This window comes from Paroedura picta, chromosome 3, assembly GCF_049243985.1.
Source record: "Paroedura picta isolate Pp20150507F chromosome 3, Ppicta_v3.0, whole genome shotgun sequence".
NCBI lineage: Eukaryota > Metazoa > Chordata > Lepidosauria > Squamata > Gekkonidae > Paroedura > Paroedura picta.
In genome coordinates, this window is record NC_135371.1 from 97,533,329 (window position 1) to 98,110,044 (window position 576,716).

General features: G+C 43.2%; 2 protein-coding genes and 2 long non-coding RNA genes across 13 annotated transcripts; 2 read left to right on the plus strand and 2 right to left on the minus strand.

Annotated features, from left to right (window-relative positions):
- Nucleotides 1-63,607: 63,607 nt before the first annotated feature.
- YIPF5 (Yip1 domain family member 5) lies at nt 63,608-71,911 on the minus strand. 7 transcript variants are annotated; one of them, XM_077326954.1, is made up of 7 exons: nt 71,705-71,826; nt 70,961-71,071; nt 69,820-69,910; nt 69,530-69,702; nt 68,990-69,135; nt 67,488-67,669; nt 63,608-64,999 (listed from the first exon to the last, which is right to left on the minus strand). In XM_077326954.1, the coding sequence occupies exons 3-7, from the start codon at nt 69,870-69,872 to the stop codon at nt 64,837-64,839; spliced, it is 717 nt and encodes a 238-aa protein (XP_077183069.1). In that variant the 5' UTR covers nt 69,873-69,910; nt 70,961-71,071; nt 71,705-71,826; the 3' UTR covers nt 63,608-64,836. The 7 variants fall into 7 exon arrangements, with proteins under 7 accessions (XP_077183069.1, XP_077183070.1, XP_077183066.1 ...); XM_077326955.1 differs by having other exon boundaries at nt 69,788-69,910; XM_077326951.1 differs by lacking the exon at nt 69,820-69,910 and having other exon boundaries at nt 71,799-71,911.
- LOC143832471 (uncharacterized) lies at nt 71,895-87,982 on the plus strand. 4 transcript variants are annotated; one of them, XR_013229276.1, is made up of 6 exons: nt 71,895-72,054; nt 72,601-72,648; nt 75,449-75,648; nt 75,973-76,025; nt 79,938-79,981; nt 86,462-87,982. It is a non-coding gene; the product is annotated as an uncharacterized LOC143832471 (long non-coding RNA). The 4 variants fall into 4 exon arrangements; XR_013229274.1 differs by having other exon boundaries at nt 72,601-72,675; nt 86,462-87,981; XR_013229275.1 differs by lacking the exon at nt 72,601-72,648 and having other exon boundaries at nt 86,462-87,976.
- A 7,722-nt stretch (nt 87,983-95,704) lies between these two features.
- KCTD16 (potassium channel tetramerization domain containing 16) lies at nt 95,705-349,923 on the plus strand. The gene is made up of 3 exons (XM_077326949.1): nt 95,705-96,265; nt 96,526-97,677; nt 339,084-349,923. The coding sequence occupies exons 2-3, from the start codon at nt 96,846-96,848 to the stop codon at nt 339,533-339,535; spliced, it is 1,284 nt and encodes a 427-aa protein (XP_077183064.1). The 5' UTR covers nt 95,705-96,265; nt 96,526-96,845; the 3' UTR covers nt 339,536-349,923.
- LOC143832474 (uncharacterized) lies at nt 112,165-156,305 on the minus strand. Its single transcript, XR_013229278.1, has 3 exons — nt 156,086-156,305; nt 135,918-136,075; nt 112,165-113,484 (listed from the first exon to the last, which is right to left on the minus strand). It is a non-coding gene; the product is annotated as an uncharacterized LOC143832474 (long non-coding RNA).
- Nucleotides 349,924-576,716: the final 226,793 nt, after the last annotated feature.

The following is a 576,716-nucleotide window of genomic DNA, read 5'->3' on the forward strand; positions in this document are numbered from 1 at the left end:
TGTCACCTAACCACCCCGTATTGAGTCTGCCATGAAAACGCTAGAGGGTGTCACCCCAAGGGTCAGACATGACCCGGTGCTTGCACAGGGGATACCTTTACCTTTTAACCATAGAAGGCTTACAGACTTGTGGCTTTGACCTTAGTTTATAGCTAGGCTGATTCAAAATAAGTTTCTCTGTTCCTTGATCTCAGGCTGTTGTGGCTTTTACTTTGGTACCGGTATCAGTTTAGTATTAAGGCATTTTACCACTCATCCCCATGTGCATGTTTCACAGTGCTGTTGCCATCCTTCACAGGAGATACTTTTTATCCCTGTTGTTTTTAAAATTAATATGGTAATCTATGTATGATTATGATCAAAAGTTTGTGAGAGGTTATCCACTATTTTGGTTAACGTAGCAGCCAGATATAATAGCCAAGCTCTTGGATAAAGGTTGAATTCCTACAAGGAGTAAATCTTTAGAGAGTTTGGGAATTACTTGCACAATTTCCCATGCAGTTTTTAAAGATGTCAAGGAGATTGGGCAAGTAAAATGAATGATGTCCTCCCGCTCCTAGGTAGAATGGACCAGTCACACATGGGTGGCAACTGGGTAGACAAGCTGTGGGCTAGCTGTCAGTGGCATACAGGACAGAAAAATGCTGCCCTCAATTACATCACTCCACACACCAGTGTGGAATAACAGTCAGAGTACTGGACTAGGAGCTTTGAATCCTCTGTCTGCCATGGAAGTTTGCTGGATGACCTTGGGCTCAGCCTAACCTACCTCGTGGGATTGTTGCAAGGATAAAATAGAGAACAGAACACTGTAAACTGCTTTGTGTCCCTGTGGGGAGATAGGTGGGATATAAATGAAGAGAATAAAAAATTACCGATCTGAATGTGTTAAGGATTAAATGTTTTGATATTTTATTTATCAAGTTTATTTATGATATTTATTTATTTATATATATATATATATATTATATTTTTTATTTATTTCAAGTTTACATTTCATTGTTTGCATTTCCCTTCTCCCTTCTGAAGGTCTGACCATTATACTTACCAAATGTCTTGGAGGGATTTTTAGCAGGCAGTTCACATAATGCTGCCTTTGCTTTTTTACAAGACTAATGGACAACATATTGCCATGTGTGCTTCTTAAAAACCTTTCAACACCTCTGAATGGATTAACAATGTTTTAGACTAGTTCTAGAAGTCCCTAGATTTTCCAGAAGTTCCCAGACTGGAGGGAAAACGAAGGAAATTGAAGAAGACAAATCATTCAAAGGGACAATGTCATTTGAAGGAAGACTGAGGAGAGTGCTTATAAATGGGTAGGAAACATGACTTTCTTGCATTAAGTTAGAAAATTCTTTCCAACGTGTTTAGGTAATATTATGACTCATTTTAATCAGCAGTGTATATTCTTGTCCTAGCTTCAGCTGCTCTTCCAGTTCTCCAATTTAAAATGTGTCCAATAAAAGTTTGTGCTGTGACCCCCCCCCAAAAAAAACTGTTGAAATACCAAAGAGAGAAATTAAGCAATGAATGTACTTAAGCAAATTAATGGGTCTACTTTGCTGACTATATGAGAAATTCTTATCCCTTGAGCAAGGTTTGCTTCATACTTCAGAATAACACTGCAGGAAGGTCTTAAGTCATTTTAATCATTATTTTAACTAAATAATAAATTGGGCAAAATCAGGCTTCCACGTAAGCATCTGTGAATAAGAGTAAATGCCATTGACTTTGGAGGACATGATTACCTCTGCATCTAGTGATCTCTGCTTATGACAAAAGAGTTCTCAGAATCATTCATCACAGATGGTTGATTCTTGGTTACCTGTGGGTGCAAGGATTGCAGATCTTTCTTTCATTCCCTCCATCACAGTCAGTTCGCAGGGTATAAAGATCTGTGTGGACAGGTCAGGAGACAGTGTTTAAGGGGGTGAAATTGCCTTGTTCTGTATTTATAATCAATTCTGTAGTCAGATTTTTTAAAATAAGCAGAGCACATTTTTTGTTAAGAGGGCAGTAAGTGTGGCCAAGATCCACCCTGGGTGGCCAACATCCAGGGCAGGGCTGGAGACCTTCCATCATGGCAATTTTCTGGGCACCTCCATGGAGCAGAATGGGGTGCTCCCACTACACTGTATTCCCTGCCCAGTGGTGTTCTGCCCACATATCATGTTCCTGTGTGTGTGTGTGTGGGGGGAGCTATGCAGGTCAAGAGGCAATCCCCCACACGTATTATTGGCAGAGACAATGGGGCTTGTTTCCCACTGTGCATCCTTTGGGAGTGAGTTCCATTCAGTGGTCTGGGCATATACCTCCTTTCCAGGGGCCAGATGGCTCTGCTTCTTCTCTGGCATCCTTGCAGCCTTGCAGAATGGCTGGGCTTCAGCTGGCCTCTTTCAGCCTGGGCTAGCAGCCACACCTCCTCCCACCCTGCTCGGCCATGTCTATGACCCTGCTCAGAATGATAATGCATAAGGCGGTGTTCCTAATACTGCACTGAGAAACAGGATTGGGATTTTGATGGTGATACTGCCTAACAGTGTTTTTCTGCCTGAGATGACAGAGATGTTAATGCTGAGGTGCTGAGGATCCCTAGGTTGGTTGATTTGTCTTATCAGCTACAGGGACCGTGGAGAAAGATTTAGGATTAATTCAATAAGACACAGACAAAAGGTCATTGTAAACTGTACTCTATGATTAGAGATGCCAGCCTCCAGGGGATTCCACAGAACTACACCTCATCTCCAGGCAACAGAAATTAGTTCCCTTGGAGAAAATGGCCACTTAGAAGATGGACTGTATGTCATTATACCCCATTGAAGTCCCACCCCTCACAAAACCCCACCTGCTGGCTCCACTCCGAAAGTTTTTCCCATCTTGGAGCTGGCAGCTCTATCCATGAAGTTTGTGATGATAAGAAACAATGCTTTTGTACTGCTACTGTATCTGTGCAGTGTAGGCTGGTGCAGCTGTTTTGGTGCTCCAAGATCTGGTCTGCAGAGTCTGCAGGAGGAGGTAGAGTTCGTGGTAGCCCACTGTGATAATTTCACTCTGCTCTTTGCAGATAACATTTCTGGTATCCATTCCAACTTGGACCCTATGTTAACAGGGTCAAATCATGCCAGGATGAAGATTTGTCCAATTTTGGAGAAAGGATCTTTGGAGGTTTCAGGTCTACTACTTGCTTGTATGACACTTACCCACCCTAATTATTTAAATGAAGGGGGGAGGATCCTGGCTGACTGGGTTTGAGAGGATGTTAATGCTTCCTTTACAGAAGGGGTGCAGTGCATCCATTTCCAAGGAAGCCCACCCTGGATCCAGGTTATTTTAGTAATTATGACAAATCTCAAATGTTCCATTCTTGAGCAAAGTGATTGAATGAGTGGTGCCTGGAAACTCTGTTTCTTGAGCAAAATGTTTAGACCCCTTCAAACTCTGTTTTAGGCCTGGATATAGGGTTAAAATAGTCACCCTGGTGACCTGCAGTGAGAGATAATCAGTAGGAATATGGCTTTATTGATTTTCCTGCACCTCTCAACAGCTTTTGAAACCATCAGTATGGTATTCCTTCTGGACCACCTTTCTAGGTTGGGATTGGGAGGCATCATTTTCTGATGGTTCCAGTTCTACCTGGAGGGTAAATTTCAATAAGTGGTGCTGAGAGACTGCTGCTCTAGGCCTGTGTGACCTCACAAGGTTCCATTGCATTGCCTCCTCTTTAACATCTACTTGAAACTGTTGGAGGAAGTCATCCAATGATTTGGTCTGGGTTGTCACTAATGTGGATGTTATCAGTTCTCTCTCTCTACTGCACTCTAAGTGGTACCAGTCCCTTGACCCTGAGCGAGACTTGGGGCAGAAGCAGAGCAGTTAACAGGGCGAGGCAGGCCTCCAAGGCCTCAGCTTAAATAGTTTGGGAGTTTCAGTAATTGTGCACAGCTGCACTGCTAGAAGATGCTGGATCTCCTGAGTTGCATTATGCTCTGCTAGATCCCAAAAGGAAATATTGCTTTCAAAACACGCTGCTAGGTGTGTAATTTCTTTACAATTGCACCCATATTCTCTTCACTAACTATTGTATTGGAAGAGGAGTCATTAATCAAAGGACTATTTTCCATCCCGTAATTAATCACATGATATCCATCACAAAAGTGTATGAAAACAGTTTTATAAACCCACTTCTACGTCAAAATAATCACGACCCTTGCAATGTTTCCTGGATATCACTGAATGTTGTTTTGTCAGTTTTAATAAAAGAAGAGGCAGCCAAAAGGAAACAAAAATAGTCTTGTTTTTATGCCAAGAAAAGGTGTCACTGGACTGCTTTTACTTCCTTGTCATGATAACACTGTAACTTTGAAATGCCACATCTGGACATGAGAGACTTGAAAAAGTCATTTAAAGACAATTAACACTTCCCCTGCCAATGCCCTGTGGTCCTGCACTAGCAAATATGACTGAGCCACATAATAAGAAATGAAAGATGGGCAGAAAGTTCAGCAAATGAAGTCATAGAATCATAGAGTTGGAAGGTACCTCCAGGGTCATCTAGTCCAACCCCCTGCACAATGCAAGAACACACAACTACCTCCCTATCCACAGTGACCCCAATTTCATACCCAAGTGATCCACCACCAAAATTCTCCAGAATCCAGCTTGGCCTGAAGGAAACTCACCTACCATCCCGCAGTAGTGATCAGCAATTCCATGGATATGCAAGGAAGGGTGACAAGAGATGCTGACACATCCCTTCCTGCCCATCCACTCACAATCTGCCTAAATTAATAAAATCAGCATTTCTGTCAGATGAGTATCTAGCCTCTGCTTAAAAACTTCCAAAGAAGGAGAACTTACAACTTCCCAAGGAAGCCTGTTCCAATGAGAAACCGCTCTAACTGTCAGAAACTTCTGGATGTTTAGTCAAAAATTCTTCTGAATTAATTTCAATCCATTGGTTCTAGTCTGAACCTCTGGGGCAACAGAAAACAACTCTGCTCCATCTGCTATATGACAGCCCCTCAAGTAATTGAAGATAGTTATCGTGTCATCTCTCAGTTACCTTCTCTCCAGGCTAAACAGACCAAGCTCATTCAACCTTTCCTCATGTGACCTGGTCTTCAAAACCCTCACCATCTTCATAGCCCTCCTGTGGACACGCTAAAGTTTGTCCACATCTTTCTTCAGTTGTGTTGCCCATAACTGAACACAGTACTCCAAGTGAGGTCTTACCAGAGTGGAGTAAAGTGGTATCACTTCACATGATATGGACACTATACTTCCTTTAATACAGCCCATAATCCCATTTACCTTTTTAGCCACCAAGTCATATTGCTGGCTCATGTTCAGTGTATGGTCTACTAAGACCCCCAGATCCTTTTCACACATACTACTGCCAAGACAAGTCTCAACCATCCTATAGTGATGCATATGATTTTTCCTACCTAAATGAAGAATTTTACATTGCTCACTATTGAAATGCATTTTAGCCCAGTTTTCTAGCCTGTCAAGATCATCCTGTATTCTGATACTGTCTTTTGGTATGTTTGCTACCCCTCCCAGTTTTTTTAAAAATTTAATCATACATTCTTAGACCAGAATACAAAAACATAAAGGATAAAAACAAAATGCTAATGATACTCAAGCATTTGAAACAATTTATGGATGTATTAAAATTAAGCTAAAAGATATCATTATGAAAAATTAACAGAGAAAAAATTAAAATTTAAGAGATTAAACATTCAGAATCATTCAATATATTTCTTGTCCTTCTGGTGAGTCTGAATCACAAACACACCGAATTTTTCTGTCTGAAAAGAAATCTGAGTTTAATGCATCTGCAAATTTAATAAGGACCCCCCTATATTCCTTCATCCAAATCATTTATAAATATGTTGAACAATACGCGGCCCAGGAGAGATCCCTAAGGCACTCCACTCCACTCCACTCCACTTAAGTATATTTCAGTTCAGTAACTGGAGCTCTGAATGCAGATCTTTCTATAAGTGCTTCTCTTGATGCTTCCAAAGTTGGAGAATTTCACCCCCTCTGTTGCCTTTAAGTCTTGTAAACAATTTAATTGAGTGGGGATAGCCTGTCTAGAAAATGTATTCATTCATAAACTGCCATGAACAGCACCAATATTCATGAAATGGTTGTGCCAGGAACTATTCCATTAATATTGTTTCACAAACCATGAACTTGCCAAAATGTGTGATGATCTTTGGTTCCTGAGACATTTTGTGCCTATCTGGGTAGGTAGAACCTGGGGAGGGACTTTAGAGGGCTATAATTCTCTAGACTCCATCCTTAAAGCTGCCATTTCCTCCAGAAGAACTAGGTGTTAACCTTCAGTTGAGGACTGAAGATCACCCACAATTACAGCTGTTCTCCAGATGACAGAAATCAGTTCCCTTAGAGAAAATGGCTGTCTTAGAGGGTGGATTCTATAGCATTATATCTGATGAAGTCACTTCCCTACCCAAAACCTTGCACTCCCAAGATTCAAACCCCTAAATATCCATGAATATTCCAACTTGGACAAGGCAATCCAAAGGGTGACTAATATCTGTAATTGGGAGATTCCATTATGATTCCAAGAGATCTCCAATTTGGAAACCCTAGGGCCCATTATGCACGAGGGGAATAGCGCACACTTGGGGTGGAATGGCGGCGACTAAAATCACCGATAACACACGGTGCCGGCTGCAACCGGCCGCAGATTCAGTGCATGCCGCCGAAAAAGCTGCGTTAGCGAAACACAGAAGAAAGCGCAGCTTCCGGGTGACCGGGGCGCAACCAGAAGCTGCGCCGGGGTCGCCGCGTGCATAATTAGTTACTCTGGGTTTTGCCGTCATTGTGTCCCATCCCGTGCATAAGCGGTTTGCTTTGCTTCTTCCCCCTCTGCGTTTCCCATGTGACCCGAAATCGCTGTTTCGGTGGCCGTGCATAATGGGCCTAGAAGAAGATAGGGAAGCAGAAAAAGTAGAGAGACTATTGGGGCTTTTGGGAAAGAGGAAACAGGAAATGGGGAGGGAAATAATATACCTCCCGCAAGTCTCATTATATTATTCCATATCCCCTTTAACAGAGAGTCTAACTAGTCTCCAACTAGTGGATTGAGTTGAAGTAGCATAGAAACTAACACTGCAATCCTAAACAGTTTGATACTTGAGCCCACTGATTTTAAAGGGGTGCAACCCTGCTTAGGGTTGTTCTGTAAGAATGTGATCTGGAAAATCCTCCATTCAAGTCTCCATCACAGATTTGTGGCAAAGCTTCTCAGCCACCCCCCTGTTGCCTTGGAATTTTGAGCAGAGACAGTTTGTCTAGAAAATGAGTCTGAAATAAGAATACGTCAAGGCTTGAAATGTTCTATGGAAAATCTATTCTTGCTGCTACATTTCCCCTAGCCTAGAATATATAAAATTATTCTTGTTGCATTTTTAAATGTATTTTGGGATACTTTGAGGTAGAAACCTTATATAATTTTAGGACAGCGGCAGCATTAACCAAGAACAGATTGTAAACGAATATCAGGATGACAGTTTCCTCTGACTTGGGTACAATTACCTCAGTGAATCTTAATGTTCCTGTACCTTGACTGTACATCCCACCTGTAAAACATTTTTGCTATAACATCTAACTTGATAGATCTGTGTAGTCAGAGACTGTACTGACAGGATTTCATTTCCTTTTCTTGTCTAATGCTATCAGCATGACATACATCTGAGGGGGAAAGCTGCTGCAAGTTCTTGTCAAGCCTGACTGATATAAGTCAAAAATGTTTAACCAACAGATATGATCCAGACAAAGAATCCAGACAAAGAATAATTTAAACTGCCTGCTGAGGCATTATTTTGTGCTTCTTTTCTCAAAACTAGTGATGTGTTTGTAAAGTTTCTCAGGATCTTTTGGATGTCTTCCTCTTTGCTTCTTTTGCTTGGCTTATTTAGATGTAGTCCTTGAAAATATAACCTCTTAATAAAGATCCTAGATTTTGCTAAAGTTACAAATTATGGAAACAAAGAAAATATATATGCAACCCCTTTTGATATAATGGCTTATTAAGTATATATTTGTTTAGTATGTAATTTGTGTTGTCTGTCAGAGACCTTATTGAGGTAACTCACAAAATGAAAACCAAATCAAATCATAAAACCAACATAAAATTTAGTATTATTAAAACATCATTAAAAACAAACCATAAAACAGCACAAAATGTTTAGCAGACTAAAATGGTGTCCACAAAACTATCTTCCAGTTAGAAGCAGACAGTGAAACTGCTATAAAAGAAAGAATCACTCAGTTAAAACTTTGATTACAAATACCTTTTTGCCTGACATTTGAAGGCATGTATAGTAGGTGCTATGGATAAAACTCAAGCGGTAGAGTATTGCAATGACCAACATTGAAATAGCCATCTCTATTGTCATCCAATTCACATCTGTAAAAAGGGGCATGTAAAGTGGGCCTTGGGAATAGAGTTGCCATTCTAGAGGTGGGACCTGTAATTCAGATTCAATTTGTCCAAAAAATGTCCAAATGAACATTGATTTGGATATTTTTTGCACATGCCTAGCAAATTGCTTGACACCTGCCTGGACAGCTGAGTAAATTCCATTGTAAAACAAGGTGACTTTGATGCTTGTTTTGCCACCATTCACAATAATGATTTCTTATTCTGTGGTAGCAGATATATGTACAGGGCTATGCTGATTTTCTTTCTAGGTAGGAATCTATGGTTCCCTCTCTATGATGTTCAGGAAATAGAAAAGAGAGTCCAAGCCGACTATCAGGTACTGAAGAATGAATTGAAAATAGTTCAGATTTTTATTCCAAAAGGGCGATATTATTGGTCTCTTCACAGAAGTCAATTTTCAATATTTTGTTTAGTTTATATCCCATAGACATCAAATGCTTGGCTACTGATGAGATATGTAACTTGAAATTTAGCCATATGGAGCTTTTGCTTCAGACAGAGGTCAAACAACAATAACTGTTGCATGTGGAGAAAATTAAGCTTGCGGTTTTGTATGAAAGCTCTGCTCTACCAGGAAGGCTCATATCTGTGCAACTAGTTTAAAAAAAAAAAAAACATGGTTTCAGGGTCTTCCAAGATGTGACATTTTCTTATTTTCTGAAACCACTATGTATAAAGAATAGTAGCCATGACCTTTTCTCTCCCCCCCCTGCAAGGCAATCTTTATTTTAATTAAAAATAACAATAAGATTTAAAATTCTGTCTGTGTAGTGGACACTCCTCATACAAATTTCATATTCATTTTCCTGTCAAAAGTGTAGTATTAGAGTAGAATTTGAGAGCCTCAGGTTCAAATCCTCACTCTGTCATGGAAGCTTGTGGGGTGGCCTAGACCTGTCACACATTCTTAGCTTAATTTATCTCACTGAGTTGTTGTGAGGATGAAATGAAGGAGAAGAGATTAATGTAAACTGCTTTGTGTTCCCCTAAGAAGAAAGTAGGAGAGGTTTAAGGGTTTGCGGGGCCTGTAGCATCAGAGCCAGTTTAAGGATTCGCGGGGCTCTAGCAATTGCACCGGGAGCAGCCAAACTGGGGCCAGACCCCCCCCCCCCCCGCAGTGGAAAGGAGTGTCACTCCAAGTGCCCGTAAAGAGGGAAAGGGGGGAGGAGAGAGTCTACAACCCTGATCCATGTGGAAGTCACCGCAGGGGGGCCCTGGAAGTGCAGGGCACATAACACGTGCTACATGTGCTACATGGATAAATTGGCCCTAAAAGAAAAGTGGGATATAATTTAAGTAAACAAACAAAAATAAATCTTTTCCCTGGCAAAGGAAATAAAATAAATCATGAGGAAACAGAAACTAACATCATCATTGAAGCAATGAATTTTTTTGTTGAAACCAGAGATATTTCAGTAACAAATTATTCAGCTAAATTAATTTGACTGATAATATTGTGGTTAAACTGTGCTGGCTTTCTCAGCATTCCCCTACTTCAAACCCTGGAAAGGAGTGTCACCTTCCTATCCTCTGACTGTTAATGGGAAGGAGAGTCCTCATGTAGAAGTTTTTCCTTTGACTAAAAGAATAAAAGCCAGTTGTATCTTTGCTGGTGGGATTACACTGAGGCCTGTGGTAAATTGAATTGCTTCGGGGAAAAGGTGGGATGAATCTTTGGTGGTGCTTGACAGCAATCATTCAGCATGTCCTGACAAATGTTCTTCTGTATGCATACAGACAGGAGTTATATATGAAGTAATTTAGGGACCTGATTTGGCAAGTTGCCGAGAACAGACAGCTAGTTACCTTTAAAGATTTATTTCTTTGACCTTTCAAAATAAGCACAATTTCAGATATCTACATACTTATCGATTTCATTGTCTGATTCATTTGATAAATACTACAAAATTTAGCACCTTGACAATTTATTACATAATTAATTCACCACCTGAGCCACATAGGAAAGATGGGATAGAAAAACAACAATAACAATAATGTGAGCTTGTGTTCTAAAATGTTAAGAACAGTACAATCTGTAAAATTTTATGCAGGCTGAAACTGCACAGAGTATGGGAAACAAGCAGGAGGAACTAGTAGTCCTAAAAGAGGAAGGGGGCTATGACCTGATAGAAATCACAGAAACTTGGTGGGATAATACAATTGGAATACTGGAATAGAGGGGCACAATCTATTCAAAAGGGATAGACAAGAAAAGAAGGGGGGAGGTATAGCAATATATGTTAAGAATCTTTATACTTGTGAAGAAATACCGGTATCTGAATATGAAAGTTCAGTTGAGTGTACTTGGATAAGTAGGAAATGAGAGTGATATTATTGTGGGGGTCTGCTATGGACCATCAAGCCAATCAGAGGACTTGAATGAGATACTGCTAGACCAAATTACACAATTTTCAAAAAAAGGGGAAACAGTCGTCATGGGTGACTTCAATTACCCAGATATCTGTTGGAAGACCAACTCTGCTAATAATGCAAACTCCGTTAAATTCTTAACTTGTCTTGCCGACAGCTTCATTTCCCAAAAAGTAGAGAGGGGAACCAGGGGGTCTGCTATTCTAGACTTGATTCTCATCAACAGGAAGGAACTGGTAAATGACGTGGAAGTAGTGGGCACACTTGGTAGTAGTGACCATGTGTGTTTGGAATTTTTAATTATGGGAAAGAGAAAACCTTTACATAATTGTACATATAGACTGGAATTCAGGAAAGCCAATTTTAACACACTTAAAGGTATGTTGGGTAGAGTCCTATTGTCAGAAAGAATTAAAGAGATGGGAGTCCAAGAGGGCTGGGAGTTTCTTAAAAGTGAAATACTGAAGGGTCAATCACAAACAATTCCCTTGAGAAGAAAAGATGGAAGGAGCCTAAGGAAGTCAAGGTGGCTCCATAAGCAGTTGTGAAATGATTTGAGGAATAAAAAGAGTCATTTAGGAAATGGAAGGAAGATCTAATTACCAAGGATGAGTATACACAACTAACCAATAATTGTAGGGACAGTGTTAGAAAAGCTAAAACTCAGTATGAGCTTAGGCTACCAAGAAATGCTAAACATAATTTAAAAAAGGGTTCTTTAGTTATATTTCAAGTAAGAAAAAGAATAGGGACATGGTAGGACCACTGCAAGGAAAACAAAGTGAAATTATAACAGATGATGAAGAGAGGGCTGAACTGCTTAACTCCTATTTCTCCTCAGTTTTCTCTTGTGAGGGAAACAGTGATCAGTGTGGCAAAAATGTAACACAACACAGGGAGATGTGAATGGTGGCCTAGGATCACACCTAGGTGTAAACTGCACGGAGCTTTTATTCCAACCCCAGATCGATTCAGTCCCTGCCCTCTACACAGAATGCGATTTCCATTTGGATTTTGGGCGATTTAAAATTTCCTTCTGCAGCAAGAAGGATTGATCCGGTGTGACCCTACCTTTATTGTGCAATAACTCAGAGTGCTGAAAATCCTCAATATCCATTTGGGAAAGAAAGCTCCATGGTAGAGAACCTCTGATAGGCTACACCTGATAGGTGACACACTTGCCTTAAAGGAGAAGCCCCTAATTTCTTTCAACTTCTGTCGGTCCTGGATTTTTCCTCTCTCCTCTGCCTTTTTCGATCCTCTCCCCCACCCCTCCAAGAAAAGAAAGAGGCTCCCTGCTTGGCTCCTCACTCCCCCCCTTCAAGAAAACAAAGAAAGAGGCTTGGCTCCCCCCACACACACCTTCTGAGCCTCCCTAACCACGTGTAGAAGACTTTCCTGTTTCAATGGGGGGGGGGGAGGAAGAGGAAGACCCGAGTTCAAAGCGATCTGAATTCAACAGGATTGACAATGGAATAAAGCAAGTACATGCAGATTCTGCCCTAGTTTCTTTAAATGAAACAAAGTCTTCTGGGCCAGATGAATTGCATTCAAGGGTACTTTCTGGGAAATGAAGCTTTCTACCCAGGAAGTTCTTGGGGCCGTCTCCAATCCTTTAGGGAGTATATCTCCCTGGATTATAGGCTGTCAGCGTTCCAGGTCCAGAGGACGACTGCCATATTCTTTCTCAGACTTTCTTTTCTCTCTTTAATCTTAAAGCATCTGCTTCAACCCTACACGACAATTTACTGCAAATGAACATTGTGAACTGAGGGGAGGACATCGGCTGAGTTCCAAAACATCATTTACTGCAAGTATCGTTTTTTTCCCTCCGTCTCTCTTCCTGCATCAAAGCCCTTTGTTTCCCCCTTCCTTTTACTCTGCTCTGCCCGAAGCCACCTTGTTATGAGGCAGGCTAATTCTCTTAACTAAGCAGAAGAAGTACTTAAATCAACTCAAATTAATTGGCAAAAGCTCTCACTGCAATTGTTTTGGTTTTCAGAGATAAGAGATAAGAGCTGTGAATGGGAAGATCTCATGAGAACTCTGTTCCAGCACGAGAATATCTGCCTTACTGACTTCAATACGTCACATGCCTGTGCCGGAACATTAGAGGATAAAACAGAGGACCTCTATTGGCCACTTGTAAAATTGTTTGAGGCCGGCTGTTGATTTCCAAGTCAAAAACATGTCTATGTTAAAAAGATTGGCTCATCTATTAGAGAAACAAACCCAAGATTTGAAAGCATTTACAGAAGGATTGCTCAAAAATATTCTCAAGGAGATCCAAGAAGAAGTTTCTAACAGGAATGATGGATCCATAAAAGTGGCTGATGACAGCTCTAATCAAGGTGGAAAACCAACAGTAGAAGAGAAATCTGAAATTCTGGAGAAGGAAAAGGGGATGTTGGAGTTCTGCAGCCCAGATAAGGACACCCTTTTTAAAAAGACATACAGCCATTTCAAAGCAACAGTGTACAAAAATCAATCAAAAGATATATGGATCTGTAGTGAAAGTAACCGATTTAAAGGAGCTCTCTCCTTTAAAAAATTGTATTGATACTGGAGTCCAGGAGGTGCAACGGCCTCAAGATTTATCTATGCATATTCTGTGGGAAAGAGTACAACTGCACTTTCTACGCCAAAGGCCAATGGGACAGAATATAAGTCTACGGGAACGACAAGATGTAGCAAACCTCGATATGAGACCCCCTTAAGAAGACCGAAAGCTCATATTGTTCTATGTTTAATGTTAAGCATTTAATCTAAACCTGGAAACTTTACTATTCTCTGTATTAATAACTTATACTGTATTCTATATTTCTATTTTTATGAAAAAGAGGAAGCAGTGGTTCTTTCTCTCTTGTTTCTTTTCTTTTGTAGGCATATAGGTAATATAATCGTTAGTGCTGGAAATATAAAACGGGGTTTTCCCCCTATTCTTTTTTTATTAGTGTATTGCTATAGGGCCAAAGCTCACACTGATCTGTAGAAAATGTTTAATGTTAAGCTTTCAACTTAAATCTGAAAATATACCTGTCAGGATGGCTCTTAGAACGGGTCAAGTACAAATTGTTTTGTAGATGTATCTGTATTAAGGATAAGGAGAAGCTATGAAATCCTTTTGTACTGTTCTACAAGAAATGTTTAATGTTAAGCATCTAACTTAAACCTAGAAATATCTGTCAGGACAGCTCTTAGATTGTATCAAGCAGTTGATGTGAGGTCTACGAAGTTGATTATTAACAATTTCTCTTTTGTATATCTAAATAGGCCTCTTTTTTAAAATGTAGTGGAAATGTAGATGGCTCTTAGACTCAAACGTGAACAAGTCTATAAGCTTTGGGCAAAAGTTTATATCATTGTGTAGTTAATGTGGGGTCGTACATTTTCAAATTATGATTATATTTTATTGTTTTTTGTATTAATAACTCATATTGCATCCTATATTTCTATCTTTATGAAAATAAGAAAGGTTGGGGGAGCTTGGTCTGTTTAGCCTAGAGAGGAGACGACTGAGAAGGAATTTGATAACCATCTTCAAGTATTTAAAAGGGTGCCATATAGAGCAGTGTTCCCCAACCTTTTTATCACTGGGGACCGGTCAACGCTTGACAAGTTTACTGAGGCCCGAGTTTACTCCTCTCGAGTTTACTCCTCTCGACCACTGCCCTAACACTCTCTGACTCTGGTCGCTATGATAACGTTTAAACGTCCCTTCAAAATAAGATACAGATACGCTACAAAAACAAATATAAAGAACATTTTATTTTCATGAAAATTTTAACGCACAATAACTACAAATCAATGGGAGCCCTGAGCTTGTTTCTCTGCAACGAGACAGTCCCATACTGGGAGTGATGGGAGACAATGACACCCGAAGTGTGTTGCTTATGTCCAGTCTACTCTGTTGTTTTGTTTTGGTTGCTGTCACTGCAGAAAACCCCACTTCACACAGATAGGGTGTTGGTGGCAGAGTGGCAGGGGAGCCCCCAAGGCAGCATCCGGGGAGGAGGACAAGGAGGAACTGTGGCCCAGTACCAACTGATTGATGGACCAATACCGGTCTCCGGACCAGAGGTTGGGGACTGCTGATATAGAGGATGGAGCAGAGTTGTTCTCTCTTGCACCAGAGGGATAGACCAGAACCAATGCGATGAAATTAATTCAAAAGAAATTCCGTCTAAACATATGGAAGAAGTTCCTGACAGTTCTGTGAGGGCTTAAGGGGGTGGCAGGTTACAGTGGATGAGCAGTAGGGTTGTAAGTGTCCTGCATAGTCCAGAGGGTTGGACTAGATGACCCATGGGGTCCCTTCCAACTGTATTATTCTATGATTCTATGATTCTATGATTTTATGTATATTCCCCATAGTTGAAAAGGATTTCTGAGTGGAGGAGAATTTTGGGGAATCATCTGTTCCACTATATATTTCTGGTAAGGCCTTGGAGGAGGAGCATGTCTCATGGCTTAAGTGCAGTTAACACTCACTCAGGGTAGCTGTCCCACTCCTGAGTGCCTCCTCCTCCAACCAGCTTACCTGTCTGTCCAGCGGCCAACCAATCGCCTTCCGTCCCCTACCCCTGACCACCCCCTCCTCCTTTTACTTCCCTCTGAGTCTTGAAGGCTGCAGATCCCTGCCACCTGAGAGCTGCCCGTGCCGTTAAGTTCCATAACAGCTGCCTGCAGCCAGTCCAAGTCCCGGGGGGAGGAGTAGGCTGTCCTTAGAGTTTTTCCACTCCACCACTCTAATCTAGTACTTTTGGGCATGTGTAGTTTCAGGAAAACCCATGCAAGTTAGTTCAGCAGGCATTTGCAGCTGCTCGGCATGAACCAAATGGACCAAGTGATCAGCTTATATCTGATCTCTCCTTTCAAAATGGTAAGTACAACCATCAAATGTGCTCACTGCTAAATTCTCAGCATCTCTATTGATGTCACCTGTCTCTCCAGTGGGAACCGAAAGCAGCTGACCGGGCCCGTTTGGCCTCCGGGCCGGGAGCACGGATGTATCCGACCCTTCCCCCCCACCACTGAAGAATCCGGTGGACCAAGACGAGGCACCAACCCCCATCCCTGTGCACAATACCAGCTTGTCTGCAAGAACCTGCACCAAATGCATTCGAGCCAAGGTGAGGGTCTAGAGAGGCAGCAGACGGACGAGACCCCATGGGAGCAACAGTGACTGACGCTAGGCAGGGCAGCACGGCAGAAGATGCCGGGGCACGAGACCTGCTGGCCGGAGAAGCTCGCCCGCAGCCAGGAAAGGACAGAGGGAAGGGTTGGGGAAAGACCCTGAACACGGAGCACAGGGAAGGGGTGGGGTCTATGACACCTTGGGCACGCAGTGGAGGGGAGGAAACGGGAAGCAAGAAACACAGATAAAAGGAGGAGAAAAGGCTGAGAAAGGGGGGAGGAGGAGAGAGAAAGGGAGGTGTAGCGATCGGCTGTGGGACGGGAACAATAAAAGAGCACTCAAGCATCTCGAAAGTGTTCTAGTGCTTTATTGACTCTGGAGGAGGCTGCCGGTGAGAGCGAGTGGAGCCCAGGTGACTCGGACTCCGGGCCAGAGTGGGATAACCCTCACCCCCGGCTGTCTGGAGGGACCCGCAGGCCCCTGCCTCGGGGAAAGGGGTTCAGAGGTCGGGCGATGATGGGACGGATCCAGAGCCACGGGAGGGGCCCAATAGCAGCTTACATTGTTTTCCTCTTCTCCGTTTTGTACTCACAATAACCCTGTGAGGTAGGGTAGATTGAAAGAGTATAGCTGGCCCAAGATTACCCAGCGGGCTCCCATGGTGGAGTGGTGGATCCACACTTGGGTTTTCCAGATCCTAGCCCAACTCTCCAACAACTACACACACAGCAGGCAAAAATTCATTTTGACATGGATTGGCAACAAGCAGCCATTTATACTAATATTTACTGCACTGATGGTTTTCTAGTGTCTTGCTACTAGACTATTTTCCTTAGAGATTATCACTGTAGGTCACGTTAATAAAGCTGAAAAGGTCTGATTACTGATTGTAAAGCTTCCTCAAGGATTGCATTCAAGAGCAACACCCTCTAGCTTGGGGAGTTTAATTATGATGTATAAGTAAACTGCAGCTGCAACACAAACTGTGATCAGATTTTGTCCCACACCCAATCCTCTCCACCAGGTCCTCCATGTATAGCCCAAGTATATTATCATTCTGCACGAACTTAATTCAAAAGCAGCACCTAGTGGTAAGTGTAGTTATTCAGGGAATGCCATGCTGTGCCATTTTTGTTTGTTTTTAGTACCATTTCCAATGTTTGCAGTTTTTCTTTCTAGAAGTTTGCTTTTAACAAATAAAAAGTAACTGCTTCCACATGTTTGTCAGGGTTGTCAAAGTCCCTACTCTCCCCAGCCCCCCCCCCCTCTAATTTATCCAATGCAGGTCCCCTTCCATCCTATACAAGTTCAGGACAGACTTTTCCTTGCAAGGTAATGACTTTGCAATTTTCACTTGCATTCTACACTCAGCAATTCTGGATTCTTTTTCTCTTTCTTATTGTGGACTAATTACTGTTCTACAAACAAAGGACATCTATCAGAAAAGAACTGGAGAGATGAGAAAATGTGAATCTAAGTGATCAATGGACTTCGAAGAGTGCAACTCTACTTAGGATGGCACTTTAAGACACTATGGTAAAACTGAAGAGCTGCTTAAAATCAGACCAAGTGCTGCACAACAGCTAGATTTCCTACTGGGCCCTCCATTTGAATTTGTAAAATGTGTCTGTTGCTTTGTCTTTCAGTGGGATTTTAAAAATGGTCTTGAAATGTCACAACACTGCATATGAACACTGACCTGGGAGTAGAGCAATTTGCACAGTGGCCAATTCCTCTACTTACTACAGTCTCATGGCTTTTTCCCTGGTTAACCTTTGAGGTGGAAGAGGACTTCTCTTTCCCTTTTCACCAGTAGAAAAACACCAGTTTGATTCCACGCATTGCGGCTTATTCTGTCTCTGAATAATCTTTAATAGGATCATGCCAATAAAAATAATTTTATATGGGAATAGTTTAGTTCTTTTATTATGCCATTAAAGGCCTGAAATTTGAAATTTGAAAGTTAGTTCTTTTGGGTGCAGTCCAATCCCACTTCAAGTGAAAAATGCACTTGCAAAGCCATCCCACTCCAGTGTCTGCAGGCAGTATATTAGAAGGAATAAGATACTCATATAATCTTTCAAAGCAATAATGGTAGCATTCTTTTATGCTAGCACATGTCAGCATGAGTTCAAATCTCTTCTTAATCATGATCTCACTTAGTGGACCTTGGTAAAGTCATTGCCTCACATCTAGTTGTGCATCTCTAAAATGGGAAAATACTGTGCCATAATGATATACATTTTTACTTATGTACCTTTATTTTTATTGTTATATTTGTACTTTTATTTTTCTTTTGTGTTTAACATATTTATTTATACATACCTAAGTGCCATCTAGTTGCAACTGACCTATGTCAAACTAAGTCATGGGCTTTCAGGAAAAGGGAAGAGCAGAGGTGGTTTGCCTTTCTTGGTGGTCTCTCTGCTTAACTTCTACAGTCTGACAAGATTAGGCTATACCATGCCACCTTCCCTGCGTTAAAATATAGATATCCATTGATGCCCCCATGGTGCACCATGAGGGGATTAGTTGTGGGGTGTTATATTTTAATGGGGTTACATGATTGTTTTGTGTGGTATTTTATTCTGTAACCCACTGTGAAATAGTTCGCCGATAGTGGTGGGCAAATAATAATAATAATAACAACAATATTCTACTTTTTAGTTTTGAGAACTTCCGAGGCAGCTGACAATAATATCCATTAAAACCAGTGACAATTCTAGTGTAATGTGAAAGTAATTAAATAAAGCAACAATATATAAACAGAACAATCAATTGACAGTACTGCAAAATAAAATGGTCGAGAAGCCATTAGCAAGTGACTCTGACAAGAGAATTCCACAAATGCATCTGGACCTCCTTAGATCACCTTAGTTGACAAGCAGTTCCATTTGGGAGAAGTCTTAAGCTGCAGAATAACATGGTATTTCTCCTGCTAAAGAATCATGCTAGATATGCAGATGTATGATCAGCACTTCCTATGTTTGTTTGCTTGGTGAAAAATAATGTGGGAATATTGATTTTATTATTATAGAGGACACAAAAGGATCTTTTAAACCTTTTTGCTTACATGCCATGTGTTTAACCCAATGGCACCATCAGGGCTAGACTTTGCAGCCAAAGATTTCAGCCACCCTGGCTTGTGTGGTGAGGAAAGTGGATTGTAACTAGATTTGAATGCGGCTAAATCTTTTTGCTATTAGTTGCTATTAGTTTTGTAGGGGCATGAAAGTTGCTATTAGTTTTGTGGGGGCATAAAAGTTGGGCACACTGTCTTATTATATTTGTAAGTTCCCCCTCTCCCTTCCTGATCAGGAATTTTTAAACTTTTATACAAAATCCTGATTATGGATCATATTGAGTTAAGCTTTAAGCCTCAATCCAAAGTTCTCTCTAGCTTCTCTTGGAAACCACATTGCTGCTCCTAGAACAAGCTTCTTTGTTTACCCTCATGTATCTTGCAGGTGTCAAGTCTACTCCTAGCATGAACTCAGTTTATTAACAGAACACTCCCTTTTGTCTGCATTGGAGGGTTATCAAATGAACTTCAGCTTTTGGAATTTGTTCCTATAAGCCCACACTTCTGTATGACAAAACAGTAAACTTGAGTTAAATGAAACTTAGATGGTGGGAAAGTGGCAATGACTTATTCCTGATCCTTCATTATTACTTGAGGAAGTTTGTGGCAACAAATCTCATTTCCCTACACTCCCAGGTTTTGTTTTACAAAAAAAAAAAAAAGGATTTCAAAATGAATTTTATTAGTTCCAATAAAGAATGTCTACACTCTTTGTTCTAAAGCAGTGGTCCCCAACCTTTTTATCAACGGGGACCGTTCAACGTTTGGCAATTTTACTGAGGCCCCTGGTGGGGGGGTAGTCTTTTGCTGAGGGATGTCACCAACACCTGAGCCCCTGCTCCACTTGTTTTCCCGCTGACGCCCCTGACTTCCCGCCACCTGCTGGGGGGTGCTGCCGGCAGCATCTGTGCAGTGCCACACCGAGGGGGAGCCCCAGCCATGGCAGCCACCGGAAAGCACCAAAGGTGAGTCGGTGGCAGAGTGACAGGGCATCCCGAGGCAGCAGCCGGGGAGGAGGATGAGGAGGAGTTGCAGACGGGTAACAACTGATCTACGGACCGGTCCCCGGACCAGGGGTTGGGGACCACTGTTCTAAAGAGTCAGACCTTTCTGGTTATGGATACTATTCTAGTTAATAATGATTCTTTTTTGTTGTTGTTGCAGATTTGAGGATTTGTATGAACTATATGATTGTATGACTTGCAAGCACTGAAACTATTGTATTAAATCAGTTTCAAGCCAAACACTTGGGTTTGAATTTGGATGTGGCTACCTTTATACTCCAATGTTACTTTTTCATTTTCATAATAACGTAATACGTCTGCTTATCAGATGCAGCCATCTTTCTTTAGATGTAGAAAAATAAAACACAGAGTGTGGTTCAGCAGAACACTCTGTGGACTTACTGGATTTTAATTCTAGCATGTACAGAAACATCTTGCATGTTCTAAGAACAAATCTGTCTCTGCTTTCATATCTCAGTTATCTAATCTATGAATAAGGAGTAATTGAACATGATCTACTTTGTGGAAATTAGTTGGATTAGTTTCCTAAGATAGTGGATCCTTTGCATTCATTCTTATATTTTGTGGGTTAGTGGGTTCTGGGAGGTTCCCAGACCTGGAGGGACTTCTTTGTTCAAGGAACTTCTGTGTTTGCTCATAAACTGTCCAAACAGTTCCTTGGGGTGCTAAACAACCTCCCTCCCGCCATGGCAAACCTCCCCCATACCTCAGTGTTCTTTAGAGGTCATTCTCCTAGCTTTGATGAAGCCTCCATTTGAATCTCTGGCTTCCATCCCATTGTCCTTCCTATCTATGAAGGTGGCCCTCCTAGTTGGCATCACATCTGCTAGGAGGGTGGGCGAGTCCATGTGAACCCTCCTTTTTTGAAGGTTTTTCCATCTCGGGTGGTCCTATATTCTGACTGGAGATTTTTACCTAAAATAGTCTCAGTTTCCCTTGTCTTAGGAGGTGTCCCTACCTGCTTTCTTTTTGAACCTTCCATCCCCTGGAAAGAAGACATTACATACAATGGATGTTAGGAGATCCATTCTTTATTATTTGGACAGGACCAGGTAATTTACTGGGGATCTAGGAAGAATCTGAGAGCATCCTTGCAATCCATTTCAAGGTGGTTGATTTCCACAATCTGAGCCTTGCCCCTTGGGATTGAGAGCTCATTCGTTGAGGGGACAGGCTTCTTCAGCTGTGTTTTTGAGAAGTGTTCCCCTTCAAGATATCTGCAGGACTGCAACCTGTCAAATGAAAGTACATTCATTAAACACTATGCCATGGATTTGGCAGCCAGAGCTGAGACCCGATTCAGGACCGCTGTTCTCCACTCTCCTGAGGGAGAGTACCACTCCTAAGGTATTGAGCTAGCTAAGGTCCCAATGTGGGACTGCACAACAAGACAGATGATGAAAACCGAGTTGCTTACAAGTAACTGTTGTTCATTGATATCTTGTGTGCAGGAACACATTCCCTCCCACCTGCCCCACTGAATCCTTGAAGACATTTAAAATTTTCTGATGGCAGCAACAAGAACTGAGGAGGGTGGGTGCTCAACTCTAGGTTCACATGACCGATGAGTGGGAAAGGCCGCACATGTGTGGTCGGTCAGGCGGGTGCCCCCTCTGGAGATTTTTAGCTAGGGAAGTTCTTAGCAGCAAGCCTACACATGCTCAGTCCCAATGTGTGCCTGCACACAAGTCATTGGTGAACAACAGTTACATGTAAGCAACTCTGTTTTACTCCCTCTACTCCCTCCCTCTACTCCTCAAAGTCCCTATTTACTTGAAGTTTTGCATTGCTGAATACTGTAGATGTTGTTGCCTGTAAATATAAAAAACAAGGCCACAACTAAAAAATCCCAATTTAACATAACATTTCCAACACTTAGAGTCAACGGGTGTTATAAAAATTACCCTTAGAATTGAACCAAGGCATATCCTTAGGGCCATTCCACATGACTTTAATGTAGCAGAAGGCTTGCAAATTGTAAATGCTACTAATTTGCAGCTCCGCAAGATGTCGCACACAATCTGCCACACTCCTGAAACAGTCCCACAAAAAGCGATTCATTGTAGCGCTTAAAGGGAAATTGGGAAAAGTGGATTCACTCTCCGAAAAGCACTACACTCTTGCAAACAATCTGCAACACTAGCGAAAAAGACCTGTGCATTCCCATTGTTGCGGTTCCAACAAAGTCCCTCCCCCTGGCTCTCTCCTCCGAACTTCCGGCGAAGTGATCACCAATTTTTTTTTCTCGGAGCGAGCAGAAAGCAATGAACCAGCGAGCCTTCATTCACACAGCGAGGCTTCTCCGGCTACAGTCCCTCCACAGAAGTGCTTTAAAGCTCCCCTAAGTCCCCAAGCACAACACAGCCCCTTTTTCAAGTTCCCTTTATTTTCTGCCGAAAATCGCGCCCGTGCGGGGGGGGGGATTTTTCTTTTCATTCGGGGGAGCATGGTAACGATGAATCGCTAGCTCACACGCCAGCTGCCAGCTAGATGGGTCTCTCCGTTGCAACGAATTAATGCATATTCATTGCAACGTGTGTGTGTGTTTTAAAACCTGTTCTTAAAGGGAAAGGGGCTTTCCCGGAGCATAACAACCTCCCATTGGCTGTTCGTTTGATTGACGGCCAGGGGCGGGACAAAGCACAGAAAAAATCGCTTCCTGTCTAGCGATTTTTGCGAGACCGGAAACCTGTGGGAAATGAATGAAACGCTACTGGATTCCACTAAAAAAGCAGGTATGCGTAACGCCGAGATTGCACTTTTTAAAATAGCGTTTCCGCTTTGTGGGACCAATCGGCAACATTGGTCCTTGTGCGGAAACACCCTTAATCTAGAAAATCAGCTGGTTCCTGCACTTGATAACAATAACATATTTTAAGTATTTAACATTAAGCATTTCTTATAAAACAATATGAACTTTAATCTAGTATTTGTAAAAAGAAAATAAAAAAGGAAAAAGGAAAAAAAAACCTTTAGCATGACATTTACAGCTACTTTAGCCCAGTATTTTTTTAAAGAGGAAAAAAAAGAAGCCTGCTTTATCATAACATCTGCAGCTCTTAAATTCTTCAATTCAAATTGTTTTAAAATCTTTGCAGTTACTGTAAGTATTAATGCCATCCATAGAGAAACAGAATATAGAAAAAATGTCAGCCCCCAGCTCCCCCCCCCTTGCCCTCCTCCCAGTCTTCTTAAGGAGGTCTCAATTTGAGGCTTAGGAAATGAAGTTGTGCCCCTTTCCACAGAATATCTGCCAATGATTCTTGAAACAGTTGCACCTCCTGATCTCCAATCTGGGGTGTGTTAGGACCATTTTTTTCCTGGGAAACTCTTTTAGAATAGTTACTTTCAGGACAAACCAATGTGTCTTTTTGCTGATTCTTTTGTGCTTCTGCTTTGAGATATGTCTTTTCAGTAAAGGTAACCTCATCTGGGGGAACTTGATCAGTGATGATGATAAGTTCTTGTTGCAGGTCTTGCTTTCTGAAGGACTCCATCTCCAATGCTTCAAAATCTTCTTCCGCTGAAGATTTCCAATCCTGCAATTCTTCACTCTTGCTTTTTTTCCCCAGTTGGTTAATATTATAATTATCATTTGGTTCATCATTCCTGTTCTTGCCATTTCGGATCTCCTTCAAAATATCTTTCAACAAATTTTCTGTGAAGGCATTCAGATCTTCTCTTTGTTTTGCTAACAGACGGACCATCTGAGTCAAAATAGCCATATTAAAAATCAGACTCCAGACTATAAAGATCAGCTCCCCAGGCAAAAATGGCTGCTTTGGAGGGGTGATTCTGTAGCATTGGTTTAGGGATGCCAGCCTCCAGGTGGGGTCTGAGGATCCCCTGGAAGTAAAGCTCCTCGCCAGGCAGTCGGGCTGCTCTCTCCCTTCACATGCACCCCTTCAAAAGGAAAACACGTGGCTAGAGTCACCTTTTGGCTAGCACAGTCTGTTGTTTGGCTGGTGATGTCTGCCCTTCTGAAGCTTGAGGCCTACTGCTGTCAATTTGAGTCTTTGTTGTTGTCTGCAAGGCGAAGTGATTGCCTTGTAAAAGTGGATCACCTAGTTCCCCCACAAAGTCTCACTGTCTACTTTCCTGTAAAACTAACTCCACTTGAAATTCTGGGCCACTTATGCCTATGATTTCGTAGGACCTTCCTGGCAAATACTGATTTTCATTTACCAGGCCAAGCTTGAGAAAAGTCACTTAAGTTCCTATGTCTCTTAGCCATTTACTTGTTCACCATTTACAGGTTCAGGCTGCAAATATTCTTTATTTAGATCTTCCTGCACTTTCCAGACTCACAGGACTGATGCTGGTCTGTCTGCCTGCACCCCAAAATACAAACAGTTGCTGGTAAGGGCTGGCTAAAGCCCATAGCCCAGGAGGGACACACACACACCACTCCACCCCATCCTCAGTCTGCAAGCCTATACCATCGTCTCTAGACTGCTGTTCATCTCTAGATTATAATGATCAGCTCTGCAATCAAAAATAGCTACTCTGGAGGGTGGACTCTGAGGCACTGTACCATTTTCTGTAAACCGTCCAGAGCCGTAGGGAAGGGAGTTATAAACAAACAAACAAACAAATGTTAATGCCCCCCTCCAAACCTCCAGGAATATTTCAACCCCAGGGGTAGGAAACCTCCAGGTGGCGCCTGGAGAGCTCCTGGAATTACAGCTCATCTCTAGGCTATAAAGATAAGCTCCCAAGGCAGAAAGGGCTGCTTTGGAGGGTGAACAGGGTTGTTGTGGAGAAGAGACATTTAAGGCCTCCCACTCAGGTTGTTGTGGAGATGAAACACTTGAGGCCTACTGCAACAGGTTACTGTGCAGATGAAACAGAAGGCAAAATTTCCTCCACAACAGCATTCAATGTCATCTACATAATATCCTTGTATGGTAGGCCTCAAGTGTTCAGAGAATTGTGGAGAAGAGACATGTGTGGCTTGGCTGCATCTTCCCTCCACAGCAGTATTTAAGTGAGAAGGGGCTTTTCTGTCACTTCCCTGTCAACCAGTGGTTAGGCAGAAGGAGACAGCTTCCCCCTCCCCCCAAAAACGGAAAGCACACCCATACCCACAGACTCTTTTGCATTGCTCTCAGAAACACCTCCCTCCCCTCAGTCACGGGCTGTTAGAGGTTCCCTTCCCAGCAGGCCTGAAGGGAGGGGGGTATGGAATCCTGAGCAAGAGCAGCAATTGGCCCTGGGGGAGGGCAGATTCCACCAATAGCAGTCTTTGTAACCTTCAGCATGTTGTCAGAAGTATGAAGCACTCTTTATGTATATAGGTTGTCTCTCCAAGCTGTTGCAAATCAATGGATCTGCTGTTAAGTTGCAAAGAGCACAAGACTCCAACAGTGGCATTTGTGCAGGGGACAAACCTGTCAATAGTTTCAATGCATGAAACTTGCTTTAGTCAGAAACAAACTTGTCATTAGCTAGCCAGTGTATTCCCTGTGGCAGTTTCAGATCCTGAAATCATACTCGCAAAAATGTTTTTCTTCAATGATGTTATTTTAGTCAAAATAACTGCTTGGGAGACAAGCAGAAAGCATTACCATAGCAACCAAACTAACACAGCTGCTTGACATGGAACCTGTATGTATTATGGAAGGAGCTATATGCAAGATTATACTGTCAGTTTCCATGGAAAATAGCTTGTAAAGCCCACTTCCTGCTCTTTTACTACATGAAGTAAAAAAGCACTTTGAACTTTCAGAAGAAAAGACATTTAAAGGAGTAAATTGAGATGAAATGCAGCAAGCAGAGGTGATGCTTGCGTCTTAGTGTGCTCTAGAATTAGGCACAATAATATCCATTCTGCATGGCGGTTGCCATACCGGCTGCTGCCAGTTCTGTGCAATGGGGCAGCTTGCCCCACTGCTTCCTGTGTGCCCACGTGGGATTGTTTTTGATGGTGTACACTGTATGCCTTGGATTTCTGCCTCCACACAAGGCAGCAAAGTGGAAAGGCTATGCCACATGGGCTGGTGGTCATGGGGACTGTTTTTATTTCTGTTTAGGAATGCAGTAGCAATACCACATTATTAAACAAAAAATGCCCAAGGTGGCTCGATGGCTCTGCACAGGACCATGGAGCTGTCTAGGGCATTTTTGTGTCCCTTCCAGGGTACCGTAGTCAGCCCTTGGTGGGCGAGGAGCCAGGCCTGGAAGATCCAGTTCTTCCCTGCCACACTGGCCCTACATAGACCCCGTTGTTGCCCAGGGCAGAAAAGGGAATGCGGAAATACCCGTATTCCCTTGCTATGGGGCAATAGAAGGCCTGAGTTGGGCCAGGCCCAGGTCTGGCCTGGACCAGTGCCAACATCATGTGGAAGCAGGGATTAGCTCCACTGCCACACGAGTGCTGGCATGGGCCTTATTCCTTGTGCAGAAAAGGCATAAGGGATCATTTGAGCATGATAGGGAGGGTTACTGCCAGGGCTAGGGAACACATCTAAAGTATGAAGAGAAGGCAAGCCTTTCCAAACTCTCAGGAACGTACAGAGGACACCCACAAAGGTACTAGATTTATCTGTGTTTTTGCAGCATTCACCAGGCTTGAAAAATCAAGCCGACAGCAATGGTGCAAAACTTCATCAGCATTTACACCTGTTACCATGAAATATGAATCAACCTTTACACAGGGTTACCAATTGGACTGCAGAAAAATATCCTGAAATAGAAGCTTAACATATGGAAATGGGCAGGTGACATTTTTACATGACATGGAGGTTAATAAAACCCCTTAGTAAATAGCAGTTCATTAAACCTCTGTTGAATGGACAGGACTTAATACAAGTTCTTCTAAGTCCTTCATCTTAAGAATTCAAACTCAAACTCTCAGGAATAAATCGGAAAATTGTAAGTACCTACCATGTACACCTCCCTACCATGTACACAAACCCTCCCTCCCCCGTGTTGAATGGGTCTTGAATTACTTACTTGCTTCATTTGAAAGGTTTCAGGTCTTTTCATAGGTTAGCAATTGTAATGAAAGATCAAAGTGCATGCAAGATTCACCAAAACCAATAATAAAATAATAATCCAAAGAATACGATGAGAATCTCAGATGAAATAAAAGATAATATTTGCTCAAATATACGGAGATCACAGCAATGGGGCTCAATAACAGATTTCCATCCCAGCAAAGCTCTTTTGTAACATTCTTTTCTTGAAGTTTTACAGTTCATACGTTTCCATTGGTCCACACATCATCATCAAGTACCTTGGCAACTTCGGGTTTGTCATGGTCTTGGGACAATTGTTCTGAACCCCTCCTGAGAGGCTGGGAAGCACATCAGTGAAGGGGAATTGTCATAGAATGCTAGAATTCTTTGTTCAAGCAATCCCACTGAGAATGACCTCCCCAAATAGTACTCCTTTACATATTCAAATTCCTAGATCTGCAACATTTACAGCAATAAGTCTTCTTGGAGACAACAATAAGTCTTTTGTTCCCTCATCCTGTGTACATGGAATTCAAGCAGCATACATGACTATAACTTATAACTAATGGCTGTTCCAGACCTTCTGGCCTCTATAAACTTAGGTCAAGCTACATTCTACTAATGCTACATATAATACTCTACCAGATCTATTTTCTATGGCCCCACACTAATCACAGTAGGAATATTGATACCAGGTAAATTGTTGGAATCCATTATTAAAGATAGATTTAATAGGCACATTGATGGACAAAAGCTATTGAGGAAGAATCAGAATGGATTCTGTAAGGGAAGATCTTGTGTCACTAAGCTAGAAGAGTTCTTTGAGGGGGTGAACAAACATGTGGGCAAGGGGAAACTAGTAGATGTTGTGTGCCTAGACTTCTATAAAGCTTTTGATAAAGTTCCTCACCAAAGGCCTGTAAGTAAACTCAATAGTCATGAGAAAAAAGACAAGTCCTCTTGTGGATTAAAAACTCGTTAATCAACAGGAAACTGAGAATGAGTATAAATGAGCATGGTCATAAACTAAAAGGGCCACAGATTGCAGCATTGGTGGGCTTGGAGGAGAAGGCATGGCCTCAGCAGTAGTGGGAAGAGGCAGGAGATGGACTGGACTAGATGGGCCATTGACCTAATACAACATGGCTTCTCTTATGTGCTTATGAAACAGTGTTCTGTGAGTGGGTGCAAGAAAACAATTCTGGGGAACAGCATCAGAGAAATGAAAAGCAAGGCAGCAGCTTTTTAAAGGATTACTTACAGTAAGAGCTGACTCTTGTTAATTAGTTTGTTATATTAGACTTGCATAAAGTATTGCATGCTATCAAAAGAAAGGAAATGAAACTAAAAGGGTAAGAAAAAACAGACCAACTAAGCTGCCAACAATTACAGCACACATTAATTCCCTTTCTATATTAATTCACATCAACAAATCATGATCTTTTATAACATAATTAAATCTAGTTTGTATTAGGAAATCAATCTGATAATTTTACTTGGGGTTCATAACTCACTTCAAACTGGGATTAATTGGGATCATACCATTTTTTATTAGTTTGTTTATATTTCAGTTTTTAGTCCACAACTCCCGCAAGCAGCTTAGGGCAGGTTACAAATAATTATTTCACAATAAAACCCTATTAAAAGCCCCAGAACAATCAATTTTCCAAGTGGTGAAAAAAACCCTACTCCCCCCTCAACCAGGCAATACCCTCCACCTCAGGGAAGAGGTACAGCCCGATGACCTGGCTCAACTTGGGAGGGGCCATGATCTTACTCACCCCGGCCTCAACCAAAGACCCTCTGGAACTCTGATAGGGCTATCAGGGCTATCAGCTCACCCGGGAACTCATTCCACCAGGTTGGAGCCAGGACCCAAAAGGTCTTGGCCCAGGTCGAAGCCAGGCGGACTTTCCTTGGGCTGGGGACTTCCAGCAGATTAGCACCAGCAGAGCAAAGAGCCCTGCAGGAGGCATAAGGGATCAAATTTCAGAGAGAAAGGATAAAGCATTCCTCTTCTAGAAAGGCAAATATATTATTCCTTTGCAGATAGGACTCAGGAAAGCATGGAACTGGCATAAGAATGAAATTACAAAGAACTGACCCCTCCTTTCCTGGGATGCTCAAATAGGCCTTAGACTCTCTCTCTCTCTCTCTCACACACACACACACACACACACACACACAGTCCCCTCCTGCATCTTCATGGACCTCTTTGAACTCAGCAAAGTTCATTTACTGGAGCCTGGCTGGGAGGAATTATTGTTCAAACCACAAAGCATATTAAGGCAATGTGCTCATGCGCCCCATTTTCATTAAGATATGGACCCTTCACTCCTTGTTGGAGAATTTCATTCTGCAAATTGCCTACAAAACAGGGATAATTCCTCCTATCTGCCTCAAATACTGGAGGGAAGCACCCTAGATAAGTCATGCAAAACCCAGAAGTTCTAAGAAGAAACAGAAAAGTGATTCCCATTGAAACAGCAGTTACATTCATTGGTTATTATGAACAATTTTAATTATTTTGTTATAGAAGTCAATTTTGTGCAATTGCAAAATATTAATTAACTAAAATATTAACGAACACAATTAACTAAATTAGCCCTGGCTTGAACTGTCTGGAGGGGGAAGAACAAGGAAGGAAGGGAAATTAAAGGAACAGTAATCCAGAGAAATTTCAGTTGTGCTTTTCCCGTTCACATGGAATCACTTGTTTTTTGGCTTCTTAAAAGAATCACTTCAAATCAGAAATGAAAAATAGCATGGAAAACTATGGAATGCAGGGGATTGCCCACAATGTTATATGTATTGCCTGTTAAAGGTGGTGAACAAATAATGGCAATTCCAAACTAAATGGCTAATAAGAGAAACCATTCACAGATTTCATGCTCTGTACATTCAGTATAACTTTTTTGGCAGGCACAGTTGTACAATTTGATATCATTTCAGCTTCAGTAGTGTACCATGGGCAATAGATATTTGAAGGTGTTGATAGTGTCATAAATTTTATAGATGATGGTTTAGTTTGGGGAAAGGTCAGACAGGAAAATAATGAAAGGCTGACGTGAGTTCCAGAAAAGTGTTGAAAATTTTACACAAAGCCAAATAAAGTGAACTTGAATTTTTTTGTGTCAGAAATTAAAATCCTAGGATAAATCTTAACAAAAATAACTAGAAAAGAGTTAGATTCAAGTGGACAGCCAGGTTGGCCTGAAACAACAGAACAAAGTTCAAGTCCAGTGGCACCTTTCAGACCAACAAAGTATTATTCAAGGTATCAGGTTTTGTGTGCATTCTTCACATATATTGAAATGGAAATTGTTGTCATGCACACACTCCCTATGCTGCCAGCGGGCACACCAGAGAGTGTGGTCAAGTCAGATCCAGATTCTGACCCAGAACCAAGTCCAGCACATCACTTTCAAAACCTGTGCCCATCATCAAGGATCTGGTTTGGGATCAGAACCGGTTAGACTCACCAGATGATGAACAGCCTGGACCTAGCCAGGGTCCTACCAGCCAGCACCCTCTATATCCTGGGCAAGGCCCTGTCCAGCCCCGAAGTCTCACCAAAGCAGCAGCACTGGCACAAGTGTACCAACCTGGCAGCTGCCAGAAGATCAGCCCAGCTGTCAGCTTGCGGTCAGTCCTGATGGGGCACAGCGGAAGCGCCTTCCGCTGATGAGGACTAGGGCCAGCTGCATTCCCTCTGACTGAAATCTACTCCAACCAGCTAAGGAGAGGTGTGGGACAAGCTTCTCCATAGGTGCAACCCATGCATTCGCTGCTTATCTGCATAGACGTCTGGTGAAGCTTTGCTTGGCTGATTCCTAGTTCCTTATTTCAGCTTTGGCTCTTGATTTCATTCCTGGATCCTGACTTTGTTCCTGGCTCTTGACTGTGTTCGTAGTTCCTGACTTTGGCTTGCTTCTTGACTCAATTCCTAAATTTTAACTCTGGTTCAGGACACATCTTAATTAACTAAAGACTAAGTTGGTACCTAGAGTATGGATTTTATGTTGGAGCTCTTAGCAAGTCATACAAAAGGCTATTGGGGCCTGAACAATAATGAAGTCTTATCCAGAATTTAAGAGTAGATGACCATGCTCTAGTTCATGCTTTAGGCCGGTCCCCAGCCTCAGAAAGGTTGGGGACCACTGCTCTAGTTGACAGAAAATGAAGACCAAGTTTATTACAAAGGGTGGAGAGTCTGATCGTATTCAGGAGACACAAAATACATTGAAGAAAAACTGTGGCTATATGGTCCACTTCAGATTTAAGAACCTCGATCCAGACTGAAATCCCATATAAATGTTGATAAACAACCTTCTTCTGGAAGATCTGGACCTCTGCTGGCACAAACTGGTTCCTGGTGTGAAAGTGAAAGCATGAGACAACACTTAGCTGTTCCTTGCCACTGTGAGAGCCGCTTTCCACTGTAAGGTCCAATTAAGTTGACAGCAAAAAAGATCTCCCAAATATCTGAAACTTTTGACTATTTATTTATTTATTTATTTATTTATTTATTTGATATACCGCCCTCCCCGGAGGCTCAGGGTGGTTTACATGGAACATATGAACAATGCATAAAACAATCTATATGAATAACCATACAATAATATTAGTAACTGGTAGTTGTAACAATAGTACAGTGTAAACAATGCAACAGTGCAACAGTGCAAACAGGTCCAGAGCACTCTGGTGGAGTTCCGAGGGTGGGGGGAGCAGGGGCCCTTCATTCACTGTTGGTTGTGTCTGGTCTCAACCAAATGCCTGCTCTACAAGTTTTCTGTACACTTTTCTTCAACAGCCTTTCCAGGCCTTCAAGAATGTCATGATCTTAGATTTATCAAGATTGATGTACAGACCATTTTGGAAACAAAATGATGAAAAGACTGAGGGGCTTTTCGCACGCCTTCAAAATCGCACAATGGTTGCCAATTGAAAACGCTACTGATTTGCCGTTAGGCACAACGTCGTTGACAATCTGCCACACACCTGAAAACGATCTGCAAAAAGCGCTTCCTTGTAGCGCTTTCAGGGAAATCCCCAAAAGTGGATTCACCCTCCGGAAAGCGATACACTCCTGCAACCAATCTGCAACACTAGCGAAAAAGACCTGTGCGTTAACATTGTTGCGGTTTCTACAAAGTCCCTCCCCCTGGCTCTCTCCTCTGATCTTCCGGTGAAGCGATCGCCATTTTTTTTTCTCCGAGCGAGCGGGGATAAATGCACCAGCGAGCCTCTTTCTGTTTAGAGGCTTCCCCGGCTTCAGTCACTAAGCACAAACAAGAGAAGCCCGTTTGCTGATGTATTTTCCCTTTATTTTTTACACATTCATTCAGCCGAAAATCGGGCCTGTGAGAGGGGTTTTTTTTTTTTTTTCACTCGGAGGGAGCGTGGCAACGATGAAATGACAGCGAGCCTCTTTCTGTTTAGAGGCTTCCCCGGCTTCAGTCCCTCCCCTTCAGTCACTAAGCTCAAACACACCAGGCAGCTGGATGGGTCTCTCCGTTGCAACGAATCAACACAGATTCGTTGCAATGGGTCTGGTTTTTTTTTTTTAAACTTTCTTAAAGGGAAAGGGGCTGTTTGGGAGCATGCTAACGGCTGCCCATTGGATTTTCAGCCGAAAATCGGGCCCGTGAGAGGGGGGGGATTTTTTTTTTCACTCGGAGGGAGCGTGGCAACGAATAAATGACAGCTCAAACACACCAGGCAGCTGGATGGGTCTCTCCGTTGCAACGGGTCTGTTTTTTTTTTTTTAAACTTTCTTAAAGGGAAAGGGGCTGTTTGGGAGCATGCTAACAGCTGCCCATTGGCTGCTTGATGGCCAGGGGCGGGACGAGCTTGGCAATAGCGCTTCCTTTCTAGCGATTTTTGCCGAGACCGGAAGCCTGTGGGAAACGCTACAAAACGCAACTAGATTCCACTACAAAGGCAGGTATGCATAACGACGAATTCCACTATTTTAAATGGCGATTTTTCATTCAGCAACCAATTTGCTACAAAGATCCCGGTGCGGAAAGCCATTTCGAATAAACAGGAGAGACCAGTCTTGGAGATGGAAAGAAAGATGGCATCATCAGCATACAGCAGAAGTGGAACAGGATGGGAGTTTATCCTAGGAGCATGTAACTCAGATTCAGCCAGATGGATAGGGAGATCTGATAGGAATAGATTGAATAATGATGGAGCCAAAAGGTATGCCTGTTTCGCTACTTTAGTAACAGAGATCTTTTCAGTAAAGGAACAATTACTGTCAAACCTCCACTGGCAACTATTTGAGGTATCCATTCCCAAACCAGCTCACTTAATCTGTAGTAGGGACCTATTGAATGTTGAATGTGCCCTGTAAATCAATAAAAGTTACATACAGTTTGCCTTTTAGATGTAAGGAGTACTTGTCTGCCAGGGGAGATAACATAAGGCAAAGGTCAAGAGAAGTACATCCAGAACAAAATCCAACTTGTTCTTTGCCTGGTAAATTAGTCATCCAGTCTAATAGACATCTCAGCAGGTGTTTTGAATACAGTTTCCCCAGGACAAAATAAACTTATGGGGTGATAATTGCTAGGGATTCTCTTTTAAAATTTGGAGTTATAATAGAATTCAGACATGAATCAGGTAACATCCTAGATTTATCAATTGTAAATAAATGGGCCAGTAGTTCTGACCACCAATCGGAATTGTTTTTAATTAGATCAGTGGGAATGCTATCAGGACCTGGTACTTTACCTGGTTTCATAGACACTATAATATACTAATATCTAAATTTTCAGTCCACTCAACCGCAGCTAGGGAAAGTTCAAAGCACTCCATCACATCACCCTGGACAGGACAATGCTCACATTCCTGTGACAGATGGAAAATAGTTTGGCAGACTGCATCACAGTCTCATTTGGATCCTGGTGTTTTGCCCCATTTAAACAAAAGTCCGCACAAAGCAGGTCTGAACAAAGCCTGTGAGTACTTTATTAGCTGTCTTCTGTACCTTATATAGCAAGTCAAATCCTGCAGGCGTCTCACTGATGTTTAGCAGGTTATGGATCTCGAGTGGAACTGGTTGTATACATGATCACAACCATTCATTTTCTAAACTGAACTTCTGTGATTACAGTATTTGTGCTGATCTTATTGCTGGATGTCGGAATCTTAGTCTGAATTGGGCTGCATCATCAGCCATGTCTTTCTGAATGGGCAACTCTCTGTTTTCAGTTATAATCTTTAACTATTAGTGGCTCTAATGTTTTTGCACAGCCACTGTGGGAGGAGTCATGTCTGAGACCCACATCCTGGTGTCTGGACACTGCTTCTGTGAAGCTGGGCACACCCGGATTGGGCTGGCCCCTGGAGCACCTACCCCCAGAAACTGGCCATGAGGTGTGTTTGCAGCCTCACACCCAGACGCTTCCCATCCGCCAAGGATGCCGCTCCCACGGCACCTTGCCCAGCCCACTGCTTGACCTGGCCACCAGCTTGCGTGACAGGCCGGCCAGTTGTGGGGACGTTGCCCACACCACCACTGGAGAACAAAGGTAGGGCAGTGGTGGCACTGCCAGGGGGGCACCACTAGTGCCCATTGCATTCCTGGGTGCAAAAGGCTTTTGGGCTAGTTCTATTTATAAATATGTCTCAAGATTCTTCAGATACCCTGCCTCAGTTAAAGTTGTTAACAACTATGATGGGGTCTAAATCATGCTTACTCTATAAAAACATGTTAATTAATTCATCTACTGATTCTGTTAAGGATTAGCCTCTCAAGGAATTTAAAACTGGAGCTCAGAAGAGAAATAGATCTGCAGAGTTTCTCCAGATGTTTTGGTTTTCCTGGTTTCAGAATAGCAACTATCTATGCTTTCTGGAATTTCCCTGGGAGTCTTCCTATTCTCGTTACATCAGTGAGAAACTTTTAGTCCAATGACATCTTTAGGACCAAGAAGTTTTATTCAGGCTACTCATCTGAGAAAGAAACTTAGTGGGCCACTTCTTAGTGATCATGCTACTGTTGATCAGGAACTCATTATGGAGGCAGTCAAAGACTGATGCATTTCTGCTCTTGATGTCCTTCAGTGCCTTTGAAATCTTATCTGTATTGATATCCCCTGACAGATTGCAGTCTTCAGGAGAGGTGCATTTCAAAATCTGGAGTTTTTTTATCCTGATAGTAAAATGTCAATCCTTCAGAGCTTTGTATAGGTATAACGGTCAGGCAGCTACTTGGCTTCATATTGCACATGGATTTCCTTGGAGCACAGGTGGGTTTGAACCTAGTTATTTCTTTTTAACAGGCTCCAGTCTCTCCTACAGGAATGCCTGAAATCCAAATTCACCATCATTTCAGTCCATTTTTGTCTACATGCAGAATTATTTTCACGGAATTGTTAATCTGCTACTTCTGGGTCTTTGCTGTCAAGGAAATTTTGATACATCCTCTCATTCTGACCACTCCAGCCTGGAATATATTATTTCTGATAACCTCGAGGAATGTGCCTTTGGTTGTAGATATAACAATGAATCAGTGGTAGTTATTATGTGTTGGTGGGATCCATACAAGACACCTATCCAGATCTTCACTGAACCCTTTCCAATTCTAATTCTTGACATTCCATTATGATCCTGGAAAAGATCTAATAACTGGTATTTTGATTCCTAGCTCAAGAATTCTAGGTTGATACAGACTGTGGAAAAGCCTCAATAACACATCTGGATATAGACAAAGGCTGACTTGTCTGGTCAGATTAAACAGATAATAAATTACTGTTTGACTCTTTTCTTTGCCACTCATGTAAAGTTGCAATTGTCTTTAGCTTCCGAAATGAGATGTAAGCCATGTTCTAGTGCCCAGTCGAAAGTATCTCTCCATTCTTATAATGAAACATATCTCCAAGTAAATATTAAAATCGACGGTTGATTTTTGTTACAAAGATGAGTTGGCCAGTAAGATTTGCAACAAATATTGGCTTTTAGACGTATGCCCTCAATATTCCTGTGCCTGGGAGGGGGCAGATTTGGATGCTGTCTCCTGTATCCCGTCAAGTAGTCCTGAGAAGGACGGTTTGAATGGTTGATTGTTTCCATGTGTATTGTAGACAGGAGATACTATGACTGTCTGAAGATCTAGCTCTTTAGTGTTATCCAGGGTGCGTCCTGAAGAGGCAAGCTAAAATTGCACCCAATTTAAATGGGTGTAACTCTGCTTAGGATGACAGCATATGTACCTAAATGTAAGTAGATTTTTTTGGTAGGAGGTTGACAACTTATACCAGGACATTTAGTTAAATATTCATGTTGAATGGCTGAATTTGAAAAACATTCCATGAACTTCCATCTCACATTGCAGGAATGTGCCAATTTGTCTATGCAACGGTTGGGAAAGAATGTTGCCAAGGACAAATGCCTTCAGGGATATATTTACTGACATATCTTTGGTTCATTCCTCATACATTATAGTGATTTATCTATATACAAGGTAGCCAAGGAAATGTATTCTCTTCTGAAATAAATTATTGGAATAAACATAGCTTCCTGGTGAGACTATGCAATTATTGTTCATTTTATTATTTCTTCAGCTTTTGTATTTTTTTAATTTTGATTGATTAGACATTATGAAATATTTACCTCATTAGGAAACTTGGAGAATTTTCTGTCATTTTTTTTTAAAGAACATGTGCAAACAGAACTTTTCCATATGTTTCTAGATGTTGTAACAGTTTGGAGCAAAATACAAGAGAAAGCATAAGGGGGTGAGGCTGGGTGAAAGGTAATGTTTTTATGTGGGTCTGTCTTTGAAAACTGAAAATGTCAGCTGATGCATAATACAGAAACCAAGTTACCTTTGGGGCAGACCTCAAGGATTGTTTTTACCCCTGCACAATTCAGTGTCCTGTTTCTTATGTAGAAGTCCTTAAGTAGTTTGGGGCCTGCCTCCACCTATATTTTCCAGCCCACCAGTTGAGATCCTCCTCTGAAACCCTGGTCTTTGTGTCTTCCATCTTTGGAAGTGAGGTGGCAGCAAACAGACATGGATTTTCCAGTGGTGGCCTTTGGAATGCTGATCCCTTTGAAACTCATCTTATCCTTTAAAGGCCAGGCAAAAACATTTTTCTCAACATAGGCTTTAACTATTTTGTGTGCTTGAACGCCTTGGCTTGCTTCTAGAGGGTAGTGTTCATTGGTACATTGTTTTATTATCATTGTCTGGATTGTTTTTGTCATGTGTTTAACTGTTACTGTTGGTTTTATTGTTATCTCTGTAGATTTGGTTGTATTATTATTGTTAGCAGGTCTGGAGAAGCAACATACACATTTTCTAAATAACTGATGACACACAAGTATTCAGGATGGTGAAAACCAAAGCAGCCTGAGAAGAACTCCAGGACAAACTCCATCAATTAGGTGAGTGAGCAACAACGTAGCCAATGAAGTTCAGAGAACTGTGGTGCACACTGGAACAAAACATCACAGCTTCAAGTATATGCTTATAGGGTCTAGACTGAGAGGGAAAGAAACCCTGGAGGTCATAATGGCAAGGTCAACTGAAATGCTTACACAGTGCGCTGCAGTATGAAGAGGGCAAACACTGTGCTGAGGACTATTAGGAAAAGGATTGATCTATGGTGTGACATCGCCTGGAATACTGTGAGATCTGTTTACTGTATTTGAAAAATGACATCACATAGCTAGAAAAAGACAGCCAAGATGATGAAGTGGTTGGAGTACCTTTTCTATTATTAATGGATAGAGAATTTGGGACTTTTCAGTTTAACAAAGGAATGTTTCAGAATGGGGACATGTCAGAAGTTTATAAATTTATACACTGGGTGGAGAGAGTGAATAGAGACAACATTATCTCCCTCTTCCAAAATACTAGAACTCTAGGACTTCCAATGAAGTTCATGGGCAGTAGATTCAGACTCATGTTTATGGGGATGCTTAACGGCAATGGTCCACAATCTTGCAAGTTTATAAATAATACATTCTTCTCCTATCTAATCCCCCACTTTAGGGATAAGCACAAACTGGCTCACAAACAAAAGTTCATCATGACACTTTGGCTGGTTCATGGTGATGTTCATGAACTGAAGAGCTGTTAGGAACTTCCAGGATTTTTTTGGCAGTTCATTAAGAGTAGAAAGCAGGAGTTTAACTGTCTTGCAGCCATTTAAACATCTCCTTTCTGTTCTTCACCCAAAAAACCTCCACTGAGCAATAGGGAGCAGAAAACATGTGTCATGAACTGATTTGAACTGGTTCCATTTGTGAAGCAACTCTCTGGTTCATACTGGTTCATGATTTGCTTTCAAACCTTGAACCAAACTGCAAAAATGCAGTTTGTGCCTATCCCTACCTATTTGAAGTTTTCCCAAGTGTCTTAGGGCAAATGCCTACTTTGTGGGGAATTCGGTTGAAAATGACTTGAGAATAAACAATGAAGCAACTCCTTCAAGAACACCTCTTCTTCAATCTAATGTGGCTTTGGCTGCCATTATTATTTTCACAGGAGGTCCTATCATGGATCTCTCAATGTGTCATCGTGTTGTAAATCTGGGTATGAAATAACTGCTTTATCTTCAAAGTCTTGAACCAACAGTGCTTCCTGTACTTCCTTGAGGTTCAGTAATCCTCATTTTGAAGAATTTATTTTCATGCCCAAAAGGCAGCTTCTTGTAACGTCAAGAAGTCATGTAACGGCTTCTGTAATTTGAAAATCCATTTATAATACATTACCTCCCAGTATGTGAACCAGTAAATATTGTAAATTGTGAAGACTGCTGGAAGCTAGGAAACCCATGCCATACGTAACACAATCCTAGGCATGTTTACTTTGAGGTAAGCCTCATGGAATTAAATGAAACATCCTTGCAAGTATGCATAGGATTTTAGAATCAAAATAACCTGAATTTTAATATGTAGTCTTTTTATTGTGATATTCAAAATGGACCTCTATATCTTTTGTTTCATACAACAAAGGAACTTCCAAACATTAGTGTCGTTAATCTCTTCAACTGTACAAGAAAAATCGACATGATTCTTTTCCAAAGATAAACCCTCCAACTAATGGAGAGGGAGGGAGGGAGAGAGATTGGTTACATTTTTTTTAATGCACGGATATTTGCTGCATTCCTTTTGTATCAGCAGTCCCTTCCAGTTCTATGAAAAAAAAAATGATTTGTAGGACTACAAGACCAGCATTCTCTACTAGCCTTGTGGGTTGGGACCTGCATTGAAGAGCAGAAAGGGGAAAAATCACTCCCTCTTCCTTTATCTGCAAGTTCAGCTTCAATGACAAAAGGGGTAACTTTGTATTCTTCACTGTCCAGTGTGGTGAGTAGAGAGCCAGTATGGTGCAGCGGTTAAGAGTGGCAGACTCTAATATGGAGAACTGGATTTGATTCCCTGCCCCTCCACATGAACCCTGCTGGGTGACCTTGGGCCAATCATAGTTCTCCCAGAACTCTCACAAGGCACCTGTTGTGGGGATTGTAAGTTACTTAGAGAAAGTTGGGTTATAAAAACAACTCTTCTTCCTTTTTTATTCTTCAAGCAAGCCCCTAACTATTAGTCCATGTAAGTTCTGCATCTCTGAAATTCATCTTTCTGGGGTCAGAAGGGATTGTCACGGGGAAGATAGATAGATGTCTACATGTGCTTAGAGAATGCTAGATGCAGCCCACCATGTAAGTGGCTCTTCTTCCATGAAGGCACTGAAAAATGTTCCACAAGTGATCTAAAATACATTTATTTGTCAGTTGTAAAACATGTTCCACAGATTAACTCCTTTTTAGATGTAAAACATTATGACAATTGTCATGTGAAGATCTTCACATAAAAATATGTTAGAATTTGTAGGGAAAGTAAAATGTAACGCCAACAAAGCATAAAAGTCCTGTAAAAGTGAATATATGCATGCAACAGCAGTTATATGCACATCTGGGAAACTCCATTTACATTTCAATAATATGTAGGAACTAGGGAAATAGATTTTGCCATTTTTTCTGTAAGTGATAAAATACATAAAGAGAAAAATTACTGGAAAGCACTTGTGGTGCTATTTTTCTGGGACTAGGTCCAATTGTGTGGTGTGGGATTTACTTCTGAGTAGACTTGGCTAAGATTGATCTTTTTGTCTACTTAGAAAGCTCCTTTTAAGACTCAAAGGATGAAATCACTGATAGCATTTCATGTAAATTGTATACAAATGACTGGATGTTATGTAGATAGATTCAGATGTGTACTCATGCTGAACTGATGCAACAGAACAGGGTTTGAGTCCAGTGGCACCTTTAAGACCAAGGAAGTTTAGTTTGGGGTATAAGTGTTCTTGTGTGTGAACATAAAAGCTTATACCCAGAATTAAACTTTAGCCCGCACTTTCCCTAGGGATGTCCATCAGTTTTGTTTTTGTTTTGCATTGATTTCCTTCCCTACAGTGCTAATTTTCTGGTCTCTTTAAGGGTGATTCATACCCAAAGCAGAGAAACACATCCACTAGCCTCTGAGCACTGGCAGATTGTGTGCCACTAATCAAGCCCAGCAGTGAATGCAAAAGCCATGGCCAATGCTCTTCTGGTATGAGCATATGTGCATACACTGAATGGGTCTGTCCAGTTGTTCAGCTAGCACTTTCCCCTCCCATCTCCGCATTCCCATAGCTCCCCTAGGCAGAGTCTGCACTTACTTTGTTTATTCCATTGTCAATCCTGTTGAATTCAGATCGATTTGAACTTGGATCTTCCCCTCCATTGAAACAGAAAAGTGTTCTGCACGTGGTTAGGGTAGTTCAGAAGGGGGGGGGGAGCCAAGACTCTTTCTTTCTTTTCTTGAAGGTGGGAGAGAGAGGAGCCAAGCAGGGAGCCTCTTTCTTTTTTTTGGAGGGGGGGGGGAGAGGATCGAAGAATGCAGAGGCGGGAGAAAAAAATCCAAGACCGATAGAAGTTGAGAGAAATTAGGGGCTTCTCCTTTAAGGCAAGCTTGTCACATGGGCACCTTTGGCCAATCAGGGCGTCTCTACCATGGAGGAGAGCCCTGCTTTCTCAATTCAATTTTTTAAATATTGAGGTTTAAAAGCACTCTAAGATATCGCACAATAAAGGTAGGGTCATTCCAGATCAATCCGGAGGGAGTGGCGGGATATAAATCTAATAATAATAATAATAATAATAATAATAATAATAATAATAATAATAATCCTTCTTGTCACAGAAGAAAAGTTTAAACTGCCCAAAATCAAAATGGAAATCGCATTCTGTGTAGACGTCAGGGACTGAATTGACCTGGGATTGGAATAAAAGCTCTGTGCAGTTTATACCCTAGTCTTTCCACTCCCCCATCTGCCTCCAGGGGTTAGTGGATGTGTTTCTCTGCAATCATCCTTGAAATGCCTGCAGTTGGCTGGGCACTGAGGTGGGGGCATCTCCCCTTTCCCCCTTCTCTTTCTTCAGCCTCCTGCCCATTACTATGCACACTCTTGCCTTCAGTGCATTTAAATTGTAGTTTTGAACAGCTTATAAAAAATAAACGATGGGGAAAGCAATTCAAAAGCAATTTAAAATGTTGCTTCTGTGGCAGTGAAGGAGGGGAATGACAGAGGGTGGTGACACCTTCCCAATTTTCACAGTAGCTGATAACACAGCAGAGTATCCACTAGAATTTGAGCTTTGCAGATGCTATAGTCAGTTTCAAAAATAGTTTGGTCAATTTCAGGATTTTTGATGTGAAACATCTTTCCTGGGACATGGACACTTAAGCTGAAAATGGCTATGACTCTGGAAGGGGTGGGACTCTCACACCCCTCCGTCTCCCCTTAGTGGGGGGGGGGCTTGCATGGGCTCTGGGTCTCCTGTTAAGGCTCACTGAGGGAAAGGGGCCTTGCCTCACCCTCCACTAACTCCTGTAGCCCCACAGGTTGCTGATGCCTGCCAAAACCTCATTGCCCAGGAGTGGTTTAAAGATTCGCAGGGCCCATAGCAACAGAGCCACATTAAGGATCTGCAGGGCCCTTGCTGAGTACAGTTGCAGTAGGAGCAGCCAGACTGGGCACATGCACGGCAATTCTGATTGGTGAGGGGCCACTCTCAGTCCTATGCCCAGCCTCCACGCAGCAAAGCCCTTGTTTGTTCTGGTCCACTGCAGTTTTAGTGCAAGGTGGGGCGCCAGCACACAGGTCCAACCCCGAGCATTCAGACTGGCCCTCACTGGGGTATAATGCCCTAGAGCCCACCCTCCAAAGCATCCATTTCCTCTTGGAGGAGGGGAGCTGGTCTCTGTAGTCTGAAGAGGAGCTGTCATTCCAGGGGATCCCCAGGTCCTACCAGCACCACCAGGATGATTATCGGAGATAGCAATGCCAAGAAATGAAGGGAAGAGAAACATTCTGTTCCACACTGAGCACAGAAATTCCCTCAAGTGTTTTGACCTGGCCGGTGTTGCCCATTCAGACTGGCCGTGGCTCTCAGGCAAAGGAGTATGCACTCCCTCTGTCTCTCTCTTTCTCTCTCACACACAAAGTGCCTCCCTCCTTCCCTAATTCTTACTCCCTTTCCTCCCTTTTTTCTTAGCAATCCTAGGTGCAAAGCTACAGTCCCCCCCCCCCCAGCATCCATTTTCTCCAGGGGAACTGATCTCAGTAGTCTGGAGAGGAGCTGTCTTTCTGAGAGATCCTCCGGTTTTCATCTCAGTGTGATAATTTTGGGAGCAAAGCACTAGCAAAAAGTACCCTAATTAGGCTGTTTGGCTATCAGTTCCCTTGGAGAAAATGGATGTTTTGGAGGGTGGACTCTATGGCATTGTTCCCTGATGAGCTTCCTGTCCTCCTCAGATTCCATCCCCAAATTTCCAGGAGTTTTCCAACCTGGCCCTTACCTCCTAAAAAAAAACACACACACCTTTGGATGCCCCCACCCACATTTCACGAGGGATGTTCCCACTTCAATTGAGAAAAAAATCTGCATTTTTGGTTGTAGCATTAAGAAGGTTGAGAACCACTGAGCTAATATAACAATGACTGAGTTTTTATATACCTTTACATCGGAACTTCAGAGTACAGAAACACATTAATTGATATCGCCCATTGTATTATTCAAGCAACTCCTTTGCAAAATTCAAAATCTGCAGATAAATACAATTTTCACAAACAACTTTTACCAATTGTTTCCTAATTATGCTTTCAACTGCCATATATATGAACAGAAATCCATTCTACTTATCCTTACCATTTTTCCGACTAATATTTACAAAAAGCTCTTGTGGGCGGAGCACTGTCCGGGGTGTCCAAGCTGTGCTTCTGCCCACACGGGCCAATCTGGATGAGCCCACCAAAGCTGGGTGTGACTGAATTGGGCCAGACCCTGGAGCACCTGGCCAGCTTTGCCACTAGACGCTGCCTCGCTGCCCAGCCTTAGCAACCAGACTGCCATGCTACCCAGCAGCCACAGTGCCATGGCTGCCTCTGCAGGGACCACTCACCTCCACTCACCCGTTAAGCACCCAGCCAGCCTCACGGCCACATGCTATCTCACCTCTAGGGATGGCGCTGCTCCACAGCCCAGCCTTTCCTACCGAGTTGCCATGCCGCCCAGTGGCCGTGATGGCCAGGCCGCCTCTGCAGCCATCGCCCCACCCTCCACCAGGGTGACATACGCAGTTGCCACACGCCATGATGGCTGCCAACCTTGCCCTCGACCTGGGCACCAATGTGACGAGCGGCTCCAGTGCCACATGCCAGACCACCCACCTCCAGATGCCTCACCCCAGCTGCCATCTGGCACTTCAGGTAGGCCACCAGCACTTCTCTCCATGGGGGCACTCTGCTAGAGCCCGTTGCATTCCTGGATGCAATGGGCTTTCAGGCTAGTAGGATAAGAGCTTCATTCATTCACAACATCTGTATCCCGACATTCTGCCCTTACAAGGGCAACTGAGGCAGCTAATAATTTAAAACATGTACGACATTCTGCCCACCTGTAGTACTTCCATCTTGTCAGGATTAAGCTTCAGTTTATTAACCTGAATCTACTTCAAAAATGTCCCAAAGCACCTGTTCAGAGTTTCCACAGCCTCCCAGGGATCAGCTGGAAGCACAAGATAGAGTTGAGTATCATCTGCATATTGGTGACAGCTTAGCCTGAATGTTCAAATGCCTTCACTCATATATTCAGCAATATAGGGGACAAGATGAACCTTGTGAGACACCACACACCAAAGGCAAAGAGCAGTCCCCAAGTACCATCTTCTGAAACCTATTCTCCAAGTAGAATTGGAACCACCAAACCACCTTCAGACAAGGCTATTTCGGTCCCATAATATAGCCTAAAACCAGACTGGAAGAGATCTAAACAATTTGCCTTATCCAGGAAACCTTGGGGTTTTCCAGCCACCACCCATTCAATTACCATGTTCAACAATTTGAGACTGATCATAATTACTGATATTTCTTTGATCGAGGATAGGCTTATTTAGAAATACCCTCACCATAGCCTGTTTCATGGCTGGACTGACCATCCTCTCTCTTAAAGAAGTATTAAATACTTCTTGAACCCAGTCAACCACCCTGCTTCCCCCCCCCCCCCCATACACACACACACTGTTGCTAGGGCTAATGTGGTCCTGTACAGAGTTACTCCAGTTTATTTCCCTTGATATCAGGCTTTGGGGTCAACAGTGAAGTGCTGAGACTGCTGTAAGGTTAAAGCTATTGTTTAAAAGCCTTGTATTCAATGAGCATAAAAACTGCATACTCCTAGAAGCAAAGCTGAATACCTTTAGTAGACCGTTTACGTACTGGGAAATTCACTGCCCCAGCTCCTGTGCAGGAGCACAAATTGGGGGTGGATGAGGCGCACTGGACCAAATGCTCCCCCATATGGGTGCAGGAAGAGGCAGGCCAACCTGCCATGGCTAAAACTCCAGCCTGCACCCTGGCATCAAACCTCCAGTGTGTAAATGGTCTTTGAGACTCCTTCGGGTAAAGAAAAGCAGCATATAAGAACCAACTCTTCTTGGTATTATTCTTTCTGAGTCATGAACAGGGAATGGATTTTTTTTTATTGATGGTTCTCCAAACAGTTTATGGCCGCTCATCAGGTTGCATCACTGCATTTATTCTTAACACTGCGGGACATGCTTTTCACCCATTTAAAATCTTACACAGAGTTCTACTGCCCTCCCCTCTAAACTTGTTGTGCTACTTAGCAGGCAATTGTTTAAATAGACAGCTTAATTAGTGATAAATCGTATAAATCAGTTACAAATAAATCCTGTCTTAGGGTCTGCCTAAGGGTCCCTTGGGAGATAAATGGTTGCTGAGCTGTTTGGATCAACTGCATTTTTGCTCACATGCAGTTTTGAAAGTTATCAATGCAGACCTGTATAACAGATGTTTGTTTAGAGACCCAATAGTTGGTGAATGTCTGTCACAACTGAACATGGTACGTTCAACTGCTGAACAGGTTTGCTGCAAAATTCATGGTATCCCTAACTACGTGATATTGACCAAATGATTTGACATATTTTCCTTATGGGTAAAACAAAAAGTGTGTATATTTGACTGCATGATCTGAATTAATGCAAACTAATTTTAATTTCCTCATGTTAAGGAGACCATCCCTTTGTACTCTGTGGAAAATCTACGTGCCTGCCAAAAATTACATATGCCTGCCATAGTCCAAGGAAGTTAGGTCAGCACATTAGTTACAAGACCTGTATTGGTAAAATGATTTGATATAATTTCCACATGATGCATGTTGCCAATGACATCTATTCATTTTAGAAGTACATTTCAGAAATAATTGCTATTAATTTGCTAGGTTTTCACTGCTAATGGCTCTAAAATATATGTGCAATCACAGCAAAAGAACATCAAGCTCACTTTTGTCCTGGGTACATTCTCATTTTTACAGAAAACTCAATGGATCCTGTAGGTGAGAGAGTCAAATATTGTGAAATTAAGGTCCCCAAAATAATAGAGAAGAAAAGCAAATATAAAAAGAGAAGAAAATACATATGTAGAAAATATTTTCCAATAGTGCCTAAGTATTTAATTTGTGGAAATATCTGTTTTTCTGGTTTTATTAATTCATTTCATTTGTAACATACTTTTCTCCCCAATGGAGAGCCAAAGCAGCTTTCTTATAGTGATGCCAGCGTCCAGGTAAGACCTGGGGATCCCTTGGAATTATGGTTTATCTAGGCTACAGAGATCATTTCCCATGGAGAAAATGGATACATTGCAGGGTAGATATGGGATTGTACCCTACTGAGGTCCCTGACATCCCTGAGTCCCACTTCCAAATCTCCAGGAGTTTCCCAACCTGAATTTGGCAAACCTACCCTTGATCCCCATCAGTGGTCAGGAGAGACCTGGCAACCCCATTCATAAATTATTACTGCTTATAAATTATGTGATTGAGTGGTTCAAGCGGCATAGGAAATACCATATATCTAATTCTCAACTTGGTTCCAGTGTGCACATTAAAAAAATCAGAGTAGGACCACTCTAGAAAAGGACAGATGTTTCTGCAAATCTAGGGAAATCTCCAGGTTTGTGAAAACTAAAACATATAAAAATGACTGGTAACAGAAGTGGGAGGGGGGTAGAGTTCTTGGCCCCTCATGCTGGCTGGCTTGAATCACGCCCTTTTTGATGAAGATGGTGGGGAGGAGGAAGAACAATAGGGGATTAGGTGGAAGCCTGTAGATAGGATTTCCCTCCCCCCTTGAGGACTTGTGATACTTCTTCTGGTAATATCAGTGGTGCCCCTTGGTGACTGACATGAACAGGTCCAAAGGCACTATGCTGTAGCCGTGGGGCTCAAATATTTACAGATCAGTTTGCAGATGAGGACAAGGTTTGCATTTTTAGTTGTTGATATGGAAGAAAGAGGTGGCAGGGATTAGCAAGAGAAGGCCTGCCTTTCCATAGGGACTGGGAGACTGACTTGGCATGAGATTGGCCGGTTTAATATTTTTATGGGGCAACTGTTAGTATTGGGGAGGAACCAATGTATACATTGTTGGCAGAGTAAATAAGGCAGTGAGGTTGCACACCTGATTAAAGAATAGGTAAAGGTAAAGGTATCCCCTGTGCAAGCACCGAGTCATGTCTGACCCTTGGGGTGACGCCCTCCAGCGTTTTCATGGCAGACTCAATACGGGGTGGTTTGCCAGTGCCTTCCCCAGTCATTACCGTTTACCCCCCCGCAAGCTGGGTACTCATTTTACCGACCTCGGAACGATGGAAGGCTGAGTCAACCTTGAGCCGGCTGCTGGGATTGAACTCCCAGCCTCATGGGCAAAGCTTACAGACAGCTGCCTTACCACTCTGCGCCACAAGAGGCTCTGATTAAAGAATAGGTAAAGGTTTATTTAGGAATTGCCATACTTGATAGTGCAGAGGAGAGACAGATAGGAGCTGACTACATGTCTAACTGAGAGAGAGACTGAATTGTGGCTTCTGAGAAGAAGCAGGAAATTGCCCCTAAGAATAACAATCTAGAGACAGACAAGGAAGGGTACTTAACAGGCACTTAACCTCACTATCCTATCCAATTGTCTTCTTGCCTTCTTCTTTATACACCAGACATCATCTATTCCAACAAACATAAAATCAGTTGTACATAATGAAATAAGAAACCAGTGTCATCTGAATTTGGATTACATGGGTAGAAAACAGTGAATGGAGGGAGGCAATGAAAATTCATTTTATCAATCTATTCTTATAACAGAGAGCAAACTGGTTTTATAAGAGAGAATGAAGACTGGCTTAGATTGCAAAACTGGCACATTATGCATATACCATTAAGTAGTAATGTTTTCTTGTCCATCACCAGGGTTACACAGTTCAATCAGGCTTGAAACGGCATCTGCACTGCCTTGAAAGGCCATGACTAAAACAGATCTCTTGTGTTTTGCTGAAAACAGAAGTCCTGCATTGCTAAAGTAGTGCGTTTAGCGGCTCAGTTGCTAAATTCCTACTGAAAGTCTTAGAATGAAAGAAGAATTTAAATCTTTTCTAGTATCAGCTGTGGTGGCTTTGGATTGATCTTGTGAATGAATAAATTGGACAGCATGCTCTGTTAGATATGCTATAGGTCCACCCAGTGGAGAAGGGGAACATGACAAGTAAAACTGATGGCATAATATTTGTTTTGTTTATTGGGGGGGGCATTAAAACAGAAATCTGTTTTATGCATCTTCTTATTGCAGAACACCTTATTTGGATTTAAAGTGCATTTTGTGATACACCTGTAGGTTCAAACACATTGTGCACATGTGTGCTTGTGTGTGTGCGTATATATGAAAGAGACCTCCGCCTGTTGTACCTGCTGCTACTCTCTGTGCATTCATCAGACATTATGGACACAGCCAACAAATACGGCACCTACGAGTAGAGATGCTGCTTTTTGCATATATCTGTGTTATGCATATAAAACATAGAACTTGCGTAGAACAATTGAATCCTATCAAGCATTATATCCAATTGAGCACAAGTAACCCATTAGCAAATTTGCCTACTTCTTCTTCCTGCTGGAGGCTGACTTATTCCTCTCTCAATGAGAAATGTTCTTGTTATGAAAGCTAGTTAAATCTACAAAAGTTAGTTAAATCTAGCCCCCCCCCCTCCAAAAAAAAGTCTGTGGGCTCAAGGGAACATAATGAAGCTAAACTAGGGGGCTGCAATGAGGGAAGGGAATTTTCCAGTATCTTCTGCAGAACTGGTCCAACCATACAGGTAAACTAGGCAGTCGCCTCCAGTGTCATCTAGTCCAACCTGTGCAGAATGCAGGGAAGCTAGCTACACCTTGTAGGGAAAAGATAGATACAAAAAGCCTTTATTGGGAAAAGTTGGGTACCACCGGTCTCCTCCCCTCTTGTCACTCCAAGTGGCACCACAGTGGCCATGATGATCTTCAATTTTCTCTGTATTGAACGTGGGGTGGGGGAGACACCAAAGTCAAAATTTGCCTAAAGTGCCAAAAATCCTTGAGATGGCCCTGAAATTGTTAAGATCCATTTCTTAGAGTCTGTTTACATGTCCAAATTAGCATGTAGAATTTAGAAGATGTGGCTCATGGATGCAGCCCCACTTCACCTATAGAATAAGTTTACCTTAAATTTTTAAAAAGACCAGACTTTTAAATTTGTGGCATGGCAGCCTCCTTTGAAAGATTTAACTAGCTTTCATAACAACATTTCTAGTTGAAAGAGGCATAAGTGATAACTGATTTCCCTCCTCCCCATTGTTAATATTCTACACTCAACCAATGTGCCTCATTCACTATGACTTTGTCAAGACACAAGATGAATTTTTAAGGTCACTATCATCTGTATACTTAAATGGTCCATATTAGGAGTATGAGAGTGTGCTTGAAGGACATGAGGGGCAAAGAAGTTCTTATGTATTTATAGGAAGCACTGATTTCAACCATATATGAATACCATCAGACTTCTTTGTGCTACTGCTGAATGAAAGGTCAATGTAATCTAAAACAATTAAATCCAGGATAAGGGTTTTGAACTGGACTGTGTCTCTAAGATCTAGCTGAGCATTAGGGACAACATAATTTTCCCACCAGCTATACCCTGCCAGATTTTTCAGTACAAAATCAGCAAAGCATCAATGAGCAGGGAGACCAAGGTCACTATGGTTCATCAGAATTCAGACTATTGCAATCAATTTTCTGGATACCAGAATCCCAGTTCATACTAGTCTTGAATACTCAGGATGCCATAGGGATTCTATTAGTGCCATGCCTATTCCAGTTCTCTAACAGGCTGTAAACCTGAGCTGGTATAGATAGTTTCAGTTCTGGTAGAGTCCATAAGCCTTTAGTGCAGCATGCTTCAGTATCCAGAGAGCCAGCTTGGTGTAATGGTTAGGAGTGCGGGCTTCTAATCTGGCAAGCTGGGTTCGATTCTGTGCTCTCCCACATGCAGCCAGCTGGGTGACCTTGGGCACACCACAGCACTGATAAAACTGTTCTGACTGAGCAGTAATATCAGGGCTCTCTCAGCCTCACCCATCTCACAGAGTGTCTGTTGTGGGGAGAGGAAAGGGAAGGAGACTGTAAGCCGCTTTGACTGTTTATGCACTGGGAACTTCACTGCCCCAGCTCCTGTGCAGGAGTACAAATCAGGGGCAGATGAGGTGCACCAGGCCAAATGCTTCCCCATGTTGGTATAGGAAGAGGTGGGGAAACCTGCCAAGACTAAAACTCCAGACTGCAGCCCGGCATGAAACTTCCAGTGACGGTCATAGCGTAAACGGTCATAGAGATTCCTTCAGGTAGTGAAAAAGTGGTATATAAGAACCAAGTCTTCCATGCTAGGCCCCTCTAGCAGTTCATTTGGTAGCTTCCATGAGAACTACGGTGATATCCCTCAAAGCACTGGGTGAAACATATATGCAGAAATTCACTCTACTCCATGTTTTCAAATGGACAAAATATGGAAATGGAGGTTGTGATTTGAATTATTGATGGAGTTGTCTTTTTTGCAGTAACTGGGGCCCAATTTTCATGGTTTACTCTCAGATTGTGTTAGATCTGGAAGGTTTTTCAACAACCCTGAGGAATTTTCTATATGCTGTCAGCCTGATAAACATATCTGATAGGAATTCCTAAGCAATTTGTGAGAGGGTATGTCTGGTGTACTGAGAAAAAAAAATCTACTCACATGATCAAGACCATGGATGCATCTAAAGCATTCCCTTGGTCCTTAGGCTGCAACAATCTGCCTTCTTTGGTATATAAAAAAGTGTAACTTGTCACTTGTATGTTGCTATGGTAATTGGATGACAATTAGATAACAGTCCAGTCTAGATTTTGAAAAGCTAAAGTTTATCCAAATGTTTATTAAGTGCCCAAATGTCTCTAGCCTTGCTTAAAACTGTATTCAAAGGGAGGTCCAAGATATTATGGGCTAGGGTTAAAGACTTGAAAGGGATTGCTTCATTTTCTGCACACCCATACAAGTGGGATTTTCAGAAGAAAACATTCTGTGACACTTTATAAAATAATCATTGGGAAATGGTCTTCTCCTTCTTGCATGAATTAAATCTTACACAGTATTTTGAAAAAGAAAGGTGCAGTTTTCTCTTTAACCACGGGTTATTCAATATTTGATTAGCTGGAACTGGCATTCTAACTAATCAAGCATTTAATTGACAATGACCATTAATGTCTGTAAATATTTTTGATGGGAAAGATGAAGTGGTCCTTCATTATCATGCAATTAGGCAAACATCAACACATTATGTAGACCATTTGCATTTTCAACAATAAATCCACTGCCACAGCTGTATTTCACCAAGCTATCATATCCTTTTTTAATGTTCTTTTCTGTTGGATGCTGCTGCTGCTCATGCATGTGTAGAAAGAGATTCCAGATCTATTTTTGTAACCTGGCCTTTGTGTAGCACACCAGCAGGGTTGCTTGTTGCTTGTTCTATAATGGAAATGTGTTATTAAAAATAAATGTGATACCCACTCTGGAATGCATATGTCTGTACAGTGAAGAGCAGAGCTAAATTGGCATTTTGGAAAGCTGCCACTGAGATGCAGTCTTAGCAACAGTGGACATCAGACTCAGTCATTCTTGATGCAACTGTGGAGACCCATAGCTCTCCCTCCCTGACCATTAGTATCTCACGTTGCTACCTGTTTTTCCCAGTGCATCCAAAGGCAAAGCCGCTTTGAGAGAATTTGGGGAAAGTCACTTCAAGATATAGACTAATGCAGCAGAAATGTTACTACAGGAAATGACTTGATAAGTAATAGGAAACAATAGATGCTGAAATGCATACAATATAGCATACTAATTTCAAGAGGGAATTTCTAATACAGAGCATTCTGGGGTTTAGCATGAGTTGATTGAAAACCATGCAATAGACATTGGTGATATGTACATTTACATGGAAGTACTAAGAATGTGATCAAACAAACACTGGATTTTCTACATTGCCCAGTCAAATATGCATAGAATTCAAGTGATGCTCAAACACGTTATTTATTTCGTACACTGAGCAATCAACACATACAGGGTTGAATCCAAGTGTAGTTCCATAGCAGTGGAAGAGGTAATACTAATCATGTATGCATGAAAGCAGATTTCAGATAGTATTTTTGTCATCCGCCCAGCCAGGGATACTAGTCGCTTATTCTATAATGGAAAATGCATTATTATTGCTGTAATTATTGTTGGTTTTCTCATCCACAGCAGATCAATACTTCACCTGAGAATCTGCAACAGCTTTTTAGGGAGCATAGAGAAATTAGCTCAGAAGTGCTGTTGATTGGCAGAAAATGACCTTTGGATGCAACACATAATATCCAATGATATGGGGATTGCAGTTCAGGTTATACACTCTCTGCCCTCACTTTGATGCTATGCACTGTGACTAGGAAATATATGCAATCAGTTTGTGTTGATGCATTCTTTATATCCATTCAGCTCTCATTAATCTCAATCTTGCTATACCTGGAGTATATTATTTCTGGATTTCATTGTCACATATGAAGCTGCCTTATACTGAATCAGACCCTTGGTCCTTTACTGCCAGTATTGTCTGCTCATACTGGTAGTGAATCACCAAAGTCCCGGGTGGGTCCAGTGCCTTTTACATCACGTACAACCTTTTCCTTTTAACGGGGTGGGTGGGGGTGGGGGTAGTTACTGACCTGGAGCCAGACATCCTGGAATGTGAAGTCAAATGGGCCTTAGGAAGTCTGAGCAACAATAAAGCTAGTGGTGGTGACAGCATTCCAGTTGAACTATTCAAAATCTTAAAAGACGATGCAGTAAAAGTGCTACACTCAATATGCCAGCAAATTTGGAAAACTCAACAATGGCCACAGGATTGGAAAAGGTCAGTTTACATTCCAATCCCAAAGAAGGGCAATGCCAAAGAATGTTCAAACTACCTCACCATTGCATTCATTTCTCATGTTAGCAAAGTTATGCTCAAAATCTTACAAGCTAGGCTCCAGCAATATGTGGACCGAGAACTTCCAGTACAGGCAGGATTTTGAAGAGGCAGAGGAACTGTATATAGTATAGTTCCTATGTTGTGACCTGATACATTATGCACCAGAACCTTCTTATTTATTTTTTATTACACTGATATACCACCCTCCCGAGGCTCAGTGTCATTCTCTGCTTCAGTTTCAGTTTTAAGAACACAAGAAGAATCCTGCCAGATCTGATCATAGTTCTATCTAGTCCAACATCCCATTTCCAACTGCAGCTAGCAAAATGCTGACCTCCATTGGCGAGGCAGTGCTCTATTATGGAGGGATTTCCTCTGGCAATATGTGCTTTATACTCATTGTAAGATGCTGATCTTGCATGAGCCAAAAGCAGCTAGTACTGGATAAATATACTTTGCAATCGTGTACTGCCTCGGCAGTTTGGGATGGCATGGCACTGTAGAAACAGAAGAAAGGTTTAGGATCCAAGCCATTATTTATAATATGGCCTTTTAAAAATGATTTCTCAGTGGGTCAGTGGCTGAAATTCTAGACAATTTGTCTATGCTTTGCCCTCCTATCAACTCCTGTAATGTATATCTACACTGTGGAGTAGAGATTTAAAATCAATTTTTGTTGGTTGTCCACTACTGTATTTCTCCTGTGACAAGCAGCTTAGCAATGTGTTTACACTTCTTTTTTTTTCTTACTTACTCCCACTCAGAGAATTGAGAATATATTTTTTTAAATACTTCGGCTAAAGGCTCACAAAAAAAAATTAAAAGTTCAGAAATGACACCTATAAATTCAAAGTGTCTAGAAGACACACAGCAGAAATTTAAATTAGCATGTTTGGCCAGAATTGGAAGCACTCTGCAAATAAGGGACTAAATATAGAATAGACTGTGCAAACTTTTATGAATGATCTTTATGCTTTCTATATCCTTGAAGGTATTTGGGAATGATGGAAAGGCTATTTATACATACTTAAAAGAATTAAGTGATGCAGCCAAATATTTAAAAAATACTAAAATTACATCATTTTCAACAGGAAAACATTAAGCACATGTTGAAGACTATGTTTCCTTACTACACAAAAGTACCCCTGATTCTAACCAAACTTATTTTAGCAGACTGATCTCAGTAAGCATCCACTATGAACTAGCTATCAATCCATTCTATAATTTTAAGTATAAAAGGCATGTTTACTATTTTTGCTACGTAATTTGATGGCGTCTTCCCATTTCAATTCATAAATCCTGGTTCAAATCCTGCCCCATTAGGTGAATTTGCTGATTTATCTGGTGGGTTCCTAATGCTCCTTTCTTACATCTTTTCTTGCAGACTTGTTCTGTGCCATGGGAACACTCCTTACTAATGATATTCAGCTTTGTTTACCTTTGCTTCTAGGAGCATGCAGTTTTTTTGCACATTGAATATAGGGCTTTTAAAGAATAGCTTTAACCTTACAGCAGTCTCAGAAGTTCACTTTTGACCCCGAAGCCTGATATCAAGGGAAATATACTGGAGTAATTTTGCACAGGACCACATTAGCCCTAGCAACAGTATGTTCAACTATTCACAAGGGCTGCATTTTTCATTTCAAGTATTTTTGCTCAGTTGAAGTGTTAATATCTGAAACAATGTTTCTTAACATTCATGTTTTGAACATTCCTAAGTTAGTTGGAAGTTAAGCTATAATTAACCCCCCCCCCCAAAAAAAAGATCCAAAGTAGGAGTGATTAGGGTAGCTCACAAAAATACAGTATCCTAGTCTATTAGAACCGAATGTGCTGAAGAAAGAATCTGAGCTTTCATATTTATTAGAACGGTTTTGAATAATTAGTTCTCATTTGAAAAAGTAATTATTTTAATTTGTGCACCTAAATAGGACATTGTGATCCATGAGCAGATAATGTTCTACATTAGAACAGAATAGGAACCCAAAGCACCAGGGCAAGTGCACTGTGATAACAATAATCAAAATAAAAGGGAGAAAAGTATTTTAACAGTTTCCAGTTAGAAATCTGCTCTTCACAATTGCAGATTTTAGTTTGACTAAGATGATCAAAGTTACAATGCAAAGACTTAATCACAGATATAGATTACCATTAATGGCAAAAAAGAGCCTCTTGTGGTGCAGAGTGGTAAGGCAGCAGACATGCACTTTTTTAATGGCATAAAAACACAAATATGTTCAGGTAGCCCCAAGAGTTAAAACTTAATATTGCACAAAGTACATTTGCAACCTTAGACATCTGGGCATGGTTCTTCTCACTAAGCAGGACTTTGATGTCAAGATGATGGTGACAATGGTAGCAGTTTGTTGGTGCTATGTCTGATTTGGGACCGACTCTTTAGTCTGATGTTTGTTCCCATCTTAGGATATAATGGAGTGGATGGGGGCACCCTCTTTGGAAGCCCCTAAGATTGGACCCCTTGGTCCAATCTTCTTGAAACCTGGAGGGGAGTCAGAGAAGACCCTCCCTGAGCTTCCCTGGAAGTTTGAGGGGTATAACTTACACTCCCCCACTAGCACCCGGGAAAGGCTGGGAAACGGGTATTTACCATTGACTTGCATTGGAAATGCAATCAAGGCAAGGTTGGCCATCTAGGAAGCTACCATCTGATATGCCCGATTTCAGTTATAGGAAAGCTCTATGTGAAACTTTTGACCTCAAAATTAATACACTGGGTTTCCAACAATAATATTCTTTGCCCTGATCAAATTGGATTCAAAAAAAGAAATTCTACCTTGGATCATTGTACTGTACTGTCTTTTGTAAGTGCAAAATATATAAAACCCTGAGGTGGCAAACTTTTCATGGATTTTATTGATTTACGTATGGCTTTTAATTCCATCTCAAGAGACAGATTGTGGGGAAAAATTCATTGTTCTTCAAATCGATCCCTGTTTATTATTTCTAATAAGGAAACTGCATATAACACTTGCCAAATAAAATACTTGCCCAATGGTAATCTGACAAAATCTCCATCAACAATGGAATTAAACAAGGCTATATTCTGTCCCCCAATGGCTTAATCTCTATCTCGATGATCTTCCATACTAGATTTTAGAAATAATCAATGGGCACCCTCCAATCCTTGGGAAAAGGCCTACTCCAGTGTTACTATATGCAGACAAAATGGTTTTAATCTTTAGGTCCCGTTTCAGTTTGCTATGTTATTTTCAGAGTTTCCTTGATTACTGTAGTAATAATTACTTAGTTTTTTTTTAATCCAAAGTTATGGTTTTTGCCAAAATCTATCACAGGTACCCTAGGACTGTTGGAGGCAAACCCATTGAACAAGTCAACCAGTTCAAATACCTTGGGTTAAATTACTACTATAATAACAAATGGGTTACTCACAAAAAGAAAATAATCAATAGTATCAAAGGGTTCTTGGCTCTTGATTTTTTTCATCAGAAAGGTAATAAAAATGTCCCGGTCATTGTAAAAGTATACAATCAGAAATTTATCCCTAGATTGCTCAATGGAATTCTGGTCTGGATAGAGGTTTTCAAATAACATACTGGAGTCTGTACATTCTGCTTTCTTAATATCTTTACTGGAGGTCACCAGAAATGTATCCAATCTCACTATAATTGCTGAACTGGACCAACAGCATCTGGTGGCCAAAGCCTTGTTGCAGACCATTAAGTATATAAAGCCAATAATAATAATAATAATAATAATAATAATAATAATAATAATAATAGTAAGTACTGGCTAAAAATTCACTACACAGCTTCTCTCAGAAGTCTAGTTACAGATATGCTTAAAGGTAAAGGTATCCCCTGTGCAAGCACCGAGTCATGTCTGACCCTTGGGGTGACGCCCTCTAGCGTTTTCTTGGCAGACTCAATACGGGGTGGTTTGCCAGTGCCTTCCCCAGTCATTACCGTTTACCCCCCAGCAAGCTGGGTACTCATTTTACCGACCTCGGAAGGATGGAAGGCTGAGTCAACCTTGAGCCGGCTGCTGGGATTGAACTCCCAGCCTCATGGGCAAAGCTTTCAGACGGCTGCCTTACCACTCTGTGCCACAAGAGGCTCTTACAGATATGCTTAGTGATCCATTTATTTCAGGTTGGTATAATTGAATTCTTTTAATGATGAAAACCACAGGGATTGATATATCTTGGCTGTTGAGCCAAGGGGGAAAAAAACATTTAAAATAACTGCTCAAAGATTTGAAGATATAGAACACCAACTTCTAAACTTAGCTCCCTATAGCCCTTGCTTCCCCAGTTTTTGGGACATTCCAGTTTCCTACAAAACTTTGCCCTTTTTCTTTTATTCCTTGGACTCTCTTCAGACAAGGAAAGCAGTACTCCTAGCAAGATTAAAATTTATTCCCCTCGAAAGTGACCCATGGCAGGTTTCGCCTTATTCCTGAATCTGAATTTGCCTCCATGGTTGGGGTGTCCCTGACATCCTCCCCAACATCATCTTGGTCTGCTTGGCTCTTTGTAGCCAATGCATCCTGATTCAAGACTATATAACTAAATTGGGGCTGAACAGCAGGAATGAATGGCAAATTCTTAAAGCACTGCTTACTGAGAAGAATCATACTCTATTGGCTAAAACTGCAATGTACTATATTCTATATTAATCTTTTGTATTTGCAAAAAGCCTGCGCATCAGGTTTCAGTGTATATCACTATGTGTTGTGGTTATCTGTATTTATTTGAATTTGTATGTCTTTAAGGTAATCTATATCTATAATTAAATAATTAGAAATAAATGATTTGCAGTTCATTTCTGCAAATCAGCTCTAGTTTGCCTATAAAGTCCTGAATCAGGGTATGTTGACTAGAAAGGGCCAAACAAACTAAACTAATGTGCAGGAGGGTTTCAGGGACACAACTGTGAGGGTAAACTCTTTCTGAACATGGACACTGGTACTAGAGCTTTCAACAAACCCAGATGCCAACTTTGCCACCATATATACTCCAATGCCACAATTACTGGACCTAACAACGTCACCTATACCACCAAAGGCTTATACAATGGCTCATCTACAAACATTGTTTATGCCATCAAGTGCCAACAATGTCCCTCTGTTCTCTACATAGGGCAAACAGGTCAAACCCTTCACCAAAGAATTAATGGGCACAAGTCTGACATCAAAACCCACAAAAATCGAAAAACCTGTAGGGGAACACTTTAACCTTCCAGGATATTCAATAAGGGACCTGAAAGTAGCTGTTTTATTGCAAAGGAACTTCAAGAACAGACTAGAAAGGGAGATTGCAGAAATGCAAGTTATTACAACACTCAAAACTATGACATCCCCTGGACTCAACAAGGACATTGTTGTTTTATCTCACTATTCATGCTAACCTTGTTCAACTCTTGTATCCATATTCCTCACAATTTATTTTATTTGTGATAATGTGACCGTAAGGTAATGGTAATGGAATGGAATTTTAAGTTTAACTCCCTGTTCTTGGGATGAGATAATTGCCAGCAATTCCCTTAGAGGAATGTTTCACACTTGTATGGTGACAGATGGGGCAAACAGCAGGTGGTGGGGTGGGCGCCTTTGATCACTGACAGAGTTTTATTTCTTCTATATGTTTTTGTGAACTATGACTAAATTCCAGGGGATTGATTAGCTGTTCTGGCAAAGAATTATCATATGGCTGTATTTGGATGTGTGACACAGTTTACTAATGTAACAGAATTAATTTTTTGCTAAATATTCCCACTGTCATGTAGGGCAGTGGTCCTCAACTCCTGGTCTGTGGATCAGTCAATACCAGGCCACAGCTCCTCCTCCCCGGCTGCTGCCTCGAGGGCTGCCCTGCCACTCTGCCGCCGGCTCACCTTCGGTGCTCTCCAGCGGCTGCCATGGCTGGGGCTCCTCCTTGGCATGGCACTGCACAGCTGCTGCTGGCAGCACCCCCCAGCAGGCGGCGGGAAATCAGGGGTGCTGGCGGGAAAGCAAGTGGAGCAGGGGCTCAGGTGGTGATGTCCCTTGGCAAAAGACTACCCCCCCCCGGCCTCAGTAAAATTATCAATCATTGACTGGTCCCCGGTGATAAAAAGGTTGGGGACCACTGATGTAGGAAGTTCTTAGTCTGAGGAAGAGTCCTTGCACTCTAAAGCTCACACCTTGAATAAATCTTTGTTGGTCTTAATGTTGCTACTGGACTCTGATTTTATTCTGTCTGATATTGAAATTGATGAAACCTGCCTCAACTCACGTTAATAAGCAATTTAGGCATAAATTTTAGGGCAGCTGGAACATTTTAATCTCCTTTTTGGTGGAAGAACTTGGACAGAAGAATCAGGGTTTTTTTTTTCTTGATGGATTTTATTATTTTCTTTCTTTGGGTAACCCATTTGTTGTTATTATAAAGGGCTTTTGTGCACATTGGGCATTATCGTGTGAAGCCTGCTGTATGGCAAAGGGCGAGAAATAATCGTGACTCGCGGGCACTCCTCACTCGCTGCCTGAAACACGAAAGGAGAGAGCAAAGCACTTTAGTCTTGTTCTGTTTTGGCTTGCCTACCACTGTCACCAACCCATCCCCTCCCAGCATGGCTGACTGACATTATGAACTTCCAGCAACTGCTAAAATTCTTTTTAAAAAGAAAAAAACATATTCATTTAAGCACCTGTCTGAATATTTATAGAGGCACAGGCAATCACCACCGAGGTGCGTGTCTGCCTATTCATTCCTCCAGGCGGTTCTCTATTTTTAAAAAGAAATTCCCATTCTAGGAAGAGGGGAGAGGGAGGCGGGTGCAAGGGTGGGACATTGGAGGCGAATGTAACACTTCTTTGCCTCCATACATTCCTTGTGCTGGTGATCTGCTGGTTGTCTGTCAGGTGATAGCGCTTTTTAGGTTGGTGAATACACTTTTTGGGATTCACCAACTTGTGCTTTAAAACAGCGGCTATACTGAGCAGTTTGTTGGCCAGACGTGGGAGGGTGGTGACGTCATGCAGAGCAGCTGGAATATAGCGTCTTCAGATGGTACGCATTTTAAATGCATGGAGTGCAGAAAAGCCCAAAGCTTTAGCCCAAGATATTTAAACTGATTTACTTATTTAATATATTTACCACCAGCAAACCAGGAATACTTAACATGAGTTTTGGCAAAGATCTTTATAGGGCTGTGCGCCTCAGCTCGGCTACGGGACCCATACCTGCCTTCTATTGCTGGTTGCTGCCTCCTGGCCTCTGCTGCTCTGGTAGAGACTAGACTTTTACAGTCAGACTATGCTGGCTGGGCTTTGCTCTGTGACTGGCTTGCTGCTGCTGCGCTGAACACTGGAGGATCATCGCTTTGCTGGAGAAGACATCAACGGTTTGACTGAGGGACTCTGATCGTGTTCTCCTCTTGCTTTCACTTATCTTTCTCTTCTTAATCACTTCTTCCAAAGTCTTTTGGTTTCTGTGGGTGGGGTGAGGTGAGGTTTGGGTGCTTAGGGATTCACTGTTTCTTTATTTCTCCCAGTGTTTCTTTCTTCTTCTTTTAGGGGCAGTTTGGCTTTTCTTCTTGGGGTTAAGTTCCTTTAAAGATTTTTACAGTAGCCTTTCTGTGTTGTGTTTGCTATGGGGTTAGCAGGTAGCCCATCTTTGGATTGGTGGCTTGCTGCCTTACTGCTATTGCTTCTGTTTTGTTCTGGGTGGTGGTGGGGTACTGCTTGTGGTGGATGGTTCTAGTTCTGCCACTGTTGTTGTTCCAGTTTGGTAGTTGAGCTTGTTGTTGTGGGTTGCCAACTTTGGGAACTATTGTTCCCTGGGTGAGTTGACTGCTGGTTTGCTGCTGTTCTGCGGCATGCTTGAGTTGCTTTTTACAGTTCTTTCAAAGTTTTGTTCTGGGGAGGGCAATGTTTGTTGTGGATGGTTCTGGAGTGCCCGTGCCACTTTTGTTGTAGTTAGAGTTGTCCATTCTCCCAGATTGGTAGCTGTTGTGCTTGTTGTAGGTTACCAACTTGTTGTTCTGGCTTGGTTTGCTGGCTTGGGGGAGCACTGTTTCATATGTACAGCATGGTATAGGAGCCAGGGGTGATGAAGACAGTGCTTGACTGGTGAAAGGCAGTGGTGAAAGGCTGTGGCCTGTGATCTGTAGAGCCAGGTTTGATTCCCCACCCGTGTTCAATCTGGGAGGGTTTTTAAACTCCTGCCAAAGCTATTCTCACAGATCAGTTCTGTCAGAACTCTGTCAAGGTGTCTGGCATGAGGAGAGGAACGGAAAGGTGATTGTAAACCGCTTTGAGACTCCTTTCGGTAGTGAAAAGTGGGGTACAAAAACCAGCATCTAGTCTTCCTTTTGAGTTTGCTGCGTTTGTTGGTGGGGGAGACTGGATAACGGGAACCTGTGATGGGAGCATAAAAACTGGATTTGAGGTCTGGGAGGTGGTACATTGCATAACCCGATAAAAACAGTTCATTAATGGCCCATGTTTCTTGTTTATTGTTGTTATGTGCGAAGTCATGTCTGACCCATCGCGACCCCATGGACAATGATCCTCCAGGCCTTCCTGTCCTCTACCATTCCACGGAGTCCATGTTTCTTGTTAACAAGTCAAATTTTTTGAAGACAGGAACAAAAATCAACATCCCCAATTTTCCAGTTACAGCTTGCAATATTCCAGGAAAGAATAAAGAAACCAGGATGAAATAGTAAAACACTTTCTTTTGGGAGGGAGACTTTACAATGAAGGATCCTTAAAAGCCTCCGGCTGATGTGCTTTTTACAGAAGAGTCATTTCCCCATAGAGATGGCAGGGCAGGAAGAATTTGGCAGGGAATAGTCCGGTCCTCTGCCTCCAACAGTTAGTTCCGCTAGAGACTTTGAGTTGCTCACACCATTGACACAGTTGGTAGAATAATCGCTGTGGATTATGCACAAACCTGATTCAAAGTCAGCACATGAAGATCCCACCTGGAGGATCATTCAGTTCCTTGCTGCAGACAATGAAAAACAAGCTAGGGGAGGACCGCCGTACTCAACTGCTTCTTGGGAATCTTCCTTGGCTAAACTCAAACTGAATGCAGTTGCCAACGGAATTAGCCTCTTCTGGGCATTCATCCAAGGTGGAACAAAGTGATGACTCCAGGGGAGGCATAGGAACAAATGAGTCAGACACAGGATGAAGGGAAATAAGCTCTGAGCTGTCACACTCATATCTGGTTCCTCAGACAATGGTTGGTTTAGTTGTCCTGCAGACAGTCGTTTTGAAGGGAGTTCAGGTTTTTACTTCCCAAGGCATGTGTCTATAGATTTGTCTCACTGGATCTTGTTTCAGAGCAGTGGATATCGAACCGTTCAAAATGGGGGTGTTCTTTGAGTAGGGTATTTTATTTATAAGCCCAATTCTGCCTTTTCACTGCTCTTTATCAGTAGCTTTGGATGTTACCTTAATTCCATCGGCTTGCAAAGTGTTAGACATAAACTTCCTTCAAAGACTCATAGGGAAAATAAAAAAAATCCCTCAATTTACTCCTCTTGCTCAAAATTAAGGGAGGTCATCAGAAACAAATGCAACGACAACCCTTTTAAGAAAGTTCTAGCTTGGTAGCCATAAAATATTCTTCCCTAACCTATTGTCACCTAAAATTTGGCAGTGGGAATGAATCACCTCATTCCTGCAGTCCCATCTTTCTATGTTTATTCTTGATTTGCCAATAAGTAGAACAATTTTTTTAAGTATGAAGGCAGCAGTTGTTATCAATCTTTTGGTTGGGCAGCACTGAGAGGTAACTGGGGACAGAGTGGTGACTCCCCATGGTTTCCAGTCTGTTTGTTGGGTTTGGGATGTTGCTAGGCAATACAAGTTTATTTCCAGCCTTTTCCTGTTCCACTCCAAACTCTGTGGGAGGGAGGGGAAATATGTTCTCGGTAAGGGTATTTAAGGAAGATTTTGCTTTTTCCAAATTGATATTTATTTGGTCAATCTTCATATAGAGTAACAGTAATAGATTTAAACTTCAAGTACAACGATATAGGCTAGATATCAGGAAAAAACGTTTCACAGAGTAGTTCAGCAGTGGAATAGGCTGCCTAAGGAGGTAGTGAGCTCCCCCTCACTGGCAGTCTTCAAACAAAGGTTGGATACACACTTTTCTTGGATGCTTTGGGCTGATCCTGCGTTGAGCAGGGGGTTGATGGTCTGTATGGCCCCTTCCAACTCTATGATTCTATGTAGGGCTTTGCAAACATGAGGGAATCTTCTGGCTTAGAGAAAATCTACCGTAAAGAAGCTGCTCCCACTTCCTCTATGAGCTATACTAATTTTCAATGATGCCTAATTGTATAGTAGTAATTGTCAGAAGGGGGGGGGGGAGAAGAAAGCTAGAGCCAGCAATTCAGTGGAGGTTTTGGAGAAAAAGGAGAGTCAAACCCAGGAGGGGAGTATAATTCATCAATCCTCAATCCTCTAAATAAAAACTGACAAGAACCAGAAAAGTAGTCAGCTAAGTTTCAATCAGATAGAAAAATGTACATAACAGTTCTTAAATATATCTGATCCTTATTGTGCTAAAACTATATTGAAAGGTAAGAGGATGGCAGAATACGGCATTTGATTAGTGAAGACTGATATCTCAATGTGCAAACTTGTCTAAATTTCCTGCAAATCCTTTATTGAAGAGTTTAAACAGCAACTGCTGGGTACATGACAACAGGATGTGTGGAGAAGCATGTAGAGGTACAAGGGAAGAAAAAAGATTAAGCATTTGTTCACAAGTTATATTGATTCATGTATATATTCCAATAGGGATGGCCCATATTTATTACCAGTCTGTCAACAAAGATCTTGAAGGTTAGCTTCTCCGTTTCACTAGTTTAATAAAAAGGGGAGAGCAAGTAATTATTATGGCAAACAAGTTTTTGAATGGAAACTAATTAGCAAAGTCTTTAAAAATGCTACGTATTTTGGTCAGAATATTGAAGTTTTGCAAACAGTACTGAATTGAAACCCTCCATTGTTTAAACATATTGCTGCTCCAATGGGAATAAGCCCCATATAATTTAGTTAAATTACCTTTTTGGCAATTCAGGCTGGGTACAATGTAGGGAGGTTGATGTTCAAATTGTCAAGGTTCTGGAAATTTAATCTATGCACTCTATATTAAACCACGATATTGACAAATCTGTTACTTGCCACACAGCCTGCTTTTTTGATGAACTACAGATTGCCATCCCTTGATTTGTAGCATCAGAACAAGTTTTTCCCAGTTTTATATACATGGAAGCTGAAACATCTAAATGTTGTCAATCTTTGAGCCTGGAAAGGCCTCTGGATCATTCACTGTAAACAAAATCTAAGTGGGTGCTGTAAGCTTTGGGAAAGTGTATTTAGGACCATTCTTCTTTGCTTTATAATGGAAGTCATTTTGGCGCAAGTTTTGAGTCTGCTAAATCTGTAGAAAAAATGGAATGCATATCCTTTGGTTAGGATTGTTGTGTGGCAACACGGGAGACGCAAAAGCAACATTTAGCATTTCATTTCTCCTTACCTATAAAAACTTACAATCTATAAAAGTTTTCATAACAAGTATATTTCGGTAGAGACTAGAAGAAAGGGGGAGGGAAACCTTTACATTTAATACAGTGTAAGTATGAACTTATTTGACAACTACAGATTACAGCTCGCTTCAAAACTGCATTCAAGAACCTTATAAAAAGGAACACAAAAGACACGTTCATTTCTGTGGCTCCAGACAATTTAAGCAATAACCTTTCATGATACCAAATCAACAGCTGCTTTCCAGTCCCGAGCAAAGGGTCCCAAATTGAGGCTTTTCAGCTTGGCCCATTTCAGTCCAGTAGGAAAGACCCCACACTCAGAACACAGAAATGAGGGCAAAGACTCCATATAATAAAGCACAGGGATAGGCTACTAAAAGTTGCTGTCCTTCCATTGCTAAGGCTGAAATGAAGATTTTGGAAGCTGAAAAACTGCACCAGCCGATAATTCCAGCAGCAAGAATTATTCCCATCAAGCCTCTGAAAAATAAAATTAAAACATCAGGTATCAGTTTCTCATCTTTGGGTGCAACTGCTTCCACATTTATCAGATGTTATGGCCTGAAGTGGACTTTTTTCAGGAAGTCAGGGGGAGGGGAGGTGGAAGGATGTTATAGCAATATACTCAATGATTTTAATTTACTCAGTTCAGTGAAACAGGATTTACTTTAAGCTTACAGTTAATTAAAACTGAAGACAGCTTCTGAGTGCTGTTCAAACATTATAGCTTAAGGGCAAACAGACTGCTATCTGGGCCAACACACCTGCTAATATTTGCTAATGTAATCACTTTCAGCAAATCAGTCACTAGATTTATTGTGTATTTTTACCTTTCTAAAAGCACGTGGTAAAAAAATGCTGTTTATACAGTTATTTGTTTTCAGGTAATCATTCTTAAACATTAAACAACATTAACAGGGTAGTCTCTTGCAACGTGGAAACTAGGTTTTGTCTTTGCAATTTACTTAACTTGAACAACTAACTTGCTCCCGATTCTGTCTTATTCTTTCAGAACAGTAGAGGACATAAGCCTATTCACCTGTTGCAGCGTGAACACATGAACATTTTACCTGGGTGTGTGTACATCTGTTAGAAGGAACAGCTAACGAGCATTTGTTTTACAAATTAAACTGGGGGACCACTGCCTGGATACACGTGGAGTTTCAATCACATGCTGAAGTGTGTGCACACTGAATGTAATGATAATTACTCAATGAACCCATACATAAAAATCAAGTGTGACTGGATGTGTGTTCATTGTAATTCAAAAAGTTCTATAGAGCAGGCATATTTGCTCAGTTATCTCTATTTGGTGATGGTTGAAAATGCTGTTAAGTCACAGCCAACTTGTGGCAATCTTGGAGGGCTTTCAAGGCAACAGATGAACAGAGGTGGTTTGCCATGTGTGCCTCTGTGTAGCAGATTGGGATTTCTTTGGTGGTCTCCTATCCAAGTACTAATCAGGGCCAACCTTGCTTAGCTTCCAAGATCTGACAAGATCAATCTAGCCTGGGCTATCCATGTAGTAATAAGTTTATTATGGAATTACACCAGAGAAATAAAAATAAAATGCAAAATATACCTGTTTATACCAAAGTAATACAGGAGAAGTAGGATACAACAAATAACACATCGGTCCTCAACAAGGGCCAGAGCCTTCTTGTTCCTGGCCCCCACCTGGTGGAACGAGGTCCCTGAAGAGATCAAGACCCTGCCTGAACCCTAGAATTCTGCAGAGCCTGCAAATGGGAGCTCCTCCACCAGGCATTTGCTTGAGACTGACCAACCCAACAACATCTGCTGTTCCCCCCCCCCTCAGGCACCCCCTCTATGACCTGAAGCAGCCTGACCTCCCTGGGGGTTTTGTCCAAATTATTGTTCTATTTGAAGCCACTGTTGTTGGTTATTGTTTATATGTTATTTATGACTGTGTTATACATTTACTCCTGCAATGTTTTCTGTGAACTACCCTGAGCTGTAGTGGAGGGTGGTATAAAAATCAAACAAACAAACAAATAACTAACTTACCACATCAGACAAAAGAAAAACAGTTTAAGAATTAATGGTTCAGCAATATACATTTAAGAAAGTGAGTTAAAACTGAAATCTAAATTAATCTGGAAGGTATCTATAAATTGATCATGCCTGATTTGGTAGATCTTTAGATAAAATATATATACTAGTTCACAAGGTATGCCCAACTATAGTTTCATGAACTCTAAGACAAAAACTGTTGACTGATTTAAGTAATTCCTGGTGATTCATCTAATAGTTTGTTAGTTATGGCTGTGTTGTTTGCAGCTATTGGACCCGGCACTAGTATCACTAAAGGGAGGATAAACTTGGCACAGGCCTTAACATATAAGGGGCAACCCATGTAGTTACTGGGCCTATATAGCCTCTGGCGCAGAGGAGAATAATTATATCAGAAAAAGGAATCCTCAATGCAGTTAAGGCAAGGAGCTTCTAATGGCAAAAGAGTAAGCAATCAGTGCATGAAAAATTTCTGCCAATTAAAATCTACCCCCCTTTACTAAAGGAAGCTGCAACCTCCAGAAGACTATTAACCCAGATCAACTAGCAAGAGTTCCTCTAATTATAAGGAAGTTAAAAAAGTTATAGCCTAAGAAGGCATGATCTCTAAGCATGTTTAGGGCAACAGCTTCAGGAACAGAGAAAGAACCCTTATGTTGGGAAAAAGATACTCTGTAGTGTCAGATATCTTCTATCACACAAGTTAGAAAGTCAGTTTTTTATGATTTGAATACTATACTTTAAACACTGAGAACACAGATATATTCAGCTAGTGTTCTGAAATGTTAGATATGGAAAACATATTAAACCTACATATATTAGTGAATAATACCCAGCACTGGAAATCTACAGATGAAATACAGTTCTCTGTAATAGTTGAAGTGTACAATGTAACAGTATGACATCCTAACAAAATTTTGATACCCATACTTACTGTAAAGAAAATACTACTGCAAAGCTGGAAAGTATGATCATAGGGAGGAGGCAGTATCCTAGGACACTGGCAACACAGCCAAACGAAACACCTGTCATGCTCATTAAATTTAGGAGACAGAACATTCCTAAGCACCCAATTGCACTAATCCCATACACGTAGCCAAACTGAATTTTGCCAGCCTAGAAAAGAAGAGACACATTTAACGTTCAGTTTTTCATAGTTCCAAATGTTATACTATATTTGTACATGGCCTTGTCATACTGTATCTGCACACTGCAAAGGAGTAATAAATTTCTGAAAATACCAATTGAACTTATCTTTTTAACCTTGAGTTAAAAAACAAGGAGTCAGAACTTTTTTATGCCTTATGTCCATTATGTCCCCAACAGAGCATTAAGATTGAGTGGTCAAAAACTGCTCAGGGTCCCCAGCCCCGCAGAAGTAAAACTGGCCTCAAGCAGGGCCAGGGCTTTTGCAGCCCTGACCCTGGCCTGGTGGAATGCTGTACCTAGTGTGATCAGGGCCCTCCAGGACTTCAAACAATTCCAGAGGGCCTGCAAGACAAAGGTGTTCAAAACCAGGCCTATGGTTGAGGCCAGGAAATAAACATCAACAAGATGCTGACCTCTCTACCTGAGAACCATCCATCCAAATCTGCCCAAACAACAATTAAGCCCCACTTGCGGTAAGACTTTAATTATGAGGAGACAGATTTTAATATAATTGTAATAACTTAAACTGAATTTATAATTGATTGTTTTATCGTATACTGATAATTTATTTGTAATTTTTTGTAGATTGCTCTTAAGCCCTGATATTGCCCATCCAGTGCTAACTAGGGAAGGACAGGACTTAAAAATAAAATTATTATTATTATTTCTACAACACAGCCAAGTCCTACACAAATATGCACTGTTTTTCAAGGGGTGTGTTTAAGGAATGGGCAACATGTTGAGCCTGAACTAAAGTGAGCACATGAAGCAAAGCCAACTTTATACAGACTTTTCTACACCTTGACCGAGGACTTTAATGCAGTAGAGGACAGGAATACTGTTCATATAAACTAGATTAGAATGTGAGCTTGTATTTAAGAGAAAAGCTTAAACTTCACAGGGACTAAAGCCAAAGAACCATAAGACTAGTTTTGCATGCTCAAAGGAGATAAGAACTTTTGTGTCTTGGCAATAGTCCTATGAAGTGGAAGGATGGATGCACCTAAAGTCACTAAAATAAGGCATAGGCAACTGTTGCTCAAAAGAAAAAGTGTCTGAAGTTCCATATCTTTGGGTTAGGGTTTCCTAAAACAAGTGTTTGGCCCTTGGATATCCCATCAACCCAACACATTCTTTGGCAGTTTTATCTAATCAAACATGTTTAGAAAATTCTTAGTTTACAGCCAGTTGTTTTGTCATCTTAGGTCTTTTAAACTGTAGGGGACGCAAGTGCATATACAAAGCTTCATATAATCAATCAGTGATACACAACCACTGACATCTTACCAGCAATAAGGTGGCACCAAAAGCTAGGCAAAACACCATCGGTCCCGCCAAATCTGTTTCATTCATGATGCTGCCATCTGCTATTTTTAAGGGGTGCAGTACTGTGAGGGTCTTCTGCCAGATATGGTCAAAATTTATCCCTAGTTCTACAGAAAGAACAATATTTTACCAACATGTTATTTGTGGGAAATATTAATACAGAGGTTACTGGAACACTTCATAAATCTGAACTCTTCAATAGGCTCAAACCACCAACAGACTTCCAACTACTTGCTTAGCTGCAAAGTGTAACTACTGCATTTTTCTCCTTGTAGGTTTACTTTGTGTAAGTTTAATTCTTTTAAGAAGAGTTTGGAAGAAGCTAATTAAGTATATAGAAAATTAAGATGTAAAGGCACTGATAAAGATACAAATTAGGGATTGCTCTCCCAAACTGAAGGTAAAGAACATACCAATACTTGACACTCAACAATCACTGTTTTTTATGCGATACGGCCAATATTAAATGATATAAAGTTTGCAACAAATATGACATCAAACCTTCTAGTAACGGTGGCTCATCTTCAAAACTGCTTCCATAGAAAGACTGTGGCGAGGATGGAGTGTAAGTTGGTGAAGGCTGAAATATCTGACCAGTATAAGGCTGCTGTTGCTGCATCATCTCTGGAGGGACGTATCCACTTGACTGAGAATACTCATAACCACCATATTGTCTGCAGATAGCAAAATCATATTAGTCTGGTAAACATATCACCTTTCCTTACAAGATACAGGATGTTAGTTTTAGAAACTGATTACCCCTTGAGCTTTCAAATGTTTCAGGTACAGACCCTTCCATGTTGCCACATATACACAAAATTGCATCTGCAGACTTCTGGAACATTCTAAGCAGGCACAGAAGAAGGATGCAGAACTACATCCCTACAATGAAACAGGATAAAAACAGAAAGAACTCTGCTAATGCTTACCTGAATTTGGGGGGGGGGGGGGGGGCTGGATTTTATTACAATTATTTAACAAGACTGGTCCTCTTTAAAAAGCTTGTTTTTAAAACTCATCACTTCTACAGTGACCAAAATACTAATAATTTTTGAACAGTCATCTGTCAGCCAATCTCACAGTCATCTGTCAGCCAATACTCAAGCAACATATTACCATAGTTGTTATTGCTACATCCTTCTTCATAAAACAACTGAAGCAAATGCCAACCTAGAATGTGCTTCAACAGCTGTGACATTTACAGTGACCATGTACATATTATGACACATCCAGTACAACTGGCCCTTGGGATAGAAAACTGCTAGCATTAATACTTTCCCCCTACTTGTAAGCAAATTGCCTAGAGGGTCCCACAAATGCAGACTACATAAGGGCCACTTATATAAACACTCAGGGGTCCACATGGCAATGAATAATCAAAACAATGTTACACACATGCACATTTAAAACAACTAAAACATATAAACACAAACAGAAAGGCTAAACCATTGCTTTATTTATGTGAAATAATCAATGTTGTATCCAAACATACCCTTACACAAAAAGTGAAACTGAACCAAAAAAGTTTCATAATAATTTTCACAGCTAGATACACAGCCTATTGGATTTTTTATCCTTTCTTCAGGGTGACATTCTCATTTTCTTTATGGTAGCCTCACAACAACTCCATGCATTAGGATGGATTGAGAGACAGTAAACAGCTCAAGAATCTTCTGTGAACTTCATGGCTAAATGTGAGTTTGAATTCCATAGTTTCCCTATCTGAAACAATAAACATGTCACATTGTCTTAGAATGGGAATGGAACTTAATCTATATAAGCACTGTGTAAGCTTGCGCAGACTTGTTTTTTACCTCCAAGTATTTCTAGAACAAAAGTGCAGTGCACTGTAATTATAAGAAGTTAAACCATTCCAGCATTTAAGCCAAGGAGATACCATAATGTGTTTATTAAAACAAAAAAACAAGTTACTTGCTGTATGTTCCTCCTCCATAATCATACGACTGTGCTTGATCATCAATGCTGTAACTTGTTTGGTAGAAGTCCGTATTCAAGTTGTCAAAACCAGACATTGTAACCTCTCTGTAAAGCAAATGACAGTTTAATGTAGCACAATATTTGCTTGAGCACTATTCCTCTTTCCATATCAAAATAATACTTTTTACAGCTCCGGGTAGTACTATTCAGTTCTTAATCAATATTCATCCATATACATGCATAAGTGAGAGAGCAGAGGGCCAAATATGCCAAACCTGGAACACAGGAAACGTCAAGGCACAGAATTGGAGGCAGTTCAGGACAATGCTTACCTGTCCCCACCCGTGAACTTGACCAACGAAACTACCCATTTAAATAGCACTCGCCTACCGGTTTCTTCGGCTCTCAAATCACAGCAGCCACGGCGTTGCTTTTTCGAAGCACCCACCTTTCAAGGACAGCCTGCTAAGATCCAAACCGCGCGCGTCGGAAGGGAGAGCATCTCCCCATCAGTCACAGCCTTTCACCACCCCACCCCGGTCACGTCCAGCAAACAAAGGACACCCCCCCCCCCCCCGTAAGAAACCGCCTGTCTGCCCTTCCCAATAAGGGAGGCCGGAGCAAAGAGGCGTCTGGAAAATGCGACGCCTCCTAAGGAGGAGGCGAGGCGGGGGCGCCGTCCTCTCTTCCCCCCGTTTCGGAGGCGGCGCGCGCCACAATGCGAGGCAGGGGACCCACCTGCAGCGCCTCCGCACCAAGACCCCAACTTCCCCGCGGAGCCGGCGGACACGAGCCCAGAAGGACTCCCCCTCGACCCCACAGCTCGGCTTACTGGGACGCTACGTGTCAACTCCCCACCACGAACCACTTCCGGATCAAGAACGCCAGCGGAGCATGCGCGCTGCAAACGGCCCCACCCCTGGGGTCGCTCTCTCGATTCTTAAACTCTATGGTCGCCCGTGCACATGCGCCGAAGCTTTCCTAGATTAACGACGAAGCGCTCATGGGTAGTTTCCCCGGTGACCGTGCCTCTTTAAGCATATGCGCGTGCGTAGAACGGGACGGAGTGACGAGCGGGGTTGAGGAAGGTTGGTAGACCCGAGGAAGGCTAGGCCGACTGGCCCGTTGGAACTTGGGTCTCTCGAGTGCTAACCAGCCGTTCCGTGCAAGCACTTCCTCCTTCCCCCTTCCCCTCTTACTGGCCATTTCCAACTCCTGCCTCCTTTAACTGGGATCTTTTCTCCCAAGGCTGCCTCTACAGAAGAACAGCACTTTCATCCACAGGGACCTAGTACTGCTTGTCAGTCCCCTTGCCTGTTTCTTGTTGGCAGAGTGATTCACACAGTAAAAGTGCACAACCTGATTAAAGAATAGATAAAAGAATACATAAAAGTTTATTTAGGAATTAACATGCTCAATAGGAAAGGAGAGACAGAGATAGATTCCTAACTATGTCTCTAGCTGAGAGAGAGGGTAAGTCTGAGTGTGGCACTTCAGAGAGGAAAGGGGAAATTGCCCTAAGAGTTGCAATCTGAAGATAGATAAGAAGTGACATTTAAAAACGAGAGAATTTGCTGACCTCACTATCCAGTCTAATTGTCTTCTTCCTGCTTCCCCCCTTTTTTGTACACCAGATATTACTGGGCTGGCAACTCGCAGTCATATATAATCTGAGTGATGAAGTGAGGAACTGCACTCATTCTTTTTTTGTAAATATGCTATTTGTTTATTTATTTATTACATTTTTATACTGTCCTTCCCATGGGCTCGGGGTGTTTTATATCATACGAGAGTATACAATAGATAAAACAATCAAATACAATGTGGCTAAATTTAAGTTAATTTCTTAAAAATCGATTAAAATGTTTTCCTGTGACACTATCCCTCAGGGATAGGAGCATACTGCCTACCTCAACAAAGGGTGGAGGGGATAGAGCAGAATGTATTGATGGTGAGATGTGCTTATTTTGGGTATTCATGCATAGAGAAGCCAGGTTCATTGGTGGATTATGGGGTTCGTACAAGAGTATAAGAAGAATGGTCTAATAATTAAACCCATCAGAGAGAAACATCTATCCACTGGCAATATGATAAATATATTAATAAAAGAAAGAAAAATGTCCTATTTTTGTAGTTTTCCTTGATTCTTTATTCTTTAGGACTTCTGTCAAAACGGAATCCAGGTAATATCCGTTTTCAGTGAGATTCTTTCATCAGTGACAAGTCCTTATATATATTAATAATATAATACTGGCCACTATTAATAATATAATACTGGCCACTATTAATAATATAATACTGGCCACTATTAATATATATAAGGACTTGTCACTGATGAAAGAATCTCACTGAAAACGGATATTACCTGGATTCCGTTTTGACAGAAGTCCTAAAGAATAAAGAAACAAGGAAAACTACAAAAATAGGACATTTTTCTTTCTTTTATGAATATATTTATCATAATGCCAGTGGATAGGATTATGGGGTTCAACCATAGGACCGATGGAACAATTATGGGGGGAAAAATACAAGGGATGGTCCAAACTGGCCACCGAAGCCATTTTAAAAGCATTTGTAGTTCTTTAAAAATTGTCAGGATTGATTGCTGATCTATGTCGAACTCTATAAAAGTTTATTAAGGAATCATGAGCTTGGTTACAACACTGATTCCAGGCTTGAATACATACAAACAAAACAAATCGATGAGTACACATTGTTAAAAGAAACCACATGCTAAATAGCTCTCTGGCCCAGCCCAGTAGTGACATCATGTTGAAATGCAATCACTAAGTTATTTGGTACAAGACTGAAGGGCTGATGTTTCTACACTGCAAGGTCCTGGTCATATGCTCAGGAGAGAATCCTGGCTGCAACTCGGGAATTGCAGTCTCTACCAAGAAACCAGTTTAAACTGGCCTGGCCTCTGAGAAGCTGAGGGGCTTTTGTTCCAAGTGGAACTGCCCACTTCCTCGTCAGACTGGAACAGAAGCTGGGTCTTTGTGCTCAGTCTTTGAGTCTCCATTTTGCATTGCCACATTGCAGCACACTTTGTCTTCTTGACTCCATTGCAGTTTGCTCTACATTGCAATGGATCATCTTTTTAGCAGCATGTAAGAACTGAACTGCTCTGTAACTTCCTAAGTTTGTGGCCCTGATCTGGTGAGGGACTAGATCAGAGAGCTTTATGTAAATGTAAGCAAATAAACTTTATTCTTTTAGCCTCTATCCAATGTTCCTGTCTCTCACTGAAGCTTTCTTCAGGATTCTAAGGTAAAAGCTAATGCTGCGCTCTCTCAAAGTGTGCCAAAGAGTGAGAACTTTGCAGCTGAGGAAAGGCAACTCTGTTTATATATTTTGTCCCCCTACCACAACATGTCTTGCCTCTGAGAGGACAACAATAGTGAGTGGCATAGCTTGGCTTAGATCCATCAAGCTCCTCCCACTCCAACACTGGTATCCCCTGATGGAGGTGGACTTGCCAATGACAGGCCCAGTAACAACCACTGGAAAATCATAATCAATGTGATTTAAACTGGCTTGTCAGGGGTAGTTGTGGTGCCATTAGGCTGTCTAGAGAGTTGTAATTAGGGTTGGGCGCTTTGGTGCTCAAAGCGGCCGTTCACTCCTGATGCAGCTAGCGCTGCGCTGAGGAAGGAGGGGGAGGTGCTGACGCCCACACCTCCCTTCCCCCCCCTGTGGCACGGCGCTGGCTGCATCGGGAGCGAACAGCTGCTTCGGGTGCCAAAGCGCCCAACCCTAGTTGGAATAAGAAATAAAAAGGGGCACGGTTGCAGGACTCTGTGATGCTTAATCTGTTAATTTTATCAGTTTTATAATGGTTTTGTTGTGTTTTTGTACTTTTGAAATATGGTGAGATGCCTTGAGTTCCATAAGGGAGAAAGTGGCTAATTACTGTTATAAATAAAATTTTAAACAATGAAAAGGGGGCAGCAAAACATCTGTAAAGAAGAAGTAGCAGGGAAGAGGGATACAGTGGAAAATGGGAAGATATGGTAATAAATATGTCAGTACATGAAAATAGAAACATACAAATAACATAAAATGTGTGAACAGAGGGGTTCATTTCCTTAACATTCTGCAGTTGTGACCTCAGCTACTGAGACATGCTTGTTACTCCTTATGCAAGGAGGATTTGTGGATACTACTACCTATAAAGGATGCTAATCCCAGGCAGCAGACTCAGACAACTAGGAGTAGTCGTACAGAACTGGACCTTCCCCTTAGTTCTCAAACCAGTCCTTACTGTCCCAGTTTTTCAACCAGATAGTAGCATGCATGCTGATCAAGTTGTGAGTTCCTGCATTGTGCAGGGGGTTGGACTAGATGACCCTGGAGGTCCCCTCCAACTCTAAGACTGACAAGAGGAGAGTTGATACAGAAAACAGGGCCATCCAGAGGGCTGAGGTCAAAGTGGCCCAGAGTTCTCTGGCCTCCAAATGCTACTCTGTTTTTACCCACCAGATGGAGGCAAGCATACAGATGAAGTCTGGCAAGACAAGAGGAGAGCTGATACAGAGAAGAGGGTGATGTGTACATGGGAGGTGATAAAGCAGGCAAGCAGGAGGACTTGTGGTGCAAGCAGTGGGTAACTGGCCCTTTGAGGCTTGGCAGATGCCATCGGAAGCTCCCAATGATGTTGACTGAAAAATTGGCAGCAGTTGGTGAGTGAAAGCAGGTGGAAATTCATGAATGGAAGCTAGAACGTGTAGCTGTATGGGTGGAGAGTCAGTGTGATGGGCTGAATGGGGGTGAGAATGGAGATGTTTCATTCCTGGCATGCTTAGAGTTGTCAGCATGGTGCACTGGTATGTATGGTTGATGGGTAAATGATGACAGATTAATAGAAACTGGTGAAGATTCATGGATTGAAAGCAGTGGGTGTGAGCTGATGGATGTTGGCTAACTGAGGGCAGTGGAAGACCCTGGAGGACACCAGTGAAGGGCAGTTTGGGAGGTGACCTGTTTACCAGATGTTTACCTTGCAGGTTTGGTGAGGCAAGCCCACAAGCCATGAAGAGAGCCCACACAGTTAAGGCAGGTGAGCAAAGTTCCCAGCTCCTTTCTTCCCCTCCCAAACCCCGATTTTCTCCTCCCCAGGAGTCCTTGGCATCAAATAGGCTTCTGATTTTAATGGGATAATTGAAATTCCTCTACCCATTCCAGTTGGAGAGATGAAAGTAGGGGATATGGTTGGAAGGTTCCAATACTGATATCATTGTCCAAGGAAAGGGATTTTAAATCAATGAAGTTTGTACTACCATAGCTCATAATTAGCGGTTGAGATAGGATAGGGCCCAGAAAACAGAGTCTGCCTTTGGCTAATTTAGCAGCTAGCCTCTCTGGCTTGTGGCCAATCTCAGCATCTTACTGGTGAAAGCAGATGTAGATGTTCATAATTTTGTTGGGCTTGTGAAGAAAAGTTGGGTGATGGAGAGGACCTATTTCTGTGACTGTATCAGGGATTCTGTGACTTCACAGTTGCTGCTCAGCCACAGAGACCTCCTTACCTGGGTGGCTGCAGAGCTAGCCTAAGAGGGAAGCAACTTCAGAAAATTCTGATGAGCTGGATTGGCGGGAAGAACAAGGAGGAAGGAACAAGTACTTGTGGTTTGACTTGTTCCTTATGGCAGAGCTATTATGAGTAAATGGTTGGAGCCCTGAGTTCATATCCTGACTAAAACAGGATGGCTTGACCCTTGGGCTCTCTCAGCTTCACCCACCTCACAGGGTGTCTGTTGTGGGGAGGGGAAAGGGAAGGTGACTCTAAGCCGCTTTGAGACTCTTTCGGGTAGAGAAAAGTGGCATATAAGAACCAAGTCTTCTTCTTCTTCTTGGCTCTGGGCAGTCTCTCCCTCTGCTTACCCTATTGTCCGGTTTATTGAGAGGATCCAGAAGAGGGAGCAAGAATCACGTGAACCACCCAAAACTCCATGGATGAAGGGAGTAATGACATTGTAACCCATCAATCAGGAATGGATGAATTTTGATGTGCTGCCTTTACTTTCTGTAGCTGTCCAGGGAGTGGGAATAGGAGCAAACAGGTCACTCAGCAGGATGTCTTCTGCACAATGGATTAGGCTGCAAACACCACTTGTTTGTGTGCAGGGTTAATTCCCAATTTTACACAGCATTGGGCTCAGCCAGGCCTGGCCTGATTCACACCCTCAGTTGGCCCACAGCAAGGGAATATGGAGAAATCCATGTTCCCTTTTTTTGCCACGGGACACAATGAGGGGTAAGTTGCCACTAGGCCACGTGTAAGCGAAAACTCAGGCTGTCTGCTTTCCCCACTTTTGCAACTATCCCACCACCCCCGAGCCTCACTTCTGCCGGCTCCTTTTTGCTGCCTCACTTGCTAGGCTGCCTCTTTCCCCTCAATAGCGTCTTCTAACATTTTAAAAAAATGCTTCATGTAGCTCTGCCATGATGTGGAACCGCAGGAAGCATTTTTTCATCATTTTAGAAGGAGTCTTTTTAAAAAACATGGAAAAAGTGCTTTCCATGGCTCCACAGTGAGGTGGAACCTGTGAGCATTTTACATTTTTTAAAATTATGTTGCAATACCATTTTTTAATTAAAAAAAGATTTCAGGTGAGGGGTCTCAAATGTGAAAAAATGGCTCTAGAAGGCAATAGGGAGTTTGTGCCACATGACAATGATTGACAAGCCCCCCCCCCCAAATACCGGTGGGAAGTTTCTATTTCCTGTTCATCAGTTACTTCTGGCATGGAGGGGGGGGCAAAGGCTCCTTGTGCAGTCATGGGAAAAATCGGGACAAGGCAAAATAGTGCAAGCATAATGCTTGTGTCCTCTGTGTGTCCAGGCTGAGGATAAAGTAGCCCTGGGTTCTCAGACTGGCCTTTACGTCCTACTCTGTTTTTACCTACTGGAGGGATGCAAGCATGCAGATGAAGGCTGACAAAAATGATACAGAGAAGAAGGTGATATGTGGATAGGAGAGGATCAAGCAGCCAAGATCTTTTGTGCAAGCAGGTCTTGTAGTATAAGCAGGGGGTAGCTAGCGATTTGAAGTCTGGCAGATGCCATGGCCTGAAACTCCTGATGATGTTGGCTGACAGAAACTGGCAGCAGCTGGTGAGAAGATGTAAGACAAAATTCATGGAGGGAAGCTGGGGTGTGTACTTGTATGGTCGGAGAGTGAATTCAGTGGGCTGAGTAGGGGGTCTTTGCTTGCTGGCATGAGTAGATCGGTCAGCACGGCACAACGTGTATGGAGAGTGAATGTGATGGGCCTGCAAGCCATTAAGAGAGCCTGATGGTTATGCTGAATGTGGCTAAGAGTCTGTCCATCATGCTTTCCTCAAATAAATAAATATTGTTGAGCTTGAAAGAAAGGAATGGAAGGTGAGGATGTTCTATAGTTTGTATCTCATATGTTGTTGCCTGCTGTGAGTCTTCAGGGAAGGGTGGGTTAAAAATGCAAAAACAAACACAGCAATTCCCGCTATCACCCTGAATCATGCCATGATTATCCTAAAGCCAGGGGCCAATGATGAGGCTCCTTGCTTTAGTTTTGGATATGTTATGCCTGCCACAGACAACCATTGCTTCCAATGCAAAAAGCATGGAAGTGTGGGGGGTGGGATGTCTGGGGAGTGCATGGGGCAGAATGTTCCAGTTCCTTCCATGTTTGTCACTTCAACTCCCATGATCACACTCAAGCTAATTTTGAGGCTTGTAGCTTTATTCGTGGATGAGTTATGTCTGCTGCAGATGCACTGATGGATGGGCTGAATCTTTTATTATGATAGAAGATGATAGATACTGCAAGATATCCTTTGATCAATATCTCTTACTTGGTTTTACTGTATGTTTAAATCTTCCTTTGTCAGAAGATGAGTTTCTACTTTTTGGGATTTATATATCTAGTGAAATCAAATTACCAGTCTCTTGTTCTTTTTTACACCCCAGCCTGTCAATAACTATATGATAGAACTTTGTCTGGAGCCACACATTTTGCTCATTGATGAAATATTACTTTTGTATATGTGTTTTGGGATTTCAGCAGTGTGTATTGAGACTTTCAGGATGTGAGAATATTGTGGAAAACTAGTGGGAACCTACAAGGATTTGTGGAAGGCATTTCATTTCCCCCGCTTCCACTATTTCTACTTTCCCTTTCCTGATAGCTCACATGATCCCTTCCTGTTTCCTGCTTCCTTCTGTCTTTCTAGGGTGGCCAAATTGCAGGTGGGCTTGGAGATCTCGTAGAATCAAAATGGATCTCCCAACTGCGGAGATCACGTTCCCTTTAGGGATGCCAGGTCCAGGTTGTGAAATCTCTGGAGATTTGAGAGTGAAGCCCTGGGCAGGCAAGGTTTGAGGAGGGTAACAACCTTTACAGGGTATAATGTCATACAGTCTACCCTCAAAGGAGCCATTTTCTCCAAGGTAACTGATCTGTCATCTGGAAGCCAGTTGTAATTCTGAGAGATCTCCTTTCCCCCACCTGGATGTTGCCGACCCTATTTCCTCTAGAAGAACTGTCTGCTTTTGTGGGTGGTGTCAATGACAATATACTCCTGTGAGATCCCTCTCCTCCTCAAACCTTATCCTCCCTAGGTTCCACCCTCCCCCCCCATGTCCTGACCTGAATCTGGCAGCCCTGGTTACTTCCCACCCAACAGCCAACCTACTTTTATGTGACCATCTGTTTTAAGTTTTCCTCCTGCCCCTGGCAGCCTCTTTCTAGGAAAATTATTTTCTGGTCATGTGGACCAGAGTCACTTGCATAGTACTTGTGGAGCGGAGCCTCACTTTCCCCTGTATCCTGCTCCCCAGATTGTTTCCTTTTTCTCTCACCTGACAACCCTCGTATCCTTACCCTTCGCCATCTCCTTCTCAGCCATTCAGCAGCCTACCTTTTATTTGCCTCCCATTGTCTGCTATATTTATTATCTGTTCATTCTTGCTCTATCTTTCTCCACAGCAGTGACCAAAGCAGCTTAAATTGTTCTCCACTTCTCCTGTGAGGTAGGTTGTGGCCAGGTATTTCTCCACATGTACAGTCAGTCACTGTAAGAGTAGGAATATGAAATTAATGCAAACAGGAGTTTTTGATTGCTTTAATGGTGTTGCCAACTGGAATGCTTCTGCTAGGCTGCCACTTGACTAGGGATGTCAACCTCCACATAGGACCTAGCTATCTCCTTGAATTACAGGTAATCTCCAGACTACATAGATCAATTCTCCCAGAAACAGATAATGGATGTCTTGAAGGATGGAGTCTATTGTATTGCACCACACTGAGACCCCTGTCCTCCCCAGGCTCCAATCCCAAATCTCTAGGCATTTCCCAACCTGGATCTGGCAACTCTAAGGAGGAAGTGATCTCTCTAATTGGGAGATCTAATGTGATTAGGTATCAGTAGAGAGAAGTGTGGCTTTTCAGAAATTCACCTACTTAGGAGTTTGTAAAATGAAACCTTGCTTGAAATTTAAGGGGTATTTAGATTAGAAGGGAGGTTGTGTTCTATGCAAATTTTGTGTCACTATCTTTATCAGCAGCTGCTCTCGACCCTAGTATATATTCCCCATTGAAAATAATTGTCTTGAATTCCAAAACCCACCCCCACATCCCAAATATGGATTTGACCCACATATCTGAGACCCACATATCTGAGGGACCACCTGTTGCCCTATGCCCCATGCAGGGCCCTGTGCTCGGTGGGTACTAACTTGTTGGTGGTTCCCAGCCCTCAGGAGGTTCTGGACCAGAGCTGGTGAAATAAGCTCTTGGAAGAGCTGAGGGCCCTGCAGGAGCTTTCCCTGTAAGATGGTGCTCTTCTGCCAGGTCTTTGATTGAGGCCAGGGCATGGAAGGTCTGAAGGGCCCTTCCAAATTAGACATCTAAGACTTAATTAGACAACAATAAGACAAACAAAGGCACCCCTGATTTCTCCCTGAGGCTCTGGGGAGGGGTGGCTAGAAAATGGGATGGAGCTTGGTTGTTATTTTTTGCCACCGGGACTTGACTGTAAGGGGGGGATTGATAGTGTTTTAAATTTTTATGTGCAGTTTTATATTTTTTATAACCTGCTGCAGGATGGCTCGCCGATAGCGGTAGGAAAGAAATTAAAAAAATAATCTTTACACCGTTCCACGGGAGCGGTATAAATAAAAGGCTAAGGGCTGTGTGGGAGGTCTCGGTCCGGGTTGGGGGGGACAACGATTGGCCCCTTGCCCTCCCACTGACAAGCGGAGGGCCCAATCGGCTGGTGCTGAGCACCAGCCGATTGGGCCCTCCGCTTGTCAGCCCGCCTCCTAAACCACCAACCCCCTAATCTGGCCCGCCTTCGCCTGCCAGTCATCATTTGTGGCTGCCCGCCGACAAGCCAGGTATGCGGCCGCTCGCCCTGCCCTGCCCTTTGGGGGGGGGCGTGCCTCGCCCACTGGACCCTTCGCCTCCCCCCACCTACTTCTTGCCGCAGCTTTGCTCACGTGCTGCACCGCTGCTTTCCCACCCCACCATCTCCCCTGCGCACTGTGCCCAGCCGCCCCCCATTCGCCGCTCACCTCTGCCACCGCTTTCCGGCGCTGCCTACTCCACCGCGCCATCTACCCACAGGAGTCCGGCAGACGCATTGGGGACACTCTGGCCCGCCTCCTGTGCCCGCCCTGCAGCCAGCTAATTGATGGGAAGGGGGGGCGGTGTCAGGCGTTGAAAGGACTCACAACCAACTTCTTTAAAATAGAAAGTTTAATTGAGAAGTACTTCATACACTAAGACTTGAGAAGTCAAATCTGCCTGAGGGCCGATTTGCTTCTCTTTATCAATACATTTCTCCCGCCCAAAACTTGAAAGTTCCCAAGGGAGGGGAGCGAGAGAGAGAAGAGCCAGATACAATTAAAAACAGTTACGTTCACATGTCCTTGGCTGTCTACAGTGGTAGATAAGCTGTTATGGTTAGCAGGAGCTGGCCCAGCCGAGAGAGGCCTCATGGAAAGTTACATTTAGAGATAATAGCTACAAACACATAGTTTCGCTTTTAATGAGCTAGCATGATATAGGGCCTGGAGCTCCCAGGCACCGAGCAATCTAACTGTCATGGGGGAACTCAGGCTAATTTATGGCAGAGGTTCACTAAACCTGACAGGCGGGGCTGTGAGAGGCTTCAGGGCAGCCAGAGGAGCCTGGCTGCCGCGTCAGATACACAGCGGCCTGGCTCCTGTGCCCAGCCTGAAGCCGGCGAGTCGCCCGGGAGGGGGATGCGGCTGGGAGAGCTTCCAAGCCAGCCAGAGTTCCCAGCACTCCCAGTGCTCCCAGCACTCGCCACAGCTTACCACAAGTGCCTGCTGTGCTCTGGCAGCGCCCAGACTACCAGCCCCATCATGCATTGCATCCCCGTGCAATGCATGCCTGGAACAGGAAGGGGGTGGGGGGCCGAGCAGGGGGGAGTGGGAGGGAGGAAGCACCTAGCGATGTTGTGCGCAGCCCAGGAGCCCGGAGTTAGGTCGCCTGCGCGCCCCATAGCACTCCTTTGCTTTTGCAAAGCCGCCTGCTGCGTGTTTCCCCGCGCAGTCCCTGCCACAGCTACTCCTCCTCCTCCTCTGTGCACGCCTTCTTCTTTATCGGCAGCAGCCCAAGAGGTGAGCCCGGGCACATGGCCATGAGGGGGCCGGGGGGAGAGGCTGCTAGCGCCCACTGTATTTAGCCTACAGCGGGCTTAACTTCTAGTAAATACCATAACTGGTAATGTTCTGCCCAATAATAAACAAAGTAAAACAATCCCCCAGCCCGGATCTGAAATCATAATGAAATTCTTTTCAGCACACACCACCTAGCCTCAGCTTCTCCAGAACTGTTTTGATTATTATGTTAGAAGCAAATGGTAGAAGCAAGTGTTAGGGGTAGCATTTTTTCTGAGCAGTAGATCTAGTGACTTCAGTGGGATTATATAATAGAAATTTTTTTAAAGTTTGATGCTAAAACCTGTCTCTTATCTGAAAATAACATGAAACTGGAAGTTTGTGAGGGTCAGTAAAATTCCATCCCTTAGATGTTTATAAAATAGGTATCTGACATATTTGTGATAAACTCAGGACCAAACTAAATGCCCATCACTGAATGATTTACACTATGGCAGCTCAACATCTTATATCACAGAATATGCTTTCACTAGACATAGCAAAGAAGCATAAAATTGAAGGGTCTGTTTCTGGGCAGAACCCCATGCCTTCCACCCATTGCAAGGAGAGTGCTTCATAGTCCCACTGGTGTCTAGTAAAGCCTTCCTCTCCCTCTCCATGCTGCCTCTGTATTCAACTGCTGTTCATGTGCTGTTTACTGAGCCTGAATCATTCTATGACTTACTCTTCTCAGGGTCCCAGCATAAAACATTATTTCCATTCATGTGAATATCCTGTTATGTAGGACTTGGAAGAGCACATTGCTGAAAGATCCAAGTGAAGCATGAGAGGGAATCAGAAGGTAATAATCTGAAAGGCAGGCAATAAACACGGTAGAGGATAGGAAGGTGATACTATATGACAGTGGAGCTATTCTGCATTCAAATTTTCCAAGACTATGTGGTCCTGAATATATTTGAAAGCATGTGGTATCTAAAAGAACAGCTTTTAAGTCCAGTGGCTCCTTTAAGACCAACAAAGATTTATTCAGGGTATCAGCTTCCGTGTGCGTGCACATTTCTTCAGATACAATGAAAATACGTCTATTAAAAATAAAAGTGTCCTGGTCTGTCAAGCTCAGTGTTTTCTGAGTTGATTGAGAGTAGTTCTTTGATTTACACCTGGAAATAATTTGGCATATTTTGGATTTAGATTTTGGGAAGAGCTTAAATACCAGTATTTCAGGTTATTTGGATCCCTACTACCTTTTCAGTATTTGGATTCAAGGCTTGAGGGAATTCAACTCCCCCCACCCCCCGATCTATTATTTCTTATGGGAATCTTTCCAAGGGACTGTAGTAGCCCCTGAACACTGTGACCCCAGCCATACTACTTGTCTCCATTGTTTCCTATATGGAAAAAAATGCCATTCTTTTTGCATGGAAAAGAAGGCAATAATGAAGCTCAAGAGCGAGCAACCACTGGCCAAAAGTTGTCCAGTGCAAACAGAACCAATGTCAAGCCAGATAATCCAAGCCAGACCAATTGAAGCAACCATTAGGATGAAATCCTCCTAAAGCTAAGCTGAAATCAGAAAATCCAAGACAAATCACCTGAAGCAAGACCAGCAGAAGTAGTTTCAAACTAGAGAATCCACATGGGGTATTTTGCATTATGGAAAAGTCACAAAAAGACTGCTAAAAATGACATTTCTCAAACTTGCATCTGTGTGGTTTCGCTGTGTGAAACCCCTCATGTCATTTTTGGTAATGCTTTGCAAACTCTGCCAGATGTGTCTTCAGCATGTTATCACCAAGGCTTCTGAAACTTGCTTTTCACCTACTTTTCCTGTGTCACAGCACTGAGGACACTCATTTTGAGATACAGAAATGTCAGTGTGTGTTTGGTCTCCTCCCCTTTTCTACTCGCAGTCCTTCATCTACCAATAGGCACTTGAGTGCTTTGCTTTTGTCAGTGATCACATGAACCTGCCATTTGCCCTGGCTACTGAGCCATATTGCTGTGTAAATTAGTAGAAATTACCCTGTGGTATTTATGGCAGTGGAAAGCTCCTGAAACTGCAAAGCTCTGTCTCTGATCAGTGACCAATGGGTGGGGGGAGCTTGAGGTGCCTGCTGCTGATTTCTGCTTCCTCCAGTGTCAGCGATCATGTGAACATGCAATTTGATTACAATATTTCCTGGTGTATAAGACTACTTTCCCCCCCTGAAAAACATACCTCCAAGTGGTGGGGTCATCTTATACGCCGGATGCACTTCAGTTGGGATAGACATAGCTGCCCATAGTGGCCTCCCGATGCCCACCCACCTCATTCTACATACCATCCAGTATTGCGTGGTATCCAGCGCAGCCGCAGCGGGTCATCGGCGTGGCTGCGACAAGCATCAGCAGCGAGACAGGGGTGCCAGCCTTTTCGGGGTGACCAGCCCGTTCTGCTTGGCGGTAAGCAGCGGCGCTCCGGCTCGCCCCTTGTCTATGCAGAGCTCGTACATGCGCACTTGCACACTAGTGCCAGTCGTAGGGAGATGCAGGGGCGGGCCGGAGGCAGTGTGGTCACGCTGCGGCCATACAATGGTGACAATGACAGGTACTGTAATGTAATGTAACAAACTCTATATTTTGAGTGGAAATGTTGGGGGGGTCGTCTTATACGCCCAGTCGTCTTATACGCCGGCAAATACGGTAAGTCTTCCATTGCCCATAATAGCTCTCTTTGCCCGTAATCACTCACTTTAGAGCGCTTTTCCAAAGAAAGCAGTCTTAGCTTGATTTCCGCAGACCAAGGCTCTCTGTCTTAAAGATACTGGCTTGAATTGAAGTGCTAATTGCGGTCATTGGTTGCCTAGCAATGTCATTCCCTCTCTCAGACAGGGGAGACTGAATGACAAGGGAGGGACTAAAAGTTTCAGTGTCTAAACATGCAGAATATATGACATTTTTTCTGTGAGTGCTATTAAACGTGCATAACTGCGAATGTTTTAAAAAGGAGTGACTTATAGGGTGGGGTAAATTAAAATGGTGTTTAGCGCTGCATGCTTAAGGATTACCACCTGAATTCCTGAATATATCTGAAAAATACCTTTTTGATATTCTTCAAGTATATATTCAGACTGGAAATATCCAAATGCTCATTTCTGTCTCCAAGGTCTCAAGAGGAGAAAGAGTTTTGCCAACATCTTGCACCTGATATCCATTTACTGTGGATTGAATCTGGGACCTTCCACTTTCAAAACCTGTGCTCTTTTACTGGGCCATGTTTTCATTTTTTTCTAATTTATATTTTTTTCCGATAAAGGAAAAAAAAATGTTGTTGTTGTTGTTATATTTATAGCCTGCCACTCCCATGAGGCTCGTGGCTGGTAACAACATATAAACGATAAAAACCCCTAATACATAAAAACTCATAAATACACAAATCCAACCCACCCCAACCTCCTGCCACCGATTCGATGGTGGTGGCACTCCCAGGGAAAGACAACTGGGGGCACTGCAGATATAAATGCAACAAAACAAAACAGGGGGCCCGATATTTAAAAACGAGGCACCGGCCTCAACCATAAGCCTGCCGGAAGAGCTCCGTTTTGCAGTCCCTGCGGAAAGCTGATAAATCCCGCAGGGCCCGCAGCTCCTCCGGGAGTTCATTCCACCAGGTAGTGGCCAGGACCGAGAAGGCCCTGGCCCTGTTCAAGGCCAGACGCACCTGGTCGGGAATCACCAACAAATTTGTCCCCACCGAACTGCGGGGGGCATAGGGCACAAGGTGGTCCCTCAAGTATGTGGGTCCCAGAGTTAGGGTTATGCACTTCCCAATATGCACTTCCCCATTTCCATTGATTTAGTTGCTGTTTTGTCTTATCTTTGCAGATGTAAGAATCCTGGGGACACCATGTTGCTTCCATAAGGGATATGCAGTTGCTGCTTAATGTCCTGTTGCTGAAGTGTGTCTAGCTCTACCACTGCCAGCAGTTTCTTTCCAAGGCTTCATTTGAAGCCATTTCCTTCTGACAATATTACCGCAACTGAGAGAGATGTTTTTGCTACATGAAGTATTGTGGGCCCTGACCTGGATGGCCCAGGCTAACCCAATCTCAGAAGTTAAGCAGGGCTGGCCCTGGCTATTATTTTGATGAGAGGCCACCAAGGAAGTCAAGAGTTATGAAGCAGAGGCAGGTAATGGAAAGCCACTTCTGAGTACCTTGGCAACCCTACAGAGTTTCCATAAGCCATCTGCAACTTGACTGCACTTTCCATTACCCGGTGTTGTGGGCTGATGCTGTTTTCTGTGAATTGAACTCCATTGTGGGGGTCACTTCTGGCTTTTTGATAGGTTTGCAAGTATTCCGATAAATAAAAACCCTGTGATGTTATGGAGTAGGTCTCTCTGTGTCTAACCCCAGCCTTTTATCTCTCCATCAATTGCTGAGTGCTCAGTTAAAGGACACAGTCATGTATTTATTTGTTTATTTGCATTATTTATAGTCTGACTTTGTCACTGAGACACAAAGCAGATTGCATGGTGTAAGTCAGTGCAATCAACAGGATGGGGCATCTGATAGGATTAGAAATCTGCAAGCTCTCAAGACCTTGTGGTATTTGCCATGTTTAATGTGATTCTGTTTGATTTTAATTCGATTTGATTCCTCGCCTCTACGATGGATACCATGTTGCAATGTTCATTGTATTGTTTTGAGTTCCCCTTTTCTTTAGAGCAGTGGTTCTCAACCTTCCTAATGCCGTGACCTTTTAATGCAGTTCCTCATCTTGTGGTGACCCCCAACCATAAAATTATGCAAGTGTTCTTTCACAGAAATTAAACCAAAACTGACCAGTGGCATGAAGATCCGTTGTTCATGATTGTATATAAATGGTTCCCCCCCCCAAGGTTTCTCAGTTCAGTTCTGCCTCTTGTCCCACCATGCCAACCTTGCTCTTTCCCACTGCTCCAGATGGACGCCCGCAGGAGGAGTGGCAACTGTGGCGCCCCCCCCACCAGCCAAGCTGCTTGCCCTGCCGCTACCCCTGTGAAAGGGTCGTTCAATCCCTAAAGGGTTCCTGACCCCCAGGTTGAGAACCACTGCTTTAGAGTAAGTCAGCAGCCATTTAGTCTTGAATCTCACACACAGCTCACATCTTCTGGTCTGGGGCCCTTGCATTCCACAGCTTTTGTAATTCATGTCTCCTTGAGCCAACCCTGTACCTGGGCTGTTGCTACCATCTTTCTGATAAATGACCAGCCCTCACTGTTGCCATGCCAACCATCTGCCACTCAAGGCAAAGCATTACCTTGTGGGGGAGTGGGGGTTGACAATCTAAAAGCAATATAGGACCTGAGCTGAAGGCCCCTCCTCAGTTCAAGCAGTTGCTACTTCAGTGCTACCTAATAAAGAAATCTGATTTTACAATAATGAGTCTTTTTAGTGTCTATGGGCGACAATCCTCACACAACCAAGAGAGACTTAAACAAAGCATAAGTATCAGCAAAACATGTTAAACAATGCAGAAATTATATAATAGGATAATACATATGCCAACAGATAACACATGCTATACACAGTAGTACAGTCCACAGTTCCTTTCCCTTTATTAAAGCATCTTCTTGAACCAATCTGTTTTCATATAGCCTATTATTACCTTTATAAAAACTCCCCATTCTGAGGAATTCAGTTGGGCATAGTTTGTGGAATGCCAGGAGAGTTGGAGCTTTCCTGACTTCCCTAGGAAGAAGACCATTCCATGATGTTATTTGGCAAGTGGCCACACCCCCAGTGGCCCACGAGGAAGTAAACTGGCTTCATGGCAACCAAGTGCTGGGAAGTGGGAGACACAGAGGTGAAGACTCAGCTCTCGGAGGGGAAAATGGGAGTCTGAACCTTCCCAGTAGGGAATTCTCATAAAGGTCAGGAGGCGGTGATGGTTGACCAGTGAGAGAGAGAGAGAAATGCCCCTGCATGTGTTGGAAAAATCCCTGAGGACAAGGTGAAATAGGACCTGAAGGCCAGAGCAGGACTATTTTGCCACAGAGGGTAATTGAAAAGCTCAGTGATGGGCCTTAATTCCTGTTCAGCTAGAAGTGTGTTGTGTTGTACCATTTCTGACCTCCATATTCCTCAGAGCATTTATCAAACCTGCAGACTCTGGAGCAGCTTACTAGGTTCGCCAGCACAATGCATCCTTTGCTGTTTAAAACATCATCTTAACACACAATATATATGTCTATGGTGCCCCTGTTCTGCAAATTTGGATTTTTGTGTAGGACATTTGCTTTTACAATTGCAGTTGATAAAAGACTGAAATGATGTATTTTCTCAGCAGAAACCACACATATGTCTTCTATTTGGCACTGTGAAAATGTTCTAGTACCGTTTTTCTTATCATCCAGTGTTGGAATTCTTGACTTGTTTTTGCTCTCTTCCTACATGCTGAGTAATTATGGAAGCCATTCTTTCCCTTGAAAGAGATAAGCGTCATGTACCTAGTGCATAATGGATCTGGGGACAAAACTACTTAACACCACACTACACATTGTTAAAATTTTATGGCACTCAAGCTGTTGCATTGCTGGGTGCCTGTTTAGAGCTAAAACCTGCCTTTAAATGATGTGAAAAATTGTTTTAAGATTTCTCATTATTATGGGGGGGCTGCATGTAAGAAGATGAGCTTTCACCACTTGTAATTCATTCCACGATATCAATGGGCAGCCTGTCATTTAGGCAGATTGCTTATACCTTCCCTGTGCAGCCATGGGCAAGGTTCCCAGAGTGGGTGTAGGAGGATTGCACAGACAGGGAAGATGCACTAATGTGGAGGTAGGTTTGCCAGCTGTGGACCCTGCTAGAAACCCTCAGTCCTTGCAACTGCACCATCCCAGGGTATACTGCAGCGGAAGTATTTACGCATGCAGGCTGATCCTGCATTGAGCAGCAGTTTGGACTAGATGGCTTGTATGTTCCCTTCCAACTCCATCCAAACCTGGGGAGAAATAATATAGATACTTTCCCCTCATACCTTTGCAAGAGAGGCAGTTTAAATAATAATACTGTGCAGAAGAGGGAAAGGCAGTTTGAAATCTGCTTTCTAACGCACTTACTTGCATGGCTATGATTCTCATAAAAACACATTATTAGGTCTTGTTGAGACATTATTCAAGGGCTACTGAAGTATTATTGGAGGACGTGCTTATGGTTATCCATACCCTGGTAGGCTTTGGGACTGATTAGCATATAGGATTCTGTAGAATGCTGCCTTGAAGATTAGTTGGAAGGTTCAATCTTGTGTAATTTTCTGAATCCACTGAAGTCTCTCTGTGGCATGGCAGCAGAATTCTGTTGCTAATCTTCTGCTGGAAGTGCAGTATACGCTGGAAGCCAAAATAAATATTGTAAATAGCATATATGAACACTGCTGGCTTGCTATTAGCTTCAGGCTCTATTCAAGGTACTGGTTATTTCCACAGATCACGGGCATGTCAGAGGGATCGCATTCTCAGCAAATGAGGATCAAAGTATACATCATATTGTTAAACATGTGCTGTCAATCACACTTTTTCTGAAGTATGGAGGGAAACAAGACAAAGTTTTTAGAAATGAGAGAAGGATGTTTTTGTGTGACACTGATTGTTCCCCTTAGCACTGTGTTCCCCTTAGCAGAATTTACTTTTGATTTCAAAGAAAGAAAATCCAACCACCTCTTGTGCTCACCATGATCTGCAGAGATCCCAGAATTATGGTAGGAATAGCAATCTTCCAGTGCAAATCACAGTCTTCTGTACAATGGATCACACTGTGTTGCCTTTGTTCTATGTTTGTGGGTGAGTTGGGGAAAGATATGTTAGTAATGCTGTGTGTCCACAGCCCCCAGCTGAAAGAGCTAAAAGGTACCCATGCAACATATCAAACAAATACCTCAGGCATATCCAAAGCTTTCATTGGTAAAGTGAAATATAAGTCAAAATGCATTGGAGCAAAAAGGAACTAAGTGTCTTGACAAATGTCTTTCCTCATCTATGCCCAAGGGATGTAATGGGACATTACAAGGACCTTGAGAGGGATTTTTTATATTCTATTTTTCATTACCTGAAGGAGTCCCAAAGTGGCTTACAAACACCCTTCCCTTTCCCCACAGCAGATACCCTGTGATGTTGGTGGGGCTGAGAGACTTGTAAGAAAACTGCTCTGCAAGAACAGCTTTAAGAGAACTGTGATGGCCCAAGGTCACCCAGCTGGCTGCATGCAGAGGAGTGGGGAATCAAACCCAGTTCTCCAGATTAGATTCTACTGCTCTTTAACCACTACAACACACTGACTCTTAGGTGGAGCCATGGAGGACAGACATCACCAAAGGAAGCCACTTGACTCAGATGTGAGCTTAAATTCAACAAATACTTTATCTTATACCTGTTCCAACCATTGTTCATATTGGCACCTTCTTTGTGGTACACTCAGTCCTAATGTTCTGGCTTCTAAAATTGTGTTGTGAAAAGTACTTTTTTGTGGGATAATATTTTGGGATGCTGCTATGCTGTTTTCTGCAAAGGGGTGTGCAAACCTATGCCAGCAAGGGCAGCACTTTCAATGGTAAAGGAGCTGGCTTTAGTGGAGGTGGTCAGCACTTGGCATGGGCATGATGAACATGATGGTGGTGCTGGCCAGGTTTGGACTGTAGGCAGAGATGGACTGATTATGCATAGGGCGGAATGGCCAGGCTGGTGATAACAGGGCAGCAGGGCTAATCCCCATGTACGAATGATGTTGCCACCATCCCAGCCCCCTCCTGGGGGGACATGCTACTCCACTGCTAGGAATCAGCGGCGGCCCAGCACAGCTGCCGCCATGCATAATTGGTCATGGAGCAGCAACAGCACCAACCCCAGCAGGACGATGAAGTTGATGTTGTACTCCAAGTGATTCAGGAACCTTACTAAGTGAGATGTGTGATTTGAGGAGGTGGTGTGAAGGACTCTGTGGAGAGGCAAGGGGGTGCCAGAGCAAAGATGTGGAAGCCTTGTGCTATGGCGGGGCTTTTCTTCCAATGCAAGAATACTAGCATGGTTGGGCTCTGGTTTCTCAGAAGTTCTGCTACTTGGCCAGAAGGCCCGTCTGTGAGCTACAAGAAGACAAGGTCAAGAGGTTTCCTCCTCGCTGCTTGGATGCATGCTTGCAGCTTCATGCTAGTCTCCATGCCCGCTCTGCAGGTCCTGCATCCTGCTTGCCAGGGGAGCTACAAAGTGCTTTATGTGCAGCACCCATTCATCCTTCTTGTGTTCATTAGGCTCTTCCAAGGCTGGCACGAACAACCACCACCATGCTTTTAGGCCCCCACCATTATAGTACTCAGGTGACGTAGCCTAGGGATGGCAGGCATTTCCATTTGGTTGGAGTGGCCACCAGGGTTCTGCGGGCAATGACAAGCCTTCAGTGATGACCAGTTGGAACTGTCAAGGGACCAATCTTCATAAAGGGCTGCGGGCCAAAGGCTCCCCATGCTCTAGGCTCTTGAGGGGCCATCTCAACCTGCTACTGGCGGTTTATGATTCAGAATCGGGCAGTTGATTAAATGTAGGCCCTTCAGAAAGTCTAGTTAGCCTCTTCCTTGCCATAACCCAGGTGCCAAGTGACCCTTGTGGCACTGCTAAACCCACAAGAGCTACCAGTGCCTGACCAACCCCAGGAAATGGCCTATTGGGAATATTCTCAGCAGATTAATGGCCATTCCCCCACCCACCCACCCACCCACCCATGTTGTTGGCTATTTGTAGTACAGTTTGCACTTGTCTCTCACTCACAAACATTAATGGCCAAATTCTTTCTGGATAAGAGCAGAAGTCTTTAGAGTAGGATATTGCAACAATTATGACATCATTGCTCTAACTAAATTGCACCAAGTGAGGCCCATGCACAATAAAAATTCTGTCCTTGCCTTGGTAGAAGTGGCATTCTTTCCTGCATGATTTCTGAAAGCAAGTGGAAAAGATAAGTGCCACTTAACACATGACATTGTAAAAAATTGATCTTAGTTCAGTGTAGGAAAATCTGTGTGTTCTGTGATGCATGATAACTTCACAAAAGTCTATTTTGGAGCATGGTCACAGTGCAAAACTTCTAATTATGTACACATTTTGCTGAACAAACACATTTGTTGATCATAGACGCCAGTGTGACTTGGTAGTCAGATTAGAATTGGTGAGACTTTGGCCATTTCCACATGTGCAAAATGTAGCATATTCAGCCCCCTCCACATGACGGCGCCAACATCCTGAGACTGCCTAGCAGGTGGCTCGCGATTTCAGCATTTTTAAATCACAATGTGGTAAATACAGGAAAGCGGATTTACCACCCTAAAATACATGAGCAACTGGTGATCAGCCAGGGAAAAGATTGTAAGGAGAGGGAAATGTGTGATAGTCTCTTGAGTATTGTCCCGCCCTTGCACCCACTCTCCCCTCTCCATTTCCTGCCCGAAAAATTATTTTTATTGAAACCCATGCCTCCGGGAGGGTGGTATATAAATATAAATAAATAAATAACCACACAAGATACAGCACACACACACGGAAGTACGGCAAGGGAGGCAGATTCCCACCCCTGCAGTAGTTCAACCGCAATCTGTAAGGTTCTCTCCAGTGGTCCTAAGCCACCAGACCCCCATCCCTTCTGCTCCTCCCCCCCACCCTGCTTGTCCGCCCGCCTATCACTCAGCCCTTCCCTTCCCTACTCATCTTGACTTCCAGCCCTATCCCTCCCTGAGCACTTCTTACGCCGCCATGCTGCCAGAATAGGGCCTTGATGTAGCCAGCGGTGGCAGCACGGCGGTGCAGTGGTGCGGTGGCGGCATGGCAGCAGCAGCCGTGTAAGAAGTGCTCGGGGAGGGATAGGGAGGGCAGCAGGAGTCCAAGGCAAGTGGGGAAAGGAGGGGTAAGCGGCAGGCAGGCGGACCAGTGGGGCGGGAGAAGAGGAGCAGAAGGGATGGGGGTATGATACATGAGAGGAGGAAGGGAAGGAGGCATTTGGGCAGCGAGTTGGTAGGGGGGCCTGGAGTAGCGGAGGTTACTTAGGACCACGAGAGAGAGCCTTAATGGTGGCTGAACTACTGCAGAGGTGGGCTGAACTACTTCCCCTCACTGTGCCCTCCACTGGCCGGCCACATTTGGATTTTTTTGTTTGTGCTTTAACTTCCGTGGCAACACTTATGCATAGCATGAGTATGCATTGCCACTTGTCGGTTTCAATTTAAAAAAAATTGCACTAGACCAACAAACCTCTGATTGCTTGATGGGCCGAGGAGTGGTGAGTAAAGGAGCGTGTTGCTCTCTCATGCTTTTTTCACCACTAGTGAGGAGGGCAAAAGGCGAGACGCAGCAGTAGAGTGTGGAAGGGCAAAATAGTGCGATTTACTATCCCGCAATTGCAGGTAGAAGACACCATGTGATTTAGCCCTCCTGGCCATGGGATGCCAGCCTCCAGGTGTGACCTGGGGATCCCTTGGGATTATAATTGTCAGACTAAAGAGACCAGTTTCCCTTGAGACACTGTCTGCTTTGGAGGGCAGACAGTATGGTATTGTACCCCTCTGAGGTCACTGTCCTCCCAGACTCCATCCCCCAAACTCTAGGAGGCTGAAGTTCTCCCAGCAGAACTGCTGTGGTTCATCCCCCTAGAACCTGGCATCCCCCTACCTATGGTTGGCGTGGCCAAACAGCAGCTCTCCAGATGTCCCATGAGAATTGTAGTCTGTGGACATCTGGAAAGCTTCAATTTGAACACCCCTGCTCTATGGCATCACATCCCAGCTGAGCTCTCTCCCCTCCCCAAACTCCACCCACAGGCCCCACACTCAAATGCCCAGGGATTCCGCAACCTGGAATCGGTAACTTTGCCCCTTTATCCCTACATAATATGTATGTAGGATGACTATTTGTTGTGAAAATGACTGCCCTGTGTTCTTAAGGGCTCTGTCATAATCTCTTAGAGCCATTAGGTGGTGCTGTAAGCATGCAAAATAACAGCAAGCAGTTGGGATTTTGCTGCTGAAAAACTGTTGTGAGGCCACAACAGGTAAGTGTTAGCAAAAACAGGAACAAAGTTAAATACAAGTTCCCCCCCCACCCGAAAGTTTATTGCTATATTAAATATGAATAATGATTGTGTGACTCTTGGCCACATGATGATCGATTGCAACTGGATAAGGACAATTGTCTTGGAAGACCATTAAGATAGTAAAGATCAGGAATCTGAGCTGAGTCCTGTCAGTCTGATATAAAGAAACACCCAAGCTGAAATGCTGCAGCGGATCCACCTTGTTGATTCTTGTTGACTAGAGATTCTTAAACTGGTGCATCTTCCGCTGCTTTTTAAGCTCCATATACAAACCAAGCATTTCTTATAAATGAAACCTGAAACAATTTTTTATTTCTGAGATATGGTTACATTCCTATCCTAACTTTGCAATACATTCCCCACCAGAGCAAAATGGCCCCTTCTGTTTCTTCCATTTCATAGTCATCCCCCCACCTCTTTCCCCGCTCCCACCCCTTTCCCCCTGGCTATTTCATAAACTTGACAAGTCATTGTGAGTTAATTTGGTCTGGAAAGGGTGACATTTTTCTATGTGTGGTCAGGGAGTTGAATTTCCATGTGTATATTGTTTCATTTTTTTCAGTGTGTCTTTGCAGGACAGTAAAGAAACCTGCACAGTTCCAATTTTTCACCCAATATTACAGAGGGATATGATTTATCAATGCAGTAAAAAAAAATGGTTCATGCAACAGGAACGATCTCTGCTCAGTACTACAAAGAACTTCAAGGCAGGCTCGGAGAAAGAAATATGTAAGGAATGAATCCTTTCATCCAGAGGATTAAGCCTGAGAAGCTTTCCTGGGGAATTGCTGCTTGGTTTGGGAATAGCTTTTTGTGGCAGCCTCATGCCACACTTCTGCTCCCTGCAACTCGTTAAAAAATGAGGAAGGGGGAAATGAACTCCCGAAGAGTGCCACCCCCTCCAGGTTGCTTGGCGTTCTCAAAGCCATATTCCTTTAAGATGATGTAATAGTCATCTCCCTGGATGGTTTCTTCCCTGCACTGCTGAAACAACAGCATCTGAACTGCACTGGGAACTGTGGAACCACCCAGCTCAGCAACCAGAGGAGCGGCTTGGATAGTGAAAGCAGAGCAGGCAGCTTCCCTGAGCGTCCGTTCCTACAGCTGCAGGCTTGTTATTCTCTGGCCCTGGCTGGGAACATGGGAGGCTCCCTGCCCTTACTGATGGAGAGGCTATCACCGTGGGATGCCACTGAAATGTGCCAGGGCTTATCTCAGAATCTGGGCTCTTTGCAAGACGTCTAAACCAAGGTCCTCCTCCTGACATTCTGTCTCACCCTTAAGGATGCTAACTGGATTTATGCTCTTCTTGCCTCTCTCCCCCTTCTGCCTCAGTTACTGCTGTTGAGCTCCCCAGCTCTTTATTACCATTCTGCTTAACTTTCTTATGCTTGGGTTTAACTTGTAACTTCTGCATGGATATTGCCAAATGGACTTCGTTTACTCTTTCAGTCCTTTACCTGCTCTGGATTTGCTGCTCACCAGATCCAGCCTGCCTTCATGCTGATTTTGGGGTTGCTTAGGAAAAAATTTTTTTGCTTCCCTTTGCAGGAATGATAGATCAGCTGTAACTAAGGTAAGACTGGGGGTTCCGATCCCTTCATTTACTTCTAAATTAGATGCTTGTGCCAGCTGTAATGTGCAGTGCCTTGTTAACTCTTTCAATCACTGTTTTAATGATTGGCCAGAAAGGAAATCTTAAAAAAATTAAATAGGGAAAATATTCCCAAATTGGTGTTACTTGGAGTGTTCAATACTTAAACTGCTTTTAACTCATTATTCATTTCTCATGCAAAGGGAAATAATTCTGTCTTCTCTTTCCCCTGTCTTCAATAGGCTTGTGAGACATGGTAAACTCGGCTTGATCCTGCCGTTTGGGCTATGCTGGAAGATCTGATTATTTAACTGCATTTCGTTGAACATTCAGCGTCACCTACCATTTCAGAATAAAGCTACTGTGCCTGGTCCTGTGGTAGTTGTTTTTTGGACAACTGGAAAAAATAGACCCCACAACCTTCTTTTCATGCTCCTTTCACCCCATCCCCAGTTCCAATACCTCACATATTAGGGCTTGGGAGGCCCTTGGGGAAGCAGGTGTACCTTGGATGTAACTGGGAGTTCTGCCTCAACTTGTGGTTGGTTTGTTTCAAAGTACCATGGCCTTGAGTGGAAACTGCAGGACTTACCTCCCTCCTAGAGAACAAGGGACAGTTGTGCAGTCCTTCCCAGAGGTAATAGAACTGAATGTGGGCGGCCAGGTTTATTTCACGCGCTACTCAACTTTAATAGGCATCCCCCACTCCCTGCTTTGGAAAATGTTCACCTCCAAGAGAGAGACTGTCAATGACCTAGCAAAGGATTCCAGGGGAAGGATTTTCATCGACAGAGATGGTTTCCTCTTCCGCTACATTCTGGACTATCTCAGGGACAAGCAGGTGGTCTTGCCTGACCACTTTCCAGAAAGAGGAAGGCTCAAGAGGGAAGCGGAGTACTTTCAGCTCCCAGACTTGGTCAAACTTCTGACTCCTGATGAGATCAAGCAAAGCCCCGATGACTATTGCCATAGTGACTATGAGGAGGTTTCCCAAAGCAGTGACACAAGGATAAGTGCCCCATCATCACTCTTACCTTCGGATCGAAAGTGGGGCTTCATTACCATTGGCTACAGAGGGTCATGCACCATGGGCAGGGAGACCCAAGCAGATGCCAAGTTCAGGAGAGTCCCAAGGATTTTGGTTTGTGGAAGGATTGCTTTAGTCAAAGAAGTTTTTGGAGAAAGTTTGAATGAGAGCAGAGACCCAGACCGGGCTCCAGATAGATATACCTCCAGGTTCTACCTGAAGTTTAGGCACCTGGAAAGGGCTTTTGACATGTTGTCAGAATGTGGATTCCACATGGTAGCATGTAATTCTTCGGTGACAGCTTCTTTTGTCAATCAATACACTGATGACAAGATTTGGTCCAGCTACACGGAATACGTCTTCTACCGTAAGTACAGGAGACACTGGTGTGGCGAGAGTTTGGATGCAGAACGAATGGTGTTTTCTGCTTCGTTTATATCCATAGCTTGAATGAGTGTCACAATTCTTGCTGCTAACTCTAGCTTCTTGCCAGAAGAACAGGAACCAAATGAATCTGTTTAGCTTAACTCTTTAAAGGCATTGACAGAGAACTTTAGTGGTGTGGTCTTGGCTAGGTGGCAGCACAGACTGCCAAAATTCCCCTCTTTACTGTTAGTGCCTACTCACGCAGACATGCCGTGATGCTGTGGTCACACCTTTCTTACGTGCCTGGTTACCTTGTGCATCTTTTGAGTGTTCTTTCGATGTAATGTAAGCTCTACTCAGACACTGCTGATTTAATTATAGAAGATCTTCAAATGAAGTTCAGTTTACAAAGGCGCTCGATAATAATCATGCCCTGTCAACAAAGCCCCAGTTCTTCCATGCAGAGAAAGGAAAGGGAAATCTACTCACTCTGGCTGCTTTCCGTCAGGGGCGACATTCATAATCAAGGTCTTGTATAAAGCACTCTCTATATCCAGGAATGAACCTACTTTATCTTTGCTGGGATGACATAAATGTGCCTCCGAACTCGATACCTTTTCTCTGCTGGTAGCAATTGCATCAGATGACCTACTGCTTTTGAACTAATTTTCCGGCTGGTTGCTTCAACAGCCTTGTTAACTTGCCAAGCTAGGCATTATGTGGGAGGTGAGCGAATCAGACAATGGTTACACCAGGAGTGTGAGATTTCCATCATTCTATGGCAGAACTTGATGTAGGCTGAAGCATTGTAGCCTGAGTTTACTTCCAAGGGAGAAGAAATTAGCCTGTTAGTACAACCAAGTATGCATTGTGTTTTTAAAGATACTGTTTTGTGGTAGAGGTTAATGTTAGACACCTGCTTCTTATCTTATTGACTTAGTGCATTATGCCTCACTGTTTGAATGAGTGTGCGATAGTTGCTTGATCTGCAAGTCTGCAGAATTTGAGAAGTGGTGTCTGTTTAATGGTCATATTTCTGGTGGGTGTCCAGTCTCTTAAGACACTTGTTTTAGAAGTTCACAAAAGCATCAAGTGCATTTGCTGTCAATGATTTTTCTATATGCCTACAATTTAATTTCTGAAGTATTCTTACCAACATAATTCACACTGATCTGTCTGCTGCAGAAAGTAATGGGGGGGAAATAGAAAAGTATAAGCTATGTCTTGACAATGCCGTTCTAAGCAGAGTTGCACTCTTCTACGTGAACTGGCATCAGTGGATGTAGAAGGACATAGCTCTATTTACGATCATATGCTAGTTATCTCATGTAAATGATTACCAATGTGTCTGTTTACCTGTGTGGGGGGGGAGGGGAGGAGATCCAGAAAGCTGCTGCAGTTGTAGTTGTTTTTTATTTTGTCCATTAGCCCAGTGCTCAGGATGAAACTATGTGCTGGTTAGGAAAGAAAGATAATGGATATTTCTTGTTTAATGCCGCCTGTTTTAAAATATTGGGATATTTTGTGTCCTTTGATCTCTAAAATGCTTTTCAAAGTAGAAAAATGAAGATTGCAGGTTGTCTCACCATTCTGACTTGTTTAAAAAAGAATGTAAACTGTTAAGCTTTTTCCCTCCCTGTTATAATCACAGGTTGTACAATTAGTGCAACTGGCAGTAAATCTGTCCTGATGATACAGTTCCCAGGGCTCCATCCCTTGATAAATATAGTAGTAGCTCTTTCACTCTTACTCTGAAATACCCATCATTCTTTGTTGAGTTATATTCTCTGTCTCTGCCATATGGATATATGTGTTTACACACACACACAAACACACACACACTATGGAAAGAAGTGGTAAAGTTCAGCGCCTTGGCACTTGAGGTATGATCCACACAGGTGTTTTGGTGTATTAACAGTCCTTCCTTGCCAAGTTACCAACAGTGAAGGCTTAACAGATTCTAGGCATCTCTGAACATGAGGCCCAGGTAGCTGCTGTGAAACAAATATGCTGGTGCTTCTTTATCTGATGGTGGCAGCACAAAGCTCCTGGTTTGAAAATAGGACACCACTGACTGGTGGCTGCTTACCACAGGCTGAAGCTGCTTCCTTAAGATTTGGTAGCAGCTCCTGGGGTTGCAAATCAGCTGGGCCATGAATTCTTCCAATTGTGCTACCAGGAGAGCCACAGACAATATTAAGATGTGGGTTAGGCTTTCCATGATTTATCTACTATCATGTTGTTAATGATAGTGAACCAACTCTCTTGTCTTAGGGTGGGGTTAAGAATAAGGTGACCAGATTTTAACATTGGTAAAGCGGGACACCATTGATTGGGGGGGGGGGGGGGGTTCTTGATTAAAATTTTGGTCTATATGGAGCAACAAAAAGTTTCACAGAACGCATAGAATGCAAAAATAGTATTGTATATTTTTTAAAAATTTCAACATAAGTACAATTTGCCAGGTATCCCCAGATGTCCAAAAGTGGGACAATCTGGTCACCTTAGTTAAGAACCAAAATCCTTTGCTGAACCATACTTTGAGATTAATTCCATATCTATTGTATTTATTTATTATTTGATTTGTATACCTTCCTTTTCTGCAAGTGGGCCTGCGGCGGTTTGCAACAATGAATAAAATTTCATCAAACAGTTCAAACACAAAGTTCAGTTTTTTCATTCCCCTCTCACTGCCTTTCTATACCATGTGAGGAAATGGTCATTGGATAGGGAGCCAAGGAGAGGATGGAGGTCCATATGTTCTCTGACCACCATGGCCTTCACAAGAGGCCTGGTGGATGAGTGCTACCTTGCAGGCCCTGCTGTTGACAGTTCTCTCTTACCTGTAAGCCACGTTCCCTCCTTGGCCAGCCTGCATGCATTTGCTCATGCAACAATTTGAAGCATTTCATATGTAAGGTACTTTTACCTGGCAGGAATCTTATAGTGGACCTGGAGGTTGTGTGTGATCATTCACAGCATTCCTTGACTTGTTTCTAAGGGAACTGATATTTAAATAATTTCATCAGGCCTGGAAATTTTGAACTTTATGTTACTGGAGTGTTTGATTCATATGATAAAGTGAACAAATATTAATTACATCTATAGCTTTTCCACATGGAATGGAAAAACCCATTTTGTCTGAAAGAGTTTGAAAATACTTCAGTGATGCATGTGAACTATCAAGTTTCAGATTCCATAGAAATGGCTTTTGGTTTCACTGCTTGGTACTTTTGGGGCCATAAGACATTTATTCTTTCATTTAGTTTGATTCACATCCAGTAGCCCCTTAGAGACCAACAAGATTGGTTGGGATATATGCTTTCAGAAGTCAAAGCTCTCTTTGTAAGATGCACAAAGAGAACTTTGTCCTGCAAAAGCCCATCCCCTCGAAACCTTGCTGATTTGTAAGCTGCTAATGGACCTGAGCCTCTTGTGGCGCAGAGTGGTAAGGCAGCAGTCATGCAGTCTGAAAGCTTTGCCCATGAGGCTGGGAGTTCGATCCCAGCAGCCGGCTCAGGGTTGACCCATCCTTCCATCCTTTAGAGGTCGGTAAAATGAGTACCCAGCTTGCTGGGGGGTAAACGGTAATGACTGGGGAAGGCACTGGCAAACCGCCCTGTATTGAGTCTGCCATGAAAACGCTAGAGAGCGTCACCCCAAGGGTCAGACATGACTCGATGCTTGCACAGGGGATACCTTGACCTTTACCTTTTAATGGACCTGAAGCTGGCTACTGGGCTCAAATCTGGAATTGGTACCCCTTACCAGTTCCCAGTGGGTAAGGACTCTTGCACTCCTATTACTAAAATATGGCCTACTTATACCTTTCAAGGAATAAAATAGGCATTTTCTCCTGAACTCATGAGTTTGTATCTATGGCAGAGGTTCTGAACCTGCAGTACATGGACCTCTAGAGTATTCTGGATGAACTTTGGAGAGTTCATGAAATCTCTCCCCCCCCCCTTCTATTTCCTTCCCATTTGAAAATTGTTTTTTGTGCAAAACAGTGAGGTCAAATTCTTACTAAGGAACTTTTCACTTTTAACAAGTATAGGGTGGCATGGGGTGCTTACCTACACAGTCAAGTAATGTACATTCATCATCATCACCATGTTATGATGTCTAGAATACTTTCCCATTGGAAAAAAGTACCCTGCCATTATGGCTCTGAAATCTGTTTTTATTTACTTTTGTGTATATGTGTTTATGTGCATTTTTCTGGGGATGGGGTCCATAGTTTTCTTCAGATATGCCATGAAGATCACCCTCCAAATAGTTGAAATATACAGATCTGTAGTGTGCATGATTCTAAAAAGATTGATTTTCCATCACAAATCAGCTAGGGATACCATCCTCTAGTCTAGATGGAACTTGAAGATCTGGAATTACAGCTCCTCTCCAGACTACAGAGATCAGTTTCTCTGGAGAAAATGGATGTTTTGGAGAGTATATTGTTGGTAGAGTTTAAATTGGCAAAGAAGTGTGCATCACCAAACAGATTAAAAATAATAAAATAGTTTTATTAAGAAGAGAAATAACTTTGTATAAAAAGAGGAGAGAGAGAGATTCCTAACTGTCTAACTGCTATGTTCTATTAATCATTCTGTTTATTCAGGAGGCAAACAGGGAGGAAATGTGCTCAAAGGAGCAGAAAGTCTCCAATTGAGACAACTGTGACACAGAGAAGATTATTGGGAAAATGTCAGTATGTTTCTGATTTAAATACGCTAATTGCACATCTCCTATAACCCCTGCAGGACATATCCCATGTTCTATTCAACCATGCACACTATAGATCTTGTATATTCTGACATTTATGATATTGCACCTCACAGAAGTTCCTGTCCTTCTCAGGATCTACCCCCAAATCTCCAGGGATTTCCCAACCTAGAGCTGGCAACCCTGTGCCCCCAACCCTTGCTGCTGGCTGGTGGGGTCCTGACAACCCTAAAACCAGTAATTATCTCTAGGGAAACTGATCTCTGTGAGCTGGACATTAAATGTAATTCCAGGAGATCTTCAGGCCCCACCTAAAAGCTGGCAATCATACGTACTAGTAATATTGCAATTTAAATCCTTGTTAAAATACAATGATGATCTGGATGTTTGTGCATAACCTCCTTTTGAGCACTCTGATGTAAAGAAATCCATATTGAGAATGTCCAGAGTGGTCAGAGTCCTGTCACATCAAATTTCCAAATTCTTGTTTCAGAAACTCGTAGGACCGATAAAACTGACATCTGGTTTTCCAGTGGGACATTCCAGCTTCTTTGCAGCTGCACGGCCATAATTATTTAATTAGAAGCTGCCAACTGTGCCTATATAAGCATTAATTCATCAAGCTGTTGTGCTGAGGTTAATGGGCTGAAACAGTGGGAGGTATTCTGAAGCAACTAGTTAGCGACAAGCAAAGATATTCTTTGGTCAGCTTAACTACCTTCTGAGCTTGGGAACGTGGTTGGAAACACAGATATTTTGAAAAGATAATGAGACAGTCTGCTGAAACTGAGACAAAGCAGAAAAATACTGCATCTGTTCAGAAGTTGGTGGATGGATTTAAAGAAAAATATGAGAGTGAAGGTGGGCAGAGTCATGCCTCAAAGTTTAATGGCAGCTGAGTTTCACCAACGAAAAGTCTGCCGCAGTTCTCTGTGGCTGATACACGCAAGCATCCAAAAATTCTATTGGGGAATTTGTATTCACTTTGTACTTTCAAAAGCCACACAGATGGAAGCCAGAGTAGGAAAATTGGTTCTGCATTGCTGAGTGAGTGGGGATAGGGGATACAGAGCAAGGCATAGGGATTGACAAGGCAATGTGTAGATTTGGTGCAGCTGAGCTTTAAACTAGGCCAGTACAAGGGGGAATCAGGAAGTAGGCTGTGCCTGTGTGTATATTGGGTCAATTATACTTAACTGATCCAGGGATTATTGGCATTTCACATAGTGTATGTCCGAATGAAAGACCGCCCATTCCAGAGGATGAGTTCCCATTTTAGATGGTTCATAGGCCCCAGCTATATTTTGATCCTTTGGGTGCCTTCTTTCTGTTTTCATATGGCCAAGATTAATTTTTTGGGATGTAGATAGGGAGTCCAGAATGTGCCAAATTTCTACTGTCCTGAGATTTCTCTCCTTTTCATACCCTTCCCATTCTTTGCAGCTCATCAGTTCAGATTCAGAATACCTTTATTGGCATAAAGCTCATCAGTATTTCATCCCAAGTATAATCCTTAGTCATTTAGTCATTTTCTGTGAAAGGAGAAGAACCTTTTGCATATGTTTTTCTGAGACAGTTCTCCATAAGGCTTCTTCCTAGGCTGTCAATGTACAAACTGGACTGGGGCTGGAGCCGTGAACCTCCACGGAGCTTTTATTCCAATCCCAGGTCGATTCAGTCCCTGCCGTCTATACTGAATGCAATTTTGATTTTGGGTGATTTAAATTTTTCATCTGCAACAAGCATGATTGATCTGGAGTGACCCTACCTTTCCCCTGTTATATCCAGGAGTGGATATAGCCCTCGATATTTGAAAAATCAGCATGAGTAAAGGTGCATCTCTCTGCTTTTCCCGAACTAACTTGCTGCCTCGAGACTGCAATGCTGTAGAAAAGCCCTGATTGGCCAGGGCCTCAGTTCAAAGACTTCCTAGGTTGCAAGGCTTCCCTTAAAGGGGAAGTCCTAACCTCTCGGCAGAAGCTCCAGAAGCTCTAACCTCTCAGCAGAGATTTTTCTCTTTGATTTATTACCCCTCCTCTGCTCTCTCCAATCCTCTCCCCCCCTTTCAGGAAAAGAAAGAGGTTCCTGCTGTGCTTGGCTCCCCCCCCCCCTTTCTGGGCTTCCCTAATCACATGTAGAACACTTTCTGTTTAAATCGGGGGGGGGGGGGGATAGAGGAAGACCTGAGTTCAAATCGATCTGAATTCAGCAGGATCCACAATGGAATAAACAAAGTAAGTGCAGAATCAGCCCTGGAGATCTCCCAGAATTACAACTGATCACCAGATGACAGAGACCCGATGTCCTGAAGAACATGGCTGCTTTGGAAGGCGGAGACTCATTCGTTGCTTAGGTCCTCCCTTCTCCAAACCCTGCCCTCTCCAGGCTCCCCTCCCAAATCCCTAGAAATTTCCCAGCCCAGGATTACCAACCCTATAACAACACACAGCTTTTGTTTTGACTGTAAATAGTTCCAGAATGCACTGCCATGTTGGATGTGTTTGTTCAGAAAATTATGTCATTTCAGAATTACCTCCTCCCTGGAACACTTTTTAAAATCAGAAATGGACTTGTCGTCTCTATTTGCCTCACTCTTTCCTCCCTTTTGCAAAGTTATTTTGTTCACCTGACCCACAGCACTAAGCAATGGAGAATATCCTATAGGACTTCACTCATATGTAAACACTGAGGAAAAATACTCATGTTTTCTTCCTTGAGGAATAAAGCACAGTTATAGAGAGACAGCAAGTAGCAAAGCAGTTCTACTTGGTGCTGAGCAGAGACTGTGGCGTAGGTGGGGGGTGGGGGGGGGAGAGATCTGTGAATTGCTGACATGACAATAGTCTTATCCTCCAAGGACCCTTGACTGAGTGGCAGCAATTAATGAAGGCTGATGAAAGAGGCAGTTCTCCCTGGAGTCATTTATCCTCTTTGGAATGACTGGAACGGCACAGAACACCACTGGAAGTTGCCATCTTGTATTGTGGAAGGTTGAAAACCCAAGGCTGGCTCAGGAGCTGGTAGCTAAAACGAAGACATGTAGGATAGCTTCCTGTTATTTCGCTGCCAACAGAATAAAACGGTGGCCTCAACTGATGTCGCTTTGGGACTAACAGTGCCAAGGAACAAAGCGTGTGTTTATTAAGAGATGAAATTGGGCCTTCTGTTACATACAGATGAGCTCTGAAATTGTGTGTTCCACTTCATCCCCCTTGTAGCTAGATGCTTCTTGCCAGACTTTTCTCCTCACCCACCACATTCTGGAGCCAGCCCTATGGGGTAGCGTGAAAGGATGCTTGCCAGATATGAAGGCATCCATAGGAATTGGTCTCCCAGTTAGGAAGCCATTTAAGGTGACCATGGGCCCCAAGTCTCAAGTGTCTTTTCCATGGGAAACTTTCTTCAGGCTACTTGGAACACCACTTCTCAGGAAAATGGAAGAAAAGGAATAGGTAGAAATGAGGAGGAGTGTTTTTAAAAAAATGGCTTTGTGAAAGGGGAAGTGTTGGGGATGCTAATCTTCCAGTTTAAGCCAACAAAACAGGGAGCTTCTCAATCACCATTCACATAATGAGTTCACAGCTACATGCAAATCAATGTATACATTATTGCTAGAGACATTAGCTGACCAAGTATGAAAGGGTCTCTTTAAAAAAAGGTGGAGGGAGAGTATTATAAACATTTCTTCAAGTCTTGCCTTGCCTTGTCTTCATAACCATGCATTTAAAATATCTTCGGCAGATGTAATGTTCAAAGGAAACTTTTGAGATATCCTCGGCAAAATGACTCTAGGCAGAAAATTAATTGACAGGCGTTGTGTGCCTTCAAGACAGCTGCTGCTTCCACTTATTATTATAATACCAGCCCTGTGGATTGTGGTCCTGTTTTCACCTTAGCCTTTCCACAAAACCACTGTTCAGTCTATTCACTCTACTGTTAAAAGTCTATTATGAATATTATAGTTGAGGGATCCTCATCACATTATTGGTGTTTAAATGAGTGCATGCTGTTGGGTGGGACTATTTGGGAAAATGTACACAATAACTGGTGTCTACTCAGCTGTCTGATTTATAACCTTTAACAACAAATGCAGGAGAAATCCCAAGAGGTTGCTGATGACATACTTTACCTCAGACTAATTTAACCAACCACAATGTGTCACCGTTTCTCTCGGCACAAAGCTTGAGACAGCGTTTCATTAGTAAGTATATTTGCATTTACATACACGCAGCTTAAATGGAATCACAAAGCAGAAAACCTGCCAGCAATAAATGTTTGCTGAGGCAAACTTTGTTTTGTTGTTGCATTATCACAGTGTTGCTTTGGTGCTGGCATAATTTGGTGAATTGATGTGACAAAAAGTCCTGTGGCATCCAAAAGGCTAGAGGATAGCAGCGGCTGCTTGAAGAAGATACACATAAGTGAAGTGCAGGGGGAAAAATCAATATTGTACAATGAGGCTAAAGGGCAAATAAAACGCAAGAGGTATAATACATAATTCAACCCATCAGCTGTCTCCTATTCCCATTAGCACACTTAGAGAGGAGAGCACAACTCACAAGTTCTGCTGGTAAATTTGCTGAATTGTTTCAGGGATTTGTTTTTTTTTTTTTATTTGTTTTGGAAACCAGATTTTATTTCCCAGTATGGTAAGGTGTCCCGAGTTTTACGGGAAGGGCATGATATGATTCTTAAACAAATAGAATAAAACAACTCAGAAAATCACCTTTTACACTGGGATTAACTCATGTAGGCCAAACATCTGTGTCAATTGCAGGAAGACAGTTTTCCCTCTCATGATTTTTGTCAAATAGATAGGCAAATGGGAGGATCCAGGTTAGCCCAAGCTCACCAGACTTTGTATGCTAAACCAGGCTGTCTCTGGTTAGTGGTTAGATAGGAGTTCATCAAGAAAGTGCAGGGCTGTTCCATCCCCTGTATCCCCTGTGCAAGCACCCGGTCATGTCTGACCCTTGGGGTGACGCCCTCTAGCGTTTTCATGGCAGACTCAATACGGGGTGGTTTGCCAGTGCCTTCCCCAGTCATTACTGTTTACCCCCCAGCAAGCTGGGTGCTCATTTTACCCACCTCGAAAGGATGGAAGGCTGAGTCAACCTTGAGCCGGCTGCTGGGATTGAACTCCCAGCCTCATGGGCAAAGCTTTCAGACGGCTGCCTTACCACTCTGCGCCACAAGAGGTTCATGGGCTGTTCCATAGAGGGAGGCAATTACAAATCATTTATCTTTGTCTCATCTTGAAGACTCTATCGGATCACCATAAGTCAGTTGTAGGATGTTCCACTGCGTCATGGGCAACCCAATCCTATACAAGTTTTCCCCCAAATAAATTCTATTGGATTTGCTTCTATTGGGCCACACACATGAGTATATTGTAGACTGCAGCTATAATGAGCTTGAGCAAGGCTTCCCGGACAAAATCTTGCTGTTTATGAAAAATGTCAAGATTTAAAATTGCCCCCTGGCAATGTTATACAAGCTTTTTCAGAATGGCAATTGTACATCAAAGAAAGGTAATTTCTGAAGGATTTAGCAAGCATAACTGAGTATTCTAGGATACAGTGCTTTCCTCTGTCCATTTTGTATTAATCTAATTTCCTCCACCAACATTGTTAAAAATACGTTTGCTTTTTGCATCTAGATACATACTAGGAAATAATTCTGATTGAATTAATTGGGGCATATTTCCAAGAAATTGGGTGAAAGACTGCAGTATTTGATGGATAAACTACCATTAAAGTTTTGATTTGATTTCTGTTAGTTCCCCATCCAAGTGAACAGGTGCTTGTTTGTTTTTGGTTTTTAACAGAGAGGACCAAAGGGACTGGATCATCCAATTTCATTTTTTGCATGGCATCCCTGTCAAAGTGACAGCTAGGATTGCCAGCCAATAGAAACCAGAGGGAGAGGGATGAGAATAGGGGAATAGTGCTCTGCTAGCAGTGTGCCACTTTCAGGCCCCCAAGAGAAGGGTGAGTTTTGCCCAAATCCTAGAGCATCACTTTGTCATCACACCAGTGGTCTGATGTTATGTCTGGGCATTTTACCGGATGTGAAGTTGCACTGCCAGCATGGCCCTTGGCAAACTAGTGGGCAACAAAAAGAGTGGACCATGAGACTTGAGCCTCCCTTGTGACAGTCAGGGTGTAGTAGTTATAGCACCTGACTGGCTTTCAGTTCTCATTCAGCCATGGATTTGACAGGGAGATCTTGAGTCAGTCACACCCTCTCAACCAACCTACCTAACAATATTTTGAAATTGAAGTGGATGAGGGAAAAACTTTGAACTCCTTAGCGACAGGGCCAAATGCAAATATAAATGTAGCAGAATGATGCTGCTTTCTTATTTAAAATAATAATCCTGCCTGAATCTGAAGCACACTACCAAGCCCTCATACTTGTCAACACTCTTGGCATGAGTTGTGTAATGGGAATTTTGTATTAATTTTGAGACCATGGCATGTGAGGGAAAGCAGTTTCAGCTTCTCCGCCCAATGTTGCTTTTGTGCCCTCACACTTCTCCGGAAGCTACAGCTGATTCCGTTTAACAAGCATTACATGAAGCCCCAGAAGTATTTTTGTGATTTTTGCAAGGAGCTAACATTGGCTTCTTAGGTCACTTTCGGTTTCTGGCGGAGAGGGATTAGGTGCTCTTGGGCTGTGCTCTGCTGAGAGGGAGTAGTTTCATTTCTTTTACTTTTACTTTTATATTTATATTTATTTTGCTTCTAAGTTCCTCACTTCTCTGTTTTGGGAGGTGGGGGAGAAGTAAGGGCTTTAACAAGTAAAAAACTCATTGTGAATGGAGAGGTGTATTTTCTTTCATTGCTTTCTTTCTCTGCTGCTTGCTGTTTTATTTTTACATTGGATGAGGTTTTGAAGCTTTATCTCAGCTGCATCTTTTTAGCCATGGCTAGCTTTCAGACAGCGACAGCTCCCTTTTCTTGTGAGGATAGTACAAAGATGCTAATTTACCTCTTTTAATCCCTATTTATATTCCTTTCCCCCCTATTTTACATTACCCTACTTCCCCCTTTTTTACCAAGAGCTTTACCAAGTAAAAGAAAAGGTTTAGCATATCCCTGTTCTTGTTTTTGGCTTGGTTTGTTCCCCATTTCATGTCCTGTACCTCTGTTTAATGTCTGGAGGCACTATCCTGAATTACTAATGCACTGAATTTATTGCATTTATTACTTTTGAGTATTAGTTACTGTTTTTTTTAATTTTACTATGACTAGGAAAAGAGGTTGTTTTCTTGAGGACCATACCCAGCCATTTTCTAAACAGAGCTAGCTTGATGATTTCTTGTAACCAAATACTCGGACTAACTTTAAAGGAGACACCCCTGTTTTGGGACTTCAGGGTAATGTACCAGAAGATTGTACTTCTTGGGCATCTTGCATTTTTTAAAGTCTACCACACCCTCCCTAGAAGGACCCCTCTCTAGACAGGCTAATTTCTCTTGGATACTTCTCCTGAACACTCTATTTTGAATATGTTAGCATCTCAGAAATTCTTGATTGCTGAGATGGTACAGAAGATTTATAAGCAGTTAGATACCCTGACCACTTTAACTACCAAGGCAATAAGCCAAAATTCTGAATTCCATACCAATACAGGGAGTATTAGGGTGGTTCTGCTGTGCCTGGATTGCCACCTAGGAGAAACACTACAAGACGAGTAGGTTTTTATGCTCCACTTTTCACTGCCCAAAGGAGTCTCAAAGAAGTTTAGAATTGCCTTCCCTTCCTCTCCCCACAACAGACACCCTATGAGGTAGGTGAGACTAAGAGACCTTCTGACAGGACTGCTTGGTCAGAACAGTACTATCAGTGTGCTGTCACCTAGCTGGCTGCATGTGGAAGAGTGGGAAATCAAACACAGATCACCAGATTAGAAGGTGCTGCTCTTAACCACTACAACATGCTGGCTAGATCTGGTTTTGACCCACGTAGGGTTTTCTTGAGTATTTACCCAGGGGAGAACCAGCTGCAGAGTACAGAGCAGTAGTCCGCAACCTTTTTCAGGCTGCGGACCGGTGGGGGGGAGGGCGATCTGGGTGCTGCGCATGTGCGGCAGCCCATGCACAAGCGCGCATGCATGGCTGCAGAGGTGCATGTGTGAAACTGCCGCGCAAACGCACATGCGCGGACCTGTCACGCATGCGCGTTTGCGCCAGCGGCCGCGCTTCCCTCTCCCCCCCCCCCGCAGAAAGAAGCTTGACAGGCTGCAAGGTAATTGGCCACTTTGACAACCAATTTGCTTGCGGCCTGGTAAGTTTCTAACTGCGGGGGGTGCGGAGAGAGAGCCACGGCCCGGTTCAGAGGCCTTCGCGGCCCAGCACTGGGACACAGCCTGGTGGTTGGGGACCACTGGTATAGAGTATCTAGATGCTCTATTAAATCAGAAGATTGAAAACATAGATCTAAATTATTATGAAAGACTGATAGGCCCTACACATTCTGACAGACTGATGCTTCCCCCCCCTTCTGAATTCCATCTCCAGTTATGGCAAAGTCTGACTGGATATATCTACATGGCATCATTCCTCAGAGGTCTTTTAGAGTACTATCTGTCACCCCTCTGATCCCTATTAAACAAACTCGACCACAAATAGGGAAGCGAACCTGTTGATTGACCTATCATCTCCTGACAAATATAAGCAGCTTCATTATACAGAGAGTGGAAACAGAGGTTCAGCACCTAAGCAACAGTTTCACGTCCTTATGTCAATGAACGATAAAGATTCAAATGCAGTTGATACCAGCTTTCTAGATTTATTTGGAGCTCTCCCAGTCTAAGAGCAGACCTGTCATGTGCATGAAACAACTACAAGATAAATTAATTATCAGGCACTCAGAAATCAGAGGAGTGCAGGTGGTATGCTAAAACAAAACTCCTGTTTGGGGAGGCAAGGTAAATTGAAAGATTTCTGGTTGTTTATTCTTTTTTTTTTTTAAATACAGCACTATCAAGCTAGCAAAGCCCCCATCAAGGCGAATGATACTTGACTTCCTACATTCACAAAGAAATGGCATTTGGAATTCTACCTTAGTTAGGAATAAAACCAACGATTAGTGTTGTTCCCCTCACAGAGGGAGGATGACTGGCAACCCAAGCTCTGGTACTGTTTGAACAATCTGTATTCAGATTTGGTCTAAAAATGGGTGCCCTGTCCTTTATGCTTCCGGTATTGAATAACGTGACCATCTTTCCCGCATATGGTGGGACTGCCCTGGGTTCCCCCCAAGTGCCCCGCATCCCGAACAGTTGCCAGATTGCCTCATGGCATCCAGGTGCAGTGAGGAAGGCCTGTGGTTGGCTGAGCCCCCCGGGAAAAGGCTTCACAGCAGCGGTGGAGCACTGTGCGGCCATACCTGCATACTTTGGGTGGGCTGGCAGTCTCCATGGTGGGAGCTCGGCCGCACCAAGACAAGGTGGAGTAGGTGCATCCCTCCCCTTCCCTGGCAGGGCAGTGGTTGGTGGCGTGTGCAGGAGTCAGCCTCACACCTTGCCTCCCCTACCCAGGAGGGCCCACCTTGGCCACAGGGAGCAAGGGTAGGAGGGCAGGATGGGCGCAAACCCTGCGCATGGGCCAGGAGGATGCTCTGCATGCAGAGCCTCCCGCTGCCCGGCAAAGCCGCCAAGAACAAGGTAGGAGGGAGGCCGCCGCCACTGCTCGCGCTGCTGCCACTGCCACCGCAACAGCGGCTCGTCCTGCCTTATGGCCCCAGAATTCTGGTCACTTTAGTATTGAACAGTGTGATTTATTCATGACCAGCTGGAACAAATCTTCTTAAAATACTTACTTGGAACATTGCAGGATGGAACAGCAAAAATCAGTTACCACATGCCACCACACATGAAAAGGAGAGGATACATAGTAAACACAGCAAGAAAGAAGACAAAGCCATTGTGTATGATATAATCTGAACAAGCTTTAGACAGGAGATACGTAAGTAGATTGAATTCATATATAGAGGAAAAACAGATGATAAATTTAGCAATATTTAAGTATGCATAGAGCTAAGTTCAATGAGAAACAACATCCATTTAAACCAAGGGAGTGGAAAATGTAAACAAGCATCTCAAAATCCAAAAAAACGACTGAAGATGGTGCCGTGCCAGCCCATTCTGTGATGAGCTCTCGAGCCAAGCAGAGGGCCAGGAGCAGATGCACCTGTCAGACCTGAGCGGGATGCGCAAATCTCGCTCGCTGGTCGCCCCAGGAACCAGGAACGGCACCCTGAGGGTCCTATAGATCTGCGGAGACTGAGTTCTCCGGATCGTCACTGACTGTGCTCGAGGCCATGATGGCGTCCTTGTCATAAACAACTTTCTAAGCTTGAAAAGACCAGTTGATCCTGCATTCTTCCCAGATTATCTCTTACCAGATTGACAAGAGCCGAAATCTGATAAAATCAGCAACGTAAAGACTGTGAGTTCTCTGTTTGTTTTCCTACTCTTTAAAGCCAGGCATCAGCCCCCCTCCTTCCCCCCTAACCAATTTACAAGGGAATCCTTTCTCCCTGGACGGGAGGCAAGCCAGCTAAATACACTCGTTAAAACAAACAAAGGAAAAAGTTTAAGAATTTGCTAAGAAGAGCTCAATGGGAGATGCTGATATAATACGGAGATTGACTAACTGTTAACGTCTGATCGCTCGAACTCTCACGAGACTCCCTGCGAGACGTCCTGTCTCTGTGACTTGTGATTGTTTACAGCTATGGAAAAACTAACCAAGGCAAAGTTCTTTCATTTGTTATGCGAAGGCAACTCAGAGATACTGAAAGTAGTAAAAAAGGTTGAAAAGGAAATTCAAGACACCAAGAAAGAGCTCTTAGACAGAATCGATGATTTGAAAAAAACAGCTGATGAAAACACATTTCAGCTGGCAACACATCAAACGAGAATCCAATGTCTGGAAGTTAATCAACAGGAGTGGGAGAGCATGGCAGAAGATAAATCTGAAGCCCTGGAAGTAGAATATAAAGTTTGGAACGTAAAAATTAAAGGCGTCTCAGGAGAATCTGGGAAAACAGACCTAAGGAAGGAAATCACCGAAAACCTGGAAGACAAAGAGGAGGAAGAGATTCAGATTGACAAAGTATACAGAGTCTATTCAAAGGCGACCGCACGAAAGAAGCAAACAAGAGACATCTTTGTGGGCTATGACAGTAAGGCTGCAAGAAATACTCTACTCAGAAAGCTTCAGGTGACGCCGCTGAGCTTGGTGGATCAAGAAGCACAAATACTTCAAGACCTGCCAGCAGATACATCATGGAAAAAAGCACAATTCCATTTTTTGCGACCACCTGAAGAATGTGACGAACAGTGGAGCAATTACCTGGTCTCTCTTAGGAAAGACAGCAGCAACTTTTAGGTCAGGGCCAACATACAATGGGAACTGATTATATATTACTTAAGATAATAATAGATTATATTCTTATATGTATCAACAATTACTTTGCTAAGAAAGACAATAGTAACTTTTAGGTTAGGACTAATATGCGATGGGAACTGAATATGTTCTTTTTAAGACAATAACAGACTATACTCTTACATGTATTAACAATTATCTTTTTTTTCCATCTTTCTGTAAGCGCTTTATATATAATAAAAATAAACATCTTTAAAAAAAGCATCTCAAAATCCCATATAAGTAGAAAACAAGCACCCTAATGCATACAAGATATTTTTTACTTTTAAAACCCCATTTCCCCAGAGCTTTCTCAATTGTAAATTTGCAAATCAGCTATAAAAACAATAAAATGTATTAATTTAAAGTATATATTCCTGTTTTTTTAAAATTATCTGGTTTCCCCATTCCCCATTGCGTAGCAGATTGCTAATTAACTTTTGAGACACCTACTGATGCCTTTGCTCCCTCTCCTTTCTGTTTCTTCCTTTGAACACATATTGTTTTTGGGATTTTGGGGTGCTTGATGCCATTCCTGCTCCCTCTTGTATCAGTGATAAGAAAAGGTAAAAAATGTCCTCCCCAGGCTCCAGCTCCAAATCTCCAGGAGTTTTCAACCTGGCAACCCTACCCTCAGTATCTTATTGGTGACCAGGCAGGACCTGGCAATCCTAGCACAAACTCCTATAGAGAGAAAACTATATCTTTTAATATCACCAATAAAAAGTAATTTTGGCAAATTTCTGTTTAAAGAGCCAATGCAGGAAATATCAAATTATATTCTATGACGACTATCTAACATTTAACTGAAGAGGTTTGCTCTGGAAGAGAAGGCTTCCTTTTCTAGAATAATTCTTGTTGCTTTGTGAAAAGGAGTCATTAGAATCCAACTTAATATCTGTTAGTTACCAGATGTTCAATTATATGTGAACTCTTAACAAAAGGACTCCCTTCATATTATGTGGTGCTCAGTCTTGCGTGGAAGTTCACTGCTGTATTCTTGGAACTGGGATAGAAGCATCTTAGAATCCTCACTTCCTTAATAGCTCCCGGTATTATTTAATGGCTAGGCACATTTTAAAAGTTACTGCACAGTGCAAAGGAAGATATAAAATGAACTGCTGATTGTTCTGAAATTTAATGATCTCTCATGAGAATGAGACTTTTAAAGTGCACAGAGTGGGCGAAAGGAAGAGTGGGAGGGAGGAAGTTCAAATGCTGTTGATTTGTGCAGTGCCAGAGTGCAAGACAGACTGTGAACAGGATGGAAGTTATTGGAATCAAAACAGTGTCCTCTTCCAGAGGGCACATATTCTCTTAAGCAGAGATGAAACTTTCCTTGCAAAGACTCCATGGATAGAATTTGCTTGCGTTCTAACCAACAGATGTATTGGCCTGTCAGAAATAGATGTTCCCTTAGATCATATTGCTTAGCTAGCCATTGCATTAGCTTGTGATACTGAGTCTTGGACATATGTTTGCCATTTTCTCCAGTAGCACTGTTTCTTCCTTGTGGCAACATTCCCAAGTATACTTTCCTGTGAGCACATCCCATTGAACAAAATGAAGTCTCCTTTGGAGTGGATCTGCCTATAATTGTCCTCTATGGCAGTGGTCACCAACCCCCAGTCTGGGGACCGGTCCTGGTCCATGGATCAATTGGTACCAGGCCGCGGCTCCTCTTCGTCCTCCTCCCCAGCTTCTGCCTTGGGGGCTGCCCTACCACTCTGCCACCAGTGGCCGCCATGGCTGGGGCTCCCCCTCAGCATGGCACTGCACTGCTGGCAGCACCCCCCAGCAGGCGGCGTAAAGTCAGGGGTGCCAATGGGAAAGCAAGCGGAGCAGGGGCTCAGGCAGTGGCGACGTCCCTCGGCAAAAGATACCCCCCCGGGCCTCAGTAAAATTGTCAAGCGTTGACCGGTCCCCGGTGATAAAAAGATTGGGGACCACTGCTCTATGGAATACAAAGGCAGTTCACAAATTTACTGGATGTGGCCCTCCATATGCATGGTGGGAAATTATGAATGCCAACCAGGGTGTCTCTAAGCAGTTTAAAACTGCCTTTCCTTCCTCTCTCCATAACCAAAACCCTGTGAGGGAGGTGGTGAGGTTGAGAGCTCTGAGAGAACTTGGAATGGTCCACAGTCATTCAGCAGGCCTCAGGTGTCTCTAAGCAGTTTAAAATCGCCTTTCCTTCCTCTCCCCACAATAGGCACCCTGTGAGGGAAGCTGCTAGGGAGGGCAGCAAGCACAGGAAGCAATCATCTCTGCATATTTGCATGCAACCAAATGGAAACCATATATGCCTATCATTTAATTGCCATTTCAGTTAACAGCAATATATATATCCTTATCCATGGTTCTTCTATATATTTGTGAAATGCACCTGTGGGAGGAGCGTGTCTGGGGTGTCCACGCTTGAATATGGGCTGATTTATATACTGCCGCTTTTCCTAAGACCCCGTGGCAGTTTGCAGAATAAAATGTTAAAAACCAGTAAAATCGCATAAAATCCCCACTTACCATTACCATTACCATTACCATTACCATTACCATTACCATTACCATTACCATTACCATTACCATTACCATTACCATTACCATTACCATTACCATTTATTTGTTTGTTTCTCACCACTCCATGGGTAGGCTCGTGGCGGGTCACAGTTGTCTTAAAAACCCCAATTAAAACCCATTAAAAGACATAAAAATCATAATATAACATGTTATGATAAGTACAATAAGTAACAAGCGGCAACAATATCTAATCGATCAATCCCCTCTCTCCTTGTTCAGCCAGAGGCCAAGTCTTCTTCCACCAGGGAGTGGGTGCAGATCTACTAAACCATGGGAAAGGGGTCCTAATTGGAGTGCCAGTGTTCTGCCTTGGCCTCAACCATGTGCCTGCCCGGAAGAACTCTGTTTTACAGGCCCTGCAGAAATCTGACAAATCAGACAGGGCCCTTAACTCTCCCGGGATTTCATTCCACCAGGTTGGGGCCAGGACCGGAAAGGTCCTGACCTGGTTTTAGGCCAGGCAAATATTCTGGGGGCCCAGGACAACCAGTAAATTCATACCTGCAGAGTGAAGAGCCCTGCGGGGGACATAAGCAACCAAGCAATCCTGCAGATTAGTCAGACCCAAGCCACATATGATAGGTGTGACCCCTATGCTTGCTGCCCCCCCTAGCAGCCTCCCTCACAGGGTGCCCCCCCACAACACACATATCCAACCTCATGCCCTTACAAACTAGACAACCTGTCCCCTTACTCTTCCCAATGCCAAGCTTTCTCTATCTTAATGACTCTCTTCCTTTCTACCTCCCTCTCTCTTTGCTATTTTCCCTCCTCCTCCCCTGCTAGCTCCCATTGTATCAACTACAACGTGCTTTAATTCTAGTATATATATCATCTTGTTTTCCTCACCATGCTTCTAGGAAGAATGGTAAAAAAATGTTCAAAAGTAATTCAGTCTATTTGCAAAATAATAATAAAAATAAAGTACCATAGTGATCCTTACTCTATGATTTCCAAATCCACTTTTTCTATGTTTTTTTCCTCTTCAGATCTGAACTTTTGTGTCATTAGTGTCATGTGCTCACTCCCTCCCCCCTTCCCACTCCACACTCCTCTTCAGGTTGTCCGTTGAACAATCTGCTAATTTTTAAAAGTGTACTGCTGAGTGTGTCATGACACACATTTTTAAAATTATGATATAGCAACTATAACTTTGGGACAAAACATGGAGTGAGTTTTCATGTCATCTTCTCCATGCAATTACTCATCCATGAAATTCCTTTACTTTCTTTTTTGGATGGTAGGTTTTGATGCCATGCTCTTGTGTTTTTTCCTCATACTCCCCTTTCTTCTCTGCTCCTATCGCTCCCAGTGTGTTTTTCTTTAAAAAACAAAGTTATGATGTTATAATGTGGGGTAATGGGGCATTAAATGTGGATCTATTCCTGGGGAGCAAAAAGTTGTGCAGAAAATTTTACAAACTTTAAGAAAGCTGAAGTGGATGTTTGTACTTGTGTGAAAAGGGAACTTTGAAGTTGAAAGAACAATAGAAATTGGAGTGGGATATGGCTGCTTCTTGTTTTGCTTGTTCCCCTGAGGATAAACAACTGCTCATAACAGTCTGATCTTCGATGCATTTTCCTGTCTAATAATGTTATTGAATTGTGCCAAGAGAAGTGAGCACAAGAAAAAAACAAACAGAAGGGATGCATAGATGTTTTTATTCTGAAATAGCAGCAGGATCTACCTTTACTTATTTTGCATGCTGGAGTTTTTCAGTATTAGGGCTAGGAAAGATGGAAAATGTTCCAGCACAATTTTTAAATGATTATTAATAAACTTTGTTCTATAGAAGCTTCTAAGTGCCTATTTGTATTCCTGCATAGACCAAAATGGTATGTATATGTGCAGAAAAGGGATCCCATTAAATCAGTTATGGTAGTCATTTCTTGGGTGATGTAGGAGGTGTTAAGGAGTGGTAAATAATTTTCTAAATTTGTCTCCCCCTGCTCATTCCTCCAACTTACCTGGTACTGCCATCCTCAACATCCTCCCTCTATTTGCAACTGCTGTCATCAAAAAAGTAAAGGTAGAGGCTTCAACCAACAAGGAGGCCTATTTCTCGGCCTTCCCTTGGCCTCGATCTGGATATTGCAGTTGGTGCAGAATGCAGGGGTCCTCACGGGGGCATTTTGGAGGGCCCATTTCAAGCCTGTGCTGAGGCAGCTGGTTGCCAGTTGCTGCCCGGATCTGGTTGAAGGTTCTGGTTTTGACCTTCAAGGCCCTGCGCAGTCTGGGTCCCACATATCTGAGGGACTGCCTTTCGCCCTATGACCCCTCGCAGGGCTTTATGCTCTGTGGGTACTGATTTATTGGTCATTCCCAGCCCCAGGGAGGCATGCCTGGCCTCAACCAGGTCCAGGGCCTTTTTAGTCCTGGCCCCTACTTGGTGGAATGAACTCCTGGAGGAGTTGTGGGCCCCGCAGGAACTTTCAGCATTCCGCAGGACCTGAAAAACATAGCTCTTCTGCCAGGTCTATGGTTAAGGCCGGCATGGTGAGGAAGATCTGATGGGCCCCCCAGCGTTAAGAGCATAAGCACCTGCCATGTGATCTGCGCTCCCTCCTCCCACTCCTATATTAGATTTTGAGGGACTAGCGGGTTATTGACTGCCGTGGTTTTATTGTTTTAGGAGTCTGTATGGATGAATATCCGGATGGGTTTTAATGGGGTTTTAATGGGGTTTTAATTGGGTTTTTAATGGACTGTTGTAACCCGCCATGAGCCAGTTATGAGAGTGGCGGGCAATAAATCGAAACAATGAATGAATGAATGAATGAATGAATGAATGAATGAATGAATGAATGAATGAATGAATGAATGAATGAATGAAATAATACTGAGCACCTGTGGGATATTGCCTAGCAGTTAACTTGCACATGGGCATGATGATCCAGGGGCCATGATATGCGAATGGACAAATTGTTAATGTAAGATGTACACATTGTAGAATGTAGACCTTGTTTTTTAATGTTTAAACATTGATTTTACTGGAGGTACTGATAAATATGACTTTAATCTTACTGACAATTTACATTTTTATTCCTGTGCATGGGCCTCAGTGCACTGCTTTTCCCAGGGGCTTATTCATGCCCTGCGGCCACATCGTCCTTGGTGTACTATGCATGGTAGCAAAAAGTCTGCCCCAAAAGACGTTTTTATTTCTGCACATGAGATCATTTTCACTGTGTGAAACTCATCATGTTATTTTTGATTATGCATAGCAGCCCCTTCTCATAACGTCAACTGAGATTTTTCAGCGCAGTATCTAAAACTAGCTTTGCAACAACTTTTCTTGTGTGACAGTACTGAAGATGCTCTTCTTTTATGCATAAACGTTAGCGCGTTTTTGGTCTCCTCCCCTGACAGCCCCTTTGTGCTTGGAGTCCCTCATCCACCAATAGGGTCCTGCTGCTGATTTTCTGCCTCTTCAGTGTCAACAATCAATCTTCCTGGCAACCCAGCAATTTTTATGGTTTTATTGCATAATGACCATGAACTACATTTCCCATGGGGCCCTGCTGGCAGCATGTGCCAGAGAGGCAGTTAGGTGACATTGTAGCACAATGGGGGAAGTTCTCCCTCCCAGAGTTACTGTTGGAACTTTTCCAAATGCATAGCCATGGCAAAAAATCAACAACACTGCAGTATCAGAGCACATGCATAAATGGGAATGTTTTAAAAATGTTTTTAAAAAGGACAATTTAAAAGGGTTGGTGAACCAACTGCAGTGAAAACCGGTATATGCACAATAGCCCCTTGTAGGTCAGTCAAAAGCAGCAGAAGCACACTTGTGGCTGGTCAATTGAACAGTGTATCTTGAGTTTCCCTGTCCTATTCATTTCCCAGAATTGTCTCTTAAATCCTTCAAGTATGGAATAATTAAAAAGAGAACACAAGGAGGAGATAACTTTAGGGTAACATTTATGGAGCCAGGTGGAGTCTTCACATAAGAACAATTTAGCTAAAGGACTCTGTTTGTAATCAGCTGTATTCAGACCCACATGCTACCAGGCTGATAGATCCAAAGCAGCATTATTGCTTATACCAATGATACTGACTGGGTGGCTTGGGAGCCATGTATGGCTCTTTCTCATGGTGGCTCTTCTGAGTATTATTCTCCAATGTGGGAGGAAAGTGAGTAAGGTCACTACTGCCTGGTAGAGTTTGAAGTTTGCAGGCAGGAAGTTTCCATTTTGAAACAGCCACTGCCAATGGGATTGGAGAATGAGGTAAACTCTGAGCCTTCCCGTGTTGCAAGTCTCTTGCTAGGGATGGAAGTAAAGGATCTGTCCTTCCTTCAGCCTCCTAACCTTCTCTTTACCAGCTGCTGGAAGGAAAGCAAGCTGGTTGCAGGGTGGGGAGGGGGAGAGAGAAAACAATCCCTGCCACCACTAGTGCTGCCACAGCCACCCAGGAAAACAGGAAGCTGACCATAGTGGGGTGATGGTAGTTTTATTCTCCTTTCTCTAGCTTGTTATCCTTATGCTGAGAAGAGACTGAGAAAGCAGAGAGAGATGACTTTCCACTCATTCTAGATACATAGATGCTGCCTAATGTTCAACAGTAGCTGGGAGGGACAACTCTACTGTTTAGGAGTAGTTTGCTAATTTTAAAGATTATATGCTTAATATGTGTGTGTTTGATGGGATGGTGCATAGGGCCTACAATAGTCATGTGCCTTAGATGGTTGACAGTAATTAGGGATGCCAGTCCCCAGGTAGGACCTGAGGATCCCCTGGAATTATAGCATATCTCCAGGCGACAGAGATCAGTTCTCCTGGAGAAAATGGCTGCTTTGGTTGGGGGGATTCCATAGCATTATATTCCACTGAGGTTCCTTCCCACCCCAAATCTCACCCACTCTCAGCTCCATCCCCAAAGTCTCTGGGCATTTCCCAACCCAGAGCTCACAACCCTAGGGTAATTATTATTAATTATTTATTGATTTGATTTTTTGTTCACTGCTCCCAGCATGCTGGTTTATGGTGGGTTAAAACAATAAAACACCACAGTAAAACAATTAAAACAATCCCCACCTTAAAACCTTAACCTTCTCCGATGGTAAACATTAAACCTCATTGTCTCCCCCACACCCTCAACAACCCCTGTCTCCTGGTGCCTTGGGGAGATTAAGGGTAGAGTAGGCTGCTGCCCTGGCTAAATTGAGGAGGGGTCCCTTATCTTAATTACCCCAGTTTCAACCCAGAGCCAGTGCAGGAAATTAATCTAAAGAAAATCCCATCTAAATATCCAGGAGAGGTTCCTGACATTTAGAGCAGTTTCTCAGTGGAACAGGATTCCTTGGGAGGTGATGGGTTCTCCATATTTGGAAATTTTTAAACAGAGGCTGGATAGCCATCTGATGGAGAAACCGATTCTATGAAGGTTCAAGGTGGCAGCAGGTTACAGAGGATGAGTGATAGGGTTATGAGTGTCCTGCAAAGTGCAGGGGGTTGGACTAGATGACCCAGGAAGTCCCTTCCAACTCTATGATTCTAGGAGGCATAAGGAGATTAGTGGTCTCTCAGGTATGTTGGGCCAAGACCATGAATGGCATTAAACAACTAAACTCAGGCTATCAAACTTTGGTCACCTTATGAGAAGACAAGTTACTGGAAAAGATACTATGCTAGGAAAAGTTGAAGGTCACAGGAAAAGACAAGCACTCCCTCCAGGAGATAATCAGCTTATCTCTCACAACAGGAGAATTCCCAGAGGGATTAAAAGAGGCTGTGGTACACCCACTGCTGAAAAAAACATCTCTAGATCCGCGAGAGCCTACTAACTACCGACCCGTCTCGCATTTAGCATTTCTGGGGAAGATGGTAGAAAGGGCAGTCGCAAACCAACTCGTGGAATACCTGGAAGAAGCATCAGTCCTAGACCCATCCCAGTCAGGTTTCCAGCTTGGCCATGGGGTACAGACAGCGCTAGTCGCCCTGACAGATGACCTCCGTCGCCAGTTGGACTGAGGCGGGTTGGCACTGCTGATATTACTAGACCTCTCAGCAGCATTTGACACAGTCGACCATGAGCTTCTAGCTCGCTGCCTCATCGATGCCGGAATACGAGGGACAGCCCCTCAATGGCTGATCTCCTTCCTCCAGGATCATCGACAGAGGGCTGCAATAGGAGAGAGAACATCAGACCACCGACAACTTACTTGTGGAGTCCCACAGGGAGCGATCCTCTCTCCTATCCTATTCAACATCTTCATGCACCCTCTCGCACAACTGGTATGGAAGTTTGGGCTGGGTTGCCATCAATATGCAGATGGCACCCAGCTATTCCTCCTGATGGATGGCCACCCTGACTCTCCCCCAGAAGCATTAGCCAGCTTCCTGGAAGCAGTGACGAGATGCCTCAAGCAGAGTCGTCTGAAGCTCAATCCTTCAAAGACGGAGGTCCTGTGGCTGGGTAGGAAGGGCCCATGCAAGGAAGCGCGTCTGCCTGCCCTGAATGGTGTGCAGCTCTCTACGGTTCACTCCGCCAGGAATCTAGGCGTGATTTTGGATGCTTCCCTCATAATGGAAGTGGCTGGCATTCTACCATCTCTGCCAAGCCAAGCTACTAGTGCCCTACCTGGCCCCGGAACACCTAGCCACAGTGATCCATGCGACGGTCACCTCTAGACTGGACTTTTGTAACTCGCTCTACGCAGGCCTGCCCTTAGCCTTGACACGGAAACTACAGCTGGTTCAAAATGCAGCAGCCAGGATCCTCACTGCAACACCGTGGAGGTCCCACATCTGGCCCATTCTCCACCACTGCAATGGTTGCCAGTTGAATTCCAGATCAGACTAAAGGTTCTGGTAATTACCTTCAAGGCCATACGCAGTCAGGGCCCAGTGGACCTGAGGGATCGCCTCACCGCCTGTGCCGCCTAAAGAGCTCTACGCTCCACGGCTACCAATTAAGGGTCCCTGCCCCTAAAGAAATTCACCTCGTCTTGACCAGGGCCAGAGCATTCTCTGTTCTGGCCCCCACCTGGTGGAATAAGCTCCCGGAGGAGATCAGGGCCCTGACAGAGCTTAAACAGTTTCACTGGGCCTGCCAAAAGGAGCTCTTCTGCCATGCATTTGGTTGAGACCAGACATAACCAACAGCGACTGAAGAGCCCCTACTCCCCCCCTGCCCCCCCTCAGAACTCCACTAGTATACTCTGGACCTGTTTGCACTGTTGCACTGTTGCATTGTTTATATTGTTTATACTGTTATATTGTTATATGGTTACAACTATTAGTTATTATTATTGTATGGTTATTCACATGTTATAGACTGTTTCATGTACTGTTCTTATGTTCTTATCTCAACCGCCCTGAGCCTCCGGGGAGAGCGGTATATAAATAAAAAAATAAAAAATAATAAAATAAAATAAAAAAGTTGATAGAATCTATAAAGGAAGCCACAGCCCTTAATCTGCAAGACCTGAGCAAGTCATGCCTAGTGTCACCATAAGTGAGAAGTGACTTGACAGCACAACACACATACAATTATCAATATGTTCCTCTATGAGACAATATGGCTTAGACTGCAAGAAAAGGTAGACATTTAAGCTTTGGAGGAGAGTTGTGCACCTTATGACCTATTCTGGCCAATGTATCTTGTAGATTTGATTGGTCCCTTCTTTGGCTAGCAATATCCATAATGAATTTCTCCTTATAATTTCCAAAATCTGTTGCATGCTTGACTGTAGAAATGCTCGGTAGCAGCTGCTTCATTTTCTTTCTTTGCAATGCCAGATACCTAGGTACTACTAAAGGCTAAAGATAGAATGCAAAATGGACAGTTTTTGGCATATGAACAGAGCGGCTTTTGATTCTCTAGCACCAGAGCAGCTACATTAGCATTACAGTAATATTTTAAAAGGTAATAAATCGTCTAAAAGACTTTAAATGTTTACATTTTAAGTGCTGGTTTATAGTGAACAGCTGAGATACCTATGAATACAAATCATTCTTTTGGAGTGCTTTATCCATCCTGCTTGTAATTTCCCACTGAATGTTACTCATATAAGTGGCTTTTCATGTGTAAACCTGATGTTGATTTGAAAACTGCACAGCTGTAATAGACAAACAGCCTGAGGAAGATGGTTCATAAATTACTAATGTCTCCAGATTCTCGAGGTTTCTGCTGAATGTGCCATCACAAAAAGTGAATAGCAATTTCTGGGTGTTGATTCATTAATTGTGGTGGCGTGAAGATTTTTTGGCTTGAAGGTTAAGCCTATATAAATAAAGTACATAAAACTGTGTGTGGCGGGGGTGGTAGTGTTAATGGATATATTCAGCACAAAGAAAGATGACTCAAATACAACTCCAACTATAGATAAAATAATTAAATAACTAAATAAGCAGAATAAGCTCCCTTCAGGCATCAGAGACACTTTTGCAATAGACTGTAACTGTGAGCTCACTCAGCCTTTGTTTAATGTAGGGAGTGTGTAGATGACTTTGCATCTCTTCCTAATCGTTCCTGAGGAGAAAGCACTTAGCACTACAAGATACATCTAAGCCTTAAAAGCAAGAGTCTCCCAGGGAAGTCATGAGAAATGGCCTCACAATGTGATCCAGCAGATGCTAATATCTATACTCACTTCAGGCACACATTTTCTGCTTGCATTTCAAGGGGATTTCAGTTGAAAGTTGTCCACTATCCATCACTGAGTCACTGTGAAATATAAATAAAATAAGAACAACTCCCCCCCAAGGACCCAAGAAAAAGTAGCAGCATTTCTGCTTCCTTTTTAATTCTAAACCACTGCACCTGCTAGCTAGAGAGTTAAATCGTATTTTTAAAGGCAAAAGTCACTAAAAGCTATATTCATTACTGTAAAAAGTATAGCCATCATGATTCATTTTCTTGATCTTGAATTTGCTGATTTATAGTTAGAGTTGATACTATAAGCCGTATTATTTGGAGCAGCTCTCATCCTGCACAATGTTGCCTAATGTGATTATTAAAATTTTGGACTAGGAATGGGACTGTCTGGGTTCAAAACTCCCCTTGGCTATGAATTTCATGGAATTACACTGCACCATCCATTCTCTTTCAAGTGTAACCGACCTTGCAAGGTTGTGATTCTGATAAAATGGAGAATGATCTCCTGAGTTTCTGTCATCGGGAGCTCCTGAGAGGAGTAGAATAATAATTGGATAAATGTAAAGAGGAATATTCACTTTAGTTTCACATAATGCTGAGCTAAACTATAGTTTTAAGTGGGTAGCCATGTAGTTCTGGAGAAGAAGAGCAAGATTTGAGCCCAAGTAGCACCAATGGTATAAGCTTTTGAGAATCCCTGGCAGAAACTCACCATATTAGATCTCAGCTAGAGTCCTGTGACCCTCCCCCCTGCTTTCTCCCATAGGATTAAGAGAATCGAGAAATTGAGTGTTTGATTGTGGCTTTAATGTTTTAAAATGTATTAATTTATTTAAATTCCTAAATTAGATTTAATTTTCTCTGTAATTTATATTGCTGTGAGCCACCCTGGGTGTCCAGAGAGAGGGCAGCAAATCAATGTAACAATAAATAAGTAAAACTTCTTGATGAATCTGGACAGACCACTTCTGTGTCTGACTAAGAGATTTTTGACTCTCCAAAAGTTATACCCTGGAGATATTGTTGGTCTATAAGATGCTACTATATTATGAGCATCCTTTGTGCATTTAATTATGATTATTCCTGGCTAGCAGAAGAGATGTGACAAAGATCAGCTCTGTACATCTCCAATTCAGTATCAACCTATTTCATTGTTAATTCTCTAGCCCACTAACTGTCTAAGAATCTCCTCCATCCTTGCAAAAACTTTACAGTCCTGTACCTATACGATTCTTTCTATTGGATGGAAATACCACCTCATTAAGACTAATTCTACACTCACTGCATAAAGTACATTCAATGTGCTTTTGCAGCTACTAAAGTACATTATTATCCAACATGTGTGGAATAGTGTTCGGTGTCTTAGGCTCCAGTACTAATGGTCCTTACATCTGTTCTATAGGGATCTAGTATTTAACTGCAATTAGTCTTAGCAGCACATAGAAATAGAGGGAATGGGCAAATTTTTTCTGTGAAGTGTTTTGTTCATGTACCATGCACATGAACAATGAGATAAGTGAGCGAACCTTGATGGACAGTGAATGAAATCAACGTTTATCAGAAATATGCCAAAAGGAAAAGATTCATTTTCTATCAATTCTGTAGTAAGCAGCTTTGGCTGTGGTTTTGAAAGGCCAGGGTAAGATCAAGCTGAGCATTTGAAATGATAGGTGACTTTTTTGAGATTGTACAGTCCTTTCTAAAGCAATTCATAATAGCTGTTTGTGATAAAATGTTCACATCTAGAATGCATGCAGGCTCTATTCCTTATCAAAGATGGGCAGGTTTTTGTCTCGCTGTGTGAACTTTTCACAAATGGCTTTGTAAAGGATTCTTGGACCAGGGATGAAAAGGCAGTAATGTTTTGGGGTGATATTTTCAAACTATGAATTACATTCGTTACAAAGGATATAACTCCATGCACAAAATGGTAAGTATCCCATACCTATTGTTATTTCTTTACTTGCTTTATGTTTCAAGAGCCAAAATGATATACTGATTTTTCTTTACACGCTCAACTGTAGTGTAGGCCTTGTAATATGTGGTGAAACAGGGATTTTCCTATTTCACAGTGTGGTCTTTCCCCCAAGCTTCCTGCAACACATCCAAAACAGACATATAGATTCCTCTCATATTGTGATGTACGCATGGTTTTTCTAGGAGTCTGTATTTGAATGTGCATTGTGGGACAGTTTATAACAACCACTGCTTTCTTATTCATTTGCTTGCTGCTTTTGTGAGTGACTATCAGTTCAAGGACTGGCACTGAGGTGTTAAATTAAACATGAAGTTTCTGGATTTATGGAGCTGCACAACCACGTAATTGCTGCAATAAAGCCAACGGGAGCCTGATTGGCTGCAGTGGGTCATGTCCAAGGCCTCAAATCCCTACCTAAAAAGCTTTTTTTTGTTTGTTTGTTATTTTCATTAGAGTCGAAATGGATCAAAACCAACAAGCCAATACGTACGTGTGAAAACTCAACCATTATGTGTTCTCTATTGCATGTATTTTTATGTGAGGCTAGGAACACATTAATCTTTTATGTGGCTGTGGAACTAGGATGGGAAAGGCAAGAGCCCCCATGGCTCTAAATCAGTATGTCAGTCTAAAAAAGCAGTTTTTAAACTTTTACCCCTGTTCTTTTTATTGGTGTTGAAAATTACACTCCTAAACAGCAAAGCTTCAAACTTTTTAAAAAGAGAAAACTATAGTTATAAACATCAACCTGTAAAATAAAAGTGGAAGTCCAGGATTATATATGAGGTTCCCAATCAACAAACGTTCCATCCTGCATATGTATACACAAAGTCAATTTGGCCATTTTCACAATTTGTATAATCTTTGGTTTTGATCCATTCTTTAGTTGACAGATTTTTAGAAACACGTAAGTGGTAGCCAATTAGCCAAGCAGTTTTCAAACTTTCTATAATCAAGGAATACTTGTTGCATTGACCAATCTTCCTGAATTTCTATGCGGCATATATAAGGCTTTATATTTAGTTAAATGATTAATGGCAGGTCCACATGAAAGATCATGCCACACCTCTAGTTAAAATTCTGGCTTGTTTGTATGTTCCCAGATCCAGCATGGCCTCTGAGCCCAGGACTCCCGATTTAGTGCTCATGGGCACCAGTGCATATTCTAGTAGTGCATGCCAAGTGTTATTAAAAAGTAGACAGGGACTAATTCCACACACGGAATTTGTCCCCAGGATAGCCTTTAGTTGCTCTCGGGTTTTAGTGTTGCTTCCACAAGATGTCAGCAGCAACCTGAAGCTCTCAAGTGGCTGGTGTGAATTTTAGTCAAATTTGCTCTGTGATGAAGGAAATCGCCAAAGCTTGATTTGCTACTTGATTTGCACATTCCCATTTGACTTTTCTGGCAGTAGGGTATGAACAGGGAAAGGAGAGGGTGTGTGATGGAGCAGCCCTCTCCCGATCAACTAGGTGTCCATGCTCTTTGTTTTTAAACCTTACTGTGAACACACAATCACTCATCAGGGTCCAGTTACCAATGCCGGCCTACTAGAAATCTACCCAAACATAAATAGAGATCATTACATGAAGAATCCCCAAAAGAGGAGAGAATATTTCATTGTTGTGGCATTTCTCCATAGCAACGTGGAAGTGCACTTAAAAAAAAAAATCGGACTTGGGGTGGGGGGGAGAGGAGGTTTGAGTCATCAATGCAACCGCTGTGCAGGGATTGGTGCTTGTGGTGATTGACAAGCTGAGGAGCAGGGAGAGAACTTCATGTTGTTTTCTCTTGCTGCCTCATCAGGAGGCAAAAAGCCGCAACGAGGCGGCAGAAAAACATGGGAGGGGTCTCCCATCAGGAAGCTTTCCTGGTATTCTTGGAAGAAACTTCGGCACTCGATCCATATCAGTCTGGCTTCCGACCTGGCTATGGGGTGGAGACGGTGTTGGTCGCCCTGTTGGATGACCTCCGTCGCCAGCTGGATAGAGGCGGGTCGGCAGTGCTGGTTCTTCTGGACCTGTCGGTCGCTTTTGACACCGTGGACCACAAACTACTGGTCCACCGCCTCACCGAAACGGGGATACAGGGCACAGCTTTACGCTGGATACGCTCCTTTCTCCAGGACCGGACCCAGAGGGTAGCAGTGGGAGATGAGCTCTCGCGCCCCTACAGACTTCCTTGTGGAGTCCCACAGGGCGCAGTCCTCTCTCCAGTTTGGTGTAGTGGTTAGGAGTGCGGACTTGTAATCTGGCATGCCAGGTTCGATTCTGCGCTCCCCCACATGCAACCAGCTGGGTGACCTTGGGCTCGCCACGGCGCTGATAAAACTGTTCTGACCGGGCAGTGATATCAGTGCTCTCTCAGCCTCACCCACCCCACAGGGTGTCTGTTGTGGGGAGAGGAATGGGAAGGCGACTGTAAGCCGCTTTGAGCCTCCTTCAGGTAGGGAAAAGCGGCATATAAGAACCAACTCTTCTTCTTCTTCTTCTTCTTCTCCCACATTGTTCAACGTCTTTATGCGCTCTCTGGCCGAGCTGGTGCGGAGTTTTGGGCTGGGTTGCCACCAGTACGCTGATGACACCCAGCTCTATCTCCTCATGGACGGCCGCCCGGACTCTCCCCCGGAACCATTTGCCAGATGTTTGGAAGCGGTGACAGAATGGTTCGAGCAGAGTCGCCTGAAACTCAACCCCTCCAAGACAGAGGTCCTGTGGTTGGGACATAGGGGGCGGGAGCAGGAAGCGCGCTTACCCACCCTGGGATGGACGCACCTTACCATCGCGTCCCAGGCCAGGAATTTGGGTGTGATCATTGACGCCTCCCTGACCTTGGAGGTGCAGGTCAAAAGAGTAGCGGGCCAGGCATTTTTCCAGCTTCACCAGGCCCGACTACTAGCACCCTACCTGTCCCCCGAACACCTAGCCACAGTGATCCATGCAACGGTCACCTCCAGAATAGATTTCTGTAACTTGCTCTACGCGGGCCTTCCCTTGTCCTTGGTCCGGAAACTCCAGCTAGTGCAAAATGCAGCTGCCAGGGTCCTCACTGGTACACCTTGGAGGGCCTACATTCAGCCAGTGGTGAGGCAGCTGCACTGGTTGCCAATTGCTGCCCGGATCCGGTTCAAGGTTTTGGTTTTAACCTTCAAGGCTTTATGCGAGTTGGGACCCACATACCTGAGGGACCGCCTATCACCCTATGCCCCCCGCAGAGCCTTACGTTCTGCGGGAGAAAATCTGCTGGTCGTTCCCGGCCCCAGGGAAGCACACCTGGCCTCGATCAGGGCCAGGGCCTTTTCGGTCCTGGCCCCTACCTGGTGGAATGAGCTCCCGGGAGAGCTGCGGGCCCTGCAAGATCTTCCATCATTCCGCAGGGCATGGAAGACGGAGGTCTTCCGCCAGGTTTACGGTTGAGGCCGAGGCTAACATCTATGCCCTCCCCCGGGGACCCGGGACCTGGGATTGAGATTGGGGATTAGTACCATCAGTATCCCCTCTCCACCTGCTTGTAGTAGGAGGGGGAGGTTGATTAGCCTATCTTGCCAGGTTAGCTTGCTAACCGATAATGTTATATTGTAATTGCTGTTGAGGGATTTTAATGGATTTTATTGGGGTTTTTAAAATGTTGTAACCCGCCACGAGCCGTAAGGGAGTGGCGGGCAATAAATCGAAAGATAATAATAATAATAATAATAATAATAATAATAATAATAATAATAATAATAATAATAATAATAATAATAATAATAATAATAATAATAATAATAATTGTGTGGCTTCCAACTGCACATTTGCAAGCAGGAGGTAGTGCAAGTTTTATGCTTCCATTTGGAATTGGTCAAGGCCAGGTAGTTTTTTGATTCCCCACTGGAGATTTGATTGACTGCACATTTTTTAAAAATCTGGTTTTGGAAAAAGCCACTACCACAGTCAAGGATCTTCTCTGTGTGACTAAGATGCAGCCACCATTTTGTGTCTGGCTATGCTTCTGGCAGCAGCCATTTTGTGGCAGCCATTTTGTGACTACCCTCACCACATTGTGGCAGAATTCCAAAGGTGTCTGGTGGCTCAAAAATATTGGGGACTCTTGTCCTAGACCTTATTTTCAAGATCCTCCATAGGTTTGCCCTTACCCTCCCAAGCTAATCTTAATTTCCCATATACCTCTGCCTATGTGATCTCCAGCTTTACCATCTGGGGAATGCCGTGGACATAGTTTATCTGGATTTCAATAAAGCTTTTGATAAGGTTTCACATGATATTCTTGTTCACAAGTTGGTAATATGCGGTATGGATCCTAATTCTGTCAGGTCGATCAATAACTGGTTGACAAATCGTACCCAGAGGATACTTGTTAATGGTTCAGCATCTTCTTGGAAAAGAGTGACAAGTGGAGTACCCTAAGGATCTGTCCTGGGGCCTGTGTTGTTCAACATAGTTATAAATGATTTGGATGAGGGATTAGAGGGGATACTTATTAAATTTGCAGATGATACTAAACTGGGAGGGGTAGCAAACACAACTGAAGACAGCAACAGAATACAGGATGATCTTGATAGGCTCGAGAAGTGGGCTAAACTGAATAAAATGAAGTTCAATCGGTACAAATATAAGGTTCTGCATCTAGGTAGGAAAAACCAAATGCACCAATATAAGATGGGGGAGACTTGTCTTGGCAGTTGCATGTGCGAAAAGGATCTAGGAGTCTTAGTAGACCATACATTGAACATGAGTCAGCAGTGTGACTCAGTGGCTAAAAAGGCAAATGGGATTTGGGGCTGTATGAAATGGAGTATCGTGTCCAGATCACAGGAGGTGATGGTACCGCTTTACTTTGCTCTGGTTCAGCCTCACTTGGAGTACTGTGTTCAGTTTTGGGCACCCCAGTTGAAGAGGGATGTTGACAAACTGGAACATGTCCAGAGGAGGGCAACAAAGATGGTGAGGGGTTTAGAGACCAAGACGTATGAAGAAAGGTTGGGGAAGCTTGCTCTGTTTAGCCTAGAGAGGAGACGACTGAGAGGGGATCTGATAACCATCTTCAAGTATTTAAAAGGGTGCCATATGGAGGATTGAGCAGAGTTGTTCTCTCTTGCCCTGGAGGGACAGACCAGAATAAATGGGATGAAATTAATTCAAAAGAAATTCCATCTAAACATCCGGAAGAAGTTCCTGACAGTTAGAGCGGTTTCTCAGTGGAACAGGCTTCCTCGGGAGGTGGTGGGTTCTTCATCTTTGGAAATTTTTACACAGAGGCTAGATAGCCATCTGACGGAGAGGCGGATTCTGTGAAGGCAAAGGGGTGGCAGGTTACAATAGATGAGTGATTGGGATGTGAGTGTCCTGCATAGTGCATGGGGGTTGGACTAGATGACCCATGAGGTCCCTTCCAACTGTATTATTCTATGATTCTATGAACCACCTCCCAGAGCATTTGTTTGGTGCCTATTCTCTCATTTCCATCAAACCCTTTCTCAAAACCTACCTTTTTTAAAAAATTCCTTTGGCATTGCCCCTCTTTCCTACTGAAATAAAGCCAGAGCATATATGAATGTACACTCATTGGCCAGCAGATTGCTAGCTCCAAAGTCTACCTGCAGAGTTACAACTCTGGTCTGTGCCAAGAGATGATAACAACTTGCTACCGAGGAAGGGAAACGCTCCTTTTTAAAATAAGTATGTCATTGGCTATATTTTGTTGGTGCAGTGATTTCATCCAAAATCAATGTCTGTTCTAGAGATATTTCTTTTTCTTTTTTTCCTGGGTTATTTTTTTACAGTTGTTGGAGGAAGCTCTGCAGGTTGGAGTCTTGTAATAATACTAATTGGAGTCTTGTAATAATAGAAACACCTGTAATGGATTTCCTGATGTATTTGGATTTTGAGTTAACATACTGTTTTAGATTGTTCATGATTTCCAGTTTTCTAAGCCTCTTTAGGTCCTATGTTCCAGGGGAAAAGGAACATATAAATATTACAAATAAATACATATTGTACTTTTTATCCCCGCCTTCCCTCTCTCCTTCTATTATCTCTATTCAAAATGCTTGTCTGCTACTACAGATTTTTTTTTACATGTGGACCCCTCATTTGTTTCCAAAATACTCCATAGTTCCGCAGGACACAGTCTGGACATTCTGGATGCTGTACCGAACTTTTCTGGCTGACAAAGCCATTACAAAGTGGCTTTAATATATTAAAAAAGTAAATGAGTGACTTAAAATGCAATCCTAAACTGAGTTGCATTCTTCTAAGCACATTGACTTGAATGGATTTGGAAGCACATTGATGAATGGACTTCTTTAGTCAGTGCCATTTGGTACATTCGGTAGAATCACAAAAACGTTTTGTGGATTGTCTTGCTGCAAATATGTATATATTAAGGTTGTGCATTTGGATATTTCCAAGCCAAAATTATTTCCCAAAGTTTGCTGTTTCATGTCCAGTTGATAACCAAAATTACCCCTCCCCCCTTTAAAAAAAAGAAGCCAACTTAGGAGTAATTAAAATTTATCTCCTGAACTTTTGGAAGTGTTTTGAGTTCAGGGCAGGCAACAGGAATCATGATACTGATGAAGGGTGGGGAGAAGAAACATTTCACTGCTGTGGCCCTCCAGAGGCTGAAGAACCCACCACCTTAAACATTAATGGCTGACTGTTTTCAACTGTCTGAGTCTGGATTTATTGCCCAATGGTTTCTCTCAAGGCCAGGTATATTGCAATGGTTCTTTAAAGTTTCTGCAGCTCAGCTGGGTCTCTTCTCCCTGCTTGCTGCTCCAGCTGCCTCCAGGCTGGAACAGTGTTTTTAATTTCATTTTTAAGATTTTCTGGTGCCAATCTTCCCAAACCCCTCATAGATGTCAAGAATGGTATTGACATTGCCAAGACTTCACAGTAACAAACGTAATATTCTTCCCATGATTCTGAAACAAAATTATATGGGAATGAATTTAAGCTTTAATATATGAGAGGGGAAAATTGCATGTTTAAATGAAGAAGGAAAAAAACCCATCTCATGCACTTCCAAATACAGCATAACCAGAAGACGATAAGATGGAATTTAAAAGTGTTCTTACACATTTGATGTTCTCTCAGTGAATATCAGTAATGACTATAAAATGACTTCCGAGTTTGTTGTAAACTGAAAGGAGATGATCCAAGTATGGAATTGTTCTAACTGTTTTGATTGGCTTGTGACAAAAGCATACACTGAAAACCAACTGCTTCAACAGAGAAGATTATGCTGATGAGACCACCTATATAAAGAGCACAATTGGTTCCCCCTACCCAATGATATATGTACATTTTAAGCACCCTACTTGCCAATAATTGTGGTCTTCTGCAGAATCATCCACATTTTTATTCATATCAGAGGTGGTCAATTAGCAATTGGGAAAAGAGTCATTCTTCTGTTTTGTCTACCTATACAGTCCTATCTATGCTATAATTTTATTCATACATTTTATCTCTCATCGCTTTCCCTAAAGAAGTCTTAGAACTATAATTTGGCAAGGGCACTGACTGATAAAAAATAAGGAACTTTCACTCTCAAAGCGAGATGGAAAATATTGCTCACCTTCAACATTGGGAATACTGAACTGAAATTCTATAAAGTTAAGATCTAAACTTTTTTCCTTGCCAACCCACTATATTCCAACTGAGAAAACATAGTGGGGGTGAGTTCTTTTGTAGTCATTTCTCAGAACCCTCAATAAGATTTGAAGCTACTATCTCCCTATTTGGGGAGAGTGAATGATGGAGGAGGCAGATATTCAGACATTTTCAGAGCCCAGAAATGTCCCCCCCCCCAAAAAAAGGGGCCATGGAACAGTGATATATTAAGCATAAGCGGATGGGGTTGAAAATCCTTTTTTATGCTGCCAGCGGGGCCTTCGAATCTAAGCCTCCCTATAGTCAGAATTCATGGTGTTGCTACCACAGGCAATGTGAGAATTTTTGTTGTTATTGGTCATTAGGTCTGAAATCAATGTGAACATATTTATATAGATTTTTAATCTAGCACATTTGTCAAAATATAGATTTTTCTTCTTAAAAAGAGAGGCAAGAACAGCTCTTGAGGGGACCAAACTTCACAAAGCTATTTGCTTTATTACTTTGTCTGAACAAATGAATGTGTAAATTTAGGCACCACTTGTCACTCCACAGGATAAAGATACTGCCTGATGAGAAGTAAATAAATAATTGCCACGAAATGTGTCCATTGGTTTCCTTGAGGCAGTGAATTTAAATTAGAGCTTGTTTATACCCTTCCAATAATCCTAATAAATGCCCTTGCAGGGATGTTTTGAGGTTTATGCACTTAATAATCTATGCCACTCACATGGGAGGGCTGTTATTTGTACATTCCAGTGACCTGTCTATGAGCTCACACAGATATGGATGAGTATGCGTGATCCTCTGACCATCTGCATTGCCTCAAGGATTATGATAAGGTCTTAGTATGAAAAAAAAGTAGTTGATCAGAACTTTGACCTTTTCACACACCAGGAAATATGGTTGCTTACAGGGGGGGGAAACACTGTTAGAGGGGGGAAATATATGACACTAAGCAGAATTCTATATGCCTTCACTTATAATTTCTTGTTCTATTATTCAAATTTAAGATCTGAACCAATTCAGAATCTACTAGGAGTTTTTATTATTTTTCTTTATGAAGTACCTAGATGCACTGGGTATTATACAGAACTAAACTATTAAATCAATCAATCTTTATTTTTCTATCCCACCCTTTCCATAAGACTTACGACAGGTAATACCATATTTTGGAAACTTGATCAGTCTGTCTTCTCTGCATCCAGTCATTCTGTCACGTATTGATGGGTCAACTGTTTTTCCCCCAAGAAGTCTGTTGCTATAAAGAAAGCCACTGAGTCTGGTCCACCACAACTTTTTGGGGACTTACTTTTGAATATTCTGATCTGGCAACTCTACCTTTGCTTCTTCCATTTTCTCAAGAAACTTGTAGCTCTTCGATGGTCTGACAACCCAATGGGTGGAGCTCATTCATCAAACTAGGAGCTTTAGATGATGTTTCCTTCAGTTTGTATATCCCATCACTGCCTGAAGAAGAAAGACAATATTGTCAACATGAAACCTGTGCTCATTTGTAAGAGCCAGCTGGCAACATGATGATGTCTATGACTACACTCTAATCTACTTGTTGATGTTTGGGGGTGTAAATACAACAGGGTTGACATTTCTCTGCCACATTGAGAAAGACAGGCCCTACTCTTGCTTCTTGCTGAAATGACAAGACCTTAATGGTTCTATGACATGGTTTGGATCTATAAAAGAGGGAAGGAGGGAGCCCATCCGGGAGGGGGCATTTTCCTCCTACTACTTTGCTTCAGAGGGGAAAATGTTCCCCACACTCCTCCCACCAGTGTTATATACATGTTCAATGTGCATAACAAGCTGCAGTTCTAATCACACAATCCCAGTTATATTTGATCGCTATGACTTGCTATACCAGTTCACAATTATGTATTCTTACTCTGAGTGTGCCTATCACCTAGGTGCCACCAACAGCATGTCTCCTGCTTATCTCTTAACAGCACCAGCAGTAAATTTGCCAAGTTGTTATGTTGCAGGTTCGCCACCCTTTAGTCCTCATTTCATTCAAACAGGGCAGCAAGCTATTTTGCAAATGAGGAAACTGCTGTCGCTGGGAGTATAATTGTGATTTGGCATATTGCGTACAGTACGGAAATTTCAGTGGAACAGATGGGGATCAGGATTTCAGCTTAACACTTGTGAGATGCAGCAAGCCGAAGTACTGAAGTGATGTACTTGTTATTTTTATTTCAAGCAGGTTAGGCAGAAATTACGTTGTGATTATTGTTATTGTCTCTGTCCTTGTCAACCTATGGCAAGCATTTCAACAATTTCTCCCCTCTCCCTTATAATTTGGTAATGCAAGGTTTTGCTCCAGACACATTTGAGTCCCTTTCTGCCCCCTTCCCCTTACTCTGTGTCCTGACTGTTTCTTCTACAATATCCTTTTCCCAAAGGCTTTTTCAATTTCACACCTAACCTATAGCTGCACTCCTTGAAGCCTTAACAGTGATAGCTGCTGAAGAGAACCTGCCAAGTACAATTACAGTTGCTTTTCTCTCCAGAAGTGTCAACACTGTGTATTCAGTTTTTCCTCCTGGGGGGAATTGCCCCCTCTTTGTCACCAAGAAGAACAAATCACTTGTCAAACATTCTGAAACATTTTCTTGACACTGCAAGCCAGAAAAAAAGAGATGAAGAATGGGATCATGCAAAATGGAAAGACTGGTAATTAAGGGCTGTTCCCCTTATAAAATGTGTCATGTCTATATTTGCAGGCCAAAGCAAATTTGGGAACCACAAAACAGAACCTTTTCGCCAAAGAAGACAGATGGAAGTCCATGACTTTTCACTGTTCTGAAGTCTTTCCTCTATGATAGATTTCTGAAAAGCCACCCTTATGAGTTCAGATTCTTGTTAGAATGCGTCACTAGCATCCAAGATCAAGATAGTTCATGCCATAGTATTCACCATTACTATATATGGTTGTGAAAGTTGGACAATGAAGAAAAATGACAGGAAGAAAGTTGATTCATTTGAAATGTGGTGATGGAGGAGAATTTTGAGAATACTGAGGACCACCAAAACGACAAATATATGGGTTCTAGATTAAATCAAGACTAAATCAATTCCCAATGAGCTTCTTGTGGCGCAGAGTGGTAAGGCAGCCGCCTGAAAGCTTTGCCCATGAGGTTGGGAGTTCAATCCCAGCAGCCGGCTCAAGGTCGACTCAGCCTTCCATCCTTCCGAGGTCGGTAAAATGAGTACCCAGCTTTCTTGCTGGGGGGTAAACGGTCATGACTGGGGAAGGCACTGGCAAACCACCCCGTATTGAGTCTGCCATGAAAACGCTAGAGGGCGTCACCCCAAGGGTCAGACATGACTCGGTGCTTGCACAGGGAATACCTTTACCTTTACCTTTAAATCAATTCCCTAGAAAATAAAATGTCTAAACTGAGGCTATCATACTATCATATGAGACCACAAGAGTCACAGGAAGATGCTAGACAAAGCTGAAGGAAGCAGGAAAAGAGGAAGACACAATATGAGATGGATTGAGTCAATCAAGAAAGCCACATCTCTCAGCGTGCAAGACCTGAGCAGGACTGATAATAATAGGATGTTAAGGAGTCCATTAATTCATAGGGTCACCACAAGTCAGAAGTGACTTGGTGGCAATTAACACACACACAGGAGTTCAGGTCTCCCACTGATTTTAAAATTCATTCTGACTTCTTTTTCAAACAGCAGCACATTATTCTGCCAGTAATGTTAGCAGTAGGTACAGCTTGCAGTGAGCATATTAATATTGTTAATCCCTGTTTTGTCTTTAGTGTTAAGGGAGGGAAAATAGTGTTCATCCTATATCCAGGTGAAGGGAATGGAGGAGTCTTCCTTTTACAAGACAGACCTTGCACACAAACACAAACTAGTAACAATCTGCTCCTGGACTATTTCACTATCACTTTCAAGCATCCTGTGGAAAATACAGAAAATGATAGTTATATGTTCCAATTACAATTCAGTTTTGAACTACTGTTACTGTGATGCAAACCCAACTGATATTAGTTTCATGAGTACACAAATGGTAATTGGCCAGCACAATGATATCATCAGTTGTATTATTGTAATTCTAGAGTTACTATGCTTATGACTTACACTAAAGTTTCCAAAAACAAAATTGTAAATATGAACATGGTTAGTTCATTGTGTTTGTTTGGTGGTGTGGAACCAATGAGTTGTATTGTTGAAAGTAGCAGACTGGCTGTGCAGTCCTAAGCAATAGACTTTGAAAACTGTAATTATGCTAAGGAGTCCACAGTAAAACTAGGGAGATCATAGTTCAGATTTTTCTCAGTCTAACCCAGGGATTCCCACCAGTGGGTCTGTGGGAGTTTGGGAAGGGCTCCACATTTCCTCTCCTGCCTTAGTGAATTCACCCACAATCTGGGGGACCAGCTGTTTCCATTTACTCCCCTTCCCCTCCCAAGCATGAAGAAGAAGAAGAAGAAGAAGAAGAAGAAGAAGAAGAAGAAGAAGAAGAAGAAGAAGAAAGAAGGAAGAAGATGAGTTGGTTCTTATATGCCACTTTTCTCTACCCAAAGGAGTCTCAAAGCGGCTTACAGTCACCTTCCCTTTCCTCTCCCCACAGCACACACCATGTGAGGTGGGTGAGGCTGAGAGAGCCCTGATATCACTGCTTGATCAGAACAGCTTTATCAGTGCCGTGGCGAGCCCAAGGTCCCCCAGCTGGCTGCACGTGGGGGAGCATGGAATCAAATCCGGCTCACCAGATTAGAAGTTTGCGCTCCTAACCACTACAACAAGCTGAGTGAATTCTCTTGTGGTTTCTGTGCCTGGGAGGGGGCAGATCCTGCACACCTACTCCCACATTCAACGATGTCATGTCTCCCCACTTCCAATCCTTCCTGAACCTGCCTGTTAACATGGTGGTGATGTTACTTCTGGGGGGCATGGTACGGAGGTGTGGCCTGCTGACATCACTTACTTGAAGCCTGGAAAATTATTTCAGGGGCTCCTCCATGGTTGAAAAAAGCTGGTCTGACCTATTGCACTGGGAATAAAATGGAAGAAAGAACCATGCCTTGGTTTGTCAGAGCTGTGACTCTTAGAAGCTTATACCCTGAAAAACATGCTGGTTTCTGAGAGGCTACTGGATTTGATTCTATCTCTTCTACTACAGACCAACATAGCTATGAATGTGCATGAACCAGGACAACTCAATTTGGTATGCCCAGTTCTCAAAACGTGCCATCAAAACATTTTGACTCTAAATGAATTGGTTTGGTTTGTGATGTGGTAAAATGGCCCTATGGTGTGCTAGCAAGACCAAATGTATGGAGGTTCTCCAAGTGATGCTTCTATACCTGCCCTCCAAGTTTGATGAAGATTGAGGCCCATTCTGCACCAGGATCAATGTGGCAAATTGGTTTTGGAAAGAAAAAACGCAATAGTGGAATTCGTTGTTATGCATACCTGACTTTGTAGTGGAATCCAGTTGCGTTTCAATCGTTTCCCACAGGTCTCAACAAAAATCACTAGGAAGGAAGCGATATTTCCTGAGCTTTGTCCCGCCCCTGGCTGTCAATCAAACGAGCAGCCAATGGGCAGCTGTTATCATGCTCCCGAAAAGCCCCTTTCCCTTTAAGGCAGGTTAAAAAAAAACACGTTGCATCGAATCTGCGTTGATTCGTTGCAAAGGAGAGATCCATCTAGCTGGCAGGTGGCATGTGAGCTGCCATTTCATTGTTGCCACGCTCCCCCGAGTGAAAAAAAAATCCCCCCCCCCGTGCACGGGCGCGATTTTCGGCTGAAAATAAAGGGAACCAGCAAACGGGGCTGTGTGGTGCTTGGTGACTTAAAACAGCTCTGTGGAGGGACTGCAGCTGGGGAAGCCTTGCTGGGTGAATGAAGGCTCACCAGTTCATTGCTCTCCGCTCGCCCCGAGAAAAAAAAAATGGTGATCGCTTCGCCAGAAGATCAGAGGAGAGAGCCAGGGGGAGGAACTTTGCCGAAACCGCAACAATGGTAACGCACAGAACTTTTTGCTAGTGTTGCAGATTGGTTGCAAGAGTGTAGCACTTTCCCACTCTACAATGAAGCGCTTCTAGCGGGACTGTTTCAGGAGTGTGGCAGATTGTGTACGACGTTGTGCATAACTGCATTTTAGTAGCGATTACAATTTGCCACACTCCTGCTACAATGAATCTGTGAGGAATGGGACTGAATTTATGGGGTCTGAGTTACAGCCTCCCCCCAAAGAAGGTGACCCCAGGAAAGTGCTTTCTGGGGAAATGTCAGATGCATGTTCAGGAGGTTCAGGAGTGTGTAGAATGTATCCTGTGCAAACTAGAGAAACCAAATATGTATCAGATCTGGCTGATTCTCCTTTGTGTACCCTCCATGTTATGTGCAGATTAGTTTTATGGGGTCTGAGTTACAGACCGAACAAAGAACCCCCTATCATTCATTGTTTCCATTGGAGGGGAAAAAACAACAAAAAAACAAGGGCAATAGAAGCCCAGTAGAATACAATCAAACTCCTAATCAAATCACAATCAAATCTCTGCAGTAGAAACTGAATGTGGGAGCATTTTTGCAAGCCCAACAAGATTAGTACCAGTATGGCACCCAACAGGACTTTTCGGAGGAATGTCAGATAGATTCAAGATTATATGGAATGTACCTTTTGCAAGCTACTGACACCAAATGCATAGCCACACACACACACACAGGCCAAACACGTAAATCATCTTGTCACAATCCACCCCTAGATAATTTCTGGTTATTCAGCATTAGTTGAACACATTGTACAAATAAGAATTCACCAGTTGTGAATTGTATAAATGCAATGGAAAGGGGTAGTCAAATGAGGGCCTGCTTGTACAGACAGATACTTATTGACATAGATGTTTCCTCTAGTGGATGTTGTTTGGAAAAGCTGATGTTTTGAGGTAGATGTTATTTCATGAGGTAGGTGTTGGGTGAGGGAGGCCCACCATCATGTGGCTAAGGCAGCCATCCTCCCAACCAAGGACACAACCTGCAGACCACCTGCTGGATCAACCCAATGAGGGGGAGGAATAGGGGAACTTGCAGGGAGACACCAAGAGGGTTCAGAGGAGAGTGACGAGGATGATCCATGGCCTGGGGACCAAGTCCTAAGAGGAAAGGTTGAGCGGCTTGGGAATGTTCAGCCTAGAAAAAAAGAGGCTGAGAGGGGACATGATTGCTGTCTTTAAGAAATTGAAAGATTGTCACTTAGAGAAGGGCAGGGGAAAGTTCTACTGGCAGTAGAGGACAGGACCCACAGTAATGGATTTAAACTGTGTGTAGCATGGTATGAGCTAGATATCAGGGGGGAGGGGGGTTTCATGGTCAGAGTAGTTCAACAGTGAAATCAGCTGCTAAAGGAGGTGGTGAGTTCTCTTTCACTGGCAGCCTTCAAACAATGGCAGATACTTATCATGGATGCTTTAGGCTGATCCTGCATTGACTAAATGGACTAAATGGCTTATATGGTCCCTTCTAACTCTGTGATTCTATGACAACAAGAAGCCTGGATCTTGCCGTGAGGTCTAGAGTGGGGTAGCCCAGCAGGAGGAGGTTGACCTTGAGAAAGGCCAACTCAGCCACCCTGCCTAGATCCTGGTAGGAGCAGTGGAAACTGATAATGTCTCTCAGGTGAGAGAACACCTGCTCACTTTGGGTACTGGTGGGAGGGGAAGAGAAGATATTCATGGTCATGCAGGAGAAGTCAGATCAGATGGCAGTATTGCATAACTAGTATTTCAGTGAATTGGCAGAGGCAAGCGCAGGTGAGGTACTGCTGACCTTCTGATCACCATTGACAAGCAGTAGCAAGTTTTTTCCCTGGCTATGCTTTTTGATGCAGCTGTGCCATCATATAACTCCTTCCCCTCCTCTATCACTTCCTCAGCCTCTTCTACCTCCTGTACCTTCTGGCCACAAATGCTGGTTTGTAGCTTCTGCACTTCTATGCAGAGCTCACAATTGCACTACAATGCTTCCTTTTATCTGGGGATCACTGATATAGGCCAGGTTTTGCACCCCTTCCTTGCAGAGGGGATGCAACCTGGTGATGATGCCCACCTGCAACCTTGGTGCCAAGGCCTTGACCCATGGGAGAACAGCTATCCCCTAGGGCCTGGTTGCAGTGCAGAGGTCAGTGTCCAGTCCAGCTCTTGGATCAGGGGAATAAATTGCCCCAGGCTGGCTGTAGATGTGCAGAGCACTTTGGTGGGGGCCTGGAAGTGCTTTAGGAAACACACAATTTGTAGTTCCAATGGGTGGATAAATAAAATAAGTGTAGTTCCAATGGGTGGATGCACTTCTCCCTGCTGATAGGGAGCAACAGGCATGATACTCCCTGCTGACAGCACTAATGAGCATGATACTACTCCCTACTACATGTTTTGCCTACATGTATCTGGTGTCTATAGGGCTCGTATTAAACTATTCGAAAAAAGTTTCTATCTATTTCTAAGACCCTGGCCTGTTGCTTTTGTATGAGAGTGCTTCAGATACATATTTATTTGTTTATTTATATCATAATGATAAGGCTCGTGATACAGTGATAAAGAAACAAACCATTAACTAATTATAAGCATATGTATTCTTCCACTGAAGAATCAAAATACATAGAAGGATGGGTGCTGATCTCAAATTTTAGCACAAATCTTCTTGCTGAATAACTTCTTCTTCTTTTTTTTTTACTAATTTCTAAATTCTTACTCATACGATAAAACTTTCTGAACTTGAATGACATCAGCAGTGTTTGTTGGGTTAAAGACCAACTAAGATTCCCTTGCTATGAATTTACATTGTTAATAGGCTGTTAAGGCCAACAGAGTAAATAATCAGCATTTTAAAAGCCCCCAAGTATCTATTTACATGCTAATGAAATCTTTTTTATTTTCCTTTTTTTGTAAATGAGAATTGTCTGCCTTTTTTATTCATTTGACACCGTAGGCAATTAGGTAAGCAATGCATTTACATTTTTTAAAAGGGTGGGCAGACTCTGAGTGTTGTCATCATTGTTAGGAATAATTCTCCAGGGAGAATTCTCTGATCAGAGAGTGCCCATTACAGAATATTCTAATTTGACAGCTTGATGTGTTGAAAATGATGGTGGATGGGTATGTGTTTTTTGTTTTTGTTTTTTTTGTTTTTTGCCAGAAGATAGCTCAGGGAAATATATATGTCATCTATTCAATCCCAGTGTTTGTGTGGACAGAGCTTGACCTGATATGTAAAGGCAAAGGGAGGGACAAGAGACAGAATTAAATTAAACTGTTCTCCGAGTGTTTACTATCTCCTTGTCTGTGCAGCTGTAATGTTCTTGGTAACATAATCTATTCACTCAAAATAGTTACAATACATAAGCATAGTTTAGGATAAGGACCTGGGGATCCCATGGAACTGCAGCTCATCTCCAAAATACATAGCTCAGTTTCCCCTGGAGAAAATTGAAGTTTGTAGGATGGTCTGTATGGCACTGTACCCAACTGAGGTCCCTATCCTCCCCAGGCTCCCTCTTCAAATCTCCAGAAATTTTCCAACCTAGATCTGGCAATCCTATTCTCTCATTCCCTGCTGCTGGCTAGAAGGGACATCTGCTGGCTATCCCCTCTGGCAGGGTGATAACCAGTTGCAGCTACCATCTGGAGTCCAAGCTGAGCTGGGCAAGATGAGTGGGCAAGAGTGTGGTCACAGGAGCTGTTGATGTTGTTGTTAGGTGCGAAGTCATGTCTGACCCATCGTGACCCCATGGACAATGATCCTCCAGGCCTTCCTGTCCTCTACCATTCCCCGGAGTCCATTTAAGTTTGCACCCACTGCTTGAGTGACTCCATCCAGTCACCTCATTCTCTGTCGTCCCCTTCTTCTTTTGCCCTCGGTGGCTCCCAGCATTAGGCTCTTCTCCAGGGAGTCCTTCCTTCTCATGAGGTGGCCAAAGTATTTGAGTTTCATCTTCAGGATCTGGCCTTCTAAGAAGCAGGCAGGGCTGATCTCCTCTAGGACCGACTGGTTTGTTTGCCTTGCAGTTCAAGGGACTCGCAAGAGTCTTCTCCAGCACCAGAGTTCAAAAGCCTCAATTCTTTGACGCTTGGCCTTCCTTATGGTCCAACTTTCACAGCCATACATTGAAACTGGGAAGACCATAGACTTGACTAAACGCACTTTTGTTGGCAGGGTGATGTCTCTGCTTTTTAGGATGCTGTCTAGATTTGCCATAGCTTTCCTTCCCAGGGGCAAACGTCTTTTAATTTTTTTGCTGCAGTCCCCATCTGCAGTGATCTTGGAGCCCAGGAAAATAAAATCTGTCACTATCTCCATTTCTTCCCCATCTATTTGCCAGGAATCGAGAGGGCCAGAGGCCATGATCTTCGTTTTCTTGATGTTGAGTTTCAAGCCAACTTTTGCACTCTCCTCCTTCACCCGCATCAACAGGCTCTTTAGTTCCTCTTCACTTTCTGCCATTAGAGTAGTATCATCTGCATATCTGAGGTTGTTGATATTTCTCTCTGCAATCTTGATCCCAATTTGTGACTCCTCTAACCCCGCCTTTCTCATGATGTACTCCACATACAAGTTAAATAGGCAAGGCGACAGTACACAGCCTTGCCGATCTCCTTTCTCAATTTTGAACCAATCAGTGCTCAGTTCTCACTGTTGCTTCTTGACCTGCATATAGGTTTCTCAAGAGACAAATAAGATGCTCTGGTATTCCCATCTCTTTAAGAACTTGCCACAATTTGTTGTGCTCCACACAATCAAAGGCTTTAGCATAGTCAATGAAGCAGAAGTAGATGTTCTGGAACTCCCTAGCTTTCTCCATGATCCAGCGTTTGTTGACAATTTGATCTTTAGTTCCTTTGCCTCTTTAAAATCCTGCCTGTACTTCTGGAAGTTCTCAGTCCACATATTGCTGGAGCCTAGCTTGTAGGATTTTGAGCGTAACTTTGCTGCCATGAGAAATGAGTGCAATGGTGTGGTAGTTTGAACATTCTTTGGCATTGCCCTTCTTTGGGATTGGAATGTAAACTGACCTTTTCCAATCCTGTGGCCATTGTTGAGTTTTCCAAATTTGCTGGCATATTGAGTGTAGCACTTTTACTGTATTGTCTTTTAAGATTTTGAATAGTTCAACTGGTATGCTGTCACCACCACTAGCTTTATTGTTGCTCAGACTTCCTAAGGCCCATTTGACTTCACAGTCCAGGATGTCTGGCTCCAGGTCAGTAAACTACCCCATCGTGGCTATCAGGAATGTTAAGCTCGCTCTTGTATCCTCTGTATAATTTTGCCACCTTTTAAAAATCTCTTCTGCTTCTGTGAGGTCCCTACCATTTTGGTCACTTATCATACCCATCTTTGCATGAAACGTTCTCTTCATATCTCCAATTTTCTTGAAAAGATCTCTGGTCCTCCCCTTTCTATTGTTTTCTTCTATTTGTTTGCACTGTTCATTTAAGAAGGCATTCTTATCTCTTCTAGCTTTTCTCTGGAATTCTGCATCCCAAGACCGCTTTTCCTACTCTCTTATTGATTATGAAGGCTACTCCATTTCTTCTGTGAGATTCTTGTCCACAGTAGTATACCTGATGGTCATCTGAATTAAATTCACCCATTCCTGTCCATTTTAGTTCACTGATTCCTAAAATGTCGATGTTCAGTCTTGTTATCTCTTGTTTAATCACATCCAGCTTGCCTTGATTCATGGATTTGATGTTCCAGGTTCCTATCGAATAAAAATCTTTACAGCATCGGACTGTCTTTTCACCTCCAGTTACCTACACAACGGAGTGTCCTTTCGACTTTGGCCCAGTCGCTTCATTCATTCTGGAGCTACTCGTACTAGCCGTCTGCTCATCCCCAGTAGCATATTGGACACCTTCCGACCTGAGGGGCTCATCTTCCGGCGTCATATCGTTATGCCTATTGGAACTGTCCATTGGGTTTTCATGGCAAAGATACTGGATTGGTTTGCCATTTCCTTCAGTGGATCAACTTTTGTCAGAGCTCTCACCTATGATCTGTCCGTCTTGGGTGGCCCTGCACGGCATAGCTCATAGCTTCACTGAGCTACGCAAACCCCCTTGCAAGACAGCAATCCTTGAAGGGGGCACGGGAGATGAATCAAAGCCAAAAAGTTCCAATTACATATGCAAATGGATAGATGAAGAGGACAACCATTGCTCTGTTCCTAAAAGATGACCCAGAAGACACCAGGCGAACATTGCTCTAAAGGAAATTCTACAAGATGGACATATCTATACAGAGGGATAAATTACCAGGAGACATATGCTCTAAATGCAGTTTTCAGTGTAATATTTAACTGATGAGAATGAGAGTGGGCAGTCCTTCAAATCTCCAAGTTGGAGATCTTTGAGGGCTTTAAACTCAATAAGAGAAATATCATGATGCAGAAGTCATTCTGCCCATACACACACACACACACCTCACCTTCTGGAATCCATCTGTGGACAAAAACAGAACCACTGGAATTCAGTCCCTCCATCTCCTAACCCCAGTAAGCAATCCAGGGCCATCTCAAGTTGTTTTGTAATGGCCACCCCTTCCTCCAATAGTTCTTGAATAGCACAATCTGGTTTCAGGAAGGGAAAAATACAACAACCTACAGTTACATGGATTATACATCAAGTGAATATCATCATCATTCTGCATATGTGAAAGGGTAAGAGTAGCTTCTGACTACACAGGAATATGATTTTTGAATCAAGATCCGCCCCAATCAAATACAGCCATTTCAAGGAAGCAGCTTTCTCAATCCTCACAGTTTTAGGCAACATCTAAATGTGTACTCAAAAGTGGAATAATTGATTCATCTGTCTATTCACCCTAGAATGTACAAAGGGTGACCTAAAATAAGCACAGGAACTATCATTGTCTGGTATAGCACCATAGAGACCCTAAAATTCTTAGCTATACCAGTCAAGATAACCATGGCACATATGTTGAAGTTGAAGGATATTAATAGGATAGACTTTGTGGTAAAGTCTTGATATCCTGAAAGTGAGCAGAGTATCTGGTCTGGCTGATAAGCGCAGTGTGCCGCTGTGTGCATGTGGTCAGAAAACAACAAACAAAGAAAAGCACCTTCTTCTTGATTGTACTAAACTAATCTCAGAACTATTTATTAGTAGACAATACTACACAAAAAAGTAAACAAATGATTCTAGTCTAGATATCTAGTCTATTCTAGTCTAAATATGTGGATGGCAAGAGATGCAGAATGCACCTCTGTGCTGTCCATGTTGCAGGCTTGGAGGACAGAGAAGAGAGAGAGATGACTCAGGAAACAGGACAGGTCAGTGAGATAAGAAAGGTGAGAGGTTAGTGTTCCTTTCTGCCTCAATAACTCTATGGTAAAGAGAGTTTTTTTTCTAACAGAAGTCACCTGGAGCCAATAGCATTGGGGTCGTCAATACCAGATCTGTCTGTCCACCATTAGGTAAATTGTCTCTTCATTTATTTCTTCACCTTTATTTTGCCCTCCTACCACGCATTTCATTCTACTGGTCTCCATTTTATTTTCACACTAACCCTGTAAAGTAGGTTAGACTGAGAGATAATGACTGGTGCAAGATCACCCAGCAAGCTTCATGAGAAATAGAGATTTGAACGTGGGTCTTACAGATCCTAGTTCAACACCCCAATCATTATACCATGTTCCCTCTTAGATGATGAAGAGGATAGTATAATAATAAAATTTGCAACCTGCCATATAAACACATAGAAAGCAGGTAAAGTGATAAAGTGGTCACCTAGTCAGTGGGGTTATAGCTCTGACTAATGACCCTTGACACACCTCTTCTCTCATCAGGAAGAAATGAAACTAACAAGGCATTCAGTACCAGTATTCTGGTGATGATATTTGACATCACGGTGGGGGCAAAAATGGAACAATGGATCACATGTCATTTCAGACAAATCCATTCCTCCCACCCCCTCTGCCACTATCAGCTGCTGTGGCTTCATGAAGGTAATGGCACAATTCTGAGGGGTTGCATGCTTTTATGGCAGCTCTGCCTGGATGGCCCAAGCTAGCCCAGTCTTGACAGAACTTGGAAACTAAGAAGGTCATTGCTGGTGAGTACTTGGACGGGAGAGTACCAAGGAAGTCCAAGGCAGAGGCAAGCAATGGTAAACCATCTTTGAATGTGTCTTGCCTTGAAAACTCTAAGTCACTCTGTGACTTGGCTGCAGTTTACATGCACACATATGTGGCAACTTCCCTGAAGGGAGGGGGCTAGATTCCCTGAAGTCATTTTCTCTGATATTACTACAATGCATATTTCAGGAAACATCGGGGAGAAGGTTCAGTAGGAATCTCTGCCAGAGACCTCAGGAAGTTAATTTTGAGATTTCCTACAGAACAGGATTGACACTAATGGACTAAATGGAAGTCAGATTTATCTTTGTATTCCCCCATCGTCCATCAATCTTGACTGCTTTAGAAATTGGAAACATACATCATAATAGTGTTATTTCACCTAGTAGTGTTAATAGTGTTAATTTAATAGTGTTAATTACACCTAGTTGTAATTGTGTAGTGTCTTAGACATGGCAGTACATCCAGTAGTACATTTTGTCCTGTCCACAGGAAATGTAGCCTATTCAGTCCACACTCAGTAGCTGAATGTCTGCATTGAAGGTTACAGTACTATTTAATGCTACAGGCAGATTACTCTCAAAAATAGACCAACTATTGCTGAGTTCACATTTCATGCCTTTTGTGGACATCCTGCTCAATATTCTGCTCCAGTTTCTTATACTGGCTGTATGCCTTGAAATCTTTCAATAAAGTATTCTTTTAAATGAAATAAATATATATTATTGGAATGAGAGACTTTCTCTTGATAAAGATACAGGATTCAAATGCAGTGTATATCATCATCTCAGTACCATCTCGAATATATATTTTTAAGTTACCTGATCTAGACTGAATCATAAATCAATGGCAGAAGATAAAGCACAATGCACTAATTCAATGTGCCATGTCTTGCCTCTGAAGCATAAATATTTGAAAGTCTGCATTTCTGTTTCTGAATGAATGGATTAAGAAGCTATGAAATATTAATTCTTATGCATTATGCTAGGAGAGGAAAAAGTACCTACAGAAATGAAACACATTGTTCTGTGAAACAGGAAAAGTATCTTTTAAAAAACAATTTGGTTCAACACTTGGCAGCCTATTGTAATGAAGGAAGAAAATATTCTTCCTGTGTGGGTCTTTCTTTGCCCTACAGGCTGCAAAAATCCATGGATGAGCAATCCACACGAGCGACTATAAACCAGTTTGACATGGCTTCCCTGAAGAATCCATCAGGATTTTACTTGTATGGTTGCTGAGATCAATGGTAATACCTGTATAGTGCTACCCTAAGAATATACACCCATCTAAGTTCATGATCTTCAATTAATATAAGATGGTACTCATAATTTCCTGGGATGGTGTGTATGTGCATACTGTCAGTGGGTACGTAGTGTCAAGTTTGTTTATATGTTTAGTATAATCACTCCCCTAAAGTTTTCATTTAATTTAAATCATAGGTGGTGAATGTTTTTAGATCGTACTTAGTCTGTTTTGGTTACTTGATAGAAACTGTCATAATATATTAGATGGCTAGTTTGTTTATTTATGTATTTATTTACTATATTATATACCACCCTCCCCAAAGGCTCAGGGTGATTTACATAAAACAGGAACGATACAGACAACTCAGTTTATAACAATAGTAACAGTAACAGTAACAGTAAACAACATAGTAGAACAATGGGGAAAACATTAAATCAATTAATGCATACTGATGTCTCTGTGAGTTGGACAGATCGGCAGTGGTTACCATAGGAGGGAAGTTCAGGGGCCAGTGCAAAGTAGTTGGTTCAGGTTGACCTCAACCAAATGCCTGGTGGAGGAGCTCCCTTTTGCAGGCCCTGTGGAACTGTTCTGGGAGCTTGTTCTACTAGTTGGGGGCCAGGATGGAGAAAGCTCTGACCCTGGTTGAGGTCAAGCAAGCTTCCCTGGGGCCAGGGATCACCAGAAAGTTGGAGGTAGTAAAGTGCAAGGTTCTTTGAGGGATGTAGGCAGAGAGATGATCCCTCAGGTGCACAGGGCCCAGACTGCATATGGCCTTGAAGGTGATGACTAGAACCTTAAGCCTGATCCGGAATTTGACCAGAAGCCAGTATAGCTGCTAGAGGAGGGGTTAATGTGGGACCTCCGTGGTGTTGCTGTGAGGACACTGGCAGCTGTATTCTGGACTAGTTGCAGGTTTTGGATCAGGGTTAAGGACAGGCCTGCGTAGAGTGAATTGCCAAAGTCCAGCCTAGAGGTGACCGTCACATGAATCACTGTAGCTAGGTATTCCAGGGTCAAGTAGGGCACTAGTACTTTGGCTCAGCTAAGGTGGTAGAATGCCAGCTGCACATTGAGAGGGAGGCATTGAGAATCATACCCAGGTTCCTGGCAGAGTGGGGCACTGATAGCTGCACTCTGTCCAGGTTGGGTAGATGTGCTTCCTTGCTTGGACCCTTCCTACCCATCTTTGAAGGGTTGAGCTTCAGACAACTCTGCTTGGGGCATCTCATTACTACTTCTAGGAAGCTGGCTAATGTTACTCAGGGAGAGTCAGGATGGCCATCCATCAGGAGGAAAAGCTAGGTGTCATCAGCATATTGGTGACAACCCAGGCCAAACCTCCAGACCAGTTGAGCAAGAGGGCACATAAAGATATTGAATAGGATTGGAGAGAGAACTGCCCTCTGAGGGACTCTACATGCCAGCTGGTGACAGCTGGTGATGGCTCAATGAACTCACTCCAAGTGCTACCCTCTGTCTATGATCCTGGAGAAAGGAGATCAGCCACTGAAGGGCAGTACTTCTGATCCCAGCATACATACATACATACATACATACATACATACATACATACATACATACATACATACATACATACATACATACATACATATCTTTATTACGGTCATAGACCAGCAAAATCAAAACTATTTCACAGTTACAGAAATAATATGGCTAAAACATGGTTTTACTCATAAAATAGCATTATGTTAAACACTTAGACTATGAGTCTGCTAAAATACAATTTAAAACTAAATGGAAATGGAAATATAGGTAAGTTTTTCTAATTGGTCTCAGGGTCTGTTAAGTTTTAGTCAACTTCCGCCGCCTGTTTATGGCTGCAGTACAAAACCTGGCGACACTATATGTGATGGAACAGTTCGTGTCTGTGAGCAGCAGGGAGATATATGATTGTCCTGAACGCCCTGGGACTCTATGTAACCATGGTGTGATAAATATGGAACGAATGTCATTATAAAACTGACATGCAAAAGGATATGTTCCAATGTTTCTATTTGGCCAGAGGCACAGGGGCACAGGGGCACTTCCTTTCACCATAGGGAATTTTCTTGTATCGCCCTTCAAGTACAGCTGAGGGAAGGGCATTGCAGCGAGCTAAAGGCCCTCCGGTGATTAGGCACTTCAAGATTTGTCAAATAAGCCAAGGGAGCTGTGACATACCTATTGCCTTCACTAACAATGAAGACAGAGGTATTTGCTAGATCATGTTGGTGTTCTATATCCACTACTCGCTGTTTGATAACCTCTTTAGCTTGGTCATAGGCCATCTGTACCAGAAATTGTGGAGAAAATCCCAAAGCTACGATTTCCCCCCTTGCAGATAGTTTCCATGAAGACTGGAAGTCATCCTTCAATATCAAAGAAGCTAATCCACAGGGGAAAAAGTAGATCTTAAGCCAGTAATAGAGAATGCTTAACCATACTCTTGCCTCCACCTTCTCAAGTCGCAAGGTGGCATTGGATGCGTTCCTGATCGATGACTGATATTATCTTCCCCTGGGACTAATTTTTCTCTCAAAATGACCTCAAGAGGCAATGATAGTGAGGGATATAATTCCAACAAGGCAGAGAAGCAGATGAAGATAGACACCTATGTTGCCGCTGCAAACCCCCCACAAGATGTGAGTAGCAGAATTACCGACCTAGAACTCCCTTCTTTCTCCCCCTTGAAGAACAAGGAAATGCTGAAGTCAATTATTCAGCAGACTTCTCCTTCAGCCCTCTAACGCCTTAGTTCAAAACATTTAAAACATTCTGTGGGGGAGGGAGGTAGGAGAGATAATTCTCAAGAATTTGTTGCTAGCTCACCCGGGCAATTTACTCAACTCTTCCAGGAGGTCTGCTATCTCTCTGCAGAGACCTTAACTATTGTATTGCAACGATTAAACGAACTTGCTGACAAAATGGATAGACTTCAGCACAACTTTGACTTACAAATTATCCATGGAAAACAGGGAACTAAGACATCAACCATAGCTAATTACGGCAGCAATCAGGCAGCTTGCTCCATGCCATCAGAGCAGCTGGAAGCAATAAGTTACTGCTGGACCCTTCAAGGAAAACATCTTCTTTTTGAAGTTTCTCAGAATGTTCACAGGTAGAATAATCACAGAGCTATAGTGACTTCTTTGTCTCAAATTTTAAAATGCCAAAGAGGAAAAATTGACTTGGAAGACTTTTACTATCTCCCAACTTTTAGGAAAAGCAAGCGTATATTCCTCTCCTTTGCTCAGTCAACTCTCCCTAGTAGAATCATATGCATGAGCAAAAGCCTCTGGCAGACACATCGAATTAATGTTATTAGAGTATTTAAGGAGCAGACTGTTCGTGACCTCATCACTGGAAAAAAGATCCCAGCATCGGCGAGGCGGTGAACTAAATGCTCATGGTTGACTGTGTTGAATGCTGCTGAGAGGTCTAATAATATTAGCCGCACCGACCCAGTCCAACTGGTGACGGAAGATGTCTGTCAGGGTGACTAACACTGCCTCTACCCAATTGCCAGGCCAGAAACCTGACTGGGATGGGTCTAAGACCGAAGCTTCTTCCAAGTATGCTGACAGTTGGTCTGTGACAGCATGAGTCATCTGATGTTACTCAATGTACTGTCTAAAGATGGCCAAGGGGCTGCTAGTTCACTTTCTGTGTCTAAAGTTGGAGGGAGGTTGTGGCGTAGTGTCAAGAGTTTGTCTGCAAAATGACTTGCAAATGCCTCACAGCTGATGTTCAATCGGTTATTATTTTGGCACCCTGCCTCTAGGACAGTAAGAGATCGAACAATCATCAGTAAACCTTATAAAACCCAAACTGACAAGTCACCCACTACCTGATTGGCCCCCGCCCAGATAGTTTAGACCCAATTAGGAAGCAGCCCTCAGCCAGGAAGTGCTTAATAAGGAGTCAGCTCTCCACTTCCAACTTCTAGGAGCCTAGAGATGAGGTTGTGGTAGAGTTCCCCCTCCAAAACCGCCATTTTTCTCTGGGAGCTGACTTCTATAGCCCAATTCCAGAAGTATTCCAGGCCACAGCCGGAGCTTGGTAACCTGTGTCAGGAATGTTCCTTGAGGTTTGGAGGTGGGGCTTCAAGAGTCCAAGGGTAGGCAGGAGCTTCTGCCCTGTATTCAGCCCCCAGGAAGGCCACAGTGCAGATGTGCATCCTAGCACCCATTGTATTCAAGGGTAAAACGGGCTTTGCCTCTAGTAATTATATACTATGTATTCAACAAACAAGTTTCCAATGGTGTAATCCTATAAGCAATTATCCCAGGCCAAGCTCCTTGCAATGCTGCATAGGATGTCACCAGGGATTTTGCTAAAACTGGCTTTCTGGTGATTAGGGATGGTATTTTGTGTACAAGAACCAACGTTTGTGGGTGTTAGATAGATGATACATGGCAGCATTGAGTGGTAATCCTTTCTGGCTCAATGAAAACACAGTCTTCAGGGTAAGCAGGGTTGTGTTTTAGTTTACATTTCACTCTATAGCACAAAGTATGTCTCTATCATTTCTATCTTTTTGAAAACTGAGCTGATAATCTCCTCTGTTTTCTCATAGCAGGAGCCTACAAGTAGATTATCTGTTGGATTTTAAGGAATTGCATTCCAAATCCCTCACCCCTGCCTTGTGATAATTTCCCTTAAAAAAACTTACACATCATCTATGTAGTCTATCCTACATTATCCCTTCTTATTTAAAACAGTTTCATTGAATGAAGGAAGAGGACCGTTAAACATTAAACTTAAATATTATTCTCCACCACAGTGTCTGTTTTGGCAGCAGTCATCATCGATATATCTGTATTTTTTTTTACAGAAAGCCCTCTATCATTTCCATCAGGCTTCAGAGACTACAGTGTGCATCTATCTGTTCCTCCTATTTCATCCCATCATTGGGAGAGAGGAAAGGACCATGAAGCAGAAATAAAATGAAGTTTTATGCTGAGAGAACATTCAGCATAGCTGGGGAGCCCTTGTGGGGGGCAGGCAGGTGAGCAAAGAAGCAGCAACATGAGGCCATGTAACAGGAGGGATACACAACAGTGGCAGGTGCAGGGGACAGGAGGAAGGCTTGGAAAGCAGATCTCCCTGGGTCAGACTTAGTTTTAAACATTTCTTCAAAGTGACCAGGTGCTGCATTCATCACATAACATTGACTGTCTCCTTGATAGCACGGAACTGTTTGTTTCTAAGGCAGATGTGTCTAATGTTCCTGCGCATATCAAGTACAAGTTTGCTTTGAGCTATAAACAATATAGTGGTAAGAGGAAACCAGGACAACAAAGAACACAATGGTTTGATGAGATTAAAATGGACACTGGTCAGAGCATTAGAAGACTAAAAGAAGTAGTACAAAATAAAAAGATGCGGCAACAGCTGAGCCATAGGATTGCCAAGAGCTGGACACAACTGAGTGGCTAACATCATCATCATGAAAAATGTGCAGTCTGATGATGTGCATGTTTGTTCAGTCCCTGTGAGTTCAACAGGCTTTACTCCTAAACAAGCATGTCCAGGATAGATAAAAAGACAGATGGACAAATACACAGAGAAACAGACAAAAATGCGATAGAAACTGAAACTGGATTTTAACAGGTTTTCTTTTAACTAATTGTGTGTCATAAAATGCCATTAAACCTTCCACTGCCCCAGTTTTTCAGATCTAAAAGCTCAAAGATCACATGTACACCCCTCCCCCCATCATCATGAACATTCCGTTTCTCAAATGTCACCAGTGTTTATTTTCTTCCACATCCATTTTGTTTTTCCTAACAAAGAGGAAAGTTCCTACAGAGAGTTGGAAGAGTTGTGAGAGTTCATCTAAATTGATAAGGGGTACTAATTGCATTCTACTTTGCCTACTGTGCTATCTCCACAGGTTAATTGCTCAGCTGGTTGCTACTTTCGAAGCTGCATGCGCCATACTTTCCCTTCTCTGCAGGTTGCAAGAAAGGTTGGGTTAAGGTGCTGAGTGCTTCTGGAAAAAAAAACACAGTAACTAGCTTGTAAGCTTGTCAAATTTGTCAAAAAACATGTTACTTTCATTTCAGTATAATAATAAATCTCACCTTCAGGGTCATTTTTTCTGCTGCTTCTGCTGTTCTTAGCCATGTGACAGTAGCATTTCTTCCCAAGCGAGGTACCAAAAGATAAGCATGTTTAGCTTGTGTTTGAAGGAACCTATTAAATGAAGGGGGCAATGTGATAGAGAAATGTGAACAGATGAACCATCTGGAGGATCAGTGCTCTCCTGTTTCATGCCAGTTTCCCGTTCCTGGTTCTCCTTAGTGCAAAGCTAATAAGGCAGGGAGTTCAAAAGAATGTTTTTGGCATCTCTGATTAGTAACACTTTTTTCCTGGTGTGATCTATGGATGGTGCAGACATGTGCCTCTCCCTCCCACTGAACACGTGTCAAATAGAAATATACCCACTGTATTTTTATCAACGGCAGATACAGTTCACATTAACATTTGAGGAGTAAGCCCTGAGTAGCACTGTTAAGGATATGGTGTACAACAAAATTTTAATCCAATAGCACCTTTAAGACCAACAAAGATTTGTTCAAGACGTGAGCTTTTGATGTGCACTCTTTTGACGTTCAAGACGCGCACTCTTCCTTAGACAATGGAACAAGGATCATAAGAGTCCAAATATAAGGAGAAAATAAATTAATAGCAAATTAGTAAACTGTGTCGTAACATCCAAATTATGCAGTTGGAGAAATAAAAATGTCAAGGTTAGTCACATGACAGTGTTCAACACTCTAAACAATGGAATAACCAGGATTCGACAAGGACATAGGCTTATCTCACTACATATGCTAACCTCATTTAACTCTTATATCCATATTCTTTACAATCCCCTCTGCTTTTTATTTTATTTAGGGCAACGTGACTGCAATGTGATGTAAGTAGTATGTAATGTAATTTAGAATCTAACTCTCTGGGGATGCCTCCAAGCTTGGGTGGAGATGGATGGGGCAAGCAACTAGTCTCTTATTTCTTTTCACAACTGGGAAAGTGTCTGCCATTAATTACTAACCTTGACATTTTTATTTCTCCAATATTTTTGTGAACTACAACTGAACCCAAAGGACTGATTAACTTTTTAAGCAAAGAATTTTACTGCATAATTTGAATGTTATGACACAGTTTACTAATTTGCTTTAATTTACTTTCTCTTTATATCTGTACTCTTATGATCCTTGTTCCATTGCCTGAGGAAGAGTGCATGTACTCGAAAGGTCAGGCCTTGAATAAATCTTTATTGGTCTTAAAGGTGCTATTGGGCTCAAATTTCTGCTTCAGACCAACATGGCTACCCACTTGAATCTAAGGATATCGTGTGTTGAACTTGTCCTTGACAATCCACATTACTATTATTTATGTCTGTTTCCTTAGTTTTCATCTGGTGAATATTGGAAATTATTCTCCCCAGATTTCTAAGAGCTAAAGGATTTCCCTTTAAATTAAGGTTGGCTTTCAGTTTGAGTAAAAGCTCCCTCAGAAGAGCCCATTCTTTATATTTTTGCACACGTTTTGGGAATGTTTTTCTGAAGGCATTCTGGCAATAAGTTTTTTATTGGATCTGGAAACAATTAACAAGCAGAATAGAAGAGGAAATTCTACACTTTATTAGGCACAAATAGCATAGATTAGAATATATTCATCCCAGTTAGCAGGCGAATAAAGATATCCTGTAATTTCATATCATGTAATTTCAATTAGCATGCAAATTGCAAATATAAACATAGTATAAATAAGGAAAATACCCAGCAAGATTGCATCGATATATTAATTTTTTTATACTTATATGCTGCCTTTCCCGACCCGTTGGCTTGTGACAGCTCATGACATAAAACATGTAAAACATATAAGCAGCATATTAAACAGTAAAACAATAGTCTAGTCCCACCTAAACCTCCCACACTAGTCAACCCCCCTTCCCTCCCCCCACCCCCACCCAGATTACTGGTATGGCTCCAGAGCAATGGAGCACTGTGGGGAATGAGATACTGCAAGGGTTCACTCTTCTGGGTCTTCCCTTTGCACTTCCACTAGCATTTCTTAGGCAGGGGAGCTCTATGTGGATCAGAGAACCATGGCCCACTTCCAATTTATAAAAGATTTATTAAGAGAACAGGTTTAAAAAGCAAATCTTTAGCACAAAGCAAAAGAGACCAAAAGAAACAGATGAAACACATGTTTCCTGAGGCGAGTGAGCTGCCAGGCTTGCCTTGGGGCTCTTCGGCTTTGCCCTCCTGAGGCAATGGCTTCTGCCTACAGAGCTTAGGGAAGCCAGCTGGTGTCTTCTCTGAGGGGAAGCACCTGCTTCACCACCCCCCCAACTGCCACCTTTGCCCTCTTATGGACCCTGGGGCACATTGACCTCTAAGCCATCCCTCCTACCCACTTGACATGGAGGCCACCAGCATGTACCTCCATGCCGCCTCCCGCCAACTCTGAGGCATGCCTGCAGGCCAAGAAAAGCCCAACAGCCCCAGCCTAAGAATGACTGAATGGTTCAGAGATGTCACAGAATGATTCATTTCCAAATGATCTGATTGGAAGAGGTGAGGCCAGATCAGGGAATCCCTCAGAAACGTAGTGGGTATTCTCCTGTACAGGTTGGATCCCTTGGACTTATAGCAGCTTGCTTATTTACATATAACCTGCTTATTTCCCCCAATGGGGACCTAAGGCAGCTAACAATAAAAAAGGAAAACACAACAGAAACAAACAGAAAAAGGGTGGGATGTGTTCTGAATACTGACCAGGTCTTATCTCTCTGCAACATGGTCTTCCACCTAATTTAAGGCTGCAAACCACAGACTAATGCCTGAAGGACAAGACCTCTTTGGCTGAAGGCCAAGTGCTTATTCCTCTGGCCATGCCCAGGCCTTAAGTAGGGAGAAGAACAAACTCAGTGGGATGTTATTCAGCTGCTGCTAGCTCACATTATCCCCCCTTTCCTCCTTTGTTTTGTTTTGTTTACTATTAATTTCTTATAATCAGATAACAATTCTTTCGTAAGGAATTAGTGTATCTTACCATGGATTTTGGCAATTACTGATTTATAGATTTACATGCAGACCAAGAATGGTACAACTGTAGGAAGCTGTTGAGGAAAAGAGGGTAAGTTCATTCGTTAGGTGGCTAGTATACACCACATCTTTCCTTAATAAAGCAGTAAGAGGGGTTGGGGTGGGCCAAGTCTGGGATCAAAACTTCTGGATTGGGCCCTTGCCCTGGACTGACAAGCGGAGAGGCCAATCGGGAGGTGCGAAGCGCTTCCTGATTGGCCTCTCCGCTTGTCAGTTCGCCCTCAACAGGCCAATTGGGCGGCATGCAAAGTGAGCCTTCTGATTCCGACCTTTAGCCCGCCCTAACCGAGCCGCAGCCATTTGGCCAAGCAAGGGAAATAGAAACCCAGCAGGATACAATCAAAGTCCCAGATAAATTCTGCAGGAGACACTGATGGTAGTGGGAGGAATTTTTTGCAAGCCTAGAAGAACCAGCAGTCAAATGCAGTCATCATAGCCAGGATGTCAAAGCCTTGTAGTGTTTGCCATGTCTAATGTGATTCTGTTTAACAATTAGTTCCATGTTACAGAGTTTATTATTTCAGTTTAGAATAAGCTGATAGCCATTCAGTACTGGGATTTCTACACATATCTCACTTTCCCTCGTCAATTACCTTGCCCCCTTGCTGTGGATCCTTGTATTTCACATCCTTTTGTAATTTATGTTCCCTTGGCCCAGCCTGGCACCTGGGGTGCTCTGATAACCCTCCTTACGATCTATTCCACCAACCCCACCCATTACCATGCCAACCATTTGCAACTCAAGGCAACACGTTACTTTGTGGGGGAGCTGGCAATCCAAAAAGCAATATAGGACCTGGACTGGGGTTTTTTCCACCAGTTCAAGTAAAGCCTGTGTTTGTTGCCACTTGAATGCTACCTAATAAAGAACCTGATTTCTACAATCACAAGTCTTGTTAGTGTCTTGTTAGAGGGAGGCAATCCTCACACAGTTCCTTTGTGAGTAAACTGGTACATGGGTGCATCATGAACACGTTATACTTCTTTAAGACAACTGGTGTTAAAATACCTGTTTATCAATGAAAGGAACTTCTTCTGTGCACTAATCACTTGATCAACTAGTTTTTACAATTCATAGGGGATTTTCTTTGTTTTCCCTTATAAACACACTCACTCTTCTGTCAAAATATTAAATCCCCATTATCGATGGGAAAACTCCATTTTTGTTGCTTGTTCCTTCAGCAGACATTGAATCAATAGGAAGCAATGAAAAACCTCCTGAAACTACTGAATTATGTCCAGTAGCAATCCAGCAGTAAAATGTCAATTTAAAGGGCTTCTGGCATAAGTGATTTATTTTTCAGATATCCAGGAGATGCAATCAGTAAGAAATCTACACTTGGAAGAAAGTGAAGGCTGCTGCTTCATTTATACATTTCAAAAGTGTAATTCTATTCCAATGTTACTATTTCTTGTATTGATTTGATTTAGATATTTTTAAAACTTATCTTAAAATTTAGGAGTCAGGGATGACCTACTGCAGTTTTAAAAGCATGTAAAATGCATTATAGGTGCAGTGAAATTACTCCTGTATTATTTCTCACCTATTAATGCTTCATAGAGAACTATTAGACTTCATGACTCTTTATACACATTATCTTGCTGGAATCCATATGGCAGCCAATATTATTAACCTCTGTGGTAGCAGCCCCTTAAGTAGAGTGCTAGGACAGGAGTATTACCATGATGGCTTCATCACTATGTGCATGTTGTACACTACAGACAAAGATTTTAAATAGCCATTACTTCTGGGGATTTTTGTTCTGTGTGTAAGAACAGGGACATTCTCAGAATGTTGACCAAGTTGTAGGATGTTTGGATAGTAGGGAGGACTGACCATAACAGTTAAAGTAATATAAAGTGAATATAGAGATCCTTGCTCCTTAATTCATAATGCACAGAGTTGTTCTAACAGATATGATGAGAAATATGGAAGGAGGTGATCCATGAGTTCTGTAGAGCCAAGCCCTCTTACTGATATAATAAAAGCTTTTAAAAGGACATATAAAATATCACAAAACATATTTGACAGAAGTTGATAAGAAAGCAATTCACTGATTAATTCAGTTTATGTACCCATCCTATATCTTCATAGAAAGGTTGGGATTAACAAGCCCATGTGCTTCTTCTTGTTGTACGCTTTTTGTGAAGAAAGAAGCAACAGGAGGGGAAAACTCTGGCTATGATATTATGATTAGAGCTCTATTTCTGAGCACTGTGCTATAAAAGCATTTTATAGCAACACTTGTTACTGATAGGCACGGATGTGGATTAACCATAGATCTGTGTAATGGTTCCATAAGCCAAACAGAATGTCCTCTGTGCAAACCTGATTTAATTGAATGATAGTTACACAGAACATAGGCTTTGCTCATGCACAGCTCCCTTTAGTTAGACACCGCTCAAGCAAGCAATATTGCCTGTAGATTGTGCTTCTACATTCTGTTGCTTTTGCAAACTGCCAGGCCATGACCATTGTGGCCTTATCCCCCTGAGTGTTACTGCCTACCTGATACTGTGATATGGCTATACTAGTAAATAAGCCCGCTGCAGGCAAAATGCAGCAGGCGCTAGCAGGGCGCGCGAAGAGGGCGGTGGGGCTGTGCGGCCCTGCCTGGCAAGGGCGGGGGCGTCCTGTGGGCCTGGTGCCTACCTGAGGTGGCGTCGCAGGAGCTGGACGGGTGGTGCTCCGTGGGGCAGAGCAGAGCTTGTGGCGGCGGTCCCCAAGGTTCCTTTGGCAGCGGCTGCTGGCTGGTTGCGCCGGGGGGGGGGGGCGAAGTGTTGGCGGCAGCGGCAGGTGGCGGCCCGGCAGAAGCCGGGAGAACGGCGGGGCTGGGCGGGAGCTGTGGCGAAGGAGCGGCTGGGCCGGGCAGAAGCTGGGAGAGTGGCGGCGGTGGGCGGCAGCAGCTTCTGCCGTGAAGGAGCGCCCGGGGCCGGCAGAAGCCGGGAGAACGGCGGCGGTGGGCGGGCAAGGCTTCTGCCAGCCCCGGGCGCTCCTTTGCTGCCGCGAAGGAGTGGCCGGGGCCGGCAGAAGCAAGGAGGATGGCGGGGGTGGGCGGGCAAGGCCTCTGCCGGCCGCGGGCGCTCCTTCGCTGCCGCGAAGGAGCACCCGGGGCCGGGAGAACGGCGGTTCGCACTTACCTGAGGTGCATGCTGCCAGTGGCATGTGTGAGGAGTCCGGGGCGGGCCAAGTGGCCAATAGGGCGCCTCCCAATTGGTCACTTGGCCCCTGAGTGGTCCTCGGAGAGGGCCAATCAGGAGCCGCTTTGCGGCTCCTGATTGGCCCTCTCTGAGTTTTAATCCCGGACGTGTCCTGCCCTAACTCCTCCCACAGAGCCCTTACTCTTTTATTTATTCTGCGCTGCACCGTGCCGCGGGGTGGGGTTTAAAGATATTTCACTGAACAGATTGGAACCTCTTTGCCTTTTCATGAACAAAGCTTCCTGATCTTTATATAATCTATCTTGTCTATGTCACGAGGGACTTCATAATGCCACATTTAAGTATTCATCACAAATGCCGACATCAGTCAAGCCAACAGAAGCAAGAGTAGCTTCTCTGACCAGTTGGCAAGTTCAGTTACCATGAGGAGAAAATGTGCATTTCTTCTGCCCTGTGCTTCTCATCTGAACTGTACATCAAACTCAGAAAATATTTATTGGCATAGTAAAACACAGTCCGTAGAGAACAAATGTCTGTTATATCTCTGAGCAGATCAGTATTCAGGCATTTGAGTTGGACTTTCAAATGTAATCACCTATCTATCTTAAAAAAAAAAATCCAGTGAGGCCTTAATTACCCATCAGAAGTGCTTGGCTCTAAACTTTGAGGATCATTAAAAATAGAGAAACAAAGGTGGAAATTGTTCTGTTGTTAAGATTAATTTAACATTAAGATTAACTGTTTTAAGAAATTCTATAGGTGTACCCTGTTTCTTGCTTTTTGTAAATATTTGTAGTAGTAGCTTATTATTAACATAAACGGAACCAAAATTGCATTGTAAGTATAAAGAATCAATCAGTGTAATAAATACAAATTACTGTTTTAATGCATGAAAATTTCCAATACATTTTGACTATATTTCTTCCTTGCTTCCTTGCTTCCTAGCATTAGTTGAAGGTTGTATTTTCCTCAACCACCTCTTCACAATAGGTAAATGATTTAGATACAATTTCAGTTCTTGCCATATTTAACATATTATACAAAACAAGTGCAAGATAGTGTTTCCAGTGCTGGACTCAGATATTGGATGACCTGAGTTGAAATTCTCACTCTGTCTTGAATCTCACCTTTGGCCAGTAATTCTTTCTCATTTTAGCATTATCATACATATTATTTATTTTACAAAAAAAGAGAGAACAATTAATGAACACTTTACCAAATAGTTGGGGAGACCATCATATTTCCATGTCTATCACCTGACACTAAATATACTGCCCTTAAAGCATGTCACTTGTACATTTCTGTCATTCTATTTATTCCCAGACTCAGAATATGAGGTGCTATTTGGGAAGTCCTTTGCTTTTTTGAGGAGGGGCATAATTTTAAAACAAAGTGATACCTTAGATCAGGGGTAGTCAACCTGTGGTCCTCCAGATGTCAATGGACTACAATTCCCATGAGCCCCTGCCAGCATTTGCAAATGCTGGCAGGGGCTCATGGAAATTGTAGTCCATAGACATCTGGAGGGCCACAGGTTGACTACCCCTGCATTAGATGTCTTGCCCTAACTGTAGTTACCACAGTTTAGCTAAATCCGAGCTTAAAACTTATTTTAAATATATGTCTAAGATTAGGTCTGAAATTATACTGTAACTCCTTCCTTGATATGGGGAGCATTTGCAAAGCAGCTGGTAATACAAATATAAAGCATTTTCTTCTTTTGAAAGCATCTGATTGTTTGAATCTGCTTCTTCCCAAGAGATGAAATGATTGAAAAAGAACACATTAAGGATATTGTTAATAAATCTGAAAGCATCAACTCTACTACAGCTGTTCAGGGCAATAATATTTTCTACAAAAGTCTGTGGGGTTATTTTTAAGCTACAAGCTTATCTGGGTAGATGATTGGCAGCCTGACTTGAAACCCGATTGCCTGGATTCAGAAGAGCCAATTTTGTACATACAAGAAAGAGCACACAAGCATTTGTGGTGCTGACAGAACAGCTGTCAGTGCCGGAATGCAAACATTTTTAGCTTCAGGTTTGAGGTTGGAAGTAGAGGCACTGAACATTACCCAGATGGCTATTTCATTCGTACCATATATATTTCAACTTTTTACAAGATGCTCTGAATGGTTTGCATAGAAGTATTTAATTTTATCAGCAGAAAATCTCTTTGAAGTAGGTCAGGCTGATGGATAATTACAAAACAAAGTCTGTCGAGGGGATGTTATAGCCAGGCCAAGTAATATTTCCTGCAACAGTTGATCACATCTAATGAGGGCTGTGAATTTGGATATATGTAGTCCTAATATATATCTGAAAAATATCTTATTGGTATTTTCCAGATATATTTGGGTCTCCTGATGTGTATGAGATTTTCTGGGACACAGGAAAATTGATCATGAAAAATCCTGGAAATATCAGGAGCCAACACTTAAAGCCTCCCAGGACCTACCTACCTACCTACCTACCTACCTACCTACCTACCTACCTACCTTCCTTCCTTCCTTCCTTCCTTCCTTCCTTCCTTCCTTCCTTCCTTCCTTCCTTCCTTCCTTCCTTCCTTCCTTCCTTTTAAATTGATTTTGTTGGTCTTGCACCTTTGTAATCTTGAATTTGTTTTGGTTTGCAGCGGATTCACAGTTTCAACATTACCTTTCAATCTTGGTTTGTACACTAACATATATTCTCTGATTTTACATTAGGCTTGCATCAGCCTCCCTATTAGGTTGACTGGGAGAGTTCCTGGGTTTGACACTGGGTTGGATTCTCAGGTTGTACATTTGTAGTATTAGCCACATTTTCTCATGGTTCTGCCAGGATTCTCTGGTTCTCCACTGGTTCTTTGGGCTTGTTGGTTCTGTCTGCTTTGAGAGGCTTTTGCTTTGCAATGCTTTTGACCAAAGGTTGCTTAGCTCACTGTTGTGTCTCTGGCTATTCTTTGCCCTGAAGAAAGCATCGAATCCCTGCCCCCGCCCCCCCAAACAATAGAAGATGGTTGGAAGCCTTGTCTAAGGGCCCAAAGAATTGGATCTCTTGTTTCAATTCATTTGAAATTTGGGAGTTACTCAAAGGACAGCTCTGATGCCATTTTGGTATAATTTGGTAAAAAAAAAAAGATAAATAAACAAACAACAATATCAAAACAGCTACTCCAGCCCTCTGGAAAGATTCCTCATAGGGAATAATGGAGGTGAATAATATTGACCCCCCCCAAAAAAAAAACAGATTTAAATACCAAATTGCTATCTGGAATCTGGAACATCAGAAATACCAATATTTTTCAGCTCCCTGATTTATGGACCTAAAAAATGCTATTTTTTCCCAAGCTGCACATCCCTACAATCCAGTCTCAGCACCATACAGGCTAGATGTACAGCAACTCTCTGCAATCTCAGTTAGTTGTGCAGCAGATAAAATTGAAGTTTTCTTAAAGCCTCTTAAAATCATCTGGTGTCAACATGGTTAAATTGCAGTGAACATATAATTTTGCCTAAGTTTTCCATTGCTTGCTAGCAGCAGGGAACCCCTGCCACCCAATCTCCTGATGTTAATAATTTGAAAAGAAATATAAACATGGGGGAGGGGTAGCATCAGTTGTGGTGCTCTAGGAATTTCCCCAATCCTTCTAGTAAAAATCATAGACATTGGAGAGATTTCTTATCACCTGGAAGAAGCATATCTTTCCCTGAAACTCCTCCCTCCCCAGGAATCAACTCAAGTATCTCCTAGGGTTGCCAGCATGGGGCTGGCGACTCTAGTTTTGCCCCACTCTCTTTTACTTCACAATGTAAAGATTTTAATCAGCACTGAATATCCATCATATTATATGCGTTGGTAGTAAATATTCTTGACTAATTAACATGGAATATCTGTATATCTTGGATATATCCTTATCCATTGTTGTTCCTCTATATATTTCTGAAACAGCCTAGGGGGTGGGACGTGTCCAGTTTTCCAAGTTGGAATAGGGCCAATCAGGGTGCAGCCAGCTTTGTCCTGCAGCCAGCTTTGTCCTGATTGGCCCTGACCCCACAGCTCCCGCACTCCTGCCCTGGACTCTAGCCTCCTTGCTCTCAGACGCCTCAGTGCCTGGAGCCAGCAGCAGACAAGGGGAGAGGGCTCTAGACAAAGGGTCATGGTGGAGGGCTAGCTAACGAGGGCCTCCTGGCCTGTTGACTGCCTGCTAAGGAGCTCTGTGTCGGCCCTGCTAACAAGCTGCCCAGCCCCTGCCCGCCCCAATGATTTGGCTGTGAGCTGTGGCCCAAAGCCACCTTAAGCTGCCTGGCCAGGGGAGGGGACCCTTTCAGGGCCTGTTCTTAGGAACGGGCTTTGAAGCTAGCAATACAATAATTGGGATCGAAATTAAGGAATATTTCCACAGTCTTTAGTCTTATTAGGGGATTTGGAAAATGTATAGGCTTTATAATAATAATTTAGGGTTTTTATACACCTGGTATGTATTTATATGATACAACAATTTTTTGCAATAAAAAATTAAAATATGATCCTTTGTCTGTATTAAAGAACAAACAAGAAAGATATTCATGCTACAATTTGAGACAGTCTTCTGTACATTGGCCTGTCAAAACAGACTCCATAATCTAATGCACTCTCTTTAGCCTTTAGTGACACAACATCATCTCAAAGAGGCATCAAGCTTGAGAAATTCACAAAGACAGGCTTGCCAAAAGCTTTTCAAGTGTTTGGTGTCTTCCACTGACCTGCTCAGTGCAAATCCCTTGGAGTACAAAGTCAAATATATCGCTGGAAACTGTAAAATCATTCTTTAATGGGAAAAGGCCATGGCCAGTTTTCTCATTGAACATGTCAACCTGGCAGATTTTAGGTACAATCCTAACTAGGTTTCAATGGATTTAGACATTTTTTAAAAGACATTCCCATCCCCATACCATCTGCTCTACCACGGCCCCGATAATAAACCTGGTAGAAAAGCTATGTTTTACAGGCCCTATGTAAAGCAGAAAGCTCTCTGGGTGCCCACAGCTCCTCTAGGAGCTCATTCCACCAAATAGGAGCCAGAACCGAAAAGGCCCTGACCCCAGCAACTTGTCCATTTTGGATAAAGAGAGCTGCCTGAAGCCATCAAATGTCACCTCCTAAGATGGCCAACAGGCCTCCAGTTCCTTTTCTGTGACAGGGAGGTCACAGCAGAGCTGCAAAAGAGCTTGATAAAGCCTCACAGCCTAAATCGAATTTCCTAATAATTTAGCACCCCTCCCCGGGGCAGTAAGAGACCAAACCACCCTAAACAATTAGGCTGGGCAAGAGCTAGTGGATGCAATTTCCTTAGCAAAGAAATCTCATTTTGCCACTTTCACTGCCATCTCGTACCCCCTCATAAGTGAGAGATAAGATACTCTTGTTGCCTCATCATGAGTTCTCTGCCACACCTGCTCTAGTCGTCTCACTTTCCTCTTCCTTTCACGGAGCTCCCTAGTATACCATGGAGCCTGCTTTAGATGAGAGCAGAGAGGATGTCTGGGACTGATCTCATATATGGCTGCTGTTAGATGGGACTGCCAGTCTACCAACAGCACCATAAGCAAGTCACCAGGAGGCATCAGGTCCTTCCAGAATCTAATAGGATCCATAAGTGTCTTTAGCCACAGGCTAAAATCTGTCCATTGCCTAAATAGGGGAGGAGTGGAATCTGGAGTCGTGCCTGCAGGGCATACTGGTCTGACCATGACAAGACCAAAGCCACTTCTAAAAACAACTCTATCCCAGCACTGAAGAACAGATCAAGGATATGGCTGGTGAGAGTCCCAGTGTTGCCATAGACGACACCAGTTCTGAACCAAGCCTTGAAGATGGCACATCCACATGGACATTGAAGCTTCCCAGGACTACAAGACATGGAAACTGAAATGCCCAGGCAGCCACTGCCTCCAGCAGGTTCGGCAGGGCATTTGGTGGTGCACTGGGCGGTTGGTACACTATCCAGATGGCCAGACTCTCAATCAAGTCCCATCCAATACCAACACATTCCATTCCACTGATCATTGGCACTAGGAGAGCCATGTAGGAGGATGCCTCCCGTACAACAATTGCTACCTCTCCTCCCCTACCATGGGTTCGAAATTGGTGCACAACCAAGAACCCAGGCAGGGCTAGTTCTTTCAAGGCCACTGTTTTGCCTTCCTGCACCCAGGTCGCAGTCACACAAGTGAGGTTAGCACCACACTCTGCAAAAATGCTGCAGGGTCAAGGACTTGTTGTTAATCAACTTTGCATTCCATGGAATAAATAACATGTCCACCCTAGCCTCCAACTACACATATCTTGGTATGGGACAGAGACTAGAAGAGGAGCAAGTGCACCTAACAGCCTGCTCGTATCACCACAATTCAGCCCTTGGCACAAAAGCTCCATTCCCAGCTCTTCTATTTTCTAGTCTCCGGCTCCCACCATAATGCTTGCATCCCATTATAATTGGAATCCTGGCCCCATAAAGGTCCCTCCTGTCCAACATTCCCCCCCCCCCATGCATTAGCAATTCAAGGAGGTAGCCAGCTATCGCAGCTAACTAACCAATAATTACACCAACTTCAAAAAACCCTGCTGAACCACTTGCTACTTATACCCAACCAACCCTCCCACTCCCCACCCAACACACTAACACTAAGAGCTGGTGCACTACCCACTGGCTAAGGGGGCAAGCTGGATCCTTCCAAGTCACCCAAAATTATCCACACCAACTTTGTCCGTCTCTACTCCCCTCCCTACTGTATAACCGAATGTTGGGGGGGGGGTTCAAATGAAAACTGTGGCTTGTGACTCAAGCAGTCCAAGCAGTTCAGCAGGCCATTGTTTCTTCCTGAGCTACTATCATTTTTCAGAGCCCTGGTATTGCTAACTGCCTTGCTGTGGATGTTGGTGTTGCAGTTACTGTGGTGACAGGACAAATCAACCAGTGGGTTAGGATGAGGAAACAGAGAGTGCCTCTCTCTGTTCATCAGCCTTTCCCTATTTCCCCTTCTTCAGAAAGATGGGGAGGATTGAAAAGAGCCCCTTTCTCCCTCTTCCCACCTCCTCATTCTACCTTCAGGTGCCTCAAATGCAATTTTGGTAGTAATTGAGAACTGCAGTCCTCAGTAGATTGCTGTGAATTTCACCATGAACTTGTTTGACAGTGGAACTTTTTGAAGGTGTCAGTCAGATGTGAGCCAATCACAAAGCCTGAAAAGCTCACTCCAAATCACTATGAAACCTAATAAGTTTGCTTCAGTACTTTGCAGAACTGTACATATTTCCAGTGACATCACTGCTACCTTAAACCAGTCAGCAGCTGTTAGCATCATCTACTTCAGTATTTTACTAAAAACACAGTGTTCATTTATGACTCATTTATATGATATAATTATCTATTTCAGTAATTTGCAGCTGGGTTTGCATTTTTTGGATATTTGGTTGAATCATTGCATTAAATACAATTAGAGATGCCTGTCCTCAGGTGGGAATCACAAAAATAAATTGGCCACATGGTATGCGTAGCTAAGCATGAAGACCATGAGAAGCTTCCTTACAGTGAGAGAAAAATATAGTTGGAATTCTGATGAAGATTTTGATTTGAAAGCAGTGTTACTAGAAACTGTTTAATTCTAGATAAGCTAATCATAAGGGAGTTCTTCATAAACAAGATAAAATAAGGAAGCCTTTATTGAAACTCTTACTACTACAAAATAAACTTGTAACTTTGGTTATACATTTGCCTCTCACTGTCCCCAGAGATCAGTTCCTGTGGAGAAAATGGCTGCTTTGGAGGGTGGGCTCCATGGCATTATTCTCCACTGAGATCCCACCCAGCCCCAAATCCTGCCCACTACCAGCTCCACCCCCAAAGACTCCAGTTATTTCCCAACCCATGGTGTTTGCAATAGCTTCTTCTGTTAGTATGATATTGCTAGCATGTACCAAGGCAACAACACCAGAAGAATCCAAGAGACTCTGACTTTTACAAGCAAAAAACTATATTTGAGGCAGGTTTGGGGCTTTTGGAAACATCAAGTTCTAATAGTTCATTTTCTAGTTTTTTTTAGCAGTAATTTAATGTTCAGAATACACTTTGAAAATAACTTAGTACTTTGTAGGGCTGATATTATAGTGTTAATTCTTCCTTGTGAAGCTATAAGCTCCAAATATAACAGATTCTATCAAAAGGGAACATAACAGACCAGTAGCTGTCATTCTAGACTGCTGATGTCAGTCAAAGGCAGGGATGACTGGAAGTCAAACTACACGAATCAGCTGGTGTAAACGATGCAGTGTGAAGGGAAAGGAACATTGTTAGGAAGGAACATTTTCTAAAAATAAGCACCTTGGCTTCCTCTCATCATTTATTTTTGATAAATGCCTCAGCTTTGTCTCACATTTATCCAGTGGCAAGAGACATCCATCCTGAGTCCTACATTCCCTTGGCATTGTCTTTCAAGTCACTTCTTGAAGTTTATAGGAACTGATCTCATTGAAATGACAGCAGCACCTGTGATAACATCTGCCCCCAATTTCTGTTTTGCAAATCCCTTTAAAAATGCCTTTCGTACACTTGGAGTAGTTCATTTTTAACTCCCCTACTGTTATATGTTTATGTATTTGTTGAACTATTTTAATGGTTATGTACAAAAGCAGAAACTCACAAGGATTTGCAGTTTCAGAGTTTCTCCTCTTTCCTTCCCCCAAATCCCTCATTTCCTGCATAATTCTCTCCTTTCCACCCACTAACCAACCTATATCTGACCCCCCATGTTTAGTTTTCCAAATCCAAATCCTTTATTGACATATAAAAACAGTATTACAGTTGGAAGTGGAATAAATAGACATAAAAGCAAAATTAAGTAAAGGACAAGGTAATTCCACACAGGAATTGATAAATACACAACAAATTGACCTTAGCACAGTCCTGAAGCACTTTAATGTCCTGAAGCACTTTAATGGTACCTAGCAAAAAATTGACTAAAGTTTCTGTTATTTCTGTGGTGGTATTATCCAGAAGCAGGGAAATCTTAAGATGGTTGGGAAGTCCCTGCTTATTTATCAAAACAGGGCTCAAAATATTTCTATGTAGACTTATGTAAAAAGGACAATAGAAGGAGAAGAAGAAGAGTTGGTTCTTATATGCCACCTTTCTCTACCCGAAGGAGTCTCAAAGCAGCTTACAGTCACCTTCCCTTACTTCTCCCCACAACAGACACCCTGTGGGGTAGGTGAGGCTGAGAAAGCCCTGATATCACTGTTTGGTCAGAACAGCTCTATCAGTGCTGTGGTGAGCCCAAGGTCACCCAGCTGGCTGCATGTGGAGGAGCAGCGAATCAAACCCAGCTCACCAGATTAGAAGTCTGCAGTCCTAAACACTACACCAAACATGTAGGACTGTTTCAGTATTGCTTATTCGACAAAGACAATACCTATCAGAAAATGGCACTTTTTGCAATCTTCCTAGGAAGATTGCTGAGGGTCTGGCATTGCAACTGGCCAGAGAGAAAGTTCTCTGATAGTTTGGAGTTAGAAGATGGTATAAGTAAGGGGCTATCTGGCCTACTTTAGGTGGCATCCCCAAATTCAGGGGGGGGGGCAGGTCTTATTAGCTGCACTACTGAGATTTTGAGCCTCAATGTCTAAGAGCCTGCATTTGATAATTTGGAAGGTCTCAGATGCCGAAAGAGGGAATAATGAGCCCAGTGCAACGCCTAAAGACCTAATTTTTGTTTCAATATGGACCAGCCAATTTGAAGAATTAGATTCTTCATATCCTTGAAAAGAAACGAATAACAGTCAGAGCAATAATTTTAGACAAATCAGTTGCCAACTTGCATTGTATTGGAAGTCTATATCTAGGTACCGTATATACTTGCATATAAGCCGGTTTGCACATAAGCCGGTTTACCACAAAATCTGGGCAAATTTATTGACTCTCATATAAGCCGAGGGTGGAAAATGCAGCAGTTACTGGTACATTTACATTAATTGAGGCACCAGTAGTTTAAATGTTTTTGAATACTTAAAAAGGTAAAGGTAAAGGTATCCCCTGTGCAAGCACCGAGTCATGTCTGACCCTTGGGGTGACGCCCTCCAGCGTTTTCTTGGCAGACTCAATATGGGGTGGTTTGCCAGTGCCTTCCCCAGTCATTTTGAATACTTATTTCAAAGAAAAAACAGTAAACTAGCTCTGTCAGTGCAAAAGAGGGACAACAAACCAGAGCAGAACAACAGTAACCAAAGTTGGCAACCTCCTACAACAAGCACAACAGCTATCAAACTGGGAGAATGGACTACTCCAACTACAGCTACAGTGCCCTCCCAAAACAAAGCACTGAAATAAAGAACAGTAAAACTCAACACTGTAAAAAACAACTTTTAAAAGAAACACAACCCCAAGAAGAAAAGGCAAACAATGCTGCCCCCTCAGAAAAAAGAAGAAATAAACATTAGAAGAAACAGTACATCCCAAAACACCCCCCCACACACAGAAACCACAAACATAGTTGGAAGACGTGAAGGCAGAAGGAAAAAGATCAGAGTCCCTCAGTCAAACCATTGCTTTTTTTTTTTTTTTGGCCCCTCACCAGGACAGACCAAAATTCCATTCACCCAGCCCAGTCTGGCTGCAGGTCTGCTCCTGACCACTGCAGGGAGAGGAGACCAGTAGGGCTACCAAGGGGAATGAGAATAGAGGCTGCTCCAGCCCTTTTTTCCCCAAGGCAAGTCTAGCTGCAAATTGTCAAGTCTAACTGCAAATTGCCTCAGAACCCTGACAGAGCTGGCAGGAGGCTGCTGAGTGCGCTTCCACCCCCTCCCTTGAGGCAGGCTGCGAAGGAGCCTCTGACAAGCCATGACTGAGGGGAGGGAGGCATTTTCCTTCAGAGAGCAATTCAGGGGAGCCTGAGGGCCTTCCTTTTGAGGGGGGGGGCTTTCCCGTTCTGCCAAACAGTTGGCTGACAGGGAGGCCACAGAAAAGCCCCTTCTCAAAATACTGTTCTGGCTGGGGGTTAGACACAGCTAAGCCATGTGTCTTTCTTCTTTGCAACTCTCTTTTCTCTCCTGTTTCATCTGCACAACAACCCTGTGCAGTAGGCCTCAAGTCTTTCAATTCAACAACAACCTGTGTGGGAGGCCTTAAACGTTTCTTCTCTACAACAACCCAGTCCAAAGTTGCCCTTTCTGACTGGGGAGCTGATCTTTATACTCTGCAGATGAGCTGTAATTCCAGGAGCTCTCCAGGCCCCACCTGGAGGTTGGCTACTCCCGAGTGGAAATATTCCTGGAGGTTTGGAGGTGGGACTTCAAAATTGTACAACGTCTCAGAGTCCAGCCTTCAAAGGAGCCATTTTTGCCTGCAGTTGGGAGGGTGTGGTGTAGGAGTGTCCCTCCTGGGCTATGGGCTATGGCCAGCCCTTACCAGCAACTGTTTGTATTCTGGGGCGCAGACAGGCAGACCAGCATCAGTCCTGTGAGTCTGGAAAGTGCAGGAAGATCTAAATAAATATTTAGAGCCTGAAACTATAAATAGAGAACAAGTAAATGGCTGGGGACACATGGTAACTGAATGACTTATTGGCCTGGCAAATAACCTTGGCCTGGCAAATAAAAAACCAATATAAAAAACCTTACTAAGGTCAAGACTGCTGTGCACAGACAGTCTTCCTCTTAGGGTTGCCAGCTTCCCTGTGAAGCTCTCTACCCCACCTCCCTCATGGGGAGTCTGCTATGGGGAGAGAAAGGGAAGATGTTTGGAAAATGCTTTATTTATTTATTTATTTATCATACTTATATACCGCCCTCCCCGGAGGCTTTGAGAAACCTGAGGCCTGCTGGGTCACTGCGGCCCATTCCCAGTTCTCTCAGACCTCTTACAACCCAACATACCTCACAGGTTGACTATTGTGGAGAGACGAATGGAAAAGGTGTTTGTAAACCGCTTTGAGACTCCTTTGGGTAGTAAGCAATAGGGTACAATAATCCGTTCTTCTAAGGAGCAACCATGAAAGAAGCATGTGGGTACATAACATTTTATCAACAGTGTGGACACCTGTGTACTGTGACTACCCCATGTGTATTAGGGCAGAGGGGCATTTCGGTGTCTGTGGCCTAATTCACACAAGAAGAGAAATGGCGCAGAACTGGGAGGAATTAGTTGCCATGTAATCTTCCCCTAAGAAGAGTCTCCAGTCTGATTTTCCCTTCGCATATCTGAGGACATGGCTCTGGAAAGCTCATCTGTAACCACTATGCCACAATTCCCAAAGGTCAGTCCTCTCCCACACTCAACGAACATTCAACACCACAGGTTCTTGACACCCATATCACCACACCCATGCCCTCATTTGCCACCATGCCGCCACAACCTCTCACACAACACACACATTCAACCCCATGCCCTTACAGACTGGACAACTTCTCCCCTTCCTAGAAACCCTAGTGGCTTTCTACTTGAGGTCCATGTTGTTGGCTGAGTGTGAATACATGCAGATTTACAGGGAAGCATTTGCCATAATCACTGAAATAAGTTCCACGATTACCTCTATGTCCACCAGTTTACAGTTGTCACAGACTACAAACCCCTGCTCGGCCTCATCATGTTAGACTGCCAGATGCCATAGATACTGTCTCCATGGATGCTGCGCTTGTCAATTTTCCTCTACAGGTATGATTTCCACCTCAAGCATCATCCTGGGGAGTCCATCGGCCAAACCAATGGCCTCAACTGCCTACTACTGCCTCAAGTTGACACAGATCCTGCCCCAGCTAAGGAGGTTCTGCTGCTCGACTCAAACCTGCAACCATTTCTGCACTTTGTAGACATTGCTGCCTACTCTGCCAAGGACAGCCTCATCTCTCGAGTGCTAAACAGGGTGTTAAGGGGGTGGATTACTGGCAAACTGGACTCAAACCTCATCCCCTTCATTGCTCAACAAACCGAGTTGTTGGCCCAGAAGGGCTTTCTGCTATGATGGCACCAAGTTGTGGTGCCTCTCAAGTTGCACCAGCCAGTCATGGAAGTGCTGAATGATAATCACCCCGACATCGTGCTTCTAAAAGCACTGGCAAGCAGCTATGTCTAGTGGCCTGGGACTGACAAGGACATTGAGTCCTGCATCCAGTGCTGTGATATCTGCCAAGAATGTCACCGCAAGATGCCACAAGCACCACTGTAGCCATGGAAATCAGTCTAAGAATCCCTGGTCTCGGCTGCACATCGACTTCACTGGCCCCTTCCAGGGACACACATTCCTGGTCACTGTGGATTCATTCTCCAAATGGCTGGAAGTCATTCCAGTGTCATCCATGACATCCACTGTGGTCATAAGAGCCCTGCAGAGCCTTTTTACAACTCATGGACTGCTGCACATTATTGTCTTGGACAACAGGGTGCAGCTCACTTCAGCCAAATACAGGGCTTTCTTCGAGGAGCATTTAATTCACCAGGTAACCTCAGCACCATTCCACCCTTCAATGAACAGGCAGGCAAAGTATATGGCCTCAATGACCAAGGACGCTCTTTCCAAGCTGATGCAAGGAGACTAGCAACAGCACCTAACCTACTTCCTGGCCTGCCAGCACACAACTCCATCTTCCACAAAGGGGAAGAGCCAAGCAGAGCTATTGATGGGCTGGAGACTCTGCACCCTTTTGGACTGTTTGCACCCAGACCATGATACAACCTTGTCAGCACACTAAGAGGTCTCTACTGCACCCCACACCTTCACCCTGGATGATCCAGTCTACATCCGCAATTATAGCGACAGCCCCAAGTGGATCCCAACCATTGTCACATAGGCAACTAAACCCATGTTCTACAGTGTCCAGGCCTCTGACGGCTGCAACCTCCACAGGCACATGGACTAGGTATGCTGCCACAAATCTGGACCAGCAACACCAGAGGGCACCCCTGAGCCTGACACCCAGAGCTGCAGCCAGCACTGACATTTAGCCACTTCAGCCTTTCACAGCACTGGACCTGACAATGCAGATGCCTGCAAAGTCAGGACCCAGTATTGCAACAGCTCCTGTCATTCTGCAGGACATTACCTAACTGGCTCCAGCTCCTGAGCTATGCCAGTGTACAAAGATTTGCATATTACCCCACTATTTATAGGACTTCATACATCATTTGATAAGTGACTATCTAAGGGGAGAAGGGTGTTGTGTATGTAGACCTGCTGAGAACTGAGCTTGAGATCTGAGGCAGGATTGAAGCTGACACATAACTGATCAATCAGTTTAAATCACTCCCTGCTAATCTAGCCAATCAATGCTAATGGCCACACCTGAGTCTATTGCGGCAATTGTGTATATAAGTGGGGTTGTTCTGAGTGGGTTTTCAGTGCAGTCTTGATACAGGTTGTAACATGTTCTGGCACCAGTAAAGAGCTGCAGCAATCCAGTGTCTGTGAGTCGCTGACCATTCCAGAAAAGATACCATGAAATGGAATCAAAACTCCTTTAAGGTCCAGGAAAGCAGTAAAAGTCTGAATTTAACCTTTTTGGTGAATGTATTTATCAGATGGTATAAAAAAACACAATAGCCAAGGGTAGTTTTTCACTGGCAGAAACTCACCTGCTCTGGATCCAATATCTTCTGCTGCAACATCCAGCAATTGAGTTTGGATAGTAGGTGCTTGGTGTATTATTTCCCGACTATAGAAAGAAGACTTATTGGTCTAAAAGTGGAAGGTAACAGATAATTTCCCTTCTTATATATGGGGACTAGTATGCCATTTGTCTATGCCTCTGGTATTATGCCTGTTTTATTTACCATTGAGAACAGAGTGACAAGCAAGGGCACCCATCAACCCAGGTCTATTTTTAGACTTTTGAAGATTATGGCATCTGGACCTGAAGCATTTCCAGATTTTAATTGGCCAATTAGTTCAACTATTTCATCTGATGTCACAGGAGGCCAATCTGGTAGGTTGTCCAGAGCTGGTTCAGGTAGGTTTGTTACACAGAACTTTTACTCATAGAACAAACTTGAAAAATAATGAAGCCATTTGTCAGAAGAAAAAGCAGACATAGACGGTGCTTTGCTACAAAAGGCTCCTGAGAATGTAGCCCAAAATTGTCTTGAGTTGTTTAAAGACATAACTTGAAAGAATTGTTCCCATTGATTCTTAATGAATTTATTGTTTCCCAATCTTATAAGGAGTTGTAATTGATTTTTAAGGTCAAAATATTCACCTGGTAAAACTGTGGCTTTAGTGTAATGATAAATGTCATGCATGTAAATTTTTAAGTCCTTTCAGTCAGTATTGATCAACTGTCAGCTTGGCTCTGCCTTGTTTTATTCTGCGTTTTAGGCTTTTTAATCTTAATGACTCAACAGTGTATATTATTAGGTTTCCATAGATTTTAATTGTCTCCGAGGAATCATTTGGATTGATTATAGAGGATCTATATTCCAAACTATAACTAGAGTTTAAAAGTTGTATTATTATTATTATTATTATTATTATTATTATTATTTGAAATTTATTTCCCGCCACTCCTGGTTGGGCCGGCTTGTGGCAGAATACAAGATAAAAAGTCAAAAATACATTAATCCCTTTTGCATTAAAGCTGAGGACCAAGGAATTCGTAGTAGAGTGTTTATTTCATTGTAGCATGCTAAAGTTGAGTTAGTTCCAGTGCCGGGATAAAGTTTGTTTACCTAAACAGGGAGGAATACAGACATTTATTGACATTAAGGTAAAGTTTCCAAAACTGAGAATTATGGCTTGAGCTATAGGACTGCAAGAATGAAGATTTGTTAACACTGAATTAAATAAGAAGAGATCAAAATGGATAATTAACCTTGTGGGCATTCCCTATACCTCCAGCTTTAGTGTTGGGGGTGGAGGGGAGTTTGGGAATCAATCAACCTTAATTAGATGTTTTGTTAATACTGTATTGCATACAGCTGTTATCAATGCCCCTAGTTTTATCTCTAAATATTGTGGGTGAAATTGAGGTTTCTTGGTTCCCTCTCAAGAGCAGTAGTGAGACAGTACTCATGGAAATGGGTTGATGTACTTCCACTTTAATCTGTATTTCTGCAGATCTTCTAGAAACACAGGTGTTGCTGGGTTCCTACAGTCACTTTGCGATTTCTTGGTGGGATGAATATGGTGCATTTTAAATAAGGTTTTTTCTTACAACTTCTAGTATGTCAATTAACATTTTTACTCGTCTGTAGGTAAATCCTTGAAGAGTTTCAATACCTCTTCCTCTTAAGATGTTATTATTAATGGGCACGGGTGATAGATCCGTCCAGTTAATCAGGTCTTTTGTTGAAGATTGGTTGCGCTTACCCTCATTTACCATAGATACAGGAAGCACAGATTTGCTGTCCCATTGAGTTTTATTGTCAAAGCTATTAGGCTAAAATTATATTCTTTAAAAAACAAGCAGAAAAATCCCTTTAGTTTCTAAAAAGGCTTTATGTTGAAACAACAGTTTGGGGACTTCAAGGCGAAAGTTAGCAAAACCTTTTGGACTTGATTGAAGTTATTTAAAGACTTCACAGATTTTAAATCTACTTGACCAACTTGGTTACCAAAAATCTCCTTTAAATATTTCCTGTCAAGCTGCACAGTCCTCGAGGAAGGCAAACTGCCTTTGTATTTACATATTGTCAGGCAGATCTTGTGCAGTTGCCAGACTAATTGGGAGGTTTCCTTCATTTCTTGCTTATGTTGCAGTGTAGGAGTCTTGTTTGTCTTTAAAATTGTTTTTTCATGCCTTGCCTTGGATGGTAATGCTGTTCTGGGTTGGTTTGAGGCTTTAAACACATTTCAGTTGCTGCATAAATCAAGAATTATATTGGATCTTCTAATTTTAAGTGCAGCAATGGCACTTCACTTGTCACTTAACTTTAGCACTTTCCTCTTCCAACAAGGTCACTAAATTATCAGCTGCATGAGTTGCAACATTTGAGATAACATTCTGAGGAGGAATTTCTGATAAAACTTCAAACGCAGTCAAAGTGTCAGAAGTAGCAGAAAGGTCAGCCAGAGGTGTAAAATGGTTAGAGGTTGTAATCTGAGGTGGTAGAGAAAAATAATCTGCAATTTTGGATTGTTTAGAATTAGGAAGCAAATCATCCTCCAACAAGTCCTTTGTTCGCTTGTGAGATTTCATTTCTTCTTGCCTTCAAATCTCCAGAGCCATGAAAATATGTAAAAGGAATTAGTAACTTGGCAGAAGTATTTCTGCTCATCATTGATCTCAGCATTTGTTAGAAGTCCACGAACAGGCAGTTCACTGAGGGTAGGAGGGAGTTCTTAGCTATTTAATTTCAAAGTCCTTTCCAAACCTCAGCTGCAGTAACTTAGTGATAAATTAGTTTACATTAGTCCACTCCCACTAGGCTGAAAGCACAGCACTAGGTGGCAGAACTCCACACTGGAAGCCAGAAGTCGGCTCCTCCCCCATCTTTAGTTTTCTCTCCTTTGCTCTATCAAAACTGCCAAATAGAACTATGGCCCCCTTGTGAAGTACCAGTTGCTAGGACAGCTCCAGTTGCACAGTGGGGAATTTGAGAAGAGAATCTCTTTCAGTATCACCATCACTTCCACAATTCCACAGGGCCTGCAAAAAGGAGCTCTTCCACCAGGCATTTGGTGGGGCCGACTGACCCAAAACACCTACAGGTGCCCCCAGACTGAGGGACAGAACCTACTGAGGGATTGTCAAGTTACTGTTGAAGTGCTGTTCTAATTGTTCCAGTTGATGTGTTGTTGTTATTGTTATACTGTCATATTAATTTTGATAGTATTCTATGTGAATGTTCAAAAATGTTTTATGTAAACCGCCCAGAGCCATAGGGAAGGGCGGTATAAAAATATAAATAAATACATACATACATACATACATACATACATAAATACATAAATAAAATAAATCTCCACCCACACTGTTTCCACTTTCCTTCATCCTGGCAACCCCACTTCCTCACCCTTCTTTCTTCCTTTCTCACCTTCCTGTCCACCCACTGACATCATTCTCATTTCCTCCATTTTATCCTCAGAACAAACCTATGAGCAAGGGCAAATTGGGGTGAAAAACCCTTCCCCGAGTCCACCCTGGCCTGACACTCCCAAAGGGAGGAAGAAGAAGCAGTCTGCCTGGCCCTGTTCTACCCTCCCAATGGGGGGGGGGAGAGGAAAAGGTACACTTGGCCATGCCCACTTTCCTCTACTTGCATAGGGTTTGGAGAAGCACATGGGAAATTGCTTCCTTGGTTTTGTATGGGGCTCAGATGGACTAAGACCTGTCTCCTTTGCCTCTCATATGGCTTGGGTGGGCTAAGCTGTGTGCCACTACATCCCTGGCCTCATGCCGAGCTCAGGTCAGCCGAGCCAGGCACTTGTGTCTTGTGGTTGCCTAGCAACTGACAGAATTGATTCTTAAAGCTACAAGAACTTCCTTAATAATTTTGGAATTTTTAATACCCCATATTTTTAAGGTTCCACATTTCTCTGCAAATCTGGGGCATTTTTAGAGTTGTAGAAAAATCTGCCTATCTGTCTGTCTGCCTGCCTGCATATCTGTCTAGTGTGTGTATGTGTGTGCACATGCATACTTTAAAACTTAAAACTTTTAAAAATGTTTCTTATTGCTTTGGTGCATTGGGTTGAAATAAATGCTGTACAAAGCTAATAAGAGAATATTATACAATGAAAGACTATTAAAGTCCACTGGTTTTAGTCATAGCATTGGGAGTCATCAGGTAGAAATTAATTACAGTTCATCCTTTCACCCTTCTTATAACAGTTGTGCCCTTCCCTAAAAGGAAGTGCCATTTCCTGTTGTTGCTTTCATGTTTGACAATGTCTATAGCTCAGAATTTGAAAGGTTTGCCGTATTTCCAATCAGTACACAATTGTATGCCAGGTTTTCTGTCCTGTTAGGACTGAAAACATTGATGAGCCTTCACATAGCTACAATTCTAGAGGATAATGGTCTCAGTAAAAACCATATCTCAGACTAAGAAAAAAAAAACGTGATTCATCTCACATACATGTCAGAAAGCATAGATACCTATGAATAATGTATAGACAGGAAAATGTATCACAGACTACTAACAAAAAACATAAAGGTACTTGTTTGCTAATTTTTACTTCAAATGCTTCTGGATTGTGATTTTCCTAGGAATGGGTCCAAGACTGGGATCAGAAAAGCCTTTGTCCCATTACATAGAACTATAAAAGCCTGTTCCTCATGACATAAATCTTGAGAAAGACATATACCTCAGACACATATAATTCATAGCCTAATCCAAATGGTGAAATTTGGCTGGGTGATTCAGCCATTTCTCAGGTATCCATTGTCATAAAAATGCTGGATCCTTTCTGGAATGTAACTAGAGGATCCTATTCCATAGTTCCAACAGATAATTCAGTGTTATTCTAAAAGCATATTTATCCTTTTTTAAAATTTCAAAATTCACCCTTTGAGGCAGCTGAATATAGGGCTTAAGAATGATGAAACATCATCCTTATCCATAATTCTCCTATATATACTTGTGAAACTGCCCAGGGGGTAGAGCATGTCCAGCCCCAGTACAGTGTCTGAGTTCGAATCCAGCCTCTACACAGCCAGCCCTTGGCGAGAATGCGGTGGCGGCAAGGAAATTGGTCAGCCTAGAAAATGCAACAGCGGTGGCACTACTGAGAGACTGCCACTGAGGAAGCTACCGGCAGCATGAGGGAACCCGCAATGGAGAAAAGGCGCCACCGCTAATAAAGAGGCCATGTAGGCTTTCAGGAGGACGTGGTGGCCATTACAAAGCAGCAGTGGCTGGATATGGGTCCTCCTAGCAGATGCATTCTGTATCAGCTGCAATTTCTGGATCAAGGACAAGGGAAGTCCTGCATACAGCGAGTTACAGATGTCAATCCTGGAGGTGATTGTCACATGGATCACCATGGCCAGTTGCTCAGAGGACAGATAGGGGTGCTAGTAGCCTCACCTGGCATAGGTACAAAAATGCTTCACGGGCTACTCTTGTGACCTGTGCCTTCATCTATAGGGAAGCGTCAAGGATCACCCCCAGATTCCTGGTGGATGGTGAGATGTTGAGTTGCACCCAGGCCAGGCTCGGTAAGTGCGCTTCTTGATCTGCTCCCCTCCGCCTCAGCCACAGAACCTCTGTCTTGGAGGGGTTAAGTTCAGCCGATTCAGCTTCTTGATAAAATGTACAGATGTGTTCTGTATACCATTGTCAGGGACATTACAGAATAAAACTAAGCTTAGCAAGAGTGATGGGAGGTTATGTACACAGGACTCTGTCCTTTAGATCAGTGGTCCCCAACCTTTTTATCACCGGGGATCAGTCAATGCTAGACAATTTTACTGAGGACAGGGGGGACATTTTGCCAAGGGACGTTGACGCCGCCTGAGCCCCTGTTCCACTTGCTGTCCTGCCGGCACCCCTGACTTCCCGCTGCCCACTGGGGGGGTGCTGCCAGCACCAGCTGTGCATTGCCATGCTGAGGGGGAACCCTGGCCAAAGGTGAGCTGGCGGCAGAGTGGTAGGGCAGCCCCCGAGGCAGCAGCTGAGGAGGAGGACGAGTAGGAGCCGCGGCCAGGTACCGACTGATGTACAGACCAGTACCGGTCTCCGGACCGGGGGTTGGGAACCACTGCTTTGGATTATTAACTATCTATCACTGCTTTTCTGCAACAAAGGGTACAAGAATCCAAGTAGCTTTCAGAATGTATTTATTTATTATTTCCATTTATTTATATATTTTGCTCTCCATTGATCACATGTGTCACGGCACTGATAAAACTGTTCTGACGGAGCAGTGATATCAGGGCTTTCTCAGCCTCACCCAACCCACAGGGTGTCTGTTGTGGGGAGAGGAATGTAAGCTGCTTTGAGCCTCCTCCGGGTAGGGAAAAGCGGCATATAAGAACCAACTCTTCTTCTTCTTCTTCTAAATTCCAAATATGATCTGAGACTGCCCTTCCATCCCTTTACAGTGATCTTCCACCATGGCTTTCTTTACAAAGCTGACTGAATGCAGGCTCTGATAGTGAAGTCAAGCTAATATTCAGAAAAACAGACTATTGTTTTCTTTATTTAAAGTCATTGTGTATTCTTGTGATTAGCATAGCAATAATGGAACGGCTGTATTGTTTTGAAGATAACTAATGTAAACAGAATTTCAGACATCTGCGAGATGGGTACATCTGCTGGTCAGCTGCATAAGTTTGATAGAAAAGCTGAAAGCTTTTCCTTTCCTTGTTTTTAATAGACCATAGGTTCCATTCATGAGATGAAAGTGGATACAAGGTGCCCTAGAAGTCCACAAATGCAGGTAAGCATCTACAGGGAGCATTCTGCATGTCCAAGAGGATGCCTATAAGATTGTACAGACAGTCAGGAATGACGACTAAAGCAGAATCCCAAGTGACAGACAAAATGAACAAGAATAGTGTAGTAGGCTCCCTGCAGATTTCTTCTATGCACATGTGAACTGAGATCTTCTACTGCAGACCAACAGCCACCTTCGTGAAAATATCTGGATATACTTACATTTTCAAAGGAAGTTTTGAGACTAGTAGGAACTTGAAAACAACACATTTCTGGGGTATAAGTTCCAAGAGTCAAAGCTTCCTTTGTGTCTGTGGGCATTTGGTAGCTGATGCTCCTTCTAGCTATGGAAGTAACCAATCAAAGGAACATGTTAAGGCTCAAACAGATTGCTCTACTTAGAGCCAATCCGATTGCTCTGCTCAGAGCCAATCAGATCACTCTGCTTAGGGCCAAATGGATTGCTCTGTTTAGGGCCAATTGGACCGCTCTGCTTAGAGCCAATCAGAGCCAGCAGTGGGCTGCCTGAAAAGTATAAAATTGCATGAGTTCACCTGTTTTTCCCTGTTCAGTGTTTGAAGTTTGTGCTGGAGTTGCTAAATAAAAAGAGCTGTTTTGGGAGAATTGGAGTCTGCACTCACTGAACCCGCAGACTTAAAATTACCGTAATTTAGACAACTTTCCAGTTTTGAAATTTAGGGACATGGGGGCAACTTGACTGTGTCCTATAACAATTTTCATGAAAGTGGTTTAGTAATGTTCAACATAAATCTATAATGTGTATATCTTTCCAACATGCTTTTGACTGTGATCACTCCACCGAAGATGAGCAGTTGAAGAAAGGAATGCTATTCCAAACTGCCTTTGTATTTGGCTGTAAGCAGAACAGAAGGGCTGGAACAGAGGAGTGAATCTGTGGGGAGAGTGTTCTCTTGACTCATAAATGCTGGTGCAGTGATATATCTCAAGTCCAGTTTCGGTGCAATGCATGAGTGTGTCATTATTACTACCAATATACCCTTTCCTTGTGCTCATGTTCTGCAACGTGTGGCAAATTATATAATTTATGATAACATTGGCTTTTTGGATTGCATGCTCATTCTCATAACAGTATTGCATCTCTCTGAGGGCCATGGAGTCCCACAGGAAGTAAGCACAACCGCAAGGTATACATAATGCTGCACCATGGAGCTTTAACCATAGGGCTGCAATGGCTGCACCTTCATGCCAAGGAAACAAAGCACAAAAAAGGACCATTCAGGCAGGATACGGCTCCCACATGTAGCTTTAATAATTGCACAAAGCCAAGTGTTACAGGATTCAGAGGACTTCCTGCAATTATTGAAGATTAATGAGAACAGCATGGAAAATGTCCTAATTAGGTACAGCATTAAAATATACTCATGCATGTTTCTCCAGAGATTTTTGGTACTCGGTCTGCTGATATCATTGCACTAGGACCTTCCTTTTTTGGGCTCTGCTGTCCCTGTCCTCTTTCCATATTCTCCGGAGAAGCATTTGAAGAATTAATCAGGTGCCATCAGTATGCTGGTAGTTTCCAAGTGTATTGCTCTCTGCCATCTGGCTGTAGTTTGGGGCTGCATACAAGTGAGCTAATTGAAGCTGAATCCATCTGAAAAGTCTGAAATAATGATGGTTGGCAGGTCTTGTGGTGGGAGTTAAGTCACTGGGATATTTGTTCTGTTTTGTTTGGTCACAGCAGCCAGTGCCTATGTGTATTTCCTAGACTATTTAATATGCCTACACTGAATTTTCAGTGGCCAACTTTTTCAGTGGAGATGTTTTGCTAAGGTGGTTTCCTTACACTGACAGTGCTGTGGCCACTTATAGTTTTTTTTCCCTCTTGAATACTGTTTCAAGTCAGTAGCTTGTGCACAATATTTCAACTGACTTGAAATACAGAAATGTTCTGTTTTCTTCATTACATTGTAGACAATTGTCAGATAATCCTAAATGGCTCTGAACAATGGCATCTCAGGGACTCCACCCCCCTCCATATAACTGTAAATTTTCAGATGAACAAGGAGCATGCTTCTGATTATCCAATGGCTGTGAATAGTCTATATTACAAGAATGCATAGGATATTCCTGGGCGGACTTACTCCACAGTCAGGAGATTTATATTCCTTGGAGCCCAAACCATGCCACAACAGCTTATGAAATGCTATGTTGCCGGGGGCGGGGGGGGGGCATAGTGAAACCAATTTGATGGCTGAAGAGCCTTTTAAACATGTTTTATATTTTAGTAAAATTTTGGGTAAAGAATTGTTATTATCCACTCTGAATCCCTGAATCCAAACCCTAATACATTTGTGATGTATTTTCTCTCAAGACTTCCCTACAGTACTTAGGTGTTTTTTTTAAAAAAAGCACCCTCACAATCCAATAATTCCGTGGTATCTCAAAAAGCTAATTTTGTTTGAATTGTTCTCCTCAGTAGATCGACAGTTCTCATTTTCCTTCAAAATGTGAACATAGCTCCGATAACACTGTATTCACATTAAAAGAGTTCTTGAGAATTTTTTAAAGTGTGCATTAAAATGCAAATTGGTGGCTTTATTAAAGATTTCTGTAAGTTCTCTGACAACACATTTAAATGCAAATCACTGAAATGTAGCCTCAATATTAAAAACCAAGCAGTTACTTGATCCACATGCTGAAAACTAAGACTGGAGTGTATTATACATTTCAGTAAAACCAGTAGACAATTTTAGCAATGTGTAGGAAGATGCTTAGCATGGGGCCTCTTTGGCCTCTCTTGACACTGATGCATAAGCTAAATGGGGGTGAACTGTTAATGAAAAATAAAACTCTTGTATGTCAAAAGATCAGGTTCTACAGAAATGAGTGTTGGCAGGTGGTTTTGTATGGAACAAGGGAGAGTATATTAGTGGGTATTACTTTAGGCAGCTTTCCGCCCCCATCATATATATTGCAATGAGTTTACCCATCATAAGTATGGCATATATATGCCATATGATCAGCTGTTGCATATATCAACATAAGATGGCCTTAGGTCTGAATATATATGTGTGCTGGATAGTTATACTTTCTAGGTTATGTGATTATGGCACACTTTTCTTAATTATTGTAGCATGCGTTACAGAGATTCACGATTCCTGTTGGGAAAACCTTTCACTCCCTCCATTAAGAGGACTTATCAGTTGGTAAAGGGCTGCTAATGGACTAAAAGAGTACGGGTTTGAAGAGGCACAGAAAAATAAATTGATGTAGACTGGAAACCAAACCTTTTCAGCAGTGGCCTTGAAGTTCCAACATTCCCTGTCCAGAGAGGTTCATACTACTCTCTCCTGGCATTTCAGTAGCTGGTTAATGTATGCGGAGGAAAACAAGGGAAGAAAATGAATTTTATTCTTTTATCATTATGTTTCTAACTTTACTTTGCTGCTTATTTATTTTATTTTTGATATTTTTGTTTGTCCTAATGTATTTTATATTTAATTTAATATGCAAGTTTTCCTGAATGTACCTGGAAAAGGTAGGAAAGCAAATGCGAAGAGGCAAGGCTCAAAAATAATATATAAACCTTGTATAGTATTAAATACATGGGGGAAGCCACAAGGGCTTGTGGCTGGCATCTCATTTTCCCATCCTCACTATTTTCCCTTTCCCTTCCATGAAAGTCTCCATGCCTTCTCTGTTTTTCCTGCTTCTTTTCTCCTTCCCAGCTACTAGCTAACTTATTATTACCCCCCCACCTCCATTTCTCTCCTCTTGGCAGCTTCTATCTAGGGAAAAAAATGGCCCAGTTATGCAGTGATGACTATGAGGTGGGCACAGTTTAGGGTTGCCAGCTCCAGGTTGAGAATACCTGGAGATTTGGGGAGTAAAGCCTGGGGAGGAAGAAGTTCAATGGGGTATAATATCATAGAGTCCACCTTCCAAACTAGTCCTTTTCTCCAGGTGAACTGATCTTTGTTGCCGGGAGACCAGTTGTAGTAGCATGAGAACACCAAACATCCTGTGGAGGCTGGCAAACCTTGTCCGGTTGCACAATGAGGAAAGTGTCAGGATATGTGGGCATCATCTTGCTGTCTGCTGGATCAAACTCCCTGCATTATTTCGCTTTCTGCCTTATGGCAACCCACACAACCTCCCCTTTCCATACTTTCCACCTACCCACCAAACTACTTTTATCTGACTCCTCTCTTTAGATGAATTTTTATTCATCCATGTATACCCCAAGTTTCTTCATAGTAGGGACCCAAAGCTTGCATGCTTCCATCATTGTCCTCTCCTCCATTTCATCTTCCCACCATCCTACAAGATAGATTAGTCTGATAATGTTAAGTGGCCCAAGTTCACCCACAGCCTACACAGTAGACTAAGGAATGGAACCTAGTCTGAACCTGTAACTACTACAGCACACTGGCAGTCTTGGAGTGGCTGCTGTGGAACAGTAGCAAGCAGCCAATGGTTGATGAGCCATGCATATCAGGAGGTATCTAGAAACCCAGTTATTGATGTGAGGCCTGGCCCTCTTTCAAAGGCCAAAACAGCCCTGGAAACAGGACTCTTCCACCCTGCCTTTTACTGATAGAAATCAGGGCTAGAAGTTTGTTGTAGTGGCCTAACAAATACTACAATAGGCATTGATTTCTTAGTGGGCTTTTAATTCACAAATGCTCTCCCTCCATTTTAGATCTTTATGTAAACCTGGGATATTTTCAGGCTTGTAGAAAAATGTGTGGTCAGTTCATGGCTCCAGTCTCCACATTTGGCTATATATTGATACACCTCACAATGGATCTTCATTGCCACAAAGTTAGTATTTCCACCAATGGACTGACATGTCAGGGCTTAATTTGATTCCTTAGTTAATTTCAAAACGAAGAAGACACACTATGTATTAATCCAGTGTGAGAATCATAAATAAATTAATTTGGATTTCATGCATAATGAGCTATAATTTGTTCCTGGGGCAAGTTAACATGAAATAAAATTTTCTTGGTACTACTGGGTTTTGATTTTGCAAGTCATCTAAACATGGATGAGCAAAATGTATTTTTAAATTACTTAAATTATGATCAAAACATATTAAGCTTGCTGCTACGACATTTTGCTGAAGCTTCTCCTTAAAGGTAAAGGTATCCCCTGTGCAAGCACCGAGTCATGTCTGACCCTTGGGGTGACGCCCTCCAGCGTTTTCATGGCAGACTCAATACGGGGTGGTTTGCCAGTGCCTTCCCCAGTCATTACCGTTTACCCCCCAGCAAGCTGGGTACTCATTTTACCGACCTCGGAAGGATGGAAGGCTGAGTCAACCTTGAGCCGGCTGCTGGGATCGAACTCCCAGCCTCATGGGCAAAGCTTTCAGACGGCTGCCTTACCACTCTGCGCCACAAGAGGCTCTTGAAGCTTCTCCTAATGCTTATTTAATGTATTGTTATCTAATCTATATTTTGGCAATATAACTGTCCAGAACAAATACAATATTTAAGAGGTATAAAAATGGAAACAAATCTTAATATGAGTTATTGGAAAAAATCCATAGCTAAGTTCTCCACCAAAAGGCTTAGCAATGGTTAAGGTCAGAACATTAATCTTCACAATTTAAGCTTTCATAGCTACCACCATGGTCACTGTATTACTGAGCTTATCAAGATGGAAAACCTATACATTCTTTAGCATGGATGCATACCGAAATATTCAGATATGGCTTATTTCCTTCAGTAACATGTTCAGATTTTTAAAATATAATGGTGGTATGTATTGAATTGTTATTGTCTTTTGGTGGCCTTTATATTGGTTCAATGAGAAACAGTTGAGAGTGTCATTTAGGAATGGGAGTTAAGAACTGATAGTTGATTGGGAAGGAAGGCTAAGGGAATGAGAGGATCAAGAAAGATCCCCATCCAAACCTGGGGGAAACAGCTCCCACAAAAGGAGGTTGATCCCTATCTAGTCTGAGAGAAATAGCTCCTAGAGAAGAGAGGTGATCCCTATTAAGTGGTTAAGAAGGGAAATTTGAACTTGTTTTATTGTTCCTGCATTCACCAGTTTAAGTGTCTATGATACCAAGAAGCTTATGTCTGTTTATGTAAGCAGAGGCTGCCAAGAAATTTCTCTCCTCAAGTTTTAAAGACCTGCCTGAATATTGGAAATAATTACTTGTTTGTGACAAATTAACTGGCATTTATTTTTATATAAAGTTACCTCATTCAAACAACTGGGTAGGAGAACTAGAGAAAAAGAAGAAAAAGAAAAAGGTGCTGTTCAGTGAAAAAGATTGAGGGTGAAATCATCATACCAGCCTGTTGGGGGCCACGCAAGAGATCCTTCAAGAAGTAAATAAAATCAAGAGCCCTCCCTCCCTCCAGTTTCTTACCACAAATAATGCCTGGAGAGACAATAATATATACAAGGCTCAAGAAATGAAACATAAATGGGACTACTTTAGGATATGGTTTTATCTGTTTTATTCTTTTAATTCTTTTACTGTTTTATCAGAATTTTGTATTACAACTGCTGTATACCACCTTGAGCCTTACTTGAGAGGACAGTCTGTAAATCAAATAAATAATAATATTCCAGAGGCAATCAAAATTACCACTTGGAGAGCATGTTGGGAAGGAGTCATTAGTTCAAACAGCCAAGTACTCGACATAGTAAGGGAAGCTTGGGGTTGAGGCTCTACATGACACATTTTGTAAAAAGAGAGTGAGAAAGGGCCATTCTGCACCAGGATCTATGTGGCAAATTGGTTGCGGGACAAAAAAACGCCATTTTAAATTGTGGAATTCGTCGTTATGCATACCTAGCTATGTAGTGGAATCCAGTTGCATTTCTATCGTTTCCCACAGGTTTCCGGTCTCTGCAAAAATTGCTAGCCAGGAAGCGATATTGCCGAGCTTGTCCCGCCCCTGGCCGTCAAGCATCCAATGGGCATCCGTTATCATGATCCCAAAAAGCCCCTTTCCCTTTAGGGAAGTTAAAAAAAAATACACACGTTGCAATGAATCTGCGTTGATTCGTTGCAACGGAGAGACCCATCTAGGTAGCAGGTGGTGTTTGAGCTGCCGTTTCATCGTTGCCACGCTCCCCCCGAGTGAAGAAAAAAAATTAACCTCCCCCCTGGCACGGGTGCGATTTTCGGCCGAAAATACAGTGAAAAATAAAGGGAAAATAAACCAGCAAACGGGGCTGTGTGTTGTTTCGTGCTTGGTGACTTAAAACAGCTCTGCAGCCAGGGAAGCCTCGCTGGGTAAACGAAGGCTCGCCGGTGAGTTGAGCTCCGCTCGCTCGTGGTGGTGGTGGTGGTGGTGGTGGTGGTGGTTCTTCTTCAAAACAAAACAAAACAAAACAAAACAAGTTATTATTTAATTTTGTGTTATGAGAGGTCTTTATTTTTAAATCTACTACTTATTTAGAAAAGAACAGATTTTTACTGTTGGCTATTTCCTATTTAGTTTAGGAAAACATTCCTAAAAGTGGTGGTGATAATGGGAATTAATCAAATGCTTTTGTTAACATATCCTGTACCCTCCCTCCCTGAGTCTTCTGTAGCCGACTGCTGGCTGTCATTGGGGAAGGTGAGTCATGGGTGGACAAGACCCATACCTGCCCTCCTCGAGCCTTCTGCAGCTGGCTGCCAGCTGTCATCAGGGAGGTTGGGGGGGGCAAGTTCAGCCTGTACCCACCAAGGCTTCTGCAGCTGGCTGCTGGCTGTAATTGGGGAGGATGAGTATGGTGTGGTTTAGTTCACCCCATATCCAACCAAGTTTAGATACCTCATGGTCATGCCCTATGCAGGCATGTTGACCAGATGCATTGCTGAGACCTGAGACCTGGCTATGCAGATGAGTCAGCTTCAGAGCCAAGATCCGTTCCAAGCACACCGGAAGAGGTACCCATGGTGCCGGTGATGCTGACCACTACAGCTGCCTGATCAGCACATCCAGCTACAGAGCCTACACTCTGCACAATAACACTACAGCTGGCTGCCCTGGCCTTGCCAGCATGGACCACGGTTCCTAAACACCCCTGATCAACACCCTGATACTTGCATGACTTTGTTCATTACTTGCTTAGTGACTTTCAAAGAGGGAAGGAATGTTGTGTATGTGGCCATGCTAATGGAGTACTGAGCTTAAGGTAGGATCGAAACTAGCATGGCATCAACCAATGGGCTGCAAGGATCCTCACTGCGGGATCCACTCAATTTTAGTCACTCATGAAGGATCTAGCCAATCATGAATGGGGGTGAAGCAATCTTTTGTCTATGTTGTATATATAAATTGGGGTTTTCGGGGGGGGCGGGAGTCAGTACAATCTTGGTACTACTTTTATTGTGTTCTGGCACCAATAAAGTGCTGCAACAATTCCAGTGACTGTGAGTCATTGACCTACAAAATCCATCACGGATCTAACATATAACTATAATAACTTGTTCACTTTTTTATAAATGATGCTGGACAGCAATTTACAATAGATTTTCCAAATGCAAATCTTTTGCCCCAGAGTTTATTGTTCTGCTTTTACCACTGGGTTGGTGAGATTTGATTTTTCTGCTTCAGGTACTAGAATGTCTTATCTGCCAATATACCATTTGTAATTTGATTGGCAGCTGCTATATGCTTCTTCTTTCTTGCTAGAGTTCTCAAAAGGACAAGGAAAATTAAATTGACAAAATACAGTTCTCCCTAAATTTCATCTGAGTTGAAATTTTACGTAACTTTGGAGGGTTTTGCTCAAGGGAAATGTATGAGGGAAAGTACTGCCAATTATTTCTTCTAGATAAAATGAGATTTGCAGTCACAGAGAACCCTGTAATCAGGGCTTAGCAAAAGTAAAAAGTTTTTGACTAGTTCCTACTTATTATACTGTTACATAGTTGAGGACAAGAATCCAAGTGCAAAATGCATGATGCATAGTCTTATACATGAAAGGTAGCCATGTGTAAACCACTGTTTTAAAATACAAATTGCATGAATTCAGTGAGGCGGAAAAGAGTGACCCCCTTTATGTGTATTTTTTTTTCAAGCAAAATGTATAATTTATGTATGTAGTGGGTTTTCATAAATTATTTGATGCATCTTTATTTTGCACTGAGGAATCAGTTCTTTACAATGTAAATGTGGGCTGCCCTTGACTACACATCAAACATTTTGAGGTTAATTTCAGATGCCAATTTAGGGAAATTATATATTATTTTTATTATCCTGAATTGGGGGGCATTTGGGAGAGGTTTCCAGAAATATAGAAACGTTTTTAAGATTGCCCTCAATTCCTTCAGCCCACCCCCCCAGGCAGCAGGAGCAGGGAGTGAGGAAGGGAAAAAAGGAAATGGGTCTGAAATTGGTTGCCAGGTCAATCCCCATCGATAATAACAGTGGTTAGGAAAATAGCAGGAGGCTCTTCCCTGACTCACCTCCAAATTCTATAATGATTGGTCCAAGGGGTCCACTTCTAGGTGCTCCCAAAGAGAGTGTCCCCATCCCTCCATTATATCCAATGGAGAGTCCATCCCATATGATATAATGGAGGGTTGGGTCACCCTCTTCAGGAGCCCCTAGATGTTGATCGCTTGGACCAATCATTCTGAAATTTTTAGGGGAGTCAGGGTAGTACCTCCCGGAAGTAGCCTGAAATTTTGCAGGCTGTACCTCAAACTCCCACCCCCCTCAGGGCCAGGAAAGGCAGAAAAGCTGAAATTCCCATTGTAGTCAATGGAAGAAGGGGATGGGTTGCCTGAACTGATTGATAGGCAGAAGCACAACATGTATAAGGCATGTTGCTGTCTTACACCATTTACAACAGCATATGTGGAGGGTGAGATGCATGAAAAGATGGCAGACAAAGATGAGACAAGAAAAATCTGAGGACGGGCTGGGAAGCATGATAAAATTTAGCACTTTGGCATTCATCTGGCGTAACACTATTTTTACTAATGAGCGGAAATGTCCAAAGAGTATTGGTACAAAATAATAAAAACCTTTATTAAACAAAAATATCAAAATGTGAAGCTATTGCTTTTTGACATATCCTCCATCTAGATCTATACATTTCTGCTTCCATCCCTCTAACCCTTCCCCAAAGAATTCTTCACTCTTCGATGTATACCATGTCAAAACAGAAGTATTGGCATCCTCAAGGGACTCAAACAGTATTTATTTTAAATGTTCTTTGGGTTTCGGGAACCAGAAAGAGTCTGAAGGGGGCAAGATCCCACATGGTCTGTGGGATACAGTTTCCCAACAAAATCCTCATAGTTCAGCCCTTGCTACCCACAAAGAATGAGCATGTACATTGTTGTGAAGGGGAAGAAAAATCCTAGGTGCAACTTTCCTGGCTTTTCCTCACCAATGTGGTTTTCATTTTTCTTAAAACGTCTTCATAATAAGCCCCTGTGAGTGCTCTGTGTCCTTCAAGAAAATAATTTTGTTTGGGATAAATCAATGCATATATGAACTGGAAGCTAGCAGCAATAATTTTTTTACTTACTCTCATACTTCCCCATACCCTCAACACATCTCTACACTTCTGGCCTACTACTGTGGGATTCCCAGTTCTCGTTGGGCAAGTATTGCTATGGCAATATCATTTTTGGTGACTACTTCACCTCAGACTGTTTGTCTTCATAACTGGTATCCAAGCAAAATATTTTTCCATGTCTGGGCAGAAGCCATAGCCTGGTGCTTACCACTTCTGGATCATTAGCTCCAGCTGACTGGAAGTTCCATTTTTTTTCCAAAGCCATTTCTTTGTAGTCTATGGGAGCTTTTGCCATGTAGTTGAGTCTACTGACTGGCCCTACCCACCTACCTATCTCCAGACAGTAACACATGAACCAGGACCAAGTCAATAGTCTCAGCAAGTCACCCTCAACATCCATGTGTAGCAACACCTAGCTGTTCCCAGAGTCACTGCCATAGGGCAATAAGCTATTCTACAGATGTCCACAGAACATTTTACAAACTCAGTTTAAAATATGTACATTCTATTTAATTTGCTGCTCAGGCACTTGAGGTTCAGGGCCTTGGCATGGGTGAGAGGAATGTGTATGCTTTAATGGGGCCTATGGTAGTCCATTCTAGAATGTAACTCTATTATCATAAATTGGCCTTTTTAAAAACCCTTAAAAATTGCTTTTCTCTTGCATGACTCATGACATATGTATAGGAAGGGGTTAGGAAGGAGAGCCTATTACATAAGGCCCAGCAAAATGATACGTGGACTCTATTGGGGATAAGTAGGTTATAAATCAAGCCAAATAACTGCATACTGGTTTCCTTCACAGAGTTGTTCTGAGAAGTTTTATAAAGCATTTTTGTATAGTTCAAGGGCAATATGATGGATAGTTATAATCTTTATCTATATATGGAAAACCCTTATCTATTGATGTTTTTAAAGATCTAGTCATTGAGCCTTCAAGGCAGAATCCCTTAAAGATTTTTAGGAAATTGAAAATCAAGGCAGTAAGCTCACAGAGCCCAAGTATACACTTTTCTCTTGAAACTGCTTATTATCTGCCTCTTATCACTCTTTCTTCCTTTGAGTGGTAATCACCCGTTTTCTGTGAATGCATTTATTTTAGTTCCTAAAACTGCAAATAGTTCATGGTCTCCTGCCTTTCTTTGTGTTTCCTTTTCCTCAAGGGTCTGTTGGAGACACAGAATAGCCTTTTGCCATCCTGCTTCCTTGTTAATATACAAACACTCCCACCAGCAAAACTAGAATTAGATATTTTGAGTGAAAAGAATATCATAGATTTCTTATTCTTCAGCACTAAGCTCATTTCCATATTGGTTTGGCAAAGGCACTTCTTTTAACAAAAATCACCCTGCCCACTCATCATGACCTAGATAATAATGGGCAAATGCATTTTGTAGCCTTTCCAATGACACTATTCAGTGCTTCACAACATTGTCTAATTCCACTTTGCAAATTCTAGCAGGAAATGATCAAGAAGCAGGTTTGGAGAAACATATTAGATAGGTAATTTTCAGTAATGAATGTATGAAGATTGTGGTGATAAGAGCCCTTGAGAAAAACTAGAATATGCATAAGAAGTAAGCTCCAATGGTCATGTTGGTAAAATTACAAATGATAAAGAAATATGTGTCACAAAATGTTTTATCTTCTGTTAGGCACAATTAGGCAAGTTTTCAGGGTAGCAGAAGAAAACCCATTTGCTGGGAGACTTCCTAAGGGCAGTTGATCAGGATGAGTGCCATCCTTGTAGTTCCTCCTTGGTGTTTTGCATGCAAAGAAGCACAGAAATTAGGAGGGGCTATATCCAAAGTAACCCTCTGTCCAGTTTCTTCATTTGCTGAGAAAACACAGCCCTTGACTTGGTGCAAAAGGTTGGATTTTATTTTCAAGCAAGCAAGTGAACTGGGGTATGATAGAACAAGCACAACATAAAACCACTTTCCCCGCAAAGCTTCCCGTGAGAACCCGAGAAACATGGGAGTTCTTCAAAGGGAATCAACCAAGCAGATAGTGAGGTACTCAAGGCCTTGGTGCTGCCTTCCAGAGACTGGGAAGATGGATGGGGTGGGGGGTAGAGGTGTGAAAGGGAGAAGGAAGAGAAGGAAGCTGGGTGAGATAAACTCTCTGCATCTGCACATCAAACTAGATCTACACATCAAACAGAATCAAAACAAATGGCAGAAGTATAGCATTCTGAGAGCCTCTTGTATCATGGTATGTCACTTTTGAAAATCCTTCCCGCTCTTTGGCTAGATCCAATTCTTGTGCATTAAGCAATGTGCTTTTACAGATGCTAAATAATGCTGTTTCAGTCCACTTCAGCAACCATTTGCAAGGAGATTTTCACACAGCAAAATCCAGTTGCACAAGTTAATTAAAAGTGGGCTGAAATTAGATAGATAGACAGATAGACAGATAGACAGATAGACAGATAGACAGATAGACAGATAGACAGATAGACAGATAGACAGATAGACAGATAGACAGATAGACAGATAGACAGATAGATAGATAGCTTTGGGCTGATCCTGCGTTGAGCAGGGGGTCGGAATAGATGGCCTGTATGGCCCCTTCCAACCCTATGATTCTGTGATTCTATGATTCTGTGATTCTGAAATATCCCAATATTTTATTGGAATTTTAGTATTGATGCTAAGGACTGAATAGTATTTTAGTTCTCACACTGACTAACCTTACACTGATATTTGTATGTTTCTATGTTAATTGACTTGTCTTTATTGATTTATTTGAGTTGTGAGCTGCCTGAAAAAGTTTTTTGGTTATTAGAGCCAGATAAAAATTATTTCATAGAAATAACTAAAACCCAACCGCTGACTATTGGAGAGATGGTGGTAAAGTTTACACAGAGTTGAACTTTTATTATAAACTAGGAATAAAGCCCATTGTAGTCAGAATACAATGGACACTAGCAGGCGCTCAATGTTGTGGGGGGGGGGGCTCTGGCAGGGGTCCGTGTAAGCAACCCCATACTGTGCAGCAGCGGCGCCCCCCCAGTGGGTAGAAAGGGAGAGGGGTGGTAGAGGTGGTGCATCGGCAGCAGTCCGTAGTGTGGGCCGGATGGCAGAGGGAGAGGGATGAAGACACAAGGGTAGCGTGAGGGCAGGGAGCTTACCGTTGCGAGCGGCCATTTTGGAGGGAGGGCGGCGGCTCGGCGTATCCAAGAATACAATGGGTGCTAGAGCTTGGCAGTGGAAAGAGGAAGGGGAGGAGTTTGTATGATTTTGAAGTCCCACCTCCAAACCTCCAGGGATATTTCCAACCCAGGGGTAGCCAACCTACAGGTGTGGCCTGGAGAGCTCCTGGAATTACAGCTCACCTGCAGAGTATAAAGATCAGCTCCCCAGGCAGAAAGGGCAACTTTGGACAGGGTTGTGGTACAGAAGAAACATTTAAGGCTTCCCACACAGGTTGTTGTTGAATTGAAAGACTTGAGGCCTACTGCACAGGGTTGTTGTGCAGATGACACAGTAGACAAAAGAGCCAGTTTTCTCTGCAGAATAACGCTGGGCAGTGGCCTCAAATCTGCAGAGTTGCAAAGAAGAAAGACACATGGCTTGGCTGTGTCTAACCTCCGGGCAGAGCGTTATTTTAAGTGAGAAGGGGCTTTTCTGTGGCCTCCCTGTCAGCCAACTGTTTGGCAGAAGGGGAACATCCCCCCCCTCAAAAGGAAGGCCCTCAGGCTCCCCTGTGTTGCTCTTGGAAAGGCCTCCTTCCCTCAGTCAGGGCCTGCCAGAGGTTCCTTCGCAGCAGGCCTGAAGGGGGGGAGGGAGCGCACTCTGCAGCCTCCTGCCAGCTCTGTCAGGGTTCTGAGGCAATTTGCAGTTGGACATGACGGTTAGGACAGCCTTGGGGCAAAAAGGGCTGGCGCAGCCTGTCCAAGCCTCTGTTCTCATCCCCCTTGGCAGCCCTACTGACCTCCTCTCCCTTTGGTGGTCAGGAGCAGACTGGCAGCCAGACTGGGCTGGGTGAATGGAATTTTGGTCTGTCCTGGTGAGGGGCCAATAGGAAGGCGCTTTGCGCGCCTCCCCATTGGCTGCTTGGCCCTGGATGGACACTCGGAGGGCCCAATCAGGAGCCGCTTCGTGGCTCCTGATTGGGCCTTCTGAGTTTTTATCCTGGACAGGGCCCGCCCTAACTCCTCCCCAGGTGGCCTTACTCTTTTATTTAATACCGCAGGAGCGGTTAAAGATGAGTGGCACCAGTTAGATTCTTGTGAGTTCATCTGTGCATCCAGAAATCATGCCTGAAATGTTAGGACATGCCATTGAAGTCTGTGGTGACACAGGGATGTCTTCACAATGCACAGGGATGTGCACCCCCCCACACACACACATACACATACTTCATAGCTTAAAGCAGCGGTCCCCAACCTTCTAGTAGTCGGGGACCGCCTCCGAGGGTTGGAGAGAGCCGGCAGCCAGGCCGCCGCCGCTGCTCGCAAATGCGCACGCGCAGTTGTCATGCATGCGCGTTTTCGCCACTAGGTGGCGTTAACGCGCACGCGCCAAGCTGCCGCGTGTGCGTGTTTTCACCAGCAAGGGGCGCAAACACGCATGCGCGGCAGCTCCGCGCGTGCGCATTTGCGTCGCTGGCGTGCCGGCAGCTGTGCCTGGTTCTTCCCCCCCTCTCGCTGCGGGGGGAGGAAGGCGCGGCCGCTGGCGGCCCGGTACCATGGCCTTTGCAGCCCGGTACCGGGCCGCAGCCCGGGGATTGAGGACCCCTGGCTTAAAGGGTCAGATTCCTGCTGACTAGAACTGTTTTGAGGCTGTTTGAATATACAGAATGCTTTCTATCAAAAGAAAACCAGATTTCAGTAGTTCTATTCCAGATCACGAAACTTGAGATTTGCAGCCTCATTTGGCAAAATTAGATACAAAAGAATAAACTCCTTCATTTAGATAGCTGATTAAACACAAGATGACCCCCATTTAAGTCTATTTTAATGAAGCAAAAGATACAATTGGATTTGATTAAAAGATTGTAGAAATTATGGGCTGAATGTTGTTTTGAGCATGCTGCTCAGTAATAGTATTTCCTGCATTATTTGAAGATAATTCTGTTAATTTTAAATGGTGGTAATTATTAGCATGTAGTTGCAGAAATCTGAAAGTCTTTAATTGTGGATGAAGAGAAGTAAATTATATTTGTGTGACTTACTTTGATACTGGAGATCTATCTATCTATCTATCTATCTATCTATCTATCTATCTATCTATCTATCTATCTATCTATCTATCTATCTATCTATCTATCTATCTATCTATCTATCTATCTATCTATCTATCTATCTATCTATCTACATTATACTATACTATATATTGTATCTGGTATGTGGAGGTCAGATCTCAGTGAATGATACAAATGAGTAAACATAACATGCTTAAATAGATATTTATAACTGTAATAATAACAACAACATAAGAGGAACCTGCTAGATCACACCTGAGGTTTATCTTGTCTAGTATCCTGTTTAACAAAGAGACCAACCAGTTGCCCTGGTGGACAAAGAAGGCCGAGGCTTTCCCTCCTGCTTTCTCCTAGCATGGGTATTCAGAGGTTTTCTGCCTCTTTATTTATTAAATTTTTATACTTCCATTCCCAGCACAACTAGCTTGTGGCGGTTCACAATAAAACATAGCATAAAACATCGTAAGCCTACATCATAAAAACATCAAATCATTATCACTAACAAATCCCAAAATACATAATCGAGGGTGGTAAAATATGCATAACTCCTCCTTCAATGCCTCAAAGTATTAGAATCAGCATGGTATACAGTTAATATCAGCTGACTATGAAAACCAGGGGATAGATCACCCAATGGTTTTGGACACTGTCTACCACATAGTCCTGGAACCTGGGGGGCGGGGCGAGGGAGACACGATCTTATATCCCTTGATCTCCCACCCAGCCTCAACCAATTGTCTGACAGAAAAACTCCATCTTACAGGCCCTGCAGAACCCAGAGAGCTCCGTCAGGGCCCACAGCTCTTCTGGGAGCTCATTCCACCTCTTGAAATGGAGGCTTCCTTCAGTCCTGTCTTGTACAAGGTCATCTATCTACATAAAATAAGAGATGAAAGAAGCCATCTTATACATAATTGGTGTTTCATACTTTTGACAACACGCTGAACTTTTGGAAGGCTTCAGAGCAAGCCCCGCCCACCAGGAGCTTTCGGACCATTCAGAGCGGAAGTTACTCCCTGCACTCCATGGTGGTGGTGCCGGGGTCAGGGAGCCATGCAGTGCCTCTCCTGCTTGGGAGGGATGCTGCACAACTCCCAGAGTCCCTCACCCCCATGGAGAAAACTCCCTGCATTCAGTGGTGGTGGTGCCAGGGCCACAGAGCTGGGCAGTGCCTCTCCCACTGGGGAGGGACATTGTGTGACTCTCTGTGCTCCATGGTGGCAGCGGTCGAGCCAGGGAACTGGACAGCACCTCTCCCAACTGGGAGAGAGGCTGGCTTGCACTCTACCCCCCACCCACAGGGTGCAGAGTTATCTCTGTACCCTACAGGGGCAGCACCATGGCAAGAAGCCAGCCAGCACCTCTCCCAATCAGGGACATATGCCATTTTGCCAATGGAAAATGCTGCAAATTAAAGTAGCTTTGGGATGTTTTTCTAAGAGTTAGTAGATGCTGAAAAGATCTATGTCCCAGAAAAGCCCATTTATTCTATAAAAATATGAGTGTGTTGAATGAACATAATGGGATCCTTGGGAGGCTATGGCCATCCTCCTTTGATACAAGATAGTAATCAACTTATTTTGCTTCTATTCCCAGACTCATTAAGCCTTTTCTTTCTGTTGTCTCTGCCTGACTAACTGCCATTAAAGTTATTCCATCTCCTCTCCCCCCCCCGTCATAATTTATCCAGAGGAATTATCTAAAGCAGCCATTCTAAACAGGGGCCCGCTGGGACACCCAAGCACATTTGAAGAGGGACACAGACTGAAAATGTGAGAAGGGGGGGGGGCTGGCAACTGAATTCCCCATGTATGATGTCATTAATTGCTAGAAAGTTTGGCCTCTGTCAAGAGAAAAAAAAGTTATTGTATAATCCATTTCTTTGTGTTTGCCTGAATTAATTCATTCAAGAAAAAAAATGAATGCACATGCTTCTCTTGGCTGAATATTCTAGAAATCTGACTTATGTATATACTAGTAGTAGAACCCGCTGAAACCAAAATTCAGCGGGCGCTAGGGGCCTGGGGAGCTTTTTTCTCCCCCACCCCCCGATCTTGGAAAACGATCCCCAGGCCCCAGGGAAGGCGCTGGGGCCTGGGGAGCTCTTTCCTTTCCCCCCCGATCTTGAAAAAAGCTCCCCAGGCCCCGGGGAAGGCGCTAGACTGACCTTGTGGCGGCTCTGCAGGAGTGGACGTCTTCGGGGCTTGTCTGGGCGAGGCGTCCGCAGCGTGTGTGAGAAGGCTGCAGGGCCCCAGCCCCGCGGCAAGGGTAGCCATCTTCTGCCGCCTCCCGGCGGTCGGTGCAGCCATCCAGTTTCAAAAGGTGAAGCCGGCCAGGGAGGCTTCTCTTGAAGAAGAGTAGCCGGTTCGCTGGGGCGGCGGCCATCTTCTGCCGCCTCCCGGTGGTCGGAGCAGCCATCCAGTTTGAGAAAGTGCAGCCGGCCAGGGAGCCTTCTCTTTAAAAAGAGAAGCCGGCTCGCTGGGGCGGCGGCCTGATGCGGCGAGAGGCGCGAAGCGCCTCTCGCCGCATCAGGCCGCCGGGCAGGGCGCCCCCGGCAGCCGTGCTCCGCGCGACTGCCGGGGGCTCCCTCGGGCGGCGACCTGATGCGGCGAGAGGCGCGAAGCACCTCTCGCCGCGTCAGGCCGCCACCCCAGCGAGCCGGCTTCTCTTTTTAAAGAGAAGGCTCCCTGGCCGGCTGCACTTTCTCAAACTGGATGGCTGCTCCGACCGCCGGGAGGCGGCAGAAGATGGCTGCCGCCCCAGCGTGGCGGCTACTCTTCTTAAAGGCTTCTCTTCTCCCTGGGGCGGCGGCCTGACACGGCGGGAGGCGCTTTGCGCCTCTCACCGCGTCAGGCCAGGAGCAACTGCGAGCCGCGCTGCGCGCGGCTCACAGTTGCTTGGGCTGGGAATCAGAGGGACCATTGGTCTCTCTGATTGTCTGTCATGAGGAAGGGTCCAATCCGGACCCTTCCTCATCCCGGACACATCCCGCCCCAGAACACCTTACTCCTTTATTTAGTCCGTGGCGCCCGTGGCGCCACGGGCGGTGTACAGATATGAGAAGGTGATTCGAGTATAGTTTGTTCACATTCTTAGCTTAGGCCCTTGTAAGTCTAGCTGACTGTGTAAGCAGTCAGTCTACTGCAGGGAGCCCTGGAACCCGAGAAGAGCTCTTAAAAGGGCCATGGCCAAAGATGGTTGGAAATGACTGATCAATAGCATGCATACCTTGAGCTTTCCTTGTCTGCTTCTGAAAATATTTCAGTAGTTCACCTAGTGGATTATCCGTGTTCATGCCCAGTCATTTTAAGGTAGTTTGTGTGTGTGTGACAAATCTTCCAGCAATATGGGAAATACAACACCCTATTTTTGATTTCCCATAATTGCCATTTAAATATTCTGGTTCCAGAAGGAAAATATATGACACAAGCAATGAGCTGGGCTTTTGAGAATGCCAGTTTTATTTAAATATAAAACTAACTTTGGAGTCTTCACACTTATAACACAATAAAATTAGATTCATAAATCTGTTCGTTCATAAACAATTTCAGTCCATATTTCAAATTTCAGGATTAATTCTCTAGATAATATTTTGACAGGATGTAGTAGCTTTCACTTGTTTATGGTAAAATATATAGAACATGATCTAATTAGGTACCAACTATTAGTTCTGTAAAATCAATTCACTATTTATCATATGGTGTGAGTAGTGTTAGCCAGGAGATCCAAGGATTGCCAGATAGTTAGGCAAATGATTTTTTTTTTGCCATTTCCTGCCTCTGCATCATGACTCGCAGTATTCCTTAGAGGGACTACCACCCAAATCCTTGGAGGTCTCTCATCCAAATACCAGCCAGGATCAACCTTGCATAGATCTGATGGGATCAGAAATGGGCTATCAATGGCAGAGTCTGTACTTACTTTGTTTATTCCATTGTCAATCCTGTTGAATTCAGATCGATTTGAACTCGGGTCTTCCTCTCACCCCCCCCCCCATTGAAACAGGAAAGTGTTCTGCACGTGGTTAGGGTAGTTCAGAAGGGGAGGAGCCAAGCCTCTTTCTTTCTTTTCTTGAAGGGGGGGATGGGAGCCAAGCAGGGAGCCTCTTTCTTTTTTTGAAGGGGGGGGGGGAGAGGATCGAAGCAGGAAGAGGAGGGAGGAAAAAATCCAAGACTGACATAAGTTGAGAGAAATTAGGGGCTTCTCCTTTAAGGCAACCTTGTCACATGGCCACCTTTGGTCAATCAGGGCATCTCTACCACGAGGTTCAAAACAGCCTGCTTTCCCAATCCGAATCTTGAAATATTGAGCATTAAAAGCACTCTAAGATATCGCACAATAAAGGTAGGGTCACTCCGGATCAATCCTTCTTGCTGCAGAAGGAAAATTTAAATCGCCCAAAATCAAAATGGAAATCGCATTCTGTGTAGACGGCAGGGACTGAATCGACCTAGGATTGGAATAAAAGCTCCGTGGAATAAAAGCACCCATGTCAGGGCATCAATGAACTCTCAGGGTTATACATTTCTGTAACAAATGTGTGTAGAAGTTTGCACTAGGCAAAGAAGAAGATTCAGACAATGTTTAATTCAGATCAGAAATGTTTATTTTGGTCAGCGACCAGTACAAAACACAAAACAGTAAAACACAATATAAGATTGGTTAAAAGTTCCATAATACTTCATGTGTTCAATAGATCCATCCTAACCTTTGTACATATTTATCCAGGTACTGCTACATTTAATTGCTAATCTTGCATATTTTGCAATAATATAAGATAAATTCTTATTTTTATCCAAAAGGAGTTTCTTTAGTTTGGCTTGTCTTGAAGTAGCCCTTAAATCAGTGAAGATGGAATACAGCAATTCCTGATGCAATTGATTGTAAATACAGCAATCAAAAATCACATGTTCGGTGTTCTCGATGTTACCATACTGGCATATGCAAGTACATTCCTGGAGTGGAAGCTTATTATATTTTCCCTCTACCCATGCTGAAGGCAGAACAATAATGTAAATGCCCTTCTAAATTCAGAGTTGTCAATATTAGAAAGATATAAAATTGATTCCGTCTGATCTGATTCATCTAAATTAACCATAATATAGTTTTGATTCAGCTGAATCAATTTGGATATGACCAAATCAATTTGCATCAATTGAAACCAATGGTGCCATTCAAGTTTATGGGGATTGTCCCCTTCCCAGCTTTTCCAGGCTTTGGGTGATGGGGATTTGAGATAGAGCACAAAACTTGCAGCGTAACTGCAGGAGCTTCTTCTCAAAAGAACTCCCAAGTTGCAAAATGACTGGACCAGAGAGTTCAATTCTTGGAGCACCCAAAAAGGGTGCTGCCATCCAAGCTCCATTATTTCCTATGATGGGGGGGGATGGGTCAGATTCTCTGGTCTGTTCTCATCATAGGAAATAATGTAAGTTTTGTGCCTCTACATCGCCCCCCTCCCGAGAGCCCAGAAAGATAAAGGAGAACCCCCCCTTTCTCTTTCCCTTTAAAATTTAAATGGCAACTTGCTCCAATTGCTGAATTGTGCCAGCGATTCAAGCAAAGCTGATCTAGACATTTAAACTAATTGGGATATGGTGATTCAGACCAGATTCAACTGATTAATGCCTGAATCAAGGCTGATTTGAGTACTTTTCAGCTGTATTGAATTGCACGTGCCTAGTCTGTATAGTTCTGCACTGATATGGTATCACCCTGTGTAGAGTTCTGACCCAGAGTTGTCAAGGCAGTTGCTATATTAAAGATGGGGTCACTGAAAGACAAACATGGAAAAGATACTTGCTGAAATGTTCCAAGTAGGTCAAGTGGATAGAGCTTATTGATACCTCTTCAGACTTCTAAAGCAAGATCCTCTATGGTATGTTGTAAAGGTAAAGGTATCCCCTGTGCAAGCACCGGGTCATGTCTGACCCTTGGGGTGACGCCCCCTAGCGTTTTCATGGCAGACTCAATACAGGGTGGTTTGCCAGTGCCTTCCCCAGTCATTACCGTTTACCCCCCAGCAAGCTGGGTACTCATTTTACCGACCTTGGAAGGATGGAAGGCTGAGTCAACCTTGAGCCGGCTGCTGGGATTGAACTCCCAACCTCATGGGCAAAGCTTTCAGACGGCTGCCTTACCACTCTGCGCCACAAGAGGATCTTGTATGGTATGTTGAGGGTACCTTATATCAGTGGTCCCCAACCTTTTTATCACCGGGGACCCATCAATGCTTAATTTTACTGAGGCCCGGGGGGGGGGGTAGTCTTTTGCCGAAGGATGTTGCCATTGCTGCCACTTGAGCCTCTGCTCCGCTTGCTTTCCTGCTGGTGCCCATGAATTCCCACCACCCTCTGGGGGCACTGCTAGCAGCATCTGCAAAGTGCTACGGTGAGGGGGAGCCCTAGCCATGGCAGCCACTGGAGAGCACCAAAGGTGAGCCAGGGCAGCAGTCGAGAAGGAGGACGAGGAGGGGTCGCAGCCCGGCACCGACTGATCCACGGGACCAGTCCCCAGACTGGGGGTTGGGGACCACTGCCTTATATGGCCATCAATAAGACTTCTTTAACCAGTGAATGATGAGGTTATGGAACATGTGAATGGCAAGTCCTCTGTGGCATAGTCACCTCATGCATGAACCCTACACCTTAGCATGCTCCTGTTTCTCATACTTCTCAGCTTAAGGAACAAGCCTAAACAGGTCTACTCAGAATTAAGTCCCATTTTCTGAGATGGGGTTCCTCCCTCCCAGGAAAATGTGTTTATTTGTTGGCCAGGAAGTCATTTGGATTTCCCCAAACATTCTATGTAGACCTGAGGTCTCCAACATGATGTTTGTGAATGACACGAAGCTCGCCATCTTCTTTCCCAGTACCCAAGTGTTTATAGAATTAGGCTGAGCCAGGAAGGGCTTTTGAAGTTTTTGATATTTATGATATAAAGCAGACAATGACTTTATGTAAAGTAGCTGCAAATAGCAGTATGATTCTAAAAACTCAATGGGCCTTGAATCATACTGTATATGTCCCAGTATGTTCCACCTCTCTATACTTAATGTAGGTTTGCCAATCTACAGATGGAGTGTTCAGAAAATACTGAAATAAAAGCCTCTCATCTCCAAGATTCTTTGTGAAAAGCCTAAAACTCTTATTTGCTGGAAACACGATAACTGGAGCTTGTGAATTTATGAAGTTTCCTCAGAGTTCTTCAAGCTGAATTATTATTGATTCAACTCAGACATTTGTGGGGGAGGACAAAAACAAAGTAACTGGCTATAGGGAATGAAGCCTTCGGTGCATTTTGCTCTGCAAGCTCTGAGCTCAATTTAAAAAGTTTGGAATTTGTTTTAGGAGTTAATTAACAGCATGAATTTAGTTTAAAATCCAGCCAGCATTTTACCTACAGTCTATGCATTGTCTTTGTATTTCATTTATATGCAAAATTAGGGTTTTTTTGCATCTGCATATGCTTGTTCTGGATTTTTTATTAACTTCAAGAGCTTTCATTAGCTGATTATAATTAAATCTTTATACAATTCTATATGTATGGTGTTTTCATAAAATGTAAAAAATGGAAATTATTTTTAAAATGATGACACCAGGAAGTGAGTTAATGCCTCATCTCGTGTTCATTATGAGGATGTATGCTACTTTTTTTTTTTCTTATGGAAGAAAACTGGCCACATTTAATCCATGGAGCTATTCTTTCTTGGCTTCAGAAACGGTTTCAGGGTTTGTTTTAATGATTCTGTCCCCAGAATGACAATGACTACTTTTCATCCCATTTCATCACCTGACTTTTACTACTCCATTGTGAGTCTGGTAAACATTATGCAATGAAAATGTGTGGCACTGCATATATTTGTAATAGTGTTGCATTTTGCATAGGGAGCAAACAGAAGGCAAAAGTACAGGCCAGACTTAAAATACTTAAATATTCTTTCTTCAGAGATCCACAAGAATGGTATTCCTAAGGATGAACACATAACAATATCTAAATTGACACAAATTACAATATCACCACAGACACCATTTCTTAATATAGGGATACTAGTTTAGAAACAAGTTTATAGAGACGTTATTCCCTAATTCAGAGTAAACTTAGAGAGAGCGGGTTTTTTTAAAAGATTGATTACCTTCAAGCTGAATTGCTAAAAGCATGGAATTGCCAGCCCTTTGAAAGAAATTAAAACTCTAGTCTCATGGAAATTTGCAAATGTCAGTAATAACACAACAGTAAATAACATAATACTGTAAGAAGAAACCTTCTGCATAGTAGTAGTGGTCCAGCTGGCCCAGTGATGAGTTTAGTGACAGGCCGTGTCTTTCCTCACATTACATATATGTGTGTTCCTTGCCTTGCCTTCAGAAATGGATTTTGCTTTGCTTCTTTTGCCGAATCACAATGATAAGCAGTATCTCTCTCAAAAACATGTCTACCCAAATTCATTGTAATTGGGGAGGATTTACAGCTGTAGAACATTAAGGAGGGCCCTGAGTCGGATGGGATTCACCTACTCATATCTCTACTAATGGAACAGGGCCCAGGTGCTATGCATCCCTGGAATTAGGAGTTGGGAGTCGGGTCTAATCCATGAGCCCTGTTTACCACTTAAGCTCAGGCATAAAAAGTGAGGTATTGGCTTGGCATGGGGAGCTTCAGTGCAGGCTTAGACCTGAGTGCTGCACACCCTTGGCTGAGGCCTATATCTCTGCTGTTGTCTTGGGGCTCCCACTATTCGTGCTTGGTATGTATGTATGTATGTATGTATGTATGTATGTATGTATGTATGTATGTATGTATGTATGTATGTATGTATGTATGTATGTACGCTAGATTGTTATATCTATATTATCCTGTAAATTACAACTGCCTGCTCATTGTGATCAATAAAATATAGCATTTTTTTCCTATCCTCTGGTGTGTTTATTGTTTCCAAATCTTAACAAAAGAATCATTGTCATGTTTTGTGCAAAACAAGTGGCCAGCCAGTTCCTCTGAATGGCCAACATGGCATAGAAGCTGAGGTTTTCCCCTGATATTGCCTCCTGGCACTGGGATTCAGAGGTTTACTGCCTCTGAACAAGGAGGTTTCCCTTAGTCACAATGTCTAATAATCATTGCTAAAAACACTTCTAATGTATTTAGTGTCCTAAAGAACTGGCTTTAGAAAATAGGTATGGATGAAAACAGCAGAGTTGTAATTTGGCCTTTCTTTTGGTATTTGTCAGTAACAACATAAAACCTATAAAGGAAAAAAAAAACAGCAAGCAGATACGACTTCTCAAGGAGAGGAGCTGGATGCAAGGAGGATAAAGCACTGATCTGCAGGGTAGATCGGTGATGATAGCCAGTAAAGTATATCAAATTGCATTAAAATGTTTAAAACTACTGTGAAATTATGTTCATACACTTGTCCCAATTGATTTCAGTATTGTCATTTAAGTAGGAATATGTCTGCAGTTTTAAAATCTACAGGAGGAGGTCACCACACTTTTTGTTTATGAGAACTACTGCTAAATTATGAAAAATATCCTAGGCTCCACCCCCTCCAGCATATTACAATTTTTGGCTTCAGTCTAGAAATCTTACAGACCAGACAGGACATGATCTGGGATGGGGGGTACCATATATGCAATTGGGGTCACTGTGGGTGGGCAGGTAGTTGTGAGTTTCCTGCATTGTGCAGGGGATTAGGACTAGATATCCCTGGAAGTATCTTCCATGAATCTAGGACACCTGAAATGACATTGTCTTCTAAGCATCACAGAGAAAAAAACCCTATGAAATAAAGAAGCCTAGATGTGAAAATTTCATATTTATTTCTGGGGCTTTTAAGGAATGCATGAGCTGCTCTAGAGCAGCCATTAACCTCTGGTCGCCACATATCTCATCTCATTCAGAAATAAATCCTTTCAGTTTAAATGGGGCTGACATCCAAAGAGGCATGATTAATATTGCAGCCTTAAACATCCCAGATATAACACACAATAATACTGAATTTCCCAACCATTATGGACCTTAACATCAAAACCTGTCAGATTACTTGCTGATGGCAGCCTGTTTTGCTGCTCCATTCTTGCCCCAAATTTGCATTTCCTGAATAAACTTTTTACTGGCTTACCCAACATGCACAGAAAGGTTAGTATGATTTACAAAGTTGTTGCGAATGTTACTGAGTCTTGCTGTCCTCCAAAATGCTACAAGCTGGACTATATAAAAAGAAAATAATTACAAGCCAGACATCTGTATTTAGATTTTTAGACAAACTAAATTATCTCCATTGGCCATAACATCCAAAGAAAAGACTGGACTAATTAGAAGCCTTCCATCCACTAGATAATATCACCCAATTAGGCTCATTTTCACTTACTAATGCACCATCTAAAACAAATTTCCAGTTCTGAAACCATAACAATGACTTTCTTTTTCAGCTATTGTCAACTTTATAGATCGTGATAGGAAGTGTTGTTTTATAATTTTTAAGAGAATGATATTTAATTATTACATTATTGGGTTTCCTTGGGGGAGGGATAATTTGAAAAGTCACAAGAAGCCCTGAAACACTTTCCTTAACATTACTCATTTTTAAAATCTAGTTGAAATGAAAAAGCAGGAAAACAAAGATGGAGCTCTTAGTTGCTTCTGCAGACCCTCCTTACAAAAAGGAAAGGAAAGCATTCCCTAACAAGTTCCTATACCTTAAGGTGACCATATTGTCCCACTTTGGGAGGGACATCTGGGGATACCTGGCAAATCGTAATGTTAAAATATAAAAAATATATATTACAATACTAATTTTGCATTCTATACGTTCTATGAAATATTTTGTTTCTCCATATGGGCCAAATTTTTCATGAATTTTCACCAGTGCATGGTTCACAATCTGAAATCTATAAACCGAAGAACGTCTGTGAATTTTGGTGCAATTTGTGGTGGTTCATGTTGAGTGATGAAGTAATGAGAAACAGCTGAACTATTATCCAAAGTACTCTTAAATTTGGGGGGGAATTTGCAGCATGACATTAGAGATAACCAGGTCTTTTCCTTCGTTTATACAGAAATGCAATTCGTAGGGGAAAGCCTGAAATAAGCAAGCCTAATTTGGTTCCAGAAAGGATTTTGTATTTCAATTAGAAACACACACAAAAAACCCCCACTAAGTTCTATAGAGGAAAGGTTAGTTAAAGAGGGAAATAGAAAGTATACTGTAACTTTCTTGTGTCCAAGAAAGCAAAGAGATGAGATTAATTATATCAGTTGTGGAATGTGATGCCAGGTGTGGAGAGATCAACACTAACGTGACCAGATTGTCCCACTTTTGGCAAATTGTACTTACATTGAAATATATATATATATACACACATACACATATACATATACATATACATACATACATACATATGTGATTCTATAATACTATGCAAACAAGTGCAACAGACACACTTGAAACATATACATACATATACATACATACATACATACATACATATATATATATATATATATATATATATATATATATATATATACATACATACATATATACATATATATATGTGTGTGTGTGTGTATATATGTATATATATGTATATATATGTGTGTGTGTGTGTATGTATGTGTAAAGGTAAAGGTAAAGGTATCCCCTGTGCAAGCACCGAGTCATGTCTGACCCTTGGGGTGACGCCCTCTAGCGTTTTCATGGCAGACTCAATACGGGGTGGTTTGCCAGTGCCTTCCCCAGTCAGGACCATTTACCCCCCAGCAAGCTGGGTACTCATTTTACCGACCTCAGAAGGATGGAAGGCTGAGTCAACCTTGAGCCGGCTGCTGGGATTGAACTCCCAGCCTTATGGGCAAAGCTTTCAGACGGCTGCCTTACCACTCTGCGCCACAAGAGGCTCATGTATGTATGTGTGTGTATATATATATATATATATATATATATATATATATATATATATATATATATTACAATACTATTTTTGTGTTCTATGCTTTCTATGAAACTTTTTGTTGCTCCATATAGACCACATTTTTAATCAAGAACCCCCCCCCCCCCGGCCAATGGTGTCCCGCTTTACCAATGTTAAAATCTGGTCACCTTAATCAACACACACACAATGTGTAAACTCCAGGTTCTGAGAGATAAAGGGTCTGAAATTCCCTGGCCACCCTATGGGGTGGGACTGTGTGATGCAGGTAAATAGTGATTGGCCAGGAGCCCTAGCTGTATTTGGTAGGTGAGTTGAAGATGTAATTGAAATAGGATGTGTGGAGTGTGACTCACAGTCTGCTAGCTATGGCTCTCCACTGTACAGTTTTCCCCCCAAACTGTTGTTTGCAGTCCCTTTACACAGAAGACAGCTGCAAACAGCTGAGAAGTGAGGACCAAGCTGTACCTCACCACTCAGCTGTTTTTTAAGCTTTCTGTAAACCCTGTTTTAAAGGGATTACAGACCCTTTCAATAGGGGTTTGTAGAGACACAAACCAGTTCAGTTCATGAACAAGCCTTTTGATTTGGTTTTTGGTTCAGGTTGTGTTTCAGCCATGAACCTCAAACTGAATCACATTTTTCCAGTTCATGTCCATCTCTAATACAGGCTTTCTCTCAGTGCATAAACTAAATAGAATACAGTCTTCACATTTTTCTTTCTAGATTTATAGTTTTGAGCCTTTTTTAAATGAATGTTAGAACCTAGGCCTGCTATGTGCAGTGCTCAGATTCTTTGTAATATCTGGTCAACCATGTAAGATGGATAACAAAATTATCTGCTATTTATATTAAATACTGTCATAGTAAGAAGACAGCACAGCGGTCAAGAGGAAGAGACGCCTGCTGTGTGAATGCCATGGTGTAATAATCAATTTAGGCCAAGCATTTTTAAGCAACACAAACTTTGATTTGTCTTATTTGTAAGTGCATTTTGAACTTGTTGCACATCATTTTATATGTGCATTCTTAAACATTACTGTTAATGTTTGTAATTCAGGCTAGTATTTTAATAAGTCTGATGAAGCAGTACAAACTAGTGTCCATTGGACTGTTTTCTACAAGTCTAATTTTTAATATGAATTCATGCTTCCTAGCACAGCATTTTCAGAGCTTCCTAACACAGCTTTGTCCTTGGTAAGGCAATTTGCATTGCCTCATGTGTCTTTGGAGAATGGGAATGTTTCAGACTTGGGCTATAATATTACATTGATGACAAATATACTGGGTGGATTGTTGCTTTCACTTGTAACATTTTTCAGTGGTAATGCAGGCCATGGGTAAGCATGTAGCAACCAAAAACAAGAAGAAATAGCCACTGAGCCACTAAATGACTCTCTTGATCTTTGGCCACGTGATTCTATAATACTATGCAAACAAGTGCAACAGACACACTTGAAACTGTCAACTTAAAGACAGCTAGCTTGAATTGCTGTGTGAGCACGTGCAGTCAGAACTTCAGCTGCACATATGGTTCTTGTACATGCACATGGAGAGATGTTCCTATTAGGAGCTTTTGGTTCACGATCCTTGCTTCCTTCACTGGAATCCGTTCCCTTGTCACAATAGCCGAGATAGGTCAATAAAAACATCTCCTAACTCCAGACACTGACTTTGTTGACTGTCCCTCAATTGTATTATTCATTGGCCATGTGGAATAGGAATTTGAGATTATTTTTTTAGTTGGCAATATTTTATAATTATAGTAACCTTTCCCTTGAGATACATCAAAATTATGGTCCCTATGTGAACAGGATGGAAAACAACTGGAAAGCCAAACCTTTTAATTGAATTAATTGGTGAACTTCCCAGGATTTCACACAAAGAACTGAATTTACTTGTCTTCAAATTGCACATTAAAATTAGCAGAAAAACTGGAAATACATTCTTGGAGCATCTGGCTATTTTATTTTTTCAATCCACCAGCTACCCTAGCATTTTGAAAAGGAAGAAATAGTTTCCCCTTGGCATTAATTAGGGATATAAAAATGAATTTCAGATAATTAAAAAGGTCAGCTCAATTTTAATATGTTCTCCCAAAGGTTGGAGGTTAATTTTGAATGCATTCAAGTTCTAGGAAGTCAAGAGACTTTACAAAGATTGGGAAGGGTTTCCCCCCACAGATAGCCTGGGATTTGATTCCTATACAGCTACTTTAGCTGTGAAAGCCACAAGCAAAGCTTTATATTTCTGGGGCTACTAAACCAATATTTGTTTGTAATGTGACATAGAAATATCTAGTTCTTGGGCCCAGAGAAGCCACAGCTCAACTCAGGCCTGGAGTGTGTGTTATCCCCTCCAGATTCTGGTCCAACTGAAGCAGCTGGGGCATAACTAGAAGCAGAATTAGGTCTGAAATCTGCAGCTGAACCTGAAGTGGAGCAGGCAGAAGATACTGATCCTCTATTGATTATAATAAAACAAAAGGCCAGGCTTCTAGTATTTCTGAAAGGTAGCCATCTGAGTCTGTTGTAGCAAGATAAAGCAGAAGTCCTGTGTCACCTTAAAAACTAACAAAACTGCGATGAGGGGAAATTCCTAGAACATCCCTGAAACTATACCCTCCTAGTAAGGTTGCCAACCCCCTGCCAGAGCTTGGAGATCTCCTGTAATTACAACTGATCTCTAGATGACAAAGATCAGTTCCCTTGGATAGAGATGGGTACAAACCCAACCACAAAACAAAATTCATCATGAATTATGCCCTGTTTGTGTTTCACAAAGATAAATTCATGAACTTCCATTAACTTTTAAAGCAGTTCATAGAATAGAAAGCAGGGGCTTAAAGCGACTCAGAGCCCCTTTAAACCCCTGCTTTCTGAACCACTATGAAGTTAAAAGTTTTAATGGACTACACAAGAAAGCCAGAAATATCTGAGTAACAGGAACAGCTGTTTTTCAGGCCTTCTGGAACCCTATTTAAAGAGAATGCGGTCCTTTTCAATGGGATTTGTGGGGCCATGAACCAGTTGGGTTTGAGAACAAACCTTGTGGTTCAGTTTGTGGTTTTGGTTGTGAACCACTAACCAAAGCACATTTTCCTGGTTCATGCTCATACCTACTCTTGGAAACTGATTATTCCTTTGGTGTGTGAATTATATAGAATTATACCCTTCCTCAAATCCTGTCCTTTCCCAGTCTCCAGACCCAAATCTCTAGAAATTTTTCAGCCTGGAACTGGCAACCTTGCCTCCTTGGCAACCTTACCTCCAGCCTCCTAGTATTTGCCACTAGTCATGCATAACGGATGATAAAAGAGGTCAGAGGTTCCATTCTGTCATGGGGTACAGACAAACAAAATGTAATGTGACTAATAAACGAAGCAGACAGAAGCAGAAGAATATTTAACTAATATACTTAACAGGATACAATATGAGAGTGCATGTTAAGAAGAACCAGTTAAAGTCTCTAAAAACTGGGTCTTGTGAAATTACAGTAAGGATTTTCACACACTTAGCCAATGATTAGTATTATATCATCAAGAGCTGGTTGTCATAGATATCATTTTGGCAGAGTCAAGATAGGCCAGGAACAAGGGAGCCACCTAACCTAACTGTTTCTTTATGCTTGCCAGTATTGGTGCACCAGAAAAGAGGGAGAATCCATGAATAATATGTGTTTTCAGGAATGCTGAATGAGGCTGTTATCAGTGAAAGGTTTTATGGCTCAGACATCAAAGTGGATAAGTCATCTTGATAGTTATGAGGAATCATGTCATGTTCTCCTTGACATGGTAACACTGTTCCCTCTAAACACACCAGTGGATAGGAAAAAATACTATCTTTTATTGATCACAATTAGCAGGCAGTTGTACTTTACAGGATAATATAGATATAACCCAGTCATTACCGTTTACGGGGAAGGCACTGGCAAACCACCCCGTATTGAGTCTGCCATGAAAACGCTGGAGGGCGTCACCCCAAGGGTCAGACATGACTCGGTGCTTGCACAGGGGATACCTTTACCTTTTTAATAGATATAACAATCTAGCATTCATACATACATACATACATACATACATACATACATACATACATACATACATACATACATACATACATACATACATACATACATACATACATACATACATACATACATACATACATACATACATACATACATACATACATACATACATACCAAGCACGAATAGTGGGAGCCCCAAGACAACAGCAGAGATATAGGCCTCAGCCAAGGGTGTGCAGCACTCAGGTCTAAGCCTGCACTGAAGCTCCCCATGCCAAGCCAATACCTCACTTTTTATGCCTGAGCTTAAGTGGTAAACAGGGCTCATGGATTAGACCCGACTCCCAACTCCTAATTCCAGGGATGCATAGCACCTGGGCCCTGTTCCATTAGTAGAGATATGAGTAGGTGAATCCCATCCGACTCAGGGCCCTCCTTAATGTTCTACAGCTGTAAATCCTCCCCAATTACAATGAATTTGGGTAGACATGTTTTTGAGAGAGATACTGCTTATCATTGTGATTCGGCAAAAGAAGCAAAGCAAAATCCATTTCTGAAGGCAAGGCAAGGAACACACATATATGTAATGTGAGGAAAGACACGGCCTGTCACTAAACTCATCACTGGGCCAGCTGGACCACTACTACTATGCAGAAGGTTTCTTCTTACAGTATTATGTTATTTACTGTTGTGTTATTACTGACATTTGCAAATTTCCATGAGACTAGAGTTTTAATTTCTTTCAAAGGGCTGGCAATTCCATGTTTTTAGTAATTTAGCTTGAAGGTTATCAACCTTTTAAAAAACCTGGTCCCTCTAAGTATACTCTGAATTAGGGAATAATGTCTCTATAAACTCTCTAAACTAGTATCCCTACATTAAGAAATGGTGTCTGTGGTGATATTGTAATTGTAATTTGGAGTTTCTCTCCCCCGCACCCAAATAACACTAATAATTTTTTTTTTGAGTAAAAATCCCAGCCTGCATGGTAAGACATTATACAAGACCACCATTCTACAAGATGTTTGCCTTCTGGTATTCATTTTTTTGCACATTGACATTTAATTTATATTTCTTGGAACCAAAGGGCAGTTTAGAAAGTTGACACCTTTCAGCCATTAAGGTACATTTCATACTTTGTGTTTTGTTGCTGCTGCCTTAGATTGGGTAACAACAAAGAAAAGTGGGAAGGTTTGTAGTTATACAACAAACAGAAAAGTAAACCTTAGGCTTACAATGAAGTAACAAGAGCGACTCATCTTACCCGGGCCAGCATTGACACAGCAGGGAGTAGGTGGGCAGGAGATGCGCTGGGGAGGTGGAGTGGTGAGGAATGTGCCTGTATGTGCGTCCCTGGGATGTGGGCCACTGGGAGGGCGAGACAGCATGAGCGGTGGCACTTAAAAGGTGCTGCATGCTCAACCCTGGCCTCCTGTTGCCGGTGATGGTGAGGACACAGCTACCTACCCACCCCTATTGTAGATTGTTAAGTTTCAGTTACGTCAGTTGGCCAGTTTTATTTTAGGCCACATCGAGTTGTTGTTAAGGTTCGCTTATGGTTACAATTGTCACAGCTTGCGGGGAGGCAGCGAAGGAGCATGTTTTGAAGGGAATTTTGCCCTGCGCAGCAAATTCCGAAGGGTAGGGAGCCTCCCTAAGAGGCATTGGCCCTGTGAGCAAATGCCAACCTGGCAGGGAAGGGAGGAGCTTGCAGGGGTCAGGTGGCCTGGGAAGGGCCTCAAGGAGGTCTGCACCCCCTTGAGCATCCCAGGTGGGACACCTTTCCCTGCAGCAGGGAAGCCTGTGTTCCTACTTGAGACCAGTAAAGACTCCTGATAACCACTGGAAGGTGGGGGGGGTAGATGTAGTTGGCCGACTACCGCCTACTCCTATCCCCTGCCATGCCAATACTGTTTAAAAGTTGTTGTAATAAAAGATGTGGCCTTAATTTGCCAACTACAAAAATGGAGTGCACATCATATGTGAACCATACTGCCCACTTGCAAGTCAATGTCAATATTTTGCAATAAGTAAAGCTATACAAATGGAAATACTTGTCTCTTTGTTTTTCTTTTAATGTGAAGGTTCCAACCAAAATGGTCTCTAGGTGCTTCCCATTTTCAAACTTTTCCTCAGTGGTTGTCCTAAATACAATTAATCAATATTAATGTACCATACAAAGTTAACAAAATATACAACAACTATCAAATAATACCTTACCTCTCAGTATTAGATCAGTATAAGTCAGTGGTTCTCAACCTGGGGGTCAGGACCCCTTTGGGGGTTGAATGACCTTTTCACAGGGGTCATGGCAGGGCAAGCAGCTAGGCTGGGGGGTGCCATCTGCATAACAGCCTTGTGGTGTAGATGTCTGGAGCAGGGGGAAAGAGTGAGATCAGCATGGTGGGGCAAGAGGCAAAGCTGAAATGAGAAACCCCAGGAAAAAAAAACAATTTATATACAATCATCATGAATGATGAATTTTCACGCCATTGGTCAGTTTTAGTTTAATTTCTGTAAAAGAACAGTTGCATAATTTTATGGTTGGGGGTCACCACAACATGAGGAACTGTATTAAAGGGTTGTGGTTGAGAACCACTGGTATAAGTGATTCCAAATAAGAATGTGTAACATCTGTAATTAAATACATTCAATAAGCTTAAGTGTAATTCAAAACTTAGAAGTTAACCAAGTACCAACCTATTATCAATCTTACCTTAATTGTGCAAAAGAATACTTAATATATAATCTAGCCAACAGCTCTGTATCGTATGGAGATGCTTGTCGGTAGACAGTTTCCAAATACACTGATCAAGATGCAGTTATTAAAGCACTCCCCCGATCAACAGCTGTGGTGCAAATGGCTTATCTTAAAGGTACAGTTTTAAAGAAACCATTTAAAAAAATCTCTGTAAACAGCTCCCAAATGCACTGATAGTAATACAGTTATCTAAGCACTCCCCCGGCCGACAGCTATTTTACAAAATGTTTGTCTTAAATATGATACGCATCTCCACACGATATGGGGCCTTAGATTGGGAGCCAAGCCATGGGGTTGCCTTGTGATTTTCTTCTGGGAACATCACACAAATGGCAATACAATGCTTGATTGATTGAATCCTCACTGGTCTACCTGTGACTTGCAAAGATTACAGAAAGCACTAAACATTGTGTGCTTTCTCACTAATAGATTTATATGCCCTGGACACGGGGTGTAAATAAGACTCATGCATAAAAGCTAAATAATTTAATGCTAATCCTGAGAGATGAAACTCTTGACACCATCATTTTTTTATTGTGACTTCTGTTTTGTAATATTTTGTAAATAAATTCTGATTGGCACTGCAAGATAAGCTTTCTTTAAATTACTAGGCCAAAGATGAGATCAGTGAGTTGGTCAGCCTAATAAAATGTAAGAATTCAATGTCAGGACCAATCTCTGTGGTATGTAACACCTGGGTTCCACTGGCTCAAAGAGGCTTATCTGAGAGATGGAGAAGAATGGAAAGCAGTTTATTCTGTTTTCTTCCCACAGCTTTAGCTCTGTAATTTGAGAATGATATTCTGTGGTGGGGTGAAGGTATCAGACTCATTTATGAAAAAGACAGCAAGTATATTTCAGTGAGACTGTACACAATTCTTTAAAAAGAAATGTTAAAATTAAAATCTACTGTTATGCTGCTGTGCAAAAAACTGCATGGGAAACATTTTTTGTATAATATCCTATCTGTTTGCTAGTCCTCACTGAAATCATAAGCTTGTTTTTGGGCTGTACTGTTTGATACTGCAAGTGGTGGTTCGTAGGTCTGAATGTTCATTCATGTAAAATATTGAACTGGATATAATCTTAGAATCTTTCTCCATGACATACCAGCTTTCCTTGCTGTGGGATTTTCTGCAAAGAAGAACATTCAGTAACATGAGCAGGGATCGGCAAGAACCAGAAAAATGAAGTTCATGTCAGTTTTTGATGTGAAACATCTACTGGCATGGTCCCTGTAATGGAAATTATTATTTATTATTATTATTATTATTCGATTTATTCCCCGCCACTCCCTTGATAGCGGACATGGTGTCTGTTGTCCTGCCTTAGGGAGTGGGCCAGGATATGGCCTGCGGTGGCGCCAGAGCAGCAAGGCCGACTTGTTGCTTTGGCACCATTGCCGCCACTGCCAGTCTTCCGAGGCTGCTCCCATCCTCCAAGGAGCAGCCTCGGAAGACACTCACCAATTGCCGTGGTGCCAGAGCAACAAGCGGGCCTCAGTGCTGGGCCTTGCTGCTCTGGTGCCATGGCTGCCAGTCTTCTGAGGCCGCAGGAGCAGCCTCGGAAGACTGGCTGAGGTGGCAGCATGGCACCCAGGAGCCACAAAGGTAAAAGGGGGGAAGGAGTGGGGAGTGGGGGAGGGAGTCTGGGTATCTGACAGGGGGGAGTGGGCAGGGGACAAGGATTCTCATCCCTTATATAGATGTTCCACATACTTGTTGGAAGATTTTTTTGTTTGTGGCTGAGCCATGAGCTGAACCATGAACCAAACTGAACTTGGGAGGTTTTTCCACGAACCAATCAGTTTGTAGTTTGTGACTCTGCAAAGTCCATTGAAAGGGATGGTAGCCCATTTAATCAAGATCTGAAGAACAAAAACAGCTGAGCAGAGGGAGGCACTCTCAGCCCCTTAGCTGCTTCAGCTTTCTTTTGCAGTCCCTTTAAACAGACTGCAGAAGAAAGCCCAAAATACAGCTGATCAGTGAGGAGTTGCTTCCCACTAGTGTGCTTTGGATCATATTCATTCCTAAAAACGAGTATGAAGTAGTACAGACCAGAAACAGGTCTAGTGGGGGGTGGGGGCGGAGTGGGGGCATTTTGGGTTTTTTTTAATGCCCCATTTGGACCTGCAGTGCTGCAAAGCACCACGGAGTGAACTGGGGCATTTTTTTGTCCTGCCGGCACACTGTCCACATGTGCTTGGCCACCAATGGTGCTTGTGACAACAAAAGGATTCAGATTCAGTTTATTAGTCAGCCATTGGCCATTTCAAGTAAATTGACTGTTATATACAAAATAAGTTAATATTAAGACATAAAACTAATAAGATCATGAGTTTAAAAGTTGTCATTTGAGTTCCTACGTGATAGTATAAATTTACACAGATAAAAAGGAACCATAATGATTAGGGCTTTAGTCCTGATTGAAGAATTTGGACCTAATTTTCCTAGCAGAGAGAGCAAGCAGTGCAACTCTGTTGGTAATGTAGGCATCAATCTCTGACAACGGAAAGATCATATATTCAGTTTTTGAGAGGTCTGAGGTGGCAGGGAGTATTCTTTTAATAAACATGCCTCTTGGTTTGTCATAGAGGGGGCATGTGTGAGGTCCTCAACCACTTCCCCATCACATTTACAGGTGCACTCAGATAGGGGGAGGTGGGAGAACCGGCCACTAGGCACTGCTATAGGTAAGGACTGGGACCTTTATGCCATCCTGAGTGTTAAGGAGGCAGATTCTCCAGATATGAGGATCTGCAGTGGATTCTTTTGAAATGTTTAAAACAAACAAAAGGAATATGGAAGATATCTGTGTTCTCTTAATACAAGGTAGCCCTAAACCGAGCCAGGCCCAGGAGAGGGCCAGGCCGGTGGCAACATCATGTAGAAGTGGGGATTTCTGGACTTTTCCCCTCTTGTGGAATTGGCCTAAGTGAGCCTACTTTGATTAAACTTACAAATGAGGCAATTCCTGATAGGCTTTTTGGGTTATTTTTTTTTATAATTTTATTATTTATTATTATATGAAGCATTTACAGAAAAGTAAAGAGAAAAAAGTGACCAGCTGATATGGTTTGCCATCCTCTTTTAACATACATATTCAGTTCCCATCACATATTAATCCTAATCTAGAAGTTTTTACCATTTTTCTTAGCAAAATGATTGTTAATACATATGAGAGTATGATCTATTATAAGAATATATTCTATTATTATCTTAAGTGATATACGGTCAGTCTCTTCATAAATTGGCCCTGACCTAAGAGTTACTGCTGCTGTATTGTTAATACATATGAAGTATAGTTTGTCATCTTCTTTTAGCATACATATTGGCATACATATTCAGTTCCCATCACATATTGATCCTGATCTAGAAGTTATTACCATCTTTCTTAGCAGAGTAATTGTTTTTTTAAATTTTATAATTTTATTATTTATTATTATATAAAGCATTTACAGAAAAATTAAGAAAAAAAGCGACCAGCTGATATGGTTTGCCATCTCTTTTAACATACATATTCAGTTCCCATCACATATTATTCCTAATCTAGAAGTTTTTACCATTTTTCTTAGCCAAGTGATTGTTAATACATATGAGAATATGATCTGTTATAAGAATATATTCTGTTATTATCTTAAATGGTATAAGGTCAGTCGCCTTCATAGATTGGCCCTGACCTAAGAGTTACTACTGCCGTCTTGTTAATACCTATGAAGTATAGTTTGTCATCCTCTTTTAGCATACATATTGACATACAGATTCGATTCCCATCACATATTGATCCTGATCTAGGAGTTATTACCATCTTCCTTAGCAGAGTAGTTGTTGATACATATGAGAGTATAATCTATTATAAGGATATATTCTATTATTGTCTTAGATGATATAAAGTCAGTTCCCTTCATATATTGGTCCTGTCCTAAAAGTTACTGCTGCTGTCTTTCCCACAGGAAGCCAGGAGAATACTCCATTGTTCAACTCATCCTTCAGGTGGTCGCAGCAAATGAAATTGTGTTTTTTTCCATAGCAGAGTGTTTCTGATTGTCCTTCTGTCAGGGCCAAAGAAGTCTCTTACTTGATTCTTGCTTGCAGTCGCCTTTGAGTAGGCTCTGTATACTTTATCAATCTGGATCTCTTCCTCTGGTCGCACAGGAATATCTCCTGATAGCTTCCTGGGTGCTGTCGCTTTTGAATAGACTCTTTTTATTTTGCTGATCCAAATCACTTCCTGCTCTGAATAGACTTCCAGGTTTTCGGTGCTTTCCTTCCTTGAATCTGTTTTCCCAGGTTCTTCAAAGTTACTTTGGGTTTTTACATTCCTGGCTCTCTCCCCCTCGTGTTGATTAACTTCCAAGCATTGAATTTTCGTTTGATTTATTATTGGCTGAGCTATAGCAGCTGCCCTCTCCAGACCGTCGGCTCCGTCCAAAAGCTCCCCCTTAATCCCACGGATTTCCTTTTCCAGTTTATTGACTGCTTTCAGTATTTTTGAGTTCCCTTCGCATAACAAATGGAAAAGCTGTGCCTTAGTTAATTTTTCCATAGTTCTAGGCAGTCACAAATTATAAACAGAAAGTCTCGTGAGGTCTCGCGGGAGCACGGGCGATCCCAAATTATCAGTTTGTCGATCTCCGTATCAAGTCAGCTACCCCCACTGAACTTTTTCCAACAAAACTTCAAAGCTGTCTCTTTGTTTGGTTAGCGGGTATAATTAGCTGGGAGTCTCTCACTCGACGAAAGAAGGAATTCACTTGTAAATTGGTTGAGGAGGGGGGAGGAAGAGCTTGTGGGAGAAGAAAGAGAAAAGCCAGAAAGCTTTCAATCCTTACTGTTGTAGACTTCAGCTTCTGTCAGCGCTTCTATCAATCTGGTAAAAGATGGTCTGGGAAGAATGTAAGGTCAGCTGGTCGTTTCAAGCTTGTAAAGTTGTTTGCGACATGGGCGCCATCGTGACCTTGAGCACACGCCGCTGTTGATCTGGGGAGCTCGGTCCCCCTACCTCCCCAGAGATCTGTAGGACCCTCAGGATGCCGTTCCCGGTTCCTGGGGCGACCGGCGAGCAGATTTGCGTATCTGCTCAGGTCAGCCAGGTGCAGATGCTCCTGACCCTCGGCATGGCTTAAGAGCTGAACAGAAGTCCAGCTTTTATGGCGCCATCTTCAGTCGACTCCCAGCAGAGTAATTGTTGATACATATAAGAGTATAATCTATTATAAGAATATATTCTATTATTGTCTTAGATGATATAAAGTCAGTTCCCTTCATATATTGGTCCTGTCCTAAGAGTTACTGCCGCTGTCTTCCCCACAGGAAACCAGGAGAATACTCCACTGTTCAACACATCCTTCAGGTGGTCGCAGCAAATGAAATTGTGTTTTTTTCCATAGCAGAGTGTTTCTGATTGTCCTTCTGTCAGGGCCAAAGAAGTCTCTTGCTTGATTCTTGCTTGCAGTCGCCTTTAAGTAGGCTCTGTATACTTTATCAATCTGGATCTCTTCCTCTGGTCGCACAGAGATATCTCCTGATAGCTTTTTGCGTGCTGTTGCTTTGAATAGACTCTTTTTATTTTGCTGATCCAAATCACTTCCTGCTCTAAATAGACTTCCAGGTTTTCGGTGCTTTCCTTCCTTAAATCTGTTTTCCCAAGTTCTTCCAAGGTGCTTTGGATTTTTACGTCCCTAGCTCTCTCCCTCTCCTGTTGATTAACTTCCAGACATTGAATTCTCGTTTGAAGTATTGTTGGCTGAGCTGTGTCCTCATCAGCTGCTCTCTCCAGACCGTCGGGTCCGTCCAAAAGCTCCCCCTTAGTCCCTCGGATTTCCTTTTCCACCTTATTGACTGCTTTCAGTATCTTTGAGTTCTCTTCGCATAACAAATGGAAAAGCTGTGCCTTAGTTAATTTTTCCATAGTTCTAGGCAGTCACAAAGTATAAACAGAAAGTCTCGTGAGGTCTCGCGGGAGCACGAGCGATCCCAAATTATCAGTTTGTCGATCTCCGTATCAAGTCAGCTTCCCCCACTGAACTCTCTCCAGGAAAACTTTAAAGTCTCTCTTTTCTTAAGCTCTCTCTTTGTTTGGTTAGTGGGTATAATTAGCTGGGAGCCCCTCACTCGACGAAAGAAGGAATTCACTTGTAAATTGGTTGAGGAGGGGGGGGGAGAGCTTGTGGGGAAAGAAAAGGAAAAGCCAGAAAGCTTTCAATCCTTACTGTTGTAGACTTCAGCTCCTGTCAGTCTAGTAAAAGATGATGTGGGAAGAATGTAGGGTCAGCTGGTCATTTCAGGCTTAGAAAGTTATTTACGACAAGGGCGCCATCATGACCTTAAGCACATGCCGCGGTTGATCCGGAGAGCTTCGTCTCCCTCCCTCTCCACGGATCTGTAGGACCCTCAGGATGCCGTTCCCGGTTCCTGGGGCGACCGGCGAGCAGATATGCGTATCTGCTCAGGTCTGCCAGGTGCGGTTGCTCCTGACCCTCAGCATGGCTTAAGAGCCAGACAGAAGCCCAGCTGTTACAGCGCCATCTTCAGTCGTTCTCCCCTCGCTTTTTGTGATATTTTTGTTGGTAGTTCTAGTGCAGTATGCCAAGCAGCTTTACATCTCTGTAGTAGCCACTTGTGCTCTAGGGACAGGGCTCACTGTCCCTAGAGGGTTACTATGTTACACAGTGTCACTATGTTACACAGTGGTTTATGGCTGCTTTTGTAATCCCACAGTTTGAGAACTATATATTTTTCCCCAAGTGAACAGGTCTACATTGCTTAGAGATAAACTGCAATCCCAGATCTCAGGCCACCACCTAGAGTTTGGCAACCCAGCAATAGTCCCTACTATTTTTACACTGTTTTAGAAACGTTTAGAGATGGAGGAAATCAAACTGAGGAAGCTCATGAGGAAACAGTATTCTTACATGGAAAATTGTCCATGCAATTTAGTTAAGAGCAAGGAACCTCTTTAAAACATTATTTTTAAAGGTATGTAATGTAGAGAATAATTCTTATGGAAGCTGCTAGCAAGAACAGATTAAAGGCACATTATTTTTAGCCAATATTCTTCTACTTTTTCTAAGCGTAGGAAACTTTAAAATGGAAGCTCTGCCCTTGGAACTGCTCAACAAGGAAAGCACACTGGCCAATATTTTTAAATTAAAGTTCAGGTTAGATCCAAGAGTTGCTGAATAAAAATCATCATCACTTCTAAACAGCTTAACAGGAGCAAAAGAGACAAAGAAATCCAGAGTTCAGCACTGGGAAAGCAAATCTCAGTATGCCCCAAATCATTGATAGCATCAGCCAGCAACACTGACTAGCCAGGAATCCCAAGCTTTTCTTGGGATTTGCTGCTTCTGGTTTCAGAGAGACAATGTACTGTACTGCCTATACTGGAACCTCTCTGCACTTTTTACAGCCTCTCTATGGCAAAATTCAAGCTCCAAAGCTTGCTGGTTCAAATGCCAGCAGTTCCTCCTGGCAGGGCTACAAGTTTCTTTGAAGCAATAGATGGGTACTCTTCTAATAGCAATTCACAAGAGGATATTTATTAAACTTTCCTCTCCATTTATCTTGTAACTTCTGTGTACCAAGGATAGAAATGAATTGATCTGTGACACCTCCTTTGATGGGCACACATATAACCCTGAATATTTGCTACAAGTTTCTCCCTTTTAGTTCTCCCCCCCCCCACAGTTTCTAGTGCAGTTGTGTGATTTTGTGGCTAGCTGAGCAATATCCAAATTCTTTGGTTCATAAATATATCTGATTTTCAATATGGCCTGAACTGTGGATACTTAAATCTAGAGATTGGAACTGTGAACAGTCAAGACTCATATTTCTACAAACCTAAGGAAAGCCCCAAATATACTGGAAAATACACATGGCGGTTTACTCCCCCCACCCCCATAAGAGCAGTACCTATAGTTTTAAGAATCAAATGCCCTCTATGGCCATTGTTATTGAACACACAGTATTACAATCTGAAGCCTTAATTTCTATCAGTCAAAGGGAAGGGGGAGGGCCTTTTCCACTGCTGTTTTGGCCCTGGAGAAAGGATATGTGGGGGCAGGCTATTACCCAAATTGCTGGGGAATCATGAATATAGCAAGAGGCAGGGTAACACAGGATCCAAACAAGATGGAGACCTGGACTGGCTTCCTCGGTTTCTTAAGGGGCCCTACTGACTCCATAGTCAGTTTCTGCCAGGCTGATTTCTGTGTGTGCCAACCTGCTCAGAGTCCAGTCATGGGCTTCTGTGGATGCTGGTGTCTTTGTGTGAGGCACCCTTCCATTATGGGCTACTTTTAGGGTAACAAGGCTGTACAACAATCACAGGGCATCTTGATAACATACCATTTCCATGACTCACTCAGGCCCAGCTGCTCACTTCTGCTGAACAGCAGCAAGCCCACAAAACCCAATCTGATGTAGTGGATAGACTCCCCCCCCCCCCCGCATATGGTTCAGATCCTTACATTGCAATGAAAGCTTGTTAGGTGACCTTGGGCCAATGTAATATTCTCAGCCTAATGTACTTCCCAGGGCTGCTATGAACTGCTTTGGGTCCATATTGTGGAGAAAGATGGGTATAAATGAAATAAACCAATAACAACTCTGAAGATGGGAGCAGATAAAAGTTCAGTTGATCAGTGAGTGGGAAAGAGAAGGAAGCATAGAAACATGAAGATATCCAGGAGGAGGGAAAGAGAGAAAAAAGAAAGAAGAAGCAGGAGGGAAAGAGATCCACAGCACAAGTGTTTGCAGGTTCTCCACTATGCAACTGAGGCCAGCCTAGCTGCACAACATTACCAGACAATACCCAGTTAAGGTTGCCAACCTCCCGAGGGCCTTTGGTGATCTCCCATTACAACTGAGATACAGATAACCAAGCTCTGCTACCCTGGAGAAAATTATCACTTTGGAGGATGGATTATATGGTTTTATACCCTGCTGATGCCCCTCCCCTCCCCCAAACCACACCCTTCTCAGCCTCCACCCCCCAAATCTACAGATACACCTTATCACAGGTGGAGGCTGTAGGAACAGGAGAGGAAAGAAAACTGAAGATGAGGGGAGACAAAGCTAGGTTGGATGGTGGTGGGAGGGTGAGAAGGAGACAGAAATAGGGTGATGTTTTTCAAGGAAAGGAAAGAGGGCATGGTAGTGGAGAGGTGAATGAGTTGCTTACTTGAAATCCGTACAAGTCCTCTGCTTGTTTGTGCATGAGAATCACACAGGGCTTCTTTGTGTTGGTACATATCACTACTGAGTACCAACAGCTTTGGGGGAGGACTGTCTTAAATCCTGAGGGAGGAATTGGTGGAAAGTGGTACAGCCCTATATATTACTTCTGCCACTTAAAACAACAACAATTAAAAGCACTGTGTATGCATATAGAGCTGGGGTATGGGATGATATAGTAAAGCCTGATGTCATCAGATCTCGGAGGCTTAGTAGGTCAGTACTTGGATGGGAGATTATCAAGGAAGCCTTTCCAGAGGAAAGCAAAGGCAAACCACCTTGGCCTTGAACGCCCTTTGGAGTTACCATAAGTTGGCTGTGATTTGATGGCACTTTAGACAGGTATATGTATATACTTAAGAGATATCACCGCCAAAAGGAACAACAAAATAAGAGACTTAGAGCATTATTTTTCTTTTGATGGAAACCGTATAAAATCTTGGTCCTTTCAAGCAGCACATGGAGTACAAAAATTTGGTGACAATCCAAGGGTAGCATCTGCACTTGCATGCTTTGAATTAGAAAGCAATCTGTTGCTAGGTGAAATGGATGTATTTCCCACATCAAGCTAGTACAATGGCCCTGCCTTAGTTTATAAACCATTTCATTCCCATCTTCTCTTGCCATTGTTTATTATCCACTGACTGGTTAATTCCAAGCTGCCCTTTCCCTTAGCGAGCCCAAGGTAGTTACTACAGTCAGAGTTGCCTGAAACAATTATGAAATCTTTGCAATGAAAGAATGGACTCTGCTTCTGGCAGCTGATGATGTTGAGAGGTCACAGCTGGGATGGCAAATTGAGGTAGGCATTTTCCCACTTTCTCCTGCAATGATTGTTGATGTTCCTTGAACCACCATTACACTGACTTAAGTCCTATATATCAAGCCAGATCTTTTGAAAGAAGACAACTTGGGTTTGAAGGAAGGCTTCAAATTCTTCCTTCAGTAGAGCAATTGGATACAAGCTCCTGAATAATGCAGTTCTTATTCATATGTGTCCTTCAGGAGGCTGATTTTTTTTAATGCATTCAAACACAAATGTCAAAACTTAATTATGAAGAGAGAACAAGGACGTATTTGGGATGAAACTTAAAGCTCTTCAAAGTGGATTTGAAATGTGGATGGTTTTCTCCTTTGATTTATTTTTCATGTAAAGTGAATAACAATATAGTGGCTCATATATGTTGTTGCTGGAAGTTATCCTCTATTGCAATCTAATTGTATGTTATTATCCAGCGTGCTTTTCTTTCTTCTCACTTTGCTGAATAAAATCAAAAGAACTGGGATACACTGAATAAGAACTGAATAAGAAGTATATTGAGAGGTGGAGGGGCTATTCTTATCCCTTTATTTCTTCTTTTGATAGACCAGATGTCAGAAAAGTTAGTTGAAATTGCATCTGTCTCAATCAGTTATATATGCTCAATTTTTAGAGAAATATTCAGTTTAATTTCTTTTTTAATTAGGGAAAAATCACTTTGTGTTCAGTTTGTGAAACACACCAGGATATCTAACAATTTATACATAGACCTATAGCCTTCTTCCCCCTTCAAGGATCACTGCCTTGTTGTGGCAAGGGGGCTTGCGTAGTTCAGTGAAGCTATGAGCTATACCGTGCAGGGCCACCCAAGACGGACAGGTCATAGCTGAGAGCTCAGACAAAAGGTGATCCACTGGAGAAGGAAATGGCAAACCACTCCAGTATCTTTGCCATGAAAACTCTATGGACAGTTCCAATAGGCATAACAATATGACGCCGGAAGATGAGCCCCTCAGGTCGGAAGGTGTCCAATATGCTACTGGGGATGAGCAGACGGCTAGTACGAGTAGCGCCAGAATGAATGAAGCGACTGGGCCAAAGCCGAAAGGACGCTCAGTTGTGGAAGTAACTGGTGGCGAAAAGACAGTCCGATGCTGTAAAGATTTTTATTCCATAGGAACCTGGAACGTCAGATCCATGAATCAAGGTAAGCTGGACATGGTCAAACAAGAAATGACAAGACTGAACATCGACATTTTAGGAATCAGTGAACTAAAATGGACAGGAATGGGTGAATTTAATTCAGATGACCATCAGGTATACTACTGTGGACAAGAATCTCGCAGAAGAAATGGAGTAGCCTTCATAATCAATAAGAGAGTAGGAAAAGCAGTCATGGGATACAATCCCCAAAATGACAGAATGATCTCAGTTCGAATCCAAGGCAAACCATTCAACATCACAGTGATCCAGGTGTACGCCCCAACCACTGCTGCTGAAGAGGATGAAGTTGATCAGTTCTATGAAGCCCTACAACACCTTCTAGAAGCAACGCCAAAAAATGATGTGCTTATCATCATGGGGGATTGGAATGCTAAAGTAGGAAGCCAAAAAATAACTGGGATAACAGGCAAGTTTGGCCTTGGAGTACAAAATGAAGCAGGGCACAGGCTGGTAGAATTTTGTCAAGAGAATACAATGGTCATAGCAAACACTCTTTTCCAACAACCCAAGAGACGACTCTACACATGGACATCACCAGACGGTCAACACAGAAATCAGATTGACTATGTGCTCTGCAGCCAAAGATGGAAAAGTTCTATCCAATCAATAAAAACAAGACCAGGAGCTGATTGTGGTTCAGATCATGAGCTTCTTGTTGCAAAATTTAGGCTTAAATTGAAGAAAGTAGGGAAAAGCACTAGGCCACTCAGGTATGAACTAAATCATATCCCCGACGAATACACAGTAGAGGTGACAAATAGATTTAAGGAATTAGATCTGATAGACAGAGTGCCTGAAGAACTATGGACGGAGGTTCGCGACATTGTACAAGAGGTAGCAACTAAAACCATCCCAAAGAAAAAGAAATGCAAGAAATCAAAATGGCTGTCTGAGGAAGCTTTACAAATAGCTAAGGAGAGAAGGGAAGTGAAAGGCAAGGGAGAAAGAGAAAGATACACCCAATTGAATGCAGAATTCCAGAGAAAAGCTAGAAGAGATAAGAATGCCTTCTTAAATGAACAGTGCAAACAAATAGAAGAAAACAATAGAATGGGGAGGACCAGAGATCTTTTCAAGAAAATTGGAGATATGAAGAGAACGTTTTATGCAAAGATGGGTATGATAAGGGACCAAAATGGTAGGGACCTCACAGAAGCAGAAGAGATTAAACAAAGGTGGCAAAATTATACAGAAGAGCTATACAAGAGCGAGCTTAACATCCCTGATGACCACAATGGGGTAGTTACTGACCTGGAGCCCGGCATCCTGGAATGTGAAGTCAAATGGGCCTTAGGAAGTCTGAGCAACAATAAAGCTAGTGGTGGTGACAACATTCCAGTTGAACTATTCAAAATCTTAAAGGACGATGCAGTAAAAGTGCTACACTCAATATGCCAGCAAATTTGGAAAACTCAACAATGGCCACAGGATTGGAAAAGGTCAGTTTACATTCCAATCCCAAAGAAGGGCAATGCCAAAGAATGTTCAAACTACCGCACCATTGCACTAATTTCTCATGCTAGCAAAGTTATGCTCAAAATCCTACAAGCTAGGCTCCAGCAATATGTGGACCGAGAACTTCCAGAAGTACAGGCAGGATTTCGAAGAGGCAGAGGAACTAGAGATCAAATTGCCAACATACGCTGGATCATGGAGAAAGCTAGGGAGTACCAGAAGAACGTCTACTTCTGCTTCATTGACTATGCTAAAGCCTTTGATTGTGTGGAGCACAACAAATTGTGGCAAGTTCTTAAAGAGATGGGAATACCAGAGCATCTTATTTGTCTCTTGAGAAATTTATATGCAGGTCAGGAAGCAACAGTGAGAACTGAACATGGAATCACTAACTGGTTCAAAATTGAGAAAGGAGTTCGGCAAGGCTGTATACTGTCGCCTTGCCTATTTAACTTGTATGCAGAGCACATCATGAGAAATGCGAGATTAGAGGAGTCACAAATTGGGATCAAGATTGCAGGGAGAAATATCAACAACCTCAGATATGCAGATGATACCACTCTAATGGCAGAAAGTGAAGAGGAACTAAAGAGCCTGTTGATGCGGGTGAAAGAGGAGAGTGCAAAAGTTGGTTTGAAACTCAACATCAAGAAAACAAAGATCATGGCATCCGGCCCTCTCAATTCATGGCAAATAGATGGGGAAGAAATGGAGATAGTGACAGATTTTATTTTCCTGGGCTCCAAAATCACTGCAGATGGGGACTGCAGCAAAGAAATTAAAAGACGCTTGCTCCTGGGGAGGAAAGCTATGGCAAATCTAGACAGCATCCTAAAAAGCAGAGACATCACCCTGCCAACAAAAGTGCGTTTAGTCAAGGCTATGGTCTTCCCAGTTGCAATGTATGGCTGCGAAAGTTGGACCATAAGGAAGGCCGAGCGTCAAAGAATTGAGGCTTTTGAACTCTGGTGCTGGAGAAGACTCTTGCGAGTCCCTTGGACTGCAAGGCGAACAAATCGGTCAGTCCTAGAGGAGATCAGCCCTGACTGCTCTTTAGAAGGCCAGATCCTGAAGATGAAACTCAAATACTTTGGCCACCTCATGAGAAGGAAGGACTCCCTGGAGAAGAGCCTAATGCTGGGAGCGATCGAGGGCAAAAGAAGAAGGGGACGACAGAGAATGAGGTGGCTGGATGGAGTCACTGAAGCAGTAGGTGCTAACTTAAATGGACTCCGGGGAATGGTAGAGGACAGGAAGGCCTGGAGGATCATTGTCCATGGGGTCGTGATGGGTCGGACACGACTTTGCACATAACAACAACAACATAGCATTCTTACTATTAGAATGTGTCAAAAAAAAGTTTATTTATTTTCTATGTATTAATTGAATTCATTATCTGCCTTAATATTAATGGTTTATTTTTGAAAACGATAGATGGCTTGTTTTATTGGTTGACTCCCCCCATGTTATTAAAGTTTAATCAGTTCAAACATTTATCTGAATGTACCAGATCACATGTGAACTTGAATTTCTTAAAACAGTTGAATGAATAAATTGAATTTGAAATACAACTTTAGTAGCAAATGTGTTAGTCAAAACCAGCTTGTGCTGATACAACAAAACTAGTATATATTCAGCTCATGCCACTTAGCTCTTGTAAAGCGCTGTGACCACTCACCAAGTTGATTGGCTTTCCACGTACACAAACCTTTCTGGTGACTCAAACTAGGAGGAGGAGGAGGAGGAGGAGGAGGATTTAGAAATACCTTGCTTGATGGCAGATTCTATCAAGTAAGAGGAACTCCAAAGTCTTGGGGATGGGTAGAGGAAAGAATTTCTCCCAAAAGAGGTTGGGATATCTCTCATACGTATGGGTAGGGAATGAAACGTTTTTGATGATATGCTAGCTTGGAGAATGAGGCCAGGGGTGAGAGGGTGAAACCCCATACTATGGCAGGGGGGATGTACTGAGGAAGATGAAGGGGGCAAACTGTTATCCTTATGGAGGGGTGTGTCAGACAGCACTTTGAAATTCAGTTTCCAAGTGCTGAAAGTAAAGCAACAGTTAGAATGTTTCTGCATTAGGAGACATATCTTGTTTGGATTTCCTTTTGATGCTGTGAGCCAACTCTAGACTTTTGGTATTTGAGCTTTCCTCCCCGCATGGAATTCATTATATACTTTCTGCACGGAGTCCGAAGGAGGCAGCCTTCCCTTTTCAAAAAAATGTGGGTGTTTTTGCAAAATGGTGCCTGCTTGCACCTTATTTTTCATTGCACCTCTTCATCCCATAATTCTATGCCCTTAATTGTCTCCCCTTCTCCCCAAAGTGTCCTTTAAAAAAACTGGGTTATAATGTTATAACATGGCTGTGCAAGACTGCTTTTTTAAAACTTAGAAACAGCAATGTAATGCGATCACCCATTGGTTTTTTTTAGGCAGATTTTTTGGAATGGAGGGAGGGAAAGGGAGGAAGGGTGGACAGATGGAAGATGACAGTGAGGAAAGAGGTGTTTCCAAATTACTCAAAATGGTGGGTGTGGGTAAAAAACCTGAATGCATGCATTTCTGCATTGGGCAGCACAAAATTAGACTCTGCCTTGACTGATGAAATCGCTGTAACCTGGAATTCACAAAACATATGGAAAATAAGAAGGCAATTCAGGACTGTGCCTAGACAGGCAGATTTTAATGTGGAAACAGATGGAAAAGCTGGCCCTTTAAAAAAAGCAAATCTAAACGATATTGCTAGTATGGGAACAGACTATATGAAGGGTCAAAAATCTTCACTAGGCAGAGAGAGCCAGAGCGACAGGCTGCTCTGAGCATTCTGAGTGGCCAACAACAGCTGAGAGGGAACTGATATAGGATCTGTATGCTGAAGAGAGTATTAGCCTGATTTGGCTTTGATGCTGGTTGAGAAGGCATCAGCTAACTATCTGCTCTGAGGAGAAACTCTAGTTTTCTACTAACAGCTAATCCACACAGAGTCTGGGCAACTAGGGCAGATATTTGGCAGTGGGAATTTGAGCAGTGAGATGTTAGCTTCTAATTCAGGTGAAATGGGAAGGATAATTCTTCTGAGGAGGAAGTTAGAAAGAGTGTGTACACTCCATCAGGAGTGTGTATTTCCTCAGACTCATGTGTGTGAGAGAGTGCTTCAGAGACCCTTCAGTAGACAGTGAGATATTGGTTCTTCTAAGAGGGGAGAATGTGATAGCAGAATAGAGAAGAGTCTATTAAGCAACTTGGACTGATGCTGGAACCTGGGTGTAGTCTCCACAGAGCTTTTTACCCACTCCCAGTTTGAATGAATCCCTGCAGTCTACACTGAATTCAATTTCCACTTTCATTTGGGGCGCTTTAAATTTTATCTCTGCAACATGCATGATTGATTGGTGGTGACCCTACATTTTCCCCGTGATATCTTGGAGTGGATATAAGCCTCAATATTTGAAAGACCCCCATGAGTAAATGTGTAGATGGCTCCTTTTTGCAAATTAACTTGCCTGGGAGCAAGAGAGTCTTCCCTGATTGGCCAGGGCATCAGTTCAAGAATTTCCTTGTTCCTGGTTGCAAGGCTTTCCTTAAAGTGACTGCTCCAGAATCCCTAACTTCTCTCAGCAGAGTTGTATCTCTTGGATTTATTCCCCCTTTTCTTCTGTCTCCAATCCCCCCCCCCATTCAAGAAAAGAAAGAAAGAGCCTCCTGCTGCGCTTGGCTTCCCCCCCTGTACTGAGCTTCCCCAGTCACCCGAAGAACATTTTCTGTTTCAATGGGGTGGGGGGGGGTATAGAGGAAAACCCGAGTTCAAGTCAATCTGAATTCAACAGGATCCACCCTGGGCAAAACAAAGTAAAGGCAGAATCAGCCCAGGTTACAATAATGATGTGTCTATCACCACAGCACAGGAGCCAGCTATAAGTTTTCAAAAGGGGAAAGTCACAAGATTCAGAACTGTTTTTATAATAACCTAGGGGAAAAAGACCTTCTAAATGTGCTGGGGAAAATTAAGAATACATTTTGATCTTTCCTTTTGTAGTCCAGTCTGATTAATTTTATAATAATGTGGAGGTTGCATAACAGAAAAAATTGACTTATTCTGTGTCCAGCTGCAAGACTTGAATGAAAGTCTTTGCTGCTTGATTTGCTGTTTTAAAGGATCTGCTATGCAAGGAAAATCAATCAATTTTATTTTAAAGAATTTAGATTACTTTTTCTCAGGCCAATTAAAAATTTATTTGAGGGGCCTGAAAACCATGCTATTGCTTCCCTCAAGAGATAAAAAGTATCCATTGAATCTCCCTCTGTTCTTTTGGTCTGGACCTATGTTATTCAAGCAAATATTCCCCCAAATAAATTTTTGGGGTGAGAATTAGATTGTCACATACAATACAAAAACTCCTTACCCAGCAACCTCTCTCCATTTTATCACCACATGCCCTGCCAGCCTGATGTCCTGGGTGCCCAGGTTGGGTAGCTGAGGCCATGCTGGCGGGCCTGATGGGTGGAAAGGCTCTGCTCTGCCCCACTGCCTTCCTGCTGCCCCCTGCTTGACTTGCAGGGGGGCTATGTGCCCTGGCCATTGTAGAAGGGGCAGATGGAGCCAACTGGCCAGGTTGTGCCCTCTGCAGGCTGCATCAGGAGACAGACTGTGGATGCCCAGAGCCCACAGGATGGGCAACAAAACCATGAGCAGCAGGGTAGGGGCAGATTACTGCATGCATCCATGGGCCAACCTGTTGATGCCACTCAGCAGGCCATGTTGGTTAAATGCTGCTGTTGGTCCATGGAAGCACCAGCTGCAATGAGGCAAAACAAGCCAGGGAGAGATCAGCGAGGTTGGTGGCTGGGTAGATGGAGGGTATTTCTCCTGGTCCAGCCATGAATGACCCTTCACCATCCTGCTGCAGGCAGAAACCGCAACAATGGTAGCACACAGAACTTTTCTGCTAGTGTTGCAGATTGGTTGCAGGAGTGTAGCGCTTTCCGGAGGGTGAATCCACTTTTTGGGATTTCCCTGAAAGTGCTACAACGAAGCGCTTTTTGTGGATCGGTTTCAGGAGTGTTTCAGATTGTCAACGACGTTGTGCATAACAGCAAAACTGTAGCGATTTCAATTAGTAACCATTGTGCTATTTTGGACGAATGCAGAACGGCCCTGGGTGTGTGCTATGCTGGTGGAGCCACCCCTGACTTGTGGGCAGGACTTCCATAGTGCACATCCATTGCATTTTTTCATAGGGCTGCCGTATAAGAGGTTTTCACATCAAAAAGACCAAAGTATAGAGAACTCTGTTTTTCTATAGAAGAAGCAAGTATTATGGCATTTATTAATATGTAATTATATTTTCATTGCATATTTATGGCTGGCTGATTATGTAATTGGGGTAACAGCAGCTCTATAATTTATTGCTTGTTGGAAGAGTTTGGAGTGCTCACAGACCATGCCATGTAATTAGATAGTAATTGGAAAGACCTGAGTAAGAACCAATAGCACACACACACACAAATGCCTCATAATTATTTGGAGAAAGGAGTTCTTTCCATGAATGTAACTAGATATAGGCAGATAAAACTTCAGTGTCCATCACTATATGGTCCTATATGAAATCCTTCATCAGTGTTCTTTGGTGCTATGTGGATTCATCCAGTTTGTTTGTGTTCTGTTCTGGAAAAACTGGTACTGACTATCAGTGATACCAAGGAGAAAGCCTATGTTCTCATTGCATTTTCCCAGGACATTAACATCTATTGTTACAGTGGCATTTTAAATGGAGAGACCATGAAGAAGAAGAAGATGAAGGAGAAGGAGGAGGAGGAGGAGGAGCTGGTTATTTGACCCCCACTTTTTACTAACTGAAGGAGTCTCAAAGCGGCTTACAATTGCCTTCCCTTCCTCTTCCACAACAGACAACCTGTGAGGTAGGTAGGGCTGAGAGAGCTCTCAGGGAACTGTGACTGACCCAAGGTCACCCAGTTTGCTGCATGTGGAGGAGGAATGGATTCCCCATTCCAACCCAGTTCTCCGGATTAGAGGCTACCACTTAACCACTACACCAAGATGGGTCTTAGGTAGTGATTGATTGCTAGACCGATACATAGACCGATCCCAGCACCAAGGATATTACAGTCTGAAATTTGAGACTAGCCTTTCCAGAGGAAAGCACCTTGGCCTTGAAAGCCCTTTGGAGTTACCATAAGTTGGCTGTGATTTGATGGCACTTTAGACAGGTACATGTATATACTTAAGAGAAATCACCACCAAAAGCAAAAACAACAAAACAAGAGACTTAGAGCATTATTTTTCTTTTGATGGAAATTTGAGACTAGAGACTGTAAAGAACTTCAGTAACGGGGATATCATGTTCACACCTGCTGCATCTCCAGCTGAGCCTCCAGGGGGTGCTCCACTCCCCGCCTCACCTACTCTCTGGCTCCCAACCTCATAGAGACTGTAAAGAACTTCAGTAACGGGGATATCATGTTCACACCTGCTGCATCTCCAGCTGAGCCTCCAGGGGGTGCTCCACTCCCCGCCTCACCTACTCTGTGAACTGTCTCTCTGGCTCCCAACCTCATGGACTGGACTCTGGTTTCTGGCTTGTGCTCCCCTGCCTTGGCACAACAACCCAGCCAAGTAGGTATGGCGTGGCAGGGCAGCCCAGGGCTTGTGCTGAGATTTCGTGGTAGAGGTGGGCTTAGAGAAGAGAGTTGACAAAGGAAGAGGAAGAGAGGACATACCTGGGAATTCTGGCAGGCAGCAAAGGAGACGGCACAGTCATGTGACGGACGAGACCTTTGGATGGTTGAGAGAGGAGGAGCTGGAGGACAGAAGCAAGGAGCAGGTATAAGCTGGAATAGGAAATAAGAGAGATAAATGGGACAAAGTCCATTGTCAGGTTTGTGCTGGATCTGAGTGGAGACAGGAAGCCAACATGATCTGAAGAAGTGATATCAGAGTGATGATTAAAGAAATGCAGTTGGGGGTTTATTAGTCAAGACTGCACAGGCAAATTGTCAGTAGCTGCTGTTCATGCATCTTCAGAATTCACTCAACTAGGTAGGAATTTTAGTTTTCTTGTACTTCTCGTTCAGTTTGGCAGGCCATGAAAATTAAACTTCCTTTAGCTTAGAGCAAACTTTCTCAACCAGGGGTTCATAAAATCCTGGGGTTTCTTGGTACCTCTGAATAGGTGAGAATTAATTAGTTTTTAATATATTTCTTACATTTGTTAAGCATTTATCAGTTCATATGATCATATATGGTCATGTCAACCCACCCACCTGCTCCCAAAATGGCCAATGATAGGCCTGGAAGGGTTGGGAAGGTAAGGGGCCCCGGGTGGGCATGTACACAGCTATGTTTCACAGCTTACCCTTCTATTTTGACAAAGTTAATGGTCATCCCCCCATTCTTGGCAAAAGACCCACTCCACTTCTTTTATACGCAGATGACACAGTTATTTTATCTAGAACTTGAGTTGGCCTTATACGCTATCTCCGGTCATTCGGAGATTACTATAGTGACAATCAACTAAAAATAAACTTTGAAAAAACGAAGATCATGGTATTTGCAAAGACCTGATATAGGTTTTCCTGGATAATAAATGGTAAACATATAGAACAGGTCAATTACTACAAGTATTTAGGCATAAACTTTACTTATAATAACAGTTGGGCCAACCATAGAGAAAAAACAATCAAATCTGCAAAAGGCCAGTTGTCCCTTTCAGCCAAGTTTTATCATCAAAAAGGCAACAAAAACCTTCAAGCAGCCATTAAAATCTCCAATGCCAAAATAATTCCTCAGATACTTTATGGAATCCCAATATGGATGGATGCATTTAATAATAAATTAGAGAACATCCAATCTTTCTTTTTCAGAAATCTGCTAGGAGTCCCAAACTGTGTGGCCAATCATACACTTGTCGCAGAACTTGGCCAACAGAGTTTAGAAGCCCGGGCTTGGTTTCAGTCCTTTAAATACTGGTTAAAAATTCATTTCCATGCTCAAACGGGTAGTATGTTAATTAACCTTTTGAGTGACCCTTATTCTTTCAGCTGGCTGGGCAAAATGTCAAAAAAACTTCAAATTATGGGTCTGGACATCTCAACCCTTAGCATGCAAGATGAAAGGATGATACTAAAGCTAATATCACAGAGACTAGAAGATCAGGATACACAGATTCTGGGCTCCTCTAACAACAGTGTATGTTCTCCCGGCTTCTGGGATATTCCATTATCTTACAAATCCATGCCCATGTATCTCCAAATTTTGGAGACACACCAGTTAAGAAGAGCATTTCTAGTAGCTCGCTTAAACATCTTTCCCTCAAATGTCACCCAAGGTAGATTTTTGAAAATCCCTCCTCAGGAGAGATACTGTTTACATGGATGTAGTGTCCCTGACACGTTGTACCATATACTTCTGGTGTGTCCTAAGTTTGAAGTATTTCGTCGCCCGTTAGCTAATTATCTGAAGAAATTGAAATTCAGCTGTGTTAATGAGAAACACTGGATTAAAATGATACTAAATGTGAGGGACACAGCAACTATTATAAAAGTAGCAAAGTTTTTACTGGCAATTTTAAATGAAAATCTTTTACGATAGATTTTACATCTGAAATTGTTTGAAATTTTCATTTTATGCTTTGCAATTTTATGTCAGTAAAGGTACTCTGTTTCACAACCATATTCTGCATGATCTTCTGGGGTTTCTCTAAGTCTCAAGAATGTTTCAGGGATTTCTAAATGGTAAAAAAGTTGAGAAAGGCTGGGCTAGAGTATCTAGGACAGTGGTCCCCAACCTTCTTATCACCGGGGACCACTCAACGCTTGACAATTTTACTGAGGCCCGGTGGGGGGGGTAGTTTACTCCTCTACTCTCAACCACTGCCCTAACGCTCTCTGATCGCTATGGTAATGTTTAAACATCCCTTCAAAATAAAATACAGACACGCCACAACATAAGGAACATTTTATTTTCATGGAAATTTTAACTCATGACAATGACAAATCAATGAGAACCCTGAGCTTGTTTCTCTGCAATGAGATAGTTCCATCTGGGAGTGATGGGAGACAATGACACCTGAAGTGTGTTATAAAGGGCCGGGGGGGATGAAGTAAAGGGCCGGGGGGGGGGAGAAGGCGTCCTTCGCGGCCCACCTCCAATTAGTCGATGGACCACATGTGGTCCACAGCCCACAGGTTGGGGATCACTAATCTAGGAGTCTCAGGCTAGAATCCCCACTCTGCCATGGAAGATTACAGGGTAATCTGGGGCTAATCCTACTGTAGGATTGTTGTGAGGGTAAAATGGAGGAGGACGTAAACTACATTGGGTCCCTACTGGGGAGAAAGGTGTCCTAAATATTCCAGCCTGAACCCATTCTGGGAAAGATGTAAAAAAGAACTTCAGATGAAATTTAGCTCTCACCTGTTGAGAGTCATCCATTTCAGAATAGTAAGGTTTGAAGATAAAGAAAACTGGCAGGAATGGCAGGGCCTGGAAGAAAAGGATAATTGTGAATGAGTAGACATTTTGCAAGCATCCCATCAAGCATTTGTAAAGGCCCATCAAACTGTTCAGTGTTCAACGGGGATACTTGGAAGAATGTGAGCAGTTTTAGGCCTCACAGGATTGTTCATCGACAAATATAGCATTTTTTCTCCTGCCATTAACTGTCCACCCTTTTTTAGGAGGGCTTTCTGATCCTGGATAACCTTGGGTCTTTTTTGTGAAAGCCATTTTGTTCTCTGGAGCTGTGCTTGTTAGGTTGGCCCTGACCCCCAACAGAAAGAGGCAGGAAGGAAGAGTAGGTGGCTACTGGCTTCAAACTGCCCATTGGCTTCATATTGCTCAGGCAGCTTCTTGCCTGGTTGTGTCCATGTATTCTCAGGTTGCAGAAGGGGGAGGTGGGATAACAATATCATGAGCTGCCTAGGAGACACAAACCCTTGGTAAACCCTGTCTTTATCATCTTTAAAAATATTGCACATATGGGGGTCCTGATATACCAGAATCCGCCCCTTCATGCAAGTGCATATGTGAGGAGGAGGGGTATGAGGTATGAAGGCAAGAGGAGCTAACCTGTGTTTCCCTAAACCTTATCTTCTCTGCCTTTTGGGGGGTTTATTTCCTCTAGGCCAGGCTCCATTAAAAGAGATACATTTTAAAGAAGGAACGCATAGCAAGTTTCAGAGTGTAGCTGTGTTGATCTGTAGAACTAATAGATTCTAGTCATCCCCTAGAAACCAACAAGATTTTTGGGGATATCTGTAACCGCTCCGGGAGCGGTAGGAATAAAGCCCTAAGGGCATTGTGGGCGGAGACAGGGTGGGGCCTGTCCGTGATAAAAACTCGAGGGGAGCCAATCGGGAGCTGCACAGCAGCTCCCGATTGGCCCCTCCAAGTGTCAGTCCATGGCGCCAACTGACTGCATTTTGAGGCAGCGCAAAGCGCCTCCCGACCCCTCCTCCCCCAAACCTCGCCTCCGTCGCTACTGTGCGAACAAAAACACATCTCATTTCATTGTGCGCCTAACCATTCTGCTTCTGCCCTTTTGCCTTGAGACTGCCGGCTGAGGCAAGGGCTGGGGGGTGGGGTGGGGTGGGGGGTGCTGCTTTGTGCCGCCTGAAAGCTGTAAATTCTACTCACTGTCCTTTTGCCTTGAGACTGCCGGCAGTGCAGGCGACAGCTGAGGGTGGTGGGGTGGGGAGCAGCTTCGCGCCACCTCATAGCTTTAACTTTCACTCAGTGGCCACATGGCCCAATCAGGAGCCGCTGACCAGCAGACAGCTCTGTGATGCTTCCCAGCCCCCTTCCCAAGCCGCTCACAAAATGCCCGTCTCCACTTGCCGTGCAAGAACAACGCCGAGATCACTCGCCTCCAGGAAACGAGCCCTCGGCCCCAGCATTCTATGCCTCTCCCCTTCCACCCCTTCCTCCCTCCCCCTCCCCCCGATAGACTGAAAGTGAGACAGCTCGAGGACACAGTTCTGGCTGGCTGACAGACAGGACATAAAGACTTATCTGGAAGGCTGGCTGGAGAGATCGACGCACGGGGGGCAGAAAGGCAGAGACAGAAACACAGATGGAGCGATCCAGCCAGAGAGAAAAAGAAAGACCAGAGACATACACAGGAACGAGGCGTGGAAGGCAGGACAGAAAACAGATGGTTACCAGCGAAGGGCTGGCTGGGAAACAGACAAGAGACCAGGGGAGCCTGGATAGATGGGTGCACGGATAGAAGGGGGGAGGAGACAAAGACACACAGAGAGCGAGGGAGACAGAGAGATAAAGGCAGAGAGACACAGCCGGAGACATACAAGAGCTTCCCTCCTTCCTTCCTTGGAAGACAGCAAGGAAGGAAGGAGGGAAGCAAGGAAGAAGGGAAGACTGGCACGGATGACAAAATGGGAGATAACGGGATGGAGGAAAGAACTGAAATACCGCAAGTCCGACAGTTCGACGATAAACGGCATGGATGGGCGAGATGCTGGAGAAACAGGGGGAACAAACATGCCACTCAGTTCATTGTGCGCCTAACTTTTCTGCTTTTGCCCTTTTGCCTTGAGACTGGCGGCTGAGCCAAGGGCTGGTGAGGTGGGGAATTGCTTCGCACCGCCTCACAGCTTTCACTTTCACTAATCCCTCCTTAACACAACACCCCTGCACATTCCCACCTACTATATCTTTACTTTCTTAAACTCTCCCATCCATTCTGCCCACACACCACTAACACCCTGCCACCACAGGCACTCTCTAATCTTCCCTTTCTAGCGCCCGTTGTATTTAAGCATACAATGGGCTTTAAATCTAGTGAGCTTATAAAAGTCAAAGTTCCCTTTATCAGGTAAATGGAAGAAACCACTTATAGCTGTTGAAGGGAACTTTGATTCTTGAAAGTTCATGGACCAAAAATCTTGTTTGTCTCTAAAGCCAGGCAAACTGAGGCATAGGAAGGGGCAGTGTTTACAGTGACTGGTCCAATCCTACCATACATACATAAATACATAAATACATACATACATATGAGGTATGTGGAAAGGAACAGAATTTTCAATTATTTATATATTGCTTGCTATGCAACAATCTTAATGATCTGTAAAAAAGGGGCACTTCCTGTTACCTAATATTTGGAAGAAAGTAGTCAAAAAAAAGGAAGAGCCTAGTAACACCTATCACAATTTGTGGCAGGCTATGAGCTTTTGTGAGTCACTGTCCACTTCTTCAGAAGAAAGAACCCTTGAATGAAGAACTTCATCCCAATTGTGTCTTTGGGGGAAATTATACCGGGGCCACTGAAACTATTGTCCAATTACATTTTAAATCCTGGCATTTTATTCCAGTGTGAAAAGTAGCTGTCTCAAGTGCATAAAGTGAAAAATGTCACAAATCTGACTCTGGGTTTGTTGTTTTTTTACACACACGTAGCTCACATCACCTACTCACCTGTATGGCTCATCTTTTCAAAGGTTAACCATGGAGTCTGGAGCAGTTGCCATGACACAAAGGTAACCTGGCCCCTGCTTTGTACAAGTGTGAAAACAAAAGGCATTTTCATTGGTAACAATGTGAACATTCATCTCACATTTCATAAGGAATGGCAAGATGAAATTATAGTCTACTCAAGTTTATAGTTAAACTCAAGAAAACAACCGTAAATTCTTGTCAAGAATTTAACTTGGCAAGATAACCAAGATGGTACTTCTGTATTGTGGCAACCACATTTAGGCACACATGACTGGATAATAATAGACTTGATAAAGGTTGAAGTAAGAGAGACTGAATGACAGACATCAGATTTTGCACTGAAAGACCAGAACCATTTTGTTATAGAGCAATGATCAGACGATCCCTGTTGCGGTAATAGCTTTAGAAGCATATTCATCCTGAATATTGAAGGGTAGTGTGAAGCCAGCCAATTGATTCTGATGAAATAATGAGGTTTAATCTCATGTCCCTTCCTATGGCCTTTGCCAGAAACTTTCAGATTCATTTTTTTTAAAGCAAGTTAGATTATTTTATTTCACTCATGTATAGGATTTTGTTTAATCAACTGATTTACAACATGGAAATTTGAAGGTCCTTGTGTAATGATCTTTAGGACAGTATTCTTTTGTTTAATTATTGCTACAAGCATCACTAATATCAACATGATACTGAATAAGATGGGGATAAAATAAATGAAAGAATTCAGGCCATTAGATCCTGGGGAAAAACATTCTGGAAAGTGCTTTAGCTCTACTTTTTGCAGCGGATATATGAGGAAGCCTACACATCTCCCTGCAGGGGGAAACATGCAAGTCACTAATGCATCTACTTTCCTGATACACAGTGAAATGGACACAATGAATCCCAGTTTTAATGTATTTATAGACCCATGTATGAGGGAGACAAGCAACCAGCACAGTGTGAGAGGAAAGGAAAATGTATTTCATTCAGGTTCTCTTGTACAAGCAGTAGAGCAGCAACTGAAGTAACACACAGTGTTTTCACACTATTTTTAACAAAATAACAATGTCCATATGGAACAGTAGAGTGCAACAGATGGTTCACATGATTTTATTTAATTTGATTTTGAAATTGTATCTGAAGGAATACCTTTTGCTACCTCTTGGACAGACAGTTGCTTTCACAGCATAAGCAGAGATCAAGGAGTCATGTTGGTGCTTTTGGCTGAACAAGGACTGCTGCACCTGCGGAAATCTTCCCTGGACCCATTACGTTTCAAGGCTATTTGTAGCCTTGTATAAGCCTTGTATAAGTTCCATATAATTGGTTGCACTGGCTTATTTTCCAAGCAGAAAAGTGCTTTTTGCACAAGCTCCCACTATGTGGATGGAAAATTCCATAACCTTGAAGAGATAAAGGCCCCTCTTGCTCAGTAGACACTTATGTTTATATTGGAATTCCACTTTGTACCCTGCTGCTTTTAAGGCCTGAATATGCATAAACCTAGATGGGCAATCCTGTGCTGTATCTGTGCCACTGCAGCAGGTTGCCACATGACAATGGCAACACTTGTCCACATGACAATGGCAACACTCCCTATGGGCAACACTTATAGCATGGCCAGCATGCTTCTGCAGTGTTTTCTGATCACCACTGGGGTAGCATCGATAGCAACTGTGCCACGGAGGAAAGTGGGGGTGTTGTGTGGATATGATGGCACTATGATGGACAGGACCACAAGAGCCACTCAGGGGCCATGTGGCAAGGGGTGGAGTCCAGTGTACATCTCAGGCAGCGGGCAGAGAGGGGCAGACTACAGAAGTTCAGCTTCTTTTCAGGAGCTTAAACCCCAGCCACCAAATCCAGGAACTTGATAGTGGGGAAGGGGTACAAGATGTCTGTTGCTGAGGGCACTCCTGCACCACTTCTGCTGGTAGTGGAGCAGGAAAGGGGGGCACTGTGGGGGCAATCAGTGCCCAGAGACTGGAAATCCAAATCCATTCTGCATTCGTCATTGCTTTCATATATAGTTGTGACATATTGCAATGGAAACCAAGTAATTTGTCATTCCTGCATGCCCCCAACTCTACCCCCCCTCCAAAAACACCAAATCCACCCACTGTATTGGCTCCCCTCCTGTCTCTGACTCTGAGGACACCCATGACCTCCTGCTCCCTCAGTATTAACTTAGAAATCTCTGTTTCTGGACCAGACATACAGTTATGGACTTCATTCATTCACTCAATTCTTTTTCTGACCTTTCTTTTCCACTTGGCTTACATCATTCTCCACTCCTCTGTTTCATGCTCACAACACCCCTGTGAGGTTGGTTAGGCTGAGGGTGAACGTCTGGTCCAAAGCCATCCACCTAGCTTCCATGGAACAAGTGGGGAATGGAAATTTGGGTCTCTCAGATCGAATCTCATGCTCTAACCACCACAAAAAGATGGCTCATTCACCCAGACTACTCTCTGACCCCTCCCCCCTTCACACAGAAGTCTGCAAGGTGAGAGAGGGAACTGGTCCAAGCCACTGGTCACATGCTATTTTGGCAGATAACTATGGCCACTGCACAACCATCCACATCCATCCAAGGCACCCGAGAACCCTCCCTCTTAGACTTGTCCTCAGGAGTCTATTAATGGATGTGTTATTCTGCTGCTGCATGACCATAGTAAATTATTGAATGATTGATCTGTTCGATAATACTTTTACTAAAGAAAGAGTTCGGCTCTTAGGCAGAATATGCAGTGCTTGCCTGAACAGATAATTTATTGGAGATAATTTGAGTTCTTTTCTGTGTGTTTCCTGGATGTGTCACTGTGAGCTTTAAATAGGCAGCCTAATGAAGTTCTTCTGTGTTCACATGATGCTGATACTACAAGCCATCAAACAGGGAAAAGTTGTGGGAGATTAAATGTTCGTACTGGGTTCAGACAGGGTTGATCTAACTCATGGGAGTCTTGCCTTTTGCCTACTCAACATTCAGCAACAACCATTTAGAAGTGAGACAGAATATCCACAAAATATGCATGCAAAGGGATTCCTGCTGGGATGATTGCCCAAATGGTGATCTATTGCATTACCATAATCAGAGAACAACACTGCTGTTTCAATAACTTTCAGTGTCAAATATTTTACTGTTAATATGAACACATGGGGCTTGCCTTAATTCTGTTTAGAGCTTCAGGGTTAAATTATGTGTTCATCAGATGCATGATAAATCACTTAATGGGTTCTCCCCTATGTTTTGAAACTCTGTTACTGTTTTTCCTAAAAATGTCAGTTTCGTAGCCTTAATGGAAATGATGGGAGGTAGCTAAGGGAGCTGTTCCAGCCTGCTAGAAAATGTAAACTAATTTCTTTGCGTTATTTGCCAAAACCAATTTACACCAAGTTCTGTACTGAAAGCCTGCATGAGTCTTCTTGGCAAAAGTTAGGAAGTGGCATCCGAGGTACACACGTGAAGCTCACCAGACACTTAATCCACTCCTGTTTGTTGGGAATTAAATCAAACCTTAAAGCTACATGAATCACAATGAAATTCAGCCTTCCATCTGAGCTGAAAATGGATAAAATATAACTAGCCAGACATGGCTCATGACCCAATTGCAGAATATGTAATGGGTGGAGAAACTATGGATGAAGATGTCACAGGACATCCATCACCACTAAAGATGAGCTTTCTTTTGGTTTTTGCCTTTGTACAATTCTCTGAGATAAAAGTCATGATGTTATGTCATAGTTTTTCAGAGATGTCCACCTATGAAATAACCCTGAACACACGCAGGAGAATCATGTGCAATGATCCATTTAGTTTAGTGATGTTATCTGTTGCCGCATGCATTGTTCTTGGTTGCTAAGAAGCCATATAAGAACAGAGACCCATGCCCACCTCTCACTGTAGTTAGATGACTCACAAATCATATCAATCAATCATCAATAAATGCTGCATTTCAATAACATCTTTCCCTCCAGTGCTTGTCTAAGTCAGTGGTTCTCAGCCTTCCTAATGCTGCGACCCTTTAATACAGTTCCTCATGTTGTGGTGACCCCCAACCATAAAATTATGAAATGTTCTTGTTGCACTCGCTCTTATCTGCTGCTCCAGACAGACAAACACTCTATGTCGATCTACCCCACAAGGCTGTTGTGTGGATGGCACCCTCCCAGCCAAGCTGCTTGCCCTGCTGTGACCCCTGTGAAAGGGTCATTTGACCCCCAAAGGGAGAAAAACAGGATTCCTCTTGGTTTGTGTGAGAATGCATAAGTGTAAAACACTGCCAAATGTACTATATGGCCACCATTCTCAACTTTTTTTTTTTGGCCACAGCCCTTTTAAGAGCTTTTCTCAGGTTCCAGGACCCCCGTGGGAGGCTGGCTACATGTACAATGATCTAGGCTAAAAAAGGTCTAAGCTTGGAGGCACAGGAAGCACAGGGTTGCAGCACAGAGGCAGCCAGTGGCAAACTACCTCTGTGGGCGTCTTGCCATGAAAGGCAACTTATGTTTTGCTGTAAGTCAGCTGCAGCTTGACAACGCTTTCTGCCACCACACCCATTGACTTCTGTGGACTTAGAAGAGTGCAGCTTTGCATTGCTAATAGGCTGTATCAAGGGCCTCATCAGTCGAAACATTTTCTTCATCTTCCTACTACTGTTCTTTTGTCTACATATTCTGGCTGCTACTTGTTGGTCTGGAGCTTTCAACCTGGATGGAAGGAATGAGGACAGGCATGTTGAAAAAGCTCTAACTTAGAACGGTGCCTGTGGGATGCAAAGCGGAAGGAGTCCCCGGGGGGCTGATGCGATCCAGTCTGATTGCTTCAACTTGTAAGATGGAAAAAGAAGAGGAAGAAGTTATGCACACTGCAGGAAGACAAAACAGGATGCTGGTTCAGCGTTTTGAAGGGTAATTCTAATAATTTACTGTGTTTATTTTGACAAAAAAGGAGATCTAACCTGCACTACCTATTATATTCTTCTTCCATAGCTGCTTCAGAATTGCCATTCATCTTCCTTCTGTTTGTTTCTTTGCTAAAATAAGTGACTGCTTTTGGAGAGTAAATTAAATATTTAAACTAGTCGCGATTGTTGAAAAGTCTGAGACAGAATAAACCAGTTGCTGGAGCACAAAAGCTCCATCTCTGACAGCTGAAATGATTTGGATACTTTGTAGAAACAGAACTAGTACACGGTATGCCAGCTGAGAGAGGATCCAGCCTTGACAGCATAGAGAGAATAGGGAGGGCTGTAGTGTGCTCAAACCAGTTAGGCTCACATCCTGTTCACCAGTGATGAACAAAGAGTTGAGTTTTTGATGGTTGGGTCAATTGTTTAAGGAACTGTACTTGACTGTTTGACATGTTGCTTCCCTGAATTCCTTCTTAAGATTGTCGTGCAGCACAGTTGGCTTTTTCTGCATGTGCCTTCAGCCATAGCTCTCTTGAGTTCTACCGCCACTCCCATCTTTTTCTGCATAACTGCAGGTACACAAACAAAATCATATCACTTGGTCTGGGGCCAAATCTGAATGACATGAATAACTTTTCAACTTTGTTTTTATGTGTTTGAATCTATCATGCATATGCAATAACAATGCAAACAATACTTTTATTTGTATAAAACAATTTAGGAACAAGGAAAACATAAATTATCATCTGTTTACCTCCATCCAAAGGGACTAATCCTGAATTTTTTAGCACTCTCCTCGCAATTCCCATGGAATAGCAAAATCATTGAAAAAGTCCAAACTCTGGGCCTTGATCCAAAGCATCTAATAGAACTTGGCCTTAAAACAGCCAAAGCTGTTGTACGGCAACGTCTTTTTGATATAGATTCTCAGGAGGAATTCACAATTCTTCCTAGAATGTACAGCACTCTAAAAGGATGGTCAGAAATTCTCCAGCTCCATATCTCACAAACATCTCCATAGTAAAATACCGATGGGCCTTCTTAAGAGCACGTTTTAACTCATTCCCCTCAGACTCCCTCGAGGGCAGATTTCTCAATCATCCGCTGGAGCTAAGTTTATGCCCCTGTGATAATGGCTGACCTGAGACAATTTCACATACCTTACTATATTGTCCTTTTTATGAAAGCATCTGAAAAATATCTAATCCTACCTTTACTATTCCATTACATTAGACATTCATCTCTGTCCTTCCATAATAGTGACACTCTAGTTAATGTTTTGCTAAGGGATAAAGATCCTCTCATTTCGAACATGGTAGCAAAATTCCTTTACATTTCTACTAGAATAAGATCAAAAAGAATGTCTGAAAGATAGTAATGGATAGGTAAATGCCATCTTATCACTTGGGTTAATGGACTATTCAAGAAGTTGTATTGATTCCTTGTCCCTGTAGTTAACTTCCTTGAGGTTTCTTCCCCCTTCTTCTTTACAAGTTATAACCCTTTCCTCCCACTACCCACAATAACATTATATTTGTTTCAAACAATGTATTGTTTTTAACATTGTTTTATTATCTTAAATATAATACTCTTATATTTTGTTCCTGACATCATATTTATTAACTTCTGTGATTGGTCATTGCAGTTTCTAAAGATGTATTTTTATATGGGTCAACTGACCGAATAAACATACTGAACTGAACTAATCATCTGTTTGGCACACCACTCCTTTTAAATGCTTCCCCAAGCTTTGCAGGCAAAGGTGCCTGAGAAGCTTGGGGAGGCATTTAAAGGGAGTGGCATGCCTTTCATCATAAGCTGTTTGGAAAGTGCTTTCTCTTCCTACCTTCTCAGGTGTTACCTGAGGGGGAGGCATTTAAATGGGCAGAATCATGGCCAAAATGGGCTGAATCATCACCAAATCACAATTCAACCACCACTGATTCAATTTAAACACAAGTAATTGTTTTAAGAGACAATCAAATCAGTCTCAAATTCTTATTATATATAGATGAGAAATTAAGCCCACTGTAACCAAAATACAGCGGGCGCTAGTGGATAGGGAGGAAGAATGTAGGGAGGAAGGTAGAAGAGGAAAGGAGGAATGGGAGGGATAAAGGAGGGGGAGGGGTACTTGAAGGGATGGATAGAAGGGAGGAAAAAAGGAAGTGAGGGAGGAAGTAAGGCAGGAAGACAGGAAGCAAGAGAGAGGGAGAGACAGAGAGACAGGAAGGAGATGTAGAAAGAGAGGAAGTGAAGAAGTCTGAAGAAAGGAAGGAAGGCATGGAGGTTGGTGGGATGGGATGGGAGAGGGGTGTGCGTGAAGGGTCTGGTGTTGGGGGCGAGATGTGCGTGTGTGTGTGTATGTTGAAGCTGCAACGGAGCACGGGCGGATCGAGGGGGAAAAGGGAGGGGGCGAGGGAAGAGCATGGTGTGTGTGTGTGTATGCGTGTGTGTGTAGAAGCTGCAGCAGAGAGCGGAGGGATCGAGGAGGAGAGGGGAGGGGGTGAGGGAAGAGTGTGGTGTGTGTGTGTGCGCGCGTGTGTGCATCTGTAGAAGCTGTAGCAGAGAGTGGGGGGATCGAGGAGGAGAGGAGAGGGGGCGAGGGAAGAGCATAGTGCTGGGGCAAAGTCTGGCTGTGGCGGGCTGGCTGCAGACAGATTCAGCCCTTAAGGAGTGGTGAAGGGAGAGTCCTGTTGCGGCAGAGATGCAGCGGGGCTGTCCCTTGTGCACAGCGGTGGCCGTGCCACCAGCCAGGTGCACGGCACTGAGTGGCCACGAGCAGTGCCCCGTTGCCGTCTCCACCAGGTGCCGCCTCCAGCAGGCTGCCCATGTCGGGCAGCTGGCTGGAGCAGCGGTCAGGGCGGCAATGGCAGCGTGCAGGGAAGGCAGTGGTTTTGGGGGGGCGGGTCAGGAGGTATGATTTTGATGGTTGCAGTGGTGTCATTCTTTTGGTGTAGTGCCAGTTTGGTGTAGTGGTTAGGAGTGCGGACTTCTAATCTGCACTCCCCCGCATGCAACCAGCTGGGTGACCTTGGGCTTGACACAGCACTGATAAAATTGTTCTGACCGGGCAGTGATATCAGCGCTCTCTCAGCCTCCCCCACCCCACAGGGTGTCTGTTGTGGGGAGAGGAATGGGAAGGTGACTGTAAGCCGCTTTGAGCCTCCTTCGGGTAGGGAAAAGCGGCATATAAGAACCAACTCTTCTTCTTTTTCTTCTTTTGACCTCTGTATTGTTCAAGGTGCATTAGTGCTACCCCTCTCATTTGAATCCAAAATGGATTTCACTTAAGTGTCTTGAAAAGCATTGGACAAAAAGGGTTAAGACATTTTGCAACAACAGCTTGCTGAATATATCTTTTCTTTTGTCATATATCGCCTTAAGACCCCTGCAGAGCATTCCGCTTTGTGGGTAATAATATACTTGTGATTCCCGGTCCTTGTGAAGTATGCCTGACCATGACCAGGCAATTTATATATATATATATACACACACACACACACACACACACACACACACACACACACACACACACACACACACAAACACACACACACACACATATATATATATATATATATATATATATATATATATATATATATATATATATATATATATATATATATATATATATATATATATATATATATATATATATATATATATATATATATATATATATATATATATATATATATATATATATATATATATATATATATACTAGGGGCAAAGCCCGTTGTCTCCAAGAATACAACAGGCGCCAGAGCTTGGCAGTGGGAAGAGGAAGGGGAGGAGTTGTCCAGTCTGTAAGGGCATGGGGTTGTCATGTGTGTTGTGTGGGAGGTTGTGGTGGCATGGTGGCAAATGAGGCCATGGGTGTGGAGATATGGGTGTCAAGAACCTGTGGTGTGGAATGTTCATTGAGTGTGGGAGAGGACTGACCTTTGGGAATTGTGGCATAGTGGTTACAGATGAGCTTTCCAGAGCCATGTCCTCAGATATGTGAAGGGAAAATCAGACTGGAGACTCTTCTTAGGGGAAGATTACATGGCAACCAATTCCCCCCAGTTCTGCGTCATTTCCCTTCTTGTGTGAATTAGGCCACATTCACCGAAATGCCCCTCTGCCCTAATACACATGGGGTAGTCACAGTACACAGGTGTCCACCCTGTTCCTTCTGTCTCCCATATTTTCACTGTTGGTAAAATGTTATGTGCCCACATGCTTCTTTCATGGTTGCTCCTTAGAAGAACGGATTTTTGTACCCTATTGCTTACTCCCCAAAGGAGTCTCAAAGCGGTTTACAAACACCTTTTCCATTTGTCTCTCCACAATAGTCAACCTGTGAGGTATGTAGGGTTGTGAGAGATCTGAGAGAACTGGGAATGGGCCGCAGTGACCCAGCAGGCCTCAGGTGTCTCAAAGCATTTTCCAATCGTCTTCCCCTTCTCTCCCCATAGCAGACTCCCCATGAGGGAGGTGGGGTAGCGAGCCTCACAGGGAAGCTGGCAACCCTAAGAGGAAGACTGTCTGTGCACAGCAGTCTTGACCTTAGTAAGGTTTTTAATACTGTTTTTTTATTTGCCAGGCCAAGGTTATTTGCCAGTTACTATTTCAGTTACGATGTGTCTCCAGACATTTACTTGTTCTCTATTTAGTTTCAGGCTGTAAATATTTATTTAGATCTTCCTACACTTTCCAGACTCACAGGACTGATGCTGGTCTGCCTGTCTGCGCCCCAGAATACAAACAGTTGCTGATAAGGGCTGGCCATAACCTATAGGCCAGGAGGGACACTCCTGCACCACTCCCTCCCAACTGCAGGCAAAAATGGCTCCTTTGAAGGCTGGACTCTGAGGCATTGTACGATTTTGAAGTCCTACCTCCAAACCTCCAGGAATATTTCCAACCCAGGGGTAGCCAACCTACAGGTGTGGCCTGGAGAGCTCCTGGAATTACAGCTCACCTATCAGAGTATAAAGATCAGCTCCCCAGGCAGAAAGGGACAGGGTTGTGGTAGAGAAGAAACATTTAAGGCTTCCCGCACAGGTTGTTGTTGAATTGAAAGACTTGAGGCCTACTGCACAGGGTTGTTGTGCAGATGGAACAGGAGACAAAAGAGCCAGCTTCCTCTGCAGAATAACGCTGTGCAGTGGCCTCAAATCTGCAGAGAGTTGCAAAGAAGAAAGACACATGGCTTGGCTGTGTCTAACCCCCGGCCAGAGCAGTATTTGAAGTGAGAAGGGGCTTTTCTGTGGCCTCCCTGTCAGGCAACTGTTTGGCAGAAGGGGAAAGTCCCCCCCCCTCAAAAGGAAGGCCCTCAGGCTCCCCTGCGTTGCTCTTGGAAAAGCCTCCTTCCCTCAGTCAGGGCCTGTCAGAGGCTCCTTCGCAGCAGGCCTGAAGGGGGGGGGGGGCTCCTGCCAGCTCTGTCAGGGTTCTGAGGCAATTTACAGTTGGACATGGCAGTTAGGACAGTTTCGCCTTGGGGCGAAAAGGGCTGGTGCAGCTTGTCCAAGCCTCTGTTTTCATCCCCCTTGGCAGCCCTGCTGACCTCCTCTCCCTGCGGTGGTCAGGAGCAGACTGGCAGCCAGACTGGGCTGGGTGAATGGAATTTTGGTCTGTCCTGGTGAGGGGCCAATAGGAAGGCACTTTGCGCGCCTCCCCATTGGCTGCTTGGCCCTGGATGGACACTCGGAGGGCCCAATCAGGAGCCGCTTCGCGGCTCCTGATTGGGCCTTCTGAGTTTTTATCCTGGACAGGGCCCGCCCTAACTCCTCCCCAGGTGGCCTTACTCTTTTATTTAATAGGACCCTGTCCTATTTAAAGATATATATATATATATATATATAATTTTTTTAACGTTATCCCCCAGGCCTTGTTTGCAATCTTTCCTGCCTCATTGATCTCACACAAAGGTAGATGGTCTCAGTGCAACTTCTATTCTGATTTCAGAAGTACACAGGGAAACTCAGAGCTCATTCAAAGGATGGTGACTGCACACATACACAAAACAGGTGGTGGTGGTGGTGGTGGTGGTGTGTGTGTGTGTGTGGGGGGGGTGATAACCAAGTCCTGTGAGGAAAGGTTGAAAGGATTGGCAGAGTTTCAATATGTAAAGATAAGGGAGCACAATGCTGCTTAAAGTAAAAACTAGTTTTTATTCAGAAGAGAAATGTATAGAAAGAGGAAATAAGAGACCTAAATATCTAGCTAGCTGTTGTCTGCAGTCATTTTTTTCCTGTTGTTATGGTGGCTGGTTGGAAGGAAATATGCTGAAAAAGCAGGAAGTCTCCAGAGCCAATCAGGACATTGGAGGAACTAATTTGAAACTCATCAGGACGTTCCTATCCTATCCATGCTAAATATACATTTCCTCCAATGCCCCCTGCAGGACATCTTTTATATGCTGCTCAGTTATGCACACTACATATTTTGTGTGTTCCAAGAGACAGAGCTAGGCATGTTTAGTTTGGAAAAGAGAAGAGTAAGGAGGAGGTATAATCCCTGTCTTCCAATATCTGTAAATTGTCACACACATGGGGCAGAGCAGTTTTATTCTCCCTTCTTTCATATGATTGGGGTAGGAATAACTACAACAAAGTAGATTTCAGTTAAATCTTATAGGATAACTTTCCTAGCAGTTAGAGGTACTAAACAGTAGAACAAACTGACTGGGGAAGTGATGGAATGTCTTTCACTATAAGTCTTTTTGGTTTGTTATACACGGTTGAGATCAATAGCACATTTGAGGGACAAATATCCACACAAGAGGCTTGATCCTACAAAAAAAAAGGGAGTACTACATTAGGGCAGTGAGTTGTATATTCCGTGATTTTTAAAAAACAGTTTATTATCAAAACATTGTTTTTAGTCTGTTGTTCTACTATCAGGAAACTCAGAAGATAATTGATAAAGGGAAGTTCAAAATGGGCAGTTACCAGAGACCCATATTATCTGAGCACCTTATCTAACCACTTATCAACTATGTTTAAGATTTGAACATGTTGTGTCCGGTTAAGTTGCCTTCAGCTTACTATGTAGTAATTTATTGGCTATTATGCCATTTGTTAACTTTGTATAAAACCCAGAGATGTGTGTGTGGTTATATACTGCTTGTTCAATTTGTATTAGTTTGAATAACAGACATTCTTGCAGACGTTATGACATTGCATTAAAGAATATGTTATTTTCTTATTATGGGTGTTTTTGTATTATATAAGCTAAATTTAATCATTTCTTGGATGTCTTTACAATGTTTTTTACATGTAGGTAAAAAAATACCACTGTAGTACTGTATTTCTAAATCACAGGGTTTTTTTCTTTTCTTTTTCATAGCTGCATATTCCTGCATCGAGCAGGGAACTTGACAACCTTTGGGGTTCTTTCCAACTCTGCCCCATTATAACAGTGTCACTCTGTTCATGGATTTCAGGGTTAACAAACAGAACACTGTGGGTTACAAAAGCTTTTGGTGAGCTTGATTGCCAGTCATCATTAGGGAAGACTGTGAACACATTAAATAACATGCTCTGTGCATGTTTCCTTGGCTTTTGAATGGCATGTTCATCTTCCTTAGTGACTAGGTTATGGAGGAAATGTGCATTTCAAAATAAGGTCAGACAAGCAAAAATGCATGTGGCTGTGAAAAATACCCTGAAATGTTGTGACACCTGTCAGTTGCTTTTTAGACACTACTTAATAATTTGAGTTTAATTGGTAAGTAGCCTATTTTGTCTAGTTCTCCTTTCTCAAGCTATATCTGTGGTCAAAATGTATTCAGACAAGATTAACCTGTTTCTTCTTATGTAATCATGGGAGTTCTCTCTCTCACACACACACACAAACACACACACACACACATGCACACAGAAACAGTATTCGTGACTTAATAACCAACTAGGTCCCAGAGATCCTTAGCAGAAGCCAGAGCTGAACCAATTTTTAAACAACTTGCAGAGAAATAATGCTTGCTGTGATTGATTTTATTATCTCCTCATCCCCCACACACCATTTTGCATGCAAGGGGGCACAAATGCTTTTTATTGTTAGGGAAAAAAATGTTCTAAGCAGGGTAGCTTCAAAAAGAGTAAAATAAATCATGTATAGATTTACTTCTCTCTTCTCCACACTCCACAAGTTTTTCCCCCCTGTTTGCATAATGCTGCAAGGTCTCCAAATAAAATTCAAATAATAAGTTGGAGAATCAAGGGGCTGCATTTTCTCTCAGTGACTGTAACAAGAGCAAACTTTTTTTCATTGATAAAGGCAATAAGACGGGCTCTGTAGTTGTAAATTATTCATGTGAAGACTAATGCACCAAACATTACAGGGATGTGCATTTGCCTGTTTGCTCTGCTTGACTGCAAAATAGACAAATGATTGCTGTTGCCATAGGCAGCATTGGATAATGTCCTGGTCATCAGCTAACATTTACACCAGGGATACAAGCAGTCATGCAATAACATTTCACTTTATTAATTAAATATTTTGTATGAAGAAATTTGTTACATTTTCAAGTCTTCTACATATCCCTGCAGAAGTGTGAGGTCCAGAAATATAGTATTAATCCTTTGATGATACATATCTTACTGCCAAATCCAATATGCCTATTGATAAATGCATAATAGATATCTTTTTTGTCTTCTTCAAATGCATCCGTTACATTTTGCAGAAGAAAATTTCATACTGTCTGTATTTAAAACCTACAGAGGCCTTGGCAAAATTTCAGTTGTAGATACAGTGCTAGATAAAAGAAGATAGGCAAAAAGGACAAGGTAGCCAACAGTAAGCACAGGTTTGGATTGTAAGACATTCTCTAGGGTTGTGCTTGAAGACAGCTTGGAAACTGCAAGCAGAGGAAATCATTTCCTCTTGTCCTACCCTGAAGGAAAAAAGCCCCATTTTCCTGATTCCTTCTTTCCTTCCCAGCCACCAGCAAATCTATCTTTATCAGCCCCTCCCCTTATCTGTCTTCAGCTTCCCCACATTTCCTCCCATGGCAGCCTTCTCCGGAGGAAGATCCTAACAAAATTGCATGATGATAGTCACTGGGCTGGACCAGGACCTGTTATGTGTTGGGAACCCGCAAACACTGCCCCGAGATGTCACACTGAGGGACGAAATGTAATCCAAATGAATGAAAAACAAACAAATTGAAATAAAGAAAGCCTTGCAATAGGCAATTCACTTTCCATCTCTTTTCCTTCTGGAAGTCCCCATATCCTCAACTTTCCTTGCTTCCATCACTCCTTCTCTCCCATCAACCAGTCTTCCTTTTACCAGCTCTCATCTTCAACTATAATTATTTACTTCATTTATACCCCATTTTTCTCCCTATTGCGGGCACAAAGCAGTTTATGTCATTATCCTCACTTTATTTTATCCTCACAACAACCTGGCATGTAACTGGTCCAAAATCACACATTCAGTTTCCATGGTAAAGTGGTTATTAAAACAAAGGAAAAGGGAGGAAAACAAACTCAACCCAAAATATATCAAGAACGCTACAAGAGTCAAGCTAAGGTAAATAAAAATCTTGCATCATCAATAATAATAAAAAAACAAAGGGCCTGATTAGCAGACTACAATAAGAGGAATAAAGAATAGTGACTTCTTTTGGCAAACATTACACTACATTTAACGGGTGCAGAAATGCCCCATACCTCTCCCTCACCCATGGCTTACCAAGATATATCAGGTTTACTCCTAACAGTGGAAATTTAGAAGGCAGTGTGAGCATTGTTGTGGTATTGTTCTTTTCTCTCAGTTGTATTAGGCTTGTGTCTTTAGTCCCTATCTATATGTCATGTTGGTTTTATATCACTTTAGGTTCCAATCAGGAGTAAGTCTTCATGGTATTTATTAATTTTATTTATTAGATTTTTATACTACCCACCCTGGCTCTGGGAGGTACACAACATGGCATATTGATACAGTCAAAACTAAATTTGATTAAAATAATTTAAATACATTTAAATAATTAAAATAACAGTAAACAGCTTCAGATTAAAAAGCTAGCTATGTCAGGGCCTGGATGTACTTGAGGAGGTCATTGTAATAAGCCTGGTTGAGGTCAGACTTACCTTCTTGGGGCCGGGGCTAAGTCTGATCACATCAGATTTCAAAAGCTAGCAATGAATTCTAAGATCTCAATGACAAAGTTCTGACCTGAATTCATACATTTAAAACCATGCAGGATCTGTCCATTGGATCTAAGATTGCTGTATTTGCCACTACCTTATATAGAATCAGAACACTGAATGGTCAAGGTCACTACTGTCTAGTCCGGCTGGCCCAAGGTCCCAGGTGAAGGCCTTTCACATCACCCACTGCTTGATACTTTTAACAGGAGATAATGGGAACTGAACCTGGAGCTTTTTATGTCCAAGGCAGCTGCTCTACCATGAAGTCATGGCTCAGCTCCCCAAGCTGATGTCATTCAATGTATAACTTCAGCTGAGTTCCTTCTTCAATTTAAAATGAGAATAATAGTTTCATGAGAATGTTGCAATAATTTGTTTCTCTGTCCTTAAAGTGCTTTGAACATGAAATGGTCTTAAATTTTGAGCTGTAACTGACCTTCAGCCATTTCATTTAATGATATTTTGTACTGCTGTGAAATATAACTCGGATTCCAGAATGAACGGCCAGAGATTCATTTGAAATCCCATCCTGTGTTTGCCTCCAATTTCCCACTAGAACTTGTGACAGCTGTTGTGTTCTTAATGACAACCAGTCATTATTTCCTCCAGGAATATTGGCTGTGATCACATTTTCCCACAGCAATGCCATTATTGTGACATTGTGTTATCACATGAGAATGGCCTATTTAACTGTTGTCACCTCTGAAGTTTAGGTTATAGAATGCTGCTTGTGATTAGATGGATCACCGTGGGATGTGGCAGGGAATTAATTCAAACAGAAAGCAGTGATCCATACTTTACTGTGGGGCAGCAATATATAACTTCTGTCATAATAACTATTCTATCATAAGAATATAAGGACATAAAAGCCATGCTGGATCAGACCAGTGGTCTATCTTGTTCAGCATCATGCCTCTCAGAGTGGGAAACAAAATGGCATAGAGGCCAAGGCCATTCCCCTGACATTGCCTCCTGGCATTGATATTCAGAGGTTTACTGCCTCTGTACTTTTCTCAGCTCTGTAATATCTTTTCTGAAATACGGTGACCAGAACTGCACACAGTATTCCAAATGAGGTTGCAACATAGATCTATAAAGGGGTATTGTAATATTGGCTGTTTTATTTTTAGTCCCTTTGCTAATAATTTCCATCCTCAGGTTTACGTTTTCACTGCTGATACACAATGGGTTGACATGTTCATTGAGCTATCCACTATGATACCAAGATTGCTTTTCCTCACAATCTCAGTAAGTTCAGACACCATTCACACATACTTACAGTTGGGATTTTTGTTCCAGTTGCATTGCTTTATGCTTACCTACACTGAATTTCATTTGCCACAATATCTGTGGCAGTTCTACTGGAGCTCTTCACAAATGGCCCTGGTTTTCACCATCCTGAATAATTTTTTGTCATCTACAAGCTTTGTCACTAAACTCTGACCTCAGTTCCAGATCATTTATGAACAAATTAAATTTCATTAGCCCCTTTGTGGGACCCCACTGCTTACTTCCCTGCATTGCAAGAATTGTCTGTTTATTTCTGTTTTCTGCTTCCTGTTGTTTAATCAATTTGTAATCCATAATGGGAGAGGATTATATCCACAAAAGAGGTCCCATTACGCTAAACTTGAGATTCTTTGGCAAAGTACCTTGTCAAAAGGTTTTTGAAAGTCTATATATAGAATGTCTACTAGGTGGTAGTTATTCATTTCTCAAAGAACTCCAAAAGTTTTTCCTCTCTGTAACTAATAGCTATATTTTTTATTACAGTTTCCACCAATTTCAATTTTCCTGGACACTAGGCTAAGTGGTCTGGAATGTCCTTGTTCTTCTCATTTTAAATTGGTGACTTCTGCTCTACAGTCATCTCTAACAGTGGCTGATTCTAGTGTTCAGTTACTTATAGGTAAAGGTAAAGGTATCCCCTGTGCAAGAACCGAGTCATGTCTGACCCTTGGGGTGACGCCCTCTAGCGTTTTCTTGGCAGACTCAATACGGGGTGGTTTGCCAGTGCCTTCCCCAGTCATTACCGTTTACCCCCCCAGCAAGCTGGGTACTCATTTTACCGACCTCGGAAGGATGGAAGGCTGAGTCAACCTTGAGCCGACTGCTGGGATTGAACTCCCAGCCTCATGGGCAAAGCTTTCAGGCAGCTGCCTTACCACTCTGCGCCACAAGAGGCTCTTTCAGTTACTTATACTGGTTAACAAATCAGCAGACTTACATTGGAGTTCTCTAAGAACCTTGAATATGTCCCATCATACTTTTAAAATTTCCCCAATAGATCTAGAACTCTCATCACCTTAATTAGATTCAGTCCTTCAGACTCCTTTCCTGAAGACTGTGGCTGTGACCTGGATGTCAACTCCACACTTTACAGTGGACACAGATGGAAAGAATTAATTGAGCTTCACTTGTTGGTGCATTTCGTGATCCACTCCTCAAATTCTTTGAAATGCCTAAATTAATATTGACTTACACTTCTTTTGATAGATACTCTTATCCCGCCTGTTCACTTCATTAGGGCGGAGCTTCTATGTCTTAAAAGAAGCTTTCCGGTCTTTTATGGCTTCTTTGGGGGTGCCTCCATCCAACCTCCATTGTCTCCCTCCCCCAGTTATATAATAGCTGTCCATCGATCCCCCTCACTCAGCAGGAGTCAGTGCTCAAGAGACAATGGGGTGCTGGAGTGCCTGTCCTAACTCTGAAGAAGATATTCAGAAAGACACTCCCAAACAGCACAGGAACCATACAGCCTCATACAAACAGACACACACTTTCCCTCTTTGCCTTGACATTCATCACATAATGTTTGTGTGCTCAATAAATCACACAAGGAGATCAATGAAACTGCACAGGGTAGCTAGGTAATAAAGCAATTGTCTGAAAATGGTGATCACCATCAGTGGTTCATTATATAGCATTTCTGTCATGCTTATTTATGTTCTTTATTTGAAATATTCTGCACTCCCCATGTAGCACGTCTGAAGCAGCTCATTACAATTCCCTTAAAACAAGAAAAGACCTATACATCATATAAAACATACCACTATACTACTAGCATTGCTGTCCAGCCTGAATTTTTTCTCATAATGGTCCCTGGAAACATGTACTGCTGCTTTGTGTAGAGTAACTGAAGCAAGGTGTGTGTGTGTGTGTGTGTGTAGGGGGAGCTCATTAGTTTGGATCCCAGAAAGCACAAATGAAAGGCACTGGGACCTTTTCCACTCCTGGAATTCGGCCCGACTCAACACTTGTGTGGTTGCAAGGCTAATTCCCACTTCTGCATGATGTTGGTGATGATCCAGGGAGGTCCTGGGCCTGGCCCGCACCACACTGTGCTGTTCCAGTTGCCTTGCAGGAGCACAAATCCAGGGCAGACATGGTGCAACAGACCAAATGCTCCCCAATGCCGATCCTGGAAGAGGTGGGGCAACCTGCCCTGAGACAAACACTAGGGGGCAGTGCAGGGTGCCATCCTTTGGGCCTTTTCGCACGGGGATCTTTGTTGCAAATTGTTTGCGGAATGAAAAATCGCCATTTAAAATAGTGGAATTCGTCGTTATGCATACCTGCCTTTGTAGTGGAATCAGTTGCGTTTTTTAGCGTTTCCCACAGGCTTCCGGTCTCGGCAGAAATCGCTAGAAAGGAAGCGCTATTGCCAAGCTCGTCCCGCCCCTGGCCGTCAAGCAGCCAATGGGCAGCCGTTAGCATGCTCCCAAACAGCCCCTTTCCCTTTAAGAAAGGTTTAAAAAAAAACAAAAACAGACCCATAGCAACGAATCTAGGTAGATTCGTTGCAACAGAGAGACCCATCCAGCTGCCTAATGTGAGCTGTCGTTTGATCGTATGATCGTTGGCACGCTGCCTCGAGTGATAAAAAAAAATCCCCCCCCCCTCTCACGGGCCCGATTTTTGGCTGAATTAATGTGTAAAAAATAAAGGGACTTTATTTCAGCAAACGGGCTTTTATGTGGTTTGTGCTTAGTGACTAAAGGTAAAGGACTGAAGCCAGGGAAGCCTCTAAACAGAAAGAGGCTCGCTGGTGCATTTATCCCCGCTCGCTCGGAGAAAAAAAAATGGCGATCGCTTCGCCGGAAGTTTGGAGGACAGGCTCAGGAGGAGGGACTTTGAAGAACCCGCAACAATGGTAACGCACAGGTCTTTAGCGCTAGTGTTGCAGATTGGTTGCAGGAGTGTATCGCTATCTGGAGGGTGAATCCACTTTTCTGGATTCCCCTGAAAGCGCTACAACGAAGCGCTTTTTGCGGGTCGGTTTCAGGAGTGTTGCAGATTGTCTACGACGTCGTGCGTTATGCCAAATTAGTAGCGTTTTCAATTAGCAACCATTGTGCTATTTTGAAGCCGTGCGAAATGGCCCTTAGTCTGGTAAACGTCTGGCAGAGGCAGACTTTCCTACAACAGCCCCCCCCCAATCTGAGGCTAAAATTGCGGAGACCCTCATAAAAAGTGCCATGTAGCATGTGAGAGCTGGAGTGAGGAGGGTGAACCAGGAATGATCTCCTGGCTCACTACTGCAGAAGCAGAAATATTGGCCTGCCCAGCTTGTTCTTCCATGAGTGGAAAGGCTGGAGCAGATGGTTTCTTCAGATATTGACATATAGAACAGTTGCAAACAAGACATTTTAAATGAGAGTCACAATGAAAGAAAGTGTCTGTTATTGTCTCTTCTGTTTCATATTCTTCTAATCAATTAGAAACATGAACTAATATAAAGGTAAAAGTAAAGTTATCCCCTGTGCAAGCACCGGGTCATGACTGACCCTTGGGGTGACGCCCTCTAGCGTTTTCATGGCAGACTCAATACGGGGTGGTTTGCCAGTGCCTTCCCCAGTCATTACCGTTTACCCCCAGCAGCAAGCTGTATACTCATTTTACCTACCATTTTACCTACCTCAGGATGGAAGGCTGAGTCAACCTTGAGCCGGCTGCTGGGATTGGACTCCCAGCCTCATGGGCAGACAGCTTCAGACAGCATTTCTGCTGCCTTACCACTCTGCGCCACAAGATGCTCTGTGAACTAATATACTAAATATTTAAAACTTTATTTAAAGGACTGAGCAGAAGAGGACAATGTGTGAAGCTCACTGCACCTGCAGTATTTTGATTGTTTTGCCTTTTCTCTAAGGCTTATGTTCAGGGCTGTGGTATTTGGTCTATGTTAGCATTTTTGATTAAAATACTTTAGGATTCATTAAAAACGTTATCCCTTAGTACTCAGGCAAGAGAGTTTTTAAAACACTGTTAATTCTCTTTCATACTTGTTCACTCTGGTAGCAGATATTTATGTCATCTTTCCATTTGAAACTCCCTTGACAGCTGACAAGTAATAAAACATGAACTACAAGAAGACTGAAAAACAATACAGGAGGAAAAATAAAGTTATTTAGACCATTTAAATCCCCAGTTATAAAACTGAAGGTCCTTCAAAGACTATCTGGAATAGCTATGCCTTCTAACGATGTCAAGAGGCTGGTGTTGCTGTCATAATAGTGCAATGTAAGAACCTGCAAAATATGTGGCGTCTTTCTCTTAGAGGTGCCTAGGATTCCATTCCAATTCTGTTGTTTTTAATTCCAAAAGAGACTGTTCTCTTTTGGGATTGTTTTCCATGGCTTTGTTTCTTTCTTTCATAATTCTGTCTTATTATTTCCTGCTGGTTTCAATGAAAGATGCCCGATTTTTTAGGCCAGTGAATTCGTGGTTTACACATTGAACAAAACTCAGGGGGACTATAGAATGCCCTCAGGCACACAAACACGGCCAATCTCCAGAAGGAGAGAATAAAGGGGTTCCCTTTTAGAGGCAAGGAAAGCCACCCATGTTTAACATTAATGTCTGTGTGAAATTAGTAGGGAAGATTCCAAACAGTCACACAGACAGAACTGCTGCTATTTACCTTGAAGAATAGTAGCATGAAGAAGAGGCAGAAAGCAAGGGAAGCTAAGGCATCTGGGCAGGCAGGATGCAGGATGAGGTGTTGGTGGCCAAGGCAGCAGAGGCCAGCACCCGAGCAGTCAGGCTAACATGGAGTCTCAGGGGGCCAAAGGGCGAGCTGGAAGAGCTGCCAGGTGATGAGATCCACCGTCTGTGGGCAGCAGCTGTAATGGCCCATGGAGCATCAGTGAATGAGCACAGAGAGTTGGCAGAGAGCCTGCAGTGCTGCAGGAGCTGCAGAGGTCCCCAGGCCTGTGGCATATGTGTGTTCAAGGAGGTGCAGTGCTAGGCCTGCAAGAAGTGGGGTCACATTGAGAGAGTCTGTGGGGTGAAGAGAGGTCTCAATGCAACCCCAATGAAAGGGTAAAATTGAGACCTCAGTATTTGAAGGAGTTTGTGGACTAGGGGGGAGTGGTATAATGTATTTGCACCTGCCCATTTAAGAGAAAGAAGAAGGTTTCCCACACACAAGAAAATTGGGCATGAACTGAATTTATCTATATGCGAAGTGTATGTGTGTTGTCACCAGTTACTAATTGTTTCTGTTGTGTTAATAAAGACTTGTTGGACAAGCGTGGCTCTCTCTCAATACTTTATAAAACCCTTGTGAGACCCCGTCTAATTTTAAATCTACACAGAGTTGCCAGCTATAGGTTAGGAAATCCCTGGGGAGTTGGGTGTGGATCCTGGGAAGGGCAGAGTTGGGAAGGGAAGGAGACTCAGCAGGGTGTAATGCTATGCAGTCTACCCTCCAAAGCTGCCATTTTCTCCAGGGAACTGCTCTCTGTACTCTGGAGATCACTTGTAGTTTTGGGAGGCCTCCAGGCCCTGTCTGGAAACTGGGAACCCTAGGTCATATAGAGGATGTCAGCACAATGGGATAAAAGGTTATTTTTTGAAGATTTGTCTTTGTAACAGCAGAGAAAGATAATTATTCTCTTTTCCATTTAGCATTTGAAACTTGTACCTTGAGCATTGATTCTTGACAACGAGGCTATTCCCACGTTCCTTGGTACCTAGCAACATAACAAGCCACCATCACTAGAACAATAAAAAAAGAAAAGCCTTCTGAGTACTCTCTTAATTGTTGGGCTAGACATTTACAGAATTACCTGCTATAGCTGTGTGTCCTCTCTGGAGAAATGACTGACTTCCTTCCTTCCACTTGAGTGGTAGCATTCCTTTCATTCACCTGTAAGGCTCCTTCTACCAGAGCTCCTTGTCCCAATAGACATGTTGAGTTATTCTGAACAAACTCTTAGAAATGTCCACCTTCACTTGTTTTCAAGTAATGTATCAAGGGAAGTTAATGTCCTTGTTTTGCTTTTTCTGCTGAATTGTACCATGTGCTAATAAGTCGGGTTCATTTTTTTAAAACTTTGCTAAATTGCTTTGTTTCTATGGCTGATTGGAAGGCAAAAAGGCCCCAGAGGCACCAAAAGAAAAAGAGAAACATTCTCAAGTAATTAGAATAATTACAATAGCTGAAAAAGCAGTCCTACAAAAATGGTGTTTATGTTCTCAGGAGATTTCTTAACAACAAGGTCGCCTGCTTGGCTCTAATGTGGATATTTTCCAGTCAGCTTCAGACTGGAAATCTATCATTGTAAAGGTATAATAACTGCTTTCATGGAAAGTTTAAAATCCCATTACCATAAAGTGCTCCAGGCTGATTTCTGATGTGACCTAGCTCCAGCTGACTTTTCTGTCTTCTCCTGGTGAAGACAAGTCTGAAAAGTCTGGTAAATTGCCCAGTGGTTTTTAAATAATGGGGTTAACACAAGTCTGAGGCATAGTTGTCTGCTGCTGCTGTTGCTGTCCCTGGGAACATGGCCTTGGCACGTTCTGACTTCCATGGTGACAGAAGCCCATCAGAAACAGCCTTGTATATACTGATTAGATCATGTGACTATTTGATGACTTGTTTCAATGTTTTGATTCATTCATTTGTTCCTTGTTATACTGGGTGAGGTGGGGAATGGGGATTCGGTAGTTTTTAATTTTTAGGATGCTTTAATCTGTTTATGAATGTTTTTATATATCGATGTAAATATAATTATAATAATAATAATACTATATGCTATATACTATAACAACAACAGCAACTACTACTACTACTACTACTACTACTACTACTACTACTACTACTACTACAATAGATCAATTAACTCTGAGATGGGCTGGGTGCAAGAGTTGCACAGTGGTGAACTCCCATCCTCACCTGCCTGTGGCTGACCCTGCTTTGCTTCCTAGATCTGGAAAGATCAGATTAGCCTGGGCCTTTCAGGTTGGAGCTCTTTCCTTCCCATCTCTCTTTGCAGGGCTCCTCAGATGCTTCCTCTGCTGCCACCACACATTACAGGGGCTGGCAAGCAAGGAAGCGGCTGGGGAAGTAACCGGATCTTTCCAGATTTAGGAAACAAAGCAGGGTCAGCCGTGGGCGGATGGGGCCAGGAGTTCCCCTGATTTTCCCATGTTCCCTTGCAGAGGGGGCAACTGACCACCAGAATTGCACTGGTGCTGGGACCACCCCAGACTGGTGAAGATATCATCAGGAAGTGGGAATTAGCCCCACGACCAGGCAAGCTCTGAGCCGTGCAAAATCCCGCATGCGGAAAAGTTCTCTTTCTCACTTTCCTGTCTTACTTCTTTCCCCCTGGACTTAACTGGGTTACTATTGATGGTGATATTTAATGGTGTATAATTTATTTTTATTTATTTTGGGATTTTTATACCCTGCTCTTGTGAATGGTCACCTCAGGACTTCTGTGTTCCTGGGCTCAGCTGTAATCAGCTGTTCCAGATGCCATCATGCATCAAGAATTGTTGGTTGTTGTTGGAGCTTACAGTAAAAGGTCCTCAGCAGTGCTAAGATGAGGCAGAGACTAGCCAAAAACACAAACATGAATTGGTTGGGGCCATGCAATTCAGGAATTTAGAGACCTCTAATAATACTATCCTAAGCAGATATCTGTGGGTTTCAGTTAAGGTGACCAGATTGTCCCACTTTTGGAGGGACATCTGGGGCACCTGGCAAATTGTACTTATGTTGAAATTAAAAATATATATATTACAATACAAATAGATTTAAGGAATTAGATCTGATAGACAGAGTGCCTGAAGAACTATGGACGGAGGTTCGCGACATTGTACAAGAGGTAGCAACTAAAACCATCCCAAAGAAAAAGAAATGCAAGAAATCAAAATGGCTGTCTGAGGAAGCTTTACAAATAGCTAAGGAGAGAAGGGAAGTGAAAGGCAAGGGAGAAAGAGAAAGATACACCCAATTGAATGCAGAATTCCAGAGAAAAGCTAGAAGAGATAAGAATGCCTTCTTAAATGAACAGTGCAAACAAATAGAAGAAAACAATAGAAAAAGAGATCTTTTCAAGAAAATTGGAGATATGAAGAGAACGTTTCATGCAAAGATGGGTATGATAAGGGACCAAAATGGTAGGGACCTCACAGAAGCAGAAGAGATTAAGCAAAGGTGGCAAAATTATACAGAAGAACTATACAAGAGCGAGCTTAACATCCCTGATGGCCACAATGGGGTAGTTACTGACCTGGAGCCAGACATCCTGGAATGTAAAGTCAAATGGGCCTTAGGAAGTCTGAGCAACAATAAAGCTAGTGGTGGTGACAGCATTCCAGTTGAACTATTCAAAATCTTAAAGGACGATGCAGTAAAAGTGCTACACTCAATATGCCAGCAAATTTGGAAAACTCAGCAATGGCCACAGGATTGGAAAAGGTCAGTTTACATTCCAATCCCAAAGAAGGGCAATGCCAAAGAATGTTCAAACTACCGGACCATTGCACTCATTTCTCATGCTAGCAAAGTTATGCTCAAAATCCTACAAGCTAGGCTCCAGCAATATGTGGACCGAGAACTTCCAGAAGTACAGGCAGGATTTCGAAGAGGCAGAGGAACTAGAGATCAAATTGCCAATATACGCTGGATCATGGAAAAAGCTAGGGAGTTCCAGAAGAACATCTACTTCTGCTTCATTGACTATGCTAAAGCCTTTGATTGTGTGGAGCACAACAAATTGTGGCAAGTTCTTAAAGAGATGGGAATACCAGAGCATCTTATTTGTCTCTTGAGAAATTTATATGCAGGTCAAGAAGCAACAGTGAGAACTGAACATGGAATCACGGATTGGTTCAAAATTGAGAAAGGAGTTCGGCAAGGCTGTATACTGTCGCCTTGCCTGTTTAACTTGTATGCGGAGCACATCATGAGAAAGGCGGGATTAGAGGAGTCACAAATTGGGATCAAGATTGCAGGGAGAAATATCAACAACCTCAGATATGCAGATGATACCACTCTAATGGCAGAAAGTGAAGAGGAACTAAAGAGCCTGTTGATGCGGGTGAAGGAGGAGAGTGCCAAAGTTGGCTTGAAACTCAACATCAAGAAAACAAAGATCATGGCATCCGGCCCTCTCAATTCCTGGCAAATAGATGGGGAAGAAATGGAGATAGTGACAGATTTTATTTTCCTCGGCTCCAAGATCACTGCAGATGGGGACTGCAGCAAAGAAATTAAAAGACGCTTGCTCCTGGGGAGGAAAGCTATGGCAAATCTAGACAGCATCCTAAAAAGCAGAGACATCACCCTGCCAACAAAAGTGTGTTTAGTCAAGGCTATGGTATTCCCAGTTGCAATGTATGGCTGCGAAAGTTGGACCATAAGGAAGGCCGAGCGTCAAAGAATTGAGGCTTTTGAACTCTGGTGCTGGAGAAGACTCTTGCGAGTCCCTTGGACTGCAAGGCGAACAAACCAGTCAGTCCTAGAGGAGATCAGCCCTGCCTGCTCCTTAGAAGGCCAGATCCTGAAGATGAAACTGAAATACTTTGGCCACCTCATGAGAAGGAAGGACTCCCTGGAGAAGAGTCTAATGCTGGGAGTGATCGAGGGCAAAAGAAGAAGGGGACGACAGAGAATGAGGCGGCTGGATGGAGTAACTGAAGCAGTAGGTGCAAACTTAAATGTACTCTGGGGAATGGTAGAGGACAGGAAGGCCTGGAGGATCATTGTCCATGGGGTCGCGATGGGTCGGACACGACTTCGCACATAACAACAACAACATATTACAATACTCTTTTTGCGTTCTATTAAACTTTTTGTTGCTCCATATAGACCAAATTTTAAATCAAGAACCCCCCACCCTGTCAATGGTGTCCCGCTTTACCAATGTTAACATCTGGTCACCTTAGTTTCAATGGCGATAACTCTGCTTAGAATTGCACTGTAAAACTGCCAGTCACAATAATCTCAGCTAGCTAATTAAAATGGAGTCACCTTATCTGTTGTATTTCTGGAATCCCCTCTGCTTTCTGCAGCCTTTTGAAATGAAAAGTTAACACTTTAATAGTTCTAATACAGTGCTTTGTCTAAACATAGATAGAACTCTAAGTTCTCTGGGTCCCTCCTTGCCTCAGCGGAGGCATCATGCTGACCCCTAAATATACTCCTCACTCCCGGAGGCATAGGATTAATAGAAGGGGTGCTTGAGCTATGGGAAGTGGGTGGGGGCGGGCTTGGATTGAATGCCGCTGGGATTTTAAGGGAATGGGATCTTTTATGGATTTTATTGTGGGGTTTTTAAATACTGTAAAGGTAAAGGTAAAGGTATCCCCTGTGCAAGCACCGAGTCATGTCTGACCCTTGGGGTGACGCCCTCTAGCGTTTTCATGGCAGACTCAATACGGGGTGGTTTGCCAGTGCCTTCCCCAGTCATTACCGTTTACCCCCCAGCAAGCTGGGTCCTCATTTTACCGACCTCGGAAGGATGGAAGGCTGAGTCAACCTTGAGCCGGCTGCTGGGATTGAACTCCCAGCCTCATGGGCAAAGCTGTCAGACAGCTGCCTTACCACTCTGCGCCACAAGAGGCTCTTAAATACTGTAACTAGCCTCAGGTCAGCATGTAACTGGGAGTGGCAGGTAATACATTGAAAAATAAACAAATACATAAAGTAGGTGTTACAGTCGCTCTACTTTGCCAAACCATCTGTTTTTCCTGAAGGGAGGGGAAATTATGTTTTTCAGAGTACGTTTCAAAGCAATGGCTTCTGAATGTGTTGGTGTATGTGTGCATGTGAGTGCACACACACGATATCAGTCTTTGTAAACTACAAAATGTAGTGAGAAACCAGAAGCTATCCTCATCAGCACCTGAACAGATTTCTTTAGTTCTGCAATAATGAAAAGTGAGTAGGCTCATATGCATATGAAAGAGCTGGATACAGTGACATCATCTCCTTTCCTATTATCAGTGTGCCTGCAAAGGCAATGCTCATTATTTGTCTTTGAACAGGGAAGCTGTGGCGAGTGCAACCCAATCAGAGGAGAAATTCTGGGAGTAGTTTATACTGGAACAGAGCATCTAACGTAAAGACAAGTATGAAATACATACTGGCATTTCCCCCTGCCTTTCTACCTGGCTGACTATGCTATAGGGATGTCTGCTCAGCAAAAGAAAGTTTCATATAATGTGTGATTAATGAGAAACTTGCTATGCATTTTCCAATTCTACAATGAGATGGAATTATTTCTCTCTTGCTAAAACCAAAACAGACATGCAAACATTGACTCTGCAGAATGTTAATGTGGCATATTTCAAAGGTACCTGAGGGTACCATGATTTTTCTTCTGTTGGCTGACATTGTTTTTTTAAGGCACATGCTAATAATGTGAAAGTTGTTATCCAATATATTGTGGGAATGAAATCAAAGTGACACAGCTTCAAAGGCAAATGTTAAGTCAGGATATGCAATGAGAATGGAAGCAGTGGGATCTTTTCTCTTCAGCAGTCTGCTAACTATTTTAACTTTAAAAAAAAACGCCTTTTGCAAAAATGGGGGGAGGATGGGAACCCAGGCAAAAAACTTTGATAGATGCTGATCTGTTGTATTAAATCAGTTTGAGATGGACATTCCACTGGGAGTGATCGATTGGTAAGCACTGGTGGCCCCTAGTGGTCCAAGAGACAAAGTTCCCCTGAAAACAAGATAAAAAGGTAACAGAGAGAAAAAATGGACAATAAATGGACAGTAGATCTCACAGTGCAAATATTTTTTGAGAAAATGTTTTCTGAACAAACAGATCTGTAGTGTCAGCCTGAATAATTATTCATTCACATGAATATGTAATATGTGTAAGGACATGTGAACAAGTTCTGAGTAGCTAAAATATAATTAAGCATTTTCATTGTACTTGTTTCCAAACCGTGAAACTTTCATCTTTAAAATACTATTTCTGAGATTGATCATGTTCTGATATGAGCTGGAACTAAAGGATATGGACTTGCTCACATCCACTCAGCGAGACTGCATGTGGGTGGAAATCATATTCCGCTCATCTAGGTGCCAATTCTCATGGTGAAATCATCATGATGAATATGTGGAATGAGTGGATCCAGAATGAATGTGGCACAAGGTGGAGAAATAGATGAAGTTGTACAATAGTTTTAAAGCTGCTAATACCTATATTTCCCAGAAAGTGGAAGGGGCAACCAGAGAGACTGCTATTTTAGACTTGATTCTCACCAATAGGGAGGAACTGGTTGATGAGGCAAAAGTTGTGGGTATGCTTGGTAGTAGTGACAATGTGATTTTGGAGTTTATGATCTAGGCTGGAGGAAGAGAAAAGATGTACGTAGTCATACATACAGGCTGGACTCCAGGAGAGCAAATTTTAACAAACTTAAATTTATGTTAAGTAGAATCCAGTGGTCAGAAAAACTTGAGATGAAAGTGCAAGAAGGTTGGGAGTTTCTCAAAAGTGAAATACTGAAGGCACAATCACAGATGATTCCCTTGAGAAGGAAAACAGAGGAGTCTATGGAACCAGGGTGGCTCCATAAACAGTTTTCAAAATAATTGAGTAATAAAAAAAGACTCATTTAGTATGCATAGATGTTGCGCCATGGAAGAGGGAAATGTGGACATATCTGTGGGACCAGCATACTTGATCACATGATGGGGAACAGGGTCAGTGTCCTTGGTTCACTTCTTTTCCATGCCTGTTGACTATGTATACACATATCTGTTGTACAGGATTATTGCTCCATTCTAACCCATGTACATTGTTTGAATTGCTGCTGTTTGTTGCCTTGAGTAATAACTTGGAAGAATGTTTGTGCCATATCAGTTCAATAATAATCTGTATGCCACCCTGACCTTTTGGGTATCTTTGTAATTGGACTAGATGGCTGTTTCTTTTCTTCCCAAGTTATCTTCAATGAGCAAATTAAAATGACTAGCCAATCATAGAGCAAACTGATGAAAAGGTCACATTTATGAGGTGTTTGACTTTTTGTAACTGATGGTTCATTTATTTATCTGGTCACAGCATCCTTCTTTCATTAAACAGAGTCACTGTTTAGAAGAAGTTCCAGTGAAAACTTCTGTTCCATTCCCTCTTCTTTTCTTTCTTCTTTCCCTGTTCTTATGCATTCTCTTGAGCTCATGAAGATCAGCTGTTTGATACAAATGAACCTCAGAGACCATTTGGAGTTCACTTACCTTTCCAAGACTTTGTAAATTAGTTCAACATTCATCTTTTTGGTGTTTCTAAATCACAAGAGTGTACATAACACATCACAGAGAGATATAAGCAAAAGAGAAGTCCCCATCCTACAAAATCTATAATTTCCCTTTTAACGCAGAAAGAAAATAGAAGGGAGGGAGGGGAGGAGAACGGGGGAAGAAGAGGAGCAATTACACACAGCATTTTTAATTATTGATTTTCACTAGAGCTTTTTATGTAGTTTATTAGTATTTATATTTTAAATCACCTTGCGTTTCTGTAAGGTGGAAAGGCAGCTAACAATTGGAACTTCTGAGACAGCTTCAGAAGCTCAAAAGCACACCCATATAGATTATGTTAAAATAGTGCCATTTATTACTATCTTGTCTCAGGACAAGATAGTAGCCAGCACTTGCAGGAATGTTTTCACACTTGGGTGGGGAGCAACAAAGCAACAACAGTGACAGCCATTAATCACTAAGGTAGACAGTTTTATTTCTCCAATGGTTTTGTGAACTACAACTGAATTCAAGGGGATTGATTGGCTGTGTTAGCAAAGAATTATCATATGGCATCATATGGCTTAATTTGGATGTTGTGGCGCAGATTACTAATTTCCACTCTTATGGTGGTAGTTCATTAGCCTGAGGAAGAATGCATACACTCAAAAGCTCACACTTTGATTAAATCTTTGTTGGTCTTAAAGGGGCTATTGGGCTATTGTTATCAAATGGTAGTGATTAGAGATGGGCATGACCCAACCCAAACGTCTCTGCAAACCCACAAAATTGGGTAGTTTGTGCCTCACAAACCAGGCTCATATGGCCATGCCCCTGATGACCATGCATGGCTGCCTACAGGTCTTACCCCTCTGTGTGCATTTGCAGGCTTTTTCGGGGGCGGAGTTTCCTCTTTTGGCACATGCCCATTGAGCGTGTAAAGTCCACAAAAATCTGTCTTCTGGCAAGGATGGGGCTTGGGAGGGTTGTTTTTTGTTTCCATGGCTACTCCAATGATGACCTATTTAGCTTGATGGACATCCTCATAAGCCAAGAGTACTGCTCCCTTTGGTTTCAATGAGAATGCCTTGCCCATGAGAACTCATTGCATTGCTTTGCTCTTGGTGGCTGAGGGTGAAAGGGAGACACACATAGCTATTTAGAGGGAGAGAATTTTGTGGGATGGGTGTGGGGTTTAGAGAGAAGAAGCACTTTCAGCTTTACCTGTGGGTCTTCAGCTGCTCATTTCTGGGTGGCATTCACCCCCCCCCCCCAAGATTACCTGACATTCAGATCTTTGCTGAGTTCAGGCAGACATCTTTTAATTTTTGTCTTTGAAGAAGGGGGGAGAGATCTTGTCTTTTAAGGGGGGTGGATTTCCTGGAAACCTGTTATCCTAATTTTCTTTTGGGAAGTGGGGCGAGGGATCATAAACAGAGCCTGATTTCTAGTTACTTTTGTACAAAGTGCTTTTGGGAGGGTGTGGGTAAAAGCTGGTCCTAGATGATTTCAAATGGATCATATGATTTTTACATTGAAATGAAATAAAAGCACCTTCATTCTGTAGACCATGTCTTAGACCAGCGGTAGTCAAACTTCAGATGTCCATGGACTACAATTCCCATGAGCCCCTCCCAGGATTTGCTGTCTTAGACTATAGGCAGCCCTGCAGATGGGGCAAAAACGTGGTTAAAATGCATGGATCCTCATGATTTTTGCAGTGGTTTTGCATCCAGTCACCTCAATCTCACTTTAAGATTATCTATTCTATCAATACCCACAGCATACACCACAAAACCCAAGGAGCCAAACCTTCAGGGCCAAGTCGCGCAGCAAAAGCATGGTTCCAAGAGCCAGATCCTCACAGATTCTCAGGTTTTCTGCATCCATTTACCTCATACTCACTATAAGATCACTTCTTCTATTGATAGCCACATCTTATACCAAAAAAACCCACAGATCCACACCCTCATGGTGATGCCATGGGGCAAAAACATGATTCCAAAGCATGGATCCTCACTGTTTTTGTATCCAGTCACCCCAAACTCACCATAAGATAATCGATTCTATCAATAGCCACAGCATACACCACAAAAATCACAGAGCCACACATTCGTGAGATTCCCCCCTGCAAATCCTTGCAGTCTCCCCCCTGTCAGCTATAATTATCAGCAACTTATGTAGTTTTCTTCAGAACTGAAAAGTGCTGTAAGGAAGGAAGAGTTAATTCATGTCTTTATTTTATTTGAAAAAGCATTTCATTTCATCGTAATATTCTAAACTGCCTGTGCCAATTTGCAACAGCTTGCTTCTTATCCTCACATTTGTTTAAAGCTCCATAACAGACTGATTCATTTTTGTGCTGTTTTTTCAAAACTTGGAGAAACATCACTTTGCACATGGTTGGGAACCTCACTAAACCTTCCTCTACAGACAGTGATTGGCAGCTGCCCCTGTTGTGCAGATGTGAAATGAAAAAAGCCAATTTTCCAAACTGACTTTCTACTTTCTGCTACTATCTGTCATTTTATAGGGGCTCTCGTTAAAGCCAGATGGAAGGCTGCCTGCTTGTAGAGTGTCTATTTTCTGCCACTCACAGATTGTGTCTGTGTCAGGCAATATGTCACTACATTCTCTGCTACATCCTTTTGGTTGCAGGTTGAACTCGTAAAGTTACATAAAATGCCTGCCATTAGCAGGTACGTGACTGATGCCTTTTAAAGAGATGCCTTTTACACACACACACACACACACACACACACACACACATCCATTCTTCGGATAAGTAATTTGTAATACTCTTTCAGATGGGTGGCAGGAGGCTAGATGCACAAGTCATTTTCCAATAATGGAAAATGTCCCCAAAGCAGACAGGAAATACTGAGGACTCATGAGAACACTCTGAGACCTCCAAGTTTTGATATGTGAATTGCTGGAATAAGTAAATCATTTGCCTCATTTGAGTGACACTTGCCCCTGCACCTGGAAGACAAGTACAAAAGCATTTCCACGGCCCATGAAGAGTGATCTTTAACCGGTCCTATTAAATGAAAGAGTAAGGCCACCTGGGGAGGAGTTAGGGCGGGCTCTGTCCAGGATAAAAACTCAGAGGGCCAAATCAGGAGCCGCGAAGCGGCTCCTGATTGGGCCCTCCGAGTGTCCATCCAGAGCCAAGCAGCCAATGGGGAGGCACGCAAAGTGCCTTCCTATTGGCCCCTCACCAGGACAAACCAAAATTCCATTCACCCAGCCCAGTCTGGCTGCCAGTCTGCTCCTGACCACCGCAGGGAGAGGAGGTCAGCAGGGCTGCCGAGGGGGATGAGAACGGAGGCTTGGACAGGCTGTGCCAGCCCTTTTCGCCCCAAGGCTGTCCTAACTGTCAAGTCCAACTGCAAATGGCCTCAGAACCCTGACAGAGCTGGCAGGAGGCTGCAGAGTGCACTCCCTCCCCCCCTTCAGGCCTGCTGCGAAGGAACCTCTGACAGGCCCTGACTGAGGGAAGGAGGCATTTCCAAGAGCAACGCAGGGGAGCCTGAGGGCCTTCCTTTTGAGGGGGGGGGGCTTTCCCCTTCTGCCAAACAGTTGGCTGACAGGGAGGCCATAGAAAAGCCCCTTCTCACTTAAAATACTGCTCTGGCCAGGGGTTAGACACAGCCAAGCCATGTGTCTTTCTTCTTTGCAACTGCAGATTTGAGGTCACTGCACAGCGTTATTCTGCAGAGGAAACTGGCTCTTTTGTCTCCTGTGTCATCTGCACAACAACCCTGTGCAGTAGGCCTCAAGTCTTTCAATTCAACAACAACCTGTGTGGGAAGCCTTAAATGTTTCTTCTCTACCACAACCCTGTCCAAAGTAGCCCTTTCTGCCTGGGGAGCTGATCTTTATACTCTGCAGGTGAGCTGTAATTCCAGGAGCTCTCCAGGCCACACCTGTAGGTTGGCTACCCCTGGGTTGGAAATATTCCTGGAGGTTTGGAGGTGGGACTTCAAAATCGTACAATGCCTCAGAGTCCAGCCTTCAAATGAGCCATTTTTGCCTACAGTTGGTAGGGAGTACAAAAGCATTTCCACGGCCCATGAAGTAGGGAGTGGTGCAGGAGTGTCCCTCCTGGCTATGGGTTATGGCCAGCCCTTACCAGCAACTGTTTGTATTCTGGGGCGCAGACAGGCAGACCAGCATCAGTCCTATGAGTCTGGAAAGTGCAGGAAGATCTAAATAAATATTTACAGCCTGAAACTAAATAGAGAACAAGTAAATGTCTGGAGACACATAGTAACTGAAATAGTAACTGGCAAATAACCTTGGCCTGGCAAATAAAAAAAAACAGTATAAAAAACCTTACTAAGGTCAAGACTGCTGTGCACAGACAGTCTTCCTCTTAGGGTTGCCAGCTTCCCTGTGAGGCTTGCTACCCCACCTCCCTCACGGGGAGTCTGCTATGGGGATTGAAGGGGAAGACGATTGGAAAATGCTTTGAGACACCTGAGGCCTGCTGGGTCACTGCGGCCCATTCCCAGTTCTCTCAGATCTCTCACAACCCTGCATACCTCACAGGTTGACTATTGTGGAGAGACAAATGGAAAAGGTGCTTGTAAATCGCTTTGAGACTCTTTTGGGTAGTAAGCAATAGGGTACAAAAATCCGTTCTTCTAAGGAGCAACCATGAAAGAAGCATGTGGGCACATAACATTTTACCAACAGTGAAAATATGGGAGACAGAAGGAACAGGGTGGACACCTGTGTACTGTGACTACCCCATGTGTATTAGGGCAGAGGGGCATTTCGGTGAATGTGGCCTAATTCACACAAGAAGGGAAATGATGCAGAACTGGGGGGAATTGATTGCCATGTAATCTTCCCCTAAGAAGAGTCTCCAGTCTGATTTTCCCTTCACATATCTGAGGACATAGGTCTGTAAAGCTCATCTGTAACCACTATGCCAAACTTCCCAAAGATCAGTCCTCTCCCACAATCAACGAACATTCCACACCACAGGTTCTTGACACCCATATCTCCACACCCATACCCTCATTTGCCACCATGCCACCACAACCTCCCACACAACGCACACATTCAACCCCATGCCCTTACAGACTGGACAACTCCTCCCCTTCCTCTTCCCACTGCCAAGCTCTTTGTTGAGTGTGGGAGAAGACTGACCTTTGGGAATTGTGGCATAGTGGTTACAGATGAGCTTTCCAGAGCCATCAGATATGTGAAGGGAAAATTAGACTGGAGACTCATCTTAGGGGGAGATTACATGGCAACCAATTCCTCCCAGTTCTGCATTCAATGTCATTTCCCTTCTTGTGTGAATAAGGCCACAGACACCGAAATGTCCCTCTGCCCTAATCCACATGGGATAGTCACAATACACAGGTATCCATCCTGCTCCTTCTGTCTCCGTTTTTTTTTTTTTTACAATTGATAAAATATTCAGACCAGGGATAGCCAACCTCCAGGTTGGGCCTGGAGATATCCTGGAATTGCTGCTCATCTCCAGACTGCTCATCTCCTGGCAAAAATAGCTTGAAGGGGTGACTGTGTAACATTGTATCTCACTGATGTTTAGAGATGGCAGCCTCTAGGTGGGGTCTGAGAATTCCCTGGAAGTACAGGCTGAGTGGACAGCTCATCTCCAGGAAGTTAGGCTGAGGGGAAAGCTCTCTCCCCTCACATGCATCCCTTCAAAAAGAATGCATGTGGCCCCAGACACCCCTTGGTTGCTTGTCTGGTGATGTCTGCCCATCTGAAGCCTGAGGCCTACTGCTGGCAACTGCAGTGCCTGTTGTTGTTCGCAATCATCAGAAAGGCCAAAGCTGAGAGTGAGCTAAGATTGGCCAGGGAAGCCCATTGTAACAAGAAAAGATTTTTCAGTTACGTGAGGAGCAAACGTAAAGTAAAGGAGGCAATAGGCCCGCTGTTGGGTGCGGATGGACAAACTCTAACGAAAGATGCAGAGAAAGCAGAAAGGCTTAGTGCCTATTTTACATCTGTTTTTTCCCACAGGTCAAAGTGTTTAGGCACATCTAGAGATGGCTGTAGCCAAAGGATAGTGTCTGGGTGGCAGGTTAACATGGATAGAGAGGTTGTCGAGAGGCATTTACCTGCACTGGATGAGTTCAAATCCCCTGGTCCAGATGAAATGCACCCGAGAGTACTCAAAGAACTTTCCAGAGAACTTGCACAGCCCTTGTCCATCATCTTCGGAACCTCTTTAAGGACTGGAGATGTCCCGGAGGATTGGAAAAGAGCAAACGTTATTCCGATCTTCAAAAAAGGGAGGAAGGATGACCCGGGAAACTACAGACCAGTGAGTCTGACCTCTGTTGTGGGGAAGATAATGGAGCAGATATTAAAGGGAGCGATCTGCAAACATCTGGAGGACAATTTGTTGATCCAAGGAAGTCAGCATGGATTTGTCTCCAACAGGTCCTGCCAGACCAACCTAGTATCCTTTTTTGACCAAGTAACATGTTTGCTGGATCGGGGAAATTTGGTTGATGTCATTTACTTGGATTTTAGTAAAGCTTTTGACAAGGTTCCCCATGATGTTCTGATGGATAAGTTGAAGGACTGCAATCTGGATTTTCAGATCATTATGTGGGTAGGGAATTGGTTAGAGAATCACACTCAAAGAGTTGTTGTCAATGGTGTTTCATCAGACTGGAGAGAGGTGAGTAGCGGGGTACCTCAGGGTTCGGTGCTCGGCCCGGTACTTTTTAACATATTTATTAATGATCTAGATGAGGGGGTGGAGGGACTACTCATCAAGTTTGCAGATGACACCAAATTGGGAGGACTGGCAAATACTCCGGAAGATAGAGACAGAGTTCAACGAGATCTGAACACAATGGAAAAATGGGCAAATGAGAACAAGATGCAATTTAATAAAGATAAGTGTAAAGTTCTGCATCTGGGTCAGAAAAATGAAAAGCATGCCTACTGGATGGGGGATACGCTTCTAGGTAGCACTGTGTGTGAACCAGACCTTGGGGTACTTGTGGATTGTAAACTAAACATGAGCAGGCAGTGTGATGCAGCGGTAAAAAAGGCAAATGCCATTTTGGGCTGTATCAACAGAGGCATCACATCAAAATCACAAGATGTCATAGTCCCATTGTATACGGCACTGGTCAGACCACACCTGGAGTACTGTGTGCAGTTCTGGAGGCCTCACTTCAAGAAGGACATCGATAAAATTGAAAGGGTACAGAGGAGAGCGACGAAGATGATCTGGGGCCAAGGGACCAAGCCCTATGAAGATAGGTTGAGGGACTTGGGAATGTTCAGCCTGGAGAAAAGGAGGTTGAGAGGGGACATGATAGCCCTCTTTAAGTATTTGAAAGGTTGTCACTTGGAGGAGGGCAGGATGCTGTTTCTGCTGGCTGCAGAGGAGAGGACACGCAGTAATGGGTTTAAACTTCAAGTACAACGATATAGGCTAGATATCAGGAAAAAGTTTTTCACAGTCAGAGTAGTTCAGCAATGGAATAGGCTGCCTAAGGAGGTGGTGAGCTCCCCCTCACTGGCAGTCTTCAAGCAAAGGTTGGATACACACTTTTCTTGGATGCTTTAGGATGCTTAGGGCTAATCCTGCGTTGAGCAGGGGGTTGGACTAGATGGCCTGTATGGCCTCTTCCAACTCTATGATTCTATGATTCTATGATTCTAAGGCCAAGTCATTGCCTAATAAAAATAGATCACCTAATTTCCCACAAAGTTTCACTGTCTCCTGTCCTGTAAAGCAGTGGTCCCCAACCCCCGGGCCCCGGTCCGAGCCGCGGCTCCCTCTCCCCCCCCCCCCTGCAGCAAGAAGCTCGCCAGGCTGCGAGCAAATCGGCCGCTGAAACTCCACTGGTTACCTCTTCATTTCCTGGTTTAATTCAAGGAGCTGATTGTTATTCATAAAGCCCTTCAACAGCCTGTGACTTACATATCTAATGAAGTGCCTTTTCTGAGATGATCATGTGTGCCATCTGTAGTCACCAGGTGCCTCACTTTTGGCAGTTCAATTTGTTTGGGAGGTCCTGCTTGTGTGTGCTCATTCTCAGTGATCCCATCCACATTGTGGAACAGATTGCTGGACATGGCACAGGGAGATTGGTGCCTTCCATGAAAAGGGCAGAATGACATCATTTCAACACACCTTTAATAAATGAATGTTTCTAATTAGCATGTGCTCATGATATATCTCACAGGATGTGCTTTTTTATGTCGTTTACCTATATTTGTACTAGTTATATTATTGGACCATGCAGAAGGCCAGATAGCCTTTTAAAAAAATCTGTAACCGCTCTGCGGGAGCGGTATAAATAAAAGAGTAAGGGTGGTAGGGATGGGCCATGTCCGTGATGAGCAATGGGGCCGATTGGCCCCTTGCCCATGGACTGACAAGTTAGGAGGCGTGCAGCGCCTCCCGTCCCACCCTCCCACCATGGCTGCCTTTGGGCACCTGCCACCATTACGCGGCTGCCCACCTACAAGGTAGGTCGCAGGCCAGCCGGGGGACCCTTCCGAGCACCACTCGGCCCTCTGACGCTGACATGGATGCGCCAGCGAGGGGGCCGGCCCTGGGACCCTTCCGATGGCCCTGGGACCATGGCCAACGTATCGCCAATGTGTTGACCCTCCTTTCCAGGCTGGGAAAACCCTCCTTCACCTGTCCCCCTCCTCCTCCGCAACGATCTCCCGCGGCCCCGGGGAGCACGCCGGATGTGTTGCTGATGCACCGGCCGTGCTTCCCAGGCCAGGGGAAGCCTTCCATGCCCGTCTGCCTCCCCGACAATCCCCCACCCAGCAATACAACCTCGGGATTGGCCACAGTAAATACTGTGATAGGAAACCATCAAGAAAGACTGGTTGCTATGAAGAGAAAGGCAATGGCAAACTTACTCTGCTTCTTTCTTACCTGGAATGCCCTTTAAATGGGATTGCTATGGGTTGGTTGTGACATAATGGTACATTCTTCTTCTTCCAGTCTACTTTTTCTATATCTGAAAGGTTACAAGAAAGGCATAGAATTCAACAGAGAAGAAATGTTGCACTATTAAAAGTTTTTTTTGCTACGTGTTCAACACGTTGTAAACAGTTTTGTACAAATTGCTTTCCTACAAGCCTATTTTCTTTCAAAGGAAACTTGAAAGACTTTGCATTGTGGCTATACTTTTAAGGTTTTTATATTTCATCAGGCTTTAATAGTTTGTTTGTAGTTTATGAATATCTTGATGTGTATTATTGATGTGAAGTGTTTTTTAATTTTAATTGTAAGCCTTGTTCTGTAGAGAACTGCTGGGAAATAAAAAGCAATATGATAAGACTTACAGTTGATATGGTATAATCAACAGTGAAATTCCTAGAGCAGTGGTTCTCAACGATTCCGTCTCAGCGACCCCAACTGCGTTAGTGGTGGGGGCAGTGTGTGCACACATGCGGGCAGGTGCACAACAGTCAGGGCGGCATGGAGGCGGCCATTGCCATGGCTCCTCCTCCACCGCTCATCACCACTGCCTACCACCTGCTGCCGCCTGCCACCCCCTGCTACTGCCGCCCGCCACCAACCAACCTGAGGACCCCACAGAAGGGGCCAGGAGATCCCAATTGGGTTTAGGACCCTAGGGTTGGGAAACACTGTCCTAGAAGAAGGTGGATATGCTCACAGGAGAATTAGCCTCCATGAGGTAAAATAGGGTGGAAGACCAGGTTGCTACTTGACACAATTTGATATTTTATCCATACATGGGCGCTCTGTCTCACACACTGTGCAGATAGCCTGTGGGAGTGGGGAGAGGTACTCACCATTTCCCATGACACTTCCTTCCCCACTGAGTACTTTAAAAACAACACTCAGAGGATTGTCTGTCTGTCTGTCTGTCTGTCTATCTATCTTCATCTTTGTCATCGTCGTCATCTATCAGCATATACAATCTTCCCTTTACCAGGAACACAGTTGCTTCCTCCCACACATCCATATTCATACTAGGGACATCATGATTTCTTTTCTTTTTCTATTATCCTGTCTTAATAGCCTGCTTGTTATTCTCCAGTTCTAAAGACTTTTTAGATACATGCTTTCACCAGCATAGTCAGATAATGGAATACGCATAAATTAGCTATTTTCCCCATGTACTATTCCTGATCATTGTGGTGAAGAATCATATTGGCTGGGCCCAATCTGTTGAATGATGGCCATTTTCTGTTCCAGTATGTTAACTGATCAACCCAATTTCTTAGGACTCCGGTTAAGGAAGTGACTTGCCATTGCTGGAAAGAAACTGATGGACTAGAAAGGTGCTTGTTATGATCCAGTGGGGCTCTTTTTACATTCTTATCTCAAAAAATAAATACATTGATATTTTATTTTTAATGTATTGCTTTTGCCAAATGCCTAGGTGCTGCAAATATGTTGGAGATTTATTGATGCATTAATGCAAAGATGTATTATCTGATTGTTCTAGTAGACTGAACTTAAAAAAAAAACAATAAGAGGCAGCTGAGCTGTGCAAAGTACATCTTCATGAAAATTTAATGAGCAAAAGACCTGTTGTTTCATTTGCACTTATCCTATATATATTTGTTGTTGTTATGTGCGAAGTCGTGTCCGACTCATCGCGACCCCATGGACAATGATCCTCCAGGCCTTCCTGTCCTCTACCATTCCCCGGAGTCCATTTAAGTTTGCACCGACTGCTTCAGTGACTCCATCCATCCACCTCATTCTCTGTCGTCCCCTTCTTCTTTTGCCCTCGATCTCTCCCAGCATTAGGCTCTTCTCCAGGGAGTCCTTCCTTCTCATGAGGTGGCCAAAATATTTGAGTTTCATCTTCAGGATCTGGCCTTCTAAAGAGCAGTCAGGGCTGATCTCCTCTAGGACTGACTGGTTTGTTCGCCTTGCAGTCCAAGGGACTCGCAAGAGTCTTCTCCAGCACCAGAGTTCAAAAGCCTCAATTCTTTGACGCTCGGCCTTCCTTATGGTCCAACTTTCGCAGCCATAAATTGCAACTGGGAAGACCATAGCCTTGACTAAACACACTTTTGTTGGCAGGGTGATGTCTCTGCTTTTTAGGATGCTGTCTAGATTTGCCATAGCTTTCCTCCCCAGGAGCAAGCGTCTTTTAATTTCTTTGCTGCAGTCCCCATCTGCAGTGATCTTGGAGCCCAGGAAAATAAAATCTGTCACTATCTCCATTTCTTCCCCTTCTATTTGCCAGGAATTGAGAGGGCCGGATGCCATGATCTTTGTTTTCTTGATGTTGAGTTTCAAGCCAACTTTGGCACTCTCCTCCTTCACCCGCATCAACAGGCTCTTTAGTTCCTCTTCACTTTCTGCCATTAGAGTGGTATCATCTGCATATCTGAGGTTGTTGATATTTCTCCCTGCAATCTTGATCCCAATTTGTGACTCCTCTAATCCCGCATTTCTCATGATGTGCTCTGCATACAAGTTAAATAGGCAAGGCGACAGTATACAGCCTTGCCGAACTCCTTTCTCAATTTTGAACCAGTCAGTGATTCCATGTTCAGTTCTCACTGTTGCTTCTTGACCTGCATATAAATTTCTCAAGAGACAAATAAGATGCTCTGGTATTCCCATCTCTTTAAGAACTTGCCACAATTTGTTGTGCTCCACACAATCAAAGGCTTTAGCATAGTCAATGAAGCAGAAGTAGACGTTCTTCTGGTACTCCCTAGCTTTCTCCATGATCCAGCGTATGTTGGCAATTTGATCTCTAGTTCCTCTGCCTCTTCGAAATCCTGCCTGTACTTCTGGAAGTTCTCGGTCCACATATTGCTGGAGCCTAGCTTGTAGGATTTTGAGCATAACTTTGCTAGCATGAGAAATTAGTGCGATGGTGCGGTAGTTTGAACATTCTTTGGCATTGCCCTTCTTTGGGATTGGAATGTAAACTGACCTTTTCCAATCCTGTGGCCATTGTTGAGTTTTCCAAATTTGCTGGCATATTGAGTGTAGCACTTTTACTGCATCGTCCTTTAAGATTTTGAATAGTTCAACTGGAATGCTGTCACTACCACTAGCTTTATTGTTGCTCAGACTTCCTAAGGCCCATTTGACTTCACATTCCAGGATGTCTGGCTCCAGGTCAGTAACTACCCCATTGTGGTCATCAGGGATGTTAAGCTCGCTCTTGTATAGTTCTTCTGTATAATTTTGCCACCTTTGTTTGATCTCTTCTGCTTCTGTGAGGTCCCTACCATTTTGGTCCCTTATCATACCCATCTTTGCATGAAACGTTCTCTTCATATCTCCAATTTTCTTGAAAAGATCTCTGGTCCTCCCCATTCTATTGTTTTCTTCTATTTGTTTGCACTGTTCATTTAAGAAGGCATTCTTATCTCTTCTAGCTTTTCTCTGGAATTCTGCATTCAATTGGGTGTATCTTTCTCTTTCTCCCTTGCCTTTCACTTCCCTTCTCTCCTTAGATATTTGTAAAGCTTCCTCAGACAGCCACTTTGATTTCTTGCATTTCTTTTTCTTTGGGATGGTTTTAGTTGCTACCTCTTGTACAATGTTGCGAACCTCCGTCCATAGTTCTTCAGGCACTCTGTCTATCAGATCTAATTCCTTAAATCTATTTGTCACCTCCACTGTGTATTCGTCAGGGATATGATTTAGTTCATACCTGAGTGGCCTAGTGCTTTTCCCTACTTTCTTCAATTTAAGCCTAAATTTTGCAACAAGAAGCTCATGATCTGAACCACAATCAGCTCCTGGTCTTGTTTTTATTGACTGGATAGAACTTTTCCATCTTTGGCTGCAGAGCACATAGTCAATCTGATTTCTGTGTTGACCGTCTGGTGATGTCCATGTGTAGAGTCGTCTCTTGGGTTGCTGGAAAAGAGTGTTTGCTATGACCATTGTATTCTCTTGACAAAATTCTACCAGCCTGTGCCCTGCTTCATTTTGTACTCCAAGGCCAAACTTGCCTGTTATCCCGGTTATCTTTTGGCTTCCTACTTTAGCATTCCAATCCCCCATGATGATAAGCACATCATTTTTGGGCGTTGCTTCTAGAAGGTGTTGTAGGGCTTCATAGAACTGATCAACTTCATCCTCTTCAGCAGCAGTGGTTGGGGCGTAGACCTGGATCACTGTGATGTTGAATGGTTTGCCTTGGATTCGAACTGAGATCATTCTGTCATTTTGGGGATTGTATCCCAAGACTGCTTTTCCTACTCTCTTATTGATTATGAATGCTACTCCATTTCTTCTGTGAGATTCTTGTCCACAGTAGTATACCTGATGGTCATCTGAATTAAATTCACCCATTCCTGTCCATTTTAGTTCACTGATTCCTAAAATGTCGATGTTCAGTCTTCTCATTTCTTGTTTAACCACGTCCAGCTTGCCTTGATTCATGGATCTGACGTTCCAGGTTCCTATGGAATAAAAATCTTTACAGCATCGGACTGTCTTTTCGCCACCAGTTACTTCCACAACTGAGCGTCCTTTCGGCTTTGGCCCAGCCGCTTCATTCATTCTGGCGCTACTCGTACTAGCCGTCTGCTCAACCCCAGTAGCATATTGGACACCTTCCGACCTGAGGGGCTCATCTTCCAGCGTCATATCGTTATGCCTATTGGAACTGTCCATAGAGTTTTCATGGCAAAGATACTGGAGTGGTTTGCCATTGCCTTCTCCAGTGGATCACCTTTTGTCAGAGCTCTCAGCTATGACCTGTCCATCTTGGGTGGCCCTGCACGGCATAGCTCATAGCTTCACTGAACTACGCAAGCCCCCTTGCCACAACAAGGCAGCGATCCTTGAAGGGGGTCCTATATATATATATATATATATATCAGTACAACAAACAACTGTTCATGCAGAAATATTAAGCTTCTGGTTCTCATAATATGGGGATGCAGAGCCCCTTGAATGCAAAGCATTTGGAAGCAGGGCATACATTTTGGGGAACAAAAAGGATCCTAAATAGGTAAGGAGCCTACCTCTCTGACAGAAACTGGTCAGCTGTCCTGCTATCCCCCTCTGAGGTTTTCTGCTGCTCCAATTACATGCTCATACCAGAATTGGGCAGAGTTGATGGATAAAGATGGTTTCTCATGTGACATTTTAGAAGGGATAGGAGACATGCTATGCTATCTCTTATAATGCTGTGCATTAGTGACCTAACCTACATACTATTTTACCAAACATCTGTTTGCATCCACAGAACTCTGTTCAGTGAACAAGGAATTTCTGGTATAGATGGTTAGTCCTGGCTATGTTTGAGACCTCAGGAGTTCAAATAAGTTTATAATAGGGTCAGAGCTCATATTGCCCTAGTCTAATCCCTGTAAAAGTCAGGGGAGCTCAAACACTCACTAATTTAGTGCAGTTATAAACAGGGAGCTGATTTTTTTGGTATACTGTTTGACTTGCAGGAGGGCATTTGGGGCTGGAATACGATGTGACACATAGTTATTGGGTATCATCCTACCCGCTGGGTAGGTTGGATCCCCTTGAGAGTGGATCCCCTTGTCTACTGAAGTCCGCCACTAAGGGAAGCGACTTATGAGGGGAAGCAAACTGGGTGCAAAACCCAGGGCCAACTAGCAGAACGAGCCCCTGGCCTCCCCCTTTAGCTGTGCTTGTTTAAATGCCATCTTTTATGGAGCCCCAAACCCCCGGGAGTCCAATCGCACATCGGACACCCTGACAACAGGCTCCACCCCATGCAAACCTGCAGCTGTGATGAAATATCAACCATGAAACATACACCTCAAAGACGGCACAAGGCTGTTCCCGCATCAACATAGTGTGGGCGGGAGGGAAGCTTCTCCATGGCGTGCTGCAATAAAGAAGGTGGAACCCGCACACCAGGCATCTTTATAGACATGCTGCATGTGAAAGGGTTGTTGGGGTGGTTGCATCTGCCTCCAGCCAGCCCTCTGCTGTGTCAACTGGTGGATCGGGTGATTTCTTGCCGCATATTATATAGACCCAATCCTGGCTGTATGGAAGTCTGCTTTACTATAATTCCTTTCTAATGTGCTTAACGATGCAATTGGCTTTTCATACATGTACATTCTCACAGCCCATTCTCTCACTCCCCCTCCCATGCATTACATAAAGCAGTAATACATAAATTATTTATTTTAAAAAAAAACAGTAAAGTATACATCTAAAATGTCCTTAGTGAATGTAATAGCTGCTGACCTATTTGGATTGTTAGCATTCTTACATGTACAGGTTTTTGTAGGGTTTTTTGGAAAAAAGATGCAAATTTGAGTTGGGTTGCCCGCCTTCCCCCCCCCCCCCCCAGCCACTGGTGGATGATGGGAGATTAGGGTTTCCAGATCCAGATTGGGGAAACTCCTGGAGACTTGGAAATGGATCCTGGGGAGGGCAGGATCCTCAGTGAAATATGCCATGGGACTCAGCTCTGGAGATGAGTTGTAATTAAAGGGGATCCCCAGGTCCCACCTGGAGGCTGGCATTCCTATACTTGAATGATCCTTTGCTGAACTGAACAGACTTGGTGAATGACACGCATCTGATCATTCCGGTCCAGCATTGTCAGTTTGATGGTTGGAGACATCTGCCATGATATCCCTCGTAAACAATTAATCAGGTTTTGATACGCAGTGAAAGCAAGGATGGCCCAGGGCATCTAGGTACGATGAGTGGTCATGCCTCACTCCATTTGCAGCAGTCTGTCTATGCATTTTATTCACAGAAGGTATGAATGCTCTTCTCCAGTCAGTTGACATTAATTAATCAATACTATCAGGGTGAACATTAGCAAAAGGTTTTTCTTGATGCCTCACTGCATGTCTGTATCATTTATGTCAGTAAAACAGTCCTTACATCACCACTATGTTAAGATAGCCTTTGCTGTTTTAAAGTATAATTTCATCAGTGTGAATTGTTTGTAGTTTGCTCCTCCCTGTCTTAATGATATCTTCTTTTATATAATGTTGCCACAAATGTTTTTAATTCTTTCTTGGTAGTGCCAGACTATTCCTTAACTTTTGAACACAATGGATTCTTCATGCTGATGTAAAAGTTTAAGGTTATTTTTAGTTCAGTAAAAGTTTTATAAGGGGGAAAACCCACTCCCTTCAGTGTACATGACAATTTTGATAAAGCACTTATAAGTCCTTCCAAAAAACAATACTTCAGGCCTTCAGAAAAACAAAATGCTCATTTGGGAGGAGGGGGTGTTTGCTGGAAAGTGCATTCTAGTTTGCTCTGAGCTTCAGTTATTAGAATCTCATTCAGAAAGAATCTACCTTAGAAAATAGAATAATGTCTAGTCTAAATACTTCTTATGGACCAAGGCAAATCTATTATAGAAGAGGGGTGGGCAAGAATCAAGAAAATGCAGTTTGGTTCATGGTTCTAGGGTTGCCTGGTTCCATACCCTCCCCAGGGACCCCTGTGTGGCCAAGTGTCAGGTGTGCAATACTCATGTGGAAGGGTGCAAACCCTCAAAATTCCTCCCCTATTCTCCACAGGCACCTGCAAAGGGTGCACTCAGCTATGTTGTCACTGGAATAAAGAGTGGGTGGAAGAAGAGACTCACTCTGTATCAGCAGGGAGAAACAAAGGAGACCAAGAGAACCCTGAAAGGCTCCCCACATTTGGGGTGCCATCAATGGGATATTAAGGTGGTGCACTAATCATGGGGTCAAAAGGGCTATGTGGTGGTCCCAGGAAACAGTCCTCACCTTGTCATGAGATGATTGATGCGGATGGTCAACCTTTCTCCCTCACAGAGGTTGTAGCCTTTTGCGGGCTGCAGTAACAAGGGTCAAGGTGCAGCTCTTTAGAGTTCAAAGCAGAACCATACACTTCAGAGGAGACCCATGGAGCAGTCAGCAGGAATGTTGGGACATGGCTCAGGGTCCAGGAGGGGACATTTTTGTCACTGAACTACAAAGTGGTTCTACTCCATGTGCGGGGAATGGATGCAGATCATATGGTGCAAACCATTACAGAGTGGCTTGAGGGCAGTAGTGGGCAGTAGCAAAATTGTCCATGTGTACATGGTCACAGACATTAGTGCCAACATGCTGACAGTGATGAAGGCTGTACACCTCAAGGGCATTGTCTGCCAGGCGTACACACTTCAGCTGGTGGTGAAGGATGTTCCAGGGCTGTTAAACTTTGGTAGGCCCCTATTGATGTTTCCAATGCTGGAGAATTCTGCCACCCCTCCTTTGCTTTGAAGTTTGGGAAACATTTTAATTGAACAAAGATACTCTGAAATTGCCATGAACAGCTTGAAAGTTTGTGGAAAGTTCATACCAGTCTTCTGGCCATGAAATTCACTTTGTGAACTTTAGTGAGTTAGCTTTTCTAAGCCACACTCACTTCTTCAGGCACATGAGCAAGATCATACTGAAGATTCTTCTTATGTAGAAAGATAACAAGGAGGAAGCTGAGGTAAAAATCATGTATCATTCAGTTTTCAGTTTTCTGTGCAATGGAAAGAGGGAGGTGTTCAGCTAGAAAGATGGCACTCCAAAAAAGTGAGCACTAAATGTAATCCTGGTTTAAGCGGAAACTTCAATTTCCTTGCTCGCTGCAAGAAGACCTCTTTAGGATCTCCTATTTAGAAATTTTCATTGATTGTTCTTAACATGTTTTATCATTGCTTATCTATTCAAAACTTTGACATCTCTCATCAGGACATTACTGTTAATTCTGTTGATTTATCTAGGCCTAATCATTCTACCTCAAATCTTCTCCTTTTCCTTTACATAGAGAACTTAAACTTGAACGTTCCAAGGCAGAACTCACACTCTCTGCCTCAATCCTTTCCCCTTGTAAACATTCCCCATAAGATAAATTCCCAGTATGATCTCAGAGAAGTGAGGTTTGACTCACAAAGGCTAATATTTTTAAAAAATGACATTAGTCCTTGAGGGGCCACTGGAAATTATTTTTATTTTTCTTCAACAAGATATCAAGACAGTCCCTTGATTTTGTATGCCTAGTCCTGACAGTATGGATATTCAGGCATGGTTGCCAGTTTCCAGGTTATGGCAGAGATGACCCGTCAGCAGAAGATGAGTAGACAAGGAAAAAAAATTTCAAGCTGGTGATGGCAAAAACTTTATTCAAACAATAGAACGAGTTCCTAGGTATAAAACCTCATTTTCATTTTTACTTCATCAGTGAACTTATTTCTTAATTTGCTTTTCAAGGATACTAACAAAGTCTTCAACACACTACCTTATATTTATACCTTATATTTTAAGACATATGAGTTGGGTCTATTAATATCAAAGGTCCGTGAATGTAACTATCTTATACATTTATAAATGCATACATTTATGAATTTATACATTTATAAGGAACTTGGTCGATTGGTTGAATAAAGATTTTGCCATCACCAGCTTGAAATTTATTTTTCTTATTGACTACTCTCCAGGTTATGGCTGGAGATCTCTCAGGATTATACCTGGTCTTCAGGCAAAAATGACCCCATTGGAAGGTGCACTCAAAGCATTGTCCCCCACTGAAGTCCTCCCCTCTTCAAATTTCACCCTTCTCAGGCTCTATCCTCAAAATCTCCAGGTATTTCCCAACCCTAAGTACATCATCTCCCTAAGTACCATAGAAACCAAATTGTTGGGATTAGAAACTAGAATGAATGGGTTAATTGGAAGCATTGGACCCAATCCAAAGATATTTATGCATGGCACTAAGCCATGTTCCTGTTGTTACATATAGGGATGCAACTTACTTCTACACTGAACAGGTGAGACACTCTGACAGTCTTTACCACATGTTGATTTTGTAAAAACGAGGCAAGGGGTACTGAAAGGCATGCAGCCAGACCTGATCATGTAGATTCTATCTTTGGCGGTGTGAACATGTCACTGATGCACCTGTGCAACTCCAGAACCTGGAGTCAATTTATTTGTTCTGCCTGCATCCCCTTTTTATTGGAATAGACGAAGGCATTTTGGACACTATAACTTGTTTCCACACATGCCATCACTGTTGCTGGCTCATTGCAATTCTGATTTTGTGATTTCATGAGAATACATGAATAATTTGTGATAGTGATGTTGGTTGGATCTGGAACACTGTAACCTGCTGATAAAGAGTGAATGCTTGCCCGTCTGGATTGGGATCAGAATGTAGAGCTGGCTTCAGCAGCACAGTAAAATTGTTCGGGTTGGAGAGTGTAGAGAAACTCGACTCAAATCCCAGTTTTGTTAAGATGCCAATTGAGTAAGCCCAGGCAAGTCACTCACAAGTTGTGTTTCCGAGCCTGTAAAAGAAAAGAGAGCCCTGAACTTGGAAGGGGAACCCTATAGGATAGAAAGGAAATCAGGAATAGAAAAATGATTGTGCTGCTGAAATATAGGCTTCTTTCAGCATTCATATCAAAGTTTTAGGTGTTGTGTTTTTAAGGAAAAGGAGTGCCCCGGACCATTTATTATTTACATGGTACCGCAAATATAGCAGGCACTGTATATTTGGTCATTCTGTTGCACAGAATTCTGTTTGTTAGTGCATTCTTTGGGATTTCTTATTATTTTCCCATGTATTTATTTTTTAACAATTCCTTACTCTTTCTTAGTAGTTTTCCATTGTAGTGTTTCCTTAGATTGCTATTTATTTTGTTGCATACATGTCTACAGTGAGATATTTGCTCATTTGCACAAAGTTTGTAATAAAGCATTTATCTTAAGGGTTTTTTTGTGACTATGGGTAAAAGAGCCTAGAATAGGTCATTTAAAACATGCCTACTGCAGAACACTGCAGCATCTTCACTCTGCTGCCCTTTTCAGACTTTATTAATGTGCACGAGAGACTTACAAGATCATGAAGCCAAGCTCTGAGCTTCTGATATTTTTGTGCAGTTTTGAAAAGAGAATACATGAATACAGTTTTCTCCTTATGAAAAAGAATATAAAATATGCAGGGCTGTAAGTTGTGTAGAAAAAACTGTATGCATGGCTTGAGCAGGGGCCCTGGCTCAGTGGCAGAGAATCTGCTTGGCATACCAGGTTCAGTCCTGGCATCTCCAGGTTAAATGATGTAGGAGATATGAAAAACCTCAGCCTGATACTCTCGAGAGCTGCTGCCAGTCTGAGTAAACCATATTGATTCTGATGAACCCAAGGTGTGATTCAGTATAAGACAGCTTCATGTGTGTGTTTCTGTTTGGCTCTTGACAAGTGTTTCATTGGTGCAAGGACTTCTGCTCACAGTGCATGCCATTCCTACCTCCCATAGGAGCCCAAAATGACATTCAAAATTTCATGAGGTGGTACTTTAAAACCTCTGCGATCAAAATCCCTTGCGCCAGTGGAAAACCTAGCCAGGATCCGACTCACATACTGTTGTGCTCAACAGGCTCTTTTTAGATCTTCAGTGGTATTTAGCAGGGGAAATGTACTCATGCCACAATCTTGTTCCCTCTTGAAAGAGAGTATCTGCAGTATTTGCTGTATTTTATACAAATCTTCACCATTTGATATTTGAGGGTTATCATATATAATTGGATTTATCATTCTTTCTTCCTGGGAAATATGGGAACTGTAAGGTGATAGGGATTAGCAACAGATCCTCGTTACAATCTGTTCCACTATTTATTTCTAGTAAGGCCTTGGAGGAGGAGCATGTCTCAGCCTTTAACACCCACTCAGGGCAGCTGGTTTTTTGGGGTATTTTTTGGCAGGCTTTAAAAAAGTATTTTAATACAGAATTAAAAACACTTAATTCTATTTTAACAATCTGCATTTTACTCTTCCTTTCTATATTTTCAGATAATATCACCTAGTCAGGATCTGTTCCACTTAATATTACTGGTAAGGCTTTGGAGGAGCGTGTCTCATGGCTTAACTGCCACTCAGCACTTAACACCCACTCAGGGTGGCTGTCTCACCCCTGAGAGCCTCCTCTTCCAACCAGCTTGCCTGTCTGTTTAGCAGTCAGCCAATTGCCTTCCGTCCCCCATCCCTGACCACCCCCTCCTCCTTCCACTCCCCTCTGAGGCTTGGAGGCTGCAGATCCCTGCCATGTGAGAGCTGCCCCTGCCGGTGAGTTCCATAACAGCTGCCTGCAGCCTTTCCAGGCCCTGGGGGGAGGGGGAGACCGTCCTCAGGGTTCTTCCATTCCACCCCACCCCCCAATCTAGTGCCCATTGTATTCCTGAATGCAATGGGCTTGGCACTAAGTGCCCAGTAACTGTCAGAACTAAACTGCAGTTCCCACCAATACTTCCGTAAGTAATAAAAAGTTATTTAGAAATAGAAGACAAGCTAAGGGATCAAAAGTGTTAGCTTTTATATACACAGCAAGACATGCCCCCTCCTCCCAACTGCTTGATCCTCTCTTCCAAGACCTAATAGAAGTTGGACCAAACCATTTAAAACACTCAAGCTCATTAAGGGGTTATCTGCAGACATCAAAATGCATCAACATTCCTTTTCTCATGTAGCAAAGACTGAACTGATAACAGCCACTGGAAAAGACCATAATGCTAAGGGAAACTAAAGGCAGCAGGAAAAGAGAAAGACCTACCATGAGATGCATTGATTCAAGCAAGGAAACACAGCCCTCAGTTTGTGAGACTTGAGCAAGGCTATGAATCAGAGGATGGTTTGGAGGGCTTTAATTCACATGGTTGCCATAAATCAGAAGTAACTTGATGGAGTTTAACATATACTCAAAGACTGAGCTCTACTGTGATCCGAGGTCAAGTCTGGAACACCAAAATTCTTGAGTAGTTGTGGCATAAAACTCATGTAAGTTTGTGATGTATTTATATGCCCCCTGGTGCATTTGAAACATTTTAGCAATCAGCATCCTGTCTCGCTTGCTGTGTTTGGGATTTCACTGCACTTAGAATGGTTACCTAGATACAATTGATCTGAAATATATGGCAAGAGCAAGCTAGGCTCCAGGTGCACCATAAAGGATGGCCTCCTTGGTGATATTTTTTTCATCACCCCAAATACTACACACCTGATGCCAGTATGCACTTGCTATAAAGAAAAGCCATGTGCAATATTTTTTTTAGGGAATTGCTTATGAAAAAAAGACTCTCGGTTCAATTCTATTAAAAAGGAATATGCCTCTTCTGAAAAGGTCATGAGTTATTTATTACTGCCTATTGTCAGCACGAAATACCACAAAGGATTGTGCAGAGACTTGAGTGGCAAGTATATGGTGACAAACAAGGCTAGCTACGTAGCTGAGTAAATTACATTTCCAAAGCCATGATAACTCCACATAACTATAGAAATAATTCATGTCTCTACTCAAGGATGCATCAAAAAGATGTTTAAAAAATGACACATTAGGAAAGGAATATACGGGGAGATTTGTGTACAGATAATACAGACATCATAGCAACAGCTTTGCTCCTAGGTTTTTGATAACAAGACTGTGCATTTCTAATAGTGCATTTCAAGTGTTTAAATAATGGGCAGTATCATATTAATCTTTCCCACATTCCTGTATAGTCGGTTAGCAGTATTAGCCCTTGATGGCAGTGTGAGGCAATAGTGGATTGGTTTAAGATCTTTGTTGGATAGTGATGCTTATTCTCACCAGATAGTCCTCTTTTAATTAGCATTTTATCTCCATAGAAGATAGGTATTTGGATCCTTATGATGTGGTGTGTGGGCTGAAAAGATGTTCTCATGAAGTCAATATTGTCCACATTTTCAAAAATGTCCTGAAACCATATCATTTAAAATTTAAGTTCTGCAACAGAAACTCTCATGAAGGTTTAACATAGAAATATTGGTGGAATGAACAATTCTGGCTTAGCCGGTAGATGAATTACGCAAACAGTTCTTGGCACAGGGAACAGAATGCCACTTGATACCGCAGTGTAAAAAAAGATAAAAGACAAGTGAGCAAAATTAAGTAATAGACACACTTCTCATGGACCCCAGGTGAGGAATTTAAAAATAGGAAACGGAAAATGACTCTGAGAATTCCTGTGTTCGTCATACATGTGATGAGTATCCGGTAGATTAAAGAAGCAGGCTCTTGGATAGGCTTGCCATTTGCTTGCCCCTGACTTGCAAGGAACTGAAGCATGGGATGAGAAAGTGGCCTCCATAACAATACTCAGTATTTTCCCCATGTTTTTATCATCTCTACCATAACGACAACAGGAAAGTTCTGGAACACCTGGAAGTAATGTTGTGTCTTCCCTAAACTCAGTCCTTCCCAGACTGCCCTTGACATCTCCCAGCATTTGCTGATGAAGCAGTGCCAACCCTACTCTCAGCCGCACCAGACAAGTCACAGTGCTTTACCTACAGTCCAGAGCAGACGTTGTGCGATAACATACTCATTTAGGAAGTAAAGCCAGGGCAGGTTTGATGACAGTAAAGCCATGCCTGTTGTGGCCTGCAGTTTTCTACTGTCAACCCTTGGTTTACATAAAGCTGGAGACACATTGGATATTATTGCTTATTCTACAAAATATTCCCAAGGAATTATTCTTAAGTATGACATCTTGTTTCCTGATCTGCTGTATCTGAGGATTCTTTCCCATTATTGAAGCGCCATCCAGATGTAGAAGTTACGGTTCATCTCATTTAATAACAGCAAAATACATCATAGCACTGCTGATAATCAAGGGCACACCTGTTTCCTGTAGGGCTGCCAACAGTGGCCATGCCTTCATTTAACAACTGAAGGGTATCAGCTGCAAACAAAACAGGATGATCCAAGCAGAAGAGGCTGAAGCTCAGTAACCTGAGTGCAAACTTGTACATAAAGCTTAATTAAAAGCTGTTATTACTTATGACCATTTTTATTGCAGGTGTAACATTTTGCATAAATATAATAACAACAGCCCACCCTTCCCAACAGGTCAGGTGGGTGACAAAAATAGAAAATATACTTAAGAATCATATAATTTACATAATTAAAATGATTCCTATATAAATGTAAGATTAAAATTAAATTATTAAAAGCCACCTGCTAAAAAATCACAACTGAGAGGGAATGGGCAGAGTAATGTTTTGTGAGTCATTCTTGGGCAGAGACGCCAACAATTTCTCTGATGGTAATTTCCTGGCCTCCACCATAGGCCTGGTGAAACAGCTCTGTCTTACAGGCCCTCTGAAAATGTTGAAGGACCCGGAGGGCCCCTGATATCACGCAGGAGAGTGTTCCACCAGGCAAGGGCCAGGGCCAAAGAAGCCCTGGCACTAGTCAAAGCCAGTTTTACTTCTTTAGGGTCGGGGGCCCTGAGCAAGTGCTGATCACTTGATCTTAGTGCTCTTTGAAGGATATAGCAGAAGAGGTAGTGTGCTGCCGGGCAAGGTCAGGTATGCTGCTGTCATAGCACAGTGCTGGATCAGGAGGAAAGATGGGAGCAGAAACTGCTGCTGGGCACTGAAGCTAGAGCTTCTTCCAGTTGTGGAGGCTGCACTGAGAGTAATATCCAAAGTCACAGTAATAAACAAGCCAGGACTCAGAGGCCAAGGGAGCAGAGAGAGAGAATCCAAAGGAAAACTGAAGAGTCCAAGCCAAGAGATCCAAATGCCAACAAGGAGTCAGAGTTGTTGCTATCAGCACAGATTTCAGGAACTGAGTGTGGAGTCAGGTGGCCACTCAAAACCCCAGACTGGGGCTGTACCTCTGCTTGATCGGCTACAGCTGGCTCAGCCAGCATTCCTTTGTCCCCTGAACTCCCCCTTTCAACTCTCTGGGAAACTCTAATTCAAGGAGCTGCTATTGCTGGTGATGAGGACCATGACAGACAGTCCTGTTGATATAAGGGTTCCAGACAATTTAGGGCAGCCTTTCTCAACCTTTTTACCATCAAGAAACCCCTGAAACATTCTTCAGGCTTTGAGAAACTGCAGAAGTGGTGCAATTGTGCAGAATATGTTTAGGAAGCATAGCTGTGTACATGGCTACCCAGAGTCCCTCCCCACCCCTTCCAGGCCCATCACTAGCCATTTTGGGAGGGTTGGGTCCATATAGGGTCATATCACCCAACAGATGCTTAACAATTTTTTAAAAAAAAAATATAAATGAATTAACTCCCACCCAGGGCTGTCAAAAAACTCCAAGATTTCATGTAACCTTGATTGAGAAAGCCTGGTTTAGGGCTTTGAATATAAGAATCAAAACCTTGGATTTGATTCAGTCACTAATCTGGAGCCCATGAGGCTGATAGAACATCTGAGGTAATCTGTGCTCCCCACTGAGTCCCAGTAAGAACTCATGCTGCTGCATTCTTTCACCAGCCATGAGGCTCTCAGGTCAGACGGCGGCCAGAGTCCTGTTCACATCAGCTCAGGAGAGCAGATGGAAGCGGTCCAAAATGGGACTTGAGACTAAGCACATATAAAGTGTCAGACTTTGAATATGCAGAGAATGGGGAGTACCAGGCTGCTGAAGGGACAAACTTGTTTTCATTCAGAAGAGAAACAACTAAGTAAAGAAATAGATAGAGACCTAACTATCTAGCTAGCTATGGACTACAGTCATTCTTTTGTTCATCTGCTGTTCTGAGGCAAGCAGAGAGAAAATATGATAAAAAAACAGGAAGTCTCCTGTTGATTCAATCAGAACACTGGAGGAGATAATTTAAAAATTATCCAGAAGTTCTTATCCTATTTATGCTGTATATAATGCCCCTGCACAGCATCTTTTATATTCTGTTCAATTATATACACTGCAGATCCCAACAATATATTGTCTCTCACTCTCTAAGGATTTCAAGGCAGCATACACAGTTCTCCCTCTCCCATTTTATTATGACAACTATCCTATGAGGTACATTGGACAGAGATAGTAACTTGGACAGGGTCACTTGAAGAGCACTCACAGCTATATGGTTTTTGAGACCAGCCTCTGAGATCCTACTCCTAACTTTAACCATTCTCCTCTATGCATGTTTAATTGTCCCTGAAGAAGAAGAAGAAGAAGAGTTGGTTCTTATATGCTGCTTCTCTCTACCCAAAGGAGGCTCAAAGCGGCTCACAGTCACCTTCCCTTTCCTCTCCCCACAACAGACACCCTGTTAGGTAAGTGAGGCTGAGAGAGCCCTGATATTACTGCTCGGTCAGAACGGGGCTGTGGCGAGCTCAAGGTCACCCAGCTAGCTGCAAGTGGAAGAGGAGTGGGGAATCAGACCCTTCTCACCCAAGTTGGCTTCAAACTAAACTGTTTTCTGGAACTGATATATGATGTGATTCTCATGAACCTGTTGCTGTGTGGCTCTCATCTAAGAGTTATATATAAAGGAAATCACACTAGATAGTGCTCCAATGCAAGACATTCTTTTTTTGCAGACTTCTTTGAGGCTGTAATTTCACCTGCCACAAGACTACAGTATTTTATCAAGGAAAATAAAGGAAAAACTCAGCGCTGTTGTTTGCAACTAGTCAAAGAAATGTCAGAAACCAGACAAGAAACATCTTAATCCAATTTATGCAGCAAAGATTGAACATGGGAACGGAGTTGCCTTATACTGGATAAGTCCAAAGGTCCCTCAAGTCCACTGATTAGTGCTGGGTTTCCAGGATCTTAAGTGGAGATTTTTCATATCACTTTCATATCACTTTCTGATCCTTTGAACATCAGAAGCTCGGGATTGAACCTGGAACCTAACTAGATGCTCGACCACAGAGCCCTTCCTTCTCTGCTTGATCATCCCAGAAGCAACACCATACTATTTTCTTATCTTAGTAAGGTGATAACATCATTAATTGAAGAAAGGTTGAGCCACAGGGGTTCTAGGGGGAGAAATTATTAATGGTAAGTGGTACTCACAGCAAGATTCAAAGGCATATTCATGATTAAACTGCTAACCAGCAGAGAATTTTAACAGGATACATAGTACATAGGTAACCAGAATCTTGATGAATAATAATAATATGTGTTGTGGAACATAGGGTGGATAAAACTGCATCTTTAACCTACCCACATGGTAACTTGTCAATGAAAAAATCCTTCCTGTAGATACTCTTCCTGTATTATGTATTTATCATATAACATGTGTTGTGTAGTCCAGAGATCCAAGGATTGTCTGGCAGCCGGCCAAGAGATGTTTGGAATTTGTAATTTCTTGCCTCCACATCATGACCCCTAGTGTTCCTCAGAGTTACTACCACCTTGGAGGTCACCCATCCAAAGACTAGCCAGCCTTTATGGTACATAAAGAAACTTTTATTTACTGCTGCCTCCTTCTGGATTTTTCCTTATCTGGTACTGAAACCAAAGAAAAGCTCAATATCTTTTGGAATTGAGGACAAACTTTTAAAAGTTTCTTTAGTAGCTGAAATTGAAGATGAAAATGCGGGGGTTTATTTTAATGTTGAGAAGTACATTTAATTTAGGGTAAAACTTTTAACTTGTCCAATCCCTTGGGAAGGAGCAGGGTGGAAAATCAATGTATACAGACATGAGCAATATCCTGAAATGATTCTATAGCAGCAGACATTGCCTGTGACCCAAGAGCCTACAAAAGTTAAGTGTCTATTTATCAGTTAAAACTGGATTCTTTTTTTATCTCAAAAATTTCAGCATAGTCACTGTTTTCCACATTGCCTGGTTATGCAGGAAGTCCCAGACCAAAAGGGGCAGGTAACAAGCTGCAGCCCTTCTCTGTACCTGTATCATTCTGTGTCCCAAGCATGGATATTTCCTGCATGGTATTATGGAGCAGTGCTACCACACCTCTCAGGTTAACAAGGTATTGCACAAGCTCAAAAGAGCCCTGAAGAGTTCCTTATTTCAACAAAATAAGTCCCTTTCGTTAAATAAGAAATTCTTATTTAAAGAAAAACAGAATTGTGCTAATCCCTGAGCTATATTAAAATTACTCCTAAATTGAGAGATAGCTCATCACTGTCTTAAGGCAATATGTTTAGAGGAGCCAAGATACACTTGCCTGATCCGGGAAATGTTCCATGAATTCTGGCAAAGAACTGTGTTCATCTAAGGAAGATAGGTGATGCAAGGACAAAGGGGCAGCAGATTTTGTCTCCAAATGGTAGGATAAGTTGAACTCCTATGGCAAGGATGTCTTCTGCTTCTTTACATGTGCTAATTGAAGGGACTGGTGTGCATGAGATTGAACTGCAGGGGCTCAGGAGATGTGATGGGAACTGGATATCTCTGTCATGAACTCACTGGCTTGTCTAGCAAATAGCTTCTTTCACTCAGCACTCTGGAATATGGATTAAGATAAAATGGACCAGGAGGACTGTTCTAAGGAGACGTGTAATGCTAAAAATTATTAGATGACACAACTGGAGACGGCTGCTTGGAAGTCAGCTAACTGGTTATCTTCAAAATGTGTGCATTTAAATCCTTCCTGCCAAAGGAGATGCCTGGATATTTTTTCTTTCCCTCCTCTCCTGCTGGTTCCTTTTTTCCTGGTAGACTTTTGAACTTCAACATGATAGTCCTTTGCCCAAGATAATTCTGCAACACCCATATTCCTTTGATCACAGCTCCTATAAACACTGGGGGGGGGGGGGCTTTGTGGCTAGATATGAGCATGAAATGGACCATAAAGCAAAATTCATCACAAACTTCAAAACACTTTTAAGCAGTTTGTGGTAGTTTGTGGATGGAGCAGAAAGCAAGCTTTCTTTTCCCAGCAAAATTTGCAAAAACAGCTGAGCAATGGGGAACTGTTTTTCACGTTGTCTTGTGCATGCTCTGTAAATTTTAAAGGGAATGCACATGGCAGCCTAAAACAGCTGAGTGTTAAGGAGCAGTCACTTGGCTGCTTTCTTGGCTTTCCGCAAAATGTTAAAAGGGACTGTGGTCCCTTTCAAAGGGGACTGCAGCCAGTAACCAGTTTGGTTAGGGAATAGTTTGGTTCATGATAAAATCAGAGTCCTGTAGCACCTTTAAGACCAACAAAGATTTGTTCAAGGCATAAGTTTTTGAGTGCAAGCTCAAACTCTTCCTCAGACTATCCCATGAACTGACACAAACTGCACTTTTCCAGTTAGTGCCCTATCCATGTTGTGGCTCAGGGTTTGTTTCTTTTTTAACAAAATGAACTAGCAGTTGGTAATGAGAAAGACATCTGCCTGAGACTGTGGAGGGTTGCCACCAGAGTGGCACCTGGATAGGCCAGTGATCTCACAATATAGAAGGCACCTTCACATGTAGGTGATGTGAAACCCTTATGCATACAGCAGTAGTTTCAATGTAGTTCTTCAAACAGACAATAATATTTGAGCCATCAGCATAGGACTAAAATATCCTGATACATGGTAAGGAAAGAAATTCTCTCCTCCCTTCGACAAGAAATTACCAAAATAAATAAATAATCTATGGGAAACGGACAGAATATGCAGAATATCAATTTAATTGAATGAAAAGTGGGATAATGAAAAAGAATGGACAGGAATGATGGACACCACATTTGACTGCACTAATCATGGAAAGGTTAGCTGTTCTTTAATGAAAAGAAGCCATGAAGTAGAAAGTGAGCTAATCACAAGCAATCAGTAACAGAGAGGGAGAGGGAGAGTCTGTGACAGCTCTTTGTGCTCCTGTGAGTGACAGACCTCATGGAAATGAGATGGTGCTGAGATACTGTGAGAAAATCAGTGTGTCAGAAAGAAGACTTCAGGAGAGCACTGAAACAAGGAAACATAATATTCAGAAGGTTGGGGAGGTAGGAGACAAAGCTGCTATTATAGCTGGACACACACAAATATGTAGGAGAAGAATGAACAGAAGACATCATGGAACATGAAAAATAACTACAGTGATAAAGTTAAAATTGAGGATAAATTTGGTTAACTTCCCATCTGTGAACTTCTTACAGGTGAAGTCTGCAACTATTACAAATGATATCCCGACAACCAAGATCAGTTCCCCTGTTGAAAATGGATGATTTGAAGAGTGGACTACAGCATTATACCTGCCAAGCTACTAATGAATTTGCTTATAATTAACTAAAATTATAGATAAATTATCAAGGAGAAAATGCTCGCTTTTTAAAAAATGTTTTTTTAAACTAAAAATGACAGCCTGATACTGTGCATCCTTACTCTGAAATTTGTCACTGAAATATTTGGAATTAAGGAGCCTTCATTATTCAGTCTATACAGATGTGCGGTCTCTAGTTGTGGCAACCTAGGTTTTACTTGAGAAAGGATGGTGGTGGTTGGAGGGAGATTCTCAGAAAGTCTGAACAGCCTACGCTTGGATATATTTTGTTTGAACTGCCGGACAATTTAGATAGAAATTAAATACATGGTGGGGGCTACACTCTTTGCTTCTCTTCCTAACATGGCATCCCTCACTGTTTCCTACCTTTCCTAGAACAGAACCTTTAGCAGGCTCCCTTCTCCCTCTGCCAGATTTATGTCAGGAGGAGATGCAAGTATATACATGCAAGTATTACATTTGCCTTCGTGAGTACTATGGAGTTGAATTAGGAACAGTGCTTGTAAGACAACACAATTTAATAAATTTCTTTAACTCAAACCCTTCCAATATTCACAACAATGCAATAAGATTTGTATAACGAAACACATAAGTGTAACAGAGAACAGAAATTTGCAAAGGATAATGTCTTTGAATTTGATTAAACAACCAGTTCCTGCCCCACACCCTTGTGCCCATATGTAAGCATTAGTTGTCAGCCCTTGTCTTTTGTCCTGCCTCCTTCTGAGCCCCAACTGACAGTAGGACTCTGGGAGGTAGAGAAGAGTCCACCAATCTCTGAAGTCTGGGGTCTTTGTCAGGAGGTCTATACAATGCTTTATAACTTTTGATGCTGGTAGTGTCTTTTCGTACCACATAGACATCCACTGTCTTGGGCACACTATTTTAAAAGGAGCACCAAAATTCTATTTATCAAGAAGCACCACAGAACTCACAACTGAATATGGCTCCTCGATAAACAGCATCTCCCTGTGCTGCTAGTCTCTGTTCATCAACTCTACCCCTACTAGGCTAAATTATCTAGTTCCAGAGAGTTATTCTACCAGGCATCTATCTATGCATATACACATGTATGGAAGCTGAACAGAATGTTTTAAAAGCCTTGGTTCTCAGATCCATGTAAGGTCTGTTACTGATTATCTGTTGGAGAAGGTAGATGAAAATGAAGTGGAGATGGTGGTGACTGAATTCCATTCACACATCCAGCAGGTTATCTGTGCTGTCACAGCAGACTCTACCAACCATCTGCTAAGTATGCAAGTATACATGGTTTCAAACCAGCAAGGATTCTTGTGTGACCTGGCAATGGATTCTGAGGTTATTGGAAAGATAACTAAGATACAGACTTAAAATAGTGCTTTCAGTTTTTATAGCTGAAAATGGTCTTACCATTTGCCAAGAAATATAACTGGCTTTAAAAAGTATCTAGTCAGTTCTCTCCCCAGTAACTGTAGTAGTAGTTTTTTGGGGTTTTTTTTTTGGGGGGGGTTGCATTTGAACCTCCAGATTAGGTAGAAAGAATACATTCTAAGAGCCAGCTTGGTATAGTGATTAGGAGTGTGGAATTCTAATCTGGTGAGCTAGGTTTAACTACATGATCCCCACATGCAATCTTGGGTTCACCACAGCACTGATAAAGCTGTTCTGACCGAGCAGTATTCTCAAGGCTCTCTCAGCCTCACATACCTCACAGGGGGTCTGCTGTGGGGAGAGGAAAAGGCCTGGGGGGGTAGTGTTTTGCCAAGGGATGTTGCCGCCACCACCTGAGCCGCTGCTCCACTTGCTTTCCCGCTGGCGCCCCTGACTTCTCACCGCTCGCTGGGGGGTGCTGCCAGCAGCAGCTGCACAGTGCCATGCCGAGGGGGAGCCCCAGCCATGGTGGCCGCTGGAGAGCACCAAAGGTGAGCTGGCAGCAGTGTGGCAGGGCAGTCCCCAAGGCAGCAGTCGGGGAGGAGGACGAGGAGGAGCCGTGGCCTGGTACTGACTGATCCATGGACCGGTACCGGTCTCCGGACCAGGGGTTGGGGACCACTACTTTAAGTGACATGGTAAAATAGGGACATTTGATCTTTGAGTAGTTTTTATAGTTTTAAATAAATGCTTCCATTTTCTTCTTACCAGAAGATCAAAGAGGCAATGCACCACTCAGAACATTTTTTCTCTGTGCAAACCTGCTTTTTAAGGCCTAAAAAAGCCATGTGGGAACTCAGTTATGAAGTACCAAAGGACTCCATGTTTGGATTGACACTATGGTGGGAGGAGGGGTTTCCAGTTCCACAGAAGTGGTTTATGGATTTGTGGGGTCTGTAGCACCAAAGCCAGTTTAAGGAATTGGGGGGCCCTAGCAGAGTACAATTGTGGCAGGAGCAGCGAGACTGGGAATGGAGGGGCCTCCACAGTGGAAAGGGGTGTCACTCTATCCTTAAAGAGAGAAAAGGGAGAGGAGAGAGGCTCTGTGCAAGACCCCTGGAAGTGTGCACACGTGCTACATGTGCTACATGGATAAACCACCACTGCGTTTTCCCCCAGCCCCATTTTCCTGACCTAAAGTGGCCCTGTGGATTCAGCAATCTCGGGACATCTGGAATTGAAAAGTGTCACAGAGGAGAAGTCTGAAGCCCTTCTTCTCTCATGCTATACTTCAAGTCTTATAAAAGTGTCACAGAGGAGAAGTCTGAAGCCCTTCTTCTCCCATGCTATACTTCAAGTCTTGAGGTACCTTAAGACTTTCAGTTGCCAGAATGTTCTAAGATCCCATATTACATGTAGCATTTCATTTTCCACAGGTTATAGACAAAGGCCCTTAAGGCCAATATATATCCCCCTACACAACTTCTTTTCTTTTTTTAAAAAACCCGTTGAGCCTGAAGTGTTCTATAGAATTTGAAAATGTGCAGATTTTGAAAATTCTTTTGGTTGGTATTAATTAATAGAAATTGTTACCCAACTTTTGTTGCTGAATTTTGCTTTGAACCAGTTCTGCTACGGGTTGCAACCTCATCCAAAGCACTGCTTCTCCTTCAGCAGGGAATCTGTTTCCATATAACTACAGCAGAAACAACACCATTGTAAACAGTTCCTATTTTTTGCATGAGCAAGACAGCATGCCACCTCGTACTCCTGGAATTCTCCAGGTCAGGATGACTTAGTTCCTGAGACTTAAGACACCTTTATTGGCATATCAAATCACATAAATTAGTTCAAGATAAGATTCCTATTTGTTGAAGCAAGTTGGAATATTGCTCTGAATTCATTGGCTCTAGAAAAAGCCACAGATGAACATATTCTATGTATAATATTTTCAAGGTATTGAACTATTTTTTCCTGTGCTTCATTATAAAAAAACACTAACATTTCTTCAACTCAGACTATGTCTTTATTTTATAGTATCTCCCTTTCAAACCACAAGGCAAGGCTCCACCAAAGTGATTATATTTCCAAGCTAATTCCATATATTATGTACCCCTAGGTTTGTCAACTTCCAGGATGTAACTTGAGATCTCCCACTATTACATTTGATCTCCAGATGATCAAAATCACTTTCCCTGGAGAAAAATGATTGTTTTAGAGGGTTTTGGAGGTTGGATTCTATGAGATTATACCCTGCCATCCCTAAACCTTGCCTTTCACAGGCTCCACTATGCAAATCTCCAGGTATGTACCAAACTTGAGCTGGCAACCCTATATATTACAGATATTTCACTATCATTATTATCATTGAATCATAGAGATGGTGGTTGTATTTTCATTTACAAGTAGAATACTTGGAAATGTTGGGGGGAGACTATGTGCTATCCAGAGTTGTTTGCTTTGAGGTCTTCTATCTGAGGCCAGTACTACAGTCTTCTGGATCTGGTAATTTAGGGTGGATCCAACTATCCTCAAATTGAGGACCCTTCCTCTAGTGTAATAATAATAATATCAAAAGGAATAGGCATCTTAACAATTGGCTCTTAAATAAAGTTGAAAGAGCCATCTGGGCGGCACTATCTGGGTCTACACTCTACTGTCCGGCTCTGTCCAGGCTTCGCAATCCACAGGCAGCAGGTCAATCTGGAGGCGCCCAGATTGGGACAGTCCCTAGAGCAGCCACCTCCCCCAGCTGCGTGGGACTGCTCGCCAAGCCTCGCCACCACACCTCTTGGCCAATGAGGCCTCCGCGTGGCCAACTCGAATCCTTCTAGGCTGTAGGGTGCTGTGTGGCCCTTTGCCTGCCTGCCACCGAGGCACCTGCTTCCAAGAGCTGTGCCCGGCAGCGCCACCCTGCACGTAGCCACCCACTCCACACACACCTTCTCAACATTGGCACACCGTGGCCCAGCGCCCATGTGCCACAGAGCCTCCACCTCTGCAGGGGCCTTCCTGCCCGTGGAGCCGCGCAGCCCTCTGGCCATCCACTGGTGAACCAGGCCCTCCCAATGGCCCTCGCCACCAGCGCCATGCTCCCTGGCCAGTCGCTGTGTGGCGAGGACGTGCTGTGACCGCCGTGATTGCTCAGCCGCAGCCCTCTCTGCCGGCCGCCAGCCCTCTGCATGCACACTGTCGCTGCTCGCCCACCTTCCCAGCGGCCTGGCTGCCAACGACCTCCTCACCGCTGATGCGACTGTTGCCTCTGATATGTCCCGCCCCTTTAGCCCGCTCTCCCTGTCGCTGCCCACTAGTGCCCATTGCATTCCTGAATGCAATGGGCTTTTTGGCTAGTAATAATAATAAAACTTTGTACATCAAAGTGGAAGAATGCAGGTAGGATAAACCTGACTCTATATGGGGGAAATTAAAAATCTTGTTCATGTATTAACCTGGCTGAACTCTGCCTTAGTTTAGACCCAGTCAGGAGACAGTCCTCAGCCAGGAAGGGCTTATTAAGGAATCCGCTCTCCATCTCCAACTTTGTCAGTTTCAGATGTTTGCGGGGTGGAAGATGAGCCAGTCTTGGAACATGGCTTGCTGCCCATAAGTTGCCCTGGCCTCCTAGCCCCTTTCAACTCAGAGGACATGGGGAGGAGCTGGGGCAGCCTCTGTGAGCCTTTGGGAAGTGGAGTCACCCTGCCAGCCCTCTGATATCCAGGGTGCCAAGGAAATGTCTTTGCCCTGGGAATATTTACTTATAAGTAAGTGATGGCCTGTATGCAGGAATGGCTGGTCCTGGTAGCTTAGCCCCAATCAGGAGGCAGCCCTCAGCCAGGAAGGGCTTAACAAGGCATCAGCTCTCCACCTCCAACGTCCTGCCGATTTCAAAAGTTTGCTGGCTGGAAGAGGAGCCGGCCTCAGAGCATACCCAACTACCAGTAAGTTGCCGTGGCCTCTTTCAACTCAAAGAACATGGTGTGTGTGGGGAAAGTTGGGGCAGTCTCTGCTTGCCTTCCGGAGGTGGGAGGCACCAGAAGACTCAGAAACAGTCCGCCTGCTGGCCCTCTGGGACCCAGGTTACCCAGGAAAAGCCTCTGCCCTGGGAATGTTTACTCATGAGTAAGTCATGTGTGGTTTGAAATTTGCAATCTGAGAAGGGGGGTAGCCATCACAGGCAATTGCAGCAGGGAAAATAATGTTAATGTGGGTGGGACTGGGAAGATGTAGACTTTCCCTTTACAAATGAATACCACTTTGGTGTTGCTGCAGTCTTCCCAAGACTATCACAACAAAGCAAATTTGAGACCAATTGCATGGAAGAAGGGGAAACTGTAGATGGGGCGCAGAAGTACCATGAGGCCATGTGGCTCTCCAGTAGAGCAGTGGTCCCCAACCTTTATTAGGCTGGGGACCGGCAGGGCATTGGGCCGCGCCTGCGGGGACCGCGCCCGCGCGGGCCACGGCCACGCTTCTGGCCGCGCCCGCGGGCCGCGCCAGTGCATCGAGCCGCGCCCAGACGCGCCCGTGAGCCGCGCCCGCAAGCCGTGCCCGCGGATCGGGCCGCGCCCGGAAGCCACGCCCGCGGATCAGGCTGTGCCCGTGAGCCACGCCTGCGGATCAGGCTGCACCCACGGGCCGTGACCGCGGATCGGGCTGCGCGGGCGCAGCCCGGCCCTGATTCCCTCTTCCCGCCCTCCCGCAGTAAGTAGCTTCCCGGGCCGCAAGCTTGCTGCCTGGGAAGTTTTTTACTGCGGGGGGGGGCGGGGAGAGGGAGCTGCGGCCCGGAGCCATGGCCTTCGCGGCCCGGTGCTGGGCCGCGGCCCGCAGGTTGGGGACCACTGCAGTAGAGAGTTTCCCAGTAGCTGCTTCTCAGTAGCACCTTCCCAGTAGAAGAAGAGTTGGTTTTGATACCCTGCTTTTCACTGCCCAAAGGAGTCTCAGTGAGGGTTATAATCACCTTCCCTTCATCTCCCCACAACAGACAACCTGTGAGGTAGGTGAGGCTGAGAGAGCTCTGAGAGAAATTGATCTGTAAGAGCAGTTTCTAAAAGGACTATTGCTAGCCCAAGGTCATCCTCTCTATTTGTGTGTGTGTGTGTAGAGGGGAGTGCCAACAACCCACATCCCAAGCAGCCCTTTCTCCAGGGAAACTCATCTCTGCAATCAGGACATTCTGAGGGTTCTCCAGGTTCCACCTGGAGGCTGGCATCCCTGAATAGTGGCACCTGTTGTATTCCTGGTTATAATGGGCTTTGCCTCTAGTACTGGATATTATATCATATATTGGAAGTTCTAAAATTTTTGGCTCTGCTCTTCCTGAAGTATCATTACTCAATTATTGTTCACTTTTTAGCCTATTGTCCACACATTGAGTCAACTGGTCTGATTAATGTTGATGGGTCCCTCCCTCTAACCAGCAGTGGGGGATGGGTTGTAGGCTTGCCAGATCCAGGCTGAGATGGCGCCTGGGAAGGGCAGGGACCTCAGTGAGGTACAGTGCTATAGAATCTACCCTCCAAAGCATCAGTTTGTTTCCAGGGGACCTAATCTCTGTAGTCCAGAGAGAAACTGTAATTCTGGGGGGTCCCCAGGTAAAAATAAGTCATAGTTTTATGAGATGCTATATAGTTAATTTGAGCCCATCTGTCCTCAGGGCTGGACTGAGAGTAAGCATGTGGTTACTCTGAGCTATTGTTTTCTGAGACAGTTCAAGAATCCTTGTTTTGAGTTAAACAGCAGTGGTATAGATTGCAGTAGTTTCCCAACTGTATACAGAAAACTGAGTTGCTCTTATAATCATCAGTAGAACATATTGTGTTAGGCTACACTCATTACCAGGTAATAGTTGGAAAACAATGGTCCTAGGGTCTGTGACTGATATGATACATCATATTAAATCCAATTTCAGTGGTTTATGTAACATGTTGGACTGCAGTGGGTGTGCATGAGGGGGGGGAGAGGTGTGAGTGACTTCAGTTTTGCAAGCTGCTATTACTTTCAGGTGAATTCACAGGAAGTTTTGTCGAAGTAGAAATACCTGGCTTTGAGCTCATAGCTGTGACAAAAGTATTTTACTTTCTCAAAACAATCTCCCCCCCCTGACATTTTTGTTGCCTGTGAATATGGTCCTGGTGAAACAAATGGTAGTCTTGTTAGACTGTCCCTTTGTCTTCTAGATTTTTACTCAAGATCCATGTACGGAAAAGCAAATAAATCTACACTATGCTCATTTACTGCCAGCACAGATACTACAGCCAATTACTTCCACGGTATTTGTCACTGTTCTTGCACTATACCTTAATCATTTTACTAAGACAGAGGCATTTTCTACTGATAAATCTAACTATATTATCAAGTCAGAGTGTATTTATTAATACACCAATTAGATCTTGCTCTTTCATCAATCATCAGCTGTTTAATTCATATGTGGATGCAAAAAGCTGTTTGATGCATTGTGCATGCACGAATGAGTGATCTAAATCAAATTGTCACTCTAGTGGGATTGCCTTCCCTCCAGACCTGCAGGTAATCAATTTTTTATTTACCGAATAAATAATGCCTTATTAAAATAATAATAATAAAGTAGTATTATATCAGTTTCCAGCTTTGAAAGAAGACTTATTTTGCAGAACTGCAAACAATGGCAATGTATTGTCATATACAGAGTGAAAAATGCAAACCACCTCAGAGTTTATGAGACAGTTACAGATTAAACCAAAGGCAGGATTGAGGAGTGTCAAAGATTAAATATTGGAAAGGATACTCACGCAAAGGATACCCGATGATGTCATGGGGTGGGACCTGGTAATGTCACATTGAACATTTTGTACTAATACTTTTGCTTTCACAAATCTGTAGGTATCTTCCACATGATACCTCTGTGTAGTCATAATTATGTCTTTGAAGAGGATGGGCAATTTCAAAGTTTAAAAATATCTATAACATGGTGGTGATGGGGAGAATACTAAATGTAAAATTGTAGTTCAGTTTCAGTGCTAATTACTGTCTCCCATCTCCAGTTTTCATGTGTAGATCATATCTATATGTAGAAGTCACAAAGGAAGCCATAGAATTTGGCACACTCTCAACTGTCCAGGGAAAACAATTTACTTATAATTACATGACTGGCAGGGATGCTTGAGTACCCACCAGTTTAGCTCACATTTTGTTGACCAGTCACAGCCAAAACTACTCATTTATTTATTTATTATTACAGTAACTCCCAGTAATTTGAGATGGCTCACAATAAAAACAGTAAAACAACAATCTATGTATATGAGAAATTAAATATTCCCAACCACAATTAAAAAATCTAACAATATTAAAACATAAAGATGGTGGTACGGTACCCCCCCCCCCATAACTGTGCTGCTCCAGTCACCGTCACTTACCACAGTCCTCATGTGGTAATATCTGGTTGAGATATCCTACCATAGGGTGGGACCCCAAGGTTATAACTCCGGGCACCCTCAGAGGGGAGTGATAAAGATGGAATATCTAAAAGATATCCCTTTGAAAAAGTTTTCTGATGAACATTGCCACATATTAAACCAAAAAGTATATATACAAGAATTAAATCAAGCCATTACAATCAAGCCAATGAAAATGGGTAAAGCCCAAATAGGTTTACAGCAGACTACTATTAAGAAAATGTTTCATATTGTTACCCCCCCCCTCAACAGCTAATCAATGAAACTATTGAAAAACCAGATGGTGTTTTTCCAGAAACATGAGAGCAGGCCTTTTTTAATATTAATATATAAAGCACAGACTCCTTAACCCCACAATTTTATAGACTGATACCATTTTTGACTGATACCATTATAGACTGATACCATTATTGAGCCCTGACTGCTCCTTAGAAGGCCAGATCCTGAAAATGAAACTCAAATACTTTGGCCACCTCATGAGAAGGAAGGACTCCCTAGGGAAGAGCCTAATGCTGGGAGCGACTGAGGGCAAAAGAAGAAGGGGACGACAGAGAATGAGGTGCCTGGACTCCGGGGAATGGTAGAGGACAGGAAGGCCTGGAGGATCATTGTCCATGGGGTTGCGATGGGTCGGACACGACTTCGCACCTAACAGCAACAACCATTATTGATTATATTTTTAAAAAATATACTAGTGGAAAGGCTTAAGAGGTACATTAATATTATGGTGCATGATGTCCAGATAAGTTTTATGCCTAAAATATATATGAAAAATAATATTTGATTGGTTTTAAATGCAATGGAATATTCCTGAAAGATAGGTCAACAGGCCACCTTTATCTTTTTAGATGCTGAAAAGCCCTTTTACAATGTTCAATGGAAGTTTTTACCAGAAACACTTCAAACAATGGACTATGGAGCAGTTTTAAAAACTTATTTGACATATTCAAGACAAGAGGTTAGAATTTTGGTTAATGGAATGCTTATAGAAGGGAAGATGAAAAATTATGAAAGGTATCAGACAAAGCTATCCTCTATCCCCATTACTATTCATTCTAGTAATGGAGATGACTGCTACTGAAATTAGATATATGTCTTAACTTCCTGGGTTTAAGTTGATGGATGGAAAAGAATTTTAGCTAAGCAGCTATACTGACGATATAGTCTTAATGCTGACTAAGACTGAAACTTCTCTTTTTAGATTATTAGATTGTTTATGAGAATATGGGGTGGTTTTATTTATTTTTATTTATTTATAATTTCATTTATAGACTGCCACTCCCAGCAAGCAGGCTTGCAGCAGTTTAAAGCATATATATAAAAACATTATTACATAAAATCTTATTTCAGTAAAATCCCCAAATCTTACCCCAGCAAAAATACAAATGAACAATAAGATAAAATAAAACAAGCTGGCAGTACAACTGAAAGTTTCTGGTTACAAAATTAATAAGGCCAAAACAAAAAATTTAATAATGCCAAAATTGGATCAAGCAGTAAAGGAGATGAGAGATAGAACTGATGATATTAATCCAGATAAAGTAAGGTATCTAGGAGTGCTTTTAGATAAAGATTTAACATGCCTTTTTTGTTCTCTCAGCTGAACTGTCATGCTGTCATGCTCAGACACATGTATTTCCTCACAAGTGTATATATTCTTAACATATAGTGCTACTCCTCCCCCTTCTTTATTTGTCTGTCCCTTTCAAATAAGTTGTACTCTTCAATCCTATTATTCCAGTTGTGAGTGTTATCCCACCAGGTTTCTGTGATGCCTATTAGAGCAACACCCCTTTTGTTTATTAGAACTTGTAGTTAGGACTTGTAGAGCCAGCTTGGTTATTAGGAGTGCAGAACTCTAAGCTGGAGAGCCGGGTTTGATTCTGCACTCCCCCACATGCAACCAGCTGGGTGACCTTGGGCTCGCCACGGCACTGATAAAGCTGTTCTGACCGAACAGTGATATCAGGGCTCTCTCAGCTTCACCCACCTCACAGGGTATCTGTTGTGGGGAGAGGAAAGGGAAGGCGACTGTAAGCCCCTTTGAGACTCCTTTGGGTACAGAAAAAGCGGCATATATGTAAGAACCAACTCTTCTTCTTCTTCTTCTTCTTCTTCTTCTTCTTCTTCTTCTTCTTCTTCTTCTTCTTCTTCTTCATTTCCCGTACTCTGCACATTACTTATTTATGTTTCTATTTATATTTGCCAAAAAAATATCCAAAGGGTATGCCACCCTGTTTACCATGAGCTGAAGTGCCCAAATATTGAAGACAAAAAAAATCTCCACCATTGGTATTCCCTGCCCTGAAGGAATTGCTTCACATTGTTTTATATTAAGGACCTAAATTACAACAGCCTTTAAAAAATGTGGAGAATGTATATGTGTGTATTTATTTATGTTTAGCTTGCTAACATCATCAATGGGCAGCGCCAAGCTCTACTAATCTGTGAAATTGTTTTCCATTTTCTAATGCCATGAAAGTTAATTGTTTTCTACAGTGAAACAAGACTATCTCTGATCTGGCCCAATGCTTATGAAGATCATTCTTCTATGGCAATTAATTTATTCCTCCAATTCTGTAGTACAATAAAGCCTGAAAGAGTAAATTGACCATGTAAGACTCTTCTTATAAAGTATACAGATTGGTTTCTATACTGTATACTTCTTTCAGCAGTATCTATATTTTATATACCAGACATCACTGGCAGAATTCATCGTATCAAATATAAAGAATAACATATATCAGATACATTTAGACTAAAGAATTTCATTTACTGTGGAAGTGAAGCATTTAAATGAATTGCAAATGATGCAGAAGGAAATCATTTACAGCTTGTTAGTAGATGTATGTTTGCTTTATTCTAATACGATATATTATGGCTTTGATTTGCTGTCATGAACTGCAATGCAGTTAGACAAATGCAAAAACACAAAGGCATTACTCAAGACATGCAGTTTATACTATAGCATAGTAAGCATCTGTCATGTGTGAAGAAACACCTGTGGGATAACAAGATTATGAAGGCATTTACATTTTATTTTAAAATAATAACCCATAGAGCATGAAAACTAAATAGCTCTGGATAGCAATACAATTCAAGGCAATAATCACATAGTTACACCAGGATAGGACTGTTTGAATAGGCAAAACCTGCAGTGAACTGGAGATGGAGAATGTCCTGCAGGGGACATCAGAGAAAATGTGTAGTTAGCATATTTAGGTCAGGAACATCTTGATATAGTTCAGATAATCTCCCCTGGGTCCTGATTGGCTCATTGGGAAACTTCCTGATCCTCTGAGCACACTTCCTCCCTGCTTCCCTCCAGAACAACAGACTGATTGAACAGAACTGAATAAGTGCAGAACAGAACAGTTACTTTGGACTCTCATCTTTCTAGTATTCTAAGCATCTGGGTGCTGAGGACCTCTTTGCAAATTTGAACTCTGCCAACAAGCATACCCCCCCCCCCACCTCAGGAACAGTTTTTTCAAGATGTGGCACAATTATCCTTTGGGAAGTCTTTTGCACCTGCTTTTCCAACATTCTCTTTCTATTTTCATCTGAACATTCACTGCTCAGCACTTTTGGTGTTCCTGTTGACTCTAAAGAGTTAGCCACAGCTCAGCAAACCGCTATGCATTAATTGGCCATGTGATCAAGGCCCAAGAGTCTGCCTGAATTTCTGATCTTCTCTGCAGAGTATTCATGGAGGATACAGACCCTGCAGTTGACGGGGTTTCACATTCTGGCATCACTGGAAAGGTAGTTACCTGCCTTTCTTCTCATAGTATCCAAATTATGCCATATGATAATTCTTTGCTAAAACAGCTAATAATTCCTTTTGAGTTGTAGTTCACAAAAAAATTGGAGAAATAAAACTGTCCATGTTATTAATTAATGGCAGACATTTTCCCAGTTGTGAAAAGAAATAATTTAAAGAGACTAGTTGGGACCCAGAGAGTTAGATTTGAAAGTTTTTGTCAACTACAACTACTCTTTTACTACACTGATCATTGATTGTCAAGATCAAGCAATGTGTGATATAATCTTGGATGCTTGTTGCAAAAGTCAGTCTTTTACAATATGTGATTTAATTGAATTCATGCCATGCTTGACATGACTTCAGGTAAAACCTTATTTCCTTTCAGGTGTCTTTTGCAGCTTCTACTTTCTTTACGAGTTAAGAGTGTAAAGGAAGATTTTGCCATCTAATCAGCTTCAATCAGCAAAAGGGAACTTGAACTGAAGCTTTGAATTGTTCCAGCGATAATTTACTCTTAGAAGAGTAAGGAAATCTTCATAAATGAAAATGGAAAATATAAAATCTACTGCTGTATTTGTTGTATTTTAAGGTAATTGTCATTCAGGCAATGCACCAGAGTCATGGGTGTGCAAGAAGGAGCATAATTTGAAGTGACAAAAAGTGGCCATGAGTTAGCTAACGCTGCAGTTGGCGGGTGAGCTGGCCTGGAAAGATGCAGCTGCATCCAGGATGATGTGGAGATGTGCAGGTGGCACACACAAGGCAGTGGTGTAAGGGGCGGGGCTTTAGGGCACCTGTAGAAGGCGGCTCGTAGCCGAGCTTGGCCTCTCTGCCACTATGAGCTGTCTGACAGCAGCCCACCCAGCCTCCCTATGGCTATGGTTTAAAGATTTTTTTGCATTTATCTTGTCACAGCTGTGGAATAAGGGGGCATGAGGCAGATTTTGGTCGGGGACTAGTTTATGCACTGGGACCCTGGGATGGGGATTTCAGTAAGAGACCAGCTAACACTGAGCACAATCTTACCCAGCTGGGAAGGTCAGTGGCTTGGAACCAGGAGGTCAGAATGGTTGGGTGAGCTGGACACCTGGCAACCACTTAACCAGCCTCCTCCCTGCTTGAGGGCTTCAGGGGGCAGAGGACCCACTCTCCCCGCTGGGAGGGAGGGGAACTCAGGGCACCACTTGAGCCCATGTCAGTAGCTGAACGGCAGCACAGGGGATTGCTCTAAACTCATGCCAGGCCAAGGTTAGGTGGTTAATAAAGCTGTGCCCTTTCCTTTGCCAAAAGAAACATGACTCACACCTTGATCGACCCAATTCCCCCCTGCCAGTCAATAATTCCTTGATCACAGGGGGTAGGGAGGATCTTTGTGGAAACTATTACCCAAGGGACTTTATCTTTTCTCCAGTGTTTTCATAGTAAATACTCTTGAGTATAACAGTGATAGTTTTATAAAAATGGAAGAGTGTATGTTTGAAGTACATAAAAACAATTTCTGAAAACTGGAAGACCATTTAACCAAAAGATGAGTTTATTTTTTTGCAGCACTGAATCTTCTGATTTAGCTGCCCTTTGCAAAAATTTCAGGTTCTTTTCCCACTCCTGTGTATTTATTGGTAGATCACACATTTGTTTGTACCATTTATTTAATAGTTAGCAAAAAAAAAAATCCCCAAAAATTGGAATACATTTTCACATCACAAGTTGCCTACTAAAGATTGATGTCCATTTTCAAAAGAGACAGGAAAGATATAAAGATACAAATCTCTGGAGCTATTTCTTATTTTTCTGCCCTGACTTTTAAGTATAGCCATTTTAAAAGCATATACTTTTTAAAACCAAAAGATGTGCACTGAATCATCATGAAGAACTTGGAAGGGGAAAAACATCATATTTGTCCAATTCTGAGAGGGAACAAAAATAATGACCAAACTCAGGATCAAACCAGCAAGCTCCTCATACCCATGTTCGCACTTTCCCAACTAAGCTATTGACTAAACATCTTATAAAGCTTTTCCTGTTTATTTTTTTAAAACCAGGGATCCAAATCTTGTACTACCTTGGTAGGCATCCCATTTCTTATAAGAAATGAAAGTGACAATAGGGAAGGGGCAGGGGAGGGATGAAGGAGAGGGCAGCCTGAAGCAGTTACAGGCTCCCAGCATTTATCAGGCACTACTCTGTAAGGCAAATATCAGATGAAACACTGGGGTGGGGGGAGGACCAAGGGCAGTCTGCAACCATGCATTTGTCAGCATCCTGCTCTGTGAAGGAAATGTCAGGAAGAATGCAAGGAGGAGGAGAAGGTTGGACGAAATGTAGGAACCATATGGAGGACTTCTAGAGTTCCAACATTAATCATAGAATCATAGAATCATAGAATCATAGAATCATAGAATCATAGAATCATAGAATCATAGAATCATAGAGCTGGAAGGGGCCATACAGGCCATCTAGTCCAACCCCCTGCTCAACGCAGGATTAGCCCTAAGCATCCTAAAGCATCCAAGAAAAGTGTGTATCCAACCTTTGCTTGAAGACTTCCAGTGAGGGGGAGCTCACCACCTCCTTAGGCAGCCTATTCCACTGCTGAACTACTCTGACTGTGAAAAACTTTTTCCTGATATCTAGCCTATATCGTTGTACTTGAAGTTTAAACCCATTACTGCGTGTCCTCTCCTCTGCAGCCAGCAGAAACAGCATCCTGCCCTCCTCCAAGTGACAACCTTTCAAATACTTAAAGAGGGCTATCATGTCCCCTCTCAACCTCCTTTTCTCCAGGCTGAACAGTCCCAAGTCCCTCAACCTATCTTCATAGGGCTTGGTCCCTTGGCCCCAGATCATCTTCGTCGCTCTCCTCTGTACCCTTTCAATTTTATCTACGTCCTTCTTGAAGTGAGGCCTCCAGAACTGCACACAGTACTCCAGGTGTGGTCTGACCAGTGCCGTATACAATGGGACTATGACATCTTGTGATTTTGATGTGATGCCTCTGTTGATACAGCCCAAAATGGCATTTGCCTTTTTTACCGCTGCATCACACTGCCTGCTCATGTTTAGTTTACAATCCACAAGTACCCCAAGGTCTCGTTCACACACAGTGCTACCTAGAAGCGTATCCCCCATCCAGTAGGCATGCTTTTCATTTTTCTGACCCAGATGCAGAACTTTACACTTATCTTTATTAAATTGCATCTTGTTCTCATTTGCCCATTTTTCCATTGTGTTCAGATCTCGTTGAACTCTGTCTCTATCTTCCGGAGTATTTGCCAGTCCTCCCAATTTGGTGTCATCTGCAAACTTGATGAGTAGTCCCTCTACCCCCTCATCTAGATCATTAATAAATATGTTAAAAAGTACCGGGCCGAGCACCGAGCCCTGAGGTACCCCGCTACACACCTCTCTCCAGTCTGATGAAACACCATTGACAACAACTCTTTGAGTGCGGTTCTCTAACCAATTCCCTATCCACCTAACTATCTGAAAATCCAGATTGCAGTCCTTCAACTTATCCATCAGAACATCATGGGGAACCTTGTCAAAAGCTTTACTAAAATCCAAGTAAATGACATCAACCGAATTTCCCCGATCCAGCAAACCTGTTACTTGGTCAAAAAAGGAAACTAGGTTGGTCTGGCAGGACCTGTTGGAGACAAATCCATGCTGACTTCCTTGGATCACCAAATTGTCCTCCAGATGTTTGCAGATTGCTCCCTTTAATATCTGCTCCATTATCTTCCCCACAACAGAGGTCAGACTCACTGGTCTGTAGTTTCCTGGGTCATCCTTCCTCCCTTTTTTGAAGATCGGAATAACGTTTGCTCTTTTCCAGTCCTCCGGGACATCTCCAGTCCTTAAAGAGGTTCCGAAGATGATGGACAAGGGTTGTGCAAGTTCTCTGGAAAGTTCTTTGAGTACTCTCGGGTGCATTTCATCTGGACCAGGGGATTTGAACTCATCCAGTGCAGCTAAATGCCTCTCGACAACCTCTCTATCCATGTTAACCTGCCACCCAGACACTATCCTTTGGCTACAGCCATCTCTAGATGTGCCTAAACACTTTGACCTGTGGGAAAAAACTGATGTAAAATAGGCACTAAGCCTTTCTGCTTTCTCTGCATCTTTCGTTAGAGTTTGTCCATCTGCACCCAACAGTGTGCCTATTGCCTCCTTGACTTTACGTTTGCTCCTCACATAACTGAAAAATCTTTTCTTGTTACAATGGGCTTCCCTGGCCAATCGTAGCTCACTCTCAGCTTTGGCCTTTCTGATGATTGATCTACAGTGCCTAGTAACCTGTAGGTACTCTTCTTTAGAGCTCTGTCCTTCCCTCCATTTCCTGAACATTTTCCTTTTCTTTCTTAGTTCCTCTTGAAGTTCTCTGTTCATCCAAATAGGCTTCTTAGAGCTCCTGCAGTGTTTTCGTCTTTCTGGAATAGTCATTGATTGAGCATGCAATAGCTCTTCTTTGAGTAGCGCCCACCCTTCACATGCTCCCTTCCCTTCCAGCATTCTCGTCCATGGTATGACACTCATCATGTCTCTGAGTTTATTAAAGTTTGCCCTACAGAAATCCAACATCCGCGTCTGGCTACAAGCTTCCTTGGCTCCCCATCTCAAAAGGAATTCTATGAGGACATGGTCACTTCCCCCTAGGGTCCCCACCTCCTTCACCTCATCCACCAACTCTTGCCTGTTGGTCAGTATTAAGTCCAGTATGGCTGAACCTCTTGTGGGTTCATCTACCATTTGATAAATGAAATTATCATCTACCATTTGATAATGATGAACCCTGCTTACTTAAGGGGGGGGGGCTAGGAAAAAATGTAAACGCCTAAGCAGTATTGGAGCTTATTTGCTGATCAAAAGCATGATGGCTTCCAGAAAATAAAAATAGCTTGAAGAAGTATACAGTAATCTATCTCTGATCAATGTGGGCAATTAGGGAGTGGGGGGTGGCTGGCCTTCCAATGGTGGAAGAAGGTTTCTACTTTCAAGTAACTTTGGCTTGGGGAAAAAATGGAAAAACTCATCACAATACCACTATTAAGAAAAAAGAATGTATGTGAGCTGAACACTGAAGGGTGGAAAACCAATACAAAAGGGGGGGGGGGAGATCATAAGGACATCCACTTGGAAAGCAGGATCAAGTGATGTGAAAAAAATAATAATAGAACTGGAAGGGACAGCAAGGTTATCTTGTTCAACCTGCCACAGAATGCAGGAAATTCACAACTACCTACCCACCACAGTGGTCCCATTTCCATGCTCTGATGATGCCATTCTGCCTAACTACTCACAATCTGCCTAAGTTCACAGAATCAGCATTTCAGTCAGATGGTTATCTAGCCTCTGCTTAGAAACATCTGAAGGAGAACTCACCACCTCCTGAGGAAGCTTGTTCCACTGAGGAACCACACTGTCAGGAACTTCTTCCAGATGTTTAGCCAAAAATTCTTTTGAATTAATTTCATCCCATTGGTTCTGGTCTGACCTGCAAAAGGAAGCAAGCAAGTGAGCCCAACAAGTACCTTGTCAGAATCAGGGTATGATAGAACAAGCACAGCATATAACCACTTCCCTTCTATCCCTTCTTGTGAGAACAGAGGCCACAGTGCTGCATTCCAGATGGATGGAGGGGGTAAGATGTGAAAGGGAGAAGGAAGGAAAGAAAGCTGGGTGCAATAAACTTTCTGCATTTGTATATCAAACTAGATCTTCACATCAAACAGAATCAAAACAAATGACAGAAACATAGCATTCTGACACACATATCATAAATGAGTGTGTGTACATGCTGAGTTGTCTCCAAGCAGGCAGGAGCTGGGAGAGGTGAAGGGTGTGCACTGGAGGAAAAAGCTGGAGCTGGTCTAAAATCTCCCACAAACAGCAACTTGGAAGCCAAGAATCCCCACCCCACATACCACATCCATTGGTTGAGGCCAGGGATCACTAGCCTGTTTGAATTGACTGAGCATGAGGTTCTTCAAGGAGGGGGGTACAGTTAGTCATGCGGTCCCTTAGGCATGTGGGGCTCAGGCTGTGAATGCCTTTGAAGGTTAAGACCAGAACCTTGAGTCTGATTTGGAATTCAACTTGGAGCCAATGCAGCTGCATCAGGACAGGCCTGACATGAGCTCTCTAAGGTGTATTCATGAAAACCTGGGCGGCTGCATTTTGGTCCAGTTGCAATTTCTGGATTGGGGCAAGGGCAGGCCAGCATAGAGCAAGGTGCAGTAATCCAGCCTGGAGGGGTCTGCTGCATGGATCACTATGGCTAGGTGATTCCAGGGACAAGTGGAGTCATATATAGTCATATCACCCAATATATATTTTAATTAAAAAAAATATATGAAAAATTAATTAACTCCTAACCAATCAGCGAAACCTTCTGGGGCTGTTGCACAACCCCTGACTGAGAAAGCGTGTTACAGATTAATGCCATTTTGAACGATACAACAAATATGGATGTGGAGAGACTGTCATGGAATTACAGTTTGTGATCACCAAACTAAAACTGATTAGCAGGAGATTTGGCACAGGCAGAAGAAATTAATTTTCACCATTTGTTGCATTGTCTATTTTCTGTCTTGGATACATTTATTCCTTATACTTTCTGTGTAACACAGATGCATTAGCTATGTTTGTGCATTTTGGATACTATCAAGTAAAGCAACTAAACAAAAAAGACATTTGACAATGTGAATTAATATTCAGACAGCAAGTGGGGTGACAAGGAGAGGCAGAGGAGAAGTAAAATTAAATAAAATGAATAAGAGCATAAATATGATAAAGATGAATAAAGTTTATGACAGCATAACAAGAATGATAGCTCTGTTGGTTTCTCTTACTTTTTGTTTCACTTTCATACATGTTATGCACCCTCATCATATTCAAGATTTATCTTAGTCATTTTATTATATTAATTTCGCTTCTGCTTCTCTTTGTTGCCCCACTTGCTGCCTGAATCCCATGAAGGGCTGGTTTCAGCATTCGCCCACATTCTCCACTCCTTGACAGTTCTTCATATAAACTACTCTGCCGGCAACCAGGTAGGGCCTGAAGTTCTCAAGGGTAGCTAGCTGGCCTGTCCAGTGTTTGGCTGCATTGTTGGATTAGATGAGCTGAGGCTTCTCCATCAATTTGTGGCCAAATTTAATTGACATCTCCTCCTCCTTTTTCAAATTATTCCTTCTGAATTTCATTGCCACTCATATTTGGGTATCAGTCAATTTATTGATCTTCTCACCTGATGCAGACATAAAAATTTCATGGCATATTCTGTTATGTTATGACCTCCTGTCATTTAAGCTTGAAAAGGAACACTGTGTGGGGTCTTAAAAATAAAATATAACTGTTCCTCGCACTGTCAAACTTATCCATCTTCCAAATATTTTGTGCCTTATTCTGATCCCGAAGGATCTAAAGCTATTTTAAATCAATGCAGTTATCTTATAGTCCTTATTGTTAGAATCAGACTCATAGGCTGCAATACAGAACAGAGTTACAATGGAACCAGCATCAGAAATACTTCACACAGACTTTCCCTCAATAGGAATGTCATAAATTGCTAGGCACTTGCATCCAGTTATTTTCCCTCCGTGCTTCACTGGGTGAATTCATTTAAGCACTGAATGACTTTTTGACTGATAAATACATAGGTTGGGCTTTAAGAATTTGGCTGTTTAAATTTGCCCTGGCAGAGCTGCCACTGAAAAAACACAACCTCCTATTCTAAAGGAGGTGCAAAATGCCACTTTGCCAAATGTGTTTCTGAATACTGTTGATTCAACCAGACATAATAATACTCATTTGCACTCTTGCAGCCTCTATACTTTGAGACTTCTTCTGGTAGAGAAAAGTGGCATAAGAACCAACTCTTCTTCTTCTTCTTCTTCTTCTTCTTCTTCTTCTTCTTCTTCTTCTTCTTCTTCTTCTTCTTCTTCTTCTTCTTCAATGCATCAGCATATTATACAGATATAAAGTTCAGTTTCAAGGATCCTGTCAGGAACTTAGGTTTCAGTAGCATTGGCAAGACCAATCCTTAGACTTAATCCACACGACCCCAAAGAGCAGGTAAAGGATAAAAAGTATTTTATTGAAGGTATTCACAAAGCATGTTAGAAATCCCAAAGCATAGCAGGAGGAAAAAATGACTGAGCCACAGAGTAAGGATATAACCAGCCTTTTATAGGGCTGGAACTACAGGCAGAGAAAAAGGGATTCACATCAAAAGCACCTTTAAACTATTTAGGCCCAAACCCTGGAGACATCCAGACTCATCTTTTCCTGGATGGCAGGGTATCCCACTGACCCTCAGTCTGTTCCCCTGGGAGCCAAGGCCATATGTTGATAAGGCAGGGCTCCCTGCAGTGATGGGGAGCAGAGGGAGTTGGAGAGCCCACCGGCTGCAATTTACAAAGGAATGCAAAAGATGGGTGAAGATTGAGCATAGCGCAAATGGACACCTGGCCCCGAAGTCAAGTCTCCCGGGCAACTCAGGAGATCCAGAAAGCATGTCATATGACAGATTCTACTTGGTATATTTTATTTCCAAGCAGATATTTGCACGAAGAAAATAACGTATGGAGTTAAATCGTATGTGTGTTGAATAATGATCCCAAATTGGCAGATGCCCTGCACATATGAATGGCCTACTCACATGTGCAGTCTAATCATGAGGAGAGAGCTCATGGCAGAGTAGTGTATGAAAGGTAGAATTTCTGTTTCAGAATGCTTATGGAATTATGAATCATGTTATAACTGGCCTAATTTCCCCCTTTTTAATAGATTTTAGCAATTATTAAGAGCCTCTTGTGGCGCAGAGTGGTAAGGCAGCAGACATGCAGTCTGAAAGCTCTGCCCTGGAGGCTGGGAGTTCGATCCCAGCAGCTGGCTCAAGGTTGACTCAGCCTTCCATCCTTCCAAGGTCGGTAAAATGAGTACCCAGCTTGCTTCTGGGGGGTAAACGATAATGACTGGGGAAGGCACTGGCAAGCCTCCCCATATTGAGTCTGCCATGAAAACGCTAGAGGGCGTCACCCCAAGGGTCAGACATGACCGGGTGCTTGCACAGGGGATACCTTTACCTTTACCTTAGCAATTATTACCAATACTTGCATCTATTCCATTGCTGATCTTTAAATATTTTGGAGCTATTATTTAAAAGAAATCTTCTGCGATTAATTGATGCCATTCATCCCTGCTTGGAAACCTAGTTAGCTTAGCGATCCTTGACATATCACTTAACACCTGTCAGAGAATCTTCATTTTGTTACAGTCTGCATTCTACTCCAAGCTATCACCACCCACGGCTGACCTTTACAATGAGGCTAATCGTATACTGAAAAATTCTCTTATCTTCTACAACAGTGTGGAAAAACAAGGTGAAAAGCAGTAAGCCTGAGCCAGAAGGAGGAGCAGTTTCAGAAAGAGGTATGAAGAGGGAGAACAGAAGAAAAACTTTTAGCATGATCATATAATCTTTTTCAGGGGTAGGCTTGTTCCCCGTGATTGTGGAGGCTTGTTCCCCGTGATTGTGGAGCACCCTTGGCAGCAGCAAAGCAATCTGTAAGCTGAAGATGGGGACTCTTGTCACTCTGCAACCCTTCTGATTTTGTAGCAGTTTCACATGGTATGGAAGAGAATTGGTTCATACTACTTGAAAAATTATAGCCTCGGTGGAAAGAAACCCTGTCCCTGACTGCTGACATCTGTTACTGAGGTTGCGGGGAATTATGAGTTGGATCCTATGGTCTGTGAAAGAAGGATTTAATGGAATGAATCTTTTCTCTTTTTCACTTCTACCTTCAGTTGCCTTTGCCACCCCACATAAATACTGAGGTTCAGGAATACTTCAGAAAAGTGTGGGATGCAGCACAAGGCTGGGAGAAATCAATAGAAAATATTCTTAGTCATTCTTTTATGTGAGCTTTTCTGCCAATGGAACAGAAGCTATTTTGACCATTCCTTCTACTCTGTTCCCAATTATAAAGCAAGGGTAAGGCACTGAATATTGGAAGAAAAAAAATCTAGCTTCAGTTACTGTCTGATAAGGTATGAACTTGAGGTTCTGGATAGTTCAATGAGAGTTTCAACTATGATGGGGATTATTAGGAAAGGACCTGAGACACTCATATCTGCAGGACTGTCTCTTCCACTCTGTCCCCCAAAGAGTGATAAGATCTAGTGAACAGGTCCCCAGCCCTGAAGAGATGAAATTGGTCTTTTCAGCACTGGCCTGGTTTGATGGAACGCTCTACATAACAAGATCAGGGACCTTAACCAGTTCCACAGGGCCATTAGATGGAACTGTTCAGCCAGGTCTATGGTTGAAGTCTAGAAATAATACCCAGAAGATGTTGACCTCAATGCTTGAAAGTCTACCCCATAGACAAACTCTTTAAGAATTATATATGCCCCCCTCAGTTTAGTAGCCATCTTAAAGTTACTCATAAAGAGGAAATAGCCATAGATTTTGTTATTAATTTTAAAATATATTTTTGAATTCTAAAACTTAATAAATTACAATTTTATTTTAGTACTAGCCATCAGGCCTGTTGCATGCAGGAATGCAACGGGCGCTAGTGGCGTGCACAGTCAGAGGGGGCAGGCGGAGACTGACATACCTGAGGCACTGGTAGTGTGGCGGTCGAGTGAGGCGCAGTGCTGGCGGCCGTGGAACGTCGCTGGAGGTGGTTGGGCCACCGTGTGCCATCAGAGGTGGCAGGTTCATTGGCGGGTGGGGCAACGGGTGGCAGTTGGGCTGGCATGGCTGCTGGCAGGCGGGTCGAGCGATGGCGAATGCATGGAGCCAGGAAGTGTCTGGCGGCGAGGCTGGCTGAGTGCCTTGCGGCCGGCTCCTGGAGGCAGGCAAAGATAGCCTGTGAATTTAGTGTCTCTAGCTTGCACAAGATCTGTTCTATAGATTCACAAACATGGTTTGTTTAGCCACTAAAAGTTTGTGATGGTTCATGGTTTGCGAATCGGGCATGCCATGAAAGAAACTTTATTTTCCCATCCCTAGTTATCCATAAGAAATTATTTTAAGACTGGGATGGGATTTGTAATGGGAATGAGTAGAGCAGTAGTCATTTAACTACCATTTGAAATCCCAGTTACATTGAACAATAATTCATTTGACAAAAAATGTACTCTTCATACATTATTGCTTAATTCTTTTTGCTTTTTCTTCCTGCATGAGGTTTCTCAAGTGCAGAGACCTAGTTAGGCTGGTAGGTTCACTTATAATGATGATGCCATGGGGTTTCAGCATAAATCATGAAGTTCACATCGCTATCACAAAGAAAAAGGGGGGAAATAACACTTACTTGCAATTCAGGTCATCTAGAAACCTGAGGCTAAAATTCTGATACAATTAACATCACAATAAATGAGAAGCAAGGACAGAATCTGGAGGGTCATACCTATTTTAAATCAGAATGGCATATACAGAGGAACGTGTAACAGATTTGCCATGCAGACATATCATCAACATTATATATAAACTCAGAAATTGTTATGCATGTACCATTGACAAACAAAAACTCACTGAGATTTGGATCTTACAAACTGCAGGTGCATAGTGCTCATGGAAATGAATCCTCACCACTTTTCTCTTCCCAAACAGAAATTGCTGGGGATTGTGAGACCCTTCTGGGAAGAGGTCTGCAGCACACAGTATTCCAGCAACTGCTGGTTAACTTGAGTGAAATTGTTCCTTCTCCTAATTCCAGCAGTGGAGCCTCTTGTATCATAAAAGGCTCTATTAGTAGAAAAAAGAGGTGGGGCAATTTACCCAATCTTCTCCCCTGCAGCCCTCTGTGCAGTACAGAATTTTGATCTCAACCATGCAGGCTTTTCTTCCAAAGAAGGTGCATGGCGGGTGGTGTTGTTCGGTTGAATCTGACAGCCATAGCTGGAATATCTATTCAGAACAAATCTATTGACTCAGAAATCAACTTTTGCAAGGTAAAACTTTTCTCTGTCCCTCTGACATTCCCTGAGGGAGCTCAAGTTCATTCCCCATTATATTCTTGCAGCAACACTTTAATAGGGATGGGCATGGACTGGAAAATTCTGGTTCAGTTTGGAGTTTAGAGTGATTCTGAATTTTGAACCTATGAGCCCAGATGAACCAACTCCCTCAAAATGAAGCAGTCCAGCTGGTGTCAGTACATTTCACATCTCCAGCCTTAAATGTGTGTGTGTGTGGGGGGGGGGAAGCAAAACAGCATGCTAAAAGACTGTCTCCCTGGTCTGAGTGGGAGGGAGATATATCCCCCTCCCCACTAAGTCCAGGCTCCTAGGAGGCTTCTACTCCCAGACCTGCACTGACCCCAAAACAGACCCTGAAAAAATGTCAAGCAAACTGCAGGATCAGATTGGGGGACTGCAAGGGGTGTCAGCCTGGGATTAGGTGAGTGGTGGAAGTTGACAGCTCACTACTGCCAAGCTGGGGCTGGCTCCCTTTGCAGCTCAGTTTAAACATAACCGCAAGGGAGGTTGGGCATCTGCCTGGGATTGGCATCTATTTCACCATGCCAGTTCTCACCCCTCCCTTTGGAAGCAGAGGGAAGGGAACCAGCATGCTGAAATTGCTTGCAGTCATTGGAGACTGACAAAAGGGGTTTGTGCCCATCTAATGTCAGCCTTAAATGGCTGCAAGCCAAACTCTCAAACCGGACAAAAGTCCATGAGGAGTTTAGGGGTGGCGCCTGCCCCAAACCTCACTTTGTGGGCACAAATTGGGGCATTTTTCTGAGAAAGTTGGGTTTGTGACCCAGTTTGTGCCCAGTATCTTTATTATACTTGTTACCTTCCTTTTCTCTATACATATGAGAAGCAGCATGGATGACAAATAGAGGTTGTAGCTTTACCTTCTTTCCCATTCCACCGTGGTGGTGATATTCTATGGGTCATTCCGCACAAGGACCAATGTTGCCAATTGCTTTCACAAAGTGGAAACGCTATTTTAAATAGTGGAATCTTGGCGTTCCGCATACCTTCATTTGTAGTGGAATCCAGTAGTGTTTCATTCGTTCCCCACAGGTTTCCGATCTTGCAGGAATCGTTAGAAAGGAAGCAATTTTTTTCTGAGCTTGTTCCCGCCCCTGGCTGTCAATCAAATGGAACAGCTGATGGGCGATTGTTATCATGCTCCTGAAAAGCCCTCTTCCCTTTAAGCACAGGTTTAAAAAAAAACAACACACACACGTTGCAACGAATATGCGTTGATTCGTTGCAACGGAGAGACCCATCTAGCTGGCGTGTGAGCTGGCGATTCATCATTACCACGCTCCCCCGAGTGGAAAAAAAATCCCCCCCCCGCACCAGTGCGATTTTTGGCCAAAATTAAAGGGAACTGGTGAACAGGGGGCTGTGTTGTGCTTGGAGACTTAGGGGAGCTTTAAAGCACTTCTGTGGAGGGACTGTAGCCGGAGAAGCCTCACTGGGTGAATGAAGCCTTGCTAGTTCATTGCTTTCCCTGCTCTGAGGGGGAAGAAAATGGCGATTGCTTCACCGGAAGTTCGGAGGAGAGAGCCAGGGGGAGGGACTTTGTTGCAACTGCTACATTGAGAACGCACATGTCTTTTTCGCAAGTGTTGCAGGTTGTTGGCAAGAGTGTAGCGATTTTCTGAGGGTGAATCCACTTTTCCCGATTCCCCGAAAATCACTACAACGAAGTGATTTTGGCACTAGTGTTGCAGGAGTGTCGCAGATTGCTCACGACGTCATGCGGAACGCAGTTTTAGGGGCGAAAACAAAATGTAAGACTAGTGCTATATTAAAGTTGTGCAGAATGGCCCCAAATGTTGTACATTGTTTTGATTGTTTCTTATGATGGTACATTCATGGGACCTGCAAATTTCTCAGTGTAATAATTTCATAATATATATATATTATTGTTGCTATATTCTTACCACCATTATCTTTTTAGGCATGCGGTAGAAAATCTGGAACATACTTATTAATATCAGAAATGTAACATTGTTTCTTGGGCTGGCTATATGAAGGAACGTGTTTGATTCTACATTACATGCATGAATAATTCAGAGGAATAGAGTCAACTTGGTGGCTTTTCTCCTGTTCTTTGATACTTATAAATTATGCTTATGACTAGTCCTTAAGCCCGCTGTACCTGAAATACAGCGGGCACTAGGAGCCCTTGAAGTCCTCTCCCGCGGCCTCGTAGCCCTGTTGTGGCCATGAAGCCCTCTCACCCCCCATCCCAGCCCAGCTTCCCGGCTTCGCTGTCAGAAGAGCTCCATTAATTCAGAGAAAAGGCTAACTCAAATAGGTTATGAGTGATAAACATATGTTCTTCCTGATGTTCAGTGTTGTTTTTTAAAAGCACTCTGTACAAGTTCCACAATTCAGACTGAGGCCAGTATATTTGCTCTGATCTGACTTTGCAGTATTATCATACTGCAAATTTCATATGATGATATGGTATCGCGTAATGGCCATACTATTTCCTGTCCTCATTGTAAAATGTCTTCATGTAGCTAATAAGTTGATTCACACATTAAAGTGGTTTTGTCCAAGGTCTTGAGTTTTGCAATATAAGAGCCAAACGTTTGTTTCTGCTCAGTTCCCCCACATAATGTTCTTAATATGGATTGTTACTCTGGCAATCCCTCCATGTGTACAAGTGGTTTCCCACAGTTGGACAAATAATGCACCCCAGGACCATTACTGGTAAGGAGAATGGCAAAGGGGGAAAGGCTTAAATGTCTTCTCCATATGTGCCACAGTTGTGATCCCAGTTGGGAACTGTCAAATGGAAATTGAGAAGAATCCTCAATTTACACTATTGTTACACAGGACATAGGGTGTTGAACCTGAACCCAGCTGTGTTCTCTGATGCGTAAATCATAACTGCATAATGATATAAGAAATTTAGCAGTGACCTAGGGAAAACACATTCTCAGAATTTATGTTTCAGATAGGCTGGACGCAAAACAATTTAGTACTAATTTGAACAGTCACATCACCTTAATTAATCCTTCCATCGTATAACTAGAAAATGGATAACCTTACAAAATTAGAATGAAAAATGCCATGAGCAACAAACACATCCATTTTGATAGTTTTATATAGCTTTCCTTCATAATCCATCCTACATGCCAAAAGTACATCACTATGATAGTTGTTAAAATCAAAACTGGCTGCATTTATTCCCTGCTACATCATTTAGTAGTAGCTTCCATTTACATAATCACATTGACAAAATTTCTTCACATTAGTTGTATATTTAAAATAGTACTTGCAAAGAGTAGATCTTTTATGTATCCAGGGATGTTAATTCCTAACGGGTGTTCTTAGTAAAATTCTGTCTGTGGAGAAGTGAATCCATGAGTCATCTTCTGATTTCTAACAAAGCAATGCTGACCTCAACTGGAGGGAAGTTGGTCTGATATGGATTGTCATTGTTTGAAATGTTGCCGTAATCAAAAAGTTCAATCAAGCTGTTGCCAAGTATTTCTTGGTCTAGTGATTGATGTTTCTTAGAATGGCTTTTTCAGACCTGTATTGCAGTAGCTGTAGATTTTGAACTCAGATCAACTGTAACTTCCCAGAATTCTCCATAAAAACTGAAGCATAATGGTGTAAATCATAAACAAGTCTGAAAATTAGGAATCATCATTTGTATATTCTTTTAGTCATACGAATTCCCATGCACATTTTTAGAAGATTTATGAAAGCCACAGTGAGGAAATATAAACAAACCAAAACAGAAATATATATCCTATCAAGAATTCAATGAGTCAATTAGACTATAAATGGGAGAATGCATCTTCATGATTCAGAGAGAGAAGTAGATTATAAATACACAGAAGATAATAATATAGACCAGTGTTCCCCAACTCCCGGTCCGGTGACCGGTCCTGGTCCGTAGATCAGTCGATACCAGGCCGCAGATCCTCCTCATCCTCCTCCCTAGCTGCTGCCTTGGGGGCTGCCCTGCCACTCTGCCACCGGCTCACCTTTGGTGCTCTCCAGCGGCCGCTATGGCTGGGGCTCCCCCTTGGCATGGCACTGCGCAGCTGCTGCGGGTGGCAGGAAGTCAGGGGCACCGGTGGGAAAGCAAGTGGAGCAGGGGCTCAGGCAGCGCAACATCCCTCAGCAAAAGACTACCCCCCAGGGCCTCAGTAAAATTGTCAAGCGTTGACCAGTCCCCGGTGATAAAAAGGTTGGGGACCTCTGATATAAACAATATGTTCTTCAAATCATTAGCTATGAAATCATAATCTTCACTATATTTTAACAATCTCCACTCATTGCAGTGTAATTAACAAACTATTCTGCTATAATTCTAAAATGCATCTAATTCTGGACTCTGCATGTTCCCGAGTTTCACTTTGTCCTGTGAGCATTTGCCATTGTTGAATATTGTGCAGTTGAACATACTGCAGTTTGCATTACCTGGTTAAGAAAATCCACACGAGTTTCCTTTATACCACAGGGAGCACTCCCAGTTTTCTGCTTACCTTAACAGACAGTGCCTAACCAGGCCCATAAGTAGCAAGCATATGGATGTCCCTGTATTGACGGAGAATTATGGTTAATTTATTATTTGCAAGATTATTAATGGCTCTTTTCACTCAACTACTGGTGTATTAGAAATTCTGTGACTGTTGGGACTGACCAGTATCAGAATAAAGATCCCTTTGCTGGAAATAACACTGGGCTTTCTGGACTTGAGAAAAACCTGAATAAAGAAATAAGAGGGAGGTTGTGTTACTGGTGGTGGTCATTGCCCTGAAATGCTCTAAGAGGGGTTCTTAGACTTAGAACAGCAGAACTCGACACTGGCAAGATAAAGCCCACCACCTTACATAATTTTCCCATTGGGGTGAAAGGTAGACTAAAAATGAAGAAAAACAATAAATACAGAAAACTTACACTACTTAGTTCTTTTGGTTGCTGAGTTGAGGGGCGGGATTTGGCACAGAAATGAAGAACACTTCAGTATATTAAGATTCAGCATTATCAGGTGTCTTTGAGCCTACACTACATCCATACTGAAGACTACAAGCTCTCTAGGAAAGCTTCAGTAGATGGAATGAATTAAAACAATGTTTCTCCTGACAAGGTGTAGGGGGAAAACCTCGCAGCACACTAGGAGTCTCAAGGGATGCCAACCTCCACGTAGCACCTGGAGACGCACTAAAATCACACCACACAGCAGAGAGAGATCACTTCACTTCCCCCAGAGAAGAGGAGATGCCTATTTACTGTCTGCTGGCTGGATGGCTGTGGCTGCTGCTGTACTGGGCCTTGGAGCATCTATCTACATCTCTGAAGAAGACTTCAACTGGTTTTCTTAAGGGATTCTCCATTTTCATCTTCTTTTCTTCTCACTTTAAATTGTACTCACTTTTTATTTTTAAACTTTCTTTCAATTACTATTTGAGTTTCTGTGAGTGGGGTAGGAGTGCTTTGGGGAGGGAGGCTTGGGATTCTCTGTTTCCCACCCCCCTATATATTTCTTTTTTCCTTTGGATTTTTTTTTGGGGGGGGAGGTCTGCCTGTTTAATATGTTTTGTTGTTGGTTGGTCTCTTTTTGGTGGTCCATTATTTGCAATTGTGGGAATTTATGATCAGAGCAGAGAATCTCTTTTGTCTCGCCCATAGGAAATAATGGAGGTAGGATGGGGGCACCCTCTTTGGGAACTCCTAGAATTGGACCCCCTGATCCAAGCTTCTTGGAACTTGGGAGGTCATCAGAGAAGATGTTCCTGAAGCCACACTGAAGTTTTGTAGACTCTATCTCAACCCCCCCCCCCCCTATGCTACTGAGAAGACAGACATCTCAAAATTCCCATTGAAGACAATGGCACCATTTAATGGCCAAATCGCTTTGGAGACGTCACATTGATTTGGCCGAATCAGCTGATTTGGACAGCCCTTTAACAGTCCCAATCGTGTCCCTCTGAACCCAAAATGGTCAGTTGCACATCCCTGGTTGCTAGTATATGAAACTCCCAAGAAAATTATTACAAAAGCTTTACGGGATGGCCATGGTATATTATAAAATATTCTGGTATTTGGATTTCTATCTCATTGTGTGAACTGTGGCATTTATAAACTGATGATTTGAGGGCTGAATTTTATAGAAATAATAACTTTATTAACAGGACTTTCCTTTTTCATAAGGATATTTGTGACATTAGCCATTCTTTAATAATTTGTTTTAAAGGGGTGAAAAACAAGTTACACTGAGCAGTGGAACATAAGCATTGCTTGGTGTTGGGGGACAGTTGACTTTGATTTTTTTATCTTAGCCTCTGACTGTTTGTACATTACTTCTTTGGCCTACATAAGCACTGAAGTATGCAGCTTGCTTGTTCAATTATTTATGAATCCTGAAAGTTTGATGCATTTACAAATACACTAAGACAAAACATCCTTTGCCAGACTGGGTTGTTAATGATAAAGGTTTTCAGCCATCTAAGTGGGAAAAAGCCATTGCCATGTGGGCAGTTCTGGACAATCCTACAATGGCCTGTTAAGAGAATGAAATATAACATTCCTAATGACATTGGGGGCAAAGTTGATTCCTATAATGCTAGGTCAAGTGGAATAAAGGGAGTACATTGTTGTTGTTTTAAAATTGAGTATGGTATTTGTGATAAAGGGGCACAAGAGTGGTAGTTAGAGATAAAGTTTCCAAATCAGGGTTGAGAAACACCTGGAGATTTGGGGGTGGAGCTTGGAGAGGGTGGACCTCAGGGAGGAGAGGGGCCTCAACAGGATATAATTGCTGGTTTTCCCCCCATATTTTAACCTTTAACAGATCCACAGCGATGGAGAGTCTGTATGCTTGCCAGGTTTGACGCCTTGTCTCCTGCAATGACAGGGAGATATCTTAAAATTCCTCATGCAAATAGACTGTGCCTTTGCAACCAAAGTTATATAGAATCTTTTATGTTCTATTACATTGTCCACTATATAAAAGTAATAGAGCTAAATTCCTGTTGACAGTGCTAATTAGAAAATAGGAGGCATCTGATAACTATAAGATGCTTCTGCTGTTAAACAGCCAGGATCCTATTTTAATGGATAGAATTGCAACAATTTTTACAACAAGCAATAAGAACACAAGCATTCTATGTTTAATTTTGCACATATTTCTGGTCCCTGTATTATTCATTTATCGCTTTGTATGCCAATAAAGGTGCAGTTGTTGTTGTTGTAACAGGATATAATGCCATAGAATCTATCCTCCAAAGCAGTCATTTTCTCCTTGGGAATGGATCTTTATTGTCTGGGATTGGCTGTAATGGCAGATAATCTCCAGGTTCCCCCTGTAGGTTCCAGCCAGCCACATTCTTTGACATGATTTTTAGGGAGGATGTGTAATTATTGTAGGTGTTCTGTGCTAGTCATGCAGAGGGAGCTGTTTTTGAGGAAAAGGGATGTATGACAGTCTGACATTTTGGGATTTTCTTGGAGTAACCTGTAGGTTAGCAATCCCAGCTATGAATGAATTGATGTGAAAGAGAGATTTTATCCTTGTTTCACAGAGTCAGAATGGGATTTCATTGTGAATAATGGAAAATCAGGACAAGGGCACTCAATGATTATTTGGGTTCTGCAACTATTGTATGTGTAGCTTTCCCTTTTCTTTCCAGCCTCTAGTGAGGTCCACACCATTTCTTTCAGAGATTATATTATATTATACATATAAACATCATATTTTGTATTTTGTACTTTAATCCAGTTAGAACATTCTTGGAAACCAGTTGGGATAAAATGTTCAAAGCTATTTGACGACAAGTGAGATATCTTTTTTATAATAAAAAAATTGGTCCAATTGGTAGATTTTTGGTGAATTTTATGCACACACATGATGAACGTCTGACAATCTCTGGTCACTGGGTCTCTTAGAAATGGCAATTATCAACATAATTCTTGATTGTGATCCATAGATCAAGTGAGGCGTATGTTGCTATGGATCAAGAAGGCACCTATGTGTGCTTATGAAGCTTTTTCTGTAATAGCCTCAGTTTCACAGAACTACCTTCCTAGATTAAAGTCACTAGCCTTCTGCACATGATACAGCTTTGAACAGAGCCAAAGCTTATACAGGAACAAATATACTGTTATCACCAATTATGACCAAGAAAAATATAAGCAGAACAATACAAGCTTTGCTTGTGTAGATTCCCTTCCCATTATTGGGAACATTAACTCCTGACCATTTCTGATTGTAGGGATAGTACTTACCTACTCATCGTACATAGATGGGCCAGCAGCTGCTCACATAGTTGGTCACAGGGGAAATCTGAATGCCTTCCATACTGATCATTACTGAAGGAGGGATATGATGTGGTGTCCTTAATAGGTTCAGGGCACCATAAGGCAGTGGTTATGGTGACATCACTTGCCAGTGCTGATGCAGGATAGACTTGCCCTTTTCCTGCTATTTCTTTACACATGGATGTGGAGGAGCATTCACTTACAGAGTTTTCTATCTGTGTCCCAAGTGGATTGATTCCAGGAACTGTTATTCTGCTCCTTGTAAACCAGTCCCACAGAGGTCTGGTGTATGAATTTTTAAAGTGCTGCATTCTGAACAGATGCAGCAATGGGTTAGAACCTTTGAAATTTCATTTCTGCCCATGATTATAGCGTGTATTGGGGAGGGGGGAGAAAATTTATATCTGTGCTTATCTGTCAAAATCTCTATCTATTTCTTTACTCCTGGATAATAGGGGAGGGGACTTTTGAAAGTTGGCAGATGGCTGTTGGAATAAATAATCCTGTGATCATGGGATATGGTCGTTCTTAATCTTCTCCCTTTTGGCAAAGAAACAATAGGTCACTCCAGCAGAGGAAAATTACCATTGTGTTAAAATGCAGACTAAGGACCTGTAAATCGATAAGGCTGGTAGATGTGTTCCCCCTCTTCCCCCCAAAAAAAGTTCACATGATTCATTTTTACTAAGCTTTGGTGTGTAATGGCTCTTCCAAAGCTGAGAAAATTATATATATATATATATTTTTTTTTAAATTCAATTTAGCTATTATTGACTTTTTCCAGACTAGATACAGGAGGACTCTCAAAGCAAGTCTATAAATTAAATTAGCCACATGGCTCAGAGATTGTCAGGCTCCTTCATCATGAACAGAGAAGAACAAGTAGCAAGGTTTTCCAAACTGCTTCCATAAATGATGTGGGTTTTGTTAACAGCTGCTGGAGAGCTGGAGAAATGGAATCAAAGATAGCACAAGCAATTGAGGACTTTGCAAAGTCATTTTTCTTTCCATTTCCCCTTTGACTGGGCTTGACAGGAGCTGTATAGAGAAATCTCTAAAAGGAAAAACAATATATAATGAAAATTTCATGGCTGGGATTGTGGGGAGGGGCTTCCTCTTACTGTAGCGAAACACAGGGATGTTTTTGTGCCTGATCAAGCAGAGATTTGATTCTGAGAACCTCGTGAAAGGAAAGAGCTCCAGACAGTAGGGTTGCCAACTGCAGGTGATGGCAGGAGACCTCCCACTATTACAGCTGATCTCCAGGCAACAGAAATTGGTTCACCTGGAAAGAAATGGGCACTTTGAGGCTGGACCCTATGGCATTCTACCTCATTGAATTCCCTCCCCTTCCCAAATTCATCCTTCCTCAGGCTCCACCCCCAAAATCTCCAGATATTTCCCAACCCAGAGCAGGTAACCTTACCAGATAAGTAACAAACAATAGTAAGAAACCATAGACATCCTGAGGAAAACCTCAGAGACCAGAAGTTATTATCCAAGCCAAAGTTTCTGAACATCAACTTTATTGGTAAGAGGAAGCTTGCCCCGTTGAAGCAGAGGATATTTTTGGTCCCACCCTCATGGGAAATGGAGCACAAAGTTCTGTGAGGACAAGGTCAGGTCATGGGGTTCATGTGGCCACCGACAGCCCAGCCTTTCCGCCCTGTGCATAATCGGTCTCAGTGACAGGATGCTTCTGTTTAGAGCTGCCATTCTTTAAAGCTGCACTAGCTCTCAGTCTTTCCCAAGACCTGGATGGCCCAGGCTAGCCTGATCTTGGAAGCAAAGCAGAATTGGCCCTGATGAGGGATGGGAGACCACCCAAGAACTCTTAAGGTTGCTACACAGAGGCAGGCATTAACAAACCACTGCTTCTTGTCTCATCTTGAAAACTTTATGGGATCACCATAAATTGTTTATGACTTAACAGCACTTTCCATCGCTACCACTTTCCCAATAACCTTTTAGGATCAGTGGTTTTAAATGCAAATAGGTTCTGAAACAGGGATTTAGTTTTAGCACTAAGTATGATTCCTTCACCTCTTCACTTCCACAGCTTTTTCCTGCTTTGCATTGTTTTTCATGCAAATTATAACTGTAAACCCTAATAATATCATAAAGGGTTTGAGGGGTTTCATTGTACTATTAAATAATCACCACATTATGCTAGATGGTGTGTATGTATTATGTGCCATTGGGTTCCCCCGGATTTATGGTGAATCTATGAATTAAAATGTTCTATGACTGGCAGCATTGCTGAGGTCTTGCAAACTGAAGGCCAAGGATTCCTTTATTGCACCCATTCATCTCATGTTGGATCTGCCTTTTTTCCTTCTGCCTTCAACTTTTCCTGCATGGTGTAATGGTTAGGAGCTGTGACCTCTAATCTGGAGAAACAGGTTTGATTCTTGATTCCTGCACATACAGCCAGAGAGGTGAGGCTCAATTCTCTCTGAGTTCTCTCGGTCCCACCTACTTCACAGGGTGTCTGTTGTGGGGAGAAGAAGGGAAGGTGATTGTAAGCTGATTTGAGACTCCTTTGAGTCGTGAAATGCATGGTAAACCCCCTAGCTCTTCATCTTCTTCTGATGGGAACATGCTCAGGAACTTGGTACATATAAGCAACTGATGTTCCCTTATCATTCTTCAAGATTGTCTCCTATGATTGGGAGCATTTCTCCAGGGTATCACGCACAGAAAACTCCTTCTCACAACTTGCAATCTTTTAGGAAGAAGAAATATTTGGGGTTAAAATAGGGATATTCTGAGAAAGAAGATAGAGAATGCCTTGCTGAAAGCCATCTAATGATTTGGGAGTTTAATTGAGGTTTGAACTGGTGACCTATCCATTTAATTTCTAAGCTGCTCCATGACTTCAGCCTAGTAATCAAGCTGCTCCTCTCTGCATAACCTCATCCTGTGCTGTATTTCTCGGTCATATTACAGTATGCTAAAATGTTTCGGAATGCCTTCAATGTAAAACAAAACAAATAGCATCTTACTTGAGCTTTATCTGTGGAAACAGCGTCCTGATTTAGTATGTGTCACTGATATAATGTTAATACTCAGCAAACTGAATTATATTTAGCTTCGTCTGAATGATGGTTTTGGTCCCCACAGGTTGGATGTGATAATTATGTTTTATGGGAAGATAGATGCTTCCAAATGACATTTAAATCCACAATTAGCTCAGTATTTCATTCAGAGAGAGAAGGGCTTTTCCTTAATCTGTTCTGGTTCTTTCTCCTACTTGTGGATTATTACTTTGGACAGATCTTCAGCTAAGCATTTAAAGAAATATGAATCACAAAACCAATTAAAGCATACTTTGGCTTCAGTATCCTATCCACTTATGCACACTTAAGTTGTATTGATTGCCATGCAATCTAAATGCATGCAACTGGTCAGAGAACTGCTGTCAAAAGCAGGGTTTTTAAATGGCAGAATGTTGCCAGCTGGCTGATTATAAACCACAAAGACCAGTGATTTTTCTTTCTACCAGAGCCTTAGTATTCATTTTTATACTTCATTAATTCTGTCAATAATGCCATTGCGGAACTAATCTTTATCTGTTATCATATGAATGAAAGCTATACAACATGTCTTTCAGTGATTCATGACAGCTGTAAAATGATGTCACCTTACTGTGTCTTTTGTTTGTTCTTTCAGGTGAGCCTTCAAGATGGTCTTCATCACACTGTGACTGTTGCTGCAAAAATGGCAAAGGAGATAAAGAAGGAGAAAGTGGGACATCCTGCAACGAACTCTCCACCTCTAGCTGTGACAGCCAATCGGAAGCCAGCTCCCCACAAGAGACTGTTATCTGTGGCCCAGTCACTCGCCAGTCCAATATACAGACTCTGGACCGGCCTGTCAAGAAAGGCCCCGTGCAACTCCTTCAGCAATCTGAAATCCGGAGGAAAAGCGACCTGCTCCGAACTCTAACTTCTGGCTCTAGGGAATCCAACTCCAGTAAAAAAAAAACCGTGAAAGAAAAGCTCTCAATTGAGGAAGAATTAGAAAAATGCATCCAGGATTTCCTGAAAATCAAAATCCCAGACAGGTTTCCAGAAAGGAAACACCCCTGGCAATCAGAACTCTTACGGAAGTATCACCTATAGGAGTGGGCAGGCACCATGGAAATCTGCTGAAGTTACAATTTACTGAAAGAGATTCCACTGGCAAAGAAATAAATGAGGATGATTTGTTAGGATACAACACAATTAATCCATTACTACAGTACTGCCTAATTTGCCTATTTTACCAAAACGTTTCTAATCTCTCTATAAATATTTATATTCATAGAGAATATATACATATACATATCTATATTATCCCCTGTGGTAGGATTAACAGAGCATCTATTTGTTAGACTCTTAACACAAGTTGAATACTTGCAATGCCACAGGCCCAATGAATTAGTCAGCCAATGAAGTATGTGCAATACGATCGTGGCACCACTGATGAAAAAATCTCTTATAATTGGGCAGAGCTTGTAGTGGATGGTGATTTTTCTAAGCTGCATGCCTTTTTGAGTTTGCTTCTACTGCCATTTCTTTGGATGAGGAAGGCTGGGAAGGGCAGGTGCCTATGATTTTAAAGGGAAGACTTAAGTCATGCCAGTTTACACTAGGAGAGAGTGTATATATGTCTGTGTGCCACATAAAATATTTGTCTGTTTCATCCTGCAATCCATTTCCCTCTTATAGAATTCTGTATAGAATAAGCATTTTCTCCTCTCCCTTTTTTTTCTTGGTATGTGTGTGTATGTGTGTGTGTTTGTGAACTAATCTGATATCAGGGGTTGATCTGGATATTTAAACTTATTCTGTTTTCTCTTTTTGCACTTCATGAATGTTTATGGACCACAGACTGCTCTCAGCTTATCTGAAAAATGGTTACACTTTAGTACAAGGACATGAACAAACAATACACTCCTGTGCATTCACACCAGAGCTTTTCTCAGCTTTTCTGGCACCAAGCTTTTCAATGGTTTCCCTTGCTCTTGGAGGAGCTTATAACATATGCTGGTGATTCTGTAAAGGTGATTGATAAAAGACCTCTAGTATGCATGCAAGTATAGATACTCTGCAATGTTGCTAGGATTGTCAACTTTTCAAAGGTATCCTACTTCTCTGCCTTTAATAGCGCTGTGATGTCCATGCAGTGATTAAGCAGGCAAATAATTTTAACTCGATACCAAGAAAAGACCCATATCCCAGTTTTTTGACATGGCTGTTAAATGCACAGAGGTAAGACTTTAAAAAAAAAGTTGGCAGTCCTCATTGTTCCAGTAGCAGGAGACATGCTGTCTCTTTTTCTTCTATCAATGAGTACAGCAACAAAAGTCAGTCACAATTCTGGCCATGTGGGAAGTGCTTCTTTAATTTTTCTGTACCTCAATGTAATACAGGGCAGCTTGTCTACCTTCCCCACTTCCCCACTTCCTCACATCATAGAATACTCATATTTTCCAAGGGTCCAGAAGATAAAGGATTACAATAAAAGACAGAAATTGAAAAGAAAAATTCCATATATATATATGGGGAGAAATTAGAATAAGTGCTTTGGTGGATCTAGTAGCTATATTGTTGATTTATGGGAGCTGGCCAAACACTGCTGCCAAGATGTCTTTGGCCCAAACTAACGGGGAGAGCAGATTCCCATCCCCTTTCAACACAGATGCAATTAGAAGAAATTATAGACCCAACAAGATGCATCTTGCACTCCGACTTGCAGGAAATTGATTGTTCAAGTGACAGGCAACATGCCACTCTGGCTGCATGCACTGAAAAATGAAATTAAAAATTGAAAAGGCTCCAAATGCACTCAACTAATGGAAATAGCCTTCTCAGCACACTAGAAAGTCCCTTTGTGGGAAGCTGCTTCACTTACTAGAATTGGTACCTGTAATATTCCATGAATGAGTGAAAGATACTAAAGACACTTGTTTTTGTGGAAATGGAGGGGGAGGATACGTTCTTACCTGCACAAAGAACAGGTTTAGATGTGCAACTGCTATGTACTTGACACAAAATCCGTCTCCTCTGGCCATCAAACAAACAGACAAGAAGTGATTATTCCATGGAAACAAAATTTCTAGTAATGAATAAACTAATCATTCTATTCATTAGGATTCTATTGGTAGAAAAACAGTTCAGCCTTTCTCATGCTGGATTTGTAAGGAAAGAAAGAAATATTGGGTATCCATCTATGTGAAAACATTACCAAATACTTGGAGGTACTGCACCCTAGCTTTTGATCCTGGAGACACTTAGTTCTTAAAGGAAAATTACTCTGTTCATGTTCACAATGATTCTGGTCTTTCTATTCCATGGGGTTGCAGGTTCAGACAATCAGAATAGTTAGCATTGTTGAACTTCCGTGAGCCTAGCAGAAAATAAGCCTTGAGTATGTGTCTGTTTGCTGCAATGTGATGAAAGGATTGGGGACTCTAGGGGGAGAAAAAAGAGCTATGTTTTTCTAAGTTTTTTTAAAAACTATTATTGCATCAAATATATTTGTGGCATTTGGCCTCTCCCTAATATTTTCTACTCACACTCAAGGCAGGCTCCAGAAAAATACAGAATTGTCTTAAAGAAAGTTGTTTTTGCTGTGCCTCTCCTAACAATGCTATCCTCAATACTTTAGGATTTAGGAGTTTTCCATCCAATCAGTAACAGCCAGGTTTGCAGAACCATAGAAAATAAGAAATTAGTCTTCCTCATTATTAAACATTCTTGATAAGAATCAGCTATTTCCCAGGAACGGCTAACAGTTCTTCTCAATGTGAGTCATAACAAAGACATTCCAGCATTAATTCATCTTAATAGCAAATTATAGAGAAAAATTAATATGAAGCTCATTCACCCAATAGCCCTCCAGCAGGGATTTATCTTGCAGTTTACATATTGGATTGTCAATGAGGCACAGACTGTTTCTTCTTTTCTTTTCAGTGGAAAATTCGTTTGGTTGAAACCCTGCAATTTCAGCTGTAGCCACTTTCTCTTTATTATTATTTAAAAGAGGGGGGAAATCCTCATGGTATATTGGAATTCAAAGTATTACCCAACAGGAAAGAAGAAGCTGAATATTTTATTTCTACTGAGGTTGAAAAGAACAGGCTTCCATTTCTACAAAACGGGATCATGATTAATATCTTCACAAAACAAAGTAGACCATACAAAGTGAGTCAGAATAGGTTTGATTTATGTGGCTTTAATTTCCCAGCTTTAGATGAAATAATTATTGCCCTGTATCACAGCTGAAACAAAAGTCTTAAAATTTAATGGCTAGTATAACATGTGTGAATATGTGTAAATGTCCAATAGTAACAGTCCTTTGTATATATAAAACCCAATATAGAGCCCCAAATATGCTTCAGTCATGAGAAGGCAGAGCACTTGTGTATGATCTACACTGTTTAGTTCAGTGAAGGGAACAAGACACTGCAAATGGGGTATTTATTTAATTCATTGAATTGAAAGGGTAAATTCTTGCAGAGAGGCTTCTATGTGACTAGGAGGCCAATTCTGCATGGGTGGAAAAGGCCAAGATGGAGCTCACATGGAAGCGGTTCTAATCCCTGCTTCCATGTGATGATGCCGCTGGGCCAGCCCCCTCCTGGACCTGCCGTGAATTGGGCCCTCATTTGCTCCACAAGAAGGAAACGTAGAAGAATCTGTTCCTTTTTTCAAAGTGGCAGGCCTGTAAAGGACAGGGAAGAGCCAGACCTTTCCAGCTTGGCTCCCCATCCTATGGAGGCCGGGAGGGGGCCCAAAATGCCCCACTTGGTTTTGCGGTATTTTGCTGCACCGCAAAGCTGAATGGGGCATTTGTTTTTAGTTTTGCAAGAAGGTGGGATTGCGTTCTCATGGAATCCTGCCTTCCTACAAAACAACCCCTCTGCCCCCCCCCCACAGTGGAACCTTTCCGCCATAGCTGCATCCCTGCAGGGACACATTTCAGTCGCAGACCCTTGTGGGGACACAGAAGTGGCGCAGCATACATCTCTGCTGCAACACACCAGCAGCAGCCTGGAGTAGTGTTGCCGATGCAGAATTGGACAAAGGTAATAAGATTTCACTTACAAAATTCTTGTCAAAACAGCTAGAATTAAAGGTCTCATTGAAAATACATAAAAGCTAAAAGAAAGTGATGTGGGTGAATACTGATAAACTAGGTTCATTGGCCAGAGCTTTAATGATAGTCTAGCCTTACCAGAAGTGAATGATATGGTAGGGCCTAATCCAGCAAACTTTATTGATTTCAACTACAGTGATTTAATTATATATTTATTTCTTCCACTGACTTTGTTTGGAACTTGTTCAATTATTTAGGTTAAAAACAAGCAACAAGCTTCCTTAATTTAACACAACTATATTCTAGGTAAACGTCTCTCACATGATGAAAATTCTGGGGTGCTTTTCCATTAACTGCATAACTGTACACTGGCTGCATCTTAAAATCTCAGATACAAAGGATGAGCCAGGATTAGGTGATAGCAGTTCTGTCACCTTAGAAGTTCTGAGATTCTTTTCTTAGCACAGAAAAACTTAGATTAAAAAAAATCTTTATGCCAAAATATTACAGTTCTATACAAAAGTCCAAGCAGTACAAAAGTATGTTTCTTTAACAATATATTTCATGTTGAAAGGAAAATCCAAATAGAGCAAATATCTAAACCTGGCATGAAATTCATCCTGCCACTAATGTCACTAAAACAGAGAAGAATATATAAGTATAATTCCTATGTGCAGAAATACTATGAAATAAGTAGATAGCAACAGATCAGATACAGTACCATATATGCCTCACTATTTTTCACTTCCCAGAGGCTCCACATAAATTTCATGACCAATAGTGGTTACATATTAACTCTTTAATAAACCTTCAAAACAGTCATAGGATTAAAATATCCTCTTTCTCAGTCTTAATGGAGACCTCTAAAGCTTGTTTATACTGTCATAAATGTACTACAATTGAAGTAATCCTATACGTGGATTAGATGCTAAGTGAATACAGGTAATTCCATCACAATTCCAAACCAAAATTATGCCACCTCTCAGTGGGACTCAATTCTCCCATTAGATTTTTATATGCTGGAACCAAAGAATTGTATGTGGAATTCGATGCCATAATGGACCTTTCCCCTCCTCATACTGTCTTTGGAGCCCCATACTTGAGGTTGAGAAGCTGAGGATGCAGCACAGGGGCTTAACTGGGAATCCACAGATATTGTTTGTTCATTGGCCCCTTTGGATCTAACCATGCATTTATCATTTATACCTGTGAGTGCTATTGATTCTTTCTTCCTCTGTTGGCAATGCCATCCAATAATAAAATGTTCTAGAAGGATTCTTCACTTAGCAGCTTAGGAGGTGGAGATAATGGATAATTGTGATAGGAAACAATAGTCCTCATATCTTTGGGAAAGACCACATGTGGCTATTTGAATCCAAGTTATATCTAGGAGTTGTATGTTGAGAGAACTGATTTCTAGTTGTGGAGTCAAGTTCACTAATTGTTCTCAAGACATATGACTATTGTCATTGGGCGACTAGCAACTGCTGTTCAGAGCATAGGAGCATAAAGGGACAGTGCCCAGGTTACAAAATGAAATACCTGATTGGGAAAAAAAGTGATAGTATCTGACTAAGAAGGATTCTGGCTAGAATAAGTATTCATGTGCATGCACATGAGAGCTTATACCCAGAATTAAAACTTCGTTGGTCTTAAAAGCATCACTGGACTGTTTCATTGCTTCAGACCATCATGACTACCTATCAGCATTCATCCATCTAGGAAGTTAACATTCCTCTTTATAAAAGTTTTAGCATGATAGCAAATGGAGTGCAGGGCAAGTGAAAGCACAAAATGGACCACTAAACAAGATATTCCTTTAGACCTATCTCATATACTATCCAGACCCAAACCAAGTATCTGAAAACAAGCTACAGAATCCACATTATTTACAGCGTGCCTCTGTAAAAGTTGCCTTCTTAGGTCCCCTTCTCAGCCACCTTTCCTGTCTGTCACATTCTCCCCCACCACAAAAATATTCCTGAAAATTGGAGGAACCTTAAAATTGCCAAGCAAAGAAATGCAGCCGGAAGGATAAATCAGCAACTTCACTGACTATGCACAAAGGTATTTTGAAACTGGCCTGTAAAAAATTACCAGAGAAAACAATTTTAAAGCAGAGAAAGGGTCACAAAACAAATTACCTTCATATTAGCTATCATTATGGAACCTGTGTATATAGAATAATCTCTGGCTAGCCTCTGACAAAATAATATTATTCATTATTCTTGCATTAAGTGTTCCATATATTTTTCTTCTATAAAGAATTTATCTCATCAGCAAACTCTCAGAACTCTTGGAATCTTTCCATAAATACATTAATTCATTTAGGATTTATACTGTATTTGAAAAGCACTTAAGGTAGTATCCAGTAATGAGAAAAGGATAATAATAAAAGCATGTAAAATTACACAAGTAATCCTGTTATAGCAGGTCCTACACTTAGATTGTTTATGCATCAGGAATTTGCCCCTACTCACTGCTCCTCCAGTGGCAGGGCAAATTCCCAGTTCCACTGGATGTTGGTGCTGGGCTGATGCCATCCCAGGCCTGGTCCAACTCAGGCCCTCCATTGCCCTGTGGCAAGGGAACAAGGACAAAACCCCCTCTGCAAGAAACACTGGTAATTCATGATATATAGTTGTTGTCTTTATTAAAACTTACTCTTTAGTCTCTAATGAATGTCAATCTAAAAGACAGAACATGTAATTACCTGTTTTTTTTTTCCTTTGGAGGTCATGTATGGTTATAGCAATGTTCACATAATAATTGAAATAGACCTAAATGTTAGATATCAAGATATGAAAGAATAATCTTAGAGAAATTGTTAAGTAAAAAAATTATGAGAATGTATAAATGTTGAGTGTTTGACTGAATGAGTCCTTACCTTTAAACAACATGAAGCTGACAGTTCTGTAGGAAAATTCCAGAACAGGGTAAACATATTTTTGGCTTCAAAGTTTTGGTGCCAATTTAACTTTTACCCATATCATGGCTATAATCTCAAACTGATGTTAGGGAAACCCATTCAAATGGCTAGTTTACATATTCACTGATTAATCTTCCTGACATTTAACTAGTTTTGTATTTAAAAACCATAAAAAACTTGCATTGACAAAGTGGATGAGGATTAGCAGTTCTGATGGATAAAAACTTGTGTATGTGTTTCTGAATATATTGGGGGGGGACTTTTGTGGTCAAATTCATCTCTTTTTCATGATTTATCGCTCCCTTCTTCGGTCTATAAAAAGTCTCTTCTTTGTTACTGCTACTCATATTTTTTACTTTTTAAAATTTTTGTAGTCTTTTTGGGACAATTGCCAGTTTGACTAAACCTCTACAAAAAACAATTTCAGAAAGTCTGTTGTAAATATCTGTACAAAAAAGATGCACAGGTAGACCTTGAAAGTCATACTGAAATGCCATCACAAAAAGAAAAGTTGAGCTAAGGGAGCCTGTCGGTGTGAGGACATGTGACTCTGCCAGACTGAACAAGCCAATATTCCATTTCATTAGAAGTAGGATATTCTTTGCGATCCTTATATATCTTCAATTAATATAACTTTGCTCTCTTTTAAATCACCCCTGATGTAAGAAAGAAGCCAATTTGGCTGAAGGAACAGAAATCTGACTGCTTGTATAGATTCCTAATGGAACTCCCATGAGGCCTTTTTATATGTTTGCCATGATGGACCTAGGGGCTATAGGCATGCAGAAGCAGGCTTTTGCATGCGTATCCCTAGCTGGATAGAAAGTTTTATGCACAAATAAATGGGTGGGATGTACAGTTCTCTAGACTGTTCCAACAGTTGGGGGTAGAACATACACAGCCCTTACTCATGTGAGATGATATAGCAGTGGATGGATGGAGTCCTGCTCCCTTTCCTACAAAACAGCTGATAACAAGTATACTAATTTTTAAAGGGCTATGCAATGCCAACCATGGAACCAGGAGGTAGAATCAAAACCACCACAGCCATTAGGCAGGCAGTTTCCTATCCATACCCAGCTGCTCTGAGGACTAGAGTTATTATCTGTAAGTGCAATATGTCCTGTTTATTTAAATGTTTTCTGAAACTGCACAATTATTATATTTTATTATTGTTGAAGGAAAATTCAGGATATATTAAGATTTTCATTGCTTTTCTGAAAAGTCCACAATAGTTTTGGGTTATTTTGTTTTTTTTAGTAAAGAAAGATATAAGCAGAAAATGGAAATAAATCAAGTGTTTTGGCCTATGACCGGAATGTAGTCAAATCTCTTCGTTTACTTCTCCAACAGTTCTCTGTTCCTCAACTATATATGTGCTTGTGTGGACTTAATTTAAGTATATTTTTGTGACATTAGTCCAAATCCACTGATAATTTCCATGAACAGAAGGGATTTTTGTCAGCAGATCATGCATCTCACTCTGCAAGAAAAATGTACTCAAAATGCTGGTCCTGGGGAAGGGAATGAACATCATGAGAATGGGCCAGAGGTCTGCAGCAGGAGAGGACAATCTGCAAAAATCACTTCTTCTATCTGTGAAAATCCTGTTAGAGCCAACATTGGTAACAAATTTCAACAAATATGAAATTTTGAGGTGACTTCAGAGTTTCCTATTGATAGAAACATCTGAATGGTACTAAGAAATCAAAGGGTTAGTTCAGACTATAGACATTTCACAGAAATTATCTGTGAATCCCTGTTTGGGACCCAAGAAGTCCACCTTTTCTCCCACTAGGACTGGATGCCTTAGTGGGAACTTAGGATAAATGAAGAAACCTCTGTAATACCTGGGCTGCAAAAGGTCTTTATGAAATTTCAGTTAAAGGAGAAGCATTGGAGGGATTGCAGCAAAAAAGCACAAATGAAATTGCTTAGCAGGTGGGGATCTGCAAATGCCTAACTTGGGAATGAACCCGATTGAACTCAATGTGACTTCCTTCTGAGTATCATGGGTACCTTTGGACTGTTAATTTAGACATTTTTCATAGATAATCTTATCATAAATCTTGAAAGAAAACATTGGCAGATACTTTGTTTCGTTATCCAAACTGTGAACTTTGAAGTTTGCGAGGAAAGTTATTAAATAATTTAAGATTCTTGATTTCTTGGCTCCAATAATGAAGGCTAATTTTGTACATGACTAATCATTATGAGGGTAATGCTCAGTCTTAACAGAAGCAGGATTGAATCCTACTATTATTCTCCTGGTGGTTGTTCTGAAATGCTGCTGGATAAGCAGCTCATTTGCAAAAATGGTAGGAACCTTTTACAAAGGAGATGAAACAGCAAGACATTTCCTCCACTATTGTTTTTTTTAAACAGTTCAGAGGATTATCCATCTATATACTTGCCTACTAAGTTTCTTATATACATATCCACAAGCAAACAAGTAAATGCATACAATGCAATATTTTCACAGTGGACACAGGATTTAGTGTTTCTTTTGTGACTTCTGTGATATTGTGATCTATACAGGGGCCTTGCTCATGTTCTGTTTTTCTGACCTCATATGTAAGCACTTCAATTCATGACTTTGCTGGGGCTGAGTCAGTCTGTTGCACTTTGATGTAGATCAAGTGGCACCCACTGAATTACCTCTTTGACTTTTTTTTCTTATGTGGATCACTTTGTACATATGTGTAATGTCAAAATTGTTTACAGTTTATTTTGTGCGTACTTGTGGATTTTAAAGAAAAGCCAATTTAACTCAGAAATGACAACGAGAAAAGAAAAAAAGAAGAAGAAACATATTAAAAATGAATCAATTTTACTGGAAGGTGTTTTTAAAAATGAATGTGCTTAATTCATTATAGAAATAATTGAATATGGTCTCACATGAATGCATGTATCTCCATGTTGTCAGTCCCCACCAGTGAGGTTACTTGGCAATATTCTGCAGTGTGTGAATAGCAAATATACATAAAAAAACTACTGTGACTCTGACAAATATAACTCAGTAATTGTTTTTTTTACTGTACTATGTAAAAAGAAAACAAATATGTAGCTTTTAGCTTGCTGTATTTCCCTATTATGGACAAGATACTGACCAAAACCATTCTCCAAAAAGCACATACAGATGACTGGAGTGAACTGCTTAGAGTGATACCTACCAGTTCATTCATTTGATTAACCTCCTGTTTATACAACACAGTGATTTTAAAGCTGTAAACCTATTGCCATTCGGCCATAGATGTACTTCTGGCAAGGCGGGGGGGGGGGCGATGGGGGATGGGAGAGGGACAAAATGCTATCTTCTTTAGAAAATCACTCACTATGGAGAAACAAATTAGAAATTAAAAGCTACACTATTCTGTTCTAACTCCTTCTATGGTAGTCTAATGAAAGCATATGGTTATCAGTATTGTGAAACTACTACATGGCTGCAAATCTGCAACTATCGTTGTGTCTCACCATTAAAAAGAATCATTTCATGCACTTTGTGAGAGGAGTTATCATAATGAATCATTCAATCCTTTGGCTGTTTGAAGAGGAGATCATAGATTTTTTTTTGGCATATGCAGTTCAACGTTCTTGATACCATCTAAGCATACCTCACAGTCCAAGTCATAAGTTGGGTTCAAGTACAAAGTTCATTAACATGCTGATTCTAACCATGTCATTATAGATGTAAATTCCACTCCTTTCAGTGGGACTTACCTCAACCTAAATCCCCCTCCCATTTTTTTTTTTTTTTGGCTTACATGCTAAATTCAATTTTCACTCAACCCAGTCGAAAAGCACTTTGGCCAGTGGTGACATAGCCAGATTACCACCTGTTTTGTAAACAGGAATTTGGGCATGCAATGAGCCCAATCCCACTTCACGGCCCACATGACTCAGTTCAGATTTACTGATACAGCTTATTTGTTATGTGAACTGACATTAATGCTGTGATCCTATGCATATTTCCTGGGACTGATTGCCACTGAAATCCATGAAACTTGATGCATATGATTGGGATGCAAATTTGCAGAGTATAAACATTTTAGTTTTGATTTCATTAAGCATGGAGGCTTCGTCCAAGGATTTTACTCCTATGAATGTGGATTGCTAAACTGGAATCCAATGCTTCCGAAGGCAATATTTTCATTTTGATTGTAAAGGGCCCAGTAAAGTTGTAAGGCAGAATGACCAACAATTACTCTGAAGGTATAGCTTGAATGCCACCACTGTTATTTATTATAGAAACACTGTGATTGCAAATACCAGCATCATTTACAAGATATGGATCACCTCCATCTATGTTATTTCTAAGAGGGTATTCAATGCAACTCCTGAAATGTGAAAAACACAGGTGAGGAATCATTTCTGAAGGGTGACGGCATGATTTTGATTCTTCGGAATGCGAAGTTTAAGACATTAAACAAATTACAAAGAAGAAAACTATACTGAGCACCAAGGAAGAATCACAGACAGGAAATAGCAGCACAATCTGAAGAAAAAACAATATGGCATTTTTTACGTGCCCCAAACATATGTTGCATTCTACTAGGGACATCAGGTGATTTAAAAATCTTAGTAGATTTATCTGTTGTCTTTCTAATTGATTAATCAGTTGCATTTCTTTTAATGTGCATATTATTGAAAACTCAGTATAGGCTTAAGAATATTGTTTAAGCATATTGAAGGAAGGGCACATTTCTTCTTCAGTAAGAAATATTTAATAAAATTTACTACACATTGGTAGAATTTTTTTTCTTTATTAGTACATGAACATGTATTATGGAGATACACCAATCACAGTAAAAAAACAACAAAGCCAAAAGGAATGCAAAAATGAAGAACCTGAAATCCCACTGTCTTGCCAATCAATGTGGCAATGGTTCTTTTATTAGGATTTGGTAACAATAAGCGCACCAAAATAAACTTGTATTTTATTATGTATAGTTGACAGGCAGTTGTAATATAGATGTTACACTATAAAAACATTCATACATACCATGAAAGAGAGCGCTAATCTCTAATCAGCTACTGGGAGTCCCTCAGAACAGTAGCAGAGATGGACCCCCAACCACAAGGTGTACAGTATCTGGCACCAGATCTTTAGTGAGCTCCCCTATCAAGCTAGCAGCAACATTTTTATGCTTAAACTAAAATAATAAACAAGATTGATAGATGACACCTCTCTCACTTCTCATTCCAGGGATGCGTCAGCCCTGTGCTCTTATCTCATTAGAAGGGATGAGAGCATGTAAATCTTCCCAATTATAAGTCACAAATGAGGACAAGTGAATCCTAACCAACTGCAACTCCTCCTTAACTATTCCACCTACAAAGGCTTTAGATAAAAATGTTTTGGTGAGCAATATTATTTCCTTATCAGTGTGGCTCAGTGACCTGTTATGCATGGCGGCAGCTATGCCAGGCTACCGACATGCTGTTGCAGCAGGGCACAAAGTCCCACCATCCCCTGTGTATGAATGGGGGCAGAGATTCCCCAGCGCTGCTGGAAGCCCCGGTGCACTGGCCACACACACGCAATGTGTGGCCGGAAGCATTGGAAGAGTTTTGAAGTGGTGGCAGCGGAGGCAGCGGGGATCGGGCATGGAGCCCCCTCTGCCCGATGGTGGGGAGCAGCATGCTGCTCTCCCACCATGATGGGGGCAGGGGGAGACTTCTGTCAGCTCTGCAGAACCACCATCGGTCAGGGGAGGAGCTGGGCCGAAAGCACAGGGCTAGTCTGACCTAGCCCTCGCCTACAGCCTCGGGAGACCCAGGCCTCCAGAAGAATGTATGTTTCGTTAACGCGGGTCTTCCAAGGGCCTGGGTCGGGCCAGGGCTCAGATGGCAGTGATGTCATGAATAATCGGGGATTTTCTCCAAAGCCCCATTGCTGCCATCATGGGCATTAATCAGTGGGAGGAACAAAAAACATGAAAATGGAAGAAATACATATATATGATAGGAGAAAAGACAATACCTGTCAACTAATTCTCCTCGTAACAATCTCTTCTTCATTGCCCATACAACCTCTTATACAATGGGAGTTCCAGATAAAAAGAAACAGAGCCATTGGGTTGGATCCATGGAAGGTGCTGCTCTTCTCTGCTTTCCACTCCCCCAACTATTCCTTTGGACCCTAAGAAAATAGATTACCAGGTCTCAAGGCCTATGTTGAGTAACTAGGGGCAAAGCCTGTTGTATCCAAGAATACAACGGACGCTAGAGCTTGACAGTGGGAAGAGGAAAGAGAGGAGTTGTCCAGTCTGTAAGGGCTTGGGGTTGAATGTGTGTGTTGTGTGGAAGGTTGTGGTGGCATGGTGGCAAATGAGGCCATGGGTGTGGAGATATGGGTGTCAAGAACCTGTGGTTTGGAATGTTCATTAAGTGTGGGAGAGGACGGACCTTTGGGAATTGTGGCATAGTGGTTACAGATGAGCTTTCCAGAGCCATGTCTTCAGATATGTGAAGGGAAAATCAGACTGCAGACTCTTCTTAGGGGAAGATTACATGACAATCAATTCTCCCCAGTTCTGCATCATTTCCCTTCTTGTGTGAATTAGGCCACAGACACTGAAATGCCCCTCTGCCCTAATACACATGGGGTAGTCACAGTACACAGGTGTCCACCCTGCTCCTTCTTTTCCATTTTTTTCACTGTTGATAAAATGTTATGTGCCCACATGCTTCTTTCATGGTTGCTCTTTAGAAGAAGAATGGATTTTTGTACTCTGTTGTTTACTACCCAAAGGAGTCTCAAAGCGGTTTACAAACACCTTTTCCATTTGTCTCCCCACAATAATCAACCTGTGAGGTATGTGGGGCTGTGAGAGGTCTGAGAGAACTGGGAATGGGCCGCAGTGACCCAGCAGGCCTCAGGTGTCTCAAAGCATTTTCCAATCGTCTTCCTTTTCTCTCCCCATAGCAGACTCCCCATGAAGGAGGTGGGGTAGAGAGCCTCACATGGAAGATGGCAACCCAGCGGCCTCAGGTGTCTCAAAGCATTTTCCATTCGTGTTCCTTTTCTCTCCCCATAGCAGACTCCCCATGAAGGAGGTAGGGTAGAGAGCCTCACATGGAAGATGGCAACCCTAAGAGGAAGACTCTCAGTGCACAGCAGTCTTGACCTTAGTAAGGTTTTTTATACTGTTTTTTTAATTTGCCAGACCAAGGTTATTTGCCAGTTACTATTTGTCTCCGGCCATTTACTTGTTCACTATTTACGGTTTCAGGCTGTAAATATTTATTTAGATCTTCCTGCACTTTCCAGACTCACAAGACTGATGCTGGTCTGCCTGTCTGTGCCCCAGAATACAAACAGTTGCTGGTAAGGGCTGGCCATAGCCCATAGCCCAGGAGGGACACACCTGCACCACTCCCTCCCAACTGCAGGCAAAAATAGCTCCTTTGAAGGCTGGACTCTGAGGCATTGTACGATTTTGAAGTCCCACCTCCAAACCTCCAGGAATATTTCCAACCCAGGGTAACCAACCTTCAGGCGCTCCTGGAATTACAGCTCACCTGCAGAGTATAAAGATCAGCTCCCCAGGCAGAAATGGCTACTTTGGACAGGGTTGTGGTAGAAAAGAAACATTCCCTTTCACTCCCACACAGGTTATTGTTGAATTGAAAGACTTGAGGCTACTGAACAGGGTTGTTGTGCAGATGAAACAGGAGACAAAAGAACCAGTTTTGTCTGCAGAATAATACTGTGCAGTGGCCTCAAATCTGCAGAGAGTTGCAAAGAAAAAAGACACATGGCTTGGCTGTGTCTAACCCCCAGCCAGAGCAGTATTTTAAGTGAGAAGGGGCTTTTCTGTGGCCTCCCTGTCAGGCAACTGTTTGGCAGAAGGGGAAAGTTCCCCACCCTCAAAAGAAATGCCCTGAGGCTCCCCTGCATTGCTCTTGGAAACGCCTCCCTCCCCTCAGTCAGGGCCTGTCAGAGGCTCCTTCGCAGCAGGCCTGAAGGGAGGGAGGGGGAGGGGGAGCACTCTGCAGCCTCCTGCCAGCTCTGTCAGGGTTCTGAGGCAATTTGCAGTTGGACATGACAGTTAGGACAGCCTTGGGGTGAAAAGGGCTGGCACAGCCTGTTCTCATCCCCCTCGGCAGCCCTACTGACCTCCTCTCCCTGCGGTGGTCAGGAGCAGACTGGCAGCCAGACTGGGCTGGGTGAATGGAATTTTGGTCTGTTGGCCCCTCCGTTTGTCAGTCCGGGGCCAAGGGGCTAATTGTTGCCCCACCCCCATCCCGGACTGAGCCCACCCCAACACCACTTACTGTTTTATTAAGAGGGACAGATAATCATGAGGATCTGTGGGTTTGTAATGAGGATGCTAATGTGTTTACATGCCTTTGAAGAAGTATGTCCTTCATATATTAACGGGGCAATGTAATCCATGATTAAATCTTCAACTGATTAGCCCAAAACCAGAGTTGTTTCTCTGATAAAAATAGGGATTCACAAATCTGTTTTTTATTATGACCATGACACTGATTTGGGGCATACAAATATGCACGTATACATTCATTAAATTATCCATACCATTAATGACAAATTAATTAAAAATGTAAGCTGGGAGCTAATTGCGCTGCACCTATGGAGCTCTTGAGGCTGTTCTGTGCTCTGGCCAGGATCCTGTGAGGAAGTATTATTCTCAGAGTATTGCTCTAGATCAATGCAGCCAAGCTATCTCTTTGTATTACCTCCACTTCCTGCCACTGCTGTTGCTGCAGAGTAGGAGTGGGTCCTAAGGGGTATAGGCCTGGGTTCATTTACTGCCAGGAGGCTAGGGCTGCTGTCAAGGCTGCTTTTGCAGGTTCTGGAAGGGTGACCTCTGGCTCTGTTGGAACATTGTGGATGGGTCCATAATGGTGAATGGATATGAACTGTTCAGAAAAAACAGAATAGATCGAAGAGGTGGAGGAGTGGCACTGTATGTGAGGAAAGGGCTTAACTGTCAGGAAATTCTAGTAAAGGAGAGCATATCTACAGTGGAAAGCATCTGGGTGAAAATAAGCGAGGGGAAAACAAACAGTGTGGTGGTTGGTGTTTGCTACCGACCGCCTGACCAATGAGAGGATGTGGATGCTGCACTTTGTGAGCAGCTTGAGAAAATATCCAAGCGGCAGGACATTGTCATCATGGGTGACTTCAATTTCCCAGATGTGTGCTGGGAAACAAACTCTGCGAAGCGTCCTCAGTCATGCAAGTTTCTGACCTGCCTGGCTGACAATTTCATTTATCAAATGGTAGATGAACCCACAAGAGGTTCAGCCATACTGGACTTAATACTGACCAACAGGCAAGAGTTGGTGGATGAGGTGAAGGAGGTGGGGACCCTAGGGGGAAGTGACCATGTCCTCATAGAATTCCTTTTGAGATGGGGAGCCAAGGAAGCTTGTAGCCAGACGCGGGTGTTGGATTTTCGTAGGGCAAACTTTAATAAACTCAGAGACATGATGAGTGTCATACCATGGACGAGAATGCTGGAAGGGAAGGGAGCATGTGAAGGGTGTGCGCTACTCAAACAAGAGCTATTGCATGCTCAATCAATGACTATCCCAGAAAGACGAAAACACTGCAGGAGCTCTAAGAAGCCTATTTGGATGAACAGAGAACTTCAAGAGGAACTAAGAAAGAAAAGGAAAATGTTCAGGAAATGGAGGGAAGGACAGAGCTCTAAAGAAGAGTACCTACAGGTTACTAGGCACTGTAGATCAATCATCAGAAAGGCCAAAGCTGAGAGGGAGCTAAGATTGGCCAGGAAAGCCCATTGTAACAAGAAAAGATTTTTCAGTTATGTGAGGAGCAAACGTAAAGTAAAGGAGGCAAAAGGCCCACTGTTGGGTGCGGATGGACAAACTCTAACGGAAGATGCAGAGAAAGCAGAAAGGCTTAGTGCCTATTTTACATCTGTTTTTTCCCACAGGTCAAAGTGTTTAGGCACATCTAGAGATGGCCGTAGCCAAAGGATAGTGTCTGGGTGGCAGGTTAACATGGATAGAGAGGTTGTCGAGAGGCATTTAGCTGCACTGGATGAGTTCAAATCCTCTGGTCCGGATGAAATGCACCCGAGAGTGCTCAAAGAACTTTCCAGAGAATTTGCACAGCCCTTGTCCATCATCTTTGGAACCTCTTTAAGGACTGGAGATGTCCCGGAGGACTGGAAGACAGCAAACGTTATTCTGATCTTCAAAAAAGGGAGGAAGGATGACCTGGGAAACTACAGACCAGTGAGTCTGACCTCTGTTGTGGGGAAGATAATGGAGCAGATATTAAAGGGAGCGATCTGCAAACATCTGGAGGACAATTTGTTGATCCAATGAAGTCAGCATGGATTTGTCTCCAACAGGTCCCGCCAGACCAACCTGGTTTCCTTTTTTGACCAAGTAACAGGTTTGCTGGATCGGGGAAATTTGGTTGATGTCATTTACTTGGATTTTAGTAAAGCTTGGATTTTAGTAAAGCTTTTGACAAGGTTCCCCATGATGTTCTGATGGATAGGTTGAAGGACTGCAATCTGGATTTTCAGATAGTTAAGTGGATAGGGAATAGGTTAGAGAACCGCACTCAAAGAGTCGTTGTCAATGGTGCTTCATCAGACTGGAGAGAGGTGAGTAGCGGGGTACCTCAGGGCTCGGTGCTCGGCCCGGTACTTTTTAACATATTTATTAACTACCTAGATGAGGGGGTGGAGGGACTACTCATCAAGTTTGCAGATGACACCAAATTGGGAGGACTGGCAAATACTCCGGAAGATAGAGACAGAGTTCAATGAGATCTGAACACAATGGAAAAATGGGCAAATGAGAACAAGATGCAATTTAATAAAGATAAGTGTAAAGTTCTGCATCTGGGTCAGAAAAATGAAAAGCATGCCTACTGGATGGGGGATACGCTTCTAGGTAACACTGTGTGTGAACGAGCCCTTGGGATACTTGTGGATTGTAAACTAAACATGAGCAGGCAGTGTGATGCAGCGGTAAAAAAAGGCAAATGCCATTTTGGGCTGTATCAACAGGGGCATCACATCACAAGATGTCATAGTCCCATTGTATACGGCACTGGTCAGACCACACCTGGAGTACTGTGTGCAGTTCTGGAGGCCTCACTTCAAGAAGGACATCGATAAAATTGAAAGGGTACAGAGGAGAGCATCGAAGATGATCTGGGGCCAAGGGACCAAGCCCTATGAAGATAGGTCGAGGGACTTGGGAATGTTCAGCCTGGAGAAAAGGAGGTTGAGAGGGGACATGATAGCCCTCTTTAAGTATTTGAAAGGTTGTCACTTGGAGGAGGGCAGGATGCTGTTTCTGTTGGCTGCAGAGGAGAGGACACGCAGTAATGGGTTTAAACTTCAAGCACAACGATATAGGCTAGATATCAGGAAAAAGTTTTTCACAGTCAGAGTAGTTCAGCAGTGGAATAGGCTGCCTAAGGAGGTGGTGAGCTCCCCCTCACTGGCAGTCTTCAAGCAAAGGTTGGATACACACTTTTCTTGGATGCTTTAGGATGCTTAGGGCTGATCCTGCGTTGAGCAGGGGGTTGGACTAGATGGCCTGTATGGCCCCTTCCAAATCTATGATTCTATGATTCTATGATTCTATGATTGTGATCAGACACCTTTGCTGTCTCTGGTCCCTGTAGTGTTCCTTGGCCACAAGCCTTGGCCCCATGGGCTCTTCTAATTATTTCTCAGAATTCATTACAATATTCCACACACATTTGTGAACTCATTATTCTATAACCCTGAATTTTCCTACAAATATCTCTTTGACAACACAGGAAACCTCAAGGAATTTGAGCATACATGAGATCCCAGGTTCAATTCCCAACATATCCACTCAAAAGGTGAAAGACCTCAACATCAGACCCCCAGAGAGCTGCTGCCAGTCTGAGTAGACAATACTAATTTCGATGGATCAAGGGTCTGATTCAATATAAGGCAGCTTCATGTGCTCATTATATTCTCTAAATTGCAAGGCTGAATTCTGAGGAATAATTTGTTCCTGTATTGGGAATTCCTGCATTAAAGATGCCACATGTTAAGAAAAGTGGCATTTAACACTCAAATCAAATCAAAAACCTTTATTAGGTATTTATTAAAAATCACTTAACCAGATTGCACCACATCAAGAGGTATAACACATAGAAATGATCAGCATTTAACAGGGAAGGCTGATCAGACATATCAGAAAGGTTAAGCTTCTTCTTTAAATTATTTTATGGTTCTTTTTTTCACAGAAAGAAGTGCCATAACAGCACTTTGATGAAGGGCATTAGTCATGCAGACCTACTGGTCCCGTTAAACAGGTTAGCTTTCGTCTCTTTTTCATAGCATTTTTAAGCAACTGAAATGTATACCTTTTTCCATCTCATTCAGCCTTTCTTTATATGTCAAAAGTTCCAACATTCCAGCATTTGTAGCCTTCCCATGTCTGGAATTGGCAACATGGTATTTAAAGTTAAAAGGTGGCAAAGGGGTGCTGGATGAGCATCTGCTACGTGGAGCTGGTCTTTGTCCTGCACTACAACAAAAATGTTTATTTCCTGTTGTTTTAAATCCCATAAGAATTAAATATAAATATTTATAAATATTTAATTATAAATATTAAATATAAATATTTAATTAATATTTTTAAATAATAAATTAATATTTTAAAACATTTATATTTAATATAGTCGCAGGATCTAACCTGGAAGAAAACTGACCTTTAAACCTCTTATTTCACTTTCAGCACTTATTGAGTCGTAATGTCAGTTAAGTAATAGAAGGGCCGAAGGGCACCAATGTTGGGCTGTGTTGAGGGTATCAGTTGGCCTTAATCTGGCCCTGAACAGAAGTACTCATATTCTTCTTCAATGTCACTTAAAAGCAGCACAAAAGAGAAGATTCTATGCCCTTCTGTTCCCCAGCATTGTACCTTCAGTAACTGAGCCTTCTCTGTAGCTCTTTCAGGGACAAAAATCACACCTAGTAGTCTAGTAAAAGAACTCCAGTGTTACTGGAATTTGGCTCTAGGTGTTGTTCTTGAGTTATGCTGATTCAAACAAAACATTACACTGATGGTTGACTAGTGCTGACTGACTGTGATATTGTCTTCCATATCTCAGTGTGCTTTTAACTAATCCAAATCAAACTCCTATTTGTCTTTCTTGATAAAACTTCACACTGACAATTCATAGTTAGATTATTTGAAGCATTCTAATTCCTTCCAGTTCTGCCAATGCCTTTCTTTCTTTCTTTCTTTCTTTCTTTCTTTCTTTCTTTCTTTCTTTCTTTCTTTCTTTCTTTCTTTCTTTCTTTCTTTCTTTCTTTCTTTCTTTCTTTCTTTCTTCCTTCCTTCCTTCCTTCCTTCCTTCCTTCCTTCCTTCCTTCCTTCCTTCCTTCCTTCCTTCCTTCCTTCCTTCCTTCCTTCCTTCCTTCCTTCCTTCCTTCCTTCCTTCCTTTCTTGTTAAAAAAATGTGTATTAGCATCCTATCAGCACATACAATTTCAAAAAGAAGATTACGAGTCCCCCTTTTAAAAGAAGGCATGGTGTTTTCCGTTGTCAGCTGTTCAAGATTCACAGAAATTCACAGGTGTATCAATGTTATTAGTTTATTAATTAGGCTCTGGTGGATTAACTCAATGTGGCCTCATTTCTGCAAAATGGTCTCTGTTCATTCCTGTTTCCTTTTGAATCATGAGCACAACAGACTGCATATTCCAACAAGTAACAATTATATTAGGACTGACTCTGCAAAGATGTGGCCCAAGCAATTTACTTCACTGATGAAAACTGGAGTTCACATCTGAAGAATTCTGGTCCACTGAGTGCCACAAGGGGCGGGACATGGGTGGCTGATGAGGAAAAATCATGGTAAAAATCTACCGGTTCAAGGACAGTTCTAGCAGATTTTGGGTGATCAAGGGTAATATTCTGACCCATTATGCACGGGGGGAATAACGCACATTCGGGGTGGAATGACGGCGACTAAAATCACGGATAACGCACGGTGCCGGCTGCAACTGGCCGCAGCTTTGGTGCATGCCGCCGAAAAAGCCGCGTTAGCGAAACGCGGAAGAAAGCGCAGCTTCCGGGTGACCGGGGCGCAACCAGAAGTGGCGCTGGGATCGCTGTGTGCATAATCAGTTACTCTGGGTTTTGCTGCTGTCGCGCCCCCTCCTGTGCATAACCGGTGTGCTTCGCGTCTTCTCCCTCCGCGTTTTCCATGTGACCCGAAATCGCCGTTTTGGCGGCCGTGCATAATGGGCCTCAGTGGTACACCAGGCCCAGTTTAAGGATTAGCAGGGCCAGAGCCAGCGGGGTCCTAGCAGAGCACAACTGGTGCTGCTATTTGTGCTGCACAGGTGAAAGTAGGGCACCTTCTACCACCTAAATTTATTCTTTTTCCTTAGCTTTTGGTTCCTATAGGTTGCCATAAAGAAGTTGTGTTCTGCATCTCCTGTGAGTATGTAGATTTAAAGTGAACCTCGGGGATTCTTCTAGGATCTTAGCTGAAACCAGGCTTTCCTACAGGGCTCCCTCCAGTCCCCACACTTGTTTTTGGAAGCTGGAGTAGCTTCTGCATAGGCCCAGCTTGGACAGGTGTTATAAGTCTGCATATTTTGTATGTTTAACATGTTCAGGTGTTGCTAAGGCAAAAGGGGAGCACCTAAAGATTGGGGGGGGGGCAGGGGAAGGACTTCTTGAAAAAGGAAGTCCACAAAGCCCATCTTCTGTAACATTGTAATGGACAAATCCCTCCAAAGTGTTTAATGGGATAGAATCCAGAAACTGCCCCAGGGCTGAATCTGCACTTACTTTATTTATTCCTGCAGAATCCAGATTGATTTGAACTCAGATCTTCCTCTATACCCCCTCCCCATTGAACCAGAAAAGAGTTCTGCACATAGTTAGGGAAGCTCAGGAGGAGCCAAGCACAGCAGGAGCCACTTTCTTTCTTTTCTTGAAAGGGGGGGGGGGAAGAGGATTGGAGACACCAGAGGAGGGAGGAAAAAACCAAGAGACAAGTCTCTACTGAGAGAAATTAGGGCTTCTCGAGCTTCTGCCAAGAGAAGACAGGACTTCCCCTTTAAGGCAAGCTTGTGACCTGGGAACAAGGAAGCCTTTGAACTGAAGCCTTGGCCAATCAGTACTTTTCTACAACAGAGGCTCAGCAGCAAGTTCAGAGCCAGCAGAAAGCTGCATGCCTTCTCATGCCAATTTTTCAAATAGTGAGTGTTACATACACTCTAGGATCTTGTGAGGAAAAGGTAGGGTCACTCTGGATCAATCATGCTTGTTGCAGAGGGAAATTTTAAATTGGACAAAATCAAAATGGAAATTGCATTCAGTGGAGACGGCAGGAACAGAATCCACCTGGGATTGGAATAAAAGCTTCGTGCAGATTAAGCCCAGATCTGGCCAGCTGACTCACAGCCCCACCTGCCGCCACTGCCTCCTCTTCAGCACAAACACTTTTCAACTCCTCCTGTGAAATTTGATGATCCAGGCAAGGAGGCTCCTTGCGTCAGTTGAAGCCAGTGGGGCAGAAGACTGCCAGGCGTATGCATGTAAGTTCACTGCATGTGTGTTCTCTGGCAAGCTGTCTATCATTACGTTCAGGGGATTTGCCAGCAAGGCAGGAGCAGGGCCCCTTAACTCATGGGGCTGTAGCATGTGCTACTAGTGCTATGTGGATAAACCGGTACCGGTGACACCCCGAGAATCAGTAAACAGACCTAAAGCAGCAATAAAAACTTTTGGTATTCTGCCTTTGAAGTTTGCTGTCTTCCTAAACAACTATGTTGTTGTTAGTTGTGAAGTCGTGTTCGACCCATTGCGACCCCATGGATAATGATTCTCCAGGCCTTCCTGTCCTCTACCATTCCCCGGAGTCCATTTAAGTTTGCACCTACTGCTTCAGTGACTCCATCCAGCCACCTCATTCTCTGTCGTCCCCTTCTTCGTTTGCCCTTAATCGTTCCCAGCATTAGGCTCTTCTCCAGGGAGTCCTTCCTTCTCATGAGGTGGCCAAAGTATTTGAGTTTCATCTTCAGGATCTGGCCTTCTAAGGAGCAGTCAGGGCTGATCTCCTCTAGGACTGACCGGTTTGTTCACCTTGCAGTCCAAGGGACTCGCAAGAGTCTTCTCCAGCACCAGAGTTCAAAACCCTCAATTCTTTGACGCTCGCCCTTCCTTATGGTCCATTCGTAGCCATACATTGCAACTGGGAATACCATAGCCTTGACTAGACGCACTTTTGTTGACAGGGTGATGTCTCTGCTTTTTAGGATGCTGTCTAGATTTGCCATAGTTTTCCTCCCCAGAAGCAAGCGTCTTTTAATTTCTTTGCTGCAGTCCCCATCTGCAGTGATCTTGGAGCCCAGGAAAATAAAATCTGTCACTATCTCCATTTCTTCCCCATCTATTTGCCAGGAATTGAGAGGGCCGGATGCCATGATCTTCGTTTTCTTGATGTTGAGTTTCAAGCCAACTTTTGCACTCTCCTCCTTCACTCGCATCAACAGGCTCTTTAGTTCCTCTTCACTTTCTGCCATTAGTGTGGTATCATCTGCATATCTGAGGTTGTTTATATTTCTCCCTGCAATCTTGATCCCAATTTGTGACTCCTCTAATCCCGCATTTCTCATGATGTGCTCCACATACAAGTTAAATAGGCAAGGCGACAATATACAGCCTTGCCAAACTCCTTTCTCAATTTTGAACCAATCAGTGATTCCATGTTCAGTTCTCACTGTTGCTTCTTGACCTGCATATAAGTTTCTCAAGAGACAAATAGGATGCTCTGGTATTCCCATCTCTTTAAGAACATGCCACAATTTGTTGTGCTCCACACAATCAAAGGCTTTAGCATAGTCAATAAAGCAGAAGTAGATGTTCTTCTGGAACTCCCTAGCTTTCTCCATGATCCAGCGTACGTTGGCAATTTGATCTCTAGTTCCTCTGCCTCTTCGAAATCCTGCCTGTACTTCTGGAAGTTCTTGGTCCACATATTGCTGGAGCCTAGCTTGTAAAATTTTGAGCATAACTTTGCTAGCATGAGAAATGAGTGCAATGGTCCGGTAGTTTGAACATTCTTTGGCATTGCCCTTCTTTGGGATTGGAATGTAAACTGACCTTTTCCAATCCTGTGGCCATTGTTGAGTTTTCCAAATTTGCTGGCATATTGAGTGTAGCACTATTACTGCATCATCTTTTAAGATTTGGAATAGTTCAACTGGAATGCTGTTATTGTTGCTCAGACTTCCTAAGGCCCATTTTACTTCATATTCCAGGATGTCTGTCTCCAGTTCAGTAACTACCCCATTGTGGTTATCAGGGATGTTAAGCTCGCTCTTGTATAGTTCTTCTGTATAATTTTGCCACCTTCTTTTAATCGCTTCTGTGAGGTCCCTACCATTTTGGTCCCTTATCATACCCATCTTTGCATGAAACGTTCTCTTCATATCTCCAATTTTCCAAAAGATCTCTGGTCCTCCCCATTCTATTGTTTAAGTCCATGTTATCGTTGACGTTATTTCAGATATGATGTATAGTTTTTCACCACCACCCCACTCACATGGACTCATCATTTAAGCATGTGCCTTGAGCTTCTGTGACCAATTTCACTGCTGCACAGATGCAAACGTGGGCTGCCACACAAAAGGAATTGACGCCCTGGGCTTGTCACAGCTCTGGCTCCGCTATTCTCACTGATCAGTCCTGTCAGAGCTCTTTTAGCCTTACCTACTTCACAGGTGCCTTTTCTGCACAAAGATTAATGGCTGGGGCAGCACTCTTCTAGTAGTGGGGTTAATCCCCACTTCCAGATGTGCTTGGCCCAGGTCAGGCACTCTGTTGCCCTGCAGCAAGGGAACACTGATTCTTTCATGTTCTCTTCCTTGCTACGGGTGCCAACGGGGCATATCTCAGGGCAAGCCGTGTGGAACGGGAAGAGTTGGGCCTTCCAGGTCCAGCTCCTTTCCTGCCTTTTGTCCCATAAGGCACACACACAAAAAATGCCCCAGTCAGCTTCTCAGCGCTTCACAGCAGTGTGGAGCCGACTGGAAAATTTTTAAATTTTTTACAAAGATGGAATTGCATTCCAATGCAATCCCACCTTTCTGAACACAATCTCCCTGTCTGCCTCGATGAAGTGTGAAGGAACCTCTCCACCCCGACTGCCTCACATGGAGGCAGTTATTTGGGGTGGAATGGGTCTGGTAGGGAAAATCTTCCCCCACCTGGACCTGGGAAGAGGCTAGGCAAATTGCCCCATTGCAAAGAAAGAGTGGCAAAGACTTACCTGTAGCCGCCATTGACGCGGCGGAGGAGCGGGTGGCAGAAAGGCACGCTGGGGGGAGGTCCTATGGCGGCAGAAAATGCGGTCGCTGCGCAAGAACGCCGCAGCCGCACCGTTGGCGCCTGGGCGTGGCCTCGGGGTGCTTTATAAGGCACCACGTGGAGGAGCCCTGCCTCTTGGCGCCAGGCTTGCAGCCCGAGCAGCTTGCCTGCTCGAGGCAGCAGAGTCCCTTGGCCGGGGAAGTCCCTCGGTGCGAGCAGTTTGCAAAGCTTCCTCCCCTGGGGGGAGAGGGAGAGGGAGACCAGCTGTCTCCAGTGCACCAGATCCTTCCCTCAGCAGGGAAGTGCTTCCAGGCATCTCCTCTTTCCCCCGGCCCTCCGGCCCTCGCCTCGCATGCCGCCTCGCGCGCCCGCCTCACGCGCCCTCGAGGGTCGGCTGCACGGATCGGTGCAGGGGCTTGAGCTCTGTTTTGAGCTAGCAGCCTCCTTGCACAAGCCCCATGCCCTGATGACTACTCACCAAGCAGGAGCCTCGTTCAGAGCAGAAGTCGGGGAGGAGCCCTCCAGCCTTGCCTGCAGGGTCTCCGTGAGTCAGGAAGGCGGGGGGGGGGGGGGGCTTTGTCCCACCAGAGAGGCATAAAACAAAAACAAACAAACAAAAAGTCGTGGAGATGCCTTGGAAACCCCCCCCCCCTTCAGTAGGGGATTAAGGGGCATATGCAAGAGGCAATCCAAGCTGCATCTGCCCTCCACAAGGGGGGGGGAGCGAGAGAGGGAGGCAAGCTTCCACGCACAGGACCTCGGGGACTAGCTTGTTGTTTCATCAGGTCTCCCAGGGGCCAGGCAAGGCAGTTCTCTGGTTGTTTTCTGCTACAGCCCTGCTGCAGGGCCATTGGGAAAGCCCCTTCTGATCTCCGTGTGTGTGTGTGTGTGTGTGTGTGTGTGTGTGTGCGGAGGACAAGTGAGTCCTCCAGGTCAGCTGGGCTGTTGGCGCTCCAGAGCAGCACCTTTCTCAGCCCCAGTTTCAACTGGCAGGGAGGGATCGTGCTGCTGGCGCAAGGAAGCTTTACAGGTCAGCCAGCCACACACACAGAATAATAATAACAATAATAATTAAAAAAAAACTGGCAGCAGGGGTGTCCAAGGGCATCCGGTCCAATCCCATGCTGCACACATGTTCCCATAAGCCCAGCATCAGCAGGGACATCTGGGGCCAACCAGTCCAATCCCCTGCTTCTGGTGGTGGTTTTTACTTTGCATCAGAACGAAGTTGACCCCCAGGGTCATCTAGACCACCCCCTTTTTCTGGTACCAGTTTGCTGTGTAGCTGAACGGCGGAGACCTCCGGGGTCATTTAGTCCAACTCCTGCTTTGGCAGCAGTCTACTTTTGCAGGAGCACAGAGTTGGCAGGAACCCCAGGGTCAGCTAGTCCAACCCCCTGCTTAAGCAGCAGTCTTGGTTGCAGGAGCTTGGAGCTGGCAGGGACCTCTGGGTCATTTAGTCCAACCCCCTGCTCGAGCAGTGGTCTTGGTTCACTGGAGCTCAGAGCTGGCAGAGACCCCGGTGGGTCATCCAGTCTAACCCCTGGTTAGGCAGTGGGATTGGTTTGTAGGAGCGTGGAGCTGGCAGGTACCTCCAGGGTCATCTCTTCCAACCCCTGCTGGAGCACAGAGCTGGCAGGGACTCCCCAGGTCTCCAGTCCAACCCCTGTTTCAGGCAGCAGTCTTAGCTTGCAGGACCACATGGTTGGCAGGGACCTCCAGGGTTATCTAGTCCAACATCCTGCTGTACGCAGTGGTCATAGTTTGCAGGAGCACAGAGTCCAATTCTGCTTCAGGCAGTGTTTTTGATTTGCATGAGCACACAGTTGGCAGGGACCTGCGGGTCATCTAGTCCAGCCTCCTGCTTCAGACAATAGTCTCAGTTTGCAGGAGCTCAGAGCTGTCGGGGGCCTCAGGGAGCATCCAGTCAAACCCCCTGCTTCACGCTCAGGCAGCCAATTGTACAAAAGCTCGGGATTTCCAGCCAGGGAAACTGAAGGGGTGGCCATTTGCTTGATGGTATGGGGGGAGGGGCAATGGCCTCCAGGGGCACACTCCACTGTCCTCGATGGTTTGGCCTTGGCAAGGATGGGTGAGAAGGAATCATTGGTACGCAGTGCATTGGTATCCAGTGCCTGGCTGCTCTTCAGGGCAGACCCTTAGTCTTGCATGGACAAGCGGCCACCAGTCGGGCGGAGGGCCCTTGGCTTTATCCCAAGCAATCCTTGCTAGGGAGTATAGCAGCAGGTAAGGGGATCGCATCCACCCATATCCTTGGAGCTGCGGCGCAGGTAAGGATTCACAGCCAACCTTTGAATCTGGGCTTCGGCCATTTGCAGTACATGTTTTTTGGGGATCCCAATCCCCCAGGAGGGCAGGGACATCACCCACTCCCTGGGCAGGGAATTAGGCACCCAGAGTCCCTGGGCTGGCTGCCAGCGGTCAGTGGCTGCTGGCCAGGTCTTCTCCATTGTTGGCAATACGTACCCACCAGCAGGCCTTACATGCCTGCAGCAGTGGTAGGGCATCACCTGATGGTTCAGGGTGGGCCATGCCTTCCACAAATGGAGCCAGAGTTATCACCTTGCCTTGCTTGGCATGGGGCCAATCCCAGGTTAATTGCAGTTAACAGGCCAGACTGGCTTGGAGGGGAGAGTCTCGTTGCAGGTCCAACGTGGAAATGGCGTCGACGTGGATGGGAGAGCAATTTCGAGGGGCTTCCCTAGACTCAAGCCTGGAATGCTCTTGACACAGGAAGCAGCTGAGTAGGTCTGCCACACAAGGGATGCAAGGTGCTGCACCCTAGAGGCCGGTGGAGCTCTTTGGGTGGTAAAGATGTTAAGGCACCCAAAAGGTAGGGTGTTTTGCTCTGGGGGAGCATCCGTCTGGTTATATAGTCTCAGTTATAACAGATTGCAGGTGAGTCAGTGCATGTCCAGACCACTTCTTATGCGGAGACCTCTTCATCCCAGTCAGGAATTCCTTGGCTTCATATTTACGCTGCACAGTTTGGCCCTCTCCAGCTGGCAGGAACAGTCTGTGCATTAGTTCCACAGATCAGCCCCACATACCTCTTCACATAAAAAAAAAAAAACCCTGATATGCTTGGTTGGCCTCGTTGGTCACTGGGGCTTTGCGTACCACAGCCCAGGTCTTTAAATATATAATGATACTGCTTGACCAGGTAATCCTGGGAGGTGGGGGCCGCAATCTCCTTCCCACATGCCATGGGGGCCCAAGATTGCTTGACGTCCAGTCCAGGAATGAGGGGGTTCCCCTTGACTGAAGAGTCCTATTTTGCCCCCACGGGCCCACAGAGGGTTGCTTAATCACATCTGGGGCTGGGAGAGACGAGTGGTTTCTGGGGGAATGTAACATGGCTGGCACAAGCTTGGGGGGCCCAGCTTAGGAGAAACAGGGCCATTGGCCTAGGAATGGGCGCAGGCCTCACCTGCCTGAGCATTGGGGATCAAATGTATTGCAGGTTCAAGGGGGCAATCCATGTCTGGGCCATAGCAGCTCCAACCAGCTCTTCTATGCTGCCATAAAGGGTCACCCCCAGTATGATATCTGGGGGGCAACAGGTATACACATTGAGGGGCTTGCATTATATGCTTCACCTGGCATACTAGTCAAATCTTGCCAGGGTTGGGGGTTGGGCCTGGTCTCCAGCCAGCAGCAGGTCTGCACTGCATTGTGACCAGGACAGGAGAGCACTCAGATGCCAGATGGCAGGGTGCATCCAGCCACAATGGGACTGCCACAGGTGCATGACAATGTGTTCAGGGGGCACCAGGAGGTCTAGGTTGGCACCAAATGGTGTGTGCAGATGCACAATGTTTTTTTTCAGTTAACAACATTTTTGGTTATGTTTAGGGTGGCAGTCAGCAGGTATGGAAATCTGGGAATGGAGAGTGGTGTCCAGCAGTGGACAGGATGGCATGCTGTAAGAGCAGGAAGGAGGTCCAGTTGGGGGCCAGAAAATCACCTGGCCCAGACGCGGTGGTGGGAAGCAGCTACGTTCCTGGACATCGCTGCAACTGAGAACTATCCATGCAAGCATGCTGGCTGGTGCTTGTATTCCCTGAAACCTAGGCTGTCTCATGGTTCACTGGCCTTGCATAGTTGTGAACATGGATTTGAGCACCAGGCCTTGTTAACAGCAGTTCCCGTATAGCACTTTGCCAGCTTTGGCAGGGGCATGGGGCATGGGTATTGAGCCCTGGTAACTTCGAAGGCCACTTATGGCCTGGGCTGTGTGGCTGGGATGCCAAAATTGCAAGGGGCTAAGTCCCATGTGACACACACTGGGCTGGGTGGACATTCACTGTGGAATGGCCCAGGGGCGCAGGAGTGGTGAGTGGCCCATCCACTGGTCATCAGAGTGCCATGATTTCAGATGGGGCAGGGATACAGCTCAAGCCTGAGTATCGGGTTGAGTGGGAAGTATGTTACTGATTGGAGCCCCAAGGGGGGCTGATTGTGGTTCTGGAGTGTTGGCAGGAACGAGGCCAGAGGCCTCGTTCTGGTGGCGGTTTTGGCATGGGATGGAGCCTGTTTGGGGGGAGTTTGGTCTGCGCATCAGACTCCCCAGGTTGGGGACCTCCCTATGAGGTGGCAGGTCTGCGAGCAGGGCCGACCCAGCTGGGGAGGCTTGGGGCTCGCAGGGCCAGGTAGCCTGGGGTGGGACCAAGAAGGAGGTGGGCGCCTCTCGGGACCCCAGAGCTTACAGTGCCGGATGGCCTGGGGTGGGGCCGAGGGAAGTGTGCACTTCCTGTTGGCACCCCAGGTGGACACTTCCCTATGGTGGGAATCCAGCTGCAAGGGGACCCGTGTTCCTGGTGGGGGAACCGGGTGGGCCCCAGGGCGCCGCTGGCTCTTCCCGTGGGTGGGATCCCAGCAGCAAGGAGACATGTGTTCCCAGTGAGGATCTGGATGGGCTCCAGGGTGCTGCTGGGGTCTGGGTTCTTGTGGTCTTCTGACTGCAAGTTAGGCTCCCTCTCCCATGCCATGCCAACACTCCTGTGGAGTATTAATAAAGCTGTGGCCTTGTTTAAGCCAACTTAAATGTGTGCGTGTCTTTCTTGAGCCCAAAATGCCCTCCTGCAAGTCAAATGGCAGCAGCCCAGAGTGGTGCCACCGGTGCAGAAAAGTCAGAGTGTCTATTGTGGGGAGAAGAAGGGAAGGCAATTGTAAGTTGCTTTGAGACTCTTTCAGGAAGTGCAAAGCATGATACTCTGTGGATGATCAGGAAATAAAAGCTGCAGGAAACGGAACTTTTGTTTTTCAAGCAAAAGGAATCAGTGGAATTATTGTGGATTACAGTATAAGCAATGCATTCTTTGTACCCAATGCAAAGCTAAATGTGATCTCTTATCAAGGCTTGCAAGAAGGGGATTTGAATTTCATGTAAAAGGAAGTGAATGGCTGATTTATGATTCTACTGTGAATGAGACATTTAAAGCTACAGAAAGAGGAAATCTTTATTTTCTTAATGCTGAGATGCAAGACTCAGAAAAAGCAAAAGCTACTTAATGTAAACAAGGTTCCTTGCAAACATAGGAACGGGTTCCTGCATTTCATAGGCAAATGGGCCACAGAAACCTGTTAAGAAATCTTTGTGTAATGTTGGTTATGAGATTATAGAATAGCTGTGAATGCCTGTGAAATTTGTCACAAAGCAAAGGGGACAAGACCTTCCATGTGCAGCAAAACTGAGAACTCTCAGAACAACAAATACAAGCTTCTAGAGAGCATCCATGCTGACTTGATTGGTCCAATTACAGCATCTGTTGGAAAAGCGAGATATATTCTCACAATAATTGGTAATGGAACAAAATATGTTTGTGTATACTTCCTGAAATCAAAAGATCAAACTCTGGACAAATTTAAGACTTATGTGAACTATATAAAAAGGAAATTCTCAAAAGTTCCTGAATGTTTATTTACAGATTCTGGTTCCAAGTTCTGTAATACTGTATTTGAAAATTATCTGGAACAAAAGGGGATTTCACATAGGAAGACAGTCCCATACACGGCACTAAAGAGATTTAATAGAACCTTGATGGAAAGTGCTAGATACATGTTGTTAGGTTCCAATTTGCCTGGTGTGTGCTGGGCTAAGGCTGTACATACAGCAGTTTACTTGTATAATATATCATATTCAAAGATAATTGGCAAAACGCCATATGAGGCTTGGAATGGCAGAAAGCCTAGCATGGGGCCTTTGAAAACTTTTGCAACTAACTGAGCTGGGAGTCTTTGTCATTATTTTCTTTTCTTAGGTTTCTATACTGCCCTCTCATAAGGCTCAGGATGGTTTACACAAAATGTAGGGATATACATCGTAATCGTAATATTGATCGTAATCGTAATTGTAATCGTAATCGTAATAGCAACCATAATAGCGGGTTCCAAAATTGAACAAGGTATTCTAACAGTTCACATTATAACACATGAACCCGTAGGGAGGTCAAGTTAGCATTCAGGTCATGGAGGGGGTGTTGGGGGGACCAGCAGATGTTGTTGAGTCGGAGAGCCTTAACCAAAACCCATACAACAAAGGATTTTATGTTATGAATCCTAAGACTTTTCAAGTTGATATAAAACATGTGCTTGTAGATCAAAATTGTACCCAGCAGTTTTTTTCACAAGATTTCTCCACAGGAGGAGAGGAATGCAGGAACAGTGAGGCAAGCAGCTTCACACAGTGGGTCATGATGCCACCCACCAGAACCAATGTTCAACAACAAAGGGCAAGCTCAAGAGAAAGGGAAATGCCACCCAGTGGAGAAAATGCCAAACTACATTGCCTTACTTAGACAGAAGGGGCAATGCCATCTGCTGGTGAAAATAATGAACTTCATGATAATGCCAAACCGAAAGGGGCAACCCAAGGAGCAGGTGTGACAGCACCACTTACTATGAGGAGTTTGAAAAGACAGAATAAAGGTATACCTGCAAAACGTTATGCCTGTAAAGTCAAAGTACCGGATCAATGTGAACCTTCAACATGGGAAGAGATGATGAGTGAAAGGGTCAAATGGCTGAATGCAGTGGATGAAGAGCTTAAATCACTTCACAACAACCACATGCAACAACTGTACACCAAATTACCAGCTGGAAAGAATACAGTTGGGTGCAAATGGGTATTCAAGATAAAGTGAATACTCAAAGGAAGCTTGGAATGAGAAGCTCAACAGCTTACTCAAGGCATAAGGATTCAAACGAAGAGCAGCAGAAACGTGTTTGTATTCCAGAATTAAAGATTGTTGTTGTTGTTAGTTGCAAAGTCATGTCCGACCCATCACGACCCCATGGACAATGATCCTCCAGGCCTTCCTGTCCTCTACCATTCCCCGGAGTCCATTTAAGTTTGCACCGACTGCTTCAGTGACTCCATCCAGCCACCTCATTCTCTGGCGTCCCCTTCTTCTTTTGCCCTCGATCGCTCCCAGCATTAGGCTCTTCTCCAGGGAGTCCTTCCTTCTCATGAGGTGGCCAAAGTATTTGAGTTTCATCTTCAGGATCTGGCCTTCTAAGGAGCAGTCAAGGCTGATCTCCTCTAGGATTGACCGGTTTGTTCGCCTTGCAGTCCAAGGGACTCGCAAGAGTCTTCTCCAGCACCAGAGTTCAAAAACCTTTGACGTTTGGCCTATTGTGCCACTTATTCCGATTTTGCATGGCGGTAGCTATGCTGGGCTACTGCCAGTTCCTTGCATGGGGCCAATTAGTCCTGCTGCTTCCTGGGTCCTCACAGGGGAAAGAATTTGCATTCCCTTGCCAGGGGGATATGGAGGCCTGATTTGAGACAGACCTAGGCTGGCACTGGACCCACACTGGTGTCATGGGGATTTGCCCCACCACCGGGCAAGCAGTAAGGTGGGGCTTATTCCCTGTGTGGAATCAGTCTTAGAGTCTTTTCTCACAGGTAGGCTACATATTTTCATAAAATAATTAGAAGACTTTTTAATTTGTAGTTGTTTAGTTAAACATTTCATGTGCATTTTAAATCTTTGAGCAAATAAACACTTTATATCTGGAGTTGTCCTTGTTATATACCACTTACTCCATGGGTGAACATCTCAGTGTGAATAAGGCAGCTCTCCCAGTTCCATTTATTTAAAAATAATTAAATTATTTTTTTCAACAGACATTTCCCCACCATCACTACCCATCACCACCACAGTCTTCATTTCAGGTTCATTCTGTGTATGATTAGTCTTCAATTAATGGGGTGATCGGTTTGCATTATACCACTAAGGAATACTGTTGCTACTTTTTTTGTATATGGTACTTTTTTTGCATATGGAGACATTATGTACCTTTTAATATGTATTTATGTCAACGGATATTTGCCTTTATTTTGAGATTAGATACTTTTATGCTTAACCATAGGATTCTTGTTGTAAATAGTTTAGCAATGGTAGTTATGATTTTAAATTATGTATTATATTTTGTATGTTTGCACTATATGCAGTTATATTTTACTTTTTTTCTTTGTTTCAACTGTTTCTCATGTATGCCTGTGACAATCACATACCCTCTAACATCATCAGGTGAATAAAATTGAGTAGCTTGAAGCCTGACAAAACTATTTACACTGTTATGGAAGCTAAACCAGATGGAAATATGATCAGCATCCAAAGGGCCATAGACATTTAATTTTCAAAAAACAAACAAGCATGATGTTGGTACAATGAGAAAATATTGCTAGATTAAGACACAGATGAATAGATTTAATGTAAGTTTAATATTAAAACTCAAATATCAGTTTTGACACTAGAGATTTTCTCTTCAATAAAGAAAAAAAATCCCTTCAGGGGTATTATTACTTTTGTTCTTCTGAAACCCTGACATCCATTTAACTGGTTTGAAACTCCCTGGCTTCTGAAATGTATGCATTGCAACTGTCATAAAACACTGAGTAAATATTGCAAAAGGTTTTGACTTGCAGGAGGGCACCTTGGGCTCAAGGAAGACATGCATATATTAAGCAGGCCACAGCTTTATTATTAACTAGAGAACAGCTTTGAGAATGGGTTTTGAAAGCCCCCCCCCCCCAACCGTGGCCATCCAGCAGACACATAGAGGCGGTATTGCCCCCGGGTGCGGCGTTTCTGGGCTTGGTGGGAAGGCCTGCTTCCCCCCCTTCCCCCTGGCAGTGGCACGGCTTTCCCCTCAGGCCTAGAAGCACACCCGGGGCCTCAAGGCCCCAGGTGTGCTTCTAGGCCCGAGGGGAAGGCCTCCTTCTTTACTCACAATGTCCTGCCACTTCCCTGTCACGTTCTGGTCTGTCCTGGTGAGGGCCTAGAAGCCTGTCCTGGTAAGGGCCTAGATTGTGCTCTCACCCGATTGGCTAGAACTGCTGTCTGTCCTGGTGAGAAGCCAATCAGAAGGTGCTTTGCGCCTTCCGATTGTCCCCTCATCTGGACTGGTCCCGCCCACTCTCCGCCCACTTAGCCCTTAACGAATTATGAAGAAGGGAAAATTCCGCAGGAGTATTGGTGCAGCATGTGAGAAGGAGCCTGACTTGCAGTTAGCTGACCACAAGAATCCAGACCCCAGCAGTGCCCTGGGACCCACCTGGTTCCCCACTAGGAATATGGATCCCCTTGCTGCTGGGATCCTACCCAAGGGAAGTGTCTAGCTGTGTCCTGGGGCCCACCCAGTTCTACCACTGGGAACATGGGTCCCCTTGCCCCTGGATTTCTACCATAAGGGTGTGCCCCATCTGGGGTGCCAAGAGAAAGTTCACACCTCCCTTGTCATACCCCGGGTTACCTGGCACTGCAAGCCTTATGCCTCCCATGCCTGGTTGGCCCCACTCGCAGACCTGCTGCCTCTTAAAGCGACCCCCCAACCAGGGGAGTCCTATATGCAGACCAAACTCCCCCCAAATAGGCTCCATCCCATGCCAAACCACCACAAGAATGAGTCTCCCAGGCTTTCTTTCTGCCAACACGCTGAAACCTTAAGCCACCCCGCAATGGTGCCCCGAATCCCAACTTACACGCATCACGGCCCAGCCTGGTAATCAGGTTCCATCACTTCATTGCTACCATCATCTTAGTGAGGGAATTCTGGATGACAGATGGATAAGCCACCTCAACCCCATAACTTGCATGGCCAACACAATGGAGATTGTCTGCCCATGAAAAAGGAGATTCCCGCAGGATATGTCCACCTCCAAACCTGCCACTCCTGTAACAATCCAAAACTGATAATGGTCCAAATTATCCAAATTATCCAAAAGTTAAATACAGGAATTGAATGTGAATCTCTTTTAATCTGTAAAATGCCTAGGGGTGACTTTAGAGGTGTGTGGCGTAGCTCTTTTACAACCAAAATGACACCATAATTTGCAGAGAATCCAGTGCTGCCTGTCCGCTATTGTTCATCCAAATTTCAAGTGAATTGGACCAAGGAATCCATTTGTACAGGTCCTCTCAAAAGGGACTCCTGGCATTCTGGTTGCAGAGAGGAAATGGGCTCCAACCCCACAAATTAGGGAGGGACAAATGAACAACCTAGAATGGCAGCTCTGCCAGGCTTTGCTCCTATCTTGTTCCATATATCTAAGAGACCACCTGTCTGAATACATCCCCTGGGGAACACTGTGGTCAGTTATAGTCAATCAACTGGTTATCCTAGGCCCCAAAGAAGAATTTTCAGCTAAACATCTGGAAGAAGTTCCTGACCGAGTGGTTCCTCAGTGGAACAGGTTTCCTTGGGAGGTCCTGGGTTCTCTTTTGGAAGTTTTTAAGCAGAGGTTAGATAACCATCTGACTGAAATGCTGATTTTATTAACTTAGATTGTGAGTGGGTGGGCAGGAAGGGATGTGTTCAGTGTTTAACAATCTCTTGTGGCCCTTCCTTGTATATCCAAGGAATTGCTGATCACCATTGTGGGATGGTAGGAGAATTTCCTCCAGGCCAGGCTGGATTCTGGAGGTATTTTGTGAGGGGGATCATTTGGACATGAAAATGGGGTCATGAGTTCCTGCATTGTGCATGGGGGTTGGACTAGATGACCTTTTGGTCCCTTTCAGCTCTATGATTCTATGATTCTATAGGTTTTGTTTCTAATATGATGCATTTTTCATAATGCTGTACACCACCATGAGATGACTTGCTCATATGGAGCGGCTTATATATTTAAATAATAAATAAATACATACATAAAATCGTATATGCCACTGTCTTTTTACAGATGTCTGTTGATGGAGCCTAAATTCATATGATATGAAATGTACACAGCACCCGTTCTTTAGCTGAATCCAACATTTTGAATGTTCACAGCTGCACTGTTATGTCATTTTAGCAGCTGGTTGGTTTGCTGTCAATCCTTTCTGCAGAAATAACAGGCTAGTGCAGAATCACAGCATATCAGAGCCTCTCTGTTTCTCTCCCAAATAAATATCTATGCACATCCATAATGATCATTAAATCTATAGATAACTAGAAACTCTATACAGCCTCTGTTCAGTTCACTGCACTTGACATGCCTTTTCATTCACTTATATCTTTTCTATACAGTTAAACGTTTTTTAAAAAAATATTTGATAATGTAAGGCCAAGATTTTTTTTTTAAACTAAAATATTGTTTTATGCAGACATGAATCTGTCAAATAGAACATTAAAGACTCTGCTGGTAATTGGAGCTGTGTGACTCGAATAGTAACCTCCAGTCACTTGTTCCAGTCTTTGTCACAGGGTTACAGACCTCTCTTGAGATGTTGCACATTCCTGACCTTGACAATGAAAAGCTGTCAGAACATATATTATATGGAGATGGAGGCCTCTGACTGGAAGGAGGTTAATACTTCTGTTGCTTTCTGCACTCCCTGTTATTAGGATGTGACACAGGGCAAGGCATGCAGCAGGAGAAGGATATAAGTCAATGCTTGGAGCCAGCTAAAGGCCCGATAAAACTACAGTAAATGAATACAAGGACTAAAGACTCCAAACTGGGTATGAGTGTGGTTCTGGTGTCCTTATTCTGTTGTTTCTTATGCACCAGGAAAAGCAAACAAAATAAATAAAACATGTCTTCTAAAAATATCGCTTGATTACTTGAAACTAAAACAACTGGGGAAGATCAGTTCATGTTACCGTTCTGAAATTTTCCTTCCTTCCTTCCTTCCTTCCTTCCTTCCTTCCTTCCTTCCTTCCTTCCTTCCTTCCTTCCTTCCTTCCTTCCTAAATTTGATATCCTGCTTCATCAGTGAATACATCCATGGTGGTTTCTATTAAAATGTAGCATTAATGAAAGCATAAGGAATAACAACCCAAACTACTATAAAGAAGACCCACTGGTTAAAAGGTACTTGCAGCTGATACTTGCAAAATGGTTGGGCGGGGGGGGGGGACATAAAGGAGCAGGAAAACCACTGTGCTATAAAACAAAGTAAACTCAACCATACTGTAAATTAGAAAATAATAAAACTACCCAACAATGCATTCCACCACCCCCTATCCCACTCTAAAATTGGGCACAGACAAGGGATTAGAAGAAGAAGAAGAAGAGTTGGTTCTTATATACCGCTTTCCCCTACCCGAAGGAGGCTCAAAGCGGCTTACAGTTGCCTTCCCTTTCCTCTCCCCACAATAGACACCCTGTGGGGTAGGTGAGGCTGAGAGAGCCCTGATATTACTGCTCGGTCAGAACAGTTTTATCAGTGCTGTGGCGAGCCCAAGGTCACCCAGCTGGTTGCATATGGGGGAGCGCAGAATTGAACCCGGCATGCCAGATTGGAAGTCCACACTCCTAACCACTACATCAAACTGGCTTAGATCACCAGTTGTGTAAAACTTCAGAATTGCCGAATGGTTGTTTCTAGTGAAAACTTAGACTGTATGGTAATTTTGCCACGTGTTGTGTTCTGTTCCCCACAGACTACTCAATGTAGGGGGAAGGGTGAGTGCACAGTGATTTTCCAGGCACTACTAAAATACAGGGCTTTCCAACTGATTGACCACTGATAGCAAATATCAAGTCGGCAAAATACGTGAGATCAATATTTAATGCAAATGTTCCTTTTGGGTTTTGTTATACTGTTAAAAGCAGAATTAAGATTTTTTGATGAATGAAGATGATGACCTTTGTTCTGCTGTTGCTGAAGTGTGTCTCATATATGTATGATTCATTTGGGTGTTAATTTTGGACATTTTGCAAAGAGAAGTCAACAGCTAAAAGAGAAGATGACTATAGCTGAAAAAGGATAAGAGCAAAACTGAAATTTCTTTCTCAAGCGTGCCTGTGTGTGCCCATGGAATACACAGTGGTATTACAGAAGCTGAGCTGAACAACTGAGATGTATTTGTATAAATACTGGCATACAAGATTGCTTTGCCCAGAAAAATGACTAACTTTCAGTGTACAATTAATTCTGTTTGAAAACTTAGGCATTATAATCTTCAGAATCCCCATCATAAATGAAAGCACTTCAACATGGATCATGTATAGATTGGTTGTGGCAGTAACAGATGGGTGTTATGACTAGATTTTATTCTTTCCTGAGTTGGTTTCTTGGGGGGTATCTTTCTCCCTGGCGTTCTCTTTCCCTGGATTGCTATGAGCTTCTGTTTGCTATATGACCATTTTTTAAAAAGAAAAATAATTCTATTTCTTTCAATGAGAAGGTCAAAGGTTCCTTGCAATTGTCTTTTCCATACATGTTCTTTATCACCTTGTCAAAGACATTCATACCATCATGAGTACATGTGAAGCAATGCCTTAAGCAAGATTTAACATGTTACAACCATTCCAGTCTTCCCACAGCCTATCTTTGCATGATGCTTTTGTTGGAATATGAAGATCTGCAGTATGCATGATTGAACAAAATAAAGAGAATGTCCTGCAGAGGGCATTGGAGGAGATGTATGATTAGCATAGTTAGGCTGGGAATTTCCTGATATTTTCAAATAATCTCCTGATTGCTGGTCATTGGAAGCTTCTTGCTTCATTGAACATGCTTCCTCCCTGCTTGTATCCTGAGCAGACAACATAAATGCAGAACAGAACAGTTAGACTATTAGGTCCCTCTCCCCTCTCTTTCCTCTTCAGAGCCAGCTTGGTGTAATGGTTAAGAGCACTGGCCTCTAATCTGGAAGAGCAGGGTTCCTCCTTCACATGCTGGGAGACCTTGGCCAGTCATAGTTCTCTTAGAGCTCTCTCAACCACACCTACCCCACAGGGTATCTATTGTGGGAAGAGGAAAGTTAAGCAATTGTAAGCCACTTTGACCGTTTACACTCTGGGAATTTTACTGCCCCAGATCCCGTGCAGGAGCACAAATCATGGGCGGATGAGGTGCACCAGGCCAAATGCTCCCCCATGTGGGTGCAGGAAGAGGTGGGGCAACCTGTCACGACTAAAACTCCAGCCTGCAGCCCAGCATGAAACCTCCAGTGCGTAAACAGTCTTTGAGACTCCGTCAGGTAGTTAAAAAAAAAAAAAAAAGCAGGTACAAAACCCCAGCTCTTCTTCTTTCTATACAAAGTTGTTTCTCTTCACAATAAAACTACTTAATTTTTAAGCTGCCTAGTGCTTTACTCTTCTCACACATATTTAACCTCTGCTAACAGCTTCAAGACACCATTTCTATTCTATTACTTTGCATAAACTCCCTTAATTTCATACTTTCATGAGCAAGAAACTCTCAAGTCATTTTAATTACACTTTCTCTTTCTTTCACATTCTTGCTAGAATGTATTTTGTAACTGGCTCTCTCCAACACTTAGCCACAACTTAGCAAATCATTTTAATGAAATGTTGGCCACTTTAGAGCTGGGAATCTTCCTTTTCTCACCTATAAATCCTGAGCTTTTAATTCCTTAAGCAAGTTCTAATTTAGTTATAGGGCAGGGGTTCCTGAACCCTAAATTCAAGGATACCATGTGACAGTGGTGCTGTCTTAAATAGTCCCTCAAAACCACTCAGCCAGTTGACTGGGTTACATGTGGATTAACAGCCTGACACCATGGCCGAATAGAAGCTTGGCCCCCTTATTTTAATATCAGATTGGCCATGGCTTCTACCTGCTGAAGAACAGGGAAATAACTTTTTTAAAAGGGCTATCCTTGTGTAGCCCCCTTTCAACACACAGACTGAACAACAATTTAGCTTGTCACATGAGTCCTGATTTGTAAATTTCCAAAAGAAGTTTGGTCTCTCTTACCTTGTGTTCAGTTTCCATGATGTAACACCTACACAAAATTATAATTTTGGCAGACATAGTTTGTTCCTATGTCAGCATCTCTAAGAAATATGTGAAACACAACTTTAGCTAAGTAACTTCTTTACATCTTCAGTATTGCATAACACAAGTTTTGGATTCATGTAAATATGAGCACCTGCTCCACTTAAATTAACGTGCGAGGAGGTACAAAACTTCCCTAAGATATTTTATTTTTTTCTCAGATTTGATGTCTCTCTTGAAATTTCTGTCATTCTGTGTGAGAAGAAGCTTCCAAATTCACCTCAGCTTCCCTCTGTCTTGAATTAAGGAGCAATCCGTTTATGGACTTAGAAAATGTGTATACCAGCTGACTGAGAAACTAGTCAAAGGGCAATTTTGCACCAGCAGCCCTGAGGCACTCTGGTGTATTGCGGGAGAGCAGCATGATCTACCACTTCTTGTGTTCCCATGGGGGTCACATTTCAGTGGTGGACCTTTCCGTATCCCTGCGGGGGACTCATTCGCAGCAGAAAAGTTCCACCATGCAGGGCTGTGCGTTTTGTGTGTGTGTGTGTTTATTTTTTGCAGAAAGATGCACTCCTTCCTGCAAAAAATAAAAAGCCCCATTCAATCCTACAGCACCATGGAGCCGAGTGTGGATTTTTTTGTCCCTTGCGAGCCGCCATAGGATGGGGAAGAGAAGAGCCTGGAAGGCCATTTGGGCCTCCACTAGGCTCCTAAAATGGGGCAATGTGTTCCCTTAAAGTGGAACAGTGGCCTAATGCATGCCAGGCCCGGGAGGGGGCTGACCCAGCAGTGGCATCATGTGGAAGGCGATTAGCCCCACTTCCATATGAGCATCCTTCCAGTCTCTCCCACCTGTGCAGAATTGGCCGAAATAGCTTACAAAGACAATAGAAAATAAAACCAATGAAATATCCAAAGATGAATAAAGCCTCCTCACTTCACTAAAAATGTTTCCCATGAGTCTCCTCAGTGCAAGAGAAAGATTTTTTTGGGGAGGGGGATCAGAATTTATTTCTTTCCTTCCCCCTTTTTTGAAACTGCCACCAACAAATTCCTCTGTAGCTATGCGCTTAGGGGGTTCTTGGGCTGCTTTTATTTGGCATACAACATATTGGCTTTCTGCCAGCCATCTAGAAAACAAATGGTGAAAGATCCAATCTTGACAAGCAATAGATGTGGGTTACAGGGGAAATAAAATCCCAAGGAAGGTGTAAGTACATTCCTTCTGTGTAGCACAAAGGTCAGTAGGAAGAGATAATGAGAGCATAGTTGTTAAAAGAAGTTGTGATCTTAAAAACTATAGAGAATTTTCTAACCAAAATAATAGTCAAGTAGAGAAGAAGCTAGGTGAGGATCCCATCGAATGTTGATTTTAAAACGAAAGCATTTATGCAGAAAGTCCTGCAAGCTGTGCATTATTTTCTATAGCAACAGAGAGGTGGAGAAGACCACCTTGCACACACTTTCCTGATGCCCAGTGTGGAGTTGTTGTCATGCAAGTGTCACGATCCCTGGACTGGACTACTCGACCAGAAGAGACCCCCTCATACAGAGCTGCTCCAAACAGACGTGGTGTTAAGAAGTCAGTCTTTATTGAAAGATTCCATAAGGTGAAACAGGACGAGGCAGAGCAAGTGCAGGGACCATTGACAGATACAAGGAATAATAGCCTCCTCAGGGGTATATATAGGTGGGCAGTTTAGGCAGGAAGATGTTTTCACATAGGAGAGTCCTTTGATCGAAAAGGTGCAAATCCTAGGAGACGTTTAGTCTGCCCTGCCTGTTGTTTTCGGCCGTGAATTTGCAGCACCTACTAGGCAGACCAAGTACACAAGGAGATAAGAGCACATTCTCACAGGGGGGGGGGGGGCTCTATGGTCCATAAAACGTGACAGGAGGCAAGGGGGGATCGTTCAGAAGGAAAGTCAAGAACTTCACAGCAGGGAGAAGGGGGACCATTATCAGTTAACTTCTAACTCAACTCTCCCATGGAAACCAGCAGAGTAGATATAACAGCAAGGAGGCACTGGGGGCATATACATTAATGTGCTCAGCTTCTTCAAATGAAGACCCTCTGATGATGATGTCATCCATTCAGTCGTGTCCAGCCCTTGACAGTTCTTTAGGAAAGTCTTTGCCATGCACTCCTGTCTCTGACTGCTTCTTTTAATTGGTTCATCGTCATCCCTGTATTGGCTTTGTCCTTTTGATGCTGTCCATGCCGAGCATTAATGATTTTTCTAGCGAGTTTGATCACATGATGTGTCCAAAGTGAGCTTTAGCCGTAATATCTTCCTTCTAATGAAATAGTTGGTTTGCTCCTCTCTAAAACTATCTGGTTGGTAACTTTGGTTGTCCATGGTTTTCTCAGCATTCATCTCCAACACCATAATTTGAAAGTATCTATTCTCCTCCTGTCTTCCTTCTTCAGAGTCCAGCTTTCATATCCATAGGTTGTTACGGGGAAGACAATGGCATTGACTAGCTGGCACTTTATATTAAGGCTGATATCCTTACTCTTCCATATTTGGTTCATGCCTAACATTGCGTTCCGGCCCAGTGTTATTCGCCTTTTGATTTTACAGTTGCCTCCATCACTTTGATTCATCAAGAAAGATGAAATCATCAATATATTAAATGTTCTTGTTGTCAATCGTGACTTTGGTGCTACTGCTAGTAGTTTTCATGATATTGGTCTTTTTGATATATAGGTATAGTCCGATCTTTTCACTTCCTTCTTTTAGTCTCATTATCAGAGTCTTCAGATCATGCTCCGATTCAATAAGGAGTGTTGTATCTTCTGCATAGTGGAGATTATTGATGTTACGATCGCCAATTTTGACTCCGATCATAGATTCTTCCAGATTAAGCTTCCACATAATTACCTCTGCATAAAGGTTAAAAAGAAAGGATGATAAGATAGACCCTTGTCTCACTTCTTGACTGACCTTGAACCAATCAGTGTCTCCATATATTGTTCATACTGTGGCCCCCTGGTTGGTGTACAATGAACTGATGAGGTTTGTTACTCCCAATTCATGTAAGGCATCCCATAGCTTTTTGTGATCAACACAGTCAAATGCTTTAGAATAATCAATAAAGCATAGATATATGGCCTTTTGATATTCATGTGCTTTTTCAAGAATCCAGCGCAAATTTGCAGTGTGGTCTCAGGTGGCACGACGATGTTGAAATCATCTGGTAGCTGAGCATCAATGGTTGATTTGAGATGGTTCTGGATGATCTTCAATAAGATTTTACTTGGATGGGAGATCAGAACTATAGTTTGATAGTTTGAGCAGACATGAGCATCAGCTTTCTTTATAGTGGGATAAAAACAGACCTTTTCCAGTCTATTGGCCATGTGCCACTTTCCCAGACTTTTTGCTGTGATTGCTGCTGGTGGAACAGATCTGACTGGTTTCACTGGAATATTATCTATGCCAGGAGACGTATTATTTGGGAACTGTTTCAGAGCCCAGATCACTTCTTCTTCTAGTATAGGCGGTTCCGTGTTGGGTGTTTTTGGCTGGTGAGTGAGGCACCTTGGTGTTTGCATATAATTCTTCTGCATATTGTCACCATCGATCCTTGATGTTGGTTTGGTCTGTCAAGTATTTTGCTTTCTTGTCTCTGATGGTCCCTTTACAAGCAGTGAAGGTGTTCTGAACTTGTTTCACCTGAACAAAGAGGCTTCTGGTGTGGCCTCTAGTAGCCTCCTCTTTCCCTCACTTGCATCGTTGCATCCAATATGCTTCCTTTTCTTGTCTAGCAGCACATTGAAAATCTGCATTTAGCCTCTTGAATTCATCTCTCATGCCAGCAGCTTTTGCTGCTCTTCATTTTTCAGCAATTTTGATGGTGTCAGATGTTAACCAATTAGCATCTTCTTTCCAGCTTCTTTGATATTAGACTGAAATTCTTGCCACAATTCCTCAGGTAGCATCTTAACGTTGTTGTTGTTGTTGTTGTTAGGTGCAAAGTCGTGTCCGACCCATCGTGACTCCATGTCCTGTCCTCTAACATTCCCCGGAGTCCATTTAAGTTTGCACCGACTGCTTCAGTGACTCCATCCAGCCACCTCATTCTCTGTTGTCCCCTTCTTCTTTTGCCCTCAATCGCTCCCAGCATTAGGCTCTTCTCCAAGGAGTCCTTCCTTCTCATGAGGTGGCCAAAGTATTTGACTTTAATAGGATCAAGAAATTTGAATTTGTTCTTCACTTCTATGGCATATGTTGGTGGAATCTTGTTGACATCAAACTCCTTTGGGGATACATTTTTCTTGATATTATGTAATCTGACTTTCAACTTGGCCACCAGCAGTTTGTGATCAGAGCCACAATTTGCTCCGGGAAATATTTTTACAGTTAGAACAGAGCTTCGCCATCTCTGACTGCAAAGGATAAAATCGATATTATTACGGTGTATGCCATCTGGAGATGTCCAGGTGTATAAACGGTGTTTTGGTTGTTCAAAGAGGGTGTTGGTGATTGTGTTTGTTTTCTTGACAGAACTGGATAAGTCTGTCATCAGCTTCATTTCGCTCACCTAGTCCAAACCTACCACAGATGCCCTGTTCTTGTTGATTTCTAACTTTGGCATTGAAATCCCCCAATAATGTTTATCATGTCCTTTTGAGGCACCTGTTTAATTATTTCATGCACTTTCGCATAGAAATCTTTGATTTCATTTTCATCAGCAGCCGTGGTTGGTACATATACATATACAACAGTTGTGTTCATTGGCTTTCCCTGAATTCGGATGCACATAATTCGGTCATTTACTACTGTGTAACTTTCCATTGCATGAGCTGTTATCTTATCTGCAATAAAGGCCACGCCATTTCTTCTGATACTGTCATGACCAGAATAGTAGACTGTGAAGTCTTCGGATGGAAAGTGGCCATTGTCTGTCCAGTGTAGTTCACTGACATCAAGCAGACTAATGTGGAGTCGGGTCATTTCTGATTTCACAATATCCAATTTTCCTTGCGACATTCCACGTACATTCCATGTTGCAATCCATTTGGTTTTCTTTTGGCTCAGGCTTCTGCATTCTCTGTGGGCTACAGGTTACTGGCAGAGAGCTGTCGCCCTTCCCCAGTGGCTTGTTCAGTACTTCATGGCCTGGGGGGCCTACCACTCCATACCATGGTTGCCGTGCTTCCTATAGAATTTTCTTGGCAAGAAAAGTGGGGTGGTTTGCCAGTTCCTTCCCCATGCCTCTGCAATTGGCCTGCGTGCAGTGAGCTTTGCAGTTCACCCCCTTGCCACATGGAATGCAGCTGGACTTCAAGGGGGGGAAGACCATCTACATGGAGCAATATGCCTGTGGCACTCTAAAATTCTAACCTTGTTGTTTTCACAATTTTTCAAAAAGAAACTACATCTTTTGATAGCAAAGATATTTTCAAAATACACTTGTGGGGATACTATTGTCAAGTTTTATGAACTTGAAATGAGGTGTGTTAAGTTTGTGGAAAGCATGCTTTCCAGATGAATACACATAGTTCAAACAATTCAATTACATACAAGATAAGCTCTTAATAAAAAAAAATCTTGATTTCTCTTTGTGATATTTGTTTCAAGCATAGCACCATGCTAACCAGCTTTACATCAGTACAGCAGTTACTTAAGTTAAATGGATAGATTTTGTCAGCTTAGGGAGGCTCTTGGCTAGTCCAAACACCCAAACATTTTCAATTTCTAAAGAGATTGTTATGGTCATATCATTAAAATGATAGTATGTGTAAAGAGAAAACATGGAATAACTGGCTTTCATTTCTTCTTTGTTTTTGTACAGTTGGATGTTTCCTTAAAATGACTGATGTCAGCTTGCTGGCATTGTGTTTTTTTCTGTACCTGCACAATTGACTAGCAGTATGGCATATGGCAGAAATAAGATGTGACTCAGTTGACTGACATTAAACATGGCCACAGCTTTTATTTATTTACCAACCCATTAGAGGGTTGGCGCAGCACGAGACATGGAGCCCAAACCTCACCACCATCCTACTGCACTGTACCCGGTATCCAGAGGCACCCTGGGACCTGAACCCTTCCCAGCTGGAAGAGTGGGCCCTTAGCCTTCTGGAGTCCCCTTCAAGGGAAGCTAGCTGAGTGGGGGCCAATGGGTGCCTACCTCATTTGGCTATCCCAGTCATCTGGCTATGAGCCCCTTTCCTCCCAGATGGGTCAGCTGCACTAAGTCCCAACCCAGCCTCTTAATGAGACCCCCAAACCTCATGGACAAGTATGCAAACCAGACTCCCTGTCAACCCTCTGCAGCTCACTAGCCACTCTAATAGTGGAGCCTGCAGCCACAAGTCACACCCCCACTCTGAAAAGTGAACTGCATCCTCCTGGAAAAGTGGGTCCAAACAAAAAGTAATTTCAGGGTGGCGGATAACCTTGCCACTCAGCTTCAACACCAGCTTGATCTGCCCAGTTGACACTATCTGGGAGCTTCACCTCATGCCACACTCATCTGCCCAAAAGATTACATTTTTGTAGTAGCCAATTGGTTGAATTTTTCTAGTTTACACTCATCTGTCCAGCAGCTCAGACCATATCATCAGTATCCCAGGTAGCCTCTGACATAATATTGTAAGGTCTGCTGAAATAAGGTTGATGAGCTGGAGACCCAAAATTCCCAGCAGGTCATTCTCTCTTCATCAAATGATAATAACCGATGGGGCCCCATGTTGGTAAATCTCTTCAGCAACAATATCCAGGAATGGAGGCCATGTCAGGCAGCAAAGTCTGGACCATCAGCAGGTTCCCAAGTTCCAGGTGAGTTCCCCATCTGGACTTCTCAACATACTGGCCCACCCAAAATGTGATACTGTGGCCCAGAATTAAGACTGATAATGTCGTGGAGATCTGCCCTGGAACAAGCCATAGGCTAGTCATGCCAGATAGGACATATATATGTTCCATAAGCCTGAGAGAGCCAATGGCCAGGCCCATTTCTTCTGGAGCCACCCTGTCCTTGTATGCCTGTGTTGCTGCCCCTTTCCGAAATGAATGGGTCCCATAATACTGAGCATGGAGACCCATCTGCCTGAGGCAAAGCCTCATAGTATCCGCAAACTGAAAATGAGACAAACATGTCCCATCTTTATATATCAGCAGCACACCTGGTATTCCAGGCTGAGTGGCTAGGTACCTATGTAAGCTGCAGATCGGACACATCAGAGTTGCCCCTACATTTGTCAAGAATGTCTGTGAGCCCCAACCCCTCTGGTCAGTTTTTCACTTCCTAAATGAGATGAGCACCCCATCATTCATGTGATCTATGTCCTCAATGGTAAGCATTGCTGATCTCCTTGTGGCTTGCAATGAAGCCACCAGCTCGCTGTTCCTAAAGGCTCCATGAAATACCAACGTAAATATGGCCAGCATGAGCATTGCCTTGTGCAGGTTATGAAAGCTGACCTTAATTGTCTGACCAAACCCTGTAAAACTTGCAGAGCAATAGGGCTCCTGGCATCAGCTGTTCTGGGCATTTGCCTCCCCCAGTCCTTGGCAGCTCTCCAAGTCAGAAAAGAGAAACCAGGGTCCTATGACCTCAGAGGCCTGCCGCAAAATGTCACTCACATTGTTCCATGCAAAATTCCCCATTGTTCTATGCCAAATAATGTAGAAGCAGGTTTTTCTCCACTGGGCAGGAAGATTCCCATTGTGCCCTCTGGGAGAAGTGCCAAAAAACCCTTGGCACAAAAAAAAAACCCTCATAAGCCCAGCGAGTGGACACAACCACCAAGCTCAGCACCTGTCCAGAATCAATCGACAAGACTCCAAAGGCTGTCTGGGAACTTGTCTGGCAGGGGCTCATGGGAATTGTAGTCCATGGACAACTGGAGGACCACAGGTTGACTACCCCTGGTCTAGTGGACATGCAGTTGGCCTTGCTGCTGTTAGCATCCTGTCCACTTCAGTCAGTGTGAGTCTTCTGAAGTCACTGTGTTTTCTCCAAAGATGGCCATGGGGCTTCTAGTTCACTTTCTGTGTCTAAGGTTGGAGGGAGGTCATGGCAGAGTGTCAAGACTTTGTCTGCAAAATGACTTGCAAACGCCTCATATCCAATTGTTACCCTTCTACCAGGGCAAATGAACACTTTGTTAAGATGGCATCCCATCTTTCTTTGAATTGTTCATTGTCAGAAAATAAAGTAGGATATTTCTGAATACATCACCCTCTAGCAATTCTGTTAAGATTTAAATATTCATTCATATCAGCAGCATGCAAATGTATTTTAATCTTTTTCTGCTTAAAAATGTAAGCTGATTCCAATCTCCAATTGGCATACCGTTACCCAAGTCCAAAGGAGGTAAACTATTTTTAATTCTTGAACATTCATCCTCATCAAATGAGACGCAGAGGGAGCTGCAAGAAAACTCTCTGATCTTGTGCAAAAGCAGAATAATCTTTCAAACAGGTATATCCAAATTAATCTGAACAGATCTGAATAGGCTTACAAATGATCAGCTCCCTGCTTGTAACCATCAAGAATGACTGATTGAAATTCAAGAAATGTGTAATTTTTTCTGACTGAATATGCACATGTTAGAGACCCAACTGCAGAAGCTATACCCAATTTTCCTCAGCATTCTCCATGTGTAATATCAAGCTCTACTTTATGTGCATAGGGAAGGAGTAAAGTACAAAAAAGTGACTAAACTGAGGCTATCATACCTTGGTCACATTATGAGGAGATAAGATGATAATGCTAGAAAAAGGTGAAAGCAGCAGAAAAAGAGGAAGACCCAACATGAGATGGACTGACACTATAAAGAAAGCCATATCTCATAGTTTGCAAGACCCGAGTAAGGCTGTCCCGAAGAAGTCATGGCTGTCAGTGATAGGATTTTTTCATCAACATTAATTCATAGGGTTGTCATAAGTCAGAAGGAACATAATGATATTCAGCACACACACACACACACACATTCTTTTTCACTTGAAGAGAGTACTCCTTATTTATCTGTGTAATTTTGCTACATTAAGTACACATACAAAATAGCTGCTGGGGAAATGTTAATGACGTGACATCCATTGTTGCACATCAGGAAGCATGCCAGTAGATGATGGTGGCCCCATTCAGTGCTCTGCCACTGCTGGCTCCAGCTTCCATCTTCTGAGGCTGATCAACATCACAATCTATTTCTATTCTAAGATGGCATAAGCAAAATACTAATTAAGAAAGCATAAGAAAATGAGAAGTAGGGGATAAGACAGTAACAGGAAATGCTGGAGCTGATGAACTCATAGGAGGTATTTATTAAATATGCTGTATCACTAGTTAGTCATTTATAAGATAGTTACCTTCATGGACCTTTGATACTAATAGACCTAAATTATATGGCTTAAAATCTAAAGTATAAGGTATATAAAATATAAGGTAGTGGGTTGAAGACTCTGTTTGTATCCCAGAAAAAAAACAAAAAAACAATGAAGAAATAAGTTTACTGAGGAAGTAAAATACAAAAACGAAGTTTTATACAACTCGTTCTGAATAAAACTTTTTGCCATCGCCAGCTTGGGAATTTCTTTCTGTTTATTCATCTTCAGCTGATGGATCATCTCTGCTTGTACCACTAGTTAGGACAAGGGGGGAAAGAAACACTTGTTTTATGCTACACAACCCAACTGAGATATTTGTGTACCTAGTGTTGGAAATGCATCTATTTAGCCAAAGGATGATAATGCCCAAAATGTAATGAAAATTTAATTTAATTCAATGGAAATTTAATCATAAACATCACATCAGCTGATTCAATTGAGGTAAGGATTATTGTCTCCTGAATTATTGTCATTGTTGTATCTAATACATCAGGGGATTCTGGCAAGTTTTACAGGGATGCTATTGAACCATCACTCTACCTACACAAATCACTGCAACATATTCACCTGCACATTTAACATCTTAAACGCTTTTGGCTCAAATGAAATATAGGCTAATATAGCTTCTACTTTGATGGTTAGACCTCTGAGAAGCTTATGAAAAATGATAACATCAAAGATTCATTAAAGGAACTGGAAATATTCATCCATTAAACATTCAACCCGTGTTATAAATTTTAATTAGTAAAGAACAATACTGTTCATAAAAATACTGAATTACTTGATCTTCTGTGTATATACAAGCAGTGTTTTTAGGATTGCATCTGAATCCATAGTCCATAGCATGGTAATAATTTGGAATAGCTTCGCTGTATAAAATAAAAAGCTAAGGCCTAGGTGGGCAGAGAGTACGCAGGGCCAGTCAGATCTTTGGACCAATCGGAAGGCCCAAAGTGCCTTCTGATCAGTCGAAAGATTGGACTGCCCTCCCAACTTGGGCCCAATAGGGAGGTGACACAGCCCGTCCCCCAGCCCGGCCATGGGCAATCTGGTAACATCACTGGCAGTCTGCCCCTTACCACCACAGGGAGAGGAGGTCGGTAGGGCTGCTAAGAGGGGTGATAACGGAGGCTTCAACAGGCTGTGCCAGCCCTTTTTGCCCCATGGCTGTCCTGTCACATCCAACAACTTCCCTCACTTTGCCTCAGACCACTGACAAAACTGGCAGGTGGCTGGTGAGTTTGCTCCCCACTCCCTTCAGGCCTGCTGCGAAGGAGCCTCTAACAGCCCCTGACTGACACAAGGGAGGCGTTTCCAAGAGCAACACAGAGGAGTCTGGGAGGTTCTCTCCCCTAGCATCATCCTCTGTCCCTGATGGTGGATGGAAGATTACAGCTATTTAAGGGCCATACCTTGAACCCCCATGTTGGCTAGGTGCTGAGCTGGAAACCAGTGACTGTATCAAACACAGCCATCAGGTCTAATAATAACAGCAACACTGACCCACCTAGAACCAGAAGTCTCTGTTGATTGTCCATGCTTTTCCTAGTTGCTAAAAAAAATTATAATAAAACAAGTCTTTCTTCCCATTCGCAGTAAGAAGAAGAAGAAGAAGAAGAGTTGGTTCTTATATGCCGCTTTTCTCTACCCGAAGGAGGCTCAAAGCGGCTTACAGTCGCCTTCCCATTCCTCTCCCCACAACAGACACCCTCTGGGGTGGGTGAGGCTGAGAGAGCCCTGAGATTCCTGCTCGGTCAGAACAGTTTTATCAGTGCCGTGGCGAGCCCAAGGTCACCCAGCTGGCTGCATGTGGGGGAGCGCAGAATCGAACCCGGCATGCCAGATTAGAAGTCTGCACTCCTAACCACTACATCAAACTGGCTCTCATGAGACCTCATTACTGAGTGAATGTTTTAGTCCCTCCTAGTTTAATCAAAACATATAGGGCAGAGTCTGCACTTACTTTCTTTATTCCATTGTCAATCCTGTTGAATTCAGATCACTTTGAACTCGGGTCTTCCTCTCCCCCCCTCCTCCCCATTGAAACAGGAAAGTGTTCTGTACGTGGTTAGGGTAGTTCAGAAGGGAGGGAGCCAAGCCTCTTTCTTTCTTTTCTTGAAGGGGGGGAGAGGAGCCAGGCAGGGAGCCTCTTTCTTTTCTTGGAGGGGTGGGGGAAAAGACCGAAAAAGGCAGAGAAGGGAGGAAAAATCCAGGACTGACAGAAGTTGAGAGAAATTAGGGGCCTCTCCTTTAAGGCAAGTTTGTCACATGACCAGGTGTGGCCTATCAGAGGTTCTCTACCATGGAGCTTGGTTTCCCAGTCTGGATTTTAAAATATATTAAGCATTAAAGGCACTCCAAGATATCGCACAATAAAGGTAGGGTCACTCCGGATCAATCCTTCTTGCTGCAGAAGGAAAATTTAAATCGCCCAAAATCCAAACGGAAATCACATTCTGTGTAGAGGGTAGGGACTGAATCGACCTGAGATTGGAATAAAAGCTCCGTGCAGTTTACACCCTGGTGTTGTCAAAATCCTTTGACAATTATCTCTCAAATTCTGATTTTCTGCACAAAAAATCTGGCAAATTATCAATTTTTAAAAAATAAAATGCTGGAATAGTTTTTTTCAGGTTTGTTGACAATGCTGCTTTTAATGATTGAGTGGATAAACTCCTAAGCCTCAGAAGAACTATTTACATACTGATGTGTGAGTTGGTTGGGGTGGATGGGTATGCAGATATATATAAACCAGCAGATGAGTGATCCACATGGAGCAGAAGACATTTTATGCAGTTGTGGAGGCTGCTTTACTTTCTATTGTTCCATCAATTTATGCATTGAGAAAATGACAGAATGTAATTGTCCCATCAGCTGTGCAGTAAAAATGAGACAGATGATGCTAGGCTTTTATTTTAGAGTATCTCTATCCAAGACCCTTGTTGATTTGAAGAATGAATGATGATTCCCATCATTAATATTTACATTTCTCTCATAAATTGTGACCAAATGAAGATAAACTAGAGCAACAGATGTTCAATCACAGGCAAGCATTAATAAGCTATATACACTGGCTGAAAAGAAATATGTGACCTATAGCTTTTATTTTGTTAAAGAAAGCACAAACCAGTTCTCCCATTTTATCTATATTCTAAGCATTGAGACGGAGCAGTACTTGTTATTAAAGAAGCTCCTTTGCATTCTCTCTGAAACCCAAAATAACTGTGTTTGTAGGAAATATAATCTGTTGAATTGCTTTACAATGTTGCCTTTAGACTACTGCTGTTTATTCCTTATTAAAATTTTCATGTTCATTAAAAATAGGATTCTGTTTGGATTTCCCTGGAGTGTGCTATTTTATCAAAACATACAGTGTAAATAGATTCAGGTAGGTAGCTGTGTTGGTCAGAAGTAACTCCCTCCCCCCCCCATCTATATGAAACGGTTGAGAAAATTCTGTTTCAGTGTATCTGAAGAAGTGTCCTCGCACACAAAAGCCTATCTGTCATGAATAAAACTCTGTTGGGTTTAGCAGTGCCACTGGACTCAAACTTTGTTATACTGTTTAACGTGTTTGTATAATATTAGAAATATAAGAATGATTGACAGCACAATTCCACTTTAAGTGATATCTGTAAAACATGTAGTGCCTTTCTTGTTCATGGTTTGTTTTATTTATTCAGAAATTTTAGGACCTACTGTATATACTTGCATATAAGCCGAACCGCATATAAGTCGAGGCACCTCATTTTGCCACAACATCTGGGCAAACTTGTTGACTCGTATATAAACCAAGGGTGTGAAATGCTCCATCATCATAGGCTCTCCCATCCAGCCCCCCCCCCACCCACACACACACAAATGCAGAAAAGTCAAGAGGATGAATAGCTGCTGTTTTTTGTACCCCGCTTTTCACTAGCCAAAGGAGTCTCAAAGTGGCTTACAATCACCTTCCTTTCCTCTCTTGATGCTAGACACACTGAGAGTGCTCTGACAGAACTGCTCTGTGAGAACAGCTCTGGCAGGAGAACCAATCAGTGCCCCTCAGGCCAGCAAACCAGAGCAGAACAGCACCTGAAGTTGGCAACTTCCTACAACAAGTACAACAGCTACCAAACTGGGAGAATGGACAACTTTAATTACAACTGCAGTGCCCCTGCCCCAGAACAAAACACTGGAAGAAAGAACTGTAAAAATCAACTTTTAAAAGAAACACAACCCCAAGAAGAAAAGGCAAACAATGCTGCCCCTCAGATAAAAGAAGAAACACCAGGAGAAAGAAACAATAAATCCCAAAATACCCCCCAAACCCACCCCACCCACAGAAACCAAAAGAATAGTTTGGAAGAAGTAATTAAGAAGAGGAAGAAGAAGAGGAAGAAGTGAAGGCAAAAGTAAAAAAAAAAGACCAGAGTCCCTCAGTCAAACCGTTGATGTCCTACAAGCTGCCAGAGCAAGCTCAGCTTGCAGTACACATTTGCAAAAGGCAATGCAACTAATGGTTGGCTGGAGCAGGCTTTTATTTAAATTATGGTATATACCTGCACATAAGCCGAGGAGGGCTTTTTCAGTGTGAAAAAGATGTTGAAAAACTAGGGTTATACACAAGTATATAGGGTATTACAAATGTACTGTATGAAGCTTGGGACTAGTGCATTGGGTCCAGGCTAATGTACCAAAGATATCTCTCTCTCCTGTTGATTAAAACCTCAGCAGCTTTATAACCATTGATGATTCTGCTTCCATGGCCACATTTTAAATTTGGAACTAGAGATGTGTGCTGAGAAAAAAAATGTTGCAAGTTCAGATCTGATCTGTGGTGGTGGTGGGGTTAATCAGGATTGCTACATTTAGGATAGAGATCCGTAGGTTTGGGCTAGAGTTCCACAGGTCCCTGTGGTGTTTTGAGGTCTCGGAGTACTGCAAAAATTATTTTCAATAGACAGCCAATTTGAAGGTCTAGGGCAGCAGTCATTTAAGACATTGATTTGGATCCATGGCACAGAAACGAACTCCAGTCAGCCCCCTCCTCCTTCCCCCTCCCAGCTTCAACCATGTGACTGGTTGCTTATTCCCCACCCCTCTCACTGCCAGGACTGTCTTCCAAATGGATTACATTAGTAAAAGTTACCTGGGACACTCTGTGAGTTTTACTGGATGTTTTATTTTTTAACATGGGTTGGAGAAAAATAAACAGGCTTCTTTAAAAAAAATTGTTAGCATTTCCATGCGAAGCCTCAAGATGTTGTCTCTCTCCAGGAATGAGCTGGAGATTTCTCCTCTGAGGATTGTTTCCGTGGGAGAAAACAAGGCTTTTTGGAAGGGTAGATTCAGGGGCTTTTTGGAAGGGTAGATTCCACTGTAGCATTGGTGGAGTTGGTGGGTGGATCTCTCCTTTACAGAAGATGTGCGTGAACTTTTTTTCCTTTCAAAGTCAAGGAGAGCTGAGACACTTTCCCTTGAAAACTCAGATGGGAAGTTTCAGCACACCTGGCCAGGAGCAAAGCTATATGTGTCGGGGAGGCAGTGAGGCTTTTCTCCGTCTTTAATTGTTGCCAGGCTTTGCAGGAAGAGATAATAGGGTTAGGTGGGCACCCCCCCCTTTTAAATATTTGTGAAACAGCCCTGGGGATGGAGAGTGTCCTGGCTGTCCGAATTGGAATGGGGCCAATCAACTTTGAGTTGACATCTACAGAAATTAACAAATTGAAGTATCCGAGGATTCACAAAATGCGGGCTAAGGCGGTGAGCAGTTCAACTTTCCTCCTGGGGAGGTGGATTTCTGTGTGGAAATTTTGGCTTTGTTCAGATCTTTAAGAACACACATGAGTGGTTACAGAAATGCAGAAATGATCTTAGAGGTTAATGGCAAATGTAAGTGAATTGTACATTCATGCTCTCATACTTTTAAAAATACATTCTACTACACAGAAAAATCCCTAGATGAATATCCGACACAGTCTCTACCTGATACAGAGATTAAAAAAAGATTAAGACTAAAATATATTCATTCATATATCCATTTAACATGTGGAAAAAAGCTTCCTCTTATGTCTAATTTATACCCTAGTGAATAAACCTTGGTGTACTTTATAACTTTTTAGAACCACATGCTGGAGCAATAAATATTATTCAATACAGGTTATCCATATAAATGCCTAATTTTTTTTCGTGTATTTTAAGAACCCAGTAAAAGAGAAAAGAATATGCCATAATATACTTGTAATCATTCTTTTAGTTAGACCCAATTTTCTTTTTAAGGCTCCATTATAATAAAACTAATAATAATTTCTTCCAGGTTAAATGTTCTAAGGGTTCCCAGATCATGTATCTGAATAATAATAGGAAATCCCCCAAACTCTTTAAAGCTAATAATCATATTTTATAATCCATATTTTTATGTATGTAATAGTCATGTGGTAAAGTTTCATGTGATGGTAGTAGGTTCACAGAAAGAATATTTTCATAATTATTGGAGTGGAATCAATCCTAAAGTCTACCTTATTTTTTCCATAGTTAGTTGAAAGAGAGAGAGAGAGAAAAAGAGAGAGAGAGAGAGATGACAAAATGAAACATTGGATAGGTTTGGAATGAAATTATAAGGAAAAAAATTATATCCCCATTGTATGTATGTATGTATGTATGTATATTTATAATTATATTTATAATTATATATATCCTTACCCTTGAGCCTCTTGTGGCGCAGAGTGGTAAAGCAGCGACATGCTGTCTGAAAGCTCTGCCCATGAGGCTGGGAGTTCGATCCCAGCAGCCGGCTCAAGGTTGACTCAGCCTTCCATCCTTCCGAGGTCGGTAAAATGAGTACCCAGCTTGCTGGGGGGTAAACGGTAATGACTGGGGAAGGCACTGGCAAACCACCCCGCATTGAGTCTGCCATGAAAACGCTAGAGGGTGTCACTCCAAGGGTCAGACATGACCTGGTGCTTGCACAGGGGATACCTTTACCTTTACCTTTACATCCTTACCCTTATATATATATCCTTACCCTTACTGCTGGTGTGCCTGGCGGGGAGGGGCCTCTCCACTGCCCCTGGGTCCAGGAAGGCCTTTCACCATGGTGAAAGCCCTTCCCGGACCCAGGGGCAACTCTCTGCCGCTGCAGCCAGGGGCCTCTCCCCACTCCCCAAGGGACTGCTCTCCACCGGAATACCTCTCCACCTCCACAAGCCCAGGATGCCAGGATAAGGTAGGATGGGGGGGTCTCCCTTCTCCTTTTTTTAAAAAAAATGGTCTTTGAAGCTAGTAATTAAATAATAATAATGTAGTACAATATGTACAATAATGACTATTGCGTGTATATCTTTGCTGTTTTTGCTTTACTAATTGCTGTGTCTGCGGGTATTATGCTTTCTTTCTGTGAAGCTGCAAATGTGAATTGTAATAGTGTGGGCCTGAGAATTCCTCTAATTCTGAGGTATTGAACTGATTTGTTATGAGGGTCAGATCTGACATAAATGCCACTTTGTCAGGCCAGGCCATCTGTGCCATAAAATGTAACGTCAGTTATGAGAATTATTGTACTACTGATAGTGATGCTCACCCCTCCTTTGGCTTGATATGCACATAATTTTTTTTTCATAGCACAGAGGACGTCAAGGTGCCTGAACATCAAGGTGCAGCAATGAGATACAGGCATGAATCCCTGAAAGCGCTACAACAAAGCGCTTTTTGCGGATCGGTTTCAGGAGTGTTGCAGATTGTCAACGACGTTGTGCATAACAGTAAATCAGTAGTGATTTCAATTTGCAACCATTGTGCAATTTTGAACGAGTGCGGAATGGCCCTAGATTTTACTTCCCCCTGTTTTGAAGTGAGGGGAAGTGAAATGAACCAGTAGAATGGCTGTCAGCCATTTCAGACTAACAACTGATGGGTGGACCTGCCCCACTGTTAGGTTTAAATGGCTATGAGCTATTTCACCAGTCTGTTTTGCTTCTCTTTACTTTGTAGTGGGGGAAGCAAAACTGCCCTGTGAAATAGTTGCCAGATATTTCATCCTAATAGTGAGGCAGCTCCATTCATCAGCCTTTAGGCTGAAATGGTTGTGGCCATTAAGTCCATTAGTTTTGCTCCATCCACTTTGAAGTGGTGGGAAGCAAAATGGGCAGGTTAAATGGGTTGCAGCCATTTAACCCCTCCTGGGTCATCCCCCTCCCTTTTCCCTGCGGCAGCAAGCCATGGCTGGGAGGAAGGGTGAACCAAATTTACTGGAGAGGCTCAGGTGGGGGCCTTTTGAATCAATTTGGTTCACTGTGGGTTAGGGAGGTCCCCCAAATCCTGAAAAAATAACTTTTTAATCTAGCCCTAGCAACAACCAGAGATACTTGTGGCTCTTTAAACCCTAACATCTATCAGAAGCTTTTGTTGAGCTGGAGAATGAAGGGCTGCATTCTATTGCTGTAAATGCAGTAGCCAGAGACAGGAGGCCAAGCAGCGTCAACTAGGGGAACCCAATAAGCCCTGCCTCAGAGAAACGGCTATGACCAAAAGGCTTTGCAGAGGGAAGGCAACAGCACAATTCCACACCTTCCTCTGTCAAAGTTCCAAATTCAGCAACAAGCCTGAACCAGAAGGGGAACCACAATGGTTCCTATCATTACAAGTAATTTTCAAGCACTGCCACTCTACAAAGATGCCAGTACCACTTTAATTGTCTTTTTTAGTCTTTTATTTCCTGCCAAATCTACAGCATTATCCAACCACCCAAAATATTACTATCCTTGTGCAAGCACACAGAAACACATTTAGTGCCTGCATGCGCTATGTATAAATTCAGCACACTTGTCTTAATGCCTGCTCCCATCTCTGACCTTTGCCTTATTCCCCCCCTTTCTGGCTTCCATTCAAACTGTTACATAAGGCAATACTTGCATGCAGGGAGCATGTGTGCATTTTGACTTTCCTTTTTATTTAATCCTCCCTGTGCTGCCAAGGCAGGGGGCAAGAAAAGAGTCATGCACATGTGTGTCAGCAGGTTAGCAGTACCACACAATGCCACACTGGATCTCAACATAGAATGCTTTAGTTATAAGGTCCAAACTAATGTGATCCACAGACAACATTGTATACAGCAGAACCTCAACCCTGCTGAAAGGAAGGCTATAGGCAGTCTCAGGAACAAGCCAGATATTATCATTAAAGAGGATGAAAAAGGTGGAACCACTGTTATCATTAATACATCAGACGACATCCAGAAGGCTCAAAGACAATTCTCAAATACTTCTTTTTGCAAAGAATTTGACTCAGACCCCAAACAGGAATAATAAAAAAGAAGTGAACATGATTCTAAAAAGATTACCCCTGCACACACAGGAAGAGATCCTTTCAGGCCTCCCACGGGAACCTCAATCAGATACCTTTTATCTTCTATGCAAAATGTGCAAACCTGGCAACCCAAGAGACCCCAATGTCTTGGGCATAAGCACTATCACAGTGGGGATATCTGGCTATATGGATTCTGTTCTGAGACCTTGTGTCATCAGTGTTCCTTGGGAAGAAAATATATAATCTTTAAACAACCTTCCAGAGCATACCAATGACCCACACTGAGATGGATTACAAGTCATAGAGAATATAATTTCTGACGATACCACAGATGACTTTCCCACCAAACTATGCCATTTTGTCTTCACTCATAACCATTTCAGATTATGCTCCCAGCTAGATAAGACATGCCATGACCACAGCATTTAAGTTGAAGGGATGAAAACGAGGATATGATTTTAAAGAGAAAAGTAATCACTTATTTTCCATTAAAACTTTTGATTTTGGTTTAAATTTAGGTATGAAAGGGGAAATTGAAGCTCTGAGTTATTGATGCCACTGGTTGATGCAGCTCTGGAGCGGGGCTCAACAGGGGCGCAATTGGTAAATGCATGCTGAGGAGCATGCTGGGGTTGGTATGGGTTGATTATGTGGTGTGTCATCAGAAAGGGGATGAGGACTGGGCTACAAAGGACACCACGTGAACCTGCCCAGCCTCTTTTCTGAATGCCACCTGAGAACAGCGTGGACCCAGCGTGCTGTTCTTCTTGGAGCGGCCAGGTGCATCAAACAGAAGGGCCGTGGGAGTTTGGTGGTTGCCAGCTAAGGAGCAGCAACAGGAGTGAAGCTGGGCTCTGTGGGGTCTTGAGGCTTATGGGGAATTCAACCCCCTCCATTGGCCATCTTTGTCAGCTTTGGGCACATGGCCTCGGATTGGGTGAGAGTGCCCTTACCCTGCACAACCAGGTATGGGTGGAGGGGGAGGCATGGCCCCATGGAGGCACCATTGTTTGGCTCCCATGGTGGAGGGAGCCTAAGGGACCTAAGGGATAAGCCTGGAGGGACCTAAGGGATAAGCCTGGGTCCTGGGTGGCAGCAAAAGGGGCTGTGGTCCTGGCACAGTATGAGGGGGCTGGGTGGAGGGTCAGCACATTGTGGGCTCAGGCTGCATGGGGACGGTAATTCCACAGATGTGGCCAGTGACTGGGGGCTGGGGCCCATGAGAGGAGCATCCCAGGAGCCATGGTCATGTGCCAGCAAGTGTGTGGCACTCGGCACGGCGTGGGAGCAGCACAGCCTAGCCCACGGGGGTGGGCTGGGGTGACAGTAGTGTCACTCATGCTAGTCAATCATATATCTGGGTGTCATGTCTAATTTAACTATTTGTTGCTTTATACATGTTACTTTTGCATCCTCATCTCTCTTTTTTTTGCCTTATTTCTTCTTATGCAAGTTATTTGTTGCCTGATTAACAAAATAATCTCCTCTCCCCTCTCTGTGTTTAAATAGACTTAAAGGTTTAGCTCTATAGTCTATCTCTCCAAGTAACTCAATGCAGCTGGTATTGCCCAAGGCTCAAATTTGCTTTGATAGTAAGCAAAGAAACTTGAATATGGATATGTATCTGGGTTTTTTTTGTTTTTGTTTACAGAAGGAAAGAAAAAGAAATGTCCATGGTTCTGGTGGCTTGCCCATTATTTATTTAAAGATGAAGAGAAGCAATGAGTTTGTGGGGGAAAAAGAAAGGATGTTTGAACAGTTTGCAATGCCTCAGTAAGTGTATAACAAGAAACCTAAAAGCAGTACATGTCCAAATTAAAATGGAGGGTGGAAAAATATTGAGGGAGCAACAAAAGGCAATACAACTTAAGGAAAGCTCAGATCAATTCTGCACATGTTGGATAATGAACTTTCAATGTGCTTTTGTAGCTGGATTTTCCTGTGCGGAACAGGAAAATCTACCTCTAAAGTGTATTGGAAATGCATTATTCAACATGTGCAGAATTGACCTTAATTTACATAAATGGACAAAGAGGTATAAGGATACCCACCACTGGAAGAACATGGCAGGTAAGAAATGCTGCACTTAGGTGGAGATCAACAAGACAAGCATCATCTACCAGATTGCCAGACAAACAGGGCCTCCCAACAGTGCATGTGACGTGAGTATGCAAGGTTGGATGGGATTGTTTAATCTTGTTGCTGAGCAATATATGTAGCTTGGTAAAATTCAACTGTTGTCTCTGGACTTCTTTTCTAACAAGATTCTTGACTGTTCACCTACTGTTTCCAGTAGCAGAGATGGAGATTTACCCAACAAATTTCCATTAAAAAGTTCAACAGCCTATAAAAACCAGTAAATATACTCAGCTTTAAAACATAACAGCAAAGAAACTAACTTGGCATCTTTCCCAAAAAACATCCACCAAATGCCTCTGAAAATAAAACTGCTTTACATGTTCTCTGAAAGACAAACAATGAAGTGACTAGACACCTGTCCTTAGGCAGTTCAGTACAAAATGGTGAAGCTATAACAGAACAAGATTGGAACTGCACTAAGGACACATGAACTATTAGGATGAAGGTTTTGAACATGACCAGAGGAGCTAATCTTATACCTAGGTTCCAACAGAGAGAAGAGGTCCCTTCAGGTATGTTGCCCCTGGATTGTGCAGGATTTTAAACATAAAAAAGCAACACTTTGAATGGAGTCTGTATCATGTCCCCTGCTGCTGCACCCTGGTTGAGCCTCCATAGGGTGCTCCAGAAGGTGCATCTGATCCTGATCCACTGCCCAGGCCCAGCACTCTCTAGCCACCACCTGGAGATCTGGCCAGTGAAGATCAGGTTGGGGATTGGAACTAGCCCAATGCCCCAGAGAACAAACAATGTGATCCCAGCCAGACTGGCACCCAGCCTGATGTGCCTACACACGCCAACCCAGAAGACTCGTTGGAGGAATGGCACCACTGGTCCCAGACGAAAATCCCAGCAAGTTTCATACAGCAGCATCAGAGGAGGTGATTTATCCTGACAGCTGTAAGGAGATCAGCACACCTGGCAACTCCCTGTCAGGGCAGATGGAGCTCAGCTGTACCTCCTTCTGATGAGGACTAGGAACAGCTGCAAGCCCTCTAGCTTAGGGCTGCCCCACCAAGCTTGGCTGTATTTCAGAAGAGCCTTGAGGCAAGGTCCTTCATGGGTGCAACGATTGTGTTCCCTGCCTGCTTTCTCAGACAAGTCCTTGTTCCAGTTCATTACAGCCAAGCTTTGCCTGACTGACTTCTGGTTCCTAACTTCAGCCTGACTTCTGATTATGCTCCTGGCTCCAGAATCTTGGATTTTGGTTCCTGAAATACACTCCCACTTGGCTCTAGACCACTTGGCTTCTGACCACAGCCTCAGCTTCTGACCTTGGTTAACTTTGACTGTTTCTCTAGCCCCTGATCCCGACTCAGTTTGATCTTGCTCCCTACCCACCTACTCTAGATCCAGACCCCCTGGACTGGACTCTGGTTTCTGAGTTGCGCAACCTTGCCTTGGCACAACAACACAGCCAAGTAGGTGCAGCCTCATAGGGTAGCACAATCTGATGCATTTATCTGAAGAACTGGTATAATATGTAATATACTAGGGGAAAAGCCCGTTGTCTCCAAGAATACAACGGGCGCTAGAGCTTGGCAGTGGGAAGAGGGAGGAGTTGTCCAGTCTGTAAGGGCATGGGGTTGAATGTTGAGGCCTACTGCACAGGGTTGTTGTGCAGATGAAACAGGAGACAAAAGAGCCAATTTCCTTTGCAGAATAACGCTATGCAGTGGCCTCAAACCTGCAGAGAGTTGCAAAGAAGAAAGACACATGGCTTGGCTGTGTCTAACCCCCGGCCAGAGCAGTATTTTAAGTGAGAAGGGGCTTTTCTGTGGCCTCCCTGTCAGGCAACTGTTTGGCAGAAGGGGAAATCCCCCCCCCTCAAAAGGAAGGCCCTCAGGCTCCCCTGCATTGCTCTTGGAAAGGCCTCCTTCCCTCAGTCAGGGTCTGTCAGAGGCTCCTTCGCAGCAGGCCTGAAGGGGGGGAGCACTCTGCAGCCTCCTGCCAGCTCTGTCAGGGTTCTGAGGCAATTTGTAGTTGGACATGACAGTTAGGACAGCCTTGGGGTGAAAAGGGCTGGCACAGCCTGTCCAAGCCTCTGTTCTCATCCCCCTTGGCAGCCCTACTGACCTCCTCTCCCTGCGGTGGTCAGGAGCAGACTGGCAGCCAGACTGGGCTGGGTGAATGGAATTTTGGTCTGTCCTGGTGAGGGGCCAATAGGAAGGCGCTTCACGTGTCTCCCCATTGGCTGCTTGGCCCTGGATGGACACTTGGAGGGCCCAATCAGGAGCCGCTTCACGGCTCCTGATTGGACCCTCTGAGTTTTTATCCTGGACAGGGCCCGCCCTAACTCCTCCCCAGGTGGCCTTACTCTTTTATTTAACCGCAGGAGCAGTTAAAGATTTGTGATGTCCTGAATCTCTAAGATGATCAGCTGTATTTCACATGAGTTATTTCCTTGTGTAGTACAATTCCCCTCTCTCTAAACAGTTAATGTTCTTTTGAAAATCCTGTTATTTTAATGAGAATGTTATATATAAATAAAACAATTTATGCAAAAAATAGAAAAAATTCAGTGCTTTCTGAACTATTCACGCACTTAAGATACTACAAAATAATGCATTAAACAGCTGCATTTGGAATTTTACTTTCCATAGCAACACATTTATTACTTCAGACAAACCCTGATTTCTCTAGAAAATAGACAAAAGCACCCCATTCCTGGTGGAAAAGCAGTTGTGTGCCTTCTGACACAGGTGCTGTTCTACCCGTTATTAAATATCAAACACAATTTTTGCAGCTATACTAAAGCTTAATCTCAAATTGTCTGAGGCCTAGTCTGCTTTGATTGTGTCTGCTGCCTTCTATTCAGAAAGTCACCAAAACAGAATTCATATTATGATCTCCTTTAGAAGCTGTCCAGTGAAGGAAGCATAGGGAGACAGCTGTTTTTTTCAGGTAGAATCTGTGTTTTGAGAAAAAGGGATGAGGCAATCAGAGATGAGAAGGGCTTTCCAAGAACGGGATGCCAGCTAGAAATGTCATCACACTGCTACTTTAATTCAGTAACTTCTTTGACCAATACTTTCACCACACCTTGACCTGTAGCAAACGGCGACCTCATGGGTAGATAGGAAAAGAACGTTGTATGGCAGAGTTTGAATATGTGGAGGAACAGAGCACCAGGTTATTTAAAATAATAAAATACTTCTATTGAGAAGAGAAACAAATTGTATGTAGTAAGAGGTTTGCAGTTGTGGAGGCCTTACTGTTTGCAGTTGTGGAGGCAAGGAGGGAAGAAGTATGCTCAAAGGAGCAGGAAGTTTCCCACAGAGCCAATAGGGACACTGGAAGAGATAATTTTATAATAAATATATATCAGGAAATTCCTGATCTGCTAAATACATGTCTCTTCTGACACTCCGTGCAGGACACTCTTCACATTCTGTTCAATTGTGCACCATACATATTCAAACATGTAGAAGAAAATAGAAGTTTAGTAGCTCTCAATACTATTGTCCATGAGAGTATGTGGGACTCCCAGAAAATCTGTGATGCAGGAGGAATCATATGGAGATGTAGGTGGTCACTGCAATTTTCACTAATGTAGTGCTTGAAGAAGAAGGAGAGTTGGTTTTTATACCCCGCTTATCTCTAACCAAAGGTGTCTCTCCCCACAACAGACACCCTGTGAGTTAGGTGAGGCTGAGAGAACTCTGATAGGATTGCTCAGTGAAATCTGCTCTAATAGAACTGTGTGCAGCTCAAGATCACCCAGTTGTGGAGGAGTGGAGGGAATCAAACCTAGTTCTCCAGACTAAGGGCCACTGCTGTTAATTTCTATACCAAGTGAGTTTGAACAAATTGATGGGCATGATTATACATAATTATGATCAGGTTTCCTTTCCTGGGTGTGTGCCTGGAAAAATGGAACATGGATGCAGAGGGGGGTTCTAACTTACATCTGTGGTGTCTTTATTCCAGGGTTCCTCCCAGCAATCCTTCCCAAAAAGATGCTCTGTTATGTTCTCCCTGATAGTTTTCTGGATATAGGTGGGAAGACTATGGCATCAGGGGCATAGCCACATCGCCATGTGTTAGTGGCTGTGTAATGAAATATGGCTTCAAATCCTGTTCATGAAACTTTGGTTCAGGCTTTGGCCCTGCAAAATCTTAGATGGCAGCATGAGAAAGTTTTTTGCTTCTCTCAATGTAAGAATGTAGTGCCAATTAGTTGCACCTGTGCCCTTGAGAAGCTTACCACTGCCTGCACATACTGATAAGATAATTGGCTTCATATGCTTCCAATTAGCTTGCTATGAGAACGGGCCATGCGTTAGATGACTTGGCATTGCATCATCTGTTTCAGGATTGGTTCATCTACCCTGACATTAGTAGCCCCATTAGTTAATTGATAAATGGTTAATTTGGATATAATTAGTTACTGTGCCCAAGACCCCACATGGGAATAAACCATAAAGGTTTTCTATTGTAGCATCTCATCATTCAGATTTTTGGGAAATCCTTGTCTGTTATCTTGTGAACCTGCAACTTGTCTTATCATCCTGCCATTTTTTTGAGTATCATGTGTTAGTCAGAAATATTGTACAATGGTCTTATTTTCTCACTACTAGTGTATAACTTATATTTGTGCACCTTAATAAATAGCAATTAATTTTTAAAACCTTGTGTTTTGATCTTGGAACAAGCTAAGTTGAAGCTTAGCCTGCCTAACTCATACCATACACCAACTAAACCTTTTGATTTGTGGCACTTGTCTCTGAATGGGGTTAAGCTCCCTGGTAACCCCCTAACAGTCTTGGATGCCTAGGGGTCCATTCAGAGGTAGTGGCAGTACTACTGAACAAGGAGGTTGGGCTATCTACTTTCTTGGTTTTGTAACATTTTTGGCTCTTCTTGTGGGCCACCCTCTTCTCTGTGATCTGTGGACTTGGCCTCCGGGAACTGGGGTGTGACCACAGGCTATCTCCATACTGTTCAATTATTTACTTCATTTATATTCCGTAGAGGTATACTCCAAGGGAAAAAAGTTATAATTTTGGATCTACAATTCCAGAAAGAAAACTTTACCATGTATTTCTGATTTTTTTGGTAGGATAATACTGGTTCAGGATTGAAATCAGTGGGTTTTTTGGACAAGTAGATAATTTTATAGCAACCCAAAGTAGGTGCCCGTGCTACACTACTCTTCACTGTTTTCCATGGGTGGGGAAAACACAGTGGTGCATCCAATTTCTTATATACTCTTAAAATGCGTGACAATATTATTTTCTAACCTGTCTAGTGAAAATGATGCATTTGCCATCCTCTCTTGTTGAAGATCATAGTCTCCTTTCACAAAGTGAGAAAAGCTTTACTTACCACTCCCATGTCACATCACTGCAATCACTGAAAATATGTCATTAAAAAAACACTTGAATATGTATGAATGTGCATGTGTATAATTGTAAGTGATGCATCTATCATCATATTGTTATGAGATGTATGTATACACACTGGGCATTCACAGAGGATCCACTGCTATTGTATAAGAAGCTCTGATGGTGTCTCTTATTCCTCTAAAAATGTTGTCCAAATCAGAACAGCAGCTGCAGGGTTCAAAATTCCTTTTCCAGGGATTGTGTCCAATGGTGTCCAATGGTGACTGACTTGGAGGAGTGCTCTCAACGCATGCAAAGATCCAGTTGAAAGAGGGAAATACTGTTACCTTGGAAATCAAGAGAAACAAAGAAAAAGAAGACATCTGATGATGATAAGCAGCTGAACATGATGAAAAGATGGATTCTTTTTTTGCGGGGAGGGGCTGAGACTTCTTTTCATAATCCTTCAGAACCCCAGATTAGTGTTTACCAATTTAGAAATCACAGTAATGACCCAAACAGTAATTTTCACCTATATTTTCAGTTTGGGAATTTGAAGAAAAACATCCCAATGCCCTGCCATTCTCCCCAGTGGGGACTCAGATGAGGGCCAACAAATTGAAGCTCAGTCCAGACAAAGCTGCTCAAGGACTGAAGAGTCAGTCTGTCAGTGAGAGGGTTGCATTGCTCCTGAAAGAGCAGGTTAATGGCTTAGTGGTATTGCTGGATCCTGGCCTACAGATGAGGCCCAGATCTCCTCCATAGCATGTAGAGCCTTTTTTATCAACTTCAGTTGATATGGCAACTATGGTGATTCCTTGAGATGTATTACTTGGTCATGGTGATCCATGTTCCAATAATGCCTATGTCAAATTATTGTAATAAGCTACATCTGAAGCTGTCTTTTAAAAAAAAATGGTCCTGAAATATTAGCTTGTGCAAAATGCAGCCACCAGGCTATTGTTGGGCAGAATACACACATCATCCCACATTCATTTGCACTGTTTGTTTCTCAGCATTATTTGTTTCTCAGCATAATTCAAAGTGCTGGTTCTTACCTTTAAATAGTGTGAGACCAGGGTCCCTGAAGGACCACTTATTTCCCTATTGTCCAGCTGCCTAGTTATAATCTGCCTCATGAGTTCAGATCTGCCCTGTTCTATCTATACTGCCACCTTCAAAGGTCAACCAGAGACAGTGCTTTTGCAGTAGTGTGTCTCCTTGATTATGGAATGCCCTACCCTTTAGGGCTTGCCTGGCACTTACAAGGATTTCTTTGAAGCCTCAGGCCAACATTTTTTGTTCACTCAGGCTTATTATGTAGGTTAATCTTTTAGTGCTATTTTAGCCTGGAAACTGTTCAGTGGTCTGCTTTTATAGTCTGTTTTTATTCCAAGGTGGGTCTTTAATGCTGGATTTTAATTAATTCCTTTTTTTAATTGTAAGCTTTCTCAGGCAGATTCCTGGAGAGGTGCCATGAAGTTTTTCTTTTCTAAATCATCAGTATCAGTAAACTGACTACTCACTCTCTGCCTGATTGGTCCTCAGCCAGGAATGGCCCGTCCTGTTAGTTTAACCCCAATCAGGAGGCAGCCCTAGGCCAGGAAGTGCTTAATAAGGAGTCAGCTCTCCACCTCTAACTTTCTGCCAGTTTCAGAAGTTTGCTGGGTGGAAGAGGAGCCAGCCTCAGAGCATGCCCTGCTGCCAGTCAGTTTCCCTGGCCTCCTTTAACTCAGAGGAGATGGGGGGTGGAGCTGGGGCAGCCTCTGCTCACCTTCTGAAGGTGGGGGGCTGCAGGAGGCCCAGAAATGGCACCCTGCTGGCCCTCTAGGCCCAAGGTGACCAGGAAAAGGCTCTGCCCTGGGAATGTTTACTCATGAGTAAGTCATGGCCCTTGTCCAGGAAATGTCCCACCCTGGTAGTTTAGCCCAAATCAGGAGGAAGCCCTCAGCTAGGAAGGGTTTAATAAGGTTAGCTCTCGGCCTCCAACTTCTTGCTGGTTTCAGAAGTTTGATGAATGGAAGAGGAGTATGCCCCTCCACCAATACGTTGCCCTGGCCTCCTGGTCTCTTTCAACCTGGAGGACATGGGGGAGGGGGAGCTGAGGCAGCCTCTGCCTGCCTTCTGGAGGTAGGGGCTGCAGGAGACCGAGAAATGGCCCCCTAGGACCTAGGGTGGCCAGGAAAAACCTCTGCCCTGGGAATGTTTGCTCATTAGTAAGTCATGTGAAGTTTGCAATTTGCAATCTGAGAAGGGAGGAATGCTTTCGAGGTAGCCATCACAGGCAATTGCAGCAGGGAAAATAATGTTGCTGTGGGTAGGACTGGGAAGATATACACTCTCCCTTTCCATATGGATACCACCTTGGTATTGTTGTAATCTTTCCAAGACCATCCCAAGAAAGCAAATTTGAGGCCAATGGCATGGAAGATGGGGAGAATGTAGAGGGGACACAGAAGCACCATGAGGCCATGGAGACATGTGGAGAAGGGGGGGATACTGTTTCCGAGTAGCAACTTCTCAGTAGCAGCTCCTCAGTAGAACAAGAGTTAGTTTTTATACCCTGCTTTTTCCTGCCCAAGGAAGTCTCAGAGTGGCTAATAATCACTTCCTCTCCCCACAACAGACTTCTGGAATTTCTTGAAGCCTGAAGAATGTTTCAGGGGTTTCTCAATGGTAAAAAAGTTGAGAAAAGCTGACAAAGAAGCAGTAATTGAGAAACCCTCTGTAAGTTCTTTGCCAATGTTTTCATATTTGTTTGTAACATACAACTGTTTTTATTTACTTTGATTTTGAACTGACCTGAAGAACATACAGACTGAAAGGTTTTCAGTTCTTCAAACAAATTTTGCTATCAATTAAATATGTTAATTGTTGGAAGAAACTGACAAGTTTGTGAATTATTTGATGTTTACTGTTATTAGCAATTACTGCCACACAGCATTTCTCAAATCTCACATTCCAGGAGATTTCCTGGCCACACTTGGAGGCTGGTGACTCCTTAGTTAAGAATGTTCCTTGAGGTTTGGAGTCAGGGCCTCAAGAGTCAGGGGGAAGGGAAGGAGTGAAAACTGTCCACCAGCCCCATGGGACCCAGCTTGGCCTATACTTTCTTTCTTTCCCTCTCTCCTGCTTTCTTTCTTTCTTCCCATACTTTACACTTTTGCCAAGTTGCCAGCCCCCAGGAAGGCCATGTGCTGGTGTGCATCCTAGTGCCCATTATTTCCCTGGGTACAACAAGCTTTGCCTATATATTGAAGCTGTAAGAGATAATTATCCACTGAGATTTCATAAGACTACAGTATGAGATCTTGGCACTCATTTTGAGGATTTGCCAAGACATCACAACAATATTGCTGAGCCTTCTAAGCCTTGGGTTCTCTCAGTAAAATCTAGTGGGGGGTATTAAATAATGAATGGGGGGCAGGAGCACGGAAAAGGAAAAAGGAATAAAAAGTGATATAACAGAAAAGGGTACTTAGATGGAAAGAGAAGGGGGAAGCTGAAAAGAAGAAGGAAGAAGTGAATGCTGAGGGATGTGATGGGCAGGTGCTAATTGCTAGGTGAGAGTACTGAAGAAAAGATGGAAAGGATCTGCCAAGGGTATATACAAAGCAGTGAAAAATCAGATTTTGAGATGAGACCTTTTGATATGAAGTGAAAAAAACATATATTGACTAGTTATTACATCCGATGAATTAACGCTCACTTTCTTGCTGCTGTATCTCTTTTCACTGTACAAATGATTTATTTCTCGTGCATGTTCAGAAATTTTCATGCCTCAAATGAGAAAAACAAAATCCCTTCAGTCTACATAGAAAAATCTGATTTGGTTATCATCCACATCCAGACGTGGCTGTTTTATTGACCCCTGAAATATTAGCAGTCGATTCAGTGTGTTGGGGGCAGAAGTATCCAGTGATAACACTTCAATACAAATGTTCTATTTGGAGATATCATTCGCAAACCAGGGGCAGGAGCCATCATGCTGTAGTCTAGATTAGAATTCACTGGTGTGTTACATAGAAACAAGCTTCTTGGTAGTCAAGCATCTTTCAGTCCTGGATGGAAATAATGCACGTTGACAGTGATGGAATTCATAACATCACAAAGAAACATCTGAATTATTAAGGCTGCAGTCATATGAACACTGACAGCAAAGCCAATTGAACACAATAGGATTTAGTTCCAGATAGACACATATAACTTTGGGTTGCATATAACTTCTATTTGCATGCATTAAAAAAAAAACAGTCTTAGCAAATGAATTTTAATTTAGAATCCAGACATTCAATTGATTCCAAATTTAAGCTTATCTTTAACCGCTCCTGGCGGAGCGGAAGAAATAAAACAGTAAGGGCCCCGAGGGCAGGCCCTGTCCGGGATGAGGAAGGGTGCCGATATGCCCCTTCCCCTGGACTGACAAACAGAGGGCCCAATCGGGAGGCGCAAAGCGCCTCCCGATTGGGCCCTCTGCTTGTCAGTCCAGTTCCAAACTGCCGCTGCTGATTGGCTGTTTTCCCAGACTACAACCAATTGGGAGGTGCGAAGCGCCTCCCAACCCGCCCTACCCCCCACCAGAGCTTACCTTCGCTCCAGTGGCCATTGCTCTGCTGGCCGCTGAGAGCGAAGGTATGCTCTCTGTCCCCCGCCTTCTAACTGGCAATGGCTCCCCAGACCCCGGGGAGGCTGCTGGCCGGCTCGCTGAGCTGCCCAGCGCCTTCCCCGGGGCCTGGGGACCGTTTTGAAGATCAGGGGGAAGGAAAAAAGCTCCCCAGGCCCCTAGCACCCGCTGAATTTTGGTTTCAGCGGGCTCTACTACTAGTATAAATTAATAATCCTATTTTGTTACAATGGTGGATAAAATTTCCTACATTCATAGTGCGTAAAATGTTACCATTGGCCTGAAGTATGTGATCTTTCTGCCCTCTTTGCTGAAGCATAATTTCCAGTTTGTTATATTACGTATTCCATGCCTCCCCTCAAATTCACTCTTGCATAACACCTAATCTTAATTACTAGCTTTGTAGCCGAACCCCATGAACAGCAGTAGCTGTTTATGATTTTCTTTAAAGCAAGCATACCCTGTCAGAATAACATGATGAAGTGTTGCTGCCATTCCACAATTTGTACTGAACAGTCTAGTCCTCCAGTCGCCTTCCCAGACTTTTTGATGGCACCTTATTTCCATAATAACAGATAAACAAGCATGTAGTACAAGGCTATAATTTCATTGATTGTTCCCAGCAACACTGAATACACTGACAGCTCGTGTTGTCCAAGTGATTTGTCACCAGCTTTCAAAAGGGAATGTTCCCATAGTGCATTCTTTCTTCTTTCTTTGTTTTTTAAAATATATATTTATGAAACCAATTAAGAATCCCACACTAAGACTGGAGCTATTAGCTGATCAGCCTCTCTCTATCTGAAGAATCATATACAATACTATCAGGAATGGATTTCACCAGCTCCTTAGGTGACAGTGTGATATATGTCTAATTTCTTAACCCCCATTCCTGATGTTCTTCACTCAAGCCCATTCTGGAAGAACAATAGAAATAAAAAGGCAGCGTATTTGGCAATATGGCTACCAAGAGTACATAATACCACAAATAGAACAGGCTTTGCATGGTAAGGCGCTGTGTATCCTAGAAACCACCTCTATCTATGTAATCTAGGTTGACAGTTATGATTTCAGACAGTGCAGCTTTACCAGCTGAGATATTCTAAAGCCTCCATTGGCAGGCACACATTTTTCCATGGCCATTTCCAAGCTGTGGAATTCATTGCTTTTTGAAATCCAGCTTTCTCCAGATAGGGATATTGTCTTAGAAACACTGTAAATCCATCTTTTCTGTAAATTCATTTCTTCAAATCTGTTAATGCTTCTCCCTTTACAGATTATGGTTTAGTGGGAGGGTGATTTTTGCCTTAGTTTTTATATATTTGATGGCAGTTAGCAAACCCGAGCACTATGGCGAAAAGATTCTGTTGTCTCACTTGGGGTATTTAGGGATGAAGATTTGAGAAACACAAGTGCTCCTAGTCTTCCAATGCAGATGCACATCCCATGAGACCAATTGAATATAAATGTATTAGAAATTAAGCCCACTGTAGAAGAAAGACAGTGGGCGCTAGAGAATAGGGAGGCAGACTGTAGGCAAAGAAGGAAGAAGAGGAAAGGAGGTATAGGAGGGAGAAAGAAGGGCAAGGGGTGGTTGAAAGGATGGGTGGAAGGGAGAAAGAAAGGAAGTAAAGGAGAAAGACAGGAAGCAAGGGAGAGGGAGAGACAGAGAGACAGGAAGGAGATGAAGAAATAGAGGAAGTCAGGAAGTAAGAAGGAAGAAAGGAAGGCAGGCAGAGAGGCAGGTGAAAAGGAGGGGACAGGGGGGTGAAGGGTGGTGGGGAATCATGGGGGGCGAATCAGGAGGGGGAGGTGGCGAGGAAAGAGGGGAGTAGAGAGGAGTGTGCACGTGGATGTGTGGGGTGGGGGAAGGGGTGGGAGAGCACGATGGGTGGGTGGATGTGTGCGGGGAAGCAGTGGCGGGGCAATAGTGGGGGGGGTGGCCAGGGGGGTTGGCTGGTGTGGGGGGGCAGGGAAGTTGCGACAGCACGATGGGGGGGCAGAAGAATGAATACAGAACAATGTTCATTGAGATAAATAAGATATCTGGAGTGAAGAATTAGCTAATTCATTTAAACACAATGTAATAGTATATGACACTGAAGACGTGGGTTATGGGACCAAGTAGGTAGAGTGAGGGGAGTAAAGCAGAAGCTCTAGCTATTTATCTATGCAGATATAGACAGAGGTAACATTCTCAATACAGGGAACAGGAGAAACCTCAGTTTGGTGACAGATTCTGCCTCAAGGCAAGAGTTTGACTTTAAAAGTCTTTTCTATTCATACTTGGAAACAGTAGAAAGAGGAAAGGGGTGAACCAGGTTTGGGCTGACCCTGGCTGGATAAAGGGAGAAAGGGGTAGTTCAGGGTCTTTGGAAAATCCTAACCATTAGTGGCTGTAAGATTTGTGAATACACCCTATAGGTGGAGTGCTGACTGGGACATGTCCGGCCTGCGCTTCCGCTTGCACAGGCCAATCCAGGTGAACCCAGCGCCAGCAGCTGCAGCAGACTGACTGGCTGCAGAGCTGTCTGCCCAGCTGCCAGCAGGGCCACAAGTTTGGCCACCACAAGCCAATCAAAGTGGCTGCAGAGCTGTCGCCCCAGCTGGCAGAATGACAACCACCTCGGAAGCCATGTGCCAGGCTGGCTGGCTGCAGAGCCGTTGGCCCAGCCTGTCAGACATTGCAAGAACTCACAACTAACTTCTTAGAAATAGAAAGTTTTATTGAGAAGCACTTCATACATCTAGACTAGCGAAGTCAAATCTGGCCTGCGGACAGATTTGCTTCATCTTATCAATACAATTCTCCCGCCCAAAACTTGAAAGTTCCCAAGGGAAGGGAGAGTGAGAGAAGAGGTGAAAGCAATTAAAAACAGTGTTACTTTCACATGGCCTTGACTCAGATAAGACGGTATTTGCAGTAAAACCAGACCCAGCCGAGAGGCCCCATGGAAAAGCACATTGAGAGATAATGGTTACAATAACATACATTTCACTTTCTACTAGTTAGCATGATATAGGGCCTGGAGCTCCCAGGCACCAAGCAATAAAACTGACATGGAAGAACTCAGGCTAATTTATGACAGGGTTTTCTAACAATCCTGACATCCTTCCACCCCAAAATAGACTCCCCCCACTAGCCCGCATCCACCGGCCGTGGACATAATGGGAAGGCACAATGGAATGCCCTGAGAAGGCGGGGGGCTTTCACATTCCCCGCATCAACCCACTCCCTTTCCCCTGAAGGGAAATCTTTCCAATCCACCAAGTACTGGAGCCGGCCTTTGTGTAAACGAGAGTCCAGGATCTGGTTGACTTCGTAGTGGGTGTCTTTGTCAATAAAAACAGGCACAGGCGTTGAGAGCAGAGGGTGCCACACATCCGGCAAAGGAGCTCGCCGCAGCAGGCTGGAATGAAAAACCGGATGCACATTCCTGTAAGTCTTTGGCAAACCCAACTCGACGGTCACATCATTGATCAGCTTTACAATGGGAAAGGGTCCCACAAATTTAGGACCCAGCTTTTTAGACTGTTGTTGACACCGTAGGTTTTTTGTGGACAGGTAGGCGAGGTCTCCCACTTTCCAGGCAGGCGCAGGCGCACGTTTCTTGTCTGCCTGGGACTTATACGCTCGTTTAGCCTCCTCAAGGCTAGAGACAATGTCTGGCCAACCTGCACTAATGTTTTCTGCCCATTTAGTGACCTCAGGAGCCTCAGTAGAAACCAACTCCCAGGTGGGTGCAGCAATCAGGTCAGTCCCGTACACCACCTTAAAGGGAGATACTCCAGTGGACGCATGCACCCCGTTGTTGTAGGCAAATTCAGCAAGGGGCAGGAGGGCTACCCAATCGTTCTGTTGGTGATTAATGAAACAGCGTAGGTACTGTTCAAGAATTTGGTTCACCCTTTCCGTTTGTCCATTGGACTCAGGGTGGTAGCCAGATGTCAGGGCTTGTTCCACCCCAAGTAACTTCAAAAGCTCCCGCCAGAACTTGGCAACGAACTGAGGGCCCCGATCCGTGAGCAATCTCCTAGGAATTCCATGTAGCCGGATTATGTGAGTCACAAACATCGAGGCCAGTTTGGCCGCCGAGGGCAGCCCCACACAGGGGATGAAGTGGGCTTGCTTTGAAAATGCGTCCACCACCACCCAGACCACAGTCTTGCCCTGGCTGGGGGGCAGGTCCGTGATAAAATCCATGGTAACATCGGACCAAGGACGAGAAGGGGTGGGCAGGGGCTGCAGCAACCCTCGCTTCTTCCCTCCTGGGGGTTTGGAAACAAGGCATGTAGGGCAGCCCTGCACATACTTCTCCACATCCCCCCTCAACGTTGGCCACCAGTAATGTCTTCTGGCCAGGTACAGAGTTTTTACAAAGCCAAAATGTCCTGCTGTTTTTGCATCGTGGCACAATTTCAAAACGTCTCCGCGCATCGCCGCTGGGACGTAGAGACGCTCGCCTTTGAAAAACAGGCCCCCCTTGTCGACGAGGGCGGGGCGGAGGGAAATGAATTCAGAGTCCTGTAGCACCTCCTTCTGAACCCACCCCCCGGGAATCGGGCTCCCCTTTTTTGATTGACTGCGCGTCACTGCTGCCATCCCCAACTGGGCGGGTGTGAACACTGTGTCCACCAATGGGTCGCGCTTGCTGTTGTACTGGGGCAAGCGAGAAACGGCGTCCGCTAAAAAGTTCATTTTGCCTGGCAGATGCTTAAGAGAAAAGTTGAACCTAGAGAAAAACTCCGCCCACCGCATCTGCTTGGCAGACAAGGAGCGCGGCTGCTTGAGCGCTTGGAGATTTTTATAGTCTGTCCAAACTACGAACGGGACAACAGACCCTTCCAGCCAATGCCTCCATGTGGCAAGAGCTAACTTTACTGCAGCTGCCTCCTTTTCCCAAATTGTCCAGTTGCATTCCGCACCAGAGAACATTTTGACAAATAGGCTAGGGGGTGCAGCTTCCCATCCTCCCCCTCTTGCAGGATCACGGGCCCCATTGCCACATCCGACGAATCTACTTGCACCGTGAATTGTTTGGATGGGTCAGCATGTGCCAACACCGGTTCAGACGTGAAAAGGAGTTTCAACCTCTCAAAAGCCTCCTGGCAAAGGGGGGTCCACTGGAGTGGAGTGCCCGGTCGATTCGCCGCCTTCCCTCCGTCTTTCGTTTTTAGCAAGTCAGTCAGAGGCAATGCCACCTTGGCAAAATTGGGAATAAACGTTCTATAAAAGTTGGCGAAGCCCAAGAAACTTTGAAGTTGTCTCCTAGTCTTGGGAGGTTCCCAGGCCAACAAGTCCCGCACTTTGCTCGGGTCCATTTCTATTCCAGCATTGGACACCCGGAACCCAAGAAACTCCACCGCCTCTCGGTGGAACTCACATTTTGAAAGTTTGGCAAACAGATGGTGCTTCCGTAGCCGGCTGAGCACCTCCCGGACTAATTTTGTGTGTTTGTCCAGGTTGTCAGAATACACCAAAATATCATCAATATAGACCAGCACCCCCTGATACAATAAATCATGCATAATTTCATTTATCATGTTCATGAACATGCCCGGAGCGCCGGCGAGGCCGAACGGCATGATAGTGTATTCAAATTGGCCCAAGGGGGTGTTAATGCCGTCAGGTACTCATGCCCCTTTTTTATGCAGACCCGGTAGTACGCTTCCCTCAAGTCCAATTTTGTAAAAATTCGGGCCCTCCCCAAATGTCCCAATAAGTCCTTAATCAAAGGCAATGGGTAGGCATTGCAGGTGGAAACAGCATTCAGCCCCCTGTAATCCGTGCAGAGGCGCAGGGACCCATCCTTCTTTTTCACGAAGAGGACTGGGGCAGCCAGGGGGGAAGTGGCCGGTCTGATGAAACCCCTGGCTAAGTTCTTGTCCAGGAACTCCCTGAGCTCCTTCATTTCCCTAGGACTCATGGAGTACAATTTGGCTTTAGGAAGCGGCTCTCCCTTCTTCAGCTCAATTGCACAGTCTGTCTTGCGATGGGGGGGCAACTGATTGCATTCAATCTCCGCAAACACATCCTCAAACTCTCGATACTCCCGCGGGAGTGCGAGTGCCCCTGCCTCCACCACCGCAGCCATAGTTTGACAGCCCGGAGCGGGTAGGGGTCTCACATGCTGCTTGCAACCCAGGGACGAAAACTTCACTGTCCCCTTCTTCCACTTCACTGTGGGGTCATGTTCACGCAACCAGTCCAGCCCCAACACACACGGGAACGCGGAGTGAGGGGCCACCAGGGGTTGGATTTGCTCCCAATGTTTATCGATGTCCAAGTCCATCGGGAGCGTTTTCACTGTGGCCTCCCCCCCTGGGGCACATTTCCCATCCAACTGGGTGATGGGTAGGGGCTCCCCCAAAGGCACCTTCCCCACCCCCAAAGTCTCGGCCAGTGCTGGGCTTACTAGGGTTTTAGTACAGCCCGAGTCCACAATGCAACGTACCCCCAATTTTCTTCCAGAGCTGGGTTCTGTGAGAGTGGCGGGCAAGAGAATCAGGGAAGAGTCACTCACCGTGTGTTTGCCCCTGCCAGAGACCTGCTGGCGGGGCGCCTTTACAGCAGGTCGTCGTCGTTTCCCGACTGCTCTCCAGACTGTATTTCTTCCTCTTGGCTGCTGCCATCCAATTCCTCCACCACAGTCGCTCCTCCCGCCGGAGCGAGAAGGGACTTGGCGGTCTTCTTTGGGGCCATTTTCTTGGTTGTCGTGGCTTTGGCTGGTGCACCGCCCGATGGTTTGGTGCTCGCTGAACCTGCCGCCCCGGGTTTGGCCGGGCACTGGGCGAGAAAATGGCCAGCCTGGCCGCAGCCCAAACATAATCCCTTTTCCATGCGCCAAGTGCGCTCGCTGGGATCCAGTTTAGCTTTGGGCTTGGGTTTCTTAGGGGTAGAGGTCTTTTCCCCCATTTTTCCCTGATTCCTTTGTATTCAGCAGCCCGTTCCAGGTGGCTTTCCATCTCTCCCGCCAGCTGCACCCATCCCAAAACGGTCAACGGGTCGTCTAGGAGGAGGCACTAGCTGGACAGGTTTCCAGAGAGGCCCCCCACGAAAGCATGCACTCTCTGGGGTTCCGTCCAATCCGGAACAGCCGATGATAATTTCTTGAATTCACGAGCGTACTCGGCCACAGTCATTGTCCCTTGCTTAAGAACTTTGAGTTTCTTCTCCGCTGTCTCCTTCTCAAAGGGCTCCACGTACATCAAGCGCATGGTTCTCAGGAAGTGATTGTAGTTACGAACTGCTCTCGGATTGTAACGGTAGAGATCCATGAACCATTTCGCCGCCTCACCTTCCAGACACTCTCCCATGAAACGAATGCGCTCGGCATCATCGTGGAAAGTTAAACCCATGTCCATCATGTAGGCTTGGAGGTGAACCAGGAACGAGGGAAAGGTTGACGAGTCACCCGAGAAACGGGCCTTAAACTTGTAGGTGCTCCGCATCTCAACTCCCCTCAGATGAGGGGGCAGGCAACCCGGGCCCCAATCCATCGGAGCCCCTGCTCCACGGGGTCGTGGGCGCATGCCACGACCGACTCCTGCCGCTGCTCCAGCGGCCGCCGCCGCTCCGTCCGCTGCTGCTCCCTGCGCTCCATTGACCCCCGCTGGGGCCACCGGCTGCCCCAGGGGTTCTCTTGCTCCACCAGCCGCGCCCGCGCCGAGGTCGTCCTCTCCTTCGCGCTCGCCCGCTGCTGCCCTCGCCGCCGCCAGAGCTGCGGCTTTGGCCTCGGCCGCGGCGTCCATCGCCGCAAGCTCGCGCTCCCTCAGGGTGGGAAGATCTCCACGCCGACCACTCGGTTTGCGGGAACCTGCTTGCAAGTCTCGCAGCAGGCGCCTTGCCTCGCGCTGCGACTCCGGAGCCAGCTCTCGCGACACCACCTGCAACCAGTTGGTCACTCGGCCGATCTTCTGCTGCAACTCCTGCACCTCCAGGGTGGTCGCCAATCCGTGGCTTGAGACCCCCGATGGCAGTTGATCAGGCCACAGCTCATCACCTGTCAGGTGTTCATACTTTGACAAACGCCTGCGTTCGGTGATGTGCTTCTCCAGGAACTCGGAGTGGCCCGGCGTCGCCTCTCCCAGGGCTCTGGCCATTCCCGAGCTAAACGAGCCCGCTCCAGCCACCTCGCCCTGAGAGTAGTCCCAATCCAGACCCTCTTCCTGCTCAGTGTAGATATTACCTTCGTCCTGCATGTTGGCAGGCGAAAGATGTAGCCAGATTTGACTTAATGTCAGACGTTGCAAGAACTCACAACTAACTTCTTAGAAATAGAAAGTTTTATTGAGAAGCACTTCATACATCTAGACTAGCGAAGTCAAATCTGGCCTGCGGACAGATTTGCTTCATCTTATCAATACAATTCTCCCGCCCAAAACTTGAAAGTTCCCAAGGGAGGAGAGAGTGAGAGAAGAGGCGAAAGCAATTAAAAACAGTGTTACTTTCACATGGCCTTGACTCAGATAAGACGGTATTTGCAGTAAAACCAGACCCAGCCGAGAGGCCCCATGGAAAAGCACATTGAGAGATAATGGTTACAATAACATACATTTCACTTTCTACTAGTTAGCATGATATAGGGCCTGGAGCTCCCAGGCACCAAGCAATGAAACTGTATTGGAAGAACTCAGGCTAATTTATGACAGGGTTTTCTAACAATCCTGACACAGCCACAAGAGGGAACAGTAGGTAGGACAGAGGCGGAGCATTTGAGGGGGACACCACTAGCACCACTTGCATTCAGGAATGCAACGGGTTTTCAGACTAGTTTTCAAAGAAGGAAAAACAGGTGAGGTTTGGTCACAGCCTTGGATTAATCCATGATGTGAAAGTTTGGAAAGCAATGTGAAATAATTTAAATTGTGTTGTTGAGGCAGTTATCTGATGAAGGAGTTTGACTCTCAAAAGCTCATACATACTTTGAAAATCCTTTTGGTCTCTTCTACTGCAGACTCACACGGCTATCCTCTGAAACTGTTGGTGTCATATAACCTATTTAGGATAAATGCAAACGTGAATACAAGTATTTATTGTATTGAATGCTAGCATTACAGGATCACAGGATCTATAAGCATGCCGGTGAAATATCTCCAATGAAGATCTCTAGCTGTCTAAAATAGTGTAAAACACAATTCAACTTAGATTTATTTAAGCAAGTAATGATATTCCGTTTCTATATTCACACCACTTCACTCTTAGAGATCTAGTTTTATAAATCTCATAATCTAAATTAAGAGTATGCAAAAGATCTTTCTTGTGATGCCATGATCTCCACAACAGTGAGCCTATCAATTCCCAGTAACTAAGTATCCCAGTACACAAAGCTCAAAACGTTTTCTATTTCTTGATTCATCAAAGACTGGGGAAAGGTTTCATATGGGTGTGGCGGATATGACTATGTTTTTACCATTTCTGTGCTATGAGCCAGCTTGTCTGGGAGTGGCAGGGTAGAAATCTAATTATATAAAAAAAATAATAACTCTACTTTGGTATATTATTAATTGATGCCAGAATCAGTCCAATTAGAACTATAAAAAAATCAAGTTAAATATTGTTGAATACAATGTATAATGGCTTTATATAATTGACAAAGATGTAGTCTCAATAGTGTAACTATCCTATTTGGCAACTGGAATGGATATTTTTTTAATACAACCTCTCTTTCTTAATTTCAAGTCACAGCTGATTTATGGTGACTCTAAGGTTTTAAAGCAAGAGACATTCAGAGGTGGTTTGCCATTGCCTGCCTCCAGGTCAGCCCTGCTTACCTTTTGAGATCTGACAAGATCGGAGTAAGCTGGGGCTAGCCAGCTCATGGCCTCTTCTTTATATGACATTATTTTCAGTAACAATCATGAAATAAAACAAATAAAAATGGATAGAAAATAGAGTTAGGGGGTAGCCATGTTGGTCTGAAGCTGAGAACAAAATTTGGTCTTAAAGGTGACACTGGAGAATCTCTGCGCTAGAAACTGAAGGTGCGGGGCATTTCTGCAAGTCCAGCAAACCTAGTGCCATTGCAACAATGCCCGCTGATGTCAAGCATAGTCCAAGCAAAAGGGAGAGGAGAAGCCCAGCAGAACCAGTTCAATGTACAGTGCTCTACTAATGTCTTTTGTCATTAATATTAACAAAGGTTTGCTTCAGTACTAATCTTAAATACATTATATCTCAAAGCAGAATAGGGATGAGAAGATCTTGAGACCAAGAAGTGAAAGAGTTGGGGGAATGAAAAAAATTAGGTGAATGGAGACAGAAATGAATAAGATAAAAAACCACACCTAAAGAATGGTTATCAATTGTATTTCATCAGATTGGAGGGAGGTGAGCAGCAGAGTGCCATAGAGCTCACCTTGGTATTTTTCAACATTTTTTATCAATGATATGGATGAGGGGGTAGGTGGACTCATTAAATTTGCAGATGACACGAAATTGGGAGGAATAGAGAACACCCCAGAAGATAGAGATAGAGTTCAATGAGATCTGAACATGCTGAAAAAGTGTGCCAATGAAAACCAGATGCAATTCAATAAGAAATCTGGGTCTACATCTGGGTCGCTAAAATGAGATATATGCATGGATGGGAGATAGACTTCTGAGTAGCAGTGTGTATGAATGCGATCTTGGGGTACTTGTGGACTGTAAACTAAATATGAGCTGGGAGTGTGATGCGGCAGTAAAGAAGGGAAATGCAGACTTGGGCTGTATCAACAGAGGCATCACATCAGAATTGCAGCAAATGTTAGGTTTCAGAGGGCACAAGCCTCTTAACTGTCCATCTTCTTAGGGAGGTCCTCATTCCAGGCAGTCTGGTGTGCAGACTCACTGCCCACCAAAACAGCTCTGCCCATGCCCAAACTGCCACAAAGTGGGAGACAAACCCTCTCCCCGCTCCAGCCACTGTTTCCAAGTCTGCAACCATCTCATTGGAGTGAACTCTATGCATCCCAAATGTCGCAACCCAATTCTGAGAGATGAACCCCATCAGCCCATACAAAATCACAGCTGTGGTTGATGCCATGATGCACAAGACACGACTCCTGTAGTTCCACCCTCCATGGTCCCACTGGCATGAGGCCTTGCTGCCCAATGATGATCTCCAGGATATTCTTGACCAAAGTGCAGGTGATCTCCCAGGCCTGAGGGCAATTGATACTTGGCCTTGTACCCACAGCCCATAAGACAGCAGTGGACTCAACATGAACACTAATTTAGAGGCTGGAGAAGGTATGGTGTAAAAAGGCAGACATCAGCAAGGAAACTACAGCACCCATGCTGCTGAAACTGGAGCTGCAGAGGGAGGGTGAGAAGGCCCTGTAAAAGATATTCATCAGAAATGCAACTACAGTGCCTCTTGCACTGGAGCTGGAGCATCAGAGGGAGGATGACAGGATCTCCACCTTGACTGCATGTCTGTCTGCATTCGCTTGGAGGATCAGCCACTGCCACAGCTCTGGAGCCCAACTGGGAAGTCTTCTGGGTCCAAAGGGTCTCATGGGACACTAAGTTCTGCCCCAGGATTCTCTGCCTTGGTACTCACTCCTGCAATTCACCACACAGAAAAAGGGGGTGGCAGTGAAGGCAGGGGCATAACCCCAATCCCTTACCATAGAAATGCTGCATGAGGTTGGTCACGAATGCCCAGCAAATACACGAAGCTGACTGAGCTATGAATGAGCTGCTGCCCACCTTCACCAGGGTACAAGCTCCGAAGGAACTGCTAGGAGTGGCAACTACCCCTATAAGGTGGCTGGGAGAGCCCTGGGAGAATTGTGAGCTACCTTAGGGATAGCAGATAACACACCCCAGTGAAATGCTAAGCACTAAGAAGATTCAGCTATGAATGAGCAACTATCCTCCCAGTCCAGGCGCAAGGTGAATGCATGCTGTGGAGTGCCTGGGAGCTGAAAATGCAGCACAATGTCCTGATGGAGACTGGCATGCAGCGGGTAGGAACCCACCATCAAAATCAGGGTGTCAGGATCAGTCCCTGCTCTCTGTCATGATTACTGTTCAGTGAACCTGTCTGACTCCATCTTGTATGCTGTGCCTTTGCTGGAACATTCCCATGTAACCAAAACGTTCCCATGTAACCAAAACCCCTGCTTGTAGTTTTCCTTTGATTCTCCATTGCTTTGATCCTTGCATTTTCACACTGCATATTCTCCCCACTGTGAAACAATGTTGCCTGGTTCCTGTAAACAGCTTATCAGCTAGCCTGAGGCGCTGGCCTGACCAAGGCCGCGCTAACTTCAACACCTTGGCAGGAAGCCTGGGATGGCACCTGGGTGAGGGGATGGCACCTGGGTGAGGGGCTCCCCCCTCCCTTGGGAACGCTCAAGTTTTGGGCGGGAGAAAAGTATTGATAAGTGCCTACTGTTCTTGTATCAAACAGATTTTACTTCGAACGTTATAGTGTTCTGATCTACTGCCAATTAAAGCTTTCTTCTTATAGAAGTTTTGGTTGTGAGTTTTGTCAGCGCTTGACACAGGGAAAGATGGAGCTCTAGCCCCAACCCAGCTATGAGCTAGCCGAAGGCAGCAAAACTGGAGCACTGTCCCCCTACGACTGTGCACACCCAAGAGAACTCTGCTAGAACTGAACCTGGCATGACCAGGAAGATCTCTGAGAGAACTTTGTCCGAATGGAACAGATAGCTCAAACTTAGAGCTTTGTAAGAATTGCAACTAGCCCCTGGTCCCTGAGCCAACTGTGACTGATCTGACCTAAGCGAGCTCTGAGAGAACTGTAAATGGACCTCCACACCACAGGTGGATAGGAGGCCCCCACAGAGCCCTGGACTCAGCAGATGTGCTACGCCTCAGAATGTCAATTATAATGGAGAGAGGGAGCCACTGATCCCTAGGCAGCTTAGCCGCTGATTGGTCAGCCACTCAAAACCCCCCACCCCCACCCCCCAGAACAGAGAAGCACTCCCCTAGGCTGGTCCTGCTCTTGTCCACGACCAATCAAATGGGGGTGGGGAATGCAACGAAATGGAAGGAGATGAGAAAGGCTGGTCTACCCAGAGTGGCAGCAGCTTCCCATGGTGATCAATATGTGCTGCTCATCACCAACGATCTGGTCCTTTTCTAAAGATGCTATGGTTTTAACCTGGGACCTGCTGAATGCCAGAAACAACATGATTATGGAATGGTGAATGGCTACACCACCATGCCAATGGAGGGAGGGAAATGGCGTGCCAGCCCTTTAAGCCAGCGAGTGCACCAGCCAAGGAAAAATTGGAGCGGGGGCAAGGAGTAATCACCTCGCAAGCCAATAGGAGGCTGCTCCTCCTCCAGAAACCAGCAACAGAAGCCTCAAAACCTGTGCCGTGGCCTTGGTGACATGAACGGGCAGAGGCAGGGAAGTAGCTGTGTTGCCACCGGAAGCTGGCCACCCATGCTAGTAGATCCAGAGAAGCTGAGCAGGGCAAGGAATCGCACGCTGAGCTCTGCTCATGCACACCTTGGAGCACAACTAAGCAGCGTATATTGATCACCTGAAGGGCTGTCACTCTCTTCCTACCCTCACCCTCCCCTTCTCTGCTCGAGCACTGCAGCATGGATATACTTGCCAGAGATCACTGTGGGGGCCACTGCTGCAAACCCTGAAATCCAGGTCCCCAGGGAGGTGCTAGGGCAGGAAGGAGCTTTGGGTATGCTGCTGTCAAAGTGCACTGCTGAAGCAATACCCACAGGACGATAATAGCAACATCTCCACAGGGCATGCACCCGCTCCTGCTGTGAGTCCACCACATGGAGGCTCACTGCAGACAGAGAGGGGGCAGCATCTCTGCTGGCCACCTGGAAGAGGGGGCTGAGCAAGTGGCTAGCCCCTTAAATAGGGGGCCTTGCTCGTCACTCTCCCCCTCACCCAGGATTGGCATGGGGCCAGCCAGGTCAGTCACACCACCACCACCCCGGCAGCCCCATGCACAAATGGTGGACCTTCTGGCAGCCTTACCCTAATCTTCCTTTGGCCCCACCTTGCTGCATCTCCAATGGCACAGCATTCAGTGTGTGACGAGACCATCCTTATCAGTTCTGCTTTGTGTTCTGGCTTTTGTCTTCTCTCAGTCTTGCCTTTCCTCGACATAAATTGGCCCAGATTAGTTGTTAATAATTACTCTATAAGATAATATATCAGATGTCTGAAGTTAGTGCAACTGGTTAAGAATTTGAGAGTGTGCATAGACCTGAGCACATCCCCCTGGTCTGTATTTAAATCTTTTCCCCCATTCAGCCTAAACCTCATCAGGATAGATAATAAACCACTTCATGAACAGATGTGCCACTTATTCATCTAGTTCTGTAATGATAATGAAGAAAATTTAATCTGGAGTGTCTGTGCAAGATGATCTAAAAGACAGATTGATATGAATAATAAATACTCTACACTGGAATCTAAAAACTGACATGAAAAGGCAATCATTATGTACTTTACAATGCTGCCTTTGATATCGTCCAATAGTGTATAAAAACACGCACCTCTGGGAGCCTGGGCCCAGGAAGTGGCTCCTGTTTCAACAGATTCTAAATGTTCTAAATAGCTTTTACTTTAAAGGTACATAAAAGCAAATTCTTCTGTAGCTGGAAACGACATCTCACATTGCAAAAGGCTTTAAGTATTCCAAGAAAGGATTAATAGTCTCAGACCCAAGACACCTGCAAGGTGAATCAACTAACATAGTGCATCATTCTCCAGGAAATGAGCAGATTTGGGTGGGGTTGAAATGAAACCTTCGAGAAAGCATTCCACCGAGGACAATGATTTCTTACAGTAATTAGCCTAGAAAGCAGAGAGGTTTGTGGCAGTAGTTGATCTTATTAATAAAATGTTGCTTTAATGTGCTGTTCTTCTCGACATGGCTTCTGGAGATATGTACAGCAAGCAGGGCTTTTAACTTGTGCTTATATAGTGTGGTCAAGGGATGGAAGGGGTCATTGCATTGCCTCACATTAACATTTTTATAAACTTCCAGTATATGAAGAGAGACTGACTATGCCCAACACTTTTGAAATCTACTCTCTACCTCATACCTGCACTTCTCTTAAAATATTTTATTAATAGTCAAGCATACTTAGCATTTTGCTAAACAAGACTTGATTTCTGGTAAGTATAAATTCCGATACACATTTACTTGGAAGTAAAAGCCATTAAACTCAATAAAATTTTAAAATGTCCAGAGGATTGGACCATTATTCTAGTAAATTTTTTTCATAGCCACCCAGAAAAAAAGGCCATTAAATTTTTTTTACAAGCATTTAAATGTTAAATAGTGTTTTCCTTTATGATGAAGAAATCATATAGATAATTATTTATATAACATTTTGATTATCCTTTGTTGTTGTTGTTATGTGCGAAGTCGTGTCCGACCCATCGCGACCCCATGGACAATGATCCTCCAGGCCTTCCTGTCCTCTACCATTCCCCGGAATCCATTTAAGTTTGCACCTACTGCTTCAGTGACTCCATCCAGCCACCTCATTCTCTGTCGTCCCCTTCTTCTTTTGCCCTCAATCGCTCCCAGCATTAGGCTCTTCTCCAGGGAGTCCTTCCTTCTATGAGGTGGCCAAAGTATTTGAGTTTCATCTTCAGGTTCTGGCCTTCTAAAGAGCAGTCAGGGCTGATCTCCTCTAGGACTGACCGGTTTGTTCGCCTTGCAGTCCAAGGGATTCGCAAGAGTCTTCTCCAGCACCAGAGTTCAAAAGCCTCAATTCTTTGACGCTCGGCCTTCCTTATGGTCCAACTTTCGCAGCCATACATTGCAACTGGGAATACCATAGCCTTGACTAAACGCACTTTTGTTGGCAAGGTGATGTCTCTGCTTTTTAGGATGCTGTCTAGATTTGCCATAGCTTTCCTCCCCAGGAGCAAGCGTCTTTTAATTTCTTTGCTGCAGTCCCCATCTGCAGTGATCTTGGAGCCCAGGAAAATAAAATCTGTCACTATCTCCATTTCTTCCCCATCTATTTGCCAGGAATTGAGAGGGCTGGATGCCATGATCTTTTTTTTCTTGATGTTGAGTTTCAAGCCAACTATTGCACTCTCCTCCTTCACACGCATCAACAGGCTCTTTAGTTCCTCTTCACTTTCTGCCGTTAGAGTCGTATCATCTGCATATCTGAGGTTGTTGATATTTCTCCCTGCAATCTTGATCCCAATTTGTGACTCCTCTAATCCCGCATTTCTCATGATGTGCTTCGCATACAAGTTAAATAGGCAAGGTGACAGTATATAGCCTTGCCGAACTCCTTTCTCAATTTTGAACCAGTCAGTGATTCCATGTTCAGTTCTCACTGTTGCTTCTTGACCTGCATATAAATTTCTCAAGAGACAAATAAGATGCTCTGGTATTCCCATCTCTTTAAGAACTTGCCACAATTTGTTGTGCTCCACACAATCAAAGGCTTTAGCATAGTCAATGAAGCAGAAGTATACGTTCTTCTGGTACTCCCTAGCTTTCTCCATGATCCAGCGTATGTTGGCAATTTGATCTCTAGTTCCTCTGCCTCTTCGAAATCCTGCCTGTACTTCTGGAAGTTCTCGGTCCACATATTGCTGGAGCCTAGCATAACTTTGAGCATAACTTTGCTAGCATGAGAAATTAGTGCAATGGTGCGGTAGTTTGAACATTCTTTGGCATTGCCCTTCTTTGGGATTGGAATGTAAACTGACCTTTTCCAATCCTGTGGCCATTGCTGAGTTTTCCAAATTTGCTGGCATATTGAGTGTAGCACTTTTACTGCATCGTCCTTTAAGATTTTGAATAGTTCAACTGGAATGCTGTCACCACCACTAGCTTTATTGTTGCTCAGACTTCCTAAGGCACATTTGACTTCACATTCCAGGATGTCTGGCTCCAGGTCAGTAACTACCCCGTTGTGGTTATCAGGGATGTTAAGCTCGCTCTTGTATAGTTGTTCTGTATAATTTTGCCACCTTTGTTTAATCTCTTCTGCTTCTGTGAGGTCCCTACCATTTTGGTCCCTTATCATACCCAACTTTGCATGAAACGTTCTCTTCATATCTCCAATTTTCTTGAAAAGATCTCTGGTCCTCCCCATTCTATTGTTTTCTTCTATTTGTTTGCACTGTTCATTTAAGAAGGCATTCTTATCTCTTCTAGCTTTTCTCTGGAATTCTGCATTCAATTGGGTGTATCTTTCTCTTTCTCCCTTGCCTTTCACTTCCCTTCTCTCCTTAGCTATTTGTAAAGCTTCCTCAGACAGCCATTTTGATTTCTTGCATTTCTTTTTCTTTGGGATGGTTTTAGTTGCTACCTCTTGTACAATATTGCGAACCTCCATCCATAGTTCTTCAGGCACTCTATCTATCAGATCTAATTCCTTAAATCTATTTGTCACCTCTACTGTGTATTCGTCGGGGATATGATTTAGTTCATACCTGAGTGGCCTAGTGCTTTTCCCTACTTTCTTCAATTTAAGCCTAAATTTTGCAACAAGAAGCTCATGATCTGAACCACAATCAGCTCCTGGTCTTGTTTTTATTGACTGGATACAACTTTTCCATCTTTGGCTGCAGAGCACATAGTCAATCTGATTTCTGTGTTGACCGTCTGGTGATGTCCATGTGTAGAGTCGTCTCTTGGGTTGTTGGAAAAGAGTGTTTGCTATGACCATTGTATTCTCTTGACAAAATTCTACCAGCCTGTGCCCTGCTTCATTTTGTACTCCAAGGCCAAACTTGCCTGTTATCCCGGTTATCTTTTGGCTTCCTACTTTAGCATTCCAATCCCCCATGATGATAAGCACATCATTTTTTGGCGTTGCTTCTAGAAGGTGTTGTAGGGCTTCATAGAACTGTTCAACTTCATCCTCTTCCGCAGCAGTGGTTGGGGCATAGACCTGGATCACTGTGATATTGAATGGTTTGCCTTGGATTCGAACTGAGATCATTCTGTCATTTTGGGGATTGTATCCCAAGACTGCTTTTCCTACTCTCTTATTGATTATGAAGGCTACTCCATTTCTTCTGCGAGATTCTTGTCCACAGTAGTATACCTGATGGTCATCTGAATTAAATTCACCCATTCCTGTCCATTTTAGTTCACTGATTCCTAAAATGTCGATGTTCAGTCTTGTCATTTCTTGTTTGACCACGTCCAGCTTGCCTTGATTCATGGATCTGACGTTCCAGGTTCCTATGGAATAAAAATCTTTACAGCATCGGACTGTCTTTTCGCCACCAGTTACCTCCACAACTGAGTGTCCTTTCGGCTTTGCCCCAGTCGCTTCATTCATTCTGGCGCTACTTGTACTAGCCATCTGCTCATCCCCAGTAGCATATTGGACACCTTCCGACCTGAGGGGCTCATCTTCCGGCGTCATATCGTTATGCCTATTGGAACTGTCCATAGAGTTTTCATGGCAATGATACTGGAGTGGTTTGCCATTTCCTTCTCCAGTGGATCACCTTTTGTCAGAGCTCTCAGCTATGACCTGTCCGTCTTGGGTGGCCCTGCACGGTATAGCTCATAGCTTCACTGAACTACGCAAGCCCCCTTGCCACAACAAGGCAGCGATCCTTGAAGGGGGTGATTATCCTTAATACAGCTGTTTTATGTCCCATTATTTACTACAACTTATTTGTATAATAATTGTATTCTATAAGTAGTACTGTTATTCCCTGACATTATAAACAGGACATGATTTTTTAAATGGGGATATTAGAAGATCTGATAATAATGACTGAGATAAATCAGACTTGATAAAAACCCACTCATATGCAAATATTTAAAACCAAACTAAATTATACATACAGTACAATAAAATACATACACACAGACAAAACATGGGGTGGAAGGAGCAACCATTGAGGAAATGTCAAATAAAACAAATCTCCCACCTGCTGGTGGAATATGTCAATAGAAGACTGTTAACTCTCTCTCGGGAGAAAGTTTCACATTCTTGGTGCTATGATTGAGAAGAAGTCTCCCTTTACAAGGTGGGGGCATCCTTGGAGAATGATCATAGGGCTAGGTAGGTTGTAAGGAAGAATGTAGGTGGTCCTTCATATATGCTAGTCCCAAATCACACAGGGCTTTAAATTTCAATGCCACCATCTTGAATTGTGCCCAGATTGGGAGTCATTATAGACTAGCCAATACTGGAATTATGTGGTCCTTATGACCCATTCTGGTCAACATCATGGCTGCAGCATTCTTCACCAGCTGAAATTTCTGAACACTTCTCAAGAGCAGCCCCATATAGAGTGCTTGGCATCTATGGAATGCTTTACATCAAATCAAGATGTAAATAAATATACACCACAATGGCCAGGTCTTTTCTGCCCAGGAAAGGCCACAGCTACTGTTGATGATAGCTGCTATTTGCTCAAAGAACAGTAGGCTTGTGTCCAAGAGCACTCCTAGACTATGGATCTGTGCTTTCAAGGAGAGTGCAACCTCATCCAGAATGCCTGATATCTTAAACACTCTGCTCCCCAGCAGCACTTCTAATGTTGCAGAATTAATCATCAGTTTATAAGCCTGAATCCACTCCAAAACTGCCACCAGGCAAAGATCAGTGGGTAGAGAGATTAAGACATGTTTAAAATATAGGATCCTCAATATACCAATGAGTTGCAGAGGCTGCCCCATGCATCTTGTCCAATGAGGAACAGTACTGAATGTCTCTGTAGCAGATGCTACACCATTCACCCCTCCCATCATAATGCTTGGATAAGACAGACATCTTTGGGGGCAGAGGAGGATTTCCCCGCCAAATCGGCTAAGAACTTAAGATTTGGCATTATTAATGGGGGGTAGATACTATAATTCATTTTAATTCTGCAAATTCCCTAAGGCTTAGAACGATGGAGAAATCTGAAACTACGAGCTGACTCAAATCAATGGCCTTGGTAGAGAACTTTCTTGATATTGGGCACTATCACCTGGACTCACATGCTGATCAGCACAGAAAGGTGGAATGATTTGGTGCACATGCAAGGAAAAAAAGGAAGAATCTTTATCACTCTAAGCTTTGAACCTGTGTAGATCAGTTCCAGGGTTGCCAGCCCATAATTAGTACCTAGATTTAAGGGGGGTAGGCATCACACTGTTAGACTTTAGCCCATTCTGCACACATAGAATAATGCACTTTCAATGTATTTTGGCAGTTGGATTTTCCTGTGCAGAATAGGAAAATCTACTTCTAAAGTGCATTATCTATTGTGTGCAGACTAGGCCCTAATTTTTAGCAAGAGTCAGCCACTGACTGCCAGAAAAGGATTAACTGTTTGTTGACACTTGTTGCTAGTGGGGAAAGGCAAAGTGGGGTCATGTGATTTGTTTTTTGGTGTCAAAACCTTGTGGCGTTTGCCATGATTAATGTGATTTGATTTAGATTTTATACAATGGATACCATGTGGGTATGTTCCTAGTATAGTTCCAACCTCTTACTGTTTCTCAGTAAGCCCTGATTACCCTTATGAAAATAATTATTGATGTGGGACGCATCTTCTGGCGCACCTTGTCAAACGGAAATAAATATGGACATGACATATGTAGTCCCACGGCAGAAGATCTAGAGGGCCCAGCCAGTAGCCACGCCAGCCGTGGGGGCCTAGCCAGCCACTGCATGACCAGCAGGGGCCGAGGCAGTGGCTGCCTGGCCTGCAAGATGTTCATAGAATCATAGAAACATAGAATCATAGAGTTGGAAGGGGCCATACAGGCCATCTAGTCCAACCCCCTGCTCAACACAGGATTAGCCCTAAGCATCCTAAAGCATCCAAGAAAAGTGTGTATCCAACCTTTGCTTGAAGACTGCCAGTGAGGGGGAGCTCACCACCTCCTTAGGCAGCCTATTCCACTGCTGAACTACTCTGACTGTGAAAAACTTTTTCCTGATATCTAGCCTATATCGTTGTACTTGAAGTTTAAACCCATTACTGCGTGTCCTCTCCTCTGCAGCCAACAGAAACAGCATCCTGCCCTCCTCCAAGTGACAACCTTTCAAATACTTAAAGAGGGCTATCATGTCCCCTCTCAACCTTCTTTTCTCCAGGCTGAACATTCCCAACATGTTGGCAGCAGCTGTGCCGGCCCTGGGGATCTAGGCAGCCGCTGCGCAACCAGTGGGAGCCAAGCTAGCAGCGAAGGCCGGAGGAGAAGGTAAGCTGAACAAGGAAGGGGGAGGGGGAAAGGGAAGGGAGTGTGTGTGTATGTGCTTGGGAGGGAGAGAGGTTGGGAAACCAACAGATAAGGGGGGAAACAGGGGTAAGGGAAGGGCATCTGTGTGTGTGTGTGTTTGCAAGGGAGGGAGGGAGACCTGACTAAGTAGCCCCAGAGCAGGCATGTGTCCCACATACACTTTGAGAGTCAGACTGTCAGTACACTTTTTAAAGGTAATTGTGATTGATAAATGGCTATAAACAGTTCAATAGACTTCCACAAAAATCTTTTTTCAGAGTATATTTTGAAGAAATAGAATGGCGTTTTTTTAAAAAATTCTAGCTCTACCATCTAAAATCAGTTATATCTGTTACTTGATTGTACCATTCCAAATTACAAATGGTATATTAAATATTTTAGGCTGGGGTAGAACCTTTGCCCCTGATGTATGGAGGATGAAACTACACAATCAAAAATTGCTGAATGTTTCTTTTTAGGGCATTTGTTTTGTTTTATTTAATTCTGTAAACTGCTCTGAGACATTTGTGAGTTGTGGTATACAAATATAATTTAAATTTAAAAAAATAAAATAATATATATTTTTTAATAAAATTGGTGCCACCATTTACCTTAATGTTTTTTTTTAGCCAGGAGTAAAGACAACTCAGAGGTAGAGGGACAATTTCCAGCTAGAAACAGCACAAAGGAAGGGATAAGAATATTATCTCCTTGCTCCCATACTATTGTGTATAATGTGCCCTCAGGGTGCAGCTGACTCCTGGCAACTTTGTGCAGGGTTTTCAAGGCAAACGATTAAGCAGAAGTAGCTTTCCGTTGCCTTTCCCTGCAAAGTCTTCGTTGGTGCTCTGCCCAAAGTCTTCTTTGGGCCTTGCCTAGCATGTGAGATCTGTCAAGATCAGGCTATACTCTACTATTCCACACACACACATACCACAAACACTTGTCACCCTTAAAACTGCAGTACTAGCAGCTGCATTTTGTAAACCCACAAAAAATATTTTAAGAGTATTGGAATAGATCTCTTGAGCCATCCTGCTCCTCTTCTGTGTGGTTCTTTGCAGTAGCTCGATTTCCATTCCAATTTAAAAGAAATCTGGATAATCACATAATTAAGTTGTCCTACATTTGAAAAATGTCAAGGATTTTTCAAATATCTATTTCATACATTTTGTATGAATGTAGCCTTCCAGTCATTCAGACATGAATACTGCTGGACAAACATTCTTCCTTTCAACTTATAATTTCATCATAAATTGTGAGTAGAATCATTAAATGCTAACAGAAATGCATGTTTTATATATCAGACAGGATGGGCTGTGACTCAGTGGTTGAATATCTGCTGGTCATGCAGAAAGTTACAGGTTCAATCCCTCGCATCTTCAGTTAAAAGGACCAGGCAGTGGATGTTGTGGAAGACCCTGGCAAGCTGCTGCCAGTCTGAGTAGATAATATTGCCCTTGATGGACCAATAGTATGAGTCCCTGCATCAGAAAGGTGTTGTCTATTACACGAATGTGAAGTCCCAGACATATTCATTCATATTGTATTAGAATGTCCAGCCTTTTTGGACCAATGAACTGTGATTGAGGATTATTTGGCAGATTTAAATTCAAGTTGCTGATCTAAGTTCCTTACTATAAAAACAATGTTATGTAAAAGGGATCTTACCAAGCTTGCAAAAGTTGCTGATGTATAGTCGCTGTTTGTCAATGCAGAAGTCACAAGCTTAGATTTTTATAGTATAATTTATCTTTGGTATTTAGCTACGTTTTCTCTGATTTGGATGCTTGTTAAAGGTATCTTGAGTCTTGAAAAGGGACCAATAATATAAGGCAGCTTCATGTATGTTCATGTGTATTCAAATGTTATTTCTCACCTAAATTAGATTGCAAAATACTCTGCAGTTCAGAACTGCCTTTCATATGTGAGATAGGGGGAAGGCAACTGTCCCAAACTTTGCAGCTTTTCTTCTGTCTGCCCAAACCAGAGAAGATCGGAGGGGGGGGGGCAGTATGAAGCAGATTCATTGTTGTTCTGTGGTGGTTGCTTGGCTTGCTCATCTTGCCTGCTTCAGTCCTTGGGGGAGGACTAGTCTTTATTAATTGATCCAAATGATCCAAATTGGATCACAAATAGCTTGCAAATGTACATTCCCATTTAGCCATATGGAGACTATAGTACATCTGCAGGGGAAAACATTACGTTGCCAAGGCAAATATGCAGTGCTTGGGCGTGCATCATGATGTGCTGTGATTTGGAGGACACATAGCTCTGAGCTGGCTGCCTAGTGTGATGATGAATAATGAATGGCACCAACAACAAAGAGGCAGAAGATGGAGATTATGAAGACAGTTGACCAGAAACAGACTTTGTTAACTAGTGAAGTTTGAATTTTTGAGCACATTATATGGAATATAAGGAAAGATCACAACATCACTACTTAGTAATGAAAACCCATAAAGCTTCTTGCCTGATTTTTTTTAAAATTATACCTTATTAGTGCCAAGCCCATTCCATTCAGGAATACAATGGGTGCTAGATTTGGGTGCGGGGAGAACTCTGCGGATGGCTTCTCCCTCCCCCAGGACCTGGAAAGGCTGCAGGCAACTGTTATAGAATTCACCGGCAGGGGCAGCTCTCACACGGCAGGGATCTGCAGCCTCCAAGCCTAAGAGAGAAGTGGAAGGAGGAGGGGGTGATCAGGGGTGGGGGACAGAAGGTGATTGGCTGGCTGCTAGATAGACAGGTAAGCTGGTTGGAGGAGGAGGCACTCAGGGGCAGGACAGCTGTCCTGAGTGGGTGTTAATCGCTGAGTGGCACTCGAGACACGCTCCTCCTCCAACGCCATTCCAGAAATATTAAGTGGAACAGATTTCTTGCCATTGCGGACCCAAAGTAGCTCCTCTTCTCCCATTTTATCATCATCAGAATCCCAAGAGATAAGTTAGGCTGAGAGTATGTGACTGGCCCAGGGACACCCAGTAAGCTTCCATGGCAGTATGGGGATTCAAACTGGGGTCTCCCAGGTTCTAGTTTAACATTCTGACCAACACACCACACTGGATCTCAATTGAGATTCTCCAAACAAATGTACAACAGTGATCCCCTTTTAATTCAAAGCGCCTTCTAGACTTCAGTCTTCAAATCAGTACCAGATTTATTAATGTTTTCTTGATGGGGAAAAATTACAAAGTTTGCTTAAGAAACTGGTAGAATTGCTTTGAGTACATTCCCAAAATATATAATTCCACTCCTATCTTGGTAGATTATTTCCCGTTTATATCCCTGAACTGAATTCCCATGAGTCCTCCACATTGGCGAACATCAAGTGATTCCCTATAAGAAAGGAACCAAAGAGAAAAAACACAGGCCAATAACAGTAAATCTCTTTTTGAAGAGTTTGTCATCAAATAAATGCTGCAGCTGGCACTAAAAGTATTGCCAAGCATCTGTCACAGCAGCCACAAATTGTGGATATAAAAGATGAGAGCAAGTGAGATGGCTCTGTAAAGCACTTGCAGGCTAAAAGGTGTAAGTGAATAAAGTTTAGCACAAGCCATGATGAGTTGTACCTGCTTCATCAGAAATGAACTGGGGCCAGAACCCTTTGAAGGATTTATTCCACAGAGTGAGAAGGATGCCTACTACCCCTTCTCTTTGTTCAGTTATGGTACCCTAAGATTTCTGTGAATCGGCTCCAAACTACTTCAAGAAAAGCTGCATTCATATAAAGGCTTTTCTCCTTCTTCCCCTCTACTGCAGCCTTGTGCATCCTCTAAAATGCCATTACCTGGTGCTCTGGGGACCCCTGGAACAGCCATGCCAGCTGAGTGGAGGATGTGAAATAAAATAGGAGGAACTGACAAAAAAACATTCCCCTTCCAAAAGTATGAGTCCCTTTCTGCTGGCCAAACATATTGGTTGAACATTATCCAAATAGAAATGATTTCCAGAGATGACTCTTCTCCATTTGCTCCTTCCTTCAGCAATTCCCTGTGATCCCTGAAAAGCTAAACTTATTAATGATGCTGATGATTGCCATGGCTAACAATGGGGCCCTAACAAAGACCCAGGCCCATTCACCTTGCAACTGGCAAAAAGTATGTACCTTTTTATGAAGCCCTGTGTGTTAGATGTATAGAGGGCCATCTCTTCCTTGGACACAACTTGCAAATCCTGACTGCATAGCTAGCATTCTTCCATCTCTTTGCCATAGCAACATGTAGGGATTTATTTATTTATGTTTATCTCCCCTGCCCAGAAACACAACCACAGGCTACAGGTGTCCATAAAGGAGACGGCCTATTCTCTTGAGGTCTCTCAATGCCTGCCTTGACACAGTGAACTATTCTACTGGAAGGGGACCAGTATCACTTCCTCTGATTTCCAATGAATCAACAAGAAGGATTTCGTTCATGTATTCTCTCAGTTTATGTAAAATTTGTCTTTTTTTCCCTATCAAGTAACAGCTGACTTATGTCACCCCTGTGGGGATTTCAAGGTGAAAGATGTTCAGAGATGGGTTGTCATTGCTCGTCTCCATGTCACAACCTTGGTATTCCCTGGTGCTCACCCTTTCAAATACCGCCCAGCAGGACCAGCACTGATTAACTTTCTAAATAGGACAAGTTTGGGCAAGCCTGAGCTATCCTTATCAGGCCTAAAACTATGTGGCTGAAATATGTCAGTTTAAGGTAAAAAGAAAGAGTTGCACATACAGCACAAAAGGATGGTTCTGTTAGAGCTTCCTTGATAGGAGCTGCTTAGATATTGTCACTACCTGTTAACATGTTTAAATATTTCTAAAGATAGACTTCGTGGCCTTTCAGCGAGACAACCATTTCAAGATTCAAAACATCCCATCAGGGCAATCTGCTCTGAAATCTGTGGGACTTCTATTAGAATGCCAGGTGTGACAAACAAAACAGCTGATCATATTCATCACCCTTGTAATTGGCAGCATTCCTCTGTTTGTCATTGCTCAGTGCTTACATAAAAGTCAAACCTTTTTGATTTCAGAGAATGGCATGTTGCCAAGAACACAAACACACCATATAAACCATATCAGATAGTTGTTGTTGTTGTTGTTAGGTGCGAAGTCGTGTCTGATCCATCGCGACCCCTCCAGGCCTTCTTGTTCTCTACCATTCCCCAGAGTCCATTTAAGTTTGCACCGACTGCTTCAGTGACTCCATCCAGCCACCTCATTCTCTGTTGTCCCCTTCTTTTTTTGCCCTCAATCACTCCCAGCATTAGGCTCTTCTCTGGGGAGTCCTTCCTTCTCATGATGTGACCAAAGTATTTGAGTTTCATTTTCAGGATCTGGCCTTCTAAGGAGCAGTCAGGGCTGATCTCCTCGAGGACTGACTGGTTTGTTCACCTTGCAGTCCAAGGGACTCGCAAGAGTCTTCTCCAGTTCAAAAGCCTTCCTTATGGTCCAACTTTCGCAGCCATACATCGCAACTGGGAAGAACATAGCCTTGACTAGATGCACTTTTGTTGGCAGGATGATGTCTCTGCTTTTTAGGATGCTGTCTAGATTTGCCATAGCTTTCCTCCCCAGGAGCAAGCGTCTTTTAATTTCTTTGCTTCAGTCCCCATCTGCAGTGATCTTGGAGCCCAGGAAAATAAAATCTGTCACTACCTCCATTTCTTCCCCATCTATTTGCCAGGAATAAGATAGATATACCCCCCCACCAATCCTACAAAGCAGACAATGCTTATAGAATTGTGAAGACAAGAGAAGAAAAATACTATGAATACATTTCAGTGGAACTTTGACAAATACATGTAGTTAGGGTATCAACTATGTTTGCCAATTTCCAAGTAGGACCTGAAAATCTCCTGGAATTACAACTGGTCTCCAGACTACAGAAATCAATGCCCATGGAGAGTGGGCTCTATGGTATCATACCCCACTATGATCCTTCCTCTCCGCAAACACTGCTCTCCCCAGCTCCACCCTGAAATCTCCATACTAGAGCTAACCACACAGAAAACATTAGAAGCCCAGTTCAAGCAGAGTAGTAGTCTCCAGAGATAGACTGCATATGGAAGCTTTGCATATTTTTTTGTAACTTGTGATATTTGGAGGATTATTTTGCTATTAAAATTTTGCCACTAATTACTCAGTGGGCACTGAATGCATTTAAAAAACCTATGGGCAAGGCTACTGAGTATATGGCAGCATCTCTACATCTTCATAATATGGTTACAAAACACAAAGCCATCTGTTGTGCTGGCAGCTGACAGGTATTGCCACATTACAGAATATGTGCACTGAGATGATTAATGGGGGCAAAAGCACATGACTCGGGATAGAAAATGTCTGAAGTGTTAACAGCAGCGTACATTTAATTTGGTCTAATAGTAAAATTAAAATACTTGGCAGAGAGCTGAATCCTTGGATAAACAAATTTGAGATGGAAATTATTTCAGCTTTTCACTGTTTTGCCACTGACGTTCTCCACACATGATTTCATGCTCATTTCAAATGGTACATTAAGGTACTAACAACACAATGCTATTCAAGATTACTGAGAAGTGATCCCCTTTATATTCAAATAAGCTTTGCTAGAGGTTAAGTGTACATAGGACTGGATTGCAGTACTGGAGATCCAAAACCAGAAAAGGGAACCCAACCTGAACAAAAGTCATGAAACCAAAATTTGAGCTGCAAACACAATATTAAATAAAATCTTACAAATATTTATTAAACACACTGACACACACACATATATATGTAACATAATAAAAACAACACATATCTAACTTCACATGACAGAATAGACCAAACACATTTTGACCCCAAGGGGTCTTCCTCAGTGGTCAAATTAATGTGTGGAATGCTCTTTTGTACAATATCAAAATCTAAAGGCTTGCTGGGTGGCAAAGAACAATATGTTAGGTTGTTTCTATTAGTTGTAGAAATCAGTAGTAGACATACAACTAGTATTTCTAAAGTAATTGATTTAGAGCCCCCCTTCTAAAATATGTACTTTCTGAGGCCACCGCTCTCATCTTATGCCTAGCTCTACATCAACAGTGCGTTCCCATGTGTGCCAGAAATGAAAGGGAAAGAGGAAATAGTAGAGGAAAGGAAAATGAGATGCCCCTTACAAGTTGCTGCAGTTTCGTGCTTGTTATCTAGGGGCTTTTTGCACGGCTTCAAAATCGCACAATGGTTGCTAATTGGAAACGCTATTGATTTGCCATAACGCACGACGTTGTAGACAATCTGCAACACTCCTGAAACCTATCAGCAAAAAGCGCTTCGTTGTAGCACTTTCCGGGGAATCCCAAAAAGTGGATTCACCCTCCGGAAAGCGCTACACTCTTGCAAACAATCTGTAACACTAGCGATAAAGACCTGTGCGTTACCATTGTTGCGGTTTCTTCAAAGTCCCTCCTCCTGAGCCTGTCCTCCAAACTTCCGGCGAAGCGATCGCCATTTTTTTTTCTCTGAGCGAGCGGGGATAAACGCACCAGCGAGCCTCTTTCTGTTTAGAGGCTTCCCTGGCTTCAGTCCTTTACCTTTAGTCACTAAGCACAAACCACATAAAAGCCCGTTTGCTGAAATAAAGTCCCTTTATTTTTTATACATTAATTCAGCCGAAAATCGGGCCCGTGAGAGGGGGGGGGGTTATCACTCGAGGCAGCGTGGCAATGATCATACGATCAAACGACAGCTCACATTAGGCAGCTGGATGGGTCTCTCCGTTGCAACGAATCTACCTAGATTCGTTGCTATGGGTCTGTTTTTTTTTTAAAAAAAAACCTTTCTTAAAGGGAAAGGGGCTGTTTGGGAGCATGCTAACGGCTGCCCATTGGCTGCTTGACGGCCAGGGGCGGGACGAGCTTGGCAATAGCGCTTCCTTTCTAGCGATTTCTGCCGAGACCGGAAGCCTGTGGGAAACGCTAAAAAACGCAACTGATTCCACTACAAAGGCAGGTATGCATAACGACGAATTCCACTATTTTAAATGGCGATTTTTCATTCCGCAAACAATTTGCAACAAAGATCCCCGTGCGTAAAGGCCCCTAATATTGCTAGGTAAGGGTAGGGATTTATCCAGCATGCAAAGGAGAAACAGACACAGAACTTTGCCAGAAACGGAGGCCACAGTGTTCACTGATATACAAATGAGTGAAGCAAAATGAGTGGGGGTGGATCCCGCAACTTCGTGTGGTTGCTGGACTTGCTCCAGCAAGCCGCACAAGATGAACCGCAGAGCTTCCGTCACTTTTCCAGAGTCTTCACCCCTCCTACGCAACAATGTCCTCAGGCCAAGGTAAGCTGGGTCTGCAATCATATTTAATGAAGAAATTACTATGGTCACCTGAGTGCCCTAACCTGGATGGATCATGCTACCCTGCCCTTGCCAAATCTCAGAAGCTAAGCAGAGTCAGCCCTGGTTAGTACTTTAGATGGGAGACCATCAAGGACATCCAGGCATGCCACACAGAAGCAGAAAATGACAAAACACCTTTGATTGTCTCTTGGCTGGAAAAACCTACAAGGTCACCGGAAGTCAGTTATGACTTGACAGCACTTTGTATCACCCTCTCTTGGATTGATGGTAGCTCACCACTGCATGGCATCAGCTAACTTATTCTAACTGGGAGGGGAAAAAACACATATAGGCAAAAATAACAGTATCTTATTAGAACCTCTTATTGAAATATTTTATTGTTTTATGCTTCCATGAATCTTGTTGTCGAAGCACAAATGTTGGCAAGCAGGTTAAGGCCAATGGTTCATCTAGTTCAATATCAAATGTCTAGCTAAGATTAGCATCAGATCTGGCTAGAAACCAGGGATGAGCTAGCTAATAGAGCTATGTTCCCAAGGTAGCTGCAAATTGTCCTTTCTTTTGCTCCCCATCAAACCAGTCTTGGCAACCTATTGGGCCCCAGTTATTTTTGGTAGTTAGAAACTGTCTGCATCAGCTCTTTTAAATATTCTCTCTGAAGGTGAATAATAACCTACCTTTATTTTTGGCAGACCCTCTCTTTTCCTCAAGGAAACTACCAGTGATGCCATTTTACATTTGGAGTGGTAGGACAGAGGCAAAAAAGCCATAGCAATGTACAAAGTCTATTTAAAACATACATAAAATGTTCAGTTAAATTAAAATTGGTTATATTTTAAAATAGGTGTTGTGATTACTGTATATTCCTTTTAATGTTTACAGCATATTCATTCATTCGCACAACTCACATTTTCTTACATTGGTAAGCATATCTGGGAACTAACACCCATAGAAGTCACTAAAATATAGATGCTCATAATGAATAATTGGTATGCATATTCAAACATGGAGGAAATTATTCTGGCCTGATTTGCATCATTGGGAATGGCACAAGAATGGAAACTGATCAGCTCCCTGTTATATAGGACAGAATATCTCATTTTGATTTATCTTATCCGTTTTCATCTTTACCTGTTACTTTCTTTTTTTGCATCTACTCTTTACAGACTTTATACTTTATACTTGGATCCCTAAGATTCCCGGGAGGGGGGGGGAGGCCAGTATTAGACTGGCCTGGTTCCCCAGATTGTTCCACCCATGTCCAATTATCCATCCACTCCCTTCTGCTCATCCAGTGGGCCTGTGTGGGAATAGTTATTAATCACCATCATTATGACTGAGTCATTGTTTATGGGGCTTTAATGGGGAATTTTAATGGTTTTAATGTGTTGATTTGTAATGAATTATTGTGAACTGCCACGAGCTGGTCTCCAAGAGCGGCGGTCATACAAATCAAATAAATAAATAAAAATAATAATTTTACATAAGTTGATATGTTTGTCTACTGCAAGGAGCTCTCCCCTGATTCTACCAGTGAAAAGATATAAAAATGGTGACAAATGGACTCCACATTGCCACCCCTGAGCTTGTTTCCTATAGGAGTAACTTACTAGGGAGGTCATTTTCTGTCAGCTATTGAAAGGAATGGTGAGGGAACACTCCGGCCTCCTCTTTGGATCATGTACTTTGATAGAATCCATGACACAGCATTTTGGCTATTGTTGTAGGTATTTGGCTATTGTTGTAATGCAATATATGTAGGTAACATATTGAGATGGTTGTGTGGCAACACAGTAACTATGAACACAGTTCTTCCAGTGTAATGGGAAGTGAATCAGTCATCTAAGATTCCCACTTACCCTGTATTTAGAGATTCATATTTTGGAACATATAATGCGATAATTAAACCATTACACACAGATCTGATTGAGGACATTGTGCTGGAAACTGGCTGTAGTTTCCTGTATCTGGCTCTGATCCTGCAAGGAAGAATTGTAGTATCAAAAGTGGTCAGGACTGGGAATAAATTGAGTGGAATGTACAGCATTCTCCAGCAAAAATATCAGTGTTTGCCCACTGCCTATCTCACTACAAGGCTGGGGTTCATATGAGTTTGTAGTCAATGGTTATCCAGGGCTCTCCATTTATTATGTTGGGAATTTATTTGCCTACATAATTTATTTTGCTTACATACAACTATACTGGTGCCCAGAGTGTAAGCAACTTCTAAGCAAGTGTAAGAGTTGGATTAAGCCCAGTTGCTCTGTGTTCCTTTGATCCTTGTACTGATTGTGTTCTTCCTGCAGGACCTTTATCAAGTATGGTAGCCCACAGTCAGGGCATTTGTTTCCCTAGTACTACTTCATTGGATTCATTATGAGTTCGTTGATTCACCAGGGTTTCTGCCTCACTGTTTCTAACACATCTACAGGGCCTAAATCCAGTTTAAGATTGCTCTGTCAGACAATAAATATGGTTTATTTTGTACTTTTATTGCCCACAACAGCCTTGAGTATGGAAAACTAGAAGCACATCCATTCCATTAAAACCGGGAATGGCAATCGGACACTGTAGAGAATTTTCATTTTAAAGGAACAAGACATTTTAAAGGAACAATTCTTCATTCTGGTGCAAAATGGCTTTGGGCAGCTACTATAGTTGGGTGGCAATAGTACACATGAAAGATCTTATTGAACCAGGCTGCTATTGTTCCAGATGCCCACTTCATGTTTTCCCTCACTAGCAACATGGGTAGAGAGAGATGACTTCTCAAAGGAAATTTTTTATACTGTAGTTCTTGTTCTGTAGGATACTGAGTGAAGTGAAAAATGATTTATGGAACCTATCTGCTGCTATTGTCATTTTTAGATTTTTCGCATTAACCTGATGGTGATAAGATTCAAGCTATTTTTGCTTTCCTTCTTTATGTATTATAGTAGTTTTTAGGACACACTGGGTTATGTGTCATTTAAGGAAGTTTGTTTCCAAGTGAAATATTAAAGCTATGATTTTGGTCCTCTCTGAAGTACAATTTTGGTTATAGGTTAGCATTAGGAGAAGCCCAATTACTATCTGAGCAATTCAAAAGAATTCAGTGGAAAAAGAATTCCTGAGTTTACTCTCAAGGTATTTCAGTACAGAAGTAGCATTCTCTGTAGCTTTCCAAATGGCTGGGATTTGTACTTCAATAGATGTGATAGATGGAACTAATCCTAATTGTTAATGATATTTTAATAATTTCCTCTTCTATCACACATACACAATAAACTATCACTTGTGTTCCTCCTATATTTAAGCTGAAGTTATCTGTGTGATTCTATCAGTCATGGGCTATGGCTCAGTGTTAGAGCATCTGGTAGCCGTGCAGAATGTCCCAGGTTCAATTCCTGGCATCTTCAGCTAAAGGATCAAGTGGTGGGTGATAGTAAAGACTTCTGCCTGAGATCTTGAATAAACAATACTGACCTTGATGGACAGATGATCTGATACAATATAAGATAGCTTCATGCGTTCATCAAGAAAGTCTCATTTATTGTGGTAAGTACCTCATACAATTGGAAAAGGCCTTCCTTCTGACCCAAACATGAATGAAATTGGAGTATCTTAGCCCAGGTTACTTCCAGAATACCCCACTACCCCAGTACTATTTGCAATGGAAAGTAAGTTCTTCTGATAATGTCAGTCATGATACATCAAAAATACAGCTGGGTGTTTGAAAATTCGCTACCAACCACAGGATGATTATGGGAGTACCAAACTGAAGGGATATCATGGACAGGTTATCTCCATGATAGGTGATATGTACCAGTTTTTAAACAACCTGTCATATGGCTCTAATATTCAGAGCCTAAGTCTGTCATGGAATGTTGCATGGTACAGTTGTACACTCTTAGCTACTCCAACTTTACAGGTTGTAGTGGCAATAAAATGGAGGCCAGGAGAGCAATGGAAACCAGTTTAGAACCCGACTGGGGAGGAACCTGGGTCATAATATTTGTCATAAAGATAATTTCACCCACAGCTCATCAATCAAGAATGGTCATGTTGTTGTTTCAACAGGTATTGCTGCAACTCATTTGCTCATTCATTATTTAATTACCATTAAATGTAACAATAACAACAGTTTATTTACAGTCATTTTGACCAGTACAATGAATGTGGAAGTATAAAAATACAAGGTAAAATGTTGAATGTATGTAAAATCTTTAAACAGCCCCGCGGCGCGCCGCGCTGTGGACTGAATAAAAGAGTAAGGGCTGTCTGGGACGAGTCAGGGTGGGCCCAGTCCGGGATAAAAACTCAGAGGGGCCATCCCGGCTCCCCATTGGCTGCTTCGCCCAGCCAGGGAATCACCGCATAGACTGGACTGCCAGCCGATGCAGTGAGTCCTCTGGGGGGCCGCGCCGCCTTCTCCTAGCCGCTGGAGAAGCCTCGCCGCGTCCCAGACCCGGCGAGCCCGCTCCACCGGCCGGCAGAAGGATCCAGAGGGGGCAGGGTGGGGGGCCGGGAGCCGGCCTTCTCTCGGCCCCGGGAGCGGCCTCGCCGCGGCAAGGCCGCTCCCGGGGCCGAGAGAACGCCGTTTGGGCCTTTAGGAACAGTGGGGGGCGGAGCCGGCCTTTTCTCACCCCCGGGAGCACCCTCGCTGCGGTGAGGGCGTTCCCAGGGGCGAGAGAACGCCCTTGCTTACTTTGGGGAGGGTGGGGGGGCGGAGCCGGCCTTCTCTTGCCCCTGGGAGCGCCCTCGCTTATGATTTTATTATTCTTAATCAGAAATCAAGCCCATTTTATTTTTTCATAAAATGGGCGCTAGGAGCCGGTCTTCTCTTGGCCCCGGGAGCGGCCTTGCCACGGTGAGGGCGTTCCCGGGGGCGAGAGAACGCCCTTGCTTGCTTTGGGGAAGGTAGGGGGCGGGAGCCGGCCTTCTCTCGCCCCTGGGAGCGCCCTCACTACGGTGAGGCCGCTCCCGGGGGCGAGAGAAGACCGGCTCCTAGCGCCCATTTTATGAAAAAATAAAATGGGCTTGATTTCTGGTTAAGAATAATAAAATCATAATTTAAATAGTTATCTATATAAATTTTGTATACATATGGCTATTTTAAAAATGCATAAACATTCATTTTTCTATGAATGTTTTACACATCGCAGTAGTGGGTAGCACAGAATTTGGCAGTACATAGTGTGGTTTGGGGGTTCTCATGATTTATAAGTTTATTTACCTTTTTCTGGCAGGCCTGAATACCTCTCTAATATATAATTGGTATAGTTTTGTCATGTAACATATATGGGGCAGTGGAATAGAAAATTCTCCCTGGTTTCAAGCTGATTTCTGGGGCAGGGGAGGGGGATTTCTTGTAACATTCCTCTAGTACTGCTGACCCCTTTAAATATGGCAAGTATAGTGATTAGGACAGGTCCCCACTATCTATATAAGCCTTCTTAAGAGCTTTTTAAATCTTTTTCCAGCCAGGTGGTTTCTTCCCAAAATGACCTTCTCATTTACTCAGTTTGTATAGCCTGTACCTCTTAATATTCTTTCTATAATTACATGTCTGATTTAGTGCTTTTATATTTACATACACATATCTATGTCTGTGGAAATAGGATTTCCATACAGGCTGTTGATCCTGGGTGACTTCAACGTCCACGCGGATGCGCCCTCTTCAGTCCATGGCGGAGACCTGGTGTCATCCATGGTGACACTAGGACTTTCGCAATTTGTTGCTGGGCCCACCCATCACGCCGGCCACACACTCGACTTGATTTTCAGCGCTGGGATAGAAGTGGATCTGGATACAGCTTTAGCTGTGCGGTGGTCAGACCACTACACCCTGCGGGCCCGGCTCAAGATGCCACCCCCTCCCCAGTTGGGCGGCGGGCGTATTTTAGCCCGCCCGCGGAGACTCATGGAGCCAATTGGATTCCGGAATACTCTGTGGGACCCGATGCCTCCTGGCGACTCACTAGCGGCCTTGGTGGTGGACTGGCAGTCCCGCCTATCGGCTGCTATAGAGGAGATCGCACCTAAACGTCCTCTCTGCCCTCGACTCAAACAGGCTCCCTGGTATACCAGGGAGCTCCGGGAGAGGAAAAGGGAAGTGAGACGACTGGAGCGAGTGTGGCGGAAGACTCGCAACGAAGTTACGAGAACATCTCATCGCACGCTTATGAGAGCATATGAGATGGTGGTGAAAGTGGCAAAACGGGACTTTTTTGCCGCGGAAATTGCGTCCGCAAGCTCTCGCCCGGCCCAACTATTTAGGATAGTTAGATCTCTTACCACCCTTGAGGGGCGCCAAAATAGTAGAAAATTGTAACTAGGCTGCGAGGCTTTAGCGATCCATATCAGTCTGGCTTCCGACCTGGCCACGGGGTGAGATGGTGTTGGTCGCCCTGTTGGATGACCTCCGTCGCCAGCTGGATAGGGGCGGGGCGGCAGTGCTGGTTCTTCTGGACTTGTCGGCCGCTTTTGACACCGTGGACCATGAACTGTTGGTCTACTGCCTCGCCGAAACGGGGATACGGGGCACAGCTTTACGCTGGATATGCTCCTTTCTCCAGGACCCAGAGGGTAGCAGTGGGGGATGAGCTCTCGCACTCCTACCGACTTCCTTGTGGAGTCCCACAGGGCGCGGTCCTCTCCCCCACATTGTTTAACGTCTTCATGCGCCCTCTGGCCCAGCTGGTGTGGAGTTTTGGGCTGGGTTGCCACCAGTACGCTGATGACACCCAGCTCTATCTCCTCATGGACGGCCGCCCGGACTCTCCCCCGGAACCATTTGCCAGATGTTTGGAAGCAGTGACAGAATGGTTCGAGCAGAGTCGCCTGAAACTCAACCCCTCCAAGACAGAGGTCCTGTGGCTGGGACGTAGGGGGCGGGAGCAGGAAGCACGCTTACCCACCCTGGGAGGGACGCACCTTACCATCGCGTCCCAGGCCAGGAACTTGGGTGTGATCATTGACGCCTCCCTGACTTTGGAGGCGCAGGTCAAAAGAGTAGCGGGCCAGGCATTTTTCCAGCTCCACCAGGCCCGACTACTAGCGCCCTACCTGTCCCCAGAACACCTAGCCACAGCGATCCATGCAACGGTCACCTCCAGAATAGATTTCTGTAACTCGCTCTATGCGGGCCTTCCCTTGTCCTTGTTCTGGAAACTTCAGCTAGTGCAAAACACAGCTGCCAGGGTCCTCACCGGTACACCTTGGAGGGCCCACATTCAGCCAGTGCTGAGACAGCTGCACTGGTTGCCAATTGCTGCCCGGATCTGGTTCAAGGTTTTGGTTCTAACCTTCAAGGCTTTATGCAAGTTGGGACCCACATACCTAAGGGACGGCCTATCGCCCTATGCCCCCCGCAGAGCCTTACGTTCTGTGGGAGAAAATCTGCTGGTCATTCCCGGCCCTAGGGAAGCACGCCTGGCCTCGACCAGGGCCAGGGCCTTTTCGGTCCTGGGCCCTGCCTGGTGGAATGAGCTCCCGGGAGAGCTGCGGGCCCTGCGAGATCTTCCATCATTTCGCAGGGCCTGCAAGACGGAGATCTTCCGCCAGGTTTATGGTTGAGGCCAAGGCTAACACCTATGCCCCCTGGGATTGGGATTGAGGATTGGTACCATCAGTATCCCCTCTCCACCTGCTAGTAGGAGGAGGGGGAAGTTGATTAGCCGATCTTGCCAGGTTAGCTTGCTAACTAATAAGGAACTGTAGTTGTTGTTTAATGGATTTTAATGGATTTTATTGGGGTTTTAAAATGTTGTAACCCGCCACGAGACGCAAGGGAGTGTTGGGTAATAAATCTAATAATAATAATAATAATAATAATAATAATAATAATAATAATACATGTGAGGCCTGCACCTGCTGCAACTCCTGTTGAGTCACCAGAAGGTGCTTCAGAGGCCCTAGCTGACCTAGGTGTACTACCTGGACCTAGCACATTCCCTATATCACCTATTGAGCTTGCTACCAAGGACCTAATCAAGGATTGAGCCCAATCTTTCAAATGATAGCCTAAGCCCAGCCAAGCTCCTATCCAGTCTTACCTGCCAGCAACCCTCAAGACCCAGGGGGAAGCCCTCATCCAGCCTAGAAGACTCACCAGAGCAGCAGCAGAGGCGCCACCACCCAAATCTGATAGCTGTCAGAAGATCCGCTCAGCTATCAGCATGCTGTCAGTCCCAATGAAGCTCCTTCCTCAGGTGAGGACTAGGCTCAGCTGCAAGTCCTTTGGTGACTAGCTTCCCCACCCAGCCAAGGTGTACTTAAGGGAGAGGCTTGGGGTAAGCCTCTTCTTGGGTGCAATGCATATATTCCATGCCCATCTGCCTAGACACCTGATGTTCCTCCTCATTTGTTACTAGTTCCTGACTTCAGTCTGACTCTTAATTTTTTTCCTGGTTCCTGACTTTGACTTTGTTCTTGGTTTCTGATTTCAGCTTGGCTCCTTTACTTTGTTCCTAACTATTGACTCTAGCTCGGCTTTTGACTCTGATCCCCAGCTACTCAACCATGATATGGCTTTGGAACTCCCTTTGGTATTGACTCTGGCTTGACTCTAGAACCTGCAACCCTGCCCATCTCCCCTGGTGGATTGATTGCCTTGGCTTTTGACCCGGAGTGTGCTTTGGAGTGTGCTTAATGATTTGGTCTTGGCTTCCAGGCAGGGCAAAATGGGCTATTTGTTTGTTTGTTTGCTTTCTTCAGTGGTGCTGGATGAAGAGGAATTGAATTATTGGGATTAACTTTTCTGGCATACTTTTTAAAAAGATTGTGTCATTTGTCATAGCTAAGATTTACAAAGAAATATTAGATGTCCCACCAATACTGTAATAACAACAGCCTACTCCTTAAACAGTGGTTAAAATGTAATTCAGTCCCTTCAAATAATGGCAAGGGGGGGGGAGGAAGAAATTCTTAATTCTGTTCCACATTTATAACCATTAAAACAGATTAACAATCCATTACCATGCATGTGAAGGATGGGAGGGGGAGCATTATTTTACTAGAATGAGAAATTATAGGGCAATATTAACTTGAGCCACACGTACTGACGTTTGCCACCCTACTACTATTAAGTATATTCTAAGTTACCAAGTTGCCCACAAGGCTAGAGATGAGATGTTGAGACCAAGACTGGAAAATACAAGGGGAGGTTATAAGGTAGGAGGAGAAATGAAGGCAGATCATGAAAGGGAGAGAGTAAAATGAAGAAAGGGTGGCGAACAGAGAGAAAGAAATTAAGGAGGAAAAGAGGGAAGGTAGTTTTGTTTTGCAATGGTGCATTAAGAGGGCTTTCTCTTGGCAAAATCTACCTGGGAAGACAAAAATATGGCCCTGAGTGGAACAAAATGGTCAAAGCTTGTCCTAGATTTACTTTTCAAAATGCAAGTTCTACCTACAGCAATGAGTGTGTTCAGAAGGTGGGGGGAGTGTCAGGCCAGAGAGAAGAGAATTCACAAGCAAAGCATCTGGTACAGCAGCAAAGAGCTCTGAAAGCCATTTACTGCTAGAAGCAATTACTTTGCTGCAGGTTGCAGTCTGGCAACTACTACTGTAGGAGCCATCAACTATGCTTGATGGACTTGTCTAGCTTGAATGCTGACTTGGTTGATGGACTTAACAGCACCTCACTGACGACAAAGGGCACTAGTTCAAAGTAGCAGAAGGCTTACAAATGGTTAACGCTACTAATTTGCCGTTCCGTATGACGTCGCACACAATCTGCAACACTAGCGCTAAAATTGCTTCGTTGTAGCGATTTCCAGTTAATCCAGAAAAGTGGATTCACCCTCAGAAAACTGCTACACTCCTGCCAACAACCTGCAACACTTGCGAAAAAGACATGTGCGTTCTCAATGTAGCGGCTCCAACAAAGTCCCTCCCCCTGGCTCTCTCCTCCGAACTTCCAGCGAAGCGATCGCCATTTTTTTCCCTCTGAGCGAGCGGGGAAAGCAACGAACCAGCGAGGCTTCATTCACCCAGCGAGGCTTCTCTGGCTACAGTCCCTCCACAGAAGTGATTTAAAGTTCCCCTAAGTCCCCAAGCACAACACAGCCCCCTGTTTGCAAGTTTCCTTTATTTTTGGCTGAAAATTGCATCCGTGCGCGGGGGGGGAGGGATTTTTTTTCACTCGCGGGAGCGTGGTAACGATGACTTGCCAGCTGACATGCCAGCTAGATGGGTCTCTACGTTAGGAAGAATCAAGGCATATTCGTTGCAACGTGTTTGTTTGTTTTTTTAAACCTGTGCTTAAAGGGAAAGGGGCTTTTCCAGAGCATGATAACAACCACCCATTGGCTGTTCGTTTGATTGACGGCCAGGGGCGGGAACAAGCACAGAAGAAATCTCTTCCTTTCTAGCGATTTTTGCAAGACCGGAAACCTGTGGGGAACGAATAAACGCTACTGGATTCCACTACAAATGCAGGTATGCGGAACGCCGAGATTCCACTATTTAAAATAACGTTTCTGCTTTGTGAAACCAGTTGGCAGCATTGGTCCTTGTGCGGAAAGGCCCAAAGTGTTTCCCTCAGTCTTACTCTAGCAACGTTTGCAGAAAGATGCAGCAAGCTGGTGGCCAAAGTGCAGGACTGCACTAAAAGTAAAATGCATTCAAATACATTTGCTGGATGTTGGCTGACTCCAGGGCCTAGTCTGCATACAATAGATAATGCACTTTCAAATACAGCTGCCAAAGCACATTGAAAGTGCATTATCCTATGTGTGCAGAATGGGCCCAGGTTCACAGGCCCTCAAACTGACTTGGCCCCCCTGAATTTATATCTCCACCCACCCCCCAACAGCTCTGACTATTCCTAGAACTATTATAGATTGGAGGTTTCACCTCTGTCTGTAACCACTTCTCTATTATAGATTCCTGTTCCGGAAAACAAAAATAACATTTCCAAGATCTTCTGGGAAAATAAAGTGTCTATAGAACCAATTTAAGTCTGTTGTGTGGACTTATTTATTTATATTTATATACCACCCTCCCCTGAGGCTCAGGGCAGTTTACATAAAACATAGAAAATAGTACATGGAAATTTTCTATAACAATGATATTAATATTAATAACATTAATAACGAACAGGGGAAGTGGTGCAAACAGGTCCAGGGCAGAGTGTATGGATGCATTTCTGTGGGAGAGGAAGCAGAGGCCCTGTGGATATTGCTGGTTTTGCTCAGTCTCAACCAAATGCCTGGTGGAAGAGCTCCCTTTTGCAGGCCCTGCAGAATTGTTTTAGCTCCAGCAGGGCCCTGATCTCCTCCGGGAACTCATTCCAGCAAGTGGCGGCCAGGACAGAGAAGCCTCTGGCCCTGGTTGAGAGTAGGCAGGCTTCCTTAGGGCCAGGGATCATTAGTCGTTTGGTGGTGGTGGAGCGTAAAGCTCTTTGAGGGGCATAGGCCATGTATGGCCTTAAAGGCAATTACCCAAACATTTAGTCTGATTCAACTGGCAACCACTGGAGTTGATGGTAAAGGTAAAGGTATCCCCTGTGCAAGCACCGAGTCATGTCTGACCCTTGGGGTGACGCCCTCTAGCGTTTTCATGGCAGACTCAATACGGGGTGGTTTGCCAGTGCCTTCCCCAGTCATTACCGTTTACCCCCCAGCATGCTGGGTACTCATTTTACCGACCTCGGAAGGATGGAAGGCTGAGTCGACCTTGAGCCGGCTGCTGGGATTGAACTCCCAGTCTTATGGGCAAAGCTTTCAGACGGCTGCCTTACCACTCTGCGCCACAAGAGGCTCTTTTGATGGAGAAGTTGATGGAGAATGGGCCAAATGTAGGACATCCATGGTGTTGCTGTCAGGACCCTGGCCGCTGCGTTTTGGACAAGCTGTAGCTTCCAGATCAAGGCTAAGAGTGAGAGTGAGAGATAATAGAGGTGTCTATTCTAGAGGTGACCATCATGTGGATCACTGTGGCTAGGTGTTCTGGGGCCAGGTAGGCCCGTAACTGCTTCCAGCTAATCTTTCTGGGGGAGAGTCAGGGCAGCCATCCATCAGGAGGAAGAGCTGGGTGTCATCTGTGTTAGCATAGCAAAGTTATTTCATTGATATGCAGACGCTGTTTAGCTTAGAAAGGAAAGTTTTATTTAAGGAAGGACATTCCGGATAGGAAAGGTGAGGCGGAGGATAGAGCTCCTACATCTAGCTGGCTCAAGAGAAGAAGGCAGACTGGAAGCATCCGGGAAGAAAGAGGAAATTGCCCTAAGAGTAGCAATCTAGGGACAGACAAAAGGCACACTTAAAAGATAGAAAGGTCCTGAACTCTCTGATCTATCTAACAGCCTTCTTGCTGCCCCCATCAGGGTCTTCCTCTTCCTGGTTAACTTTGTACACCAGACATTGCATACTCCAACACCCCTTCTCAAAGTCTAGTGTACAAAGTCCACAAGGTTCATCTTCTTGTGTAGACTTTGAAACTTCTCTCTGGTGAGTGGCTTGGTGAGCACATCTGCAATCATTTCATTCGTAGGACAGTAGTCCAGCTCAACAAGCCCCTCTTCTTTCATGTTTCTCACGAGGTGATGCTTCACATCAATGTGCTTTGTTCTGGAGTTGATTTTCTCTGATAGTGCAAGCTTGATGCAGCTTTGGTTGTCTTCATAGAGTTGCACTGGCTTGGGTTCTTCTACCCCAAAGTCTTGCATCAGTTGCAGTATCCATTTCAGTTGTTTACATGCTTCCGCTGCAGATACATATTCAGCTTCTGTTGTGGAGACAGCTACACTTTCTTGCTTCCTGCTGCTCCAGCTGATTACACCGCCGCCCTAGTAGAACAGGTGTCCACTTGTTGACTTTCTGTCAGTAGTGTCTCCTGCCCAATCGGCATCCATGTATCCCACCAGTCTGGGATTGTCACATGTTGGTAGCTTTAGTTTCAGGTGTGCAGTTCCAGTCAGGTACTTTGTAAGTTCTTTGACTGCATTCCAGTTTCTTTTGGTTGGTGATTCCACCTTCCTGCACAGTAAGCCAACAGCTGCTGTGATATCTGGATGTGTCAATGTGCTAATGTACAGGAGCTTCCCAATTGCTTCCCTGTACTGCTTGTTGTCGAGGAAAGGCTCACTGATTCCTCTTTGTTCCAAGAAGTTTGTCTTCATTGGAGTTGGCGCTGGCTTAAGTTCCTTCATATTCATGAAGTTGACAAATTCTTGAATTTTCTGCTTTTGGTTGAGAAGATAGCTCCCATCTTCTCTGCGTTCTATTTGTATTCCAAGATAGTACTAGATGTCTCCAAGTTGCTTTACTTCCACTTCTCGATTTAAGTTCTGGACTATTTCATCACAGTCTTTCTTGGCCTCATAACATAAAAGCAGATCATCTACATAAATCAGAACATAAGTCCATCTGTTGTCCTTATATCTCGAGTAGAGACAGCGTTCTGCTTTGCCTTGCATAAACCCTTCCTTGGTTAGGAGCTGATGCAGTTTCTCATTCCAGGATCTTGCAGCCTGTTTCAGTCCATAGATACTCTTTTTCAGCTTGCACACAAGATTCATGTCTGTGTGTCTTTCAAATCCTGGTGGCTGTTCCATGTACACTTCTTCCTTTATTTCTCCATGAAGAAATGCAGTCTTTACATCCAGATGCTCCACATGCATCTTTCTTGCTGCAGCTATGCTCAAGAGCATTCTTATTGAAGTGTGTCCCACCACAGGTGCAAAGGTTTCATCATAATCTTCTCCATATTTCTGGGAGTATCCTTTGGCAACCAATCTTGCTTTATGCCTTTGTACTTCCCCTTCTGCTCCGAGTTTGGTTTTGAAGATCCACTTGCATCCAACTGTCCTCTTCCCTGGAGGCAGTTCTGTGAGTGTCCATGTTTGGTTCTTGTTCAGAGATTCAATTTCCTCTTCTGCAGCTTTTCTCCATTTAGCTGCTTCCTTGGCAGGCATCCTTTCAATGTCTTTCCATGTGGAAGGCTCAGGTGCTGCTTCTGCCTTTACCAGATAAGGGAATCTTTCTGGTGGTACTCCTTTGTTTGTTCTTGAAGATTGTCTGACACTTGGCTCTGCAACCCCTTCTGGTTCCTGAGGTTCTGCAGTGGAGTCTTGTTCTGCGTTGTCCTCTATGCTGAGAAACGTTGTTTCTAGTTGCGGGGAAGTTTTCTTCGCGTTGCCCATAGGACTGAGGAACACTGTTTCTAGTTGCAAGGATTCACCTCCTTCTGCTGGTGTAGGCACACTGATGTCCACAGCTTTCACGCCTCTAGGATTCTCATCAATGTACACCGCATTGCAGATCTTCACTCTGTCTGTCTGAGGGTTAAGGATCCTGTAACCTTTACATCCCACTGCATAGCCAACAAAAATGCCTTCTTCAGCACGAAGATCCAGCTTGGCTCGCTCCTCTTTGGGAATGTAGGCATAAGCTTTAGATCCAAACACCCTTAAATGATTCACACTGGGCTTGTGCCCATACCAAAGTTCATAGGGTGTTGCAGTAGCACCTTTGGTAGGTAGTCTATTTTGCAGGTAAGTAGCAGTGTTAATTGCCTCTCCCCAGTACTTCTCAGATAAGCCTGCTTCTAGGAGCATGCATCTACACATCTCTGTGAGAGAGCGGTTCTTTCTCTCTGCCACACCATTTTGCTCTGGGGTATATGGGACAGTGAAATTATGTTCTATGCCATTTTCTGCCAGATAATTTTTCATTTCATGTCCAATATATTCTCCCCCATTATCAGAAAATAATACTAGTGGCTGATCTGTAGTGAACCTGTTCTTGGCCATTGCAAGGTATTCTTTAAATTTCTCCAATACCTGGCCTTTTTCTTTGAGCAGGTAAGTTACAGTATATCTTGAGAAATCATCAATAAAAGTCAGTATATATCGGTTTCCACTGGGGGTCGCTGTCCTCATTGGACCACATATATCACTGTGAATAAGTTCTAGGGGCCTCCTTGCTCTTTGCAAATCACTTTTCCCTTTGAAGCTGGGTCTGGTTGCTTTGGCTTTAAGGCAGCATATGCATCGCTCTGGTTCAATGGGGCACCCCTTCATCTGCAAGCCCTTTGTTAGATCCTGGCTTGCTAATTGTTTTATTGCTTGATTATCTCGGTGGCCATATCTGCGATGCCACAGATTCATACAGTCTCTATGTTTGCATTGCTTCACAAGATTAATTTCTGGTTGCTTACAGGTATCCAGCACATACAAATTTCCATCTCTGCTGCCTGTGGCTACAATGTCATTTCCATCTTTAATTAGGCATTTAGTCTTGCTAAACAAAACATGCATTCCTTTATCAGCCATGGCCCCGGCTGAGAGGAGGTTATTTGCAAGTGTAGGGACATACATGCAATTCTGAATCAGGATTCTTTGGGTCCTCCTGGTGGGTAATGTGCATGATAATTGAACAGTCCCAATCCCTAAGCAAAGCATTGTGGATCCATTGGCTGCAATCAATTCCTGCTTCTGACTTTCATCCAATTCTATAAAATTTCTCAGATTATGATATGATTTATGGCTCCAGAATCCACAATCCAAGTATCAGAATTTGTATTATATTTCATATCACTATGACGAGCAGGCTGAGAGACCACTAGGCATTTAAAATCCTTCCCCTCTCTGTCTTGCTTTCTGCTTTGATTACTGCCCAAATCACCTCTTGGGCTCCCTGCAGGGGACCATTTGGCTGCTTTGCCTCTGGGCCTCTGAGCAGCATTTGGCCTTTGTTCTCGAAATCTACATTCCTTAGTTTTATGACCTGGTGATCCACATTGAAAACAAACAAGCTTCCTGTCTTTCACACAGAGAGCCTTGAGAGAATTAACAGACAGCGAATCTTCTCTCTTAAGCAGCTCATTTTTGTAAGATTCTTCTAAAAGATTAACAATTTCTGCCACAGATTTTTCTTCGTTTGCTTCGATCTGAGTTATAATATTAGCATATGAGCTTGGTAAACTTATGATTATTATTGCTTTCAAGTCTTCATCCTCCAAAATTTTTCCTGCACAAGATAACTGTTTCTTAAGAGCAAATATTTCATCAAGATGGGCTCTCAGGTTTGGCCCTTCTGGCATTCGAATGGAATAAAGCTTCCTAATTAAGTACGACCTGCTTTTCACAGAAGCAGTCACATTAAGTCTCTCAATTTCCTGCCATATCTCTTTGGCTGTCTGAAGATCCAAGACACGTAAGAGATCTTGGTCAGAAAGATGTTTAAAAATCAAACTGGCTGCCTTAGCATTCTGCTTATCCCAAAGCTGGCGGGCCTCTGGGTTAGTGTTGGCCGGCCGGTCTTTCTCAATTGCATCATAAATTTCTTTCTCAATTAATAAAGCCTTTATTCTTACACGCCAAAGCTGGTAATTGCTGTCAGTCAGTTTGTAGATTTGGTGGGTGGGATCTTCTCCGCACGACGTCCCTGTCGCCATCTTGGATCCCCTTTGTTCTCCTCTCGCCTCAGGCTCCGACCGAGCCCCCTCAGGCAATTCTCCTTTGTCTAACTAATTAGCGCCTGCCCTGGGCCCATAACCCTTTTGTTAGCATAGCAAAGTTATTTCATTTATATGCAGATGCTGTTTAGCTTAGAAAGGAAAGTTTTATTTAAGGAAGGACATTCCGGATAGGAAAGGTGAGGCGGAGGATAGAGCTCCTACATCTAGCTGGCTCAAGAGAAGAAGGCAGACTGGAAGCATCCGGGAAGAAAGAGGAAATTGCCCTAAGAGTAGCAATCTAGGGACAGACAAAAGGCACACTTAAAAGATAGAAAGGTCCTGAACTCTCTGATCTATCTAACAGCCTTCTTGCTGCCCCCATCAGGGTCTTCCTCTTCCTGGTTAACTTTGTACTCCAGACATTGCATACTCCAACAATCTGTATATTGATGACAACTCAGCCCGAACCTCCTTACCAGTTGTGCAAGAGGGCACATGAAAATGTTCAATAGAATAGGGGAGAGGACCACTCTCTCTGGGAGTCCACAAGTAAGCTGTCAGAGGTTTGATGTTCTCTCTCCTATTGCAACCCTCTGTCCACAACCCTGGAGGAAGGAGATCAGCCGTTGAAGGGCTGTCCCTTGTATTCTGGAGGTGGCGAGCTATGAGCTCATTTAACTTAGTGCAGTGGTCCCCAACCCCATTGCGCATGCGTGGCCGGGCCATGCATGCGCACATGCGCCATGCACTGCCCTGATTCCCTATCCCCCCCTCCCGCAGTAAGAAGCTTCCTGGGCCGCAAGCTTGCGGCCTGGGAAGTTTTTTACTGCGGGGGGGCGGGGAGAGGGAGCCGCGGCCCGGCACCGGGCCACCGCCCACAGGTTGGGGACCACTGACTTAGTGTACTTAGTATTGTATGAGGCTTAATTCATCGCCTTTTGCAGAGAACTTACATGCTGTGCTTATGAAATACTGTGTAAGTAGAAGGAAGGATAGGTGGTGCCAGGGGAATGCTGAGAGAAGGGAGGACCTTCCCCCAGAATGTGAGTAGGTGGCCACTTTCATCTCCCATGATCTTTAGGAGTATTATATAGAGTGGAAAATGAGCATTACAAAATACCATTTCCCCCACCATGGAACATGAAAAAGGATCAAGCCATTTTCAGAATGTTGAGGGGAAGGGGGAGAACCGTCCCTGCTGAATTTCTTTGCCATGCCAAGAATGGAACACCCATTCCACCTGCTGCCCTCTACTGTGAAATTTGGGTGAAGGGGGTGGATTGATTCTATTGCCTTAGAAGACTTGTTGGGTGCAGAAACATTTCTTAGTTATATATATGACTTATTTATCTAATGTTGCTAATATAATGTTGCTATTGTTATTTAGTTGTGAAGTCATGTCTGACCCATTGCTACCCCATGGACAATGATCCTCCAGGCCTTCCTGTCCTCTACCATTCCCCAGAGTCCATTTAAGCTCGCACCGACTGCTTCAGTGACTCCATCCAGCCACCTCATTCTCTGTCGTCCCCTTCTTCTTTTGCCCTCAATTACTCCCAGCATTAGGCTCTTCTCCAGGGAGTCCTTCCTTCTCATGAGGTGGCCAAAGTGGTGCATTATATAATTATCCAAACCCCAAGGATTATGGGAGAGAGGGAGAATTGCAAGCCTGTTTTTTGAGAGGAACTGACCTATTTTTACCTGACTATGAAATTCTGTCCATGAGCATGGTGTAATTGCCCAAACCCTCCTCCGATTGGTTTGCAGTAGTCGTGTGACTCCATGCTGCTTTGACAATTCTCCTGTTGGCCCAAGTTAAACTGATAGGTTTTTAATGGTGATATTTTATGTTGTCTTATTTAAACTTTGTTGTTTTAATCTTTCTCTGGGTACCTGGCTCTATAGGCTTAGCTCTTGGCCTTGGGAAAATAAATGAGTAACAGCCTGTAGCAGATTTGTGCCTTTCTTCCCTATTCATACAAACACACACACTGACTTATAATAGTGTCAAGTCTGCCTACTGTACTAAACAAGCTCCTCTATCTTAAAAGTCCCAAAGTGATCAGATATAGTGACAAACAGAATACGTACATCTTTTCCAAAGTCACAGGAGAAAGCCTTTTAGAACAAAACCATTTTGTGAGCCAGCAAAGACTGTGAACTCATTTGAAAGACTGGGGGCAACCGTGGGAAGACACTCAAGCGGACAGAAAGAACATCTGCCAGTTGGAATTGCTGGACTGAATGAAGTTGGAATACAGGTTCCAAAAACACACAGATTTGCTTGGTCAGAAATACCATTTTCCATTTTTACTCTTCTTTTATGTGAACAGCTTTCTGTATGAATAGCTTTCATGGGAGGGGGGAATCACTAGAAGAATATGGAAGATTATAAATTGTCATTTGGGATGAAGCAGTTATTTCCCTTAAAACCTGATGGTGGAGTTAAGTTTTGCCTCATACAAAATCTTTTTAAAGAAATTAAGGCATCGTAGTGTATTGCTTTTCAGTCTTCCAATAATTAACTCTTGCTTTTTGGCACCTGTTAGCCTAACGTGTCTCATTGTGTCTAATTTTCTGTAGCCAGGAAAACAGGACAAGCTACATGATGCTAAAAACCCAGACAAAACATTAGCACAGAAGGATTCCAGTCATGCCACATTCATTGTTAGCACAAACAATAACCTTGAATTCTACATTCTGTTCCTCTGAGCTGCACAGTTTTAATCATTCAGCTGGTGGTAGTTTATGAGAAATTAATGTTAGAAAGGGGGAAGAAGGGTTTACTTCCTTGATGAGGGACAGTTGGAAGTCATTTTTGAAATCATTTTAATGTATAGCTTGAGGACACTATGGTTATAAAGGACACTAGCAGCAATGGAAGGAGCATCCATCTTTCAAACTGGAATAACAAAACAAAATCAGAGTCCAGTGGCACCTTTAAGTCCAACAAAGATTTCAGTCTGAGGAAGAGTGCTTGCACTCGAAAGCTCACTCCTTGAATAAATCTTTGTTGGTCTTAAAGATGCCACTGGACTCTGATTTTGTTTTGTTGTGCTGCTTCAGACCAGCACAGCTACCCACATATTCATTCATTCATTCATTCATTCATTCATTCATTCATTCATTCATTCATTCTGGATTTTTATACCGCCCATTCTTTGCAGCTCTGGGCGGTTTACTTGGAACACTGCATAAATTTACATGGAACATTATAACAATCTATAACATTATATAATTTTCAATAGAACAACCCAATCTAACAGTAACAATTACAACACTACTTGAATAACAACCACGCTGGGGAGATCAGATTGTTCAGTCATGGAAGGGTGTCTGAGGGGGGACCAGCAGATGTTCCGATTCGGTCGGCCTCAAGCAAATGCCTGGTGGAGGAGTATCAAACTGGAATAGTTTTTCTGCCGTCCGTATGGGTGCTTCATAGATGTTAACCTTTGGGCACAACACAGTACTGCTGGAGCACCCCTAGGAATGAAGGATGGATGGGAGGGGTAGAGCTTGCTTTCTCTGCTCAAGTGATCCTCCTGTGAAAATTCACACCCACATTTGATCTACAGTTTGAAACTAACCTCATTAATAGGCACTTGATAAAAACAGCTTTCAGTGGAGAAATGCTTTTGTATTTATTGATCTAAGACTGAAGACTGATCCATCTGAATGCTGGATTCCTGTTTTGCAGAATAGCAAATATATATATAGCAATTGGATTTTATTTTTTTTAAGCTTGATCTCCTATTGACTGTAGCTGCCATCCTATGTTCATCTCATCTCCACCTTTCCAGTTCTCCCTCCTCCTTCAGATGATGTGCTGGGAATTTTGTCTGACCATTCCTACCACAACTTGCACTGGCTAGCCTTCAGGGCATACAGGACATTATAGCCACCTGGGGATTTTCCAGTGTGCTGCCCCCCCCTCTTCCCCCCCCTTGGGCTGGTCCAACTCAGGATTAAGGGGCTACATGTGACCTAAGAAGATGGTGCCTGGTCTGAAAAAACCGTATGAAGTCTTGGGAACCTGACTCCCAACCCCGGTGAGCCATGCCCAGCCAAACTGCAGAAACTGCAGGACTGGTTGGCTTTTGCTCTTTCTTTTGCTCCCTTCATTTTTGGGAACTTGCCTGAGTGATTCACTTGACAGTCACTTCCAGATTGTACTATTGCATTGTACCTTTGGACATACTTTGGAAAATGGAGGTAGTCCAGAATGCATCTGTTGACCTGGCTGTTGACCAGATCTCTGTGTTCAGCTCATATCACTCCTATCTTGTGGCAGCTGCATTGGCTCTCAATTTGTTTCTAGTGCCAATTTGAGGTGTTGGTTTTAATCAATAAATCCTTTAATAATCTGAGACCTTCGTATCAGCTGGACCACCTCTCCCCATGAACCCTCTGGTCAGAATCTTGGAGCTACTTGCAGAAGCCTAGACCCAGATTGCTCAGTTATCCTTCCCCAGGTCCAGGACACTCTTGGTTGTTGCTCCTGCCCTTTGGAACAAGCTGCCCAGTGAGGCTCACCCTCTGCAGGATCTTCTTGATTTCCATAGGGTGTGTAAGTCTGTTTTGTTTCATCAGGGGGAAAAGGGAGGGGATTGCTAAAAGGGCCCTAAAGTCACCTGTAAAAATCTCAAAATGGTAAGGAGAGTCCAGAAAATATGGGATAACAAACAGTAAGATCTCTCCAAATCTAGTTACAAAATTAATCTGAAAGTTTTGGATACAGATATTCCTACAACATTCATTCATTCATTCTGGATTTTTATACCGCCCATTCTTTGCAGCTCTGGGCGGTTTACTTGGAACACTGCATAAATTTACATGGAACATTATAACAATCTATAACATTATATAATTTTCAATAGAACAACCCAATCTAACAGTAACAATTACAACACTACTTGAATAACAACCACGCTGGGGAGATCAGATTGTTCAGTCATGGAAGGGTGTCTGAGGGGGGACCAGCAGATGTTCCGATTCGGTCGGCCTCAAGCAAATGCCTGGTGGAGGAGTATCAAACTGGAATAGTTTTTCTGCCGTCCGTATGGGTGCTTCATAGATGTTAACCTTTGGGCACAACACAGTACTGCTGGAGCACCCCTAGGAATGAAGGATGGATGGGAGGGGTAGAGCTTGCTTTCTCTGCTCAAGTGATCCTCCTGTGAAAATTCACACCCACATTTGATCTACAGTTTGAAACTAACCTCATTAATAGGCACTTGATAAAAACAGCTTTCAGTGGAGAAATGCTTTTGTATTTATTGATCTAAGACTGAAGACTGATCCATCTGAATGCTGGATTCCTGTTTTGCAGAATAGCAAATATATATATAGCAATTGGATTTTATTTTTTTTAAGCTTGATCTCCTATTGACTGTAGCTGCCATCCTATGTTCATCTCATCTCCACCTTTCCAGTTCTCCCTCCTCCTTCAGATGATGTGCTGGGAATTTTGTCTGACCATTCCTACCACAACTTGCACTGGCTAGCCTTCAGGGCATACAGGACATTATAGCCACCTGGGGATTTTCCAGTGTGCTGCCCCCCCCTCTTCCCCCCCCTTGGGCTGGTCCAACTCAGGATTAAGGGGCTACATGTGACCTAAGAAGATGGTGCCTGGTCTGAAAAAACCGTATGAAGTCTTGGGAACCTGACTCCCAACCCCGGTGAGCCATGCCCAGCCAAACTGCAGAAACTGCAGGACTGGTTGGCTTTTGCTCTTTCTTTTGCTCCCTTCATTTTTGGGAACTTGCCTGAGTGATTCACTTGACAGTCACTTCCAGATTGTACTATTGCATTGTACCTTTGGACATACTTTGGAAAATGGAGGTAGTCCAGAATGCATCTGTTGACCTGGCTGTTGACCAGATCTCTGTGTTCAGCTCATATCACTCCTATCTTGTGGCAGCTGCATTGGCTCTCAATTTGTTTCTAGTGCCAATTTGAGGTGTTGGTTTTAATCAATAAATCCTTTAATAATCTGAGACCTTCGTATCAGCTGGACCACCTCTCCCCATGAACCCTCTGGTCAGAATCTTGGAGCTACTTGCAGAAGCCTAGACCCAGATTGCTCAGTTATCCTTCCCCAGGTCCAGGACACTCTTGGTTGTTGCTCCTGCCCTTTGGAACAAGCTGCCCAGTGAGGCTCACCCTCTGCAGGATCTTCTTGATTTCCATAGGGTGTGTAAGTCTGTTTTGTTTCATCAGGGGGAAAAGGGAGGGGATTGCTAAAAGGGCCCTAAAGTCACCTGTAAAAATCTCAAAATGGTAAGGAGAGTCCAGAAAATATGGGATAACAAACAGTAAGATCTCTCCAAATCTAGTTACAAAATTAATCTGAAAGTTTTGGATACAGATATTCCTACAACATCCTTGCTATTAATTATTAGTTCAGTTATCAAATGAACAATATAATTTAGCATAATTATTTGCCATATAATCTCAGTCTCTTTGTAATCATTTGAAAGGTTATTGTGTCTTTGGTAATTATTTATTTTGAAATAATTCAGTATTTATATATCTTAATTCGCTCACTTTCTGTCCTTAAACAGAGGATACTGTTACAGTGAAAGTGAATTCATTACACTGGAAAACCTCTAAGGCCTGATTTATTGAAAGAGTAGAACAGTCTCACTTTGTATGAAAGAACAGTGGTTTTAAAAATTGACAGAAGGATTATTGGTATTAAGTACGAATGTGTTTCTAAGAACGTGAAAAAGACAGTATATAGGCATATGACTGTAGGTAACTGGTGCATATTTGGTATGTCAGGATTGGATTTACTTGACTGGGGGACAAAATTCAGGGGGGCGTATGTTAGCTGGAGGGCCTTTGAAGATGGTGTCGTGCTTCATCCTGCCAAATGCCTTTAAATGCACTTCTGACTGTAGCCACTAGGGCAAGCTTTCTCAGCCAGGGTTTCCTGATGGCCCTGGAAGAGTTTCCTGAATGGGTGGGATTTAGTTAATGTTTATATATTTTAAAAATTTGTTAAACATTATTGGGTGATATGACCATTCGTTCACCACCCTCCCTTGTGGCTCAGGACTGTTAACAATGGAACTTTAATGAGAACAGTACATTGTAAATAAACGTATTGGCTTGAACATGTATAACAGTTTTGATAATAGGAACTTGTGTCAAATAGAAACGGTTGACAAAATCAATATTTAACAATAGGACAGTTCTCCATTTTTCTGCACTGTAATTTCTGTTCTTTTCTGTGAGTGCAGATTAATGATGGGAGGAACCTCTGGGCTCTACTTGGTGTATTTGTTTACTTGTCTCAACTGAAAACCTGGTGGAAGAGCTTCAGTTTACAGGCTCTGCAGAATTGTTTTAGCTCCAGCAGGGACCTGATATCATCTAGGAGTGTGTTCCACCAGGTCGGGGCCAGGACTAAGAAAGCCCTGGCTCTGGTCAATGACAGACAAGCTTCCTTGGGGACCAGGGATCACCAATGTATTGATGTTTCTAGAGTGTAGTGCTCTCGAGGGGGGGGGGGTGTAGGTGGAGAGGCAGTTTCTCAGGTACTCTGGGACCAAACCGTGTATGGCCTTAAAGGTGATTACCAGAATACCTGATTTGGTAGTCGACTGGTAGCCAGTGCAGCTGTTGGAGGATGGGCCAGATGTGGGCCTTTCAGGGTTTTCCTGTAAGAACCCTGGCTGCTGCATTCTTTACCAGTTGAAGTTTCCGGATCAGGGTTACGGGTAGGCGTGCACAAAACAAGTTGCAGAAATCCAGCCTTGAGGTGGATCACTGTGGCTAGGTTTTCTAGGGCTAGGTAGGGTGCTAGTTGCTTAGCTTGATGCTGGTGGAATCTGTAATCTTTTCTTTCCTGGAAGGGGAGGTGTCAAAGATCACATCCAAGTTCCTGGCTGAGTTTAGGAAAAGCTGGGTCTCAGCAGTGTATTGATGACATCCCAGTCTGAACCTCTGTATCAACTGGGTGAGAGGGTGCTGTTATATATGGCAGGATCCTGCCCTACAGACTAGCTCACTGTCTTCCACAACCAGTGGCATTCCTCCATTGTCTAGGCTTGTGCTAAAGCCATACACTGTTAAAGTCTGCCAAGTCCTTGCTGGGTCAGACTCCATCTTGGCAACCCCGCCTCTCTAGCCTGTCCTTTGCTACAGATTCGGAATGACAGATCCAGTCAAGTTCCTCCACTCTCCCCCCCCCCCATTGTATTGCTGATCAAGTGGTGGTTAATGTCATGTTTGCCTGGGGCCTCTTAGGCAGTCTCCTTTGTTTACTCACTCTTGGCCCATCTGCCAGGGGAAATCGTTCTCCCACACCTTCCAATAAAGATTATTATTTAATATAACTATCTGTTGTCTGCCTTGAGTTCTAAAGGGTATAATCACTTTGTAAAATGATCCATTTTGTTATGTTATAAAACCTCTTGCAGAGCCTCTTGTGGCGCAGAGTGGTAAGGCAGCCGTCTGAAAGCTTTGCCCATGAGGCTGGGAGTTCGATCCCAGCAGCCGGCTCAAGGTTGACTCAGCCTTCCATCCTTCCGAGATCGGTAAAATGAGTACCCAGCTTGCTGGGGGGTAAACGGTAATGACTGGGGAAGGCACTGGCAAACCACCCCGTATTGAGTCTGCCATGAAAACGCTAGAGGGCGTCACCCCAAGGGTCAGACATGACTTGGTGCTTGCACAGGGGATACCTTTACCTTTACCTTTAAAACCTCTTGCAAGCAATTCCCCACTGCTAGATCTACACATGTCTTGAGATATGTATGTGTGTGTTTCTGGTAACAGTGCATAAAGACATTGAATAGGATTGGGGAGAGAATAGCTCCTTGTGGTACTCCATATGGGAATTTCCATCAGTTGGATTGGTTGTTTCCTACTCTCTGTCTGTGACACCAGAGAAAAAAGATCAGCCACCTAAGGGCTGTCCCTCATATCTTGATGTCAGTGAGGCAGTGATCTAGTAGCTCATGGCCTCCTATGTCAAATGCTGCTGAAAGGTCAAGTAGTATTAGTGGCATCAACCTACCTCGATCCAGCTGGCAGCAGAGCAACCAATGCTGTCCTCCATCCCATGGTAAGGTCGGAAGCCTGACTGGACTGGGTCTAGGCTGAAGCTTCCTCCAGTTGGTCTGCGGCAACTCTTTCCACCACCTTCTATAGAAATGCCAAATGTGACACAGAGCAGTAGTTAGCAGGCTCTCACGGATTCAGGGATGGTTTCTTCAGCAGAGGCTGTACCACTGGTCCATATGGTCATGCTGATCTCCTCCTTCTCCAAATGGCCAATGATGGGCCTGAAGGGGGTGGGAAGGCTACTAGGGCCCTATCTGCCCCTGGAACACCTAGCCACAGTGATGCATTTGACAGTAACCTCCTAACCTTGTACTTGAATTGCAGGTGGTACAAAATGCAGCTGCTTGGGTCCTATCTGGAACATCTCGGAGGGTCCATATCCAGCTGATGCTGAGGCAGCTGCATTGGTTGCCAATTGCAGCCCAGATCAAGTTCAATGTCTTGGTTCTTCTGACCTTTAAGTCCCTTCACGGTTTGGGCTCCATATATCTGAGGGACCACCTGTCACTTTATGCTCCCCGCTGGGCCTTGCATTCTCCAGGTACTAAGCTGTTGGTAATTCCTGGTCCATGAGAGGTCTATCTGGACAACCAATGTGGACACAGAAAGCTTAGGGGCATAAAGCTCCACAGCACTGCACTAGTGGTGGCCCAGTGTGGCTGCTGCCATGCGTAATCGGCCCCAGTAGGTTTCATGTGCAAGAGTAGGCAATCAAACCCAGTTCTCTAGATTAGAGTCTGCTGCTTTTAACCTCTATATCATTCTGGCTCTCCAGTATCAAGACTTTTGTGCTGGCCATTCAGAATATGTTGTCTTTGCCAACAAATATACAATATGGGCCAGATATGACTGTGGACATTACAAAGCCAGCCACAGAGGCAGCAGAGTTGTTGTCTAACAAAGCAGTAGAAAGAGCAAGGAAGATTGGGATTTTTCAGTCTAAAGTCAAACATAATAGATTCTCTGAAATGCTCTTTACTGTGAAAGGTACTAGGGTCATATTTACACTAGTTTGATGAATAACAGGAGAGGAAGAGTCACCGTGAGCCAGATTCTCTTCTGTCTCCCTATGTCAAAAATCAGTTTCTTACCCAGAATAAGAGAAGTGTTATAACAATGCACTTGACTGTGACTCATTATAAGGTGACCAGATTTAAACATTGGTAAAGCGGGACACCATTGACCGGGGGGGGGGGGGGTCTTGATTTAAAAATTGGTCTATATGGAGCAACAAAAAGTTTCATAGAATGCATAGAATGCAAAAATAGTATTGTAATATATATATATATATATTTTAATTTCAACATAAGTACAATTTGCCAGGTACCCCCAGGTGTCCCTCCAAAAGTGGGACAATCTGGTCACGTTAACTTATGTACAACTACCACATTAATTTGTGATATAAACCCAAATCTCAAAAATAAAAGACTAGTTAGAGCTAAACAACAACAACAAAAAGGGAAGATCTTGTCTCACTAACCTTTTAGAATGTTTTGAGGTGAACGAATATGAAGACAAGAGTGACCCAGTAGATGTTTTTTACCTAAACTTTCAGAAAGCTTTTAGTAAAGTTCCTCATTAAAAGCTCTTAAATAAACTCAACACACACGGGATCAGGACTGATCCTCTTGAGGATTTAAAAACTGGTTAACTAATAGGAAATATAAATGGGCAGTTTTCACAGTGGAAGGTGGTAAGCAGTGGGGTATCACAGGGCTCAGTACTGGATCTGGTGCTTTTTAATTTCTTTATTAATGATTCAGTAAACAGTGAAGTGGCTAAGTCAGTGTATTACATTAAATCCCCAATTGGGGTTTTGATTGTATTTTTGTTTGGATTTCATGTCTGTTTTAAGGGGGGTATTATTGGAGTTTTATTCTGACATTGTAACCCACCTCAAGCCTTCAGGGGGAGGAGGGCAATAAATTTAAATAATAAATAATTAAACAAACTGTTCAGGGCCGCGAGAACCAGGGAAGACTGTGAGGGGCTCCAGAGGGATCTGTCAAGGCTGAGCGAGTGGAAGTCAACCTTGCAAAGAGGTTCAGTTTGGGCAAGTGCAAAGTAATGCATATTGGAGCCAAAAATTACTGTAAATATATATAGACAGGGTCCAACCTGGCAGTAATTGACCAGGAGAAAGATCTTGGAGTGAAGATAAATAACTCACTGAAGATATAGACTCAGTGTGAGATGGCAATAAAAAAGGCAAATGCTATGCTGGGGATTATTAGGAAGGGAACTGAAAACAAATCAGCCAGTATCATAATGTCCCTGTATGTTGAGCCTTCAGTTATAATACTGTGTGTAGTTCTGGTAAAAAAAAGATACCAGAGTGTTTGAAAAGGTACAGAAAAGGGCAACTAAAATGATTATGAAATACCTTCCCTATGAAAAGTTTAAAAGGTCAGTGTTTTTAGCTTGGAGAAACTGAGAGGCAGCATAATAGAGGTTTACAAAATTATGTATGGGATAGAGAAGGCAGATAACGAAATACTTTTCTTCCATTCCCAGAATACAAGAACTGATGGGCACTTAATGAAATGAATGAACAGTAGAATAAAAGGAAGTATTTCTTCACCTAAAGAGTAATGAGCACATGGAATTCACTGCTACATGAAGTGGTAGCTTGTACAAGCATAACTTCAAAAGAGGAATGGATAAACATATGGAACTGGAAAGGCTACTAGCCACAAGGTATAGATGGAACAGTATATTTAGGGCACTGATGCTGTATATTCTTGGTGTTTGGGGGCAACAGTGGGAGGGCTTCTGGAGTTCTGGCCCACACTGGTGGTCTTCCTGGGTATTATCCATTGTGTAACACAGAACATTGGGCTGGATGGACCATTGTCCTGGTCCAACATGACTTCTCTTATGTTGTTATGATAAATTTGGTAGTGTAAATAATGTGCTATTTTCATTGACATCAACACTGATTCTAATAATGCTCACTTTTTAAATTTATGAGAGGTGAGAGCTATAAAAGACAGGATGGAATTTGTACTTGCTATCACTTCTTTTTGTTTTTTAAGCTTCATTAATCAGACAGAGGCCACCAGGTATACTGGCAGCAATCATAGACTGCCTCAGATTCCCTGGCCCCCTCTTTCTCACAGCACACCTCTTACTAGCTGTTCCTGCTTTACTGGTTGAGTTTGCCATCTCTGGTTACACCATCACCAGATCTTCCCAGAAGGTAGGGCTCCTCTTCCCATGTAAGACTCCTTACCAGTCTTGGTGGGCCTGATTGCCTAGTTGGTTGTTAGCTTTCTACTTTTTTCTCATTCACCACCATTGGCAGTAATCCATTTCCCCATCAGCTGTGGAGCTGGATAGCTTAGATAGTGTTGTGATGTTATTCATTCATGTGACTAACAAATTCAGGCACAAATTTAAATATGCCAAATTATGATTTCTGGAGCAAGAATTCAGGAGAGAATACAGGAGGGCTCCTTGAATATAACCCAGGCTTTCTCAACCAGGGTTTTGTGAAACCCTGAGGTTTCCTGATAGTCCTGAAAGGGTTTCCCAAATGGGTGGGAGTATGTATGTATGTATGTATGTATGTATGTATGTATGTATGTATGTATGTATGTATGTATGTATGTATGTATGTATGTATGTATGTATGTATGTGTATATATTTGTTAAACATCAGTTGATATGACCCACCCCTCCCAAAACGGCCAATGATGGGCCTGTAGGAGATGGAAAGGGAAGAGGCCCTTGGAGGGCATGTACATAACTATCCTTCCCAACCATATTCTCCATGATTGTACCACTTATCGGGGTTTGTGAAGCCTGAAGAATGTTTCAGGGGTTTCTCAAAGGCAAAAAAGTTGAGAAAGACTGTTCTAATAATTCATGGATTTGGGACTCATAATTTCACTTATTCAAGGTCCTTGACCTGATCACATGATCATCAGAGCAGAGCCCCTCGGTCTAGATAGCAAGACTTGGGAGCACTGACACATGTTATTGAGTTGAAACTGGAGGCAAGTATCATGAACTGACACACAAGCTTGAACCTCATGAACTGGTTAAACCATCAAGGCTTTCACAAGCCTCATCCTTATCCATTGTTGTTTCTCTATATATTTCTGAAACAGCCTAAGGGGTGGGACGTGTCCGGCTGTCCAAGTTGGAATATGGCCAATCTGGGTGCAGCCAGCTTTGCCCTGATTGGCCCTGCCCCTGTGGCTCCGCCCTCTATCCCTGGACTCTAGCCTCTTTGCTCTCAGACATCTCAGTGCCTGGAGGCAGCAGCAAGTAAGGGGAGAGGGCCCTGGGCAAAGGGTCATGGTGGAGGGCTTGCTAACGAGGGCCTCCTGGCCTGCTAGGCTGGGCCTGCTGACGAGGGCCTCCTGACCTGCTGACTGCCTGCTAAGGAGCTCTGTCTCGGCCCTGCTAACGAGCTGCGCAGCCCCCCCCCCCGCCCCATTTGATTTGGCTGCGAGCTGCGACCCAAAGCCACCTTAAGCTACCTGGCAAGGGACCAGGGGAGGGGACCCTTTCAGGGCCCGTTCTTAGGAACGGGCTTTAAAGATAGTCTTAAATAGGTTGGGAAATAATCTTGTTCAGCAAACCTGCTGGCAGGTGTTGAGCTGCTGTGGCTGCACTGTGAAGACTTATTGTTCTCCCTGTCTGATTCTGGGATAGGGTTGCAAGCAACTAGTCAAGTTCTTTGCCTCTTTTGGGTCACCTTCTGATGTCATTGTTCCTGCAGAGTGAGATTGTTCCCAAAGGGCTATGACCAATGACTGCTTTCTGCCTGGCAAAGTCATGATGATTATTTCAAGTGGTGGTAGCAAGACTCCCCTTGCATGCTCAGATGTTGACCATTGTCAACAGACCCCTTGACCATGTTAGGCTCTCTAGTTTTACTTGGCTCTTTGTTTGAGGATTCTGAATCTGAGCCAGCTGTAGAGGGACAAGACAACCCGTGCTTCCCAGTATTTGCAGAATTTTACCTTTCATGGATTTCCCACAAAAGGTGAGGATGTTCTGTAATTCCTACCAGAGGCCTTTTCTTTGTAAAGAATATACTCTGCAAACCATGGTTCCTTTGCTAAGTGACAGTAGAATCAGTGTAGTAATTGCATGACCCAGTCTTTTAAATTAGTTCACTTCACCGGTAGGTATCATGCTATGTCATCATTAAGATTAGAATCACTCTTGATCAAATAAGCCAAACTAAGATAATTGATCCCCTGCTGTTCTGCAACTCTGCTTGGTATTTCACTCCATATTAGTAGGGTACAGAACTTATAAGTGTTTCACTGACATTAGTGTACCACCAGGATAGCAGTCATATAACATTTGTGTTCAGCCAGTGCTAAAGGACTGTAGAAATGATGCTCAGTGGATGTAAAGAGGGAACAGTTATTCATCAGTATGCTTTGCCTGAAAGCTAAGTTGTGCATTTTTGAGGTGGTCACTTGTATTTTTATTTCACACAAACATCTAACTTTTATTTGTGAAACATATAATTATGTGGTATAGAGAACCAGTGTGGTATAGTGGTAAGAGTGCTGGACTAAAATCTGGGAGACCCAGTTTCAAATGCCATGGGAGAACATTGGGGGCATTTCTGCACAATATTAAAAATAGCATTACACCAACTGAATGGTGTAACACTAAATATAACCAGCCTCCCAGCCCCTCCTCACCTTTTTGCTGTCTCGCTCTTCTCTGCTGCCATTTTGTACTTCTCCCCCTCCACAAGTGCTGCTTGAAATGGCAGAAGAGAGCAACATACTTTATACGCAACCCTCTTCCACCTGTCAGTCAAGCCAGGCAGCCAATCCCCTGATACCCACTAATTTTTTTAATTCAATACTTCTCTGTTGAGATGCATGGTGCTTCTATATTGCCACCAATTATGGAATCACAAGTCTTGCTTCTTTTAAAAATGAATCTCATTCCTGATTGTGGGGAAGGATGCTTAGAGAGGCATGCTTTGTGCTACAACTTTGGGGGATTTTTTTTTTTTGGCTTTGCCTACATGCTTGTACATCTATTCATTGCTCCAGGCAGTTTGGTTTAAAAAAAAACAACAACCTCCTGTCTCTGGGAGAAGGGAGAGGGAGTTGGGTGTGAGGATGGGACATTGGAGGTGGAGATAGTGCTTCTTCACCTCCATACATTTTTTTTTGCTGGAGGCCTGCTGGTTGCTCTCTTGTAGCTAGTGCTACATATGTTAGTGAATCTACTTTTGGGGATTCAACAACTAGCACTTTAAAATGGAGGATGTATCTAGCCATTTACTGCCCAGACACTGCATGTTGGTGAGATCATATGGAGGGGCTGGAATATAACGACAAAAGGTAAGTATTTCACTATTTTTAAAGGGTGCAGGAGTCCCCTAGGTAACCTTGGGCCAGCCATATTCTCTCCACCTTACCTGCCTCACAGAATTGTTAAGAGGATAAAATGGGGGAGCAGAGAAACTGTTTTGGGCCCTCACTGGGGAGGAAGATGTGGTACACATGAATTAAATAAATAAACCATAAAATAAATATATCTTCAATGATCAAAAGAAATGACAAGAAAAACCTTTCACTGATAAGACATTGGGAAATACAAAAGATCTGCAAGCTGTAAAATATTCTGGGGAGGCTATTAAGATGACAGGAGCAAGCTAAAGTGCTCCCTTGGATCAGAAAGTAGTGGAGAGAAAGAGGATCTCTCCAGGGACTGGTCCTTGCTGTCGGAGAGAGCAAGCATGTTAGATATCATGGCAGTCCCTTTTCTGAATTAATATTGCCCTTGCCCCAAAGCGCCAATTAAAAGAGAAACCCAATGACATCTCACAAAAGCAGGAAAGTAAACGTCAAAGGCACCTCAGGAACTGCTTCCTCTTTGTGACATTGTACACACCCTGGATTTTCTCTTCTCCTCTTAGCTGAAAGTAATTTTGAAGCAGGTGCCAGATTAATATTTATAATTTCTCTCTTCAGTTTTGTTTGATCCACTCATATAAAATGCCAAACTGGAGGGAAAAATCTTAATGTGAACTAATTCTCAAGGGTACTTCTTTGCTTCCTGATTCACACATGGATTTTTTTTCTGGTGGAATACCATGTCATTTCTTTCTTTTTTATTATATTTCTCCAACATATGAGGAAGCAGTATAAATAGAAGTTATAAAGTTTGAATCCAGTGACACCTTTAAAACCAACAGAGTTTTATTCAATATATCTCCTGCCCAAATAATACCCAGTTTGTGTCTGTGATGACACATTAGGTAAAACTCACCCCTATTGGCCCTCAGTGGGCCAATATGCGCCCAATTGGGATAGGGCAATCCCACACTGAGGACAATCTTTCTTTCCTGTCCTCTTCTTCCTTCCTGCCATTTCTGGACACTTAGCAAGGTGGGAGAAGAGCCAGCCCTGGTCTGTGGCCCTGCTTTGCAGTGAATCACCAATGGTAAGCCAGGACAGAGAGTGGAGTGTTTTAAAGTTTGTAAGGAAGGAACAAAGACTATAGACTTAATTATTCTTAACAATGTTATTACTTTTTTGTTTGTTTGTTTCCCTTTCTATTTTAAACAAGAACTTACAATAATTTAAACAAGCATTGATATGGGAATTATAAGAGAAAGCCTGTTCAGTGATATTTTAGCCCCAGCCGTGAAACAAAGTAAGATTACCAGCTACTTGGAAGGCTCTCTCTTTGTGATCGCCAAATACAAATACCAGGGGTGGCATCATTTCTGCGTAAACATTCTATCATCGTGTTACAGGAAACTTGGAGTCAAGAAAACTGCTTGTTCTCTGGTTATTCATCTTACTGTTTAATTGCACAAAAAGGGCTGAAGGGATGGTTCCCTACAGCTGATCTTGCCTGCTTGGTCTCTAATGCACTCCCTATATTAATTAATTAATCCTTTTTTCACAGTCATTGATCAGTAGATACAAAAAGTAAAAAAAAAAGGATTAAAATCAGGTCAATCCTCTACATTTAAATTTTGAAGACTTTCAAAAGAGTAAATTACAGAATCTCTGAATTTTTAAGATTCTCTTTCAAAAGCAGAAAAAGTAGACCAATGATGCTATGTAGCATTAGCCCTGCTTTTTTGTATTCTACCAGTTAGCCAGGAAAATTTGGCAATCTTGGTTGCAAGATCTCTTTGAGTGTCAGAATCAGAGCTGCACAGGTTTTTAAACTGGTGGACTCAAGGCTTTGACCCACAATATCAACTTCCTTCTCAGGCCTTTGAGCCAGCATATTGAACTACTTTTCATGACTTTGAATCATCACGTGTACTTATTTCTAAGGGATTTTGACCCACCACATCTACTTATTTCTTAAGGCTTAGAGAAACCACATTTACATATATCATTGCATTCTAGTTTGAGTTTGGGTCTCAGTAGTCTCAGGGTAAATTAATCTGGTTCTGTTGTGCTGACAAAAATGCCTCCTTCCTGCAGTTTCTACTGTAGAGGTTCTTGGAGATTTGATTCTGTTTCTGTTCTGCTGGGCTTCTGAATTCGCTCTCTTTCTTTTGTTTTGTTTTTACTACTTTCCTTCCTCCTTTGGAAACAAGGAAGGATGATGGCACTTTATTTGGGGGTCCATAAATTGGACCCTGTAAATCCAACCCTTGCCAAACTTGGAGGACAGATAGTGGATAGTTAGTGAGACACCTGCTTTAAATTTGGTGCTTCTAGCATGGGGGAGGGGCATTCTATATACCCCTGCACCTGCAGCTCATTTTCCCAGAAAGCACTTTCTGGGGGCACACCTTCTTTGGGGGAATGTCACTTAGATCCCATAAATCCAATGCTCACCAATGCAGAGGGCAGTCAGAGGATACTCAGCCAGAGAGCTGTAATGAGTTAGTTATCTCTAGCATTCCAGGTGCATTCTACCACATCATGAACTGGTTAGGATCATATTCATGTGTTTTTTGTCCATGATGGGCTGGGTATGCCACAAACCATGAACTGAACTATTTATTCCTGGTTCTTCCCAACCCTACTTTTTATACTTTTCAGATTGTATTAAATGGGTTTTACAAGTGATTATTAAATATTGGCTTCAATTAAGTACCAGTAGAAATTAGCAGATATAGATTTTCTCTATTTTCCTTCCCAGCAGCAGTCAGTTACACTCCCAGAAAGATGACTACTGGAGTCCTGGGACCCACAAGGACAAAAAGGTATGTTTGGAGTGTTGCTGTTAAGGGAAGAGGGGAAATCATCCTCCCTCCCTCCCTCATCAGTGGCAAAAATGACTGTTGCTGGAAGGAAATCTATGGGGAGATCTTCATGTCTTTCACTGATGGCTGATTAGATCAAAGACATTTTATTACGCCTTTGGTAATTCCCAGTAGCAAAATCTAAGAGTATCCAGTCACCAATAAGCTAGCATAAAACAGACAATTTGTGCACTTTCCTCTGAATTTGAGAGCAGCCTCATCATCTGTAGGTATAGAAAAAGGGTCAGTCAACATTGTGGCATGGAGAGCAGCCTTGAAATGCTACATATTTTTTTCCTAATTTTTGCTGACTATATGTCACTATTGTGAATGGGGAAACTATCATTCTCTGGTCAAGCTGCTTAGCGATATATATATTGAAAAAACCCTACATGTAAAAGGCATTATTTATGGAACCAAATGTACACTTCTGAACAGCTATGAGGAGTGCTGGGAGGATGCCCTGAGGATGTATTCGTTGTCATCCCCAACGAGTCCTCTAGGATGCCTTTCTGAAAAACTTCACTTCCAACATGGAAGAGATGGCATTGTTTCTCTTATTTTCCAACTCTGTAGTTCTATCCAGAGTGGCAGCCTCTGGGTTATATTCTGATATGTCAGATGTTAAGATGGCTACAACCTGAGGACAGGAGGGATTCTCGTCTTTGCTCAGTGATTGTTTGCTAGCTGTTAGGTAGAGTTGGGTGGGGGTTATTTTTTCGGGGAGGGCACGGGCAGGGCGGGATGGGTGGTTTTTAATTAGAAAGATAATGTTAGGCTAGGTTAGGAGAGGTTCTGTCCCCCCAATTTTGAGATATGCCACCTGTTGGCCCATTTAGACCTTGGAACCCATTGCAATTGTGGTACCCAGTGGGGGAGTTGCTAGGAGGAACAGACTGGGAGATTCGGGGAGGGAGCAATCCCAGGAAGGGGATTCTGGCAATTCTGGGCCACAGGAGATATAGCGGTGGGAGGAGATTCAATAATAGGGGGCAGCAAGGTATGTAGATGTAATAGGGCCACGGCCACGGCGTGCCCTGGCCTCAACCAAAGACCTGGCGGAAGAGCTCCATTATACAGGCCCTGCAGAATGGTGAAAGCTCCTACACTGCTCTTAGCTCTCCTGGGAGCTTAGCTCTTCCAGGAACTCATTCTACCTGGTAGGGGTGGGCTGAAGCAAGGTGGGATTGTATGGAACACAATCCTACCTTCCTGAAAGCTAAAAAAAAAAACCCTCTGATTCACCCCGTAGCATGGAGAAGCACCATGAAACTGAGCACAGCATTTTTTACCCCCTCTGGGCCACTATAGGAAAGGGAGGAAAGCCTGGCTCTTCCCTGTCCACATGGGCCTGCCATTGGCCCCCACTTTAAAAAGGGGAATGTGAATTCTTTCACAGTTTCTTCAGTCAGGGCAAATGAGGGCCTGATATGGGGTAGGAATGGGAGCGGACTGGCCTAGCATCAGTGTCATATGAAAGTGGGGATTATCCCCGCTTCCACATAAGCTCCCTCTTGGCCTTTTCTGCTCATGCGGAATTGGCCTGGGTGACCTTTGGGTGACCACAGTTTTCTCAGCACTCTCATTCCTACCTGCCTCACAAGGTGACCATTGTTGGAAGGGGAAGAGACAGCAATTGTAAGGACAGAGAAAAGTGGAGTTTAAAACTGACTCTTTTGCTTAATGCTATGGGAACCTGTAAATAGATTGTGAGAAGCTTTATTCTAGTGCTAAGATGATAAGAGGGACGAGGGCACTTCTCAGTATATTTCATATACAAGCTAGGACAAGGAAACCTGATAGTAGTACTGAATAAATGTGGAAACAGGCTGAAATTGCTCAAAATGGTGGTAGCCTGTATGCTTCCTTTAATTGCAACTCAAAAGTCAGTGTGATAGTTTTGATTAGCTGAACCTTTGAGGATGCTGCTACTCCAGAACTATTTAGGAACAATCTGGAAAGTTTACTTGTACAAAATGCATATAGTGTATAATATGCAAATAAACTGAACGTTAATTTGTGTTCTTGTCTCTTTAACAAAGCACACTGTACAACTTCCTATTTGTTAGGGGGGAAATACTGACATGTCTATAACCCCTTATAAATGTTATCCTTCTGTGGAAAAGGAATTATGATTGCAAGGCAAAGGGCAATTTACTCACAACGTCCTTTCAAGCATGCCTGAAATATACTGTTTCTGGAGGACAGTTACCCTATGTCACCTACCTATGAAACATGTTCACTGAATGAAAGCAGTTATGTGTTCTCCAATTGAACCTTAACTGCGTATAAATTCAACTATGACTACACTATTGTTTAGCCCTCTCAGAAAAGTAAGATACATCATATTTGTCTTTAGGGCCCAACAACCTTGCTGTGAGAAATCTCTTGCTTTATATAAAGAGTTTGACATATTAGTAAAGTTCATGCCTACAGCCATATCGCCCTGAGCACGCCCAGTCTCATTTAATCTTGGAAGCTAGTAAAATCCAGAATACAAAAGCCATAAGGCAGACATTTTTGTAAAAGTGAATGCATTTACCTACTATAACACTACCAAACACTTCTGGATATTATACAAAGGGGAAATGTTGAATTGTTTGATTGTGTGCTAGTAGTTTAAGAAAGGAGAATAATTATACTTCTGCAGCAGTTACAAGCACCAGATCTCTAGACTAAGGATGCCAGACTTTTCCTGCAGCAGATCGTAGATCCTGCTACAGACACGGGTTATTGATGCCAGAGGAACTTGCTAGGGGGAAAATAGCAATGTCAAGCCTGCCCCCAGGTCTCAAGGACCTTATGGCATCTGCTTCCCCCTCCATCAAGATACGAGATAACAGTATATGTATTGAATTAGGCTTATTAAATGACCTGCATTATCAAACTCTCGCTCAAACTATTAAAAATCAGTTAGGATTGCTAGGCAGCATGCCAGCTAGCTACTAGTGATTTGATAACTGCTTCTTTATCTGCCAAGATTAGTAGAGAGTCAGTGTTTCATGAAATGGTTTAGACCTATTCAGTGATTTATTTTCCACCTATAGTTCAGTGCCATTCACATTGTCTAGTGTATATTCATTCTCAGTCTGAGAGTCATACTTGTCCCCTCCTACTCTCCCACAGATCTTTAAAATAATAGAATCATAGCGTTGGAAGGGGCCATACAGGCCATCTAGTCCAACCCCCTGCTCAACACAGTATCAGCCCAAAGCATCCTAAAGCATCCAAGAAAAGTGTGTATCCAACCTTTGCTTGAAGACTGCCAGTGTCCATATGCATCATTCTACAATATTATAATTATATTCATTTAGTTATTTTAATTTATTTGTATCTCACCTTTCTCCCCTATGGGGACCCAAAGTGGTCTTTGTGCCTCTACTTTATCCTGACAAGAAAGGTTGACTGGGCCAACAGTACACAACTTGCCCCAAGTCGCCCAGCATGGCAGAGTGGGGATCCAAACCTGAGTCTCCTGGATCCTAGTTGGATATTTTAACCACTTGTTGTTGTTAGTTGCGAAGTCATGTCCAACCCATTGCGAGCCCATGGACAATGATCCTCCAGGCCTTCCTGTCCTCTATCATTCCCTGGACTCCATTTAACCACTACACTGGCTCTAAAAAGGGAACAGGTCAATTAGTAGTCAGTGATTATAAATAAATAGCTTCTTAAAAATCTTACCATTTGATATTTTGTTAAAGGGACTGTTATTGACATTATTTCACACATAAACATTTGTGGGAAGTGTAGTTCCTTCCTCGCAACATTTGGTTACCTGACCACTTTTGACACTGGTTGGAATCATCTCACTGTGGAGATCGAAATTCTGTCCCAGCAAGGAAATGGAACTCTACTTCCAGAGCTACTTAGACAGCTTCAAAGCTTTTGGACAGCTGTTCAAAGCAAACAGCTGGCAGGTGAACTGATCAGATGTTCACCTCATCGATTATTACAGCTGTTGACATGCTGAGCAAATATATGCTTCATGGATTCCTACCCTCAAATTGAACCTATTACATTCATAAACCATAGACTAGGTGTTCCCAAAGTGGGCAGTATGCCCACTGGAGGTGGTAGAAGGATTCATAGTGGAGGGTGGTGAGGAATTGAGGGGCAGAAGGAGGGGTGAAGAATTTAGGGGCAGTGAGTGGAGCAATCTGACTCTTGCAGTTGTATTTTCCTAGCAAGAGACATTTCACTGCCTGTATCTGGGTAGTAGTGACCCTGGACTTCCTTGGTGATCTTCCATCTCACTGCTGACTAGGGCCAACTCTGCTTAGCTTCCTGAAGATAACAACAGCTTCAGAAGGTGGGCTGGATGGGATTAAATTCCTGCTGAGCTTCTTCCCCTCCCCAGACTCTGTCCTTCCCAGATGACACTCCAGATCTCCAGAATTTCTTAAACCAGGGTTGGCTACCCTTCCCCAAAAGTCTCCATCTCTGGGAAGCTGGGAAAACCTCCTGCTTGCTCCTGGACATGAGATTTTTCCATTGCTTGCTTCCCTCTCTATTTCTTTCTGCATCTTTCTCCCCAATGAGGAGCTAAAGTGGCTTTTACTTTATGTTTTTGAGAGTAAAATATGGCTACTGCACAACAATTGAAAAGGAAGTGTAGGTGATATAGCGTGTTTTGAATTTGCAGTATACCTAAAACCAGGAAAGAGGTGTGTGTTTGTATGTGTGGGGGCACTAAGGATGTGGCTTGGAAAAGTTTGGGAACCACTTTCATAGATGGGTCTCCATTAGGAATTTGAATCAAAGGGATGCTCAGTTGCTGTTTTAAGGCATCTTAAAGGCAGCTGCTTTTGTAGCATTAACAAGGCCAAAAAAAAAAAAACTGATACGAGGGCTGAGGCTGTGCCCAGAGTGGGGATCAGCTCATGGGAATATGGGGAGAGGAGGACAGCATGGACACAGAGAAGTAAAAGCTTAAAGCACAGGGTAGAAGGCTGAGCTTGGCGGACAGAGTGCTCTGAATGCCCCCCAGCCCACCTGGAGTCCCTTTGTTTTCAACACGAACAGTGGACCAGATTGGATTTCACAGCTCTCAGGTCTTCTAGCCCCACCCTCACCCAGCTATTGCAGCTTGTGGGAGGATGCAGAAAGATGCACTAGAACAGTCCTGCGGGGAATTGGCTAGACTCATCCTGCCCCCTCCCTCTATCCAGGAACAAACAGTGATTCTGCTTAAGGCTGAGATTAAGTTTTGGTTAATTCCGCATGGCGGCAGCCACGCTGGGCCACCAACAGTGCATTGAGCTGGAGCAGCATGCTCCACTGCTTCCTATGTCCTTATGGGACCAGATTTGGTAGCAGACCCTGTCCACCCTGGATTACTGCATCCCCATGGATGCAGTCAGGGTGGAAAAGTTCCACCATGCAGGGAGGGGTGATGGAGTAAGTTTCTTTGCATGAAGGTGGGATTGCATGGTGATGCAATCCCACTTTTGTACAAAGGGGAAAATACCCCATTCAGCTGGGTGGTGCTGCAAAGTGCTGCGGAGCTGACTGCGGCATTTTCTGTCCCTTTCGGGCCACTGTAAGAGGGGGTGGACTCTTCCATGTCTACACGGGCCTGTTGCTGGACTGATCCCTTTGGCTCCCGTGGCAGATCAAGGAATGAAGATATTACAGTGTTCCCTTGCATTAGGTAATGGAGGCCCTAATGCGTTCCAGGCCTGGGAGGCACCGATGTCATGTGGCCACAGGAATTAGCCCCACTTTTTTTGTCCATGAAGAATCAGTATTCAACAACTAAAATTGTTTGTTGTTTCAGTAGAGTGACTGGATGTCAGCATGATCTGAAATGTTGGGAAATGTCAGATGGTTGCAAATAAGAGTGATCAGAATTACTGCTGGTGAGGAACGGATGACTTAATACTTTGTTGATGGAGCAAATTGGAGAATTAGAAATGAGGGGCTGTGAATTGTATGTTCAATGATTCTTTCACACATGAAGTTACTGGCTATTTGCCTGCCTCCAACACTGGATTTACTGAAATGGAAATCTCAAGAATTAAGTTATGCTCTGAAAATTATTCCTTTGGCTACTAGAATATTAGAATTTCCTTATATGGAAAAGGCACTAAGGAAAAAACATAATCTTACAGAGCTAAAAGGATTTAGAAATAAACCTGAAAAAGTTACTAAACTCTGGTAATGAATTTCTTGAAAGTATAAGCTATATCTAAGTCTTGTCATTTTTCCTGAGGTGTTTTCTTCTTTAAAACATTATAGACTAGAGGGTGTTATTTAAAGTGAGTGATTGGAATGTATGTGTGTGAGAGAGGAGATTAAGGGTATTTAACTATTGTCCATTGTACATTTTTTCCTCCCTAAAATCCCCAGTTCTCCCATCTCAAATCACTTTTATTATAAAACTAGGGGCAAAGCCCATTGTATCCAAGAATCCAAGAAGCTAGAGCTTGACAGTGGGAAGAGGAAGGAGAGGAGTTGTCCAGTCTGTAAGGGCATGGGGTTGTCATGTGTGTTGTGTGGGAGGTTGTGGTGGCATGGTGGCAAATGAGGCCATGGGTGTGGAGATATGGGTGTCAAGAACCTGTGGTGTGGAATGTTCGTTGATTGTGTGAGAGGACTGACCTTTGGGAATTGTGGCATAGTGGTTACAGGTGAGCTTTCCAGAGCCATGTCCTCAGATATGTCCCCTCTCAACCTCCTTTTCTCCAGGCTGAACATTCCCAAGTCCCTCAACCTATCTTCATAGGGCTTGGTCCCTTGGCCCCAGATCATCCTCTTCGCCCTTTTCTGTACCCTTTCAATTTTATCTACGTCCTTCTTGAAGTGAGGCCTCCAGAACTGCACACAGTACTCCAGGTGTGGTCTTACCAGTGCCGTATATAATGGGACTATGACATCTTGTGATTTTGATGTGATACCCCTGTTGATACAGCCCAAAATGGCATTCGCCTTTTTTACCGCTGCATCACACTGCCTGCTCATGTTTAGTTTACAATCCACAAGTACCCCAAGGTCTCGTTCACACACAATGTTACCTAGAAGTGTATCCCCCATCCAGTCGGCATGCTTTTCATTTTTCTGACCCAGATACAGAACTTTACACTTATCTTTATTCAATTGCATCTTGTTCTCATTTGCCCATTTTTCACCCAAGGGGGCACTGGACATTGACCAATAACCCACCACAGATTGACACAGAGTGGTCCAGTTCTCCCTGGTGCGCCAGCCTCAACCATAAACCTGGTGGAAGAGCTCTGTCTTACAGGCCCTGCGGAATACTGAAAACTCCCACAGGGCCCGTAGCACTTCCAGGAGCTCGTTCCACCAGGTGGGGGCCAGGAGCGAGAAGGCCTGGGCCCTAGCTGAGGCCAGACACACTTCCTGGAGGCTGGGTATGACCAACAAATTCAAGCCCACAGAGCATAAGACTATGGGGGGCATAGGGTGAAAGGTGGTCCCTCAAGTATGTGGGTCCCAGACCACGCAGGGCCTTAAAGGTTAATACTAGAAACTTGAACCAGATCCGGGCAGCAACCGGTAGCCAATGCAGCTGCCTCAGCACAGGCTGGATGTGGGCCCTCCAAGGTGTTCTTTGTGAGGACCCTAGCAGCCGCATTCTGCACCAGCTGTAACTTCCAGATCAAGTCCAAAGGCAGGCTCACGTAGAGCGAGTTGCAGAAATCTATTCTGAAGGTGACTGTTGCATGGATCACTGAGGCCAGATGTTCAGGGGACAGATAGGGCACTAGTAGCTGGGCATGGCAAAGATGGAAAAATGCCTGGCCAGCTACCTTCCTGATCTGAGCTCCGAGAGTTAGTGAAGCATCAAAGGTCACTCCGAAATTCTTGGCCTGGGATGTGATGGCCAGTTGCGTCACTGCCAAGGTAGGTAAACGTGCTTCCTGAACCACCCCCTACCACCCAGCCATAGGACCTCCATCCTGGAGGGGTTGAGTTTCAGGCGATTCTGCTCGAGCAACCCAGCTATGACTTCCAAACATCTGGCACATGGTTCCAGGGGGGGTCTGGGCAGCTGTCCATCAGAAAATACAGCTGGGTGTCATCCGCATACTGATGACAACCCAAGCCATAACCCCGCATCAGTTGGGCCAGAGGGTGCATAAAGATGTTAAATAAAGTGGGGGAGAGGACCGAGCCCTGAGGGACCCCGCAATGGAGCTGAACTGGCTCAACAACTCTTCCCCCACTGTCATCCTCTGGGTCTGGTTTAGGAGAAAGGAGCATATCCAGTTCAAGACTGTGCCCCATATCCCTGTCCTGGCAATGCAGCAAGCCAGCAATTCGTGATTGACCATGTCAAATACAGCTGATCGATCTAACAGAACTAGCACAGCAGAACCACCCTGATTCAACTGGTGACAGAGGTAATCCGACAGGGCGACCAACACCATCTCCACCCCGTGGCCAGGACAAAAGCCAGGCTGGCATGGGTCAAGTGCTGAAGTTTCTTCCAGGAATGCCAGGAGCTGATCAGCTACCTTCCCCAGAAACGCTAAATGTGAGACTGGTCGATAGTTGGCCGGGTCCCGCAGGTGCTATAGGTGCAAATGGTTCTTGATGGATCTCGGATTATTCGACAGGAACACTATCAAGTTTGAGTAAAGTGTTAAGTACTGGCTAATTCAGGTACCATTTCTGCACAAGGAATTTTTCCTGTCACAGCCCCCTAATGGTGTCAGCTTATTGAGTCCTCTCCAAATGACGCTGACGACATTCAGAGGCTGTTTTGTGATGTGGCCATTTTTAAAGTGCAATGTTGTAAATCTAGGAAAGTGAATATACCACCCTCTATCACACATACTAGGGGTGAGCAAGCAGCCAGCAGCCAGGGATAGGAACATATGGAGGAGGAAACATGCTATAGTCTCTTGAGTGCTGTCCTGCCCTCTCTGCTTTCTCATCAGTAGTTCAGCCACCATCTTTATCTATGTAACCACCTCTGTCATGGCCATCTCACTGCCCAAGCTGTCAAACCCCTGTCCTTTCTGCTCCACTTCTCACTCTCACCCTACCCCACCCTGCTGGTCCATGTGCATGCCACTCAGCTTTCCCCACTTGCCTTGGACTCTTCCTCCAGAAAGGAGATGCCTGCTGAGTGACTGTGTACCACTCCCAGTTCTCTCAGAGCTCTCAGCCCCACCTCCCTCACAGGGTGTCTATTATGGGGAGATGAAGGAAAGGCTATTTTAAACTGTTTAGAGACACATGAGGTCTGCTGGGTGACTGTAGACCATTCCCAGTTCTCCCAGACCTCTCATAGCCCCACATCTCTCACAGGTTGTCTATTATGGGGAGACGAAGGAAAGATGATTTTTAACAGCTGAGGCCTTCTGGGTGACTGCCACCCACTCCCAGTTCTCTCAGAGCTCTCAGCCCCACCTCTCTCGTGGGGAGTCTGCTATGGAGAGAGGAAGAGAAGGCAATTTTAAACTGTGTTAAACTCAAAACAGGTGCTTTGAGACCCCTGAGGCCTGCTGGCTGACTGTGGACCACTCCCAGTTCTCACAGGGCTCAATCAGCTCCACCTCAATCACAGTGTGTCTGTTATGGGGAGAGAAAGGGAAGGCTATTGGAAACTGCTTTGAGACACCTGAGGCCTGCTGGGTGATTGTGGACCATTCCCAGTTCTCTCAGACCTCTCACAGCCCCACATCCCTCACAGGTTGTCTATTGTGGGGAAATGAAGGGAAAAGGTGTTTGTAAACCACTTTGAGACTCCTTTGGGTAGTAAACAGCAAGGAACAAAAATCCATTCTTCTTCGAAGGGGCAACAGTGAAAAAAGCATGTGGGCACAACATTATATCAACAGTAAAAAAAATGGAGACAGAAGGAGCAGGGTGGACACCTGTGTACTGTGACTACCCCATGTGGATTAGGGCAGGGGGGCATTTTGGTGTCTGTGGCCTAATTCACACAATAAGGGAAATGACTTTGAATGCAGAATTGGGAGGAATTGGTTGCCATGTAATCTCCCCCTAAGAAGAGTCTCCAGTCTGATTTCCCCTTCACATATCTGAAGACATGGCTCTTGAAATCTCATCTGTAATCACTATGCTACAGTTCCCAAAGGTCAGTCCTCTCCCACACTCAACAAACATTCCACACCACAGGTTCTTGACACCCATCTCTCCATACCCATGCCCCCATTTGTCACCATGCCACCACAACCTCCCACACAACACATACATTCAACCCCATGCCCTTACAGACTGGACAACCCCTCCCCTTACTCTTCCCAATGCCAAATTCTATCTTAATCACTTTCTTCCTTTCTACCTCCCTCTCTCTTTGCTATTTCCCCCTCCCCCCTGCTAGCGCCCATTGTATCAGCTACAATGGACTTTAATTCTAGTATTATCATATTTTCCTTCATTTTTTGTTTTATTGATTGTTACGACTGTGCTGAAGCAATAAAGTTATCTGTCTTGCTTTCAGCTTCTTCAAATGTACATCTCTGTGAATGTAAATGATCATAGCTATGATTTACATTGGAGATTCTTATTTGCTTTCTGAGTTTATGAACTTTAACAAAACACTTGTTTTCATCTTCCATTTGTGATATTCAGCAACACCCATTCTTCCCTTTATTCACATATCACTTGCTTTGCTCTTGCTATTGATCTATGAATCAATTTGGAGCAGCTAAGAAATATATTTTCAATGTAGAGTGTAATTGTTTGAAGCAGAGGCAAACATTAATTGAACACTTTCATTTTATTTTGAAATAATTGTGGCTGAGAAATTAACCACATGATTTTGAGAACAATGTGTTAGATATGTGTCTCAGCACCCCTTTCAATGAAGACATAAGAAAACAATGTTGGGTTTCAATAGTTTATTCAATTAATTAATTAATTATGTCAATCAACATCACATTATTAAATATGCTAATGTATTTAAATCAGTGGCCTGTGCTAGGCAGCCTGACAATGGTGGCCTTTGTTGGGCAGGCCCACTTTGTCTCCAAAATGTCCTGCATCTTCCATAGGCTTAGTTTATCACAGCCTCCACACAATATGCCAAGAGATGCCCAGTGCCATCCCTTTCCCCGATGCACCATTTGATGAGTACCAGAGTCAGAAAGATATTGATCAGTACCAAGGACACTCCTTTCCAGCCGCACTCTGTCTCACAGACAGTGATGCACTGTTCCAGACTTGCCCTTGCTGATGCCTCAGGGTACAGCCCAATCATGCCTACCTGTCATGATCAACACACCGTATCTCTGCCACATAAGGGGGTTAAGCTAGATTAACACTCCTTGCCTCACCAGCTGACTATAAAGGCCCTGACACAGATCTGCCACATAGATGTTACACCCTTCTAGAGAAGGGTCCCTAAGGACACACTCATGTTCCCAACCTGCCGGCTAACACTGAGCACAAAAATGGGTCTGGAAATATATTCCAAAGCCATGGCATCCAAATATACTTGAAAATCATGTCCAGCTAATCAATACATTCTCCAAAAGGTTAGAACACTAAATCATTGAAGGAAGTCCAGGCAGACATGAGCATTTGTCTTTATCTGACATGTGACCCTATTCTTATGACGTGCACACCTAACACCTCTGGTAGCATTTGCCATTCCATGTAACAAGGCCCTCCCTGGGGCTATAACCCTACAAGCAAAAGTAAGATGCCCTATGACTACCTGCATCTGCTTCAATGTAACCTTGTGACTAACATAATTCCCACAACAGTGCTGTGCACTGCTTCAACTTTTCTTCAGGCTAACAACAAAACTCCTTCTTAGCATCTATCTCCCAGTTAAAGGAACTCCCAATTAATGTGCCAATTCCTTACAATTATCCATAAGGGAACTATATTTATCAGAACCCTCTGGACCCACCAATAGAAAATCATCTAGCTTATAAGTGACTATCAGATTCTGCTGATGCTGAAACACTCAAAAGCTGAGCAGTTATCAAGGAACCCATGGGCAATACCTTGTCAGAGTAAAACTACCTCTCAAATGGAAAACTTAGTAAATTAAAATTCTCCAGGGGAAGTGGTAGAAGTCTAAACACAGACTCAACACAAATTTATGTCACACTTCCTCATCATTGAATCTGAGTTACAAGACCTAAAAATATTTACTGCTACATATGCATATCAAACAAACCAATGCTCGTCAGGTATCCCATCATTAATTGACTCATCCTTTCAGTAAAACAGGTGATGTATAATCCTATATTTTCCTGAGGTTGTAAGTACTAATAGAGAAGTCCTAGTTTTTGCAATGGAATCACAAGAAAATGCCTGGCAATGCTGCCTGCCCTTCTTTCCTTAGTCAACTCATCTTAAGTAATTGCTCTAAATCCCAAATAGATTTCAAGTTTCTTGTCATTTTGAGGTCTGCTTCCTGAACCAACTCTCCTGCAACCCCTTGGTTTAATACCACCTTGACCCTTCTGAATCCAGGGCAACCTGATCCTGGCTGGTTTCCTCTGCACCAATTGCAAGCATGTCTAAAACTACAACATTCTTATTGTAACCCCTGAAACTATTGCATTCCCAGTAAAGCAATTGGGTATCGAACTGTCTGTTGCCTGTGGCCAAGTACATCTCATTAACACCCTTAGCAATGAGGGGCCCACATCCAGAGAACCTTCCAGTCAGTGGCCTTGTAGGTCCCAAACACTGAGACCAGAGCTGCTTGTTTTCTTTATCCCATGCAAACTCAGGACCATTGCAGCATGCATCCAAAAGTTTTATCATAACAAAGCCATGCTGATCCAGTGTACTCTCCATATGCTCTAGGAATAAAATCCAAATATTTTATTCAAGCCTGTGCTTTCTTCAGCTGCACCTGATTGACAACTGTTGTATATATAGTATTATGAAGGGGAATAGAAGATTAGTAAGAAGCCAGTTTACTATACCTAGGACAACTGGTTGTGTGACTACTGTTTTCCCTGTTAGGATTCTTACCTTCTTCCTTACCTTTGGGCTCCCTAATAACAATGAGAAAACATCCACATACCACAACATATCTTAATCTTGGTTGAGAACAAGAGATGATCACCTAAGGGCAATAAGCACTGCCCATAGAGATAGCGCTTCAGTGGCTTTGGTCTTTGACATCAAATGTGCCAAAAGGCCAGGTATGCCCATCCACTCCCCTGCATGCCGGTCTCCCTATCAGCATAGACTGTGTCTGTATCATGTATGTATGTGGGTGCCATACACACATCAGGTGGCTGCTCCTCTTGGGTATGGCAAGCTGCAGGTACATTCAGTAGTGCTGTGGCAATGCTACTCGATACCCACATATGGGCTGGAACTGCCTAGTCATGGGCCCAGATGACATTAATTTGGCATATGCAAAACCGCCCCCCTCTTTTTTGGGAGGGTTTGGGTATATGGAACTCCCCTAAAATCTGTGTTTCCTGATATTCTTTTTAAAATATTTGTTTTATTTTTTATACAAAAAGGTAGAGGAAAAAACACAGGGATAGAATGTCAGGGACAGAAGGGGAAAGGTAGGGGGAGGTTCATGATTTTTCCCTTTGTAGTCTCATCCTTAAGTTACAACACATTGTTCTTTACGTATCTTGGCACTTTAGTAGACATTCCCAGCATTGCTGAAACTCTTCTGATGACTCTTCATTTAAAATGCTTGTCAGTTGTGCTGTTGATACAAGAGTATTCAGTTTGTCTATTCATTTGTCTGGTCCTGGTAGGGATGGTTGCCTCCATCTGGTCACTACAATTAGTCTTGCAGCAGCTGTTGCATAAAAGAATATTTCTCGTAGCTGCTTCAGTAGGTTAGGGAGGAAGAAACTTAACAACATATATTTAGCATTCAATGGAAACATACACTTCATAATTTTTTTTGCATCATCTGGTGTACCTTCACCCAAAAATTTTGAAAAATTTCACACGGCCACATATGATAGTATGATCCTACTGTCTTTTCATACCTCCAGCATCTGCTATCTACATTTGGTAACATTTTATCCAGCACTTTAGGGTGATATAAAATATTTTGAACCATCCCTCCCTTAACAATTGACTCTTTGTTATCTTGATGTTTCTCCTCCAGAGTTGTTCCCATTCCTCTAAAGTTATATTTTGGCTGAAATTTTGCATCCACTTAATCATGCAAATATTTACTTGTTTGTTTTCTGTTTCCATTTTTAACAGATATTTATAAATCTGGTCTAACAAATAGGTTTTTTGCATTTTAATTAGTGTTTTGAACTCAGTAAGTTTGTTGGGTAGATTTTTCAAGTCCCCCATTTCTGATTTTAATCTTGAAACTAATTGTTGATGCGTGAGCCAATCTAAGTTCTTCTTCTGAAAATGTCTCTTTATTTGTCTTTGTTGTTGTTGTTATGTGCGAAGTCGTGTCCGACCCATCGCGACCCCATGGACAATGATCCTCCAGGCCTTCCTGTCCTCTACCATTCCCCGGAGTCCATTTAAGTTTGCACCTACTGCTTCAGTGACTCCATCCATCCACCTCATTCTCTGTCGTCCCCTTCTTCTTTTGCCCTCGATCTCTCCCAGCATTAGGCTCTTCTCCAGGGAGTCCTTCCTTCTCATGAGGTGGCCAAAATATTTGAGTTTCATCTTCAGGATCTGGCCTTCTAAAGAGCAGTCAGGGCTGATCTCCTCTAGGACTGACTGGTTTGTTCGCCTTGCAGTCCAAGGGACTTGCAAGAGTCTTCTCCAGCACCAGAGTTCAAAAGCCTCAATTCTTTGACGCTCGGCCTTCCTTATGGTCCAACTTTCGCAGCCATACATTGCAACTGGGAAGACCATAGCCTTGACTAAACGCACTTTTGTTGGCAGGGTGATGTCTCTGCTTTTTAGGATGCTGTCTAGATTTGCCATAGCTTTCCTCCCCAGGAGCAAGCGCCTTTTAATTTCTTTGCTGCAGTCCCCATCTGCAGTGATCTTGGAGCCCAGGAAAATAAAATCTGTCACTATCTCCATTTCTTCCCCTTCTATTTGCCAGGAATTGAGAGGGCCAGATGCCATGATCTTTGTTTTCTTGATGTTGAGTTTCAAGCCAACTTTGGCACTCTCCTCCTTCACCCGCATCAACAGGCTCTTTAGTTCCTCTTCACTTTCTGCCATTAGAGTGGTATCATCTGCATATCTGAGGTTGTTGATATTTCTCCCTGCAATCTTGATCCCAATTTGTGACTCCTCTAATCCCGCATTTCTCATGATGTGCTCTGCATACAAATTAAATAGGCAAGGCGACAGTATACAGCCTTGCCGAACTCCTTTCTCAATTTTGAACCAGTCAGTGATTCCATGTTCAGTTCTCACTGTTGCTTCTTGACCTGCATATAAATTTCTCAAGAGACAAATAAGATGCTCTGGTATTCCCATCTCTTTAAGAACTTGCCACAATTTGTTGTGCTCCACACAATCAAAGGCTTTAGCATAGTCAATGAAGCAGAAGTAGACGTTCTTCTGGTACTCCCTAGCTTTCTCCATGATCCAGCGTATGTTGGCAATTTGATCTCTAGTTCCTCTGCCTCTTCGAAATCCTGCCTGTACTTCTGGAAGTTCTCGGTCCACATATTGCTGGAGCCTAGCTTGTAGGATTTTGAGCATAACTTTGCTAGCATGAGAAATTAGTGCGATGGTGCGGTAGTTTGAACATTCTTTGGCATTGCCCTTCTTTGGGATTGGAATGTAAACTGACCTTTTCCAATCCTGTGGCCATTGTTGAGTTTTCCAAATTTGCTGGCATATTGAGTGTAGCACTTTTACTGCATCGTCCTTTAAGATTTTGAATAGTTCAACTGGAATGCTGTCACTACCACTAGCTTTATTGTTGCTCAGACTTCCTAAGGCCCATTTGACTTCACATTCCAGGATGTCTGGCTCCAGGTCAGTAACTACCCCATTGTGGTCATCAGGGATGTTAAGCTCGCTCTTGTATAGTTCTTCTGTATAATTTTGCCACCTTTGTTTGATCTCTTCTGCTTCTGTGAGGTCCCTACCGTTTTGGTCCCTTATCATACCCATCTTTGCATGAAACGTTCTCTTCATATCTCCAATTTTCTTGAAAAGATCTCTGGTCCTCCCCATTCTATTGTTTTCTTCTATTTGTTTGCACTGTTCATTTAAGAAGGCATTCTTATCTCTTCTAGCTTTTCTCTGGAATTCTGCATTCAATTGGCTGTATCTTTCTCTTTCTCCCTTGCCTTTCACTTCCCTTCTCTCCTTAGCTATTTGTAAAGCTTCCTCAGACAGCCATTTTGATTTCTTGCATTTCTTTTTCTTTGGGATGGTTTTAGTTGCTACCTCTTGTACAATGTTGCGAACCTCCGTCCATAGTTCTTCAGGCACTCTGTCTATCAGATCTAATTCCTTAAATCTATTTGTCACCTCCACTGTGTATTCGTCAGGGATATGATTTAGTTCATACCTGAGTGGCCTAGTGCTTTTCCCTACTTTCTTCAATTTAAGCCTACATTTTGCAACAAGAAGCTCATGATCTGAACCACAATCAGCTCCTGGTCTTGTTTTTATTGACTGGATAGAACTTTTCCATCTTTGGCTGCAGAGCACATAGTCAATCTGATTTCTGTGTTGACCGTCTGGTGATGTCCATGTGTAGAGTCGTCTCTTGGGTTGCTGGAAAAGAGTGTTTGCTATGACCATTGTATTCTCTTGACAAAATTCTACCAGCCTGTGCCCTGCTTCATTTTGTACTCCAAGGCCAAACTTGCCTGTTATCCCGGTTATCTTTTGGCTTCCTACTTTAGCATTCCAATCCCCCATGATGATAAGCACATCATTTTTGGGCGTTGCTTCTAGAAGGTGTTGTAGGGCTTCATAGAACTGATCAACTTCATCCTCTTCAGCAGCAGTGGTTGGGGCGTAGACCTGGATCACTGTGATGTTGAATGGTTTGCCTTGGATTCGAACTGAGATCATTCTGTCATTTTGGGGATTGTATCCCAAGACTGCTTTTCCTACTCTCTTATTGATTATGAATGCTACTCCATTTCTTCTGCGAGATTCTTGTCCACAGTAGTATACCTGATGGTCATCTGAATTAAATTCACCCATTCCTGTCCATTTTAGTTCACTGATTCCTAAAATGTCGATGTTCAGTCTTCTCATTTCTTGTTTAACCACGTCCAGCTTGCCTTGATTCATGGATCTGACGTTCCAGGTTCCTATGGAATAAAAATCTTTACAGCATCGGACTGTCTTTTCGCCACCAGTTACTTCCACAACTGAGCGTCCTTTCGGCTTTGGCCCAGCCGCTTCATTCATTCTGGCGCTACTCGTACTAGCCGTCTGCTCATCCCCAGTAGCATATTGGACACCTTCCGACCTGAGGGGCTCATCTTCCAGCGTCATATCGTTATGCCTATTGGAACTGTCCATAGAGTTTTCATGGCAAAGATACTGGAGTGGTTTGCCATTGCCTTCTCCAGTGGATCACCTTTTGTCAGAGCTCTCAGCTATGACCTGTCCGTCTTGGGTGGCCCTGCACGGCATAGCTCATAGCTTCACTGAACTACGCAAGCCCCCTTGCCACAACAAGGCAGCGATCCTTGAAGGGGGATTTGTCTTTGAGTTGTTATTAAATCTTCAGTGCTCCCAACTTCTGTTGTTGGCTCTGTTCTATATACGCCTCCACTGGAGATTTCAGTAGAGATGTTCTGGAGGTTTACCTTTATACTTTTTCCAAATTTTCAGGAGGCTTACTCTTATAGGGTGAATTTCATTTCTTGATTTTCCATGTCTTTGTGGCCAGAGCAAGTTGTGTAGACCTGATATTCTTGAATCCCAATACTGGTACTAAATTCAGATTTAGTAAATATGTGGGAATTTCAGCTCCATTAATACCATTATAGTCAATGGTCCCCATAGGGTATTGTGGATAATCAATCTGGGGATATCTGTATCTCAGGGGGGACTTTTTTTTTGAGGCAGAGGCACCAAATTTGCTACATAATTGGTGGTGCCACTCCTCAAAAGAACATCCAAGTTTCAGAAAGACTGGAACGGGGGGTCCAATTCTATGCATCCCCAAAGAAGTTGACTCATCCTCCATTGCTTTCAATGGAAGGGGGGAGGTATTAGAAGAAGAAGAGTTGTTTTTTTATACCCTGCTTTTCTGTTGTGATAAATCCAGATCACAGACAACACTGGAAACTAGCAATTACTTGCAGACCAAGCTCAATGACAGCAGACAATGTGATAAACACAAGACGCAAACTTGGGGAGGGGGAGTGAGCTGCTTGTGGTGAGGTGTGGCCTGCAGAATGGACAAAAAGGTTTCAAAACCAGTTTTAGTGGAGGTATAAAGTTGTACTAAATTACATACACAATTTGAAATTAAATATTTAACATATTTAATGCAACTCATGCAGCCCTCTTGAAATCCCCTGGACATTCTTATATTGGTGACTGAAACATCTTGAAAATTTCTTCCATGATTTTATTTTGCTTGCTTGAGTTGTGAATTAATGGTTTGTACCACAACTGTCCAGAATGCATAATGTGACCTGTGCCATTGTAGGGCTTGTGATACGATACGATAACATTTATTGTGTTTAGCCAAAGGCCATTACAAAACATAATTAAAAACAATGATACAAATATGGATAAAACAATATTTCTCCAATATTGCATACATAAAATTGTAGATGAGGGCTACTGAGTTACAATTTAAAAGAAACATGGTGTATCAAGGTGGGGACACCTGTAAAACAGCTTTGGCTTGGATCTTCCTGGCGGCCAGAGTGAAAAGTGCCACCCTATATGAAATATAGGGGTCGACATCTGATAACAGAGAGGTGACTTTATCAAAATCAGAAGTGGGGTGTGAGTTTGGTAGTAACTTGGCAAGGAATTTGCCCCTGGGTTCAGAGTACAGGGGACAAGCCAAAACATAGTGGGGCAGGTCCTCCACAGATGAATTTCCACATATACACAGGTGTTGGGCTGTGGGTATTTGGAGATATCATCCAAAGAGAATGGCTGATGGCATAATTTCAAACCGCAAAGATGTTAGGGCCATTCTAAGATTGTGTGTTGTTGTGTTTACTAAATATGATGTTCTAGAGTAATATTTTTTTATTGTTTTATACCATGGGGCTGATTGTGATAGCCGAATTGAAGAGTGATCAATCAACGAATCAGCTTTGAGCACCCAATCATGTACATCAGAGATATTGGCTGATATATGTAGTAAGTCGTCTGGTATGGTATAGCGTGAAAGAATGGAGACCCCTCGTCGTGCCTCTGCAATAGGCTAGCTCGCCCCCTCGTCACGGCAAGGAATGTGTTGTTGTTGTAGGGCTTGTGTCTTTTTAACCTCATGATTAGATGACTTAATATCTGAATCGTTTTAAATCATTTATTTATTTAATTCATTTGTACCCCCCCTTTTCTCCCCAATGGGGAATCAAATCAGCTATGAATGAGGTAGATTAGGTTGAGTGAGTTTGACTGGCCCAAGATCACCCACTGCACTTCCATGGCATCAATGGGAATTTGAACTAGATGCTAGTCTGACACTTTTAACAGAAACAGATCTGGGGTTGTTATGGTAGCCCTGAAGTCCTCATCAGCTCTGGACTGCAAAACTTCCTCATATATATTGAAGTCTCCAAGCACATTCCCAAATGAACCTCCCATTTCTTACCATCTGCTAGCATTAATGCATCAACATATGCTTATGTTCTATATGGAAATACTAGTGCAGTAGTGAGAATTTTGTGGTTACATTACATGATGGCAATATTATGAAAATACAACACAAAAATGAATTCCAAAATGAATGTGTTTCCCTCATGGCTATAGGAAGCTGAATATTGGGATTATGATTAGAGGGAGCTGCTTGCATATGGCCTAGCTGGTTAGTACATTAGGGGTTAGTTAAAAAAAAAAAACCCTTATCTCTGATGGCTGATGCCTCTACAGTTGCATTGTCCTGCATTCCTTCTTTCTTTTTCTCCTCCCTGTGATGAAAGGGCTTTTTAGATAAGCTGAGCAAATCTTATTCAGCCCTTCCTCTCATGCTGCAGAAACTGCAGTGCTGTTAGACAATGGTTCCTGCTTTTTTGTTGTTGTGGTATTCTGTAATGTGATCCCACTGAATAAGGTTTCTCTGCTTTACATGCAGATGCTCTTGCTTCAATATAACAGGTAGATGATCAGAATACTAGCTGTACTTTTCAGGCAATCTTTTCCTTGTGGCGTTATTCCTCAGGGTTATCCATTCAGCAGCACTCAAGTTGCAGGCTTTCCTGTAGTAAGACCAGTCTTTTGGAATAGGTGTGGAGGGCATCTTCACCTTATGCATTCAGAAATGTGTGTCACTCAGTATTATTTCAAAGGGCAGTTTATGGACAGTAAATTATTTTGGCAAGTCTGGCTGTTAGTTTCCTCTTGTGTGTGTGTTTTAAATCCTAGATGCTTTTTTAAAGTTTAGAGACGGATGATTATGAAATCATTTTAAGTTGTAACATTGCTTTGTTAGCTACCTGGAGCCCATGAAGAAATGGTGGCATATCAGTTTTACTGTTGTACACCATTTTTTTGGAGAGGGGCAGTCGTTGTTGTTAGGTGCGAAGTCGTGTCCGACCCATCGCGACCCCATGGACAATGATCCTCCAGGCCTTCCTGTCCTCTACCATTCCCCAGAGTCCATTTAAGTTTGCACCTACTGCTTCAGTGACTCCATCCAGCCACCTCATTCTCTGTCGTCTCCTTCTTCTTTTGCCCTCGATTGCTCCCAGCATTAGGCCCTTCTCCAGGGAGTCCTTCCTTCTCATGAGGTGGCCAAAGTATTTGAGTTTCATCTTCAGGATCTGGCCTTCTAAAGAGCAGTCAGAGCTGATCTCCTCTAGCACTGACCGGTTTGTTCGCCTTTCAGTCCAAGGGACTCGCAAGAGTCTTCTCCAGCACCAGAGTTCAAAAGCCTCAATTCTTTGACACTCGGCCTTCCTTATGGTCCAAATTTCACAGCCTTACATTGCAACTGGGAAGACCATAGCCTTGACTAGACGCACTTTTGTTGGCAGGGTGATGTGTCTGCTTTTTAGGATGTTGTCTAGATTTGCCATAGCTTTCCTCCCCAGGAGCAAGCGTCTTTTAATTTCTTTGCTGCAGTCCCCATCTGCAATGATCTTGGAGCCCAGAAAAATAAAATCTGTCACTACCTCCATTTCTTCCCCATCTATTTGCCAGGATTTGAGAGGGCCAGATGCCATGATCTTCGTTTTCTTGATGTTGAGTTTCAAGCCAACTTTTGCACTCTCCTCCTTCACCCGCATCAAGAGGCTCTAGAAATCCCAATATAAATAAATAAATATTTTAAATACAAATCTTAAGAAGAGTTGGTTTTATAACTTGATTTTCACTACCTGAAGGAGTCTCAAAGCAGCTTACAATTGCCTTCCCTTCCTCTCCCTGCAACAGACACCCTGTGAGGTGGGGCTGAGAGAGCTCTGAGAAAACTATGACTGACTAGTCCAAGAACACCCAGCTTGCTACATGAAGAAGAGTAGGGAACTGAGCCCAGTTCTCCAGATTAGAAGTCGCCAGTCTTAACTACTACACTATGCTGGACTGTGCTATTGCTTGCTTATTTGTGGGACCAAGAACTACACATCTAACTGATATTTCACCCTTTCTCCAAGGACCAATGCATAGAGGCATTGGTTCCCCTGGATAAAATGGCAGTCCCCAAATCTCCATGAATTTGGAGATTTGCCATTTCAGTGTTGGCAAGCCTGCCAGTTTTAGTCCAACACTTGCCATTTCATCACACTATCACTCATGCTCACAGTCTAATTTCCACGAAGCTTACCCTCTTTGTCAGTATTTTGTCAGGAAGAAAACAAGTGCTCTCTTAAAAGACAATGCAAGTTTTTGAATACTGGCAGTATTAGGGCTGGCTGTAGGTAACAAAAGAAAAGAGATAAAAGATTTAAGGGCAATCAGAAGTAGGAATGCTTTAATACACACTCCAGTTGGACCCAGAACTAGTTTACGATTCACAAACAGGAAACTGATTTTTCAATAGTCAGCGTGATAGTTCTTTGATTGATTCCTCGTCATTCAACAAGCTACTTGCCTGTATTCCTTCCTAACCATGCAACACAGTGCAGTTGGCTTTCCACACAGGCACATTGGGGGATAGGAGGGCAGCCCTTGGTGCACAAAGAATACCAACAGACAGGGTTATCTTTTTGGGCAGAAACTGGCCACAGAGAGAAGACACACCAAAGGTGAAGGGGAGTGGATCCTGACTGTACCTCCCCTGCTGCTGCCAGCAGACAGCAGCCCCACAGGGAGGAAACCCATCACCAGGCCCACCTGTGGGGCCCGAGCAACCAGCCGGTCAAGCTCCCCCTAACCATCAGGCTTGCTGGCCACTGGGAAGGCAAGCACAGAAAAGCCCCACAGGCATGAACCTCTATTGGAGCGCTCCCAGCCACCCCGCCATGTGAGGGAGTTGACTCCCCAGACGAGAACTGGCTCCCGATCACATGTGCAGCTTCTTAAGGAAGCTCCCACCAATGGGAAGCAACCCGGCCCACAGGAACAGGTTGCACCCCACTAAGGATCTGCCCCCCCATACAAACCACCAGCTGTGACAGATAAAGACAAATAATGAACTAACTGATAAAGCACCAGAAACAGGGAGGGAGGGAAGAAGCCAGTCAGCATGAACAGCAAATGGCAAAGGAGGCCACGTGGGTTCACCAGCCTCCTTTTAAGCCCACTGCTCATTGCTGCCCCTTTTCTTGTGGGACTTCACAAGCTGTGCGCGTGCACATGCACAGGAGCCCACCTGATTCTTTGGCGGGCTCCTCTGCGCATCACAATGGCAGCTGTGTGCTGATGGCCATTGTTGAACTTCTTATACTCCCCCAGTGTTCTTCTACCTCCCCATCCTCACTGCATGACTGCTCTCTTCAGCCATCAATTGTTTAAATAATCAGTGAAATCAATGGCATGTACATCTTCTTCAATGAAATAAATCACAAGTACATCTGTATTTTAATCAAGCCCTACCTTTTGGCTTTTCACCTAAGTAATCCTTAGCAACAATAATGGTTACAAACAAAACAAAATGCACTGCAAATCTGTTCAGTGGGCAATCACAGTTGCTCAGAGTGAGCTGAACAGGCTGGGTAATCAGCTAACATCTGACTGGCATTTTTGAACACAGTAAGCCTCACTGTCAACCATATTCTTGGAAATATTTGCAGCACACTGACACATATCACAGACTTTGCATTTTTGGAGTGCTAGTCTTTGTTTTTGCCTCTGGACTGCTTCCAGAATCCTCTTTACTCTGTGTTGAGTTCTAATAAAGGCTGCTAGGTAGAATAGCAGGTAAAAGAGTCAGTCATATGCAGGAAGGAAGGAAGGAAGGGATGAATCGTGCTAGTCAAGTCACTTGGCTCCTCCTCTCTATGAACCGTGTCCCTTCTCTAGCCCTCCATTCAGATGGCATCAACTGGACAAATGAGACAGCAAGGCCTTTTCCATTGGGCTGGCAATTGCCCTGCAGCCCCTCTCCTTCCAGAATCAATTTGAAAGTCATTTCATTTGGAATGATATACACTCTCCCATATGACATTATGGGACCTGTATATTTTCTTGTTGCTCTCTCCTAGTAGCTTCTTTTGTTTCATATTCATTATTGCGTTCTGCATTCCCAGTCAAGTGGTTCAAAGAGACTAGAGAAAATAATATGTGGAGAATAAAGCAATAAAAATATACAAACGTACTCATAAAATCCAACAAAGACTTTTACAATGTGCAGTAGATTGTAAAGTATAACTTGAATCAATATCTATTTTTCATTTTGCTGAAGATCACATTGGTTTTCATCACTATTATCTGTTCAGAGCTGTAACAAATATTTGTTTTCACATTTCAGTTTTACAACCCACACTTATTGCCTGTCTGTTTTTCAATAATTCAAATGCAGGAAGTGAAGTTATAATGAACAGGAAGCTAATGTTTTAGAAGGATATGCCTTGACAGATCCATGCCATATATGCCAGGTGGCTTTGTTCTAAGATCCTAGAGTGAACTTGTCAGACTTTATGGTAGTTTCAGGAGGGTAGCCAACTTGGACTGCAGTAGAAGAGCTAGATTTGAGTCCATTTGCTCCCTAGAGACCAACAAGATCATCTGGGTATAAGATTTTAAGAGACAAATAGCGGCCGCCGTTGACGCGGCGGTGGGCGCCCGGGAGCAGCACGGACCCGGCCGCGTCAGCGGCCGCGCCGCAGCACGCCGGGAAGAGGGGTGGGGCTGCAGGCCTTTAAAAGGCCGTGCGCATGCAGCCCGCCCTCTTTCCCCGTCGACCACGCGCCCGGACAGCTACCCTCCCGTCCCTCCCTGTTTGTTATTGTTTTTCGTCGCAGTCGTGGGGTTATGCAAGGTAGGGGGCCCATTGGCAGGGAGCCCGTCTGCGTACGGGACTCCCTGGAGTAGGGGGTCTCGTTAAGGAGACCGGCCATAACCAGGCGTGGCCTACCTGGCTGGGAGGCCAGGGGCCCGGGGCCAAGCGAGGGGAGGGGGCCCCATGGAGGCGGACGCCCGTGGGGTCCTCTATGGTCGCTTCCCAGGGATCCCGCGGCGGAAGGCATCCCATCCTCCCGGCTGGGAGTGAGGCGAGGAGCTGGAACACCGCGGGCATGGTGGTCAGCCGGCTGGTTGACAAGGCGGGGCTCCTTTACCTTGCATGCGGGCCAACCCTCCGGTGGGGGAGGGGTTCTGGTTAATAAACGACTGCGGCCAATTTTGTTGCCAAGTTCGGGTCTGCATCGTTACTGGGATAGTCGCCACCTGCTAGTCAAAGCTCTCTTCATCAGATACAGGTAGGAATGGAGACCACTGAGCCCATATATCCCAGTCAGAAGGTGGGGACAGTATTGTAAAGAAGGGAGTCAGGATGCAAATGTAAAATGCAAAATGTAATCAGCTTGATTAGAAGAGGAGAAAATGCTTAGGGGGAGAAAATTAGCATCTCTATTGAGAAATGTACGCCCTGGACATACATACTTCCTATCTGGGCTCTGGATGCCTGGCCTCTCAGAAGCCTCCAGTGAAGGCCACAAAGACACAGCTGTTCCAGTCACAGGCAGGGGCAACAGTGATGGCTTTCATACAGGGGGCTTAACTGGCAATGAGCTCAGTGAAATATGAAGTCTGGGGGAGCAGTCAGGAGCTGACCGGCAAGAATGTCTAGGAGGAAGTGTTCCTGAGTGAGCATGGAGCCAGGGTCAAGAAAGAAGCAGATGGTTTTGAAAAGAAGGAGCAACAAGCAGAAGCAAAGCCAGCAGCAAAGCCAGAGCAGTTGTGGGAAGCTGGAGGGTTGCTCCCAGCTCAACACCACCAAGGAAAAGTGGCATGTGGTACCTGGAAAGTGAACCACAGAGATTATATAAGCAGTCCCAGGATTTCATAGAATCATAGAATCATAGAGTTGGAAGGGGCCATACAGGCCATCTAGTCCAACCCCCTGCTCAACGCAGGATCAGCCAAAAACATCCTAAAGCATCCAAGAAAAGTGTGTATCCAACCTTTGCTTGAAGACTGCCAGTGAGGGGGAGCTCACCACCAGCCTATTCCACTGCTGAACTACTCTGAGGGCCATTCTGCATGACTTCATTGTTGCCAAAGGCTTCCAAATTGTAAATGCTACTAATTTGCAATTATGCACGACGTTGCACACAATCTGCCGAACTCCTGAAATAGTCCCGCAAAAAGCGATTCATTGTAGCGCTTAAAGGAAAATCCGGAAAAGTGAATTCACCCTCCGAAAAGTGCTACACTCTTGCAAACAATCTGCAACAGTAGCGAAAAAGACCTGTGCATTCCCATTGTTGCGGTTCCAGCCAAGTCCTTCCCCCTGGCTCTCTCCTCTGAACTTCCGGCAAAGTGATCAACATTTTTTTTTTCTTGGAGCGAGCAGAAAGCAATGACCCGGCGAGCCTTCATTCAACCAGCGAAGCTTCTTGGGCTACAGTCCCTCCACAGAACTGCTTTAAAGCTTCCCTAAGTCACCAAGCACAACACAGCCCCGTTTGCAAGTTCCCTTTATTTTTGGCCGAAAATGGTGCCTGTGCACGGGGGGGGGGGGGATTTTTCTTTTCACTCATGGGAGCATGGTAACGATGAATCCGCCAGCTCACATGCCAGCTTCCAGCTAGATGGGTCTCTACGTTAGGAGGAATCAAGGAATCAAGGCATATTCGTTGCAACGTGTGTTTTTCTTTTTTTTATAACCCTGTTCTTAAAGGGAGCATGATAACGGCATGATAACGGCCGCCCATTGGCTGTTCGTTTGATTGACGGCCAGGGGCGGGACAAAGCATAGAAAAAATCGCTTCCTTTCTAGCGATTTTTGGCGAGACCGGAAACCTATGGGAAACAATTGAAATGCTACTGGATTCCACTACAAAGGCAGGTATGTGTAACTCACAATTGCACTATTAAAAATAGTGTTTCCGCTATCAGGAACCAATTGGCAACATTAGTCCTTGTGCGGAATGGGCCTGACTGTGAAAAACTTTTTCCTGATATCTAGCCTATATAGTTGTACTTGTAGTTTAAACCAGTGGTCCCCAACCTTTCTGAGGTTGGGGACCAGCAGGGCATCGGGGCGCGGCCCGCGGCCTGTGTGGGCCACGCCCACGCATCGGGCGTGCCCGCGGGCCATGCCCGCGCACCGGGCGTGCCCACGGGCCACGCCCGCGCATCGGCGTGCCCGCGGGCCATGCCCGCGCATCGGGCGTGCCCGCGGGCCATGGCCGCGCATCGGGCCGCACCCGCATGGGCGCGGCTGGCCCTGATTCCCTCTCCCCGCCCTCCCGCAGTAAGAAGCTTCCCGAGCCGCAAGCTTGCGGCCTGGGAAGTTTTTTACTGCGGGGGGGCGGCGAGAGGGAGCCGCGGCCCGGCGCCATGGCCTTCGCGGCCCGACACCGGGCCGCAGCCCGCAGGTTGGGGACCACTGGTTTAAACCCATTACTGCATGTCCTTTCCTCTGCAGCCAATGGGAACAGCATCCTGCCCTCCTCCAAACGACAACCTTTCAAATACTTAAAGAGGGCTATCATGTCCCCTCTCAACCTCCTTTTCTCCAGGCTGAACATTCCCAAGTCCCTCAACCTATCTTCATAGGGCTTGGTCCCTTGGCCCCAGATCATCTTCAATGCTCTCCTCTGTACCCTTTCAATTTTATCTACGTCCTTCTTGAAGTGAGGTCTCCAGAACTGCACACAGTACTCCAGGTGTGGTCTGACCAGTGCTGCATACAATGGGACTATGACATCTTGTGATTTTGATGTGATGCCCCTGTTGATACAGCCCAAAATGGCATTCGCCTTTTTTACCGCTGCATCACACTGCCTACTCATGTTTAGTTTACAATCCACAAGTACCCCAAGGTCTCGTTCACACACAGTGTTACCTAGAAGCGTATCCCCTATCCAATAGGTAAGCTTTTCATTTTTCTGACCCAGATGCAGAAATTTACACTTATCTTTATTAAATGTATTAAATTGCATCTTGTTCTCATTTACCCATTTTTCCATTGTGTTTAGATCTCGTTGAACTCTGTCTCTATCTTCCGGAGTATTTGCCAGTCCTTCCAATTTGGTGTCATCTACAAACTGGGTGCCAATCACTCAGCAAACAACATGAGTATTAGTGGAAGTGGCAGTCAGACCTACTGAAATACCAGGCCAAGGGATTTAATTCATGTTAACCAGAAAATAATGTAGAGGCATTTTAGAAACTTTTGAATGAACAACTGAAGCAGCTCAGAGGCCCAGAATGATCCTTAATTCTTGGGCCCTATGTCAAGCGGCACTCAAGGCCTTGGAATAACAGTCCTTGTTGGTAGCAGAAGATAGGACCCACAGTAATGGTGTAGTGGTTAGAGTGCAGACTTCTAATCTGGTGAGCTGGCTTGGACTCTACACTCCCCCGCATGCAAGCCCCTTTGAGACTCCTTCGGGTAGAGAAAAGTGGCATATAAGAACCAACTCTTCTTCTTCTTCTTCTTCTTCTTCTTCTTCTTCTTCTTCTTCTTCTTCTTCTTCTTCTTCTTCTTCTTCTTCTTCTTCTTCTTCTAATATAACCTTTTCTGAAATACTTTCTCCCCTTTCCTCCATGAATTCTTCTTAGCTAGCCTTTCTGTGTTTTGTGTGTTGTACCCCCCTTATTCTAAACTATATGTAGAATGATACCAGCTAGATATCAGGAAAAAATATTTCACAGAGTAGGGCAGCAGTGGAATCAACTGTCTGAGGAGGTGGTGAGCTCCCCCTCACTGGCAGTCTTCAACTGGACAGATAGTTATCATGGATGCTTTAGCCTGAATCTGTACTGAGCAGGGGTTTTGACTAAATGGCCTATATTCCCCTTTCCAACTCTATAACTCTAAGAAAAAGCCAACATCACCAATTAAAAGCAGCCACTTTAGACAAATAAGGTGAGACTAGAAACCCATCAACAAAAGTTTCATTCTATGACTCTCCAATCAAATGGGCAATTCAATTTCAGATGGAAAATCGAAAACTAGAATCTTTGTATCAATTGTAAGGTCACGTCTCTTGCCGAGGTCCCTTCCTGTAGTCAGAGAGGCAGCAATAGTGTGTTTCCATGAATATCTCGAGTACTTCCCAGTGATGAGGATACAACTTATTACAACTATAAGGGGAAAATGAGGGAAGTTACAGAAGTCCCCATATTCATGTCATGCCCCCGCTGCCACCTCACGTCTCTGAGGAGTTGCCACAGGAACTTGAACCTGTTCCACATCCATCATCTGGGCAGCTGGCATCAGATGCAGATTCTTTCACACACACTGCAGAGCAAGCAGGGAGTGAGAGGAAGGAACTGGCTGTGTACCCAGCCCCAGCACAGCCAGAGTCAGATGACAGTCCAGAGGAGGCATTGGTGGGGCATTTAAGGAAGAAGGAAAGATCACTTGCCATAGAATGGCATAAGAGTGCAATGCTGCTGGCTCCATGCCAGCGTAGACCTGTCACACCCAACACAGCTGATGCAGCTTCGGAGGAGAGTGAGTGATGGGCCAGCTGGAATCACTCAGCTCATTAGCTGAGCTGCTTTTAGGCAAGGCTGCAGAAGCGTGTAGGCTGGGTGCAATTTATGAAGCAACCCTCTGGTCCAGTTTGGATTCCTTGATATGCAAACTTCTGACTCCCATCGGCTCCCCTGACTCCTGGCAAATGGCTTCTGACTACGCATCTGGTAATTGGACTGGCTTGTTGATTATATGCTTATCCGGACTCTGACCTTGGCTTTCCCTCGACTACTCTTTGCCTCACCCTTCACTCTACTTGCTTTGATTCCTGATGACTTGGACTGAACTTTGACTTTGCTCAAGCTAGGCTCTGCAGCCCAGGCACCTCCTGCACAGCTGGTATGGGGAGTGGCCATCTAGCACAGCATATTCAGTGTTTTTGAGACAGGATGTGCCTGAATTCTCAGACACCCTACAAAAGATAACATCTTCACTCAGAGATTGTGGTCTTGGTTATGGAACAGGGGAGAATCCCAGTAAGGAGGAGGAGAAAGAGGAAGAGATGTGGGTCAACATGACAAGGTGATCTTCAGTTCATGGAGAACCAGGACAAAATGCTTGAAAGTCTTAGAAACAGCATAATGAGGGCATAGTGGTTAATCAGTTATGCAGTGAGCATCTCCCATGGGTGGTTTGAGAGGCAGGCGTATGGTATGGTATGGTATGGTATGGTATGGTATGGTATGGTATGGTATGGTATGGTATGGTATGGTATGGTATAGTATAGTATAGTATAGTATAGTATAGTATAGTATAGTATAGTATAGTATAGTATAGTATAGTATAGTATAGGTTGGCACAGGAGCAAGCAGGGGGTAATAACCATACTTTTAGTTCTTTAGGAGCAGTATCTGGAAATACTGCAAACAGCTCATGAACATCCCTGAGCTGCAATACCCTGCGATACCCTGCTGTGCTAGCTCACTTTTTAGAGGGTCCGACCCTCTGAGGCAGCAGAAAACAACTCTGCTCCATCTTCTGACAGCCCATCAAATATCCATCCATTCATCCATTCATTTTGATTTTATACCCCCCATTCTTTATGGCTCTGGGCAGTATTTGAAGATGGTTATTATATCACCTCTTAGTCATCTTCTCTCCAGGTTAAAAAGACTAAGCTCCTTCAACCTTTCCTTATACAACTTGGTCTCCACTATCTTTTTAGCCCTCCTCCTCCAGTCTCTCTACATCTTTCTTTGGTTGTGGTGCCCAAAACTGAACACAGTAATATCTGGATTATTTTGTGTCAATTAAAATGATGATCCAGTAATTTTGCCTCAAGGAAGAGAAATCTTTTTAAAAAAATATCTTGAATAAAGTTATCTTATACTAAGTTAAAACCTTGATCTATCACAGTCAGTATTGTCTATTCTGACAGTGGCTCTCCAGAGTCTCTGGTAGGGGTCTTTCATAAAATCTACTACTGTACCTTTTAACAGAAAATGCTAAAGACTGAATTTGGGACTTCATTTAAAAAATGGCATGTATTGTTGGCCCATCTTATCTTGGACAGCAGGATTTAAGCTTCTTATGACTTTATCACATGTTCCCCAGTGAATTATAATCCTTATTGAAGAACTCCTTACCAGTATCAAATCAGTGTTATGTTTATCTGTAGAAACTAAAACAGGATATGGATTGGTAAACAAAAACTGGACATAAATAGAAAAGAGCTTGCTCTCCGTGAAGCCGTAATGCAATATAATGAACCCAGCCTTTATTGTCCATTGCAGCTTGGAGAGCTAGTACTGTGTTATTCCCCTGCTAAACACAGTATGAACTATCTTTAAAGCTCGCTGGGTCTCAGATCTCTAGAAAGATGTAAAAATTGCAGTCTGTCACCAACTAACTGGTCCTGAAAACAGAGCGTTTTATTCCCCTAGTTAGTGACATAAATCAGCACTGGTGCTCTCCACTCAAGCAACTGGTGAATAGAATGTAGTCACAAACTGATCTGTTCCTGAAAATCAATCCGCATAATGGACTGAGGTTTGCTCCACAGCAGTTCTAGTCTTGTATTCTCTTGGAGCAAGCTGAGTGATTTAACTAATAAGGACAATAAATAATTAACTACGCAGAACATTCTTCTATTTCCTGAACCATAGCTCAATACATCTTACTGGTGGTTTTTTGCTTCTGCCTGCAGCAGAACATTATAGCCCCTGCTTGAGGCTCTTCCATAAGACCACACTGTCTATGTGTACCTGCTGGATACTTATAAAAACAGCACTGCAATGCTGAGCCATATGCTCCAGGCAGCTTCCCACATCTCTTGATTTTACGGGTGCTGGAAGTAATTTAGATTGAGCATCATGACTCTGATTCAGTTCCCCTCTCCCCTTTCCATTAACCATCTGCCATGGGTTATACGACTGCATTAAATCATCTTTCTAATCACCAAATTATTCCAGATAGCAACAAAGATCAGATATGTCAATACAGTAAATGTGCTGGCAGGGAGAAGAGTTTGCCTTGATGAAGATAGACATAGTGTTGCTCAGAGATTCATTTTAGGATCTAGGTGGCCCACCAACCAGAAGACTTTGATAAGAGGACCACTTTTTCTGGTTAAAATGCAGAGCAGATCTGTCTGCTGAATTATTTGTTGAAATTAAAGTAGTGAAAGTCTGTCTCTACCAGGTAAGTGGAACACATACCTGCTCGGGGGCTCTTTGGTCCCTCCCCCTCCCTCTCTCTCTCACACAGACACATACACAGACGCCCCAACTCCACCTCCCCTCTCCCTCTTTCCCTATAGCTTCCTCAATCTCCCTCCTGGTTCCTCCCCCTCCCTCTCAACAGACAAACAAACAGATGCATGCACACATACAATTGTGTGTACACATAGACTCTTCCCCCCTCCCCCCTTATTGTTCATGGCAGGAGGGACCACTTATGTGGGCAGTGACCCAGTGACTGCATGGGTATCAGGCTGGCCCCCGGCGGCTTCAGGAGTGGCGCCTAGGCCTGCAGTGGTTGTCCCGCCCTGCAGCTTCATGGGCAGCGCTTGGGCCCACAACAGTTTCATGGGTTGTAGCCTGCCCCCCCCATGGTTTCAGGGGCAGCACTTTGACCCGCAGCAGATGCACAGGCTGCGACCAGGACCCAGCAGCTTTGAGGGCAGCACCTGGGCCCACAGTGGTTGCACAGATTGCGGACCAGGCCCCAGTGGCTTCAGGGGCTGTGGCTGGGCATGCAGCAGTCACCTGGGTTGCAGCCTGACTCCAAGCAGCACCTGGACCCACAGCTGTTGTGCAGGTCATGCAATGGCCCCAAATAGCTTCAGGGAAAGTGTCTGGGCCCAAAGCGGTTGTGCACATCGCAGCCTAGCCCCCAGCGGCTTCAGGAGTGGCACCTTGGCCTGCAGTAGTCGTGCAGGTTGTGGCCTGGCCCCAGGTAGCTTCATGGGTGCCACCTCAGCCTCCACCTGCCTTGACCTCCTCCACCTTCTGGCAAGCTCCCTGGGATGGGACTACTGACGTCATGTCCATACCCATACCCATTTCCGTCCCAGGGATCGCACCAGAAGATGCGTTCTTCATCAAAAAGTAATGGCTGAATAGCAAAGTGCTATTATACAAGCTAAAATAATGAATCCTACAAGGATCTGTGCCTCAATGATATTAAGTATTAATGATATTAAGTATGGTTTAGATTCAGTGGAGAATTTTGGAGGTAAAGTGACATTTGTGACTGCATTGGCAAGAGATGCTCAGCTGATGGGAATCATTTTATTCAATGGAGATGGTTTGCAGGAATGGCCTTGCTGGGCCAGACCAATTATCCAATCTAGTCTGGTATCCTGTTTCACACACTGGCCAACTAGACGCCCACAGAAGTCCTATGACCCAAAGCAAAAGGCCAAAGCCTTCTATTATTTTTGGCTTTCCAGTAGCTAGAACATGTCATTGAAATTCTGTATAGTTAGCTTGACTAATGCTGCAAATACTTTGGCCACCTCATGAGAAGAAAGGACTCCCTGAAGAAGAGCCTAATGCTGGGAGCGATTGAGGGCAAAAGAAGAAGGGGAAGACAGAGAATGAGGTGGCTGGATGGAGTCACTGAAGCAGTAGGTTCAAACTTAAATGGGAAGGCCTGGAGGATCATTGTCCATGGGGTCGCAATGGGTCGGACATGACTTCACTCCTAACAACAACAACAAATGCTGCACCTATCCTCCATGAACTGGTCTATAAAATCTTTGTGCGTATCTCAAAGGTGAAATACATGGCACACATCTGAGTATAAAATACACTATTATCATCATTAATACAAATAAATTGTAAGATACAGCTAAAAACAATGTGACTTAAGCCACTGAAAAAGAACAACCTGCCATTTCCTATTTGTGCTTAGCATAGGCAATATGAGAGCTAAGTGACAGGGTGCCTGGAGAATGCAAAATAAAACAGAACTCCAGTAAATTTTAGAGACTAATAACCTCCCCCCCCCCCCCCCAGCACAAACTTTCATGAGTTAGTGCTGACTTCTTCAGATGCTATGGAAAGGAGTGATGCATGAGGAAAATCACAGAATGGGAGGGGGGAGAAGGAAGAAAAGTTGGGATGAATCCTGCCATGAATCCAGGTGTGAATCCCTGTGTAAGGGACTGTGACAAATTTGGTTATTATACTTAAAGGATTATGAAAGTTCAGAGGTTCCCACCTTTCGGGAAGTACAAATGGAATGTAGTGAAGCAGAAGCCACAAGAATCAAGGGAGAAGCTTTCTGAAGCATAAGAAAAAATTAAATAACAGAAAAGTAAGGACAGTAACAGTCATGGCCATGATAGTAGAACAACAGGAGTCATGGCTTTAGTTGTCTCTCCTCATCCCAAGGCCACACAACTGCAGCTCTAATTGGTTCTACCTATGCCTCCACCGCTCCTGGGCACAAGATAAAGAGAGCTTCTAATTTGACATACTGTGGCAGTTTCTTTGTTGTTGTTGTTAGGTGCGCAGTCGTGTCCGGCCCATCGTGACCCCATGGACAATGATCCTCCAGGCCTTCCTGTCTTCGTGGCAGTTTCTAGTATATATTAAAATATAAGATTTACCGACATCTTACACACTCAATGAAATCAAGAACATAAAGCCATTTAGTCCTTTGCAACAAGGAAGTCCAAGTGTCCAGTGGTGTTGAATATGATGATATTCTGGTATGCTAGCAGAGGGCACAAGGCTTACAACTCAGCAGAGGTCATCTGGTCTCTCTCTGTGTGGACAAGAATCAAAATAACAGAGTCTTTTCTCTTTGCAAGCTAATATGGATCCTTTGTTATACGGTACTACATTCTAGACAAAATAGCAAAGAGATAGAGTTCTAATCTAGTGTAACTAACTAAGATAGAAGAGCCTCTTGTGGCACAGAGTGGTAAGGCAGCGACATGCTGTCTGAAACTCTGACCACGAGGCTGGGAGTTCGATCCCAGCAGCCAGCTCAAGGTTGACTCAGCCTTCTATCCTTCCAAGGTCGGTAAAATGAGTACTCAGCTTGCTGGGGGGTAAACGGCAATGACTGGGGAAGGCACTGGCAAACCACCCCGTATTGAGTCTGCCATGAAGACGCTAGAGGGCGTCACCCCAAGGGTCAGACATGACCCGGTGCTTGCAGAAGGGATACCTTTACCTTTACCTAACTAAGATAGATAGAGATGACGGAATCCATGTCCTGCTCTCTTGATGGATGGTGCCAAGAAGAATGGAGAACTGGCACAGTTTGTGGAAAAAAGGTGTCAAAGCCAACAGGGAGCACAATTCCCTTAGAGTAGCAATCTACACATCTAAGGGACAGCTACAGAGCAGAGAGTGAAAAGATGCTGAACCTAACTGTTGGAGATTTCACAGTTCTGCAGGGCCTATAAGATGGAACTCTTCCATCAGGCGCTTGGTTGGGGCTAGAACCTGAAGATCTCTGGGTTCCTCCTCTCCCCTCCTTCTTTTCATTTTTAAAGGATATTTCATCTTATGGCATCCTCCTTTATTTAAAGACCAGTTACAGGGTCTTTGAGATCTACCAAGGGAGGTAATTGTTAGGTAATTTGTCACTGTCTTTTTTGTCATTGTGGGTTGCAAGTTTTAAACTGGGGTCTTATTTTAGAACAAGGGGCAAAGCCTGCTGCATCCAGGAATACCATGAGTGCATTGGTACAGGAGAGTGGAGTGGAGTGGTGTTCTGTGTATGACTGTAAATGTTGGTAGGGGTATTTTGTGGTGATTGTGGTGACATGAGAGTGATTTAGGGTGTGTGCATGGACAGATGGACATGCAGCATGCACAGTGCATTGTCTGTTGCAAGGCTGGAAGGGAACTCACCACTATGAATTGCTTCATGGCCACCTGTCTCACCATTGGCTGCCACCTTGCACTATGATCCAGGGCCGCCAGAGGCCTGCTGGCCCTCTAGTCACCTTCCTCCCCATTGGCTACCTGCTGCTGCTGCTGCAAGGCCAGGACCACCAGGTGCTTCCTGGCTCCCTGCCTCCCCATTGCTTGCATACCACTGCTGTGAGGCCGGGGCCACCAGAGGCCTTTCCACCCCGGCTCACCCACCTCTCCACCCGCCATATGCTATAGCAAGGCCTCTGGGTCACCTGCCTGCTCATTGGCCACCTTCCTCTGCTGCAAGGCCAGGGCCACCAGAGATCTCCCAGCCCCCAGCCCACTTGGCTTCCCATCACTGGGAAACCTGCTTCCCCCCAAAGTCTCGCTATTTACTTTCCTGTAAACCCTTTGTATCCAAACTCCCAAGCTTAGTGTTCAGGAAATTCTGTTCAGGCCAGGGACAAGCAACCTCCAGGTGCGGCCTGGAGATCTCCTGGAATTGCTGCTCATTTCTAGACTATAAAGATCAGCTCCCCAGGCAAAAATGGCTGCTTTGGAGGGGTGACTGTGTAGCATTGTATCCCACTGAGGTTTAGGGATGCTAGCCTACAGGAGGGGTCTGAGAACTCCCTGGAAGTACAGCTCATCTCCAGGAAGTTAGGCTGAAGGAAAGCTCTCTTCCCTCACATGCAGCCCTTCAAAAGGAATGCACGTGGCCCCAAAATCCCCTTGGTTACTTGGCTGGTGATGTTTGCCCTTTTGAAACCTGAGGCTTACTGCTGGCAACTGCAGCCCCTGCTGTTGACTTCAAGGCCAAGTTGTTGCCTAATGAAAGTGGATCACCTAGTACCTTGAAGAAAACTTTGTTGGTTTTAAAGGTGCCACCCCAAGTTACAGTGAATTCATGCATAGTCCATGTGCAGTGTGCAATTTATTTTTAAAATATAAATTTGTTGGGGAATTCTAATGTTTGATTCAATGTAATGTACAACTAAATGTGTGATTGAAACTACTTATCAAGGTACTGGTCCCCAGCATTCCCTAAAATAGAATAAATATTGGCTGTACCATACAGACTTCCACATGTCCGTACAGAATGTATTTGCATTGTAACATATGAACAGGGCTACTGTGATGAAGGCAGTAGGAAAAGAAGAAGACCAGACATGAGATGGATTGCCTCAATAAAGGAAACCACCAACTCCAAGACCTGATGAATTTTAGGACGTTTTGGAGGTCATTTATCCATATGACGGCCATTAGTCAGAAGTGACTGAATAGCACATTCCATTTCTCATTGTTGTTATGACTACATAATGCTCCAATGTTCTTGAAAGAAGGATGAGATATATCTGTGAGAGGTATATAAATGAACAATAGAGAGCCTAAGAAAGTGGTCAGTTAGGTAGAGTTCCAGGGAGAGCATGAGGTTGTTTTCCAGGCAAAAAGTTCCATGCTATAGCTGCCGCTCTCTGTATTCCAGTAGTAGCCTGCAAGGGCTTTCGGGGGGGGGGGAGGCAGTCCACCCTCCCTTCCTACCACCCTGCAGAGGACCACACCTCTCTCCGTGTGCCCCCAGAGCTCCAGCAAGGGACACGGTGCAGCATGAGGAGGCAGCAGGCAGTCTCCTCTCCCTCAGTGTGGATCTCAAGAGGCCACTTGTTGCCACCTCCCAGGTGATTAAGCCGCTTTTAGACTCCTTCTGGTAGAGAAAAGTGGCATAAAAGAACCAGCTCTTTTCTCTTCTTCTATTCGAACATGTATTGTCAATTACTGGGCACAATAGGGAAACAAAACAAGACTCAAGTCAAATAACGTTCTTTAAATTTTGTTACACCTACTCAGCTGACCTCTTTTCTGCATTCTAATTTTACTTTGCTTGTGCCTCATTAAATGTGCATGAACCTGTTTTTTCTTCAGTGGCTTGCAGTTGGGATGCCAGGAACTAATCCTACATTGTTTGGAATTGACCCTGTAAAGTTTCCCCACCACCCCCACCACCATTTTAATGAAAATACCCATCTGACTGCAAGGCAGCTCAATAATCTATGTAGAATATATCAAAGAAATAAGAATCACCATATGTAGAAGTCACAACTTCAATCCGCCTCATATTGTTTTATGAGTATCAAATGGTATGCTTATTTTAGTTCACTTCCCACTGTCAGATATTTCTGTTTTCGTGCATATTAATAGATATACCATCATTTTACACAAGCTAGCTATAAATAAAAAAAGCATTTGTCTTACAACTATATCTTTTGACAATGGAAGCAAGAGCTAGGAAACATTTGCAGTTTATTTCACCTGATTATTGGAGGAATCCATCTCTTGAACAGATAGCTCAAGAACAGCATGGTGCTTTCTGGTTGTACTTAACTTTAGTAGAAGACCCCACATTCTCCTACTACCTAATAGCACCAGGAAAACCCAAGTTACACTGGCTCAATTGGATTCTATTAGGAGATACCACAAGGTGTCTTTGTCCCATAAATCTTGATACTGGGAATTTAGGAAGCATAACTGCTTCAACAATTGATAATGATATGTTTTCAATGCCCAGATATAGGGAAATAGGTTTACAAGGTAGTTCTTTTAATGCCTTGACCAGTTAAAAAGCACTCAACTGCCCATGATTTATGACAGATGTCAAAGCCATCTGACCTCTAAATTCAGGACTCACACATTTTGAGTTATTTCACATTGCTCGAGTTCTACTGAAAGTATCCTCGATCTGCAGTTGGTGACAGTAGCTTACAGTTGCATTAAGTACTATTTAATGCAAACAGTTAGGTATAGTCCCATCTTTTCACTTTCTTCTTTTAGTCTCTTTATCAGAGTCTTCAGGTCATGCTCCAAGAAGACAGGAGGAAAATAGATGGAAACGTGGTCACCAAAGGATCCGCTGGCTCGACACGAACAAAGCTGATACAGGCATAACCATAAACCAACTAAAAGAAGCAGTCAGAGACAGGGGCACATGGTGAAGACTTTCCTATAGAATCGCTGAGGGTCAGACATGACTGAACGAATAACATCATTATCATCAATGCAAACAGCCATTTTCTCTATCTGTTCCCGTCCAGCTAACTGAAATATTTTGTTTGCTAAAGAAAAAAGATCACCAGATTTCCTAGGATGTGTGAAAAATTATATATAATGACTGAAAAAGAATAAGTTATGAAAGATGGTAGCACAGTGGCAAATTCTGGAAGGTAATTCAAGGTTTGCTTTGAATTGAAAATTGCTGAAATTAGACAGTGATTTTCATAATATCAGTAAAAACTGACATTGCTTCATTGGGGAAAATATAAAATATTTGACTTACGACCTAGTGTCATCATACTTTACATGGCAGTTATGTTTGTGGCTGGTAAATAGTAGTTTATATAGCAGTCACAGGTGTGAATTATACATGGGCATACTTCAGCATCTGTATACACATATCAGATGCATATATTTTTAAAGTTACACCAGATGTTCACACTTCTGTATTTGTTGTACGATATACTGGTGAATCATTGACATTTACCAAATGAGCATGATTAAGAATACCTCTTAATTTTTGTTTATACAGGAGCATATCTCCAGTACATCCTGCAGAACTTGACTACTATGGCAGTACCCTTTTAATGTCTCTGTTGCTGTTGCTGAAGTGCAGATATTTGTTCATGTGCCCGGATATCTTGTCCCTAAAGTCCTAATCACCAAGACCAGTGGTCCCCAACCCCCGGTCCAGGGACCAGTACTGGTCCGTGGATCAGTCGGTACCGGGCCACGGCTCCTCCCAGTCCTCCTCCCTGGCTGCTGCCTCAGGGGGCTGTCCTGCCACTCTGCTGCTGGCTCACCTTTGGTGCTCTCCAGCGGCCGCCATTGCTGGGGCTCCCGTTCGGCATGGCACTGCGCTGCTGCTGGCAGTGCCTCCCAGCAGGTGGCAGGAAGTCAGGGGTGCCAGTGGGAAAGCAAGTGGAGCAGGGGCTCAGGCGGCAGCGATGACGTCCCTCGGCAAAAGACTACCAGGCCTCAGTGAAATTGTCAAGGGTTGACTGGTCCCCGGTGATAAAAAGGTTGGGGACCACTGACCAAGACATTCCAAAACTGATGGGAAAATCTCTTGTTTCTGCTATTGTAAGCCTGGTCCCTCTCCTCTATCTTCCATTCCTTTCGATATCTTGCATGTTTCTTCTTTTTGATGAAAACTGAGGGCAGAGGCCTGAATGTGAAGAATGATACAAGCTCAGTTTGGAATATACTTGGAGTATATATAACCCTAACCCAACCAATTGTTCTAGAAGCTCTTGTTTTATAGGATGCCTGGCATCCCTAAGGACCGGGTTTTTGCATTTCCAGCCCCTTTATAGCTCGTAGAGCCAAAAAGGATGAACTAGGATCCCAACCTCCAAAAAATCTACTGAAAAAAGAAAGTGCTGCAAGCTTAATGCGGAGGGTCCTGGGGGACATGCCAGTCTCCTTAAGGTGAACTAGGCAAGCCAGTACTAAACGACGGACCACTTTCATAACCCGCATGGACTTTGAAGACAATTTATTTACTATGAGAACCACAGCCTGATTATTGCACCAGAATGTGACCCTCTTATTTTTAAAGTGGTGCCCCCAAAGAACTACCACCACCAAAATAGGAAAAGCTTCCAAAAATGACAAGTCCCTGCGAACTGCCTCCCCCCAAGACACTGGCCACTGTTTTGCGCACCAATGAGTTCTGTAACATACACCAAACCCCATTCCACCTGCGGCGTCAGAATGAATTTGCAAACATTCACCTAAAAAAAGCTGTGTTTGCCAAATGGCAACACCATTGCATTTATCCAAAAACTCATGCCAAATGTTGATATCTTCCTTTATATGCATGTTTACCCATATTTGGTGGTGAGGTTTTCTCGCCCCTATTGTAGAATGTGCATTCTATTGTAGAATGAGCACAAAAAGTCCTTCCCAGAACAATCACTTTACAAGCAAAATTGAGGTGGCCGATTAAGGATTGCATATCTTTTAATGTACATTTCCTCTTACAGGACATCTCTTCCAACAAGCCCTTTAAAACCTCTAACTTACCATGTGGCAGCCTCGAAAGACCTGCGATCAAATCCAGCTCTATCCCTAGATACGTCAAACTAGGGGAAGGCCCTTCTGTTTTTTCCGCAGCAAGGTGCACCCCCAATCCAGCAGTCAACGCCTGAAACATGGCCAGGTGTTCACCACAAATTTGGGAGTTTGTGGCCCCGCAAAAAGGAAGTCATCAAGTTAGTGCATGACCTCCCGGAAAGACCCCTTCTTCTTAACCGCCCATCCTAGGAACATACTGAATGCCTCAAAGTCTGCGCATGCCACTGCGCAGCCCTTAGGCATGGCCTTATTGACATACCACCTACCTTGAAACTGCATTCCCAACATATTAAAGTCCTCGGGATGCACTGGAAGTAGCCAAAATGCAGATTTTATATCGCATTTGGCCATCAAGGCTAGATTTCCACACACCCTGAACTAGTGCAACTGCCTGGTGGAAAGGAGCGTATCGAACTGTTCAATGTTTTGGTGCGATGCCATTGTTAACAGAACTGCCCCGAGGGTATGATAAATGATGTATCAAATGGAATTCCCCCGGGGCTTTCTTGGGCAACAACCCAATAGAGATACTGTCATGAACCCCTTGATTCATGCCATCCTGGTCTGTCCCGACCCTGCATATTCTCACACTTCTATGTCTTCCCCGGCCGGCTCTGGCCAAGGCCATAAAGCAATAAACCTGTCTTCTGAGAACTTCACTCCCTTCCTTTCCCAGCGGGTGAGGAGCTTCACCAAATGTATCAATCTTACTGTAAGTGTCCTTGCGGAGACAGCAAAGTCTCAACAATGTGCCAACCTCCCGATAAGGCTCTTGGCCATCTGGCAGCCTGGGAACAGGCTCTCTTTTGTCACCACTCTCCCGCCGAAACCTTCTGAGTCCCCCTCCCCTATCTGGTGAGCCCTATAACTACCCCACCTGTTCCCCCTGTACTTTGTTATTATCAAGATCTTTGCTTAGGAAGATCTTGGCCTGCTTCAGCTTTCTGTGGACTTTGCCTAATAAAGCTCTTCTTGGAAATTTGCAACCGGCTGTTGGATTTCGGATGTGCTTTTACTTGGGACTCCACAGGCTGGGCTCAGCCTGATTCCTGACAGATACTCGAAGATTAGGGATAGGGGGTGCATCAAATGGCCCAGCTATGTGACCCTCGTCGCATTCCTTCTTTAACTTTTTTGCCACCACCTCAGGCATCTCCCTTGCTGATTGAACATTATCACACTGAGTGGCAACCCACTCACCCATGTAAGGGATATGAAAAACTTCCTCAAAACCCCGACATAAATATTCAGCGGCCCCCTTGTTTGGATATTGAATCAATCACTTTTTCAGCTCGGACAAACTTACCGGAGAGCGTGCCATGCCGGCAAGGGAATGAACCAAGTTCTTAGGCCATTTTGGAAGAGCTGGCAGGTCTAGTGGATCCCGATCCTTCGTCCTTTTTCCCCAGAGGATCGAGCCCCATGAAAGGGCGCCAGGGAGGTGCCTTGTACACAAGCTTGAAGTGCATGATTACCACCACATACCTCACATTTGTAGTCAAACCGGCACCTGCACCTCCGACATCCCTTATTATTGTAGTCCCAGCAGGGGAGTGAGGAACAGCGTCTGCCAGGTGTCTTCTGCTGGCCCTTGTCCTGAGGCAGGCAGACACTTGAGCCCACATATACCATCCAGGTATCTGTGTGCTTTAGGTCCCAACGGGCGTCCTCATTTTGTGATGCCAATTCCCAGAATACACGGTCATGTTCCATGGCAGCAGCATCGCCCGCCAGGTTGCTCGCCTCTAATATGTGGCACAAGTAGCACCCCAGATGCCAAGCCCATTCTGGGTTAGAGCCCACTATCAGAGTGAAATACTCTGTAAAGCCCCTCATCCAATTATTAAAGGAGCATTCAAAAGAGAGAATTCCTTCTTCCGTTTTCTATCCCTATGACTACCAGTGTCCCCCCCCCCTTGCGTTTGCCCTTTTATCAAAGAAAAGAAGTCAACAATAACCTTCCAAAGCTGTCTCACAAACTTTAGCCGGTAAATGCACCCTGGTGGAGCTTCATTCATCTTGTACTTGACTTGGGGGTCTTTGGCCTTTTCAGGAATTCCAGCTTCATCCAACAACCTCTTAGAGTTCAAGAGGCGCTGATTCATCCACTTTGGGATGCCGCACACATGTACCCCTTCTAGCCACAGACAGCTAAAGAGGAGGGAAACCGCTGATGGAGTGGATCAAAAAATATGGTCGCTTGGGGAGACAGCTGGAAAAGGTTCCCTGGCTGGCCTACCATGCGAGTTGAAGCACACCTTTTCCAGACGGCAACAACGAACAACCGTTCAACTTGCCGCCGTCCTGGCAAAGAGGTGGGGAAGCGGCCAAGCAGTGTCTTAATTAGATGCTCCTGGCCCCACCCCCTGCCGCACATGCTGCATAGCAGCGCGTACGAGGAGCCTTCCTGCTGTGCCTGTCCATGCCGCATCCTTCCCTGCTTGCCCTATGCCCGCCAAATGGCGGCCCGGGTAAGTCTCGGCCCCCTATTATTGTCTGAAAAATCAGAATATGAATCAAATCATTACACAATATATAACCCAAGAGCATGATTCTAATTGTTCTGTTCAGGGTTGTTAAGGATCATTTTCAATGTTGACATATTTTGTAAAAGGGAGACCTAAAAGAACAGGACAACATCTATCTTTTCTGACCCACAAACCTGGTAATAGTGGGTGAGAATCCACTGGTCATTTTGCAAATAGGAGTAGGACAATTTTTGTCCATCCCTTTCTTCTGCTACAGATCTCAGATTGACCCTTAATGCCTTTCTTATTCTCAAGTAGCTGAAGTTTAAAGAAAATCAGTGAGCTGCAGAATTGCTTTCCATTAGCAGAAATGCCTGGTGGGATCCAGCTAACAGAGTCATAGAATTTTAGAGATGGAAGGTGCCTTGGGGAACACCTCGTCTAATCCTCTGCTCAGAGTGTGTATGTGTTTTCAACTTCACATCTGTTCAACCTCACACTTGTTCACTTTACCTAGTTGTTGGATTCCCATGGAGTATTTTAATAACAAATAAACATAAATCTACTAAATCACTTGGCTATCAGAAACTAAATCAAAGCTGAGCACTTCAGGTTGCTGCGGCACCAGAATACAGGATACACCAGAATACACCAAACTTTCTAAAGTTCCATCTATTTTGGGTTAAATATATTAGAAAGGCCATAATCTAACTCCAGAATCATATTTCCACCTCACTGATCAGGCCATAAACAGACATTACACAGGAAATATTTATTTGTTTCTTTGTTAATTAATTAATTAGTTTGTCAGGGAAAAGGTCAGGCCCTCATAGAGCGAGTTACAGAAGTCAATTCTGGATCACCATGGCTGGGTGCTCAGTAGACAGGTCGGGTGCTAGTTGTCTCACCTGGGCTGAATCGGCATGGAGCTTTTATTCTAATCCCAGGTCGATTCAGTCCCTGCCATCTCCACTGAATGTGATTTCCATTTTGATTTTGTCTGATTTAAATTTTCCCTCTGCAAGGAGCATGATTGATCTGGAGTGACCCTACCTTTATTCTGCAATATCCTTGAGTGGTTTTAACCCTGAATATTTGAAAAAATCAGATTGAGAAATCATGAGAAAGCATGCAGAGCCAGTGTCTGCTTCGAATTTGTTGAGAAGCTCCATGGTAGATTGACCTGATTGGCCAAGGCTAAGGCTGACTCCATTGTAGAGAAGCCCTGATTGGCTGACTCTGTGGTAGAGAATACTTGACTGGCCAATGCTGCCAAGCTTTCCTTAAAGGGGAAGCTCTAAGCTTCAGAAGCCCTAACTTCTCTCAGTAGAGATTTGCCTCTTGTTTTTTTTCTGCCCCCTCTGCTGTCTCCAATCCTCCCCCCCCCCCCGCTTCAAGAAAAGAAAGAAAAAGGCTCCTGCTGTGCTTGGCTCCCCCCCTTCTGAGCTTCCCTAACCATGTGCAGAACACTTTTCTGTTTCAATGGGGAGGGGGAGAAGAAGACCCAAATTCAAATTGATCTGGGTTTAGCGGGATTCACAATGGAATAAACAAAGTAAGTGCAGATTCAGCCCTGGTGAAGATGATAAAACACTTGGCAGGCTACCCACGCCTCCATTGACAGTGAGGTATCCAGTGTTACCCTCAAATTTCTGGCAAGGGGTCAGTTGCATCCCTGCCAGAGTTGGTAAGCATGCTTCCTGTCCCACCTTCTTCCTCCCAAGCCATAGGACCTCCGTTTTGGTGGGGTTGACTTTCAGGCGATTCTGTTCAAGTCATCCAGCCATGACTTCCCAACATTTGCCATATGGTTCCAGGGGGAAGTCTAGCCAGCTATCCATGAGGAGATAGAGCTGGGTGTCATCAGTGTTCTGATGATAACCCTGTCCAAAACTCTGCACCACCTGGACCAGAGGACACATAAAGATGTTGAAAAGAGTAGAGAAATGTACCGCTCCAGAGAGATACCACAAGGGAGTCGACAAGGATGCAATAACAAGATGCAAATACTTGACCTTAGATTAAATAATTTGTCCTGTGCATTGAAAGTTGGAGAATGGGCCTGGAACCTACTGGAATGAGTCAAAAGGTCCCCCCCACCACCACCTTGTGTGGTTTTCTGTGTGTGTTTTTTCTCCAGATTGAGGCCTCTTTAAACTCCAGTTGGGCCTCTTTAAACTTAAACAAGCTGTAATTTCCTAAGCAAACAGATTTCAGGCAAAGTAAATCTTTCTTTCCAGTCTTCAGAATATTACCATAATAGTCATTATTTATTTAGGATCCCTAGAGGGGTAATTTATATATCTATTGGTACATGTATATTGGATATAAAATCAAAACGTCAAAGTCTCCACCAGTCAACTTCTCAGGAAGTGCTTGGAGGTAAAAGCTAATTTATTTTGAAAGCAAGATGATCTAGGGTTATGAAATGAACATATCACAGATTTCAACACCTCTTAGGTAATATCAAATCAGAAGGTTATTAAAACATTCATGAAATACATAGAAATGATCACTGATAAGATAAAAACAAGAATAAAAGGCTGGAAAGAATCTTGAATATGCACCATTTGGAAAATGGTTTGGAAGATATTAAATTTATTTTCCTTCTGAAACCCTGTTTCATTTCTTGACTATCCATGACTTAATCACCTCCCCTGGAAGTGAGAACTTCAGTTTCCTATGAGGTTCTGTGACCAACATCAAGTTATAGGTAGCAGCTCATAGAATCAAATGTACACCATTCTTCAGTGGGAGACCTGCTGCCCCTTGACAGCATTGTTCATTACCAATCACCTGGGGGTTGAAAGAAATAGTAGGAGAAATGAGCAAGCAATCAGGAGATATAGTCACCAGTGATATCATAATATGGTGATGTCACTTCTGGTATGACCTGGAAGTCATATCTTTGTAGCAGGTCATGTTCCAGCATTTGTCAAAAACTCAATTGTTAAACTTGTATCTGATTATGTTGCTTCTGGGCTGTGCACTATAAAAAGCCAAGTGCTGAAGAGAATTAGTAACAGTGAATGAAGGGTTAAAATTCCTCACTAAGAAACAGCTTGAGCTACAGGCAATTCCGTGTGCAACAGCTGAGAGGGAATTGATATAGGAGTTGAAGAGAGATCATTCTATTCAGATTCTGGTTCAGAGAGCAGTTTGACAGAACCTGTCTGTACCTTAGCTGAACATCTACTATGAGGAGAATCTTTAATTAGAGAACTGAGTTTACTGAAAGCTGATCTACACAGAAACTGGGGAACTGGGGCAAATATTTGGCAGTAGAAATTTGAATAGTGAGAATGCACTCCTAATTCATTATAATCCCCCAGTAAAATCCCAGCTAAACCCAACAACCAATACACAAAAACTGATGGCCGACATTTACCCTCCCCCTCTGGGTCCCCCCATACAGCAATTATCATGGGGGTGGGAATTCAACAGATAAACTGGTGTCGCCTGAGGAGGGGCCTTCCATCTTACTGCTCTGGCCTGAACCAAAGACCTGGTAGAAGAGCTCCATCTCGCAGGCTCTGCAAAACTGTGATAGCTCTATCAAGGCCTTCAGCTCTCACAGGAGCTCATTCCACCAGGTTGGAGCCAGGACTGAAAAGCCTCTGGCCTGGGTCGAGGCAAGGTGAATTTCTTTCAGGCAATGTATCACCAGTAGATTTATTCCCGTATAGTGAAGTGCTTTGTGGGGGATAGAGAACCAAGCTGTCCCTCAAATAAGCAGGGCCCAAGCCATGGATGACCTTGGAGATTAGTACCAAAACCTTGAACCTGATCTGGGCAGCAATGGGTAACCTATGCAGCTGCCTTAGCACAGGCTGGGTATGGTCCCTCCAAGGTGTACCAGTGAGGATGCTAGCAGCAGCATTCTGCACCAGCTGCAATTTTTGGGTCAGGGACATGGGCAGGCCCATGTAGAGCGAGTTACAGAAATCCAATGTGGATGTGACTATTGCATGAATCATTGTAGCCAAGTAGTCATTAGACAGGTAGGGTGCTAGTAGCCTTGCCTGGCAAAGATGGAAGAACACTGACCAAGCTACTCTCCTGACCTGGGCCTCTATTGACAGGGAGGAATCCAGGGTCATTCAAAATTCCTAGCAGAGTCCAAGATGTCAAGCTGGACTCCAGACAAGGTGGGGGTGCACTTTCTGATCTACTGCCAGTCTTCCCAACTACTGGACCTCTGCCTAGGAGGGATTGAGTCTCAGTTGACTCTGCTCTAACCATCCTGCTACAGATTACAAATATCTGGCAAATGTATTTTGGGGGTGTCCATCAGGAGATAGAGCTGGGTGTCATATGCATATTGGTGACAACCCAGCCCATAACAACTGGGCCAGAGAGTGCATGAAGATGTTAAACAATGTAGGGGAGAGTATCGCCCCCTGTGGCACCCCGCAAGGAAGTTGATAGGGGTGCAACAGCTCCTCCCCCATTGCAACACTCTGTGTCCAGTTCTGGAGAAAGGAGAACAGCCACTGAAGGGCCGTTCCCCTATTCTTAATGGGATTTTAATGGGATCACATATGTCCCAGTATCATTTCCAGAGAAGAGAAAAAACTCAGTTGCTCATAGATGCCCATTTAGCTATCTTAGTAGATGCAACTGATAACAGGACCTACTACGACCATCTTAGATGCTGCATGTGTTCGTATCAAAAAAGATAGTACTTTGGATATGTCCTTCAAGACAAGCTCCTGTGATTTTTTTTCTACATAGATCCATTCTTTTATCTAGGCAACAAGCTATTTTTTTACTGAGGAAACACTGGCACTTTTAAATGAACACCTTTTAAGTGATACTAGGGGCCAAGCCTATTGTATTCAGGAATGGTCACTAGGTTGGGGGGGGGGAGTACTCTGTGGATTGCCTCTCCCTCCCCCCAGGACTTGGAAAGTCTGCAGGCTTGATGCCCCCATGAAGGGAACTCACCGGCAGGGGCAGTTCTCACGCAACAGGGATCTGCAGCCTCTGAGCCTCGGAGGGAAGTGGGAGGAGGACGGGGTGGTCGGGGTGGGGGATATAAGGTGATTGGCTGGCTGCTGGATAGACAGGCAAGGTGGTTGGAAGAGGAGGCACTCAGAGGCAGAACAGCCACCCTAAGTGTGTGTTAAGCATGGAGTGGCACTTAAGCCATGAGACACGCTCCTCCTCCAAGGCCTTACCAGAAATATTAAGTGGAACAGATTTGAACTAGTCCAATCCATGCATGTATATGTTAGGCAAACTAAAGAGAAACATGATCTAATATTCCAACAGTTCAATTTTAACATAACCTCAAATATTTGGTTAAGTCAAAAATTGACTAACAATTCCACCCAAAACAGAGTTTATATACCCTTTTAAGTTCACTGATGTCAATGGATTTTGAGCTCTATAACTCTGCTTAGGATGGCACTGCTAAACACCTTGGAACAAAAAGAGGAGAGGAAAATTACAACAAGCCTATTGCTATCTTAATCTCAAGAAGAATGTCCATTTGGTCAAAGTAGTTTCTTCATAGTTGTTACTTCATGTCTATTATGGCACCTGTAAAAACTAGAACAATAAAAATGCTTTTAATGTCATATAGGAATGGAATATTCCCCTCAGATGCCTTTGTCTACTTTTTTTCTTTAAAAATCTTTCTTTAAAAATCTTTAAAACATGTGATCTTAAGTGATTTGCATGCTCTTAGAAAGAGTATCAAGGAGCAAAGTCTTGATTGTCAAATGCCAAGATGTAGAAAAAAATCAATTCCAATCCTCTCAAAGACAAAACTGCTGCTGTAGAAGTCACTCAGTGCTTTGATGTGCTCTTTGCCACTGAAAGCATGTACTCTGTACCCAAAAGGAATCATGTGCCAAATTTTGCAAAACTGTGAAAACCACACTATCACCCATTACTGCTTCTGTGCCTGCCCTTTAACCTTTCTTCATTACATTTTAATTTAATTAGGTGAAAATTAAAGGTAATGAAGAGAACTATAAAGGCCACTCTCCAAAGCATTATTTTATAGTTCCTGCATTTCATGGGATGTTGACCCTGCTGTTTACAATTTATTCTGTTCATAAACTGATATATGTCTGTGTGTCTTGCTGCCTAGTGAGGACGCTGTAACTGGATCTGACCGAGAGGGCTGTAGTCTATAAACACTTATACTAGAATAAAAGCATGTTTATCTTTAAGGTGACACAAGAGCAAAAACAAAAAAATGAATAGAACCCGCTATGTCAGGCCAATGGCCCATCTAGTCCAGCATACTGGAGGGGCAAACAAGCAAAACTACTTTTTGTCTTTTTTTCTGTAATAGATTATCATGGCTCTGTACACATTTTAATGACCCCCCCCCCCAACAACAACTTTAAAAGCTATGCAATTCATCTGAAAAATGAAAATGAAAGCATTTCATGACAGTCCCGGTAAGGAATCCCAAAGGATCCTTATACTGCCTTTTAAACTAACTTTTAGACTAACAATACAATATAATATAAAACATTGCTAATAATACCATATCATCAGTAAAACCAGTTTACTAACAATAAAATGTGCAGCAGTGGTAACAACAGCAGAGAACAGGTCAATGGAACTTGTTGTAAAGCAGCTTGAATGGGCCCTGGATTGTATGTTTAATGTATGTATTTTTAATGTTACAATAGATGCCTATTTTTGTATCGCTTCTATTGATGTTATCTGCTTTGTGTCTTGACTCTTTCAGGAGGAAGGTTGGGCATATAAGTAGCTTAAACTAAGCACATGGAAATTAGGGTTTTTCCCCCAACCAACATGGTGGTACCATTTGAATATTTCTGGCAAGGATATCCCACAGCTCGCACAGCCTGAAAACCTTTTGCCCTCTGAAGGTCTCGGACCTCTCAATATGATCCCAGAGAAAATCCCCATTCTCTTGTCAGAATGAAAGCCAAGCATCTTTAGGGGTTAACTTTGTTAATAGCATATTTTATAGCAAGATCCTAACAACACTTTCCTGGGACTAAGCTGCATTAAAAAAAACCTGACTAGGGTGTAAACTGCACGGAGCTTTTATTCCAATCCCAGGTCGATTCAGTCCCTGCCCTCTACACAAAATGCAATTTCCGTTTGGATTTTGGGTGATTTAAATTTTCCTTCTGCAGCAAGAAGGATTAATCCGGAGTGACACTACCTTTATTGTGCGATATCTTAGAGTGCTTTTAACCCTCAATATTTAAAGGCTGTTCTGAATCTGGGCTCTCCTCCATAGTAGAGGACTGATGATTGGCCACAGGTGGTCATGTGACAAACTTGTCTTAAAGGAGAAGCCCCTAATTTCTCTCAACTTCTGTCTGTCTTGGATTTTTTTTCTGCCTTCTTCAATCCCCCCCCCCTTCAAGAAAAAGGATTTTTTCCTTCCTCCTCTGACTTCGTGGCTCCTCTCCCCCCTTCAAGAAAACAAAGTCTCCCCCCTCTTCTGAACTACCCTAACCACGTGCAGAACACTTTCCTGTTTTAATGGGGGGGGGGGGGGAGAGGAAGGTTCGAGTTCAAATCGATCTGAATTCAACAGGATTGACAATGGAATAAACAAAGTAAGTGCAGACTCTGCCTAGGATTCTGAGAAGACCTCCTTAACATTATTAGTTAGTGCCATCAGCTTTCATAACAGCTATCAACTTTTTGATGGCTCTTCAATGGCTGATTGTCTTCATCAAAACTGACAGCACTATCTGTGTGTAAGGTGACCAGATTGTCCCACTTTTGGAGGGACATCTGGGGGTACCTGGCAAATTGTACTTATGTTGAAATTAAATATATATATATTACAATACTATTTTTGTGTTCTATGTGTTCTATGAAACTTTTTGTTGCTCCATATAGACCAAATTTTTAATCTAGACCCCCCCTCCCCCCGGTCAAAGGTGTCTCACTTTACCCATGTTAAAATCTGGTCACCTTATCTGTGTGGGAAGCTGTTGTAAACCTTTGTCTGATGTTATTGTTTCTTTTCTTTTTCCCTTGTTTGCACATGGAGGGCAGCTGTATAGGGTTTTGTTTTTTGTTTTTGTATTATTCATTGCTGCTCCTCTTATTAAATGGCTATCGTCTTTTTATATAACATACTGATATAGAATCATAGAATCATAGAATAATACAGTTGGAAGGTCCCTCCTAGGTCATCTAGCCCAACCCCCTGCACTATGCAGGACACTCACAACCCTATCGCTCATCCCCTGTAACCTGCCACCTCCTTAAGCCTCCACAGAATCATCCAACCTTTCCAAAGATGGAGAACCCACCACCTCCCGAGGAAGCCTGTTCCATTGAGAAACCATTCTAACTGTCAGGAACATCTTCCTGATGTTTAGACGGAATTTCTTTTGAATTTCTTTTGAATTAATTTCATCCCAATATGCAAAGAGATATGATGATTATGGATAGCATGTTAATGAGGTTATAATTAAGTCTTGGTCTTGGGATTCAGAAGACAAAAAACACACGCACACACACAGAAATAAGGGTGAGCAAATAATCCCTGTTTTGTTTCTTCATATGTTTTTTTAATATCTTTAAACTGCTCCTGTGGAGCGGATTAAATAATCAGTTAAGGACACCTAAGGAGGGCCCTGTCTGTGATGAGGAAGGGTGCCGATAGGCCCCTTCCTCATGACTGACACTCGGAGGGCCCAATCTCGCCTGCTGATTGGCCCCTCCGATTGTCAGTCCAGCAGCAAGGAACCAATCGGGAGCCACATGCAGCGCAGCTCCCAATTGGTCCCTGGCTGCTGGACTGACCACTCGGGAGGCGCGAAGCACCTCTGGCGGTCTGGCATGGCTGCTGCCATTTGGAATCAGCCTAAGTTTAAGTACTACAGCAGTGGTCCACAACCCGCGGTCCAGGGACCAGTACCAGTCCATGGATCAGTCGGTAACGGGCCGCAGCTCCTCCTCATTCTCCTCCCCAGCTGCTCCCTTGGGGGCTGCCCTGCCACTCTGCCACTGGCTCACCTTTGGTGCTCTCCAGTAGCTACCATGGCTGGGGCTCCCCCTCGGCGTAGCACTGCGTAGCTGCTGCTGGCAAAGCCCCCCAGTGGGCGGCAGGAAATCAGGGGTGCCGGCGGGAAAGCAAGTGGAGCAGGGGCTCAGGCGGCGGTGACGTCCCTCAGCAAAAGACTACCCCCCCGGGCCTCAGTAAAATTGTCAAGCATTGACCGGTCCTTGGTGATAAAAAGGTTGGGGACCACTGCACTACAGCACTAAGCCATTGTAGCACTTCAGTACTATATAGGTTTAGCACTGTAGCATTGAACTTAGAATATTTTTAAAAAATGAACAGAGGAAGATCACATGGCGAAAAAGGGGTGGGGAAAAAGTGGCATTGAAGGTAGCAGTTTGGATATTTTAAACAGCACACCACAGCAATTCACAAGCACTACAAGGGGTAAAAAAAAAATGGAAGGAAGCCATTTTCCTCTGAATGGCTCAACAATGCTTTGGTAACCCTACACAAGTGGGATTATATGAAGAGCTAAATAAATTCTGCTAGCAGCCAGTTACTAAAATGGCTCTGTCTGAAATGACAGGAAAAAATCATTAGAAACCAGTTACTAAAATGGAATACAAAGGCAGTTTGAAAATGGCCAGATGTAAATGTTGCAGATAACCAAAATCACTGAAGGAATGATACATTTGCTGTACAATTGAGCCCTTGTAGAGCACGATTTGAAAATAGATTGCCTCCCCACAGAGATCATGAGCTAAACAGCTGCTCCTGAGAACTCACCAGCATGCTGATTATGACTGAAAGAAAGGTGGTTGATAGAAATTGGCTTCTTTCTGATCTCCATAAGTAGATTTAATATGACATGAAAAATGCAGCTGCTGTCAGTGGCGTGCATGTCTTAACAGCTCAGTCGGTAGTCTAAACTTCTAATTGATTTATTAATTACTAAGTACAGACTTTATTGTATACAGGGTTGTATACATTGTTTTATTACTTTTATGATAACGTTGCATGCAATGCATTACTGTAAAAGCAAATGAAACTACTTTTAAAAAGATTTTCCTTCTAATACTGGAGACCTTTACTAAACTCTCTATTCATTCAATACTAATCCCAAAAGCCTAATATTAGAGAAAATCCAATTAATTTTTATTGAATTGATAGATTAATTGGTTAAAAGTCTTCTCAAAAGCTTATAACCTGAAAGTCTTGTTGGCCTCTGTGGTGCTACTGAACTTGAATCTAGCTCTTCTACTGCAGACCAACACAGGTACTCTCCTGAAATCAGCTAAAAGTTGTTTTAGTCAGTGGATAACCCATGTTGTCAGGACACATTTCATGGATGGAATGAGTAGTTAATACATTGGAATAGTGCTTGGTGGATTGTCATGCTTGTAAGAGATGGACAGGGTTTTAATTTCTGTAGGGAACTCAGAAGTGTAAATCATTTCTTCCATTCTCCCCCTGCTTCAGTGGTATGGATTAAACACAGCCGATGCTGTAACCATCTAAAATACATTATTCTACAGGAGGACACTAGGACCGTTTATGCACTGGAGGTTTCATGCTGGGCTGCAGGCTGGAATTTTAATCCTGGCAGGTTGCCCCATCTCTTCCTGCACCCACATGGGGGAACATTTGGCCTGGTATACCTCATCCGCCCCCAATTTGTGCTCCTGCACAGGAGCTGGGGCAGTAAAGTTCCTAGTGCATAGACGGTCTAGGCCAGTTGAAGCAGATTCTAAGAAAAAGATAAGATTCAAAGCTTCAAGCTTGTTTGCAGAGTCAAAAGTCTCCCAGAAAAACTTCCCAATAAATCAGGATGTTTTGAGTTAAAAGGAGTTGCAGGAAACACTGGAAAAGGGCACAGTAAGTCTACAGTGGTATCATAGTTCCCTGTAAAGTAAGGTCATAAAAGCAATTAGACTGTTTAGTATAGGGAAATAGCTATACTTACTACTATTCAATCTAGAACAAAGGGAATCCTTTACAGGCTAACAATAAAGACGACAAAACATTGTCGGTCTCTAGCCACAAAGATCCTTAATGTTTTATGACCTTGCTTTACATCTCAATCTTTTCATTTTTCTCTGCTTTTTAGACTTATTTTCTGAAATGTTTTTTTCTTGCTATCTGTTTTATCTGGCCGCAGTGCTGTATTAAAATAAATTTGAAATTAGACTTATTTAAATACCTGTTTGCAATACAGACAGTCTTTGTTTGTTCTTCTCTATAATTAGAACCAATTCTATATTAAAATGAAAGCCTTATTAATGGATATATTAATTAATATCACATTACAACTTGGCATTACACTACTATTTTTAATATGATGGTGGTCCATGCTGTCTTTGATAACAACTGGACTTTATTAATATTTTTGTAGCTGTTTGCTCCTCTGTATATCCCCCTGCAGCAGCTGATGTGAAACAAGCTGAGCTCCTGGATCCTGCTGGGAGTTACATACATATACTGTGATTGGTTGTGAGAAGACGTTATGTAATCTTGCACTCCTGTGACTTTTTGAAATGTCGTGTGTATTATGAAATTTTGTAAAATTTTCTCTGACTTCTTCACATATCATATGTTGTATTTGAGAATAGTTTTGTAGAGTTTGTATATTGTTATTAAAATTGTATAGTTTTTCAATTTGCGTAATGTTTTTTGTATTTGAGGTTTCTTTGTGGTTCATTTATTTATGCACTGCTGTTTTACAGCATTAAACTTACCTATAGGCTTTTGCCTCTCTACTTCTCACTGATTAACCCACATCTTAGGCACTGCTTTATGTTAGCATGCCTAACCTCCCCTCTGTTGGCCTGATAGAGCCTGGACCCGTGGGGGGGGGGAGTAAGCCTATACCTATGAGGATAGGAAGAACCAAGCTACCATCCCTGTACATAAGGCATGTCTAACTTAAAGAATTCTGATTAGAGAGGTCCAGATAAGTGAGTTGTTAACTGTATATTAGAGCAGGAGAAGACTGATTTAGTGTGCACCCTGCAGTGAGATCACATCAAGGGGTGTATTATTCAGCAGGGGCCAAGATGGCTTTCCTTTTAATCTATGTGAAAACTGGATTTATAGAGATGGAGTAAGAGCATTCTGAAAAAGGGCCATAAAACCAGAAGAGTCATATTTCTTCTTCAGAAACTAACTTTTAACAGCTCTGTTGGGTGCTCATTTGCAGTCGCCTGGTGAAAATTTTCTCTGCACTGTTTATGACCCTTTCCACTTATTTCTGTAGCAGAAAGGATTGGTGTGTTTTTTGAAGGGAGAAACTACACATTTTTTGCTCTGTGGTATTTGGGTATGATTTACTGTGGGAGTTCTTTTGGTATGTAATCTCTTGGTCTGTTAATTTGCCCATTAGCCTTGATTGTCTCAGTTGGGAGTGGTAAGATTCTTTTAATGAAACACTGTGGAGAATGCTCCTTGCTCCTTCTGTTGATATTTCTTTTCCCATACCAGAGTAATTTACTTCCCTTTCTTGTTCTACTGCTGGTACTATTGTCTGTTGTAATAAGCTGCATGCTCTAGGTTTTAGGCATCCTCACCATCCTTAAATTATTTCAGGAAAAAAGAATAGCCCAGATGCTTTATGGAATGTTCTTAGGTCCTAACGTCTTGTATTTTACCCATAATCAAAGTTCCTTAGAGCAGCTCTCCAACTCCCAAAATGTGTGCCTAACTAACTGATACATCTAGAAACTGGTATGATGAAGATTGAGTCAAGGATCTGCCTATCCGTATTGTATACATATCTAAAAATCAATTTTCACACTAAGGGTCTTCTCCCGTTGATACTGATTGATACCTATAAATTGAAGTGAATCAAAGCCATTGAAAGCAAACTAAATAGCCTAAGCTTTTTACTCTTAGCAGTTCTACATTTAGGCCATGATCAAGGTAGGCAAACTATAAATCAAAGGGTCAAAGATACTGAGCATCAAAAGGGCCCTTCTAACTTCCTTTAATTTAATGTGCTTCTCCCTAGCAGGTATATATTAATACCTGCTTCCTATCTTTATGTGATGGAAATAAATAGTCACAGAAGGGCCTACACACTTGCCAGATGCTCAGCCCTATCCTCTGCTATTCTAGAAGGAAAATGTAATAAGATCCCTAGGAGAAGAGAATCTGTCCATGTAACTCTAAGGAATTGGAAACCATCAACCATGTTTTCTTTGGATGGCCTTTTTATAGGAAACCTCCTGCCAAGACTATTGAGCCTCTGATTAGAGATATGAATGCTGAGGATGAAGAGGGTTGGATTTAAAAGATCCTTATGTGAAAAAACACTCCCACCCCCTTTCAGGTTGTATTGTGCAATTTTAATTAAGATCAGACAACTTAGTATAGCTGCTGTATAGTTTTTACCTCCTGGTTGATCCATTTTATTAACCATTAATGTTTATTCTAAGTTTATTGTTTTATACTTTTTTGTTATGTCTAGCAATTGCTGAAATAAAATTTGAATGGAGATTCTAGGTGCAATGATGGTAGCTTTTTCAGCTTCTGCATGAACACCAGAGCATGCAGATCAGCACATATCCTGTCCTTTCATTTACCATTTGTGATTGCTTTGTTCTCTATTCTGCACATTTTTATATTTAACAAAGCCATATTAGCACAACATGTGACAAAGACAAATCCTCATGAAATAGTTTGGTCCTACAAGAAGATGCTGTGCAGCAAGAACAAACAACTGGAAGTTCAGAAACATCACCACAAGGTAAGAACTGATTAGGACTATCAAGTCTCACAGGGCATTTGGAAGGAAAAAGGACAGTGACAACAAAGGTTTGTTCATGCTGGTAACACAAGATGGCACCAGGGATTTGGGTAAGGATTTACAGATTTCCCTGCTTATGTTCATTTATTGTTTCAGGGTTTAATTCTGTGCAGAGTTCCTTTTCTCCTTTAGTTTTGCATTAACTAGGAACATTTCTAAAATTATTTCCAGAGTTCAAAGTTATGCAGTTTGATGTAGCTTTCAATGACTTCAGTTTACAGCTACAGATATACATTAAACTATGAGAAAGATGTAAAATCACTGCATATACCACCAGATAGGGGAAAATGCAATCCTGAGCTAATATTAAGACTGTCAGATTCTTTGTGCAGTGCTTTATTTATTTATTATATCTATATACCGCCCTCCCCGAATGCTCAGGGCTGTTCATGTAAAACAGAAACAATACAGATAATTTAGATTAACAATAATGACGTGATAACAACAAGCAACAGTAGAAAAATATAGAGAACATTAATTTAACATATACTGATAGCCCAGTGGGTTGAGCGGAATTATGGTGGATGCCATAAGAGGGAGGAGGGCCCTTGGGAAGTGGTGGTTCAGGTCGACCTCAACCAAATGGCTGGTGGAGGAGCTCCCTTTAGCATGCCCTGTGGAATTAACAACAACAACAAGCCTTTAATAGCATATTAAAAGTCCTCTGGGAGCTCATTCCACCAGGTGGGGGAGAGGATGGAGAAAGCTCTGGCCCTGGTTGAGGCCAAGGATCACCAGAAAGTTGGATGTGCTGGAGCATATGGCTCTGTGCGGGGTGTAAGCAGAGAGGTACACTGGGCCCAGAAAGCATATGGCCTTAAAGGTGATAACTAGAACCTTAAGGCTGATCCAGAATTCAACCGGAAGCCAGCTGGAAGTACTTACAATGATTTTGTATCAAGTTTATTTTATTTAGTGTTTGATTATCAGTAATGGAGAGGATGAGAGAAGACATGAACTGAAGGAATTGGTCAAATTAACCATGATCAACATGCTGTATAAAACAGCACAGAAACTCTTATGCATCAGTTCCAGTTCAGGAACAAAGCAAGGAAATTTAGAAGGGGGTGGGGGAATTCAGATAATGAAAATTTCAGAACTACTCATACATTTTGCTTATAATTGTCCAATTATTAGAGCTGATTCACCTCCAACTGCAATAATAAGCATAATAATAATAGTCAAGTATTGCTGATGTAATTTGGATGAGCATATTTGAAGAACCTCCTACTCCCACATAAATCTTCCCATTTTCTGCAGTTATCTTTCTGCTTCAGGTGCCCTCAGATTAGATGGGTGGCCTTCTCAGTTATGGCATCAAAACTGTGGAACTCCCCAGAGGTATTCATTTGTCTCCACCTCTCATTGTCTTCTACCAGCAGGTAAAGACTTTTTGCTTTATCTGATGTTCCCTTCATGATCTCCCCTTCCTGCCCCATATTTTAATTAGCGTTTTTCTGCAGTGTAAAATATGAATTTTAGTTTAGAGCCAGCTTGGCGTAGTGGTTAAAAGTGGTGGCCTCCAATCTGGAGAACCGGGTTTGATTCCTCACTTCTCCTCCACATGCAGTCAGCTAGGTGATCTTGGACCAGTCACAGTTCTCTGAGTTTTCTCAGCCTTATACACCTTTATAGGGTATCTGCTGTGGGGAGAGGAAGGGTAGGCGATTCTAAGGTGCTTTGAGACTCCTTTGGGTAATAAAAAGCAGGTTACAAAAAAACAACAACTCTTCTTCCTCCTGTTCCTCTTTTTTAAAATTATTTTTAACATAGATTTTTATGTATGTTTAGATTCCCTGATGGTTCTGATAGAGCAGAAAAGTAGGATACAAATTTCTTAAATTCATGAAATGAATAAACTTGAACAATTTACACATTGTGCTATGTTGTATATATATATACTGTGATGCTATCACATATCTGTATAAACATAGGTGTTCTTTGTTGGCATCTGCTGAGGACTTAGGTATAAAAACTATAACAAGGACTCCAGGTTTATATGTAAGATGACCTTGATGCTTTTGCATGACTGAAATGCTGTGCTAAGCAGCTTTGTTCCTGTGCAGGAACCGCTGATGTTAGAGTCATAACTTAGTCATGCCTTGGCAAACAAGTGGCAGCTTGTAGCCTGTGTCATTAGCAGACTAAAGGTTCTCAGCCATTGGTAAAGGAGGCAGTCAAACTGCATCCTCCCTTATCATGGTTATTAAAATAACCTGTCTCTTGAGCACTGTTCACATCAGTGCCTATGGAGCATTGCTTCAATGACCTACAATAGATACACTGCCTGCAACACTATGCATGGACTGATTTATTCAGTTCGGAACATTTTCATTATAGTTCATTTTGGTTTTCAATGCAGGCATTGTGCTCCATGGATATTACAGCAAAGCATACTTAGAGACACCCTTCTCTTATTTTAATAACTAAAAATATTTTGCAGACATGAGTAGCAGAAGGAGAAATTGTAGTTCTACAAGGCTGTGCAAGATAATGTATATATGAATTTATAAAGATCCAGACATTGTAACAACTATTAGATAATACGTAATCATGGGACATATGGAATATAGTAGTTTCACCCCCAGAAGTCCTATACTCCTGTTGCTTACAAAGCCATCTTGGATCATACCAAGGAAACATGATAGGAATTCCTTCCACTGATGGCTGGGCTTGTGACTCTGTGCTCTCCCACATACATGTGCTTGATGAACAATGTTTTGACATTCCAACCTAGTCAATGAATGTCCAAAAACACATACTTAACTGATAAAGCAATCAAATTGTCAATCAGGTTAAAACTAATCTCCTATCACCATTAGTATCTCATTCAGGGTAACTTCAAGAAGAGCAACCATGTTTCCACCTGACAGAAAAGGCTATTAATTTTAAGAATAAAGTTCTGTTTTGTCACAGCATCATGTCTCTTGAAATATATACTTTGAGAGCAGGCCACATGCAAAAAAACTCACACTCACTCTCTCTGGCAGGCTCTCATTTGATGCCCCATTTTAGAATTCTCTCTCTCTTTCTCCTATCCAGCTAGCCCAGCCTGCCTTGTGTCTCATTCATCCACTCCAAGACTCCCTACCCTTCCTTCCAGCCCAACCTTATATGTTCACTGCCTGTTTTTCCCCCCGAAGATACCCCCTTGCTCATTTCCACCACCATTCTCCAGCCCTAACCCGCTTGTGGACCTACAGACTTTTGATTATATATATATGTATTTATTTTATTATACATATATTATATACACAAACCAAACCTTTCCTTGTGGCTCAGGGTGATTTAAATGAAAATGGAGAAAATGGGGGTACAATACAAATTTGTGTACAGTACACACGTCTCATGTATTCATAACATAATAACATATATAACTTGTAACTTCTAACTTTTCTAACATTAAAGATCATTTTAACTTTGCAGTTCTATGGTTGCATAACTGTTAACTACAATAACTGCAGTTCAATTCTTTGGAAGTATCTCCACATTCCAGAGTCGCTCTGTGTCTCTTCCGGGAAGGGATCCCTGGATCTCTAGTTGGTGGTATTTTCATTGGCCCCAACTGAAGGCTTGATCAAAGATCCCCATTTTTCAGGTCCTGTGGAATAAAAAGCCAGAATCAAAAATGATCTCAAAAGCTGCAGTTACATGGAGGAAAGCAGCTACAATAAAGCACTGTGATTGGACAGACATATCTTCTTTTACAATCCTGTTTGTTTTGACCATTTAGACACAAATGGACAGTGTGCTGAACATTCAGCACCGACGTTCATGATGTGCAAGTAGGCCAGAAGGGGGTGTTCTAACATCCCCTGTCCCTATAAAAGAATGGACCCTTTTGTTTTCAAATATATAAATAGATATATCAAATAAAACAAATAAATATATCACAAGCTCACTTTTTGAAGATCACTCTGTATATATTTCCATGATTGTTTTGGTCCATATAATTAGATCAACATGAACATTTTATGAATAAAAGCAACCCGGTATCATTTGTTAAAAATCCTAATGGATAACTGTAATAATTTCTTTAGGATTGACTGACATTTTAAAAATGGTATCAAATAGCTTTTTAAAAATTATACAAATTATCATAAGAAGTCCAAACATAAATCTTATGCAATGGAATCAAATGACACTGTGCAGTAATTTTCTCCTGGATTTGGATTATTCAATGGGGAATGATCCCCCCCTACTTGGCCAACACATGTTATATGCTAAATTTTGGAAGGCTGTAGATATTCCTGAGAGATTAATCATCTCCCAACTCTACCCTATTACCCTCCCCACCCCGTTGATGCTCATCACATTGACATTGCTACACCCGCATCCATCTGGCTGAGTGGCATTCTGCCCTGCTCCAAGATTGGACAGGCTCATTCATTAGGTTCCATGTGCCAAAATGCATCATGTTACATGATCAGCTTTGCTTCAAACATAAGCCTTCAGTTTTGCCATCTCATCCTCAGCATAAAGTCTTGTCGCCATGATAGCACAGCCAGAAGTCTGTCTGTGTCCCTAAGCTCCCTCTGCAATTGAAAAGCTAACTAGTAATGGCATCATTCTGAATTTGATTTTTGGCATTGATTTCAGTGCAGGTATTTTCAGTGATGCAGAGAGAGAAAGGGAAAAGGAGAGAGTGGAGAGAGATCTACATCATATAAGAACCACCTGTGATGCTTTCAGAACTGCAGATAAGAAAACCATCTATGCTGAAGGCTATACTAATAAGAACATCTGTATACTCAAATCCAGCAATGAGCAGCTGGCATATTTAGAACAGCCTCCAGCTTGCCTATCAACTCGGTAAATAGAAACTTAATATCTTCTGAGATCAATTTATCACTAATATGTTATTATATTTAAAATGGCCCGTGCACCTATAAAACTGGTGCATAAATGTGTGTGTATTTTCTTATCATCCAAATGTTCAGTGATGAAAAACTGTTTTGCAAAAGCAGTTGTCATTGCTAAGATGTATTAGGATGTAGTTCAAGCCTTAGCTTGAGATATATTTCCCACTTTATGCTGTTTCTCCCCCTCCCCACCCCACCACACATACATACACCATTCTGCAATGCCCTGGACATCTTGGAAGCAGATTACTGCTTATGTAATGACCATTTTCATGATTAAAAACATCTATTTTGAAACAGACAGATACTGGGATGTTTGAGTGAGAACTGGACTGAAGAATTCAATAATCATCTATTTTGTTTTGGGGGAGGAATAGTTATCAAACCGCTTGTGAATGACATTATGATTAAAAATTATTACCAATGACTAGAGAGAAGAAATTAAAATTGAGCTGTAATGATCTGAGAACGTGCTGTCCTTTCACAGAAGGAGGCAGGTGTCAGATGGGAGAACAGTGAAGTGGTAAAGGGGGAGGATATGATCAGTTTTCTTGGCCTTATATGTTGTAATGATTCACAGATTCAGAATTGCAGGGTTTTGAAGCTCCAAAATCCAGGTGTCTCAGTCTAACCATTCTATGTGCAACTGATGAAATGACCTATAACACAAACTATACTGGAATAAATTTTGTTAGTCACTGGACTTCAGTTGTTAGTTTTCATTTTTTCACCATTTTGTATATAGAAGTGTTGCTAGATCTAGGGACAGAACTACAAGTAATAAAAAACAGGAGAATGTTTTTAAAATTAAGCCAGTTGCTAATCCTTCAGGAAGTGCAATGTACCCTGGGCAGTTCTGTATTCTTGCTCTGTATTATTGGCTCCTGCAGGTGGGGAAAATGCACCTGGTTCTTATTGTTGGTGGGGTGATACAGTGAAAACAAATGTGTGAAAGTACAAATGAATATGAGAATTATGATTACAGAGAAAGACTAAGATGAGGGAAATATACAATATGATTTTTCGAAAGGAAAATCAGGAATAGCACTATGGTGTGTGATTGTAGCAGGACTGTGCATCTTCCTTGTGCGGGCACACCTACTTTGTTATTTAGAATGATATTCCATGACATTTAAATCCTAGGACTTATGCTCCTATCCACCATTTTTCTGGAAGTACGCACCACAGAACACAATGGGCAAGTCATATCAGAATAGATTTACTCAGGATTGCTCCCTCCGTAGAGTGAGAGAAAATCTTCAGAATTAGAAATTGGACAACACAAATGCAAAAGAATATTGTGTTCATGAAGTAGGATTGACAGTTCAGGGTTCAAGTATAGTAAGGGAATCATGGGTAGGGCAGGGTTTGGGGAAGAGAGGACCCTCAACAGGGTATATTGCCATGTGGCCCACCTCCAAAGTAGCCATTTTCTCCAGAAGAACTGATCTCTGAAGCCTTGGGAGAAACTGTAATTTCAGGAGATCTCCAGCTACCACCTGACAGTTGGCAAACCTAATATGATATAATGAATGCCAACAGAACTTTATTTTAAGTAAAGGATTCAAAAATGAAACTAAGGACAAGAGGGGGGCCCAGATACTTAAACACAATACAAGCTCCCCAGGTGGGGGAAGTCTACAGTTTGGTGAGAGGTGGTCTTGGAATATAAATCTCCTGCTATTACAACTAATCTCCCAGCAACAGAGATCAATTCACCTGGAGCAAATGGCCACTATGAAAGGTGGCCCCTATGGCATTATACTTCATTGACGTCTCTTTCCTGCCCTCCTCAGGCTGCACCCCTAAAATCTCTGAAATTTTCCAACCCAGACTTTGCAATCTTACTTATAACTATAATGATAATCCATCAATTCCAGATGCTGACATCTGTAGACACAAGTGAATATATTCCAAAGGTCATCCACAGCAAACAATGGAGATATTTACCCTGGTATTTGATGCAGTTAATATCCTTAGATTTTTTGTTTGTTTCATTTGGCATACCCCCAGTAACACTTATTAACCTCCTCCTTGGTTCTGGCATTCTTTGTGTATATAAATATTAATTGTATCTTGTAATAATTTTAAATGTTTTTAATTGTTCAAATGCTGTAAATTTTTATGTTCACTGCCTTGGAGACCCTGATCAGTTGGAAAGGTGGTATAAAAAGGTTTAAAATAAATAAATAGATGGATAGAGAGGTGATAGGAGAGCCTATCAAGACTTCTGGGGAGCTTCTGACCTGACTCTCAGAGCTTCTTGGAAGGGAAGATATATGTAAGTCTTGCTTTTATAAAATACTTCAGCAAAAGAAGTGTTACAAGGTCCTCTATTTAAGCCCAGAAGAGTGAGGTTACTGCAGAGGAGTGAAAGGGAAGATGTAAATATTTACCATCCCCACCCACCTCAAGCTTGTGAACCGCAGGCAGAGGAGTCATTTTCCAATCCCTACCCACAGACTCCTTTCAGAGAAAAGGTTTGAAAGATTGCTTATTTCAAAAAATATTATTATAAACTGTTATAATACAACTTGAAACTGAAGCTTACTTACATTGAATGAAATGTGTGTGAGAGTGAAGAACTTCCTAGCTGTGTGAGCATCTGTGTGAGAATGCCATATTGCTGATAAGAAAGAAAAACAGAACTGCGCAGAAAAAGAACAGTGTAAAGTTATTAGTAAGAACTGCTTAAAGACTTGCTCAAAGTCTGAGAGATGGTGTTGAAAATAAAGATAATGAAAACTGCTACAAAGACAGCCAATAATGACTCCATGGAAATGTAATCAAACTCAGGTGCAAGCAGCTAATGTAACTGCAATACCAGACAAGCAGAATATGCAATACTTAATAGGAAAAAATAGCCAAATGACTGAGACAATTGTGGATACAAACAGAAAGGTGGGAAATATAGATCAAGACCTTGCCAATATTAAGAAGGAAACAGTAAGGATTACAGATATGGAATAGGGCATTAAGCAGATTGTAGAGGACTTTAAAGTTATAAATGACAAAGTAAATTATCTGGAACCTATTGAGGATTTGGAAGAAGAAAGAGAGAAGGTTGACAATGAAAGACTGATGCTAGAAATTAAACAGAGGGAAAAAGTCTTAAGAATTAGAGCCCAGGAAGATAAAGAGAATGAAGATATTCATAGCAAGATCACGCAACTTTTTGCTCAGAAATGAAACAAAGAAGTGAAAGATTTTGACAATGAGATTGATGAGGTTTTTCAAGTGAACTCTAGAATGAGGATATTAATATTCAATCTTGGAATGTGAATGGGTTGAATGAACCATGGAAAAGTAAAAAGGTTTTCAGTGTTTTGTTTTGTTTTTTTAAGGAATATCATATTATTTGTTTACAGGAGACACATATAATTAAAAAAGCAAAAATATTTTATTAACAATTATGTAAGGAATTTATAGCAACTTGCCAACGTGGTAAGAAAAATGGAATTGTGATGTATGTTAAAGAGAATTTGAAACCAAAAATAGTGATGACTGATAATATGGGTAGATTTTTATTGATTGAAATTATAAATGATGTGATAAAAGTTTTGGCGATAGGAGTTTATGCTCCAAATGCTGGGAAAGAGGATTTTTTTTTGTGTTCTACAAAATACTATAGAAAACTTACCATATAAGGAATTAATTGTGATGGCAGATATGAATGCGGTGAAGGACCTAATAATAGATTGAAAAAAGGAAGAGGGAAAGAACCCAGGGATATTAAAAAAACTAAGGAAATAAAGAAAAGACTTCAGGAATATTATTCTAAATCATGCAAGAAAATGTCAATAAAAGGAAAGATACAAAATTATTACTTAAATAATAAGAATAGTAAGTTTAATGAAGCACATAAAAAGATTTTGAATATGGAACTTATACTAGAAGAATTAAAGGCAGTAGGTAAAATATTAAAGCCAGGGAAGGCCCAGGTCCAGACATTATTAATGCCAAATATTATAAATGTTTTCTTGAAGAATTTTCCTACCCTTTAGTTAGACTCATAAATAATATAAAAGAGAGTGGAATACCAAATTCATGGAAGGAAGCAAATATTACTTTAATCCCTAAAATGGATAATATTTTACTATTAGTGATTTTATACCCATCTCACTTCTTAATGTAGATTATAAAATATTTACTTCAATGATTGTCCAAAGATTAAAACTAATCCTACTTGATTTGATTCATGAAGATCAATCAGGGTTTCTTCCAAAAAATGGACCATGGGAAGAATTTCATTGGATGGATTAAATAAATATATAAAGATCAATGTGGTAGTCTAATAATTTATGGACAAAACAACTCCTATCCATAAGGTAAGTATAGTTATAAGGCTGGGATGTCCTCTTCTCCCCTGTTTTTATTGTGGTCCTGGAAATACTGATTAATGATATAAGAGAAGGAAAAAAGATAGGAGGGTTTAGGATTAGAAAAGAGGAATACAAGGCATAAGCAGATGATTTATTGATCATTTTAGAAGATCCAGAAGATAGTATTCAGTATTTAAATGCAAAATTAGAAGAATTTGGCATAGTATCAGGCTTAAAAGTCAACAAGCGTAAATCTAAAATCATTGTAAAAAATATTCCGTTAAAATACCAAAGGCTGTTGGAGGAATTTTTTTCAAATAGTCAATAAAGTAGAATTCTTAGGAGTTATAATAACCAACACTAATTTAACACTTTTTCAAAATAATTATGAAAAAGGTCTGGAAAAGAATAAAAGAAGATATAAATAGATAGAATCAACTAAATTTATCATTGCTATGGAAAATTTATGTAATTAAATCGAATATCTTACCTTGAATTATGTTTTTTTCTTCAAAATATACCATTATAAGTTCAGATAAACCACTGAACTGTTGGCAAAAGGACTTAGCAAAATATATTTGGCACGGTCAAAAAGCAAGAATCAAAATGAAAACATTATGTGATTCTAAAGGGAGAGGAGGTCTAAAAGTTCCCTGTTTAAAACTTTATTTTCAAGTGGTGGCCCTCAGCTGGTTGAAAGGATGGATACCACTAAAGATTGTTGAAATTAGAAAAGGAAGGGATTATTTATGGTTGGCACATCTATATGTGATATGGGAAAGAAAAAATAAACAAGCAGATTGGTTATCATCTATTAAGATTTGCACTATATAAGGTATGGAATAAGTATACAGGAAAGTTATTAGACAAAATTTCACTATGGCTGTCCCCACGTGAAGCGCTATCCAGGAGCCAGGTAAGCACAGAGGAATTATAGCTCAAATATAAAAACATTGATAGAAGATGGAAAGACTGAATGTAAACTAAAATCATTAGAACAATTACGGGAAGAAGGTAAAATTAGAGATAATGGAGAATTTGGATTTGAAAGTAAAACTACACTACTATTAACTCAACTAATGAAAAATAACAAACATTTGATAAATAGAATGTATGACAAATATTTGAGTTTGAATACTGAGACCGAAATTATTAAGACTTTTATGTTAACTTGGACCAAGAATGTAGGACAGGAGAGCATGTGAAGGGTGGGCGCTACTCAAACAAGAGCTATTGCATGCTCAATCAATGACTATTCCAAAAATACGAAAACACTGCAGGAGCTCTAAGAAGCCTATTTGGATGAACAGAGAACTTCAAGAGGAACTAAGAAAGAAAAGGAAAATGTTCAGGAAATGGAGGGAAGGACAGAGCTCTAAAGAAGAGTACCTACAGGTTACTAGGCACTGTAGATCAATCATAAGAAAGGCCAAAGCTGAGAGTGAGCTAAGATTGGCCAGGGAAGCCCATTGTAACAAGAAAAGATTTTTCAGTTACGTGAGGAGCAAACGTAAAGTAAAGGAGGCAATAGGGCCGCTGTTGGGTGCGGATGGACAAACTCTAACGAAAGATGCAGAGAAAGCAGAAAGGCTTAGTGCCTATTTTACATCTATTTTTTCCCACAGGTCAAAGTGTTTAGGCACATCTAGAGATGGCTGTAGCCAAAGGATAGTGTCTGGGTGGCAGGTTAACATGGATAGAGAGGTGGTCGAGAGGCATTTAGCTGCACTGGATGAGTTCAAATCCCCTGGTCCAGATGAAATGCACCCGAGAGTACTCAAAGAACTTTCCAGAGAACTTGCACAGCCCTTGTCCATCATCTTCGGAACCTCTTTAAGGACTGGAGATGTCCCGGAGGACTGGAAAAGAGCAAACGTTATTCCGATCTTCAAAAAAGGGAGGAAGGATGACCCGGGAAACTACAGACCAGTGAGTCTGACCTCTGTTGTGGGGAAGATAATGGAGCAGATATTAAAGGGAGCGATCTGCAAACATCTGGAGGACAATTTGGTGATCCAAGGAAGTCAGCATGGATTTGTCTCCAACAGGTCCTGCCAGACCAACCTAGTTTCCTTTTTTGACCAAGTAACAGGTTTGCTGGATCGGGGAAATTTGGTTGATGTCATTTACTTGGATTTTAGTAAAGCTTTTGACAAGGTTTCCCATGATGTTCTGATGGATAAGTTGAAGGACTGCAATCTGGATTTTCAGATCGTTAGGTGGATAGGGAATTGGTTAGAGAACCGCAATCAAAGAGTTGTTGTCAATGGTGTTTCATCAGACTGGAGAGAGGTGAGTAGCGGGGTACCTCAGGGTTCGGTGCTCGGTCCGGTACTTTTTAACATATTTATTAATGATCTAGATGAGGGGGTGGAGGGACTACTCATCAAGTTTGCAGATGACACCAAATTGGGAGGACTGGCAAATACTCCGGAAGATAGAGACAGAGTTCAACGAGATCTGAACACAATGGAAAAATGGGCAAATGAGAACAAGATGCAATTTAATAAAGATAAGTGTAAAGTTCTGCATCTGGGTCAGAAAAATGAAAAGCATGCCTACTGGATGGGGGATACGCTTCTAGGTAGCACTGTGTGTGAACGAGACCTTGGGGTACTTGTGGATTGTAAACTAAACATGAGCAGGCAGTGTGATGCAGCGGTAAAAAAGGCAAATGCCATTTTGGGCTGTATCAACAGAGGCATCACATCAAAATCACAAGATGTCATAGTCCCATTGTATACAACACTGGTCAGACCACACCTGGAGTACTGTGTGCAGTTCTGGAGGCCTCACTTCAAGAAGGACATCGATAAAATTGAAAGGGTACAGAAGAGAGCGACGAAGATGATCTGGGGCCAAGGGACCAAGCCCTATGAAGATAGGTTGAGGGACTTGGGAATGTTCAGCCTGGAGAAAAGGAGGTTGAGAGGGGACATGATAGCCCTCTTTAAGTATTTGAAAGGTTGTCACTTGGAGGAGGGCAGGATGCTGTTTCTGCTGGCTGCAGAGGAAAGGACACGCAGTAATGGGTTTAAACTTCAAGTACAACGATATAGGCTAGATATCAGGAAAAAGCTTTTCTCAGTCAGAGTCGTTCAGCAGTGGAATAGGCTGCCTAAGGAGGTGGTGAGCTCCCCCTCACTGGAAGTCTTCAAGCAAAGGTTGGATACACACTTTTCTTGGATGCTTTAGGATGCTTAGGGCTGATCCTGCGTTGAGCAGGGGGTTGGACTAGATGGCCTGTATGGCCCCTTCCAACTCTATGATTCTATGATTCTATGATTCTATGATTACATAATGCATTCCCTTCTCTACTTTTGGGACTATTAATGAGTGGATTAAACAGAGAGATCAGCCCCTTCATCCACCCTGAGGTCTTAATAGTATTAGTGTGGGGATTTTGCCGCCAAATGATTGGATGTTGTTTTAGTTTTTAGCGGTTGATTATAAATTGTATGTGTTTTATTGGGGGGTTTAATGTATGGGGTTTTTATTGTAAACCACCACAAGCCCTTGCAGGAGTGGCAGGATATGAATATAATGAATAAATTAAATAAATAAATATTTGACACCACCTCAAATCTCAAAAATGAGTAGGAAGGTGAACAATAATTGCTGGAACTGTCATGAAGATCCAGGTACATTTTACCACTAATGGTGGAAATGTTAAAAAAAAACAATTTTGGAGAGAAATTTGTGAGGAAATTTCTAAAATTTTGGGCAAAAAGATTAAATTTAAACAAGAAACCTATTTATTAGGCATTTTAGAGAATTCCCTAAGAAATGATGTAGGAATTTCTTTTGGATACTTTTCAGTTGGCGCAAGAATTATATGGGCAAAAAATTGGAAGTCGGAAGAAGCACCTACAATCTATGAACAACAATGTACAGTTATGGAGTTGGCTAGTTTTGCAAAACTAACCATTAATGAACAGGACTATTATACCTCAGACTTTGACACATAATGGAAGCTATGGAAAATTTACATCAAACAAAAATTTAAAACAAAGGTATGATTATAAATATGTGATAAGATTAGACCTATGTTTCTTAAAATATTTGGTGCATTAGATATTACGATACAGCAAAAGTTTATATACTGGGGAAAAGGTTAAGAATTTTTTTTCTTTGTAAATAGAGTTGGGAGCAATTTTTAAACAACATTACTTATTTTTTTTCTTCTTTTCTTCTACTGTTTTTTCTCTCTTTATTTGTATTTTAAACTCTTTCATTTGCTATTCTGTAATTTGTATATAATTTTGTTCTGTATAAATAAAAATACTTATAAAAAGATAAAAGTACTTATCATTCCATAAATAATAGAGTCATAGAGTTATTTGTCTGTCCATTTTAAATAAGTTGTACCCTTCAATCCCCCCTTCAAGGATCGCTGCCTTGTTGTGGCAAGGGGGCTTGCGTAGTTCAGTGAAGCTATGAGCTATACCGTGCAGGGCCACCCAAGACGGACAGGTCATAGCTGAGAGCTCTGACAAAAGGTGATCCACTGGAGAAGGAAATGGCAAACCACTCCAGTATCTTTGCCATGAAAACTCTATGGGCAGTTCCAATAGGCATAACGATATGACGCTGGAAGATGAGCCCCTCAGGTCGGAAGGTGTCCAATATGCTACTGGGGATGAGCAGACGGCTAGTACGAGTAGCGCCAGAATGAATGAAGCGGCTGGGCCAAAGCCGAAAGGACACTCAGTTGTGGAAGTAACTGGTGGCGAAAAGACAGTCCGATGCTGTAAAGATTTTTATTCCATAGGAACCTGGAACGTCAGATCCATGAATCAAGGCAAGCTGGACGTGGTTAAACAAGAAATGAGAAGACTGAACATCGACATTTTAGGAATCAGTGAACTAAAATGGACAGGAATGGGTGAATTTAATTCAGATGACCATCAGGTATACTACTGTGGACAAGAATCTCGCAGAAGAAATGGAGTAGCCTTCATAATCAATAAGAGAGTAGGAAAAGCAGTCTTGGGATACAATCCCCAAAATGACAGAATGATCTCAGTTCGAATCCAAGGCAAACCATTCAACATCACAGTGATCCAGGTCTACGCCCCAACCACTGCTGCTGAAGAGGATGAAGTTGATCAGTTCTATGAAGCCCTACAACACCTTCTAGAAGCAACGCCCAAAAATGATGTGCTTATCATCATGGGGGATTGGAATGCTAAAGTAGGAAGCCAAAAGATAACTGGGATAACAGGCAAGTTTGGCCTTGGAGTACAAAATGAAGCAGGGCACAGGCTGGTAGAATTTTGTCAAGAGAATACAATGGTCATAGCAAACACTCTTTTCCAGCAACCCAAGAGACGACTCTACACATGGACATCACCAGACGGTCAACACAGAAATCAGATTGACTATGTGCTCTGCAGCCAAAGATGGAAAAGTTCTATCCAGTCAATAAAAACAAGACCAGGAGCTGATTGTGGTTCAGATCATGAGCTTCTTGTTGCAAAATTTAGGCTTAAATTGAAGAAAGTCGGGAAAAGCACTAGGCCACTCAGGTATGAACTAAATCATATCCCCGACGAATACACAGTGGAGGTGACAAATAGATTTAAGGAATTAGATCTGATAGACAGAGTGCCTGAAGAACTATGGACGGAGGTTCGCAACATTGTACAAGAGGTAGCAACTAAAACCATCCCAAAGAAAAAGAAATGCAAGAAATCAAAATGGCTGTCTGAGGAAGCTTTACAAATAGCTAAGGAGAGAAGGGAAGTGAAAGGCAAGGGAGAAAGAGAAAGATATACCCAATTGAATGCAGAATTCCAGAGAAAAGCTAGAAGAGATAAGAATGCCTTCTTAAATGAACAGTGCAAACAAATAGAAGAAAACAATAGAATGGGGAGGATCAGAGATCTTTTCAAGAAAATTGGAGATATGAAGAGAACGTTTCATGCAAAGGTGGGTATGATAAGGAACCAAAATGGTAGGGACCTCACAGAAGCAGAAGAGATTAAACAAAGGTGGCAAAATTATACAGAAGAACTATACAAGAGCGAGCTTAACATCCCTGATGACCACAATGGGGTAGTTACTGACCTGGAGCCAGACATCCTGGAATGTGAAGTCAAATGGGCCTTAGGAAGTCTGAGCAACAATAAAGCTAGTGGTAGTGACAGCATTCCAGTTGAACTATTCAAAATCTTAAAGGACGATGCAGTAAAAGTGCTACACTCAATATGCCAGCAAATTTGGAAAACGCAACAATGGCCACAGGATTGGAAAAGGTCAGTTTACATTCCAATCCCAAAGAAGGGCAATGCCAAAGAATGTTCAAACTACCGCACTATTGCACTAATTTCTCATGCTAGCAAAGTTATGCTCAAAATCCTACAAGCTAGGCTCCAGCAATATGTGGACCGAGAACTTCCAGAAGTACAGGCAGGATTTCGAAGAGGCAGAGGAACTAGAGATCAAATTGCCAACATACGCTGGATCATGGAGAAAGCTAGGGAGTACCAGAAGAACGTCTACTTCTGCTTCATCGACTATGCTAAAGCCTTTGATTGTGTGGAGCACAACAAATTGTGGCAAGTTCTTAAAGAGATGGGAATACCAGAGCATCTTATTTGTCTCTTGAGAAATTTATATGCAGGTCAAGAAGCAACAGTGAGAACTGAACATGGAATCACTGACTGGTTCAAAATTGAGAAAGGAGTTCGGCAAGGCTGTATACTGTCGCCTTGCCTATTTAACTTGTATGCAGAGCACATCATGAGAAATGCGGGATTAGAGGAGTCACAAATTGGGATCAAGATTGCAGGGAGAAATATCAACAACCTCAGATATGCAGATGATACCACTCTAATGGCAGAAAGTGAAGAGGAACTAAAGAGCCTGTTGATGCGGGTGAAGGAGGAGAGTGCAAAAGTTGGCTTGAAACTCAACATCAAGAAAACAAAGATCATGGCATCCGGCCCTCTCAATTCCTGGCAAATAGAAGGGGAAGAAATGGAGATAGTGACAGATTTTATTTTCCTGGGCTCCAAGATCACTGCAGATGGGGACTGCAGCAAAGAAATTAAAAGACGCTTGCTCCTGGGGAGGAAAGCTATGGCAAATCTAGAGAGCATCCTAAAAAGCAGAGACATCACCCTGCCAACAAAAGTGCGTTTAGTCAAGGCTATGGTCTTCCCAGTTGCAATGTATGGCTGCGAAAGTTGGACCATAAGGAAGGCCGAGCGTCAAAGAATTTAGGCTTTTGAACTCTGGTGCTGGAGAAGACTCTTGCGAGTCCCTTGGACTGCAAGGCGAACAAACCGGTCAGTCCTAGAGGAGATCAGCCCTGACTGCTCTTTAGAAGGCCAGATCCTGAAGATGAAACTCAAATATTTTGGCCACCTCATGAGAAGGAAGGACTCCCTGGAGAAGAGCCTAATGCTGGGAGCGATCGAGGGCAAAAGAAGAAGGGGACGACAGAGAATGAGGTGGCTGGATGGAGTCACTGAAGCAGTAGGTGCAAACTTAAATGGACTCTGGGGAATGGTAGAGGACAGGAAGGCCTGGAGGATCATTGTCCATGGGGTCGCGATGGGTCGGACACGACTTCGCACATAACAACAACAACCCTTCAATCCTATTATTGTGAGTGTTATCCCACCAGCTTTCTATAATGCCTACTAGATCATAGTCCCCTTCCTTTGTTAGGACTTCTAGTTCTTCCTGGTTGTTTCCCATAATCTGCACATTAATATAGAGACTTTGTAATCCTTCATATGAGTACCCAGGCTTTTAGTTTTTGAACTTTCCTGTAAGTTAATAGTTCCTTGCATATGTGCCATTTCCTTTAAATCTGCAGTGTTCCCATATACAGTTATCATCATCGAACTAGACTTTGAATGTATATCTTGCTCCCCCATTGGATTTACTTTAAAGCCCTTCTAACGACATCTGCAAGACTCTTCACAAAGACATTTTTTCCCACCCTTGTGAGGTGCAAACCATCTCCTGATAGAAGATCTTCATCACAGTAGCACAAACCTTTCCTAATGACACCAATGACATAGCCTGTCATTTATCTGTGTTATTTTTCTTTCTCTTCCTAAGCCTTGGCCATTAACAGGAAGAACCCATGAAAACCCATCCTCCACTCCCAAGTCCTTCACTTTTTCTCCCAAGGCCACATAGTTTTGTTTCATATGCTCCACACTGCCCCAGGTAGTATCATTTGTTCCCACATGTTTGAGCAGTCAGGGATATCTATCCTTGAGCTTTACATGTCTCTCCACCCCTTCCATGACATCCTTGATTCTTGCACCAGGTAGACAGCATAGCACTCAAGACAACAAGTCCAGTTGACACACGTTGGCTTCTCCTTTCAATGGGGAATTCCTAATTATCAGCATGCATCTCCAAGTCCTAATACATTGGAGAGCAGAAGAGCTAGTCCTCTCATCCACAGGGGCCTGTGAAACATTCTGAGCTTTGGGGGAGCTGAGGTTCTTGTTCCTGTGGTCTAGAGTCACTATCTACAGGCATATCCTGGAAATGATATCTGAGAATCAGAGGGGCTGAACGTCCCCTTGTTTTTCGACACCTCTGGGTAACATTCTTCCAACTGCTATCCTCTTGTGTTGGGTTCTCCTCTGATTGGTGAGACACCTTCCCTACCAATCCCAAATGCCCTCCAAAAAGTGATCCATGAGTTTTTTCAAGAACTCTTCACCCTCCTTTATATAAGAACTAGGGACAAAACCTGTTGTATCCAAGAATACAACAGGTGCTAGAGCTTGGCAGTGGGAAGAGGAAGGGGAGGAGTTGTCCAGTCTGTAAGGGCATGGGGTTGAATGTGTGTGTTGTGTGGGAGGTTGTGGTGGCGTGGTGGCAAATGAGGGCATGGGTGTGGAGATATAGGTGTCAAGAACTTGTGGTTTGGAATGTTCGTTGAGTGTGGGAGAGGACTGACCTTTGGGAATTGTGGCATAATGGTTACAGATGAGCTTTTCAGAGCCATGTCTTCAGATATGTGAAGGGAAAATCAGACTAGAGACTCTTCTTAGGGGAAGATTACATGGCAATCAATTCCCCCCAGTTCTGCGTCATTTCCCTTCTTGTGTGAATTAGGCCACAGACACCGAAATGCCCCTCTGCCCTAATACACATGGGGTAGACAGGTGTCCACCCTGTTCCTTCTTCTCAATTTTTTCACTGTTGATAAAATGTTAAGTCCCCACATGCTTCTTTCATGGAAGAACAGATTTTTGTACCCTGTTGTTTACTACCCATAGGAGTCTCAAAGCAATTTACAAACACCTTTTCCCTTCGTCTCCCCACAATAGTCAACCTCTCCCTATAGCAAACTCCCCATGAGGGAGGTGGGGTGGAGAGCCTCACATGGAATTGGCAAGCCTAAGAGGAAGACCCTCTGTGCACAGCAGTCTTGACCTTAGTAAGGTTTTTTATACTGGTTTTTTATTTGCCAGGCCAAGGTTGAAAAAGTCACTTTAGTTACCATGTCTCTTCAGCCATTTATTTGTTCACTATTTACAGTTTCAGGCTGTAAATATTTATTTAGATCTTCCCGCACTTTCCAGACTCACAGGACTGATGCTGGTCTGCCTGTCTGCATCCCAGAATACAAACAGTTGCTGGTAAGGGCTGGCCATAACCCATAGCCTAGGAGGGACACACCTGCACCACTCCCTCCCAACTGCAGGCAAAGAATGACTCCTTTGAAAGCTGGACTCTGAGGCATTGTACAATTTTGAAGTCCCACCTCCAAACCTCCAGGAATATTTCCAACCCAGAGGTAGCCAATCTCCAGGTGGGGCCTGAAGAGCTCCTGGAATTACAGCTCACCTGCAGAGTATAAAGATCAGCTCCCCATGAAGAAAGGGCTACTTTGGACAGGGTTGTGGTAGAAAAGAAACATTTAATGCCTCCCACGCAGGCTGTTGTTGAATTGAAAGACTTGATGCCTACTGCACAGGATTGTTGTGCAGATGAAACAGGAGATGAAAGGACCAGTTTTGTCTGCAGAATAATGCTGTGCAGTGGCCTCAAATCTGTAGAGAGTTGCAAAGAAGAAAGACACATGGCTTGACTGTGTCTAACCCCCGGCCAGATCAGTATTTTAAGTGAAAAGGGGCTTTTCTGTGGACTCCCTGTCAGCCAACTGTTTGGCAGAAGGGGAAAGTTCCCCACCCTCAAAAGGAAGGCCCTCAGGCTCCCCTGTGTTGCTCTTGGAAACGCCTCCCTCCCCTCAGTCAGGGCCTGTCAGAGGCTCCTTCACAGCAGGCCTGAACGGGGGGGAGAGCACTCTGCAGCCTCCTCCCAGCTCTGTCAGGGTTCTGAGGCAAAATTACAGTTAGACACGACAGTTAGGACAGCCTTGGGGCAAAAAGGGCTGGCACAGCTTGTCCAAGCCTCCGTTCTCATCCCCCTTGGCAGCCCTACTGATCTCCTCTCCTTGCAGTGGTCAGGAGCAGACAGGCAGCAATGTCTCTAGATTGCCCCCGGCCTGGGCTGACTGGATGTAACTCTGGTCTTTCCTGGTGAGGGCCCAATCAGAAGGTGCGAAGCTCCTTCCGATTGGCCCATCCACTTGTCAGTCAGGGGCAAAGGGGCAAATCCGGGAGTTTTGATCCCGGACTCAGCCCACCCCAACAACCCTTACTATTTCATTAAGAGGGACAGAAGTGCAGATGGGCATTCTTCTAGTTTCTGTACTTTCTCCTCCAAAAGGGCCACTACCTTATCCTGGATTTATGTCTATTTAAAGTTACCCTGAGGGAAAAATAGAAACATGCCACAGACACATGTCTACTAGCTGTAGCCCACACCACTATCACCCAACCAAGGAACAGACAAAACAACAACATTCAAACAGCCACCACTCACCTGCAACCTTTATACCTCAAATGTTGTAAGAAAGAAAGCAACATTGGCCAGTAGCTCCTGATCTGCTATCCACCAGGAATATGGGTTGATGAGGGATGAGCAGGACAGCAGCTGGCAAAGTCCAGCAGTGAAACCCACTCGCTTGGCCACCACTGCCAATGCTGTTGGCTGGCTCCCTACCTCTTATGCTGCACTCAGGGAGGGGGCAGAACAGACTGATGTCACATCCGTTACAACTTCCATTACACTCCAGCCCTGAGTGCGGCAAAAGATGTGTTCCACATCAATAAACCTCCAACAGTCATTGCTGACTTGGGACAAATTAAAATACCCTGGGTGGTGAAAAGTGCCATCAAGTTGCAGCCAGCCTACAGAGACACCATAGTGTTTTCTGGGCAGGGACTAACTGAGGTGCTTTGCCTTTACCTGCCTCCATGTTGTGACTCAGGACTTCTCTTGGTGGTCTGTGCAGTGATCTATCATGTCCCTTCTGGCATCTGGCTTCTTCCAGATCAGAATGCTAACTTCCACTGAGTAGGTGTAGCATGGTGACTTGGGCCCCACAGCTCTATCTTGGACATGAGTTGTCTTCTCCTCCCCATTGTTCTGGGTTTCGGAATCCAAGTCTCCTTTCATCAACATGTTGGTCGAACTTTGAGCTCAGGACCAGCTCAAAGAGTTTTGTCAAAATTTAAGGATCTTCTCTAGGCCAAAAATGCAAGCTCTTTGCTTAAGCAAAAGTTACATTTATTAAGCCAGCAAGTACACTTATTCAAGGCATTGACGAAACTGGAGTTCGAGGCACAGGTCTTTGCATATATTCCCCTGAGTCCTGTTCCCCCCTTGGGAATCCCATAAAACTGGGCACCTCTGTATAGTCAAATCATTCTGATAAGAGTCCAGGTTCCAGGACATGGGGGCAGGGAAACAAAGGAGATGGTGTGAAGCGGAGGGGGGGGGGGAGTGAAAGAATGCAGGGAGGGAATGAGATCACTATAAACCATACATCAGAGACAAGCTGCTCAAATTAACCCACGGTCAAATTCTAAGCACCTAATTAGATTTGATATATTTTTCATGGCAGAACCTGGGGGTTTCTGACACTGGGCACCAACGGGTAGCCCCTTAAATAGCTGCCTGCCCAATCCCCTTCCAACCCACCCTTTTCTGCACCCTGGGACTTGAAATCCTAGACTCCATTAGCCAGGTCCTCCCACGGTGCAGAGTCCCCCATGACAGCAACCATGACCCATTCACTTTTGGGTGTGGTGTTGAAAGCAGCCATATAAACTACAGAAGGAAAGATTGTAGAAAAAGGCCTGGGACTATGGAATGGCACATTTTTAATTTTGCATTAAAGTCCTGTATGTAGATCGCTCCCAGAGACATTTGGAATGAGCTTCAGGCACAGATGAAATATTGTACCACCAGACCTAGTCACTAGGGATGAACCATTCAAGGTAATTGGCTGCCTCACTGTTTGAGTCCAGCATCGCAGTGTGTGGATAGCCATCGACAGTGGGGAGCCACAGCGGATGGGCAAGCTGTAGTTTTAGTCTGGGGGGAAGCATCTGGCAAAATCACTCCCCCCACCCCCACACACACATACACCATTTTCTAACATTAGTCAGCATCCTGCCCTTTCCCAAGAGCTGGCTGTTGCAATATCCTCCCACTTCTCCCAGCAACGCTCTCCTTTGCTCCTGTGACCAGCCTGACAAGTTGTTCCCTGGGAGGGAGGGAGGGAGGGAGCCAGTGGGGCCGCTTCTGACACTACAATAAGAGTAGCAAGGAAAATATAAAATAAAAAATCCCTGCCTCCAGCCACATGAGGTGCTCAAACAGTTCCACAGGGCCTGTAAAACAGAGCTCTTCTGACAGGCATTTGGTTGGGGCCAATGAACATTTAGATACCATAACTAAACACCATATAGGCCCCCATATATATAACTGTCCCCTGGAAAAGCGAAGGCACAATGATTGTTCTGGTGCACCCATACAGCTGTATGCTTGACTATTTCACAATGTTGTTAATAATTTTATTTATTGTACTGTTTTATCTTCTGCTGGAAGCTGCTTTAAACCAGCAAAGCTGGGGGGGGAGGGGCGGATACAAATCCAAGAATAAATTTAATTTAAAAAAATGTTACTTAGGTAAATGATTGGGAACAGTAGTATATACAACTGCGTAGTTTGCTGTGAGTAGGATCCTGCTGTGTGATTTTGCATCATTTAATGTATCACATTAATGCTTGCTTTAGTTCTGTTTTTAGATTTCTGAATGGTTCCAGCTTTCTATAACCCCGATCCTATGGCATCGTTTAGTGAATGTCTCATCCCGATGATTATATTGAGTTACTCTGTGTAATCCCCCTTAGTCAAAGAAAGAAAGAAAGAAAGAAAGAAAGAAAGAAAGAAAGAAAGAAAGAAAGAAAGAAAGAAAGAAAGAAAGAAAGAAAGAAAGAAAAAGACTGGAGTCAAATTATCTAGTTTGGACCTAAGTACTGTTCCTTCCATGATATGTCCTTGGTACAGGTACAGTATATTGCTGATTTACACTAGTATGCTGCCACACTGGTGCTGTACTGCCAAATCTTCAGAGATATCACCATACTGTAGTTCAGTGGTCCTCAAACCTTTTTATCACCGGGGACCACTCAATGCCTTTTACTGAGGCCCTGTGGGGGGGGGGGGTAGTTTACTCCTCTACTCTCAACCACTGCCCTAGCGCTCGCTGATCACTATGGTAATGTTTAAACATCCCTTCAAAATAAGATACAGACACGCCACAACAATGAACATAAGGACAATGACAAATCAATGGGAACCCTGAGCTTGTTTCTCTGCAACGAGATAGTCCCATCTGGGAGTGATGGGAGACAATGACACCCAAAGTGTGTTGTAAAGGGCCGGGGGGGATGAAGTAAAGGGCCGGGGGGGGGAGAGAAGGCGTCTTTCGTGGCCCACCTCCAATTAGTTGACGGACCACATGTGGTCCGCAGCCCACAGGTTGGGGATCGCTACTGTAGTTCATTAATCTAGGGGTTTAGTTGCCATCCTAAGCATATGTCCCTTCAGTTGTTAATAATTTAAACATATATGAACTATAATTCCAGTAAATATATCCACAGTTACAGTTTTAGTGTAGCTATTTTAAACATATCAGGAAGCAAGGTCCATTAAACACAGTTGCATATTAGTCTACTAAACTTATCTGCACAAAACCCTGAGTATAGCAGTAAGCAATGTGTGTTGCAGATCATGTTTTTAAAAAAGTAGTTATCTGTGACCAGATTTTATTCTGAACATAAATGCCCGCTGACAGTACAGTTGTTAAAATTAGGTCAGGTCTCCTGGTAAAGGAAGCATTGGGGGGGGGGGGGGCGAGGAAAGCAAAAAGATTAAATATGCAAATGACAAAGAGTGTCACTAACCCTTTTCAATTCATCTGCCATAACTAAATGCAATTCAGGCTGCAGATCAAGATAATCCCTCCCTCTTTGGCTGTAGAGCAGACAATGATGGTGTTTTTGTTGTTACTTGCGAAGTCGTGTCTGACCCATCGCAACCCCATGGAAAATGATCCTCCAGGCCTTCCTGTCCTCTACCATTCCCCGGAGTCCATTTAAGTTTGCTTCAGTGACTCCTACTGCTTCAGTGACTCCATCCAGCCACCTCATTCTCTGTCGTCCCCTTCTTCTTTTGCCCTCTATCACTCCCAGCATTAGGCTCTTCTCCAGGGAGTCCTTCCGTCTCATGAGGTGGCCAAAGTATTTGAGTTACATCTTCAGGATCTGGCCTTCTAAGGAGCAGGCAGGGCTGATTTCCTCTAGGACTGACCGGTTTGTTCGTCTTGCAATCCAAGTGATTCGCAAGAGTCTTCTCCAGCACCAGAGTTCAAAAGCCTCAATTCTTTGACGCTCGGCCTTCCTTATGGTCCAACTTTCGCAGCCATACATTGCAACTGGGAATACCATAGCCTTGACTAAATCTATTTTTGTTGGCAGAGTGATGTTTCTGCTTTTTAGGATGCTGTCTAGATTTGCCATAGCTTTCAGTCACAGGAGCTAGCGTCTTTGAATTTCTTTGCTGCAGTCCCCATCTGCAGTGATCTTGGAGCCCAGGAAAATAAAATCTGTCACTATCTCCATTTCTTCCCCATCTATTTGCCAGGAATTGAGAGGACCAGATGCCATGATCTTCGTTTTCTTGATGTTGAGTTTCAAGCCAACTTTTGCACTCTCCTCCTTCACCCGCATCAAGAGGCTCTTTAGTTCCTCTTTGCTTTCTGCCATTAGAGTGGTATCATCTGCATATCTGAGGTTGTTGATATTTTCCCCTGCAATCTTGATCCTAATTTGTGACTCTTCTAACCCTGCCTTTCTTGTGATGTACTCCGCATACAAGTTAAATAGGCAAGGTGACAGTATACAGCCTTGCCAAACTCCTTTCTCAATTTTGAACCAATCAGTGATTCCATGCCCGGTTTTCACTGTTGCTTCTTGACTAGCATATAGGTTTCTCAAGAGACAAATATTGCTCTGGTATTCCCATCTCTTTAAGAACTTGCCAAAATTTGTTGTGCTCCACACAATCAAAGGCTTTAGCATAGTCAATGAAGCAGAAGTAGATGTTCTTCTGGAACTCCCTAGCTTTCTCTACGATCCAGTGTATGTTGGCAATTTGATCTCTAGTTCCTCTGCCTCTTCGAAATCCTGCCTGTACTTCTGGAAGTTCTCGGTCCACATATTGCTGGAGCCTAGCTTGTAGGATTTTGAGCATAACTTTGCTAGCATGAGAAATGAGTGCAATGGTGCAGTGTTTGAACATTCTTTGGCATTGCCCTTCTTTGGGATTGGAATGTAAACTGACCTTTTCCAATCCTGTGGCCATTGTTGAGTTTTTAAAATTTACTGGCATATTGAGTGTAGCACTTTTACTGCATCGTCTTTTAAGGTTTTGAATAGTTCAACGGGAATGCTGTCACCACCACTAGCTTTATTGTTGCTTAGACTTCCTAAGGTCCATTTGATTTCACATTCCAGGATGTCTGGCTCCAGGTCAGTAACTACCCCATTGTGGTTATCAGGAATGTTAAGATCGCTCTTGTTTAGTTCCTCTGTATAATTCTGCCACCTTTTAAAAATCTCTTCTGCTTCTGTGAGGTCCCTACCATTTTGGTCCTTTATCATGCCCATCTTTGCATGAAATGTTCTCTTCATATCTCCAATTTTCTTGAAGAGATGTTTCGTCCTCCCTATTCTATTGTTTTCCTCTATTTGTTTGCACTGTTCATTTAAGAAGGCATTCTTATCTCTTCTAGCTTTTCTCTGGAATTCTGCATTCAATTGGGTGTATCTTTCTCTTTCTCCCTTGCCTTTCACTTCCCTTCTCTCCTCAGCTATTTGGAAAGCTTCCTCAGACAGCCATTTTGATTTCTTGCATTTCTTTTTCTTTGGGATGGTTTTAGTTGCTACCTCTTGTACAATGTTGCGAACCTCTGCCCATAGTTCTTCAGGCACTCTGTCTATCAGATCTAGTTCCTTAAATCTATTTGTCACCTCTACTGTATATTCGTCAGGGATATGATTTAGTTCATACCTGAGTGGCCTAGTGGTTTTCCCTACTTTCTTCAATTTAAGTCTAAATTTTGCAACAAGAAGCTAATGATCTGAACCACAATCAGCTCCTGGTCTTGTTTTTACTGACTGTATAGAACTTCTCCATCTTTGGCAGCAGAGCACATAGTCAATCTGATTTCTGCGTTGACCGTCTGGTGATGTCCATGTGTAGAGTCGTCTTTTGGGTTGTTGGAAAAGAGTGTTTGCTATGACCATTGTATTCTCTTGACAAAATTCTACCAGCCTGTGCCCTGCTTCATTTTGTACTCCAATGCCAAACTTGCCTGTAATCCCGGTTATCTTTTGGCTTCCTACTTTAGCATTCCAATCCCCCATGATGATAAGCACATCATTTTTTGGCGTTGCTTCTAGAAGATGTTGTAGGGCTTCATAGAACTGGTCAACTTCATCCTCTTCAGCAGCAGTGGTTGGGGCATTGACCTGGATTACTGTGATGTTGAATGGTTTGCCTTGAATTCGAACTGAGATCATTCTGTCATTTTGGGGATTGTAACCTAAGACTGCTTTTCCTACTCTCTTATTGATTATGCAGGCTACTCCATTTCTTCTGCGAGATTCTTGTCCACAGTAGTATACCTAATGGTCATCTGAATTAAATTCACCCATTCCTGTCCGTTTGATTTCTCTGATTCCTAAAATGTCGATGTTCAGTCTTGTCATCTCTTGTTTAACCACATCCAGCTTGCCTTGATTCATGGAAAACTCTATGGACAGTTCCAAAAGGCAAAAAAATGATGGTGTAGGTGGAAAATAACCTTTTGTGTTTCATTTCAGTAGTCCAGTAAAACTACATTAAAATGTTGTCTTGGAGATCTACATAATTCATTTCTCCCAGATATTTAACCTTTCTGTGTTATACTATTTTACATTTTTAAGTCTGCTGTTCTGATAATACTTGACTGAGAGTAAGTGCCATGGAGTCAGTTTGATTGTCACTAACATGTGTGAAACATACTGTTCCGTGATACTTGATGGTCTTTTGTAATTCTCAGTGCATAATGTGTTCCTTTGCTTCAGCACCTGAAGCTGTCTCAGAAATCCACTCGTGTTTACTTGGCCTGTGACTTCAGCTAAGAAAGTAATTACAACAACAGTGAAAGTGAATGTGGTTGCTTATTGATGATTATACATCTTTGCTTCTTTCTAGAGATTAGACAGAGTCATTACTAAAGTGATGGGATCAAACTAATCATTAATCTCTCACTGGTGCCCTCTAATGTTGTTCATTCATTCCCACCAAGACCTATCCTGATGTTGAATGTAGAAAATGTCTGTTCAGAATGTGACTAATCAAAAGTCTCATCAAAATATCTTGGTTCATTAACTTTGGAAGGGTAATTTATATGAATGAAAATACTTTCTTAAAAAAAATCTGAAACAACATGACCAAATCTGGCCCCTTCTCTTGTGACAAAGGATAACTAAAGAGCAGGAGGCAAGAATGGCTCAGTAGTTACGAACTTAGCAGACATATCACCCAGCAGCCCATATTTGTTCTCCACAACTTCATCCCTGTTTTTATGCACAACATTTCCTCCACTTACATGACTGGCTCTATTGTCTTAGGAAGGGCTCTCATCTTTATCCATGGTTCCGCTATATATTTGTGAAACAGCCTGTGGGGTAGAAAGTGTCCGGCTGTCCAAGTTGGAATAGGGCCAATCAGGGTGCAGCCAGCAACGTTGGCTGCATCCTGATTGGCTCTGCCCCTACAGCTCCCACCCTCCCTCCCTGGACACTAGCCATGTTCCTCTCAGACGCCCCAGAGACAAAGTCACACAGAGCTCTGCCAGACCGAACATGACCCCTCATTCCCTCCTATCGCTCCTGCTTCAAGGGAGGCAGAGAGAGACACAGAGAGAGCCGCCTCTGTTGCGACAGAGGGAGAAAGAGACAGACAGAGCTGCCCCAAACTGCACACCAGCCCTCCTTCTCTCCTACAAACCAGCCCTGATTACCTACTCTGCTTCCTGCTGCGAGGCACAGCGAGACAGCAGTGAGAAGGGGAGAGAGAAACACAGAGAGAGATCTGCACCTCCCGGTGTCCCCTGGGTCCCAGTGCCCATTGAATTACTGCTTGTAATGGGCTTTCTTGCTAGTTTACTATAAACAGGTTTGATCCTAGCTGCAATGTCTCCAGGTATCAGCCATTAGTCTGATGGTAGGAGTGGGTTGTAGAGGGGATGTGGATCAGGCATAGAGCATCTGCTCAGCATGTGGAAGTTACCAGCCTCAACCACTGGTGTCTCCCATTAAAAAGGATCATGTAGTAGTTGAAAGACCTCAACCTGAGACCTTGGAAAGTCACTGCCAGTCTGAGTGGATAAAAACAACTTTGATGTTTGATTCAACAGAAGGCAGCTTCATGTGTCTGTCTATGATAATGGATGAATGCTTCTCCTTTCTCTCTTGGAGGAATGGGTGAGTAATGTTTTAGTGAGTGACTTAACATCCCTGAACATTAGGGCAGGGGTGCATAAAGCTGTTATCTCCTTGAATTGTATGCCTTTCTTTGCCTTAACCTAGGAGCTGTCCACTGACCCCTCCTCTTGCTCTTTAACTTTTTTTTCTCACTTTGTCCACAAGGCCTTCCATGGGGACACATGTCTCTGTTGGTCTCTCCTGTTGGTACAGTGCCCTCATACTCCCCCACACATGATGCCGGAGAAGCTGGCCTTTTGTGATCGAAAGAGTACTCTTTAGATTAGGATTCTTTTGCTTCTTTTGACAGCACTTTTAATGTGAACTTGGTATACTTGAATAAACATAAGTTCATGTTAAATCCATGGGTTCAGGAAAACACAGACACTGGAATCTTTGCAGCTATTTATTGGTACAAGAATATGGTACAAGGTAGTACGAAGATCACACTGGAGAAACCCACAACAACCCCCTCTCCAATATATACACACAAAGGACAATGGATCACCCATGGCTACGGGTAATTGATTGCACACAGGTTTGAACTGATTCGATCCCGGCATTGGGATCCTGGCAATGCATTGGTCAAGACCATGCTCACTTTGATCCTACTTTGGACCTCAAACTTGGTCCTCCATAGGATCATTAATGTGGCTGCATACAAAACACCATTCCCCCTTTATGACGTCATAAATCCTGCAAGTATCAAGGTGCTGTACAGGTCCTTATTGACTGGAGAAGCTGGGGCTGCTGGCTGTGGTGTCGCTGCATGGAGTGTCAGCATCAAGGCTGGATGTGATAGCTGAATAGAAGTAGAGACCAGTAGTGGTGGTGAAGTGGCTACTTCTTCTGACACGTCTGAACAGGGTTGCGGCACTCAGGGCAGCTGACAGGTCTGGACTCACAGTGGCACATCTGATCCACATGTCTGCAAATGGTGCAGCAGTCAGGAGTCTCAGCCTGGTATGACATGGGTTCTGTCGCTTGGGTGATGGTAACAGGAATCCAAGCAGGGCCAGCCCCACCCTTTTAGACATAGACTGGGTCATCCAGAACAAAGGAGTGGGGAATGGTGGCTTTCTTGCACAGGCTCGTGTCCCAGGTAGCATTGTGGTTCTTGTGCATGTGGTCCAGTAGAGTTCGAAGCCTTTTGCCCATGAGGAGTTCCGCAGGGCTCTTCAATGTGGCCAATGTTGGTGTGATATGGCAGCACATCATGCAGGGGCAGGCAATGGCAAACCACCCCTGAATGCGTCTTACCTTGAAAACCCTGTGGAGTTGCCATAAATCTGCTGTGACAACAGAAAAACAAAAACAAATCCCCCCCCCCCCCCCCGGCCTATGATGCCTTTGAAGAAAAGAGGCAAATACATTAGTTGTATTCACTTAAGATCAGAGTACAACCCCCCCCCCCAGCTTATTTTAACACAGAGATGTTCGAATAAAACTAATCTGCAGGCCCCAGTGGCTCAAGGAGAACCTCCAATTGTATCCCTGGATTTTAAAAAAATCAGAATTTCCCTGCCTTCAGAAAGTTTGCATGTTAGAAGAGCCCAATTTTCTTCCTAATGGGTTAGCTTTCCTTGGAAATGAGAGACTATTTCTTTTGTTGTTGTTGTTGTTGTTAAACTTTTATACCGCCGTTCCCTTAGGCTCACAGCGGTTTACAAGATAAAAATTACAATAAAACCCATACAATAAAATTACAATAAAACCATTAAAACCAATCTGTACTATCAATGTTGGGCAACAGGCGAGTACTAACTAACCCCACTAACCCCCCCCCCTCAAACCGCCCCACATTAGCCAAGGGACATCAGGTTGCTAATATGGGAGTGAGGCAATCAGATCACTCAGATGAACCCAGGGAGCCCAGATGCAGATTTTAATGAAAGATGTGTAGTTCCCCTTGTGAAAATATACATCCTGTGAACCTGATTTGTCTGCTTGGTTACTATATCACTATTGGACAATGATATAAATAATGCTATTGATTCAATGCAGTTGGAGTTCAACTGTGTTTTCAGAACCAGAAACTGGAAATGATTGAGTGTATATCTGTAGTTCTTTCTATCAAAGTTCTTGATTGTAGATAATTATTAGTGCAACCACTGTCAACATTCATGGGTAAATGTCAACATTTTTCTATTTCTGACATTCACAGTTATACTTCTACTATTTGACAACTCTATGTCAAGGAATTGGCAACTCTTAGACACTGTGTCACAGGTCATCACTTGTAACGGGTATTTTAGAAATGAATGTGGCACAAGAAAAGGATTACTGTAATCTGTTTATCACAGTGGCACCTTAGATGAGAGAATGAAATACATGGTTAAGAAATTGAACTGTATAAGATCACTACATATTATTTGTTGTTGTTAGGTGCGAAGTCATGTCCGATCCATCGCAACCCCATGGAAAATGATCCTCCAGGCCTTCCTGTCTTCTACCATTCCCTGGAGTCCATTTTAATTTGGACTCCATATTATACTACATATTATAGCAATAGGCAAATATCTCCATGATCAATCTGAAACCACATTTGGTTTAAATATCTGCATCAAACTCTCAAGAATTCTCAACAGGAACTTTGAGTATATACTTGGAACACTTGCAAATACACATATAATCATAAGGATAGTTCATTTCTCCTTCCTTGTCATTCCAAGCTGGTGTATGGTGGTGGTGGAGGTGGAAAATGCCATCAAATCACAGCTGGTGTATGGTGATCTCATATGATTTTCAAGGCAAGGGCCTAACAGAGGTAGTTTGCTATTTTCTACCTCTGTGTAATGATTTTGGACTTCCTTAGTGGTCTCCCATCCAAATATTAAACAGGGCTGACCCTGTTTAGCTTCTGAGTCCTAACAAGACTAAGATAGCCTGGCACATTGAGATCAGGGCTGTTTAATTTAAGATGTACCAGTTGACACAGAGTAAACACTGAGTGAACCAGTCAGTGTAGCATGTGTGGAGCAATGATATTGCTTAGTCTTGGGTGGCTCAGATTGTCTAGAACAGATGCAACATTCAACCATGAAGATCAAGTAGTTACAGAGAAATTTTGTCCCCCAAAATATCACCCTCAGTATGTAATTCTCTAACATGATTCACTAAAACTGAAATCAAAATATGGGGCAAAGCCATGGCTCAGTGTTAGAGCATCTGATCTGTATGCAGAAAGCTCCAGATTCAATCCCTGCTATTTTAAGACTAAAATGTCCTTTTGAAACTAATATTAATTCTCTTTGTACACGTAACATGTCAGGTTCAATCCCTGTTGTCTCCAGTGAAGAAGGAGGAGGAGGAGGAGGAGGAGGAGGAGGAGGGTTGGTTCTTATATGCTGCTTTTCTCTACCCGAAGGAGTCTCAAGTTCTTCCGGAGAACTTGCACAACCCTTGTCCATCATCTTCGGGACCGGAGCACTGGAAGAGACCAAATGTTATTCCGATCATCAAAAAAGGGAGGAAGGATGACCCGGGAAACTACAGACCAGTGAGTCTGACCTTTGTAGTGGGGAAGATAATGGAGCTGATATTAAAGGGAGTGATTTGCAAACAATTTGGTGATCCAAGGAAGTCAGCATGGATTTGTCTCCAACAGGTCCTGTCCAACCTGGTTTCCTTTTTTGACAAAGTAACAGGTTTGCTGGATTGTGGAAATTCGGTTGAAGTTGTTTACTTGGATTTTAGTAAAGCTTTTGATAAGGTTCCCCATGATGTTCTGATGGATAAATTGAAGGACTGCAATCTGGATTTTCAGATAGTTAGGTGGATAGGGGATTGGTTAGGGAACCACACTCAAAGAGTTGTTGTCAATGGTGTTTCATCAGACTGGAGGGAGGTGAGTAGTGGGGTACCTCAGGGCTTGGTGCTCAGTCCGGTACTTTTAAACATATTTATTAATGATCTAGATGAAGGGGTGGAGGGACTAGTCATCAAGTTTGTAGATGACACCAAATTGGGAAGACTGGCAAATTCTCCGGAAGATAGAGACAGAGTTCAACGAGATCTGAACACAATGGGAAAATGGGCAAATGAGAACAAGATGCAATTTAATAAAGATAAGTGTAAAGTTCTGCATCTGGGTCAGAAAAATGGAAAGTATACCTACTGGATGGGGGATATGCTTCTAGGTAACACTATGTGTCATAGTCTCATTGTATACAGCACTGGTCAGACCACACCTGGAGTACTGTGTGCAGTTCCGGAGGCCTCACTTCAAGAAGGACGTAGATAAAATTGAAAGCGTATAGAGGAGAGTGACGAAGATGATCTGGGGCCAAGGGACCAAGCCTTATGAAGATAAGTTGAGGGATTTGGGAATGTTCAGCCTGGAGAAAAGGAGGTTGAGAGGGTACATGATAGCCCTCTTTAAGTATTTGAAAGGTTGTCACTTGGAGGAGGGCAGGATGCTGTTTCCATTGGCTGCAGAGGAAAGGATGTGCAGTAATGGATTTAAACTACAAATACCACGATATAGGCTAGATATCAGGAAAAATATTTTCACAGAGTAATTCAGCAGTGGAATAGGCTGCCTAAGGAGGTGGTGAGCTCCCCCTCACTGGCAGTCTTCAAGGAAATGTTGGATACACACTTTTCTTGGATGCTTTAGGATGCTTTGGGCTGATCCTGCATTGAGCAGTGGGTTGGACTAGATGGTCTTTATGGCCCCTTCCAACTCTATGATTCTATGATTCAAAGCGGCTTACAATTGCCTTCCCTTTCCTCTTCCCACAACAGACACCCTGTGAGGTGGGTGAGGCTGAGAGAGCCCTGATATTACTGCTCAGTTAGAACAGCTTTATCAGTGTTGTGGCGTGCCCAAGGTCACCCAGCTGGCTACATGTGGGGGAGTGCAGAATCAAACTAGGCTCGCCAGATTAGAAGTCACACTCTTAACCACTACACTAAGATGAAGACAATTTGCCAAGTTTGGTTTTAAGAAAGTTGTTGTAAGGATACATGCAAACTGAAGCAAGCCAAAGGTGATGTAAGACTTTGTTCTACTATTAAATGTAATCCAAGGATTTACAAGAGTTCTCAGATTTGCCCTTTAAAATAATGTCTCTAAGCCTTCCTCCAGGAAATATGATTCAGAATAGTCCTGCATTAGCCCTTCATTCTGCCCACAGTCAGTCAGCAGTTGAACAAAATATTCTTTTTTCATTGAACACTCACATTCTGACATGAAAATTAAAACATATGCAAATTTAGCTCATCTGATAAGAAAAAAATCACCTTTGGCTTGAGTAAATATTTCAGGGAAAAAAGTTCATTTCCTATACGAAAGAAATTGTGGATGCAGCCATTTAGATTAGAAAAGTGTCAGAGTTTATGTAAAAGGCATTCATCAAATCCACGGAGGTCCCTCCAACCATGAAAGGCAGAGTACTTTACAAAGCTATACTTACAAATGTTACAGGGCTTTGTCTCCCTCCCACCTATCTTTTTAGTTCTGAATGTGCTTTGTATTCCAGGGGCAACAGCAAAGACACTGAGGGCAGCAGAGAGTTCAATTGATGTAGTTCGGTTCATTTAAGGCCATTTTAACTTACATTTCTAATGACCCTTCATGACAGTCACTCTTTGTTCCCCCTTTGGGTCCTCTCCTCTCACAATTGTAATTGACTAGAATGTGAAACTCTTAAAATTATACTTGGTAACCCTAGAATAATTGAGGGCAACAGGTAACTGCTTATTACTGTAAGAATGTGGATTATGTGGACAGCACTGATTATAATTCAGAAGCGATTCTCGCAGGGTGCAAAAGTTGTGTCATTTTACATTGAAAAGTGTAACTCTGAAAACAGAGGAAACAAGAGAGATCCCCCACTTTCCCCCACTCACAGCACAAGTAACTTTTCTTTTTCAGTTGTAAAGAATCTAAATAAAACTTGAAACCAGCTGATGCTTTGTCTAATTCTGTTTTCCCTTCCTGATTCAGCTTCTAGAGAAGCAGTAGCTAAACATTTGAATTATTGATAAGCTGTCAGTATGACACACAGATGAGTTTGCCATCCAGCTCTGTTTTTTTTTCCATAGATGCTTCCATTTATCTTCATCTTCATTGTAAATAAAATCTACACATTAAAGGAGGCTTCTTCTTTTTTAAGGACAAATCACAGATGCCACCTAGATCAAATCTCTAACAAAAAAGGACACTGCAAAAGTATAGCTTATACAGCACGGAATTCAATGGTACTGTAAAATGATCTCCCCATTCCATGCAGGAGACATTTTTCTAAAAATAATAAACCCTTAAAAATGGTATACCACTTCAAAATAAAGGCAACTTATCTAGATCTTCCATTTGGATAAAAGACGTCTATGGAAAGCACTCCTATGAAAAAAATTGCAGGATTAGGAGAAGCTAAACACTCCTCCCTCAGGAGGGGTTTTTAACCTCTTTGCCCAGCCGGTTGGTGTTTTAAGTCATCTGGTTAGCTACTGTGTGAAACAGGATGCTGGGCTAAATGTTGGAACTTTTTGGTCTGCAAAAGGCATTCATGGCATTAGAGTCATGGAATTGATCAGATTGTCCTACACCTGCTTTCTTGTTCCCATGAGAAATTGTTTCCAGGATCTGCCTGTAGATAGTCACTCTGGACCTCAGGAACATGGAGGGGCTTTTCGCACGCCTTCAAAATCGCACAATGGTTGCCAATTGAAAACGCTACTGATTTGCCGTTATGCACAACGTCGTTGACAATCTGCCACACACCTGAAAACGATCTGCAAAAAGCGCTTCCTTGTAGCGCTTTCAGGGAAATCCCCAAAAGTGGATTCACCCTCCGGAAAGCGATACACTCCTGCAACCAATCTGCAACACTAGCGAAAAAGACCTGTGCGTTAACATTGTTGCGGTTTCTACAAAGTCCCTCCCCCTGGTTCTCTCCTCTGATCTTCTGGCGAAGCGATCGCCATTTTTTTTTCTCCGAGCGAGCGGGGATAAACGCACCAGCGAGCCTCTGTTTAGAGGCTTCCCCGGTTTCAGTCCCTCCCCTTCAGTCACTAAGCACAAACAAGAGAAGCCCATTTGCTGATGTATTTTCCCTTTATTTGTTACACATTCATTCAGCCGAAAATCGGGCCCGTGAGAGGGGGGGGGTTTCACTCGGAGGGAGCGTGGCAACGAATAAATGACAGCTCAAACACACCAGGCAGCTGGATGGGTCTCTCCGTTGCAACGAATCAACACAGATTCGTTGCAATGGGTCTGGTTTTTTTTTTTTTTAACTTTCTTAAAGGGAAAGGGGCTGTTTGGAAGCATGCTAACGGCTGCCTATTGGATTTTCAGCCGAAAATCGGGCCCGTGAGAGGGGGGGATTTTTTTTTTCTCACTCAGAGGGAGCATGGCAACGAATAAATGACAGCTCAAACACACCAGGCAGCTGGATGGGTCTTTCCGTTGCAACGAATCAACACAGATTCGTTGCAATGGGTCTGTTTTTTTTTTTTTTAACTTTCTAAAAGGGAAAGGGGCTGTTTGGGAGCATGCTAACGGCTGCCCATTGGCTGCTTGACGGCCAGGGGCGGGACGAGCTTGGCAAGAGCGCTTCCTTTCTAGCGATTTTTGCCGAGACCGGAAGCCTGTGGGAAACGCTACAAAACGCAACTGGATTCCACTACAAAGGCAGGTATGCATAACGACGAATTCCACTATTTGAAATGGCGATTTTTCATTCAGCAACCAATTTGCTACAAAGATCCCGGTGCGAAAAGCCCCGGACTATTCCCCTAATGCCCCCAAAGCTCAGAAGATGTTTCACAGGCCCCTGCGGAAAAGAAGACTAGCTCTTCTGCTCCCCAGTGTATTAGGACTAGGAGATGTGTGCAGGCATTTGGGGATTCCCTATTCAAAGGAATAGAAACCAAGGTATGTTGACTGGATTTGTTGTCTCGGGAGATATGCTGTCTATCTGGCATGAGAATAAAGGATGTCATGGAAAGGGTGGAGAGACATGTAAAGCCCAAGGACAGATATCCCTTCCTACTAATTCATGTGGAAACAAATGATACTATCTGATGCAGTGAGAAGCATATGAAATGAGACTACATAGTCTTTTTTTTGGGGGGGGGATGAAGGATCTGGGATCGCAGGTTCTATTTTTGTTGGTTCTTCTTGTTAATGGCTGATAAATGACTGGCTATGTCAATTGGTGTCATTGGGAAAGGTTTGGGTTTTTGGACCATGGATTGCATTACTGTGATGAGGCTCTTCTATCAGAAGATGGTTTGTACTTCATGAGGGTGGGAAAAAATGTATCTGTGAAAAGTCTTGGGGACCTGGGGAGGAGAGCTTTAACATAAGTCCAATGGGGGAGTGAGATGAACATTCAAAGCCCAGTTCAATGACAATACCTGTACATGGGAACACTGCATATTTAAAAGGAATGGCACATATGCAGGGAACTATTAGCTTAAATAAAAATTAAAAAACTGAAACCCTGGGGTACTTGTATGAAGGATTACGATGTTCCTACACTAATGCCATAATATGGGAAAAAAGCAGAATGAACTAAAAGTCCTAATAAATGAAGGGGACTTTGATCTAATAGGCATTACAGAAACCTGGTGGGATAATACTCACAATTGGAATAATAGGATTGAGGGGTACATCTTATTTAAAAGGGACAGACAAATAAAGAAGGTGGGAGGAGTAGCACTATATGTTACGACTGTATATACTTGTGAGGAAATACATGTGTCTGAGCATGAGAATTCAGCTGAGAGTCTTTGGGTAAAAATAAAAGAAGTAGGAAATAATGGTGGTATTATGGTGGGGGCCTGCTATAGACCGCCAGGCCAGACAGAGGACTTGGATGAGATGCTCCTAGACAAGATTACAAAGTTCTCAGAGAGATGAGACCTAGTGGTCATGGAGATTTAGCTCTGCAAAAAATCAAAAGTCTAATACATTCTTGACTTGTTTTGCTGACAAGTTCATTTCCCAGAAAGTGGAAGAGGAAACCAGGGGGTCTGCTGTTTTAGACTTGATTCTCACCAACAGGGAAGAACTGGTTGATGAGGTAAATGTTGTGGGTATGCTTGGTAGTAATAATCATGTGATTTTGGACCTTATGAGCTTGGGAAAGTTAAAAGATGTACATAGTCACACATACAGGCTGGACTTCAGGAGAGAAAATTTTAACAAACTTAAAGTTATGTGGCATAGAATCCCGTGGTCAGAAAAATATAGGAGATGGAAGTCCAAAAAGGTTGGAAGTTTCTCAGAAGTGAAATACTGAAGGCACAATGGCAGACAATTCCCTTGAAAAGGAAAACAGGGAGGAAACTAAAGAAACCAGTGTGGCTCCACAAACAGCTTTTAAAAGAATTAAGTAATCTAAAAGACTCATTTAGGAAATGGAAGGAGAACCTTATAACCAAGTAGGAATATAAACAAATAACCAATGTTAGAAAAGCTAAAGCTCAGTATAAGCTTAGGCTAGCTAGAAATGCTAAAAACAACAAAAAAGGGTTTCTCTTCTAGGACTGTTCTAGGATCTCTTCTAGGACTGACCAGTTTGTTCGCCTTACAGTCCAAGGGACTCGCAAGAGTCTTCTCCGGCACCAGAGTTCAAAAGCCTCAATTCTTTGATGCTCCGCCTTCCTTATGGAGCAACTTTCATAGCCATACATTGCAACTGGGAATACCATAGCCTTGACTAGACGCACTTTTGTTGGCATGGTGATGTCTCTGCTTTTTAGTATGCTGTCTAGATTTGCGATAGCTTTCCGTCACAGGAGCTAGCGTCTTTAAATTTCTTTGCTGCAGTCCCCATCTGCAGTGATCTTGGAGCCCAGGAAAATAAAATCTGTCACTATCTCCATTTCTTCCCCATCTATTTGCCAGGAATTGAGAGGACCAGATGCCATGATCTTCGTTTTCTTGATGTTGAGCTTCAAGCCAACATTTGCACTCTCCTCCTTCACCCGCATCAACAGGCTCTTTAGTTCTTCTTTGCTTTCTGCCATTACAATGGTATCATCTGCATATTTGAGGTTGTTGATATTTCTCCCTGCAATCTTGATCTCAATTTGTGACTCCTCTAACCCCGCCTTTCTCATGATGTGCTCTGCATACAAGTTAAATAGGCAAGGCAACAGTATACAGCCTTGCCGAACTCCTTTATCAATTTTGATCCAATCAGTGATTCTATGCCCGGGTTCTCACTGTTGAGACAGATAAGATGCTCTGGTATTCCCATCTCTTTAAGAACTTGCCACAATTTGTTGTGTTCCACACAATCAAAGGCTTTAGCATAGTCAGTGAAGCAGAAGTAGATGTTTTTCTGGAACTCCCTAGCTTTCTTCATGATCCAGCGTATGTTGGCAATTTGATCTCTAGATGAGATTATTTATTACAGTCATTGACCAGCATCAAAGTATCTATAGACCACATACATTGTTACAGCGTTTTAAGATGACACTCGGCATCAGGGAGTAATCAAAGGCAGAAAACATTAATACAGCATTTTGACAGGTCACTCAGCATTAACAGTAACCAAAGATTTCTGCACTCTGCTGGCAGTGTAGCAAAACTTCACCACCATGTAAGAAACAGAATTATCATTATCAGCAAGCAAGATGTTAATTAGATCAGTGGTCCCCAACCTTTCTGAGGCTGGGGACCGGCAGGGCATCGGGCCGCGCCCGCACGGACCGCACCCCCGCGGGCCACGCCCGCGCATCGGGCCGCACCCGCGGGCCACACCCGCACGGGCCGCACCCGCACGGGCCGCACCCGCACGGGCCACGCCCACTCATCGGCCCGCGCCCGTGGGCCACGCCCGCACGGCCGCGCAGCCCGGCCCTGATTCCCTCTCCCCGCCCTCGCACAGTAAGAAGCTTCCCGAGCCGCAAGCTTGTGGCCTGGGAAGTTTTTTATTGCGGGGGGGGCGGGGAGAAGGAGCTGCGGACCGGCGCCATGGCCTTCACGGCCCGGCACCGGGCCGCAGCCCACAGGTTAGGGACCACTGAATTAGATGATCATCTGTAAGTCCAGGGAACCTAGATAGCAAGGGCAAGATTAAACAGCTTCTGGCAACCTTATAAAAGTCACAGTATAATATAATGTGGGCAATCGATTCAATTGCACCTAAATTGCAAGGGTATAGTCAGTCCTCTATAGGTACACACTGCAGTCTTCCACTTAGCCGTGCTGATGGAAATGCATTGAACCGGGCCCTCAAAAAAGCCCATCGAAATTTAGTAAAGGTGATATATGTTAGATATGGCGTAGTAGAAAATCCCTCCCAGGACTTTAGTAACTTATATGTGCTTGGGAGTAGGGCCATCTCATTTTGCAGCTCAATATCCATAAGTCGTTGATAGACCAGATGTTTTGCTTACCTGTGCCCCATTTCTAATAGATGATCAGGAGCTAAACCAATTTTAATAAGTGTGTTAATTATTTCTGTACACCAGGTGGGTTGTGGGTTAACTGACAAAAAAGAAGGAATAAGGCCTACAGGTTGAAGGTGAATTTTTAGCCAATAGTTAATTATTGTTATCCATGCCCTGGTCTCTACTTTTATCAACCCTGCCTCCTGCCGAAGAACTACACAATCAAAGGCTTTAGCATAGTCAATGAAGCAGAAGTAGATGTTTTTCTGGAACTCCCTAGTTCTCTTCATGATCCAGCGTATGTTGGCAATTTGATCTCTAGTTCCTCTGCCCCTTCGAAATCCTGCCTGTACTTCTGGAAGTTCTCGGTCCACATATTGCTGGAGCCTAGCTTGTAGGATTTTGAGCATAACTTTGCTAGCATGCGAAATGAGTGCAATGGTGCAGTAGTTTGAACATTCTTTGGCATTGCCCTTCTTTGGGATTGGAATGTAAACTGACCTTTTCCAATCCTGTGGCCACTGTTGAGTTTTCCAAATTTCCTGGCATATTGAGTGTAGCATTTTTACTGCATCATCTTTTAAGATTTTGAATAGTTCAACTGGAATGTTGTCACCTCCACAAGCTTTATGGTTGCTCCGACTTCCTAAGGCCCATTTGATTTCACATTCCAGGATGTCTGGCTCCAGGTCAGTAACTACCGCATTGTTAAGCTCGCTCTTGTATAGTTCTTCTGTATAATTTTGCCACTTTTTAAAATCTCTTCTGCTTCTGTGAGGTCCCTACCATTTTGGTCCCTTATCATGCCCATCTTTGCATGAAATGTTCTCTTCATATCTCCAATTTTCTTGAAGAGATCTTTCATCCTCCCCATTCTATTGTTTTCCTCTATTTGTTTACACTGTTCATTTAAGAAGGCATTCTTATCTCTTCTAGCTTTTCTCTGGAATTCTGCATTCAATTGGGTGTATCTTTCTCTTTCTCTCTTGCCTTTCACTTCTCTTCTTTCCTCAGCTATTTGTAAAGCTTCCTCAGACAGCCATTTTGCTTTCTTGCATTTCTTTTTCTTTGGGATGGTTTTAGTTGCTACCTCTTGTACAATGTTGCGAACCTCCATCTACAGTTCTTCAGGCACTCTGTCTATCAGATCTAATTCCTTAAATCTATTTGTCACCTCTATTGTGTATTCGTTAGGGATATGATTTAGTTCATACCTGAGTGGCCTAGTGCTTTTCCCTACTTTCTTCAATTTAAGCCTAAATTTTGCAACAAGAAGCTCATGATCTGAACCACAATCAGCTCCTGGTCTTGTTTTTACTGACTGTATAGAACTTCTCCATCTTTGGTTGCAGAGCACATAGTCAATCTGATTTCTGTGTTGAAATGTTGTATTTGAAAGCAAATAATTCCTTTGAGTATATTTAAAAGAATGAAAGTGTTTCCAGGATTTTGCTCTAGATTTTTCTCAGAAAATTGATAATGTAAGTTCAGCCTCTACCTTGAGGGGTACACTTCTCATCTAGAATTATCATTAGGAATAGGTTCAGGCTGAGGTAAGCATTCCTTCACAGTTCACCGTAGAATACACCCAGACAAATGGATGAGAAAGTGGCAACTTCAGAGCAGAAGAGAGGATGAGTTTTATCTAATCACAGATGCACAGACCTCTATTCTGTTTTCATTACCAGAATGTGTCAGCTGTCAGCTGGAACAGGAACAAAAGGAAACATGATTCCCATCCTTTAGTGGAATACAGTATCAATCAAATAACCATCGTCCAGAACTCAAAGGTACAATATGATTTTTCTGTTCAGTTGTATATTATAGATTTTTATCTGAAAAGATGCTGTAAAAGATGCTGTAATTTTCTGCTAAACTATAGAAGAATAACTCAAAAGGGAAGTAACTGGGTACACAAACTTGAAGCTTAGCATTTTGGTGCAAGGTGCATTATTGAAGGGATCTGAGATATGGCTATGCTCTAACCCCTTCTAACCTCCATCCTATCCCACGGGTCACTAGGGAGGAGGCTGAGGTTAAATACTTACCTCTGATACTGATGCTATGCAATGAAAGTTTGATCAACAACAAAGCCTCCACTCTGCAAGCTTACTTTGGTGAGCATGGAGTGGACCTGGCATGCATAATGGAAACCTGGATCAGGGAGGGTGAAACACTCACTCTTAAAGAGCTAGCACCTTCTGGGTTCTCCATCTTCCATCAGTTGCTGCATGCAGCAGTGGCCTGATTGTTACAGTTCCCCAGACTATTAATCCCAGGGCACTTTAACATCTGTCGAGCTTCCACCCTCTAGAAATGGGCTGGATCTGGTATCAGCCATGATGACACTAGGGCTCTTACAGCTTGTCACCCATCAGGCAGGCCACAACTTGGACCTCATTTTCAGCATGGGGCTGAATATGGATCAGGTCATAGGTAATGCTTCAGACCATTATGCTCTGAAGGCTCAGATATGGCTGCCACCTCCCCCTTAGTTGGGTGCTGAGCAGATTCTAGCTCGCTCATGGAGTCGAATGGATTTCTGAATATTCTTTGGGACCCTATGCCTCCTGTCACTCCTCTAAATGGACTGGTCAGCAATTGGCATAAAAGAATGCTGGCTGCCATTGATGAGATTGCTCCCCAATGTCCTCTCCTCCGCACATCCCAAGTGGGCTCCCTTGTATGCAGAGGAGTCCCATGTGAAGAAACAGGAGCTGAGATAACTACAGTGAGTTTGGAGAAACACTCGCAACAAAGTATCAAGAACATGTTATAGAATGCACATGAAAGCCTGTGAGATGGCAGTGAAGTCAGTAAAACATAACTTTTACTTCCGTCATGTCCACACACTCATGCCCAGCACAGTTGTTTAGGATAATTCAGTCATTTACTGCCCTGGAGGAAAGGCTCCAAAAGAATAGTCAATCATAAATCAGCTTTGAGGGATTTGCGAGCTAATTCATGGACAAAATCTGTACTTTCTGCTGTGATCTCTCTTCAACCTTGGATATAGAAAGCAAACTAGAGGCTCCTTGGCTGCCTCTGGAGGGGACACTAAGTGACTTCAGATGAATCAGGTTAACTGAAGAGGACAGGATGCTTGCTTCAGTACAGCTGACCACATGCTCATTAGACCTCTGCCCATCATGGCTACTTAAAACAACTGATGAAAGGATAGGGACTCCCTTCTGGGATTAATCAATCTCCCCCTCTCAATGGGAGAGTTTCCTGAGGGGAAAAAGGCAGTGGTATGCCTGTTGCTGAAAGAAAAACGTTGCTGAAACTGTGAGAGCCCGCCAACCTCTTCCATCAGCTGGACCAAGGTGGGTCAGCGCTGCTCATGTTACTAGAACTCATAGCAGCATTTGACAAAATCAACCATGGACTTCTAGCTCATTACCTCACTGACGCTGGGATATGGGAGATGGCCCTGTAATGGCTGATCTCCTTTCTCTGGGGTCATGGACAGAAGGTATCAATAGGAGAGAGACAATCAAGCCTCCATCAACTCACATGTGGAATCCCACAAGGAATGGTCCTCTCTCCAATCTTGTTCAACATCTTTATGTGCCCTCTTGGTGCGTAGGTTTGGCCTGGGATATCATCAATATGTCATCCTGAAGGATGACCACCCTGGTTCTCCCCCAGAAGACTTAGCTAGATTTTTGGAAGCAGTGATGAGGTAGTTTAAGCAGAATCATCTGAAGCTCAACACTTCAAAGATGGAGGTCTTATGGCTGGGAATGAAAGGTCCAAGTGATGTAGCATGATTGTCCATCCTAGATGGGGTACAACCTATGTGATCCTTGACAATGCCCTCTCTATGGAGGTACAGGTCACAAAATAAACACAGTTGGCATTCTACCACCTGCGCCAAACCAAACTAGAAGCTCCCAACTTGGCCCTGGAACACCTACCCACAGTGATCCATGTGATGGTCACCTCTAGACTGGACTCCAGTAATTTGCTTTATGCAGGCCCACCCTTAATCTTGATCTGGAAATTACAACTGGTCCAGAATGCAATGGCCAGGATCCTCTCAGGAACATCATGTAGGTCCCACATCTGGCCCACTCTCCAACAACTGCACTGGCTACCAGTTGAATTCCAGATCAGACTTCAGGTTTAAGAGCATACATGGTCTGGCCCCGGTGTATCTAAGGGACTGCCCCAATGCCTATACCCCCCCCCCTGCAAAGAACTCTACACTCTGCCACCTCCAACTGCATGGATGTCCCTGGCCCTGAAGAAGCTCATCTGGCTTGAACCAGGGCCAGAGCCTTCTCTATCCTGGCGACAACCTGGTAGAATGAGCTCCTTGAAGTAATCAGGGCCCTGCCTGAGCTATCACAGTTCCACAAGGCCTGAAAAATGGAAATGCCAGGCTTTTGGTTGAGATTGACTGAACCAATGCCATCTGCTGGGCCCTCCAGAAACTCCTCCTCATGAGCGGAAACCTGAATTTACCAAACTCTGAGAAAATAATTAACAGGTTAACATTGTCATGGTTAATGTTGGAATTGTTATATGAAAATTTTATTGAAACTGTTACTGAACCACTGTTACTATTGTAAACCGCCCTGAGCCACAAGGGAGGGCAGTATAAAAATATAATAATAATAAAATAATGTAAAAGAAAATAATGGGTTCACATATTAGATTTTCTACCATAAGTGTATCTGTTTCTTAAAAAGGATACAGTACAGTCATTTTCATAGGACACTGTTCAGTATAGATTTTAAAAATCAATGAGGCTGAATAGAGATCAATGGAGTTTGTCAATGAATAACTTATTTCAGCTAACAATGGCATAATGCTGATTCCTTATTTATTGATTCCTTCTAGATTTTAAACTAAAAGCTCTGAACATGCAATAAAGGAAAATCTTTAACTGGATGATCCTTGGATGGCCCAAGTCATAATGTTCAGTCCTACTTGTTCTTTGCTCCTCTGGAAACTAATACAACCCTCTTGACCCACCATGCCATCTCTCCTCCAACTCCATTCTCTTCTCTCCTTGCATACCGGACAAAGCATTCACATCAATAAAAGACTTGCCTGTACCTTCCACTGATATATTCATTGAACTGCCATATGGAGGTTATGTGTCAAAGAAGAGAGGATTTCTGAATCCTTAAGTGTGAAGCTTAGAATGATTTTGCCTTGGCTATGATAAAGCAGAAAAGTAAGAGTAGTGACAAAAGGCTACAGAGATGGTATAGGGGGTATAAGGTGACATGTGCAGGCCTCCAGTAGGCTCACTTGGCCACACACACATGGGGGAAGCAGGACTATACCTACAATTCATTCTCTCAATCAAACCTGTCTGTGGAAATAATGCCCACTTATGGGCAAATGTCTGGTAGTACCAAAAACTCAAGCTGTACCCAAAAATCAAATATGAGTCGCAGAAATAGCTTATAAGAAATGTTGTTTACAACATTTTACAAACAGTCTTTTTCATTTTTTTAAATTATCTGATAAACTCTTTTAAAACAATTTATGATCTTTTTTCCCATCCTCACAAGGGCCATCAGGATGGCTAACACATTAAAAACAAAGAAAACAGAAACTTAAAAAAAACACATCCAACTGGAACGTATTCAAGCAATCAAAATCAGAGACAAAAAACCCACACAAAAG

Coding starts and splice junctions, on each gene's coding strand:
- KCTD16 (XM_077326949.1), top strand. CDS start 96,846: ATGGCCTTGAGTGGAAACTGCAGGACTTACCTCCCTCCTAGAGAACAA. Junction 97,678..339,083: donor CACGGAATACGTCTTCTACC/GTAAGTACAGGA, acceptor TTGTTCTTTCAG/GTGAGCCTTCAAGATGGTCT.
- YIPF5 (XM_077326951.1), bottom strand. CDS start 71,061: ATGTCTGGTTTTGACAACTTGAATACGGACTTCTACCAAACAAGTTAC. Junction 69,703..70,960: donor GGAGGAGGAACATACAGCAA/GTAACTTGTTTT, acceptor TGCTATCTGCAG/ACAATATGGTGGTTATGAGT. Junction 69,136..69,529: donor TGAGCCACCGTTACTAGAAG/GTTTGATGTCAT, acceptor TTCTTTCTGTAG/AACTAGGGATAAATTTTGAC.